Source organism: Astatotilapia calliptera, chromosome 16, assembly GCF_964374335.1.
Source record: "Astatotilapia calliptera chromosome 16, fAstCal68.1, whole genome shotgun sequence".
NCBI lineage: Eukaryota > Metazoa > Chordata > Actinopteri > Cichliformes > Cichlidae > Astatotilapia > Astatotilapia calliptera.
The window spans coordinates 4,188,601-4,631,100 of record NC_137437.1 but is presented as its reverse complement, the minus strand read 5'-3'; the positions used below and the strand labels follow the sequence as shown (position 1 = coordinate 4,631,100).

The following is a 442,500-nucleotide window of genomic DNA, read 5'->3' as shown; positions in this document are numbered from 1 at the left end:
CTGTTATTCATTTTGCAGACCCCTTTTTCTTTTTTTCTTTCTTCTTTTTTTTGTTACCTCTGTTGACTCTCTTATCCTGTGCCAGTCTCAAATATAGCACAGAAAGTGTACAGACTCTCTTTTGCTGGTTATCGCGCCTACGTCTGCCTCTTTCACACTCTGTTTTTGAGAAACATTGCTCACATTTCTGTCAGTTTTATAACACATTTGGAGCACAGCGGACTTGTCAGTAGCTGTGGATGTTGCCTCACCACTGGTTTTGTGAAAGGCAGACAGACATCTTTACCGGTCACTGACTGAGAGGCTATTAGCCTCCTGGCCCCAGCACCATTCCTCCTGTGGCTGCTCAGTCCCCGCTCTCTCCAGGCTCTTTCTCTGTTCTGCCCATAACCTGCAGACCCTTCTATCTGAGTTCAGTCAAGTGGGAGGAGGGAAGGGAAGGAAGGCGCATGAAGGGACAGAGGGAGAGTTGTGCTCCACTGAGGCACAACAGCCTCTCTCAAACTATCACCCCCTGCAAGTCAGCCACAGTGAAAATCAAAAGTTCTAATAGGAGAGATAGTGAAGAACAGGACAAGCAGGATGGGGTGGAGACTGACATGCAAGGGAAGCTGAAAAGTGATATGAAGAAGACCCAACAAAACGTATTTCAAGGGATTTCGGCCTGATAAGGCTGACTTGTGAAGCGATCTGGAGCTGCTGGGAGACATTAACTCCTTCAGTGCCGAGCAAGAGCAGATAATGTGTGGAAATGTGACATTTCCAATGCCGCTCTTACAATGTGCTTTGTGTAAATGGATTCTGCATGTAAATTTACATAGAGCAGGACTGATTTATTCACAGTAGGTTTTCACAATTGTCAGCATTGCAAAATATATCCCGAATACTATACTGTGTGTAATTGAGACTGGAGGTAATGCTTCATTCACAGAATCACCTGCCAGATGGCTGCAAGTCGTCATGTGGCCTGCTTCGTTAACAATATTGGCTCAACCCCACTGCCCTGAAGATAACCATTTTTTAATATTGCCTCCTTTCGCTCGGTCTTATTCCCATTAGCAACACATTGTGTTTCCGAGATTCTCCCTCACCACCGCCAACCCCGCGTCTACCCACCCCCCTTACCCCCGCTGCCCGAAGGAAGATGATAGACAGCTACCTTTAGTATAATATTTGTCATTCATAGCTCATTAAACAGTGCAGCGCTTGAGGGAGGGAAATCAACAACATGCCTGATTATAACAGTGATGATAAAAAATGTGACACAGTGAGCGATTTTATCAGGTGAGCCGTTGCAGGCGCACCGACGGTGAAAAAGCCAAAGTGAAGAACTGCAAGTTCACTGAAATACACAGGACTTCTCATTTCAATTCCATATGTCAGTATGGAATATATATATTCTTAATGCTTATTTGCTGATTAGATTGTTCTTATGAGAGGCCCAGACTTCAGTGTAAAACTAGGTCGCAGGCTGACAGGAACTGCATGCTTTTGCAAAAATAGGAGCTGCAGGCAGAAAGTGAAACTAAGTAGAGTGTTTGTTGAAAACTTAAAGTTGGTGTGACGTCTAGAGGAAGTATATAAGTAATCAGGCTTCCTGTTTCTGCTTGAGACTTGAGCTGGCGTTTCTGTGCTAAGTCTCCATTTTCCAGAAAATGTAAAATTAAAGATCATTTTTTAAGTTAGACCACTTTGAGCCGTGTCTTTCTTGGCCGTTGAAGAATGCAAAGAACTGGATTTAATAACTGTCAGATCAGCTGTCAGAGTCTGCTTTGCACCTTTTGTAGAACATTTGATTTCAAGAAAACCTATTACATGCCTTTTATGTTAAAAAAAATCCCCTCTGTATTTCAGTTTGTACTTTCATTTTAATAGATGACACCATCCTTCCAGCTGTGGGGATGTCAAGGTTTGATGGGCTAGCTGAAGGAAAAACCCAGAGGCTCAAATTTTTTAGGGATTAGATGGGGGTAAGATTGGCTATTTATCAAATAGCCCTATCTCTGAGCTCCGGCTTGGGGGAATCTCACATTCCACCTGGCTTTAAGTGATAAACGGATCAGATTGTGTTTAAACTGTCTGGTGTGTGTGTGTGTGTCTGTATTTGTGTGTTCGTTTGTGCACGATCCCCAATTTCCCGTGCACTGGTTTTCTCACGGTCTATAATATGTTGGTCTTTTCCAGATTTGATTGGCCTCTGTACTGGCCTAATAGCAACTCAAATCAGTTGGGGTGCCGCTTCGCTCTTCATGCATGCTGGTTGTGTGGGAAGAGGCTGAACGGTTAAAAAACTGTGAGATGGGAGAAGATAGAAAGGTTATAATTTATGTCTGGGTGAGACAAATGTCTCAGCCACTGTCCTCGTCCCTCTGGCAGTCATGGGCATTAATCCATCTGCTTGCCGATTGCAAAAGGGGAGGAAAAAAAAAAGATCGCAATCATCGTTCATCAAGTCCAGCTTGGGGCCCACGAGTCAACCCGAGGGAGGAGGCTTTCATATTCATCCTGCATTATTGTCCCTTATTTGCCCCGCCGCCCGGCCAGACAGTTATGAGGGGAAAGAAGTAAGCAGAGAATATAAAACCACTTGTGCACAGGAGGATAAATGTCAGTCAACGAAGACCTCCTCACTATAGCGAAGCCCTTCTAAGAGAGTAAGCAAGCTCACGGTTCACAAGCTCTCCTCCATGCTGCTGCATCAAATTCAGCCTTGCTGTGCTTTTTTGTTGTTTTTTGTTTTTCTAACAAGCTTTTGAAGAGACATTTGTGATGTGGGGAAAGGTTTATATTCATGTAATGCTTCTCAGCAAGAATTTCAAGTGATTTACGCTCTACATTAAACTCTCTGAACTGAACACTAACAGCTCCTGTTTTTAGCGTTATGCGCATAATGCTTCTGTGGAAAGAATTCTCTTGTTATCTATTCCTGCACCGCACGTTCTTGTTTTATGGTTCGTGTCATCTGCTCTGTTTTAATAGTCTAATTTTATGTGCAGAGTAAGTCACCGTTTTAACTGTCTGACGTTTTTCAAATGACATTAGGTTCTATTGTCTGGATGTTTTCCAGAAGATATTTACTGTGTAACGTTGGGGATGCGTCGTAGCCCTTATAGGCTGCCCATCCTCTGCAGTCGCTTCGCTGTTTCTAATTTCTTTGACTTTGATTGGTTTTTCATACACATTAAAGTCTGGGTTGCATTTATGCTATTAAAATATAGCTTTACTTTCTTCAGAATCAAATGTGGCTACAGGCTAAATGTAGTTTAATGCCACTGCTCTTTTGAACTGAGCGTGCTGATGACCAGCTGCTTCTCTGCTGCTGCTGTGGCTTAAATGGTTGCACTGAAAGGCCGAAAGCCTGTCATCTGACAGAGAGGGGCGAGACAATAATTGTTTAGATGGGAGAATTACTTTGAAACAGTCTCTCCTCCAAGGTGCTCGTGTTGTTGCACTTGTACGGAAAGACACAAAAAAATGTTCAAAGTGTGTGAAGATACGAAGCGAAAGACACATTTTGCCTACTTTCGTACCATTCGGCACTTCGGTGTAGTCAATCATGGCCCGAAGTGGGAAAATTGTCCAGCAAAAAAAAAAAAGGTTTGGAGGGTTTTGGACTCTAACGAGTTTTGTTTTTTTTTTTTGTATGAAGCGCACATTGGCATGCAGCGGTTTGGTCTGGTTTGTTTGATCTGGTCAGAATTTCTTTAACTGTGAAGAAAAGTGAGGAAACGATGAAATGCTTTCTAAAGGGTCAAATTAGGAACAATGCAGTTTTGTTATAGCCGAAGAAGACGAAGGACTTTTCAAAATAGCAGAAAGAAGAAAAGAAAGAAATCTTGAAGTAAAGCTTAAAGAAGATATTTTGTAACACAGACACTGGACTTGAGTTCTTGTTATCCGTCATTCTCACTGTAAATGTTTCTGTGAGATGAGACTTGAATTGAGGTCAAACATGCAAATGTTAGCTTAGATCATTACTTTCTCAGTTGGCCATTGTGCATTTCACCATGTTTGTTCAATATCAGATTTTTTTTTACAGTGTTTTATGTTTGATCATATTTAAATGAATAATTCCTTCTATAATGAAGTGTTATCTGTGACAAACTACGATTGAGCTCACAGTTGAAGCAGTGTTTCTCTTTATGAAATTCTTAACCAATAATAGAATAGAACTCCCATTTTATCTCTAAAATTAGAAACATCCTGTCTCCTCGCATACAAAGCCTTGAATCGGGCCCAACCTTATCTTAACATCTCTATTGGGGCAATATCATCCCAACAGAATGCTTCACTTGTCATGATCCTGGGTCTGCTGACCCAGCGTTTTGTGTTTAGTTTATGTAGCCTTCAGGTTTCCTAAGTTCATCGTTATCATGCCTAGTTGTTTCCAGTTAATTTTACCCCTCGTGTTCCCACTATGTTAAGTCTATCATGCCTAGGTGTTTCTAGTTATTTTCCCCTCGTGTTTCCACTATGTTGTCTCCCCTGCTTTTCATGTATTTCATGTCTGTGGCTTATGTTGTCAAGTTCAGGTTGTCATGTCTATATCTCACTGTGTTTCCTGTTTTATTGTGAAGAGGTCTGGCGTGTCTGTGTTCATCATGTTCAGTTACTCTCCCCCTGTGACGTAATTATGTTCATGTGTCAGCTGGGTCCCCATGTGTTGCCACTTCCCTCATTATCTTCCTGTGTCCATTTAGTCTGTGTGTTCTCAGTCATTCTTTGTCAGGTCGTCCGTTGTATTCGTCTGTTGTACTGCTCATCCATGTCTCGGCTCCAGGTATCCCTGTCAGTTCATTATGTTTAGAGTTTTGTATGTTTCGTTTTAGTTCACCCAGTTTAGGTCATTGTTTAGTTTTCATCGATTCCCTATTATTTTGTACCCTCGTTTCTTGCCTTAATAAACGGCTTGTTTTGTTATTCATACCTCATTTCGGTCTGCGCTTGAGTCCTTCCCTGCAACATACGGTCTGCCCTAGCCAGACCGTGACATCACTTTCAGACTGCAGGCTTACGTGTGGCTGCTGGAGTATTTAAAAGTAGAGGTAACGTTAAGTGAATTAAGTAGAATTAATCTCTGTCTCTCTTCCTTAACCCATAGCTGCTCTCCCCTGAGCCTGGTTCCACCGGATGTTTTTTCTTGTTAAAAGGGAGTTTTTTTTCTTCCCACTGTTGCCAAGTACTTGCTCAGAGGGGTTTGGTGGATCGTTTACATTTTCTCTCTATTATTGTAGGTTCTTAACACTATAAAGCATCTTGAGACAGCTGCTGCTCTGATTTGCCGCTATATAAATAAAATTGAACTGAGATGAATTGTGGTTCAGATAATATCCGATGCTTTGACAGCACTTAAATAGCTTTTTTTGCCTGTTTTGAATGTTCGAATTGCCAAAATTAGCGTATAAGTCTTCATTTCATCAAGTTTCTCAAACTCAACCCTACACAGGTTGGTGAAGGTTACAAAGTTAAGAATTCAGAGTTTTTCTAAAGGCCCGCTACAGTCCAACAACAGCCTGGCTGTGCCATTATAGCAGCTCCTTGTGCCAACAACCTCACCTCCACAACTCCTCCAACTGCAATTTCTTAATTACATTACTGTCTTCTGAAAGCCTTCTCCTGCTTTGCAGCTTTGTAGGTAAGAGCTGTTGAGAGTGCTTGGCAGATTTGTAGAGGAGCTCGTTGCTGCTGACTCTTTAAACAAGATTTGAAGAGTCAGCGCATTTATAAACCTTTGACATTTCCATCACCTGTCCCCAGAAATAACGCCAAACAAGTCATAGCCCTAAATAGCTTAACTTTACAGAGTCTCAGAGGTTATTATCTTAGATCTCAAATCCAAATGTTTTTCCTTTTTGCACAGACTTTTTTAATGACCTCAGTGAACTGCTGTCTGTGATCTGTGTTGATTTTGACTGTGTAATTATTGTTGGGGATTTTAACATCCATGTGGACAACACTCAGGACAAAGGGACTAAAGACCTGAGTAACACTCTGTTACATGCTGAGTCAGCCCAAAGTTGCCCAGAGGCCACACATAATAGAGGACACACTCTTGACCTACTGATCTCCAAGGGCCTGAGCATTTCAAAGGTTACTGTGTCTGATGTGGGCGTGTCTGATCATTACTGTGTTTTCTTTGAAAGTAAAATCTCAGCCCACATAAATATATCAACAACAGTGATCACAAAAAGATGTATAACTGAACACAGTAGTGCAGTTTTTAACCAGGTCTTCCCATTAACACCTGACCTGTCTGGAGGGTCAGTCAATGAGCTCATCAATAGCTTCAATGCTAACATGTTAAATGTAATGGACACTATTGCTCCCATTAAGGTGAAGGTTATCTCTGGAAGGAAAAAGTCTCCATGGAGAAACTCCACACTAGTGAAAAAAGAAAAAAGAGAGTGTAGGAAAGCTGAGCGCAGATGGAGAAAAACAATCCTCCAGGTTCATTATGACATCTATAAAGAGAAACTTCACAATTATAATTTACAACTAAGGAGTGCAAGGAGGTCCTACTTCTCTGACATCATCACTAAAAACAGTCATAATGCTCGGGTCTTATTTTCTACAATTGACAGGCTAACAAACCCTCCTGTGTCAGTGGCAGCTGAACTTCATTCGACCATGGCCTGCAATGACTTTGCCAAATTCTTCACAGAAAAAATCCAAAAAATTAGACAAGCAATTGGTACATCAACAGCAGATCCAGAATATGTACTGTGTCCACCGAAAAACTGTTTAAACACCATGAAACAGTTTCAACCTATTAACAGCAAAGACCTGGAGGACATCTTAGGTCAACTGAACTCCTCCTCTTGCTGTTTAGATGTCCTGCCAACAAGTTTTTTCAAAAAGGTCTCAAAGACTTTGGAGTCAGACCTGTTACAGATCGTCAACTTTTCTTTATTATCAGGTGTGTTTCCAGAATCACTAAAAACTGCTGTAATCAAACCTATACTGAAAAAGGACAATCTTGACAAGACACAAATGAACAACTACAGGCCGATCTCAAATCTCCCGTTTTTAAGTAAGATCATTGAAAAAGCAGTTTCTCAACAGCTCAGTTACTTCTTAAAACAGAATAATTGCTACGATGCCTTCCAGTCAGGTTTTAGACAGAACCACAGCACTGAAACCGCTCTGACCAAAGTGTTCAATGACATATGTCTGAATACATAGTGGGGGCAGGGATAGCTCAGTAGGTAAAGTGGTCGCCCCATGATCGGAAGGTCGGCGGTTCGAATCCACTTAACGGCTACCCTGAGGTACCCCTGAGCAAGGTACCGTCCCTACACACTGCTCCCCGGGCGCCTGCTTAGTGGGCTGCCCACTGCTTCACTGAGTGAATGGGTCAAATGCAGAGAAAAACAAGTAATTTCCCCATGGGGATCAATAAAGTATCCATTATTATTATCATTATTATTATACAGACAGTGGAAAAATGTCAGTCTTAGTTTTACTGGATCTCAGTGCAGCATTTGATACAGTTGACCACAACATGTTACTCAAACGACTGGAGAACTGGGCAGGTATTTCAGGAACTGTACTAAACTGGTTCAAAACATACGTAGAAAACAGGAAATACTTTGTATCAATAGGTAACTTCACATCTGAGCAGACAAGTATCACATGTGGAGTTCCCCAAGGTTCCATCTTGGGACCCCTTCTGTTTAACATCTACATGCTCCCACTGGCACAGATTATAAACAACAACAAAATAAACTATCACAGCTATGCAGATGACACACAAATATATATCACAATGTCACCAGGAGACCGAGGCCCTGTACAGGCTCTTGGTAAATGCATTGAGGAAATTAATGACTGGTTGTGCCACAATTTTCTCCAGCTAAACAAAAACAAAACTGAGGTAATAGTCTTTGGCGCCAAAGAAAAACGATTACAGGTCACCAGAGAACTTCAATCTATACATCTAAAAACCACAAACCAGGCGAGAAATTTGGGTGCAGTGATGGATGCAGACCTAAACTTAGAAAAACACATTAAGACAATAACAAAGTCAGCTTACTATCACCTCAAGAATATTTCAAGGATAAGAGATCTGATGTCTCAACAGGACCTGGAAAAACTAGTCCATGCATTCATCTTTAGTAGGCTTGATTACTGTAACAGCATCTTTACAGGTCTACCTAAAAAATCAGTCAGACAACTACAGCTCATTCAGAACTCTGCTGCTCGAGTCCTCACTAAGACCAAAAAAGTGGACCACATCAGTCCAGCTCTGAGGTCTTTACACTGGCTGCCTGTCCGTCAGAGGATAGACTTTAAAGTTCTGATGCTGGTCTATAAAGCTCTGAATGGTTTAGGACCAAAATACATCAGTGACCTCCTGACCCAGTATGAACCTTCCAGATCCCTCAGGTCATCTGGATCCGGTCTTTTATCAGTTCCCAGAGTCAGAACCAGACACGGAGAAGCTGCATTCAGCTTTTATGCTCATTATATCTGAAACAAACTCCCAGAAAGCCTCAGATCAGCTGAAACACTGTTTATTTAAATCCAGGTTGAAGACTCACCTGTTCTCAGCTGCATTTGAATAAAGCACCAAATCCACACTTTTAAGCTTAAATTTCAAAACTTACATTTAACTACTGATTTTATCTGTTTTGATTTTATATACTGTTTTGTTTGTTTGTTAATTAGTTTGTTTGTTTGCTTGTTTTAATAAATTTTAAATCATGCTTTTTATTTGTTCTTGTTTCTAATGTCTCTGTAAAGCACTTTGAATCACCTTGTTGTTGAATTGTGCTATACAAATAAACTTGCCTTGCCTTTCCTTTTCTTTTTTTTTCATCAGTTATGCAAATCAGTATCTTCACAGTGCTTACAATGTCAAAAAAGAAAGATCTCCTTAAAGCCTTTTGGAGGTCAGTTTATATTTTATTGATTTAACTATTCATATTAGGAGGTACCCAACTCCTCACACTTTGATGACACCTTCACTGACCCATTATGAGCTGTTGGAAAATGAAGGATTAGTTTCTTGAAACTCATTTTCGTGAAAAACAACAAACAAAGCAAAAAAAAAACCAAGAACAAGAGAAACGGAGCTCATTTCACCCTCGGCTAACCCATCTTTAGCTGGTAATGACTGTCTTGTAGTTCACATCAGAGTTTGATTTTCACACAAACACAAACCTCGCAGTAATTGAGCCTTTAAAACAAACTTTTTTTGTTCTTTGCCAATAATTCCATGAGCCTGTGTGTGTTTAAGGGATTGATTTAGAGACTTTTAATGATCTGAGTTGGCGTTCAAATCATGTTCATTCCTCCCAGTTATGGGGACACCGTTCACACACATACAAGCTTTGTTCACACATGCCGTGGCTTTGCGTAATCCCGGGATCATGTTGGATTCTTTAAATCAAGTTCAGGTCTGTTTACATAAGACTGTGCAGCTAAAGGCGGCCTGCGTTCCCCGCCGCGTCCCCCACGCTCCCCCCAACCTTCAGCCTCTGCAGCCATTAATCAGAGTGATGCACAGATGGTTCCGCTCGCTTCCTTGCACTGGCCTTCTATGGTTGTGTTGTTGTTTTTTACACCCACCCTACATGTCAAAGATGGTCAAACCATATGGATGCATGGCCGACTGTGAAATTGAAACAATCCACTGTATGTGGATAAGTGTAGTATAAATATTTATGGAGAGAATAAGAGATGGCCTCTTGCAGAATTTGCATCGTATTAGAATAGCCTTGGGACACCCGATGATTTATTGTGATTATCAGAGATTTAATCCTGTCTGTAAAAGTGCTTTCCGGTGTATTATTAATTTTTAAAAGCTGCACTGCTACTCTGATCTAGCTGGTTGATAAATTTGTGTGTCCCTGCAGCACACTGCTCATTTTCTTATTATATTCCTAATAGAACAAGAGCTGTTGTTATCATAATTAACAATGTATTATGTTGTTATTTGCAGCACACAAGGTGGTGTGGCTGTTTTCTGAGATGCTAGGCACTACACTGTAGATTGCCATTGTCATGGAAACCAGAAGCCATTGTTAAAAATATATAGCATTTTGTATAAAACATGTACTGTAAGTTAAAACCTATGCTTGTATTTGTGGTTTATAATATGTCTAAAATAAGTCTAAGTACTATTATTATTATTATTATGCTTTTTTTCTACTTTGTTTTTTATTCTTGTTAATGGAAAAAACATGCAACAATTTCTACCTGGTTCCTTAATGTCTGCTATAAAACTTAATTTAGTCCATTTTGATTTGTTGTTTTTTAGATGCAGAGAAGTCCAAAACTATTAAGAGATGGACAAATGCGCTGGTTTTGTTCTTTTCAGCAGTTTTCAAATACAGAATAACAGAGGCCTTATCTTGTGAATATATTGCAGTTGTGCTGCAAACTGAAAATTGCAGACTTTTAAATATTCACTGTATTTATGAAAATGGATTCAGCCCTGCTCACATCTCACAAGAGTGGGACAAAAAACAGAAACACTAGAATGAAGTTCGGTCTCACAGCAGCTTGGTGACGAGTGCCCAAATCCACATCTGACTGCAAACACTATCACTTCAGTGAAGTCTCCTGTCAATACTGGAACCTTTAATTAAATATTGTATGCGTGTGTTTTTCTGTATCTTAAATTAAGAGCACCATACCGTACTGTAGCTGCCGCCTTCTGTCTTCTGTTTTTCGCATCTCTGGATATGTTTGCAGATGACAGAGCCATATGGGCTCCCATCAATCCTAAAAATGTATCTCCTTTACGTGATGGAGACTTGTTTCGCTGTTCTTGGCAACTTCTTCCAGCACTTTGATGTAGTTTCTCACTCGTAGCCTGGAGCTTTTATGAGCTACTTTTAATTTTAGAAGAAAATGAACGTTTTAAGGTTTTAAATGTTTGATGATCACTTCCCTGATGAAGGAGAAAATCAAGATTTTATTTTATTTTTTTCAGTGGGGGGTCATGCAATGGTCATGAACGTTTTTTTCTCTGATACAGAAAATTAGTGGACAACCATAAAGTTGCTTAACATCATTACTGATTCTTTCCTTGTCCGTTTTTGGACTAGTTTTGTGGAAATGGCTCAAATGTGTCTAACACGCCTTTTTAACTTGCTCCAAGAAATCTCATTTGCCACTAACAACTGTGATGTCGTTTACAGCATCGGAAACATAGCAAATCCCCCTTAAGCCCTGCAAACTTCCATGTGGTGAAATCGTTTAAAGGCCCACACAAAGTTCGTAGAGAAAATGCTCTTTTTTTTCTTCCTGGAGTTTTGAGTGTGGCATTAAAAGCTCCAGGCGGCCCCTCTGAAAATTTTGATTTGTAAATGCCAGTTTCATACAGCGTTGAGATTTCAGCCTCGTGCCCCACACGCGCGTTTGTCTGAATGTCAGGTTGGATCGGGGTTGTGTTGCCTGATGGGGCCTGGACACTTTGTCCCGCTCTGTAGGAGACAGCGTCACGTAGCAGGAAGCTTTTCCTTCACTGTTTGGTGCCCTTTTTTACCACTTCAGCTGCAACTATGAATGTGTCTTATTCATAATTGGTGCATTGGTCACTCTAACATTTTTCTAATCTATAGTTGTGCAGTGTTGCCAGAGTTTAGTCTGAGCAACAGTTAAAATATAATGAAAGCCATCATAAAATAACCTCACTTACAGAGGCTGTTGCTGGCAAACATTTGGCATTTTGCTTAATAAATTTGATTTTCATCGGGTCAATTAACCATCGCTGTAAACACCTACACTTGTGCATAAAATGCCAAATAGGAAAGGTTTTTGCGTGTATTAGTAAACTATACCCTTTTATGAGTTTTGTTTGTAAATGTCACTGCTTTTATCTCACGACATGATTTATCTTCTGCTAACCTTCCCCCCTTTTCTCTCTCTCAGCGCTCAGTCCGTGGATCTCATCCTTCTCCCACCCTGGTGTGAGAGACTACTCCCAGCTCACCCTTGACCTGACTAGGAATGAGCTTATTGTGGGTGCCAGGTAAGAAACTGTAAATCCACTCAGCTTTTCACCCCACAGAGCACATTACTGAGAATGTGATACCCTTTCTGACTCACTCATACAGTGCGGTTTTCGGATAATGACGCTTTTAAAGTGCTTTGCTGAGGCCTCGCTGGACCAAGTTAAGCTTTGGATTTGGCAGGAGCAAAGGATTTGGAAGAAATATGTCACGCCGCAGTAGAGTGTGTGTGTGTGTGTGTGTGTGTGTGTGTGTGTGTGTGTGTGTGTGTGTGTGTGTGTGTGTGTGTGTGTGTCTATTCTCTTGGCATGATATGAGTTAAAGTTTTGTCTGGATTGACCCTGTTAAAAGCGTAGACATACATGATCACAAAAAAGTGTAAAACCAAAGACTGAAATACTAACAGAAAACAATGGCCCAAGAGTGACGGGCAGTACAGTTTGTGCTTTAATCCACTTTGTGTTAACCTGACAGCTGGTCTCTAATACTTCATCTGCATTGTTTAATAGATTTTGCTGGATTTGAGCCAGTCACTTACATCATTTCCCTTTCTTCTTAATTCAGAAACTACCTTTTCAGACTGGACCTCAGTAACCTGTCACTGATACAGGTAAGTGTACTGCTTTTTCTCCTGTGGTTTTAAATTCTTATTTTTTGGGCGCTATCTCACTCTTTTTATATATGTTCGCCAAGTTTATTTTCACATTTTTTTCTCTTGTTTATGAATTAGTCAGGCAACATGTTATTGCTACAGCATTGTTTAGGCTGTGTATGCTGTTGGCCAGGAAATGAAAACGCTAATATGCTTTTATTGTTGTAGGTCATGGGTCACTTTAGCCTAGTAGTTGCTAGGCAGCATGATGAAATTGTCATGTATAATTTAGCTTGTTGGATATCAGGTACATGTGGCTGTTTTGAATTAAAAATGATGCAGTACAAAAAAAGACAAAAAAACACAACCTTTTAGCCTGTTGATAGAGGGTTGCCAAGCAACCAGCAGGCGTCATAACATATAATGCATAATTTGGATATAAATTATATGTTATGGTGTGATGTAGATGCTTTTATAAAGTGTTATAGGTAAAAATGTGAAAAGCAGACAGGCCTTTTTAACCCATTGCTAGAGCGTTGCTAGGCAACTTGATGATATCATAGTATCTGATATAGTTGAGAACCTTCAGGGGCCCAAGACGTATCTGTGTGGCAGCTTTGGTTGCTCAACTCGTGATTGTGTGGGAGGAGTTGGCAGACAAAGAAACAAACTCACACAGACAGAGATTTTGTGTATTGTAAGCAGATTATGTGGTAATAGTCCTTTAAATAATAGACTAAAGCAACAAGTCGAGCCTAAATGACTGCTGGCCGCTGCTCCCAGTCTTTTTACATGACTCATATGGAAACCGAAAACAGCATATTGTAGTGTTTCCAGTAGAAAGGTAAAGACTGACAAATTTCCAAAGGGGGATAGGACTTTGAACCAGGGGACTTCAACACACACTGACTTATTTTTTTAGTTAATGCTTTCCAGTAGGAAGGTTGGAAAACCAAAAGAAAAGCAGGATTTGTTTTGCCTCTTGGAAAGGTAGAGCCATTCATGCATCTCTGGCTGTACAGCATAATACTTGTTTACATCGCTCCAGCACTTTCACGGGTAGAGCCTGGTCAGTTCTCTGTGTATGGCTTATTTAGTGAGTTACAAATACACAACAGTGGCAGGACAGAATAAAGGTTTTACTACTGTTTACATTCACCACTCCCATCTTGGATCCTCAACTCGGGGTTAGTGGGGCTGCTCTGACGTTGTGAGTGGGAAATCCAAATTGAGGTGGCATTCCAGATGGAAATTCTGGCTGGGAACTGGGATCTGGAACGCACCATAAGGCCAAGTTTTTGTAATGATCTTCTATGTGGAGGTACAGAAGCTTTGCTGTGACGCTTCATTGGATATGAAAATCGTCTTCTACGCTCAACATCATCTATTGAAGTATCTTCTACTCTGTCTCCTGCCTGAACAAGCCACATGTTCTTTTCTGTATACATGCCTCAGTTTTTTTTATCAATCCATCTATTTTCTTAAACAGCTTAACAGAAAGAGCCTCAATTTTAAGCCTCCAAAAGCAGTTGTGTATTGCTGATTCGATTAACTTTTAAACAGAGCATGTTTACTGATACTTCAAAGATTTTGTGCTAATGAGACAAACTTTGGGAGCAACAAAGCAGCAGGATGGCAGTCCCTTTCTCTTTCGCTTTCATCAGAGTCCCAGAATTTGCTAAGTTTCCTGTAGTCGGATCCTATTGCATAATAACATAGAGCAACATTTTACGTTACAGCTTATCAACTAGGTTACGACCAAACAAGTAGTGCAAAATAATCCATCACGAAACCTAACTGTTACTACATATGACAGTTTTTCAACAAGGCATCAACACTGTGGTGATCATATGTGATATATCCAGCTCAGATGTATCCAGTGTTGTGCGTTCTCTCTCTCTCTCTCTCTCTCTCTCTCTCTCTCTCTCTCTCTCTCTCTCTCTCTCTCTATATATATATACATATATATATATATATATATATATATATATATATATATATATATATATATATATATATATAATGTCCACGCTGCAGAGGATATAATCAAATCCTAAGGTTGTGTTGTGTGTGTGTACACGTGCATTTTTGTGTGTCCTCAGCCTGTGGGTGTAATGGGTTTGTTTTCTGAAAGGCCTGTGGTGGTAAGAGTGCTGTGCCGGAAAGTAGCTTTGGTATCAGTGGGAGTGTTAGCTCTGGGGCACAGGGTTGCCATACAGTTGCATCACACATCACAAATGACAAGCCCTGAATTCTCGATGGGACGGTGTAATCTAAACCGGTATATCACTGTCACTGAGCAGAGAAAAATAGGCATTGTACAAAAACCAGGCAGTGCACAGTTTCCATGCTTTAAACCACTGCGGGACATCTTCTTTGGAGATTGCCAAAGTTTTCCACGCCTTCAAAATAGGGCTGCCACAAACGATTATTTTGATAGTCGACTAGTCACCGATTATTTTTGTGATTAGTCGACTAATCAGATCATCATCCATTAGACGTAAAACTACAGCTTATTGCACCAGCAGCATCTGCTCTTATATAACTATCATTAGCTTACAGCTTTAAGTGTTTAAGGTCTGTGCTAAATAAAAATAAAGACAAGATGATAGTTTATTAAATTTTAATGAAATTTGCAGATTGTTTCGGTGAAGTTTAATAAACTCCTTGCTATCTAAAATATAACAGGACACTGGAGTATATTCTGGAGCATCTCACACTTCTGATAATCAGCTGTCTGCTTGATGTTTATTCAGCTGTGTAAAAGCTATAACTTTAATCTCAGACAAACTGATTTACTCAGGAACAAATAAAATACTAAAAAAAAAAAGCCAAACAATAACATTTTAAGTTATCTAAGTGACTCATATATATTTAACCTGAGTAGCGAAAGACGGCAGTGGGTTTGAAAACGATTTGCGGGGAGTCCGGTGTTCTCACGGCGCTAGTGAGCCTAGCCCCCGGCTCGATAACGAGCTAGTGGGTAACAGATGTCTCCGAAAACTAGGGTTGCCAACCGTCCCTTAAAAAACGGAATCGTCCCGTATTTAGAAACAAAAGTACACGTCCCGTATTGAGCTAATAAGGGACGCACTTTGTCCCGTAATACAGTGAGAATCAAAAGTAGTCTATAAATGTTTATGGAATTAACGCTTTGTTTGAAAACATAATTCCCAGCCCCTCTCCTGCTTTGTGACCAATGAGCTGACAGCACACTTATGACAATTCAGATTACCGCTCATCTCATTGGTCGAGGAAAGGTCGCTTGCGGAGAAAATACCGGAAGACAACAGATGACCACAACAAGAAGCATGGCCAACAGGGAAACAAACGCCGACACTGCGGTGCAAGTCTCGGACGACAGTACACCTAAAGCTGGGCAGACACTGTGCGATTTTTTTCAGTCACGTTATTCAGCTCCTGCTCAAACTGCACGATTGACTCGCAGGGGTTAAAAGTTGGTAGGTCACGATGCAGGTCTCACACTATACCGCCCGATGCTCTGATGCGACCCGAGTGCTCACACTGTGCCTCCATAACATGAAGGTTATAACAGAAAATCTGTCGCTCTCTCTGTCTTTCACTCACACAGACACACAAACCACCACCATCAACTTTGCTAAATTGCTAATGAAAAACATTAATAAGGCAGCTGTGATTGAGCAACAGTGTAAATCCAACTATTTTAACGGTTGTTGTGGTCGTGATAATTTTGTGATGCCACATCGAAAAGGCTCGGATGAGCTTTCCAAAGTTCTACAAGTTGTGCCTCCATCGCTTGTGTCCAGATCACACGCTGCACTGCCGTGCTGCACCGTCTTTTTCACCGACGTTTACGTGTTTGCGCGTGAGCAGTGTGAGCGGCTCACGAGCGATTGATGATCGGGAGCTGCTCGAGGTGTTAATCGCTTCTCGTTACCCCACGTATACTACACGATGCACGATGAAGGCCAAAATCGGGCCGATCACCAAATCAGTCGCACGACTCAAAAATCGTCTCAAAATGGACCAAAGATCGCACAGTGTGAGCCCAGCATTAGAGCAGCAATGTTTGTTCGCTCAGAGAAAGAAAAAAAGGCTGCAAAAGCACAGGGAGGAATGGGAAAAGGGAAACACCTGGCTGGAAAAGGTCACCATAACACCTATAAAGCGCACTGCACTGTGTGCCGGCGCACTTTTTCCATAGGCATGCTTCTAATGGTGGGCACATGAAGAACATGAGGGGCGTGAAAGCTCGGGGAACCCTTAACCAATTTCTTGTCCACCAGGCCACGGCAGAAGCAGATATGGTATGTAAACACTGGTTTGTTTTTTAAACCCTCTGGTTAAGGTTAAAATGGGCATGTGCAGTGAATATCAGCGCTATGTGGCCAGAAGTGTGATAATATAATTTATTTTGTGTAATAAACAACTCCAAGGATAGATGATTACAACAAATAGATGACTAATACATAAAAGTAATACATAGATGAATAATGATGATGAGTTAAGATGCGTAATCATGGGAACAAGTGGGTTTACAAACAGGAGCAGCTGATTAGCTTTAGAAAAGCTGAAATAATACCTCAACTGAAGCCAATTGTACTAAATGCACTAAATGTGCACTGTTACAAGAATGTTTTTCTTTCTATTGTTTTCTATTAATTTATATAATTTTAAGTTAAGCAGGACAGAGTTCTTTTAAAGAAAGATTTACTTATATTCTCAAAAGTTAAGCATGACAGGCTTCTGTTTAAGAAGGAGACCTGTTTTACTGTGTTAATGTTGTCATTTTGAGTTAAAAATAAATAGCTAAATGATCATTTGTTTCCCATATGGTCATATCACAAAGAATATGCATCTGCTTAAATCAAATTCAAGTCAAATGGTTAAAAAATAATTTCACACACACAAAAAAGAGCTACCACAATGGGAAGGGTGAAGACAACTAGGTTGCCCGGCCCTGGCCACGAGGTGTCCCTTATTTATTTTTCAGGGAGTTGGCAACCCTACCGAAAACGTCGGAGCGCTTTTGAAAATATGTGGTGTCCTGATAAACTGAGCAGATATTTGAGGTTTACACAGCTACATTCTCGCCTGAAAATATGTTAAACGTTTATTTTGTGACCCAGAAAGAATAATAAGAGTAACATTAAAACTAACTAGCTGCCGCCATTGTTGGAAACTGCGCTGGGCCGCGCTATGAATTCTGGGACACAGCTGCTTCTTCTTCTTCTTCTTCTTCTTCTTCGGGGTTTAACGGTAGCTGACATCCTTGTACATGCAATGCTGCCATCTTCTGTTTCAGTCCGTTATTACACTCTTAAATCCAGCCACTTATTCCTGCGTCTTTTGTGATCGTACAAAGTTTCAAACGACGCGTCGACTATTAAATCAGTCGTCGACGATTTTGATAGTCGACGTAATCGTGACTAGTCGACAAATCGTGGCAGCCCTACTTCAAAATAAATAGCAATGCATATTTTGCTGCTGTTAAGGTTAATGCACTTTAAGACTTAATTATGTAAATGATGGTAGTGACATCACAATGCAGTTTTTATGCCCACCAACCAAGAAAAACAACAAGAAATGCATCTGCTGAGTGCAAATATTCTTTGTGATCCAAAGTGCACCTGTTATGAGATTTGTTTCTACGGTCAATGCAAACATATAATAACTTTACAATATATAATTTTATTTTTTTTAAAGCCTAAAAAGTTTGGTAACTTTGCTCCAAAAACCTGTTTTGAATCACACGTCTTGCTCATCCCTTTTCAGCATTTCACAAATGCCATTCTAATTCACATCATAGATGCGGGAAGCCAAGAAAAAAGTAATCCACCTGTTTTTGTAGTTGGCACAGTGCTGCAGTGGTTGATGGAGAGTCCTTGTTGGGGTTTTTTTGTGTGGATTATGCTTTTTCTCCCATTGCTTGCGTAGGCTCTCTCCGGATATTCGGGGTTCTTCCAAAGACATGCATGTCAGGTTAATCTGTGATCCTACAATTCTGCAGGTATGAACATGAGTGTGAATAGTCGTCCCTGTGTTAGCCCGGTGAAAGTGGAGCGATATGTGTTTACTACATCCAAAGCATTGTAAACATTTTTATTTACATGTATTGAGTGTTTGGATTCGTTCAGTACCACGACTCTCTTATAATGTGTATCCAAAAAAAGTTAAGCAAGACTAGCTTAACGGTTGACTCTGCAGCATCAGTTTTGTTATTATTTCTATAACAAAAACTTGAATTATTTTTACACTACATTTCCACACAGGATTAAGCACATCACCACACTCCACTTTGTCTGACAGAGTCTCCTTTCACAGCAACCACAACTGAATGACATGATGTGTACAGCTGCCACCCGTGTGTCACTGCCGATATCAATGCGCCCTTTGTCTGCGTGTCCTAGCTGTCTACTTGTGGAAGAGAGAAGTTGACTTATGAGTGCTTTCATTTGTTTGTACCCGGGTTGTGTTGTTCTCTGCAGTTCCATGAAGCTGTTCTCTTTGTCCTGAAAAAAGGCACCTGCCATCCTTATCACATGTAAGGAAGCGTACACACATGCATCTGCTGTGAGCGTGCACAGAAATAACCACAGTGGCGCATACTGCCTAAATTCTCAAAGTCTGCTTTTCTCCTGAAACATACACACACCCACACACATATCACCAGCTTATTGTGAGCTATAGGGCTAAATGAGGTAGATCCTTCTTCACTCTGGCCAATGCGGAGGTGTCATTTGTGATGCCAAGGCTGAAATCAACGTGAGCATTACACAAACTGCCCAGTGAAGCAGAGAGGAGGGTCTCTACCCCCCATGCTAATTTGCCAGTAAAATGCAAGCCATCCAAAAAGGCAGAGGAGGGCGGCATCCCAAAATATTTCTTTTCATTTGGTGTATAAGTAAATAAAAAAAATACAAAAATACAAAAAATCTCCCATTTCCCAGTCCGAGCCTGAGGTTCAGTAAGAAAGGCTTTACGTGCAGATTTCCGGAACCAGTGATACAAGGCCTGCTGTAAATATCCAAACCACCTGCCAGAGAACATTGGATTAATTTAATTCAGTCCAGACATAAGCTCAGTTGTCTGCTCGCCATCGTGATACATCCTCATCACAGTCTGCTTCATTTTTAATATAATTAACCTCTTGAAAATCCCAACATCCACTTGTATCTGTGTTGTTACCACTCCACAGACACTGACCTGCAACTATTGGTAGGACAGAAGCTTTCTGCCATTTCTGATCATTAGTAGGTGAAGAGTAACCCAGATTATATTGTGATTTGGCAATTTAAACATTTTCACAGCTTGTGAAAGGGTGACTATAAACCTGAATGATGTTCTTCTGCCTAACTCTAACAAAAAAATGAAACTTTAACTGAGCCCAAAGCTTAGTTTAAGCTCCAGTTGGTGGTTTTGTTGGGTGATTGGATGAAAGTTATGTCCCAGCTATCTATCCAACCTCCTCATACAGACATTTTTGCTCTTTCAAAGCAGAAACAAGTCTGTCGTTTTTTGCCAAATCTGTGCTGCCACCATGAAATGACTTGATAATGGCCTACTGAGCCTACTAGTTGGAAAATACCGCCTACAGGCAATGCCTATATGGCAGTGATGAGAATTGATAATGGCGTTTTAATGGGCTGATAGCATTCCAACCAGGTGCTCAGTTCAGCTTGAGAATTTCTTCATGCACTAAAAGCCTAATACCTGCACTGCACTCCGAGGCCAAAACAAAATTCATCATAACACATCGTCTTGCACAGCACATCGGTGTTTTATCTGACCCATTTCTTAACAAGGTAGTAATAGACAAAGAAATAGAGCTGCACCACTGCACGGTGGCTCATGTGTGATGTATTCCACTCTCTGCAGCACCTGTTCAGTGCACTCTTACAATTTAGCAACTGATTTAAGCTCTCAATAAGGCTCTCTCTCTGCGATGCCAGTACAATCTCTGCTTTTTTCCCTGCAAGGATCTCAACCAGTGTTGCTGCTTAATTAACACCTTTAAAGCCACAGCATCCACTTTATTTGACTATAGAGCTCAGGATGCCTGCCACCTCTGTGCAGTGTTTAATGCATGCTGCAGGGAGTGAAAATGTCAGACCAAAGTCTCTATCCCGTGTGAGCTCTGTGTCTTTATGAGGCCACTTGAAATAAGTCATGGTTATGCATTATTTTTACAATTTTATATGTGGAAATTGTCTAAAACCTCTAGTGAGAGACGTGAAAAAGGGCGTTTTAACAAAAGCTACTGTGTTCTAGCCTTCTCTTATACCTAGCATGTTATTCAGACTTTGAAGACAAAAGCATTAATCTCTTCTGAAAAAGTTTTCCAAGGTTGTTTAACGCCAGACCTTGGACTCTAAAGCTACAGATTTGACCTTATTTTGATGGTGTTATCAACCGTAGTCAAAATAAACGGCAGCAGCTATGCTCAGAAGCCAGGCTGACCTGCAGAAATTGAGCGAGCCTTTCGGGACACAAAGCACGAGTGACTTTTCCTTTAAAAAAAAAAGAAGAAAAACATCCACGGAGTGCAAATGAAAGTCATACTGACGCTTTATTCCAAAATAACTTGCTGATTGATTGAAAAGCAAACCAAAGAGGGTGGCCGATCACAGTCGAGTTACAAAGCTGCATTCTCCACTTTCCCATTCATCGGTATGGACGGGTTGGCCTGGGCTTTTTAAGCGGGTGGTCTGAAACCACACACCGGTGTCAATATCACTCCCCTGGTTTGGCATCAGCTTCACTCTTTAGTGTGCCCCTATAAGAGACTGCAGCTTGTTTGCATGTCATTAAATGGGCAGTATCAAATTAGAGAGCCCGCCCAGTCGAGACGACCTGCATCACACCTGAAGCCAAGATGGCCAGTGAGCCCAAACAGGAGAGATGAAGGACTGGCAATAGTTTCTCAGTTTACATGACTGTGCATCTGCGTTTGCGTGTGTGGAGAGAGGCGGACAAGTGTGTAAATTCCACCTTTGCAGTCTTTAGTCACAGAGGGTTTTGAAGATAGACCACACTAGAGGGATGGGGGAGGACTGCCGAGGTGCTGATGCCAGGTCTTTTAAAGGCTCAGCCCAGCCTGTTCTGTTCAGGCACCTGGGAGAACACCTGCTACGGGCATTAGCGAGCAGGGAAGCGTAGAAGAATGAATGCGTAGGCAATCAGTGGAGAAAAAGAGTGAGAAGGAGGGAGAGAAGAAAGATGAGGAGAGCCAGGGATAAAGAGGTGGGCAGGAGCCAGAGAATGAAAGACCGCAAAGATAACAGGAAGAAAACGAATGAGGAAACAGAAGCAGAGACCAAGAGAACAACTCTGAAAAATCACACATACAGAGCCGAGATGAAGACAAATGAGGAAGAGACGAGGAGTGAACATGAGAGAGGGTGTGAGGGAGGTGACAAGCTTTCATTGTGCTCCAGCTCTCTGGATGTTTCTCTAGTGAGATTCTGTGCCTCTAAGGAGTCGTATGAAATAGTTTTGCCAGTGTAGAATAACCACACAGGTAATACCCACGGAGAGCTTTCAAAGTGTTCAGAGATGATTTCTCTTCCACACCACACCCTCTGTTGTTGTTCAATGGATGAATAAGCAATTGGAATAATTCCCCATTGCCCTATAAGACAGATAATCTGACAACTGCACTGAACCAGCTAATCCCACGAGTTTTATCTAAAATGAGAATACGACTCGAGTGGTGTCAGTGTTATGTTGGCACAGCCATTAGTTATTTTGTTTTTAACAATTTATTGTGTGCATAGAATTGGGTTTTTCCCTATGTTTATGTTGTCATCCATGCATTAACTGTGTGGCACTGACAGCTGCATTCATGTTTCAGTATCAGTCATCATTTGCCTACCAGCTGCATTTTTACAGTATATCCAATCATAATTATACAGGTGAGCGCAGGTGAGCTTTTCAAAGTGATTATTCTCACTAATGGCTCCATTATAGCTACATTTATATCATCCCTCGTGTGTGCTTTGGTGCTTTTAGTGGCAAATTGCTTAAAGAAGATATAGTGTTCAAATATATGAGTACATGATGAGGAATTCTCATCATGTACTCCACCTGTTACAGGTGGAATTCTGTCAATTCCACCTGTAACAGGATCAATTTGCTGTAACTGGTGAGGATCGGTAATGACAATAATGCTGAGATTTAGGAATGTGGCAACCTTTGTAAAATAAGGGGGGAAAGAGCTTTCAGGTAATTGTGTTGCAAATACAGACCGCATATTAAAGATGGACTTAGCCAGCAGTAAGTTGTCCATTGTATTGTGAAGTCTAGTTATGATACTTTCAAGGTTTTGATGCTTTAAATGTGTCTTCATGATTTGTCATCTTCATTCTTCGAAACTTGATTTTTGGAGCGTTTTAGGTGCTAATTCAAATTATGCTAATGATGCTAGCATTAGCTAGCAAGCTAATGCTTGCTAATATTCATCCTGGCAGGACGGTGCAGCCATATAATCTATGGGTGCACAGCATAGACACACAGTAACTGCTAATTAGTGCTACTACATACATACCATATATATGTAGTAAGTTAGCTCATCAAAACTCAAGCACAGATTTCTTGGATGGGCTATCAGTACAACTACACAGCTTCTGCTGTAAAGTTGGAATTTTTAACATGGGAATTAAAATGCTTGGTGAATTGAATCACTTTTGGAGGTGCTTTCAAGTGAGTATTTTGGCACAACTTCCTAGTTGTCCCATAGTGGTAGTACTATTCATCATTACCAACAAACTACTCAAATATTTAAGTCAGTCAAACCATTAATGCTCATAAACAAACAAAAAACAGTGGGCATGAATGAATAAATTATGTCTTTGTCAGTGAAGTTATAATACATATGCAAACACAAAGTACCCTGCTCTTACCTGCATACAACTGTATGCTTCACACAAGCGCACACTATCACCCACCCAGGTGCCTCACAGTGGGACTGCTCAGGCATCCTACTCTGGTAGCACTCAGACTCTGAACATCAGATGCTGCTGCATATTCTTGGAGTGCGGTGTCTCTATTTTCCCCTGCTTCGCTCTTCCTTTTCAACCTTTCTCTTCGTCTTTTTTTTTCTGGAATGTAGCACTCGCATTAGTGCTGGTGGTGGGTGTGATTGCAAACCTCCCACATGTTCTGTCCAAGCAACCCCCACTAACAGAGCTTTCTGATACGCTGGTCGACCTGATCTCCGACGCAATCAAGGTGGTAGGAGGTGTGTGTGTGTGTGTGTGCTTGCATAGTGGGGGATAAAAAAGAGGAGTGGGAGAGTGGTGAAAGCAGCAGAGTTATAGAAAAGGCTCAAGTGTTTGATGGGTGGGAGAGGGAATGGAGAGCTGAAGCAACAACTCTGTTTCTGTCAACCGGTTCTCTCTCTCTTGCATATATTTCCTGTTGGGATGCAGTTCTGCCACGTGTGGTAAGAAAAAACAGCAACTTTTGATGGGCAAACTTTTGATGCCCAAAATGAGAATAAATCCTCACCAGTCCCCATCTTTCTTTATCCTTCTTCCCTTTCTTTTACCTTCTTTTGTAGTTTCAGAGTAATAGAAAATAACACAAGCAGACCCCTGTTTAGATAGATCTTTCTTTCTTCCACATGCTGCAAGGTACTAACAGGAGATAGAATATTGATTTGTCTCCCGCTAACATATTTGTACAAGACCACAAAGCCAAAGAATAATACCAAATATTTGGATGGATCGCCCCTTTCTTCTGATTTTTTTTTTTCACATACTACTGCTTGAAGCTCGCTCCTCACAAATATACATACTCACATAATTACCTCTACCTATTTTTGCACTTGACTTATCTCTTTTCTCCTGCTTTCATTTTTTTAACCTTTTTTTTACATGCACTTAGAGATATGCCTTATCTAGCAAGGTCAAAGCTTCAAAGGCTCCGGCATTAGCCTTTTGTGATAAGATGGTGAAGAATGTAACTAGTAACAGTCAGTAAGTAGGTACGAGGTCACAAGGCTTCCAATTCCAATCTTATGTGTGTGTCTAACTGGTCATCTTTTTTCTTTAATTTAAATGATAAATCATAAAGTCATATATTTTAGGCAGATTTTAAAAAAAGATTTAAAGTGTTTAAAGTGCCTTCAAGGACTTTTTTTGATATGATAAACTAGTAAATATACTGCTAAACTGCTAATTTATTACAGTTATATATTAATTATTAATGCATGCCCACACCACTTTGTTATTTGATATGTTTGTGCTGTTTATAAGTATATTTGTATTTACTTCTATGTATAATTGAAATACCATGTCAACCATCAACTGTCTAAAAAATTTGTGTACCACTCCACTCATCGGTCAAACATTGGCGACCCCCATAAAGTATGTAATGAAAAATCGTTATGCAAGATTTTGTCAAATATACACCCAACATATTTACCCTATTTGCCTTATAGTTTGCCTATACATGTCAAAACCATGCACTTGAGAAACACATAAAATTACATGCTGGATAAAGGAGGATTTTGCAGGCTGGACTCATTTACATGGCTTTGAATCCCATGGCCTTAAGTACATTCATACAGTCATTTATTTGACATGAAACTTATGGTAAAGTCTACAAATACAGTAAACCTGACTTCATAACTTAGTGTGTGAAGTGATTGAATGTAATCAGTGTTGGGAAGGTTACTTTAAAAATGTATTCCACTACAGATTACAGAATACATGCCCCAAAATGTATTCTGTAACATATTCCGTTACGTTACTCAATGAGAGTAACGTATTCTGAATACTCTGGATTACTAGTGGTAAGTGGTTACTAGGCAACACAAATATGTCGTGACAACTGATATAGATAAAAACCTTCAGGTCCTAAAATGTACCTGTGTGCCAGTTTTGATTCCTCAGCTCCCGACTGTGAAGTTCAGAGACAGGGTTACTGTGTCTGCCCTTAAAATTTCTTACCTTACTGTTATGTGCTCTGACAGAGCACATTTCCTTCTTATGTAGAAAAACAGGGCGAAAAAGACATGTAAAGTTGTCTGCTTTTCAGGAACGCTGTGATTGGACTCTGAGATAATGCTCTTCATGGAGCAGCGGTAGCTCTGCTCTGGCAGAGGATTGTGTCTGCTGTTGATTTTTGTGTTTAAATGAGAAACACTGCAAAGTGCTCTGCAAACGTGTTAAAAGTGCGAGAAAACTGTGAAAGAAGAAGTTGAAACAAGTTTTCTATTTGACTTATTCCAGCAGTATAATAAACCTTTTACCACTTATTTCTAGAGCCTGGTATTTATTTGTTACATTTACTGTTGTTTTTTTCTTCTTTGCAATGTGACCTGTCTGTATGATGAGTAACAGCACTAGCAGAGATAGTGTTTATATGATATGGAAACAAAATGGATAAGGAAGGGAAACTGGAAGGAGGTGGACTGCGGTTAGAAATATGAAGGATTGAAAAGACTTTTCTGTTTGTTTGTTTGTTTCACTTTTGGGTTATTTTAGGAACTGAGTGCATTTCTAACCCTGCTCAGGTGACTAAAACCAGCATTTTTAGTTTTCTGAAAAATGAAAATAATAGACAGAAGTACAAAAAAAATGGTCTGAAGATTACTCTGACTATTACCAATATTTTTTATTTATACACACTTAACCCCTGTAAGCTTTAAAGAAGGATCTGAAAAATCTGCTGACAGGGAAGAGCTTCCTCCAACAGCATGGATTCACAGCAGCTGGCTAGATGGCTTCCAGCCATGTCAAAGCTTCACTCTGATACATGAACATTTCCACAAAAGCTTCTCAAACCCAGTCTGCAGCATAATCCTCTTTTCATGGGCTTTTTGAGTAAAACCTGTATTTTCACACAGTGGTGAATGTGCTTTTGTTTCTTGCAAGTGAGATTAACAGTTTACTCTTATTCGATTTTATTTCCCTTCACCTTACCTGTCAATCAATCGATTTATTTGGCCATACTGAATGATGCATTTTATGACTATCAGTCTAATATAAGCTTTCCAAAACATGACATTTATATCCTTTTTTCTGAATGAGCTCATTCAGAATAAATATCTTCACATTAAGACAGTGTGAGCTGTTTAAGTTAATAGTTAAAAGTACTTGCACAAAAAGGCGTTTCATAACAGCAACAGGAGTAAGTCAACCCCCCCATTCTTTAATTCTTCCAATTGCAATGTCTGCTAGTGCAGCGAAGTGAAAGAAGGTGATTTGAGGGGGAGGAGAGAGGTCTTTGTCAGTCCATCAGATAATCCCTGCATAGATAAGACAGAAGCAACATGGAGGTGGAATGTGTAAACACCATATTACTGTCTGGATCTCCGCGTATCTGTCTCCACCTGCCTTAACCTTCCACTCCACAATCTCTACGTGGTTACTTTCTCTATAGCTCCCTCTGCCTTTGCACACTCGTTTTTTTTTTTTCTTTTTCTCAACCCCACATACAGTGGAAAAAATAAATAAATCTCAGGGCGTCTCTGTGACATTTCTCCTCAGAAGAACATTGTATTTGCTCCTGATGCGGAACTGTCGCTGCATTTTCTATCAGGTTAATGCTTTCATTGAATCTTTCTCGTGTGCCCATTCATTGTGTTGCTCTGCTGGTTTTCTTTTGTATAGAACAATCTGGGTGTACATCAATATGCAGCCCCTTTACTCCAAAGATTATGCGTGCTGACGTCACTTAAAAATACTATAATGAGCGTAAATGTCATGCCGAAGTGGAGTCTCACGCCATTGTGAAACCAAGACATTATAGGAGAAGGCTGGAAATGTAGTGGAGTGAGACACAGGAAAACAGCTTAGCTTGACTCCTGAGCTTTGTGCGTGTTCCTGTAGGTGCGCCGCCGTTGAACTGCAGTGTTCCATGTGGCAGAGCACAGTCAAATTTCCCTCTGATTGGTTTGGCCTTTCTGTAAATGCATGGGGCGGCTGGGGAAGGAGGGAGGAAGGGGTTATGGAAAAGGACAATGGTGTCATTTTTGTGATATCACGCTTCCCTAAAAGTATACTTCTTAGTTATTTCCCTCTAGAGTTCCACTGACTATCAGCCCTAATATGAATCTGGGGTCGTTGTGGCTTTTCACCACATTGCCTGAGACTTACTTTCCTTTAAGGTTACCTCTATTTGCTGTGTCCTTATCTTCCAAGTCGGAGACTTTTAGTTTTTTTTCTCGGGTTTGCTTGCTGGGAAATGTCAGAAGTTCTAAAGCGGGAGTGCCCTCACCCCCATGTGTTCAGGGCCTGGGATTGCTTGTCCTTGATATGTTGTTTGTGTTTGCGGTTGTTTGAGCTGAGCCATGTGCTCGGGCTCCCACAGCCAGCTGATGATGAGCAAACCCCCAGGTGGCCGTCCCGCTGCGTGACATGATGGTTTCTTCAGGCTGACAGTGGCATTCAACCAAAGTAGTGTAACACTGTAATCTGTATTTAAACTAAGATGCGTTTGCTCTCACTCAGTCTTCTCTGTGTAGTTTGACTTTATAATATATGTTCTACTCAGTTTTCTTCTTATTTATTCTCGTTTTGGCCAATGTTTGTACTTCTTTGATGTTAATGCATAGATTTTTGTAGCTCGCTAATGCTGCAATCGAATGACGATGCAAATCTGCCACATTACCTTTTTGTTGAATCGTGACGATGTGACCTTAGCATGTTATTTTTTCTTTAGTTTATCAATTCATGAACTGAATCAAGTTGAATCAGCAACTATATTGATCATCTATATGTTTTTCTAAGCTTTTCCTTGTTTCTCACTGAATATATTTTCAGTGTTTTAGTCTATTTTACACAAATTTCTGATGTCTTATTGACATGTTGGATATGAATGTGTATGTGCAACAAATTTTACATCATGTGTTGATAATTATGGAAAGCACATTGCTGTTGATATATATATATATATATATATATATATATATATATATATATATATATATATATCATGAGGAAAATGTGCTTTATTTTATTGATATTGTGATAGTTGACAGTATTGATAGTAATTGTAGCATACATGTAGCTTTTTTTTTTTTTCTGCATGGAAAATCGAGTGGTTGGATGATTAAACCTACCAGTTTGTCCAAAGGCCGTTTACTGCAGGGGAGAGCAGCTGGTTTGACTGTTCGCTGTTGTTTGGCCCCAGCGTGTGCAGTTTCCCTGCAGCTAATCAAGGTCAAGAGAGCAAAGTTGATTCAACAGGTCAATGTCGCTGCTTGCTCTTTTGTTCAGGACATGTCTGATGAAAAATCCCTCCTCCACAGAGATGGCTGGGAGCGTCCCATCTGTCTGGATTTGTTGTTGTAGGTGTTTTTGTTGAATGCCTAAATTCCTTTGGGACAAGAGAAACTGACCTTTGGCTAGACTGAAGACACACTGACCTTCCCTTGTACACATCAATGATTATTCATCTGCATTATAAATTTCTCTCCCATAGTTTGTCTTTTATCCTGTGGTGTCTCTATGCCTGAGCCTGGCTCTGCTGGAGGTTTCTTCCTGGATAAAAAGAGTTCCTCCCACCAATCACTGCTGTGCACTGTCCTTAATATTGTATCATCGTTAAAAACACCTGTTGTTTTACAGTTATATTGTATAAATAAATCTTAATTGAATATCGTCCGAGTGCTTTCAGTGCAAAAACAGTTGGATTCACAGAGAAAACAGGGACATTCAAAATGAATGGAAGGCCACTGGATGGCCGTTAAGCTACCGAGCCGAGATATTCGTGCCCCTGTTTCGCTCACAGTATCAAGCTCCGCTCTTGCCCTGCATTTGATGAGTCATAGCTGATTTCATTCACACTCTTCATTAATTTCTGGGCTTCAGTTTGGACGGAGATTTAATTATTGATGCGGCCTTTGTCGGAGTGCAGGCATAATCTGTGAGCTACAGAGCTGAGAGCAAACGGGGGCTACTTGTCACCCTGTAATGTGCTGCAGCTTTGCCAGCCGGCTAGGAAACATTAACAAAATTTGTATTGCAGTGGTATCAAATGAATCGTTTTTTGTCACTGGTTTTTGCAAAGTTGTTTACTTATTTTCATAGTTAAGAAGTTAGGAAAACAGATGGATGGATTAAATGTCGCTTCTTTTCTTTAACAATCAACTTTTGACCACTTCAAAGATAAAAATAATACAATGCACATGCTAAACAGCACACTGTGTTAGTGCATGCAGTTCCTCCGTGAATCACCATACTTGTGCGGGTAAGCACAGTACACTAAGTGTTTGAGGAAGACGAGGGATAATCCAGCGTGCTAGTGGGCTGGTCATGGAGAGACTGTCTGCCTTCACCTGCGTGTGGAATTGCAGTGAGTAGGAGGCAGCAGCGTGGCGAGTGGGCAACCACATACAGGCTGTTACAAATGCTGAACCAAGCAATGTATTCATCACGGCATTAACATCAAAGGAGAAGAGAAAAAAAGCTTCCTCTTCCCAGTATCATTACTTGAATAATTTCTGTCATAAAATATCCACGAGCATGACTACAAAACATCTAGTTTACATTTAAATAACGTTAAAGAGACAGTTCACCAGAAAATGAAATATATGTGGCTTTCCTCTGGTCTGTGGTTTTCCATGTAGATCTGTTAGTGTGGGTTTGGATGTGTTTGCTGGGGAATATCTACCATCTCTTGAATGTAATGAAACTAGATGGTATTTGACTTGTGTTGCTCATAGTGCCTAAAAACATCTAAAAAACTGAAATGTCTCATTTCAGAAAACAGGTTTTTATTACTAAAAAATCCACAAACCTTGTTTTCTGTCTGTCAGACTGCACCTGCCAACAGCATCACTCTACAGGAAAAAACATCCATATACAGGATCATGCTAGTGACATGTTGACAGGATGCAAACATGTTTGGGACCCCCATCTGAGCTGTGATGTTAACCAGCTGCAGTCTTATTTTTTTCGTTGGTGGGTATATTTAGTAAAAAAAAAAAAAAACAGTTCTCTTTTTTTTGAAGTGTCTATAAGCTTGTTCAATAACACCAAATCCCTTTGATCAGTGTCTGCATGTAGGTCTTCATCCCTGACACACACACCTGACCCTGTGCAGCACTATTTGAAATAGGCGTCTCTTGAAATCTCCTCATACTGATACCAGAACAATAGTTTCTTGTAAAAGGACAATGAAATGTTTCTGTCTACCCTGTATTTGAGTGAAATCATATGCTCCAGAAATCATAGAGCATCAGTGTTATCTTTTTTTGACATAAGCCCTTATAGAAGAATCCTTGATTTGATATCTTGTTAAAGGGCATGAAAGCAAACAAGAAATCAACTCAAGCAGTGTTGTCAATATTAATGATTTGCACACATTTTTAGTGTGTGTAGCTGTGTATCAAAAGATTTTTTTCACTGTTAAAAGCATTAAGAAAACATTACACTGGTAAATCTTTCTAAATGTTGCTTTTCACGCCAAAACAGAGCGAGATATCATGAAGTCCTTGTAGGTTTGCATTTGCAGATGAATTACCATTGGCTCCTGCTGTGTGTTTGCTGGTGTTTGTATAGATGTCTTTGACAACAAGTGTATTTAATTCCTGAAATGTGTGCCGAATATGGCAGCACTGTGCTCTCCATGTCCGAGCAGTATGTAGATGAAGGTGTAGGTTAATGGCTTCCTGCTGCACCGCTTCACTCTGTCAGAATGGGGAGTTTGACAAGGGGAGGTATGAGCAGATGAGCTCTCGGTTAACAAGTGTGCGTGTCTGTGTGTCCGTGTGTGGGGGATTGTGAATGGACATCGTTGTTGTGCGTGTGGGGAGGAAACACAAAGGAGAGGATGTGGGTGTGTCCGTGTATCAGTGTTGCGATACATCGAGCCGCGAGACAAAGGATTGCTGAAAATAGTGTTTCATTCATCAGTGGTTTTGTAGCTGGGGAAATCCTATATGTCTGTGTTTGTATACATGAATGCAAGCCTGTGGGTGTTTTATGTAAATATGCATGTATTTACTTGTGTATTCCTTTGTTTGCATTTTTCTGTTGAAGGATGATTTCCCCCATTCAGGGTGCAAATGGAATGAAAGTGGCTCAATAGCAAATCTGAACTATTTTTCATATGAAGGCACTTTTAATTATTTAATGGTTCAACATAACAGCAGCGTGAAACAAAATATTGCTACACAAATTGGCACAAGGACTGACAAAACCGGGATGAAGACACTGTGCACCTTCTAATATATGCAGTTAAATAGAGACTTCTGACATATTGTGAGGGATGTGGCATTTTCACAGTGACTGTGGTAACTCCCACTCTTATTTAAAATCCACTAGACTGTAACCACATTCAGGTAAATACCCAATGACAGTTAGACACCTGGTCAAGGTCAGCTAAAAGTGCTTTTCTCATATCTTCAACTATTTGACTGTGATGAAGACACATTAGTGTCCAATCATTTGTCTCTTTTTTAAGGCTCTGAATTAATCTTCACACTCGTTGCCCTTTGACCTATATGTATTTTTTTTTTCTTGTACTCTACCTCTGATGTAAATGACCCATTACTGAGCAATGTGTGAATCTGTAAAAAAGCATCGGCGTGTGAGCAGTTACACAGTCCAAAACTTGGGAATAAAGTCCCAGCGACCTTTGGGATCAAATTGTAATTAATTTTTGACCCAACTTTGACGTTGATCTTTGACCACCACTTTCTGAGTTCATCCCAGAGTCCATTTCCTCTGGTGTTCATTTACAAGAGTAATCTTGACCTTTGGCCAACGAAAATTAATCAGGTCATTCCTCAAGTTACTAAGACGTTTCATTTTCAGGAATGACACAGATGGACGTGCATCCGTTTTTGTGTCACCTGTCATCCAGCAGGCAGCTTCACACGCAGGTCATATTTTTATGCTTACAGCAGTCTCGCACTTCCTGTAAGTACATTCAGAGAATAATAATATCCAGAGTACAATGGAAACCAAAAGTGTATAAAAACCACACACCCCGCGTTTACTGTACAAGAAACCATATGCTGACTAGAATCTTATACTTTGTGTCAAAATTCTGAGAAGTTAAATTTGCCCACTTTATAGCTTTCAGCTAACAATTTCACAATTTAGTGTCGCAGTTTGTATGATTTCCAAAACCAGCAGAGAGAGAGACGGAAAAAACAAGCATTTAAGCTTTTAAAGCTGTGATTTTTAAAAGCTGGTGGCAAGACAAAATACACAATGCCACTTCTGAACACCTAATGTACTCGTTATGAGTTTGAGTTTCCGCTTCCTTTCAACATCCAGTGCAATATTTATCTCCCAAAGCATCAGGACGTGTCACCTTTGGACATCAGAGAGGGAAAGTGTGGAAGAGGTGGCTTTTTGAGTGAGGCAGTCATTGTCTGCTTGTGATGTCAGTGTATTTATTTAAGATCTCATCTTTAGCCAGTACTGATGCAGAAACTGGAACAGTTAGAGTAATGTTGCAAATACATTACTAGTGCTGAACATAACATGTCACGTAACATCAAAAGCCTGACTGACAAGTGTTAAAGGCAAGCGCATGATGCGTCACTGGTTTCCCACCTGCGAACACGGCTCACAGGTGTTCGCTCCCGTGTTACTATTTTAGCTGCTGACTGTTTTTCTTCTGCACCACCTGGGCACCAATTTGTGCCAAATCTGGCCATACTGTCAAGCATTAAGTCTGGGAGTGTATGGGCTGGGTGTGATTTATTGGTGCCTGAAATGGCAGGAAGAGGTGGAAACAAGGGGACGTGATCAACAGTCGATCAGTGTACGATAATGCCATTTTTTTTCTCTCTCCTCAAGCTCAACAATGGAGGAGTATTTAGAGGAAGAGCCTGTGGTGAATACAGAATACATTTTTGTGACTGTAAAGTAACCTGCTTACACGGATAATACTCATCAACACACAACATTTTATTCTGAATGAGCCGTTCTGCATTTCAAACCATTATGTACATATTGAATAATGGTTTAGCTGTAGCTGGTTAAAGGTATTTATTTATTAGGCTCTATATTAAATACTCCAGGGATGCTCTTTTTTCATATTTTAATGCTTTTCTAGACTGAACTAACAACAGTGAGGAACAATCCTTTTGCATTGTTATACAAATCTGTCTCGACTGTAACAAGTGTCAGACAGCTCCTATTCAAACAACCATTACTCCCCTGACACACTTATTTACAATATTCATGAGTTATAATTAGTTGTCACACATGATGTTAGCAGTGTGTCAGTGAGAGGCAGCCTTATCAACATAGCACCACATTTCAGGAAAGACCATATTTGCAGCCGCCACCGCTTGCAGATTCTCTTTACTTCATTAGCGTTTCCCACTCACCATCTCCCCCCCCCCCCACCCCCCTTTTCTCTCAATTTCTCGTAAAAATAGAATTCATTTTCGAGCCCAGCTGCCACCTTTATGCAGTAAAAGTGATGAATCCTCTATCTTGCTGCTAATTGTATTTTCTGCAATTTTATTTGCCCATAAAAAATTCATGTTTTTCCTCTGTCTTTGCTCCTTTAAGAACGGCGCCGCTGGCAAGATATTCCTATTGTGTCTACGGCGAGACAAAATTGGGAGAAATGGAGTGTCATGCTCAGGTTTGGAGGTGGAATTGATGGTGGGGATTTGTACATGGTTGCTGGCCCCACTAATAGATGGAAATGAACTCTAACATGCAACTGAGACTACAGGCGCAAATAATAAAGCCTCTGTGGCCCTGGGGTGTGTGAGCATGAAAAATGGCAGGAAGTTAGTAGACACATGGGTCTTTAACTTTGCGATATTTTCTGCAACAAGGACAGTGATTGCAATTTTGTGTTTGTTTATTTTTTAATGTGTTTATATATGAATGTCTTAGTAATGGAAAGCTATTTCCTCTCCTGCTTCTTGGATTTTGAAGGAAATGTAAAATGAAGGAAAACTCATTATAAAAACCACTAAACGTGGATGTCACACTTCAGAGATGCAAAACATACATCTGGCATTTAAAGATAGTGTGAGAAAAGAAGTGTGATTGAGTTGTGTCAGATGCCTCCACTCGCACACCCAGCAGACATTTGCACAGCGCCTAAATTGGCAGGAGGTCTGAGTCAGAATGTGATATAACCACATATGGAATTTTTTAGGTGAGGAGTTTGGGGTTGGGATGCTGGGTGACTTTTATATGGAAAGTAGTTTGTATCCCCGTTTTTCTGGCTATCAGCCTTGGGTACCTGTAGTGTGACTATGGAACAGGGGCATACAAAAAAGGGAGCTAGAGTAGCATAATTTTTTTTTTAGACATGCTAATGAAATTTTGCTTTAGGCTATTAGCTGGTGATTGTTGCTTGAGTATCACTAACAGCATGAAATATAATATTTTATTGGCGCTGCTTCACTGTCACAAAGTCATCAGTTCAAATTACAGTCAGGACATCTTATCATAAAGACATTTGAGCGAACTTTATTTGAAAAAATTAATAACTTACTAATGTTTAGCCTATTTAACCTGTGTAGCATAGTTAGCTTAGTATTAAGCATATAGGCTAACTGCTAAAGTTAAACACTGTAAACTGGTTTACAGTGTTTATTTTTTATTTATTTATTTTGGTTTGGCTTGAAAAAAACAAGTTATAATGATGTACTCAGGCAGGATAGTTGTTTTCTCATAAGTTGTTTATGCTAAATTAAGCTAAGGTAACTGGCCACTCAAAGTAGCATTGTACATTGAATATGTATTGTGTATACACCTACAGACGCACCACAGTCATTTCTAACCAGTGTTGTCAACACCTCAGTAAGGAAAATCGCTATTGGTCATCCTAAAAATGCTAGAACTGGCTAAATCATCGCCTAATTTGCATAATTGGTCATGCTTATGTAATTGTAACCTACATGTAGGAGAGAGAAATAAAGTGAGTAAAAAACACCCTAAATGCATTTAGAATATATTTAGAACTACAAATTAAATTCTTTTAGCAATTTTTTTTAATATCATAATAAAAAAATAAAAATAACAAAATAAAAAAAAAGTAATTAAATACCCTCCTCCTTTATCCGGGCTTGGTACCGGCAAAAGTGACCCAAAACAGGCACTCTAGCAGAGTTACACACACATAGACACACAAAAAAGTGTGTGTGATTTTAAGTAGTTTTAAACCTTGTGATCCACAAAAAGTAAGAGTAAAAGAAGAACTGACGTCATTACAGTCAGGGCGGGAGCAGCGGCTTCGCTCATTCATTTGCAGTGTGGACGCGTAGGGGTGAACATCTCCTGCTCTGACAGCAGCTGGGGGCGACTGCTGTGTGAGGATGATCTGCCGCCTGTGAGCACTTTGGCACGGGCGAGGTACCCACGGTAGCACCGCTGCTTGTTGAGAGTAAGAGCCATGCGTCCTTTCATGTCAAAAAGTGGTCATAAGTCATCCTAATAACACCAGTAAAAGTTGCCATATTTGACTATTTGCTTTTTAGAAATAAAGTTGCTAAGGGGGTCTGAAAACTCGCTAAATATTGCGACAAAGTCGCTAAGTTGGCAACACTGTTTCTAACTGCAAGAACATTTTTAACAAAGCAGCGTTTGTACTTAATTGAAACTCTAGGTTCCAAAGTCAATTATTTTTTTAAAGTAGTCATAATTTTCCTGTTTGCAGAAGGGACCTCTCCTGCTTGCACATTGCGTAGCTTTTATTCATTTGGTAAATGGCAGTCAGGCCATTCAGGACTTGGTATGGAGTGTAGGAATTTGAGGGAGAGGATGTTGAGGTAGAGCTGGTATTCTCACAGCCTCTGTGTGAGCGTTGCTTTGTTCCAAAGTGGTGTGAAGAAGAGGAGATGGACAGAGAAAGGGGTGGGGAGGGGGGGACGGTAAGGAGGGTGGCACTTTCTGGTGAAGGTCACAGGGTTAAGTCGATGGGGATCCTTGGAGACGGGGCCCTGCAGAAAAGATGGTAATGCTCCAAGCCATGATTCATCGCAAAGGCATCCATCTGCCTGTGCTTGTGCGCGTGTGTGTATGTGTGTGTTTGCAAATGACGTCATCCCATCAGTCCCCAGGCTGTCATGGGCTGACAGGCACGGGGCTGTGAAGGAGCAGTGTTTTCATTTCAACGGGCAGAATGATGGAGTGCGGAGGGGGCGGAGCTGCTCTCTGAATGGCAGGTGCCGCACTGTTCGCTGTACTCAGGGGAAGTGGATTTCAGGTTGTTGACTGCGTGCATACTTGTTTGGCAGCAGCACTAGTGACATGACTCGAAAGTTGAGCTCCCGCGGAGCACATTAGCTACTTTCAATATTTTCACTTTTTCGTCTGCTTCGTGTTCGGTATCTGGAGCTCAAGTTTCATTTTAATCACAGTTTACTTTATATAGCCGTCCCCTGCTGCCGGCCTCAGACTGCACGGCAGTCTGAGGCAGGTTAATTGAAGGGAGCTGCAGTGGGAGACAGGGAGATGAGCTGTAACTATCAATACGGGCCAGAGCACACTTACTGGTATTTTACTGTCTGCAGGAGCTTAATATAACTTCATGATGCTAGGATGCTAAGATTTTCATTGGGAGTGACCAGGATGGATGAATTTATGACTATATCAGAGGGACAGCTCAGGCTGAGAAGTTTGGAGACAAAGTTAGAGTTATGGTTGAGATGGTTTGAACATATGCAGAGGAGGGATAGAGACTATATTGGACAAAGGATGTTGAGGATGGAGCTGCCACAGGAGGAAAATATGAAGACCTCAGAAAAGATTCATGGATGTAGTGAAGGTGGAGATGCAGAGGGTGGGTGTGAAAGAGGAAGATGCCAGGGATAGGGTGATCCACTCTGACGGAAAACTGTTTTTTACACTTCGTTTAGTTTATCAATTCCAAACTGTATTGTTTGCATTTAATCCTCCTTCATCATCTCTGTTTCTAGTTGCAGCAACATCTTTGTGGAGCATCTGTATTCTCCATTATTCATTCTACAACCTATAGTGGCTTTTATACATATATATTTGTTGGGAGATCTTTTGATGATCATATGGAGACCTGGTGTGGCTGTCTAGTTGTTAGTCCTCTTTTTTAATAGTTGATGTTGGTCAGGTTGGGGTTCCACTGTTAGCATAATGTTTATCAAAGCATCAGATTTATTACTTGTAGTAACAGATCTGAGTTTGATGTTCCAAGTATGGCATCAACATGTCAAACATTTTTTCTCTTCAGCTGGCAACAGAGTAGCGAGAGCAGGAACACCACAGTTTCCTCTTAACGTGTGCGTGTTGTCTTTCTGCATCCATCCCTCGAGGCGTGTTTCCCATTTGATTCAGCTCCTCACCCCGACCGTCAAACTGAAACGATCTACCACCATCCTCACAATGGCCCAGGGGTTAAAGCACTATTACCTTAAGCTGTATTAGAAGAACGACAGTAAAAGTCAGCCTCGCACACAAAAGCAGTCCCCATTTCCCGACTCTTTATGCCTCCAGATGTCTACAGTGGAATTAAATTGTGCAAACTTAGCATGACATTTAAAGCACAGTGTGTAACATCAACTCGACACAGTTGTTTATAAAGCTGCTGTGGTGAATGTGTTCGTCGCATTTAAGTCTGGTATGATCTCTAACAATGCTTGGGATCCTGTAGCTAACTTTGTCTGCGGTTGCAGCGCTGCGCAGGTAGCGTAGAGCATATTAGCTGTGTGCTGCCGAGGCTAATGAGCAACATTCACGTCCGGCACAGTAAACAAATACTCACTGATGGGTGTGAATCTGTACAACAAGAAACATCTTTACTTTGATGTATGTCGCTAACAAAGACAGTATTGACTAGCAGGGGTTTAAGCTGCATCCAAAAGAATCAAGAATGACATTTAAAATAATTAAGAACTGTTTGCCTGCAGTGTCTTGGCAGCAGAAACTGTTCTGCCACAGTAATAAAAAAACAATCACACAGTTGTGAATTGTCTATGAATATAAGCTGAGAATAAAAGCAAGAAAAGAAATCCCAAGATAACGTGCAGATGTTTGAGCAGCTCGTTAGGCCGCGGATTGCGCTGTTCAGTGTGGCGTTTTCACTCATTAGCAAGAATTTATGCAGAGGCTAATCATCCAAAATCATGAACTTCCATCCCTTAAAGCATAGTTGATAAACTCCATGATCTGTGAGATAAGAGATCTATTTATATACTCTACATTTTGTCCGCAGAATAGTTTTGGCAGTTCTCTTAAGTTCTGATTAAATGTCCTTAGAATGTTTTATTTCCTCTTAAATTATTTCTGAGCTACACGCTTTGCAGTGAGGATCTGGAAAAAAATAAAATAAAGATCATTAAGTCAAAACTTTATTCTCCCAGCAGAGCGTTTTACAGAGTCTTAGGGCTATACAGTTTTAGGTCTCTGCCACTGAGTTTTAATTTAAGCAAAATGAAGATCCAGAAAAGAAAAGAAATGGCGTCACCTGAGGACAAATTTACACATAAAGAAGTTTTAGTTAAGAGGAGCTTCACAATGAATCAAAGTTTTTGCCTTTTTAACTCTTGGAGTTTGTTCGAGTTCTCCATCTGGCGAATGAAATTGTGACCCAGTTTAATGTTGACTCTTGTTTGGCCTCAGTTGGCAGGCTTCGCTGAATGTTGGGTCACAGCTTCGTCCCACTGGCCAGTTTTCCTGGCAATCCCCCAACATGTAGATAATTATCAATTCTGCGTGACATTAATCCTTTAGGGAGGGAAGGAAATAAAGAGAATAAGAAAGAGATGAATTGTTGTTATATAATGGCAGACTTTTTTACATTTAGTTAACCTCCTCCTTGGGCAGGGAGATCAGAGAAGAGGAGGAGATGGGGAGGAGGATGAGTAAAATGAGGCCAGTGACACATAACGGGGGGTCCTCTGGCACCTGCTCATAAACCGTACAGTTAATGCCAAGAAAGGGACATCTCTCAACCCCTCTAAACAAGAGCCAGAGCAGCTCCGGTGGCCAAGGCAGACTGTGTGTATGCTCATGCATTAGTGTGTTTGCAGTGCAGTCGCGCAGCGCTGCTGTACTGCATCCATAATTAAGCCCAAGACATACCCATCAACAGGAATATAATTGGGCAGTGGGAGGGTGGAGGTGGTGGAGTGGAGGTGAGTGCTGCAAACTTTCAGAGAGAGAAGAAAGGATAAGAAGGAGGGAGCGAGAGAGAGAGAGAAAGCCATTTACATGCTAATGCTGTCCTCAGCCCTTCAAATGCCTCGTTGCGTGCTTTGCCCGCTACCCTCGAATAAGCTCCGGGCTGCCAAGCCAGTCGCCATGTTTACACAATAAACAAACAGCAATGAGGTTAAAGTCTTTTCATGCATCTTTTTGAGCGTGCCTACAGTATTAGCAACAGTGTGCTGTTGCGTAACTGTTGTAAGCGTCTGAAGGACTCAGCTGACTGATTTTCGGCCTCTTTTGTCATCACCGGACTTTTTTTTTCTTCTTGTTTTTGTTTCCTAGGCGACAGAATGGGCACCGGACGAGGAGACCAGGGGGTCCTGCCAGAGCAAAGGCAAAACAGAGGTAACCTCCATCACGCCCCCAATTACAACACTTCATGTCAGCACTGCCTGGCTTACAGAGAGGCCATTTTGATATCTTCTGGCTGTCGTGGCGAGGTCCTTGTGGGCCTCATGGGAGGGCTCTGTGCAGAGCAGCTATTTCAGACCCTTCAATCAAGTGTGGTTTTTCTTGCAGTGAAGAGAGAGGGCAAAAGGGAAGGGAAAGAAAATGTGCACAAGAGAGTCTTGGGTGAGACTCTCAAAAGGACTTCCTCTCAAACATATCTGATAACAATTGGTTCGATCAGTATTCCTGCTTCAATGATTTTTGTAAGAACTAATTGCACCACAGTTTTGTTTTGGGTTTTTTTTTCCTCTCACAGTGTCTATACAGTGAAGACTGATACCAAATATACAACAGGCTATCATTTTTCTTCGAAACCTGCATCACCGCAATTACCTCAGTCCTTAGCCGCAAAGACCAATAAATCCATTCTCAGCCTTTGTTAAAGCAGATTTGATTCTTTTTATTAAAACACATTCTTGCCTTATTGTAGAGCCTATGTCAGTGTCGCAGACAGGCTTCCATTCAGTTACAAACGAGTATTCATATTTCTGAACAATAGACTCACAAGAGCAAAAGCTGCACACTGAATTGCTTTGCTTTGATTGCATGCCAGGCCGGTACCCAAAGACTTGGTCCATTGTTCTTTTCAGCAACACGTCCAAGAGTATTTAGCTAACCACCTCAGCTTTTGCTCTACTTCAACTTTTCCAAAGTGTTCTCCCCCTTCCTTCTTCTCTGCAGACCGAATGTCAGAACTACGTCAGAGTCCTGCTGGTGAACAAGACGGAGGTCATAACGTGCGGAACCAATGCTTTCCAGCCGCGTTGTATCGCCAGAGAGGTAGTTATGTGTGTGTCCGGCTGTGCGGGTTTTGTCGAAACGCAATGAAAAGGCTGCAGATTTAACGCACCGCCCGTCTCGCTCCGTCTCTGTGCCCTGCATTCAGGTGGGCAACTTGAGCAGCGTGCTGGAGAGCGTGAATGGCGTGGCCCGCTGCCCGTACGACCCTCGTCACAACTCCACGGCGGTGGTGACAGAGAGCGGAGAGCTGTATGCCGCCACTGTTATCGATTTCTCCGGCCGTGACCCCGTCATATACCGGAGCTTGGGTGGCATGCCACCACTCCGGACTGCCCAGTACAACTCCAAATGGCTGAATGGTACAGAATCACTGCACGATCACACTGACGTCCTATTTGAGTGTCATTTATTTAAGTGTGTCTTTTTTTAACTGTGCTTCAGATAATGAGTATTTTCATCACCAATTAAAATTCTAGTTAATTACTTTGCTACTCAGTATTTTGTGAAATATGGCCACCAGAAATTCCCAAAAGGAGGAGGCGTTATTCAATTCTGTTACATAAATGTTGAATGAAAAAGCAGAGACGTGCAGAAAATGCTTATGCTGCAGAGCTGCGAGCTTGTGTTACTGGCGCTCTTGGGTTCATTTTAGAGCTTTTAAATCATCCAATTTCAGGGGTGTGAGTTACAGGTTTGCTTGTGTTCGACTGAGTAAATGTTCCATTATATTTTTCTGTCAGAGTCCAGAAATCTAATCAAATAAAACTAGTAATCTGATCAGTAATCTGACCTGTTGAACCTGAGATAATCCACAGGGTTATACTGTGTCAAATAGAAAATACCTGCTGCTGTTTCTTTAAACATTTCTCAGGTCCTGTCTTGAGCGGCAGATGGGCTAAGTCGGCACTTTTGCTTCCAACACAATTCCCTCCTATGTTAGAGCCAAGATAGATCAATCCGGCATGCTTTTTTTTCAAAGGTCTACAAAGACGACTGTGATTGAAGTACTGTGTAGAACACAGAGTTACAGGTTAGGCATAGGAATTGGTGGGATTTACAGAATGGCGGGGAACATGAAATACTGTCGGTCCGTCTGGTGCTGGTGTCAGTAATCTCCCAGCTGCTGACACTGTGCCTTTTTTCCCTCTACTGTAAACATTAAAACACAATCTGACTCAAGCAGAAATGTAGCAGGACCGTCCACTGAAAAGCGCTGTCATCGAGTTTCTTTGATATGCAGCAGCACTGAGATAACTGGATGTGTTATATAAAGAACATGTGCGATTCTGGAAGTAAAGGTCAGATTCATTTTCAGTCTCACAGACAATGTCAGATGACTAACAGTTCTTTCAAAGCCTGGATGTATATTAAACTCTCTCCTGGTTTAATTATCTGTATAAAATACGAGCAGCCGTGTCAGAAAACGTCTTTCTTTATGTAATGAGGGCAGTGACTAATGACTATTTTCATTACTGCTTGATTCCGCCCTCTTATTTTCTCAGTTTTTCCACTGAACATTTGGCCTATTAAATGTCAGACAGATCACCAAAGTCCCAAACGGTGAATCTGTTTCGTGCAGTCGGAATAGCTTGTTTTGTCTGCTGGCTTTCGTGAAAGAGACGTGAAAGAGAGAAACGCAGCCAATCCATCATTTAGAGCTGATGGCGACTGATTGTCTTTCACTGTTAAAAAAATTAATAGTGTAAACTGTATTTCTTGCTGTAAGAATAGGAAAATGCTGTGCAACTAAAAGGTGGGTGAGTCTGATGGTGTGAGTGTGTGGTAGTGATAGCAGACAGATGAGAGAGTTGCAGGTCCGGGATGAGGATGAGAGGGAAGCGGGAAAGATTGAGGACTGAGGAGTCAGTGAGCGGTGTAATTATTCCTCACAGCAGGGAGAGGGTGAAATTACAACACACAGCATGCTTCGCCCCATCCCGGGGACTCCGCCTGTGTGTGCATGCAAGTGTGGGCTTGAACATGCATGTATGTATTTAGACTGTGTGCAAGCTCCACATGCTTCCACGTGTGCTTTATTGGCACAGGAAGAAAGCCTGTTGACGGGAAGTGAGCATAAAAAAAAAAAAAGATCGAGTGCACATCAGCATAATCACAGCTGGCTGCACGCACAGTGAAGCACACATGTCGCCCTCCACTCCGCCGGTCGAAGCCTGCTTTGCTTCATGGCTGATGCTATGAGTGTTATGGAGTTGTGTTCCCCGGTGAATTTGGGGTGTGAATGAAAATCTCATTTCCAGCTCTGAGCCTCTCCAGTTCAGCAGAACCAAAGGCGGGGAGGGGGTCCTGGATCTAATCAGTCTCTTCTCTTATTGGATTGGTTGCCTGCCAGGTGCTGACCAACTGTTTCCCATCATGCATCTGAATGTCACAAGGAGCTACATGCACAGTCTCCTGAGGAAAAAGTCCTAAGAAAATGCCTGCGTGCTTCTCTCGGTTTCCTCACAGGTCTCATTGGTAGCCACATGTTTATTTATGTTTTTGCTATTAGCCTTCGACCTCCTCTCAGCTCTCGGAAAAATGTTTCTCGGCAGATATTAAAAGAAACCAAAACATAAAAAGTTGTAATCTCTCATGCTTATGCATTCAGCTACAAGTGATGCTTCAACCTAATGTGAAGCTCTTTCATTGATCTAATTTGCGCTGGCAAAATACTGTTTCTTTTGCAGAACATTAAATACTGCAGAGATCATTTTATTTATTAAGTGATAGTAAAAATCTTAATGACACTACAAATGCAAAGCAAATACTGAGCATGTCTCCAACTTTCTTTTTAAATCTGCTCCTGGCAAGAAGAGTATAGCATTAGTTCAGGTAGAGCAGTGTATTAGCCAGTTGGCATGAACTGCTTCTTTCATGCTTCCCTTTGAGTGGCTCAATCCTCAGCTGCTCATCTGCCAACTGACTTGTAACATCTAATCATATTCATAGACGCACACAAAGAACTTCATAGCCAGACTTATATTACTCTGCTGATACCTCTCCAATGCTCCAGCCGCTGCTCTTGGGCCAATGCTGTGGGCCTTGCAGAGCTTTATTCTTTGCACAGCAGGATTCTTGTTGCTACAGTTAGAGCCCCCTTAAAGCATTTTATTGCTGTTATGCAATCATTTCTTTATAAATCATGAATTTTTTTGCACAACTTTGTCAGACTATAATAAAATTAAGAGTTAAAGTGGATCCATTATAGTCATTTCCAGCTCCATATTTTTATCATGAGACTGTACTAGATAACATTTTCATAACTCGGTTCACAATAATTATTATGTATCTTATACTGGACCTTACTGCAGCCCCTCATTTCAACCTCTGTTTGAAACAAGCTGTTTTAGCACCCTTCTCACATCCTTTAACCCAGCTTTTTTCTTATTGGCTGCTCTTCACAAACAGAAGGATTGAATGGCAGGTGGGTGGAGCTTCTGTGCTCACATCCAGAGCAGGTTGTTTTCAGAATCCAAAGTAAGGATGAGTATAACTCTACTTTAGGTTTGAGCTCCGGATGAACCACAAACTCTATATTTCCTTCATCCAAACCAAATATTCCAGTAACCTAAAGCTGCATACACACATACTCACCCTCGGTCTGTGTGCAGTGTGTGCGCTCTTACTTTGTCTGCAAAGGAAAAAAAGGTTGGAAGTATAATCCTCAAGGACATATGTTTCCTCCAAATCTTATCTGGCAAAACAAATTAGTTTAGTACAAAACAGGTTTTTGCAGGAGATATATTCAGACATCTTTTGCCCACTCTTTTAGCAGCTAAGCCAGCTGAGAAGTGAGACATGTCAAAAAGACACAAAACGAACAGTTCTGTGTAAAAATGAAAACAGAGATCATCAGAGGCTTCTAACCTGCTTACAAAAGAGCTCGTCTGTCCCGTTGATGTAATTAAACTACCCGACATCACCCATCCCACCTGTGTTTAGCAGAGCATCTTTGCATTCCTGCAGCATCCCTTTGCTTGAATAATAAATAGCCGTGCACTTTCAGCAGTGATTGTGTTTGATCTAAGGCATCATGTGACGTTACTGGAGGCAGCTTTACTCCAGCACCCAACCAGCCTGCCAGATTGAACAATCTGTTTATCACTTAGCAGGGTACAGAGGGAAAAAACAAAACTCTGTTCATCACAGTTTGCACCCACGCAGCTTCAGTAATATTATGCAGAATCTGTCAGCTCCACCTGCCCTTTGCCTGACACACGTACAGTGCGCATAAACACAGGTACAGTATGTAAACACAGAACGACTCAAGCACACCGAATACACACACTTATCCCTTACATTAGCTCACCAGCTTTCATATAACAGTTCCTTAGCTTTAAAGGGAAAGTAGCACTAACACATTATGATGGTTTTGCAGTGTCAGTCACCCTGCAGGCATGGCAACTCTCACTTGTTCATCAGCACGCCTGTTTGCACCGATTAACAGTCTAAATGGGGGATCGGAGTTCATTACAGAGATCTTGACAAAGGTTTGACAAATCTTTTTGCCACCGCTGTAAACACTGTGATTACCTTTGGGTTTCATGTATAATAAAAATGCTAATAACAAGCTCTGTTTCTTTAATAGCATTCGTACTCGCCTTCGATTTGAAATACCAGCTGAGGATGAACTGATAAGAATCACAAGTTAATTTAATTTAACTCGATAAGTCGATTAGATCACCTGCTAAATTAGCCACCGCTGCTTTCCTCACATTCTCGCAGAGTAATTATGGCGGTCGGGGAGCGAGGTCTTTGGCACTCGCCGCCCCTTTAATAAAACTTGATTACAGCGTTGAAAAGTTGGGATCCCTCCTCCTGCTGATTGTGTCTTTCTTCTTTTGATACCATGGGAGCTTTGGTTTGTGCTCGGCCCAAACTGCCAGTTATTTTCATCACAGATGCTGTCGCTGTGTGTGGAGAAGCGGATTAGTTTTCTCCCTGCTTTGTGTAAAAATTACAATCTCTAAAAAGACTCGGTAGGCTCTGATGCACATTCCAACACGGCTGTTAACAGGTCATGTCCATCCTGTTTGTGCATGTGGAAGCTTGTGTGTGTGTTTGTAATCGCAGTATCTGCCTTTTACATTTTCATTATGTGTGTGCATGTGTCTGTGCAAATTAAGGTATTCTTCCATTCATGTTTTGCCCATGTGAGTGTGCATGTGCCCGGATGTGCTATAAGTTACAATAAATGGGTCCCAAGGGAAAACAGCAGCAGCAGCAGTGTGTTTGATCATTTCTGCACATGAGCAGTGCTCATCTGAAAGAAGAAGAAAACACAGCGGTAGAAAACAAATCTTCAGCGTGGTGCTCCATGTCAAAACAGCCGTGTGGGTGTTAAGCCGGAAGTGTCGCAACAATTTAATCCTCTCATGAAAAACAAGACGTCTTCTACTTAGTGATCGTTAACAACCTCAGCTTTTTATTAACACTTATGAATGTTTTTCTGCAAAACCCTCAAAATACACTCATCACCTGTAAAAACAGGTCATTTCAATTATATGCAATACTAAAAACAACTTTTTTAGGTTTATTTTTATGCTACAAACTAGGATTGTAAAGTTTAGCGTTTCATTAAAAGTATCACACAAGAAACTACACTTGATGTGTCTGCACATGTCTCCGGCGTACATAAAGCCAAGACTGTCACCACGAGAAGATGCTGCAACAAAAAGAAAGTGAGTTTTCAAACGAGCCTGTCCTGTTAGATTTCTGCCAAACACAAATGTACAAGTCGAAGCGCCCTTTTCCCCCTGACAGCAGACAGCAGTAAATTAGTGTTTGGTGATGAGTCATTTGTGTCTAAAGAGTGACAGTAACGTCCCTCTTGTTCTGTGCCGTTTACCTGATAACCCACTGAGCAGAGAGGCCCATTAATCATTTTCTATGTGTCCCCACCCACACCCCCCCTTTTCCCAGGCAATAAAAGCAGCGCGGACATGTAGTTAAACAGAAATCGCTCCATGGATTTACCATCAAAATATCAGACAGATTTATTAGTAACCGTTTTTTATCTGCTTCCTATCCCTCTCTGCGGCTTCTCCTCATTTACACATTTGACATTTAGGCTCCTTTTCCAGACCATCTCAAACTGGGGTGGCAGGAATTCAAACTTGTGCTTGCATTCAGTAATAAGGAGCAAAAGGGTCAAAGCAAACAGCATCTACAAGATAAATGCTGCAAATATTTCTGTGCTGCAGGAGTAGATGTAATGATCCCCTCTCCCCTTCTTCCCCCCCATAGAACCCCACTTTATCTCGGCCTACGACGTCGGCCTCTTCACCTTCTTCTTCCTGAGGGAGAATGCAGTGGAGCACGACTGCGGCAAGACGGTGTATTCCCGCGTGGCGAGGGTCTGCAAGAACGACATCGGCGGGCGATTTCTCTTGGAGGACACTTGGACCACGTTCATGAAGGCGAGGCTCAACTGCTCTCGCTCCGGGGAGATCCCCTTCTACTACAACGAGCTGCAGAGCACCTTCTACCTGCCCGAGCAAGACCTTATCTACGGCATCTTCACAACCAATGTGTGAGTGAGCTCGAGCGCGCACACTGCCCGCCCTGTTTGACACACACGATTTGTTTGGCTTTTTTGATGCAGTCGTAGGCATTTCTAGACGCCGAGAGAAAACCCGTGGCACGCGGCCATTTCATCACGGCTCTGTGTTTGAGGTAAAGCAGTGATGCTTGCAGACGTTTAGGGCGCTGAGTGCTGCACCTGCTGAATGCGGCGCCGCTCTCTAATAAAGTTCAACCACCTGCCTTTTGTTTACACACTTTGCACTCCACTTTTATTCCAATTTATTCGCGACCGAACTGTGAAGTGCTTTTTTCGTTGCAGCATAATTGAGGAAAATAGGCTGAAATAAGTCGAGGACGAAATTTTCAAACTTATTTTGATGTACAGACATTTCGATTGGGTGTCTTTGCTTTGTTTTCAGTATATGATGTCTACAGTCTGTGAACACATGTGGAAAAAATGTCATCCTGGGGGGGAAAACAGGTTTTACTTTAGACGAGGTTTCCATGTTTTTAGATCTAGTATTTAACCACATTACATAACAGTTTATCTTTAAAAGCAGGCAAAAGAGATTAGTCGTTTCAAAGAGCTCATGTGCAATCTCGATTTTCCTCCCCAAGCAATATATTATTAGCTTTATTATCAGTGTTCACATTTTTTTAAACACCCCAAGTTAACAGCCCACCAAAGAGTCTGTTCTTTCAAAAAAATGCACATTAATGGCAGAGAAAATACTTTTCTGGCATTTACTATCTAAATCAATTCAGCCTGTGCAAATGTGGGTATGAGCCTGCTGCTCAGCCGGTGTTTGCAGGTGGATTACTAAAGGAGCGTAAAATCTAAAAAAGACACAAAATAACCCAAAAGACACACAGAATGACCACAGATTCATTGAAAGGGATCGTATGTCTGCGTCCCAGGGCTCATTTCATCAGCATTTGTCTCTTATGTATCTAGTGTGACAGCATCAATATTCCTCTTTGTATCATAAAGCATAAAATTACTGTAATGCAACACTTACCCATGCATTCCTCCTCAATGTTGCCCTCGCTGTTGAATAGAAAGGATGAACAACCCCACCAAAACAAGCTGCAGCTGTGCTGAAGAGCCCTTTCAACAGCAACAAGAATATTAATAAGGGAACACTGGCGCACACACCGTAGCACTTGAACTTCTCCTCATTTAGGCCTCAGATTTCGTCACTTCATAAGGTTTGTTACTGCAACATTTTCCTGCCTGTATAGAGAGACAATTTTCCAAAGTTTGAGCCACCCCGCTGCTGCTAATGATCAGTGCGGATGCACACAGCTCTCTGCCGAGCTGGATACACAGATTGACTCATACTCTCTCTGGTGCGTTTGATTGCTCCAGGTGGGGGTGTAACACACTTCATTACAGAGAGGAAACACCGAGAACAAAAGTGTGTACATTGGAGATTATTTTGCGGCTTTTATGTTTAGTAAAAGTGTAATTGTGTCACACTCTGCTCTAATTAGAGGGTAGCAGCAAGCGCACAGCAGCTTGGTCACTCTGTTTAACACAGTAGTCCAAGAAAAGATGTCAAGGAGACATGTACATCAATATAAATTATAGCTTGGGCCTTTTTTATGTCTGCAATCCTTTAATGTGTGTTGCAGATGTGGCTCAAGTGGTAGAGTGGGGCATCTACCAATCGAAAGGTCAGTGGCTCCGTCTCAGGCTCCTCCAGTCCAGCTGTCGAAATATCCCTGGGCACGATACTGAACCCCAAATTGCCCCCAATGCATCCATCGGAATATGAGTGTCTGTATGGATGTTAGATTAAAAGTGCTCTGTGTGTTTGTGTGTGAGATTCAGAGACTTAAAGTAAGTGCTTTAAGTGCTCAAATTGAGTTGAAGGGTGCCAAATAAGTACCATTCCATTTATCTGTGACTGCATTTATTTTGAAGTATATTTAAACAGCATGTATCTCTCTCTGCACCTAGGTTCTGCAAATTATCTCAGCACATTCATACCCTTCAATGAATTTTGACTTTTCCTTTTAAGACTTCCCTCGGGACAAACTTTGAACCTTGCATGAGATTGAGTAACTAAACACACTGAAGAATAAAGGATGAATCAAAACTAAAAACCAAGACAACACTTTCTTTCTCACTTGTGAGAAAACACTACATATACATCTACCGTTGAGTCATGAAATGCTCTTTTCCACAGTGACAAGGAAGTATGTAGCAGATGCCAAGGATGCTGCGTACATAACCTTTCTTTTTAAATTTGGAAAGTCGAATCTGAAGCCACCCAGTCCACCACTTGAGTCAAAGTCATGTGAAACTATTAAGACTTGGCGATAAACCTTGCAAGCGTGGCAAAACAATCTCTTGAACTGTACATGCACTTTGTGCCTGCGTGCGTGTAAGGTGTGCCTTTGTGTGTGTGAGGAGCCATGGCTGATGCTATTCAGATGTATTCTGAGTAGTGTCAGGGGAGAAGTTGAATCCTGCCTCTCACCTTCTGCTCTCTCACCTGTTAAGCCGCCGGCAGTTGACACTGCATTGCTGCTTCCCATCAGCCTGCAGCCATTTTTGGTGATAGATGGGAAGAGCGTGAGAGAGCAGGAAATGGCCGAGAGACAAAAGAAATGAAAAGCCAGGGGGATAAAGAAAGAGAGGAGGAGATAGAGAAATGAGAAGAGGTAATGAGAAAAATCATTAAGCTCCAAGCTTTTGTCTTTCTCCCATTGTCTCCTCCTTCAATTCTGAAGCGACTTGCCGGTCCACCCTCCAAAACTGCTTCGCTCTTTGGGGCTGGATATGTTAATGCAATCACCACCAACACTGCCTCCATCTGTCTGGCCTAAATTGAGCAGACTCACAGCTGCTCCCAGGAGTTTGGGGCTGTAAAACAAAACAGGAAGAGCTGGAACGGAGCACTTATACCCTCTGTCTGCCCGGGCCGGCTCTCGGTACTATAAATCCACCTCCTCCCTCTCTTTGTGACCGTCTTGGTTTATCCCTTGGTCACTTTAGGTTGATGTTTGGCAGACAAAACCTACAATTTCGGTCGTCGGTGAAGTTGTTCATCAAGAAATAACAGTCACAAAGTTTTGTTCTCGCAAAATTCAAAGGCGCTGCTTTGTGAAATGAGCATTTTGAAGACTTCTCTCAATTTTTCTAGATCAAACGATTAAAAAAGGGAGGCGCTGATTTTTGTATTACACTGCAAAGAATGCTGCTGTGTATAAACGGATTTAAAACATAATGGTTTTCATCCCTGTTACTCAATCTCTACACAGCCCACTAAGCAAAAGCAGCTCCCTAACAGAGCATCAGCAACCTCTTTGATCCTCCCCCCTTTTGTCTGTGCAGTGCTGAGTGTGGGTATCCTACGTTTTGGGCAGTAAAGTACATTTCCCCTCATGATTTTATGGATACAGAGTGAGAAAAATAGGATTTGTTAAGTAGCTTACATGGACAGTTGTATGCTTTAAACAGAAATGTGTGTTTTTTGCTGCGGTGCATGTTCATACCACAGGGAGAGCGTTCTGGTAGAGCATTCAGTCTGCACAGAGCCTTTTAGTTTGGACGCTTCCTTCCTCATCTGCTCTTTGCAGCTTGATGAGCTCCCTTCAGAAGCAGACACAGCACAGCTTTTTAGCAATGCTTCCAAAATGCCTTCAGCAGCCACAGTTAGTGAGACAGTTGCCCTCCGTGGCACTACAACTCCTGTGCTGACACACGTTTAAGCCTCATTGCAGTTTCCAACTGGAAGCCAAAGTAAACTTTATGTTAGCATGATGATATTACCAGTTTATTGTTTTTTTCTGATTTTGGTTGGTTTGTAAAACCGTTGGTGATTGAGCCATGAATTCACATCAGGTAATTAGAGAAAAAAACAAAGAAAAAAAAAAGCCACCACCGTCCAACAGAGCGCGTCAAGCTGTGAGGAAGGTTTTAGCATTCCATCAGAATAAGGACACTTAAGTCCTAAGAGCACAGCCAGGTCTTTTAATTAACTCAGGTTCCTTATTGGCAAGGTCCTTCTGCGCAGTGATTCTCCCGCTGAGGTGTCTAACCTGCCATTACTAACTAATTATGAGCCTCCTTATCTATTTCTAGGTGACTTCACTGACCCCCTCCACTTCTCCCGTTCTTTGAGGGGTCTCATATTGGAGAGGTTAGCAGGGGGATATGGAGTACTGCAACAAATGGTCCATTAATTGATTAGTGTGTAATTTGTGTAAGTGATTTATCTATTAAGTAACTTATGAGGCAAAAGTGCAGAACATTTGATGTCTTCAGCTTTCTAAATGAAATGATCTGCTGTATATCTCTCTAAACTCTGTGCATTTGGGTTTTAGATCAGTGGAAAGAACAAAATTAATCATTGCACTGATGCACTGATGCCCGACTTCCACTGTTCACACGATGGATATTTTTTCAGTCTTTTGAAAAATGGACTAATCTGAGCTTTTAGGCAGGATTAAGTGTTATCTTTGCATGCAACTAATGTGAATGGAATTGATGTAGAGATTTCTTTAGGTCTAGATTGTACTACAGACAAGCAGGTTCACGCTACAGTGTCCAGACTGCCTCGTTCAAAGGCAGATTTAGCAGAGCGATGAGTTTATTTTGGGAAAGTTATATAAATTGTTGGACACGTATCCTTCGAATTTGACAGTGGAAAGCGGTGCAAATAGATCTTTAACTCCGACTTGTAACTTCCACAAATACTAATTTCATTAGAGGATAAATGATCTCTAGCTTCAGCCACAATAGTTACTTGGCGTGTCATACTTTTAGTGCAAGTCACACTCACTGAGACATACCCCTGACTTACTCACAGAACACCTAGGGACCCTGAGAGCCCTCCTATCCTTGGAAAATATGTGACTGACTTCAAGCCAGATCAGATTTGACGTGTACGATAAATGATATTCTGGGCAGCCGAGTGAGACAAGCCACATAACTACCATATTTCTGATTTTACACAATGTTCTCTTCCCGTCACATCACTGACATCCAATCTACCTTGAAATGAACTGGGAGCCCATCTTGAAGACTGGGCCTGATCTGAATACAGCTTCACGGACTCTTCTGCTTCTGTATTTCCACTATTTATGTTACAGCTTTCACACAAACACACATTTTTATTAACATTTTCTTTACTTTCTCTAATTTTTTGACCCGTTTGATTCACCACGCAGCAAATATAGGTCACATTTTTAAGAGATGAAACCCCCCACCGAGGTTCAATTGTGTGTCAGATTGTTATTGTCGTCGCTGGGATTTTTTTTGTGATGTCTCCAATCTAACACCTGGATTTTTGTGCAACCTATTGAACTCGTGGCATTGTTTTATTGTTTAGTGTAGGTGTTGCTGACTCAGTCTGCCTCTGAATGTGACTGTTTTGGGGCAAAGCTGTTGCTTTTGCTGGCGTATTGTTGTGCAGTATAAAAATATGTATGGATAATCCTGGCAGCCTCTGTTCAATTTCTGGTCCCTGCAGCCATGTAGCTGTGCTGAGTGGGCCCTTTTCCTTTTTTGCTGCGATGCAGGTATTCGACGAGGTTGAAACATTGGCCTTAATGTGGTTTGAGCTGTACCCTTCCTCACACAAAACGAGGTTAGGTGCATTAGCTAAAAAGCTGGGGATTCTGATGTGTGTTAGCGCTGCACGTGCATTTTGCTTGTCAAATCTTTTTTTTTTTTTTAATGCAGCAAGTTAAAAACAGACTCACTAGGGACACAGTTCGACCAGTCAGGTGATGCTACCAGGAAAAAAAATGTTTAGTAAGAAAAAAGAAGCTCACAAACAAAACGAACGTGCAGCAGCAGCTGTGCCACCTCCAAACTAAAAAGATAAGATTATCAGGTGAGATGCATATAAGCCTCTTGTGTTTACCAGACACTCTCTGGTGTTCTGATCTTTGCTGATTGTGGTTTGCAGGGAGCCATGAAACCAGGCTGAGCGAGGAGTTCATTACTTTCCTTACACCTTTTTTTTTTTTTTTTTTTTTTTTTGAACTGATCTTGGAAAAGTGCCACGGCATCTGCAGAATTAAGTTTTCAGTTCCTTCAGTTTTACTTGAAGGATAAAGCCTTCGTTTTTGCTATGTCTTTCTTATTGGCAGCAAGTCTTGAGAAGGCATGACAACTGGCAATGTGTTAATATAGTTTCCTTTTTAATTTCCTTAAACAGCTGGCCCTGCAGTTTTTTTTTAGCAGTAAACAGAGGAGTTGTTGGACTATTTTCAGCAGTGCATTAATTCACATTGGGTGATATAATGAGTATCTCTGGCAGCACGACCATGTTTAGGGGCCTGGAGTTAAACTTAACTGCAGTGTGTTTATTGCACTAAAGACATCTTTTTGTGATCTGAATCTTGTGGTTTTACCAAGCTTTGGATCCACATACAGTCCATGCCAAGTCATTGTGATGTTAACAAACCGGTTTGACATGATTTAAGCTTTGTGACATGGCGTGTTATCCTGTTGATAGCAGCCATCAGGAGATGAATACACTGTTTTCAGTGTATTTTCTGTGTTTGTTGTAATGAGTTGTTATTTGACTGACTGTTTGAGGCAGTCTGGCCATTCTCCTCTGACCTCTGTAATCAAAAAGAGATCTGAGACATCCAGCGCACTGGATATTTTCTCTTTCCCATCTAATTCTCTGTAAACCTTGAAGATGGTTGTCTAAGAAAACCCCTTGAGATCAGCAGTTTCTGAAACAACCATACCATGTTCAAAGTCTCCTAAATCACCTCTCTTCCGCATTCTGATGCATGATTTGAACTTTATAGGTTGTGTTGATCATGTCTACATTCCTTAAACATGTTAATACCATGTGACTGGTTGATTAGATATTTATGTTAACACATGTACCTAATAAAATGCTCTGTGATAGTAAAATATCAGCAAATTGAGTCATTATGTAAAATAGCAATAACTCAGTATTAAAAAATTAAAGAACTTGACCTTTTAAACATTTTATACAGATACGTTGTGTCATTATCATTACTGATGCACTTATGAATAAGCAGTACTTTGATGCTGCACCAAGAGATGACTCATTTTAGCTGCAGATAAAAACAGGCAGTTTAACCCTCTCAGGCTCAAATTAAGTTTTTGTTGCTAATGCACAAAAGAATACCTGCAGTGGTACTTCTGAGTAAAAAAAAACCTCATAAAATATGTATGTGGGGTAATCAGGTTGTTAGCTTTTAACTGTTGCAAATCTGCAACGCCTGCCTTGAGAGGGTTAATAAAAATAGAAATATATAGTACGACTGTAAAAATACAGCACTGCAAAATCAGTGCCAAGTAGCTACAAAACATGTTATATATTGGTTTGGAGAGTGTTCAATAATCAGTGGATATGGAGGTAATGCATATCTAACAGAGAGGCAGAGCCTCGTCAACCTGATCTTTCTTATTCTGCCTTCTCTTTCGAACTCCTTCCATTTCTGATGCTCTGCAAAAAGCCACACACCTGCAGGGGAGCACAGTAAAAACCATACAATGAAAAATCCAGAGAAACACATATCGTGTGTAGCATTAAATTAAATTGGTTCAAACTGGAGTAAAGAAATCGGACAGAGAGTGATGGACATGGATACATTCTGTAAAATAAGACAGGGAATTAAAGGGACAACCAGTGAGAGGATGAGGCTGCTGGAATGAGATGAATCACTTGAAGAAGTAACTTCACTCATATTGACAGTAATCATTGTGGTCCCGGGCCTCAGAGAGTGGCAAAGCAGCGGCGGCAAACAGCATAGCAGATGTCAAACAGCTTTTCAATCACTTTCCCGGGCTTTTAAGCAGGCTCAAAACATATGGGTTGCATCCATTAGTGCAATAGGCTGCAGTCCTTTCACTGCACCCTTTTGCTCTGCTCTCTTGGCATTACCTCTCAAATAACCTGGACGATGTCAGGCTTTCTGTGACCGAATGCAGCTTTAATGCAAGCTGTAGCTACGGTACGACCACGGAGCCACAGTTTAACTTTCTATTATGTCAAACTGTGTAGTTGTGCCTGTGTGAATGTGCAAACTGTTGTGGCTATATCCCTCAGTGACTGCAGCGCATTTGCCTGTGGTTTCCTCCAGTTGGGGTTTGGTTACTGCTGGCTCACCACAGCGGCTCACTCTGCTTTACACATTTTCTCTCTGCCTCCCTGCCACTCTTTTCTCTACCAGAGCCATTGGAAAAGAAAAAAGGAAAAAAAACCCCAGAAAAAGTCCTTTACTGAAGTGTGCAGGCTGTTTTCCTCAATGGCCTTTGAGTCAGTCAATGAGCCACCTGTTTGGCTTCTCCCAATGTTTAGTCAGAACTCATTTGGAGCTGCACAGCGCTTTGCTTCCCTGCGGTAATGACAGAACGCATTAGTTATTTCACTGCCCTGAACTGGACCACTGAGAAAGTAGTATTCAACGCAAAAATCAACAGAAGAAACCAGCACTCTCCCAGCAGACCTTAGAAACAACTCTGAGGTAAGAATGGTAACTTAAATGCACTTTAGAACAGCACACAGCAACACTACATATGAGCGGGCGTAGGGAGGTTTGGGGTCTTCACTCACCCCGGTTCTGTTAGCCGTCAGGGCTGGGGGGGCTGGGAGGAGGTGCTGGCCGTCAGATTGGGGTCCGGGATGCGGGACCTCCCTGCTACTGCAGATAAGGAGGCGGTCCGCTTGCCTCCACCCCAGAGAGAAGGGTTACATCTCCTGGGTCTAGGTGCGGCTTGCCCCTCTGAGGGCGGGGGTACCTGGACCTGGGATATAGAAAATATTTGGGGAGTGCGACTGTCTGTGCAGTGTCTATTTGTGTCTGTCTACACGTTGGGTGAGTGCCGAGTATTTGGTTGTGTATATGGGGTGGGAATGCACGTCTGTGTCCGCGTGTGCCTGTTCGTCTGTGTCTATATGTCAGGTTGGGTCTTAGACTCCACCTCTCTGGGTACATCTCAGGCCCTCTAAATTACGGAGGCCTATCTCCCCTCACCACATTCCCTGCCGGTGGCTGATGCCCTCAGACGTTGGTGTGTTGGTAGTTCTTGTCGACTGGGGCTGGGCGCTCATGTATGTACCGGCTCACTCCTGGTGGCCGATTGGCAGGGCCAGGCGCCTGTGGCCCGCCTGGGACCCTTCCAGGGGGTGGGGTGCCCTCAGGCCTCTGGGCCTGAAGCTCGGTCCTCTCTGGCACAGCTGGCTGCCGGCAGAGCCCGCGGGCACGCCACTGCAACCCCCTCTGGCCTCTGCTCCGTAGCTGCTGGGTGACCTCTCCTTTGGGGCTCTACTCAGCTCTTCCCAGGAGGGTGGCACGGTTCCCCCCCTTTTTGGTGGTCCTCCTCGGGTCCTCGTACTCTGGGGCCTCTGGATGTCTGGGGCCTGGATCTCCTCCATACCTGCTTCATACCCTGGTGGACGGGGCTGTGGCTCCCCACACTCCCTAGCAGATCGTTACATGGAGAAACCTTTGGAATACAAGCATGCTGATCCACACAGGTATGCACACAGGTGTACACAGACGCGGACTACACCTTTCTTGGCTGCTGCCTCAAAGCACATTGTGCGCTGTTTATCTTGCGTGCTGCACAATATCGTTTAATATTTAGTATCTACTGTTATCTACTGCTAGCTAGTTTATTGTGATGGTGCTGGTTTTTTTTATTATGTTGCTCGTTGTTGTTTGCTTTCTCTTCTGTTTTTTTTTCTCCATACAGGTGATCCAGGTGTTTTGTTTGTTTTTCTTTCTTTCTCCCCCCCCCCCTCTTCTCCCCTCTGTATTTCTTTCTCTCCCTCTTTCTTTCATTCTTTCTCCCTGTCCTATCCCCCAGTCATGTCTGTCTCGTTTTATAGCAACCGAAAATAAAATAAATACATAATTATAATAAAGGTCAATTAAATGGACCAATATGGCAAGGCCATGATGATCCACTTGGTAAAATAAATCCGCTTGGCATCTTTCTTGGCCTTAAGACAACAATTCTGATGGCTAAAGATCCAAACGGGACAAAAAAGAAAAGAAAAAAAAGAATGGTAACTTAATAAAAAACAATGGTTGCAACAGATTGTGACATTTTGGCTTTCTAGTCATATACAAAAACTGATTACTTTGAACATCAAACTAGAGACTCAAAGTTATTTAACTAAGAATAAGAATGGCCTGTACTTGTATAGCGCTTTACTTAGTCCCTATGGACCCCAAAGTGCTTTACACTACATTCAGTTATCCACCCATTCACACACACCTTCACACACTGGTGATGGCAGCTACATTGTAGCCACAGCTGCCCTGGGGCGCACTGACAGAGGCGAGGCTGCCGGACACTGGCGCCACCGGGCCCTCTGACCACCACCAGTAGGCAATGGTGATTGCTGCAAAAAGTGGTAAAGTGGAGCTTTAAAGATGAATCTTAATTACACTAATCAGGCATACCATTATAAGCATTGGGGCTGCATAGGAACAGACCAGTCAGAGTGCCCCATCCTGATCCCTGTCCACTATCGAAAGTACCAATAATGGTCACGTGAGTGTCAGAACTGGACTACGGAGCACTGGGAGAAGGTGGCCTTGTCCGATGAATCATGTTTTCTTTGATGACCTGGGAACACCTGACAGCAGGATGCACTACGGCGAGCCAGTGGTGGCTAGGTGATACTTTGGGCAATATTCTACAGGGAAGCCTTTGGTCTGGAAATCTATCTGGATGTTACTTTGATACGTACCATCTGCCTAACCATTGTAACAGACCAAGAAATAGTATTCCCTGATGGCTGCGGCCCCTTTTAGCAGGATAATGCATCCTACCACAAAGCAAAAAATGCTTTGTGGTAGGATGCCACCGGTACCGGTCCGTGGCCCGGGAGTTGGGGACCGCTGACTTAAGCGATCCGTTGCTAACACGGTGCCAGGCACCTCAGCACAGCTTCAGGGGTTTAGTGGAGTCCATGTCTCGATGGGTCAGGGATGTCTAGGCAGTAAAAGGGGGACCAAAACAGTATTTGGCAGGTGGTCAGAATACTGTGGAAAAGGAAACTGATGAAAACTAATTCAGCATGACTGTTCATAGGGTAGCTTTGCCAAAATGGAATTAAAATTATTTATTGGGCTCGGGTGTTACGTACAGCTAAATCACTGCCATTATGGGGGGGGAGCATTTTGAAATTGTATTACCCAAAGCATAATAGGATGTAGTGAAATAGACAAACAATAGGATTGACAAGCTCCACAAATAATGTCATTCTAGCCCTCATGTATCTAAAACACCCAAATCTTACCCAACAGATAATTGCCCCATATAAACCTGAACCTGGTCGAAAGAGACCAGACATTTAACCTTATAAAAAGTGTCCTAGCACATTTTTCACCCAGCAGCACACCTCATTACTGTAGCTGTAACTTCAGTAATTGCAAATAAATTCTCCAATATGGCTTGTCTAGCTAAGAGATGGATAAATATGTCATGTGTCAGGAAAAGAACAAGAAAGAAAAATGAACAAATAACCATTTACCAAACCCCAGTGATACAGCTTTTCCCGCAACCAGCAGTCTTCAATGACTCATACTTCACACAAGGAGCCAAAACAAACTCAGGAACCCTGCCATTTTAAAAGTATTCCTTTCTCTGTAGGCTGATGGAGTGTCCACGCAGACGTCATTACAGCCACATTTTTCACTCCTCAACTCACAAAAGTCCACAATGGGCCCGCTAATGGCTTGCATCTTATTTACATTGCGTTCGCTAAACCTCAGCTGAAAATTTTAAAGGCTCTCTGCTAATGTTTGTGTTGCTAATGCAAAGTCTTGTGTGTGGATTCGGTGCAAGTCTCTTTCACTCTGTGGCTGTTGCCTTTTCTCTCACTCTCTCCCAATCTCTTTCCCCTTTAATGGTATCACTCACTATCTTCTAACTGGTAGTTTATCAGCAAAAGCTATGTCAAGGCAGCAGGCTGTTCACTGTGCTGTAGAAAGTTTGTGTGTTACTGGATGTACTGTATAAGAAGGAGGAGGAAGCAGTCAGCAGTAGCAAGTTGTTAAGAAACTCATTACCCTGCAGCACAATATTAGTAAAGAGCATCACGATAATACCTTTGCTCGCATTGCTTGTTCGGCCAGGGTTTACTCTCATATGTTACACCTGTGAGGCGACTGTGTGTGTGTGTGTGTGTGTGTGTGTGTGTGTGTGTGTGTGTGTGTGTGTGTGTGTGTGTGTGTGTGTGTGTGTGTGTGTGCACATAATCTGTGGAGCTGCCTCCCATATCCTCAGCTTAATACTGTCGCCATTCACTGCTCAGCACTGATAGCATAGCTTAGCCTGCAGCCAAAGCAAGCTAGACATGGAGCGCCTGTTTATTGTGGGTATAAATGATAGGACTTCCATTAAGAGGATGGAACTCTTAGCAGAATAGCTTTATTGCACAGCTGGACATTGTCGATTTCTGATATGCCTTCATTTGCTGCCAACATTTTAAGCGGTTATGAATATTATTGTTGAAATAATATTTGTATTTTTACCTCTTTTTCCCTCCCCCACCCTCTTCCTCCTGTCTTCTCCTCCCTGTTTCTCTCTCTATAAAGCAACAGTATTGCAGCATCTGCAGTGTGTGCCTTCAACTTGAGCGCCATCACCCAGGCCTTCAACGGGCCTTTCCGCACCCAGGAGAATCCTCGTTCCACTTGGCTTCCCACGCCCAACCCCATCCACAATTTCCAGGTTAGTTTAACCACACACCTCCTCACTGAGACCACTGTTTAAAAGTTAAATCAGTCAGTTACCTTTTTAAACTGTGAAAGAGGAAACTGTAATTAGAGCTCCAGTTCACGGATACCAGTTTGCAGAAGTTAAGCCATTTCAATCAGACACCAGACAGCTACCATTCAACCAGCATGGTTATCATTGATTTAATTCAATTCAGTTTTATTTATATAGCGCCAAATCACAACAACTGCTTATACTGTAAGGTAAAACCATACAATAATATAGAGACACCCCCAACAATCAGATGCCTCCCTATGAACAAGCACCTGGCAACAGTGGGAAGAAAAAACTCCCTTTTAACAGGAAGAAACCTCTGACAGAACCAGGCTCAGGGAGGGGCGGCCATCTGCCGCGACTGGTTAGGGATGGAGTGGGGGAGACAGGACAAAGACACGCTGTGGACAAGAGCCTGAGATAAATAATAACTAATGAAAATAAAATGAGGTGAGTGTAGAAGAAACACTCAGAAATGCGCATCATGGGAATCTCTCAGCAGCATAGGCTAATTGCGGCACATCTAAGGGAGGGTAACTATATGCTTTATCAAAAGCAAAGTTTTAAACCTAATCTTGATAGTAGAGAGAGTGTTTGTCTCCTGAATCCAAATTGGCAGTTAATTTTACAAGAGGGAGGTCTGAAAGCAGAAGCCGCTGTCTTCCATTTTACTTTTAAATACATAAGGAACCACAAGTAAACCTGCAATCTGAGAGTGAAGTGCTCTGTTGGGTGATATGGTACTATGAGGTCTTTAAGATAAGATTATGCCTGATTATTAAAGACCTTGTATGAGAGAAGGATTTCTAAAGCTGGGGCAAGCCTCAAGTGGCCATTTGACGAAGTGCAGTTTTTGGCACTTCCAGTTCCTATTCTTAGCACACTGATTAAGATAAAGAGTTACCCTGCTGTCCTTCCATCTTTTCCAATTTGTAATCTTCTGATTGCAAAATACTGTGAAAACAAAAAAGTTCAGTATCTTGCTTTTTCTTTCATTCATGCAACATTTCGACAAAAGCTTCGAAACCCTAAAAGAACATTTGCCAATTTTCTCAGTTGCTGCACTCTGCTGCATAAAGATGACTCAATTCAACTTAAATCAAAATGAAAGTCATCTTCAGTTGTAAGAAATATATATCCTTTCCTTCAGTTATTGGCTTCAGGCTGTAACACTGTGACATTTTTAGTCGGAAAAATGGATCCGTAATCTAGGATTTCACACCATTTGGTGTGTAGAGCTTGCTGCTGGTGCTGCACAGCATGGCTGCAGTCTCCAATTCTCCAAGTTAGCAGCTGAAGGCAAGAAGTAGATTTCAACCAATTAGATACTGTGATTACCACAAAACCACATATTGATAATCACCCGTCAGTCCGTCATTGTCGTTCACCAAAAAAAATAGAATCAGCAAACAAATCAGCCTCTCATTTCAAATCCCAGAGAATGAGCAGAAGTTGCAATCCACAGCTAATCTCTGCTGCACAAACAAAGCTTTTCAGAACACTGTCATTTCATACTTTTTCTTCTCAAGTGCCTCATTAAGCTGCTGCGCTGTTAGTGTGTTCACATAACATTCCATTCAAAAGTTGCAATTACTCAGACTTCATAGATTTAGGAATTGAAACAATCTCGCCAGACGAGGCGTATTGATTCGGTAGGTGTAAAGAAGAGTGTGTGGCATGCTCTTTGTTTGTTTTTTTCGTGCTTTTGTCCATGCCTCTCTCGCTGCCTTTTAGATTTTCTTATATGCATTTTACATTTTCACATCTTCTTCTTACTTTATACCCTTTTGTCCAAATTCCAACATTGCCTTTCTTTTGCAGTGCGGTACTATAGATGACAAGGGTCTGAATCAGGGCTTGACAGAGCGCAGTCTGCAGGACGCCCAGCGGCTTTACCTCATGAACGATGTTGTCCAGCCGGAGTCTATTGATCCGCTGGTCATGCAGGATGACGTTCGCTTCTCAAACCTAGTCGTGGACATTGTTCAGGGCATGGACACTCTCTTCCATGTTATGTACATCAGCACAGGTTAGTAGTGAAAGAGGAAAACCAAAACTTTAAGATTGAGGAGGTAGGTTCCTTGCTTTATTTTGTCTGTCTCTTTTAGAGTACGGCACCATCCTGAAGGCACTGGCTACCCCCAACAAGAACCTGCAAGGCTGTTACCTGGAGGAGATGGAGCTCTTCCCATCAGGTGTTCGAGAACCGATCCTGAGCCTGCAGATCCTGCATAGTGACAGGTCACTCTTTGTTGGGCTCAACAACAGAGTCCTGAAGATCCCGCTGGAGAGATGCTCCACCTACAAAACGGAGACGTAAGTACAGCAAGCTTGTAAAAGCTCACTCATCCAGGATGGCTTTGTTTTAAATGACAGCATGTGTAAAGAATCTTGCGCCGCTGACGTCAGTGGGGTGAGGGGATTTTGGATGTCGATTTGCAGATGACTTCAGAGGCATTTGGCTGAGTCTGTTCTCTGCAGCACAAAACAAGTCCATCTGAATTAAAACGTTACAGCTCTGCATGCTTTTGTAACTGTAACATTGTAGCAGTAAAAAAACTGTGTTGCTTTGTCACATAGTTTGGCATTTCCTTCATTAGAACATCAAAAATAAACACAAAGTTCTTTTTTTTAATCTATGAATGGGCTGCAGAGAGAGACTCAGCCCATTTTTAGATAAAATACCACACTGTGTGCTCCTTTTTGATGTTTTGATCTCACAAGCCTAGATGTGACAACTGTGTGTATATCAGGGGTGTCCAACTCCCCTCCTCGAGAGCTACCGTCCTGCAGATTTTAGACAAATCCTTGTTCCAACCTACCTGAATCAAATGAATGGCCAAACTTGATGGCATGCTGAAGAGGTAATCCAACCATTTGGTTCAGCTGTGTTGGAGTAGGGATGCATCTAAAAGCTGCAGGACAGTAGCTCTCAAGGACTGGAGTTGGACACCCCTGGTGTCAGATCTTCAAAGATTTTTTTCCTCGTTCAACCACTGGACTGCTGCTCAGGATTACTCTGCTCAGTGCTGCCACCCGTGGCTGAAGGTCATATTACATTCTAAGCTTTCTTAATTATTATCATAGTATCAATTTACACCTTTGATAAGTAGATACTTTGAAGATACTCTCATTTGGGGCTGCCAACAAGGGTTGCTGTTAAATTCATTACAACATTCTGGCATCGGAACATCTCCGATTCAGTCCTTGCAGGAATCTTTGTTAAAAGCGCTCCTCTTCTCATTGTTTTACATTTGCATTTTTTTTGCTCCGTTTTCTAAAAGTCCAACTATAAAAATAATGCAAATAACAAGCTAAAAGATAGCACACCTTATTTTTCTTAAAGCTGTTATGCCCTATACATCGGGTATATATTTAATTGCTAATTTTAAGCTTTTTGGCGTTGGATTCATTTTAACTTGCTTGGTCCCCTATTGAAGACAATTATCTGTCCTCAGCTAGGATTAATGTCTGGAAGGCCTTGCCTATAATCATTAAAGTCCTTATGGAACCAGACGAATGAATGGGGTGGTATCTGCTAGCTGGAGGAAATTAATTTGTTGTGGTTTTTCTTCTTCTTTTTTTTGCAGTAAGGAAGTTGTGCATAATACAGAGACAGCACTGTTCTGCCTTTTGTTTGTGTCTGAATCAGAGGATAAATAAAAAGTTATGTGTGAAGCGACCTCATACGCTGCCAGAGAAGTTTTTCTACAGGCATGCCTTTGCGTGACAGAGGTACAAAGACTCAGAGAGGGAGGGAGGGGGGCTTTCCTCTCCCATCTCCAGCTCCAGTGTTATTCATGTGAAAGTCTCCGTGGTGGGTGAGGGGAGCTGTTTGTCGAGGCTTCTGCATCTGATCATCGCCACCTCCGTCCTTCAAAGTCAATTTCATTTTAGAATACAAATAGCTTAATGCTTTTTTTCCTGGTGTGTGTGTGTGTGTGTGTGTGTGTGTGTGTGTGTGTGTGTGTGTGTGTGTGTGTGTGTGTGTGTGTGTGTGTGTGTGTGTGTGTGTGTGTGTGGCAGTCTCCATGGTGTGATATATGCGTGGGTTGGTGGTGGACACTTTCTAATATGCATGCTGCATGATGAGTCAGCTCATTGTTTCTACTAAAAATCCAAACTCCTAGACACACCGGAGCAGACACTCACACACACCAGGAAAAGGTGACCATTGTGTTTAATAAGACGTGGGTGGGTGAGATTTGCAAGATGAGAATCAGGCACAAAAGAGGAACAAGAAGAAAGAGATCGAAAAGGCGAGTAAAATAAGCTATTTAAGACACACAAAGGTGAAACGATAAGAAGAGTGGGCTCCAAGGGCATAAGAGGAAGGGGGAAGGCTGGGAGGTTGGGAAGAGGGCCGCATTTAATCTAGTTTGTGATATTCTGCTCACCCCTGCACTTCATACGTATTATCTTTCACATTGCTCTGCAGCCAAAGGCAAAACGAGCTGGAGAATACAACAGTTTTGAACCTGTCGGTTGGGGTGACACCTGAGCTCATTTAGTTGGACTTAAGTGACCAGAAAAAAAACAGATGTGTGATATTGAGTTAGGAGATTGTGGGGGGAAAGAGAAATGGCCAGGTAGTGAGAATTCATGCATGTGAATAGGCCTGCAGCTTATATTTTCATTAAGTGCTGATCTGATCCAATTACTCAGATATGCCAATTAAACTTTCCAGAGCCAAAGTTGGGTTTTCACATCTTGTTTTTTCTTTTTTTTTTTTAGTCTCATGCTCAAATCAGAAGTTGTTCACCAAAGAAACGCTGTTTTCTTTTACACATACTGCACACGGAGGCTTAAACAGGTTTTCGGTTGTGTTACACAAGCGTATTGTCAAGCTATTCTCAAATGTATTGTTCAGAGTAAATACACTGTGGGAAAAAAGGAATGGCCTGTGAAACTGCCAGTGGCACTGCTTAATCAGCAAGACTAGTGCTTGTTGCTGAGTATTTAAAGCTGAACCAGATAAAATTCACAGCACATCATATCGCTCAAATATACTCTGGAGAGCTTAACTGGACAGGTTACAGAGCTGGAAAGCTGCTCTAACGTACGGAAAATGCAAAGCTGAAATCTAGTTGCTGACACATAGCTGACAGTCACACTTTGTGTATAAAGTTCTCATCTGTTATCATCTATTGAGAATATGTATCTTATATAGAACTTACAAGAAATGACATGCATTTTAAAAAAACACATTTCAGTGTGTACTACCTCTTTAATTGTCCACGGCTGTGTACAAAACGGACTGGATCAGAGGTCAGGCCTGTTTGTTCTTTCACTGTGTCTTCCTGAGTATCTCTCTGGGTACACACTGTTAGCACTGCATGAAAAAGGTCCACCTGCCCTTTTGCTCTTTCCTCCTCTGAGTTAGCTCCCAATCATTGTACTGTTGTCTGAATGAGTGGAGTGAATTTCCCTCCCGTGCTGTGTGCAGCCATCCTATTCCCATGCAGCCATATATTCATTCACACCCCGGTAACAACTGAATAATCTGATATGGTTATATCAGCGAACAGCGGCCCATTAGCAGGCACACTATTATGACACATAAACAAACACTGAAGCAGGTGAGACATGATAATTATTATTATCAGCTTTGTTAGAAACCAGGTAACTGTTTAATGGACAGACTGAATAGCTGTGATGCCGAGATCCTTCATTTAAGGTTAGTTTTATCATTTCTGTAGCCACGTGGGTCCCGCGGGCTCTAAGTGATGCAAATTTTGCTATCAGAGGGGGAATGCGAAGGTCTGTAGGGATGTCTGTGTGTCCTCCAGTTTGTTTGGAGTGCCTCTATAGAGTGACGCAGAATTCTGGACACAGAGAAACTCTCCATCACTACCCACATGTAAAATTCACCTTAAAGTGGTTTTTGAGTACAGTGGTACAGCAGTTAGCCCTGTTGCCTCATGGCAAGAAGGTCCTGGGCTTCCTGTGTAGAGTTTGCATCTTCTTTTTCTGTGTTTGTAGGAGTCCTCTCCACATAATCTTGATCTCGCAGTCCAAGGACATGCGGTTAGTGGGGTTAGCTTAGTTGGTGATCGTGTTGGCACTGTGACCTCTCGCCCCATATCAATTGGGATAGGCTCCAACCCCCTGTGACCATTTGTTGGATAACGAGAAGAAACTGGATGGATAGAGTTTTCACCCTAGTATTTTGGGAATGTAAAACATATGTAATTTCATACCAAGGGGGAAGTCATTCTGCTGCTAAACTGAATAAAATGCCTCGCTTAAAGTACTCACTGATTTATCTACATCACACTCTAACACTTAATGCCGACCTAGCAGCTAGTTTGATACAGGAAGGTGGAGGTGCCCCTCTATATTTATGCGCCACAAGCAATGTTGTCATTGTTGGCTACAAGAGCGAGTACAGTAGTTCTCATGTACTCCTGGCATCTGGGGAAGTAAACATGTAGTGGATTAGTTTTATTTATTTATTAATGCAAATCATCAAAACAGGAATCCTCTGTGTTAGTACATTACACCGCTAGTGAGGCTAATGTTTATTAGCTTTGGCTCTAAGCCCATTTTAATGGCATCTCCTCAGCTTATACCAGATGACTCCACAAGCTTCATGAAATTCAGGTGGGAGTTTTTAGAGCAATCTTTCTGAAAGAAAGACAAACGGTGCTGAATATATCATAGAATATGCAATTAAATTTGAGGATTTTTTAGAGAAGGTAATTATTTTGCATTAAAGCAATATGTTCCATCAGCACCAGCAGACTGCAGGTGTCTCCGCTTGTCCTGGGTACACTGGGTGAAAACAGAGGTTTTATTAATAATAATGGATTGGATTTATATAACGCTTTTCAAGGCACCCAAAGCGCTTTACAATGCCACTATTCATTCACTCTCACATTGGTGGAAGCAAGCTACAGTTGTAGCCACAGCTGCCCTGGGGCAGACTGACAAAAGCGAGGTTGCCATAATCGCACCATTGGCCCCTCTGGCCAACACCAGTAGGTAGTAGGGTAAAGTGTCTTGCCCAAGGACACAACAACCAGGACAGAGAGCCCGGGGATCGAACCGGCAACCTTCCGGTTAGAAATGTGCTTCCCAACCCCCTGAGCCACGGTCGCCATGGCTTATTAGCCTTTAGCCGTTAGCGAGCTGCACCTATAGTCCATAACCAATGCCTCATTTTCTTTGGGTCAGTCAAGCAAGGCCATGCTTTATCCAGAAAGGTCCTTAAAGAGACACAAGTTAAACTGAAGGTTCTACATACTTACTTTTAAAGATCAAAGCATGCATAATAACATATATTCAAAGACAATAAACCTCACAGCAACAACAAGCTAACACTGAGTTGATTTGAACTGTTACCAGTTAAAATCTCAATTACATAAAGTGCCTTTACTGTTCAGTTTTTCATTGCCATTGATCCACATTAGCGACGACGTCGGGGCTGAAAACCCTGAGAGCAGAACAACGTTTGCATCGTCGTCTTTAAGTCGAGTGCTTTTTTTATGTTACGCTGCTAAACCTTTTCAAGCGCTGTTGATTTGTATCCTTTTAGTGATGGCTTGCAGACAAACGTTACAGCTTGTCTTGCCGTTTTTTGTGTGTGTGTCTGCATGCCCGTGTGTGTTTGTCCTTCTATTTGTGGTAATTATATTTGACCTGGCCAATTGGTACCTCTGGCTAACAGTACCGCTCTGTCCTCCACACAGCCCTCTATCTCTCTATCTCACTCTGTTAGTGGAGTGATTTATTTTGGCCGCAGCAGCGTGCAGGCTTAGCTACAGCGTTGTATCCATCAGGTCTTTTTTTCCCCCCCTGCCTCTCACTGCTTACACTGAATAAAGCAAGTTAGTCCACACTGCCAAATAGATGAAACTACAAGTTTCACAGCAGCATGGTGCTTACATCCCCTACAAAAAGCCAACTTAAAAGTTGCACTTTTCCTTTACTGGACTGGTTAACTCATTTGTCAAAACTGGAGGTGTCAGACAGGGAGAAGTGGTTGTACACGGGGGTTTCAAGTTAGATGATTTTATTATTTTTTTCTTTGACTGCTTTCACAGCTGGTGTTGAGGAGAACGAGGGCAGAGCACGAGAAAAGGAGAACGTAAGACTTCTGAAACAAAAATAACTATGAGAAGGAGGAAATGCTAAATAAATTATTAGGATAATGTCGAGGAGGATGAAACGGAACAAATCAGGCTGTTCTGTAGCAGCTGCATTCTTGCAGAAAAACCGCGCCGCTCACACGTGTGCTTACATTACGTTTTATTACAAGAGGTACAGTTGTATCTGCCTGAAGGGCTCAGGCTCAATTTGCTGTTTAAGAATTTGTGGTTATGTTTGTGTTATTAATAGTGACCCAGCAGCGTTCGTGGGGGGAAGGACGCTAAGCCTGCCTGCAGCAGGAGTGTAAAACAAGGACAGGAAACCACTAAGTGGCAATTGAGGAAAACCACTGACCATTAGCATCTCCGATTGCGCCTCTGTGTGTGGCTGCTTGTTAAAACCAAGCCACTGTCGTTCTACTGGAGCTGTAGACTTCCTGTCTGTGTCAGTGTTGGGGGAGCTTACAGCCCGGTCACCGAGCAAACTCAATTTGCCGTCGGCTGCGACTGCCAGTCTGTCAGCAGGCCTCTAGAGCTCACTGCTGCTAAGCCTGTATGACCTGTCAGAGGAACACTTCACCAGCCAAGGACTCAGGCAGATGGAGGGAGAAGGTGTTCACACAGTGGATATATTTATTACTGCTCCAGAATGCTGTTCCTTTATTACAGGTTTTGTTCTGGCTTCACTTACACTTCAGTGTAATCATTTTTTTCTCTCTCTCTCTGCTTCATTCTCGCTCTGTCAGTTTCTGTCTAGATTGCTTTCTCAACATCCACTTTCTTCCAGCCTTGATTTAGGCTGACACAATGTCTTAACCTCCAGCATGTCTTTAAGCCCCCCACCCCAGCCCCACCGATGACTTGTAGTTACTATAAATCAAAGGACATTAATTATGGGGATTAATTAATGGAAATGCATTCCTGCTTTTTTGCATTCATTGAAATCAACAGAGGGGTTAGCTTCAGTCTTATTTTGAGAATATAATCCACTTTATAAACAATTTAGGCTATATCAAAGTGGGGCTAATCAATTCTTATTCTTAATTCAGAAAAGGGTCTTTCTCATTTCTGCCGCAAATGCAAAGTCCCTAAATTTCTCTCTAATAAATGCAGTAAACCATGTGTCGGTGTATGTTGTTCGCTTGTCTCGTTCATTTGATCTACATCAGATGCGCTGACTGTATTGCTGGGAACCCGAGCATGTGCAGTTCCGTGTTTGCTGCCATGTTAATGAGTGATGGTTTCATTATGGAGTCTCCTACACGTTACAGACTGTCACTCTTGTTGCCAGGCATCATCATCATCATCAAAGACACGTGTACTGTATGTATGATGTCAGTTAAAGTGGTATTTGCTCATCTCCCATCACATTCTTGCTGAGTGTTGGTCCCTGTGAATGTTAGCGCTTTTACTCAAAGCTCTGCTCATAGATAACGTTCTTGTGTATTTCCTAGTACCTTTATTAACTTGCCTCAAATTTGAGATTAGTTGTTATTTGCCTACTTTAGTTTGCTGGCAGTGTTTGTTTTTTTTCCTGTCATTGCTACAAGCCACTTAATTTCTCTGGTCACTCAGTAGCTTCTTCCTCTGTTTCTTTATTTTGGTTGTTTGTTCTTGCTTGACTTGTGACCTCACGTGTCATGTTACATCACCAGTGAGTAACAGTCAGCAAAGTAAAGGAATAAACCAGCACCGACTGGGACATCTACCTTTGCTGCACACATGAGTGTGACAGTGGGAACTGCACTGGTTAGACCAGGGCCAGGGACTGGTACTGGTCCATGAGTTGTTTGGTGCCGGGCCGCGAGAGTTGAGGCTCAGGTTTTCAGGGTTTTCATCGTTAACTTGGTTTCCCCGGGTCTTTTCCTGTGTTGTAGTTGTGTGTCTTATTTTGAAAGAAATATTTACACATTACCATAGCGACCAGAGAGTATTAAGGGGCAGAGAGGAGGATGTTACTCTCAATGTTGTTGGCGCATTTCAGGAGGACGGTGCTGATAAAGTTACACAATTACACAGTGAATTTGCCTTTATTATTATATTTATAAAATACCAGTTTTTGTCTCGGCCGTGTCATTTTATTTTATTGTATTTATCTGCAACACCTTAAAGGCCGGTCCGTGAAAATATCATCTGACATTAAACCAGTCCGTAGCACATAAAAGGTTGGGGAGTGCTGGGTTAGAACATTCTGTAATGGGAGCTTTGGTTCCTGGATTTTGTACGCGCATCCTCTATCAAGGTTTTCTTCTCTGTGTCCAAAGAAAATTTTAAGAATAGCTCCAAGAGTCCTAGGTAGAGGTTGCTTGTCTGCATTGTGATGGATGTTTGACCTGCCAAGTATAAAATTGGATTGGATGGGCCAGTATAGATGGGATGGATTATAGATTTACAACTCCATCAAAAAGGCTGACTGGGTTGATAAAATGTTGTCAAACAAACAAGAGCTTTCACCTCTTGGTTATTTTTGTCCATATTCATATTGCCCATTTCTGTGTCGTCTTTGTGTCTCATATCTTCTCCTCTCCACTCTTTCAGCCGTTTTAATATAATTTCTTATCCTGGATCTCTCCTTGTCGTGTAGCCTGTCTCTGCCGCCCCATTGTTTCTCTGTGATGATGCAGCTACTTTTTATCCACCGGGGCCAAAAAATGTACATAGAGGACAGCAAGGTTTTTCTTTTTTTGGCAGACAGCCATCTCACTTTTGTTTTCTTGAGTTTTTTTGGACACGGCACCATCAGTCTTCAGCCTGGCTCCAACTGGGCCTAATTGGATGTATTAGCGCTGAGTGCTAGCAGGAGTTCTCTCTGTTTCCGATTCATCATGAGCAGACTTCTTAAATAGCCAGCTCAGCCCAGCACAGCAGGCGGGGGTAAGAATCCCTGGGGACAGGCTCGCTCCCCCTGGAGAGAGGATGAAGAGTGCCTTGACAGCAGTGGTCTCCTAAGAGTGGATGTTTGAAAAGAAATGGCATAGCTCATATGGAGAGATGGAGAGGCTGCCGTATGCCAACATATGTTAAATGAGTCAGGCCCTCCAGACAGCCTTTGCTAACGTTTTCTCCGAGTGTCAGCGTGACATCTAATAATGGCTGAATGCAATCCATAATTTATCAGTTCTGGTGATCATATTTGCAATTATACACTGACAGCCTGCTATTAAAGGCGAGGTGCACTATTGTTTTTACGTCTGGTTGTTAAAGGTCCAATAATAAAAGGAGACACTGGGTTTTACTGCATTCACAAATGATTTAAAATGCCAATTACACCCCGACAGAATGCAGGAGATTTATCTTCTGATGCCAGTTGTCCGGACTTATTGTTATATGCGCTGCTGAGTTTTGCTGCTCAGTATGTTTAAAATTTAACAGGCCGTGTTCCATAGCTTCTCTGTTTTGATATAGTGTGCCACTGGGCATGCATGCTGCTGAATTATCAGCCAGTACCCTGCAGACTTCTCAAACGATTCACTCACACATACAGCACAAAGACACGCCCTCGTGGTGTACGAAGATGAAGTGCTCATGAGTAAGCACGCTTGCTTATGTGCACACTTACACAAATTAAGATACGCACACACTTTGTGCCATTTTCAGAGGCCTCACACTTCTCCGTATCTGCAGGATCAGCCTCCTGTTCTGGCTGACATTCCTTTGCACTTGCTTGAGGAATTAGCTTTTCTGCTCCCATCACACAGCCCTCGCTCCATCGACACTGCCTATAATTAACTTTTACAGTGGTGCTGTTTTTAAAAAATAGTGAGCCGTCAAGGCAGAATAGCACTGCGAGTTTTTGGCTGGTGTGTTATGCAGCTGTAGAAAAGGTCAGAGAGGGAGCTAAATGGTCTGGCACACTGTCTTTTTCTCCCTTGACTAGTATTAAAACTGGGATGTGGTGGAAAGAAAGGATGGGACACAAGAGTTTTAGCCATCCTATTAATATACGAAAAATAAAAAGCAGTCAGATTTTTTAATAAAAACATCTTTTAAACCCATTTTGTTAAAGATTCAGACTATGTTGAGCAACATACCACTTTAGCTGTCATACCTATTTACCAGTGAACAGCAGTTATTCACATCCCTCCTTACTGCGATTTCTAATGTTCATCCTCCACTTGTTTGGATGGATTTTCACAGGTACAAGGCTAAAACCAAAAACAGCAGAGATGCTGTACAAACTGCAAATAAAAATGGGATGCAATGATTTGCAAATCTCATAAATTCATATTTTATTCTCCGTTTCATGAAAAAGATTACCTCATTTAGAATTTGATGGCAGCAACATCTCACAAAAACGTTGGGAAACAAAACGCTGTAAATGTCAAAGGTGCTAAAAAGAAACAGCTTGAGAGGATGTAATAAATGACATAAAGGAAAATAGCAACCTCGCTAATATTACAAAAAACCCTAAACTTAAATACGAGTGATCCTCAAAACCAAAAAGAATTGCAAAAAGCATGCACAGAGAAACACCAAGGACCAAGACCCAGGGCCCCCGACAGTATAATGCCTACAGTGCTGTGATCTCTTCTGTGAGCAGTAAAGTGTTTTGCACACATTTACCTTCCTGACATAACCTCTGGTTCTGCCTTGAAGCAGCTGTTGTGAATTTGTGCTATATAAATAAAATTATATTGAACTGAATAAACACATCATAGAAAGTTCTCTTATTTTATGTTTGTCACAAAAAGCAAATTGCACCTACGCTGCTGGAAGTCTCATTGAACCCTCACATCTGTTTGTTTGCAATCCTGTTATTGATAGACACCCATCTGCACTGGTCACCCATACAGCTCTTATTGCAGCCCTCTTTAGTAAATCTGCCCCATGAGGTCAACCACTGATTTTGTCTTTTTTTTATTGTACTACAAATACATTATAAGGTCGTGTCTTTGTAGACACGGTGCTGTTGGTTGGAACATTCGCCAACCTGTTGCCTCAAAATTGGAATTATGCTGTTGTCTAAAATATTAATTTAGGTTTATAAAAGTTTGCCTATCTTGCATCTACATTGACGAAACTCAAAACAGGGGAAAGCTGCACCTTCTTACCCAGAACGGTGTAATTCACGTTTGTGATGGAGTGATAAATTCAAAAGATGTATTAACCCTCTCACATCTGCACTTCAGTTTGTCAGCCAATTTGTCAGGATCAGCTTTCCAGTTGTTCCAGTCTTCAAAATAGCTCATACTATGAGTTGCATTCATTCATGTCCCTAAATCAATGCAAACCGGGTGAATCCACCACCGAATGTCTTTCCCTGAGGTCAGAATCCTCCCAGCCTGCCTCCCGGCACATATTACCCACAGGTAATTAGGCTTTAAATCGCTACCGCCGCTTCCTTTTCGTACAACATTTATTCTCCATGAAATGCACACTTATTAATTGTTCCGCTCAGCTGATCTCTGCAGTGGTGTGTGTGCTGGAGGGAAGTTGGCTAATCAGAAAACCAAATGAGAATTCTTCAGCCGTGGTGACGACGCAAAGCCACCCGTCAAAGTCACTCCAGACACGGTGTGGTCACCCTTGAGCCAAAATGGCATCCAGCTCCTCCCTCCCCCCCTTTCAAATGATCTATTAAGTTCAGTGAACTGTGACTTTGTTGCCGACCTCATTACGATTATCGTTTCGTCGGTATCGGAGATTGCATCCAGTGTAATAGAGCCGCTTAATTAAAACGACACACACAAAGGTTACCAGTCAGTGGTCGCAAAGTAAAGGTCGTCCTTTCCCCGGCTAGCTGTGCCACAGATCACCAGAGGAACGCTGCTGCCACTCCACGCTCGCTCGTTTTGTTTGTCTGCCGGGGTCACCTCTGATTTGCTGACGAAGCAGTAATGTCTTTATGGAACCAAACCGACCTCGAGTTCATCGCTGAGCTCAGGGCCCGTTCACAGAGAGCTGTATCAACACTTGGACATTCCTCAACCTCTCAGCTAAAACACTACAGGGCTCTTCAAATAAACCATGCGTGCCTGTGCCAGGAAAACAGGGGGGGAAAGCAACAAGAATCTTTCCTTTCAGCAGAATTGAAAGACAGGAGCGAGAGAATCTCCAGCGCTGCAATTAAGGAAAATCGCAAAAGAGAAGGAGTACGATTAGAGGGAAGGACCGTAGCTGAAAAAGAGAAGCAGAAGGGGGATAGCGAGGGATGCTGAAAGTGAAGGGGCGCCTTTTGAGAGAGAGGAGTTACTCAGTTGATGCCTTTATTCTGTCTTCCTGAGGCATCCAGATCAGCTCTGGCAGCTAAGCCTCGTCATTAACAGCTTTAGATTTAATTAGCTGTCATTAAGCCTCTGTTTTACTGGGGGAGCTTGCAAATATTTAATCACTGTTTGGGTGATGTTTCATGTTAGTATTTGAGCAGAGGGAGGGACACTGCATCAAAAACTCTGATCGACGCAGTCTTTCCTTAAAATGCACGTGTGCTACTTGCTGCAGTTTAACAGAGGACTTTCATTAATGAACTTTTTTTGTTTCTGGTGGTTTTTAGTGGTTTGTTTATTTGACCTCTCCATACATTTTATTAAAGAAAAGAAACAAATGAAAACTTCTGCACTCAGTGTATAAAAAATGCAATATTCTATTTAATCAGATTACATATGTAAAATGGATTTTAATTCCTTGTAATCGGAAGGTTGCCGGTTCGAGCCCCGGCTTGGACAGTCTCGCTCGTTGTGTCCTTGGGCAAGACACTTCACTCGTCACCCGTTGCCTACTGGTGGTGGTCAGAGGGCCTGGTGGCGCCAGTGTCCGGCAGCCTCGCCTCTGTCAGTGCGCCCCGGGGTGGCTGTGGCTACAATGTAGCTGCCATCACCAGCGTGTGAATGGGTGGATGACTGGATGTGTAAAGCGCTTTGGGGTCCATAGGGACTAAGTAAAGCGCTATACAAATACAGGCCATTTATCCATACAGTTATTCACTGTGCTGAAAACTCCTTCTTCCTCTCCTCTCCGCGCAGACTGTGCTTGGAGGCGAGGGACCCTTACTGCGGCTGGGACTTTAGGCAGCGCAGATGCACCACGTTGGAGGACAGTTCTAACATGAGCCAGTGGAAGCAGAACATCACCGTTTGTCCGGTAAGAGTGACATCGCGGCCTCGTTTTCCTGTAAGAAAAGGCCAAGGGCGCCTGACTTCTTCTTACAGCGGGGGTGTAAGACGTACTGCAGGCGCTTTGTTAATGTCATCTTTTTTTTCACATTCAATAGTGGATGATACCATTCATGTGTCCGGTAAAAGAGCTGGCTCAAGTGCAGGTTATAGGATAAAGCAGAGGAAGAAAAGAAGGTGAATTTGACTAAGCTTAAACAACAGAAATCAAAGGGATTTAAGTTTAAGTTGGCAGAAGGAAGTGAATAGTAGTGCTTTTATTTCCATTTACTCCTCTAAAAACAGTCTCGTCTTTATTTTGGTAAGCAGGGCCTGTCTGCTTCCTGTGACTTATGACCGATGTGTGTTTTCCAGCTGCGGAACCAGACCATCGACGGCGGCTTCGGGCCCTGGGCACCGTGGCAACCCTGCAACAATGATGATGTTGTTGATGGTGTGAGCTCCTGTTTGTGTCGCTCCAGATCTTGTGACAGTCCTGCCCCTCGGTGTGGAGGCAAAAACTGCGAGGGCCCCACCATCGAGGTGTCAAACTGTTCAAGGTAGAAAAGAAAATATCTGAAAAGAGTGATTTTCTATTTTTCACACTAGTTTTTGAGTGCACAGTAATGCAGTGTGGGTTCTTCCTGTCCCACTGCGCGGATTTCTCCAGGTGGATGAAAGGCTAGTCTATTTGCTGAACTGTGATTCTCAATTGGCTGTAAGTGTAAAGAGAGGCAAATTCAACCAATACAGAGGCTACTAAGGTACACTTGTGTGCTGTTTTCCAAAAACATAAAGCACACAGGCCTTGAGACCAGTTGGTGACCCCCTGGCAACCTGGATTCAATAAATGTTTATTTCTACCCATTGGTAAGTGTCTTCTGCAAGCTGGTGGTTATAACTAGATCCAATCAATCAGAAAGCAGGTGCTGCACAAAAACCTTCATGGAGTTGTTTTGATTGCCGTGTTCGCTGTAGTCTGCATGTGGATGAGACCACTTTTTCTGCAAATGCTCAAATTTACTCTTCAAGCTTTGGTAAAAAGTGCAACATGAACCGGAAACAGAAAACAAAGTAAAAGTTGTTCCTTACCACTGTTAGCTACACGCTAGAAGAGGCACAAATGTTAGTTTTACTGCCACGCGTGTCTTCAAAGTTAACTGCTGGTGACTACGGCAACCAGCTAGTGACCAAACTAATCACAAGGTGGTGTTGACCGGTGGTTGCCAACAGGTCTCAACATGCTATTAAGACTGCGTGACTGAGGCCTAACAACACAACCTAATGTTGATTAGACTATAAATAGTTATAGAAATGCTGATTGGTTGATAAGCTGGCTTTAGGAGGAAAGGAAAGATCTCAGGAGCTCAGCATGAAGAGGAAGAAGCATCAGAATCAGAATCAGAATGGGGTTTATTGCCAAATGTTGAGCAGGTTTACAACATTAGGAAATTGCTGCGGTGCTTCAGTGCAAACATGCTGTCATAAATAGCACTTAAATAGACATGGAAAAAAATAAAAGTAGGGATAAGAATTAAAAGTGCTACGTGGAAAGATATGTGCATGAGATATACATGAGATATATACATGAGAATAAGAATTAAGAGTGCTACGTTGAAAGATATATACATGAGTGCAGGTGGTGATCAGTGCCAAACATAGAATGATGCAGTGACACAGCGTAGGGTCATGTGTTAGTGGCGGGTACAGTCATATGGTTATTGTTCATGTGTCCAACAGCAGAGGGGAAGAAACTGTTCTTATGGCGAGAGGTTCTGGTGCGAATGGACCGGAGCCTCCTGCCTGAGGGGAGCAGGTCAAACAGACTGTGTCCAGGGTGAGAAGGGTCAGCTGAGATCCGGGCTGCACGCCGCAGTGTCCTGGAGGTGTACAGGTCCTGCAGAGATGGGAGTCTGCAGCCAATCACCTTCTCAGCAGAGCGCACAACACGCTGCAGTCTCTGTTTGTCCCTGATAGTGGCTCCAGCGTACCACACGGTGATGGAGGAGGTGAGGATGGACTCGATGATTGCAGTGTAGAACTGCATCATCGTCCGTGTTGGCAGGTTGAATTTCTTCAGCTGCCTCAGGAAGTACATCCTCTGCTGGGCTTTCTTGATGACGGAGGTGATGGTGGGCTCCCACTTCAGGTCCTGGGTGATGGTGGTACCCAGGAAGCGGAATGAGTCCACAGAGGTGATGGGGGTGTCAGTCAGGATGATGGGGGGGAGTGGGGCTGTGTGCTTCCTGAAGTCCACAATAATCTCCACTGTCTTCTGGGCATTCAGCACCAGGTTGTTGTGGCTGCACCAGGACACCAGACGTTCATGAAAGCTAACCACACTGTAACAGTTCCACACGGTTTGTGTGTCACTTCACTTCAGAGAAGTGTTTGTCTATTAAGACCACTGTCTTCTCCACAGTAGGGGCTACCCTAAAGGACCAGCAACAAAACAATCATAAGTAGCCACATTACTGCTGCCACATATTTTTGACACTGCCCCAAGGAGACAGTACACAGCTGGAACATGAAAAAGGTGCTCTGCAAAGCTCTGTGTAGCATCTAAGGATGCTCCAGATGGATTTCTCTGCTGCAAGTTTCCTTCATTACATTTTGCTGATAGCTAAACTATAGCGTTACTTCAGCTGGACTCCTTTTTCCTTTTATTTCAGTATTTTACTAAAAATTTATTTCATTTTTGCATTTCTTGTGTCACTCTGTCAGATAGAGCTCCTCTCTGGGAGTTAATGTATGCTGGATGAGTCCAATGGACACTGCCAGGTTGAAATTATTCCTTTTGCTAATGAGCTGGGCCAACGATCAGACGAACTCTAATGCCTTTACTTAAACTCTGCTATTGTAGCAGGAATGTCCTGAGTGACTTTTGAAGCAGCCACCTCAGGGTGCAATTCCTACTCTGACAGAACATAAGAAAGATCATGAAAGTGATGAATCTTTTTAGAAAGTGTAGGTGACATCCACATTCTCCTTGTGACATCTCTTACTACCGCTGTCTTCGGGGGAATTGGCTAATCAGTGTTACAGAGAACGGAGTCAAGACAAAGAGCTCAGGAACTTTCATCCCGCTGGATAGTCACGCCAGATTTAATCCTTGGTGTCGCAATTGAATTGTGCTTTTGCAGAAAGTGCCAATTAAATCATGACGAGTGAGACCCAGGAACAAAGCACTTAAGCAAATTGAATGAATGTTCCCCAGTCAGAATGAGCTGTCTTTGTGTGTTTGTATTTTTATTTGCAGGAAGTCAGAATAAGAGCACTGATTAGGCAGTTATAGCTAAAAGGCTTTTTTTTTTAACTATAGCATTAAAGAATGTTATATACAAGAATAATGCTAAAAGCAGCAGGGAATAATTATAGAGAAGTTGTTGTTGCTAATATTTTTCTTTCATAGAAATGGAGGCTGGACACCCTGGTCGTCATGGGGACAGTGTAGCACAACCTGCGGTACAGGCTTCGAGCTGCGCCAGCGTTCTTGTAACAACCCCTCACCTCGCCACGGTGGCCGTGTGTGTGTCGGGCCTAGCAGGGATGAAAGGTACCTCTCTCTTTGTTTCTCAGCGACAACAGTTCATGCTCCTCATTACTCGTGATTTACAAGGCTTTACGCAGCCAGGTGCCAGGGTACATCAGTGGACTCTTAAGTCCTCGCTGTGATCAGGCATTTGCTCTCCTCATGGCCCAGCTTTGGAACAGCGTTGAAGTTAGAATTTGGTTGTATTCATTGACTTGCCTTATCAGACTTTTATACGTATGCCAATGAATAGAGGTGAGCAGATTGATCCAAAAATTGATAGTATCAACTCAATCGCTGGCATCGGATTGATTCTAGCACAATAGGATCGATACTTTGTTTCTATCCTCGAAGGTCAGTATTTTTTGCCCAATGAATTGTGTTAAATTTTTATTTTTTCAAAATGAAAAAATAAACCTCAAACATGTACCATGAAAAATGTATTGTGCCGACTGTCACAATGTGTTATTATAGCCTATAGCACATTTAAACAACAGAAGTTGACTCAAAGTGCTTTAGAGACTGGAACATTCACATTCCAGGTCTGGAGAAAACCCAGTTCCAAAATACATGAAGCTGAGAGATGTTTTCTGTTGTGTTAACTAATTTCTGTGGTAAAATTCACAGTGATTTAACAGCCATTAAATGATGTTTAGAGTTTTCAAATTGTTTTCATCATATAAACCACGACATACTGCACTCCACAACAGAAGCTCCTTCATAGGTTAAAAGTATAGATATTAATGTCGTGAAAAAAAATGCTGAATTTCAGTTTTCTGTCTTTTGAGTGCAAAAGTGTAGTCTCTAAGTCTGTAGTTCTGACTTGAATTTTAGTCACTTCCACACCTCATCCTGCTGTCGCTGCCATCTTCACAGGTTCTGCAATGAAGGGGTGTCCTGTCCCCAGCCTATCTTCTGGACCCCGTGGGGCTCCTGGACAAAGTGCAGCACCGAGTGCGGTGGAGGTGTCCACTCCAGGGTCCGCACTTGCGAGAATGGCAACAGCTGCCCAGGATGTGCATTGGTAGGAAACGCACGCACTCACATAAATATCTGCTCACATAACACAAAACAATAATGGAACCAATAATTTAAAAACTACATTTTATACAGCTGCACAATCTGATATTTTTAAGAGAGCAGTGGAATAAATCAGGGGTGTCAAACATAAGGCCCAGGGCCTACAATCGATTCAGCAAAGACTCCAGTCAAGCCCGCTGGACGGCTTTAGGAATGTGCACAGATTTCAAACTTTTAACGTATTTTCAAAGGTTTTACAGCTTTTACTATTGAAAAAGAACCCGTTCACATTCCTGTTTTTTCACTATGTATCTGCTATATAAATGTATGATTTTTTTTTGTTTTTACAGTGGTTTATGAGTTATTAAATGTTATACATTAATGAAAACTTTCTGTGGAATAACATTATTATAGAGGTAGGGCAAGGCAAGTCCTCCTAACTGGGAAGAAAACCAGTTTGTCTTCCCTTTTTATTCACAAAAGAAATCAGTAACATTCCTGATTTTCCTTATTTTGTGTGAAAAATAAAAGGTAATTGTTCCATCTCCACAGTTTTTTGGGAAGCACCTGCAGTTTAGTTTTCACAGAAAGAAGAGGAACAATTTTCATTTCTGTGTCAGTTTTTCAGTGCACCCATGCACACAGTGTAATGTGTGTTTTGTTTTTATAACCTTTTTTAGCTTCAGTCTGTACAGGCAGAAACAATGGAAGAAACAAACCCCACCAAACTCATAGCTTCTGCCGCCTTCTTTCTCAGGAGTACAAGGCCTGTAACCTGGAGGCTTGTCCAGAGGTGAAGAGGAACACACCTTGGACACCCTGGATGCCCGTCAATGTCACTCAGGGAGGAGCTCGTCAAGAGCAGAGGATGCGCTACATGTGCAGGGCCCACCTGTCTGATCCTCACGAGCTGCAGATTGGACGGAAGAAGGTGGAGACGCGCTTCTGTCCTAACGATGGCACAGTGGCCTGTGAGACAGATAGTAAGTTAACCATTGTTGTCTCTAGAGTTTTATTGTCACATTTTACAGTACTGTCACCTTGGGTTCAGAGGAAAACCTAGCATCAAATAAAATTCACATACTGGCAATGATATCTAAGTAGCTCCACAACTCAGTTTTAAATGCAGACATTTTTAAGAGTGACTATTGCTGTTTTCCTTCAGCGCTGGCACTGAGGAACAACCCTTTTCCCAGCTCGGGGCTTGTGGTTTGTCACATAACTTTTATAGCTTAAATTAACTGCTTTTGCTTTTACTATTTGTAGCTGTTCTGCAACAAGTTAAAACACCATCAGATCTTAAACTGATTAATTGTTGAATTGATAGCATTCGTTTTTATACTGGATCATTGCCATGTAAGCCTTTGCTGCCATTCTGTGGTTTGTTGACATGTCCATAGTACTTTGCCATCTATCTTATTTTCATGATAATGTTTGACTGGGAAATGGACTTAACTATTTCTTACTTTCTTAAAGATTAAACATGGAAACAGCTATGTCTTCCAAAATAATGTGAAACAGTGACCATGTAAATATAACATCTATGAGCTCTTATCAGATAATGGGTTTACCATCACGGACCAATTGCAGGGCATTCAACATGCAGTTTTACTGTATGCATTTTGCAGCAGATTTTCTTCTAGTAGCTCCAATCGTGTAACAACAGTCAAGTAAATGATTTTTTTTGTGCTCTCTGCACAAAACTTAACAATATATTCCCACTGAGGATTTGACCCCTTCACAACCTGGGCTTCTATTGAGTACCACTACTCAGTAATCTGTCCACGAATGGCACACAAATCTACCTTTAGTGCTTTGTTCCAGTGTGTACTCCAATCTGTCGATTACGCTCGCTGATGTTGCTTGCTACAGGATAGAGCCTTTGCTCACCGAGCTCTCCTCCTTTGAAATAGGCTGCCTTTGCAGGTTTGGGAGGTGGGCTCTCACATTATCAAGTGTAGGCTCAAAATCCATCTCTTTTCTATATACCACAATCTCTCCTCCTTTGCTGCCGCTGGGATGCCTTCAAAGGGCTGTTACGTGACAACTAGCGATCCACGCTTATATAACTTAACTGAACATAACACGGTTATCTATTACTCTGTTATTTATTTGTGTGTCATCTGTTTCTGTGTAATGATGTCCATGTGTTGTAATCATATATTGTGCACTGTAAGCTCTGTAGTGGTGCAGCACTATAAAAACAAATGCTCCGATCTCCACCTTTAGGTTCAGCTGCCTGAACAAATCAATGTTCTCTATAGATTAACCAGTAAAAACGTCAATGAAAATAGACATCCCTGCTCCTGCCTTCTCTCTTATCTGTGCTAAGGCCCTCACACAAGCTCAGGCATACACACTAAAGTAAGTCAATGCTGACTTTTGGATTTAAAACCTGCTCTCCCAGGTAAAAATGCTCTACTTAACCCATTGCACCGTGACATCCAGCTTTCTATGCTGACTTCTGTTCATTTTTATGCTACTTTAAATATTTTACGAGATCTGATCTCAAACTAAATGTGATTGGCCTGTTACTCTTGTTAGAGCCTCTAAAGCATGAAAATACGAGTCCAAAGGAGGTGCAGGACACTAGTCCCCTCTCAAATCACATGATTAACAGTATCCTGACAGGTTTTTATATAGTTTTTCAACCTATAACACTGAAAGCATGTTGCTTTTTTCAGCTCTCTCTGATATTTAAAAAGAGACAACAGAAAAGAAAATGTGCAGATAATCAAAAGCCAAATTTCAGTGTTGTTTATATATTTAATAGTTTTTCAAATTCCAGTAGGATAGCAATTTCTGTCTATATTTGGATCTTTGTTTATGTGTACACACATAGTACTGTAGTTCAGACAAATTGGCCTACTTCTCTGTGAACAAGTGAGAAGGCAGCAGCATGCAAAGATTTCTCCCAGGAGAGTTGTGACATGCTGAAACAGCCCTCCTGTTAGCTCCCCTACATGCTGTTAGTGACGGAGTCACAGTCCTGTGCTCCCACATACACACCGTCACACAGAGAGTTGCACAGGGCCACAGTCCACTGCTCCCCACTGGTGGCTTTTTAATGCCCCCTTCCCTAAATTGATTACCTGTCTCTCCGTGTCAGCCTCCTGGGGGGGCCGCATCGACTCTGACAAACTGATGAAACACTGACAGCAGGAAATCGCAGGATGCATGAGAGACACAGACCGAGTCTGAAAGGAAAAGAGAAAGAAATATGCCTCCTGGCAAAGTCATGTACACAATGTTTGACTTTCAGTCAAAGACTTTTCATGCTTCGTGTGTCTGGTGAAATTCTTTAAGATCTCAATCTAACAGCGCAGCAGAAATTTCTTTAAACTGGAACTTCATTTCCATTTTCTTACCCCTATTTTTCTTCTCTCTTTAGCCCTTGTCGAGGAACTCCTCAAGACTCCAGTGGTGAGAGTATCGGGCACAGGCTGGTCATCATGGGAGACCTGGTCAAGCTGCTCACACAGTTGCGCAAAAGGTTATCGCACCCGTCGGCGAACCTGCTCTGGCCCAGAGGGGAAGAGTGCCCCTGTGGCCTGCCGTGGCTCACCTGTGGAGTATCAGGACTGTAATGTCCAGGCATGTCCAGGTCAGTGAAGATACACTACAAACCCTGTTACGTTTTGCTCACACATTGCCTTCACAATTTGTGGTCCTGAGCAATAGTTCTGCAGGCTTACTGAAGGCCTTTCAAAGGTTTTGGACTTTAGCTGCTTCATATATTACACATGACACATCCTCAAATATGTCGTGTAGCATCCCAGCAGGTGTTCCAGTACAACCTGATTGCAGGTAATCACAAACTGAAGATAAACCGAGGATGGATAAAGGCGGTTGGTGTCCTGTTGCTAACCTCTTCAGTATATCGTGGGTCGATAATCGACACACATCCACACTTTCACACTCGGAGAAAAAGATGGAAAAAGAACGAGAGAGGGAGGGAGGTCAGTGGGGGTACTAAAATACTGCTGAGTGGATCATTAGCTTCATTTGCTAATGGTTACCAGCAGCTTCAGCAGTGCAGGAGGCACTATTGGACAAATGAAGTTATCTATTTCAAAGTCCTCATCAAACCATAATCAGCTGACCTAGAACTCTTCTGCTGCATTGACAGGCTACACTTATTAAACAGAATGAGGACACACACACACACACACACACACACACACACACACAATAAGCACTCTTGAATAAAGTTCTGAACTCAGCTTTAAGGGTGTCGACTTAAATATTCATGAGTGGTACCTTGTGAATTAATGATTTATTATATGTTGGTGCAGTGCTGATCAAATTCCTGTTGTGTATTTGAATGTCAGTTGTTGAATCCAAATACAATCCTTCTCGGTTAACTTTGCATCTGACACATGTAACCTAAGGAAGCCTGGGACAGGCAGCCTTGGTTACTTCGCACTGGGAAGCAGCCGGTGAGCGAGCCTTTTTGCCATTACTGTCACGTTTACAGCCGGTCTCACCACACGTGTCCCTGGCAGACACACAGGTGAGAAGGACAAGGCCAGTGACAAAAGAGAGAATGAGTGCGAAATAGTAATTGATGATGAAATTAGAGAGAGGGATGGAGGCAATATAGATCTCTGAGGTGATTAAAATGAATAGGGTGTTAGTGTGTGCACTGGAAACACAAGTGTGTGTGTTTCCATCCAGTGAGTAGATTTTTAATTCAGATATGAGTTTTATATGATTGTTATAAGTTCATTTTGCATAAAACAATAAACATTTTGCGTTTCTAGGATTAAAATAATCATCAAATATATTTTCAGTGTTGGAAGCTTTTACAGGAGGCCTATTGTGCTCCTCTCCAGCTGGTCTACTAAAGTAGTTCTGCATGAGCAACTGTTCAGAATAGTCCTTATTTATCTTACTTGGGCTTCGGTGCAGTCATTCAGTTCACTCCCTCCCGTTTCATTCACTTTAAGTCAGCTTCCTTCTGACTGGCTCTCTCCCAAACAAGATTTAACAGCAGGTAGTTAAGGCTTCTAAGGTGATCATATTAGATTCAGGTTAAAACAAAGATATAGATAGATAACACACAGGCATAATACAGCAGCATCATGATGCAGCAAATGATAATTAAGAATTTATACAGCGTCATGTTGGATATCAAAAACTAAAATTTGCTCATCTAGGTGATGGCTGTTTTTATACAACGAAAGGGGGTGGGGGATTGGAGCTAGCTGTCATAGGGCAAGAGGTGGAGTCCACCCTGGACAGCTTGCCTTTTCATCCATCTCTCATCCATTCCTTACCAAATTTAGAAAAAAGGAAGATCATGTCCAAACCATTTAAAAATCCAGAACAAGTCTTAAGCCCTCATCGCATTTAAAGTGATTTGTTTTGTAGCTGATGTTTGGTCATTAGTAGACACTGCTGCTGTGATAACTCAAGAATGGGCTGACGTAGGATTTTCAAATTAATACCTCCATGCATCTATCGATGAGCTAATAAAAATATCGGATGAGTTTGAATGTCTGTGACCTTGAACTCAATGTCAGAGGTTAGAGGTCAAGTTTTCTGAAAATATTTTGAATGTAATAACTCACACTCAAGAAGAAAGTCACCTATAATTTTGAAATTTGCATCTTAAAGGCGACTGACGCCCTGTTTGGTCTTTCACCTGACGTTTCCGGGTTAATTGGCATTCCATACTCATCCCATCAAAGTTTTAAATCAACACACTGATTAGATCAAATGGAAAAAGTCAGTTATCAAAGCAAGTCTTAAGTGTTTAAAATTGACATATCAGCTTGATCTCAACTTTCGTAATCAAGTCTTTGATTAACAGAGTGACCAGACGTGGCATAATTATTTTTGTTTGTTTGTTTCAAAGTTTTCACTCTGACTCACGTCAGTGTCTTGTCTTGGGAGCCGGGCAAACACATGGTTGACTTCATATGTCTGAATGTAAATGAACACAGCAAGTCAACCACGCAGGGGCACAGGCAGACAGGTGGGACGAGTCAGAAAAACTGTAAACTGCCAGTCAGGAAGTCAGTGAGTTGTTCACTAACTCACTGAGTCAGACGCTCAACCAGTCAGCCGGGTAAAGAGCCAGTTAGTCAGGCAGAGCAGGGACTGGCTGTGAGAGTTAGTCAGAGTTAAGTGCTCACAGCCTGCCTTACTCGGTGTCACACTAATCCACTCAGCTAATGGAATTTTCTGCAGCACTGTGATGTTACCTGGCAACACTGCTCTTCCCCATCAGTCAGCCAGACAGACATCAGCCAGTCAACCAGCCATTCAGTTAGTCAGTCACCCTCTTCTGATTAGATCAAATGAAACATTAACGGCACCTATGGGGAGAATAAATCAATATAATGCAGGACACAGTAATGACAAAGTAGGCTATGATGTGATCAGGAAGACAGCAGAGCACAGGCACAGACTGTGTGTGCAAGAGTAGTTCAAAGTAAGACAGAAATGAATGATAGATGCCTGTAATATGAAAAAGAAACACAAACATAAGCCATCATGGACAAATTGTGTTTGTTGGAGCACCATTTCTTTTTCTTTTTTCTCTATTTGTTAGTCTTCCTGAGCCCATCTCCACCAGCTGGGCTCTAATAGGTAGGGTAAATGCTCTGTTTGGCTTTGCTATATTTAGCAATAACATTTGCACAAGGTTTAAATGCCCAAAAAGAATATGCAGTTGGTGCAACAAGCAACTTTACATCGGGGTTAAAACATTTTGTTTTTTCATATAGCCTGGGGTTACATCAGGCAGGTGCAATTGAAAGGTGCAAGTGATACATCCCTAGTATAATCCTAGGAGAAGACACAAATCCCTTTGGAGTTGCGTCAGGAAGGGCATCTGGTAGAGGGAAAAAAAGCTGCCAAATCAAATATGTGGACCTACCTGCTGTGACAGCCCCTTGTGAATAAGGGAGCAGCTGAACATAGCCTCTGACAAAAAGCCCAGATCTTTCTGAGTCATCAAAACCGCACTGCAACACTTTAAACACCAGCTTTTAAAATCAGATAACTTGTAACTGAATTCTGTTTTTAAGTCTCAAGTCCATAGCTGTTGAAAGCACACACACTAATGTCACTTTAAAAACATCAATCAATGCTAACCAGAGTAATATACAATGGGAAAATGCTAAACTTAATATTCATTTGCAAAGTTGCATATCAACCTCTTTGTCTCTTGTAAAGGATTCAATGTCAGCTGGTCACGCATCGCAGTCCTAACTATCGCTGTAGGAGGATGTGATATCTGATCCCTTCTTGGCGTCGTTAATTAGATGTCCGTGGTGTTCAGACTGAGCTAAATTAATCCCAGTATGCCTTCAGAAAATGTCATTACTGGTGCAGTGTGCATCTACAGCCAGCACATTATCATATCAGTCAGAGCGGTATGTGATTATGTGACACGTTCCTTTATGTGCCTTACAGTGAACGGTGCCTGGTCCTGCTGGTCGTCCTGGTCTCAGTGCTCAGTGGGTTGCGGTGGCGGGCACTACCAGCGGACACGCTCCTGTAACAGCCCCGCGCCTTCCAATGGTGGAGACATTTGCATAGGACTACACACCGAGGAAGCCCTATGCAACACACACCCTTGCGATGGTAAGGTCACATAGAAATTCAAAGTCTTGTTCTGCCGTGTCACCACTGCTCAGGTGCTTTTATCACACCTTCGGGCAGGCAATCATCTCCCACACCGTGTAATTTCTGTGTCGTCCCCTTTGCTAAATTGCTTCTTTCATCTTTTCCTAATGAATAAACCAGGTCTTAGATATGTGAGAAGATAAACAGAAAACAACCCATCCTCCCACCGTGCCATTTCCTGCTGTGCTGCTGGAACTCGCAGTACCATGGCAACCCCTCCAGAAAGCTTTGAAAAGAGATCCACTGATGTTGTGGTACATATGGATATCTTATTTAATCAATCTGAGGTTTTGAATGCCCAGGTGTAGACAGTATGTGTGTAATATTACTTAAAAAGCTTTATGAGATGGATTTTACAGAACCAACATATTTTCTTCGCTATTCTCTGTGGATTTTAGCCATGTTGTATTATTTGGCCAGATTTCAGGAGGCTCATTATTGATAGTTCTGCTGCCACTGGTCTCGTTTCGATCATAAACCATCCTCAAGCATGCCTGACAAAGGCCCATGCACCTCTCCTGGCTTTTCTTTCACACAGCTTCACTTTGCTACACACCTGAATACAAGCAGTGCATTAGAAAAGAACATTGCTTCTGCTCACTGTGGAGATGAATGGAATTATGTTTGTGCTGCTTCCAGCTGAAAGATTACACATTGGTCCTTCTCCAGAGAGCAAAATACTAAATATGAATCTGATAGAACGGGGTTAGAGCAGGAAAGGGAGAGCTGCAGGAGGAGGGTCATTTATTTTGGAGGGTTGCTGAATTCATCTTCTTTAATGTTATTTGTCTGATAAGGTCTTATGTTTTAATGTGTGTTTTGTTACCTTTTGATAAGATAGGCCAGTTGTGAATAGATAACACTCTATCGTGAATTTGTCAATGTGGGGTGTAGATAGATATAGCCATCACAGCATCATCCATTGGTTAGCGGACGTTGCATGTTGAAACATTAGCATTTTGGCCATGTTGTTTTCAAAGGCCAAAGTTAGTTGCCTTATTTAGACCAGCAGGTGGATTCCTAAGTGATCATCTGAGGCTGGCAAGTTTCCTTAGCAAACTGCATCCATAAACTGTATCCTTACAATGCACACATACAGGCATCTGCTGCCTTGTGCTAAGTAATATATCTTGAACAGTCTGTAATTCACAGATTTATTTATTACTTCTTTTTTCCTCTTTCTTTTTTTTTGCAAAAGACATGTTAAATATTTGCAGTTCAGTGAATTTAATTAGTGGTGGTGCGAGCTGTAGCGGAGAGTTGCCAGCTACAGCTGCTTGCTTTGTTTCACCTGCTAATAAAGGTTGAGTAAGTTGCAGTCATGCCCCTTACTTAACCTTTAACAAAGTCTTAGTGGCCATTGGAGGACCTGGCACTTTATTTCAGCTTCATAGAGGTTGTTTGTTTTTTCTGCAGGTGCAATGAAACCTTTGTTTTTGGCTGCTGAGTTCAAATATCAATTAACTTTCTCTAGACTGGAGCACTCCATCTTTAAATACTGTAGCAAGTACTTTCTCTTTCTTTATCAAGACTGAAGACAAAAAAAATATTAGGTGGACAAAACATACAAAACAAACATATCAATGAACCTGCAGAGTGTGAGCAGAGAATTAATACGGTAGCTGCAGAAAGGCCTCTTAAAGCACATAGTATTAGATAACACATTCATTTTAATGGAGAGATAGAATATCAACCAAAATGAAGAAAACCTACATTACATAAAAAAATCAAACAATTGAAAATTGATTTGCATGTCACAGTGAAATAAGTGCAACCCACCCATTCTGGCTTCTACAGGTTATAACTGATTGATAACAATTAAGAGCTGAAGTTTCGAGTTGCCAAGCAGTAACCAAGAAATATAAAGGAGATGTGTGCAAACCTGATGACAAGCTACAAGAAATGACTTACTGCTGTGCTTTCCTGCAAGTACTAAGCCACTTAATGACACACTATTGCATTCAATTTCTAACTTTTATGTAATGTGCTTTTTCTGGATGTTTGGTTTATGTTATTTCTCTTTTTAAAATGATTGTAAGTTTGCTCAAAAAATGAACAAAGTCAACAGGAGATCAAATAATTACTTCTCTCAATGTATTTAATAAAAGTGATACAGTGTTTATCTAGCATTCATGACTAATGCTGGGCAGACACTGTGCGATTTTTTTTTTTTTTCCAGAGCTCCTGCTCAAACTGCACGATTGACTCGCAGGGGTTAGAAGTTCGCAGGTCACGATGCAGGTCTCACACTATACGACCAGATGCTCTGATGCGACCTGAGTGCTCACACTGTGCGTCCATAAAATGAAGGTTATAACAGAAATAATGTTGCTTGCTCTCCCTCTGGCTTTCACTCACACAGACACACCACCACCATCAACTTTGCTAAATTGCTAATGAAAAACATGGTCAGGCAGCTGTGATTGAGCAGTAATGTAGATCCAACTATTTTCACGGTTGTTGTGGTCGTGATAATTTTGTGAGGCCAAATCGAAAAGGCTCGGATGAGCTTTCCAAAGTTCTACAAGTTGTGCCTCCATCGCTTGTGTCCAGATCACACGCTGCACTGCCGTGCTGCGCCGTCTTTTTCGCTGACATTTGTGTTTGTGCGTGCGCAGTGTGACAAACTGCGGTGACACCCTCACGACCAAGCGATTGATGATCGGGAGCTGGTCGTGAGGTGTTAATCGCGTCTCGTTACCCCACGTATACTACACGACGCACGACGCACGATGAAGGCCAAAATCGGGCCGATCGCCAAAACGGTCGCACGACTCAAAAATCGGCTCAAAATGGGCCAAAAATCACACAGTGTCTGTCCAGGATAAGATGGTGAGTATGGTATAGCTTCCAGACAACAATTGGTGCACTACGTTAAGTCTCTTAACTTTAAACTGACCTTACAGAGCAAAAAGAAAGTGGAATATAAAACAGTTCATGCTGCACCTTTGTTTCAGATCTGTGGCCTCGTGTAAAATTCAGATGTTCTGCCAAACTTTGTGGATTACGCAGACTTATGTCCAGTTTCATTGCTAAGGTTAAAACATCTAAGAGGCGGGAATCCTAAATACCTGGACAAATAAAACAATCTAGCTATGACTACAGGTAAGTTTTATGTATTTAGTTTAAGAACATATCTATACCTTAAAAGTTAAAATAACAGAAACACAAGGGAAGAAGACTTAAATAAGAACAAAAAAAAGTTTGAGTATTCTTCTTTTCCCTTTTACTTTGAAGGTTAGCCTTGCTTTCCCCACATGTGATGATATGTGAGATGTATAAAAACAAGCCCCCCCCCTGTCTACTTCTACTCTGCTCCCACAAGGACATTGAAATATTCATGAGAGATCTGCCTGCTAATCCAGGAGGATGGGGGGAAAAGTCCACCTGCCGAACTCATAAGGTTTCATCCCGATTCTGATTCTAAGGTTTCATTTCAAACAGCCTTGTTTTGTCGCTAACGTGTGATTTGTCATCTGTTCTTTCTTTATTTTATTTTTTTATTTATTTATTTAGGACAGTGCATGTTAATGAACATAAATGTAAAAAAAAAAATTACATGAATGGAAACATACCAGATTATAGCCAAGGGCTAATTTCCATCTGTTGTCCTCAAGCATAAAAATAGACATAATAATTCATAAAATTTCATCATTCATTCATAATAAAAACTCCATCACCATCTGTTCCCAAAGAAAACATTAAAACTATACAACTCATACATGATCACACACTTGATTTTCCATAACCAGTTTAGTCTGCTGGCAAACAAAAACAGGCCCAGACAAATAGTCATTGTCTGGGATGCTCACGTGTATGTGTGAGTGTAGACAGATGTGTTATAGTGCAGATGACTTCTGTCAGATTTCAACAGCCGTTTCTTCTTAACAGTCACCTTCTTCAGATGCTTTTCCTTTTAAATCAGTCCGACTGTCATTCACACGGAGGGTAACGCTTACAGTCAGCCTCCTCGGTAATTACAGACAAAGAAAGGTAAATGACTTTCTGTCTTTTCCCCTCTTTGCCAAGATGCTAATCAGCCTCCTTTATCAGGTTAATGTTTTCCTGTTTGATGCGGACCAACAATCTCTGTTAACCAGTAGGCTGCCGGCAGTCTCTCTCGATCCCTATCTGTCTCCTCATCTGTTCGCTTATTGACAGGCGAACATCAGTCATCTATTGGGGTCTTCCTGGTGCTGCCGACCTCGCCGCATGTGTAATTAGAGGCAAGCTGGCTGTCAGTCACGAGGATATTTGATGCCTCTGTCGTAGGTCATTTGATTAAAGTCTCCACCAGTAATGGAGGACAGCAGGTAGGACTGTCAGGACAGAATACTAACGAGCAGCCCGCAGGCCTGATGCTGTTCTTTCCGACTCTACAGTGTGATCACACAGGTCGTCTGGGTGACAAAAATAAATGGGAATAAATGAAGCAATTAAAGCCGGTTGTAGTGATGCACGGTTATTGCACACATTTGAGCTGGTCAGTTTGTTTCATGTGTCTAGGTGGTTGTGCAGAACGAATGGAGCAGAGAGCAGAGCAGCTTGTTGGTGAGCGTCCGCCTGATAGGAAAGGTAAAAGAAGGCCTGTCCTTCTGCCTCCACTGAGGCTCTCTCTGCCAAAACTGCACACTTGAGAGCACGCTGAATAACAAACCAGCTTTTCATCAGGTTTTCATTTGTGGTAGCCTGTGCTCCCTCCACTCTGGTGCTTTTAAATACAGGGAGCGAAAGAGTGCAGCAAGTGCACGGTTCAAAGGGAGGCGTTGAAAGTTGGGCATTTTCTCTTTCCTCTTTGGTGGGAGTCTTTTGTTTACTGCTCGGTCGCCTGCTGCGGGGATACAGCACGAAAGCTTGGCTCGGGAGACAAACATCTCGGCTATGCACTAAACAAACTCTTCTGGTTTGCTCTTCCAATCCCGTTTACATCACAAACACTTTTGGTGTGTTTGGGGTCTTTTTCTTTTTCTTCTTTTTCTTTTTTTGGCTGTGCAGAAATGTGAAAGGTTCCCGCAGGTGGTGACAGCTTGGGTGGGCCCATTGCTTTCCAGGCCTGAGGGTGAGCTTGATGTGGCCTTGTGGTTGCTGGGGTTTTTATTTATTGCTCTTTTTTCCTGTGTTTAGGTGGCTGGATGGCCTGGTCGCTGTGGTCGGCCTGTGATGACTCAGGCCTGCAGATGAGGAGTCGTGTGTGTGGTGCTCAGGGCAACACCCCCTGTGTGGGGAACAGCACTCAGCGTAGAGACTGCAATGAAATACCCGGTGAGCTCTCAGATGCATACTGTAACCGTGAAGCGTCCTTCAACATTCTCATCAGAGCTCAGTGTTGGCCTCTCAAGAGCTCCTTGCGAGCATCCTTCCTTTTTCTCTGATTTTGAGGGAGCAGCCTGTATTTTATTTTGTGTCCTCGAATGTCACCAAACACGCTGCTTTTCACTTATTCCATCATGGCTTTAGCTTGCCTTTGTCACAAAAACTCCATGATGCTGTTTTATGGGAAGTTGTAAGCACACATTTTTGATGTGCAAAGCGAGGGTACACAAACAGCTAGCTGTTCTAGTGGCTCAGCCTTGTCTGTTTCTTGTTTTTCCAGATTTTGTACATTTTGTGTCATTTTAATGGAAACAAAACTGACTGACAACACAACTAATAGTTACCCCCAGGAGGCTGACAATATTTTCAGACACTTGGAGCATTTTGACGTGCTCTGAAAGCGTTGTCAGTGTGGGGAAAAAATGTAAGTCATAGTCAGAGGGCTTATTTGTATTCAATGACAAAATATCTAAGTGGCTCATGCTTGTACTTAAAAACGAACCTGTTGTAGGAAGTCATTTTTAAGCTGTGCTGGGATTTGTGAAACATGACTGGACCCATTGTGACAAACCCTTCTGTTAAATAAGGTAATCATTTAACAGAATATCAATATTTGGTGTCCTTGTATCAATACAATGCCCACCCCACACTCAAACCTGAAAGGTCTTCTACTGCAGCTTGATCTACTGGTACCAACAGGTGTGTGAAACAACTGGTAATATGGGCTACTCTTACTCATGTCTATGCAGTTATTAATGTTTTTTAGAGAAGACAAAAGTCATAATTTACAAACTGAGCAGATGGAATGGAAGTCGTGTAATTAGTTAGTTGATCAGTTGTGTGTGTGGTTGCAAATAGTGTCTCTCGAGCAGAAGGAAGGCTCCTCTCACATATATCGCTCTCCATCCTGTTTTGCGTTTGACTTTATCTCTAAAGTTTCTCCACTGCTTTGATGTTATTTTCGGGGTTTTGTTAAGTGCGCTGCTGTTATTCATCTGACATGCTTTCTTCTGTTGATAAAATGAGTTACCTCTCCAAGATGTGTAGTGTATGCATGCTAACTGTGTTACAGCCAAAAGCTTTTGCTTAGACATGACTGAAAGTCTCAGAATTGTTATGCTCATTTCCAACTACATACTTTTATTCTTGGACTGTTATTAGAATACCTTTGCATGGTTTACAGTCATGCTGATTTTTCCTATGTATACTTGGCCTCTGTGCTTTGGTGATCTACTACAGCAACAGTATACACATTTATGAGATAAAATAAGAAAAGCATACCACGTCCCCTTTTAGATAAATGATAATATTGGCACTCTGCCCTGCAACTGATCAGTTTATTATCTAACAATTCTCAACTACACAAACCAAAACCAGGGCTAACAATCTTCAGTATCACCATCATGTTAGTGCTTCGACATCAATTTGTGGGTTTACTCAAGCTTAATATGAGGCACAACTTCAGGATTTTATTTTGCCAAGATTTTTGATTTGCCAAATCTTCACTGGCAGCTCGCTCCAAAAGCCATAACTTGTTTGTTTGTCCAGGTTGTACGTACACAGAATCAGCATCATCACGGTCTTCATCCTAAAACAGATATCCATAAATAAAAGCACATATTGTTTGTGTCTTTGTAGTCGACATCCTCTTTGTGCACAAAACTCATTTGCTCATGTTGATTAACCATAATTAAGTCCATGTGAATGCAATAAGTTAGCAGCTGACCCAACTGGCCTCGGCACACCTTGTTTTGCTGATGCCGATTTCAGAAAGTTTCTCCTGAAATGATCTTTCATGGCCTGCCAGCATAGGCCTCTCCAGGCTAAGAATCCCTAATGAGTCCAGACGAAGGCGATTAATATTAATGGGTTGTCACAACAGCAAATCACATCTAATTTTATTGCAGATTTCAATGAGGCGAAGGATGGATTTGTTAAGGTCACTTGCACAAGGGAGGCAGCTGTGAAGAAGTTGAAAATTTAAAAGAAATTCAGTCCAATGAGGAACTGCAATATTTAACAACTGAAAGCCACAGGCCTTCCTGCTCCTCCTCTTCCTTTGAAGAAGCTCAATGAGAGTGGAGCTGGTAGAAAGGTCGTGCTGTACCTGTAAATGTTTGTCCTGCCCCTTAGTTTCTATCACAGCATCTAGACAGGTTCAGTTCAATGGGGCTGTTGCTTCTCGCTCAAGTCAATTTTCCTCTAGAAATTCTTGAAATACCCTGATTTTTAAAAGCAAAAAAATCTCCATGGACCGTTTGTGCATCATTGAGGAGACATTTAAATTTTTCATTTACCATCTTTTTTCAGCATGTGTCAACTCCCCTGATGTTGCAACCAGTTGTTGTTGTGTTCTGAAGGCTGTTACACCAGGGAATGCGTGTGTGTGTGTGTGTGTGTGTGCATGCATGTGTGTGTCTGACTGTGTGTTCCTCTCCTCTCTGCAGTCATTCTCCCTGCATCTGGTTTTGATAAGGACCAACACTGTGGAGGTAAGTGGATTAACAGCTGCCTCCGCTTCATCTCCCTGTGCATGTTCAGGGTTTTTCTTTCCCCCTGTATGTTTCCACAGATGTCTGTCCATGATGTGTGTTTTCATACATTATATTTGTATATATTTATATGTCCATTTCATATGTGTTATTATAGTCTGTTAGAATTCCTAACAGCCAGTCAGGAGGAGGAAGGACAACTCTTTCGTTTCATGTTTTTAATGGCCTCATACCTACTGATAGAAAAGTCCTACAGATGTTTTAACTGCACTGATAACAAAATACATCAGGAAAAGAACCCTGGACGGTCGTATTTCAGTCTTGCTTTATATTCTTATGAGCAACTTTAGTGGGTACACCTCAACTGGTCATTAACTTAAATATCTAATCAACCAACCACATGGCAGGAGCTCAGTGCATTTAGGAATGAAGACATAGTAAAGATGACCTTGTGAAGTATTTGATTGGGGAAAACAGTGATTTAAGTGATTTGGTTGCTGATGGATGGTCCGAGTATTTCCCTGCACAACTAACTAGTTCACCTGGGCCAACCTTTATATCCTGCAAGACCCAGGTGGCCTATGTTACCTGACGATCCTCCCATGCCAGCAAAACAGCAGACCGGGGCTTTAATAAGTGGGGGAGGGGCTTAACATCACCCTCCTTAAAAATCACGATTCCGCGTTGACACTGCAAATTATTCTGAAACGAGAAAACAAAAAAGCAACAATAGAAGGCAACATTAAAATGGCTTCCACACAACCTGGCCCACAAATGAGCTGACATCCACCCCCTTACTAAATCCAATTTTCCTACCACAGGAACAAATTAAGTGGTGGGAAGTAAAAGTGAATGTTGGCGGTTATAGGAATACGAGGCAAAATGGGTTCTAATTACAGGAGATTTCTAATAGTGTAACTGGTATACAGAAAGGGAAAGTAGTATCTGCCCCAGAAAGCAAATCTTTGCAAATAGGTTCAACACGAAAAAGAAACAGTTAACCTAACAGCAAGTGAAAGTCTACTCATTGGTACCTAAATGAGCACCAGATCTCATCACAAGTGCTGCCATATAGTCTGCAGCTATACACCCCCCACACAACACTGGATTTAAAGTATGAGCGTCAACCACAGTAGCACACCAAAAGGTTCCTCCAAGCAAAAACGTCAATACTAACCAAAATGGCCAAGACGGCAACAAAGGGGGAACAAAGCTACAACAAAGCTCAAAGCAAAGCAGATAATGGGTCTACAACAAAGCTACCAGACCAAACTACCAAGTTTAAATATTTCACAGCACTATTCTAGTTCAACTTTGGAACTCTTACCCTTCACACATTTTACCAGTTACACTTTGTCAGATAGTTACACCAGAAGGCTGGTCCAGCCATGTGTCCAGTAAGGCCACAAATCAACACGACAAATATGTTGGTGAAGCACTAGACACAGAGTTTATGCTCCCTAGTCCTAGTTTTTTAATACAAGTTGATCTTAACCCTAGTCTTCAGACAGATGCATATGCACCAAAAACAACGGTGCCAAAGAGCAAACTAGCAAGTTTCTGGAAACCAGATAAATGCTCCCAAGACATTGTCTTCAACAAGCTGTCACACTAAAGAGAAAGCGTGGTTGGTCTCCTATTGAGATGAACCATTACAAAAGAGATGCATGGTTCAGAGACTTGTGTGGCTATACTCACCAAAAGCACAATGAAACTGTAAATTCATGGGTTTAACACTATGCTATTGCTACTCTCTTCCAACATCAACCACAGAATACCTAAATTATTGTAACCGATCCAAAGAATTCTATCTTGTGTGGAACTCCCTAAGATACTCCTCACAATGCTAAATACCATTACTACTTTAAGCTGTACTCAGAACTTAGTTCAACTTGCATAAGCATTTAGCAAACCTAAAGCTAAGTTAGTAAGTCAGCACTGACTCAAAGTTCAATCTTACCAATGGGTCTAAAGATCCCGGACGAGCCCCCATTTGCCACAAACTGGTTCAAAGTAGGTGACACACACCTTCACACAAGAGGTTTACTTAAATATTTAAAAAATATATATTAAACATAACCTAACCAAGAAACAGATCACCAATAGGTTAAAGTCAGGTGGAGTGGAAGAGAGCACCTGAGCAGTTTACCTGGGCCAGCTTTTATGGCCTGCAAGACACAGGTTATCTGGATTAGCTGATGATCCTTCCATGGCAGCCAAGCAGCAGGTTTGGCTTTATGAGTTTGGGAAGTTTTTAACAAGGTAAATGAACACTCTAGTTTGAAAAAATGTGAATTTCTGAGCAATTATTTCATGGTATTTCAGAGTTTACGGGTTAATTTAATGCATTACACATGGTAAATATGGGTGTTGAAAAATGTCCTTTTTCAAGCTAATAATATGTACTCAAGCTTTGCTAACACCGTGTGTCATCTTTATTTTGCAGCATTTACCTCCATCCACCTAATTGCCACTGGTGTTTCCTGTTTCCTTGGGGCGGGGCTGCTATCTTTCCTGATCTATGTGTACTGTCAACGTTTCCACAAGCCTTCTCAAGAGTCTGCCATCATTCATCCCACCACCCCAAACCACCTCAACTACAAGGGCAATACCACGCCAAAGAATGAGAAGTACACACCAATGGAGTTTAAGGTAAGTGAAGCACACAATATTATGCAGAAATACAAATGAAAGTGCTGTTTACTTGGTGTTATTCAAATACACAAACACGCACACAATGTAAATATTAAGGATTCAAGGGCAGTGGGTGTGATTCATGTTTTATTTAGAGTTTTTATTCATTCATTTATCTCAATGGTGCAGTACGCGCAGAAGATGAATTACTGTTAATTTCTCTTCCTTCTCGCTCCTATACGGAGTCTGTATGGCTTTACTACCTGCACCAAGCCCTTATGAATGGGGCTCATTAGCTTTCTAAAGCATTAGTCAGCCTGCGACCTCCCACTACTATCGGTCTACTGTGCATTCACATTTACAGCAAGTCAAGAAGCTGTTTTCCTTAGAAGCCTGTAGACTTTTAGTGACATTTTGCATCCTTCAATTGTTTTACTCTCTGATTGAGTTGGGATATTGTTATTGCATTTCTTGTTCCTGTTTCTGCAAGATGCTTTTGAGAAACAGCTGAAAAAATTATCTTAAACTCTTCTTGAGCAAAACTAGGAGGTTTGATTTTTCACTCCAAAATCAGAAATTGTATCTGTCGTAAACATTCTGGTTAGGTGTCCTTCCCTCCTGCCTCTCTGAATGACCGTAGAGGATTCATTTATATTTAAAAAAAAAAATACTACAATGATCATTTAACAATTGCATCTGCACCTCCTCCTTCTTGTGAAGGCGGCTGTATAATATGCAGTTTTGGGCTGTCACGGACAAACTTACAACTACTACTCTACAAACAGGAATGCAGCATGGCGATGTCGCGCTAATCATTTTGACGCTGGCCCTTTAGTGGAAAAAAATGCAAATGGAGTAATGGAAGTAAAATGTTCCAAATGAAATGTTTGTAATTCAAACAAAGAATAAAATCCAGTTGACTTGTGGCAGCAGAAGCTTGTTTGTGTGATGTGTCCCTCAGCTGTTATCATGACTGCGCCAAGGGGGACGTAGCATGGAGACAAATAACGGAGGAGTAACAGCCATGCATCTTGGCACCGCCTCAGTAGGTATTTTCATCATACTGTCTCCATGCATCAAACTTGATGTCCTAGCCAGGTTGATTAGATCCAAGTCACACAGTGTGGACTGTAATGAACTTATAAGGTTGTCAAAATCTTGCAGTGTAGACACCTTAAGGAAAGAGGCTGGATGGGATTTGGTCCCGAGTGCTTCAGCCATAAAAAAAATCCCCCACATAGAAGAAAATCTATGTTACGTCATGATATCTCTCACAAAGGACTGGGCCATCCACATTTTACTATTGCAGCCAGGCACTCACCAGATGATGTCAAATAAGTCTGTGAGAGTTTTGAGTTTAAGGCCTGTGGGATGAGGTTCAAACTGGGCCATGCTTTTTTAACATTAACCTCGTGTTTGCAGTCTGTTGGTGTTTGTCACTAAATATCTTTTTTAATAACATTTCATTTCAACTCAACTTTAATTATATAGCGTCAGTTTAATGACAGTTGCCCCAGCGCTTGACATTGTAAGGTTAAGACCCCAACAATCAGACGACCCCTCTGACAAAGCACTTGGCAACAGCGCTAAGATAATCTTCGTTTTAGCTGTGAATGTGCTGGTCTTTGCTTAAAGATGCATGTTAAAAACTAATTTTAAAAAAAGAAGAAGCTAAATTCGTGTTTCAGGGTTACATTTGGACAAATAGAGGCCCTTTTTTCTCCTTTCCACACAGACCGTTTACCTGCCAGACTGCAAACTGACTGCAAATAACACACATAATTCCTTTTGCCACTGATTTTATATATTCGCACAGTATGTTGTCTGTTTCTAGAGGTTACTGTGCACATCAGACCACAATTTGGTTAGGCTGTCCACCTCACAAGCATCATGGCATATGTAAAGATGGTCACTTTGCTCACTATCTTCTTAGTAAAAGCCTGTAATATTAAAATAGAAGTATCATAGTATTATAAAGCTATTTTAAGTCTGTACAAAACTTATTTTTTTGCCAGCCAGTGTTTCCAAGCGCAGATTCATCATTCATCATCAACAAACGTGGTGCCAAATAACTATTTCTCATCCCAGTGTTTTTTGATTGTGTCAGCCTCTCGATACTTGTTGTCTTCACTGTTATTGTTGGCGGTTGTGTGGATGTGTTGCTGACAGCCATCGTGGTGTTGAGAGCCCGAACTCATTAGCTTTAATGACCAGAGGGGATAGCCAGACTCTGCTGGATGTGCATCCGATGTCACCATGTAGCACTACGGCACTGTTTATGCAGTGGCTTCCCTCTCCTCCAGGCCAATTTATGTTGCCCACTGTTGTGCATTTCACTGACTCTAACCTGATTATCTTCCTGCCCTGCTCCCCAGAGCTGTTCAGATGGATTACATTAGTCTAATGCTTCCCCTGGAAAGTGTTTCACCTTATGGTCGGCTTTTACCAGAGACTCAGCAAATGCATTAGAATAAAATGTTTTTATTTGAGAGCTCCAATGAATTCCCGCCATCTCCTATATTAAGAGCATTGAGTATGCTTGACAAGATCCAAATTAAATTTGTTAAATTGGTTTGCTTTGGTTATGAATACACTTTCGCTCACACAATAACCTCAAAGCTACTGGAGGTATTTTATTTACCTGCAGGGAAGATTAACTTCTATATTATCTGCACCTCTGAGGAATGCAAAACAAAACTGTCCACGCCAAAAACCCTATTTCTGTCTCAAGAATTCCATCTATAATTGAATCCTCAAAACTTGGTCTGAAAGTGACTGAAAATATATTCCAGTGTTGCGTTATTTTCCAGATCTACATGTATGAGGGATTTTCCAGAAGTGGATGCCTGTATCTGTAACGAAGCAGATTGAGCTGCATAAGAGTCGAGTGTACTTCAGTAAAATAACATTTATTTTGGAAAAAATACTTGACAAGCTCATTTGCATTGGAAACATGCTGAAGTATTTTTATTGCTTTGGCAGCCAAACAACTCGAGGATATATTCACATTCACTTCCTCACCAAGTTAGAAGATAAGATTACTCATGTGGGTATAATAATTATGAGGCTAAAGACAAAGACAGTTGGCTTAGCTTAGCATGAAGATGGTAAATAAAGGGGATGGCTTACTTGGCTGTTTAATGTTTATAAAATATTGTCTGCTGGCATAGTGTTTCATAGTGTGCATATGATTTTAATGCGACTTTCTTCCCTTCTGTGTTATTTCAGACACTGAATAAAAACAACCTGCTGCCAGATGAAAGATCCAATTTCTACCCAACACCGCTCCAGCAGACGAACGTCTACACCACCACCTACTATCCCACAGCGCTCGGCAAATTTGACTACCAGCCCAACTCATCCCCATCACCGTGCAGGACCTACAACCACACTAACAATAGCTGAGACCCGCCCCAAATCCGGCTCTCCACCCCGCTGCCCCAAACGGACGCCACCCCCCAATGCCATGGTGACATAACTGAACCGACATGAACTGAAGTGTTTTTCAGAGCTTGGCCAAGTTCCTCTGATCACCATCGCCCCCTGTCTTTGCTTTCTAGCCTCTTCACGTTTGTTTTTAAGGGTCTTTTTGGAACTTTCCATCAGGAGATCTGGATTGGAGAGGAATGCCCCTGTCCTATTATAGTCAGGAACTTGTGCAAGCAGCTGGGGCTGTGTTGTTGTAAAGGCCTGACTGGATAACGCAGTGTCAACTCTCAGCTTCATGCAGAGAACTAGTGGAAAACTCTACGAGGACGAGTAACGGCTTTAGACAGATTGTTATTACCGCGCACTTCAGTGCCGATGCCGGGTCGGTCGAGCATCCGCACTTCTAGAGGCTAACACGAACACAATAAATTTAAAAAGAAGAAACATTTCTGTGGAGCTGGGTCACCGTTTTATGCCTCTCCATCACAAACCACATTTTCAGCTTGTAATGAACTTCGAGTCCCTCGACAGCAAAAGCAGTTACAGAGAACAAAAAGCACGTATAGCTACGTCCTTGCCACACAGCACAAAGCAAGAGAACAACAGTAAAAAAGAGAAAGCTCAATGAAGTCAATGCTGGAGTAAATTAGAGATCAATATCAGCTCGGTTGTTTGGGGGAGGGGGATCCACGCCCTTCATTGTTGCTATTTCACACGACAGAAAAGATAAGAAGTTTGGGGTTGATTAGGGTTTGACTACGCTTCACATCATCCTCAGTCGAAGGAGAAATATACCGCTTATGAGTCGAGTCCCTTGTCTTTAGTGGGCAGGGATATCGACTCCTACAGTCAAAGCACGGAGCGTTGGAAGCGTTCTGAACTGTAAAAGCTTTGGGAATTCCGTGGGTGCCTGTATGCAATAGAAGGCAGGGGCGAGATTTGTTTTATTTCTACTTTTTTTTCCTCTATTTTTTGTTTTGTTTTTCAAGAACAATACAGACTTCTGGAAAGGAATTGATTGATTCTCCAATTGATTCTCCAATGGATGCATCGATTCTGCTGAGTGCTAAATAGCCCGGTGGTCATATCAAATATGGCCAGTGTGCTGAACAAGTGGATTGGGTTTTCTATGATGGTAGAATAAGCTAGTAGATTGTCACTTGTTCATTTTTTTTTTTTTAATGTTTGTTTTTCTAAGATGATAATTGTTTTATGCTCAGATGAGCTGTAGCATAGGAAGAAATATTTTGTTAAATAAGATAACTAATTATTTCTTGTTTCTCTAATTTCCATTTCACTGAATGAACACATTCCTTTTGTTTTTGATTGTTCGGCTTTGTGACCATTGCATCTTCGATACATGAAATGTTAACACACAAAAAAAATAAAAGGATTTCAATTATATTGTTTTTGCAAAGAATGTCAAAAAATATCGATCTGGGCCCTCTTGAAGAGAAAAGAAAATTGCTGAATTACGCTTGCCTAAGTTTACCAGTGAACATCAAAAGGGATGCATGCGTGTCTGAATGTAAGTGTGCTTGAATGAGCAAAGAGAGCCTACTGTATTTTGTACAATGTAAATGCTTTCATACATATGACTATGACGTCTGCAAAGCGTGTGTATGAGTGTGCGTGTGTGTGCGTGTGTGTGCACTTCTCCACATTGTGTTGCAGGCATTCTACTGTTTCCTTTTCCTGTTTCATGTCTGAGATGTTAATCATTGTAAGTTAAAGCATCACACCTCTGGTCCGTGCGGAGGTGGAATGGACGTTATTTATAGTCAAAGCTTGGTTTATAAAGGGCATTCTCACAGCTATATTTTATTATTATTGCCTGATCGATGAATGCTAACCCAGCAATGCTTTTCAGTTCAGCTAATGTACATGCACGAGATGAGAGCTCTATCTGTATATAGGAGCGACAGCCTTCTACCCATTTAATGTCCTTGAAGACAGTTGTGTATATGTATCTGTATATTGTATAGCTAACACTGTTTGTTTAAAAAAAAGCCTTATAGTTGTTTAAAGAGAAAAAAAGTACAGCAGCTAAGTACACACCAACCATGAGGTTTGTTTGGGGACAGAGCTCCACAACGTGACCGACCGCTTGTGACTTGTGACCTTTCCCAGCTGCTCAAACACAAAATCTCCAGAGTCACATGAACCCGGAATGAAAATAACCCACCAATGAGAGTACCGCGTATCATACGCTGGAAATGATCATTTATAACGGCGATATGAAATTTAAAAAGATGTCATTTTGATGTAAACTCAGCTTGTGGTCAGACGGGTGTTCAACTGACTGGTCGATCTCGAGCTCTGTCCCCTGCGATGTGAGGCTCTGTGTCCTTCTATGCAACTTACCAGGTGTACTGTTAGACCTGTCATGTAGACAAATGTATAGTAATCACTGCCTTTTAGACACTGTGAATTTTTGGTACCCTATATTTTTGTATATTGTACATTATCAAAGGACAATAAACCTTGATGCCAACATAAAAAGTTAATAGGTTTTTGTTTTTTGGGGGTTTTTTTTTACTTGCCAGCAGCTGAAATTCATATTATCAAATACGAAATGTAAGCAAAAAGTCAAAGATGAAACAAGAACTTCCAGATTCTGCTCTGTAAGTAGGAAAACCTGATGCAAAGTCCTAATGATGCTTTAGTTAGACTATAATAATTATACCAAACAGGAAAAGAACCATTGGACAGCAACTCAATGCATTTATGACCTGCTGAAGTTCAAAGTAAGCGTCAAAATAGGGAAGAAGGTTATTTAAGCAGCTTTGAAAGGGGCATTGTTCGCAGCAGACAGTCTTTCAGAAACTGTTGATGTGCTTGGATTTTCTCTTGGGTTTACAGAATATGGTCTGAAAAATAGAATATCAAGTGATTGATTGGCAGGTCACTGAGCAAACTGCCTGTTGATGTGAGAGGAGAACGGTCAAACTGCTTTGAGCTGATAGGAAGGCAACTATTTGTTACATCTAAGGTATGCAGAAGAGCATCTCTAAATACCAAACATGAAGCAGATGAGCTACCCAAGCAGAAGACCGCACTTGGTGCTGTTCCTGTCACCTAAGAACTGGAGACTGAGGCTACAATTCCCAAGCGGGTCACCAAAACTGGGCAAGAGAAAATCAGAAAACTGGTCCCGGGTCTGATAAGTCTTGATCAGAATTTGGTGGAACCAACATGAAAATACTGATGTTTTGTTACTGACCATGTCCATCCTTTTAGGACCACAGTGTACCATCTTCTGATGGCGGCTTCCAGCAGGATAACACACCATGTCACAAGGTTTAAATCCTCTCACACTGGTTTTATGAACATGTACTCGAATGGTAAAAAAAAAAATGGTTCCAATACAGCACTTTTCTACTTGAGCACTCAAATCGCTTTATACGATAGACCTCATTCACACAAACATTTTTCTCTCTGCTTTTTCTAGCAAAGTGCTTTCAATCTAACATTCACACTGCCATGCAATATGTTTGCTCATCGACAACAAAAGTGACAGTCTGAATTTTTATGGTAAAGCCAGAAAGAAAAAGCTAATATAATTACATAAAACTTACGAAATGAATTTGTATGTATTTGTTCCCCTACAACACAGCCAGAATTGTGGCTCCCAAAGACTGGCTGTGTACCCATGTTGCACACAGAATAAATCAGTCACTCAGAGATATTCCCAATCTCAGCCCATTAAGTGTAAAGCGTACCTGTCCACAGAATCAACTCATTCTGACCTGTACAAGGCTGGAATGGGAGAAGCTTGGTGAGAATGCGATGACTATTTGAAAATGGAAGAAATATAAAATAACCAACGGTTGTCGTTGGTCTAGAGCTCCATGCAAAACCTTGCCTCATGGGTTCAGGAGGATCATGAGAAAAGTTGTGAATCAGCCCGTCTTAAGTTTGCCATCGATCATCTAAAAGATTCAGAGAAGGCTTGGGAGAAAGTGATGTGGTCAGATGACACCAGAATCAACCTCTTTGACATTAACTCGACCTGCCATGTTTGGAGGAAGAGTAATCCTGGCTGTGACCCAAAGAATTCAATCCTCACAGTTAAGAACAGAGATTAAAACAGGGGTGTCGAACTCCAGGCCTCGAGGGCCGGTGTCCTGCAGGTTTTAGATCTCACCCTGGGTCTACACACCTGAATCAAACGATTAGTTCATCACCAGGCCTCTGGAGAACTTCAAGAAAGGTTGAGGAAGTAATTTAGCCATTGAAATCAGCTGTATTGGATCAAGGACACCTCTAAAACCTGCAGGACACCGGCCCTCGAGGCCTGGAGTTGGAGACCCCTGCTTTAGTGTTTGGCAGCAAGGACTTCTCCACCAAGTACTTATCTCACTCAATGGCATGCAGATCCTAACTTTTATATAATGTGTGGGGGGGTTCTGGATATATGGTTGACATTCTGTCACTCTCTCCATTAAAATGAAACTAGCATAAAAATAAAGACATTTCTTGTAAGCGAGAAAACTTAGAAATTCACCAGGGGTGAAATAATTATTTCCACTGCTGTCTGTATATAATTCTAAATGACACATAAAAGCTATATGCATTACAATATATTTACATTATGATGTGTCCATAAGGCATAGTTATTCGGTATGTAAGCTTTCGGGCAACTCTAACAAACTTAAGCTCATACATCTCCATTGACAATAGATTACAAAACGTTCAAATGGTTTTAAAGGAGAGTAGTGATCTGCAAAGGTTTAACTGTTGGTTGGCCATTTGTTGAAAAACACATTGTTTACCTCATAAAAACTGAGTGGAAATAAGAATTAAAAGACCTTTTTTGGAGCAACTGTTTTGATGAAGTAATTGACATGAGTAAAGGTCAATTAGGACGTCATAATTATTGTGCTAAGTAACACCTCTGTAAACCTATCACTCCATGTAAAAGGACTACTGTATAAAAAAAAAGGCTCCTTTCCATGTAACGGGTGTGTTGTGAGGCTTTCAGTCCCTTCAGCAGTGATTTGTCCTGTTTTGACAGTAGCCTATAAACCAAAACCTTAAAGAAAATGAGAGCAGGAATGAAGTCTATCCTACTGTTAGAAAGAAAGAAATGAGTTTAGTTGAAAGCTGAAAATAGAAGATTTCTGTTGTCATTCACCCTGTTGCTGTTTTCTTTATTCCACACACCCGACCCAGCTGCCTACATGTGTGCTTTGCTCTTGAGCTGCCTAAGGTTCACTGTTTGAAATGCAGAGCCTTCAGCTTTCAGGCCCCTCTTCTGTTAACCAGCTCCCAGTTTGGATTCAGGAGACAGAAACCCTTTCTACTTTTAAGATTAGGCTTAAAACTTTCCTTTTTGATAAAGCACATTGTTATTGCTGGATCAGGTGACCTCGCTTAGTTATGCTGCAATAGGTCTAGGTTGCGGGGGCTGCCCATGATGCACTGTTTTTTTTTCACTCACTATGTGTTTATACACCACTCTGCATTTAATCAATATTCATTTTTAATCTCTGGCTCTTTTCCACAGCGTGTCTTTGACCTGCCTTCCTCCCCTCACCCCCAACCGGTCATGCCAGATGGCTGCCCCTGAGCCTGGTTCTGCCGGAGGTTTCTTCCTGTTAAAAGGGAGTTTTTCCTTCCCACTGTCGCCAAAGCAGGTCATATCATATAAATATATCTATTCTTTGTTGCTTGTCCTTGTCAAGGTCATAAGGGGGCTGGAGCCTGTCCCAGCTACCATATGGTGAGCGGCAGGGTACACGCTGGATGGGTACTCCAGCCTGTTGAAGTGCTAACATGGAGAGATAGACAACCATTCACACTCATGTTCACATCTATGGGCAATTTAGATTTTCCAGTTAACCTAACCCCACTAACTGCATGTCTTTGGACTGTGGGAGGAAGCTGGAGTTCGTGGAGAGAACCCACACAAGCACAGGGAGAAGAAAGGCCACGGCCAGGTGGTAGAATCAAACTCAGGACCTTCTTGCTGTGAGGCAACAGTGCTTATCACCTCGCCACTGTGCTGCCCATCAAATATAAGATATGTGATATGGGTTTTCTCTGTTTTCTTTGTATTTTTGTTGGGCCTTAACCTTACAATATACAGTGCCTCGAGGCAGCTGTTGTTGTGATTTGCCATTATATAAATAAAACTGAACTGAAAATTGAATTGAACTCATAAATGTGGGGACCTACATTGCAACACTATCTCCTGGATGACAGCTGGATGGCAGCAATATGGACCAAAACTATTTGAGCATCAATGGGTAAGGCTGTGTATCAACACAAGCGAAGAAAATGAAACTAACACTACAATTTATTTGGCTAAAATGTATCAGTGTTGCCAAAGACTGAAGGGCTGGCATAATGCTCATTTTTCTGTGTCCCGTAATACCAATTTTGGTCCAACAATAAAACACATAAATATACTGAATGACATATCAGACTGTGGATTTATAGTGCACAGTCTATGTAGTGACAGTAATTTTCAAGGATTTAGAGGATTATCTAGCCTCTTCGGGGACAATAGTAATAATGGTGCACAGGCATAACAATTTTTACTCCCATACAGCAATCCAACCTGATTGTGTCTTTTATAAAATACACATGAATGAGTAAGCAGACAGTTTGTGATCTTGTCCTTCTTGCTATAGGCTTACAAACTTGTCAGCAACCTTCAATTAAAACCACCCACTAAACTCCAAGTTTGAAAAGTGAAGTTAATGTAAACAGGATTAGTTCAGAATGCCAAATAATCGATGTCTAAGGAATAAAGTACACTGCTCTCCAACCTCCAGAAGTCACCAAAAGCTGCACATTGCATGATGTGCATGACACTGTGCATCATCTGAATCCAACAGTTAAATTCACCAGGAATGAGAAAAGAATGAAAAAAAAATTAAAACATGAAAGATTTTTTTTTTTTTTTAAACAGTATAGAAACCACAGACTTTGTATGTCAGAACTTCATTTTTCTCCACAACTTGCTAATGGATCAACAAAAGCACAAACAAGAGTAGCCAGTATATATTTTCCCCCATTTGATAACAGATGCTTTCTGCAGGTACGTGGTCCCAAGCTGCCACTGGCAGATCATTTCCCCACGAACCAGCATTTATGGTTCAGCAGGGTAGGCGCGTTTGTGGTCGGTTGGCAGTCCTGTTGCAGCCGCTCTGTTGTCAGATAGAGGCAATGGACAAAGTATAAGGTACAACAAATCTCTGGGCCACTCTTACTCTCTTTTATGCTATTGAGTTAAGTTATACCATACAAAGAACTGAAGTGAAACCGAATGTTAAACAACAACAAGCTTTTCATGGTGTATTTGTTTAACTTAAAATCGCTGTGTACTCCGCTGTCGCTCCCTTCCCTATTCCAGCCTACTAGTTAACCAACCAAGATGTGCAGACGCATACATAATCGCATGTAGCAGTGCGCAGTTCGGATTTTTGGAGAACTAAACAGGAGCATGGCTTAAATTATTGTCTCACAAATGTGTCAGTATGCTACACACATTTTGGATCTAACAGGGGAATGGGTATGATTTCACTCCTCTCCATGGCTAGCTGATGGACCAACAGAACATGTAAAAGTGTATCACACACTGGTTATACCATATGCTTTGTACACTGCCTCCATCTGACAACAGAGCTCTTTGCAGGTAGCCAGGACGGTCACATAATGATTGATTGATTGATTGATTGGTAATTAATTTCAACATGTGAACAATATACAGGTACATTTAGAAAAGAAAATAAGAGAGAGAAAAAATACTACACACAAAAAAATGTTCAGATTAATTTACATGTTGAAAGGGAGTCGGAAGAAGTAAACACTTATTTAATCCCACCCCTTTGCCATAAATTATCAGTTAATATTTAGTCAGCTTCCTTGATATAATTTGTAATAAAAATAGTGAACAGATTTCTGATATACTATATACTATAATATCACATCACATCATGATTTTTTTATAGAGACATTCACTTAATTTAAATATTTTCCTTTTCTTTATAGTTCGAGAAGATCATATTTTTATAACTCTTTTTGAACAGTTTTATGTTTGGACATTGCTTTAATTCCATATTCAGACTGTTCCACAGTTTCACTCCATGAACAGAAACACAAAAGCCTTTTCTTGTAGTACGGACCTTCCCTGTTTTGAAGTTACAAAAACCCCTTAAATTATAACTTCCTTCTTTCAAAAAAAACATACTCTGAATATTACCTGGCAGTTCTTTATTTTTTGCTTTGAATAGAATTTGTGCTGTTTGGAATTTCACTAGATCATCAATTTTCAATATTTCAGACTGCAAAAATAGTGAGTTTGTATGTTCCTGTAACCTGCAATGTGGATGATTCGAATTGCTTTTTTTTTGAAGAGTAAAAAGTGAATGTAATGTGGTTTTATAGTTATTGCCCCAGACCTCTGCACAATAGCTTAAGTATGGTGAAACCAGTGAACAGTAGAGAATATGAAGTGATGTTCTGCCAAATACCTGCTTTGCCTTGTTGAGTATTGCAATGCTACGTGATACTTTGGAATGAATATATCTTACGTGAGCTCTCCAGTTAAGTGTTTCATCTGTTATTACCCCCAGAAATGTATTTTCACTGACTCTTTCAATATCAACGCCATTTATTTGAATCTTTGCATTTGCATTTAAACTACTATTTCCAAATAACATAAGTTTAGATTTATTCAAATTTAATGATAATTTGTTTTTATCAAGCCAGAACTTCACTTTACTTATTTCATATCCTCCAGTAAATTCTGCAGATCATCACCAGAGCAGAAAATGTTTGTATCGTCAGCAAAGAGAACCATTTTTAATACTTTGGACACTTGCAATGTCAACAAGCAATGTCCACACATAAGGAGCAACCACCATTTAATTTCACAAACTGCTTCCTGTCACCTAAATAACTCTGGACCCAATCTAAAACTACCCCTCTGACACCATAACGTTCCAGTTTTCCTATTAATATATCATGATCTGTAGTGTCAAATGCCTTTGTCAAGTCTATGAATAACCCAGCCACATATTGCTTTTTGTCTATGGAATTTGTGATGTATTCTATTGAATCTAATAGTGCCGGTGATGTTGATCTGCTTGATCTGAATCCGTACTGACTCTCAGTGAGTAGTTTATGTTTATCTATAAATTGTTCCAGTCTGTTTTTAAACAGTTTTTCAAGAACTTTTGAGAATTGAGGTAGTAAAGAGACAGGCCTGTAGTTTGTGAAATGGTGTTTGTTTCCAGATTTGTATAGAGGTATAACTTTTGCTATTTTCATTCTATCTGGAAATTGACCAGTTTGAAATGATAAATTACAGATGTATGTAAATGGTTTTATAATAGCCTCAATGACTCTTTTAACCACTATCATATCAATATCATTACAATCCAAAGATTTCTGATTTTTACATTTTTTGACAATTTCAAAAACTTCATTTTCATCAACACCTGTGAGGAACATAGAATATGGATTTCTGTCAATCAGTGTATCCGGTTTTTCCTGTGCTTTCCCAGGATGAGTGATTGTTCTTGCTAAATTTGGTCCAGCAGTTACAAAGAATTCATTGAGACTATTTGCCACAACATCCATATTGTATTCTTCATGGTCATTACAAATGAAATACTTGGGACAGTTCTTTTGTCCAGTCCCACGTTTTATAACACTGTTCAGGATTTCCCATAATCTTTTATTATTATGTCTATTTATAGTCCACTATGCCAGTGGACTGTGAATCTGCTACCTCTGCTAAACCATAAATTCCATGCTAGACAGGTGAAACCCCTCTTTGATGAAAGACACATTTGTGAATGTAAGTGGATGACATAACCTATGTCGAAGACACCGCTGCCAGCTTGTGCTAGCTGTGTAAAGTTACATGTAGTTAGATTTCTAGGTGCATGTGTGTCAGGTTAAGACACAGGGTTTCAGATAACAGCAATAACAGCTTACCTATGGCATACATTAGGGAAGCCTAAGTTCACTGTAAAGCTAATACCGCACACTTCTTTTTGTCTGATTCAGTATTTGTTTGCTGTAATAAGCCAGATTCCTCCAGTAAGTTCTTCTTTTTTAAATCTGTGTTTTGCTAACCAAATTTGCATCCCGTCTCATAACACAATAAAGTACATTCCTTGCTAACTGAGCTAGTTAGCACAACTGTTAAAGAGTTAAAAACTCTCAAAGTCTACTCTTCAGAAAGCAATGACAAATTCAAGGCTTCAAAACAGTAATCTGGACACAATTTAGTAAAAATGCAGTGACTATTTTTTATAATTTGGTTAAGTGTCTGAGTGCAGTCAGCCCAGGACTCAAAGAGAGTTAAATGCAAGTAATGCAGTACACAGCCACACTGTGACATTTCACAGGAGACAAAAAATCTGCAAGTAGAATTAACACCAGTTTTATCACTTAGTAGCCTACTTTTCACCAAGATGCAAACCCACCCGAAACTGTGTGTAGCCTACTACACACCAGAGCAGTAGAGCCACACTATGAGTCAGAAATGCTTCACAGAAGTGCATCCTCTTCTCTTGACTCCCAGAAGAAACGATTGCAGTGTTGGAATCTGTTGCTTTATGAGAGGAGGAGAGATGGATGAGACAAACCAGTGGAGTAGTCAGGGTGTGTCCAGCAGAGTGCCTGTGGATCACTGCGGGTGCCACTGGCCTAGACACCGGCACTTTATCACCACACCACAATGATTCTGTTGCTGTGCAGAAAATCAAGATCAAAGCACAAGAACAGCAACTGTCACACAAGTCAGGTAAGGGCATTAAATATAATCTGAATTATTGTGGCTGCACACCAGTCTCCACCTCTAACATAAATAACCGAGAGTACTGTTTGCATTTTACACTGAAGCAAGCTACATCATTGATTGTCAACTGAGAGAGAGAGAGACCACTTTTCAAACTCTAAACACACACAAATAATTCCACATTTCCCTCTGCATGTCCTCATTTGGTTCAGCCCGAGCTGTACCTCTCAATTTGAGCAACCTCTCTGCAGTTTTATTAATGGTCGCAGTGAAAGCATTAATCAGTCTGTATTCTGCTGACAGACAGATCCAGTGATCGGCATCATGGAAGGCGGCCAGGAGGAGGCCGTGGGCTGGAGGAGGCCGCTTAGATAAGATGGTAAAGGAGTCAGCGAGGGGAGATGCTACGACACTGAGAAATGACAATAACGCTCAAGAGAAGGAAAACAGCAGCTTCGCCTCTGTGATGATCGCCGATACTAATGAGGAGAAAGCAGCACGTGAAAAACGAGTCGTCATCTTCAACAAAGGAGCGCTTAGAGAGACATTTATTATCGGAATGATTTGGTACCTGAAGGCTGTTGTTTACAAATGTGTTAATATAAGACGAGGAAATAGCTCAAAGTGAGTGTTAGTCATTCATGTGGGTATTTAAAAAAAAAACGAATGTATTCATTTGTTATGTTGTTAGAAAGTTTCACTGGGACTTCTGGGCGAAGGAAAAATAAGTTCTGAAATTATTTTGCGCTTGAGTCAGACAATCGTGTTTACAGCACATCGAAGACAGACAGTCTGATGCGTAGACATAACTCAAGGTGACAGAGTTTTATTTCTTACCTTCGTATTAATATTCCATCACGGTGTTCATATCCTGAAATATTGCTGTTATGACTTGCAAACTGAGACAGCTGCAGCTGTTGTAGCAATGCTCAAATGCACAGCTTTCACATAGTTAATAGGTTGTTATATAATGTTCAATGTGTGTGTGTGTGTGTGTGTGTGTGTGTGTGTGTGTGTGTGTGTGTGTGTGTGTGTGTGTGTGTGGATTTGATCAATTTTTCTGTATAGACAACTGTGGCACCTGAACATTGCAAACATGCCAGCAATGCCAACCAATTTCCCATGTTACACCGAGCAGACATAACACAACATAAATACAAGCTTATATTTGTGAGTCAGTCCATCGTACCCTGAAGATGCTGCTCTGGATGTCATTACCTTGGTCCTGCAGAGCTACTGTGAGGCAGTGTGGAGTTAGCTTTGACCATGATATATTGTCTCACACACAGAACAACACTCCAGGACTCCTTTTATTAACCAACACAATATTGCCAACACACCTGTAAGTGCTGCTACCTACAGGCTGGGCTACTACAATTCCTTGATAAGAGACTGTCCTAGAAAGTCCCTGAAAAGCTGTTAGTTGATCCAAAATGCTGCATCATAAGTACAAGCAAGAAGAAGAAAGATGCGTCGTACTCCTAAAATATTACCTTCTTTCAGTGGTTTCCTGAAAAATACAAAATGAAAATTGCTCCACTTGACCAAGCTCAGATACATCATAGCACCAGCGCCCTCATAGCTCATAGAGTGCAGGCTTAGTGGCAGTTCACCGAGTCTTTACAGTAAAATGTGAGGTAGAGCCTGTCAGATTCCTCTGCTCTGGATCTTGCTACCAGTTTGAAGATCATCTGTGGCAATTTGTGTCAATATTTTTTTTTAAATGTCCCCAAAAGTTTAAAAAACTTTAATATAAAATCCACTAGTGGACAGAAAAATGACATCATCAGCAAGAATCAAGGAATTAGACTTCATTTTTAAACTTGTGGTTATTTGAGTAACCGACTCTTAACTTTGACCCATCGGTGGCTCTTGAGTGCTTGAGGTGCAAAAGAGCTGGAGTCTTCCCAACCAGTATGCCAACATTCAATACTATTAGCAATTTTTGGAGGGCAGTTTGTGGCAGTCATTTCAGTTCTAGGGTCTCATTCAACCACTTCCATTCTGGAAGGAAGTAAAGACGGAAAGACCCTTAAACGTTGATTCCCAATTTAAATGCAGTAACTCCTTAAAAAGGGGGAGGGGTGGGAGTTCTGGTGGATTTCTAAGCATTAATATATTATGTATTCAATTATTATTATTAATGACACCATAAGGTATACTGCCACAGTGGTTGTGATAAATTTTTGCAGGCCACTGTAGTGGCCACCTCAAACACTACAAGCACTTTCAACAAATCACTACAGCTGCGTCATGTGACCATCTAATATTTATTCTGTTTTGTATTTACCAAGCGAACAGCCGGTTGTGTTTGATGTGTGTTTTGCAGTATCCCAGGAGACATCCGGCAGACGGCCTAGGATGGGCAGATCCCACAACGTCTGAAGTTTCAGCCAGAAAACACTGTTATCGTCTGCCGGGACCGAGAGTTTTGTCGCTACCGCCGGCGGCTCTGCATCCACTCTCCATGGGGAAAACAAGGTAATTGTTTGATAGGAATTACCAGCTTAGCATTAATCCACTGGCCAGTTCTTCTGTGTTGAAGTGTGGTATGAGCAAAGCCTGCCTGGGAGGAACTGAGGGGGAATGGACTGTACTAGGAGTATAAAGGAGGCAGGGAAGGAGACCGCACCGAAGCGCGGTCCGTTGAAGAACCCAATCAAATCTTCGAGTGAGTCCAATCTAGTCTGACAGTGTTGGTGTTTTAGCCACTGACTTACTGACACAAAACACAACACTTCAGTTACTTCTCACCTCACGTCAGAAATGCAACAGCTGTGTTTAACTGAATTACCACCTTGCAGCATTATTTCACTGCCACAAGCTGCAATTTAGTTGTTCACTGGCAATCACTGGAATGAGATGGACAGATGTACATATGTCACTCTGTCACAGAGTGAGTTAACATTTTGAGTCATGTACACATAAAAAGAGCTAAAAGTAGATGAGAAAACAGTGGAAAGCTAGAATGAGAAGCAGCATGCACACAAGCAGAGCAGTGAATTTTTTGAAAGGGATGTTACTCGACCACAGAGATAAGATGGTTCTGTCATCACCCATCAGCACCGGTAATACTAATAAAACTTGTTCATATTAAGTTTCTATTTATTCAATAATTATTGGATTTTTTTTTAAAATTGTTTAACCAGCCTTTTTGGTGCTTTTTGGTACTTTTACCAATTTTAACTCCTTTTTGTTTTTGTGTTTTTTTATGGCAAATCATCCATCCATCCATTTTCTTCTGCTTATCCAGGGCTGGGTCGCAGAGGCAGCAGCCCAAGCAGAGAAGCCCAGACCTCCCTCTCTCCATCCACCACCTCCAGCTTGTCCGGGGGAACACCAAGGCGTTCCCAGGCCAGCCGAGAGGTATAATCTCTCCAGCGTGTCCTGGGTCTGCCCCGGGGCCTCCTCCCGGTGGGACATGCCTGGAACACCTCACCCAGGAGGCACCCAGGAGGCATCCTTGTCAGATGCCCGAACCACCTCAGCTGGCTCCTTTCGATGTGGAGCAGCAGCTGCTCTACTCTGAGCCCCTCCCAGATGGCCGAACTTCTCACCCTATCTCTAAGGGAGAGGCCAGCCACCCTTCGGAGGAAGCTCATTTCTGCCGCTTGTATCCGCAATCTCGCTCTTTCGGTCACAGATCGTGACCATGTCATGGAGTGCTATGAGACTCGCTTGGCACAAAGCTTTGTGACCAGTTGTTTGCAAAAGGAATTTTACTTTTTTCTTTTCTTTTAACTAAAAGAGAGAGAGAATCAATCTTTATGAAATCACACCATTGCCCACCATCAGATGCAAAAGTAAGGGGGTTGCTTCAATTCCCAACAAGACACGCCGCCTAATTTTCAAGGTGGTCTTTATGCAAACTGTTCACTCTGTAAATCTTCAACAGGACAACATGCCAATATACCATGGGTACATAACCAGTCATTATCTGACCACACCAGAGCCAAAAACAGAAAAATGCTCATTTTAAAATCAATCAGAAAACAGAGACCAGATGTTTTTGAATCAAACATCAAAAACATCATTATACTGAGTTCAAAAACACTCTGTGGCTGTGAAAAAAACCAGTCCACCGAAACAAAAAAATATATAAAAATAACCTGGATGTTCAAGCTTTCAATAATCCAAACGCAATGAATCGTAAACCTTAAGAAAGACAAAGAGTGAGTAAAAATCCTGAGAATGGCCAGACAAACAAAGAGTGAGTTTAGTGGCATTCCCCTGTTATCTCAGCCACACGGCTATAATCAAAAAACACTTTTGTCCTTGCTTAATGCTGAAACATCTGTAGAAAGAACGCATTGTGCACTTCCAGTAATTCCTCCCTGAAAATAAGCTCTCAAGATCTCCAGAAACACTGCAGCATTTCTACCCTGTGCGTATTCAGGGAAACCCTAGGATTGTAGGAAGCTTCTTTTTCCGAAGGCCTCCAAGTCATCGACTCATTATCGAATTTCTGCCATCTGTGACTCTCTGGCGAGTGGTCAAGCCTTGGCAAGGCTCAGCTGTGTCCTTGAGCAAGGTGAGGTGGGTCTCGGCACTGGGTGAGTATCAGCAAGTTTCCTTTCAAATGCATTTTGTGATTCACAATGAGGATCGTGTTGATGACACAATATGAAATCATAGACAGCAGCAGTCATGGAATTACACAACAGAAAAAGATGTTAGAAATTAGTTCTTTTATTTAAACCTTTAATTGTACACAGTGATATTTAGCTGCAGGATAGGACAAATAAAGCTGCTCACTGTTAACCACAGAAAACTGTAACGGTCAAATAGTCTGTCCTTGTCAGTATATTTAAACCGCAGTATTAAAATGTACAATTCTGAAAGTTGTTTTTGTCATGCTGGGAAAAGTGGGTCCAATACACTAATATACATAAGCTGAATTTAATTCTCAAATTTTAAAATCATTACTTTGGTAACTGGTCACTCCCGATTGTTCGTTGTTTTTCTTTTGTTTGTTTCTGGACGCAGGCCTAAACTTAGAAAAACACATTAAGACAATAACAAAGTCAGCTTACTATCGCTTCAAGAATATTTTAAGGATAAAAGATCTGATGTCTCAACAGGACCTGGAAAAACTAGTCCATGCATTCATCTTTAGTAGGCTTGATTACTGTAACAGCATCTTTACAGGTCTACCTAAAAAATCAGTCAGACAACTACAGCTCATTCAGAACTCTGCTGCTCGAGTCCTCACTAAGACCAAAAAAGTGGACCACATCAGTCCAGCTCTGAGGTCTTTACACTGGCTGCCTGTCCGTCAGAGGATAGACTTTAAAGTTCTGATGCTGGTCTATAAAGCTCTGAATGGTTTAGGACCAAAATACATCAGTGACCTCCTGACCCAGTATGAACCTTCCAGATCCCTCAGGTCATCTGGATCCGGTCTTTTATCAGTTCCCAGAGTCAGAACCAGACACGGAGAAGCTGCATTCAGCTTTTATGCTCCTTATATCTGGAACAAACTCCCAGAAAGCCTCAGATCAGCTGAAACACTCAGTTTATTTAACTGAGTGGAGAGTCACAGATTTTAAGGCCTATGGGAGTGTCCCCAAGAGGGTCATGGACCCCGTATTGATCCTCTACCTCAGCGGTCTCCAACCTTTTTTGCGCCACGGACCGGTTTATGCCCGACAATATTTTCACGGACCGGCCTTTAATGTGTCGCGGATAAATACGACAAAATAAAACTAGTACCGGTACCGAAAAAAAGAAGGTTTATTCATAACACACGTGAAAAGGAAAACCAAGTTAACGATAAAAACGATAACAAAATAACACTGAAAACCGATAAAAACCCTGAAAACCAGACATTTCACACCTGAGCCTCAACTCTCGCGGCCTGGTACCAAACGACTCACGGACCGGTACCGGTCCGAGGCCCGGGGGTTGGGGACCGCTGCTCTACCTAATCACACGGGCCAAGGTGTGAAAACGGGTGTGGGTTACAAGCCAAGGTTTTGGGTGAACCCATAGTGAAACTTAGCACGAACCTATCATGTGATCTATTGAGTTCAAATGGCCTGACAGAACTCCTAAACACAAACTTAAAAACGTAGCGTATGCTGTACAGTGTAGCAAGGAATGCTCAGACCTCTACATTGGAGAGACCAAACAGCCACTTCATAAACACATGGCACAACATAGAAGAGCCACCTCGACAGGACAAGACTCAGCTGTCCATTTGCATCTAAAGGACAAAGGTCACTCTTTCGAGGGTGCCAATGTTCACATTTTGGACAGAGGAGACAGAGGAGTGAAAGAAGCATCTATGTCCAATGTGAACAACCATCTTTGAACATTGGTGGTGGCTTACGACACCAACTGTGTGCCATCTGTAATCCAGTTTTGAGATCCCTTCCCAGACGCCTTACCGCCCACTCACATCCTGAGCCATGACCCTCTTGGGGACACGCCCATAGGGCTTAAAATTGGGACTCTCCACCATTTGCGCTTCGAACTGAAGAAGCTTCTCGGATGAGAGGTGAAACATCTTCAAGCAACTTAAAGAAGTCCAGACGCTTTTCTTTCCAAACTCCTTAGATGACTGTATGATGCTTAAATGTGTTGTACCTAATTTGATTATAATAAATGCATTCATTGTGATCCAGGATTCATGATGCTGTTTGCTGCCAAAGACATCAAATCTGCCTTCATAAAGCAAGGACACACTCTTAGATTCAACTAAGAGTAAAACCAGCTTGCTGGCTCTCTGTGAAATCAGCACTCACAGGTTATAGGGTCATGTAGTTGTAAGAAAAGTTAGAAGCATCCTTGCATTTACTTGTAAAAGGACAGAACGGTTTAAGGATAGCAGCAGTTAACTCTGGCTGACAGAGAGAGATGAGTGGGAGAGACGAAGCCGGCAGTGATGGAGGGCAGTCTCCTCCTCCTAATAAAGCAGAGAGGGAAGACCAAACGATGTTAAATCACCTCCAACGCCTGCCTCTCACTCAGAGCCAAGCCTTCGCATGCGGTCGTTAAAGTGGCCACAGCGGAGCAGGGGGCCTGTTTCCAAGAAGCTCATTTAACAAACATTGGGGTTTATGGTAGTTGCACTGCGCAGAGCTTGAGTGAGCCATTTGCGTTTTACTCAATCTACTTAACCAGCTGATGGAGGTTGTAAAGGCTGGCAGCCACATTGAGTGGAAGCAATATTGATGACAGTGTTGTAAATAAAACTGCTGATGACACGAAATATTTATGGGGACACGGGCACCTCTGAACGTGAAGCAAGGCAACGCAACCTCACACTGCTCCTCCTTCACTCTTACCGAAGACATCGTATAAACCCTAAGTGTTTGGAAACTGTTTGTGGAGGATTAAACCACCTAAAGCACCTGGGTGGGACTCTCCGCATGGATGCATTCTGAAAGGGTGTTGAGCACAGTTGAAGGGTGTCCTGACTAGACTGTTTCGCTTTTTATTAAATACATGTACGGTTGCACATGCATGAAACACTTCTGTAATGAAACCACTTCCCAAAAGGCCAGGCTGCAAAGCCCTTAGTGGGTTTACGTCCAGTGGCTTTGACCTCTGTACTGGTTAAATGCATGGACCGAGTGGTTATGAAACATGCCACCTCAGCTGTAGTGTATCAGCTGGACCCTACGCAGTATGCATACAAGCCACAAAGGGGCACAGAAGCTGCAACACTGATTCTAGCTAATACAGTTGCACGACAATTGCACAAACACATGCTCAGGCAAGGATTGTCGATCTGACTTCAGGACACTCGTTTTATTGCAACAGCTAATAATATGGCAGTAACTCCAGGACTGATTCGCTGGATGTTCTAACTGATCATCCACTGAAAGTATGCATTAATCATGTTTTATATGATTAAATCATGATTAGTATGGTGTTTTATCACCATTGTTTGTTTTTTTTGTTTATTTAAATGGCACACAGCTACAGGACAGGAATGTGCAAATGTTAAAATATGCAGATGATATGCTGGGCTACGCAGGTTTGAGGGGTTGGTGCAAATCTCGTTATTTGTTATTTAATGCTGACAAAATGAAAGCGCTTGTCTTTCATTTTAAAAGATCTGCTACTTTCCAGTCGGTCTGTGGAAGTTGTTAATGGTATATGGGAACATTTATTGATGACAAGATTAATTTTATTGATAACGTTGATTTCATGCTTGTTCTTAGGGGGACCATCTGATTGTTGGGGTTTTCTCTGTACTATTGTAGGGTCTTTACCTGCCAATATCAAGTGCATTTAGGCAACAGTTATTATGGTTTGGTTCTATAAGATAAGATAAGATAAGATAAGATAAGATAAGATAAGATAAGATAAGATAGAACTTTATTAATCCCTCGGGTGGGTTCCTCTGGGAAATTCGACTTCCAAAAAGCACAGCAACGACCGAAGTTACAGTTACAGAATTGTTATATATATATATATATATATATATATATATATATATATATATATATATATATATATATATATATATATATATACACACACACACACACACACACACACATATATAAATACAGAGACAAATATAAATAAAATATACAAAGGGGATAAATAGAATAAATAGGAATAAAAAATAAAAATACAAGTGAATTGCACATTTCAAGTATTGAGTCTATTGCACTGTTGACTATTTACAAAAAGTATTGCACAAAAGGTATTGCACAGTGAGGTGCAGAGGCACTACAGCTTAGTTGTTCCCCCCTCCTTTGTCCTCCTGTTTCCCCTCCCTCTCCCCTCCAGAGAGGAGTTAAACAGTTTGATGGCGTGTGGGACAAAGGAGTTTTTAAGTCTGTTAGTTCTTGTCTTGGGGAGAAGCAACCTGTCACTGAACAGACTCTTCTGATTGTTTATGGCCGTGTGCAGAGGATGCCCAGCATTGTTCATAATGTCCATCAGTTTCTTTAATGTCCTTTTCTCTGCCACTGTCACCAGAGTGTCCAGCTTCATGCCGACCACAGAGCTAGCCTTCCTGATCAGTTTCTCCAGCCTGCATGAGTCCTTCTTTGCTGTGCTGCTCCCCCAGCACACCACAGCATAGAAAAGTACTCCAGCAACCACCGACTGGTAAAACATCCTCAGGAGCTTCCTGCAGATGTTAAAAGACCTCAGCCTCCTGAGGAAGTACAGTCGGCTTTGGGCTTTTTTATACAGGTGCTCTGTGTTGCATGACCAGTCCAGTTTATTGTCCACCCACAGCCCGAGGTACTTGTACTTGTTGACCACCTCCACCTCCTCCCCCTCTATCTGAACCGGCAGTGGACCTTCTCTGGACCTCCCGAAGTCCACAACCAGTTCCTTAGTCTTTGAGGTGTTGAGTTGCAGGTGGTTTGTGTGACTCCATGCGACAAAGTTCCTCACCAGACTTCTGTACTCCTCTTCCTGATCATCCCAGATACACCCCATGATGGCCGTGTCATCTGCAAACTTCTGAATATGGCATAATTCAGAGTTGTAGCAGAAGTCAGAGGTGTACAGGGTGAAGAGAAGAGGGGACAGCACAGTTCCCTGTGGTGCTCCTGTGCTGCTGACCACAGTGTCAGACGTGATGTCCTTCAGCCTGACGTACTGTGGTCTGTCGGTGAGGTAGTCGGAGATCCAAGCCACCAGGCAGGGGTCCACCTCCATCCTGTTCAGTTTTTCCTGAAGCATACAGGGCCGGATGGTATTAAAGGCACTGGAAAAGTCAAGAAACAGTATCCTGACCGTGCCTTTTCCCCCATCCAGGTGTGAGTGGGCTCTGTGTAGGAGGTACAGGATGGCATCCTCCACTCCGACACCCGCCTTGTATGCAAACTGTAGTGGGTCCTGGGCATGTTGTACCTGTGGTCGGAGGAAGTTGAGGAAGAGCCGCTCTAGAGTCTTCATAAGATGTGACGTCAGTGCCACCGGTCGGAAGTCATTCAGCTCATTGGGCCGGTTCTTTTTGGGGACCGGGACGATGCAGGATGTCTTCCATAGGGCGGGCACTCTCCCCAGTCGCAGACTGAGGTTGAAGACTCGTTGTAGCGGCTCCCCAAGTTCAGCAAGTTCAATTGAATAAAACAGAATAACTGAGAACTGAACTTCTGAATTGCTTTGTGAATTGTTCAACTAATGATAATTTTCCACTAATGTGGACAACAAAGTTATTCTGTTCTAAAGAAGTAGACTGCCTTCCCTTTATCTTTAGACCAGTTCATTAAATTTACACTGTGCTTGCTCATATTCAGTTCATTTCAGTTTTATTTATACAGCACCAAATCACAATAACTCAAAGCCCTTTATATTGTAGATCATAGGTGTCAAACTCTGGCCCGCGGGCCAAATTTGGCCCGCAGCCTAATTACATTTGGCCCGCAAAGCCATACCAAATTATTATTAGAGCTGGCCTACTGGTATTATACAACTAATATATATATTGTTTAGTATTAAGCTTTGCTTGTTCCATATTCAGTTTTCCAGCAAAACCTATTTGAGTCCATAAGAAAAGATTCATTCTTATATCTGGAGGAAGTTTTTTTTTTCAATAAATATTAATGGTAGCCCGCGACTTTGTTCCAGTCTTGAATTTTGGCCCACTGTGTATTTGAGTTTGACACCCCTGTTGTAGATAGACCCTAAAATAATACATACAGAGAAAAACCCAACAAGCACACGACCCCCTATGAGCAAGCATAGGGAAAAACAGGAAGAAACCTCAGGCAGAACCAGGCTCAGGGAGGGGCGGGGCCATCTGTTGGGGTGAGAGAAGGAAGATGGGATAAAAGACCAGCTGTGGAAAAGAGCCAGAGATTAATAACAAGTATGATTCGGTTCAGAGAGGTCTATTAACACATAATGAGTGAGAAAGGTGACTGAAGAAGAAATACCCAGTGCATCATGGGAATCCCCCAGCAGCCTCCACCTACTGCAGCATAACTAAGGGAGGATTCAGGGTCACCTGGTCCAGCCCTAACTATACGCTTTAGCAAAAAGTAAAGTTTTAAACCCAATCTTAAAAGCAGAGATAGTGTCTGTCTCCCAAATCCAAAGTGGAAGCTGGTTCCACAGAAGAGGGGCCTGAAAATTGAAGGCTCTGCCTCCCATTCTACTTTTAAATACTCTAGGAACAACAAGTAGGCCTGCAGCCTTGTCATATATGCTGACAAGGCTTAGAGCTCACTTTACATCATTTGACATGACAAACTATGGTATGGTAGCTGTTCTATGATTTATACTGGGCCCACTACAATGGCAGATTAGCGTTAGCAGCAGGGACATCAGCCCCCACTTTCCTTGACTGCGTTAATGCATGAAAGAATCACAGCCATTCACTCACACACACACACACACACACACACACACACACACACACACACACACACACACACACACACACACACACACACACACACACACACTCCTTTGCTTCGCAGCTCTTAGGCAGTAACAGGTTGTTTAGCATGAATCATTTGTACAGCCCAGAATTTGATGGGGTTTTTTTCAGTAGTTTGTGTTTATGCCAGCAGACGAGCTTTCACCTGAAGCTTGACAATTTAAAAGTGCTTAAACAACAAAAAGAGGAACATAGGTATTATAGTTTAGGGGGGTAAAAAACAAAAAAGTTGACAAAATAATTGCAAATCGGTTTTAGGGCTCGGCATTCACCACGTGCTGCGACAGGCTTTTAAGCAATTTCCCTGTCCTTGTGCTTGTTTGATGCCCACATGCGTGTGCATCAAAAGCGCTGTGTTCCATTAAGTGACAATTTATCTCAAATGAAAGCTGCCACATGAAGGTTAGGAAAGTTTTCTCCCCTCTCTTGCCCTCAAAACTCAGACTGCACAATAACAGATACGTTGGTCTGAAAGGGCATAAAGGAATTAAGCATTTCATTCATAGTAATGTGTTTATACCAAAAGCCGCACTTGTTTTCACCCCTCGTGGATTGTTTCAATGCTAAACACCGCTGCAGGAATACAATGTGTAATGAATGGACTACTAGGTCGTTCTTCCACTTAACCCTTTCTTTCAACCCTGCGGCCATTATTACTTGCTTTACTAATTTAGCTTCACTCTTCCACTGCGTCTCCAAACCAATCGCTCAAATGTTTTGTAGAGTAATCAGCAGAAATGATTCATGGCGCATCTCTGTACCTCCAGCAGTGCAAATTGGGCCTGTTTTAGGTGTAAAAAGAAAAAAAAATCCTTTTTCCTTTTGCTCATGAGCGCTCCTGTGAGATCAGAGCCGTGTGTGGGCGCCGAAGCCAGGAATGTGTAGAATTACAGTCTGGCTGTGCACAGTTTTGCTCTGCAACCCAGTAGTGAAATCAGTCAATCCAGAAAATAGCTGCAAGCTTTTGGGCTTTGAGCATGAACAGGAAGATTTGGCTACAACTTTCATCTCTGCTCCCCTACCCCCAGTTTCCATCCCAGGTAAAGCCCTCCCTGAGCCTGTGGTGCTCGCAGTAGAGACAAACTGGGGCTCTAGTGTATTTACCCCAAACACGACAAACAGGTTCAAGGTCTCTTGCCGTGTTTCTGTTCCTCTGTTATTGCCTGTTGGAGAGGAGATCAGTAAGTAAGATCAGCAACTTCACAGGAACAGGCTGAGCACTGTGGCGAAATCACTGCACCGGGGATGAAAATAAAGAGGGACAGGACTGGAAGGTCTGGGACGTGCCTGAGCAGTGGGTGGGTGTAGCACTATCCACCTGCTATACTGCATCCTGTGAGGCGGAGACAGATCGGTGTAACAGCACAGGTGCAGTACTCACTACTTTCATGCTGCTGATGAGAAAAAAGAGACATCAGGAGAGTTTAATTTCCACTTCTAGCATGAAGACAAAATAACACATAGCACCAAATTATGGTTCACACACTTTGATGGCACTGTAATGTGAACATAAGTGGAAAGACCAGCTCCTTTTCTCAGTTTGAACCAATTAAAAGATGCAGAAAAGTGTAAAAATCCACAGGTAGACGTACGGCAGTGTTACCGTGTCACCTGCAGATTTTGGCACTTTAACATGGCCTCTTATATTTTCTACGCTGCGGTTTTGAAACAGGAGGACATTCCTTCCAGTTGCAACTAGTTCAGCAAAGCTTTTTGAGGCTTAAGGCTCAATTTGAGGATTATGCTTTTAATCAAGTTTATATTACTAATCTGACAAAGTGATAAAGTGTCGATAAAACACTTCCAGACAGTTTTCAGTTTGTCTGCTCCCTAGATGTACAGTTGTGATCATGTATCAAAACATATTGCATCATTCTTTTTTTTTTGCGAATAATGACTCATTGAAATATTTCCATATTTGTTTTGTGTCCGGTTAATTTATATAATATTTTATAGAAGTGAGGACTCGGTACAGTTGTCTGTGCACGGCGGGTTGTGTTTTACATCAACGTGAAATTGATCCTGTAGCTCAACATATTGAATTGTTGTTAACTCTAAATGCCTTCATTGAAAAGGTAAACAGAGTATGAGATCATTATATTGAATCGGCGCTTGCTACAGGGAAGTGCTAAATAATGCAGACACTGCATGGAAACAGTGAATTTGTCCACATAATAATGTTCTTAGTCTTAGAGGACGATGCAATGTAATTTTAGCAGCCGAAACACTTTAGCCAGACCAGCGTAAAGTCTTTTAGACAAAGTCAAGTATTCGATGTTTTATTGAGGGTTTTTCTCTTCTTCTTCTCTCGTGGTCAATCAGCAACACAGTGAAAATGACCTCTAAATAGATTAAATAAACACAGAAAATCAGGGTTGTAAAAGGGGAAACATGGAGGACTACATAGATTATGGGAACTTTGCACACATCTCAGTGTTATGTAAGACAGAGCGGCAAAGATTCAAAAGGAAAGACTATGAAAAATATTGTTTCTTTGAATGTCCTCGGGCAAATAGTCAGTCGGTGCTCACTGGAAGCTTAAGTCAAGTGCAGGTCAAGTATCAAGTCTACCACTCTGGTTGTGATGTTGTTTTAATTAAACCCTTCTTTTTTAAAGTGAACATATACATGAGGAATTATAATAAGAAACAACGTGCATGATTAGAGACATCAACGTCAAGTTAAAGCGGATCATTAACCCCTTATAGGACAGTAGACTCACAGGAAACGTAAACACCAATATATACAATGTAAGTAGAATAAAAATGTCTTTTTAGAAATTCATAAAAGGAGCAAAATCAGACATATTTGACTATTTACAGCTTGAAACCAACAATGTTACTCAAACCTGTCACAAGATCCAGATTATTACCGTCTGTCAATGTTCTACATTATAAATAATAATGAAAATAATAATATAATACCCTGACTATGGCCTACTAGATGCATCTGGTCTATGTCTAAAAATGAAACTGCATCACTTGTGTCAGTCTGAGTCCAATTTCAATAATATTTAGAAATCCTATGCAATCAACACGTATCTCAACATTTAGAGCAACTTTTCAAGCACATAATGTGTGAATTTCATCAACTTACCACTTTTATTTTCAGTATTATGACCATAGTAGTCAAGTCAAGCCAACTTTATCATACAATCATATGTATATATGTATATATACATATATACTTATACATGCTCACATCATCCAATAAGAGAAGTAGGAGCAACAATACATATTTCCCAAATTCTGGAAGAATGCTGAAGTTTGAAATACTCGAGGCAACTGCTGATTGGTCAGATGCACCTATGTCACTGTCATGTAGATTGATGTTTGCTGACTCGATGGGAGAAATCCGTGTGGTTCTACGACCCCACAGAGAGGCACAGGGAAGCCAGTTATCTAACATCTAATGATGCTTTAGGTATTTTCTGAGTGTTTTGATCACTCGTCTTTATTTTGACGGAGCATACGGTGTGCAGTGGAATCCGTCTTTCAGTGTTGACACCAAAGGAACAACTGCACAGTGTTTCTCTGTGAATCACTTTGGCTCTGAATTGAAACTTAATTTCCTGCATTCACACGTTTTTTCTCACCAACGCCCGACACATCCAGTGGCTCTGTCTCAGGTGACTGCATGGCACCCTCCTGCAGCTCTTTGACCTCAAAATTAAGTCAAACTGTGAAATCTGCTGCTCTTTCTCCTCACTGCAGGAACAGCGACGGGTTAATGAAACCGCTGACCCAGCCCAGACACTTACTGACATGTTGCACCTCTAATTTTCTGCCCAATAGGATCCCAAAGGCAAAACCCACAAGTTTTTAAGAGAACCACAAAGAGTCCTACGGTGCACTGTTGTGACTTTTGTGTGTGATGTGATTTTCCTTTGGGCACAGACAGGGAATATTAATTCTCTCGGTGAGCTCACACATGGGCCAAGTATTGATCCTCACAAGAATGAGAGCATGATGACAACCATGTAGTGTACACAGAGTGAAAATTACATTTTGTCAGGGCTTAGAAGCAATACTTGCAATATAGGTGCAGGATTTTCAAACCATTTCTTACAGGAAGTAATGATGTAACACCAAGTGTATTATATTTGATACATGAGTTTTTGAGACCTCTGCATAATCAGTGTGATTTTTCTTTTTTGCTTAATAAATCTGAATAAATTGCACAATAAACATTAAAGCGATTCATTGCTCAAAAATGCAACATATAGCAAACATAATACAAATTCAGACTCATGTATGCAAAATTATATTTAATTATTATCTGGTTCAAGCTTTACTTGGTTAACATATAAAATGCTGTTAAGTTTAAAATTTAACACCAGCTTCTCCAAAATTCTTTCTTCATTCACTATTTTCTGGCACTGTTTTGATTCAATACCCAGATGTCCAGCAAAGTGCAAATAATATTTTAACATGTAATTTAATTTTTAAAACGTTGTGAAGGGAAAAGCAAATATAAGGTCAAAGGAAAAAGATCTCAAACAAAAGTCTGAGCTCCACTTTTAAATATAACTGTGAGTGACTGTATGCAAACGAACACAGTGGGGGGATCGACAAAACAACTCGGCTGAACACTTAACCAATCAGCTCACTTCAAAACACTGTCCACAGGGGTGCTTTCAGTGCAGGGCGAAAAGGTCAACACGCCAACTTGCTTTAAAAAAAAACAAACCTCAAAATTAAGCGTGCTTCCAACAGCCTTCAGAACGTATTTCATCTGCAGTCTTCTTTTCTTCTAAACAAAAACTAAACATTGCACATTTCCTGGCAGCAGCAGCCGCAGCAGCAGCAGATTACCTCGGAGAGTAAACAGTGCCTCACTAAGCCAATATTTTCTTGCAAAAAACAGTTGCAGTGACGTCCCGATTATTTTATCAGCTGGCATAATGAGCTTTGGTCCTGTTCAGCTTTATTTATGTATTTTTATTGTTTGTGGCTGCATTCTTAACTTCATGGGTACAAGAAAATAGCTTTTTTTAAATTAATAAAGCACATTTTGCAGATGTGCATTTTAAGCATACTGTGCATTTAAACTGAGAGTAGAGAGCTGTTTATATTGATAGCTGTTTACCCGCTCGCCAACAACAACAACTTCATTAACAGCCACTATTACACTGGAACTGCTCATGCAGCACTTTCCTCTTTTAACCACCAAAGTAATTTTGTAAAAATCAATATGTTCAATAGTGACATAAAATGTTTATTTCTGCTTGCGAACCCTAAATGACAGATACATCATAGTGTATGCTGCTTTTTTAACAGCGCGCACGTTTAAAACACCGTCTTTCTAGATTTTCTGCTCACAGAAAAAGGTCAGATTAAGAAAGTCCCTCCTAAGAAAGTGTTTGAAAGCTGTGATATACGCCTCTTTAACACAGTTTGCATGTAGATGTATGTGTGTTCAGTTTCTGTAAAGTATAAAAGGGAGGGATGAGCCCATCCCTGCAGTCATGGGGCAGGAGGTGGGGTACACTCTGGACAGGTCACCAGTCTATCACATGGACAACACAGAGAGACACATGACCATTCACTGCTCTCATTCTGAGCTACAACCAACTTATAATCAACATGGAGGCTCCATATGGAGGGCCCCCAGCTGTGGTTTGAGCACATAACCGCATTGCTTTGAGGTGACGTCTCTAATCACTGTACCACTGTGCCCATCCCTACATTAACGCATGTTTTTGTGCTATTGTGCATTAAAAGCTTCGTAGCTGCTCCATAAGTTCTTTCCATAAGGACCAGTTCTTATTTGTCTTTAAAGAATTTCCACTAATTGAGACATTGTGTAAAATTCCTCCTGAAAAAGATGCACTGTGAAAAAAAATGACATCATCATCAAGTAATGATGAGCTTGTCCTGATTTCTAAACAAGAAGCAGAGATTCTGGGTCCAATTCTCACAAGAAGGCAGCAGCAGGGAGAATTTCATGGTTTGATCCAGGAGTTGAAGCTGAATCACGACCGCTTTCGTACATATTTCAGGATGTCAGTGGGGCAGGATGAGCTCTTGTTGCCAGAGTTGGGACCACATCTGAGGCAGAGAAGGGATGATTTCAGACAGCTGACTGAGCCATAGCAGTGTCTAACTGTGTGTCTGAGTACAATAGTATTCGTTTTCTATTTGGATATTCTGCGTGTCTTGAGCTAAGAGTGCCTTGCTTGCCAATGCAGCAGTCTGATTGGTCAGATCCGTTTATTCACGTCCAAAAAATCTGAAAACTTGAGCTTGGTTAAAAATAAATAAATGCCGCAAAGTCGTCCAGCAGAATTATGCAGTTGGTGTGAACAGCTGCATTAAGAATAGCTGAGTCCAAAAAAGATTTTTAAAGCACACAATATTTTTGGTATTTAAACGCTTTTACACTAACTGCTGGTACATAATTAAAGTCTAACATTGCAGATTTCATGAGCTGCATGTGGGATGTAACTTTAAAGCAGCTTTAATGACCAACTTATCAACAATCAGTGTAACAGTACAGTGTTTTCTTCCCTCAAAGCCTTTGCCTGCACTACCAGAGGAGCAGCCTGTTCCAAGTCTGTCGCTCCCACCTTCACTCATCTTTAACAAGGAGCGAGGGCAAGTGAAACATGTGATGTTTCGTGGGGTGAAACAGCTGTGGATCATGACACAGGAGCTCACGGATCCTGCAGACAGCTTCTTTTTTTCACCAACCCCATCTACATTAGCTGAGGACTGCATCTGTAGCAAAGGTGAGCTGTGATTTAAATAGACAGCCTGCCGGATCAAAGCCTGCCTACCTGTTCTTCCGGCTACAGCCTTTCCGCTTGCATGGTTATCATAATTGCTCTTGCTCAGAGGACATGCTGCTTCCGTCAGGGCCACGTCCTCCTGCATTAGAGCTGAGGAGCCTCAGCCAAGCAGAACCTGGCTGTGCAGGTAGATACTTTTTCTCCTTTTTCTCAGAACACCTCCGAAACTCTGTTGAATATACAAGTTGCTCTCCGCAGACTTAAAAGTTCAAAACTTGTGAAAAGAAGAACACCTGGCTCTGGCCAGCTTGACTCGTGGTAGTTAGGAAGCTACAATACAAAGCAAAATGTGCCTATAAAATGTATCTATGCTGAAATGTACTGGCTGATGTGTTAGGAAACGATGCCACGCTGTTTTAATGGAAATGAAAACGATCAACCTACAGAGGGCTGAGTTCAAAGACACCCTGAAAACCAAAGAGAAAAAAACTATGTGTCAGGATGAATTTCATTGGAGCAACTCAAAATGGTACTTGGTAGTTTGCATGACCCCAATGTACGTGCGTGCCTGACAACATTAGGGTATGCATAATGAGATGACTTATGATCCTGGGAGGTCTCCTCCCAGATCTGGACAGTCTGAGGTGCAACCTGCTGGTGCAGGATGGGTCGAAACATCGTGTTCAGGAGCTGCAATGGTGTCAGCTCATTCATCCTCCTAGAACTGCCTGCATACTCTCGCCAGATGAGGCCGGGTGTTGCTGTGCACCAGGAGGAACTCAAGACCCACTGCACCAACATAGGATCTGATAATGGGTCCAAAGGATTTCATCATGATGCCTAATGGCAGTCAGGGTAATGTTGGCGAACCTGTAGAGGTCTGTGTATCCCTCCATCGATATGCCTCACCACACCATCACAGACCCAAACCAGTTATGCTGAACGATGTTGCAGCACAGCTTCTCCAGAACCTTTCACGTCTGTTACATGTGCTCAAAGTGAACCTGCTCTCATCTGTGGAAGGCATAGGGCACAGGCAGTGGACCAGCCGATTCTGGTACCCCCCAGTCGGGTTCCACAGTGTCAGGTAGTGAACACAGAGCCCACTAAGGATGTGGGGTCCAAAGGCCACCTTCATAAAACCATTTCTGACTGTTTGGTCAGAGACATTCACACCAGTCGCCTGCTGGAGGTTATTTTGAAGCTCTGACAGTGTCCATCCTATTCGTCCTTGCCCATCAGCAAGACCAGAGCAGATACCAGTCCTGCTGATGGATTAAGGACCTTCTACGGTCCTGTCCAACTCTCCTGCAGTAACTGCCTGTCTCCTGGAATCTCCTCCATGCTAAGAGTGTGCTGGGAGACACAGCAAACCTCTTGCCAATAGCACAAATTTATGTGCCATCTTGGAGGAGTTGGACTATCAGTGCAACTTCTGTAGGGACAGGGTATCACCTCATGCTGTAAGCAGTGACACTGGCCCAAGCCAAATGCAAAAATAGTAAAGAAACAGTCAGAAAAGTTAAGGAGGGATCAAATGTGAGAGGCCTGTAAAATCATTCCTGTTTTGGAGGTTGTGTTACTGTTGTCCCTCTAGTGCGCCTACCAAAGCAGCTGAAACTGATTAACAACCCCCTCTGGTACTTAACTGACCACAATATCCCACAAGTTTAACTGACTAATGCTATACTCTGATTAAAATGCTCCTTTAATTCAGTTATTTTTTTTATATATTTTATCTTTAGTGAATTATTCGATTCAATTTGTATGGATGTTTTCATTTTTAAAAAAACATCAGGTTTGAAAGTGGCTCTCTTTTATGCAAAAGTACACAAAAGAGAGTATTTTGTCCAAAAAAGGAAAATATCCTCTGTTAAAGCTTCGTATTAAATGAAGTCTGCGTTGACAGATTTTATCCTTTGGACTGAAATGAGTTCACACCTGTTGTCGTGTATGGGAGGCTGTATTGAGTGCTTGCACTTAACTGATGCTTTCGTTCAGTACGCTGAAATGAAATAAGCCTGTGTGAGTCTGACATGTTGCACAGGACACATGGCTGTCACACAGCAGCTGTTGGAGCTCATAAACTTGCGAACAAAACGCCCTGCAAGCTCTAAAAATCAACCTGCTACATGTGCACTTGGAGGCACGTGCGCCTTTTATAACTCCTACAAGTCTGTCTCAGGGTTTTCACAAATACCTGTGTCATATTTATAACTTAATGTATGCTGTGTTTTCCCCACAGGAGCAACCAAATACCTCAAATTCACCTGTGATGAATTGGGAAATTAGTGGCCAGCTGTCAAACGCTGGTAGCGCTGGCTTTTGCAGCCCATCGCTCCTAATCAAGAGCACCTAGCTCCTTTTTAAATATGTTGAAGATAAAGTAGCACTGTGATAGCAATTGTGCTAAATGAGCCATTTGAAAGTGTGGCTCATTTTTCATAATACTGGAGAAGTCAATTAAGGGACTTTTGAAGCTCGGGGAGGCCCAAGGAGACATTGAGGTGCGACGATAGGAAAAGACACCAGTGATTTTGAGTCACAAGAGAGAGAAAAACAAGCAGAGTCTCAGTGGAGAGACAACAGGGAAATGTAACCAGCAGCAGTGTCTGAGAGGAGAAAACAAAGGACAGGGTATAAAAATGTCAGACGCAGCAACAGTGACACCAGTTTTTGTCAGCCAGCCAGCTGCTTTCATAGCCTTTGACAGGCTGAGCAACAAAAGCCAAAATATCCAAATTGCTTGTGGGTAAAAGACGACTATTGTTACACTTTGTGTGGCCCCCATCTGCTCCCAGAGGACCCGGAGCCATGACACCACGTCCCACACTGACAGCGAGCCAGGGGGAGAAATTGGAATTGAACGGCTGCTGAAAGGCTGTTAATAAACAGTTAGTGTTGCATTTGCGAACAGTGTGAAATGTAAGCATCATTACCTAATCTCTCCCTGACAAGAAAACACAGCCACTGCTTTTTCCCCCCGGTGTTTGTTAGAGGAGTTAGCTAAAACCCGGGCCTTACTGTAAAAGACAAAAGTGGTTTCTCCTTAATAACATCCCTCTGTGTGAATAAAACATCTGCTCCCTTTGCTAGTCATTTCTGCATTAGCTAAAACCCGATTTAATAAAAGTATTCAACAGTGGTGTTCTGCCTGCAGGAGCTTCTCTTTGAATCTGACTTGAATTTTAAACTTCACTAAGTTAAGATTTGCTTGAACTCATTGGAGATCTGATTCTTTTTTGTTTTCACACAAGATATTTTTCCACCTCAGGTTTTATGAAACTGCTAGATTTCAGTCGAGCACAGCATGGAGTTCTTGGTGGCTCTGGTCCCAACTGCCTTAGTCAGCTGCTCATGTGTAGTTTTGGGCTGATCCAGCACCTTTCTCATGATCGTCCTCACCCTATGAGGTGATGTTAGGCATGGAGCTGCAGACTGATGGCGACTTATGGTCATTATATGTCGTTAACCTCCTAAGATCCAAACTCTTTCATGCCATGCATTTTTAATTTCTCTTTGCTATATTTGGACTGATTGGGACCTGATGAATGTAAAAACAAAGAATTACCTGATTTTTTTTTTATCTGATTTTTGTTTCTGAGAAAACAAAAATCCGCATATGAGGACATTAGTTTTAAATTTCAGTGGCAGTATAATGTCCTGGTAAGTGGATATCAGGCCCTAATAGAGCAAAATTCTGTATTTTGGTCTAAATAACCCAAAATGTGATGTCCTCATATGTGGACGCCAGGTCCTAGAAGGTTATTTTCCAAACAGTTTTCATCTTCCCACCAAGCTTCTGAGATTTTTGGTTGATATTCCGTCTCCATGAAAATGAAACTAACAAAATCAGAGACTGTTGATATCTTTGTAAGTGAGCAAACTCACAAGTTCTGCATGGGACTGAATCATTAAGTCCCCAATGTGCACATCGATTCTGTGTTCTTGTGTTTATGAAGTTAAAATCCTCCAGCTCCACCATCAACAATGGCTGCTTGGACACCATTCCAGTTTCATGATAAAGTTTTACTGAACAACAGCTGCTTTTATATAAACAGCTCCGGGAGTTTGGCTTGACAACCACTTGTAACGAGTAATCGACCTTCCCTTGGAACCATTTCTTGGACTTTGATACTGCAAATAAACAAACAAACACACCCACGGCAAAAAAATGTATCAATTAATAACCTCAGAGTTTTCTTAATCTGCATTGTTGATTAATTTGAAAAAAAAAATCTCGGTGTTATGTCATGTCCAATTTTTGCCCAATCACAGGGGACAAAAAGGATGGAAGATAGGAGGAAAAAACTGAACCTTTGTTAATAAACTTCCAATAAAGCAAAAAAAAAAAAAAAAAAAAAAAAGGCATAAGAAGGCACATTTATTTTAACTGTGGTAGTGTCTTCAAAACCAAACAGATCATCATGGATCAGCAGGGACGTAAAGTGGACTCATTTTATGTCCCTGGAGGCTTGCTTCAAATGCCGTGCAATAATTTTTTACGGCACACCCAACCTAAAACCATCAAATCTGATGTTACTTATTTTTTATGTCTCTTTGTGAATCTGACCCCTGATAAAGGTCTTGGCCCATGCAGGTCACAACTCCTGCCAGTCTCAATGGCAATAGCTGAAAGCTTTAAGTTCGCAACAGAATAATATTGTACAGAGGGTTCGATAAATCGCAGCATCTTTTAGTTCGCACGAAGAGCCACTCATAGTAATTGGAACCAGACTGATGACTGTAGCATACACACTCGCCCCAGAGACCTTTTCTCGCCAGCAACAGAGCATGAGCTCATCCCCAGCTGGTCCACCAGAGGGAGGGGACCGTGCAGGCAGGATGGATGTAATGCAAGGCTCTAAAAAGAGTGAGGTAATGGGTGAAGCATCTTCTTCCTGATTTTTATCCAAAGAGAGACAAAAGCAGGAAAACTGAAAGATTTCCTAGAATGCAGGTGTCCTCCTGGGAGCTTCCTCTCCTCCTGCCTCAGGATGATGTGCATGGAGGTTGCTGTGCTGCCAGAATAACAGAAAACAAGTCCAGGTCCCACCAGAGTGTGATGCAACCTGCTTCTTAAAGGCCCAATCGCCAATACAAGTGTGAACACAAAGTTCTGCAACTCAAGACGTGAAAACTTATGTTTTATTATGTTAGTAAATATTTATTTGTAACACAATCTTATGTTTTCCAGTGTGACAAGCTGTGTAAGTCAAGTATTTGTGATTGATGTTATAAAAAGCATTAATTGACGTTGTGCGCTATCCTATCAGAAGCAGACACCAGAAGATGGGAACACTGTACTCACAAGTAATGAGCATGGGCAGCAACAATATTCAGGCAGGCTGTGGCTCTTTATGATGCTCGGTTAGTGCTAAGAGGCCCAAAGTGTTGCAAGAAAAGTTGCCCGATACCCTCACACAACCAGCACTACTGGCTGTTGATGCAGAGCAGGATCCATGCTTTCATGTTGTTTACCATCCAAATGTCGCAGTAATATGCCCCGTTAAAGGGGAGATTTTCCTTCCTGCTGCTGCCAAATGCTTGGTCATAGGGAACTGTTAGATTGTTGGAGATTTTTGTTACTGTAAGGCCTTTATTTTTAAATTTTAAGCAACCGAAGCGATTGAGGTGACTGCTGTTGTGAATTAGTGGTGTATAAATAAAATTCAATCGAATTTAACTGAAATCTGCTTCAAGCTATAATAAATTCTGCATTCAGAGAAGAGATGTTTAATGCAGTTATTTTAAAATAACATGACTTACTTTCTATAAACAACTTCATAGTGTGAGCTTTAGTTTTGCATTTTACCTGCATGTTTCTTACAATAACTAGCTGGTCTGCATCTTTGTGACTCAGCTTATACAATTGATAATTGCACCTTGCCAAATATACTTGCTAAAGTGGGTTGATAACTACTACTATCAGTTCTTGTGAACTGATAGAACGGTTGTAAACAACCCAAGAACATGCTAAAAAAAAAAATAAAATAAAAAAATAAATAAAAAATCGAGATTTCAAAACAGACTTCAATGAGCGATGGTCCGTGTTTTGTATACATACTAGCATGTGCATGGAGCACAAGTGATGATCCAAAATGTTGAAGACTGCATTTTGACTAAGGATCACAGTGCAATGTATGTAAAGCCTAAACAGGGTGCGTTAAAGTGAGAGGGACACAGTGTTTGAAAAAGCTGTGTGAGCGCACAGCACAGGAAACGTCTGCTTCTGAACAAAGGCAAGTGTCCTCTGGGGAAAGGTCAGAGAACGACTGTGATGTGAAAGAAGAAAAAAGCAACAAATGAACAGGTCAGTGGCCAAAGAAACTAAAATCAAAGATTAACTCTGGGAAGCACAAATTGATGTCAGGTGGCTACAAGTTATCCAGAGGTACGTTTTCAATAACCTTTATTAGCATAACAATAGGAGAACAGCAGCAGTATTATTTGTAAAATGCTCTTTAATAAGGTGCTGGAAATATCTGACAGTCATGTTTGTTCTTTTCCACAGAACATTTATCACCAAAACCTGGGACACCACAGTGTGACCAGAGCATGTGCCACAAAACAGAACATGACCTTTTACAAAATTTACACATAAAATAGTCACAGTGTAGAGGAGAGGGAGGCTGAACGCACTGCACTGGGATATTAAGGCAACACGTCCCTTCTTTTTCCCCCCGTACAAGAAAAAAAAAAAAGTGTGAAAGAAAGAAAAAGACAAAAAAGCACCAGGAAACCGTTTAGAGGACCTAAAGGAAAACACAAACACTTCTGTCATAAGTGATGTGCAAGGCAAAGACACAAACATGAACAAGTTACAAATGTAAGTGACAGATGTTTGGTGCAAAACACCCGCTGGTGCTTTGGAGACCAGCAGCTTGGCAATTCAAATGTTGCGTAATCCAGTCTGTATAATAAAACAACCTGTCTCATCTTTGTGGATCTTAGCAGGGGTTGAAATTTTCATCCTGTTATGATTTTTCTTTTTTAACTCTTTAGCTTTGTTAGTGTTGAGATGTTTCCAGTAAATACTGGCAGATTTCTGAGGAAACAAATGAATAAAAACGATCAAGAAAAAACAAAAACAAAACAAAAAAAACCCCCAAACGAATGTCAAATTAAAAAGCAAACCTCCCAGAAATTGATACAGTTATCTATAAACAGGCAGAACACAGAGAGCATTTTATTTCTTCCACATGTGCAGCAGATTGGTAGAAGACTCCAGGTGTGTCTGATCCCGGCCCATGTCTCGAAATCTGGGAGATTTTTTTCCATGAGATTCGTCTCGAGAGGCTGATAAAACAGGGAGCGAGTCCCTGCCTCTCACTGACAGGCAATATTACAGGCAAACTCACCACGAGCACATCTGCAACAGCCAACAACACCAGGAGATCCAGTACAGCCAGGCCTGCTGATTGGCTGAGGAAACATTTCCTTTCCACCCTCGTTAGGGGCACACCTCTGATGCCGATCTGTAGTAAACGTGATGTGCAGTAATTTTGAGCGTGTCCAGTTTCTGCAGGGATGATGATCAGGAGGAGGGATGCAAACAGCTGCATGGCAGGAAGGCAGGAAGGCGGGAAGAGGGGGGGGGGGGCACACTGATTACAGCTTTAAATGTTACATCATCAGTTAATAAACAACCGTCCGTCATGCTGTACCCGGTAAAGAAAACTCAAGCCGTCACAAAAGCTCGTTTACATACAAACACTGAGACAAAAGGAGGTAATAACGAGTTAAACAGTCATATGGCGTTGAGTCGATCACCTATAAAGAGTAAACATTGAGATCACGCTTATTCCTAAAACATTACATGTTAAAAGAGCGCAGGTGGTTCACTTGCCCTTCATCTCCCTTTTCTCATCTTCGTTGTGCAAGAGTTATCATTTAGTCCTTTATTATTCGGTTGCACATTTGCATCCTCATAGTGTCACACAGAGACAAAGACGTCCAGGTAGAGGCGATCGTAGGACTCCCTGAAGAAGAGGATGAGGACGAGGCTGAAGAGACAGGAGCCAGTTAGACACCAGTTCAGCCACGACACATCTAGATGAAGACAAGAAAGGGAACAAGCACGAGTTAGATTTCTGTTCAATCACCAAAGAGCTTTAAGCAAGTTTTCCTACTTAGCAGCCATCTTGGTACCAAACAGTCATTTTGGCCTAATTAAACCAGACCCCTATCGAAATGGTTTGGGAGACAGCCACACTCTGATTGTGATGGACAACTGTGCATTTCTCATTTGCCTCTTCAACCTTTTCCTTCTTGGCTTCCTGATAACTTTCAGTACCACTATATTTAAAAGAGATCCCACAATTCACCTCTGTGCACATATCTGGAAAGCATAAGCTGGCCAGAGTAAGAAGCAACCTAAAAAGCATCGCTGTACTTGTATTTTTTAAATGTGCAAAAGGAGCATCAAACTGAGGGTCAGCTTTGATATCAGCTGATCTGAACTGTAGCAAAATCTTGGTTAGGCTCTCATCATGGCCAATTAACACTATCATCATGGTTAAATGACTGTGGTATTGGTGGTCACGTCAAAAAATAAAAAGGATCTGAAAAGGACACGACCAGAGTTCCTGGTACACAGCAGCAAACCCCTACATATGACACTGTGCTCCTTTATAATAATATGACTCCACATATATACAGAAACCTAAAGGAGATGTTCACATGAAATGACACTGAATGATTAATTAGCATTAACAGCCCTAATGGCTAATCAACAGGAATTTCTGACATGCCACACAAAACAGAAGCAGCCTGTGCCGTCTTTCATAATCACTCTCAATAATTCAATGATATTGGCAGTGTTCCCTATTATCATTGACCTACACTTGAACCTAAACATGGTGCAGAATGAGGTGTTCTATTTTCTCTGCTCTGTTCAAGCTCCATTAACCACAGGAGAGGTGCTCTGGCTGTCTGCAATAATGCTGAATCTGGAGGGCAGATGGGAGCCTCACACCAGCGCTGAACCGCCGGCATCTTAACTCACCAGCACACATAACCTCTGCTTGTTCAGCCTCCGTGATGCGTGCCACAGATTGTCATCATGCACGCTTGCACGTGCGTGCACGTGTAAACGCGGGTCTAAAGCCTGGACAAAACGCAAATCGATAAACTCTTCCTTTCACGTGCATTAAGCAGCCCTCGCTGGGAAGCTGCTCGTCTCGCAGCGAGGGCTGCGAGTTGCAGGTGTTTGAGACTCTGTCCTGACAAAGATGTTAGGCTGAATCTTTCCCGCTTGGTGAAGGCCAATATCTCAGCCAGGATACAGGCTGCAGTGGAAGCAGGAAGCTGACAGAGTAAATATAGAGAAAATCAGGTTGTAACAGGCAGCAGAATCCATGAATACATGCCAGGACAATGTGTCACAACTCACACCGGCTCAACTCCGTGTCCAGTCGGCATCCTTTTCATAAAGTCATTAATCAGCTGACCAGATCGATGCTTGAAGAGCTCGCTGCTCGGACTGCACAGCACAGCCTCTTTGTGGTAAATTATGAGTCCTGGCCGTACGACACAAATCCACATGATTGATGCGTCACCGCTTTCGTGAGGAGGAATAATGTGCGGCCAGAAGTGCGAAGATGAAAGTAAAGGATAAACTGGGGCAAAAAGAAGGTGGTGAAGGGGCTTGAGGGGAGAGGGAGGTGAGGGATTGGATAAGGGTGTTTGCAGAGAGAAGTCAAGACTCCTGAATCAGCCTCATTAATCAGAACCGTGCGAGCCGGACAGCAGGAGACCTGGCAAGGAGGCAGGTTAATGGAGTTGTGTTTATCTGACCTGCAGTCTCTGTCTAACTGTCTCTCTATCTTACACGTTCCCACAACAAAGACGTGTCCATTTAAAGTTAGAGACAAAGTGTGCGAGCGTGTGGGTCTGAGCCCACGGCCCTAAATGAATGCTAATGTGGAGTTTAGCAATCAGAGTAATTCAACCAAGTGATGTGGTGAAAACGGCCAATTACTCCTCTCTGATTTCTAAAGACGAACGTGAAGCCAAGTATGGAGGAAAGGGAGTTCAAGTCTGAGTGAGCAAACGGGAACTCAGGAGCAGAGGAGGAAGGGAGAAGATTAAAATTGAATAAAAGGAAGCAGCAAAGAAAGAAGTGAAAGTAGCTCCAAGTCTTTGAAGCTCATCCGATCACCTGTTTGCTTTAATGACCATTATAATATCTTAACGCTTCCTCTGGTTCGAGATGCGTTGCATTCCTGCACTTTCCTTCAACGTAGCGAGCAGCTGATTTCTGTCGTAAACTCAAGGCTGAGCACTTGCTGGACTATTGGTTTTGAAACACTTAAAAAGCTTGGAGAGAGAGAAAAAAAAAGTGTTTCAAACCCATTTTCATCATTTTTCTACAGTATTTTGGATTTTTTTTTTTTTTTATAAATTCCCTCTTATGCTTTTCCTCATGCTGTTACATATTTGATTATTAGGCTTTTATACTCAGCACTGAAGCACTTTGTGGGGCTTTTAAGTTACTGATAAACAGGTTGTCTAAGAGGAAGGTGGTGATGACGGGGAATGTTTTATGAAATAGAAGCTGAGGAGCTGGTAAAACCCATTTCTGTAAAGAAGTTTTTCTCTCTCATTCTTTGTCCTCGTATCTCTACCAGTCCCTACTAATTGTCCCTGTCAGTGCTGCTATGGCATTATGAGGATGAATGAACTGCTCCAAGTTTAAAAACACACGCGTAAAACTTAATGCAGTGGGTTTATTTTTAATTTCCAAACCCTGTCTGGTTTATTCCAGCTGCTATGGTGGAATGTAACTGCAACGACAGAGCAAAACTAAATGTGCAGCATGACATCGTCTGCCCCTCTGTTCACAGAGCATGCAGCCTGCTCATTAGGACACACTGACATACCGTGTCATCGTCTGACAGTTTACATGACATCGCAGAGTAAACATTTGGTCGGATCTTTGTAGTCTCAGAACCAATGAATAGATGAGAAGCATCACAGCACCTGCAGTAATAATCATGTTGCATCATTGTGGTGATCAGTTGAAAATAAATAAATACATTTTCTGTCATACGACTGCATCACTGTGTCGGCTTGCAGAGATCTGTGAACAGGAAAAACTCAGATCACATCCAGAGGGTGTTTATTATCATGGCCGTGCTGGCCGTCGCCAAAAAACGTGACATTTATCCATGGTCAGAGGGCCCGGTGGCGCCAGTGTCCGGCAGCCTCGCCTCTGTCAGTGCGCCCCAGGGTGGCTGTGGCTACAATGTAGCTGCCATCACCAGTCTGTGAATGTGAGTGTGAATGGGTGGATGACTGGATATGTAAAGCGCTTTGGGGTCCTTCGGGACTAGTAAAGCGCTATATAAATACAGGCCATTTACCATTTACCATGTCAGTGGCCAAGATTGATCTTTAGATGTTCTGCCCTGAAAGTCTTTTAAAAAAAAAAAAAAAAAAAAAAAAAATAGATGAGTCATTTATCTATAACAGACTTGTGTTTTCCGGCGCAAAGGGGGGAAATAAAAGTGAAAGACTGACTGGCTGACTTTCATTGTACTGTGCTATCAAACACTATCAATCTAACATCAAAATCTACTCCTGCCTAATGTTCCCGTCTGCTCTGTGAATCAATCATCCCCAAGACTTTAACTACAAGCTAATTTTGCATCGTGGGCCACGTACAGCCCACTTTGATCTGAAGTCTGAATTATATTAGAAATAATATAGAAAAAAAGTGCACGTCTCAACATGTCTACATAAAATCATGCCAATAAGATCACGATCACTGTATACAAGGATACAAGCAGCATGCAACAGGTGGCAAAGTTGTATTTCAAGCCACTGGCTCATCTGCTATTTTGCTAAGTTGTGTTAATACTGCCAAAGACCTTGTTCTTGACCAGACCTAACCCAGATTAAGATATTACTATTCCATAAATGATCCTAACGACAGCATCTCTGCACGGGCAGCAGAGGGGCACACGCAGACACTATGAATATTACAGTCGAGCTCAGCGCTCGTGTGAATAACAGTTCTTGTTGGAATGGAAAATGATACACATGGCTTTGATTTCATTGGAAGTTGATTAAGCACTGAAGCATGAGAGGAGATTCTTGTGAATTGTGGAGGGATCAAAATAAAAAACCAGGTCACACTCACGTTCTTGTTATTCAACTCTGCTAAAGTTTTAATACTTACCTATTCAGATTGTTTTGATTCGAGCACAGATGTAAGATGGCATTCTTGACCATCATCAGTCTCCTGATTCTAACAGGACATCAGCCACAAATGGCAATCCGACTGATCGCTGATGTCATGAACTACACTGGGTTCACTGTGACTGTATGATCACAGTCAGAGGACACCGCTGTGAACACTGGACAGTTAATCATAATAACAGCCTATTACTATGGCTGCCAGGTCAGCAGAAAGGTGCCGCAGATGAAGACTGAGACGTGTGCCGACAAGCATCTTATGGCCTTAATCAGTCTTAATTGAGGTCAATGCAGCGGTATAATTAATGAAGCTCGCTTCTCCTTTACGGCCGTCGCCTTTGTTTGAGAGGATTGGGGTCACGCATGAAGATAGCGACCTCAGCTTGGTGTAAAGACCATCCATCACAAAATGACAACTGTCTGCGTACAGGTTGGTGAGAACACTTACTTCAGGAGATCACTGAGAATGAGTGCAAAGGTGTGTGTGGCACTGTTGCAAAAATGAAAAGCAGCAAATGAAACTTTTATTCTCTCAGGAGTCCTACACAAAGAAAGGTTGTTTGCCTTTTCTTTCTTTCTTTTTAACTTCTCCGCCATCTTTATAGGGGCTTGAAAAAGGCAGCGAAGGCGTTTTCACTTCAGAGACTATAAAGTTTAGCCAAAAGAAAAAGAAAAGAAGCCCTGGGACCTTAGAACTGTGCCAATTATTTCTCAATAGTGAATAATTTGTGTTTTTCTCCTATGCAACTGAAGTTCCACTCATCCTCCACCTCCTAGCGCTCTTCTTCCTCCACAATACCTCTCTGCTGATTTGCATTCCCCTCCATGCTCGCTACAAAATGACACAAATGCGCAGCAGATGAAATCGGAAAAGAGGGACAAGTACAGATATACGGCCCAGAGGCTCCGTTCACGTTTCTGAGTCACATGGTTTAGAGACTTGGGAATTTTTTAAAACATGACAGTCAAGAGGCCAGTTAGAGCTCACTGATCCAAGACCAGCTCCTCACAGATATTAAAACGGACAAGAGGGTAAATTCATAAACGCCCCCTCGCTCTCAGGGAGAAGGAGCTATAATTCAGAATGCATAACGAGGCAGTGGGCAGCCAAAAGGAAAACCCTAAAATGAACAATAAACTGGGAATAGGTGGACATCTTTAAAGGCGAAAGTTGCCATATTCATGAATATCAGAAGGTGAAGGGGGGTTGAAGTTTGCACATTACTTGCTAAATACAATATGAGAGTAAAGAAAGGACATTAGAGCAATTAGCCAGCCCACTAAAACACTCCAAAGGGAATTTACACAGTAATCTAAATTTATTCTTGCAGGAGTGATCTGCTCAACAGAACAGAGTGCTGCCAATTTATAGACCAGGAAGGACACGCCCACCTGCCTTTTGTTTTTTTTAAAGATCAATGGTTACAGTCACAGTTTAATATCCACACTCAAATCGGACACTTCTCCCACAGTAGAGTTACACCGATGAAAGACTTTCAAAGTTTTCTTTTGGACTTTTCTTGGCTGCTTTATACCTGATCATTTTCACTCAAATAGTGAACTTAGGCTACGTTCACACTGCAGGCGAAAGCGCATCAAATCCGATTTTTTTGACCCTATGCGACCCGTATCCGATCATGGTGTGACAGTGTGAACGGCACAAATCCAATATTTTCAAATCCGATCTGGGTCACTTTCGTATGTGGTACTGAATCCGATACATATCTGATGTTTTAGAAGGCGACTGCTGTTTGATGGTCAAGTCGCATTAAATCTGTCTTTTACGTCACTGACACAAGACAGACGCCAATTATCATCTCCCGAGAAGACATCGCGAACGCTTCCTGGACATCCAGCGTAGATGTCAGTGAAACTGTTGGGAAGACAACGTTGGAGAAACGTGAACATTTTATTTGTATCTGCAGATTCTGACAGAAATCTGCAGCTATCCTTTGAAGCAGCGCTCCTCTAAAACAGCAACAAGGATAATTATTAGGTTATCTACATTATTATGTAAATAACAAAATAACCTAAAGCAAAAATTGGGAAACGTAAAGTCCAAAGTCTTTATATTAAGGGCCATCAGTCAAACAATATTGTTTGCTCTGGGTCTAAACAGAGCGCGTTGTGTGAAATAGGAAAGATGAAAATGCTTTTTTGCACCAACAAGGTGATTCCCAAAGAAGTATTAGCCAAAAACATATCTCAGCGTGCTGCCAGCAAACTCATATGAATTTTAAAACATTCGAAGGGACATTATCAGCATTGAACTGGGCTCCCAGGATCCTGGATCTCATTACTGAAGCAATGTGGGATCCATATGACACAAAATGCAACAAAAAGCAGCCAAATTCCAAAGAAGAGCTTTGAATGTCCTTCAAGAAGCCTGGAGAACTATTCCTGAAGACTGCTTAAAGAAATGACAAGAAAGCTGCCAAAGAGTTCAGGCTGTGCTGTAACTTCATGCATGTTGTGTTTTACCAATAACTCACTGCACAAATATACCTAATAAAATATAAAGAAATTAGGAGTACCTCAAGACTTTGACACAGTACTGTATGCGAGGATTACTTTTCTTTTCTTTTTTAAAGAACAGTTCTGCACTGATGTGGTAATTAGGTCAGATGAGACAGACAGATACCCATCTATCTGTGGTAAGCTGAAACTGATGTCACTGTGCCTTGAAGTTGAGCCGATAAGTCTCTGAAACTGCTGGAAGTATGGAAGCAAATGGATAGGAAAGGGTACTCCATCATTTGACATGGTGAGGATGGTGTATAGTGCTTCACATTGGTTTAAAATTCATATAGGTGTTCTTTTAGTTTAAGAACATAATTTTCATATGGAAGACCCCACTGCAATCAGGAAATGTTTCTGTAGATAAACCCTAATCGCCAAGAACAACTATGAATTGATTTCAAGTGAACATGTCACCCAAAGGAGACAACCCCAAACAATGCCAGCTAAGTATCTCAGACTTAACAGTCATCAGATCCCCTCATTGCTGGGCCACAGGCTCATATTTCACTTCGTCTATACAGACAACTTTCCAAATTACACCATTTATATCATTATATGCACAATACGCTAATTTATCTTACTAATGATATCTGACCTCAGACAATGGTTGATGTCATGCGAATTTGGCAGGTAAAACAGACTGTAGGTGGCAATCGGCACAGATTCTGCAAATTAAATTAAAATGCCTGCAGCAGTGAGAACTGACAAGAGAACTCCGATACATCCTTCCCAACTTCGGGGTGAGAAGTGAAGAAAAAGAGCAGCAAAGGCCTCCATCATCTCAGCTTGATCTTCTCCCCAGCTGTCACAGGAAGCTGTCAGGACTCATCTCAGCACAACAGAAACCCTTTAGCTCACCCACCCACCCACCTACACACACCTTCCCTCAAAGACACATGTGTGCATACACATAGACATGCAGCAATGTATTAAGTGCACAATAACATGCAAAGAATGGACCACACACACAGACAAAGCAGTCCATCAGCAGGTGCTGCAGACGGGTGTGGAGCAGAGGGTACAGCATGTATTCTTTATAAGTCCTACTCTTGTGATTAGTGTGTGTGTCCATGTGTGCGGCTGCTCTACCCAAAGCAATTCTGTGTGATCTATGATTTACTACTGTACTGACACGTTTCCGGTTCCATCCATCTTTTTTTTTTTTAACTGGTTATCCAACCCAGTGTTGCAGAGTGGTTGAAGACTATAACAGCTGACACAGGGTGGATAAAGTACACACTGGACAGGTCATCGCTTCATCACTGGATTATATAGGGAGGCACTCCACCAGTTATCCTAATTTAAAAAACAACAACAAAAAAAACCTAACAGATTCATATTTTCTTCTATGAAAAGACTTCATCTGACTTACTGGTGCAACTGAAAACCTGCTTCTAATAGCAAATAAATTGGAATTGTAAAATTTTATTTAAAATCCAACCATCTCTATCAGATGACTGAAGTCCCAAATGTCTACTTTGCTGCTGTAATCTTGGAAGTAAAACAATCTGAGCTCAGAGTTTTTTTTAATCTATCTGGGTAAGAAAGTTGTGACAGCAGCAGGTACGTTTAGTTCTGTAAACTAAAACTGACAAAATCATTTCTCAGAAGACAGGAGGTGCTCAAACATGGACTAGGAACTTGCACGTCAGTGAAAGTGTACTGCAGTGCTTCAGTTACACATTTTAAATTGCTGGAGGCCATCTCAGCTCATAAAGTAACAAGAATATCCTAAAATGACAGCCGCACAGCAAGAATCCACAACAAATTACTGACACTTGGGAAATGTGAAAAGAGAAGTAAAACAAAAAAAAATGCTGTGAACTTCACCTCAGCAACATTTCACCATTTTCAAATATGACCTACAGATTAACCCGGGATCAAAACTGTTAGCTGAAGTCTTGAAATTGTCCCATAATGCCATCTGTATCACGCTACAGCCTTTTTTCCCTCCCCTCCCAGCAAGGCAAGCAGGTTTCATGATCTGGTTGTTGTACTTGTTAGTGGATCCCGAGGGCCTCTGGTCAAACATTGGTATTCCCTCTGCACTGGCAAAACAACCCAGAAGGCAGGATTGAGATGCAGTTTTCAGGCAGCCGCTGTCAGTAGCCTTGGAGCAATCACAAGGACTTTGAAAATGAAGCTCATAAATATTTATAGGCTTCTGAAAATATCGTATTCATTCAAACAAACAGGGTGAAAGAAGTGCCTGTCTGTGATGGATGTGTAACAGCAGATAATTGGAGCTTTGAACAACAAAACTTACAGAGAAACTGAAGGCAGGTGGGCAAAGACCACAGGGAAAAACATGGTCCCGTGTACACACCAACACACACATTCACGTGGTTGTAAATACACGCACCTATACATGCATGTGCGCACACACACAAGCACACACAGACACACTTTTGGGTTTGTTTTACTTTCACTTCCTCCTGTGAAAACCACAAAGGTTGAAGAGACGCAGGTTATTATATCAAACTCTGTCACGCTGCAACGAAAAGATGAGGCTTTGGCTAAATTTCAGCAGGAAGTTTCTCTCTTTGTTCTAAACATGTCAATCGCACCACAGAAACCTAATTTTCCTGCTGCCCCCCCTCCCTCTTTTATCTGCTGCGTCTATAGGGCTATAATGGATTTTAGTAAACAATGAAAACTCCAGATTTTGGGAAGTGCGAGAAACCTTTACAGGAACAGAAAACCGTCCTTCGCCCCGCGCTGTCAAAAATGACGCCGTCTCGGGAGCTAATGTTCGGCTACTGTAGAAACTGGGCAAAGCAAGCAAAAACAAAACAGAAAGAAGAACCCAACTTGTCATCTAATTATGAGAAATTACAACTGCTCTTAGTGATGGTACACCAATGCAGTAGTTTTCACACTTTCTGGCGTGCCCCTGTTCAAAAGCTGAAAAGGTTCTCTACAGAGTTTTTCCATCAAATATCAATAATAATAATAATGATTAAAAAAAAGGATTCAACTTCATCTTAATTGAATCAAAATAGAATAAAGGTCGGTGCAGCAGCAGCAGCGCTTCTCTGTTTTTATACCCCCCACATATTAAAAATAAAATGCAAACTAATTTCGCTTCACATTTTCTTACCTGGTTGTCTGCACCCCACCTGCAGAGGCTTCATGCCCCACCATTTGAAAGCCACTACACTAATGAAGATATAATTATCAGATTTTCATGCTATTCATGCTGGGCAAGAGCATGTGCATGCACACTGGGGCACACGCACACACACACTTTGTGATTTCCTAATAAGTTTAAGGAGTTCATAAAGTTGTCTCGAGCAAATATCTTAATCATTTTGTAACATATATATATTATAAGCAAATAGGCAATCAGTGTAATCCGATGCCTCTCCAGTGAGCATCCGGGCTGCTGAATGAACTCCAACTCCTCGGCATTGGCCTGCAGCTGATGACAGAAGTACTTGTTCTCCTCAGAAACCAGTGTTTACCACCTCCTAAGGCCGACCCTTGAGATCACAGTGGAGCTCCAGAACAGAACAAAGGCTAGTGTTGCCACATGCAGTCCAAGATGGTGGAGTTGAAGTCGTTCTGTCAGAACAACATACTAAAGAGGCAGCTGATGTCAAGGACTGCCACAACAACAACAACAACAACAACAAGCTCACCCAGTCAACAAGACGGAGGCAGGGCTAGCTGTGTGGCAACGACTGGACTTTCAAAGTAAGCATAAGGGGATTGTTGAGCAGTAACACAGTATTGTTTTCTCAGAGATGAGAACTGTTTGTTATGACTACTATATTACACTTTTGCTCGTAGAGCCTCGTAAAGTACACGAATTAGTGCTTTAACTGGTGTTGTTCTTACCCCATGACACTAAACGAGGGCAGAATAGGGGTGAAAATGAGCGCATTAAATGAACGAATGAGCATTTATGTTTTGAGCATACCTTTACAGTAAAAGGTGAGGAAGAAGAGGAGCAGGCCCGTGACGAGGTTACCCAGGAAAGTGACGACTCCACAGGTGATGCCTTCAGGGACCGGGTACACCGTCTCAATGAACAGCTCGAAGAATATCGGAACACTGCTGTTAATAAAAATGCCAACCAGGATGCAGGAAGTGTACAGGATTGCTGTGAAAACAGAGAGTGGGGCAGAATAAGCTACAGTTTAATTGGAAGCTTTGATGAAAGAAGGTTTCAAATCTCAAATGAGCAATTAAATTTAAAAAAAAAAAAAAAAAAAAAAAAAAGGATGCCATACTGGTCAACTTTATGGAACAGCAGTAGTGATTTATTCCACCTTCCACAGCTTCGTACTCTACCATTTGCTTTCAGCAGCACTGAGATTTATGACGAACCCTCATCCTAAAAACAACATTTCATTTGCCAGCCCTTCAGGTGGCAATTTAACACAAACAAAAGCAATATACTGGAGGTGTATTGACAGAAAATGGCCAGTTTGTAACCCAAACAACAAGTCACATCTACCCCAAGCCCACCATCACTTATACCTGGTCTGAAGTGTCACACTGATTAGCTTAATGTGGCAGTTTTGCAATTTGAAATGTGTTTTTCTGCCTTACTGTGTTGTTATTCTATTCCCACTTTATGTGCTCAGCTTTAGAAAGGACCGCTTTAAAGGTTGCACCCTCCACTGAGCACCTGCAAATATAATAGTACATGTACTTGAAACTAAGGCCTGGGTGGTGTTTTTAATGCGCTTGGTTTGCATTTCCATAAATGTATGTAACAAAAAACTTCATTCCCATTCTGAATCAAAATGCAACTCATTTCACAGATTCAACAGTACATTAAAAATAAAATTCCTTTTTCTACTTCCAAAATGCACAGATGTCCATATAATAAACAGCTCGTCTTGTTTGCTCTTTGTGCATGATGAGAATCGTGCGCACTGGACACACCTGCTGATTTATGTGCTGAAGTGGGGAAAAAGAAAATATAATTCAGGTTTGTTTTTGTGTGTTCTTCTTTGCAGACCAATCAGAAATGTTTCAGTAAGTTAGGCACTTGCGTACTCTCGTCCCAGCTGCAGACCTCAGCTGGCCCTAAAGTAAAACACGTGTATTAGAGCGGATGTGCGGCGAGATTAAGCAGTTACCCCTGGAGCATCACGGCACCCTCAATCTCCCTTATCACAGCAGACTGGTCCAAACGAGCTCCCCATTAGCCTGCACGTCCCTTTAATCACAGTGCCTCTGAGGGCCCAGCGTACCCACTTGCCTGCCTGTGACTGGGAATCTAACCGCCACGCCGCAGCCATCAAAGGCAGCTGTCCCCCCTGATTCTTTTCCTTCAGTGCTACCAAAGAGCTCAAATCAAATGCTGCAGCCGCTGCACACGCGCCTCGCGTTATAAGATTAGCCTATATGCCACCAGCTCCTAACAGGTTTAAGAAGATCCCTTGAAGGAAAGAGACATGATTGATCACAACTACCCAAGAACACAGAATATAGACACAGACTATACTAGAATTTGGGGTTTCTGGCCCACAGACTTGTGTTGCATGGGTAATAAATCAGATAGAGGATTTCATTTCCCTCTAAAACTTCTTCGCTTGTTCTCAGAAACCAAAGATTACGCTTATGGGTGTTTAAATGCTAGTGACCGTCCCACACTAGGATAATAACTGGTTTTGGCAGATTTTGTTGCAGTGTCATACCACCCTCTTTGAGATGCCAGGTGGATGGAGCCTGGCAGCTGCAGACTGCCAGTGTCTGGGCTAAGTGGCAGTTCCAGGGCTTGGAGAATGATGATGGATGATGATGACTAAAATTAGTGGCTTCGGGTGACATGCTGCTCTGCCTTTTGATTTGGCTTTGGAAAAGGCAGCCCAAACACTGATATCAATGAATGGATTGGTTTTGATGAATATGTAGCAGATATACAGTACAGCCTGTGAGACCTGTTATTGTGACCTGCATGTACTGAAGACGTTTCCATCCACACTGGATAAAGATCGAGTGACACAGGTACAGTGGGGCAAAAAAGTATTTAGTCAGCCACCGATTGTGCAAGTTCCCCCACTTAAAATGTTGACAGAGGTCAGTAATTTGCACCAGAGGTACACTTCAACTGTGAGAGACAGAATGTGGAAAAAAAATCCATGAATCCACATGGTAGGATTTGTAAAGAATTTATTCGTAAATCAGGGTGGAAAATAAGTATTTGGTCAATAACAAAAATACAACTCAATACTTTGTAACATAACCTTTGTTGGCAATAACAGAGGTCAAACGCTTACTATAGGTCTTTACCAGGTTTGCACACACAGTAGCTGGTATTTTGGCCCATTCCTCCATGCAGATCTTCTCGAGAGCAGTGATGTTTTGGGGCTGTCGCCGAGCAACACGGACTTTCAACTCCCGCCACAGATTTTCTATGGGGTTGAGGTCTGGAGACTGGCTAGGCCACTCCAGGACTTTCAAATGCTTCTTACGGAGCCACGCCTTTGTTGCCCGGGTGGTGTGTTTTGGATCATTGTCATGTTGGAAGACCCAGCCTCGTTTCATCTTCAAAGTTCTCACTGATGGAAGGAGGTTTTGGCTCAAAATCTCACGATACATGGCCCCATTCATTCTGTCCTTAACACGGATCAGTCGTCCTGTCCCCTTGGCAGAAAAACAGCCCCATAGCATGATGTTTCCACCCCCATGCTTCACAGTAGGTATGGTGTTCTTGGGATGCAACTCAGTATTCTTCGTCCTCCAAACACGACGAGTTGAGTTTATACCAAAAAGTTCTACTTTGGTTTCATCTGACCACATGACATTCTCCCAATCCTCTGCTGTATCATCCATGTGCTCTCTGGCAAACTTCAGACGGGCCTGGACATGCACTGGCTTCAGCAGCAGAACACGTCTGGCACTGCGGGGTTTGATTCCCTGCCGTTGTAGTGTGTTACTGATGGTGACCTTTGTTACTTTGGTCCCAGCTCTCTGCAGGTCATTCACCAGGTCCCCCCGTGTGGTTCTGGGATCTTTGCTCACCGTTCTCATGATCATTTTGACCCCACGGGATGAGATCTTGCGTGGAGCCCCAGATCGAGGGAGATTATCAGTGGTCTTGTATGTCTTCCATTTTCTGATGATTGCTCCCACAGTTGATTTTTTCACACCAAGCTGCTTGCCTATTGTAGATTCACTCTTCCCAGTCTGGTGCAGGTCTACAATACTTTTCCTGGTGTCCTTCGAAAGCTCTTTGGTCTTGGCCATGGCGGAGTTTGGAGTCTGACTGTTTGAGGCTGTGGACAGGTGTCTTTTATACAGATGATGAGTTCAAACAGGTGCCATTCATACAGGTAACGAGTGGGGGACAGAAAAGCTTCTTACAGAAGACGTTACAGGTCTGTGAGAGCCAGAGATTTTCCTTGTTTGAGGTGACCAAATACTTATTTTCCACCCTGATTTACGAATAAATTCTTTACAAATCCTACCATGTGAATTCATGGATTTTTTTTTCACATTCTGTCTCTCACAGTTGAAGTGTACCTCTGGTGCAAATTACTGACCTCTGTCATCATTTTAAGTGGGGGAACTTGCACAATCGGTGGCTGACTAAATACTTTTTTGCCTCACTGTATACATAGATTTTATGCAGCTGTGGACTCACCTGAAGTGGAAGGGAGGTGGGTATAGCTGCTCAGACAGGTGAGTGTGAACCACGTAGAGGCCAGTGAGGCTCCTGCCAGCATCAGCACCAGGATCAGCTTCAGCATCCCGCGGATAGAGTCTGCAAATCTGAGCGCATGCATTGGGAAAAGGAGGGAAAGGCGGACTATAAATACATAAAAGCAGAGTAAAACATGTCAAGGACAAAAAACACTCAAGACTACTGAAGTGAGTACAGACAGCTGCTTGAGAAACAAGGAGCATCCTTCATAAACACAACGAGCATCTATGCAATTTTTCAATGTCTGTTTCTTCGGCGACTTGTGTCATAATCTATTACTGGAGGCATGCATTGTTTCACAGAAGAGCTAGATCATTTCCTTCTCCCACTTGTTTCTGAGTGCATCAGTTGCACTTGTCACTACACAAGGAGACACTACTGCAAGAGTAGATTCAATTTGTCTCACCAGCTAAGCAGGCAGACTTGAGATGCACATTGTATTACATTGTGGAAGACAAGCCATCGGGCCATTCCCAAACTCTCGAGCTCTGCGGTTTCTCTTTGTAGCCCTTTCTAAACCCACATAGTTCATTAGGTTCCTCTCTTCTCCTCTGGGTATGCATATGTATGCATGGGAAAGATTAGATGAAGCTACAGAAGCCTTTAGCGATGACAGACACTAATTACTTTTGTTTTGTTGCTCACAGACAAGATGCTGAGAGAGAAGGAGGGCGGAAATTGACAATGAACTTAACGCAAGAATAAAAAACCCATGTTGGAAAATGGTTGATTAGTTCAACTAGGTTTTGAAGTTCTGTCAGTCTGCCGAGGGCCAGGGGACGCGGGAAAACATCCTTTGGAAGGATAATGAGAAGCTCTCTACTCAGAATGTTCCGGGGTGGCATTTTTAGATGAAATTATGGTCTCTTTGGATTTTATGAGCCGTCACTCATCGTCTCTACATATCATCTCCATATTCACAGAAAATCAGCTGTACTCTGGATTTTTACCTTTGGTCTTTTAAATCACTGTGTGAGGCTAAGATGCACACCTGGTTCCTTCTGTTGGCCTTTTCAGAAAAAAAAAAATCCAACTAAATGGTTCATATTTCTGCTTACAAGAATGAGCTGATAGCAACGGCAGGCTAGACGAGAGGGCCAAGCGCTTGGTGCTACACGGGGATCACAATTCTCTACCCATAGCTACACCCCTGAAATCTCCATCACCCATCTGCCACTGACTGGCTCACATCCACAACCCTTCAACCACTCCTGCTACCAGAGAGGGACGAAATCCTTAGTCTGCAACCAGCCAAGAGCTCATCTCTTATTGCAGAGGGGATCACAGACTGTTCCCCTGTACTACATCCAATCTGATCCTTCAGACTAAAATGCCATAAGTAGCTTATTTCCTATACTACACCTCTGGATCCCCACTCCACTAGATAAAGAGCTTGGTTACTCATTGGCACAATATGGTGCGAGTGACACGTTTTAAATTTGAACTCACGAATGTCAGTTTAAATGTCGCTAACTGAGGTGCACAGTTAGCCACCAGTAATAAAAAAATATCCCATCATAAACCATGTTTTTCTTTTTAAAAGTCGATCAAATTTGCATTTTTTGGACTCCACTACAGTAGCATTGCACGATTTATTATTTAGAGCAGTCTGACGTTTTAGCACACAGGGATTCATTCATTCATTCAAAATTAGATTTAATACCTTTTCAGAGATATATAACGTTAAATTTGATCCTTCTGCTCTAACAGCTATCTTTGGAGAGACACCTCGAAACGTCATTCTCTCAAAAATAAAAAATTCGAATTCTATGTCCTTTGCTTCACTCACTGCAAGGCGCCTTATACTTAAGAAGCAGGAAGCTCCTCCCACACATGAACAGTGGCTTGATGAAATATATACTATCAGGTTCAACCACCAAATTTCTTAAGGCATGGCAGCCATTTCTAATGTACATGGAAACATTTAAAATGACCAGCTTATCAAGACCTGATACCAGATCTCTATATCACTATCATAGTTAACTGTACACTGAGTCCCTTATACATTTCATTTTTATATTTGTGGGGTTTTTTTGTTGTTGTTAGTTTGCTGCTCTCTTTCTGTTATTTTTTGGGGTATTGACAGATAAGGAGGTCCTCGTTTAGAAGTAAGACCAGTAACACTGAGCTGTTCCTTCCTTTACTCTTCAAAAATTACAAGCAGATAAAATTGTGTTTAAAACCTATATACAGTAATTTATTGATCTTCGTCACAGAACTCCATTATCATGCAAAAATCAAATACAAATAGTAAACATTACACTGCGTTCTTGAAGTCAAAAGAACTTGAAAGATATTTTGAGTTGAACCCGCACACATTAACATTTTGCTAATATTTTAGCGTGCTGTTAAAAACCAAAAATATACAACTGCATTTAAAATTTTAATTCAATTAAAATTAACAAAAATAAATAAATAAATCACTACAACTTCTTGTATAAGTGGAACTATACGTCACATTCATGGGAACGAGGTTGTCACATATGACGCATGAAAGAGCCACTTCCATTGGATTTGTTAAATAAGATTAAGATATAACTGTTGCACTACTCACAGAGTAAAGAGGGTCATGTCATCTCATGAGGTAAAGTCAGAATTAAAAGCCTATCTTTTACACTCCCCTAACAGGATTTATTGGCCATAAAGATAGCATCATTTAAGTCATGTAGAATCAGATTCCATTTTCTGCTCCCCGGTGCCTGCAGGGAATGATGAAATATCATCATTAGTATAATTTAGGCCCGTCTACGTTTTTAGTGAGGAGCAGACATCCTGCAAAAGAAAAAAGAAAAGAACGATATGATATGATGACCAACACGCAATCACAGATTGTTCTCGTTTGAAGGGAAAACAAATTAGGCCGCAGCTGATACTCATTTGCGTTTGCTCTATTGGAGTATTTTCCAGCTCAGACCTCCGTGATGTGAAGGAGAATAACCTGGTTCTGTTTTCTGCCACCTCCTTCGTATTCACCCCTCGCCCCCCTTTTTCCCCAGAGCTTGTAATGGGGAAATAATGAGTGAAGCTTGTTAGTTATTCTTTCCACTCTCCTCAATCTGGAGGAAAATAAATAAATAAAAATAGTGTGCAGTGTCGTGGCGCTGTCGTCCAATCAGCATCTGTCTGGGCCAGACAATTAAACAGATGCCAGATTGTTTGTCAAATGTTTTCATGACGGGGGCCACACCTCGGAGAAGCTACCACTGCTAATTGAACCTGCTGGATCGAGGTCCCTGCCATTCAAACATCCACTGAGCCAAGACACAGGGAGCGCAATGTTTGCACGAGCCTGTGTATGATTTTTATTTATTCATTTATTTTTTGGCAAAGGGCTTGTGCTGACACCCAAAGAAATTTAGCTAAGCAGTAGTAGCACTTTAAATGTGAAACTGCAACACCTGCAGCAAAACAGCATTTAAAGAAGAACATTTCCTGCTCCCTGCGGCAAACTGTGCTCGCGACTGGCACGCAGAGTGCTGACTAAAGGGAGAGGGACGGCTGGTGGCGTATAATAAGCTACAACTTGACATTAACAACTTAAGGGCTGCTAGCGGGTGAGACAAGGGACAGAGATTGTTCTGTTCATTAGCACAATCTTTCCTGGGAATTTATCTAATGATGCTGTGATGCAGCAAGTTGATGAAAAAAAAGTAAAAACAGAAAGGGGGAATAGAGAGTTTTGGGGAAATGGAAAAAGAATTTAATAAATTTAAAAGTAATTTCTTCTTCTGGAGAAACATTTTTCCAATCAAAGAATGGATTTTAGCTCCTAGATGGTATCTAGGAGCTAAAATCCCAAAGGCCTGTGAGCCTGTTGACTGGAAGTATTGCATGCGAATACCAGCTTCCTGTCATGCAACACCATGGTGCACACTGCAGGGGACTCTAAAAAGAATACACTTTTCTTCATCATTATGGCGCACATGTAGAATTATGGCTATAATGTATCATTCACGCATGAGGATGATTCATCAATAATTCCTCTTAATAAAACATACCAGCATGCATACCATTCTTGGCATCATCATCAAAGCTTGAAGGTGCAATATCATTCGTCTGACTCACTTTAAGTCAAAAGAATGGGCCATTATTTTACTGGTAACACAGGAAGCCATAACATTTTTAAAAGGACTTGGTTTTCCTTCTCATATCTGGTAAACAAAGCGAGATCTAACATATTTTCTGGGTTTCCGCAGCACTGAAGGGCACTGCTGTGCTGTTTTTTGTTAGATGAAGTTTCTTTGTTGTAGAAATGAAACTTTAGGACACTCAAGTTAAACAATCGTCTCCTGCTTTTACTTCATACTTCAAACAAGGGCAACTGCACATTTGTACAGGTCCTATTATCTTCCCAGTTCTAAAGCTGTCCTCCAACCAGGATCATTTATGTGCTGCAGACAAATATTCATATCATCTTTCCATTCAGATAAAAAGTACAGTAGCTCACCGAGCTCACCAAAAGACTCCACTCATTCTCCAGGCTTGATTGTTTCAGACCTTTCCAATAAAAATTGAGACCTTTTCTAATAATCTGTCAGCGACTACAAAATTATCTCTCCACTTACCTCACTCCAGCACTTGCACAGACAAAACAAAGCTACAAAAGAATTGCTGCGTTTCTTCTGTTTTCAATGTGAATCTTTCTGGATTTACAGCAGCAGTTCAACAGGTAGATTAATCATTACCAACTACAGATGAATAAACTTTGGATGGATGAACGGATATCCAGTGTTCACCACAACCAACCACAAGACCGTCGTTCAGTGGATGAACTTAAGTTATATTCAGTCACTTTCACACGATCAAGCCCCAAGACAACCCAACCCAAATGACACAGGAGCGGTTGGAGGAATTTCATTTACCCATCAACTGTTGCATCAAAGAAAGACTAATTATGCATCCACTGACTCCAAGACTATTGCAATCAACGCCAATAACTCAACAGTTCTGTTTACATATACTTTCACCTAATGCAGCAAACAGCTTCATTGATTAACAGCGGGAGTTATAGGCTCATTTCCCTGATTACAACTTAAAGAAAACACTGGATCTGCTTGGTAGTGCTGATTGCACCTCAGCCTACGACAAATATACATCTATCAGACACGAATGAGTCCCTTCCTTTTGCAGAGTCCACACTTTGTCTTCATAGCGTGGCTCCCGATCCAACACTGGAGGTGAAGTGGTAGCTGCATTAGCATCAATTTCCCTCGCTCTATTGCAGCCTCGCTGCACTCAGATCATATATTAAAAGGGAGCAGATGAGAGAGGAGCAAGAGCGGCTCCTATTTTTACCTCAAATCAACCTTCACTGTTCTTTATGATATTTATTAATTATTAACATTGTTAGAAACAATACAGCCTTGCAAGTGGCAGGTGTACACATCAACATATAATATGTACGCAAAGACCAAGTGAACAGAGTGATTAACACAATGAAAAACATTCACAGGCAACACTTTTTAAATATGCCTTTTATATAGAATAGGTGCAACTAAAGTTCTCACGAAGAACACTTGATTATTTCATTGCTTCCTGAATAAAGAAACACTTTGTTCACAAAATCTTTTTGCATTATGTTATTCCATTTGCCAACTCTCCAGCTAGTATTGAACTACATTAAACAAATAAGTAAAAATACACGTGCACTTTATCCAGGCTCCATTTTACCATTTCTTTTAAATATGCAAATAATGTTCAAGTGGGGTTCAGTGTATCTGCTTAACCTTCATCACCATATAAATCGTTCCCTACTCTTTGGCTTTTGGCAAACACAGCATTGTCTTTTCTCTTGAGATCAAATCATCATAAACTCCATGAATCTGTGAGGTGTGTATAGCTTTATGTTCAATTTTATGTTTAAGGAATGAAATTTGCAAGACAGAAATGTGTGTGGGTTTTTTTAAATTCACCGATCATCTCCTGATGCCACAACTTATTCTGCTTTGGTGGACCTGACGCCCAGATTAGGAATGACTGAGTGTCTCTATCCATCTATCTGCAACTCTGTATTCAGATGTATGAATGTGTCAGATTCAGCTGTGAAGAAGGCGTGCAAATGTAAAATGAGGGGTCACAGTAAATGTTTATTTTCTAATTTGACGCCTCACTGATTCTATTGAGTTTTAATTTGATAAACAGACTGAATGCCATTTAAAATCAGAAACGCTAAAACTAGTTCAGCTCTGGAATCAGCAGACTCACACTTTAAGTTAATTAAGTTATTACACAATGCAAAAGTGACATAACATGGGTGAGATTGTTGCTTGGTCCATGTAGTTTGGTTATTTGAGAGGTTTATTAGAAGGTGCAGCAGGGACATGTGTTACACATCAGTGGTCAGGATGTCCAAAAAACTCGCTGAAAAGCCTTCAGCTAATCCAAAATGCTGCAGCAAGAGTCCTGACAGGGACTAGAAAGAGAGAGCATATTTCTCCCGTTTTGGCTTCCTGTTAAATCCAGAATTTAATTCAAAATCCTGCTCCTCACATACAAGGTCTTAAATAATCAGGCCCCATCTTATCTTAATGACCTTGTAGTACCATATCACCCTATTAGAGCACTTCGCTCTCGCTCTGCAGGCCTACTTGTTGTTCCTAGAGTATTTAAAAGTAGAATGGGAGGCAGAGCCTTCAGTTTTCAGGCCCCTCTTCTGTGGAACCAGCTTCCAGTTTGGATTCGGGAGACAGACACTATCTCTACTTTTAAGATTAGGCTTCAAACTTTCCTTTTTGCTAAAGCATATAGTTAGGGCTGGACCAGGTGACCCTGAATCCTCCCTTAGTTATGCTGCAATAGACGTAGACTGCCGGGGGATTCCCATGATGCATTGAGTTTTTCCTTTCCAGTCACCTTTCTCACTCACTATGTATTAACAGACCTCTCTGCATTGAATCATATCTGTTATTAACCTCTGTCTCTCTTCCACAGCATGTCTTTATCCTGTCTTCCTTCTCTCACCCCAACCAATCACAGCAGATGGCCCCGCCCCTCCCTGAGCCTGGTTCTGCCGGAGGTTTCTTCCTGTTAAAAGGGAGTTTCTCCTTCCCACTGTCGCCAAAGTGCTTGCTCATAGGGGGTCATATGATTGTTGGGTTTTTCTCTGTATCTATGAAGCGCCTTGAGGCGCCTTATGTTGTGATTTGGCGCTATATAAATAAAATTGAATTGGTCTAAACATGGACAGGTCATTACAGTCTGAACGTGTGAAGTCTTACGCAGTGATCAGTCAATGGTTACGAGTCATTTCCAATGAAAGCCAGTAATATGAAGCTACCAACTGTCGCTCTCATGATGGGCTTGACAATAAAAAAAATAAATAGTCAAAGTTGCACTGCTCTCAACAGTTTTTCAGCACTTAAGTGATGGAGTGAAGCATCCACCATCATTCTTTCATCCTTGCATGCATACACACATGCACAGCACATTTACACCAACACTTCATGGCAGGTCTTTTTGACAGTGTAGCAGACTTGTAATATTTTCACTCATAATGTCAATGCAGTGTTAAAGTACAGCTTCACTTTTAATCCACATTCAGTAGTCAGAGTGGCACAGACACACACAAAAAGGATGGCATAACTCACCGGGCCATTGCCACTCCGAACACACATCCACCAACGGTCGACCAGAAACCAATCCAGCCTGCATCCACCTGTGTTTAAAAAGAGAGAGAGAAAGAAAGAAAACAAAGGAAAATGAGGTGGTGGTTTGGGAGAGAAGCCAAGAGAAAAGAACAGAAACAGAAAAGCATACACCCTGTTCAACATGCAGTCCATGACTGAGGACAGAGCTAGACAGAGAGCAGGCTCTAAGTGCCTGAAGACTGTGAAGGCCTGCCAATCACCGTGTCCGGTAAATTGCCAGGGTTGGCAATGTTGCATGAGTGTGTGTGCGTGCGCAAAGCTTGCTGTCCTTTCTTTATTTTCCAGGATGAAAGTCAACACACACACACACACACACACACACACACACACACACACACACACACACACAGTCAGAAGAAAGGACACTTTGACCAAGGGACTGCCACAGAATCAATAAGAGGTAAAATACAGCACGCCTCCCTTTCTCTCTCTCACACACTCACAGGAAAAGTCAAAGTGCCAATAAATGCGTTTGGTTCTCATAAGTCTTCTATTGACAATAACTTTCATTAAGTCAAATTCAGATGGTAGATCATTCAGCGAGGAAGCTGAATCTAAAGCAGGACCTGATGCTTTCTGCTTAATCACACTCTGCACCAATCTGTCAAGAAAGTTCACGATGAAGAAAAGTGGACTATCAAAGTTATTAAGTGTAGACCGATTCTAGCTTACAAGTGATGCATGCCAAAATGCCATTATATTTGATCAGAGTTTTGTGTGGGCCAGCCTTCTGTGAAGCAGTGAAGATCAATGGAAAGGCACTCATCTCATGTTTGCATAGCCTGAAGCAGCACAGAGAGGTGAACTGTACTCCCCAAGTAAATAAAAAAGATCTAAAAATATATATTATAAATCAAAACACCCACAACCCTGTAGCACCTATAATTGCTGTTTATCTTCCATGTAGGCCGTGCAGCACTGATGCTAGGATTTTCTATGGTGTATGTCACATCAGTTTGTGCGCCAGTTCAGGGAGCTAAACACAAATTGCATGCCAAGCCATTTCAATTCAAAAGATACAAATTACTATGTTTCATGTGTGGGTGGAGAGTTAATTAACTGCAGCATTCTCAGTGCTTGGATCCTTTAAAAGGCCAAGCCTGAAGCTTAATCATGTCTGCTATTTTGTGACTGTGTCAATAAGCTGGCGACGACTGCAGTTAGGATGGAGAAAGCCATATCATGTTAATGTGTTTGTTTCTGTTTTCTCTCTTGATCGCTTGTCATAAACCTGATCCTCTGAGAAGAAGTGGCATGTTGTGCTAATGCTGAATCTCTTCGTATAATCCTAAAAATCCACAAAGCAGTGTTTAATGCTGAGAAGTGTTTTATGTGAAGGCAGAACATGTTAAAAAGTGCTTCAAAACTCCCAGTGGTTGTGTATTGGTATTAAAAAAAAAAAAAGAAAAAGAAAAAGAAAAACTAATCTTACTAAAAGAAGCAGGACGCAATCTGCATTCAAATTCTATGCATTCTAAATGGGTCTCCATTAAAAACTGATGAGCTGAAGCACTAAAGCACCCATTTCCCGAGACCTACGGATTGTGATGATACTTGTATCTGCAGGTTTAGCACATTTCCCCTCTAGAGCTCAAATGGCATCCTTAGCATCGGACGTTTGGCGCTTCCCCTGTGCATCTAGTATCCAAATTCCAGAAATACACACCCTTGTTATAATAGAATAGGTGACCATTTTTACTTTTCTCATCCTTTTGCGTTTCGATGGCTCTTGTCCTAGTATCACCCCAACTCCCATTTCCTACCACAAACAATCACAGTGGAGAGGCACAGAAACTGCGGCGTGATTGCATTTGAAGAGAGCGCCCATTTGCAGGTACAAAATTGAAAAGAATGGCAATTCAACCACTGACATGAGTTTTTTACAAAAGATAAAAAACAACACAAATTTTGTTGTCTCAATCTCTTTTCTGGGTGGCCACACAGCACACACCGTGTCAGTATGGAAATATATTGAGGCATGACTTGCTGACTTGTATTTGCTCGCTGGAAGATACAAGGCCTCGGTGGAGTTTGTCATTTTCTTCCCTCCTGGGGTGATTGTATGTGCACACTATGTTCTAAGAGCGTCAGTAATTTCACGCATATTTTTAAGACTCGCATATAAACCAAACAAACATGAAAACGTGAGTTTCCTAGTCGGGCTCCAGTCAAATCACCACATGCTGTGTCATTTCCCTGCCAACAGATCCCCGTGTGCCTCTGCCCCTCTTCCAGTCATTTACTCAATCAATCCTTGTAAGTCGTTAAACATCACTTCTAGGTCGTATTTCATGAAGTCATAAAAAAAACAGCATGACGACTGAGACCAGAGAGCTGGCTAGGTGCTGTAACAGTCTTTGTCACTTGCAGAGCATGTTTTGTTCGCCTTCATGTTTTATTTCTTTATTAGTTTTTCAGACACTCTGCTGTGGGACAAGAACATGTTTGTATTTCCAATAGACTCTGGGGGAGAGGGGAAAAAAAGAAAAGAGACATCAACATTTGTCTAATCCAGTGACAACTGATTGCTCTTACTGCCTCACGGCACTCATGGTCACCTCTCACTCAGGCTGGGTGGCTAGCTGCGGAAACAGATGACAGAAGCATCTTTATTTCAGAAAAGGACCCCGAAGAAGCATGTGTAAGAAAAATGCTGACAGAGAGAGGGAGGAGGAGGAGAGATGAGGTTAGGTCTTGAAACACACCAAGGATAAATGACTGCATGAATCAGCAGCAGAACTGAGTTACCAAATGTGTGCACTAGAAAAGAAAAAGAAGTGAAAATAGAATTTGAAAAACGGTGCAGTGAAAAAAGGATTTGCCCCTTCCTGATTTCATTTACGCACATTTGTCACACATTAAAGATCAAATACATTTTATTTTAGACAAAAATAATTTTTTTTAATGTAGTTTTGAACGAGGATTTCATGTATTAATGGAGGGGGGGGGGGGGGGGGGGGAGCTATCCAAACCTACGATAATCATCTGACTTAACTGAATAAATTTCACCAGCCACACCCAGGCATGATTAATATCACACCTGCTGAATCAAGACATCCATCAAATAGAATCTGTCAAACTGACAAAGTGAAGTAGGCCAAACGATTAAAAATTTAAAAAGCAACACATCAAGCCATGATCTAGAGCAGGGGTGCCCAATCCCGGTCCTCGAGAGCTACCGTCCTGCAGCTTTAAGATGCATCCTTGTTCCCACACACCTGAATCAAATGAATGGCTTGTTATCAGGCCTTTGCCAAACATGATGGCATGCTGAAGAGATCAAACCATTTGATTCAGCTGTGTTGGAGTAGGGATGCATCTAAAAGCTGCAGGATAGTAGCTCTCGAGGACCGGGATTGGGCACCCCTGATCTAGAGAAACCGCTAAAAAACAAATATTATGCTGGAAACCCCTCCAGCGTGGATGAATAAAAAGAATTCTGCAAAGAAGACTGAGCAAAATTTCCTCCACAGCAATGCAAATGACTGAATGCTGTTCTGCAGCCAAGGCTGGCACACCCAGTTACTAGGTTTAGGTGGCAATTACTTCCACATCGGTTTGTGATAACCTTTTTTCACTCAAATTAAATCATCAACTGAATGATGCATTTTGCATCTCATCTGGTCATCTTTGTCTAATATTAACATTTGTTTGATGAGCCATTACATCCAATTTCAACCAGACGTGGATTCAGAAAATGATTCCGCAGTAAAGCAAAGGTGTAAACATGTGTTCGTGAGTAAACCTGCACCAACATGAGCAAATCATTGCAAAGCAAGAAGAAATTAACAGGAAATTTCTCTTTTGCTATTAATGCTTTGTTCATTTTAAAATGTCAGTAAGAGCTGAAGGCAAATGCAAAGGGAAAAGTTTGCACTTAAACAAAAATTCCAGTGCAAATGCATTGGTGCTTGGGGAAAGAAGAAAAAGATCTAATTAGATGAGAGCTTGCATTTATATAATGCCTATTTTACTCCCAGCACAGCATCTGTCTGCACCGTCTCTGGATGTGACAGTCAAAGTTTAAAACACACAGAAAAACAAGATAAGCTAGAGCTGCGATTGGGATCTGTGGGTGCATCTTAAGCTAAAACAAAATAAAATGCAGTATTTGCTTTTCCTTAGTTCAACTTGACTTCAATGTCTCCACACCCAAAGAACAAAGCTTCAGTTGCATTCGTACTGCACCACGCACATCGTTTCATTTATTTTTAAGCTCAACTTTTATACCCAAGGGATAGCTCATCTCACTGCAACATACTTTTTGTGTTTTCAAATGTCATGGATAAAAAGAATTTGAGAGGAAAAAAAATCTTTTTAGAACAAATGAAATCTAAGAACAATTTGGTATGCGCCCTGCTTCCTCTTGACAGAGGTATAATGTAGAGGGTGTGACAAGAAGTGTTTCATCCCCCGCTCTGCTGCGTGTGATCTCCTCTCCAGCAGCACCTGTCTGGCGATAACCTTGAAAAGATGCTTCCTTTGCCTTTTGACATGCTGCTGTGTTGAGACCTGGAAGATGCAAACCATCCAGAGCTTTTTTCCTTCCTCCAAGCTGCACCACTCAAAATTACTCTGTTTTTCTGTCTCAAATGGAAGATGGCTGGCAGGCATGCGGATAGCGATTTTCAATCGATTGTGCCCTTCACAAAAGACGCAGCTATGTGTAGGCTCAATAAGTGCAAAACAGAAAAAGACAGCACCAAATCAAAATATGTGATCATATTTGGTTATTTTTAGGTTTCACATGGGGAGTGACAGTGTGTATTTATTCCTGCACAAGAGTGGATTAATACAGGCTTGCAAACGGGTTCTTTAGAATTCAAACGTCAGAATTCCTTCCACATCAAAATATACTTCTCAGTCTTGAATATCATCATGTGTTCTATGTGTGTAATGTCATTTCAGTGCATCATCTTGATAATAACAGACTTTACAGTTTACTGGCAGGAAGAACATCTGAGATATATTTCAAGATGCAACAATGAGAACAAGAGAAAGGACCCCAGCTGTTCGCCCCATTGTTCCACTCAGTGGGCCGCATGTGTGAAAAGCTTTTCAAATTATAGACACAGGTGGATGAAAACTGACTACTTACCTAGTCAAATAAGAGAAATACAAATATTCATACATATTTTTTTGCAGTTCACCCACCTAAAGGGTAACCCAGATGAAAACTAGTCTGTTATGCAGGAAAAATGCCGACCTCGTCTCCACACTTTCCTCAAAAGGCAGTCAAAACACCAGTACTGACCTGTTCTTTCAAAAGGGCACTGGAAAAAAAATGAAATCTGAAGAAACAGCCTCTTACTGAATGCTTTGAGGTACTTCACTTTACTGAAGCTGGTGCAAAGGCAGTATGTTATCCTGTGTGTGCGCATTTGTGCCATACCTGGCTGACTTTGGCTGGTGTAAGAACCATGTCGAGGACGCCCGACCAGCCAGCAATCACTCCTGTGGGGACTGCATAGGCCAGTGCTATCATCAGGAACCGCAGATTGCTGAAAGAGACATTAAACATGTCAATCACAAGAAAACAAACTATATTATACTATACATCATCCAGCCTCCAGACAGAAATTTCAGCACATTTGTAGAATCTATCAATGTAATCTTGGGAAAAAGAAAAAGATTTGAGACCAAAAGTGTTTACAGTATGTACTAATTAATGAGAGATAGTATCTCACTGAATGCTACAATTTAACATGCAGTTATCCAGATCTTTCATACCTTGAAAGCATCTGGGTTTATTTCAGTCCTAAAATAAATAGTATATTAATTGCGTATTGGTGTATTACTCCTACCTCCACTCTTACTTTAGCAAAAACAGATGATTATCTGATATTTATTTGTGTACCTCTAAAGACTTCTGCATATAAATGTGAGAGCTTGGTCACTTGATTTAATTGAAAGGATATCCTCTGCAGAATCACTGAGGGGTTCATAATTATAATCCAAGCACTAAATGTTACTAATTGCATGAATGCATAATGCCGCCTCCAATTACAGCCTACATCCCAGCAGCAGCGGCCCGAGATGAAACAATAAAAATAGCATAACGTGGTGTGTCTTTCCTGTCCTGTTCATTGATGTCTGGAGGTCTGCCATCAGCTGTCATCCCACCTGACACGCACAGCCACACGCACTCAAGTGCTTCTATCTTTGTCAGGGTACTCACTGACATTAATGCATTCTGTAAATCCTGTGTCTAACATTATATACTTGCCTCCAACACTTGTCCCAGACTAAACTTAATGCTAGCCCCAACTGTAAACGCCCAGCGGTTCATTGAAATTGTGCCAGACAGTGACAACTAGCACAAACTACTCCTGCTACTTGCCAACCTTACTCAATCTTCACTCACAGATTTACTGACCAACATTACTGCAACTTGCTCCTATTCCACTAAACAGTTGTGAGCGCGCCCCGCACCCCCCACAATGTGATTACGCAAACAGATTTTGTCCTCACAACATGGATAATACACAGCACACACAGGCACACCACTTTGGCTCATCTCCCTTTGCCTGTCACAACAGAAAACCCATCCCTGTTCAGAGCACAGAGACAGAGAGATAAGAAGCAACATGAACACTGGTGGGAAGCTGCCAACATTAAGCTAAAGGATCTAAAATAAGGACCAAAAACTCAGAATTAGGAATTTGAATGATCACTCTGAATTCTTGGCACTGCACTGTAAAGCTTAACAGTGTGTGACATGTACTCGTTCAATGACTCAATTATAAATTGTCCATATGGCAATAAAAATAATGACTGCAACCAGTGACTGCTGTTATAGCTGGAACACTTTCTATCACATGAACCTGTTTCAATAGCAAACCTATAAGAGCCTTCCTGCGTTTGCCATCTTACATTTCAGGTACTCTCATGAGAAAACAGTGTAAACACATTTTTACACAGTTGCTGTTAAACCATCTATTGTTATTACTCCACTCTCTAATGAAAGTCAGATCTTTGATACTGTTATGTCTGTCACTGCATAACAATGTGGTTTAAAAGAAAAAGAAAAATGGATTGCTTTTAATTGTAAACTCCTCAAAGACAGCCACTCGTTTGCAATTAATCACAAATGTGACGGGGTTTGAGGTTATAGTTAAGTGCACGTGAGCCACTAGTGTGTGCATTTATTGTTTCATTAGCTGCAAAACAATGTTTAATTGTTTAAAAAAAAAAACCTGTAACAATTGCTCAAAATTAAAAGCTATAAATGCATCTTTGATTTGAGGTAAATCCATTTGTAGATAATAACCGTTCATCAGTTCACTGGAATCAAACTGCAGCAGCAGGAATCTAAATGCTACAGCAGACATGAGGCTGACACAAGCAGTTTAGCTCACAGTGAACTGTTTGCAAAAAGGGAGAAAATTAATAAAGTGTATGTGCATTTATGTATGTGTGCCCAATATACACTCAAAGTTGATCCATTTAGAATATATAACACCTCTCCAATCACATGAAAGTCAAATACAATCACTTGGAGCACAAACACCCACACTAATCACCTTCGCCCAGTGAGGTGACATGGTGATTTAAAAATCAGAGCCACATCCTCAACCCAAACAATGTGATTAGAATCACTCAGTGTCTGACAAATGAGGCAGGGCTGGAAGCAGATTCACAGATTGTTTTCTTCTCCTGCTGTTGGTTTATGGACACCGGTAACTCTTACATTTATTCTGCCCCTGCTTTATTATAATGCAGCCAGCATCCTGAACGGTATCAAGCAGGGACATCTGGATAACACTTTGAGGCCGGCATCGCCCATATGCTTCAAATGCAGACAAAGTTCACAAATACACACAAACTACAGAGAGAGAACTTCCCAGGACAAACTACCTGTACGGCCAAAGTAGTGTTGCTGTAAACAAATCCACAGCCCTTCCCTTTCCTGACACCGGTGAACCTCACACAATGAATCGCTTTATTGGAAGAATGCTTTGATTATACATGAAAAAACAAACGCCGCCAGTCTCTCAGCTGCAGACGGCTTGTCTCATCTTAAGCAGTATGAAGCGGTTTGGCCTTGGACAGAGTATGTAGGGACAGTCATAAAAGCCCTGTGACAAAGTACTCCCCCTGCTTTTCCTATTAGCACCCTTTTCATTAACCTTGCCACAACAACAGGAAATCCATATCCATGCATTTTTTTCCCCTCTAAAGATGAGCTTACTTAGATAACCAAATGCAAGCAGGCAGACACCATCTATTGGTAAGTTTTTTCTCCTCTCCACTTCCTGCTGGGGATGAAATATTTCCAAAGGAGTCTCAAAGCTGTCGGTGTCATCAGCTAAGTGTCCTTGGCAGAACCGGCTGGAGCGCAATGCATCAAAATGACAACTTTCAAAGTGAGTATGACTGGGGGTGGGAGGAAGGGGTCATTAATAGTCAAGCTTCGGCCTGTTTAGTATCACCACACCGGGTGATGAGAATACAATGATAACTTTGCACCATGTGTGGAGACATCCAGGTTTCTAATTAGACTGCTGCTGTGGCAGCAGATGTGAACAGCTGGAAGCACTCATCAAGCTGAAGATCGTTAACCAGTGCTCGGACCCTGACAGATAAATGGATGAACAGATACATCAATAGATAAGCATCAAGCTTAATGGCAAGTTAGCGGGTACCTGCCATCACTGTGAAGGCTACAAAATGCTGCGCGAGGTGCACTATTCAAATCTGCCATCTTGGTATTGGGCCCAATACCAAACAGTTCCTGTCCATACAGGACCAATTCCCTGTCTCTATCAGTCCAACTACCAATTATTCCACATGGTGGATTATCAGCTACTCACAGTAAACCCCGGCTTGAAGATACCTAAAAGTGATGCAAAATGATGTTACACAGTGAGGTAAAATAAGTTCAAACAGCCAAATTCTTTGATCCGCCTGTAATCAGGGTGAGAAACACTACTGAACACAATAGTAAACAGTGAAACCTAAAACATCTGGATACGTTTCATGGAAAGCTGCAGTGTGGTTAATAAATTACAATTAGAGTCATATAAGAAGTTAAAATTTCACTAAGTAAAGCTTTAAAGTTCTCAAACTAAGGCAATCGTTTTGTCTAACTGCTCTATGAGTGCACAAGGCCACAAAGACTCAAGTCACTTTTCCTGCTACATGCCCAGTCCCTGCAGGACAACTGTACGGCTTGATGTTGCTGGACTGAGATACAACATGTTGCCCAAACAGGTCACTGGAAGCCTGCCTATCACAAGTGGAACAGAAACCCTCACAGCTGGATGGCCTAGTTAAGTTGGCCAGAAACCTCTGCACGGATGAGCATGTGCGCATGAATAAAATGTGTCAAAAAACACGTATTAGATCGATATCAGCTTGATCGCATAAGTTTCTGAACTCTTTAATGAGTTAAACCTGTCTGTGCTGGTCAGAGGCCTGTGGAAAGTCTGGCCCTGTAGTGAAGCCATTTCTTACTTCAGGGGACCGAGAGTAGCCAACCAAGCTGGGCCAACTTCCTGGCTGCCATCATCCAGCTTTTTCCCTTCTCTTCACCCTTCCCCAGCCTTAATCCAAACTATGGCCACTGCCACAGGCCTCATTTCTTTACAAGCCAGGGCACTGATTCTGGGGCAATGCTGTTTCCTCGTGGCCCAGAGGATTACTATCCCCATGGTGGAAAGTTTGAAGACATATAGGGATATGGGGCTGCAAGGTTTATAATAAAGTGTTATTTAATCATCGTTTCTAGATTGCCGTGTAGACCTCGCCTGTACCCTTTCCCAGGGTGGGGGAAGAAAAAGCCCACAGAGAGTCAGATCCTCAACATAACAGAACATCTCTCTTCTTCTCCAGCTACATGCATCAGCTGTGTCTCTTGAGAGTTATTGTAAGTAACTGACCCTCACAGTGTAGATGCAGGGTGATGTCTTTTTTCAACAGTGGCCAGAGCTTAGTGACAAATCTAGAGCGAAGGCTGGAGTTTCTTTGATAACAGGCCAGGCAGATGGTGAGTGCCAACTGTAACATAAGATTCTGTCACTTTCTGAGACAAGAAGCATACTTTGCATCACCAAAATAGACTGAATGTATCCACAGAGCAGAATAAATGCTTCAAACAGGCTAACAACTGCTCTCTTAGAGACCGCTTTCATACAAAATAGCACCGCACAAAGCAAAGTCCAAATACACATCTTTTGTAATCTATTTAAAATCAAGGACATATTAAATTAGGCCTCTTGAATAAGGTTTTGAAAGAATGGTCTCAACATCATCTTTCACATGATTTTGGACTACCAGAAGACATCATCTATGTGTGCATTGGACTTTACCTAAGAAGTCTGCAGATGCTGCTCCTGTAACTGAGTCTCTGGCTTGCAGCAGCCACGCTGGGAGGCATTGGTGGGCGTGCAGGGAAATAGAGCAGGACTGCTCCAAAAAGCACAGCAATAGCAGCCAACTCTGCCGGAGCACAGCAACGTAGAGGAAAAGAGACATACATGTTATTTTCAAAGATGAGACAGTCAGTCCAGTTTGACATTTTAAAAAAAGGTCACCGTGACATCTAGAAGTCCTCTGAAGCCATCCCCGTGATGAACATAACAGCCCACTAGACAAGACTGTAGAATAAATGCATCTAACAAAATGATGCAATCTGACATAGCATCAGCTGATATCACAACTCGTCTCTTAAAAAAAGCAATGCATTTACTAAAAAGCTCCATTGTAGCCACATTAGTGGGTCGCTTTCATTCCATCATATGATAAGTGATACAATATCAGCTTACTTCTTATGTGACTCCTTTTTACTTCTGAAAACCTGCAAAACTTTTGATTCACAAAAATGTATCCGCTTTGCCCTTAAGAAATTAATAACAATACTACCTTAGGTTAAACAAAAGCCGCTGCCTCAATCTATTACAGCATGCCTGTTTCTCTTTTCAGCATGCTTTTAATTTTCTGAATCAGTTAAGCATATCAGCCCTAAAAAGCCATTATTCAGAGACGCAGTTATGAAGATTATAATTGGTGTTTTTGGTGTTTGTGCAATATTCTTGGATCCTTTCGCCTGATTGTATTTCTGTCCCTTGACGGGGCTGACATGATGTCGAAATGATGCGATATCGATCCAACTTGCCCTCAGAGGCTCTTGCTTTTTCTTAGTACCTGCATACATTACTAGCTGGATCCTGTCCCGGATGAAGATGTCGGAAACCGCTGCCGAGATCGTGGTTAGTGCCTGAGTGTCATTGGGAGCTGGAACTATCAGAGGTCCCACTATGAATGAAGCGGCGCCTCCAAGGTAGGAGAAGAGTGAGGCCACGGCTGTTGCTGTGGCTCTCTGATCAGGGGCAAACCATGTGGTGGACAGATAGGGGCCGGCGCTCATCATGGTGGGGCCGGCTAAACCATTAAGCAACTGACCTCCGTGTATCAACCTGTAAAAGAAAAAAAACAAAAACGTTCTTATTTAGAAGACATACATGCCTCATATCAAGATGTGCCATGAAAACACTTCTCTGATATCCCATTGAAACAAACAAAACGGCAGCAGCAGAGCATCACCCTCAGTATCCCTATTAAGTTCAAAATAAACTAAATAAGGACATAAAGTAATGAGGCATTTCTTTTGAGCATCTAAAGGAAGAATGACAGGCGAGGGAATAAAAATAAAGGCATAATTATCCCAGAGGAGTCAAGTAACCACCTGCCCCTGAAGTTTCTTTCTAACTTCTGCACCTTCAGACTGAATTGTGTGAGACAGATGTATTCTGAGATGTCCCCGGATTCCACCAGCACCCCCACCACCCCACGGCCCCCTCCAGAACTGTCTGACCGAGACAGCCAGCCGCTGGAGACGGCTCACGGCTGATTGATTGTCTGTACGCTCAGTAAAGACTCCCTGGCTCAGCAGGGAGAGAAGAGAACGAGAGAGGAGAGGGGGACACGTGAAGATGTTGGGTTAATTCTGAGCTTATGCCATTTAAAAATCTTCTATAATATTGACTGAAAAAATATTATCAGTATCAAAATTATTAGATTTTACACTAACACTTAATATAAAAAAATTCCTTGAATGGCATTTTGTTTGACAAAACCTTTAATTCTAATACTGAGCCCTGTCGAAACAATATAGTTTATGCCTGCTTTATGTCTAAAGCAGGCATAAACTAGTTTGTTCAGTCTCCACTGTGCTGACATGTCTCTGCCCTCTAACTCGTTCTAACTTTGGAGTCCACTGCCTCTGGGGTTCACAGATAAATGTGTCACAGCAGAATACAAAGTGCTGTGGTCAGTGACAGGCTGATTGGAGAATAACTTGTTCACCCTCTATCTTCTTCCCACATCTCAGACCTGCTAACATCCCCTCCTACACACCAACACCTCCTAAAATACTCTGTGCCTCATACTTTTTATTCATCCCACCTCTTCTTTCCTTGTTTCTCAGTCTTTATCGCTAACTGGGTATGTTTTCAACACTGACACTGAATAACCTGGTTATCCGAGTCCCCGTTTACACGATTCTGACATCATCGAGCTTCTCTGATCTGGTCATTTGCGTTGGTGCAGACATGTCTTTGACTCCTCCGCATCCAACGTGTGTCATTTCTGTACCGAGTGAGTTAACTCGACAGGATGCAGATGAACCCAGTGCCAGGACACTGCTGTATTTACAGCTGTCATTTTCTTCATCTAATTATGTGAGAGGGGAAGTGTGAGCAACAAGCAGTAAAAATTTATCCTCATTATTGGCGTCACACTGTCATTTTCACTTAAGCATGTAGGTTATCATTACATCACTTGTCATTATGTTTTCATTGACTTAACTACATGATTTCTATCAAAGAGTCTCCCCATCATTACTTCTTAACTAAACATAAACACCAGATTCAGCAAACGAGGTGTTGACAGAGCAGCCAGAACCAAAAATAAGTGGTCTTCATGCTCTCAAGCACCAAATGTGCTTTTCTATCTACCCTACTGCATAAAAACCTCTTGAAACATTCAGAAAATGATTTGCAGCAACAGAGACTACTTTGGTAGCTCTGCATCTTTGATTTGGCAGATTTTTTGATTTTCAATCTCCCCGGGATCTAAGCAGGGATCCTCTGCTTGTGTAAATGTGTAAACCACTACACTATGGAGCCACTGGTATAATCTCTGTATGATTAAGACTTGTGTGTACTGGCAAAAACAAAATCTACAGCTGCAATAGTTGGCATCTTATTGTGGCCGTCCTCCATTTGGATGGGTCAGTGTGCAAAGATGGCAATGCAGGTAGCACGAAGCAAGCAGGTCTATGAATTAGGCAGCACGATGTGAGCAAAAGCTAACATTTAATTTGTATTTTATGGTAACAACGACATGATTTATAATATGTTCTTGATACATATGACATTTTTTTACCTACCACACCGAGCCTTTGAGTCAAGCTGGCTGTCTGTCATTGTGTCTGTTGAATTGAAATCGAGAGCTACCCGGAGCCAACTAGCACAACAGTCCCAATCAGGTTTTTGGGCGCACGTACTGATTACGGTCTTATTCAGGACTCAAAAGGGTGCAGACAGAGTGGTCCTGTCCACCTGCTGTACTAGACATTTTCATTAGATGATGATTATTCCAAACCCGGCACTCTAATCAACTTTCTCCAAAAAAACAAAACAAAAACAAAACCAACATTTAAAGAGACAAAGATACGCAGCATAATTTACAACAGTAACTGTGACCTACAGTGATCTCATTTTGAATCTCACCAACAATCGAAGCAGCTCAACTGTTTTGTTTTTAAATTGCATTTCATGCACAATACAAACCAAATTAAAACTTATGGAATCAACTAATAACCTGAACAGTCGACGGTGGCTTTCAGCACTTCACACCTTTTAAAAAGTTTGACAAAGTTTGGTCAGTAACCAGCCTCGCTGTATTAGATTAGAGAACAGATGAGACTAAAAAAAGTGCCTTTAATATGACAGGTGATGAGGACGGATGGTGACTAACACGAGGATGAGCGGTCACATGAGACTGCACTGTGGCTGGCGAAGCAAAGAGAGGGAATAGAGCAGCTTTTTCAAGAAGAGATGATTAATCACTATTTATGAACCCTGTCAGACTGAATCTGATTGAGAATGAGACAAAGAAACCTGCACTACAGCGAAGTCATTTGACTGCTTCTGCTCTTCCTGAGCTGACAGACCAAAATTCAGCCATCACAAAAAGGCCAAACCAATTCCGCCTTGAAAATGGCACCATCGCAATTGTTGGAGTAATACGATGGGATCCACAATTTTTTTTTTTCCTGATGGCCAATCAGACATTGTCGGAGTGAGTCTGAGATGTAACTGATAGACGCTAATCACACAGCTGGTCTGTATTCGAATTCATAACACAGACGGAGATTGAAATAGCAACAGAAACTAGTAGACGCATGAAAAGCCAGGGAAATGAGAAGGGTTTGAAAAAAGAAAAATAACCTTTGATTTGAGAGCAGAACTAATCACAGCAAGGTCTAATCAGTGACTGCCAATTCAACAGCACCTTTTATCTCCTTGACTGAACCTCACAAAACAAACATTTTTTAAATGTGGCTTCACAGAAGATCTCATTTAAAAAAAAAAGAGAGAGAAAGAAAAAAAAAAAGAGAGAGAAAGTTCCACTTTTCAGTGTTCAAACATTCACAGCTCCCTTTGATTTTCAAAAATGGATCTTAAAACCTCAAAACAAAGAGACGCCTTACTTCCTCAAGAGGTTATCATAAAAACAAAGAGGTAATCGCCTTTTTAAACATGAAAAGGAATCTGGAGCAAACAGATCTGCAGGGGGTTACTGAAGGAATGTCACGGTTTCTAAACCTGGATAGACGTCTCCTCAAACTATTGTTTGATCCCGCCTGCAATGTCCTTGAACACCATATCCAAACTTCAGGAATCTGAAAAACTTAACTGCTCCATTATGTCGCGATTCCCTCTCTAAGGTAATCTACATCATCATCCATCTGATAAGTATCCTCTGCATGACAGGCAGCACATTCATCAGCGACACCCGTCAGTAAACAAAGCCCTTGCATTTTGATCACTACTGCAAAGCAAAGAGTGACCTCTACTGGTGATCCAGCTACATTAAGCTTTGAGTCTCTACAGTTCTATAATAATCCAGTATGCCGTTCATCGCCTTAAGATCTATGACCTATAACATTTAATATGCAAATTAAACTGAACTGTGACACACTAACATTTGCCGTGTGATTCATGTCCTCTTTGCTTTCGCCATCCTATCTTGTTTTCCACTTTGAATGCCGTATCTAAAGAGCTGAAGGTCGCAGCAGAGCAGCATAACTCTCATCGTGGTACGGGTGCACAGCGGGCAGCGTTAAAAACTCTTAGCTCGACCTGAGCGGACATAAAAACTTGATATGTCATGGCTGGATTCAGCAGAGGTGAAATTGAAAGCTTGCTTGTGTGACTGGCTTTTGGACTGAAGTGACACTCGAGCAACAGCGAGAGGCAAGTTGAAAACTTCTAACAATACTGCCCTCGAGCGCGTCCAAAAAGAAGAGGAAGAGCTTGGTATTTTATTCCATTTCCTCTTTACAGTAAAAGCCTTTTGCAACATTAGCGTGGTCGAAATATGTGTGCATGCACGTGCATTGGGATTTATTTTTTTAAATAATTTATGTCAAGTCAAAGTTATGCTTTGTGGAGATGATATTTTTACCTTCAGCTTACAAGATGTGATTAGGCTAAAAACCACTTCAGCTTCACAGACCAACACTCAACGATGCGCATGCTGTTGTTAAAGTTTAACGATTGAAGCTGAGTTTACATGTCACTGCTGGAGGTATATGAATTTGCAACTGCATTTTCAAACTGAAAAAGAGGAGAGACACCGACCATTACCAGGCAGAGACTAATAAAAATGATAAATAAGAAATATGGAAGTGTAGAATCCAGTATTGCTGCCCTCTAAGAACTGAAAGTCAGGATATAGGATGCAGTCTCTTCTGAATCCGTTTCTAAATAATTTAAATCCACCAACACTTTAGTAGTGTAAAGACACTGGAGTGCTCTTCATTATTCTGAAGTTATGTCTTTAAATTTAGTGCTAAAATAAAAACGTCAGCTCTCTACAGTCTCTCGAACAACAACAAGAAAAAAAGATTCCATAGCTCTGTTTGCAGGCCAGATTTAGGTCACTGTCGCTCTTTATTGGAGACTTTTTTTTAAGGCCATATGGTAGCTTTGATGAAGCTCAGCTTTTACTGCATGAAGACAGATTTCCTGACAAGAAACTCCTTTGCTTTGGTATTTGTCCCTTTTACATAACAGGTAGTTCCAAATGGGAACATCCCTGTCTCAGCGAGAGTAATTTGCCAATGAAAACACATTAATAATATTAAGCTTTTAGGTCACACTGTAATCTATCAAAGGTCAGTTTCCCAGATAAGACATCTGCCCACATCTGCACATGGCCCAAATGTATTGCATCTTTCTTTTAAGAGGACTTAGGCTACTCCTGATTTAAAGCTTTAGGGTTATTACAAACAGGCTGACAAAAATACAAAAACTCAATTTTATAATCATAAATTAAAGTTGCAAAGCTTGATATTTCACTCCAAACTGTAAATACTTTTTTGGGACAGACTATCGCCTGGAGATCGTGGTTATATCAGTTATTCTCCTTGTACACTGCCAGGAGCTTTTCCTGCCTTATTTCTTTCTTTAGGCCGTATCACTATATTAGCAGCTAGGTTTTCTTAGTGCAGCCTCACGAGACAGAAAAAGAGAAACAAATTAATTTATCTGCTCTTTGAAAGCCAAAACCTATTTTAAAAAGCTCCAACTGCATAAAGTGAAAGTGATATGTGACTTATTCCATGGAAATATGATTCTCTTTATTCATTATAACATACTGCCTCATTGTGAAGCCCAACAGGAATCATTACACAGATTACCACCAAAAATATTCAAGGAAATTAGATTTTTTAAGGCACTGTATAATTGAAATGACCTTCTCTGAGCTCTTACCCTTTCTAAAAATGAGAACACTGAACTCAAGTGAAAATGAGAATGAAAGTGGGAAACTGGTTTCCAGCAACAGCCTGTCAAAATGCTGTCTGATAAGTGAGAAAACTGCCAGCAAAGACACCAAAAGAAGCAAAGCGTCCACACAGTGTTGATCTGTCCTTCACAATCACATCCTCTGCCACATAAATAGTCTCATTGTCTCTATGCAGTTACAAATCTGCATATCAAGAATGAAAAAGAAGCACGACCTCAGCTTCAGTACAAATGCATACAGTACAAGACCCTAAGAGGCCACTTTTGTGCAGACATTCATGATTTATTGACTTTAGTAACTCTCTGATTTTTCCTGTAGTGATATCAAGAGGTTGATAATTACTGTTTGTTGTGTTGCGATATGTGACCTTTTGTCCCTTCAGTGCAATTTGAAATGTAATTACTTTATTATTCTGTCCAATACTTTTGCTGGTGACCATCTTGGAACATTTAGAAAGCACAAAATTGACATGACAACAGAAAATTATGGACCTCTGACATCTGTGCATGCCATCTTGATTAAATGATTCATATTTCTTCTTTTAAAAAAACTGAATGGAAACAATTATATGAAAAAAAGTTTAGTTTTTCACGTACTGCCAAATCCCAATTTGTGTAATCTTGTCAAACGCATTGCACGCATTGGCAAACATCACACAAGGGTAACTTTTCCATGGTCCTAAGTAACTTTGGCCAGTAGCTCATTTCATTTTCAATGAAACGCTGTGCAAAGCTGGTCCTAAAATGATTACGGCACTCACTCAGAAAATTTGCCTAAACTGAGTTATGGAGACTATAGAACCTGTATAACTGCAGTGCAGCTCATGAGTCACTTTGCACCGCCTTTCCAAAATCTTTCAAATGATCATCATCACACTTGCATCGTGCCGCCATCTGCTACCTTAATATTTACACGGGCTTCTTACCATCGTCTCAAAGGCTGGCCTGTCAGTGGGATACTTCTTAGAGCTGCTCCTAGCACCATGAAGAGGGTAGAGAGGAGGAGGGATGCTCGCAAACCTGGAATACACAACACACTGCATCAACACCGACGTGTAAGAAAAAGTAAAGAGACAGCAGTGAACATGGTAGGGATTTCTCAATTTTTTGCTACGACAAAGGATTATTTCTGTTCTTATTGAATTAGTTATCTAACAATAAAAAGAAAAAAGTAAAAACAAAATCCAGTTTCCTGGAGCTATAAGAGACTATAAAATAAATAAATAGATAACTAGAAAGTGCATTTTCTGAAGAAACTGCAGTGTGAATGCTTGAATCTGAATGTATGCACTGAAATGAATTAATTGCTGAATTTTGAGTTAAAAATATTGAATGAAATTAAAAAAAAAATCAAAAAATCAAATTTAACCTGAAAACAAAGGTGCTGAACTGCTAAAAGCTGAAGGTTACACAGAAGAAGAAGTTGGAAAAAAGCTGAAAATGCTTTAAATGTAAATTAGAAAACCCTAAGAAATGAGAAAAGAACATTTAGAGTCAGAAAACATCTGAATGAATATTAAAAGGTCATATTCTTTGAATCACTGAATGAAGAAAATGTGATCCCTCCACTTTGATCCACACGGTTTAAAAAGTTTAAATGCCTGAGCTTTGAAAGACACGGTGTTGGAAAGAGAACAATAATGGCGACAATTTGAGGGTAAAATGATGGCTTTAACACTGTGGACACAGCAACAGTTGAAAGAGAAGTGCTTAAGATGAATCTTGGTACAGTGGCAGACAGAGCTCGTTAAGCAGGCAGGTGTGAGCCTGGTTGCTATAGTGACCGCACCCAATGGCTCCATACACACGTACACAGACATGCGCCTCACTTTTGCTGCTTAAAATGAACAGAAAAGTCAGGCCGAAACAAATCGTTCCCAAATGAAAAGTAAAAGTCGTATTGACAAAATTCTTTCACCGTGAGCGACAGCAGCTTCTAGTCTACTGAATTCTCAGTTTTCATGCCTGTGGAGTTTATTATATGGACATGGTGACAGTGGAAAGACACCATGCTCTTCTGATTTTCAAACCAACCTTCTGAGCGATTTTAACATTAGAGTCTATGGAAGAGTTGGAGGGAGGAGGCTGTGCATTGGTGACATTTATGAAAGAACCATAACACCTAGTACAATAGTAAACACATTGGATGAAAGAGGACAGCGATGGCTACATTTTGAGGGTAAAATCATACCTGTAGAGCAAACGCTGCGGACACAGCAGCAGTTTTAAAAAAGATTTTAAGATTAATTTTTTTGCTCCTCTCACTCTAGCAGTTGAGCTGCCTCACTCTAGCCCCAACATTCCGTCCCATACACACCCATTATAAACTCTGAAACGGGTGAAAAAACATCATGAAACTTAAACTGGAACTGAAGAAAAAGTATAATAGATATTGAAAAGATAAATACAAGTTGAATAGTTGAATGTCTTGTCTTCGTTTTAAAGTTTGAATGGTGGCTCTATGTCAATGTATGTGGAAGTAGATACAGTTTAAAGAGGATGAAGTTGAATGAGAATTTGAAGGGTCTCCCCATTGAAATACATTATAAATTTTTGTTGAAAAAAGTTGAATAAAATTAAAAATATAAATGTTAAAAATGAGAAAAATAGAAGCAATGTTGTCCAAAAGAATAGGAATCTAACGGTGTTTGAATGGTTTTTCTAAGTTGAACGGTTTTGAAGGAGTTGGCTTTCAAAAAACGTACGGAATAGATAATAATAACTAGAAAGTGCATTTTCTGAAGAAACTGCAGTGTGAATGCTTGAATCTGAATGTATGCACTGAAATGAATTAATTGCTGAATTTTGAGTTAAAAATATTGAATGAGATTTAAAAAAAAAAAAAAAAACGAATTTAACCTGAAAACAAAGGTGCTGAACTGCTAAAAGCTGAAGGTTACACAGAAGAAGGAGTTGGAAAAAAACTGAAAATGTTTTAAATGTAAATTAGAAAACCCTAAGAAATGAGAAAAGAACATTTAGAGTCAGAAAACATCTGAATGAATATTAAAAGGTCATATTCTTTGAATCACTGAATGACTCAAATGTGATCCCTCCACTTTGATCCACACAGTTTAAAAAGTTTAAATGCCTGAGCTTTGAAAGATACGGTGTTGGAAAGAGAACAATAATGGCGACAATTTGAGGGTAAAATGATGGCTGTAACACTGTGGACACAGCAGCAGTTGAAAGAGAAGTGCTTAAGATGAATCTTGGTACAGTGGCAGGCAGAGCTCGTTAAGCAGGCAGGTGTGAGCCTGGTTGCTATAGTGACCGCACCCAATGGCTCCATACACACGTACACAGACATGCGCCTCACTTTTGCTGCTTAAAATGAACAGAAAAGTCAGGCCGAAACAAATCGTTCCCAAATGAAAAGTAAAAGTCGTACTGACAAAATTCTTTCACCGTGAGCGACAGCCATGTCTAGTCTACCTAATTCTCAGTTTTCATGCCTGTGGAGTTTATTATATGGACGTGGTGACAGTGTAAAGACACCATGCTCTTCTGATTTTCAAACGAACCTTCTGAGCCATTTTAACATTAGAGTCTATGGAAGAGTTGGAGGGAGGAGGCTGTGCATTGGTGACATTTATGAAAGAACCATAACACCTAGGACAATAGTAAACACATTGGATGAAAGAGGACAGCCATGGCTACGTTTTGAGGGTAAAATCATACCTGTAGAGCAAACGCTGCGGACACAGCAGCAGTTTTAAAAAAGATTTTAAGATTAATTTTTTTGCTCCTCTCACTCTAGCAGTTGAGCTGCCTCACTCTAGCCCCAACATTCCGTCCCATACACACCCATTATAAACTCTGAAACGGGTGAAAAAACATCATGAAACTTAAACTGGAACTGAAGAAAAAGTATAATAGATATTGAAAAGATAAATACAAGTTGAATAGTTGAATGTCTTGTCTTCGTTTTAAAGTTTGAATGGTGGCTCTATGTCAATGTATGTGGAAGTAGTAAGAGTTTAAAAATGAGTAAGTTGAATGAGAATTTGAAGGGTCTCCCCATTGAAATACATGGGAAATTTTTGTTGAATAAAGTTGAATAAAATTAAAAATATAAATGTTAAAAATGAGAAAAATAGAAGCAATCATGTCCAAAATAATAGGAATCTAACGATGTTTGAATGGTTTTTCTAAGTTGAACGGTTTTGAAGGAGTAGGCTTTCAAAAAACGTACGGAATAGATAATAATAAAATAGAACTAGAAAGTGCATTTTCTGAAGAAACTGCAGTGTGAATGCTTGAATCTGAATGTATGCACTGAAATGAATTAATTGCTGAATTTTGAGTTAAAAATATTGAATGAGATTAAAAAAAAACAAAAAAAACGAATTTAACCTGAAAACAAAGGTGCTGAACTGCTAAAAGCTGAAGGTTACACAGAAGAAGGAGTTGGAAAAAAACTGAAAATGTTTTAAATGTAAATTAGAAAACCCTAAGAAATGAGAAAAGAACATTTAGAGTCAGAAAACATCTGAATGAATATTAAAAGGTCATATTCTTTGAATCACTGAATGAAGAAAATGTGATCCCTCCACTTTGATCCACACAGTTTAAAAAGTTTAAATGCCTGAGCTTTGAAAGATACGGTGTTGGAAAGAGAACAATAATGGCGACAATTTGAGGGTAAAATGATGGCTGTAACACTGTGGACACAGCAGCAGTTGAAAGAGAAGTGCTTAAGATGAATCTTGGTACAGTGGCAGGCAGAGCTCGTTAAGCAGGCAGGTGTGAGCCTGGTTGCTATAGTGACCGCACCCAATGGCTCCATACACACGTACACAGACATGCGCCTCACTTTTGCTGCTTAAAATGAACAGAAAAGTCAGGCCGAAACAAATCGCTCCCAAATGAAAAGTATAGGTCGTATTGACGAAATTCTTTCACCGTGAGCGGCAGCAATGTCTAGTCTACCTAATTCTCAGTTTTCATGCCTGTGGAGTGTATTATATGGACGTGGTGACAGTGTAAAAACACCATGCTCTTCTGATTTTCAAACCAACCTTCTGAGCCGTTTTAACATTAGAGTCTATGGAAGAGTTGGAGGGAGGAGGCTGTGCATTGGTGACATTTATGAAAGAACCATAACACCTAGGACAATAGTAAACACATTGGATGAAAGAGGACAGCGATGGCTACGTTTTGAGGGTAAAATCATACATGTAGAGCAAACGCTGCGGACACAGCAGCAGTTTTAAAAAAGATTTTAAGATTAATTTTTTTGCTCCTCTCACTCTAGCAGTTGAGCTGCCTCACTCTAGCCCCAACATTCCGTCCCATACACACCCATTATAAACTCTGAAACGGGTGAAAAAACATCATGAAACTTAAACTGGAACTGAAGAAAAAGTATAATAGATATTGAAAAGATAAATACAAGTTGAATAGTTGAATGTCTTGTCTTCGTTTTAAAGTTTGAATGGTGGCTCTATGTCAATGTATGTGGAAGTAGTAAGAGTTTAAAAATGAGTAAGTTGAATGAGGATTTGAAGGGTCTCCCCATTGAAATACATTATAAATTTTTGTTGAATAAAGTTGAATAAAATTAAAAATATAAATGTTAAAAATATGAAAAATAGAAGCAGTGTTGTCCAAAAGAATAGGAATCTAACGGTGTTTGAATGGTTTTTCTAAGTTGAACGGTTTTGAAGGAGTGAGATGCCAAAAAACGTACGGAATATATAATAATAACTAGAAAGTGCATTTTCTGAAGAAACTGCAGTGTGAATGCTTGAATCTGAATGTATGCACTGAAATGAATTAATTGCTGAATTTTGAGTTAAAAATATTGAATGAGATTAAAAAAAAAACAAAAAAAAAAACACGAATTTAACCTGAAAACAACAGTGCTGAACTGCTAAAAGCTGAAGGTTACACAGAAGAAGGAGTTGGAAAAAAGCTGAAAATGTTTTAATTGTAAATTAGAAAACCCTAAGAAATGAGAAAAGAACATTTAGAGTCAGAAAACATCTGAAAGAATATTAAAAGGTCATATTCTTTGAATCACTGAATGAAGAAAATGTGATCCCTCCACTTGGACCCACACAGTTTAAAAAGTTTACATCTCTGAGCTTTGAAAGACAAGATGTTGGAAAGAGAACAATAATGGCGACAATTTGAGGGTAAAATGATGGCTGTAGAGCAAACACTGTGGACACAGCAGCAGTTGAAAGAGAAGTGCTTAAGATGAATCTTGGTACAGTGGCAGGCAGAGCTCGTTAAGCAGGCAGGTGTGAGCCTGGTTGCTATAGTGACCGCACCCAATGGCTCCATACACACGTACACAGACATGCGCCTCACTTTTGCTGCTTAAAATGAACAGAAAAGTCAGGCCGAAACAAATCGTTCCCAAATGAAAAGTACATGTCGTACTGACAAAATTCTTTCACCGTGAGCGACAGCCATGTCTAGTCTACCAAATTCTCAGTTTTCATGTCTGTGGAGTTTATTATATGGACGTGGTGACAGTGTAAAGACACCATGCTCTTCTGATTTTCAAACGAACCTTCTGAGCCATTTTAACATTAGAGTCTATGGAAGAGTTGGAAGGAGGAGGCTGTGCATTGGTGACATTTATGAAAGAACCGTAACACCTAGGACAATAGTAAACACATTGGATGAAAGAGGACAGCCATGGCTACGTTTTGAGGGTAAAATCATACCTGTAGAGCAAACGCTGTGGACACAGCAGCAGTTTTAAAAAAGATTTTAAGATTAATTTTTTTGCTCCTCTCACTCTAGCAGTTGAGCTGTCTCACTCTAGCCCCAACATTCCGTCCCATACACACCCATTATAAACTCTGAAACGGGTGAAAAAACATCATGAAACTTAAACTGGAACTGAAGAAAAAGTATAATAGATATTGAAAAGATAAATACAAGTTGAATAGTTGAATGTCTTGTCTTCGTTTTAAAGTTTGAATGGTGGCTCTATGTCAATGTATGTGGAAGTAGTAAGAGTTTAAAAATGAGTAAGTTGAATGAGGATTTGAAGGGTCTCCCCATTGAAATACATTATAAATTTTTGTTGAATAAAGTTGAATAAAATTAAAAATATAAATGTTAAAAATATGAAAAATAGAAGCAGTGTTGTCCAAAAGAATAGGAATCTAACGGTGTTTGAATGGTTTTTCTAAGTTGAACGGTTTTGAAGGAGTTAGATGCCAAAAAACGTACGGAATATATAATAATAATAACTAGAAAGTGCATTTTCTGAAGAAACTGCAGTGTGAATGCTTGAATCTGAATGTATGCACTGAAATGAATTAATTGCTGAATTTTGAGTTAAAAATATTGAATGAGATAAAAAACAAAACAAAAAAAAAACCGAATTTAACCTGAAAACAAAGGTGCTGAACTGCTAAAAGCTGAAGGTTACACAGAAGAAGAAGTTGGAAAAAAACTGAAAATGTTTTAAATGTAAATTAGAAAACCCTAAGAAATGAGAAAAGAACATTTAGAGTCAGAAAACATCTGAATGAATATTAAAAGGTCATATTCTTTGAATCACTGAATGACTAAAATGTGATCCCTCCACTTTGATCCACACAGTTTAAAAAGTTTAAATGCCTGAGCTTTCAAAGATACGGTGTTGGAAAGAGAACAATAATGGCGACAATTTGAGGGTAAAATGATGGCTGTAACACTGTGGACACAGCAGCAGTTGAAAGAGAAGTGCTTAAGATGAATCTTGGCACAGTGGCAGGCAGAGCTCGTTAAGCAGGCAGGTGTGAGCCTGGTTGCTATAGTGACCGCACCCAATGGCTCCATACACACGTACACAGACATGCGCCTCACTTTTGCTGCTTAAAATGAACAGAAAAGTCAGGCCGAAACAAATCGCTCCCAAATGAAAAGTAAAAGTCGTATTGACAAAATTCTTTCACCGTGAGCGACAGCAATGACTAGTCTACCTAATTCTCAGTTTTCATGCCTGTGGAGCTTATTATATGGACGTGGTGACAGTGGAAAGACACCATGCTCTTCTGATTTTCAAACGAACCTTCTGAGCCATTTTAACATTAGAGTCTATGGAAGAGTTGGAGGGAGGAGGCTGTGCATTGGTGACATTTATGAAAGAACCATAACACCTAGTACAATAGTAAACACATTGGATGAAAGAGGACAGCCATGGCTACGTTTTGAGGGTAAAATCATACCTGTAGAGCAAACGCTGCGGACACAGCAGCAGTTTTAAAAAATATTTTAAGATTAATTTTTTTGCTCCTCTCACTCTAGCAGTTGAGCTGCCTCACTCTAGCCCCAACATTCCGTCCCATACACACCCATTATAAACTCTGAAACGGGTGAAAAAACATCATGAAACTTAAACTGGAACTGAAGAAAAAGTATAATAGATATTGAAAAGATAAATACAAGTTGAATAGTTGAATGTCTTGTCTTCGTTTTAAAGTTTGAATGGTGGCTCTATGTCAATGTATGTGGAAGTAGTAAGAGTTTAAAAATGAGTAAGTTGAATGAGGATTTGAAGGGTCTCCCCATTGAAATACATTATAAATTTTTCTTGAATAAAGTTGAATAAAATTAAAAATATAAATGTTAAAAATATGAAAAATAGAAGCAGTGTTGTCCAAAAGAATAGGAATCTAACGGTGTTTGAATGGTTTTTCTAAGTTGAACGGTTTTGAAGGAGTAGGATTACAAAAAACGTACGGAAGAATAATAAAATATAACTAGAAAGTGCATTTCCTGAAGAAACTGCAGTGTGAATGCTTGAATCTGAATGTATGCATTGAAATGAAATAATTACTGAATTTAAGTTAAAAATTTTGAATGAGATTAAAAAAAAACCCCGAATTTAACCTGAAAACAAAAGTGCTGAACTGCTAAAAGCTGAAGGTTACACAGAAGAAGAAGTTGGAAAAAAGCTGAAAATGTTTTAATTGTAAATTAGAAAACCCTAAGAAATGAGAAAAGAACATTTAGAGTCAGAAAACATCTGAATGAATATTAAAAGGTCATATTCTTTGAATCACTGAATGACTCAAATGTGATCCCTCCACTTTGATCCACACAGTTTAAAAAGTTTAAATGCCTGAGCTTTGAAAGATACGGTGTTGGAAAGAGAACAATAATGGCGACAATTTGAGGGTAAAATGATGGCTGTAACACTGTGGACACAGCAGCAGTTGAAAGAGAAGTGTTTAAGATGAATCTTGGTACAGTGGCAGAGAGAGCTCGTTAAGCAGGCAGGTGTGAGCCTGGTTGCTATAGTGACCGCACCCAATGGCTCCATACACACGTACACAGACATGCGCCTCACTTTTGCTGCTTAAAATGAACAGAAAAGTCAGGCCGAAACAAATCGTTCCCAAATGAAAAGTAAAAGTCGTATTGACAAAATTCTTTCACCGTGAGCGACAGCAATGTCTAGTCTACTGAATTCTCAGTTTTCATGCCTGTGGAGTTTATTATATGGACGTGGTGACAGTGGAAAGACACCATGCTCTTCTGATTTTCAAACGAACCTTCTGAGCCATTTTAACATTAGAGTCTATGGAAGAGTTGGAGGGAGGAGGCTGTGCATTGGTGACATTTATGAAAGAACCATAACACCTAGTACAATAGTAAACACATTGGATGAAAGAGGACAGCCATGGCTACGTTTTGAGGGTAAAATCATACCTGTAGAGCAAACGCTGCGGACACAGCAGCAGTTTTAAAAAAGATTTTAAGATTAATTTTTTTGCTCCTCTCACTCTAGCAGTTGAGCTGTCTCACTCTAGCCCCAACATTCCGTCCCATACACACCCATTATAAACTCTGAAACGGCTGAAAAAACATCATGAAACTTAAACTGGAACTGAAGAAAAAGTATAATAGATATTGAAAAGATAAATACAAGTTGAATAGTTGAATGTCTTGTCTTCGTTTTAAAGTTTGAATGGTGGCTCTATGTCAATGTATGTGGAAGTAGTAAGAGTTTAAAAATGAGTAAGTTGAATGAGGATTTGAAGGGTCTCCCCATTGAAATACATGGGAAATTTTGGGAAATTTTTGTTGAATAAAGTTGAATAAAATTAAAAATATAAATGTTAAAAATGAGAAAAATAGAAGCAGTCATGTCCAAAAGAAGAGGAATCTAATGGTGTTTGAATGGTTTTTCTAAGTTGAACGGTTTTGAAGGAGTAGGAGTACAAAAAACGTACGGAATACAGAATAAAATAGAATAAAGATTAGAAGAACAATACTGTGAATGCTTTTCAAGCATTCACACTAATAAAGATTCGAATAACAATACTGTGAATGCTTTTCAAGCATTCACACTAATAATAATAATAAAGATTCGAATAACAATACTGTGAATGCTTTTCAAGCATTCACACTAATAAAATATAATAACTAGAAAGTGCATTTTCTGAAGAAACTGCAGTGTGAATGCTTGAATCTGAATGTATGCACTGAAATGAATTAATTGCTGAATTTTGAGTTAAAACTTTTTTAATGAGATAAAAAAAAAAACCAAATTTAACCTGAAAACAAAAGTGCTGAACTGCTAAAAGCTGAAGGTTACACAGAAGAAGAAGTTGGAAAAAAGCTGAAAATGTTTTAATTGTAAATTAGAAAACCCTAAGAAATGAGAAAAGAACATTTAGAGTCAGAAAACATCTGAAAGAATATTAAAAGGTCATATTCTTTGAATCACTGAATGACTCAAATGTGATCCCTCCACTTGGATCCACACAGTTTAAAAAGTTTACATCTCTGAGCTTTGAAAGACAAGATGTTGGAAAGAGAACAACGATGGCGACGTTTTGAGGGTAAAATGATGGCTGTAACACTGTGGACACAGCAGCAGTTGAAAGAGAAGTGCTTAAGATGAATCTTGGTACAGTGGCAGGCAGAGCTCGTTAAGCAGGCAGGTGTGAGCCTGGTTGCTATAGTGACCGCACCCAATGGCTCCATACACACGTACACAGACATGCGCCTCACTTTTGCTGCTTAAAATGAACAGAAAAGTCAGGCCGAAACAAATCGCTCCCAAATGAAAAGTAAAAGTCGTATTGACAAAATTCTTTCACCGTGAGCGACAGCAATGTCTAGTCTACCTAATTCTCAGTTTTCATGCCTGTGGAGCTTATTATATGGACGTGGTGACAGTGGAAAGACACCATGCTCTTCTGATTTTCAAACCAACCTTCTGAGCCATTTTAACATTAGAGTCTATGGAAGAGTTGGATGGAGGAGGCTGTGCATTGGTGGCATTTATGAAAGAACCATAACACCTGGTACAATAGTAAACACATTGGATGAAAGAGGACAGCGATGGCTACGTTTTGAGGGTAAAATCATACCTGTAGAGCAAACGCTGCGGACACAGCAGCAGTTTTAAAAAAGATTTTAAGATTAATTTTTTCGCTCCTCTCACTCTAGCAGTTGAGCTGTCTCACTCTAGCCCCAACATTCCGTCCCATACACACCCATTATAAAATCTGAAACGGGTGAAAAAACATCATGAAACTTAAACTGGAACTGAAGAAAAAGTATAATAGATATTGAAAAGATAAATACAAGTTGAATAGTTGAATGTCTTGTCTTCGTTTTAAAGTTTGAATGGTGGCTCTATGTCAATGTATGTGGAAGTAGATACAGTTTAAAGAGGAGGAAGTTGAATGAGAATTTGAAGGGTCTCCCCATTGAAATACATTATAAATTTTTGTTGAAAAAAGTTGAATAAAATTAAAAATATAAATGTTAAAAATGAGAAAAATAGAAGCAATGTTGTCCAAAAGAATAGGAATCTAACGGTGTTTGAATGGTTTTTCTAAGTTGAACGGTTTTGAAGGAGATAGATTACAAAAAACGTACGGAATACAGAATAATAATAAAATAGAATAAAGATTAGAAGAACAATACTGTGAATGCTTTTCAAGCATTCACACTAATAAAGATTAGAAGAACAATACTGTGAATGCTTTTCAAGCATTCACACTAATAAGCAAAGAATGATAACAGAGGAAAGCAGCAAATTAACACATTTTAAAATCTGGAACAAATATTTTACATAATTACCTTGACCAAGGAGATTATGTTTTTGGTAGTGTTGATGTCAGTCTGAGAGCACGAAAAGTTATGAATGAATGCTGATAAAACTCTGAAGGGGTGTAGAGTGGGGTCAGGAAGTACTGCATGAAGATTAAAACATCCTGTCACTGCTGACCTCTGACCTCTCCTTCAAGATCAAAGTGATAATAATGCTACTTAAAACCATGTTTCTTACTGCCTTTGTTTGTATGAGGAGCATTTAAGAATTATGGGGATTAGGGCTGGGTCATATCATACCGTTCACGTTAATACCGGTATAATGTTAGGCAATGATAAGAAAATGAAATATCGCGATAGAAAATGGGTAAAATGCGCATGCGCAGTGCCTTAGTTTACACATGGCGGCGATGGAGAAGGGCGAAAGCGGATCGTCGAATGAAACAGATGAACCAGAATTGGTTTGTAAAAATGCTGCAACTTCAGTGGTGTGGAACTGGTTTGACTTTCTTCCCTCAGATACACACCAAAGCACATTTTTTGGTAGAGCATGCAAGCGCATGCACATAAAAAACAGCTGCTTGTTTAAGTGAAAATACATTGATGGGGTTTTTTTGCACTAATAAAGTTGTGGAGTTGTAAAGTATTTTGTCTCGCGCCACTTATATCGTCAGTTATATCGTTGTCGCAAATTTTCCAAATATATATCGTGATAAATATTTTTGGCCATATTGCCCTGCCCTAATGGGGATTCTAAAAATACACATTATTATAATTTGCAGCCAACATTACAACGTTACATTTCTCATCTGCCTTTTGAGTTGACAACTTGACCCAAAAATCTGTTACAGCTTTAACGAAAGTATTGCCAAGAGAAAGACTGAGCTGCCTGGTTAGTTAGAAATATACTGTAGTACAATTATTATACAATAAGCTCTAGTTAAACATGGCCAATTATTCACAAGTGATCTAAATTAATGATTACAGTCTACATAAATACAGTTTTAACCAATAACTGAAAGGGATTGGCCAGCATCACTAACCAAGCAACAACAAAAATCTTAAAACAGAAAATTCCTTCTTAAATATCACTTGTGTAACAGCAAAAGTATGAGAACTGTTTCTTTCACCATTAACTCAAGTCTCATTTCTCAGTTTCATCCACATGACAGCCATTTAGAGAATTATGTGCACTTCCCCATTCTTTTCTGCATGTGAACTACCATTTCTGAATGTTTGATTGACAGGTTCAACTAAATGACCGCTGTGGAAAGAGGATCAACATATTAACAACATCCTGTAGGGCTGGGTCTAACTGATGAGCAGAATGCAGACTTTATTGATACCAGTGCAGTTATGAATTCTGCTCCTCAGTTAGATTATTTATCAATTCCGTTATTGACCCTTGATCCACTTTCTTTTTAGAAAAATGAGGACTGTGCAAGTTTTGAGCATGAAAGCGAAATAACAGCAAGACTGTATGCAACTCACGTACAAGAGCTTCACTGCCATGAGTTGGACAAGTTTATAATATACAACCTCATAAAACCATTCTGAGCAGTATCAACGGAAGAAAAAGAGAAGCTTGAACGTATTCCAATAAACTGGAAAGCTTCCCCACTTCATATCATATAAGCTGATGCTATATTGACTTCCTACTATAATGGCACCTTCATAGACACAGAGGCCGAGAAGCAGTTGTAGTTCTGCATTAAGGTTACATAGAAATAGCCACCTTTGCAAGGTTTGCCAACTAGAACTAGTTGCAGCAGGTAATCCAAAAATTATTATCTTAATATTTGCTAAATTGTTTCTACCAAAGCGCAAACAAAAAAAGGCAAATATTTGCCACTTCCAGCTTTTCCCAATATGCAATTTTTATGTTTTTGTCATTTATTATTCATGCTCCTCAATTGTTCATCAGTACTTATGAGTGAAAAACAAAACATTCATAATGTTTGTCTTGAGAAGGCTTTAGCTGTACTGAGCAGCTCTCTAAATGAATGCATGCACAACTGTGACCACATTTCCAGTAAATGAAAGAAAAAGCCAGCAACATATTTTAGAGAAATGCTGGAGGCCATCTACCGTAAATGAGACCTGCAAGTTTACAGCTGCATACTTCAATGCACAGTATGCATCTACGTGCTCAAGAGACAGTTTGTTGACATGAGGGCAAGTTAATGATCACTACAACTGCAGCCAAAAAGCTATAGTTACTTCCATATATTTAGATATTCATTTTATGTCCTTGTCACAACTGGCACCATGAGATGGTATATGCAGCCCATTCAATTTACACAGGTAGTCCAGCTACCTGTCTCTTGGCACTGTCTCATGAGTGAGGAGATACCAGGGGAGGGCTGGTACATAGTGGCAGTTGGACAGGCCCATTTAAGGCTTTGACACAACAGCAATAGCGTATGTGCAAGTTTGTGCAAAAAGGAACTGGAAGAGCATTCCCAGAGCTCTACAACATGACCACCGATGGGATTACTCATGTGCGTGTTTCTAACCAAACCCTCAAAATCAGACTCCATATGAGTATCATGAGGGTCCAGGTTGCTTTAGTGGGACATGTGCTCACAGAACAAAACCATGCTCACTTTAAATGAGAGGAAAACAGGCAGGTCTGCCACTGGTGCCCAGTTTTCCCAAAGGGAAACCAAGTACTTTCCCCACAGTCGAGCTGGATTAGATCTAAGCATATATTTGCAAGTCATATAAGTCTTTTTGCAAGGGCACACCATGGTTGACACCTCTTAACTCAGATGCAGACATGACCACAAGGTTTTTTGTAAGGTCTGAGTGGAATCTACACCAGGAAGAATTTACAAGTTACTGAAAGAAGCAGATACCATTATCGAGTTGCCTACAAATAAATTAGGCAACAAAAACACCTAATTGTTAATGTGATTGTGATCACAAGGTGAGTTATGCAACTTCTTGGCAAGATTGTGCATGGACCAGCAGTCTGGTGTTGTTAGTGCCTTGTTACTGTTTTTGTCATCTGACAACCAGCGTGGTCATTACAAACTTCTACAGTCAGGTGATGCAGAGGAACTGGTTTGGTAAAGCACACGCAAGAGGGCTACTTTCATTCTTTCCAAGAAATACTGCTTTTGAACCTGAAAATAAAGATTTTTTAAAAAGTAAATTAAGACTTGCTTGTCCCATATAAGCACTTTCCCCCCCACCTCCCATGTTTCCAACTCATCTATGTCTTACTGGGCACAAACAACCCATTTAAAAACTGAATGAAGACTATAAGGTCTCTTAAATACTGCATTTTATCAGAGTAAATATATTCTGCGATTGCATAAGGTCAAACTAATGATAAGAGAAATTTTCGAAACCTAAAACAAAATACGTCATTAAGTTACATCGCTGTAGATCTCGGTGGGGTGAAAAATCACCAGGTCAGGCACAATCATCGTTGAGGTATGACACAGTGTGCTAAATTAAAAGAACTCACCTTTTTTATCCATTAACCACATAAACAGCAACCAAGGGAGGAAGCCAGCCGGGCCCCACAGCACCAAAATCGCGATGTCAGACTTGGTAAAGCCGTAAGCGTGAGCGGCTGAGTTCTGTATGGGACCCCAGAAGTTCCACACCATTCCCTGCATCAGTGCCAGCAGGGAAAACAGGGTCAGAACCAGCCATCTTCTCCCATACACTCTGCTGTTTACCGGATTAGTGTTCGTCTCCACATAAGAAGGAACAAGAAGCGGCTCCCTCTCGGCCTCGGTGCTCGAACCGGCACCCATATTAACCTCCCGTTTGTCAGGCTAGTTAAAAATTCCGGTTTTAACGACGGTACAGCAACGACAAACTACCTCGGCCACACAAACAAAAACAGCCGATAGCGTCTAATGTTTGCTTTAACTGCGCATGTCAAACCGGAAATAGTTGCGGGTTTCGGGAAACTGTTCCTATGTAGCTGCCATTTCGGCTCGTCTGGTGAATTAGCGTAAGCGGGTTTTTTGTAGTATCACAAGAGTCCAAATGGTGCAGATTCACAGCGATGTGTTATAGACGTAAGTGGAACGCGTACGCTGTCATGTGATCTTTGTTTACTTCCGCCCGAACCTTGTCTACACGTGTAGTGAAAGGTGAGTCCTGGTGTTTTTTTCCAAGGATCCTGGTATTTCTTCTAAGCTAGTTTCTTAGCATCTTTCTACAGTGTAAATAGAGAAAATATGTTCACAAAGACGAAACATAGCTAGCCTAGCTATCTCATTACTTCACACCAGACGTTTTAAGTTGTCTGGGGAAATCCCAGGTGTTCCTAATAACATTAATAATGGCCTTGGTCTTTTCCAGCTCTCCTGTAATTAATTATACATTTCACGCTTGTACTTGTTGAATCAAACGCCACCTGAGCGCTGTCTGTCCCTTTATAAAGCGCCTTTTGAGCCTAGGCGTTAATTCTTTCCTCGGAGTTGTTTGATAGTTCTTCAGGAAGTTGCTCATTTCTGTCGTGTAACGCTAGTTAGCGACATTTTGTCAAGTGGGAAATATCAGTGATACCAAGTCTTATTATAATTATTTGACCAATTATAAGTGGAAGAATATACCTAAGAGTATCCGGAAGTAGAAAACGGTACCAATCTGGATCCAAGTTGTTTAAGAAGTTGGTTACAAAGAGCGAGAATCAAAGTTTCACTGATATCCGATTACCAGTTAAATTCTAAATAGGAAATCCCCACTGTCCTGTGGTAGATAAATGCCATCTGATCTGAAAGGTAATAAAACTTCTTAATTTGCTAACAAATAATATTTTATTGCTGTTTTTCCGCCATAAAATGTACATGCACTCCAAGGTCACGTCATCATTTACACGTTGCCAGTACTGGGTTTGAACCCCCCTTTCCCCTCAGAATTGCCTTAATTCCTAAAGGTATATATTCAACCATAGCCTGGGAACCTTTCTTGGAGATTTTGGTCCATGTTGACATAAAATCACACGTTTGCTGCAGATATATCAGCCGCGCGTCAATTATTTGAATTCCCTGTTCCATCAGATCCCAAAGGCGCTCAGCTGGATTTAAACCTGGTGACTGTGGAAGCTATTTCAAGTCACTGCCATGTTAAATAAACCACTTTGAACTTTGTGGTATAGTGTGTTATCCTGGAAACAGCCATCAGAACATTCACACACTGTGATCACAAAGAAATGGACATGATCAGCAACAATAATCGGTTAGGCTGTTGCATTTAAGCAGTTCTCTGCTAGTATTAAGAGGTCCAAAGTGTGCCGTAAAAATAGCTCCTACACCTTTATACCACCATCAGTCTGAACAGTTGGTACAAGGCAGAATGGATCCATGCTGTTTATGGCAAATCTTGACCCCACCATCTGAATGTCTCAGCAGAAATCAAAACAAATTAGACCAGGCAACATATTTCCAGTGTTTTGTTGTCCAATTTTGGTGAGCCCAAGCACATCATAGCCTCATTATAGTTCTGCTTCTCGGTTTGAACATCAGCAGGTTGTTTTGATTTTCTCTACATACACTGACTTGCTGATATGGTAATGGCTTATTATTATATTATATTATATCATGTTTTATTCCGGCACAGTTGAAGCATCCACAATTTCGTTGTACGTGTACAATGACAATAAAGGACTATTCTGTTCTATTATTATGTGAATGCTGTGATGCATTCACACTATTGAGTTTTCTTTTCTTTTATTGAGTTTTCTTTCAGCACACATTAAAAGCTTTGTAGTTTTATTCACTAATTTAACATAGAAGATGAGGAACATGGCTTGTAGGCACTGACTAATAATAAAACATCATCGTTTTTAATCAGCTTTATGTTCCTCGTGTGTTTCATCCTACTGTCAGTGTGTACCAAAGGCTATGGCTGACACCACCGAGATTAATAAACCCTTCAGCCCAGAGGAGACCCGGAGGATTGTGCATCATTTGCAGCAGCCCGCAGTTTTCCTGAACATGACCTGCGACTGGCCTGTTCTCCACTGGACAGCAGTGCATCTGTCAAGCTGTCTTGGTGACAGACTCATCCGATTCCGACTTGGGAGAAAAGAGAAGACACAAGGTAAGTAATTCAATGTATTGAATGAATTTATCTGTAATTACTCACCTGGATTAAACATTCACAATGAAATTTATGTGACCAAAAAGATAAATTCAGTTCCCACAAGCACTCCTATCGGGCTTAAGCTGTTTTATTAGATATTGCATATTTATTAAGCTATAATAAAAAAAAAAATTTTAAAGGAAAACTCAGCTGTTGCTGCATTTAGCTGTTACAAATCTGGGGCTGTGTCATTTTTTTCCTTTCTAATGATTTCAGATGCTGTAACTAAAATTCAGTTTTTGAACACAAAATGAAAGAAGACAAAATAAAAATACAAGACCTGTTAAAATACAAGATAGTGATGATCTATTTCTATTGAGCAATAACTGATCACAATAAACTGAGGTTTGTTTTAGTTCCTAGTATTGTGTGAGCTTATGGAAACTTGTATAGCATTTCAAACAATTTCCAATGAATGAAAATTTATATATTGACATAATCTAATGAAGGTTAGCCGGCTGTTTAACGATGTGATTTATAATGTCTCACAGATGAAAAACACACTGAGGGTCTTTGTTTTTGAGCATCTGCTGTATTTTGCCCTCAGTGTGGCTCTGAAACGGCTCCCGTAATGATTCTTTCTCTGATAAATGACAGAGAGTATGCCCTCTGATAAAAGCTGGCTAATTAGATTTCTAAATCATCTTTTTTTAATAGCTGCAACAGCTTACAGGTTGGGCATTTCTCATCATGCATTCTAAATGTCATCACTCAACCACAGACACACCTCGTTTATGGAAAAAAAGAAAGAAATAATAAATCATTACAACTGATTAATTTTTCCTTTGAAGTGGGTTAAAAAAAATCATGTCTGAAAAGTGCTGTGGTTCTGGTAAATGAAACAGTTCTCTTAACACACAGTCTTGTGAAAACAAGTTTAATTAAGACTCATGCAGTCCTGTGAAAAACTAAGTCCACTCCAAATTTAGTAGCTTGTATAACCACATTCAGCATCAACGACCTAAAGTAATTGTTTTCTGTATGATTGTTATTGTGGAGCAGTTTTATCCCACTCTTCTTTACATTTGACATTTGTTTATGCACAGCTCTCTTAAGGTCCCACCACAGCATTTCAGTTGAGTTGAGGTCTGGACTTTGGACTATTACAGTATCTTGTTTTGTTTTTCAGCCTGTGATCATTGTCCTGCTGGATATATCAGCAGAGAAGAGGCTTTCTTCTAGAAAATCTTCCCAACAATCCATATTTGTTCCACGTGTTTCTAATTGTACTGAACTTTAACATTTAGCATGCTGACTGAGGCCTGTCTGGGATGTGACTCTTGGGTTTTTTTGGGTTTTTTTACCCATCAGGCGTAAAAGGCTGATTGGGTATTGAGTGGGTGGTGGTGACATGCAACTTTGTAAACACAATAACTCGAGACTGAGGGGACGTAGGATTTTCAAATTGATACCATAAATCCACTAAAAATCTCTGACAACTTTGAATCTTGGTGGTCAAGTTTCTTTTTTTTCTTTTCTTTTCTGTATTTTTTTAAATCTTTTGTTTGCGATAACCCGAGGAAACGTCACCTAGGATTTAAAAATTGATACAATAGGTGCAGGAGGATTACTGAGAGCTTGGGGATACCGCTGACAGCTGTCAGTATGTGGGCAGTTTTTGCAGTCTTACCTTGTGGGAAATTTGTCAGGACATTCACTCCTGGGAAGATTGCGGCATTGCGTTAACACACACCTGAATGTTCCAGACCAGCAGCCTGTCAAAAATCCTACTTTATGGAGGTGATTACACTCGATAATCATCAGTTAAGCTGCTGTTCTGTGGCTACATATCTACTTAAACCAAAGTTGGTCACTGGTAGTTTAGATCAGCTGAACTGTTTCACTAAAACTGTATAAAACCTTTAACTAATTATTGTCTTGTCTGTGTTTATTGTTATTTTCTCAGCTCCTCTTTTTGAGACCCAGTGTTCCTACGTGGAGGCCAGTGTAGCTCAGTTTCTCAGCTGGACTCAGGGTCAGTCTGGAACAGACGTGGGGCCTTTTTCTGAGTACTCCTGCTCAGAGTATTGGGCTTATGCTGACTACAAATATATTGCCATGATGTTTCAAGATCAGCCTTTCATGTTTGAGGTAACCATCCTGCTGCATGCATGTTGACATGTAACATAAGTTAAACAGTCCAGCTGAAATCTGGCATCAGTGTTTGCACAAGTTTACAAGTTTACTGCTAATCTTAATGATATCTGAGATATTTAATTGCCATTGAAACTAAAGGGCAGTGACAAAGACTTTTGGTCAGGTTATTTTATCAGGTTAAATATCCAAGAAAGCGAGATAAAAGCTAATTAAACTTACCTAAAATTTGAGGATTTAGTGCTTGAAAACATATCGCAGGGATCCATTTTTCACTATATTGATTGCACTTCAAAAAATTCCTTATTTTAAGTGTTGGAGTTTTTTAGTTAAATAATTTTTTCTAAGCATGTAGGCTGCTCAAATATTGAAAACACAACATTTGACCCCAATTTTTTTATTAGTCTGACTCAGAGCTTGCGTTCTAATTTATCCCAATGGTGGTGGATGGGCTGTGTGTTCAGACAAGCCACTTAGTGTGAAGTGGGCATGTAGGGACACACTACACACATTCACAAAAAGTTTTCTTCCTTAGGACACACCTTCGGTCCATTCCTTCCATTCCTTCTCAAACAGTACAGACACACTGACCAAATGTTATGTATTGAACAAGAGAAGCACATGTCGAAGATTGCATGACCAAATGTTTGACATCATATACAGTCTAAGCATTATGCGTTTTATTTACAATAATAATAAAGGTTTAATTTAAAATGTTTCATACTATAAGCTTCTTATGCCTTTTGTAAGAAACTGAAATTAACAAGCGATTCAAATAAGCGAGTCAAAATAACTTTTTCATTCTATTCTTATATTGTTTTGACATTTTCAATTAAAATGTCAAGCTTTTGTGATGGCAGCTTTATACTAGCTGTTCTCATCATCTGGCCGGTAAAGACATAAAAGTGCCATCCTTTCTTGAGCCACTGCCGCAAATTTATTTCATTTTTATCTCTGTGATAACTTTTTATTGGGCATCCACCTCCAATTATTACCTCCTGACATTCATGCCTTTGAGACAGACAGACATGGGCTTTTTGCAGGATAAATGGTGCTGGCAAAAAGGCTGCCTGAAGGCTCGATTGACCAGACTGTCAAAGCTTACAGCTGCCTGCATGTGTGGTAATGACTTCATTATTCAGGATGCCGGTGTGATTGCTACACCTTTGTGTCCTGACGGCACATGATTGACAGACTAGTTTTCCTTGAAAGATGACAAATGCTGTTGCTTGGTTTCTCTACTCGGGGACCTCCATTGGTCACTTGTAATAGGCCCTGTCATTGTAGCTGATGAGGCTGGGTTACATCTGTGAGCCTATAGAAGAGTGGTGACAGTTCTCGTTTCCATGTCACGTTATTAAAGAAGGCACCAAAACCATAATCTGAAAATCGTAAACAGTCGTTTATGCACACGGCATTTTGGATTGATACATGGCATTCGAATGTGTGTGTGTGTGTGTGTGTGTGTGTGTTGCAGCATGTAAAATGGTCCGAGTTTGGCTTTGAGGGGCGTAATGGGAGAGAGAGCACCTTATGGATCGGCACAGAGGGAGCCAACACGCCATGCCACCTGGACTCTTACGGCTGTAACCTTGTACTGCAGGTGCAAGGACGGTAAGATGAATCGCTACCTGTGTTGATGCTTCATGTGCTCCTCAGTAACCAGACGATAAGATAAATGCAAACATACGTACGACATGAGACTGGAAAAACAAAATTGGGTTATATGAAGTGGTTTAAATGGTACTTGAATGCTTTTCTTTTGATGCCGTGATAGCCTGAAGTGCCTTGTTATCAGCTAACAGGCTCAAGCTGCGTTCATAAACCCCATGATCGTTATGTGCACAGAGACCTGCTCATTACTGCTAAGTAAAGCAGGCATCAACAGCACTAAATGGCAGGAATTGTTTATTGACAGGAATTGGCAGAGGTGAACAAATCTTTCAGTCATAGTGGCCGTGCCTCCAACGTCCCATACAGACAAAAAAAAACAAGCGTTTTGGTTTTTCAGCTGCTAGGTTACATATTTACATAACTGTGGTTATATACATACATATTTGTGTTCCAGTGCTTACAACTCTCAAGATTTATATATTCTAATAATAATTCTTCAATTTTAATAACACAAATTACACGTATGCAGTGAAACTTGATCGAGTTCTCCGCAAAGAGTGCAGTTTTTTAGTCTAATTGATGAAAGTCCCCTTTTTTTGTGTTTAAAAATCCTACATTTAAAAATGTGGATCTATTTTCTAATGGGCCCGTGTGAAATGAAACTCCTGTTTGTCATTGTTTCATTGTCTCTTACGTTTGACAGCGTTGCTTCAACTTGCATCCAAGGGTTTGATTATGTTGCAAAACAGAACAGGTTGGGTAAAACTAGGGTGTAAGTATGAGTAACTGTGAGTCATGCAAATAGTTTGGTATTCTGTACTGTGATGCTAGCCCAAAAAGTGTTGCAATGCGAGATAGACACACTGTCTGGGTCTATAGTCGAGTTTAACACCAGTCAAACATTTATTTTATCGACACATTTCTCGTTACAAAGAGACGAGCACGTTCATTTTCTAATTGGGTGACAGAAAAAGTTTGCAGTGAGAAGCACTCACTGTCAGGTGTGAAATAAAAAGTGACACTGTCCTGTCATACCTGTGCACTTAATGGGGAGAAGCTGCAGCTGAGCGGTGAGAAGTTTCAGGATTTCATAAAACCACGTCTGTGTTTCACCCCTCTGGTGGTTGTGGAAGTTTTCTGCCTGTTAAGCACTTAGGTCTTCTGCAACACTGGAGGTGCAGAGTACTATAAATGCTGACACGGAGTGCGAGTTGTCCTCTGCCCTCTGAAAAAGAGTTGATTTGTCACACAGCTTGCTAGAGAGGGTGGGAATGAAGACAGAGGGTGAGACGCTTTATGGGGTTCTGTGAGTCACGAAATATAAGGGAGCAGGTCTTCCTTATCTCGCTGCACTGTTCTTCCAGAGAGCAACGGCTATATCTCACCACTTGTAATTGGGTCTTGAGTTCTTTTATTTGGTATTGATCTCTAATGGAATGAAATCCAGCTCGAGCGGTCCTTTGACACCGCTGATCTTTCAAAAATAAAATAGTGTTGATTGATTTCATGACATTTGTGTGAATGGTGGGTCATAGTACCGGAAAACAATCATGGGAGTGGAGTACTTTAAAAAAACGACTGTAGTTTAATGTTCATGTTAGAGAAAATAGAGTTGTTTCACAGCGATGGATTTGTAGCTGGTCGTGTCAGCTTTTGTTGTCTCCCAGAATAAGACGGGTTTTAAAGCTTTCTTTAATTAACAGATATTGGATGTCTGGATCTTTACAGCAATATCGTTTTATTTTTTTATTATTGTTCACTGTAGCGCAAAGTAAACGATATGAAGTATTTCTTCCTCTTTTAATGATTAGCATTTTTTGTGCTAAATTTACAGTATATCAATGTTAATATCTGTTAGCACTTTTTAATATTGGTAATTTTTTATCAGTGTTTTATTTGCAAGCTCGATTTACAGCTTAAAAGGTCATTGATTAACACCGCATGAGTCACCAGACAAAAGAGTTAATTTCTAGCATTAATCTTTTAATTTAAAGTCATATTTAGCTTTTCTGTTGATGTGTCCAATATGCAGGAAGCGCTGGCACCTCTTTCCCCCGGAGGATACAGCTAAGCTTTACCCAACTAGAATCCCCTACGAAGAGTCAAGTGTCTTCAGCCAGGTGGCTGTTCTTCATCCTGACCTGAGGAGATTCCCTGCCTTCCACGGTGCCAGTGAACACATCGTCACTCTACAGCCAGGACAGGTCAGGAATTCTGATGACATCATGTCTACAGAGATCTCAGACCAATATTTTTCTATATTTTCTTTTTTTGTAAAGTAATCAATAAAGTAAATGAGCAATAATCATCAGTGTTAGCCCTGAGAGAGCTTTCCAGATGCTTATAAACAAAATTCATAAGAAATTAATAAGAAGAATACAAAAGTACTGTTTAGCCCTAGTCTCTATAATTTATACCTAACGGTGAGCTGACACCTCTTTGTTTGGATTAAATCAGTTGCATTTTCTTCAGACTATAGAAAAACCACAGTGATTTAGTAAAGCCTGAAGTTATGCAATGCTGTGGCTTTACATTTATATGATGAAGTGCTCGTGACACAGAAGCAGTAACCATAAAATATAACTTTATTGGTCCTTAAGCAGTGAACATGTGAAAGTAGACTGAACAGTGAGATTTATTTGTCTTGGTGTCCTTCATAAAAACTTGAAGCAAGGCGACAGTCGTGACTTGCGTCCCAATTAAAGTCAGGCATCTACAGTTACACTGGATCACCTTCAACACACTGTTGTTCCTATAGTGATGAAAGCGAAGGTTAAGCAGCGCTATCGCTCTTGATCTAACTGGGTCAAGTCCAGGCCTGATAAATCGGTCAGGTTTATGTCATGTGCTCAGCCAAAGATACGACCGAGGTTTTGTGGAATCCAGATTTGGTTTTCATGATGGTAATTTTAACACTTGTCCTCCTTTGATCATAAATAATTGTGAAGGTGCTCCTGCATGAAGGTCATCCTTTTTCACCTTGTTTCAGAAAAAGAAACGGTCACTATGGACACAGAGCAATTATCCAGTTGTCTGCTTTCACTATCTGTTTGTTCTGGAGCTCACACAGCTTATTAAATACCCTCCTACAAAAAAACAAGCTGTCGGCTAACCAACAGTCCGTTAGTTGTGATTTGATTTATAGGTCAGGGTCAGAGCTCACCCTTGTGTTTTATTGTTTAATAGTGAAATAAATTGCAACAGTGCGGCACGGTGGCGTGGTGGATAACACTGTTGCTTCGTGGCAAGAAAGTCCTGAGGTCAACTCCACCACGTTTCTGTGTGCAGTTTGCATGTTCTCCCCATGTTTGCGTGGTCTTGGTACTCCGGCTTCCTCCCACAGTCCAAAGACAGTTTTAATCGATTCTAAATTGCCCACTGTGTTAGCCCTGCGATGGACGGACGACCTGTCCAGGGTGTACCCCGCCTCTCGCCCTATGACAGCTGGGATACTTTAATAACCTTGACCTCTTCCAGTCAGTGTTGCAGCAAGCTTTGGCCTGACCTTTTATATACAGCTGACAGCTCTGAGTTTATGCTTCAAAGAAAACCTAGAAATGCTTCAACTGTTGAGACAGAATGAATACTTTGAGTATCTACCACAGTCTCCTCAAAGATGGCCCCACCTCTGCAAATCAGATTAAAAGACGGCTCATTTCTCCTGTCAGGCAGCAGGCCACAGACGAATCAAGACTGCTGTGGAGGCCGGGGAATCAATAAGCATTCTTTCTTTTTCTTTAACACACCCGTTGTCTGAATGGATGAACGATTAACAGCAGAGGGGGGAAGGTTTATGCTGCCATCTAGCGGATATGTGCAGTCGTGTATTTCCTAGTATTTAGGAAGATGAAAGAAAAAGAGTGGGAGCTGTCATTGACCTTGCCATTACTGATAAGTTTGTGAAGACTTTATCTTCTTTGCACAGGTGCTCTATGTCCCCAGGCACTGGTGGCATTATGTAGAGTCAGTGGATCCTATCACCGTCAGTGTCAACTCCTGGATTGAGCTGGTAAGCAGCATCATGTCTCTTTCATCCTGAGCTCACCAAAAACACCCCAAAATGACACAATATCATATATATTCCAAACATTTCAGAGTAGATGGCAAGTTATTATCCCGAACATGTTGATTCATGTTGTATTAAGTCCTCTGAGATTAAGGCTCCTCTCCTTCTTGAGTAATGAACAGGACCAGCAGTAAAGTGTTTCCTGTCATTATGATGAGTGTATGTATATGAAGGGGCATGAAAAAAGGCTCCCTGGTGCAAGACAAATGTTTATTCGGAGGTTTGCCCCACTCTAGTTGTTTTCTGCCAAGGTCACAGACACCAAAAACTATTTCTTCTTATCATTGATGGTAACCATCTTGATCATGTGTGTTCTTTCTCGGCTCTCTGCTTCTACACAGGAAGTGGATGACGTCGCCAGAGTTGGTGAGGCTGTGACTAAGACGGTTGTCTGCGCCATTAAAAGTGCTCGAAGCGATGACAACACTGACAGCTGGCTCAACCCCACTGAGGTAACGAGTAATTACTCTTTGATATCAATTACTGTGTCAGTTTAAAAGCCGTCTTCTTACACCTACTTCTTGCTTGTGTCTGTCAGGATCATATTCTGATCTAGTGCAAAGAAATGCAGGTTTTTGTTGCTTTTTCACAAAATGAAACGCTTCACTGCTTCATTCACTGTTCTTTGTTGCTGTGTAGGGAGTTATTTAGAGAGCGATACTGTGTGTCAAAGGGCAAAATAGGAATCCAAATTTGGGTGCGCCTCAGTGGGTCCCTTTTATCCGCGATGATTTTATAGCTGTTGACCTTCAATTGAACTACAGGCAGATGATGATAAAACCTGAGCCTTTGTCTTCCACAGTGAGATGTTCTCTTATCTCTCTTTAGCTTTGGGGGTAGGGGTTTGCTGACCTGCTTTGTTTCCAATTGCCCCCTTAGAAGGAAGGGTCACTGCAAATCAATATAGAATCACTCTCAGTAATGATCTTCATCCTGTGATAAAATGCTATCATTCTGAGGGCACTAGTTTCTTCCAGGATGACACTGCATGCAGTTAAAGGGAACAAAAGCCAGATTAATAGTTTGAATATGAAATTTGATCAGAATTAAATGATAACCAGGCTGATTCAACACATCTCAACCTAGTTGAAAGCCAATGAGATTTTTTGGAATAGCACCCTCCATCAAATAACCAGATGACAGAATATCTACCTTACAGCCTTCGAGTAGAGTCTCACATACTTGCCTTGAAGTTCTTATTAAGGCATTTCATGGCTTTATTTAATTTTCCACTCATCCATATATGTGTCCATCTTCTTCCGCTTATCTGGGGCCGGGTCGCGGGGGCAGCAGCCTAAGTAGAGAAGCCCAGACCTCGCTCTCCACAACCACCTCCTCCAGCTTGTCCGGGGGAGCACCAAGGCGTTCCCAGACCACCCAAGAGATATAATTTCTCCAGTGTGTCCTGGGTCTGCCCCGGGGCCTCCTCCCAGTGGGACATGACCGGAACACCTCACCCAGGAGGCATCCTTGTCAGATACCTGAACCACCTCAGCTGACTCCTTTCGATGTAGAGGAGCAGCTCTCTACTCTGAGCCCCTCCCGGATGGCTGAACTTCTCACCCTATCTCTAAGGGAGAGGCCAGCCACTCTTCGAAGCTCACCTCTGCTGCTTGTATTCGCGATCTCGTTCTTTCGGTCACTACCCACAGCTCGTGACCATAGGTGAGGGTAGGGGCGTAGGAAAACCGATAAATTGAGAGTTTAGCTTTTATACTCAGCCCTCTCTTCACCCCAACAGACTGATACAGCATCCGCATCACTGCAGCCGCAGCACCAATGCGTCTGTCGATCTCCCACTCCCTTGTCCCGTCACTTGTGAACAAGTACTTTAACTCCCCCACTTGGGGCAAGAACTCGTCCCTGACCCGGAGTGGGCACTCCACCCTTTCCTGGCTGAGAACCATGGCCTCAGATTTGGAGGTGCTGATTCTCATTCCCACCGCTTCACACAGATGGTCTGATGATAATCAGCTGTGGCAAATCGAAAGTACAGCCTCTGTCAATTTTAAGGTTTTATGTATGAGAAAATAATAAAAATCATCTGCTTCTTAACAAGGCTTAGATAAATAAAATGACATATTACACTGTTTTTAACCAAAACTAAGCCAAAAAACTAAGGACACCATTACTGCTTCTATTGGAAGTAGCAGCCAGGTACTGCTAATCAAATGCACTGGATTAACTGATCATCATTTTGGAAGTTTGCTGGTCTGGGGTGTTAGGTGTGTATTAACACAATGCCGAGGATGAATGACAGGATCTGAGAGTGAGATGAGACGTAACTGTTGACTGACTTTCCATCAGTCCGGGAAGGATTATAAGGTAATTTCCACACACTGTGAAGTCCACTCTGCACTGACAGATTATCTACAAGTAGAAAACATTTAAGACAGCTGCCAGTCTGTCCAGGAGTGGACGTCCCAGCAAATTCACCCGAAGGTCATATTGTGCAATTCTCAGAAACAGCAATAAGCCCAGGAGCTCCATCTCAGACTACACGGGCCTCAGTTAGCAAGTTAAATGTTAAAGTTCCTGACGGTACGGCTTTTTTGAGAGTGTTGCCAGAAGGAAGACTCTTCTCTCCATCTGCAAAAGAAAAGAATCACGATCGAGTCAAAGTCCAGACCTCAACCCAATTGAAATGCTGCGGTGGGACCTTTAGAGAGCTATGCATAGAAAAAAATGCCCACAGTCCTCAATGAACTGGAGCAACATTGTAAAGAGGAGTGGGCCAAGATTCCTCAAATTCCTCCATTTTTCTGTTTTGACTTTTGGTGAGAGAGAGACCAAAAAAGTCATACAGAAAATGATTACTTCAAACTATTGCTGCTAAAAGTGGGTGTAGAAGCTACTGCATCCTGGAGTGTTCTCAGTATTTTATGCACTGCTTTTGCATAGTTTTTGCATAAATTTGTATAATGACACACTGTTGTGTATTGCTGTTCATCTGAGGTTGTATTTACCTAATTTTCTGATCTGATAATAACTAGTTAATGTTTTATTATGCCCTGATATGTAAGACCATAGAATTAGGTGTACTTTGTTTTTACCATGACTGTATCCTGGCCAGTGTTGTGATGATGACGTTGTCAGAACCTGTAGAGAGTCAAGCATATAGTGAAGCTATAGCTGCGCACAAAACCTGGAAAATCAAAGATTTTCATTTTTGAATTCAGACGGAGGCAAGTTAGCTGTTTCCCAGGGTTCAATCCTCTGCTAAGCTAAGCTTTTGCTGACTTATAGCTTTATGTGGTACAGACGTGAGAGGGATGCCAGACTTCTCAAACAAAGGACATTTACACTTTGTCTCAGAACATTTATTGAATAGCAAATGATTACAGATGAAGTTCCTCTAGTCCTTGATTAAGTAAAGCACCCTGGAGACCGTGTGTTTATCTTTGGTGAAGTACGAGAAGTCCTTCTTTGTATTGCATTAGTGATTTGAAGTGTAAGTGACTTCTGCATGAGTGTATCCAGGCCTCCACGAACTTGCTGAGACACTGGTTTGACTTTGTTAGATTACTAACCACTTGTCCCCCCCACACCTTCTTATTTCTCTGCTTATCAGTAGGTTCAGCCAGGCAGCTTGTCCCACTTACAGACTATATTTATGTCACTTACTGTGTGTCATTTTCTATGCAGACACAGTATGAGCTGCAGTGTCATAATGTAAGGAGAGCTGAAAGCCTCAGTTGCATAAGTTCATAGGCATTGAACTTAAACCCCTGTTAAAGTAGCTTCTCAGAGCTGCTATGAAATGATTTATTGTGATATTCTAAAAGTCTTTTTTTCACAGTTGTCCTTTTAGAGACGGCTATAAAAGTTGTAATAATAGTTGTGAAGGACGTCTCTACTTTAAACACATAAGGTAGTTATGCTTACATAACTTCAGGACCAATTACGCAGTATTTTTAGTCTAGTTCAACTGTTTGCACACCCAGTTAGTTTCATATCGTTATCAAAATAGACTATGACTTTGAAGGATTAAAAACAAACAGCGGGGTAGCAGTGATCTGTACGGGGGATAATTACGATGCTGTGATGGATTGATTCTGAGTACTTGTGCTTGAAGTCAGGTAGAGCAGTTCAGCTGAAGTCTTTCTTGTGGCAACAAAAGTAGAGCTTCAGGTAACCTTTTTTAAAAAGCGTTTTTTGCATATTGATTAGCCAAGAAAGGATATAGTCTCCCACCTACAAGGAGAGTCACAGATGCCTTCACTGCGCCAGTTTAAACCTATATTTCCATTTTCCAGAAACTGTTGTGTATTATATATTAATGTGCACAAATTTAGACTAAAAAAAGGAAGACCTAGGTGAAGAAATGCCTCTTGTGTGGGAAAAGTCATGGTTCTTTGAGGAGCTCCCACCACATTTGTGTTGCATCTGATTTCCAGGAAAGGGGGTTAATTGCCTGTTAATGTTCTTTTAATGCTTTAGGCCAGGTAGAATTCCTGGAGGCAGGTTTAGTGAAAATGATACAGATTCTTCTTCATAAGGCTTTAAATGATAAATGCTAATTCCTTTGTAGATATGGAGATTACAGTGGATGTAGTGGGCCATGGGGTTCCAGTCAGTTGCTGCCATTTAGTTGGTCTAATCTTGCAGAAATGGCTTTGGTGTGAGCTGCAGGCCTCCTTGGCCTCACACTTCCCTGACCCTTTGTCTTGAAGGAGAGCTGATGTGTGGCACTCTGCCTGATTGATCAAAGGCATCCTGGAGTCAGTTGTCTCCTCTTTGTTTGTGTTGGTTGCATGTCCAGTGTGGCTGGTTTGTTCCTACAGAAGTAAAGAAGTAGAAGTGCACTCTGAGAAATGTAGTGGGAAGACTGCTCTCTAGGTTCTGCCTGGTAGATTTTGTATAATCTTGCTGAGTTGCAAACAAACGGCACCGAAAAACAACACAATTACTTCCCAGCACATTAATAAAAATCTATGTACAAAGGTTTCCCCAAAATGTATAAGCAAATTAACCGCCTCTGCAAGATGGGCTTTTTCTGGAAATATACAAAGTATTAAACATATTAAACAAACTCTAAAGCCTCTGTGAGTTGAATATTAATTCAAGTACAGCTTCTTGTAAATGATTCTAATGGCAGTTCTTGTTTGGAGAACCTTGTAAGCATTAAAGGGATTTATAATGCACTTTTATTAGACCATCTAAGTGTCATTCCAGGCATGCATTGATTAAATTTTTTTTTCTTTATTGCTTTGCCTGAATCTGTTTAGCAGATTGCGCTCAATTAAAATTCAGGCAGTTCATTTTGTAATCTTAAAGGCTGTACACACTGTTTATCTCTTGGCAGCTGTCTCCAGCTTTCTCTCCGTTTTTGTTTTGTTTTTATAGGAAGAAGTAACATCCCATAATGAAAATATGCAGTATCTGAACCTGGCGGCGAGAGCTTGGGCTCAGAAACAAAGGAGTTCCTGCCACAGCAAACTGAGCCCAGAGTTGCGAGACACCTGTCGAGTCAAGCGGGACTCGGGTGGGCAAATCAAGAAAAATAGTGATCGGGTTAGGAATTGTGCACCCTTCAGTATTCCCTACGGACCACATCTCATCTCTGTACGCTGTCAGCAAGAACTGAGGAGGACGACCCCCGAAGATGTAGAGGTCAACTCTTCCAGCAACAGTGCAGTCAGATCTCAAGAGGACTGCGCTGTCAGCTCCGATCCAGCACAGACAACCAAGTTTGCAGCTGCTGTCAGACTCGATCAGAGAACACATGGATGTAACGCTGGTTCAACTCGGTGTAGAGAATGTGACTGTGCAGATGGGACATCAAAGAACCTGTCAGAGGATTATAAGGCATCAACGCATACAACAATAACCACTAACGACTTGTTAGACTGCCTGGTGCATCCAGACATCATCACCCGTGTCACTGAGCTGCTTCTAGAAAAGCATACAGGAAGTGATACGACCACCTGATCATCCTAGTTTTGATATTCACTTATCAGATGCAACATGAACATGGGGTTTGTTGTGAGCCACGATTATTTATTAAGTTTTTTTTACCCAGAAATTGGCCCTCCAAACTACGAGTCATGTTTTGGCATCATTAAGTAAGAGGCCCGACTTTTATTTCTTCTCTCATTTGTCACTCTTGACCTTCTTGGCGTGAACCACAGATGCAGGAAATCGCAGCCAAAAGTCATTCTAGTGCTGCAAGTGACAGTCTAACATATCCTTGTTTTGTTTTCCTGCACATGCTCATCCTTTTTGGTTCTTCCAAACTAGGAAAAATGGCCACTGGAATCAATTTAGTATGTTAAACAACCAAATAATTCAAGATAATATTCCAGGGATACAAACATTGTGCAGAAAACAATGTATCACAATGTCAGTTAGTAAGGGGGGAATCATCATTGAGCAGCCACAAAGGACTCCTTGTAATAGTTTTGTGATTGATGAAAGCTGTGTAAGAAGTGATAAATGAACTGTTTGAATAGTCTGCTGTATGTGTGCGGATAATAAATGTAATATACCCACTTTGCCTAATTGAATTCCCTGTAGTTGGTTTGTCCTAGGTGGGGACATTTTACACATCTAAACTTGGTCAAAGAGTTTTTGTCAGATTTTGGTGCAAAATTGTTGCAGTTATGATAAATGGGAGTAAACGATTGACAAGAATACAAGTTTTAATCTGCATTAAAACTTCAAACATCACAAAACAAGTTTATTTACAGAACTTTGGAGGAAAAATCAAAGTTATACTTTTCCCTGAATAAAAAACATCACATATTGTCAAAAAACAAACCACAGGCAAAAAACATCAGTTTCTGCAGGTTTGAAAAAATCACACACACAGCACTTTGCATCATACTTCTTTTTGTTTTTTAACAGCACACTTGTTGATTTGCAAAGATGGCTCTGTGATGATGACGTGTCCCAATGAGCAGCATGAACAGTAGCAAGAAATTCTTTCATAATTTTTACTTTTTTTCATATCTGTGATTTTTCTGCCTATAAACAGTAAAAGAAATCATTATGTCTGCAAAAACAAAGCTGGATGTTTCTCCACAATTTTAAACTTCAACGTCAGCAAAGCAGAAACCTTTACAGGGAAATCATTCACAGGTGGATACAAGGACTACAATTGGTACAAATGAATGCAAAAAAGGCTTCTTCTTTTTTTTCAGGTGACATAAATAAGACTTTTTGACTGAATAAAAGTGGACTTTTTCAATAGATTACTTGTTCAGCTCCTGTATGGATCCCTTGTGCTCCTCACTGCTTTCTGACCCAGGCCCTCAGAAAGCTTTCCTTTCACAGCTGCTTAGATTGTCTCCTATTTAGAAGGTTACTTGTTCGCTCCCCAGCTCCTGCAGCTGTTGACGTGCCTGTGGGCGAGATGCTGAACCCCAGGTACCTCTGATGAATCCGTCTAGGCTTACATGTGTACGTTAAAACTGTGTCTGTGGTTGCAAAGGAGCCAATCCAAGAACAAAAGAGGATTCAAGCATCGAATATGTGAAAGTCATTTAATCAATGTTAAAAGTCTAAACCTAACTATGTGTGAGTAAAAGGGGAAAACCATTAGCGCTACATGTGACACGTGTCAATACAATCCTTCTATTTTCCGTTGTATAGACTTCTGAAGCAGTTTTGAGTTACAGTCAAAAGCTGATAAATCAGGACTGAAATCTATCCAGTGGTCGAGGTTCTGTAATGAAACAGCTGCTTTCTAAGATCCAAACAACCAGACTGGAACTTTTTTAAAATTCAAGTGGCTAATGTGACTTTTTTTGTCCATCCATCCATTCATTCGCTTCCACTTATCCTTTTCAGGGTTGCGGGGGGCGCTGGAGCCTATCCCAGCTGTCATGGGGCGAGAGGCAGGGTACACCCTGGACAGGTCGCCAGTCTGTCGCAGGGCCAACACACAGGGACAGACAGCCATTCGCACTCACATTCATTCGCACATTCAAACCTAGTGACAATTTGGATTATCCAATTAACCTATCCCCACAAGTTGCATGTCTTTGGACGGTGGGAGGAAGCCGGAGTACTCGGAGAGAACCCACGCAAACACGGGGAGAACATGCAAACTCCACACAGAAAGACGGCCTGATGTTGGAATTGAACTCAGGACCTTCTTGCTGTGCGGCAACAGTGCTAACCACCGTGCCGTTCAAAAAAAAAAAAAAAAAACACAGCTCTAGAGGGACAAACTTGTAAATTTGTGTACTTGTATCCACGACTACTGAAAGATTGTTTCAGACACTGGCTGCACTACATGCAGACCCTTGAAACCTGTTTGAGAAACTCCGTTTTGTTTAGTTGTTCAGGTACAAACAGGCAGAAAAACCCTTGTAATTAGAGATCATATCACATCAGACGTTTAGTAATGATGAGCTTTGTTTTCTGGAAATCAAACATTGTGATAAAGGCACACAAAGCGAACTGAATGCTTTCTGTCCAATATTTGCACAGCTTGTGATTATCATGAACAGCATTCTGACATGGGGTTAATATGCAACAAATATATACAGTGTAGTATTAACATGCTTTAATAACACTATTGATCATTTTGCAGAAATGACTATTTTGTCTTCCTCGAATATTATTTCATATTTTAAGTTTGATTCAGGAAGTCCTTTCCTTGTAAGGTTATAAAGTTTGAAACGGGAGTTTTTCACAACATATGTTAAATGATGTCACGAGTCCTACACTTTAAAACCACAAGAAATCTCCAACAATCACATCTTAGAGTTTCATTTTCACTAAAATAATACCTTTATAAAGCACAAAGCAGCCAAACGTATAATGAGGTGTGACTAATGTCGCGGTATTACACTTTGGTGCTCTTCCCCGTTTTGTTCAGTTCTATCTCGTTGTTTTTCTTCTTGAAGTCACTGTCGTCTTCCTCCCTCACTGAGTTTTCCAGGTAAAGCTTCTCCATTTCTTCGGGGTCAACGTAGGTGTAGAAGTGGGCCATGACGGAGAAGATGATGCAGACGCCCAACAGCAGGCAGGCAAACAGCAAGAACTCTATCCACTGAGATAACAGAGACAGTTTAGTGTTTGCTGCACGCGCTCGCGACCGATTCAGTTCATTTGTTGCTCACCAAGACACAGAACCAGTTGCTGAAGTACGTTTTATTTAAGCTGGCGATTTTTGGTGCACACATTGTGGGATAAAAGAGGTGAGAAACACGCTCCAGTGGATTATAAGATACCCCAAGTTCATCCTTATCTCTCCATTAAACCTTGTTACAGTGCACAGGTAGCTTTGGTTTATTTCTACTTTATGATACATTGCAATAATGAAACTTTTGTACAAAGCACTTCTAATCTTTCTTTTTGTCCATTAGAGTCTGTTTTTATGGCTTTTATTATATTTCTGTTACTTTAAAGCGTTTCAGTGTTTTTATCGCTTAAGTATATTGCTTTACGAATTTCCCAGAGGAACCCACCCGAGGGATTAATAAAGTTCTATCTTATCTTATCTTATCTTATGACATCATCTATTAGGCCGGTGTGCGATGCAGCTTTCTTTCATTCAACAGACACAACAAATTTTGTTCTATGTGACTCACTGAATTACAATAACGATCCTTACCAGTTATTAACACGTTAAGATGTAATTTTCAGTAGTTAGGGTTTATACACTCTCCGGCCACTTTATTAGGTGCATGTTGCCAGTTGCAGCTGAGTTGCTACAATTAGCTGATTAGATGCTCGATTGCTGAGTAGTTGAACCAAATGAAGTGGCCGGTGATTAAAAGCCTTTCTTTCTTTTTTGTGTAAGAGTTTAAATGTTTCCCACAATGCCCTTCAAGAGTCATACCTGTTCCAGTCCTGCCCCTTCTGCCACAATCAGCACTATCACATTGCCAAATGCCACCGTGAGCAGCCAGCCAGCCTGCAGCACTGACTTCATGTTGGCTGGAGCCTGGGGGTAAGACAGATGCAGGGTTAAAGAAATAAAGACAGCTGGCAGCCCTGGGACTGTACACATATTTCATTGATTCGTGAAGTAGGAATTTGACATCTTAATAATATGACAGAAACAGATCTGGAGGGGAAATCACTTCCTTGGGCAACGTTCAGTGGATTAAAATTTTAATAGTAAACGCACCGTTTTCTAAGTATTTCTACAGAAAATTCCAATTTCATGGGATCTTTAATAAACAGCTCTTCTAAAAACCTGTGTCTTGTTTATCAGTCTTTAATGTCACAGGTTGCTCTGAAACGCAGCATTCCTCTGACACAGCGAGCTAGTGGATGTCAGCTTTATGGCCATTACATTGGAATAAAAAGGTAGCTAAATGCTTTACATCATCATACTCTGCTTCAGTAAGAATTTCTATTCAAATTGCTTAACAAATTTTATCAGCCCACCTGTCATGAAACCACAAATATTTCCATAATCGGTCAAAAACATTGGTTTAAAAAACCTTTTTCAACTGAATTCACATTTTTATACCCTAAAACTGAGCTGGCACACAGAGAAGTCAGCAGTAAATTTGAAGTCTGTGTATACTGGTGGATTAACCCTTACAGAAACATAAAAAATTATTTTTGTAACTATCAACGCGGTTCATTTAAGGCAGCTGTGGCATAGACTGGCCAGTGGGCTAATACAGCGGTACCCTACCTTTTTTGCGCTACGGACCGGTTTATGCCCAACAATATTTTCACGGACCGCCCATTAAGGTGTCGCAGATAAATACAACAAAATAAAACTAGTACCGGTACCAAAAAAGAAGATTTATTCATAACACATGTGAAACAACCCAGAAAAACCAAGCAAACGACAAAAACGATAACAAAATAACACTAAAAACCGATAAAAACCCTGAAAACCATACATTTCACACCCGAACCTCAACTCTCACGGCCCGGTACCAAACGACTGGTCCGTGGCCCGGGGGTTGGGGACCGCTGGGCTAATACATCTAAGTGCTACAGTTTAAAGCTAAGTATAAGTATAAAGCTTCCTGTGTTTGCTAATATGGACAAAAGTGTTGTAAGACAATTTTCCCTTTTTTCCAACCAGATGTATTCCAGTTTGGAGAATTTTCCTGGTTGGAAGCTACTGTCCTTGAAAACCTTTTTCTTTGAAGCCAAAAAGCTTTCAGTGTTTAATATTCCAAACAAAGATTTTCAGTGGAACGAGTACAGGTAATCCTGATAGGTAGCGTGTATCACTTCACCTGTGAGTAGGAGAACTCCAGGCCAGTGATGGAGAACATGACCTCTCCAGCAGTGATGAGGATGTACTGTGGGATCTGATAGGCAATGTGCACATTGTTGGCTTTCACATCCTCGATCTTGTGAGGCACAATTTTACCCGCCTCCTGAGAAGGGACACAGAAGGGCTGTAAAACTGCTATGATCTGTGATGACTAAATGAAGTTGTTAGAAAGCATCCTGACCTCTGTGAGAATGACAGTGTAACACGCGCCAAAGTCCAGCAGGCCCAGGTTAAGTTTAGAGGTCTTTCCTGAGTTTGAAATGCAGGTGACATCAGTGTATCTGTCCAGAGGGCAGAAGAGGTAGAGGAATGAATAATTTAGAGGAAAAAAATCAAACAGCATGATTTAACTAACAAGATATACGTTGATATTAACACTGTTTGTTGCTTTAAACAAAACAAAAAAAATCACAGCTTCAACATTATGATCTCTTTGGACATGGAATTATGAAAAAAGTGATGTCTCTTGTTTTGCTTTTTTGTGAGGTTGGGAAAAGCTTAGCAGATATTTGGCATTAGGGCTTTTCCTTCCAGTTTTGACCACCACTTCCCAAAAGTCCAACTTACTCGCCCCGCTGCACGGTCTTGTTATGAGTCACATTGTACCCGGAGGACATGTAGAAATTATTATCTCCCACCGTTACGTTTAAGGCCTCCGGCTGTGTGTTGAGGAACCTGTTAAATATGAACCAGGAGAACTCGTGAGCAAACCTCATTATTCCAGGTTGACCTATATTTTAAAGCAGCAGGGGAACAAGCAGATTCAGATGCTTTACAGCTTAAGCACAAAAGCTTAGCAACAGCCTCGAGGTAAAAAAGGTTTTACCTCAATAATGGATTCCCTTCTTCGTTTTTTGTTATGTGATCTTCTACCTGAAAGATTAAAAAACATCAACACCTGCTATTTGTAATTTATGCCATATTTTCAATTTAGACTCAAGGAAATTCTTTAGAAACTTGTATAAATATTAATGGAGATTAGCGTTCATAGAGAGTCTGTGTAATCCTTCAGCTTCTTACAGCTGATTTAGACTTCTGTGGTGAATCTTTGTAGAGCCAACGACCTAACCCACTGAGTGCTGGTGCATTATGTGTTCATTGGCTTGTGGTTGTGGCAGCCATGATGGAAACAAATCCTGGGTCGCTCTTTTTGCTTTTGTTTTTATTCAAACATATTCCACTTCTTTGTAAATTTTCGCTTGAGAATTTCAAGTTTTTGCAATCTCCAGGAATTTGCGGACATCTGTGATTCCTTACACTTAGGCTATTAATAATATAATTCCTAATTCTGACGTTAATGTGATTATTATTGGCATGCAGATTCACCCCCCCCCCCAGACTCAATAAAAGTTTCTACCCACAGGCTGTCAAAGATGCCCTACCTCCACCTTAATTGAAGGTTAACTGTGCTGTTAACATTTCCACTGTGTTTATAAACCATATTTATTATAATGCAACCATCTTACTCAATTTGCACTACCTCTTTAACTTATTCTAATGGAATTTTAATAAATAAAATATGAATTTTAATATAAAAATCTACCTAGCCTAACTGTCTATCATTGTTCTTGTAAAAGTGACAATAAAGATTTATTCTGTTCTGCGTAGGTTTTTAGAATGATCTGTGGTTATGATGTACCTATGGTGCCGATGTATTAATCTCCTGTTACCGAGTCCCACAATAAAACAGCTTAATCTGAATTTCTGCATTTGTATTTTTGCCTTTCTTTACTAACTGACCTCAGTGTGAACCAGGTGCACCAAACTGCTAAGCGGACTTGTCTGCTTAGTGTGTTTATTTAATGTGATCGAGCAGACACGTCTAACTCCACAACCACAAGATGATGGCAACTCTGGGGTTTCTCTTCCATAAAGAGATTTCATTTAAATGGATCATTTCTCTCTGATTCTTCCTCTTCTGTTGCACCTGAACCAGCTGACCGACAGCTGATATTATAGCACGTATGGAAATGCATAAATGTCTATGTGTTCGCCAGTTCCCTGAAATGTCCAGTTAAATATTTCACGTCCATTCCTGTGATAATAACTGTTTAAATAAAACTATGATGGTTTAGTCACAAAAAACACTCGTCACTGAAGAATCATTTGCTGTTGTGTTGTAATCTGTCACACTGATGGAAAAATGTATGACAACATTGGCATCGTGTTGGAGATGATGTCAAGATTGTAAAGATGAGCCGTAAATGGCTTTCAGGTTGTGCAGTGGGACTAAGAGTAGTTTACAGAGTTTCAGAGAACTTGAACATGTTCTGACAACATGTTAAATGTGCGCACACGCTGAAATACAGTCATTAAACGATAATGAACTTTTTAAAACGTCTAAAAATTTGAATTTGAACCTCGACATCTTTTCCACTGCAAATGATCAAAATAGGTTGTCCTATTATCAAAGGTCCATGATTCATTTTTAATTAAACTGCCTGCTGCAGATGACAGCTTGTCCCACTTACGTTATAGCTAAATCGTCAGGGGGCTCGGTCTATGACCCAGCATTTTTGAGATTATGGATTTTCTGTGAATTCTTTGTGTTGGTATGTTTTAGTTTTCTATTATTTAGTATTAATTCATTTATAGCATTGACTGTATGTTTACTTACGTTTGTTTCCATGTTGTCTGGTCCAGGTGTTTAAGTCATGTTTCCTGTTTTATTTTGAAGGTCTTGTGTTCCATGTTCAGTGTGTCTAGTTTTGCTTCCCCTGTGGTGTCATGTTCATTTGTGTCAGCTGTGTTTCCGCTTCCCTCATTACCCTGCTGTGTATTTAAGTCCTCTGTCTGCCTTTGTTCATTGTCAGGTCGTTTGCTTTCTTTCCGTCATGTCTATGGATTTCATGTTTCTCAAGTGTTGGTTTTTCTTCATCCTCATCCTTATGTTCATGTTATGGTTTCCATGCGTAGTTTTAGTTTTTCCAGTTCAACGTAACGTTTAGTTTTTGCCTCTGCCTTTTGCTTTTGTGTTTAGTTATCAGCCTGAACAAACGCTTGCTTTTTGTTAAATCCTGTCATCCTGTCTCTCGGTCGTCTGCTTTTCTGTCCGCTCCTCAAACAAACCGCCCTTCCAGCCGTTGACACGAATAATTCAATTTAAAATTTAAATGTTAAGAAAATTCAAGTTGGGAAATGATGACAGGATCTTTTCTCCTCTCTCGTCCACAGTGGCGCTCATTCATATTTCTCGGCCAACTATGTTAAATTGTAGGCTCTGCTCTGTATATACCCGTTGCCATGGAGTTCTGTTGATGACGCCTTTCTCTCGCTACACACGCACATGCTTGACTCACAGTTGAGTTGATTTAACTGGAACAGGAAACTCGGTTTCCCAACACAGAGTTTATGATCAGACTCAGAGTTTGTTGAACCTGCTTTCTGGATCAGAGCGCTGACCTCATGTCGATTTTTAAAAATACTTTTAAAACCAAACTGTACTCATTGCTTATTTAATTCTCAATAGTCAACAGTGTTGGGAAAAAAAGTGAAGATGTGGTAACAGCTCGTAGGAACACTCACTAATGTGTAGGTGATTCCAGTAGCGTCGGGGTAAATGATGACACTGTAGGCCTTTTTCTCTTCAACCTTCTGGGTAGCCGAAAAGTTTCCTCCATTGACTACAGTGACTTCAAGATTCAGCTCCCCGTTGGACAGTGGAACAGTCTCATAACCAGGAGGGTCCTGAGAGAAGCCAGAGAGTTAATGTTTTTAGAAAATTGAATTATAAACTTACTCATTTGCCAGAATGAAGTTATGAAATCTGGGGGTATCTCGGGGTCTTGTTCGCGAGTGATGGGAGAAGGGAGCCGGAGATCGACAGACTGATTGGGGCTGCAGCTGCAGTAATGCGGACGCTGCACCGGTCCGTCGTGGTGAAGAGGGAGCTGAGTGTAAAAGCGAAGCTCTCAATTTACCGGTCGATCTACGTCCCTACCCTCACCTATGGCCACGAGCTGTGGGTAGTGACCGAAAGAACGAGATCGCGGATACAAGCGGCAGAAATGAGCTTCCTCCGAAGGGTGGCTGGCCTCTCCCTTAGAGATAGGGTGAGAAGTTCGGCCATCCGGGAGGGGCTCAGAGTAGAGCAGCTGCTGCTCCACATCGAAAGGAGCCAGCTGAGGTGGTTCGGGCATCTGACAAGGATGCCCCCTGGGCGCCTCCTGGATGAGGTGTTCCAGGCATGTCCCACCGGGAGGAGGCCCCGGGGCAGACCCAGGACACGCTGGAGAGATTATATCTCTCGGCTGGCCTGGGAACGCCTTGGTATTCCCCCGGATAAGCTGGAGGAGGTGGCTGGGGAGAGGGAGGTCTGGGCCTCTTTGCTTAGGCTGCTACCCCCGCGACCCGGCCCCGGATAAAGCGGATGAAGATGGATGGATGGATGGAAGTTATGAAATCTCTTGTTTCTGTAGAACAGCTCAATCAAAGTTAAAATAGCATTTTCACTGTTAACGGCACACTGAGTTTTAGTTTTGTCTTATCTCTCTCTTCTTACATGTATTACTAGTTGAATTCTGTTTATTTATTGTTTCGTACATGTACATGTGAACGACAGGGAAATGTAGTTTTTAATTCTATTCGCCTTGAGCCACAGTGAAAATTATGAAAAGTTTAGCCACCTGCACTCTTCTTACCTCAAGGTACTTGATTGACTGTAGAAACAGATCGGTGCCAGGAGCCTTCAGACTGACATCATCTTTAGCAAGGTTGACAACCTGCAAGAGACACTTCCCTGCAGGTGCAGGATTCACCACAGTTTTCTATTAGAGAGAAAAGCAAATCAGAGCACAGTGATGGAAAAATATCAGCAAAAACACTTTTTGACCAGTCAGACAATCACTATGAGATAAAATCAACAACAAAACAGTTAAAGTATAAGATTCAGGTGGGCATGCTAGAAACAGCAAATGTACTTAATATCAGCAAAAAGATACTGTTAAGTTTTGGCATCCAAACTTTAAAACTGCAAGCTACCATTATGATTATACATCTGAACTGTACACATTCAGGTTTTCCTGGAAACATGAGCAGTAAGGGTTTTGCCGAGTGTGAGTGCTTTTCTGTAGCAAGATGCAATCACTATGATTGCTGCTCATACGTACCACAACGTTCACCTCCACCAGAGTGGCTGCTCCGAAGGCCAGGGCTGCAAACACCATTCCCATGGCCATTTTCCTCAGAGGTCTGAAAACAGAGAGAGTTGGTGCCCAACAGTTAATACCTTTACCTGTTTTTCACTGCTTTTTAAAATATTCTGAAAGCGTGGCTTTATCATTTTATCAGAAGGGTTATTTCCACACCAGTGTCCTCCCTGACAAACTTTCTGTCGCATTATTTCCTTGTTATGGCTGTGCATCCCTAAGTCTGGTCCTAATGTTAAAAGGGAGTTCTTGTTTCCTATTGTCACCAACTCCTTGCTCATTGGGGATCATCTGATTGTTGGGATACTCTCAGAAGCGTTACGTCACTTGGGTGCAAACTCCAGAAAGTCAGGATCTCCTAAAAAGAAAATTGGTCCACTAAGAATATGATTTGGGAAACTTTGGGAAGTCTAAAATGTTCACATTATCCTGTTTTTGCCAAGCATTTCTATTTTCTTGTGTCTGTATATGGATCATGCAAAATGCTTTTACTGATGTGTGAGCTTGAATTTCTTTCTCAGCTTTGCACAACAAAAAAATATGGATGCATTGGTGTAAAGCATGCCGCCACTGGACTTTGGAGCAGTGGAGACGTGTTCTCAAATCACGAATCACACTTCTCCGTCTGGCAATCCGATGGACGACTCTGAGTTTGGCTCTTACAGAACAGTACTTGTCTGACTCCAAGGAGGGAGGACTATGGTGTGGGGTTGTTTTTCAGCAGCTGGGCTTCACCCCTTAGTTCCAGTAAAGGGAACTCTTAATGCCTCAGCATACTGAGACATTTTGGACAGTTTAATGCTGCCAACTTTGTGGGAACAGTTATATATATGCCTATATGTTGTTAGTACAAACGATGGCCTATGGCAGCTTGGATAGGCTGGATGGCAGTAAGAAACACAGTTTTAAATTGCTCTATACAGCGTTATTATGTTTTTTTCAAATCAACCTAAAAATCTTGAAGGAGAGGCCAGAGGTCAAATGTTACTTGATATTTTAAATCCTTTTGCAGTACTTTCTATATGTCGACATTACACATTTCACTAGAACCACCGTCTCTTTATACTTACAGGTTATAAGGTTTTATGTCAGTTTTTAACTAATAGTTGACCTTGAAGACGTTGGTCGATATAAGTCAAATTTTAATGAATTGTTAATATGACCTCACTCTATACGCTTACAAAGATTTATCAGAAATCATTCAAAACTTTATGAGCTATCGTGCACACAAGTAGAATGATTACACACATGCATGCTAATGCGACCAAAAACGTAATGTGGTGGGGCGTGGTGTGCGGTGCCGTGCAGGGAGGGCGGATGCACCTGCGTGGCATCCTCAATTCCCCATGTTAAAACACGAGGAATCAGGGTTTGGAGAGGGTCGAGAAGTTGTGGTGTGATGCGTGTCGAATGAATAAAGATGGCTTTGACTAACACTCTCTGGACCCTGTGAATTTCCCTACCTGAGAAACAAGTATGGAAATTCATATTTACACTGTGAGAAGTACTTTGGAGTCGGGTTTAAAAGTAAATGTTTAACATTCATTAAACATTCATTTGTAAATGAATACCAGCTTTGTGTTTACAGACACTTCCCTCAATCGTTAACTTTCTTTTCTAAGGCATAATCCTGGGAAATATATGTGGAATCACATGCTTCATTTTTCCCATTTTACGAGATTACAAGATGATCCTGAATGAAATAAAGGTGGCAGTACAAAACAAAGCCAAATAAATCCACTACTCACGTGATCTTGAGTCCGCAGAGTCTAACGAGCGGATATATGATGAGGTCAAAGATAGGCACAAAGACAAGAATCAGCAGAGCATTCAACATCTAGACAACAAGGGGGAGGAAAATTAGTCTTTTAACGACTCTATAAAAGCTCTGTAGAGTCCATAAAATCATAAATGTTGCGTCAATAAAGAGAGATTCTGATTCGGTGTTGCTTGTAAAGAGATGGCAGTGAAGAAGAACCATAAAAGTGTTTTCATGAAAATAGCCTCATCACAGCCTAGTCAAACATTGGTCTTCATTAGTGAGGAGACTTGAGAGATGCTTCTTTTCACTGGATGTTTAAAATCTGTGCCTTAGATTAGCTGGTAGGTTCTGCATTAGAAATATATAACAGCTGTGCAGGACACTCCATCAATTATGGTGCTGTATTCAAGCACACTGGCTTTGAAACCTAACAGAGACTACGAGGGAGAGAGTCTCGGGTTGTTTATATCAGAACAACATGAAGCTCTTTTTTATGCTTAGTCTTTAAATCGTAAAGCTTAAAAACACGGTAACCATTAACACTTTATAGTCAAGTTGTGTAATGCTCTTTACTGGCATAAGTGAAGCTGCAATGCAAGGCTCACATGGTAAGCCTCACTCATGACATCCACAGTGCCTGCTGACACTGGAGATAAAAAGAAACATTTTAATTTTTCCTGATGGCTTTGGTTTATTTTTGACTGTAATGACAGTGTGGCTGCAACTAGTTTGTAGTTTAAACTACTAATGTTTTAGCAATGAAAACTACAATCACTTTCAACCATAAATTTTGACTATGAACTTCAACACCACACGCTCATTTCAGCAGCTCGTTTATTTATCCATTCGATGATATTTTCTAATTTTTCATATTGCCTAAGCACCACCGACTATATTTAAGCATCTGACACCTTTATACAACCAAATTCTGAAACTAATGGATAGAAATCCAGTTCAGTGGATAAGGGACGAGCTATAAACTCTAAATGCAGCACATCAATTTCGTGCTCTGTATTGGAAATATGTCAAACGGTGTTGTCCCTTTTAAATAAATAAATAGAAAAAAATTGAGTCTGGCATTTATCCAGTGACCATAAAGGCTGCAATGAAGGCCATGACCAACGGTCAAGTGCAGATTAACATGTCACCATCTTTTACTGCTTTTCTTAGCAGGAAAAAACTGTGACTGTAACTATGACATGATAAACTGCCACAAACAAAAAAGAGGAGGAGACACTAATCACATACATTCATGTGAAAATAAAGTTTTCACAGCTCTCTATGAAGTCCTGAGAAAAGCTAAGTCCACCCCATGATTCAGTAGTATGCAGAACCACCTTTAGTAATGGTTTTCTGTACTTTATCAGCCTCTCATCATTAACACAACATTGTGGGTGAATTTTGGAGGACTCTTCTTTACAGTGTTGTTTCCATTTATTGAGGTTTGTGTGGGCATTATTTTTTGCACAACTCTCATTTAAGGTTCCACCACAGTCATTTCAATCGGGTTGACGGGACCATTTCAACACATTGATTCTTTTCTTTTTCAGTCATTCTGCTGTGCTTGGGGTCATTGTGCTGTTACATGGGCCATTTTGGGCAAAGCTTTAGCTGTTAGGGTGATGGCCTCATATTTCACTCTGGAATACTTTGGTATACACAGGAGTTCATGGCTGACTCAGTGACTGCAAGGTGTCCAAGTCCTGTGGCTGGAAAACAAGCCAAAATCATCACCCCACCATCAACATAGTTCGAATGAAGTGTTTGTCCCTTTTTTAAATCTTCACCAAACATGGAGCTATGCATTACTTCCACTATCCAAAGGACATTGCTCCATTGTTCTTGAGTTTTCTCCAGATGCAACTTTGCAAACCTAAGTCATGTTGCCATTTTCCTGGCCACCCTTACAAACAAGCCAGCACTGTGATGAACTTTAGCATCTAGCATGCTAACTAGCATGCTAACAGACTCCATGCAAACAGAGTCGGAAATGTAGCTCTTGAATTTTCCACTCCTGGGAAGGCTGTGGTATTGTGTTAACAGAGCTCCAGAGCAGCAAACTGCCAACACCTCTGCTTCCATAGAAGTGTTCACACTTGTTCATGATGAATTAAGTGCATTTGATTAGCAGCACCTGGCTGCTGTTTACCCTCTTAATATCTATAGAAACTGTAAGGGTGTACTTAGTTTTTCAGGGGACTGCATAGAGCACCATGAAATGTTTTTAAAAAGCCACAATACATTAAAATATCTATCATTCTTACTGAAATTCAAATATGCTGATCAGCCAGAAAAGCATGTTTTTCAGTTGTCAGCAGTTTACAATTTACCCAGTGATAAATAAAATACTGAATCCTTGCAATATACAGTAAATTTAACTTAACCCATTTCCAAAGGTAAAAATTAGCATTGAAACACAGTGTGTTCGCTTGCTAAACCATTGGAAAACTACTTTGGGTCATATACATACTAGAGATGGCACGATACCACTTTTTTATGTCCGATACCGATACCGATATCATAAATTTGGATATCTGCCGATACCGATATGAATCCGATATAGTGTTTTTTAATCAACAAAACTGTTTTTTAAAATATCTTGCTGCATTTTGCAAGTCTGCAAGTTCATACTCAAGTTTAAAACAACAACTACACTAAAGCTATTCTGTTATACCTGTATACAAAAAAAATATTTCATAGTTCAGCAATACTGATCAATCTAATAAACTTAGACCTACACCATCCTCCCTATTCTGGTATTTTAAAGAGTACTTGGCGTAAATATTAAGCAACCTAACTAATAGGGTTCCAACTCCCAGCAACAACAAAAATAAATAAATAAAAAATAGGGAACCACCCCTCACGCTCCACCTCATGATGCTTAATCAACGTAATCAACCTTAATTTGATGCAGTGTGAAAAAAAATGCACAGAAATCAATTATTTTTCAAGAAATATTAAATAGATTCAACATCTTTCTTCAACAAAATTGCAGACTGCACAGATGGTACCTTCCCAAAGGAAAATGTACTATAGCTTACTAGGATATATATATTAGACTTAATAGTCACTATATACAGTAATTGACTTCTATTCATTTTACATCAAATTAAAACTTTGGGTGTCAGATAATTATTTATTAAAAGCTAGACATTTTAAATGAGAATAAGAAAGAAAAGTATGTCTTTGTGCCCCCTTTTCCCAGTTAATGCCCTATCGGCCCCCCTGGCTAAACTTTGCTAGATCCGCCCCTGCACAGTTACCAGCGTCAGCTACGTAGAAAAAGATCCTGGTGTAGAAAGTAATATTAAATAAATTGTAACAACAGCTTATCAAGCTTAAACGTGCTGCTGTTGTTCAGCCGCTGGTTTGCTCTTTCTGGCGCAAAGTGGACCAAAAACAAACGAGAGACAGACCAGAAAAGCCGATCAGCTGATTTAAGCAGTTTCACGATTGAAGTAGCAGCAGGAGAGCGAGAGGCAGTCGCTCGTTAAGCTTAACATGGGAATGCTTTACAAACATTCAGAGATGGACTTACACACTTGCTTTACTTCTCTCGGGGATAACTTTGTCGGAGATGAAATGCCAGGTTGCTAGCGAAGCTCCAAATGCTATCCAGACCACTGACAGGTCCCGCATGCCACAGCTGCTCTATCACGTGATGCATACTGCTCCGACGTTCTGAGGCGAGTTACGGCGTGTTGCAAGTTTTGTGAGGTGCTTTCGTGATATTTAATGGATCGGATTACATTTTTTATTTTTCTCCGATATCCGATCCAGTAATTTAGGTCAGTATCGGACCGATACCGATACGTAATATCGGATCGGTCCATCTCTAATACATACACATATATCAGTACTGTTACAAGTATATGCTAAGAAATCTGCATCCATCACAATCATTTTCTGCTTTTCTCTGGACTTTCTGCCGTTCATTATTGCTTTTTTAGATTAGCAGAGACTGCGCACAATTTGCATCCCAGCAAGAGCCAAATAAGCTGCACATACCTGCATTTGGTCAGGCTTAATAGCGAAGGAGTTTCCCTATAATAAAAGAAGACAAAGACAGGAGAGACACTTAAACTTTATCTTTATAAATCTAAACTTGATGAGTTGATGATTTTTTGACTTGATAACGAGCCATAAACAATGTTATTTACTAGAATAAAATGATAAATTGCAGCAACACCCTAACAAAGAAAAGCTCTCTTCTAAAGACTGTTTGTGATATCAGATGCTAATCTAAACCAGCCCACTGATAACAATGTGAAAATACAGCATCAGCTTTTTAACATCTTGACACCATTACTTCACGTAAGTAAGGTCTTACAAAAGCCAGGTTCATCCTCGTGGCTTGAAGTGTCCAGCGGGAACCCTGCAATAAAGAAAAGACATCTGTTACTGTCAAATTTGTTTAAGGCACAGCAGATGGGATTTCCTCATTTTCCCTGGAAGGGACAATAATAATAATAATAAAGGGATAGTGTATTTCTGACATGTCCTCTAAGAAATCAGTTTTAAATCAGTCGAATTACAGGAAGAAACGGATACAGGAGGAAGGAGAAACAGGAATGTTGAATGTGGCTTTGAGGTTTTTCTATAATCAGATGGTTGTGTTGACTGTTGGTCAGAGGAGAACATAACAGACACTTATGGGATTTTGCAAGAAAGTTTCGCCACAAGACCTTGATCTTGTGCTGACACAGAATGCAGTCTGTCCAAGTAGGAAGGGAACTGAGGCAAGTTTTTCTTTTTGATTAAAAAGTAAGTAAAAGCTGTGACTGTAAATGTTGCTTAAACTGGAAATAAAGGCCTGAGTACAACAGTGGAACACAATTTAAATAATACTTAAGAATATTTAATCATAAGTTATTATTAATGATTGGCTCTCTTCCACAGTGTGTTTTTTTGTCCTGTCTTCTTCCCCTCATCCCCAACCGGTCACGGTAGATAGTCTCCCTGAGCCAGAGGGTTCTTCCTGTTAACAGGGAGTTTTTCCTTCCCACTGTCACCAAGTGCTCCTTCACAGGGAGTCGTCTTATTGGTGGGAGGTTTCTTTTTATTATTGTAGGGTCTTTACCTTACAATGCAGGCGACTGTTGTTGTGATTCGTCGATATATAAATAAAACCGAATTGAACTGATGTGCTAATCACATTCCTAGAGCTTATTTTCATTGGGCATTTAACTTTAGTGCATGGTGTATAAAGTATGGGGTTTGGATACATAATGGAGAGCAGCTCATTGTGAAGGTTCATATGTCTTTTTCCCAACCAAAAGTCACTCTTCCCTCTCAATCTCATTCAAAACACATGAGTTCAGACTAACAAAATCAAAAACAAAACACTGCATCACTGCCAGCCTCACTACAATTCACTGGCTACCTGATTCATCACAGCTGATTTAAATGCCTAAATGACATCAACATGTCTTGATGTTCTCCAGAGGCCTGGTAATGAACTAATCATGTGATTCCGGTGTGTTGACCCAGGGTGAGATCTAAAACCTGCAGGACACCGGCACTTGAGACGTGGAGTTCTCCACCCCTGTTTTAAAGTCTTCCATGGTCTTGCTGCTACCTACTGTCATGGTTCTGGGTTTTAAACCCAAGGTTTTGCATTTTTGGACTGTAGTTTTTAAGCTTTTAGTAATGTCATTGAAGGTGTGTTGGTATGTAGTACTGTTTTATATTCTGACCTCTTGCGTAATCTAGTCTTCGACGTATCCTTTTGTGTCTTGATAAGCCTGTCTTGATAGTGGTTACTTGTTTAGTGACTTCCTTTTTTTATTTCAATACTCTGTGTCTAGCCTTGTGTCTCACTCCCCTCAGCTCCACACGCCTGCGCCTCTCTGAAACTGATTCAGCCGGAGGTCTCTTCCTGTTAAAAGGGAGTTTTTCCTTCCCACTGTTGCCAAGTGCTTTGTTCGTCTGGTTGTTGGGGTTTCATCTATATTATTGTAGGTACCAACAGTTGCCTTCACAGGCACAGAAACATGTATTTAGTTTTACTTCACTTTGAAAGTTTTGGCTATTTCCCCACCTGTTCCCTCTCCCCTTACTGTCTTGTTTATATGTTGTCTCAGACTCCTCTTGTCCTTAATTGCATTGTTCACATATCTGGCATTTCGATTTTATTGTCCTATTCTGTAATATTTTGGAGTCTGTTTATTTCATTGAACTTGCAGCATTAAAAGATGATTTTTGACTTTATTTCCTGTGTCCTGAGTCTTGCATTCGGGGCCGCAAAAGTGGTTCACAACACCTACATCACAGATTTACTCGCACCTCAGACACATTTTATCTGTTCCTGCACGCTCATTACAGAAGGACAGTTTGTGTTAGAGCTGTGGATTTCTCCAGCAACTACTTTTAAATCGGTAAATAAATTCATTCATTCTTATAAATGTATTTATTTATCTTACCTGTCATAATATTCACACTGTTAAGGTTTAATGTCTTCTGTTTTCGGTTATTTTATTTGTGTGTAGTTGTCTTTTTGATTTTGGATTATGACTTGTTATTGCATTATGTAAAAGTAACTCTGTTTTACAAGTTAAGTTTATTATTATTTATTATTTTGTCTTACCTGCTGATCAAAGAGAGCCCAGAACATTGGGAGGGGGATGTAGAGCACCAGAACTCGCAAAACCATCTTTATCTCCTGAATCAGACGCATCTGTAAAATAAAACACACGCGCGCGCAAACAAACACACACTAGTTAGATGACTTTTAAAAAACTTCTACGCATCACTGAATTAATAGAAGGAGTTCGCTGACGTTACCGAGTACTTCTCCTCAGCCCAGTCCAACCAGTGCTTTTTCGGTGGGTCATGTTTTGATTTGTTCCAACGATTTTTAAGTGCAAACTGTAGGCCAAAGGTAAATAATTGGAATGAAAATGGAGTGTGCATAACAGAGACAGAAACCCCGAAGTGTGAAATTCATATCTTTCTTAATGATTCTTGGCAGTAAAAAGCAGTAAATCAATGTGCTTGCACTTCAGCTCTCAGATAAATCGAGGGAGAAGTATGGGATTACTCACCCCGATGCAATTGCAGACTTCCCAAAGGACGTTTCCCTGGGGAGGAGTTCTCTTGTACAGACTGCTGCCAGCAATGAAGACAACTGTGTGCGATAAATGAAGAGTCAGACTGGACTTGTTTGAGTGAAGATCACAGCGAGTGATTGCCTTGATGTCAGAACAACCAAAATAATACTGAGTACCTATTTAAGGATGGTTTGTCCTCTCACAGCTGCTAATGAAGGCTTTGGGGTAATAAAACCTACCATGTTGTAAACGTGCTTCAGGCTTTTAGCACTAAAGCTCCTCCTCTGCTTCACCCTCACTGCGATCTGTCTGTGACCTCTCAAGAATTAAATCACAGTTTGTTTTCAAAGCGAGGGTTCAGTTAAGCATGAATCCCATAAGGATCAGGGGTGACGGGGACCGAGAGGCAGAGACAACTGACTGTCAGGACAAATGTGGATGGGTCTTGATCAAGTGTAAGGCCGGCTCGTGAAAACGCAAGCTCAGCATGCTGATCACAGCCTGGAATAAAGCTCAGATCTCGAAATGCGACTGGCAGGTTTGAAAATAGGTCAACGTTTGCAGCATCGGATATCATAAGCACACTTACTGCATTTAGCAACATGTTGCTAAAAACATGGAACTGAAGATTCTAATCGAAGCAGGACAACATGTGAGTTCAGTCCCTATTAGTGGCACTATTTTCATGCCTAAATACTGAGTTGAAAAAGTTGATTAAAGCATTTCAAAAACAGCAGAAAGGGCTAAAAAAAAAACTGTGGACAATGTAGGGACTTGATTTTACAAGATTTTCTTGCCACAGCAGAGGTTTGTGCTATGGCTCAAATAAAAAGGTCCGTTTTTCAGGGAGCTGACCGTGTTTTGTATTTTTTTTCCCTGAAATAATTCTGTTATTGTGCACCAACAGAAATAATGTATGCTTCCCAAAGAAAACTGTCAAGTTAGAAATGCTATGTTGAAAAATCCCTTGCTCTATTTGAAAAGCACTTGGAGAAAACTCTGTAAATGTTGAGGTGGAAACTCACCTAAAGCCACAACCATCAGGGCTGCAGGAACCCCAAAGGCCAAAGCATAACAGTCTCCACCAAAACACTTCACGTCACCTGCAGGAGTGGTGTGTGTTATTAACACAGTGGACCTCACTGGATATAATGTAACATGTAAAACTACGACTATGTGCTCACCTCTCAATATGGGTGTAATAATAGTCGACAGGAAGCTGCCAGCATTGATTGACATGTAGAAAATAGAGAAGAACTTCTGCCTCTCTGTGGTCTAGAAGGGATCAAAAACATAATCACTTACTGAGTTTAACATTGCTACAACAACTCCACATGACCATTGTTGTGTTAAAGAGTATATAAGCCCTCAGAGGAGTTTTCGGATATGTCCTAAACACTGTTTGGACACCAATAACACCGAGTAAATCTAGCACTGCAGTTTAAAGTATTATTTTTACACAGTAACAAAGCAGTTAGCGAGCAACTGCCAATTCCTACATGCCACAGATAACTTCTGAGAAGTATGTGTGGCTCAGTACCTAATGTTTGATGATGGGCAGGTAGTTATCACTAAGCCGCGCCTCAAAAAAAGGCATTATATAAAAGTTATCAGATAGCTGGGATTGGTTTCTGATAACCTTGTTTCCTTGGTGTACCAATAAAAATAATACAAATACTTCCACAAACTAAAGAAGGCTTACATGTTCCTCGTCAAACTGGTCACCTCCGAACGCCGCCACGCAGGGTTTGATCCCTCCGGTGCCCAAAGCTATGAGTATCAGACCTGACATGGACAGAGCACTGTAGGACACACGGACACAAAACACAAACAAACTGCTGATTCAAACTACAACACAGTGTATATTAATGACAGTACAGTGCTGAAAAGAAAGAAGAGATTGGATGAATGGCACTCAAAGAATCGCTGAGTGAAAATTATGGGAAACTGTATGGCATTGGGAACTGTGATGGGCATCAGTTTATCAATGACATGACGTTCATGGACCAAAAAAATAATTTTATCCTGATTCAAAACTTTTGAAATCAATGCTCAAATTCCTTCAGTGCAATAAGGATTATTAATTATTACACCTCCTTACCTCATCCTCTTCTAACAGTGCTGGGCTGTGATTGTGCAGAGTGATAGAATTAGCTCATGACAACTCACATGTGCAATTCGGTGCTTCCCACGGTGGGAATGGCTCCAACCGACTTGACCACATGGCCGATCACATATACAATGGACAGGTAGATGATGGTCCTGTGGGGAGCAAGCTGTGATTATGTACAGGGCATTCAGGCCTTCTTCAAAATCTCTATGTGTGCTCAGAATGATTCATCTCCAGTAGCAGGCAACGTCAGGCAAAGCTAGCAGCTCAAAAGGAGATGATGAAATACTGCACACGCATAAAATGTGCCTGTTTCCACCACTGAAAAATACATTTTTTGCTAGCTATAAGTCAAGATTTCGAGCTATGAAGTGAGACGTTTTGAGATAAAAACCCAAATCTTTGACTTATCGATGGCAACAAATGTTTGTTTTTTCCAGTGGCAGAAGCTTAGAAAGTATCCACATAACATGAACACAGTTTGCACAATGTATTTTTGTTATTTGCTTGAATCCACACTTTAGTGCATTTACAGCTGAGAGACTCACTTGTATTTTCCGAGCCAGGAGTCAGCAATGAAAGCTCCCAGTATGGGTGTGAAGTAGCAGAGGCCGCTGAAAGCATGGTAGACAGCAGTGGAGAGGTCCTTGTCCCATTTCAGGTAGGTGAGGAAATAGAGTGTCAGCAATGCTGTGATCACACACACACACGAGCAAGCATAAGCTGTGAATCAGCTCACAGGATGGAGAAGCCCAAGCCCACACCTAAACACCACAATACATCGTAAGCCTTCAACATGAACTGTCATATTCTAAAAGTATTATTGCACTCAGAATCCTTTCAGCGAATCCTCCGCAGTTCATGAATTCAACAATACCACACGATTATATTCCGTTATAAGATTTTTTTTTAAGCTGGTTAAACCATCACATTAAATAATGTAATCGGTGACACCCACTGTGCTTACATTTAAGCTTAGACGATCCACAAGTAAACATTCTGGGTTTGAGTTTGTCATTCAGGTAAGCTAAGGCATTTTAACCTAAAACCAAAAAGCTGTGGGACATTTTCCTAATAAATAAGCCATAACAGACACGAGAGTCGCTTGGGAAAGTTCAAGATGAACCTTGTGTGCTGCAAAACTCACACTGTTAACTAAACAACATGTTCATTCAAAACAGACGTCCTAGCTTTTCCCGAGCACTCAACTACATCTCTTGATCTCCGTCAGCAGATGGCATTTCCTGGCAGACTGCAGTTGTGCTAGCTTGTAGCTCTTAAATTACTGTAGAGGCCACCAGAATAAATCCAAAACAACTTGGTTATTCTGATGGTTACAGAATATCAGTAATCCATTATTTTCAAACCACTTACCTCTCTGATGCGATCTCTCTTCTTTTATTCATTAGTAAAATTAATACCGTTGGTATTTTTACTAATGACTGAAATAAATACGATATTTGGGGTCTATTTTTTTAATATTCTCTCACATTTTCGAGACAGTATAATTAAATAAAACCCCCGAGTCTTAAGTTCACTCGGATTGAGGAGAAATTTCAGTAGCTGAAACTGTGGACACAGTGCATCAGCTTAAAACTGCAGGAAATTGCGTGGTGTATTTACATGTGTGTTTGTGTGTGATCCGGCTGGAGTAAATCTGTCACTTGTGGAGATAAGTGAGGTCGTGTGAGGGAACAAGAGAGATCTTATTTGTTGCCTCTCTATTATATTGCCCCAATAATACTCATAATCTGTAATGTAGCAAGCTAAAAGTACTCTGTGAATCTAGAAAACCTTGCTTTTATTTAGGCTTTATATAGATTTGCACTGTAACATTGCCCAGGCATTTATTTGCATACCTTTCATGCCATAGTAGGAGAAGCGTTCACAGAATTCATTCACCACTATGAAGCAGATGCTGACTGGGTAATTGGTCCCAAAAATTTTCTAAAAGAAGCAAAATGTATTAACAGAACAAAGTTCAGCACTTTTTAAAGAGTACACATTTTCTCCAAACAATCACACTGAAGTAAAGCACATCCAGAATCCACTATCTAATCTTTTTCCCCCACCTTCGTCAAATATAAACAATAACTGGCAGGTTCAGTGAATAGTTTTATTCTCTGACAGAGAATACTCTGACATGAAAAGAGAGGAATGTAGCTGATAGATTCTTCCTGTTAGTCAATCTCACAAGATACTGAAGTTAATCATTACGCAGAAATAGAAGTTTTATAGGTTTAAAGCTTTAATGAGACCAGGCTCAGTTAAAATGAAGAAAAATATCCATCGCTTGAGTTCTGAGTGGATTTTTGTGGAGTGGATGTTTCGTATTCAACTAAACACCGCGTGGGATGTTTTGATTAACAATGATCTGCAACTTTATGCTGTTGCTTTAGTGCATTTTGACAATTTATGCCATCTGTCAGGTCGTATCATTCACATCAGCTGTAGCCCTGGTATGTAAAGGTATATGATTCATGTACTTACAGCTCTATACAAACTGTCTACAAGCAGTAAAACACTTTGCACAACCGGCTGCTAAAAATGGAGGCTTCTGTAGAATTTTACTGGTAATGATGTGCTCACTGATCTGGAGCTGGATGTAATTAATATGAGGTCAGTGTTTTAATCATCATCAACATCATCATCATCATAGGTCCATGGCCTCATTCAGTGAGCTTTAGGCAGTCAGTGAGTCACAGTCACTCCAGTGTATACAAGCAGATAAACACTTACTAGGAGTAGTTAGACTTGTGCCTCCCTACTTGGTAATGTTTCTTTTTTTTTAATTGCTAAGACTTAATTTAAGGGTTTGTTTACCAAATGTTCAGCGAACACATTTACTCCCATCCCCATGTCAGTTTTGGTGTCATTTAATTTCAATTAATCAAAGCATGAAAACATGTCCATTCAATTTGCCTCTGATATATAATTTTACCTCGCTGTATCAACAGTTTTCTACAACTGAGGAAAATCAAAGCGTGGTAGATATTGTCCATTTTCTGCATGATACCCCTGGAGATTAAACAAATCTGTACAGTAAGCATATTAAAAATGATCCTTTATTGGATTTGCTACCTCCAAAAACATAATCGCTCAGGCCACATGTGGCACCAGCTTTCTCCAAGCAGCAGTTAGTGTGGGTTTACTTTTAGAGGGGAGGGGGTGCCTGTTGCATCATCTTACCAATAATAATTTAGCATAGAGCTTCAGTGAGAGCTTGGTCTCAAAGCAGACTTCCCTCTGTCTCCTTAGCCCACTTCTGCATGCTTCGCATACACGTCAACAACACATCTTTGCGTGTTTTATTTCCACAGACGTGGAATTTGCACGCGTTCCAACCCGCGTACAACTTTTCTTGTTTTTCTTTTTTTGTTTTCTTTTCTTTTACTACGCATCTTTGCGTGGTAAAAATCAGAGATGCACAACAAAACTAACCGAGCAACTCAGCGCATGATCCGCAAAACATCACAAAACAGCACTTTTACCTTTCCCATGTTGTCGTTTTAGATGAGAGAGTTTGGGATCTTTACGGCAGCACTGTCATCCAAGTCCGTCCCACTCCGTTCCGCTCTCTGAAGGCACAGATGCAAAAACCTCGGACACTTACACTCTTAAAGCACACTCAAAGTTAATATTCCACCACAGAACACTGGACTTGTCACCTCAGGAAAAGCAGCGAGCCTCCGTACTTCGGTCTTTTGTGAAATATTAAAAAGGAGGTAGCAGATGAGTGTTTATATATGCGTATATTTACAACGCCTTTCACTCGATTTTTTTTTTTTTGGGGGGGGGGGGGGAGGTCCGCAAGTTGCAGTGAAGCGGGATCTACTGGTACAATAGAGTCGTTGTTGCACTCAGCCGCAGACCTGACTGTGGGATGGATGTGCGGGTCAAAGCGCATATCTCTGGTTGGATGACTTCGAGTGCATCATTTATTTCTTTTTTATTCACCCTGAGTAATATCAGCGGTGGTGGTGGACGTGTGTCCCAAGTACACGTGTTAGTTGGTTGCTGTTTGAGGGATGGGTTTTAGGGTTAGGCTTAAACATTCAATCATAGTAAAGGTAAACCTATAAGTCTACAGTTGTTGTTTCATCCACGATCATATCCCCACAAAGGTGTGTGTGTGTGTGTGTGTGTGTGTGTGTGTGTGTGTGTGTGTGTGTGTGTGTGTGTGTGTGTACTTGAATAACTCATATTGTGGGGACATGCGTCGTTTACACATACACTCAACAAAAATATAAACGCAACACCTTTGTTACTGCTCCCATTCCCCATGGGATGGACGTAGAGACCTAAAATTCATTCCAGATACACAATATAACCATCCCTCCCAAACAGTGGTCACAAATCAGTCCAAATGTGTGGTAGTGGGCACATCTGCTATATTGAGATAATCCATCCCACCTCACAGGTGTGCCACATCAGGATGCTGATCTGACATCATGAGTAGTGCACAGGTGTACCTCAGACTGCCCACAACAAAAGGCCACCCTGGAATGTGCAGTTTTGTCTCACAGCAAAATGCCACAGATGCCACAAGCAATGAGGGAGCGTGCAATTGGCATGCTGACAGCAGGAATGTCAACCAGATCTGTCGCCCGTGCATTGAATGTTCATTTCTCAACCATAAGCCGTCTCCACAGGCGTTTCAGAGAATATGGCAGCACATCCAACCGGCCTCACAACCGCAGACCTCGTGTAACCACACCAGCCCAGGACCTCCACATCCAGCAGGTTCACCTCCAAGATCGTCTGAGACCAGCCACCCAGACAGCTGCTGGAACAATTGGTTTGCACAACCAAACAATTTCTGCACAAACTGTCAGAAACCGTCTCAGGGAAGCTCAACTGCATGCCCGTCGTCCTCATCGGGGTCTTGACCTGACTCCAGCTCGTCGCCGTAACAGACTTGTGTGGGCAAATGCTCACATTCGATGGCGTCTGGCACGTTGGAGAGGTGTGCGCTTCACGGATGAATCATGGTTCACATTGTTCAGGGCAGATGGCAGCTGAGAATGTCCCAGTTCTTGCATGGCCAGCATACTCACCGGACATGTCACCCATTGAGCATGTTCGGGATGTGCTTGACCGGCGTATACGACAGCGTGTACCAGTTCCCACGAATATCCAACAACCTCGCACAGCCATTGAAGTGGAATGGACCAACATTCCACAGGCCACAATTGACAATCTGATGGACTCCATGCGACGATGTGTTGCACTGCATGAGGCAAATGGTGGTCACACCAGATACTGACCGGTTCTGGGTCCCCAGACCCCCAATAGCGCAAAAAAACTGCACATTCCAGGGTGGCCTTTTGTTGTGGGCAGTCTGAGGTACACCTGTGCACTACTCATGATGTCAGATCAGCATCCTGATGTGGCACACCTGTGAGGTGGGATGGATTATCTCAATATAGCAGATGTGCACTACCACACATTTGGACTGATTTGTGACCACTGTCTGAGAGGGATGGTTATATTGTGTATCTGGAATGAATTTTAGGTCTCTACGTCCATCCCATGGGGAATGGGAGCAGTAACAAAGGTGTTGCGTTTATATTTTTGTTCAGTGTATATAGTCAAAGGAGCTTGCAAAGAAAAGCGTCTGGACTTCTTTAAGTTACTTGAAGACGTTTCACCTCTCATCCAAGAAGCTTCTTCAGTTCTAAGGTCAAATGGTGGAGAGTCCCAGATATAAACCTAGTGGGAGTGACCCCCCACAGAGGGACCAAAGGACCCCCTGATGATCCTCTAATCGCCTGAGCCAAGGTGGGAAACTGGGCGTGGGTCCCAATCAGCCAGAGTTTCGGGTGTGTTCATTGTGAAACCTGGCCCCACCTTATCATGCGAATTCCTGAGGTCAGATGGCCCAGGATGTGAGTGGGCGTTAAGGCGTCTGGGAAGGGATCTCAAAACTGGATTATAGATGGCAGAGAGTTGGTGTCGTAAACCCCCGCCTCTGTTCAAAGATGGTCGCTCACAGTGGACATAGATGCTTCTTTCACTCCTCTTTCAAACCATCTGTCCTCTCTGTCCAAAATGTGAACACTGGCATCCTCGAAAGTGTGACCTTTATCCTTAAGATGCAGATGGACAGCTGAGTCTTGTCCTGTGGAGGTGGCTTTTCTGTGTTGTGCCATGCGCTTGTGAAGTGGCTGTTTGGTCTCTCCAATGTAGAGGTCTGAGCATTCCTCGCTGCACTGTACAGCATACACCACATTGTTAAGTCTGTGTTTTGGCGTTTTGTCTTTCGGGTGAACCAGTTTGTGTATGAGCGTGTTGCTGGGTCTGAAATACACTGGGATGTCATGCTTGGAGAAAACTCCTGAGTTTTTCTGATACACCGGCTACATAGGGGATGACAATGTTGTTGCATCTGTCTTTCTTATCCTCTCTCGCTGGTGTCTGGTCTTCTTTTCTGTGCCTCTTTGCTGACTTTAAGAATGCCCATTTAGGGCCTCTACATTGGAAATGTACATAGATCTACATAGAAATTAATACTTAAAAAATGTGCTTGGACTTTTAGAAAACACACATGATTTTAAAACTCACAGATACAGAAATAACTGTTAAAATCTTTGCAGTGCCATTGTTCGAAATTACTGAAAGTGTGTTACATACAAAGCCAATTTCGATTACTTTCAAGTAGGATATGCTTTACTCATTCCAAAAGTTTTTTTCTTCTTTTTTTAAAAATTATTATTTTTACATTACTTTGCCTGGATCCACCATTTATAACACTGGTCAAAAACTGCAAACAACATAACAGACAAATTAGCCTGAAATCATGGGTGGGGCACAGATAACCAGGAGAAAAACCATAAAACATAAAGTTGACCAGAATTATTTTTCGGAGAGGGAGGAAATAAATGAATAAGAGCTTTATGATGCCATATATGTATTATATACTTACTTTAAACAAATGTTTATTTGGATTTTCTATTAATATTTTCTATTAATATTCTTCTGAAATGGAGCATACCAGAAGAGGTTTGAGAACCACTGGTATAACATCCCATGCAACATGCCAAACCTTGAGAGATGAGACTTAAGGAAACAGTAGATGTCATCTCCGGCTGTTTGAACATCAGTCCAAAACCACCACTGGCCAACACTGTGCTGGCATTAATTCAATTCAATTCAATTCAATTTTATTTATATAGCGCCAAATCACAACATAAGTCGCCTCAAGGCGCTTCATAGATACAGAGAAAAACCCAACAATCATATGACCCCCTATGAGCAAGCACTTTGGCGACAGTGGGAAGGAAAAACTCCCTTTTAACAGGAAGAAACCTCCGGCAGAACCAGGCTCAGGGAGGGGCGGGGCCATCTGCTGCGACCGGTTGGGGAGAGAGAAGGAAGACAGGATAAAAGACGTGCTGTGGAAGAGAGACAGAGGTTAATAACAGATATGCAGAGAGGTCTGTTAATACATAGTGAGTGAGAAAGGTGACTGGAAAGGAAAAACTCAATGCATCATGGGAATCCCCGGCAGCCTATGTCTATTGCAGCATAACTAAGGGAGGATTCAGGGTCACCTGGTCCAGCCCTAACTATATGCTTTAGAAAAAAGGAAAGTTTTAAGCCTAATCTTAAAAGTAGAGATAGTGTCTGTCTCCCGAATCCAAACTGGAAGCTGGTTCCACAGAAGAGGGGCCTGAAAACTGAAGGCTCTGCCTCCCATTCTACTTTTAAATACTCTAGGAACAACAAGTAGGCCTGCAGAGCGAGAGCGAAGTGCTCTAATAGGGTGATATGGTACTACAAGGTCATTAACCCTTGTGTGGTGTTCATATTTTTGTTACTCAGCCAGTGTTCATGGGTCTAGACTTTTGGCTTTCCAAATTAACACTATCAAACAATTTTATGTTAAATTACTCAACAGATGTTCACTTCATCCCAATTACAAGCCATATGAACAGCAAACATGGTTAATTTTTTCCCTTTACCTTTATTAGCTCACATTTATGAATCAATGTGCTTCTCGTTTTTTTTTTTAATTTATTTTTTTTTATAAAATGTTATAAAAAACATAAATACGTTATAATCAAGTGGAGTGAGTGTAAAGACACAACACATTTACACGTGAAGCAACATGTTTCACAACTAAATGGGATCAGCTGCTCATCAATGGTGACATTAGGCCCAGGGTTGTAAAACAGGGGGAGGCGGTGCACACACTTATCCCACACTGTCCTGATGGCAACTAGCTTGTCTCTCTGCCGTCGAGCTGGTCTGTCGTCTCGGTTATCAAAACGGATAATCCTGGAAATTTTGTTGAAGTTTTCCAGAGACACTGATGCACGGAAAGGTTTCTGCATCCCACAGGGATTCTGTGGATTCCCCTTTGGACCTGAAAACTCCTGCAAGGATAAAAACCCCAAAGTAGGCCTTTGGGGTTGTTAGATAGATTTGGTCCATCTCCTTCCACCTCTCTCCAAAAACACACCTTCCTTCTAGATTACTGCAATCCAGAATAATTTTCTGGATGGAATCTGGGATGAAAAGCTCAAATGAAGACTTGATGTCCTGCACATGAGTACCTGTCAGCCGTGTTGGCCCTGGCTTATCACAGTAACAGCTCTGCAGGGTGGCTCATTTCTTGGGCAAGAAGACCATTCGATTTCACCAGTTATTGACATCCTTATTTCTTCACTTGCTGTCTGGTGGGCTTGTTCTGGTCCTGGAGCTGGCTGCAGATGGGGTACTCGTCTTCGTTTTGTTACTAAATGGTGCTCAACCTCATCCTCTTCTTTAAAGTCACTGTCAGACTCTGAATTTTCAGAAATGTGAAATATTCTGAAACCTCTTTGTCAACATCATCATCTGAAGCTCCTCTCTCTTCCAAAATCAATTGGATGGCCCTCGCAGCAGATAATATTTTGCCATCTTGATCAGTTGTGATAAAGAACCACACTGGCAAAGTCTTATTTGTAGTATTATGCCCCTAATTTGCAGGTGGGACAGGGTATGAGAAAATAAAATTTGGATCCCTCAAGAAAGAGGGTAAAATGTGTGAGATGTCAGAGCAGACGGTGTTGATAGTTGAATTTTCAACAATGTTGCAACTTTGTGTGGGAGCAGGAGGGGAAGAAAACACTATCAGCAGCACCAGAAAGGAGGAAGACAGAGTGTGGGAACACAGGACCTACACTTTCAACACTTTTATTAGACCTGGGTCCAGTGGACCCGAACACCTTGTATGTAATGTAAATGCGTGGGGGGAGGTACAGTATGAGGTCATTGAAAATTAGTTCAGATTTATGTTCTTCACAGAAAATAAGCCAAAGCCAATGAATTTCAGGTTGAAAAAATAATTAATTGTTTAATTTTTCTTTTGAAAGAAACTGAAAACGGGTCTCACAGACCCGAACACCATACAAGGGTTAAGATAAGATGGGGCCTGATTATTTAAGACCTTGTATGTGAGGAGCAGGATTTTGAATTCAATTCTGGATTTAACAGGAAGCCAATGAAGGGAAGCCAAAACAGGAGAAATCTGCTCTCTCTTTCTAGTCCCTGTCAGTACTCTTGCTGCAGCATTTTGGATTAGCTGAAGGCTTTTCAGTGAGTTTTTTGGACATCCTGATAATAATGAATTACAGTCGTCCAGCCTGGAAGTAATAAATGCATGAACTAGTTTTTCAGCGTCACTCTGAGACAGGATATTTCTAATTTTAGAGATGTTGCGCGAATGAAAGAACGCAGTCTTACATATTTGTTTAATATGTGCATTGAAGGACATGTCCTGGTCAAAAATGACTCCAAGGTTCCTCACAGCGTTACTGGAGGCCAAGGTAATGCCATCCAGAGTAAGAATCTGGTTAGATACCATATTTCTAGGCTTTTCAGGGCCGAGTACAATAACCTCAGTTTTATCTGAATTAAGAAGCAGAAAGTTAGCGGCCTTCCAGGTCTTTATGTCTTTAAGACATTCCTGCAGTTTAACTAATTGGTGTGTGTTATCTGGCTTCATGGACAGATAGAGCTGGGTGTCATCTGCATAGCAGTGAAAATGTATGCTATGTCTTCTAATGATACTGCCTAAGGGAAGCATGTATAATGTAAACAGAATTGGTCCTAGCACTGAACCCTGTGGAACTCCATAATTAACCTCAGTGTGTGAAGAGGACTCTCTATTTACATGAACAAATTGGAGTCTATTAGATAGATATGATACAAACCACTGCAGTGCAGTACCTGTAATACCTACAGCATGCTCTAATCGCTCTAATAGGATATTATGGTCGACAGTATCGAATGCTGCACTAAGGTCTAGCAGGACAAGCACAGAGATGAGTCCACTGTAGGAGGCCATAAGAAGATCATTTGTAACCTTCACTAAAGCTGTTTCTGTGCTGTGATGAGCTCTGAAACCTGACTGAAACTCTTCAAATAAACCATTCCTCTGCAGATGATCTGTTAGCTGTTTGACAACTACTCTTTCAAGGATTTTTGATATGAAAGGAAGGTTGGAGATTGGCCTATAATTAGCTAAGACTGCTGGGTCTAGAGATGCTTTTTGAGTAAAGGTTTAACTACAGCTAGCTTGAAGGCCTGTGGTACATAGCCGATCATTAGAGATAGGTTGATCATATTTAAGATCGAAGAATTAATTAATGGCAGGACTTCTTTGAGCAGTTTTGTAGGAATGGGGTCTAAAAGACACGTTGATGGTTTGGAGGAAGTAATTATTGAAGTTAACTCAGAAAGATCAATTGGAGAAAAAGAGTCTAACTTAACATCAATGGTACTAAGAGTAGCTGTAGATAATATTACATCTGTGGGATGATTTTTGGTAATTTTTTCATGAAATTCATGAAGTTCATGAAGTCATTACTAGTTAACGTTAAAGGGATTGTTGGCTCAAAAGAGCTCTGACTTTTTGTCAGCCTGGCTTAATGGCAACCAGTGTAGTAGCCAGAAGTTTAGAAGTATCTAAGGTAACAAGTTACCGGTGCCAAGATTCGGGCAAAAAAATAACTGTTGTAAAACAGTGTTTTTTCTAACTGAAATATCGTCTTAAAAAGAATGGTGTTGTTTCGTTGGGTTGCCAGAAGAAAGCCTTTTCTCTTTAAAAAGGACATGGCAACATGGCTTCTTTTTCCAAAGCTGAATCTGAACGAACCAAAAGATTTCTGATTTGTGCAAACAATGTCCTTTGCACAATTCAGACCAAAGTGGAGGAGTGTCCAATAACTGACACAGTGGTGCTTAGACAACAACCTTGTGCTTAACAGCAGCAACACCAAGGAGGTCATTGTGGATTGCAGGCGGTCCGGCAAGACAAAACACGGTCCTCTCCTCATACACGGAGAGGCAGTAGAGCGTGTGGACAACATCAAGTTTCTGGGTGTGATGTGCCCAGCAAAGGCTCTTCTTCCTCAGGAAGCTAAAACGGAACAAACTCTCTTCTCAGCTGCTCATGAACTTCTACAGAGCCACAAAAGAAAGTATCATCTGTCTTAGTATGACCCTTGGCCTGGGTGATGAAAACACCACAAGGGATTGTGGGAAATCCACTTCCACATCTGGACTCGGTGTACGCTAGACAGATCCCAAAAACAGGGCCAGACGTGCTTCCTTCAGGAAAGTTGTATAGGAACATGAAAACGTACCACCAGCCTGAGAGACAGCTTCATTCCCCAGAGCTGTGCAATCCAATTCTGTGACTTTTTGCACATATTATTTCTGCACACCTGCACACATGGATAGTGTGGTTTCACTTGTCTTATAGTGTATCTGCATATGTATGAACAGTATATTTATGTATGTAAAAGGGAGTTCTCTTCTGTGCCAATAGCTACCGAACAAAATTTCGTTACGCACATATTAACAATAAAAGGATTTGTCTTCTTCTTTTTCTTCTTCTTGGGCTTGCAGCCCACAGGATCTGAGCACCTTACAGGTGTTATGGCCCACAAAGCTCTCTGGGGAAAAGAGACTTTTTTCTAGTTGAACATACAGCATTAAACAGATTATAAAAGAATCCAAACAATCACAACCTTTTGACATGTAGGGATTTATTAATCACTTTGAGGGTCATGACTTGTAAGTGTAGGATTAACATTTTTCGAACAGCTAATAGAAGTGGTAATAACAATCACATGGCTGTTCAAACAAGTCACCAGAACACAGCTAAACATTTTCTTGCTCACTGGCCACCTGATCATTTTATTGTGACTATAAAAGCTATGTCTGGACAGTGACACATTAAAGAAGCTTAAAAAAAATCTATTGTCTCTGCAAAGAAAGAAAATGAGTAAGGCGTGAATGAAAAATGTTTTCAAGGACAAAACAGACCACAAGAGGGCAGCATTGGTCTACGACAGTATATACTACTAATAGTAAACATTAAAACTTTCCAACAATCAGCAATAAAACCAAAATTTAAACTTAAAATGATAGATTTCCTGAAGAAAGTTTACTTTATGTTAAAATGCCTTTAAAAACCTGTGCAGTATAGATCTATTTTCAGACATGATCATTGATGGGATATCCACCTATTAATTTCCTTCCGTTTATGCAACTCTGGCTAACACAGAGAGACAGATAACCATGCACAACTCACACCAAACCTCCACACCCACACACAAGTACTGCATGTGCATTCAAAGTCCTTCACTTGCATTGACAGACATGTTCCTTAATTAAAGCAAGATTACATACTGCTTGTGTGTGTGTGTGTGTATTTGTGAGTGTGTTGTCAAGTCTGAACATACACAAAAAGTAAAACACACCAAAGTAAAGTGATTTGTCTCCTTTCACCTCAGACAGCACTGCTATAAAGCTCCTTCTCTTTCACTTGATGTGTGGCTTTACGTTACTGCCATCTTGTGACCACTGGTAACATTGTCACTGAAAGATGTGCTTATTTCAGTCTCCTAGGAGACCACAGCTTTGTCAGTCCCTGAGGGTGTGTCCATCTCCTGTTACCAATGACTAAAGCTGGGCAAGCTGAGAGGCCAGAAACCTTTTTTCTTGTGGTTTGCACATGTGCATTGTGGACAAACCACTGGTCTGCCAGTAAACCGATGGCAGACTAGCGTGACAGGCAAGCTGCCGCTAGCTCAGCTTTTACTGCTCTGAGATCAGTTATGGTCTGCATTACCAAGCAAACCAGCTTCAGAGATTTAGCATCATAACAGAGAAGTTCCCTCTTGCTAAACACCCTTGGTTAACATATGTGATGTAAAGAAGAGCATGAAAAAGCTTTTAATAACTTCTTTAGTACATTAACAAGGAAAGCTGTGACGATTTCTCTGAACATGTCCAGTCTAATAAAAACAGGCAAGTTGACCAGGTGCAGGGTCAGCCAGCACTTTCAGATTAGCATCTATGAGAATGTCTAAATGTTTAACCAGCTGTTTTGCCAACACTCCACATTCTTTTTTCATTCATATTTGAAATCACCCTGTAGATATTGACAGTTAACCATGTCACACGTTGCTCAATCCTTTTAATTCTGCTTTTGCTGAATGCTAAATGTGCAAAATAAAGACGTAGACTTTTGTTTCTGTGGTCATGAACAACTTCCTCACTGGACAGCTACTACAAACTCATAATTAAGATATTTTGTGAATGGAGCTGGACATTAAACACAATACAAAGCATTTAAAATTAGGTCACCCTTAAACATATATAGCAGTAATTTTAATCAATTTAACGTTGATGAGAAATAATTTTCTTCAGAATAATTATCACAGTTTTTATACTTTATGCACAATTTTCCACTAATACAGTTTTTTCTTTAATAAGGTGTTTCCATAGTGTTTTATTGCTTCCTTTTCCCAATGAAATGGTTTGAAAAATTCCTCCACTGCTTGTCATTTTCAGCCAATAGTATATCGTTTTTTTTATAATATAGTAGATATTTATCTAACTATAGTAATACTAATAGTAATATTTTACAATTCTTCAGTCATGAAGGAGTGCAGAAGGGTGAAGATGTCAATGTAGAGGGTGGCCAGGCAGGTATGTTTGAATGTGATCCAGTTTATCTTGTTAAATTGGTAAGCAGTGGAGGAAGATGTATGTGTGTCTCCATTATATACTGTACAACATAAATCCAGTTTTCATGAAATAAAACTCCACATAAACAAGTGGTTAGTGAAATGAAGACTTTGAATAGAAAAACAGCTCACGGAGAACCCGCTAACTTTGCTCTTGGCTCCGCCTGCTTAACTTGTCTGCCCAGAAACTGTAGGTTGATTGGTGTAGCAGGGCAAAGCAGAGTTCTGGTGATTGGCTTCACTGGTTTTCCAGCAGGATCAGGCTTCACCTCATAGTGCTTTATCAACTTCAAACACACAAAAAAGAAAGAGTACTCTTTAAAAAGAAAAACATGGAATTGACATTTATTTATGTGAGCAGAAATTTTAAACTCACTGATTACCAGCTGCTTGCCAATTGACTACTGTGTATTTTGGATGACTCAGGTCAAAGAGCCTGATGAGTGGTTTGTATTCATGTGCATGCCCAGGCCGACAAAAGAGTAAACAGCTTTGAATGGGCCGAGAAGTTACTTTAGGTTAATACTGCTCCCTGAATGAAGCTGAAGAACAACCGATTTCCAGGAAATTTTAAAAAGCAACGGCACAATGTTTTGACCCTGTTTGTTTGCATATTTCAGTCTTGCAGTCTTAGAGTTATAAAGTTGTATGGATCCTTTAACATAATATGCAGTGGAATAATAACCTGACCTTAGCTTCTAAGTCTTTAAAGTTGTAAGCATCAAGCTACTGTTGAGTTTTTATAATAACTTGTTCAGCAACTCACATAAAGCAAAGTATTAATTCACAGCACTCCTTCCAAACCTTATCCATTACCTTTTCCAATTTTGCACTTAAAGTTATATTTTAAGAACTTAAAGTGCAAGTTACAGTTTGTCAAAACATGCAAACTGTTTTTGGATTAGATGTATAATCTAGTAGCTTTTATCACTATCCACTCTGCTGCCTGGGCAAGACTTGACACAGTAGCTTTGCATGCTCAACTCAAAGCCAAAGTACACTGCTGTGTTGGCAAAAGTTGCTTCTTTATAAGCAAGCACGGAGCATCATTAGCATTAGGAACAGATGTTCTTACCCTGGAGAGGAGGAGATACATCTCAAGTTCAGCCACCCGCCGACCTAGACATGCCCGGATCCCAAAACCAAATGGTACTGACCCGAACGGGTGCTGCTTGGACTTATCCTCCCCTCCTCGGAGCCAGCGCTCCGGCAGGAAGGTGTGAGGGTTGGGGAAAATATTCTCATCATAGGACACGGCGTAGTGGCACAGGTGGAACAGCGTCTAAGAGAGGAAACCCATGACGTTTGCTATTGTGCTATGACTGAACCCCAACAACCCCAACTAATTTCAGATGGCGCTGTATAGACAAGACTGCATTTATTTACTAGTAAGAGGCCAGGAGTGCTTAACGTGCATCTTACCTTTTTTGGGAAGAGATGATTCCCCACCACAATCTCATTTTCAACAGTGACGCGGGCGTTTCCTGGCACAACTGGATACAGGCTGGCGACCACAAAACGCAGAAAGGCATCAACACAGTTTCCATTTGTTCAGTAAATGCAACTCTTTGCTATCTCACCCCTTACAAACATGTAAGTCTATAAATGGTGAAGTATTCTTTTAAGTGGTTTTATTTCTTTAACTTCCATGTTTAGGAGCAGATAAGTGTTTCATTTCACCTTAGTTATTATCTTATTAATAAAAAGATTCCCCTCCTACCGCAGTGTCTCTCTGATGATGGCCTTCAGGTACGGCATCTGAGCTATGTCATCACTGTTTGGCACCTTGTCCCCAGGGCAAACGCTTATCACTTCCTGGTACAGCTGTTCTTGGATCTCAGGCTCCCTCGCCAAATGGTACAGAGACCAGGAGATAGTGTTGGAGGTCTGCAAATCAGAGAAACACAGAGTGTAATGTTCTGTTTTATGTAATGTTTCGACATGTTCCATTTGTGTTTGACTTTCAGGGAGGTTGATCTTTGGGTTGAGAAATATCTTCCAGAAAACTTCACTGCATTGATTAAGGAATGGCATACCTTTCATGTTTTTACATGACGATTACTCATCTGCAGCATCTGAGACAAGAACACCTCATTTATATTACTGAAGATTTCCAATCCAGGACAAAGCTATTTCATATTTAAGTGGATGAAATGCTGCTTTGAGTAAATCCGTAGACAAGACAGATTGACATGACAGCATTGCACAGTGTGTGGCAAAACCAGTAGTTACAGAGGAATCAGCCCAGTGAGTAGTCTATAAACTGTATGCTGAATTAAGGCATCATTCTATATAGTAGAGTCTATTTAGAGAAAATCAGCCTCCGTGTGGAAAAGCACAACTGGTTTTCTAAGTCAACTTCAACTTCTTGTTTTTATATGCATTCTTTGACTTTAAGAAGACTTTTAATATGTTCAAAAATTATCTCTTAACTTGTAGCTGAGAGCTATACTCCAAAGTTGGACTGGTAATCTGCCTGATGGGCCGCCACAATTAGGTCAGTATAGTTTTCTTTTTCTTTGTCAATATAACTATACAGGCTGGCTTGAAGGGCTGCTGTGCACCGTGCATTGTGCACAGCAGCCTATTTGTTCATTTTCATTACTGACAATACAATGCCCAATCAATTCTGGTCACATCGCTGGCCCCTCCCCTACCTTCCCTGTGCACTCGTGCACCTTGTAGAACAGAGTTAATGTGAAAGAAGTGTTTAGTAAAGAGGAACAAACAAAAGCAAAAAGAAAAAAGGTGGAACTGAAAAGAGAGAAAAAGAAACTTAAATTAACCAACATGTTAGCAGCTCCACTGTCAGCAATAGTAGAAACAGAAATTAGAAGTAGAATAGAAGAAGTAAAACTGTTTCCCAATAACTGCGTCTCTATCTAGGGTGAGTGGCAGTGGGTTGTTTTTATATAAAGGAAAACTAACATTTTTTTTGTTTCTTATTAAGTGGCTCTGGGAAGATGGAAACCTGGAAGCCTAAACGAATAATGGGAGACACTTTAATGCAAACAAATTTATTTTGGGAATTGGGAATGACGGAGCGGTGTAGTTAGTACTCACTGTGTCTACTCCTGCCAGGAGGAGTTCAGTGATGCTGCCCAGGATCTCTGTGCTGTTCATCTGTTCACTGAGCAGGAGGTGTGTGAGATACGCTCCCTCCACGTCTTTGTCCAGGTGGACATTCTCCTGGATCTCCTCAATTTTCTTATTCACCAGTTCTTCAGCTACGAGAGACAACATCATCTTATCTCATGTGAAATTAAAAGAAAAAGACTGTGAGAAGACATGTTTGCCCACTAGATGGGGAAAGAGAGACACAGTTAGGGATCTTGTTAGCACACTGATTGTGTGAAAAGCCACATGTAGGGTGGACTTTGTCTCTTTGTGTGTGTTGTGTGTGCTGACCTTGAAATTAGCTGATAGTGCTACTTGAAAATGTCCATGAACCCTGAACTGAACTAACCTTGGTGATCCACAACCAGTATGGAATCGGGAGTAGGTAATGTTTCCATGAATTAAATCCTACAACTAGAAAAGTCTTTTCAATTTTAAATCGTGAATATTTAACGAAAAGCCTGAAAGGTGTTTGGTTTTTTTGCACTAAAACAGAAAACATGTTTCAAAGTGGTTTTAGAAATCACATAATGGCAGAAAGCGGATAAATATTCAGCAGTGAATTTACCAACACACCACACTTTTATTTACTCGTTAAAAATTAATGTTGCTCACCAACTTTGAAGAGATGATCCCAGGCTGCGACAAACCTTTTCCAGGACTGCAGGTAGGGCCAGAGGAACTGTGGGAAGAGGATGACGACTTGGGAGAGATGGAACATTTCCCCCACGGAGACAATGAACTTTTGGGTTTTCTCGGGGATCACCTCACTCATGCAGCCCATACGGGTTTCAAAAAGCACTGAGCATATTCCTGCGTTTAAAAACAAAACGATAGTTTGTCAAAAGAGCTCAGTGCAACTTGACAAAACAACATCAATTTGACAGCACATGCATACAATAGAAAAACCTTCCTGCAAACAGCACAGACCACTGAAATGTGTCCAGGGTCGCTCTCGCTGATCCCTGTTCTGTGACCTTTGGAGCTGCTGATCTCGGCATCTTGTCATTCATTATTTGCTTTCCTTGGAAAAAATTTTGTTTTGTTTGTGGTTTTTCTATTTGTTTTCTTACACATACTTTTCACCAGCTTTTTATTTAGTTAAAAGAAAAAACATGATAAACCTGATAGACTGATGAACTTATTTGAGCCTCATTTCCTGCTGCATACTCGCATGTCTGCACATTAATTGTGTGTATAAATGTTTCGCACACAGATTTGTTCATATTTCATACCTGAATTTTTCTGTACAGTCCCTCTGACCATGCATACAAACAAACGACAGCCTGGCTTACTTAGGAATATAAACACAAGTATTTACAATTAACACTACTACTGCTACTACTGCTGCTGCTACTAATTATTAATATTATTCTGCTATCAAATTTTGGTCATTATTTACAGTTTTCACAATATGGTAAACGCTCAGAAATGCAATAAAAATAAATAAATATAAAGAAAACATTTATATATTTAACCTTTTTCCATGTAAACATATTGCACTGTCCCTTATCTCATCTTATTGTATCTTAAATGTTCTTATCTTTCATTACAAATGACTTCTGTCATTGCTGAATAGGTTTTTGGCACTATCCCATGAATGCTGGATAATCTGGCTTTTATTGTTCTCTCATCTGGGGCTGACAGGTCACATGATCCTTGTCCTCCACCTGTTTTCTTCCTTCCTTTCTTGTTGTTTGCCAATCTTTTCATATCAACTTTGATTCCACATTTTTCTTGTCTCAGCTGAAATGACTGAAAGATGGTCACTCCTGTGGAAACACTTTAGAAAGCTGCACCTTATCTGGCTTCCACCTCATCTCAGTCACCACGTTTTCTACTTCACCTGGCAGCAAATGTGTTTCTTTATATAGATTACTGGAGGCACTGATAAAATGCAATTCACTAGCTTGGACCACATCCTCATTTTAGGTTTGACTGCATTTCTAGCAGATAATGGCAGATGGCTTGAGTATGAATTGAGGCTGCAGTGTGGGGAAGGTCTCAGAGGGGACTGGCCGAGGCTCCTGGGCCGGGCAGATCCCCACGTACTAATGAATGGTGAATGGATTTAAAAGGGAGGGAGGGTGGGGCACGAAAACAGGTACAAACAACTTGTAGTGCCGGGGGTGGTCATGTATAGACAGACAACCAGAAGGGGTGTGGAGATGTTATCCCACTGCTGAAATTCAGATAAATCATCTCCGTGTATGGATATTGTGAGCTGGTCCCGAATGATTCTGATTTACTAGCATATGCACGGTGGTGAGAACAAAATAGACTGATACTTGATAAATTTGCATGCAAAACTCATTTTTTGCACCAATTAAAAATGTTTCCACGCTAATATTTGTGAATGAGGCCCATTGACCATTAGCCACTCGTCAGTCACTCAGCAAAGCAAACCCTGCTTTAGCCTCCTTTCTGACTCTGATGGCAAGCATAATTAAACTCGGCTGTATTCAGTAAAACTGAGTGTGAGCGCTCATTTCTTGGACCTGCCACTTGATTCTTAGTTTGCTGATTGTGTTTTCACCTCTGTTGTATTTATTCCCTCAGGTTGTCTTTGTTCCTTATGTATGTTATCCTTAAGTCATTTTGTTTAGAGCTTGTGATGCATCTCTAGTATTTCCCTGTGTTTATTCTTGGACTCCGGTTGAATTTTTCCACTTCACTAGACCTGACACGGAGCCAACGACCTGTGACCTCATTGTTTACTGAGGTCACAGACGAGACATCTGAGGGAAACCACCCTTCGCTTTTGTCACCGAGATGCTACTGCGATCTTTTATATGTGGTCAGTTCATGTGACGCAAGCTTCACATAGCGCACCTTTAAATGTAATGTGCTGTGAAATGGAAGAAATCACATTCTGTTTATGAGGCTACAGCCAGCAGCCAGTGTACCTTAGTGTAAAGATCTGCTAGCATAAGATCAATTTAACACCACCAACATTCTAAGCAGGAACGTGTCATCTTGGAAGATGGATTTCATTTGGACGGTGCTGCTGTCGGATTTTAGATTTATGATTGAGACCGGACTGTAACACTTAAAAACAATCGCAGTCAAAGTGACCGTGTCGCATTATATGACCACATTATCGTGTCTAATCAGCGGTCAAGGCCAAAAGAAAAAGCAGCTGTTGGCTTACTGAATGACACACAGAAAATGAGGTCTGCAGGTTTGAAAAAATCAAGGACAAGAACAATTACACAGCATATTCCTCTGTTTTCTTCTTGTTTCCAAGCATCTAAATGAGATGGACTGCATGAGTTTCTAAAGCTTATTAATTAACAACATTTCATTTATTTGTTTTGTTTTCTGCTAACCTTCAAAAGCAAATTTGTAGAGCTCTGCAGTCAGGTCATTGACCACGACTCCCTGTCCACTGGTCTCCCTCAGCCAGTTCACTCTGCAGATAAAATCTGTCACCACCTCATTGATGGTGTTGGCATAGGAGGAGACGTGCTTGGGTTTCAGCATTCGTGGATTCAAGATGCTGCGAATCCGCTGCCATTTGGCCCCCATCCTAAAAACCAATATAAAAACAAGGGAATCAGGCTCCAGAGAGCAAGTCATTGAAAATTACTTCTTTGAAAAATAATTTTATGATAATATCAATCTATAAGTATAGATTTGTATTTGGCTTATTCTTGCTTACATTTAAATGGACTCACTTTACAGGCAAGGCTAGTAAGAGTCTACATATTTCCCTTCTTTATCAACAAATCCCGTCCAAAGACCAAAATCAACAAGGAATTAATACTAATAACAAGTGTTATTGTTTCCAAAGTGCTTCAAACTGTTCAAAATGAAATATCCATAGCAGATGGGCAAATCTCTGGAAACACAAGTGGGTGTTTGAGATCTTTAAACATATCCAAATGCACATGAACGAGTGTACCCTGAGTAGTTCCGGGTTGTCTAATAGTGTCTGAAAGCCTGTTAGTACTGCTCCAGGGTCTTAACTTTCAACACTGATGAGTGCTGCTAAAACAAGTCGGACAAGAATAAATGAGGAGCTGAGAAAGTGTCTGTTATTCTGCAAGAACATTGTGGTCCACAGGCCCTTCCTTTCAATACTTTAGATTTTATATGAAACTGACGAAGTCTATATTGGTCTCAGTCTCTAACACTAAAAAAAACCAAAAAAAAAAAACCTGAGCTGCAGGCCTGGACTGAATCCCTGCACGCTGCCAATGTTCCCTGTCAGCAACAAGTATGCATCACAAATACTAACCACAAAGTAATTTCATACAGAAGGTATGAACTGAAATGAGGTGAGATTAAATTATGTTAAATTATAGTTTCCAATTTGTTAGAACTGTTTCAAGGCAAAATCAAGAGGAGAGAGGTGCGTAATCAACAACCACAACCTCTATGAAGAGGAAGAACAGTAACAGTAACCTCTGTCTTAGGTCACATATCAAAAATTGTCAATCCATACTTTTAAAGGCATTGCACTCCTATATACACCTATATCTATCTATCTACATCTATATATATATATCTATATATATATATATATATACCTACATATTTTATATTGACTGGATTATATTATGGATTTTTTTTCTTTTTTGTTCATAACATTGCATTCAAAGTCCACGTATTTGCTCCCATCTTAAAGAACCTGAACACCTAGCAAAGTTTGGCACTGGACAAAGTTTTTTCGCATAGCAACTGACACAACAAAAAAATCAATGTATCGTGTTTGTTTGTTTGTAGAAAAGAAATGATCTGCAGTTGCTACATCACATGTTATTGCAGCTTAATCAGACAGATTTCATCAGCGGAAACAAAACAAACAACATGCTGTCAGCCTGCTCAGAGTTACAGTGCAGTGTGGATTCAGGACACAGATGTGGTGGATCTGTGATGGTTTCACTCACTCAGTCAGGGGTCCATGGGCCTGGTTCCTGAGCTCTCTGTAGTTCCTCCAGTGGGGCATGTCTGTCCGGATTGGGTGTTTACCCTCCTGCCTCAGCACCTGTTCTATCAGGTCGGCACTGGCCACATTCACCACGACCAAAGGGCCGTATTTGGACTTCCACAGGGGGCCGTATATCTTGCTGTGCTCGATCTTTGAGCAAATAATGGGAGTTAATAGGTTAGTTGCATGTTCAGAGTTATCAGGAGGTAAATGATGTTTAAGGAGACCAACAGTTTCCTGTTGGAATTAGAAAATATCATGACATATCAGTGCATACTTATCTTTGCTTAGAGTATCCTCATTATAAAAAAAATATCTCTTACTTATCCTCTACTGTGGAAAACTCTCCTAAGACTGTGACTGTCTCTCAAAGGAAAACTAATATAGATTTCTTTTTATTCATTTATTTGTATTACAGGATTTGTTAAAGATGATTTTAATCGTTGTTATTAAGCGCTTATTAAACCAAGATTCAATTCTAAACCCCAAACTGTGCGTGAATAAATACCACAGTGGGGTCATCAGGATACACTGATCGCTCTAGCAGCTCCAGGGGATGGTGCACTGTAGTTCAAGGGCGCGGACTGAACCCTTAGTCCAGAAGGAAAACTCTGTTTTCACCTTCTTTTCCAACTTACTTGCATTTGTTGCGTCGTTTGGAAATATCCCTTTATAAAAAGCCAATACAAGGTAGTCATGAAACTCGGTCCGCCTAAATCATCCATAGTTTTCATTTTGTTGACACCCATGACGGTGCTGGTGGAGGCTGCCTCGCGGCGGAGGGTGTCCCCATAGTTGGCAGGGTTTAGTCCCGCTGTCACTCTCTGGATCCCTTTAAGCTGCTGACACTTCACGCGCAGTCCGACGTTCATCAGAGATCTCCCGAGCATTTTAACCATGCAGTGCGTCTTACCTGTCCCTTCTTTGTGCCGTGACAGGAGGCTAAACAAGTGAATCAGCCCCGGTGCCTGTGCCTGTATATGTCTATGTGTGTGTGTGTGAGAGAGAGAGCGGTGAAATAATGCCTCTTTGTTTGTGAAACAGCAAACCCGATGCTCGTGTACCAGCCTCCTACCAACAACTGTGGACTTTGACATTATCATAAACGTCAGCAAGTGAACCTACAGGACGCTGTTTGTAACCTGCGCAAACGCAGAGGAACAAATATTATTCATATACATATAAAGCTCTGGTGAAGATAAATTAGTCAAACACATTCATAATTCACAACCTATACAAACAAGGTTAATGTGGAGTTGAGCCAAAGCCCCGGTTTTCCGTTTTCCTTTAAAGGATGTTGGGGGTGGAAACACGTCTGCTTCCTTACTCTTCCTTACCCGTGGCTATATAAAACACACTCCTATATTTATTTGTGGGAAATTACCGTCAAACACTGTTGCGTAAACGCCCGTTTCGTAGGCGTGAATGCAGTTTGAATAAAATTTCATTATAGCCTGAAACTACCGGAGGACAGCGGCTGGAGGTACAGCCTTGCGGGGATTGGTGGATCCGGTGAGGGTGGGTCGGATCAGACGGCAGAGTTTTGCCCACCCAGACGTACCACAGCTTTTGTTGTTGTTGTTGTTGTTGTTGTTGTCTGTTAGCTACAGTGTTACCTAAGGAACCTAAGAAAGACAGATAACCGCCCCAACATTGCCCTCTTCCTCCTGTTTTTAATTATTACTACGTTTTCTTCGTACTTCCGAGTCACCTGCCTCTTCTGGAACCACTGTGAGTCAACTCTACACGTTTTCAAATGGCCTTTATAAATTAAAAGTATTTGACTTGGCACAAATTGAAAATATTGCAACAGGAAAACCTAATAATAATAATAATAATAATAATAATAATAATAATAATAATAATAATAATAATAATAATAATAATAATAATAAATATTATTATAATAACCGTAACAATAATTAGTTCGGAGTTATTAATAATAATAACTGGTTAGTCAGGCTCATGCCTATATGTTTTTATTGTTGCATTATTTGGGCGCATATAGCCTTCTGTATAAAACCAAACATGAGCACGGCGCTAAAAATGTGTTTAAAAAAAATCAACAAAAAAGTTACAAAATAACTTATTGAAGCAAGACTGCCTAGCAAAGGCGAAGATTATTGATTTCTGTTTTTCAAACTTTTGAAAAGTTTGCAAACGTTTAGAGAATGTTGTTGTTACCCACAGTGTGCTGAGTGTATGTAAACCTCAAAAATGCCATTCAAGTTTATTCACTACTTTTAATGTTTAGGGATGTTTGAGTTCTACTTGGTAACAAAGTCATAATGTTTAACCCGGCGCCTCCATCATCAGTGATCAGTGGAAGTATAGAGAAGCCTAGTCTGTGTTTTTCAACTTATAGTTATTTTGACTTAAATGCTTTGCAATTATTATAAAAAGTGTGACAAAACATTTTTAAACTTTACATTTTAAAGTTAGAAGAACCACCTGTTTTGTTCAAACTAATGAATACCCCCCCCCCCCCCAAAAAAAACACAGACACACAAAAACCAAAGCTTATTTATCCCTTTTTCACTATTTTATTTTAACACTATTTAAACAAAATGCATATATGTATATATTTGTGAATCATACACAATTGTCTTAAGCATTGCTGGTAATTTGCAACGTTTTTTTTTTTTTACAAATACCTGTTAAGTACTGGTTTTTAATCATGACTTTATTGTTGTTTCAATAGTAACCAAGGGTGCAAAAGCGATGGAAAATCAACATCAGAATTCAACAGTGATTCAATATCAGAATCTGACGTTGTTTCCACATTAAAAAAGGGTGCAAGAGTGATGTCACCATCAGATTTCAACATTGATTCAATAGAATGACCTGATATTGACTAAACATTGTTTCAATGTCTCCTTGCTATCTGGGTACACACACACACACACACACACACACACACACACACACACACACACACACACACACACACACACACACACACACACACACAAAAGGAAAATGAAACAAAAGATTAAGCAAAATTAAAACAATGCAGACACATCAATAAAACAACAAAAAAGCAATTACCACATGTCAGGTAACATAGCTGGAAATCTCAGATAATATTGCACCTGTGTACTAGAGCTGCAAGATGTTCAAAAATACATCAGATCTGTTTTTTTTCTGAGGTCCATCTGCTATAAATAGACTTCTATTAACTTTGCTTGGTGTTTGCTTACACCTTTGTCACATTTCCTAGTAAACTCAGTTCAGGATCTGAAGGAACAGTGATTCCCATGATATGAGTTAATATACAGTCGCTTGCAAAAGTATTCGGCCCCCTTGAACTTTTCCACATTTTGTCACATTACAGCCACAAACATGAATCAGTTTTATTGGAATTCCACATGAAAGACCAACACAAACTGGTGCACACGTGAGAAGTGGAAACAAAATCATACATGATTCCAAACATTTTTTACAAATAAATAACTGAAAAGTGGGGTGTGGTAATTATTCAGCCCCCTTTGGTCTGAGTGCAGTCAGTTGCCCATAGACCAGGGGTGGGCAATTCCAGGCCCCGAGGGCCGCTGTCCTGCAGGTTTTAGATCTCACCTTGGGTCAACACACCTGAATCACATGATTAGTTCGTTACCAGGCCTCTGGAGAACATCAGGACATGTTGAGGACCTAATTTAGCCATTTAAATCAGCTGTGTTGGTTCAAGGACACATCTAAAACATGCAGGGACACCGGCCCTCAAGGCCTGGAGTTGCCCACCTGCCATAGACATTGCCTGATGAGTGCTAATGACTAAATAGAGTGCACCTGTGTGTGATCTAATGTCAGTACAAATACAGCTGCTCTGTGACGGCCTCAGAGGTTGTCTAAGAGAATATTGGGAGCAACAACACCATGAAGTCCAAAGAACACACCAGACAGGTCAGGGATAAAGTTGTTGAGAAATTTAAAGCAGGCTTAGGCTACAAAAAGATTTCCCAAGCCTTGAACATCCCACGGAGCACTGTTCAAGTGATCATTCAGAAATGGAAGGAGTATGGAACAGCTATAAACCTACCAAGACAAGGCCGTCCACCTAAACTCACAGGCCGAACAAGGAGAGCGCTGATCAGAAATGCAGCCCAGAGGCCCATGGTGACTCTGGACGAGCTGCAGAGATCTACAGCTCAGGTGGGGGAATCTGTCCATAGGACAACTATTAGTCGTGCACTGCACAAAGTTGGCCTTTTAGGAAGAGTGGCAAGAAGAAAGCCGTTGTTAACAGAAAACCATAAGAAGTCCCGTTTGCAGTTTGCCACAAGCCATGTGGGGGACACAGCAAACATGTGGGGGACACAGCAAACGTGGAAGAAGGTGCTCTGGTCAGATGAGACCAACATGGAACTTTTTGGCCAAAATGCAAAACTCTGTGTGTGGCGGAAAACTAACACTGCACATCACTCTGAACACACCATCCCCACTGTCAAATATGGTGGTGGCAGCATCATGCTCTGGGGGTGCTTCTCTTCAGCAGGGACAGGGAAGCTGGTCAGAGTTGATGGGACGATGGATAGAGCCAAATACAGGGCGATCTTGGAAGGAAACCTCTTGGAGTCTGCAAAAGACTTGAGACTGGGGCGGAGGTTCACCTTCCAGCAGGACAACGACCCTAAACATAAAGCCAGGGCAACAATGGAACGGTTTAAAACAAAACATGTGCTAGAATGGCCCAGTCAAAGTCCAGATCTAAATCCAATCCAGAATCTGTGGCAAGATCTGAAAACTGCTGTTCACAGACACTGTCCATCTAATCTGACTGAGCTGGAGCTGTTTTGCAAAGAAGAATGGGCAAAGATTTCAGTCTGTAGATGTGCAAAGCTGGTAGAGACAAACCCTAAAAGACTGGCAGCTGGAATTGCAGCAAAAGGTGGTTCTACAAAGTATTGACTCAGGGGGCTGAATAATTACACACACCCCACTTTGCAGTTATTTATTTGTAAAAAATGTTTGGAATCATGAATGATTTTCGTTCCACTTCTCACGTGTGCACCACTTTGTGTTGGTCTTTCACGTGGAATTCCAATAAAATTGATTCATGTTTGTGGCTGTAATGTGACAAAATGTGGAAAAGTTTAAGGGGGCCGAATACTTTTGCAAGCCACTGTATCTCAGAGGTCATACTAGAACGGGGGCACCTTTGTACAAAGCCAGGTAAAATATCTCTATCACTCTTAAAAGGTAGAGACTTCAAGATTGGGTAGATGTCATTTCTGTGGTGTGAGGTACAATTAAAGAAGAAAGCTTTAATGAACAAGTCTCAATATGCAATTAAAATTGGTATTGAATAACTATTGAAGGAATAAATCTGATAAAAAGCTCTGGTGAAGCTTTTTCATCTAATCTTTTCCTTCTCTCACCCCAACCGGTTGCAGCAGATGGCCCCGCCCCTCCCTGAGCCTGGTTCTGCCGGAGGTTTCTTCCTGTTAAAAGGGAGTTTTTCCTTCCCACTGTTGCCAAAGTGCTTGCTCATAGGGGGTCATATGATTGTTGGGCTTTTCTCTGTATCTACTGTACAATATAAAGCGCCTTGAGGCGACTTTTGTTGTGATTTGGCGCTATATATATAAAATTGAATTGAATTGAATAAAAGATATTCCATTGATGCTATGTTTAAATCCACCTGCTGAACGAGTCTCTCTATTTCATGGCCTATATTTGCTCTGAGAAAAGATTGCAACTGCAAATAACATAAAACTGTATTATTGAAGAGATTGTATTTCCTCTCCAGCTGTTCAAGGACATGAAATGTCCATCTTCACAATAGTCTTATTTATCTAATCTTTTACCTTTCATCAGTACTCAGTGTCAACTTTGACTTTCAATGCCAAGAGGCATTTATGCCAAAGGCAACTAGGTGTGCTCCACAGTGCTATTGCCACATGAACCCTTTGACAGTCAAAGTTCATCCTATTCACAGAATGTATGGGAGGATCCTTGTATGTAGGTGGTATGTTAACAGCTTCAAAGTTTTATTTGTGCATCTAGTCCCAGAGGCTCAAAAAGACGTGTTTCCTAAATTATCCAGATTTTGCTTTAAAGAAAGTTAACATTGGTGCAGAAGTTGAATAATTGTGCAGCTACTCTAATCAAATTAGCTACGTTGGTGAACATAACTCTATTTTGAAATCTGCAGCTCCTGAAGGCCCAAATACAAAGTTTTAATTACAAATCTGGTCAAAAAGTGCACTGACACATGCACATTAATTGGAATTTTGGCCTTCAGCAATTTGCTCTGCCCTTTCCCTCATCGTCCAGTTATATTCCATCACGGCGTGTAATTACCTTTAACTCTATTCTCTCTTCTGCTTTTTGTCTCTGTCCTGGCTTTCCCTGTATAGCTCTGCAGGTATCGCTGGCTCTGCAGCTGCACGTTTCTTATCTGCAATTAATGGTCCAACTGACGGAACGAGTGTTTATTTTTCTGTTGTAATCTCTACTCTCCCCACGCTTTCCTTACTCCGTGGCAGATGGTCTCTGAAAAAAGGAGTTTTTCCTCCCATGTGCAGGTAAATAAAGTTTTTTTTCTTCCTTCTACAGCAAGGACAAAACGTATGGTGTAGAACTATTGAACTAACTACAATGAACTATTTTGGAATAGCTGTCAGCAATCAAGAATAAATATTTTTAGTAGTGAAATTTATTTTATTTTAAATAAGATCTGCTTAAATCAATGCTGCCGTTTCTATTTTCTACTTGTTTGCAATAATTCATGGTTTTCAACTTTAATCTATCACCCAGTCTGTCAACAGAGAAATTACCCGTGATCTTAAATCTTTTATGTAGAGTTGTGTGCGCACTTGAACCAAAAAACATACGTCTGCTCTCTGCCATAACAGAGTTGTGAAAAGAAAACTATACGTGTTTTAACACATACTCTTTCTACGAGCCACAGAAAGGAATTCACTTTGAAATTCTTTCCACATGCTGGAGTTTACTTACATCACACTGAAGGGAAAACCTACGACAGAAAACACTCGCCGTGTTCGTAATGGCTGATTGGAGAAAATAGTCATCTATGCCTTTAGAGAGGTGGAGCATTGCTGCTGGCTCTGTGGTAATACTTTACTATGCAATGTAAATACCTATCATACAAGTAATACACCTAACAGTGTAACAGATAGCTTTCTACAAGGAAGTATCTCAGTAAAATAATAACTCAAATCACTTTATTAGGTACACTTGTCGTTGACAACTTAAACCTTTAATCACCCAATCATATGGCAGCAAGTCAATGCAAAAGGTCACCTGGTCTAATCAGCAACACTTAAATATCAGCGTTAAAATTTGGAGTAAACGCCAAAGCACAAAGAGCTACAGACGTTGCAGTCACATGAATGAAAATTGACGCCAAAGCACAGGAAAGCATTAAAATCTTTATTTTTGTATAATTGTTCTCGAACAATTCTCTCTCTCCTTTAGACTAAACATGCAACTGAATTTCTCTATATTTCTCTCTCATTCCATCTATCAGTCAGCAGGGATGCCAGAGACATTCTGGACCATAAACAGCAGCTTGTTGCTTGTAGCGACAGCTCAGCAGTGATGAGGAAGCCCCATGTTATAAAAGGCGGAAGGAAACAACACAAGGCACATGAAGTTCTTTAAGACTCACACTCACTATTTACTCGTACTTCCAGTTGCTTGGTTGGTAAATATATATATAAAATATAAGCAAGTAATCATTGGTCGAGTATATTTAGAGATATAAAGATTCAAGTATTGCAGGTTTAAAGCTACAAAGCATGACTCTGAGTCAGCCAACTACATAGTGGACTACTTTGCCTGAAATAATACCCAGCTGTATACTAAATCATCATGATCCACAAGGTTTTGGAGACGTCCTACTACTTCAGGCTGCAATAACCATTATTTATTTTAACAATGAATACATGACTAGTGCAATGCAAGGTGGTCTGAGCTACAGATAATCATCACCTAACTTTTCAGTTCTGCTCCATGGAGCATTTTAGCATCTTTCAGCCCATGTTTTGATAGTCTGGCCTATTTCTCAGGAGTTAAATAAGAAGCAAAGCGTGGAGTTGTATGCATTAGACTTGCATTCTTTGTGTGATGGCCCGAACAATAAAGTAATTAATGTAACTTTAAATTACAAAAAAAAAAAAGTTTAAGTAAACCAAAATAAAAGGCTCAATGTAACTGAAGCAGCGTGGTTTTCATTTCTGTTAACACAGATATGTCTCTAATAGAACAAACCTAAGCAGCTGAGACAGACCTGAAGCCATCAACTTATATCTTATCCAAGCACAACTAAAGTTTTTTCATGTTTCTAAGCTGAATTGAGGAAGCCAAGTTATTGTTTAAGACGATTACATGAAGACCACCGTCATCCTGCCAATCACATTTTCTCGGTCGGTTTAACTACACAGAAGCATCCAGTGAGATCCATCACAGAGTGCACATCATATGTTACAGCTTCTCTCACATTAATGACATCACAGCGCTCTCAACTAAGGCATCTCTTCACACACAAATATAAAGCAACACATGTGACATAAAAACTGATTTCTGGCAGAGAAGCAGCACATTACATTTGATATGTAGAGAAGACTGTTCCATATTCATGGAAGCAGGACACTGACAGGTCTGTGACTGGCTCCTTCACTCCTCACTGTAAATGCTCCTGAGATCTGCAAACGGGCAGACGTGTCCTCCTGCTGTTCAGTCGTCACTTTCACTGCCTGATTCACTCAGCTGAAGGTCATTTTCTGCAGCAGACGGACAGACAGCAAGTTAAGATTATATACATGTGTCGCTAAAGCTCAGTTTACTCTTTGCACAGGGTCTCTGCATCACTTTTGTATGGTACAGTTTGATTTGTTTCACCTCTCCCTTTTATTATTCAATTACTACAACAGTAGTTTATAACTTTGGAGTTTAAAGAAATCATACAATTAAACACTTAAAAAAATTACGAATAATCAGACTAATAGAAATGAATAAACAGATAAAGGAAACACACGAACAAGAGAAACCTATGGAGAATTTACAGAGATTATCTTGGAAAAGCAAAATGTATTTGACACATCCCATTCAGATCATAATTCTGACCACAAAAGCCAAAGACAAGACAGGTGTAAAGAAAAAAAAAGGACAAAACAACACTGAATAGAGTGCGTGAAGCAGCTACTAATGTGAGTAATGAATACAGTTGATGGTGGAAATACGCTGCAGGTAGAGCTGGGCGATATAATTTTTTCATATCACGATATTTTTTTTTCATTTCAGGCGATAACGATATCTATCACGATATAAGCCAAATAACTATATTTGTAAGATTTAAATGTGCCGTTGCTCACAAGTAAAATGTGAAATAATCAGCAGCTTGTTTTTATTTAAATATTTATTTCCCATAATAAGTTCAACAGGGTAGATGTACTTAAGGAACATGAGACTTTTTCAGATAAATAAAGGCAAATATTGCAAACTACACAAAAGGCAGCCGCTAAAGCGTTTAAGTTTCAAAATAGAACAAACGAAACAGACTAAATTGTCAATTCCACTTAGAAACAAAATATTAATTCTAAAAATAAATCTTAGTTTGTTTTACAGAAGAACAGACAAAACTGACTAACCTTTGTCAATATCAAATAAACTGAGAACTAAAAGGAAATTCTCAATCTCTCCTTGTTGTATAGCTGAGCTTTTCAAACAGTTTTAACAGTTACTTTAGTCTGACAAAAGCCGAATGACGCATTAGCGCTTCCAGTCAGAGACTGAGCTGCACCGCTTTATTGTATTTCCAGACTTGCTTCCGGCACAATTTACAGTGCACGCTACTCTTTTTGTCAGACTTGAAATAGCCGAAATACCGTCACACTACAGAACTTCTATGGCTCTTCCGTTTGACAATCTGTCCGGCATTGGAACCATCATCTGTTTTCTCTTCGGTAACCTTCGGTCACGCTCGGTTGATTTTTCTGTAGTCAGCACACTCATTTCCTCCATTACCTGGGCAGCACGGCGGCTGGCTGCTTCCCAAACAAATACACATGTGCGGCTTGGCACTTGTGCTGTACGTGACAAGTCACGTGACGTGACGCTGCGGCTGTGATTGTTTCCGCTCTGCACTACTTAATTTGGATTCGCTGTTCTCTTTTTTTTTCTTCTTCTTTTTTTTTTTTTTAAAGAGGACAAGAGAGATGAGGCCTATCAGAATAGTTTAATCTTTCTATCGAGAAAAAGTTATTTCGCAATACATATCGTTCTATCGCCCAGCTCTAGCTGCAGGGTTATCCGTTTAGCCAGACGCTTTAATAACCGTCAACTACAAAGCTAGGTGAACTGACTGACATGTGGATGGAGCTTAAGAGCTCCAACTGCTTTCATACTGGGTGACAATAATGAGAACTGCCACTAAAGAGAGAACCTGCCCTTACATGTTATAATGGAAAACTAATCTTTCAGCTCTGTGGTGCGTATGATTCATGTGTTCATATTTATGGTGACAACTTTAACTTAGGAGCAACCAGGTGGTATCGACTTTCATGTAAAGATGACGTCCGTCTAACTTAGATGAAGCTGAGGGGGTTACTCACTGAGCGTGTTCATGAGTCCTCCTCCACTCTCGTGGTGGTGGCTGTTGGAGTCGGTGCTGGTGATGATAGGCATGCTGTGGTTGACTGAGGGTGCCGCGGAAGTACGTTCATCTTCTGAATCGCTGCTGCTGGAGCTGTCGTCGCTGCTGGAGGACGACGAGCTGTTAGAGTCTGAGGAGCTGTCACTGCTGCTCATCTGATCCATGACTCGAGCCTCGGCCATCAGTTCTGGGGGGGGGGGGGGGGGAAGAAAAAAAAGACAAGGGTGTTAAAATGATCTTGGTTGCCTTTCCAATTTCAAGGCTGGAACATCACCTGTATGTCCCAAGTGTAAAATAAATACAGGCAGTATTTTATTCCACCTTTTGTCCAGCCCCAAAAATGCAGAAATAGCCAAAACAAATATATCAGAAAATCATTTCATCTTCTAATGTCCTCTGCCAGGGACAAGCTACAGGTTTATTTTGGATCACATCCAACGTGACTTCATAACTAGAAAATGTGTTTCAAGTCAAGTCAAGTCAAGTTGGCTTTATTGTCACTTCAACCATATACAGTTTAACAATACACAGTGAGGCGAAACAACGTTCCTCCAGGAACCAAGGTGCTACATGCAACATAAATTTACAACATAAATTAACAGAAAACACTAAACTAGCTAACTAAGAGGCCTAGTTAGCTGGCTAGCAGAGACAAGACAGACTGACCTAACATAAATTACAACATAAATTAACAAAAAAAAACAACTATCTATCTAAGGAAGACTTTTTTTTTTTTTGTTATCAGACAGCAGACAACAAAGTGCACGTGCAAATGTGCAAACAAGAGCAGCAAAGTGACAGAATGTTTGTGAATATGTCTGATATTTCTAGGGATCGGAATCAAGAACTGGTTCTTCTAGAGAATGGGTTCCCACTAGACCAAGTCCTGGAAATCCTAAGTCTGCCTGCGTATCAATCCTGCTTATCGGCTCTTGCACTCTCGCAGTTCGTGTGCTGGAGGAGAAAAATAATGGCGCAGTCTGCAGTGTGGATATGGACATTACTTAGCTAGCCAAGAACTGAGAGTGATGTTAAAGCTGAGTGAATGCTCACCCACACTTTTAAAAAAAGTGTTCTGTGTAATATCTTTGATATGCTGCTTAGAGAGGGTGGTGACAATGAGCCAATGAAAACTGAATCAATAAGTGATATTAATAATGGAATCGGAATCGTTAAATTCTTATCAATTCCCATCCTTAAACATTTCTGCATAAGACTTCAAGATATGACGACTAATTTGTCTATGAGAAAAGATGAGTCTTCTTCTGCCGAACCCAATAAAAATGATACAGATGTGGATGTCATCAGTTAAACACACCAAGTGTGACTCCATGTTACCTCTCTCGATGTCATCCATTGGGGATGCTGGGGAAGTCTTCTCTTTTGGTGGAGAACTTTTAGTGCTGGCTGGGGTTTTGTTACTGCTGCTGTTATTACTCCTCATCTGCTGGCCCAGACGACTGGTCTGCTGCTCCAGTCGAGAATGAATCTTACTGCTACCCTCAGCCCTGAAAATCCACAAGAACAGGCAAACACGGACACGCGGGAGCTTTTAATATGTTTTTTTAAGTTTTTTTTTTCTTTTTAAAAAAATGTTGATAACTAACCTTTCGTTAGGGCTGCCACAAACGATTATTTTTGCGATTAGTCGACTAATCAGATCATGCATCTATTGGACGTAAAACGTACAGCTTATTGCACCAGCAGCATCTGCTCTTATATAACTATCATTAGCTTACAGCTTTAAGATTTTAAGGTATGTGCTAACTAAAAATAAAGACAAGATGATAGTTTATTAAATTTTAATGAAATGTGCAGATTGTTTCGGTGAAGTTTAATAAACTCAGCCGTCTGCTCCTTGCTATCTAGCTTGACGTTTATTCAGCCAAACCGATTTACTCAGGAACAAATAAAATACTGAAAAAAGCCAAACAATAACATTCTTAAGTTATCTAAGTGACTTATATATCATGTTTAACCTGAGTAGCGAAAGACGGCGGTGGGTTTGAAAACAATTTGCCGGGAGTCCGGTGTTCTCACCGGCTCTAGTGAGCCTTGCCCCCCGGCTAGCTATGGAGCTGGTGGGTAACAAGACGTCTCTGAAAACGTCGGAGCGCTTTTGAAAATATGTGGTGTCTTCATAAACTGAGCAGATATTTGAGGTTTACACAGCTACATTCTCGCCTGAAAATATGTTAAACGCTTATTTTGTGACCCAAAAAGAATAATAAGAGTAATATTAAAACTAACTAGCTGCCGCCATTGTTGGAAACTGAGCTGGGCCGCGCTATGAATTTTGGGATAGGTTGGGCCACGAAGTATACACCTGACCCACCCTTCAAATCTGGGGAAATGAAGGACTATTAAATCGTCAATTAAGTCATTGACGATTTTATTAGTCGACGTAATCGTGACTAGTCGACTAATCACGGCAGCCCTACCTTTCATTCTTTCAAAAAAATTTTGCCACACAAATTTGCAAGGTTAAATGAAATACCACTTTAGATTAGTGTGCTACTTCTTTTTAACCCCACCTCGTCTTTTTCACAGCTATGTTGCTGTTGAGCTTCTCGAGTCTGTACTCTCCTGTGTCATGGTTTACAATGAGGATGCACTCTTTCATGTAAGGCCTCTTGGATCCCTTGAAGACCGTTACAGGAGCACTGGAACCCTAAAAAGCAAAATAAATGTAAGTAAGTATGTATGTATTTAAGCTAGATGTCACAGTACTATTATGCTATTTTTTCAGAGAATATTTTAACAATTTCTCAAAAAATCTGTCAAAAATTTAAACCACAAAGCTGAAAATTTTGTTGCTCCTCTCTCTCTCTCTCTCTCTCTCTCACACACACACACACACACGCACAGAAAGTTGAGATCAGCAACAGTTGAGATCTATTGTGGATTGCAAACACTCATCCAAGTTAAAAACATGAGCTCCAGAAGAGGTCTTAAAACAAGATTGCACCATAATCCACCACTGAAATCCACATTTATGTCTTGCAGTGTAAAGCTCTAGAGCACCAGACACTAACCTCTAAATTAGGCAACGTAATAGTGACTTGCTCTCCTTTGCCCACTTCGAGCTCCCCCTCACATGAGGTATCAATGGATGCTGGCTTGAAGTCATCTGTGGCAATTAAAAACAACATTTTTTTTTTTTAAAACGCAAACGAGAATCAAGATTTTGTAAAATAACACATACGTAAACAATGTATATGTACATCACATATAACAACGTGTACAATGTTCTAATAATGACAGTGACATTGCTGAATTTGTAAACGTAAACCACGGATGTATTTGACAGTGCTGCAGTGGGGTAACGGCACCAGCAGGTGGTAGTGTTGTACAGACTTAAGCTGGGCTAACATTATCTAGCATATTGACAACTCAGAGCTTAAAGTCTACGTATATCTCAGAGTTAACTTACTACATACTTTTACAAGCATGTCTCACCAGTAAGTCGACAGCTACGAACTGACGAAGCTGCTAAACTGGCTACACACCAAACAGCTGTTTTCGGATCTTCAGCTAATGAGCTAACTAGCATGCTACGGTTAGCGATCACAAAACCAAACGAGTGAAACAACCACTTACATCGCACTGTGTGATAGGCACTTTTAGGGTGTTTCTCAAACGTTTCTCCCAATTTCAGCACATGTTCTTGATTGTCAAAGTTGGAGTAAGCCGTTCCATTCATTCTGTGAGTTTCATGAGCTGTAAACTTTGAGTTTCCGCTGCTCTTTTTTATCCGATAACCATGTACAGCGACAGCATTTCGGCCAGCTCATTGGCACTTTAAGTCCCGCCCCTTCAAAAGTACTGTTCGTCATGATTCGTCAAGCGAAGTGTTTCATTTTCTGATTGGTTCAGGCCAATCAAGATTTTGACGACAGGGCAGAATCAGTGAAAGAACGGCCACTCAGTTCCGAGCAATGACTGTAGAAATCTGAGTGTTTCCAAATCTATGTTGTTTAACTATAATTCGATTAAATTATTCGCTAACTTGTAGTAGTTTTTAAAAGAAAAAAAATATTGTAAATATCTACTCATCTTGTCCCAGGCTAGACAGACTGTGGACGAGTATGCTAAATAATTGATGGTAATTATTTCAAATTTATTGCTGTGGTGCTTTAATAGTGAAACATATTGCAGGGTTTACTCTGAGGTTGCTTAAAATGCAGTCCACATGTAAAACAAAACACGAATTCCTACTGCTTATTTTTAATATGTTAACTTTATAAGTTTCGATGTTGTTTTTAACCTGTTTTTCTGTTTAACAAAGTAAATATTTGCATTTCAGCACTTACCCAGTACCTTGTATGCTAAATTAGCAGCATCACGGGAGCTATTAGCTGAATAACTGAAACAATGTGTCAGAAAGCCCTGGCACTTACTGATTGCAGTTTCAAGCTCCCCAGGCTTCAGGGGGCCTGAGCTCTCTGAACCTTGTGTCAGTGAAAATCTCCTTTTCTGTTCTCTAAACTGTTAATGACTCCTAAGCCTCCTAATTCCTGCCGTGCCTGCGCTTTTACAAAGGCCATATGCTCTGCTGCCTTCAAACATTAAAGGATCAGCATCTAAGTCAATTGGAATGATTACACCAATGCATTTTCACCAACTGGTCACAGCATGGTTTTTCTTATCCACGTTGGACAACATATGCAACATATGCAAGCTGGTGTTTGGGTGGTGGGGAGTGGAATAAGAGATGACAATAGAGAGGAAATTGAGACAGCAGTGGGACTAAATAGTTATCTCTTCAGCGTGGTATTACAGTTAGAGTATAAAAATTGTAAAATAGTTAAACATTATCATGTTATTTTAGGCAATCTTTTTCAGTCTTATCTATACTTGAAAATTAACCACAAACGGATTGCAGAAGTAAAGCAGTTCAGTTACTTTGTATCTGTATCCCATGTGAAAAAGATACCAGCATAAGTCTGTCTCCATGGATGGAGGTAAACAGCAGCTGTCCTCTGGTGATATCAGTTACTGTGGGGGTTGCCCCTGGACTCTGCGAGGTAAGGTTTACTGTTTCCAAGCAACAATCCGCAAGTTCACAATACAGCGGCTGAGCCACAATAGAGAGTTGCTGCAGGTTGTAAGCCAGTGGCAGTGGTGAAAGAGATGACAGCAACACTCTGCAAGGGAGGGGGGGTGGGATACAAGCTCAACCAAAGCTATGTACTATGGGTACAGGCTTGTTGGGTACATACAATTAAATGTTCAACCTCATAACAGTGCAAAAATAATAAATTAGCAAAGGTTTTATTATTGTGCCAGCTAAACAAACCTGACTCGGTTACAAGACACCACAACTTGATGTAAGCCAAATCCAGAAGGCTGTGGATACATCCGCAAACGACACAGATAAATCTAAGTAACTTTAGCAATCACATTTTCAGACCTTCACATCATCAATAAAGTTCACATTTAATACATTATTACATCTGATTATATAATCCACCTTTTGGGAAACTCCTGAAACACGTGAAAAACTAAGCACAATTAAGCATTCAGGTTTTTTAATGACTAGAAGTGATTATTCTGCAGTAAAGGAAATGGGACACCCATTCCACTTTTCTCATAGTGCACAGCTCGCACAATCGTTTTTGAAACTGCAAAGGCAGCAATACAACCTAAATGATCACAGCTTCAGCATAAATACAGCGATGTTAACCTTCATTCTGTATCCTTCGGGTGAAATGTACCTTTGATCACAGCTACAGACTTATCATATACTCCTTTTGTTTTTATGCTGATGTATAGTTTGAGACACGTCTTATTATCTGTGAATTACTGCAGTGTGACGGCTTTCTTTAGCTCTCGCTTTCTCTTGTTTGTGTTATACATATTACGAGGAAGCGCTTTTTGCAGCATCTTTCTTGATAATATGATTTTGATCTCAATAAAAGGTTTGACTGGGTAAAAAAAAGAAGAAGGTGAAATAATAACAGTATGCGCTGTAAGAATTGCAAATTAGATATACAGTCATGGAAAAGAAAGTTTTCACAGAATTCTATGAAAAACAAAGATTAAACCCCATTAATCACCAGCTTGCAGAACCACCTTTAGCAGTAATAACTTGAAGTGATTCCTGAAGTGAGAGTCTTACATTGTTGCAGAGGAATTTTGATTCACTCCTCTTTACATAATTGCTTCAGTTTATTGAGATTTGAGGCCATTTGTTCATACACAGCTCTCTTAAGGACCTACAACAGCATTTTAGATGAGTTAAGGTCTGGACATCTTGATTCTTTTCTTTTTCAGTCATTCTGTTGTAGATTTGCTGTTGTTCTTGGGATCGATGTCCTGCCGTATGACTCGGTTTGGACGAATCTTTAGCTGTTGGACAGATGGACTCACATTTTGCTATACAGAGGAGTTCATGACTGACTTTGTGACTGCAAGGTCTCCAGGTCCTGTGCCTGCAAAACAAGCCCCAAACCATGACATTTCCACCACCATGCACGCAGTTTCTATGATGTGTTCATGCTGATAACAAACATCTCCACTTTAGTCTTGTCTGTCCTTTGTTCCAATAATCTTGTGGTTTATTCAGATGCAACTTTGCTAACCTAAGCTGTGCTGTCATGTTTATACATACACACACACACACACACACACACACACACACACACACACACACACACACACACACACACACACACACACACACATATATATATATATATATATATATATATATATATATATATATATACAGTGGGGCAAAAAAGTATTTAGTCAGCCACCGATTGTGAAAGTTCCCCACTTAAAATGATGACAGAGGTCAGTAATTTGCACCAGAGGTACACTTCAACTGTGAGAGACAGAATGTGAAAAAAAAATCCATGAATTCACATGGTAGGATTTGTAAAGAATTTATTTGTAAATCAGGGTGGAAAATAAGTATTTGGTCACCTCAAACAAGGAAAATCTCTTGCTCTCACAGACCTGTAACGTCTTCTGTAAGAAGCTGTTCTGTCGTTACCTGTATGAATGGCACCTGTTTGAACTCATCATCTGTATAAAAGACACCTGTCCACAGCCTCAAACAGTCAGACTCCAAACTCCGCCATGGCCAAGACCAAAGAGCTTTCGAAGGACACCAGGAAAAGTATTGTAGACCTGCACCAGACTGTGAAGAGTGAATCTACAATAGGCAAGCAGCTTGGTGTGAAAAAATCAACTGTGGGAGCAATCATCAGAAAATGGAAGACATACAAGACCACTGATAATCTCCCTCGATCTAGGGCTCCACGCAAGATCTCATCCCGTGGGGTCAAAATGATCATGAGAACGGTGAGCAAAGATCCCAGAACCACACGGGGGGACCTGGTGAATGACCTGCAGAGAGCTGGGACCAAAGTAACAAAGGTCACCATCAGTAACACACTACAACGGCAGGGAATCAAATCCCGCAGTGCCAGACATGTTCCGCTGCTGAAGCCAGTGCATGTCCAGGCCCGTCTGAAGTTTGCCAGAGAGCACATGGATGATACAGCAGAGGATTGGGAGAATGTCATGTGGTCATATGAAACCAAAGTAGAACTTTTTGGTATAAACTCAACTCGTCGTGTTTGGAGGAAGAAGAATACTGAGTTGCATCCCAAGAACACCATACCTACTGTGAAGCATGGGGGTGGAAATATCATGCTATGGGGCTGTTTTTCTGCCAAGGGGACAGGACGACTGATCCGTGTTAAGGACAGAATGAATGGGGCCATGTATCGTGAGATTCTGAGCCAAAACCTCCTTCCATCAGTGAGAACTTTGAAGATGAAACGAGGCTGGGTCTTCCAACATGACAATGATCCAAAACACACTGCCCGGGCAACAAAGGAGTGGCTCCGTAAGAAGCATTTGAAAGTCCTGGAGTGGCCTAGCCAGTCTCCAGACCTCAACCCCATAGAAAATCTGTGGCGGGAGTTGAAAGTCCGTGTTGCTCGGCGACAGCCCCAAAACATCACTGCTCTCGAGAAGATCTGCATGGAGGAATGGGCCAAAATACCAGCTACTGTGTGTGCAAACCTGGTAAAGACCTATAGTAAACGTTTGACCTCTGTTATTGCCAACAAAGGTTATGTTACAAAGTATTGAGTTGTATTTTTGTTATTGACCAAATACTTATTTTCCACCCTGATTTACAAATAAATTCTTTACAAATCCTACCATGTGGATTCATGGATTTTTTTTTTTCACATTCTGTCTCTCACAGTTGAAGTGTACCTCTGGTGCAAATTACTGACCTCTGTCATCATTTTAGGTGGGGGAACTTGCACAATCGGTGGCTGACTAAATACTTTTTTGCCCCTGTGTGTGTGTGTGTGTGTGTGTGTGTGTGTGTGTGTGTATATATATATATATATATAAAAAACACCCAGCACGCCCCTGCGGGCGGTTTATCCTTCAAGCTCGGGTCCTCTACCAGAGGCCTGGGAGCTTGAGGGTCCTGCGCAGTATCTTAGCTGTTCCCAGGACTGCGCTCTTCTGGACAGAGATCTCCGATGTTGTTCCTGGGATCTGCTGGAGCCACTCGCCTAGCTTGGGAGTCACCGCACCTAGTGCTCCGATTACCACGGGGACCACCGTTACCTTCACCCTCCACATCCTCTCGAGCTCTTCTCTGAGCCCTTGGTATTTCTCCAGCTTCTCGTGTTCCTTCTTCCTGATATTGCTGTCATTCGGAACCGCTACATCGATCACTACGGCCATCTTCTTCTGTTTGTCTACCACCACTATGTCCGGTTGGTTAGCCACCACCATTTTGTCCGTCTGTATCTGGAAGTCCCACAGGATCTTAGCTCGGTCATTCTCCACCACCCTTGGGGGCATCTCCCATTTTGACCTCGGGACTTCCAGGTTATACTCGGCACAGATGTTCCTGTACACTATGCCGGCCACTTGGTTATGGCGTTCCATGTATGCCTTGCCTGCTAGCATCTTGCACCCTGCTGTTATGTGCTGGATTGTCTCTGGGGCATCTTTACACAGCCTGCACCTGGGGTCTTGCCTGGTGTGATAGACCCCAGCCTCTATGGATCTTGTGCTCAGAGCTTGTTCTTGTGCTGCCATGATTAGTGCCTCTGTGCTGTCTTTCAGTCCAGCTTTGTCCAGCCACTGGTAGGATTTCTGGATATCAGCCACCTCCTCTATCTGCTGGTGGTACATACCGTGCAGGGGCCTGTCCTTCCATGATGGTTCCTCGTCTCCCTCCTCTTTCTTGGGTTTCTGCTGCCTGAGGTATTCACTGAGCACTCGGTCAGTTGGGGCCATCTTCCTAATGTATTCTTGGATGTTCGTTGTCTCATCCTGGACTGTGGTGCTGACACTCACCAGTCCCCGGCCCCCTTCCTTCCGCTTAGCGTACAGCCTCAGGGTGCTGGATTTGGGGTGAAACCCTCCATGCATGGTAAGGAGCTTTCTTGTCTTTATGTCAGTGGCTTCTATCTCCTCCTTTGGCCAGCCTATTACCCCAGCAGGGTACCTGATCACAGGTACGTGTTGATGGCCCGGATCTTGTTCTTACCATTCAGCTGACTCCTCAGGACTTGCCTGACCCTCTGCAGGTACTTGGTGGTTGCAGCTTTTCTAGCGGCCTCTTCATGGTTCCCATTCGCCTGTGGGATCCCCAAGTACTTGTAACTGTCCTCTATGTCTGCAATGTTGCCTTCTGGTAGTTCAATCCCCTCAGTTCTGACTACCTTCCCTCTCTTTGTTACCATCCGACTACACTTCTCCAGTCCGAACGACATTCCAATGTCATTGCTGTATAGCCTGGTAGTGTGGATCAGTGAATCGATGTCTCGTTCACTCTTGGCATACAGCTTGATGTCATCCATGTACAGGAGGTGGCTGACAACTGCTCCGTTCTGTAGTCGGTATCCGTAGCCAGTCTTGTTAATGATCTCACTGAGGGGGTTCAGGCCTATGCAGAACAGCAGTGGGGACAGAGCATCTCCTTGGTAGATCCCGCACTTGATGGTGACTTGTGCTATGGGCTTGGAGTTGGCCTCTAGTGTTGTACGCCACATCCCCATTGAGTTCCTGATGAAGGCTCTTAGGCTCTTAGGGTCCCATTGATCTTGTACAATTCTAGGCATTCCAGTATCCAGCTGTGGGGCATTGAGTCATAGGCCTTCTTGTAATCAATCCAGGCAGTGCACAGGTTGGTCAGTCTGGTCTTGCATATATATATATATATATATATATATATATATATATATATATATATATATATATATATATGAGCGTGGCTGGCAAGAAAGGGTATAATAAAAGAAGAAAAACTAATGACATGGCCTCCTTGTTCACCTGATCTGAACCCCATTGAGAACCTGTGGTCCATCATCAAATGTGAGATTTACAAGGAGGGAAAACAGTACACCTCTCTGAACAGTGTCTGGGAGGCTGTGGTTGCTGCTGCACGCAATGTTGATGGTGAACAGATCAAAACACTGACAGAATCCATGGATGGCAGGCTTTTGAGTGTCCTTGCAAAGAAAGGTGGCTATATTGGTCGCTGATTTGTTTTTGTTTTGTTTTTGAATGTCAGAAATGTATATTTGTGAATGTGGAGATGTTATATTGGTTTCACTGGTAAAAATAAATAATTGAAATGGGTATATATTTGTTTTTTGTTAAGTTGCCTAATAATTATGCACAGTAATAGTCACCTGCACACACAGATCTCCCCCTAAAATAGCTAAAACTAAAAACTACTTCCAAAAACATTCAGCTTTGATATTAATGAGTTTTTTGGGTTCATTGAGAACATGGTTGTTGTTCAATAATAAAATTATTCCTCAAAAATACAACTTGCCTAATAATTCTGCACTCCCTGTACTAATACAGTGGGATGCAAAAGTTTGGGCAACCTTGTTAATAGACATTATTTTCCTGTATAAATCGTTGGTTGTTACAATAAAAAATGTCAGTTAAATATCATACAGGAGACACACACAGTGATATTTGAGAAGTGAAAAGAAGTTTACTGGATTTACAAAAAGTGTGCAATAATTGTTTAAACAAAATCAAGCAGGTGCATACATTTGGGCACCACAAAAAAAGAAATGAAATAAATATTTAGTGTATATCAATTTGTGTGTCTCCTGTATGACATATGGGGTGCCTTTGTCTGGACGTGCTTCCCATCCAGAGCTCCACAGCAGAGAGGGAAGTTTCAGCGCTCCTGGAATCCCTCTGCGATGGACCGCCAGTCTCCAGGTGAAGGCACAGCCATGAAATCATCCATTAAAAGGGAGTTTTTCCTTCCCACTGTCGCCAAAGTGCTTGCTCACAGGGGGTCATATGATTGTTGGGTTCTGTACTATTGTAGGGTCTACCTTACAATAGAAAGCGCCTTGAGGCAACTGTTGTTGTGATTAGGCGCTATATAAATAAAATTGAATTGAATTCAAATAAAAATGAATAAAAGAAAAAAGTTTTAAAAGTGTACTTAGTTTTATTTGCTGTCAATTTGCCTAGAATGGAATATCAGATTAGATCTTATATCTGTTTTCACTCTTGTATGCTTTTCATACAAGTTTCACACAAGACAGATACAGACTTTATAAGATGTATATATATATCGTTTCCATATGGGTATGCATGCACCCCACCTTAAGCTATATTAAGATAACAATGAATTAATATCAGTAGATATGAATACAAACTTCAGTCTAAGTAAAAACAAACCCCAACAACTTTTAATCGTACTCAGCTTGAATCTGAATAAAAAGAAGCAAAATAAAAAATATCTATTTCCTGATGCCTACATTAAAATTTAGGGAACACCTAAAATGTCCAACTGTAATTTGATATACAATGAAAAATTACAGTCTTTGAATTATGCATTTATTTAAGCAAATACAAAATAATTTGAAAATATCATGTGGTGAAATTATTATTAACCAGTCTGCTTTAAGAACAACATTTACAATGGGTAATTTAAATTAATAGTTTATGCCATTTAAATGTCATGCAGCTGTGTCAGAGATTAGCTTAAACCCCGCCCCCAAACCTTTGAAGGTTCAACTTCAAAGGAAAGTGGATGACGTCACAGTGGCTGCAGCCGAACGTGGGCGGGGCTTAAACCTATATAAAGGAGCCGTCCAGACTCCCAAGCATTTGGTTTACAAAGAGCACACATGCCTAGTCCAACTCCAACCAGCCAACAATTTATTTCCTCTTCTACATTTCAGAGTCAGAGAAATAGTAATACAAACTTAAACATGACAACTCCACACAGTAACACCTCAGTGGAAACATGGAAGTCCTTAAGTGACCACTTTTTTGGTACAATTGTACCACAGTGGCAATCTCTGCAGTTCAACCCAGAGTACTGCAACACTGAGCTGCCTTCCACTTTGCTGAAAGACATGTTGAAACTTTGTTCCATGTTAGTGGATGCAATGGACACAACCGTGGAGAAGGGAGATGCAGTGTCCACGCAGAATAATGAGCCTTCTCTTCACTCAGTGCACACAGAGTCCCCTGAGAAAACAGAAGAAACAGGAGCAAAGGACAGCATCCTGAAAGAAATTTCTGTAGATGACCACGGTGATAATGAAGAAACAGAAACTCCAGGACTGGAGGACTCTTCAGACTCAAAAAACCTCAAGCTGCATTTGACTGCAGAGGAGAGCAGTCTTGATGAAACATCCACAGATGACAGTGAAAACAGAGAAATTCTAACACTGCATCGTGTACCTGCACCACCTTGCATATATCCAGATATTTTAATAGGTTTCAGCTGTGAGTCATCTGAGGAAGAAGTGTCTGTGTCATCCCAGAGGTTTCCTCCTCAAACCCTCACCGCAGCCACAGTAGAACCGAAGAAAAACTACTCAGCTGATACAAAAGACTTGGACAACATAGAAGCTTCCCCCCTGGAAAAGCCTGTGAAGAAAAAACTACATAGGTCAGTCCGTAAGTCTGATTCAGATTTTGGTTCTTATGATGTCACTCTGGCATCTGATTATCTGTCTGAAGAAAAGATGTGTGTTTACAAAGTTATTCAGTTGGTAGTTTCAGAGGCCGCAGGCAAAGCCTCGTCTAAATACAAGGACTTCACACGGTGCCACAACTCCGACTCTATCAGCGATCGTCTGCTTGAAAAAATCTGGCCTCAGATTGACGAGAGGGATTTGGATCTATCTCCAAAAAGGCTGACCAATATCAACAAGGACATTTTCACCAATCTTTGCAAAGCACATAACTGCAAGGAGAAGTATTTGATTTTATATCTGAGCGAACGGCTTGACGATATTACTGTCCCAACATTTACAAAACACCTGTTGGCCTTACCAAAAAGAGTACTCACTATATATAAAAACCGAGAAGAGTACGTAAAAGTTGTTGAAAGCTTCACTAAAGATTTGGTTCTGCACGCTATAAGCAACGCAAATGAGGCAAGGAAATTGCCTCCAGGGGCAGATAAAGCCATCATGAACAGGTTTACCCACAGGATTTGGGCTAAAATTTTGTCCCAAAAGCTTAAAATGTCCTTAGAGAACACTGAAGAAGTCAGTGTGAAAGTGTACAATGAACTCCGGCAAAAGTGGAAAAATCCAAACACTGTCCTGGAGTTAATGTTTAATGGCCAAGACAATATTGAAAACGTGATTGTCAAAAGTTTCAAAAGAAATGCCCCATTGAAGAGACCTAATTTCTTCTCTAGGGTTTTCTCACGAACACGTTAAAGTTTACCTGACACCTGCATCTAAAAAGCTGCGTTTTCAAAAATACCTGGGTACATGTGGACGTAGCCTAGATGCATTACATTTTTATTATAATTCTTCATTGTTAATGTTAAAACCAGACTACTTTAAAATAATTGTCTCATGAACCACCTGGTTGATAATAATTTCACCACATTACATTATAACATTTTTCTGTCCTTTATCCCGTCTTCCTTCTCTCACCCCAACCGGTCGCAGCAGATGGCCGCCCCTCCCTGAGCCTGGTTCTGCTGGAGGTTTCTTCCTGTTAAAAGGGAGTTTTTCCTTCCCACTGTCGCCAAAGTGCTTGCTCACAGGGGGTCATATGATTGTTGGGTTCTGTACTATTGTAGGGTCTACCTTACAATAGAAAGCGCCTTGAGGCAACTGTTGTTGTGATTAGGCGCTATATAAATAAAATTGAATTGAATTAAAATAAAAATGAATTTAAAAAAAAGTTTTAAAAGTGTACTTAGTTTTATTTGCTGTCAATTTGCCTAGAATGGAATATCAGATTAGAACGGCCTCTAAAATATAATATTTAATTTATTAAATAAATCAAATGAGTTACAGAAAATAAAATTCAAAAACACTTTCATTTTCACTGTATCTGTATGGCTATAGAGGAGCTGTTATTATTTTGCCTGTTTGTCAGTGCTGGTACGAACCCCGTTGGTGCTGTGTTGATCCTTTTGCAGAGGTTTGAAGTTTCTTTCGATAAATCTGAGTCAGTTTGGGTCGATGCTCAGTGTATTTTTCCACAACAATCTTGGTGACGAGGATGAGATTTCTTGAGTGATTTTTGTTCTCTACTTTCATTTTGATTCCAGGAAACCTGCAGGTAGACTCAATGAGTCTGAAAGAGCGCTTATGTCCGAGCAAAGTATGGAGAAGGCGAGTGCGTGGCAACTGAGATCAGACAGAGTCACCGCTGAAATCTCAATTATTAAAGAATCCAGAGTGGAGAGCGGCTGAGACCAACTTGAATTTCAGATTTTATTGAGGGTTTTTAAGGGGCAAGTATGATTAAGAAATGTAAAGTTACCCGGCGTTTGGTAAGGGTGTCAGCCATTCAGAGAAGTTCTGTAAACCGACAAGCACCTGATCAAACTACAAGGGTGCGCCTTGAGAGGTTCAAAGGTTTATTTTTATTCTTTTCATTGTTGGTTGTGGACATCTTAACTGTATAAACAACACACTGATTATACAGTTAAGATGTCCTTTTGTAATAATTACAGTTGGACCAAAATCAGCTCACAAAATGCTATAAGAAAGAAATGTTTTGATAAAATTATAAAGTGTGGTAAGTGATAGTAAAATAATGAAATATATAAGAAAGTCAAATGTGTAAAATTATAAAATAATATTGCAAAACCTAGTATGAACCATAACTAAGGTTAAATTACTATGATGTCCGCCCCAAATTTGTCAACAGATGCTGGGATCACCAAAAATGGTGCCAGGAGTTTCATACAGATGTGGCGAGAAGTTTAGAGGCTCTTATAATGATTATGAATATTATATTGTAGTTTGGGGCTTTTAATGATTTCTCTAACTTTACAGTATACATTTTAATGACTTTAAAAAGGAAGAATTGGGTGCAGAAGTTTGAATTTATTCACACAGGGTAAAAAGTATACATACAAGCTCAAGTATACCCATATGGAAAAGAAATAGAAAAAACTTATAAAAGACTTGCATAAGATGTGGCCTACTTCATATAGTGAATCATATAAGGCTTATGCGATTCACTCATGAAGGTGGCCACTTTCTCATTACTTTCATATATTGTTTTAGTAAGTATCCAAAATATACAAGTTTCATGTATATAATTTTTCAAGGGATCTTATATCTGTTTTCACTCTTGTATGCTTTTCATACAAGTTTCACACAAGACAGATACAGACTTTATAAGATGTATATATATATCGTTTCCATATGGGTATGCATGCACCCCACCTTAAGCTATATTAAGATAACAATGAATTAATATCAGTAGATATGAATACAAACTTCAGTCTAAGTAAAAACAAACCCCAACAACTTTTAATCGTACTCAGCTTGAATCTGAATAAAAAGAAGCAAAATAAAAAATATCTATTTCCTGATGCCTACATTAAAATTTAGGGAACACCTAAAATGTCCAACTGTAATTTGATATACAATGAAAAATCACCGAACTTGTCTTTGAATTATGCATTTATTTAAGCAAATACAAAATAATTTGAAAATATCATGTGGTGAAATTATTATTAACCAGTCTGCTTTAAGAACAACATTTACAATGGGTAATTTAAATTAATAGTTTATGCCATTTAAATGTCATGCAGCTGTGTCAGAGATTAGCTTAAACCCCGCCCCCAAACCTTTGAAGGTTCAACTTCAAAGGAAAGTGGATGACGTCACAGTGGCTGCAGCCGAACGTGGGCGGGGCTTAAACCTATATAAAGGAGCCGTCCAGACTCCCAAGCATTTGGTTTACAAAGAGCACACATGCCTAGTCCAACTCCAACCAGCCAACAATTTATTTCCTCTTCTACATTTCAGAGTCAGAGAAATAGTAATACAAACTTAAACATGACAACTCCACACAGTAACACCTCAGTGGAAACATGGAAGTCCTTAAGTGACCACTTTTTTGGTACAATTGTACCACAGTGGCAATCTCTGCAGTTCAACCCAGAGTACTGCAACACTGAGCTGCCTTCCACTTTGCTGAAAGACATGTTGAAACTTTGTTCCATGTTAGTGGATGCAATGGACACAACCGTGGAGAAGGGAGATGCAGTGTCCACGCAGAATAATGAGCCTTCTCTTCACTCAGTGCACACAGAGTCCCCTGAGAAAACAGAAGAAACAGGAGCAAAGGACAGCATCCTGAAAGAAATTTCTGTAGATGACCACGGTGATAATGAAGAAACAGAAACTCCAGGACTGGAGGACTCTTCAGACTCAAAAAACCTCAAGCTGCATTTGACTGCAGAGGAGAGCAGTCTTGATGAAACATCCACAGATGACAGTGAAAACAGAGAAATTCTAACACTGCATCGTGTACCTGCACCACCTTGCATATATCCAGATATTTTAATAGGTTTCAGCTGTGAGTCATCTGAGGAAGAAGTGTCTGTGTCATCCCAGAGGTTTCCTCCTCAAACCCTCACCGCAGCCACAGTAGAACCGAAGAAAAACTACTCAGCTGATACAAAAGACTTGGACAACATAGAAGCTTCCCCCCTGGAAAAGCCTGTGAAGAAAAAACTACATAGGTCAGTCCGTAAGTCTGATTCAGATTTTGGTTCTTATGATGTCACTCTGGCATCTGATTATCTGTCTGAAGAAAAGATGTGTGTTTACAAAGTTATTCAGTTGGTAGTTTCAGAGGCCGCAGGCAAAGCCTCGTCTAAATACAAGGACTTCACACGGTGCCACAACTCCGACTCTATCAGCGATCGTCTGCTTGAAAAAATCTGGCCTCAGATTGACGAGAGGGATTTGGATCTATCTCCAAAAAGGCTGACCAATATCAACAAGGACATTTTCACCAATCTTTGCAAAGCACATAACTGCAAGGAGAAGTATTTGATTTTATATCTGAGCGAACGGCTTGACGATATTACTGTCCCAACATTTACAAAACACCTGTTGGCCTTACCAAAAAGAGTACTCACTATATATAAAAACCGAGAAGAGTACGTAAAAGTTGTTGAAAGCTTCACTAAAGATTTGGTTCTGCACGCTATAAGCAACGCAAATGAGGCAAGGAAATTGCCTCCAGGGGCAGATAAAGCCATCATGAACAGGTTTACCCACAGGATTTGGGCTAAAATTTTGTCCCAAAAGCTTAAAATGTCCTTAGAGAACACTGAAGAAGTCAGTGTGAAAGTGTACAATGAACTCCGGCAAAAGTGGAAAAATCCAAACACTGTCCTGGAGTTAATGTTTAATGGCCAAGACAATATTGAAAACGTGATTGTCAAAAGTTTCAAAAGAAATGCCCCATTGAAGAGACCTAATTTCTTCTCTAGGGTTTTCTCACGAACACGTTAAAGTTTACCTGACACCTGCATCTAAAAAGCTGCGTTTTCAAAAATACCTGGGTACATGTGGACGTAGCCTAGATGCATTACATTTTTATTATAATTCTTCATTGTTAATGTTAAAACCAGACTACTTTAAAATAATTGTCTCATGAACCACCTGGTTGATAATAATTTCACCACATTACATTATAACATTTTTCTGTCCTTTATCCCGTCTTCCTTCTCTCACCCCAACCGGTCGCAGCAGATGGCCGCCCCTCCCTGAGCCTGGTTCTGCTGGAGGTTTCTTCCTGTTAAAAGGGAGTTTTTCCTTCCCACTGTCGCCAAAGTGCTTGCTCACAGGGGGTCATATGATTGTTGGGTTCTGTACTATTGTAGGGTCTACCTTACAATAGAAAGCGCCTTGAGGCAACTGTTGTTGTGATTAGGCGCTATATAAATAAAATTGAATTGAATTAAAATAAAAATGAATTTAAAAAAAAGTTTTAAAAGTGTACTTAGTTTTATTTGCTGTCAATTTGCCTAGAATGGAATATCAGATTAGAACGGCCTCTAAAATATAATATTTAATTTATTAAATAAATCAAATGAGTTACAGAAAATAAAATTCAAAAACACTTTCATTTTCACTGTATCTGTATGGCTATAGAGGAGCTGTTATTATTTTGCCTGTTTGTCAGTGCTGGTACGAACCCCGTTGGTGCTGTGTTGATCCTTTTGCAGAGGTTTGAAGTTTCTTTCGATAAATCTGAGTCAGTTTGGGTCGATGCTCAGTGTATTTTTCCACAACAATCTTGGTGACGAGGATGAGATTTCTTGAGTGATTTTTGTTCTCTACTTTCATTTTGATTCCAGGAAACCTGCAGGTAGACTCAATGAGTCTGAAAGAGCGCTTATGTCCGAGCAAAGTATGGAGAAGGCGAGTGCGTGGCAACTGAGATCAGACAGAGTCACCGCTGAAATCTCAATTATTAAAGAATCCAGAGTGGAGAGCGGCTGAGACCAACTTGAATTTCAGATTTTATTGAGGGTTTTTAAGGGGCAAGTATGATTAAGAAATGTAAAGTTACCCGGCGTTTGGTAAGGGTGTCAGCCATTCAGAGAAGTTCTGTAAACCGACAAGCACCTGATCAAACTACAAGGGTGCGCCTTGAGAGGTTCAAAGGTTTATTTTTATTCTTTTCATTGTTGGTTGTGGACATCTTAACTGTATAAACAACACACTGATTATACAGTTAAGATGTCCTTTTGTAATAATTACAGTTGGACCAAAATCAGCTCACAAAATGCTATAAGAAAGAAATGTTTTGATAAAATTATAAAGTGTGGTAAGTGATAGTAAAATAATGAAATATATAAGAAAGTCAAATGTGTAAAATTATAAAATAATATTGCAAAACCTAGTATGAACCATAACTAAGGTTAAATTACTATGATGTCCGCCCCAAATTTGTCAACAGATGCTGGGATCACCAAAAATGGTGCCAGGAGTTTCATACAGATGTGGCGAGAAGTTTAGAGGCTCTTATAATGATTATGAATATTATATTGTAGTTTGGGGCTTTTAATGATTTCTCTAACTTTACAGTATACATTTTAATGACTTTAAAAAGGAAGAATTGGGTGCAGAAGTTTGAATTTATTCACACAGGGTAAAAAGTATACATACAAGCTCAAGTATACCCATATGGAAAAGAAATAGAAAAAACTTATAAAAGACTTGCATAAGATGTGGCCTACTTCATATAGTGAATCATATAAGGCTTATGCGATTCACTCATGAAGGTGGCCACTTTCTCATTACTTTCATATATTGTTTTAGTAAGTATCCAAAATATACAAGTTTCATGTATATAATTTTTCAAGGGATCTTATATCTGTTTTCACTCTTGTATGCTTTTCATACAAGTTTCACACAAGACAGATACAGACTTTATAAGATGTATATATATATCGTTTCCATATGGGTATGCATGCACCCCACCTTAAGCTATATTAAGATAACAATGAATTAATATCAGTAGATATGAATACAAACTTCAGTCTAAGTAAAAACAAACCCCAACAACTTTTAATCGTACTCAGCTTGAATCTGAATAAAAAGAAGCAAAATAAAAAATATCTATTTCCTGATGCCTACATTAAAATTTAGGGAACACCTAAAATGTCCAACTGTAATTTGATATACAATGAAAAATCACCGAACTTGTCTTTGAATTATGCATTTATTTAAGCAAATACAAAATAATTTGAAAATATCATGTGGTGAAATTATTATTAACCAGTCTGCTTTAAGAACAACATTTACAATGGGTAATTTAAATTAATAGTTTATGCCATTTAAATGTCATGCAGCTGTGTCAGAGATTAGCTTAAACCCCGCCCCCAAACCTTTGAAGGTTCAACTTCAAAGGAAAGTGGATGACGTCACAGTGGCTGCAGCCGAACGTGGGCGGGGCTTAAACCTATATAAAGGAGCCGTCCAGACTCCCAAGCATTTGGTTTACAAAGAGCACACATGCCTAGTCCAACTCCAACCAGCCAACAATTTATTTCCTCTTCTACATTTCAGAGTCAGAGAAATAGTAATACAAACTTAAACATGACAACTCCACACAGTAACACCTCAGTGGAAACATGGAAGTCCTTAAGTGACCACTTTTTTGGTACAATTGTACCACAGTGGCAATCTCTGCAGTTCAACCCAGAGTACTGCAACACTGAGCTGCCTTCCACTTTGCTGAAAGACATGTTGAAACTTTGTTCCATGTTAGTGGATGCAATGGACACAACCGTGGAGAAGGGAGATGCAGTGTCCACGCAGAATAATGAGCCTTCTCTTCACTCAGTGCACACAGAGTCCCCTGAGAAAACAGAAGAAACAGGAGCAAAGGACAGCATCCTGAAAGAAATTTCTGTAGATGACCACGGTGATAATGAAGAAACAGAAACTCCAGGACTGGAGGACTCTTCAGACTCAAAAAACCTCAAGCTGCATTTGACTGCAGAGGAGAGCAGTCTTGATGAAACATCCACAGATGACAGTGAAAACAGAGAAATTCTAACACTGCATCGTGTACCTGCACCACCTTGCATATATCCAGATATTTTAATAGGTTTCAGCTGTGAGTCATCTGAGGAAGAAGCGTCTGTGTCATCCCAGAGGTTTCCTCCTCAAACCCTCACCGCAGCCACAGTAGAACCGAAGAAAAACTACTCAGCTGATACAAAAGACTTGGACAACATAGAAGCTTCCCCCCTGGAAAAGCCTGTGAAGAAAAAACTACATAGGTCAGTCCGTAAGTCTGATTCAGATTTTGGTTCTTATGATGTCACTCTGGCATCTGATTATCTGTCTGAAGAAAAGATGTGTGTTTACAAAGTTATTCAGTTGGTAGTTTCAGAGGCCGCAGGCAAAGCCTCGTCTAAATACAAGGACTTCACACGGTGCCACAACTCCGACTCTATCAGCGATCGTCTGCTTGAAAAAATCTGGCCTCAGATTGACGAGAGGGATTTGGATCTATCTCCAAAAAGGCTGACCAATATCAACAAGGACATTTTCACCAATCTTTGCAAAGCACATAACTGTAAGGAGAAGTATTTGATTTTATATCTGAGCGAACGGCTTGACGATATTACTGTCCCAACATTTACAAAACACCTGTTGGCCTTACCAAAAAGAGTACTCACTATATATAAAAACCGAGAAGAGTACGTAAAAGTTGTTGAAAGCTTCACTAAAGATTTGGTTCTGCACGCTATAAGCAACGCAAATGAGGCAAGGAAATTGCCTCCAGGGGCAGATAAAGCCATCATGAACAGGTTTACCCACAGGATTTGGGCTAAAATTTTGTCCCAAAAGCTTAAAATGTCCTTAGAGAACACTGAAGAAGTCAGTGTGAAAGTGTACAATGAACTCCGGCAAAAGTGGAAAAATCCAAACACTGTCCTGGAGTTAATGTTTAATGGCCAAGACAATATTGAAAACGTGATTGTCAAAAGTTTCAAAAGAAATGCCCCATTGAAGAGACCTAATTTCTTCTCTAGGGTTTTCTCACGAGCACGTTAAAGTTTACCTGACACCTGCATCTAAAAAGCTGCGTTTTCAAAAATACCTGGGTACATGTGGACGTAGCCTAGATGCATTACATTTTTATTATAATTCTTCATTGTTAATGTTAAAACCAGACTACTTTAAAAATAATTGTCTCATGAACCACCTGGTTGATAATAATTTCACCACATTACATTATAACATTTTTCTGTCCTTTATCCCGTCTTCCTTCTCTCACCCCAACCGGTCGCAGCAGATGGCCGCCCCTCCCTGAGCCTGGTTCTGCTGGAGGTTTCTTCCTGCTAGACAGTCCCAGATGGCCGTCGCTACCTGGGGGGTGATCTGGCACACCGTGGACACACCAACTCTAAAACTAAACACGATGGTCCTGAAGGAGTCCCCGGTGGCAAGGAACCTGCACAAAATTGTTTAAAATTAGTATTAAACACTTTTACTAACCGCAGGCAGATGGACAGGTATGGCAGCAAGCATTATGTGTTCACTCTCTGCCTGGAGTTTTGAGGGGTGCTGGGGAAGGGGGTCAGTGTGGCAGTTTTTTCATCGTGGCCAATCACAGACAGAGTGGGAGCTTGTCCTATGGCTAGTGCTACTTTCACTTGCAGTCGTAAATATCAATTTCACATGTGTTGTTGATGAATACCAGCTGGCTCTAAACCCGATTTCACCTGTCACTGTAACACATCCAGTGTTGGGGAGTAACGGAATACATGTACCGCCGTTACGTATTTAAAATACAAAATATGAGTAACTGTATTCCGTTACAGTTACCGTTTAAAAAGGTGGTATTTAGAATACAGTTACTTTGTTGAAATAAATGGATTACACTGCGGTACTTTCCTGTTTCATTTTGTCGCGGGTCAGGACTGTTTGGGTTTTGTTTGACAGCTACGTTCTGTTGTTCCAGGCGGCAGCGTTACGGTTGCCATGGTTACAGGGCGACGCTCTCTCTCTCTCTGCGACTGTGTGTTTCCTGGGTGAGAGAGCGCCTTTTCGTTGTTGTTGTTGTTGTTGTGCTAAGCTAACAGGCAGAATGCTACAAGCATAGCTCTAAAGAATGTAGCATCACGGGCAGTGTAGTCCGTGTTGCAGGGAGAATGGACTGCCATACACGTTATGGGTCTGTGAGCGCGAGGAGGGAGAAAAAGGGGAGTGGAAAGGTACGAGTTGTCATCGAGCAAAAACGGGAGCTGGAAACATGTAAATGTAATAATAACCACTTCAGCCAAGAAGAGTGCCTGACGAGCCCAGTTGTAAGTAAGCTATTAAGACTCGACTGTACACCGTGTTCGTGTTTTCCTCCGAAACAATAATTTCCGTTGGAGCAGCCTTTCAACGCCTCTCTCTGTCTCTCGCAAGAAAAGTTGACCCACACAACAAAGTAAAGCTATTTTTCGGCTCCGACCCCGCCGTATTAGTCAGAGGTCCCTTTACTACAGTTCGGAGTCGCGGACCTTCAGTAATAGTAATAAATCACACAGCAATAGTACATTCACGTTGTTGTAAAAAGCATGCTAATCTATTAAGTAATCCAAAGTATCCAGAATACGTTACTGTCATTGAGTAACGTAACGGAATACGTTACAGAATACATTTTGGGGCATGTATTCTGTATTCTGTAATGGAATACATTTTAAAAGTAACCTTCCCAACACTGAACACATCACATATTACTGAGATGCATTAGATATTTTATGATCTTTATTTTTGACTTATCAGCTGCAAACTCCATAGATTTTTAACATTTACCAGGTTTGCAAATATAAAAACGTATTGGCTCTTTGAAGTTTAGAAATAAAAAACAGATTGTAAATAATCAACTTTTAATGGCAAAACAGTGACATCATCATTATTATTATTGTTGTTATTATTATTATTATTTTAGAAACATGAAGTGCATTGGATTACTACTGTGTAATCATAAAGTTGTAAGGTGAAGGAGGCGTTTTTACGAGCAGCACCTGAAGGCAACACAGTTCCCAAGGAGAAAGCCGCAAAAGCAAGAGGTCGCGTATCCGGGATCCTTCGATAGAAATCCATCAAAAGAGCACGAGGGAGGGACAGAGTGAACGAACGGCCGTGTGGCACGCGGTTTTACGTTAGTGTCGTTATCGATCCACCTGGAGGGAGCCGGTCTGTGTGCAACCGGCATCAGATTCTTAATAGTGAGGAGCTGCGAGGATTGAACCTGCTCTGTGAATCTGAGCCCACGTATAAAACGAGACGTCTTCTTCTGATGTGATGGAGGGGGAAGCGTTCTGGGAGTAACTTTGAGTAAGTAAAAAGATTAGGATGTATTTTGTCGTTTGAATTAGAAGAGCGGTAACAGCTGATTGATGCTGGCAGCTGCATCACCAGGCAGTCAGGTTCAGAGTCACTGGAGCGATCCCTGCAGTGATTTGTGAGTGCTTTTGGTCCTCAGCTGGTATGACTGACCTGCACATAGCTGCTTGAAGCTTTCTTTCCCCATCACTATATTAATTATACATGTAGTATTCTTTGTAACAACCCAGGATAGGGTACTTTGTGTTATGTTTATGTTTTTTCCACACACAGGGTTAAATTTTTAATTTCGTGACTGTTCATGTTACCATAGTGCTACTTTATATTTTTTACTTCTTTTGCTCGTTGAGTGATTAATTAATAATTTATTATTATTACTAACAAAACTGCAAATCACAACTTCAGAGTTCTTTCATTCTCAAGTAAAACATCTTACTTATATAGGATCAAATCACAACAACAGTTGCCTCAGTTGCCTTATACTTTAAAGTAAGAACCCTACAATAATACAGAGAAAACCCCAACAATCAGACGACCTACAGATGACCCAGCGACAGTGGGAAGAAAAAACTCCCTTTTAACAGGAAGGACTCTCCGGTAGAACCAGACTCAGGGAGGGGCGGGGCCATCTGACAAAGACACTGTGGAAGAGAGCCAGTGCGGCTATTCTTGTATCTATTATTTAATTAATTGCCTTTTGAAGCTTGGGAATGAAATTTCTGCTTCAAGTAAAGTGTACATAAAAAATGGAAATTAGAACATTTCAGCATATTTTAAATATTGATAGCTTCAGCAAAGCCAAGATATGAAATTTAGTCATATATAAGTTCTTACATTCCAAGAACACAATAACTAGAAAATATTTTGTATTTTAGTCTTTATGAATAAACGAAAAATTATTTCATTTTACAAATTGCACTTTTTGCAAAAATTAGCAGTTTTTGTGTTTGTAGTGAAAAACTGACTCGCACATGGTGCTTGTTGGTTTAACGGCAAATTGGGACATTTTCAGGTGAGGAGAGTCAGAGCAATGAATATGTTATATAGCCAAGATGGGAGAGTGTAGAACAACGCAGCTACACAACAGTGATTGTATTTGTCTTCATTATCTGCTTTTGCTCTGTGATGCCATTTAGTAAATGAAATAGGAAAACATTGCAGTAATATCTTATTTCCCTTGTGGAATCTGCGGAGTCTCGCAGTTTTACCCTCGGGGCTCCTTTAGTACAGCATTTTTCGGGATGACTGGGCCTCAGCAGTCATCCAAGCCATGACTGGAAATACCTCTAGGATTGATGGGAATACTGGCTAAAATCCAGACTGCAATCAGATAATTTTAATGAAACTGTTATACTCTTGCAGCAGTTTTCTTTGTTTTCTACAAATAAAAAAATACAGTATGAAAGACCTCAGGCTTGCTGTGCATACATATTTTATGCCTGTGGACTTAGTAGGAGGTGTTTTTAGTTTTTTTTCCCACCAAAATAAGAGCCACATGACTCTACCTGAATTGTTACTGGTGCTCTATCAAAGGCATTTCCCACTGGACATGAGTTACTGCACCCTGAAGCCTTTAAGTGCAGTGCTTGCACAGCTTTGGGTATGTTTTTAGGCAGAAAGGATTTACTCATTAAGAGAAATCAAATTCTTGGCAAATTGATTTCTTTTGCCAGTAAACCCTCACTATTGCTGTCTCTTCCATTTTCGTTCTCATTTTCTGTGAAAGAATTGAACTGAAGCCTTTTATTGAGACTCTGCCGTCTTAAACGAACCTATCAAGCAGTTTCACTCTGTAAATCATCGGGTAGGGAGATTACATTTAATTGTAGATGTTTCAGTACCGGCTTTGCATTAGGGAATTTGAACTTGTGAACTAAAATTCGAAGATTCTGGCTGCAGCGCCTAATCTTTCATTCGTAAAGACTTTATGCCCATCTGATGTTGGCAACAGATGTTAAGCAAATTTAAGATAAACTTGCTCTGAGGGTGTTTATTGCTTGATAGGCTAACGCTCAGCTCTGCGAGAGGTCTCACACTGAAGAGTCTCAAAGATTTTCCTCCTCAGAGTCTGGCTTTATTGCTCCCTATCTGATCTCTGCATGGACTCAGTCGGTGCAGTGATGTGATGAAAGGCCAAGCGGTGGACCTACAGACTCTCACAGCTTCATGCAAGCTACGCACACACACACAGATATGCACAGCCAGCTAAACAAAGTCAATTATATTAGGTGAGTCTGTCAGGCTAAGCTGGGAGAAATGCGTGGAAGGTATACTAAAGGGCCTAGGCTTCTAATACTAATGCGCATACTTGTGACAGGCATTATAAAATACTGGCTTTGTTTTGGAGAAAGATCAGCCTGACTGGACAGAGTTTAATTACCTTCCATTTACTCATTGCTTCAGATCAGGCACTTTTTTAGTCCATTCACTTCCAATTACTTTGTTCCTTAGTGATGATCATTAGTGTGGTCATTAAAGGATTAGTTTCTATGATATGAGCCTTTTCTGTTTTTTGTACAATATACAAATAATGACCAGGAAATTAAAACAGTGTCACTGCAGTGTTAGCTTGCATATGATTACTGTTTACGATTAGCTTACAGTCTCTGTAGAAATAATGATTTTTGCCATCCAGTTGATTTCTTTAACAAGCACGATGCTTGTGAGTAGAGTTTAGTTTGGAAAAAAAAGACGTTAACATGTCAGATATTTGAAAAATTGTAGTCGCTGGGTAGGCTATGTAAAACTATACATGTATAAAAAAGGAGCAGCTGTACAGCAAAATACAATACTAAGAAAACCCATACAAATTAAAACCACGTTATTCCAAAGATTGCTCTCAAACTGTCGCTTGTTCAAATTGGCTATTTTGTGCAACATGTGGTGAACAAAATGAATACTGAGAACATGGATCACTGCACTAAACATCAATTTAAATATATTTAATGTGTGATTTACATACAGAATTAAAGTAATATATTGGTATCTTTGGTCCTGTGGCTTCAAGTTATTAAATCAAATTTATTGCTGGAGAGTTCTTATTTATTTTGATGTTGATTTTGATGTTTTGGTAGAGCATCGTTAAAGTCTGTGTGCAAATGGGTCTCTGTGTCAGTCCTGTAAAAGCCCGGTAATTTGTCGAAAGTATACCCAGCATCCTGGCCAAGGTTAGATAGGCTTCAGCCACCATGACCTTCACAGTGTACGCGAGTATAGATAATGAACAGATGATTTACGTTACACCACAGAAATGTCTTATCACCGAGGTGGATTTTTTTTTTCAGGAAATTACCATTTTTATCATAACACAACACAGAAAAGAGTCTGTAAGAACGTACACAAAACATTTCTGCTTCATTATTGGCGCCATGTAGAAGGCATTCAGCCTTGATTCAAGAGGGGGCACCTGTAAAGAAAACTGAGGAAAATTTAAAAAATACATCCCAAATGTACCGCCGCAAAAGCTCACCCACATATCAGGTTTGATCGGAATGCATTTATCAGGTCTTTGTCTTTGTTATGTTGGTTTTTGGAATTCAAGGCAAAAACAACAATGATAAGAAGAACATGTTGGAGGCAGCCAAGCAGCCTCAAACCTCATAGAGTGAACTCTTCTTCTCCCCCGAGAACCTCCTTTGTTTTTGTGTCCTGCCTTCAGGATAAACTATAATGCATCCCCCTGTGTCCTGTTAGAACATCAGTCACAGCTGCATGCTCAGCCACATGAAGGCAGCTTGACTGACAGTGTGAATGAGCATTCATTTTTTCCCAGTGCTCCCCCCTTTTAGCCATGAACACCACCAACAAAGGCGTTGTGCATGGATGACAGTCTGGGATCTCCTATACCAACGATGGGCAACCCCTAATTACCAGTGGAGTAATTAAAAATGTGGCAGCTGTGGCAACAGTCATGTGCTTCTAGGAAACCATCGAGAAATGCCCAAAGTAAAACAGTTAACAAGCCTCTTAAAGCTGGATGCACGCACCCTCAAAATATTGCAGCACACTCTTGCAGTTTTCAATGTTCAAAGTCAGAGTGAACTATTCCAGTTGAGCAGTTTTGAGTGATGCAGTTCACGTTGGGTCATACAGAGGTATTAGTTGCGTTTTCTGAGGGAACAGGAAGGCTGGAGTGAAAACGAAAACATAAGAGGCAGACTGAAGAGCAGGAAGGTCACTCGATAAAATGCTAATACAAGTGCTTTGGGTCTATGTGCTGTCAAGTCTGACGAAGAAGGGTGGGCTTGTTGGCTTCAAGATCTCTCCAAATAAGCCCACAGAAAGCACAACTCTTACAAGCTCTTGCACGGACAGACACACATTCAGCAGTTTGTTAAAAAAGAAAAAAAGAGTGCAACTAATGACATTGATAGTTTATCAGTCTCCTTCTCCACAAACATTTACTTATTCTGACCATGAGAATCCCAGCCTTGGGCTTCAAATGTTTTTACTCCAGCATAGTTTACATGTAGTGTATTTTTGTTTGGTGTTTTGAGTTGATTCCTATTTTCTGAGGTTCATCTTCAGCTTCAATTTCAGTACTGTACTTTAAACTAGTGGACGGTAATTGTTACTTACCGGTACTTATGCTTTTACAGACAAAACCTAAAAACTTAGACTTAGATAGATTTTTAGACTAAATTATCAAAATGTATGTTTAATAGTCAAAATCACATTAAGTGCATCAGTAGTAGTCATCCTGCACAATGATGTATAATAATGTCTTGATGCATGCTCAATAATCCAGGTAAGTAAATCCCAAAAGGTTGATCCCGTTTATGTGGACGTAGCGATTTCAGTGGGAGAAACGTTCCGTCACTCATCCAAGTGACTTCTTCAGTCTCAGCTGACTGCAGGTTTCCCCAATCTTATAAACAGTACATTTGCACAATAACTGAAACTAACCCACTGAATGAACAATGGGCTGTGAGGTCAGTTCCTTGATCATTAATATGCAAACTGTCATGACCATTGATCAAGAACCATTGATCAAAGACCACTGATCAATGGCCATGAGTACCATTCACAGAGAGTTGGGGAATGGCTGCAATCACAGCATTGTAAGATGGTGACAGATGTACCCTGGCCTCCTCTTCGATTCAGAGATGGTTTTTCCCTTTTCACGTAAATGGCCTCCTTGACTCTCCGCTCAAACCAGCGTTCCTCCCTGTCTAGGATGTGTACATCCTCCACATTGAAAGAGTGTCCACTGGCCTGAAGGTGTAAATAGACTGCAGAGTCCTGGCCAGACGAGGTAGCTCTTCTAGTTGTGCCATACGCTTCGCCAGAGGTTGTTTGGTTTCCCCGATGTGTAAATCCTGGCAATCCTCCTGGCACAGCGTACACTATATTACTCTATTTGTGTCGGGGGACCCGATCCTTGGGGTGGTCCAATTTTTGGTTGCAGTGTGTTTTGGGGTGTAAAAGCCACGGAAGAAGACCGAAGAAGTCACTTGAATGAGTGACGAAATGTTTCTCCCCCTGAAAACACTAAATCCAGATCAACCCTTTAGGATGTATAATAATGTAAGTTTTAAAATGAGCCTTTATAAAGAGACTCTAAATCTGGCCAAGCTGTTAAAGACTGAAGTCATTCATGTTGATCTACAGTACTATGCAAAAGTCTTGAGGTCGCCCTCATTTTAGTATTTTCTGCTTGGCAAATGGGAAATAGGTCCAGCAATTTATTAAAATGTGCAAACATACATGTAAAAACAGTATATAAGGCAATTTTGTACATTTCTAGCTTGAAGTCAATATTTGGTGTGACCCCCTTTATTCTTCAACACAGCTTGAACTCTCTGAGACAATCCTTCTTGAATTTTAATATCTCCTTTGGATGTTGGCTGCCTTTTGTTCCATTTTCTGTCAAGTTGATCCCACACTGCTTCAATAATGTCGAGGCCCGGGCTCTGGAGAGGCCCATCCATGACTGACAGTGTTCCACTATGTCTTATGTTTTATCCAAGTATGTTTGTACTGCACTGGCAGTGTGTTTGGGATCATTGTTATGTTGGAAAATGGAGCCACTACCAATCAAACAATTTTTTTTCTTAAAAAAAAAGAAATTTAGGGCTGAGCTGATTAGCATGTTAGTTTTTTTCTTTGAGATAGTGGTACTCACATGATAGCCATTGTAAGTATATGATTATATAGAATGTTATAGTGTTGATTAAACATTTTATATAAGTATTTAACATGAGCTCAGCTTTAAACATCTGGAGCAGAAACAATCTCACTGCACATAATACAGTTTTATGTGTAGCGAGGCGTTTTGATGATATTTTATTGCTACTTTTGCTAAAGTAATGGTTCTGAAAAAGCTCCTCCAGCACTCGTCATTGCGAGTTAGTAGAAAATCATTAGATGATATAATATATCAAATAATATTTTACAATCCTTCTGGCAGGAAGGAGTGCAGAAAGGTAAAAACATGCAGGATCAGTGCAGCAAGCTGTAGGAGGCAGTCGGCATGTATAAGAGAATAAAAGACTGGCAGCAAAAAATGGTAACATCATCCCTGCTTGTCTTTCTGTAAAAGCCACTGCACACCACTGCTGCACATCATACACAGATAGTTTCTGGCCTATCACAAGGAATCATCTTGGTGCAAAAATACTTTTTCATGCCTGTCAAACAATATTACTTTTAGCATTTTTTTGTACAGTTAACTAAAGAAATGATAACAAATGATGTGTTTTTGCAACAGACTGTTAGTAACAAAGTGGCTATATTTAGATATATAGGCATGAATCTCCTCTGTATGGGTATAGGGGTGTGATGTCATGTTAACAATCCATTAACATCTGGCTTACATCCACCAAGGTCTTCAAAGTTATTGGTTAAATTGACAAAAAGACTTAAAGTTTAGAAAATATGATGCTTACAATTGTGGTATTTAATGTTAACATATAGGAAGTAGCATTTCAAGATTTCAAGGTCAGTAGATTGATCTGATAGGGAAAGTGACAATAATGCTATATAAAGCGATTCACATCTGTTTTTCTTACTGCCAGTGTTTGTGCTGATATCATGTAGGCAGACATGGAATGTTAGATGGGGAAATATGTTACTTTACTATAACTACATTGCAATAACAGGTTATAACCGTTTAAATACATAACGATTTGAATACAGATTTGTGACAAATGCTGTATAGCATGTCAATTTTAAAGAAATTACAAAGAGGTCTGTCTTCTTGGAAGTAAAACAAAGAAATAAGGGGCTTACTGAAGAGTTTTGCACACTACTGTACATTTGCATTACTCCACACAGGAGAATGAAAACAGGAAATAAGCCCCAAACTTGCTTCAGGCGTGTATTTCTTTGCTTACACCTTTCATTTGTAATGTCTATGTGCTCTCTGCAAGGTGTAATCCTCTCTAATATAGCATCAATCCAATAATAATATTATGTGGATTAGCCTCTATAATCCATTCAGGTTTATTATTCAGGTAGTATTAACGTACTGAAGGACAAAAGCTGCAATCCTGTGACACAACCAGTCAACAGAGGTATTTAAGAAGCATATTTTAAGGTGTGTTTAATCATTTTAGCAAAAGACCATATTATACTTTGAGCGCTTCATACTGCCTTTAAATACACCATAAAAATGTGTGTAAAAATGTTATTTCATACATCCCTCATGTCTCTCATATTAGCTGGAAACCTGGCTGCACAGCTCTGCATGTTAAGTGATGATAAGGCAGGTTTCGAGGGAGTCAAACAAAGAATGAGGGTGGTTACTTGCAAGTTACCTCAGCAAGCAGCAGCAGCAGGTTCCTTTCAGTGCAGTCATTTTTTAAAAAGCATAACCTTGCTGACAGCCTGTGGCAGCGTAAATGCTCCCTCAGTCCGTGCCCTCTCCACCCATCATCTGGTGTAACCATGAGTAAGGCTTCACACAGAGCTCCAGCTGTGCTCACTCTCCACATCCAACCTTTTTCCCTTCCCCTCACCAGCAGCCATTTGTAACACCGCTCTCATTTTCTGTGCCTCTTTTTTGCTCTTCCTTCTCTTCACTGCATGCTCCAGTGATCCTATCTGTTCTGCCTCTCTCCAAATTTTCATTTTTTTTCTCTATTGCAAGCAGTTTGTTCTCTCTTTTTCTCCCACTGATAAGAAAAAACACTAAGCACAACTGAAGATAAAACGAGCACCGTGCATTACATCAGTGTTAAATTACTGTCTTTTTCACTAGAAGTAGGGCAAAGGTTCATTGAGACAAAGTACTAGCCTGGTGCCCATAGAAGAGGAGATGTGGTTGCTTGAAGTCAACCACTTTACAGCAGACTGCTGTAAAAATGTTACTTTCTGGGACATTTTTACGTAAAAAAAAATATCAATCAAGGTAAATTGCAATATTAAGTATTTTTTAAATTAATATCTGCCACCCTGTAGTTCGTTAGTTAGGCCCCAGTCACACTGGCCTAGAGACCAATCGGCAACCCCTTGGATAATGTTAGTCACTAAAGGAATTATATATATTATATAAACCATTGGCAACCAAAATAATTATCTATATTCCGGTTTCAAATACTTACTGGATGTTGATGCCATTCACTGTGAAATAGATGATAAAGTCTGGTTACAGAGACTTACAGACCAGTGACCCCTTCAGGCAACCACAGCTCACTAATGAAAAATCTGTACTCCTCAACCAGTTGGCGAGTGGTTGCTGCCAGTTGCCAGGTAAAAATCGGTCACAAAGAGGTATATAGTGCTGCACCAAAAATTGTTTGCTAACATATTGTAGCAGTCCCTCATCGTTCGCACAGAAGACAATGACCACTTGCCACCTGTGTTTAAATGTGTTGGTTGCAGCAGTAAGCCATAATGTTACTTTAAAGTGGAAGATTCTCCGTTTCAGATTTTCTTTGCACTTTTTTGACTACCGCATAGGGAGTAGTTGGCAAGTGTTTGCAGACAAATTTTCATCTTCCATGCAACGGTGGCAGTTTCCAAGTAACTAAAGCAATCACAAGGATGTTTCTGGTGCAGCAGCCTCTTTGCGACTGATTCCATTTGGCAGCAAATGCTTGCCAGCTGGTTAGGTCATATATATTTTTCTCTAGCGACTTGTGGTTGACATGGTCAAGGTCTGCATGACTCAGGCAATCGATTTCGCAGCAACTTGCAGCAACCTCTAGCAACCACTTGCCACTGATTGGGGAATACACATTTTTACCTAGCAACATAAGGTTGTCAGTGCACGCAAACAGGTCTCTAAGTCAGAGGTTAGAAAGCACACCACTTATTCCCACTCTTACTGAAAAAATATGGCATGAGGTTCAGTCTTCCATAGCAATTGTTTATTTTTTTCATATTTACTAAAAACATTAAAATCACCTGGAAGTGTTTCATAGCATCAAAATTCATTTAAAGGTTATATACTGTACAAGTTTTGATGGATGTTTTCCACAGCCCCAATGCATTACGATGCAGAATATTCTCACCTGATCGGATCTTTGAAACCAGAAATTTCTAAAGAATTCTGTCGACAGGAATAACCTTCCCAGCGGGAAACCCGCTAGAAATCAACCATGAGTGTCTGTTCCACAAAAAACAAAAATAGCAAAGACAAAAATAGCATTGTGACTTAGTAGATCTGTGCCCAGGACCATTTTTATTAGTGAGGTATTACTCATGTTAGATTTGCCATCCAAGACAGTAGCATTTTAGCAGCTATATAAACATATACACATTTTCTCAGAGGAGACTTCACTGGGTGTGTGTGTGTGTGTGTGTGTGTGTGCGTGCGTGCGTGCGTGCGTGTGTGTGTGTGTGTGTGTGTGCGTGCGTGCGTGTGTGTGTGTGTGATGTGAAGCCAGATGCAGAATCCTAATGAGACTCGAAGCCGCTGCTGCCTCTTTGCCACCTGACAGCTCGAAGACAGATTCTGCTTTTGTGTTTGTATTTTGTGTGTGTTTGCAGTGCACATGTTTATGTCTGGTGTCTACCGCCGGACTATTAGGATTCAGACAACATTTTTACCAGAAGACGGATTATCCTAAAAACAGCTGAACAGGCTGCCAGTGTGTGCAGAGACGTTGGTTAGTTGATCAGCGGGTCTCAGAGGAATGTGTCTGGTTGAAGAGGCTAAAGACTCTGTGCTGATTTTCAACTTCGCCTTTAGCAATTTGGTTGGTGAAATATGGATTAAACTGCTGCTCTCCACCTTCCACCCTCCTCTTTCTCCCCATTTGTCTCTGTCTTCTGTAAATTGCTATAAGGGACAATGCCATTTAAAAAAAAATGTTATCCTGTTGAACGTTACAAGAACCTGACCTGCAGAAAATAAAGTATCAAGATAGCGGTAAAAATACTAAACAAAGACAATAAATATGGACTTGACCGCTCCCTCTTGTTCTTAATATTTTTAACCTTGTACAAGCACAGCTTTTTTTTTTTTAAACTAACCTTGATTTGAAATAAATAGCCACCAGAGTGCTGAGAAACCTGCAATCCCCGGGTTATGTTGTTGCACCAGTTCCCATATACTGTAGCTCTGACATCAAATAAAAAATTAACTAACCACAAAAAGTAAAATTGTGTTTGGGTGATTTCTTTGTTGTAACAGTGTTTCTTGGCAACAAATCTTATACTGCTGCAAAGCCTATTTATTTCTCCTTAAATTGCACCACATTTGTAAAGGAAAATCGGTTAAGCAGCAGAGAAAAACTTTCCAAATCTTTTGCCAATGACAAACAGCTTATATGTTAATAACTCTAGTTTGGTGCCGTTGATTGGATTGGGTGATTGAAATCTGAAGAAAAACACAACTTGTCAATTTAGCAATTTATTCATTTAACAAACGGGCCTGGCACCGTCGCCAGCTTGGTAATACACTGCCATGGGATAGCATCCCAGTATTCTACCAGCACATGTCACAAGTCAGCTAGTGTGGTCGCATTCGTCACTCTGGTACGAACGCAGAACAAAACCAATCAAGTGTTCAGTGGGGTTGAGGTCAGACTGCAGACAGGTCCTTGGCACCATTTAAAGGAAAATAAACAGGCTTTCCAACAGCACCAGATTAACTGCCAAGAAGAATTGTTACAAATGAAATAATTGAATACACACGTTTTTCTGTACTCTATTTTATTCTAATTTATTTAATTCTACTCCTTTATTGTCTTTACTTGTGTGGTAGTTTAAAATCTGGCTAAAGGAGCTTCTTTATAAATATCATTATTTTATTATTGTTACAATTTTGAATTTGAAGCTTTGAAAATTTGTGTAGCATCGTCAGGCAGTCAAATCATGTTTTGGATACACCTCCAGTGGACTGTGTCATGTCTGTACAGCAAGCTGTGTGTTCTCCTGCGTGCTCACCAACACACCACAAGTGAATTTTTATGTTTCAAGTCTATACTTTTTTTCATCAGATGTATTTAGAAGGCTAAAGGGGCCCATTTATGTAACACCTATACAATTACTGATACTAGGGAACATTATCATACATCAGAATGGAGTATCACAATATACTATGACATTTCATCCAGTGCTTAGTTAAACTGTTAAATGTAATAACATATTTTGTGGGATTTGTATGAAATATTTTTAGACACTCACAGTGCCCTAGGCATTCTTTATGAAAGGTTTCATCAAGATTAAGCCACTTATAGGAGGAGATGGGGACCATACAAACATAGATATGCTACAATCATTATTATAGTAAGTGCGGTGATTGGGATGTAAGAGTGTTTCAGTTGGGAACGCTGTCTTTTATTTTCTGCTGTTTGTCTAGAATCCTGCCTGGAATGTGGCCTTCATATAAATCACAAGATCATCCCAGTAAGAGATATTTGGGGGGATTTTTTCTTTTTTATCCTAATCTTCTCCATGAAAAGCTCATTTTTATTGTATGTGCTTATTGGCAAGCACTGAGTTCAAAAAGCAGAAATGGCTTTTTCTTCTCAAATGACCTCACATCTGTTTTGGTGCTGTAGAAATAAGAAATACATATAAAAATCGAGGCATGTTGCTGCAGACGGTCCTGGGATCAAAACTGAGGCCTTTCTATGGGTTCTGTCCTGGTACACCAGCTTCCTCCTAGAGTCCAAAAAAACATGTGTGAGTTAGAGTAATTGGTGATTCTAAATTGCTCATAGGCGTGTCTCAACCCTCAACCCGGGATAACTGGGAAAGGCACACAGTGACCCTGAATTGGACCATGGATGGAAGAAAATGGATAGACTGCTGGATTGTGTCATTGTGCAAACATGTATAGACTTAACTGTACGCCTTCTGGTGGTAGTCCAGATGTCTGCTTTTGAAAAAGCCTCACTGACACAGGAGGAGTGATGGTGTCAGTGTCCGGGGTGATTCCTGCAGAAGGGGAAAACGTCCACATTTCCAAGGTGCACACAGTCATTTGTTGACAGTGGTGCTGGTGGAGGCTGATAGAAAACCTTTGAAATTTTTATGTTTAAAGAGAGCCATTTATGGGAAACCTGAGGTATGTGTACACCCCGGCAGTGGCATCTAGTTATTCTAGCATTAAGCTGTAATGCTATTCTAAGGGCTTTACCGTGTGTCATACAGCAACCTTGCTTGTTTCCTGTTACGACTGCGCCATGCGATGATATATATCATATGATAAAATGAAACGTCTGTCATTTCGCATTTTGTGGTATTTCAGAATACACTGTGGCATTACTACTGGTATGTGGACGAGCCTAACTACACAGCCCTGTTTGAGTTTGATGGTGCACTTTATCTGAGATTGCATTGAGACTTTGCAGTCGTGTTTTGCAGGCAGGCTTTTTTCTTGATGACCATGCAGGAGAAATGATAGGCTCAGGGAAGCTCCACATGAGGATCATCTAGTGTGTGTCACTATGTATAATCCTGTGACCAAAATACTGTTTTTGTTCACAGTCTCCATGTAGCCATCAATGAGTATCTAAATATAAGCATATTTTTCTGTAATAATAACCCGTGGTAGGTCATATGGGATTTAAAAATTTTCAAGGTGCTAGTTTAGCGAACATTTGTTTTGCTGGCTCTCAGGCTGAATATGCAAGATTACATATTACATATGCTATAATTCTAACTTGAAGTGAGTTGTTTACTTGTTATAACGTACATATTTATGGTGAGGCTTAGTTTGCTGCTATAGTTTAAGCTTGAAAAGGTCCATGGTTACATTTTGTCTCTTACAAAATGCATTGTATCGTTGTGTTTTTTAAGCAGTTTTTTTCTGCCTTTTATAGTTTAGTTGGTCTCACATAATGCTGATGAAGGTAGCATTATATATTTTAATATTTAATATATACTGTAGACTTTGTATTAATGCTATAGGCAAGCAGAATATTACAATATGTTGGACCTTTAATCATTTAGTTTTTGAAAAGTGTCTTCTATTTTATACATTAATGTTTTATCTGAACTTTTTCAATTCAACATTTGCTCTGATTTTCTCACTAAAAAGAAAAAAAATACATACAAATTAGTACCATTCATTTTCAAGTATCTAATTAAATGTCATTTTATTTATATAAACTATTCACAACAACATGTGCCTCAAGCAGCTGATTTAAAAATTAAAACAGAAATAATCCCTTCTGTGTGGTCATTATATAAGCTATTCTCCCAATTTACAGAAAATGCACTGTATCATGATATATAGTGTTATATGAAATGCATAATATCGGGATATGAGATTTTGCCCCCGATTTCATGCTCTCTCTTTAGGCCTTTGCATACATCACTGTCATGAATTAATGTTACAGTAACCAGTCATAGTCACGTCTGACTACAGACATAGACCCCATCCTGATACTGATTAACTGCCTCCAACAGTTCACAGCCACTGCTTGTTATCTTTTTTCCTGCCTATTTCAGTACCATTGAGATTAAAAAAAAGACCTTTCCACTGAATTTTTTTGCATCATAATACGTCTCAACGCGCCCCCTCTCATTGATGTGTAAATGCTGATGTTTCTGAAGTACGCCCGAGTTTCCTACTATTACTGTGAAGATTGCTGCAGTTGAATTTTTATGGCTTATCTGTTTTATTTTTGCCTCCCACGCAGCACAGTCTCGACGAGCAATTGTTTCACATGAGAAGAGGAACAGCATTGATCTGTGTTTCTCAGGCTAAGCTTCCCTTGATAAGTACGAACCAGCCAACATAACTTGTGGTTTGTTTTCAGTTTTGGAAATGGATTGGGTCCACTGCACCATCTGCAGATATGTTGTTGCACTGAAGCATCAGTATGTCAACAACTGCGTGCTTACTGTATCTACTGAAGTGATTAATTTAAGCTGAATATTAAGCGGGGCATCAGTTTACTAGATGATTAAAGCTCAGTCTTGTTTCTGCTTCTGTTAGGTATTTTTCTAACTGACTAGCAATTATTCAGACGCATGCTGGCATGCTGTGTAGCCTGTAATGGAGATCAGGGGATCTGTTACCTTAACTTGTGTTTTTACTTGTTTATGAATGATTGATATTGGAAGCTAAATGAAAAGACACACACATTATTTTTATTGTTTAGGGATTCTTTATTGACTTTAGTCAATATTTTGGGAGGACTGTTTAAGTGTCGGTTTATGTTAGGAGAGCTGAAGAGTGAAAACAGCTCAGGTTCCCTGCTTAGGAACCGCTGAGGGGAGACTGAAATGACAGCTCAGGGGAGGCTAGTCTGGGTCTTTCTAATTTATGTATTTATGATTAAAGCATACGTGTTATTGAATTTTATATATATATATATATATATATATATATATATATATATATATATATATATATATATATAAAAGTGTAAAACCTCATATATATGTATATATATATATATATATGATATATATATATGATATATATATATATATATATATATATATATATATATATATATATATATATATATATATATATATACATATATATGAGGTTTTACACTTTTATATATATATATATATATATATATATATATATATATACATGCAGCTGGATAGCGTAGTGGTTAAACTACACGCCTTTGGAACAGAGGATCGCAAGTTCGATTCCTGCCTGGGGCGTCTGTATCCAGTAAGGGTCCTAAGGCTAGACCCCCTATGCTAAGCAAGCCTACCGCAGACATGAGCGAGACAGATAAATATGAAGGCATGCCGGCTCGGACGTCGCCCGGATCAACAAGGTCCGCGTCAGGTGTTGAGGAACCAGGGCACCCTGACGAAAAGTGGGCTACTGGAACAAGAAGGCATCGGTGGGCAAGGGACGAAAACAGGGCGTTGTTGGAATGCTACTACGCAAGTAACCCCGGCGGAAGGGGCTACATGAATAGGATGAGGGACCTATGGATTCTTCGATACCCAACATACACAATGACGGCGAAACAACTAGTAGCTCAGTGTTCCAACATTCGAAAGAAGGGACTGCTCTCACAGCTAGAGATTGACGAGGTACAACACAAATGCTACGGCAAGGAGGAGTCAGGACGCCAGGTCAGGGGGGAGATATCATCACCCCCACCCGAGATTGGGTACATAGCCCCAAGTGCGATAGGAGAAGGATCGTTGAGTGCGAGAGGAACTGACCTGAAAAATAGGATCATGGCCAAGCTTGAAACCTGGATCCCCCGTAGCCGGTTACCAAGATTACGTGAAGTACCCTCAGAAGGTCTGCTAGATGATGTTAATGCAGCACTACGGGCAATACCTACAACCACGATTACCGACACTAACAAGCTGATCTACAATACGGCAGCAGTGATCAGTGAGATGCTTGGCTACAAGTTGAACAGCCACAAGGGGCAGTACCCTCCATGGAGAAGGAGGCTAGAGGGCAAGATCAAAGTAGCACGGAGGGAGGTTAGCCAACTAACGGAGTTGCAGAAAGGTGCGACAAATAAGGTGCATAAGAAATACAGCAAGCTGTCCATACCTGAGGCCTTGGAAACTGCCAAGCAAAGACTCACAGCCTTGGCCAGCCGCTTGAGGAGGTACACCAGAGAGATAGAAGGCAGGAGAATAAACCAGCTGTTCTCCACAGAACCAGCAAAGGTGTACTCTCAGTGGCAAGGGAACAATAAGAGAACAGCACCACCAAGGCTGGAGACGGAGCAATACTGGAAGAGCATATGGGAGAAGGATGCAACCCATAACGGCAATGCTCAGTGGCTAGAGGATCTGAGGGCAGACCACAGCGACCTCCCTGAACAGGGTCCAGTAACCATCACAGTGGCAGATATCCAAGAAAGGGTCTCCAGTATGAAGAGTTGGACAGCACCAGGGCCCGACATGGTTCACGCCTACTGGCTGAAGAAGCTGACTGCACTCCACGAGCGTCTGGCAGCACAAATGAACCAGCTGCTAGTTAACGAAAGACACCCAGAATGGCTAACTGAAGGCCGGACGGTCCTGATCCCCAAGGACCCCAAGAAGGGACCGGTCCCCTCCAACTACCGACCAATAACCTGCCTCAGTACTACATGGAAGCTCCTGTCAGGCATCATATCGGCTAAGATGAACAGGCACATGGGTCAATACATGAGCGGGACACAGAAAGGAATTGGCAAGAATACCAGAGGCGCAAAACACCAGCTACTGGTAGACAGAACAATCAGCCGAGACTGCAAGACCAGACTGACCAACCTGTGCACTGCCTGGATTGATTACAAGAAGGCCTATGACTCAATGCCCCACAGCTGGATACTGGAATGCCTAGAATTGTACAAGATCAATGGGACCCTAAGAGCCTTCATCAGGAACTCAATGGGGATGTGGCGTACAACACTAGAGGCCAACTCCAAGCCCATAGCACAAGTTACCATCAAGTGCGGGATCTACCAAGGAGATGCTCTGTCCCCACTGCTGTTCTGCATAGGCCTGAACCCCCTCAGTGAGATCATTAACAAGACTGGCTACGGATACCGACTACGGAACGGAGCAGTTGTCAGCCACCTCCTGTACATGGATGACATCAAGCTGTATGCCAAGAGTGAACGAGACATCGATTCACTGATCCACACTACCAGGCTATACAGCAATGACATTGGAATGTCGTTCGGACTGGAGAAGTGTAGTCGGATGGTAACAAAGAGAGGGAAGGTAGTCAGAACTGAGGGGATTGAACTACCAGAAGGCAACATTGCAGACATAGAGGACAGTTACAAGTACCTGGGGATCCCGCAGGCAAATGGGAACCATGAAGAGGCCGCTAGAAAGGCTGCAACCACCAAGTACCTGCAGAGGGTCAGGCAAGTCCTGAGGAGTCAGCTGAATGGTAAGAACAAGATCCGGGCCATCAACACATACGCCCTGCCCGTGATCAGGTACCCTGCTGGGGTAATAAGCTGGCCAAAGGAGGAGATAGAAGCCACTGACATAAAGACAAGAAAGCTCCTGACCATGCATGGAGGGTTTCACCCCAAGTCCAGCACCCTGAGGCTGTACGCTAAGCGGAAGGAAGGGGGCCGGGGACTGGTGAGTGTCAGCACCACAGTCCAGGATGAGACAAGGAACATCCAAGAATACATTGGGAAGATGGCCCCAACTGACCGAGTGCTCAGTGAATACCTCAGGCAGCAGAAACCCAAGAAAGAGGAGGGAGACGAGGAACCATCATGGAAGGACAGGCCCCTGCACGGTATGTACCACCGGCAGATAGAGGAGGTGGCTGATATCCAGAAATCCTACCAGTGGCTGGACAAAGCTGGACTGAAAGACAGCACAGAGGCACTAATCATGGCAGCACAAGAACAAGCTCTGAGTACAAGATCCATAGAGGCTGGGGTCTATCACACCAGGCAAGACCCCAGGTGCAGGCTGTGTAAAGATGCCCCAGAAACAATCCAGCACATAACAGCAGGGTGCAAGATGCTAGCAGGCAAGGCATACATGGAACGCCATAACCAAGTGGCCGGCATAGTGTACAGGAACATCTGTGCCGAGTATAACCTGGAAGTCCCGAGGTCAAAATGGGAGATGCCCCCAAGGGTGGTGGAGAATGACCGAGCTAAGATCCTGTGGGACTTCCAGATACAGACGGACAAAATGGTGGTGGCTAACCAACCGGACATAGTGGTGGTAGACAAACAGAAGAAGACGGCCGTAGTGATCGATGTAGCGGTTCCGAATGACAGCAATATCAGGAAGAAGGAACACGAGAAGCTGGAGAAATACCAAGGGCTCAGAGAAGAGCTCGAGAGGATGTGGAGGGTGAAGGTAACGGTGGTCCCCGTGGTAATCGGAGCACTAGGTGCGGTGACTCCCAAGCTAGGCGAGTGGCTCCAGCAGATCCCGGGAACAACATCGGAGATCTCTGTCCAGAAGAGCGCAGTCCTGGGAACAGCTAAGATACTGCGCAGGACCCTCAAGCTCCCAGGCCTCTGGTAGAGGACCCGAGCTTGAAGGATAAACCGCCCGCAGGGGCGTGCTGGGTGTTTTTTTTATACATATATATGAGGTTTTACACTTTTACCTCATTCTCACTTAATACTAAATGTGTCATTAAAGTCACATGGCAGTCATATTTCATTAATTTCATTAATTTTGTGTTCATATACATTCACACACTGACACTACTGCTTTGTTATTGGTTTATATAAGCTGCATTCACCATTTTTTTCTATTTTCTCAAGTTACCTGTCAGTTGCTGGTTTAAGTAAAAGAAGCAGCAGGGTTTAAATATAGAGGGCAATCATATGGACTGAACCATCTGCTGTCATTGCATGGGGGAGAATGTTTTCAACATGAAATTTAAATGAAATGTATTTATTTCCCCCATTCCATCTAAAATGGTTTACTCCATTACGCCACATGTTGAGCTTTCTTTTCATTAGGGTAGATTATTTGTTAATTTAAGGCTTATCTTTGAGTAGAGTTCTGCTTAGTTGGTCTCTTTTATGGGCCTACTTATTACTTAAAACAGCCTGTGAATTATGATGTTTTTGATATTATTTTTGGCTTTTGGGGTAGAATACAACACACGTCCTTTGTCTGCTTGGTAGACCATTCCAGAAACATGCCTGAGGCAGTTAGAGTATAAAAGGAAGCTAGGTGCTTTCAGAGACCGGGCGGGTTTGTGTAAATGTGTTTGAACGCCTGTTCTAATAATAAAAGCAACATATTTATTTCAGCCTCATGCTTCTTTGTCAAACCTGAAGCCACTACCAGCCAAACTGATATGTCCCAATCAGATAAAGAAGAGTGACTTAACGTCGGGAAAGAGTGCACTACTTTCATTTCCATGAAGTGACATTTCAGTCAATTATCCATTACCTTGGCAACATCTGTAGGAGAGAGCGATGAGAGAAGCCTGGAGATGGTGTGCAAGTGATCCAGAGAGAGGAACTTTCTGGTAAACTGTAGAGAAGAATAGATTGACAGAAAATTGGATTTCATGGCGTACCATCAGGAGGGCTGGGTTCATTCAGCGTGCTGTGTGTCTGCAGGCATGCTGATTATGATAGCATAGCTCTTCTGTGCACACAGGACTTTAAGTCTGCCAATACTTGGCTAAACGGGGTATGTGCATACGCGCATACTGCACACTCACATATTCATTCGCCAACACATCTCACAATATAGGTCATAAAGGTTTTTTTATGTAACAGTTGACACGGGAGTTTAATGGAGTCCTGCAGTTGCTTCTCTTTCCGTTCAGGCCTACTAAGAGCCGCTGGAAAATTAAATAATGAATGAGGTTAATGGGTCACGATGGTTACATATGACCCTGTTTTCCATTTATTTCTCGTTTTCCAGGAAGGTCACCTGTTCTAGTGCACTGTCTGGTCCAGTCAATAACAGCACACACACAGCCTAGTTTGTTGCTGCTGAGCAGATCTGATCATCTAACTAACAAACTCATGTTTTAAGAGCTTAGAGCTGCTTTCTTGGGACTAGCAGCAGCTGTGGCAAAACTTCAGTCACCTGCTGATAACAATTTCAGTTGAATATCTTTTGTTTTTGTTGTGACTTGAAAGAAAAGGTTGCATTTGGGAAAGGGCCAGTGGCTCTTGGATTTTATTGTATTTGCATTTCATAAATTAAATCATTCAGTAGAGTATCTGATGACAAAAATATGGATTAGTTCCAACCGCAGATGATAGTCAAACTTTCTCTATGTGCAGAGTTGTGGATATTGTGCACCCACACGCATGCAGAAACACACACTTTGAGTGAATGAAGCTGCAATTTTAGCTGACGTATGTGGGCCACTTCCCCTGCTGCCTCCTGTCTCAACACTGTAGGTCAAAATATGTTCACATAAGAATAGTTTGTGTTCAGCATCCAGCAGAACTTATTAAAAAAAAGTGTGTACTTCCACTTCCACTAGACGTGGCTACAGACTTAAAGCTTTGTGCTGCTTTCCTTACAAATCAGATTTGAAATGTTGGTAGTGCTGGATGGAAATCAGAATTCATCAGGGGGCCACGAATGTCTGTACAAAATGCAGTGGAAATGCTCGCTGTGCTTTGAGAGATTCAGTTTTCACCAAAGCAGAGTCATGGCTGAAGTTGATAATTGCCCAGGACACATTTGGCTAACCGCTGTTGAAAAAAGATATATGTGACCAACAACACCCTTTTACGGGGTTTGTTTTGCATTCTCATTTAGAGCTATCCCCTTGTAAATGACTCATCCAAGTTACAGTCAATGGCAGTGAAATACAGGATCTAATAGATTTCCAGTCACCTCTAAACAGTGATAGAACTGATCTTCATATTTCATGTTGGTCTTCTGGTTCAACAGTCACAGACAGTCAAGTGTTCAGTCAACCACAAAATATGAAATCAGCAAGTCAAACACCAAGTGCACAAATGAGTGACATGCATCAAAGCCTAAGCCATAATATATTGCATTTTTCACACTGTAAAGTTACCAGACTTGATTAGCAGTACGAGGTAGGCATCCAATTTCTTCTTGAGATTTATAGTATACAGTCAATTACAGTAATATGCAGTATACTTTTTACATCTTTTGAATTGCTTCTTATATTTAATGTAATTGTGCTATTTTAAATATTCAAATCACTTTAGAAACACACCAGTGTGTTTACCTGTCTTCATTCACATATTTCCCTAACGGCCGCGGCAGATGGCTATCCTCTTACTGAGCCTGCTTCTGCCCGAGGTTTCTTCTTGTTAAAAGGGAGTTTTTCCTTCCCACTGTTGTCCAGCGCTTGCTCATTGGGCGTTGTTTGTTTTCTCTGTGTTATTGCAGGGTCTTTACCTTATAATAGAAAGTGCTAAAAAACTGTAATTATTATCATTGGGCATTTGTAACTTCATTACCCTTTGTATGTTTCAAAAGCTCACTGGAAGAATGAAAAATGAAATGTTTATTTACAGGTAATATATAAAAATAACTGAATAGCACATTTCTCATTCTAATTACCAGAACCTCCTGAGGTTAACCTTTGTCAGTGGACAAAGACCTAGTTCATGGGGTAAATATAGTTCAGTGTGCCGAGCCTGTGGTTATGTTTCTGTATGTGTGTCACTGTGTTCCATTGTGCATTGTGACCTTCATCAACCTCCACCCATTCACTCATCACTCTGCTGATTGTTAGGCATCAAAGGTACACACTGTGGCTCACAATGGCATTGTGGTTGCCAAGCAATCAAGCTCCGGATAAATTGACAAAGGACATTTTTACGACATCCTGTATTAACTCAGTAACCCCCTTTCCAATGTAAACATTTCCATCTAGTCGACAACAGTATATTATTCCTGCCCTGAAGAGCTAACAGTTGCAGCCATTGTGAAGCAGTTAAATCTACATTAAATGAGGAACTCGCTTGCATATGTACTGTACTGGGCATGGTACGTGTAAAATAAATTTTACTAACTGACATGACTTCACTCTCGTTCTGCTTGCTGGTTCAGGGAAACCCTTTTTTTTTTTCCAGTTTTAGGATGCTACATTCTTCCAAACTCCCAGGGATACTTATTCAACACTAAAAGCTGGCTCACCTCCTTCATCTCCATGTGTAGAACCTCCCCTGAGTCATGGAAGCTAAGCTAAATTTAGCAGACCTCAAAAAGTAATGGTGTGGCAAGTTCTTATTGAGTTTTCTGCCCACAAATATCTCTCTCACTCTACCTAGTTGTGTTTTGCTCTCTATGCTTATTTTCTCAGTAAAAGGCTTGTCCGTGACTCACCCACGGCAGAGTGGGGCCCTATGAATTATTGAACCAATGGTGGAGCTCTCATAAATAATCTAACTGTATATCGCTGGGTGAGCATGTCAGTTCATTGGATACATCTCATCTTGAGTCTCACTGTCAGTACCACCTAGACCTGGGTCCAGTAACAGCTAAAGGCCAACATGGACATAAACTGCTGCACATAGATGCAAACTCGACAATATACAGATATATGGAGCGTTTTCATTGGCTTCTATTGAAAGCAGTCTGTCTGGGCTCTCAAACAGAAATGACAGTTGCCAGTACAACACAAGCCAATGCAGACTATATTGTGGAGGCTGCTTGTAAAGAGTCAGTAGTAGATATACTGCACAGTGGTAAGAAGATTCTTGGTTTGGATCTCCTGGTTAGTTTGCCAGTTTCTATGTAAGATTGCATGTTGTTCTTCTGCCTGAGTGGGTATCCTCTGAGTCCTCTGAGTCCTCTCCTTATTGTCCAGAAACATGCACGTTTCATTAATTGATTCTAAATTGGTAGATTTAGATAGGCAGATAAAGTGCTTAAGCATATAGAATAAAGTGCTTTATGAATATGTGCAATCTTTAAAGTGCTTTCAGTTGTCAGTAAGAGTAGAATTGTGCTATTTAAATGTCAGACCATGTCCCTGTGCTTTCTTCTGAATAATATGTTATACAGTTGTAGTAATGAGGAGGGGATAAAGTGGGCAAGATTATCTGCAATAGCATTCGCCTACAGTTAATTAGTCATTCAGTCTAATTTGCAAGTTAATAAACCAGTCAAGTGAGCTATGAGAGAGCTATACCATGTGTGTCATTAAATCAGAGAGTACTGTCATCCCATGGTCCCACCTACGCACTCGATGCATTTTTTTCCTCCGTCATGCATTCATGCATGCAGATGTCAAAAATGTTGCAGCCATGTATATCAGCATCTAGTTAGCACTACCAAATGAGAGCGAGCTGCACAACAAATATCAGCAAACACACAGACTGTGCACGTTGGCATGCAATCTGTCTTCCTAGTTAAAGGTACACTGGCTGTATTTGGAAAAAATAAAGCAAAGCGAAATAAAAAATTGATGTGTGATAAATTTGTTCTCAGATATGCTGTGAACAAACAAATAAAGCTCACGTGTAATGTTGTAATTAATTAGATTTATTATTTTTCCCTATCTGACCTTTTTACATATTTTACTGAAATTACTGCCACTTGATACTGTGAAATGTGACAACAAAATGAATGATAATTCATAACTCAAATGTTCAAAACAACTGGACAGTTTAAATAAGTCTCAGAGTTTACAGTAATGGCCTCTGGTGGACTGGTGCAAAGCAGGCTTATCCTGGTTAGGAGTTGGAGAGCAGCCATGATAACTCAGCCAACAACAATATGTTGATGACTGCAGTTGGTTAAATTCACAAAGAGCAAAGCCAGCAAGCAGTACAGATACCGAGCCTGTCTGCAAAGAAAACATATCTACTGGAGCTCACAGCGCACAGTTCAAATCAATTTGGAAGTTAGTTTGAGGACAGCTACACCAGATATCAGGGTTCACCCACCAGCCCAATCACTCTGTAACACCTTGGTAATAAGCCAGCTAACAGTTGGCTAACCCACTATTTCTGAAGTTCTGCGACACTTTGTACGACATTGCTTCTTCGTTGCACTGCTTCCTCGAGTGCATGAGAGAAGTCAGAGAATGGCTTTCAGACAATTCCCTTATCCTGAACGAAAAGGAAGCGGAGATTGTGGTGTTTGGCAACCATATCCCTAGGGGCCTATCAGCCGATACCTTTGGTTCCTTTGCCACTTCTTTCTCTGACTCAGTTAGTGACCTCGGGGTTCTGCTGGACAGCTCTTTCAAATTTAACAAACAAGTGTCTTCAGTAATCAAATCTAGCTTCTACCAACTGCGCCTTATTGCTAAGACTAAGCACTATGTCCCTCATAAAGATCTTGAAAAGTTCATTCATGCTTTTGTGACTTCTAGATTGGATTACTGTAACTCCTTCTACTTTGGTCTTCACTCCGCTCTCCTTCACAGACTTCAGCTTGTCCAGAATGCTGCGGCTCGCCTTCTGACTGGCACTAGAAAGCATGCCTCTATCACCCCAGTTCTTATTGAGTTGCATTGGCTACCCATAAAATATCGCATTGAATTTAAAATATTGTTGCTCACTTTTAGAATTATAAATAATTTAGCCCCTCGTTATCTTGTCGATCTTCTTAGTCTATATGTCCCTGGGCGAGCCCTCAGGTCTTCAGCCCAATTACTCCTGGCTCAGCCTAGATCTAGACTTAAATCTAGGGGTGACCGTGCTTTTGCCCTGGTTGCACCGAATCTGTGGAACAACCTTCCTATTGCTATCCGTGCGTCAGACTCCGTTTTATCTTTTAAACCCCGTTTAAAAGCTCATTTATTCAACATAGCTTTTCCATCTAGTTAGTGCCCCTGTTTTATATTTGGTTCAATTTCTTATTTATGTACTTTATCTTTTAGCTATATCTGTTCTTAGTAACTTTGTTCTTATATTCCCTTTTATTGTTGTATAATTAGTGCTCTTAACCTGATGACACATGTGGTACTTTGTTAATAGTCTTTTATTTATTGTCTTAATTTTCCTGTTTTTATTGTACAGCACTTTGGTGTACCACTGGTCTTTTAAATGTGCTATACAAATAAAGTTGTATTGTATTGTATTGTATTAACCTGATGTTGTAGAGGTTAAATTCCACTAAAGCCATAGCCATTGTTCCACATAAATAACCAACAGTGTCGAGAATCAGGTCAGTTTCCTTTTCTGACTTGTGGCTCAGAAAAGGAAATGTGGGACCTGTGATACCCACCCATTCACTGTGAATAGTTTGGATATTTACCTGAGATCAGTTGGACTTTGCTTTGAGTCATAGAGCTCCACAGCTGATGAGTTCTGGGCGGCAGTCTATGTGTGAAAGCGGCTTTAAATTTGAGTCGGTGAGTCACAAACAGAGCTTAAAAGCAGCTGAATTTTAATCTGGAGGACTAAAGCTATGGGCCGATAATAACACTCTACGTGGGAGTTTGTGGTGATTCGGCTAAACTAGCTAAAACCATCACTCAATGCAGTCATAATGATGTCCTTGAGTGCTAATTATGTATTAGGACTAATTGTGTAACCAAGACCGCAACTTTTTTTTATTTGAGTTTGGATTTTTGGATTGAATTGGTAAATGATTTTGTGTGTTGTATGTGTTTATGTGTTACTTACTTGTTAGGTGTCACTGTTCGCATGTAACTCTTGAACAAGAAAGGAAATAAAAATGTCAAACTGCTCATTAATTAAAGAACCCAGCAGTAGATTAATCTGCATTGGTGTCGTACAGTAAGATTTGGCAACAGTACAATCCAGTCTCTGGACTGCCAGCATGCTGTAGGTAATGGCGGTGAATTAGGTATAGAGCCAGGTCTAGAGGTGGTGTGGGCAAATGACTAGGATGCCTTCTGGGCTTCTCTTGGGCAAGGTGTTCTGGGCATGTCCTGGGGAGGAGGCCCCAGGGTGGAACGAGAATATGCTTGCATCTTTAATATTCCCTGGGAATACCTTGGTATTCCCTTGGACAAACTGGAGGCGGTGGCTGGGGAAAGGGAGGTCAGGGCTTCTCTGGCCCTGACCTCCCTTTCCCCAGCCACCGCCTCCAGTTTGTCCAAGGGAATACCAAGGTATTCCCTTGGACAAACTGGAGGACAGCAGTGATAATAGACTCATAATAGATAATAGATAATAGATAATAGACTCATGAGGCTGCTGTCCCTGCAACCCAGCGTTAAATAAGTTTCAGAGGATGGATAAAAGGAAAAAATTGTATTTTATGGTTATTTCAGTAAAAAATTTAAAAATATAATCATAAGTTCATAATTCTTTCTTCTTCTGTCTATCCACAACCAAACAAAAGGTTAAAGGTAAAAAAAATTTTAAGTGTCTAATTAAAGATTTTTTTTAATTTTTTCAATTCTTTTTTAATTCACCTGTTTGTTAGTAATGGTAATATAATAATATACTGTAATTGTGCTTAGGTTTCTGAAGTAAAAGACTTGATGTTATTGAGATGTTGCCCACAGTCCTTGACATCTCTGAGCACCTGGCTCTTTGTATCAAGTGCAGTACGTGCACTCTGTGACATCGGAGGGTCATTTCAGATTCTAATTGCTCATTATTTAATGTAAAACTGACTTCTAGATGAGCCAGTTTGCTAGTGACTACATGCTGTACATTTATATACTTAACCATAAACACCCAGACCTCCCTGCTTCCTGTGATTAATTCTCGTTGCAGTCACAATATTGATTGTTTGACGTGTGGGAGAGCTGCTGAATATTGGAGAAACACTTCAACAGCTTTGAACGTTTTAGTGTGGTTCTGCTGATGGCAAGCAGCCCTGAGATGCAGAGCAGCAGGTGCTGAGTGAACACACCCCCTACGGCGAGTGGGCAGCATTGACCGCTTATAATCGTTTCACCAATGGTTTCACTTTTTCTCCTGTTGCTTTGTAGCTCGTTTTTACTTTTGTGGTTGATGAATTTGGACCAAGAAAGCAAAATAAAGACACTGGGATTTTTTTAAAGGTTTGGCATGTATGAATATAAAAAAAATAATAGAACGTGTAGGTTTTTGGTGTAATTGTACAAGAAACGAAACAAAAGCAAAAGCAGTTCTCTTGGCAATTTGCTTAGCTGGCGGGCTGTTGCCAGCATGGTGCCTTTCGTGACTGTTATTCCCACAGGAAGTGAAGGTTGTGGAATGCCCCTGCAGTCTCTCTCCATATGCCCAGAAGAAGAAACACGCACACACACACACACACACACACACACACACACACACACACACACACACACACACACACACACACACACACACACAGGACAGCAGAGGCTCTGCTTTATTGTGTGGAACACTATATTTATGGATAATGTTTGATTCTTGGCCTATTAATATAGTTTATTCCTACGACACATGTTCCTCTGAGAGAACCGAACATCAGATTGGATTTTGAGCATCCCTGCTGGGTAAATAAATTTGCATGTTAATGAAAGAAATTGATTTTATCAAGACAAAGACTCCATACTAAAACCTTTCCTGTTTCATGAGAAGGCAAGTCTTTTATGCAAATGTAGAAATATCTAGAAATTCACTGATTTTTGTAATTCTGGATAGGTGAAAGACTCAGTGATCGGTATCTGTTTTTGTTCTTCTTCATCTAATGAAAGTCTACATTGTGAGGCTTTCACAGCGAGTATGCCAGAAACTCTTTCACTTAACATACATATTGGAAAAATGCATTTTGGCATGTTAACAACAAATTGTCCAAACAGCGAAATACATTTGCGCTTTACATTAAACAATGTTTTCAGATATTAAATTATGACACATAAATTGTCTGTTCCTTGCCAAACATGCCAAAAAATGTTACTTAAAAAGAAAAACACTATGTATTCCTTTTAAACCACACAAATCACCATGGTTTCTTTAACCATTTGATCAGACTTAATCAATGATTGTATCAGCAGTTAAAAAAAAAAAAGCACTAGCAGTCAGACGAAAAGTGGAAGCAAACAGCAGTCTCAAGTCCCTTGTTTTGTTGATCCATTTATCCACCCCAACCTCCTCCTTTTGTAGCTTTATAGCTACAAAATAGGGGTGAGTTTTAATAATCAATTCATTGATTAAAATCGATTCTGGCTTGGATAACGTGATATCGATTCATTAAAATCCTGAATCGATTTTTTTTTTATATAAATGTATTTTGCCCAAAATGCCAGAATCTCAGGTGAAACGTCACCAAATTTCGACAACCACCAAACATTTAAAACAGTAAATGAGAGCAGGTACACGGCTTCTGCACAAAGGCGTAAACACACAGCGCGGACCCGCGGATCAGAATCAGTGAGATGTCGCCTTTCTCACACACTCGGGGCTGAAAGCCGACAGCTCGCTGATTCTGATGTTTCGGCGGGTCCACGCTTTGTGTTTACGCCATTTTTGCGCTGATTCTAAAGCTGTTAGTTTGATCTCTCTCCAAACAATATTGACCGAACCAGCAGAAGAAGATCCAAACTAGGCTTCACATAAACATCGTCATGGATTCCCTCTTACTTTTGCTGTTTTGCTTCCACCACAATAAAATCACACTTCATGCACAGCTCTCTCTCTCTCTCTCTCTCTCTCTCTGTACTTCAAGAACAGTTTCCCATCTAAAAATCTGTTTTCTGCATTATTCACTTGCTTGTTACGCACAAGTCTACCGTTATTTACAGCGCTGTCGGCCGCTGTTTTTTTTTCCTTTTACATACTTCCGAAAAGAAAACCTAATTTCTGCCGTTCTATACTGAACAAATTTAAACTTTTTAAAATTATGCAAAATGCAAAACGCTTAGCCGTGTCTCTAATAAAACCGCTGTAACTTCAGAGGTGATGTTCATAAGTTGATTAATGGTTTCCTTTTGTTTTTGATCTACTGCAGAATATTTTGATAAAATTCCAGGCCAGGAAAATCACCTTCATGTTTTTCTGTGTTTTATCTTCAGCTACTTTGACACAAAGGCCTCTGCTGTGATGCTCACACCTTTGATAAAGTCTGGAAAGTGTCAGCTTCCTTTTTATAGATACAAAAATATGTAAATGTACTGATCTGAATTATAATATTTCTGACTGTCTGAGGCAAAATTTCCCAGATTCAAATCGATTCGAATCGAATTGAATCAAATTGTGGATCGAATCGATTCAGCTTGTGAATCAGAATCAAATCGATTCTAGAAATCAGTGACGATACCCAGCCCTGCTACAAAATGATCATGATGTTTCCTACTTAGCAGCCTTTTATCCACTAGAGGGCTTTGTAACTTTGGGAGCAAAAAACGTATATTATCACAATGCTTGTGATTTTAAAAATGTGGGTATGTGCGTGTCTGAACTGATGCTTGTCAAAAGATTTCTTTTCTATACCTAGGATGGTTCAACAGCTGGTTATACAAATATGTTAGAAACAACGTGAATAATTTATCCAAGCTATTGACAGGTTTTTGCACCAATAAATTACAAATTTGACAGCAGGCCACTATGAATGGTCCACACAGACATGCTTTGTTTTATACCCTAATGCAATATTGTTGCAAATTAAATGCAACAAATATTTTACAATGAGTTCACTCTTGTGGCCTTGGGGTTTATGGACAGAGCATGGAAAGTTGGATAAGATACATTTTTGGTGGGATGATAATCCCTAATAAACCCAAACAGATTCTGGTAACATTTAGGTTAACAATCATGTGCGGTGCGGAGCTCCATACTGTGGTGGATTACTCTATCCAGGACGCCGTGTGAATTTCTGTGTGTGATCCAGGTCATTGGCTGTCAGAGCAGCTGTCACGTTACTCTGACTGACGAGAATTGAAACGCTGAGAATGAAGGATTAATCAAGCATAGTAACGTGGCCAGGATGATGACACGGCGCCAGCACCTGCCAGCACTTCGCTCTGCATTTGTCTGAGTGTGTCTGAAAAGCACCTCACAACTTGAGCAAGACAGCCGCTTCCCGGTTTCCATGCCAACCGCAAGGGCTGTTCATGTTGGAGCATGCTCAGTTTGGCTACCTTCTCTGTAACAATAGCCAGTGAGAGGGCTCACACTCACACACACTCTCTCTCACACGCACTTTACTCCAGCTCGCAGTGGGAGCGAGACAGAGAGGATAGGCTGCCCGCTGCGCTCCGGAGCTCATAACACACACAACGAGCAACAGACACACGCTGCTTTGTAACAAAGGTGAGTACACAAACATACAAAAATTCTTTTCACTTTTATGGCCTTTATTATCTTATGCGAAAGAGTTTGTGGCATATGCATCCTTCCCTGTGCTGGAAAGACCTGCAGAGTGGAGATAGTTGTTACCGGTGGAAAAACTAGAGCAAAAAGGAAAGAAGCATGTGGTCTGGTTGGTGAAAGAGCTGCATGAGCCTCTTTCTTAAAATGCCTTTGAAATGAGGCTATTATCATACATTCAATTCCCTATGTTTCAGCTTGCAGGTGGTCTCTTGCAAACAGGGGGTCTTGTCATTTTATGAATGGTGAAAGCAGATTGAATATTTATTCTGCTCAATCGGAGGTGTAGTAGTTGACGATGCAGGGATCGCTCAATAATTCATAGAGCCTTGTATGGAGGGAAGTCGAGGGATGACAGCAGGTGTAATGTGATGCTTTGCATGGACAAAGATAGATGTTCTAGGCTTCTTTTGATAGTACAGCCCATTTTTACAACCTACTTTTGCTTATTTGTGTGTTCGTATCGGACTAAAGCTGGGAGCTTGTGTGATCACTAAATGTGTAACTCAAAAGGGCAAAGTCTTTCCTGGAGGAAAAGCAGGATAAACAGATGCAGTCTGATGTAGATGCTCAGACATCTTTGAAAACGTTGCATGATGTGAGTAGTTTCTTTTCAGGTCTGGATGACCCTCTAAAGATTTTGGGCCTGTATGTGTGTTGCGGACTGTCTGCCTGTCTGTCTGTGTGCGAGTTTGTACCGGGGCTGTTCTACACAAGAGATATCGTCAATATGAGCCATCATTCCCGCCCCGTGTCTCTCTGAGGCATACTTAGAGATTCACTCACAGGCAGACATTCACTGCCCGCCTCCCACAAGATTAATTATGGTGGCTGATAAATTCCTGTCTGGTCGATAGTGTATTCCTCTGCAGCTGGCCAGAGCCTTGTGTTTGTGTTGGTGTATGCTGATGGTTATTTAGAGAGCAGCATGAATATCAACTGGCCTTGGCTGTGGCTTCATGTAAAGCAGAGGTGAAGGAATGGGTGATCAAATTCATAACAATTTTTTTCAGTGCTTATGAACATTAGTCTTGTGTTGGGATAGTTCCTTGCAATAAAGTATGTTTTGCAGTCATCTAATGACACCATAAAACTCCTTATACCGTTACGAATGACCTGTTTTACCAACTTGTTCAAACTTTTGACTAGAGCTCCTTAATTTCTTTTTTCAAGTAGTTTATTTCAGCCAGCTGTAGCTTACATGGTTCCATGTTGATGTCCTGAAATTGATTTAGAAAATTTGATTTAGACCAACAGTCTAAAGCTCTAAATAATTACATTTGCAGTAATAGTTGCAAACAGAAAACACAAACATCTAATTGCAGATACAGATACAGTCATAAAGCATTGAAGATTTGCACATGCTAACCTATTCTCTACTCTTGTTCTATATTGTGTAAAGGCTCAAAAGATATTAGCGCAGTTTAATTTATCCCGAAAGCCTTTGTTGGGTGTCTTTTGCACTAAACGAAAAAAAATTGATCAAGAATCAATACAACAATTGATAAAGAATTGGACACATAGGCAGAATCATTAAAGGCATTGGTATCAGTAAATTCTCATCAATACTCATCTTAGTCGGCAATCATTGTCTATTGGCACAGGAAGTGAGGTCTTTTGGAGTTGTTGTTTGTTGGTTCTGGATAAATATAAGTACAGCCGGATGTCTTTGCTGTTTTTTATATTTTGTATTTTTCGACATCAGGTAATGTGCAAGAGGTTTATCGGCTGGCTGCTGTTGCTGGAAATGGTGACAGTGAAAGTTGGGACTTAAGTAGTAAATGTGCTATAAAATCAAAACAAAAAGCTAAAAGAGGCAAAAAAAATTGCTTGAGATAGACTGTTAGAAATTTCTTGTGGCTTCAGATCACACACTCTATATAAAACACACTACTTAAAGCCACCTAGTAGCCATGGCCACCTGGCATTCAAAGTGGCACTTCTTCCTGGTAATGTGAGTCTACAACGAACGACTCACTTTTGGGTCAAAAACCTCTAGTGGCTATTTGAGGTACTACAGCCACTTGGATTAGAGCCTTTTCATATTAGTAATTTGTTAAATTATTGTCTGCGTAATGTTCCTCTTCCTGTTCCATTACTTACATAACCACTCCAGTGCCTGGATTATACTTTCCCTTTTGGTCCAAGTGATATAAATTTGATGATGAGACTGTGAGTGCGCGGGTCGACATCCGTTCGTTTGACTGTTTTTTGTGGCCGTGAGGACTCATCTGCAGAGATTTCATATCACAATGCACCAACCGTGCACGGGCACCAGGCGGCGGACTTCAAGTGCACATTAAAAAAGTCTAACAGCAATGTCTCCAGCTGTCCGTGTCTGCAACAGAGTATAATCAAGGCTTAAGTTTCCCCTGTCTTTCTCTTCTCAGTTGCCTGTCTGACAAAGACACACAAGGCACACACAGCAGTACCTAAAATTTTCAACTGAGAGGACAATTGACAAATAAAAGAGGAGAGGATGGGACACATGGCTGCCTAGGGAGAAAAGAGAAAAGCATCAGAGAATGGAAAGTTGTAGAGTGATGGATGGTAGACAGTGGGAGAGAGAGGGAGGCAGTCTTTCACCCTGCGGGAAATTGGAAAATAAATTGAGTTGACATAGGCAGGTTTGCATAGAGATATTGATGCTGGGGAGTGGGAGAAGAGAGCTTTTGACTCGGGGCTTAAAAGGTTCACGCGAGGCTAATCATGTCTGTACCCACCGGTTAGGATGACCAAAAGGTTTCTTGGGGATAGTAATTAGCTATTTCCATCTGCCATTTATAGAAAGATACAGTCCAATGTGGTTGGCTCTTCAGCGCTAATTAAATGGTGCTTTGGTATATAGTTAGGTGTACTTAGGAAAATGAGGAAGAGTAATTATTCTAACAAAAATCAGAGAAATAAACTTAGCTGTTATTGGAGCATCTTGTGGGTGAATCTTCTGCTTGGTGCCAGTAAAGTGGGACCCACTGTGGGATGTCAAGTTTGATTTTTAGTGATGTTCACATTTCGATGGCTTGGAGCAGACAGCTAGAGTAAGAGTAAGGTGTCATGCATGCTTGTATGAATGTGTGATGGAAGTACTAGTCAAAGTATGCTATGTGTTCAACTATATATATCCATTGCAGGAACTTTGCCCGAAGACAAGGATCTTCTGGGAGTCATTGCTTTTCCACCATGAGGACTGGGGTCTAAATTATGTTCTGGGGAAATTATTTTAGCCCTCAGAAGACCTTGGCGAGGTGCAAGGACTCTAAATGTGCACCAACTTTGGGTGGATGGGGGAAGTGCTGCACTTCCACTGGCTGCATAAGATACATGCAGCATTTGGACCCACATTTTAGAAATTGTTTCTATCTAAAAAATGATGAGAACACAGCAGCAGGCCGTGCATTAAACTGCATAAATGTAAATGCACTCTCATACAATAGTGAGTTTACTGAGCATTTGAGCGTTGATGTTTGTTAGTCAGGTCTCTGTAAACTGAGGTGACAGCTGATCAATGGCTCTTCATCCTTTTCATTTCCAGTCCCAACACCCACCCGTTCAGCCCCACGTCTTTGTCTGTGCTACTAAGATACATCCCTCCAGCTCCATCTTTTCATCGCTCTCATCCCTTCTTCCTCCAAACCCCTCCTCTCCTCTCCTCTCCTCTCCTCTCCTCTCCTCTCCTCTCCTCTCCTCTCCTCTCCTCTCCTCTCCTCTCCTCTCCTCTCCTCTCCTCTCCAGTTTAAGCCAGTCATAAGTGTGTCCTTGGCTTCCTGGGGAGCAAGAAAAGGGGCTTTACTTCCTTCCCCCTCCCCTGTTCATTTACTCCTCCTCTCACTCTCCCTATCTTTAAAAAAGGTGTTAGTCATGTGATGACATCCAGAAAAGCTTCAGCACATACAGATCCTCATAGGCGCCTGTAGGAGCCAGTCAGTCGATAATCAGGGCTCGATGTATCTCTGATGGAGCTGACAATGAGCTGACAAGAAAGGCTTATGGAAAACACTGACACCCCCCACAGCAAGGTCAGGGTTCAGCATTGATCCGGTGAAAAAGAGGCGACTGCAAGAATACATGGCTGAATTTAAAAGCAGTTTGTCTAACGTTACAGAGTCACAGAGTTTCGTTTCTGCCATGTTTTCTCCGACTGCTTGGAAAGTCGCATCTTCCAAGTCATTTCTGATTCACTGAGTCTGGCCAGTATTGTAACAGGGGCTCTTTTGCAAAGAACCAGATTTTCAACACCAGAACTTTGTAGTTTTGATATGAAATCAGTTTGTAGTCCAACTGCTGCTGACTAGTTACGCTTCAGTAAGCTCTGGTTGCAGTTCATTTGAAATAAAAATAAAGACAAATGAAATTAAATAGGGGGAACGGTCTGCAACCTATATGTCTCCAAGTATTAGGAGCCTAGTATTCATATTAATAGCATATAATTACCTTTGTCAAGCAAGTTATGTTTTTTTGGTCTGCCAGCCTGCCTGTAAACACAATAGCTCAAAGTTTTAAATGATTTCCGTTTAAAGAAATTAAAAATTTAAATTTTGCGTATGCGTACAAGGGTCTTCAAGGTCAACGTAATGATTTATTGGTCAAAAATTGACAAAAGGTCGTTTACCTTAGAGACTATGATTCTTAGAAGTGTGGTGTGGTGTGTTGTCAATATATAGAAAGTACTGTATTATCCTGTCTTCCTTCTCTCTCCCCAACCAATCACGGCAGATGGCCCCACCCCTCCCTGAGCCTGGTTCTGCCGGAGGTTTCTTCCTGTTAAAAGGGAGTTTTTCCTTCCCACTGTCGTCAAAGTGCTTGCTCATAGGGGGTCAAATGATTGTTGGGGTTTTCTCTGTATGTATTATTGTAGGGTCTACCTTACAATATAAAGCACCTTGAGGTGACTGTTGTTGTGATTTGACGCTATATAAATACAATTGAATTGAATTGAATGACTATAAAGATTTAAAATATAACAAGGTAACTTGAGCTAAAAATGTAATAAGCTCAAGTTATTCATGTGCATGTAATTACAAATCAATTGCTGTTATTTACTTACCTCTTTTTATCTGATTTTTACTGCACTACAAGGACGGAGGTTTGTGCTCTCTGAGTGCTTCTTGTTTAAATCTTAAAACTTTTAATGCTTCTCAGCTTCTCAACTCCAAATCTTAAGAATAACCTTAAGTTTCTAAGACCAGCAGGGCATTATTGAAACATTTTTCCCTATTTTGATGTCAAAGAGGATTTTATTTTTTCTTTTCCAAGCAGCTGCCTGTAACAGAGTGGGTGAATAAAACATGGCACAATCTGTTTATCTTCCTCTGACTGACAGGATGATTTAGAAAAAAAGTGCTCTCTTTAAAAAAAACTCTGCCTTCATCATCAATGTCCATTCCTCTTTTTCAACATCCACCTTCGTCCTCTCTTATCCCCCTCTCTCTCATGATTCCTGGTGATTGGGAGGGGGTGAGGCATGCAGCCATCTGCTGCCCAGCAAATCCTCTCCTGCCTTATCAGCCTTAATTTGTTTATTAACGCCACTCCTGGGACAGCAGCGATACCTCTATCTCTCTTATCCCATCAATCTCTGCTCATCTTCCTCTCTATAGTCACCTAAGCTCTCCGCCTCTTTTCTCCTCTGTGAGCTTTTATCAGATGTTCCTCTTCCACTCAGTTTAGGCTCTTCAGCTCTGCAACTGTTTGCTCCCTTTATTTTACCTGGTAGCATTCATTTTTTCTTCTGTTTGTCTACGTCTGCCTTTTTCTCCCAGAAGACAGATTGTAGGAATGAGGTCAGAGACTGTGTGTTCGTGTGTCTGTGTGCAAGTGAGCATATGGATGTGGATATGAATGTAAGGCGACTGTTGAGGTTTTGTTTATGTAGGTGTTGCTCTTGCTGATGTCATTATGATCCCCTGCAGAAAAGACAACGGACACAGGAACATACCCTGGGGATAGGTGTGTGTGTGCATGCGTGTGTGTGTGGACCTTTCATTGAACCTGGCTACTGTCATATTGTATTTCTATGGAATCTATGTTTGCCCACACTACATCACTAGATAGTTTACTTTACTGCATATTCTTTTATCATATTTTCTTGCCTCGGGAAGTAATTAGAGATTAAAGGTTTACTCTAGCAACTCCTAGATCTTTGGGGACTGCTTTGTTTTCCTGGAGCTTAGATATTTAGCTGTTTTTTGTTATTTAACTCAGATGTGAAAAACGAGAATTTATGTATATTTTATTATTTGGTCAGCTACTTGATACTGTTTAGTAACATTTAAAAATCCCGAAACACACATACACAAAACTGTAACTGTAACTTTAAAAATGCAAATAATTTGTGAGTAGTGCGAAGTATTTTATTACCAATACAGGAGAAAATCTCTTCAAGTGGAACTAAAATTTATTTCAAAAAAATAAGATTTTGATATTGAGAAGACACAAAAAGTGGGTGGGGTGGTTGTGGGTATCAAGGGTCTCACAAACAACACATTATTATCCCACAAGAGATTTTGAAAAAGGAAGTCTGATGGAAAATGTCTGCTTCTTTGATAAAACTGGGAATTTAACATGTGCAACTGTCAGCGTCCAATTAAAGTTGAATGGGTGTGCACTGATGAGTTGAAGCTTAACATTCACTGTGTGGATAGGCTGATAAAACATTCATTAATTTAAAATACTTTGGCCATGCAGTTTGGGGTGAACTTTGGTACCACTCTAATGCTACAGTTTTTATGAGCTTCTGGCTGCAACTGCAGCCGAGGCTTACGCTGCTACTTTGTTTCTCAGCGAGGGAGTAAAAGCAGCTATCCTGCTGTGCTTTTTCGCTTCGCTCATGTATGACACAGACATTTATGGTTAATTCAACTTTCTTTCTTATGTCACAGTATTTAGTTGGATGACAAAAACACTTATAAACAGTGTTTATAAGCACTTAACAACAGGATGATGTATACATGTAACAATGATATATGTATACATATAAGATAAGATAAGATAAGATAAGATAAGATAAGATAAGACTTTATTAATCCCACAGCGGGGAAATTTGTGCGTTACCTCACCTGAGCTGAGGTAACGCACAAATTTCCCCGCTGTGGGATCAGATAGCAGAAGAAAAATACAAAAAAAATACAACAAATACAAATAAGTAAGATAATGCACTATATACAACAGTATGTTATTATGGATAGAGAGTTGTAAAAATGTGCAAGACATAAATGTAACTATTCTACCATTACTATTACTATATAAGTAATAGACATCTATAAGTATAGACATGTACACACGCACACACACATGTACACACTAAATGTACATATGTATACATATACATACACATATACCTGCACACGCCCATACATATAAAAGGTGCATTATGCATGAGTTGTGACCGTCGATGTCCACAATGTCCAGTGACTCATGACTGAGGAGCTAAAGAGTGTAACTGCATATATACAGTACTGTGCAAAAGTTTTAGGCAGGTGATTAAAAAAATGCTGTAAACAAAGAATGTTTTCAAAAATGGAAGTGCGACTCATTCATTTTCATCAAGCAACAAAATGCAGTAAATTAACCAAAGAGAAATTTAAATCAAATCAAGATTTGGTGTGACCACCCTTTGATTTCAAAACAGCATCAATTCTTTTAGGTACACTTACAAACAGTTTTTGAAGGAACTCGGCTGGAGAACTAACTTGGAGAACTAACTACAGATCTTCTGTGGATGTAGGCTTCCTCACATCCTTCTGTCTCTTCATGAAATCCCAGACACCCTTGATGATGCTGAGATCAGGGCTCTCTGGGGGCCATCCCATCTCTTCCAGTACTTCTTGTTCATGTTTATGCTGAAATGAGTTCTTAATAACTTTGGCTGTATGTTTGGGGTCGTTCTCATGTCTCAGAATACATTTGGGTCAAATAAACATTCATTTATATTTCTGAAAGCATTCTTTGTTTACACCTGCCTAAACCTTTTGCACAGTACTGTAGACTTATTTGTCTTCTTTGCAAGCTACATATAATCCTGTTTAGTTTTAGAAACAAAGTTTAACCTGCACACTGTTTGTTTGATGTTGACATGGTCAAAAACATACATGTTTAACCTGTAATTTTAAAAAGAGACATTTAAGGGAGATAGTACGTGCATTGATTTCATTGGTCAATAATTGAAGATCCAAATTGCACTAAACACTGAACATTGAACATACACTGGATTATACATATATATATATATACTGGAACATATTGGCTAAAATCAAGTGAATTGGAAATTATGATAAATATTGTTTTAATGTATGTGCTGTATGTGTGACCGACATGAATGAAAACATTAGTTCATTAAAAACATGGTCATGTAGCTATTTCATTGACGGGATGTAAAATATTGATTTAGCCTTCACGTCTCAAAAGTAAAGCCATCGTGACAGTGGCGTAAACCTGCTTTCAAACAAAATCCTGCAGGTGACAACTCCCTTGAATGAATTACGGTTGTAGCTTAACAACAACATCAAATACTTTGGCTACGCCGATCTTTTGTATAAAGTTTTTGTAGGTTGGTGTCTAGTTGGTTGTTCAGCTGTTGATTGGTGGTCACGTTTTACCTGCATTTCTGAGCTTTGAATGAAAAAATGGAATAAAATGTGTCTCGATGAAGAAGACAGTATCCTAGGCTTTTACCCGTTTCATGCTGGAGTAGTCTGCAGCTTGGGTGTGCCTCTCAAAAACAAACAACTAAGGAAGATGATGAAAAACTGGAAGAATCAACAGCGATAGCTGGCAGTGCAACGTGGGTTCAATGCACTGTTTGTAGTCTGTTATAGATCTGAGAGTACTGTGTACTCCTCACAGAAACAAAGAACGCAAAGTTGTTTTGTTCTTTTGATTCCAAATGGTGCATCAGAGTTGCAGCCTTGGGCAAGCTGTCTCATGCGCAAACACTAACTCATTAATTCTCTGCATCACTTAAATGTCAGCATTTCCTCCCTGCTTTACACAAAGCTTACTTATGACATCATGTTCTGTCTCTGTTTCTTGGCTCTCATTTGTTCATTCATCATGTAACACAGATCAGCAGTGATGATGGGCGCGCTTCATTTCTCCTCCTCAGAGGGAAAGATCTCATGTTCATCCAAAATCCTCTTTGTAGATCAGAACTTTAAATTGCCACACGGGTTCATAATCACCGTAGTGCAGCTTCCCAGTTAAAAGGGATGTACTGGAGTTTGATCTCGTATCTGTAGGGTGTGTGTGTTTGTGTGTGTATGCTGAGCCTTCACATACCTGTGGCTCTAAAGGTTAGCTTTGTATACCCGTGGTTATGGATACCATCAATTTGAGAGATCTGTGACGCTCCGTGAGTCAATGGGAGAGGCTGGCTGTGGCATGATAGAAAGCCACTCTGCTGATTGGCTAACACACACAAACATATATATATGAAAATAGATCTTACCTTCTTTAAGCTTCACTCTTGAGTCTGCCTATTTTTTATCACAGCTTATTTTCCTCTGCAATCACCAGGTAATTACATGGCTTGTTGCTTCATCAATTAAACATGCGCGTCTGACACGCAGACTTACAGTGTAGCACAATATTGATCACACCATTTTTTGATATGACAACACGAGTAAAGTGCTGACTATTTTCTAATTGAGATTGTTATTTTAGCTGTTAGTTATTGTCTTTTTATTGCGCCTTGATTCTCAGAGGCAGCAGGCTCTCTAGAAAAGAACACTGTTTAAATGAATAGTGTATAAAATGTAATTAATCAGCCCTTCGATTTGATTTAACGCAGAGCCCTGGATATAACACAGAAACACACATATGCAGCAGATGAAACTACAAGGTAAAGACCAATCAACAGGCAAAAAAATCCAATAAAATAACACAGTAAAGCTAAACAGCGCCCCTTTAAAGATAACAGCCAGTGCTTTTTTCTCAGTGGAAACCCGTCTCGTATCACTTCAAAGCGCCAGTCTTTCCAGATCATTTTATCTTTATTACAAGCCCTCATATCACACGATAGCTGCGGTCATCATTTGCATTATTGCTCCTTTGAACTGTCTCTCTTCAGCGGAAAAGACTTCCTCTTTTGTCCTCTTTGAATACGTGCACATCTGCTGTGCGGCTCATGGAAAACCTCATGCAAAAGAAGCAAAGTGTTTGCTCTCAGGTCATCTGCCGCCTGTATTATTCATCTGCAACATTTCCACCTCCCAACACATGAAATATGAATGAGACCGAGATGACCTGGAACCACTGAAGACGCAGTGCCCAGCAGGGCAGTTTGACTTGGAGGGGCGCTTTAATGCCACTCTGCAACTTATATTTGATGTTTAGTAATGTTCTAAACTCATTCAAATGGATAAAGATTTTTTTGGACAAAACCGCCAAGCCAGTCAATTTGGTGGTCAAACAGTGTGTCTGCAACAAACAGGGTGATAGGAGATATGTGCTATGTAAGAAGAAGCTTAATGGAGAATTTCGCCAACTAAAACTAACTAGTAAAAAACTGGGGGATAATCTCTTTGCAACAGTCCTATCAATTATAACAAGACATGCAAATCGAGGCTCAAATTGCATCTACACCCTGCACATAGTTGGAGAGGAGCAGGAAGATACGAGTATCTGTGCTCAAGGACTTATTTTTTGCAATATTTTCACTCTAGCATTTTTATCACACGTTCAACTTTGACAGCCAGCATCCTTCCTGTGCCCATTGTGCTGCCATCATAATCAAATGCATTTTTTTTCACTTGCTGTTAAAACGTTTTAAAACCATTTCTCGCTGATGCTCGGCGCCCAGCCGGCCTGCTATAAAAACAAAGTGCACTTCTTATTTTTACATATGTAGCCCAAAATAACCGTTTTCAGATTCCTGCGGAGACGAGCACTCAGCAGCTGTAGTAAAACTTCTCTACTGTACAGCTCTTCATATCTCCACAGAGACCTGTAGTCCACACACATACCACAGTCATTCTGCCTAATTAGGGGTACTCTTCCACACTTCCACCTTTTGATGTTGCCTGTGCTCGGAGCCTCGCGGGCTCCCCCGCCCACTCCCTGGCCTCCCCTCCCTCTGATGAGACTAGTAGTATAGGTGTTGCTGACAGTGCCCCCGGGTGGTGCCTCATTAACCCACATTTCAGTGGCTGATGGTAAACAGAGAGCCGGGGGGGGGGTTTAGTCTGTTTGTGGGAATGCGTCTGAGATGTAAAATGGAAATGCTGAACGATGCTTTTGAAGATACTCTTCAGCTTGTGCATACCAGGATGTTTTTTTTTTCTTTGAAAAACCATTTATATTTATTTTACATCACCCAGTTCCCCATGTTATTGTCAAACTAGTCTATTGTAATGATGTATTCATTTACGGCTGGAAGCTGGAGCTTAAAGATTGGAAAGGCATGATTTCTGCTTATTCATTCTAAATCCCTAAGTGGAAAAAGCCCACAGGATGCTGCTTGGCTACTATTAAGCCCCAAAACATTTAGTTAAATAAACAAATCCACCGTTTGAAAGTCTTTGAAGAGGTTAAATGTTGTATCGTGTTGCAATCTGTATCTGCAAGCCTACAGGTGCCATTTTCCCATTCGTCACAGGTCATCATTTCTCTTTGCTGATGAGATGGAAGCAAACGTAGAGTCTTTTTGCAGCTTAACTACCAACAGTGTAGTCTGAGGTGTGGGTGGGTCATGCTAGTATCAGCTGGCACAGCTTTAAGCTTCTAGCTTCAAGCAGGGTAAGGATCAGTTTACAGAAGCTTGGCTACCTCCTCCTCACATTTCTAGATGCTTTTTTCCTCTTAATCATGTAGTTGTCACCCCCAGTGGGAGCTGACTCAATTGCACATCTTACCTGGAGCCTCAAAAGAGATATTTTATTTTCAAAGAATTATGACACATCCAGTCGTATTTGATGTGGAAAACTGGTTGAGATTCCCTTGAAAGAATACGTTGAAGCTGGAAGAAGAAACTGGAAAACACTCCACTGAAAACCTCTGTGGATTAGAGCTGATGTTTTTCTTGTTGTGTGTTGTGAGTGAAACGATTTGAAAGGACCGAGGTGATGAAGCTGATTCCCCAGGACATCACTGCTGAAAAGCAGACTCCTTTTCTAAGTAGTGTTTGTTTACTGTTGTTTTACCTCAAACCTCATGATATAGCGCAAGAAAATTTTAAGTAATGATATTTCTGATAATACAGAAAAAAGTCAACATTTTCTTGCTGCAGCATTTAAAAGTAAGTGAAGGTTATTTAATTATAACACGGCAATAAATCTTGGGCAGAGACAGCACAGTAGGTAGAGCACTCACCCCATGATTGGAAGCTCAGGGGTTCAAATCCACCAAACAGCTACCCTGAGGTACCCCTGAGCAAGATACCGTCTCTACGCACTGCTCCCCGGGCGCTGTATTGGTGGCTCCCCACTGCTTCACAGGGTGAATGGGTTAAATGCATCCATCCATCCATTTGCTTCCACTTATCCTTTTCAGGGTCGCGGGGGGCGCTGGAGCCTGTCATAGGGCAAGAGGCGGGGTACACCCTGGTCACCAGTCTGTCGCAGGGCCAACACACAGGGACAGACAACCATTCGCACTCACATTCACACCTAGTGGCAATTTGGATTATCCAATTAACCTATCCCCACAAGCTGCATGTCTTTGGACGGTGGGAGGAATCCGGAGTACCCGGAGGGAACCCACACAAACACGGGGAGAACATGCAAACATGTGCGGCAACAGTGCTAACCACCGTGCTGCGTTGGGTTAAATGCAGAGGACAAATTCCCTGGGGGATTAATGAAGTGTACAAAAAAGCCACTTTTTACTACAAGCCTCATCCAAGCACTTTTGTCGCTTTGTGTAACATTAACACACACTTACACTCAGATTCATGCATCAAGGGCCATTTGGGATTCAGTATTTTGCTCTAAGAATACTTTAACCTCCTAGGTTGTGGACATCACATTTTGGGTTATTTAGGGCCTGATATCCACTTACGAGGACATTATACTGCTACTATTCTAGAAACATTTTAAACGACTATCGTCATATGTGGCTCTCATTTTTCTTAGAAGCAAAAATTTGGTAAAAAATAAAAATCTGGTAATTCTTTGTTTTTACATTCATCGGGTCCCAATCAGCCCAAATATCAAAGAGAAAATCAAAATGCATGCCATGGAAGAGTTCGGGTCTTAGGAGGTTAATATGCAAACAGGAGTAGTTTGGGAATCAGACTGCAGATCTTCCAATTTTTAGGTGACCCGCTCTACCGCCTGACTCACAGCCGCACCAGTGATACAGCACAAGCTAAGTATAAGCACACAAGTAGCCTGGGTAGTGTTTTATCTTGAAATTTAAAGTAAAAGTACAAAGTTTACATTTTTTACACTTTAATTTAACAACAACTAAAGTTACTTAACCTTAAGCCTGCATTATAATGCAGCTAGCCAGAGCAGCTAGCCAGAGCAGCTAGCAATGCTCGTCGTTTGTTTACTTTTGGGTTGTACATCATCAGCTGCTAGCATCTCCTCCTTTGTAGCCTGGTTGTACATATGTTTCTGCATCAAGTGGTGAAACAGGTTTGTTGTTTCCACCTTCAGCAGCTTTTCAACCGTTTTCTTGCCTATTTTTTAAAGCACTGTGCTTTGTTGAAGGTTGTAGAGGCTCCCTTTATAGGTATTGAATCCTCACCTGAGGCTCTTGCTTTCAGACATGATATGACATTATGACACTTTGTGATTACATGAAAATTTATACTATTATTATTGCGATTGCTATGATATGGCACAGCAGTATCAAACATATTAGCAACATACTTATTGTGCTGTTTCTTTACAATTTCAAATTTTTCCCCTAAAATGGGATTAAGAGGCAGAGGTGGGACCAAGTCATTGTTTTGCAAGTCTCAAGTAAGTCTCAAGTCTTTATCCTCAAGTCTCAAGTCAAGTCTCAAGTAATGTCAGGCAAGTCAGAGTCGAGTCTCAAGTCACTGGTGTAAAAGTCCGAGTCAAGTCACAAGTCTGAAACTTTGAATTTCAAGTCCTTTCGAGTCTTTAAAAAAAAAAAAAGAAAAAAGTATGTTGCAGTTATGCTAAATGTAAATATTAGACCATGTAATTTTTAAATCTGTGTTTTTCTCAACACATGACAAAATAGTGAACTTAGAAAATATACACAAATTGTGAAATTGCACCTCTTTAAAATGCAGCTCAATTAAACCTAGCTCCAAGAATAATTTTCACCGACAGTTCTGAGATAAGCTGCATGTTATTCTTGGATGCGGTTGTAGGACCGGTGTTGTGCCAAAAAGTGATTGTCTGCCAAAAACTGATTTCCGGTATTTGCCAAAAAGCGATTGCTCATATTTAAAGTGCTATAAGTAACTTGTTGGGCTATAATATGTTAAACATATGTCAAATGCATCCCTTATGGATGACATAAAGTCATCTTGAGCCACAAACAACATTCGTGTAGCAAGATACAAGCCGCAATCAGTTTTTGGCAGCGACTTTTATATAACCTTTATTTATGCAGTAAAAAAAATCTCATTAACATTAAAAATGTATTTTGTAAGAGTAAGTTGGCCAAGAGCACAGCAGAAATGGCAGCAAATATTACAATAGTTCTGTAAAAAGATTTTAAGTGGGGATAAAGGACCGGATTGGTTATAATGTAAGTACAAGTTGTAAAGATACTTAAAAAACAGATAATTTTTTAATTCTTTATGTAACCCCTTTGTATCCCCTGTTCACCGAAGTCTATTTACGAACATACGTAAAGATATTACACATAAAAAATACACAGAAACACTGGAAATCACTTTTTGGCAGACAATCACTTTTTGGCAGACAATCACTTTTTGGCACAACACCGGCTTTAAAATCGCATGACAAAAATATCATATACATTAAAAAAACTGCATCACCAACGTAGCCTGGACAACATTTGCTAGTTAGATGAAGTCAGCTATCTCATCGTAGCATATTTATATGCATATTTATAATTATACGCTTCTTGGAGTGAGTGCATACACTCGTGAAGTTTAGTAACTTCCGGTCACTGCAACAAGCCCAGGTACAGTTTACCGACAGATGGGTGCAGGACCTTGAAATGCACCGTGTAGAAAGTAAAGACCATCGTACGTATCATAAGTTTACCAGTCTCACAAATCGTCGTCATAAATACACAATCGTTAACCGTTTATTAATATAACCTTTGAGCTTAACGGTAATTAATTAGTAGTAGAAATAATTTCTGGTACGCGTTACAGAAATGTAGCAGTGACAATAATACTGTATGCTGTAATCGCACTGGACAATTAGTGATACAAAACAACTGTTTTATTCTGTGAATAAAAGTATATGTTTTTGTCAATGTACCATAATAACAGAAGCGAAACGCAATATTGTGTCAGGACAATTCACTATTTATGCACAATAAATAAAGGAGCATAGCGCGACAATTTCTGTTCAGCGCCAGACTTGCTTGTAACCTATATCACCAATTATGTTATGAAAATGACGCATTAACTACAACAGCAGACTGACCTTTGTGTAAATGCTTGGAGCAGACTAACCTGTGAGCTGGAGTGTTCTGGGACGTTATATTTGATCTTTGAATGGCTGCAATCCAGTCCCGTCTTTGTTACTTCGGAAACATGGCTCGAACAATTTCTCTTCAACGACGTAATCCGATAACAACCGATCTCTTTACCCGTCGGCTTCCCGTGGCTGTCATGCGACCGGCTATTGCAGTTAATAATACAACAGCTTCTTGACATTTTTGTGTTTCTTTTTATCGCTGTGTGACTGATTTCAATTGAAAGCCTGCGTGCGCTAGTACCGCTTGCCACGAGTTCCCAGAATCCTTTGCGGTTCTACCCGTGAATGACGTCACATTTTCAATCTCTATATAATATGCATGTTAAATTTTATATTTGGGGTAAAATATCAAGTCTTTTCAAGTAAACCGGTTCAAGTCCAATTCAAGTCCCAAGTCATTGGTGTAAAAGTCCAAGTCAAGTCACAAGTCTTAGAACATTTTTTCAAGTCAAGTCTAAAGTCATAAAATTAATGACTCGAGTCTGACTCGAGTCCAAGTCATGTGACTCGAGTCCACACCTCTGTTAAGAGGTATAGTTTCTTGAGAGGATTTCAAGTCAACAAATTACATTAAAATGTGCTTGATTAATATTTTGTCCTTAAAAAGTTGATCCAAATTTTCTGTAACGGTTCAAAGTCCACTGCACATGTTCTCAGACAGGAAAAGACTACGTTTTCCACGAGGCTGCTCACACTCAGTTCCATCCAGACCCTTATCTTCTTTCTGTGATTAGAATTTCTTCAGCCTCCCTCTTCATTGCTTTAATTTGCATCTAAAACCATTTAGTAAACTAATCCTTCTAATAGAAGTAAATGTATAGACTCTGATCCCTCAGTGCTCTTCCCTCTTCTCTGTGCATCCTCCCCCTGACAGGAGAATGAGAGGCACTTCACTTCATTAGGTTACTAGTTTCTTATTACCTGCTGAGCCCCGCGCACCCCTCGTCTTGCAATGTGTGTGTGTGCCCTGTCTGTCTGTCAAAGCAATGAACTCTAATAGTCTCAAATGTAAGGTGACTCATCTGGAATGAGCCATTGTTCTTGATTACAAATAAGACTGGGACCTCCATTATTTATTTCTGCTGTTTTTATATATGAGAAACACAGTATATTTGATTTTCCATCATATCAGATGAAAAAAGTTTTAATTGATTCATTTTATATTCATTTTACCACACAGATTGCACTGAAACTCCTTTGTGTTCATGCCTCGAAATGCTTGCCTGCAAGTCAGAGTCTAAAATGAAACATTTCGATCATGTTGTTAGAATTAAGTTCTTTTTCCCAGATGAATTTCCTCTCTGGCTCAATCTTGCTTGTGTGCATTAATCTAAAATTGAAATGGCGGTCAGATGTTTCTTACGTAAGACACTGCAGATAAGCATCTCGATCAATGGACTTTAACGCAGAGGCCAGATTGCTCTGGAGGATTGAAGCTTGCTGTGAATCGACAGTTACAGGGATAGAGACGTAAACTGGTGGATCAGTGCATGGCTTACAAAGACAGAGGGCAGGCGAGCAGGAAAAGCATCACATCCAGGTCGCTTATGCAAAACTAGAGGCACATATGATGAATATTTCAAAAAGCAATGAGGTGTGTTTTGTTTTAACTCAGCCTGATTCATCACTGCCTCACAGTTGAGCTGCAGTTTGTTTAAAACGATTGCTGATTTGCCTAAATGTGTAAGGAAACTGTTATCGTGCCATAGCTTTCTTTATTTAGACAGACAACTTTTACCCAACCACCTCACCCACTTAAAAGAGGACAGAGGCAGTGATATTGTACACTTAGCATTTGGTGGTGATTTATTACTTATGAGCTTTCTCAGACTGCCTCACATTTACAAAGTCTGCTCCCTTGGTCACCGTGGAAGTCATTATTGTTGCAGGCAGCTGTTATTGCGGCTTCAGAGGTCTCTAAAACGGAAACCAGTCGGTCGTATTTCAGTGCCGCTTGTGAGTGCTGCCTTTGGGCTCGTGTAAAGTGAAATATCACAGCAGCCGCCTGTGTTGGAGCTGTATTGGAGTCTAGGCTGCGTGCTGGCACACAGTGTGTGGACAGCAGTCTGCCATTTTCTGCCACACGCTGAGTTGCAAGCGCAGTGTGTCTGTACATTCAAGTGCATGTGCACTCCCACGCATTTGAAGTACTCTAAGGCGCTGCGCTGGCTTGGCTTAGAAGACATGAAGATATATTTGAATCTGGCTTTGTCTGTTTGTTTTTTTAATCGTTTTGTGCACAACGTTTTTTTTACTTTGTCAAAACAATCTTCGTGCAGTGTCTTGACTCAGCGCCACAGCTGATGTGAAGCGCAGCGTAAAGGACAACAAACACAAACAGATCTAATTGACTGTGAAAGTTGTCTTCAGAAGTTTACTGCCACAGCGCATCCAGCAATGACTGAGCTGATTTAAGTCGCTGTTTTTCAAAAGCATCTTCCAGATTTTCACATTCTGCTCCTTAGGTGACTGTCAAAAAGCCTAATTTTGAAGTTTTGAAACCAGTTTGGCCAGTGCGCACAGAGGTAATCGGAAAAAGTTGAATTTATCAGTCTCCATTTGTCTCACCGTGTGCCCTTGCTTGGCCTCGCTGTGCGCTCTGGCAAGTCTGTCACTCTCCTGCGGTGCCTTCCTGCAGCGCTTTCCAGCTGTGCTAACGCTGGCTTGCCTTCATTTCACACAGCACAGACCTTCTGATTCAGACACCTGCTGAGACGCAGCACACTTTGGCAGCAGGTAAACCTTTTCATGCCGTGTCAGGTTTAAGGGTGTTTAAATATTGTTTTCCCAGTCAGCCCGACCACCTCACAGAACGCTTGAGGGAATCTTTTCATAGTTTTTTTAGACACCATCAGGACGTGAGGACCTTGATGTAACTTCCGTTTCTGAATGACAAATTTAAGTAAATTTTCTTAATGCCTTAAGTTTCAAAGTTAGGTAATTAAATCCACGACAGCAGCAGCACCATTACCCTAAATGATTTTAGCATGCTTGGAATGTGTAGATTTTGTTGATATCATTAGAAACTCCTGATTTCTAAAGGCTGGGCATTGGTATTATATTGGACTACAATATATATTATAGCTTTTATGACGCTTTTCTGACCCACTACTTTGCTTATAAACCTAGAATAACAGTATATATTAATTCTACACCAAGTCAGCCACAATATTAAAACCACTGACATGTAAAACTCTGATCATCTCGTTACAACACAATATTGTTTTAGGAAACCTTAACTGCTGGCATTCATGTGGAAGCTACTTTGAAAATCTAAGCACAATCTGCCTAAAGACTGTTGGAGATGAAGCATTTGCCCTTATTTGATGAGGCTCTCCCCAACGTCAGTGGACCTCCTCAGCCCAGCAGGACAGTGCACTGGACATTTCCCAGAAACAGCTCGACAAAAGATCTAACGCACTGACCTGGCTTCCAGACTTCCCCAATTACAATCCAATCGAGCATTTGTAGGATCTACTGGAAAAAGCACAATCTAAGGAAGGCTCCATCCGGCAAACCACGGGACCCAAAGGATCTGGTGCCAACGTCCCGGTGCCAGATACAGACCGCGCCCTAGTGAATGCCCCGATGGGTCAGTGCTGTTTTAGTGGCACATGAGGGACCTACAGTGCTCTAGTGTTTTTGCCTATTGGTGTGGAACATAGCAAAGGCACAAAGAGTAAAAAAGGGAGCTGCCAGACTCCCCAAAATGTCAAATCTGTAGCTGCCTGATTTTTGATGGCAGAATTTCTTGCATCTTGTGGATAAGGTTTGCAAGAATGAAAAGCTAATTATGCTGGAGTCTGAGCTATCGCCCTACTAGCAGTACAGGTCTGTAAGCAAAGAGTTTTTAGGACGCCTGCTGCAGTGTATTATATTTAAACCCTGAAAAATCTAGTCACAGATTCAGTGCTAACTGCTTATTATTCTAATTCAGTCAAAATGAGGCCTTAATTACTGACAGGAAGTGTTTTATTGTGTTATGATGCATTAGAGGCACATGTGACAAAATCATTGTAGATTTTAAACCAGTTTTGTTAGCTACATTTAGCTACATCTTTAATGTTTTTTAAAAACCATTGGCAAATTACTGGAATACACCGGGCAGGGTTGTGTTTAGTTCGGGCTTCAATGTGGTCACTGGAGACCAATCACATCTGCTTAGGACAATGCTTGGAATCCCACCAAATGTGGCACCCTGCTCTGGGTGGTATAAATTATATGACTAACAATGTAACTCAAATTTTTGGCAGAAGTTGCATTAGATTGTACAGAGCAGATGAGGAGGGCACGGAATAAGATAAGAAACTGCACAGTGAATACAGCCAGTTTTCAAAATAAAAGACTCAGGTGCAGACTGTGTGCTTTGCCTCTGCAATGCTCCTGTGGTGCTTTAAGCTAATATTTGTGTTGTCTTGTGCTGGATAAACTTTTATTGTTGTGTTTTTTAAAATAGATCACTCTTGTCAGCAGCAGGGATCCTGTTTTCCCTTTTTTTGAATCAAGATGGTTCTGATTCCTGAAAACATGACAGCAACCAGAATATGTTTACATCCTTTAATGTATCTGTTTTGTGATGAACTCATGGCATTTTCAGGAAATGTGAGCACTGAGGTGTGTGAATTAGTGTCAAGCTGAGAGGTTGCCAGACAGGCACACACATATATAAATAAACACACAAAGATGGACACACACACATAAATACACACCTGCACACAGATCTGGATGAGATAGACAGGCACAGTCTGCATGTTTGTAGGGAACACTAGGAGGTGTCAAAAACCACGAGCACATTATTATCACCTCTTCTACTACCGCACAGGATCTGAAAGACATCCAGCCTTCATCATTCAGACACATACGCACACACACACAAAGAAAGAGAGATGAGTAATAAGACAGCCTACTCTGTCTGCTCAGAAACACTTCTGCATAGTTTAGGAGGTTCAGAAGCACCCATGAGGAGAGGATGAATGAAACGGGCTGGAACAGCAGGGAATTGGCTCAGTGATTTAAATGCTCGCTGGATAAAGACAGAAAAAAGAAATAAATAAATGGGTCACTTCAGTCAGTGGCGATAACCAATTTCTCATTCCCTTTCTGTAAAGCCTATCGGTTTCAGTGGGATTGTCAGAGCAGGGTTATTCCATGAGCAAAAAGGCAACGAGAGAGGGAGTATGTGTCACCCACTGTTTCGCAGTACTGAGCTTAATTCTAAGCATTCAAATCTGTTTGAAATCTCCACATCTGGGGACAAACAAAATGTGAATGAAAAAGCTGCATCATATTTGCCGGGAGGACCAGGAGCCTGTGTAGAGGGGGAGTGGGAGAAAAAAGGAAAAAAGGGCGGATCTACCCAAGTCCCTGCCAATCATCCAGCACTCCTGGGATGGAGGAGGGGAAGTGTGGGGTGGGGTTCATTTCTAAATGACAGCCACTTGTCACAGCTTTGGAGCCAAAGCACTCTTCACTTCCCCGCATCCTGCAAGGGGCAAGGGGGGGAAAGGAGACTGGGTGGGTGCTAACGTCAGAAATCATGTGACCTGAGCTTTGCATGAGTCTCTGGTAGATTTTCTCATCATGTGGTTGAAGATGGTGGAGGTGGATGGAGGTTTAAACAGAAGAGCTGGGGTTTAACACAAGGTGGGCCGAGGCTTTTTTCTGTTTTATTAGACTTTGTTCTGCATCAGGCCTGCAGATTCATTCATCCCAGTCTTAGATGTGTGTTATCAGGTCAGTCTCTGTTGCTTTTGGCCTGTTGTCCTAGATTACGTTCATGTCTGCTGGGTAGTAGTAATGTATGGAATTTACGTCATTTGCTTCACTGCTTTTATTGTTAGCTTTACTGCTCAAAAAATACCCATTACTTGAAAAGCAACTGGAGGCTGGTGTAGTTGCAAAGTGTTGTACGGTGGTTCCACACTGGATGCTGAAGGTTAACTAAACTTTGAGGTGCTTTGTTTGGTATGTTGTTGTGTGCAGATTCAAATATATTTACATGATACTGTTGAGACTGTTTCTTAATATATATTGTTATGTCATTATAATAGTGTTTCTTGATAAGGGCCCACAATATTTCAGGATCATTTTAAATAATCTTATTTAATTTGATTAATCGTTTGTGTTTGCTAAATGGATATTTAAACTTCAAAGTTTAATTTTACACTGAGGCTTCAAAGTAGGTCCAACCAGTATGGGTTTCCTCTCTTACTACACTGTAACTAATTGCTATAACAATGCACAAAACTGCATGTCCGTCTTTGTGAATACGCTTGACTTTTTTGAATTTTGACCCATTTGAGAAAAAAATATAGACAGAAAGCTATTTCACAATAACACGGTACATTACCTTATTTTCCTTGAGTACACCTGTAATTTATCTGAGCAAAGTTATGCTGCTTCAGTTCCTCAGTTAGTTTGTTAAATGCTTAATTGAAGTCATTAATTTAGTGTTATGAGGGTTATTTCACAGTACTTTGAATCATTTTATAATAATACATTGTTTATTGAGATTACAGGAGCATTAAAATACCATTCTCATAATAAGCAAAGAGCTGACAGTATTAAACTGCTAAGCTTATATGTCACCCATCACAGTGATGTAATATTTTTTTATTGGAAGAACCTGTTTTTGCAGATTACAGTAGTTTAAGTGTAAAATAACAGTATGTTGCTGGCAAATCCAGCTGTCTGGACCTAACATTGTAAATTAACAGAAAAATGTTTTAAATTGTGATTTCTAATGAAAAATAATTACTGTATAAATTGTCCTTATGTAAATATATATTTATATATTATATATATATATTCTCCTCAGAGTGTTTTTGAGGAAGTCCATGAACGACCCCTAACTGATTAAACACACACATGTTCTTGTGATGTGCGTAATTCAGGATGCTCTCTCCTGTCAGACGAACACTAATTATGTAATTGACTCAACATCTAATTCACTCTAAAAAGGAGGACTCGGTTTGTTTTACAGTATCAGGATACATCTGCTATTCAAGCCTGAAGTCTCTGATGCCCATTGTGTTTCTCTCCTTTACTAGCAGACCTTACATATAGCTGCACCTGGCAGAGCAATCGTGTTTTTTTACTCCAAGAGTTTATTATTATATTTAGAAATGGCAGCTTATTGATTGATGTCCTGTTTTTCTTGCTTTTCTCTCTCTGTTAACTTGTAGCTCAGGGCCACGTCTGTCTGGCTCATTGGACGCTCCAGACGGATAGCTGTGCTGAGGGGAGTCTGAGAAGAGGAAGCTGGGCACTGTGGGATCTGAGCCAATGACCTGTAGGAGGAGGGAAGCAGCATAGAGAGTTGATTAAAATGGGGTAAGTTTAGAAGATCAGACAGCATGCTGCCAGCAGGAACTGTTGGCTGAAACAAGAGGATTTCGCTCCAGAACTGATTCTTGCAACATGATGCTCACTGTTAGAGTGAAAAGCAGATGTGCTGACAGCAGAATAAAGACACGCTTATAACACACTGATGATGTGTTTGCACATAGGCACAAATAGAGTTGTGGTCTTTTCACAGCAGCGACTTACTGCCATACACTTTATGTTTAATTGGAAAATCTTGCAACTCACAGAGTGAAGGTTTTATGCTAGATTTTCTTCAATCGTGCCAACAGAATGGGGTGCTGCTTAACTGAGCAAAAGAGCCAGAGAAGGAGGAACCTAAAGACCTTCAGTGTCACCAGTGGTTTAGACGCACAGTTTTGTGTTATATTAAGTAAAAGAGGATACAGGGATAAACTGTGTAAGCGACTGAAATAAGATAAAGTGACTCATTTTGTGTCAAATAGTGATATAATTGCTCTGTGTTTCAATAGGACAAAACTACTGACTGAAAACTACCGACCTTTGTCTGAATAATAACCAGATGGACATGGATTTATTTAGATACCTGAACAAAATATGTGGACCCCCAGTCTTAAAGTAGCCTCTTCTTTTCAGGTTTGAAGCACTGAAACTTGAATTTAAAGATTTACTCCAATTCACAAGAGGATTATCACCTAACACCGATGATGGCTGGTGAAGCCTTTCTTGCAGTTGAATTTCTTTCTGGTCCAGTCAGGGTGTGCACTGACTAGAGAAGCAACATCATTTTGACACAGGAAAGGGAGTTCCCAAATGGTGAATGTTTTTATAGGGAAGTTTTGATATTACAGTGTGACGGTATGAAGCATTTAAGTGGGTTAGGATGTTAAAGTTCGTGAGATTACAATTAGAAAAAGACTGTTCAAGTATGGCTTGTTTGGAAGGGTTTCCAGGAGAAAACCTCTTCTCTCTAAAAAGAACATGGCAAAGCTACAACTGAACAAACCACAAGACGTCTGGAACAACGTCCTTTAGGCACACAAGACCAAAGTGGAGATGCTTTAAGAGGCACAGTCTGGAGAAACTCAAGCACAGGATGTCAGCACAAATGCCTCTCACACACTGTTAAGCATGGTGGCGGAGGGGTGATGATTTGGGCTTGTTTTGCAACCTTGCATTGTTTGAGTTAACCATGAACAAATGTGAGGCCGTCTGTCTGACAGCTAAAGCTTGGCCCAAGTTGGTTACAGCAGGACGATGCAGAAGTGCTGTGGTGAGACTGTAAGAAAACAAATACATGGAAAACTCAGTGAACTGAAAAGAAGAGAGGGCCAAAGTTCCTCCACAGCAATGTGAGATGCACACACACCTACAGACAATGTGAGGTATTCATACAGAAACTTATCAGGTTATCGCTGCTAAACGTGGTTCCACAAGCTATTGAATCATGGGGTGAACTTACAGGACTGCATGTATATGCCATTAATATTTGATTTGACTAGAAGTGACTGGCCTACTTCCAACTGGGAAATGCAAAACTAAATCAAATGTTCCTGAAATAGACACAGACCTTTTTGGCCATATAATTTTAAATTGAAGGACTGAGTAATACACAAACTGATTCATTAAATTGGAGATTTTTTTGTCAGCGTTCTCAGCAATGCAGTAACTCTGACACTGAATCCAATCATTTGATTGATTTATTTCCTCATTTTGAAGCTGTCCTCTCCGTGCGCTCTGCCATCATATCTCGAGAAATCAGCCCCTGTGCATGCTGGACATGGTGACTGATTTACTTCCCTGATGGTGGGGATGAATTATTCCTCAGTTAGCTTGGTGACAGAGGGAGCAGAGAGCGCGAGACCTCCAGAGAGCATTTACTCTGGCAGTAATTCAACCAGAGAAAGGCACAGAGAGAGGGAGAGGCACAGGCATGTCGAGCAGGATGCTCCCTGCTATTCAGACACTCACACGCAAGCTAATTTAAAGCCAAATTTCAGATTTCAGCATTTTTTTCCCTCACAGCTGAACTGCGCACATGCATATTGTATGTGTCTTCTAAGCAGAATAACAGAGAAGTCACTCTAAGGCATCACTTAGTTTTGCAAGTAGTGATTTAAAACTGATTATAGAAATAAATCTGTTCATTTTGCAAAAAGAAAAAACAATACTGGATTTCTTTTACTTTGGGATGCAAGTAGGTAGTGAATGCACATACTTAATAACGATCAGATCATTAATGAAAAGAGGGCGTGGTGCACAAGAACCTGTCAGCCAAACATCAAGGATATACAAAAAACTATCAAAATGATTCACAGGCATTAAGATACTGATCGGTGTAAAGCAACAGAACATGCAAAACCTACAAAAAGTGGACTTGAAATAATGTAATTTCCCCGGATCACGAAGAATGACTCAGCCACATGAAGTAATATAACAAACAGAAAAAGCTGCTCTTATTCTACAACAAAGTGTTAGTCAATTCGTCCTTCTTTGTTGCATGTTTGCATTATTAAAACGCACAAATCTACTTTCATTTCCTTTAAAAAGAAAGCGTTGCCTAAACCAGCAGGACACAGGTTTACATGCTCGAGTGTGATTCAACCAGGAGTATTTTCTTACATTGCACTACATTTTCCTACATTTTTGTCATTGTCAGAGTAATCTACGTATGGGGATCCAAAGTGTTCAGGTAGCAGGACAGTGCATTTGAGATTAAATAAAAATGTAGTGTTACTTGTGCATGCGTGGTAGAGAAGCAGCATGCGACCTTGTGCAATGCATAACAAAAAATAGACAAAAGGAGAAGTCAGATATATCCGGCTTTAGATAATCACAGTACTTGTTAGTGCAATCACTCCACTCTTGTTTTCTTAATATGAAATATATGAAAATATCACCAGTCTCCTCCTTGTTCAAGATAAAGATAAAAGGATTATGTTTTTGTGAATGTGTGTCTTTCAGACTCTGCTGCTACAAGGATTCGTTTTATAAAAACAGATTCGTGCTTTTTTTCTGTTTTTTTGAGCATGTTCATCTAATTAGCAGCCAACAAATAAAATCCGAGGGAAACCGCCCACTGATTAACTCGGATCGCAGGGCTGCTTACCTCTAACCATGTAAGGAATGGCAATTTACTTATTACCGCGAAGCCTCGGAGAAGCGTGGCGGCCTGTTCGTGCTTTAGCATTTGAGAGCATCTGAGTCTGGAGATGATTTGGATTTTATTATTCACATAATGCATCAGGGATGAGCCCTCTGAGTCCTTGTTTCATAACCATAGTCATAATCACAGCCATGACCCTGCGCTACTCACTGTGATGTAGACCCGATGTGAGATATGGAGAATGAGAATTTGTATTGGGCGGTGAACTTGCTATTTGTACTCATTAAAGAGAGCGACAGAGCCACAGTACACCCGGTGCCATCTTGCCAACTGTCTTGGCTGCTAATCTGCAGCTATACTGTCTGGTTAGTCTGAAGGAAAAAAGCAGAACCATCCGCCAGTGGACTGCCAGGCAGTTATCTTCATTACTGTCCCCTCAGCTTACTGCTTTCTCTTAACATCACACTCATTTCCTCTTCATCTGTCTCATCTTTGTCTCATCTACTAGGGTTCTCTCATTTTTTTTCACTATCCTCCACTATCTGTCTCTCAATCTCATGTTTTAATAGCCGAAAAGCCAGGCAATAATCCCTCTATTATTATTCTTGCCGCAGAGAAAGGAAAAAAAAGAAATATCCCAAGGGGGCAGATAGAACGCCATTTGTATGATATAAATGTGATTACTCTGGTGAACGAACCAGGCTTCAGAGACACTGTCTCTGTGTCCAGAGTTGTGGTCATCCAGTACATGTGGTCTGTGTAGTCGCCAATGTGGCTGAAGAAGACTGATCTGTACTAAAAGGTCATTTTACAATCTACACTGAAGAGTAATGTTTCAATTTTGAGCTGTGTTATGATAGAGGAAACATCTAAAGTAATGAAATTCACATTTGAGGCTGTGAGCTAATGTTCCAAGATGTGAAGTCATTTTGTCAATTTCTTGCTTGGGTCCATGAATAAAGACATTCTGTCCTTTCTCGTCTTCATTGCTGCAGGCTGTGGATCTCTGTACCAGCTCACTGCACGTCTGAGGGCCGCTCGCTCTGCCCCGAGCCATGCCAGACGTGAAGCCTCCCCCGCCATGTGACTACCCCTCTACCTCCTCCGTCGCGGCCTCTGCCGGCTCCCCTGCTGGCTGCACCTCTCCGCTCGACCTCGTCATGGACGTGGAGCCCTGCATCGCCAACCTCCCCTTGTCTCCTGACCCACTGTCCTCCTTCCCCCGGCACAGAACCAGCGTCCCTCACTATCCAGGGTTTCATGGTCCACCTTTTCCCCTCATGGCCCGGTGTAACAGCAGCACCTTGCTTACAAACTTGGGGCTCAGGTACTGTTCCGGCCAACAGGGCGGTCTGGGGATGGAGCCAGGTCAGGGAGCAGCCTGCATTCATACTGGAAGCAATGGCAGCAGGCCTTACAGGAGTATGGAGAACTTAAACTGGAACACTCTGGCAGATTCTGGTCTGTGCTCGCTCAGCAGTGCTCCCTACAGGAGCGTGGACAGTGAGTTTATCTTACGCTACACCTCCACTAGCCACTGGTATGATGGGTCTCCAGACAGCTCCCATGGGCTGGCACCCAACCCAGAAAGCCTGGCGTTTTACCCTCGACCCGGACTGCCCAGGAAGGACCTGCCACTCTTCCCTCAGTTGCTGTTTCCAAGTGGTGTGGATGAATGGGATGCGAGGAAGGGCCTAAGAGAGAAACTCCGCCTTCAGAGTGCAAGGTCAGCTGTTGAGCCTCTGAAGCCCCTCCCACTGCGTCCTACGGTGTCCCCGTGCGCTGTACCCATGGAACGGGACAGTGGGCATCACGGGAAGTCAACAGGTCCTGTTTCCAGGCCACCCACTACAATGCGCATCACCAGCCCAGAGGAGATAAAACAGGAGGTCTTGAGGCGTTTACAGCTCCGTCGGCAGAATAGTAGCCCCAACCTGGCTCTCCACAGCGCCCCATCCACCCAGCAGGCAGTTAAGACATCCTACACAACAGACAGTATTTCAGGTAACAGAAGCAGATCAGACTCTACATTAGAGCCTCGAAGACCTCCTTTGGGACGCTTGCATATACCTACTTTTGAGGAGTTTAAGAGGATGCGGCAGATGGAGAGGAAGCAGAACCTTGAGTCCACAGTGGATGCTACACGATCTGAAAAACCTGTAGCTGACCTCCAGCAAGACCTAGGAGCATCAGATGGTGTGATAATCCTTTCAGACCCTCATTTCGAAAAGCAGAGAGAAAATCCCGAGGCCATCACGTCCTCAGAGAAACGTACATTCAACACTGTGAACGCTAACGGCACTGCAGCTCCCGCTCCCTCCTCCATCTCTGACACCAGCACGTACTCTCCCATCCGCACGGGGCCCTCTCCACGTTCACCCCTGCCGCCCCAGGGTGGCTCGGCCCAGGAAAAGGCCAGCAACGTAGGAGGGGATGATGGGAGTGCCAAGCGTAGGAGGAGCAGTCTGGAACCTGCTGGGTCAGTTCCCTTTCCGCCCAGCAGGGAGAAGTGGGAACGACCCTCCAGCTGCTGCCCTGCTCTTCTGCTGGACGGGACCGAACTGTCTAGCTATGGAGCCAAGATCTATAAGATGAAGGATGGTCTCATTGGCTCTGCACTGGACCTGATCAAGAAGAGGTTAGTGGAAGAGGCGTGGCAGGAGAGAGAGGAGTGCTGTGTATGTGTTAGTTGTTGTAAAGTTAAACTTAACATGTTGTCTATAGGTTAAAATACATAATATTGCATAATAGTGGTGGGAACAACCATGACTATGGAGTTGTTCCCTATTTGTCTGGCATGCACCTGCACACATATTGGCTCCATCACAACCAAAGATACATAATGTATCTAGAATATATCCTTATTTATTAGAGATCAAATGGTAAATGGTAAATGGCCTGTATTTATATAGCACTTTACTAGTCCCTAAGGACCCCAAAGCGCTTTACATATCCAGTCATCCACCCATTCACACACACATTCACACACAAGACCTTTGGGCTCAAGGAACAGGTTTATGATTAACTCTTAACTTGCAGTATTAGTACAGCAAAGTGTATTTTGTACATACAGTGGTGCTTACAAATAAGCACATTCTTTTAAAATCCAGTTAAATCTTTCTAATGGAGAAATTAAATCTCACAATATACATTATCCGATCCTTGTAGGGGCTTACAACCGCTGAAGTGTTTATCTGTAAAGTATATGCAGGTACACTTCCAGCGTTGTATCAGTGTATGCCCGTCCATCTGTTTAAGCCCGCACGTGCTGTTGTGTTATTGATTTATCTCAGTTATTGTGATAACAGCTGTCGGAGCTAACAGGGTTGGCTCTGCAGACGAGACTGTGGGCGGGAGCCTGGCATGAGGAGGCAGTGACAGACTGGAGGACGCAGACTTGTTGTTTCCCTGGTTCTCCTCTCTCAGTGTCATCTGTTGGCTAAATAAATGCAGGCTTCACTCCACTGTGGTTCATTCTGATCAAGGACAAACAAGGGTAGGGTGTGTTTTACAGCACTGGGCACCCATTTAGGTCTTCTTGCAGTGTAAATATTAGACCCCGAACAAAGAGCTGCTTGATAAGGTCAGTTGAGAAATATAAACTCCCCCCCACCCCCCAACTGCCTGGTTTTGCTAAATGAGAGATAGACGGTATCTTTCCCTGCCAGTCTGGACTCTCCGCTCACTGTCGCTCCTTTGTCTGCACTGCTAGAAAGAATGATGGATGACTGCATGAAGGCAGCAGAAAAATATCTGCTGCGTGTGTGCGATTGTATAGATACAGAATATGTTCAGTATGTAAGAGAGCAGAGCTGTAGTCTAAGGCTGCAACTAACAGTTATTTTACTTTATTTTTACGATCAGGCTTTATAGACTATAAAAGCGTGAAAGATGCTCCAAGTGATGCCTTCAGCAGGCTTGTTTCTTTTCCTTTAATCTTTATAACAAGACCAGTATTAGCTAGCAGCTCAGTGGACCTGCATTTGGTCGCACTGGTTGTGAGCATTACAGCTATTATAGTTATTCTTTGTTAGTTTGAGTCTTTTGAATTATGATTGTATTTATGACCAATGCGAGAGACAAGTTTTAAGTTAAATTAGTATAAATATTATAATATAAGCAGAACTTTTTGAAAGCAGTTGACTCACAGTCTTGCAGACATCCAGAGTCTCAATAAACTCGTCGATCAGAGCCTCATTGGGGAGGTTGTGATAACAAATTTCGCCAAACTAACAAATACCAAAAATTAAGGATATTTCCTCTTTAATTGAAATGTATTTTAGTTATGTATGCATTGTTTTTCACATCCATTTTTGGTTTTAGTTGAATATTTGCTTAATACTGCTAAACACAAAGAACAGCTGAATCTGAGAATCTGAGACTCTTTAAACAAACTTTTAGGGAGACGTTGACCTGACCATGGGGCTATACGAAGCATGAAGAGATGAGGCAAGTGAGAGACGTTGGTTTTTGCAACAAAATTTTGTGGCATTCTTTCCTAAAAAATTCTGAACGCTTTGAATAAAACCCAAAAATCACAGTGACAGTAAAGGAAACAGTTTGAATGTCCCTGCAAAATTTCCCGACAGTCAGTCCAGCAGTTGCAGAGCTATTTCACTGTCTCCCGGTCCACTAATCAATTACTCAGCTGATGCTGTCAGCAGTATTACAGTGCTCGTAAAGCCCGTTCACATCTCCAGCATCCGGAGCGGATTCTTCTTTTATGTACAAAAAAAGCACCCATAATGCAACACACCCCGCACTCTCCTGAGATTTAAATACAGCCCGAGGCTCTGTGAATGTTTTAATACTTGGACATTTATTAGTTAATTAAACATGACAGTATGCTGTGTGATCGCTGCACCCCGAGGTATCTGACGTCTCTTTGTTTAGGTGTGCAGGGCGTTGTGTTTTAGCTGCGCTATTACAGTAATATTCATATTATTACACCTGGGAGCGTTTTTTCATAGGCTGAAGCATAAAGCTGCACCACTGAGTTAATTGCACTCTGCAGTAATAGTGTTATATAGAGACGTCAAGAAGAAGGCGTGTATGAGATTTTATTTTTATTTATATCTATTTTCTGTGTATTCGTCTCAATTGATCGCACTCGCCCAATCAGATTCAAAATGAATTAATTTGAGAGATAGATGGATCAGTGAAGGTGACAGCCAGGCTAATTTTGGTGTCACGCCGTGCAGTGTTGAGTGCTGATCTATCACATGCAGCGGTTTCCTGATAAATTAAACTACAGGTTATTGGATCCCATGCATCATCCAGAGTGTGACAGCTAATACTGTGATAGAAATGCATTTTAATGACAGTTTGTTCAACGGGAAAGCGATCGGATGCTTCAGAGCCGGGGGATTAATTGTATTGGGCTTTTTGCCACGCTTTGATTTGGACATCTTCATCTGCTGTGCTGGTGTTTCTTGAGAAACAACGTGCAGGTTGCCAGAGTTTCATGCAATTTAATCTGCAAAGAAGAAAGTAGTTGAGCTGAAGCGCACGTAGCTGCCACGCAGCATATGAAGGACGTTGAAAACATTTTTTTTTACGACATGTCCAGAAAGGGCTCAGCAGTTTAACTGCTTTGGGAGGGACAGAACTCAGAAAGACACTGTTATGTAAGAACCATTAGAGTAATAAGACCTCGTGTTAAGTCAGCACACACATGCTGAAGAGAAGCCAAAGGAAATTTAATAGCAGAGCTGGTGCTGAAACAATGAATCGACTGGTTCTGGGCCCCGAGAACACCAATGAATTTCTTATTTTTCTATTGGTTATTTGCCGTATTAATATCTTTGAGTTATTTTTTCTACCATTTTCCATCAATGTATGGATTAAACAAACAAGTAATGAAGCATTCACAAGCTGAATGAATACATACTATGACTACTCTATTTATGTAAGTTTAGTAGTGGCTATCACTGATATACCTACTGTGTGGGTCTCACTTGTGACCAGTTGGTTTTCAGACACTGTTGGGCTGTTTGTGGTGTCGAAGGACCTTGGCAGGGATTTTTTGGTCGATGTGGGTTGCAGGGTGTAGAACAAGCCTGTGCTTCCCAGACCTAAAACTCAAAGAGGTTTAAGTCTGGGAAGATTAAAAGACGGGTCAGTGTAGAGCTTTCTCAGAGATTCCCAAAGGAAAACTGCCGTATAACGACATAATCAATCTTATTTATTCTACCAGTTAATGTTTTAATGTTGTGGCTGATTGATGCTTTGTTGTTGTTACTAAAACACAATGGAGAAGACATTTCACTCAACATTACAGCAAAGCTCGAGCCAGTTTTACTAAACTCTTGGGTCAAATTCTTGAGACTAACCATCCTCTGTTCTTGTCAAATACACGCCTTTGTGAAGAAAGTCAGTATATCAGGAATTTACAGCCTGTCTTTCCCTGTGAGGGCCCAGACATCATCGAGACTCCGTTATGGGTTGTGATCCCTGGGGCAATTAAGCTCGCGTAGCTAATAAAAAAAAATCACAAACACCTTTATTTTGAGTAAAATATATATAAAAATATGTCAAACTGATGTCACAACATTTTTTTTTACAATGATTGCAGTAATATGGTAGTATCCACACGTGGCTACTGGACCGTGAAGTTTAACAGTGCTGAAAAAACAAAATCAATATACAGCATAGCAGTTGGTTCTTTCTCCTGAAGTTAATGGCATAAACAAAATGTAAAACACCACAAATCAACATTTCCTGTATTATTAACACTTCATTTAAATGACTTCACGAAATCACAAAGGACTTAGAGAGAGGGACGGAATAAACAGGGTAGGCCAGGAATGAACATAGACTGTATATAAAAGAGGAAAGTACCTGTTGGTTTGTGAAGTTCTGTTTCCAAGCCTCAGTGTGATGGTTTTGTTGAGCCAGAAATGACCATATTTGGAGAAAGTGCTAGTCAGCTAACTAGCTTGCTAGCTAGGTTAGCAAGTAGCATGCAAAGACAGTATCGGACAGACACAGATACTTGCTAATCAGTGCTAGCACATTCAAATATTACTAAAATTTAATCTTGAACAAACTGTTAGAAAAATTAACCACACAGGAAACAAAGTTATTTGTCAGATAATAATATTAAAAATGTTTCACAAGGAACCGAAACTACAAGTGGGTCCAGTTATGAAGCTTGCAGATAGCTACCAGCTACCAGTCCGAATGTTAAGCCTTTATAAAGGTTAAAAGGTTGACCACATAAACGTGCAGACTTCTTGTGCTGGCGTTGTGCAGTTCAGCATTAGATTTTATAGCGACTTTTGGAGGGCACTTTTGTGCCGCCTGTGTATAATTAGCTTTTAAGTTGTTTTAGTCCATTCTCCGAGTAGGGCACATTTACTGCATGGCTCGGCCGTAGAGTAAATGTCCCCTAATAAACTCAGTGTAAACGAGCTCTAATAAACTCATTGTACTCATTCACTGATGCGTTAAGTGAATCACAACAACGATCCCTGGCCACTTTTAAGGTGCACATCTTGTGGTGGATTTGTATTTGCTTTGGTCTGTTTGTTTTCTGCTATTACAAATGCTCGTATAAGTCCCCACAGGCATGTATTTGTGGTTTGTGTGTTCAAGGATATGCAATTTCCAGTGTAGTGAAATTCCTGTGCAGCAGTTTGTCACTGTGTGCTTTTTTGGGATGTCACAGATCTCATGCTGTCTGTGTGCAGCAAGAACGAATCCCCAGTTGTCAGACAAAGGAATGAAAGAAAACTATAATGCCTCCACGTGTTTGTGCGTGGCCGCGAAAAGGCATTGTCCCCGTGGTCCGTGGGGTTCAGGTGTTAATGTCTGCTGGTGGGCCTAATTACTGTGCTCCTGAGGAGGAGCTTAGGGTTGGCGGGTGGGCTTTGGTGGCCACAAAAAGAGGAGAGGGATTGATTTGGAAGTCTGGGTGGGTAAAGGAGGAGGTGGTGGTTGGGTGGGTGGTGGAGAAGACATAGCAGGAAGAAGAAAGGCATGTGAGCTGGAGAAGGAAGACTGAGGAGTAATGAATGACAGAGATGCTGTAAGCAGAAGAGGGCTCTGCCAGAATTATAATTTCCCCCTCTTCCTTCATTCAATACCTTTCCCACACGTCTTGTTCCCTCCTCTTTTTCTTCTATCCCCCTTATCCTTTTGCTTTCTATTCCTTCCCTTTCACCCCCCCCTCCCCACCCTCCCAATCTCCCACCCTTCTCTTCACCCATCTCTCTCCCTCCCCTCCTCTCTACGTCCATCTCCCTCCTCTTTTCACCAGCTGCAGTGCAGAGATCTCCGCCGAGACCCCCGTCAGGCTGTCAGGTGACCGGGACGGAGGCTGTGACATCACCGCCCCCTCGGCCGACTGTCAGCCCTCCGCCGTTGCCATGGCAACGTCGGCAACGGCCTGCGGAGCCAAGGCTGGCAAAGAAGCACCTGCAGGAGAAGGAGGAAGAGAGGAAGCAGGAGAATGCGTAAGGATTCTTTCTCTCTCTCTTTTTTTGTTTTTCATGTCTTAACAGCGTTCCCCGTGCGCTCCTTAGGTTGCTTCTGCTTTCTGCCGTTGCCTCGCAGTGTGCAGAAACGCGCTGATCTATTGGTATTCATCGGTGACTGGGACAAGCAAGGGGACTGCGACACGCACACATGCACATCCCTCACATATACTGATGCAGAGGTATTTGCTGAGAACAAGCATGCAGCGGTCTGTCTTCCTGCTACAGCTCAACGACTGAGGATGCAGTAAAAGAAAAAAAAAAAGGAGGATTAAGCACCCCTCCAGCAGTGAGCTGCTGCTGGTAACTGAGCGCTCCATTCCTGCTCTCTGCGTGCCTCCTCTCTCTCTCTGCTGGCTGGCTGGCTGCAGCTTGACACCAGGCTCAGCTGCAGCTAGCATCATGCTCCTCTCTGCATCTGCAGACCAGAACAGAAGAGCCGGACTGACATGGAGTCATACCTCGCTTGCATGTTGCAGCAGCTGTTAGGTAGCTTAGACAACAGATGTCGAGGTGCGTTTGCTTCTTTCTTGCCTTCTTTTATTTTAAATTAACAGCCTCTGCATTTACCAGACAAACGGGTGTTATTAGATAATTTAGTAGAATATGAATTATTCTCCTTCATTTTATCCAATAGCTGCGAGCTGTGTGAAGCGATGGAAGTCTTGCACCTTTCAGTCATATTTAGTTGCTCTATTCGTGTCTACGGTTAGGAAGATAATGGGCAATTTAAAGCCATTATATGGATGTTATAGGGGATGCTGACGATGCCTTTGGGGTGATGAGGAAGATGCTATAGGTATGACCTTTGAACTTTATATCTCAGGTTGATTCTCAGGGGCTTGAGAGACCCTAAAAGAATTTCAGAGATCACTCGAGGAGTGTTTGTCCATGCTGAATGCTGCAGTGTTTGGGGAATTCCTTGCTTTAACCTCTAAAGAATTTGTCATCTGGAGGATATCTCTCATCTTCAAGGCTGGGTGGTTTGAAGTTGCGATAAGAGCAGAATTTTCAAAGCGTGGCCTCGCTGAATTTACAGCCTTTTTACGAGACTTGGAAGACGATTAGTGCTGCGACTGACTGTGAAATTTGGATTCTTGTCAGTGCTACAAGCCGGGATCAGAGCGATAACCAAAATTTGTTATGTAATGATGTCATGCCAGTGAAGATGGTGACACTGTGCATGGTAACTGCTCTCACAGGCACACACACGCAGAAACACGCAAGCTGGAATTTCAGTCTTGTTGTCATTGCCTCCTTTAGTACCTCAGAGAGCTTTGCCCTCTTTCACCTGTTGCTATAGCAACACGACCATTTGATTGACACACGTGTCTTTCCAACTGGCAGCACGCTAGTCTGGGCTGCAGGCGCTCCAGCTCGGACGCAGCCTATGAGCTGGCTGAGACGGTGAGAGCGCAGCGTGAGTGCCGCCTGCGACCCCACTACAGTGACCCCATGCCGGCCGACGCCTCCAAGCGCAAGCAGCTGGAGATGAAGATTGCCGCCGCCGCTCGACTCCACGGCCACCGTCGAGATCGCGATAGAGACAGAGACAGTGGTAAGTGCATAACAGGTGTGCCACATCGTGTTCCTTCTTCTTCCTCTTTAAGTGTGTAATCCGCTGAGGTTTTAGTTAAATTAAATGGAGCTACTTTGGATAAAGAAAATCCCACAAATAAGGACGACTTCAACAAAAAATTCAGTGTCACTGCAGCTGAAACGACACAGACTGGTGAACTTCCATCAAAGGATGTCCATGCGTCAAATCTGGTTGGAAGTGTTTGGGTTGTAACAAAAATGCAACTATTAAGAATATGTGTGTGTTGCTCAAATATCTACCTCAGCAAACAGGAGCCACACACTAATCAACGTGATGCTTCCTTCATCCTTGAATCCAACTTTCCAGCCAACATCACTAAGGTCATTTTTAATGAATGTCACCAAAATAGAGATTCTTCACAACTGGTAAAACACTTACATTTATTGCCTCTACTTTGCTTCCACACAAATATTTCCAAGCTCGAGTCGAATGACCCTAATGAATAAAATAAAACATAACTCAGGGGGCAGGTAGCTATTTAACATGTAGGCTGCTGGAAGCCTACATGTCAGTAAAGCTTTCTGGATTCTGTATCACTTTGACTTTTAAGAGATATAATACCTTTGACATTAAAATCTTGTCCATGTTCTGTGTTTTTGAAATGATTTTTAGAAATCATGTACATCTCAACTGCTGTGGGTTGTTGAGTGTAACTGCACAATGGCAGGTAACATTATCTTATGATTAGTTAGAAAACTGGCAACAGCACTTTAAATTTGGGGAAAAGGGCCTCTCAACTTTTTTTTAAAGCTATGTAGGTAACCTTACAGTGTGAATGAACTTCAGTATATTGTAGCCACTTTTCTCAGCTTTGATTTTGTACCAAAAGTTATAAAGAATACTGCTGATTGGTGTATTTTGGGGTTATTAGAGACGTACCTGCAATCAGAGCCTGTGATGTCCACTACAGCTGTCTCTGTCAGGGTACCTGGATCCTTGACCCAGTGTTGTCAATTTGGACCTTTTGCTATTGTTTCGTTTCCCTGTGCCTGTTTCCTGTTTTATTCTTTTAGTCTTTTGTCCTGTGCGTTGTGTTTAGTTCTACTTCCTCTGTGTCATTAGTTAGATTTATTCCAGATGTTTTCTCACCTGTTTCAACTCTTCCTTATTATCCAGTCTATTTAAGCCCTCAGTTTCTCTCAGTTATTTGCCATCTCATTGACGACTCCTCATGTGTAAACTCAGTTGATTTCAGTGACAGTCGCCTACAAAGCTGGATGGTTTGTATTTAGGCCTATTTCCTGTCTGCTAGCATGGAGCAGGTGGGGTTCATCCATCTACAAAGAGGTGATTGAGATGTTTTGGCTTTGTTTTTGGGGGACTTTCAGGTCATCTATCTTTGTATACAGTCTCAACATATAAACATTGCACATATTCCTATGGTGTATGGCACTGACCCCATCACTGTGTGATGGGATTTGACTTGATGCTTCCTTCCTGTGAACAAATGCCAGCACCTTTACAGAACTCTTTGTCCTCATTACACCTCTGACCTCACCATGAGGTGAATCCAAATAAATTGTGAATGAGCCTCCAGCTGAGCCTGGCATTTGACATCCCATCCCATTTTTCTTTTTTTAAAAAAGAAAAAAAGGCTTTTAAGAAATACATTTGTTCTGTTTTTACATCCCTTATGCAACTTGGAGTCTTGCTTGTCACTGAACATTATGGCCGTTGGACCCTGTCCTCAAGTCCTCCCACCAAACACACACACACAAACTACCCGCTTATGTTCCCTGTCAGTTGAAGACCCATTACACTAGTGCTGGGCAAAGGAAGTCCATCAATACGACATATGTTAATGATGACCTTGCTGGCCTTTTCCCAGAAACCTGCGTTTATTTGATTGACAAAAACTGGAGGGTAAATCCATAAACATTCTGATTGCTAATGAATCAGATCATTCTCACATCCCTCTCCCCAGCACCCGCAGCAATTCGTGGTCGCTCAGAGCCTCCCGGTGAGGAGCGCCAGGCAGTCTTGGGCGTGACTCGAACCGGACAACACCGCTGGAGCACCATCAGCAGCCTGAGTGCAGACAGCGGAGTGGTGGGCCTCAGCGATGAGCGCGACGAAGAGGACAACGAGCCTCGCCGTTACCGCAGAAGCCGGGGAGCCGACGTGGAACGAGTGGACAGCGGCATCGGGCCGGGTCTGTCCCGCACCTGGAAGAGACCGTCGGCCTCTCTGAGAGCCTGGGAGGCCCAGAGACCGTGTCCGGACTGTGGACTGAGGGACGGGGCCTCGAAAGAACGGGGAGAGCGCATGTGCGAACGTTGCTCCAAGCTGCGCATTGAACGCAAGGAAGCCATCCTGGAGTTTCTGAACACGGAGTCGAGCTACGGCGAGGACCTGCGCATCATCAAAGAGGAGTTTTACTGCCCCATGCAGAGTGCCGGGCTGCTGACCGCTGAGCAGCTCGCCGTGGTGTTCAGCAACGTTCAGGAGTTGATAGATGTCAATGAACGCTTCACCGAACACCTGCAGGACAGCATCGATCAGGCCTTTGACCAGGTGACCCACACTCTCTGTCTCTCAACACACATAAATACCAGCTGTGCATGAGCAAAGTTGGCATCTTCTGGCTCACAAACGGATTTCAACATCTCCTGTTGTTGCATAATTCACCTTAAGGGTCACACTTATAATGTCATTAAATGCCATTGTTTCTTTTTTTAACTGTTACTGAGTCCAAATTCAGATATATGTAGAAGTACACTTTAGAGATTCAGTACAAACATCAGAACCACAAGTTTAAGCACACGCATTTACATGTATACACTCAAAGCAATTGCAGGTAAAAATGTTTGTTTCTCTCACAGCGACGACGAAAACAAGGTCACTTATTGTCAAGTAGAGGAGAGGAACCATTAATCATGCTCTCAAGAATATGCTTACATTAACAATGAGTGACTGTATACTGTTTGTGTAGTGATGATAGTGCCTGCAGTAAAGTATCACCAATTCTGGACATCGTCTCAGCTATACAGAGCACTTTAGTCTTCTTTTTACTTATTTTGGCTTAACACATAACAAATCAGTGGTTAGCATTAAAGCTAAGGAGCGTTAGTGCTACTGATAACTGTAAACATTTGCCTCTTCAACAGCTTATCCCAGTTGACATTGGGCGAGAGGTTGGGTACACCATGGGCACTCTAACAAAGAGTGAAAAATAATCGTTCAGACTCGCATCTAAACCCTGCTGCTGATTTAGAATCACCGGTTAACCTGGCACACGTGTCTCTGCACTGTTTACCCTTTGGCTGGTCCAATCTTCCTGTGAGCCAAATATAACTACACTAACAAGTCAGTAACATTAGTTAGCTGACAGCCCAGCTCACTGGCTGCAGCAGCAAGAGGGAGAAAAGATGAAGGGAATTACAATTTACTTGCAAAAATATAATGAAACTAAAAAGTGTGTGTGTTTATCAGAAAGTCAGCAGTGTGGAGCATGCATGGGTGGCTGGAGAGCAAATAATAAAATAAACCTGAAGCACACACTGTGGCTGTGCTGGTCCGAGCCTGGGAGTCACATGGTCACTGCAGGAGGGAGGGAGCTTTTACAGCCCAGCTCACTGGGCCCAGGTGTTGCTCTTGGAGCTTATTACCCTCCTGTTAGTGTCTGCATAACACAGTACAACAAAACAGAGACACCTAGTGCCTCATCAACAAGTTTGACAGCAATGATGTCACCAACGTCTGTTTTATAAATCAGAGTTAGTTGAAGTTAATTCAGTTAACTTATCATCCCCCTGCATTCTGTCCTTATATAGTACAACGCAAGGTAGATGGACTGATATTTATACAGCACTGTTGTGCTTCTACTGAGATCTCAAAGCACTACACTCGCACATACAATTTAATTATACACACACACACACACACACACAAATACTCCAGTCGATGCATCAGGGGAAATTTGAAGTTCATTGTCTTGCCAGGTAAGCTTTAAGTATAGAAGTCAGGGATCAAACTGCTAACCTTCTGAGCAGGTCAGAAAGATCCTGAGCCAGCTTTAGCCAGTGGTGAGAGTTAAACAGTGAAGAGTGCAGGAGTCCATCCAGGAGATGTGTCTGAAACAAAAGTACAAGCTTTGTTGCTACAGCCCTGTTTACAAATTGTTTAGAAAAAAAGTAATTCCAGACTCATAAAGCACTTTGTAACACAGAGTTTTGAAAAATGCTCCATAAATAAAGTTCTTATTACTAAAATAAGTTTCTTTAAGGTCAAGCATTAAGATCATTCTACTTATCTTTAAAGAAAGAAATTTTCTTAAAAGAAATTTAAAGAAGGAGAGCCAACAGCCTTCTTAAAAAATGTCGGCCACCTTGAATTTCAAATGACTAAAGGTCTAAAGCAGGGGTGTCAAACTCAAATACACAGTGGGCCAAAATTCAAAACTGGAACATTAATATTTATTGGAAAAAAAAATCTTCCTCCAGATTTAAGAATGAATCTTTTCTTATGGACTCAAACAAGTTTTGCTGAAAAACTGAATATGGAACAAGCAAAGCTTAATACTAAACAATATATATATTAGCTGTATAATACCAGTAGGCCAGCTCTAATAATAATTTGGTATGGCTTCGCGAGCCAAATGTAATTAGGCTGCGGGCCAAATTTGGCCCGCGGGCCAGAGTTTGACACCTATGGTCTAAAGAGTCATCAGAAAACGGTATATGTGCCACTTTTGGTACTTTTATTACTTATTTATTTTGTTTGTGCGTATTCTGAAATATCAGCTGATCATTTCTTTCTTTCAGACACATAAGACATGAACAAAATCCCTGACATTTGTTATGTGTAGGTAGTCATTTACATATTTATGCTGTTCAAGCACATGCGCCACAAACAGGGAAGTTGCAAAGCGTCTTCTGTTGGAAGAACTCTAAATATCAACGCTCATATCACAGTTGAAGGGTGTCTCTCCTAGCTCTGTTTCATTTCTGCTTCTCTCAGTGAGACGCATGAGTCTTAAAATGCTCTCTGTATGATACTGTACTTAGTTACCATTTGTTTCAAGTTTACCTTAAAACAGCTGGTATATCTGGGACTAATAATTTTTGGGAGTATTACTGTCACTCCCTGATAACTGCTATGCTCACTAATTAGTACCCTTGTGTGAAGTGATGAGGCGAGAGCCAAGCATAAAGTCTGCACGTACCACTTTGGACAATGACTTTTAAGGCCGTTGCTTTCCTGTGGTTTGATTTCAGGGAGATGAAGATCTGCTGACAGTGTACATAGGAGAGATCTTTCTGGAGTTTGTCAACATGCTGCCCGCCTTTCAGACCTACTGTCTGCAGCAGTCCACCTCAGTCAACATGCTGAATACACTGGAGAAAGAAAAAGAGCTGCTAAGGTACACACAAAGTACAAGGACTGGTCTTCCTGTGGCTCTGTGTGATGGCAAAATTGCTGTGGGAGCTTTCTCTTGTTCCTGCCACGGCTGTGCTGTGTAATTCTTAATGGAAAGGACAGCGAGTTATCACTTATTCAGAAGATGTTCTATTTCAAGAGCAGAGCTGCAATGATTCATATTTTTAGACAGAACTGCAGCTCACCCATGACTCAGGCTGTCTTATGATTCCATTAATCAAGTTTTTAAGAGTTTCCCCAAAGACATACACAGACTGTAAGAATGTCTCCGTTCTCATCGTCCTCTTGTCTCACTTCTCTCTTTAGAATCTTCCTGGATGTTTCTCAGAATGACAACACAGCCCTGCGTCGTATGAACCTGCGCTCCTTCCTTATGGCGCCCCTCCAGCGCGTGACCAAGTACCCGCTTTTGTTGAGCCGCATCATTAAGGTCACTCCCGAGTGCCACCCCGACTACGCGCGTCTCCGTGAGGCCAAGAGTCGGGTCGAGTCCCACCTGGAGCACATCAACATGAAGACCAAGCAGGAGGGCAACGGGGTCACCTGGTCCCTGCGCTCGTTCCGCCGCGACAGCCGCAAGAACCGGGAGGTCATCAACATCGAGATGCGAGAGGTGTCGATGAAGACGGTGGGGTGGGCGAGGGAAAACACGCGATTTGTCATGGAGGGGCCGCTCCAGCTGTCCCAGCCGGCGGACGGTCAGTGGGTGAAGAAGGGCAGCAAGGCTCTCAAGTTCCAGAACGTCCAGAGCCTGCTGATGGTGAGGACGCAGCGGACGGTTGAGGGACTGTGCGCCGACCTGGTGGCTCGGGGGGATCAGATGGAAAGCGGCGGAGAGAGCATTCGGGACGGAGTGCTGGTTCTGATCAAGGACAAGAGCAGCGGGAAGTTCACAGTGCTGAGAGAGCCCATCCGACTGGGGAACTGCGTGGTGTCGACAGATCCGGACTGCGAGGACACATTCGAGGTGCTTGACATCCGGCGGGAGTCTTTCGTTTTCCGCGCCTCTGACAAATCTCGCACCCAGCAGTGGTTCCACCAGATTAAGAGGTACGCTCGGGACTTGGGCACCTGGAGGAAAAGACGTAACGCTTTGCCCAACATCATGATCAACACGAACCAAACGCGGTCCTGAGACTAACCACCACTCACCTTTGTTACACTGTAAATAACCTCCTACTGCAAAAATCAGCCGACAACAGGAAGCATTTCCGAGTGACTCCGCTGTCATAACTCATTAGAATTCAATAACAATAAATAAAAAGGGAAGAGAGAAAAAATCTCAGACTCTCATGAGGGCAAGAAAACGACGAAGCACTTTGTTTTTGTTACGAAGCTGTAAGTGCGCCATACTGTCATAAAATATTATGTATGTAGATTTAATTTGAAACTGTTACATTACAAGAGCAAAGTCAGATTGTTGGACGACCAAATGAATAACAAAGAAAAAAACTTGGGTCGATCTCGTCGGCCTTGATTGTAAAGACTGTTTGCTCTCGGAGAAGCAGAGCTGTGTTTTTCAGTAAGTAACGTGTGTCTGTTGAACAGCATGACTGAACATGACCGACTGCAACGGGAAAAATTGTAACATCTTTGTTTTTTTCGTTTCTTTTCTGTTTTTTAATACAACACAGTGTGACGTAAGAACATTTCTCAAGGCAGAAATGTCGTCCACATCTTTTTGTTCGGTGGTTTTCGTTTGTCGTCACCGCCCTATTGTGTCCGTGTGCCGCCCTCTACTGTACATTGGCGGTAGGGCAATCTTTCACTGCCAGATAAGCAGTGGAGTAGAGCCTCTCAAAACGGGCTGTACAGACCTGTACGCGTCACCGTCTTTCAGTGAGAACTCACGTAACAGCAATAATCTCTGCCAGTTTCAAAGTAAGTAGCTACTGTATATGCATTTCGTTTTCCTGAGGTTTTCCTTTTGGCGTTCAGGTGTTAATCCTGCTTTACTGTGTCGTTGGGTTTTATGTGGCACATTTAACTGGAGTCTGATTGGTCGGTGGGCACGACTAAAGCTTTCCCTAATGCTAAGGACGCCTCTGTTACGGTCATTATATTTAAGTGCCATGAAAGCAGTTTGTGAAGAGTCTCGTCAGTCCTCTTTCTTGGAACATCCTGTCAAACCGGGTGACGTCAAACACTACCTGTGTGTTAAGTGCAGAGTTTTTCCAACCTCAGCTTCAGGACCTCATGTGGAGACCACCACTGGCCTCTGCACAGTTGTAATAATGTAATAACAGAGAATCAACAACCAGTTTTTTGTATTATTGAATGATTTGCTGGTTGTTTCTTCAACCAATCATTTGGTCTGGCATCAGTAACTCCTAAGAGTCTTCTTAGGAGACTCACTATATTCAGATTTTAAGAATATCACTTTTCAGTAAACAAACCACTTAGAATCACTGACTTTCTGTTAATAGACTATCTATTATGACTTTAATACTTTAACTGATTCAGTTATGCCACCATTTCTTGTCCATCCCACCCTCTGTGTAGCTGTGAGAGACCAAAAAAAAGGTTCTGTTGTGAAACTCTGGCGTTAAGGTTGAAAAAGCCTGCTACCTTGACGACAAACGCCTCAAAGAAAAAGCATCCAAACCATCTCGTCGTGACGCAGTTTCAGCTGTGTTATGTGACTTAGCGATGAGCTGTTGTGCCTTGGTACTTGATCACTGTTAAATGAAAACTGACTGAAGTATTTGCAATCCGTCATAGTAGCATTAACCTCTGAAATAGACTCGTCTGCTCTCCGTCACTTGACCGAGATTCATTTACAGGCAATATAATTATTCCTTCGACAGTCCCTGACTGCTGATGTGATCGACTGATCCTCTGTGTCTTCTTCTAATTTGTGTTTTTACTACTCATGGTGTGTTTTGTTTTTTTATTATTTAAGAGAGCTTTATTTTGTTTGATGCACTTTATTATTATGATTCAGTAATAGTATATTCTCCAGTGTAACCGCTGGTAAAAACTCTGTTACACAGTCATTACTGTTGACCATACTTGATGTAAAAGAGGGACACTGGTCGACAGAAGCAGATTCCAGCACTTTGAAACTATAAAGTCGACCCAGTCATCGAAACCAAAACCACCAGATAAGACCAATGCTGTTATGTTATGAAGTAGCACGATCACTGTGTTTTGGAGGGCAGGGCTGCTCAGCTCCACACCGATACGCCTGTACTGTTGGAGGACGCAGTTTCAGATTTAAAAAGAAAAAACTAAACCTGCAGAGTTTCATTAAAGTTTCTTTTCCTCATTTGTGTATGAAAGACCTGACGTTTTATTTCCTCAGTGTAATATATTGTGCATTATATTAAAAGATTTTAAACACAACCTTTATTGTTGTTGTTTTTTCCTGTATAAAGTCTTTTATAACGTAGATGTGTGTACTCAGAATCATTCGCATCATCTTTAGGATTTCAAAGACAACAACACACACTGAACAATTGAGATCAATTTATTTGAAACAAAATCACAATATAGAAGGAAAACAGTGATTTTTTTTTCCATATAAAAACACCATTCAGCAACATTAAAGTATCGAAGCAAACTGAAGCATGGACGCCCACAACAGAAACAAACCTTCAAGATGTTTCTCTCCATGAAAAACAAATGGACACACTGTACTACACACAGAGACGTTGGCACTGCGCTGCAAGGGTTTCTTACTGTATGAAAACAAAGAACATACCTGACTCATCACAGTAGCTTTATGTCATATGAAGTGCATCTTTGTCTTTTCTTTGGCTCGTCCTCTCCCAGAGCCTCGTTTATAAATGCTACTGATGGAAATCCAAAACCTTCTGAGTTCAAACACTTTAAAAATGTATGAATCGGTTGTTACTCTCTTTATGGATTTTAGATTTAATATCTCAAGTTTGAGTGGACCATCTTCTTTATAAATGAGGCTCCTAGATATTTTTTGTTTGTTTTTTTAAACAATAAAGTCAGAGTCCTAAGAAACACCGGGCATCAAATGCTGGTAAACAACACAAATACTTGTTTCTTTTTTCTTTGTAAACACATAAAAACAATGACAGAATAAATGAGCCTGGCTGGAGCGCTTCACTCTGAGCCATCTTAAACAATTAAGCATCAATACACTGTAAAGAAATAATAAAAATTTGACTGTTGCGAAAGAGAGTGAACAGCTGCAAAACCAGCTCAGTTTAACAGGGATCAGAAGACTGAGAACGTGTTCCCAAAACCAGCAACAAATCAAACCGTTGATAGTAAATCATCTGATGGGGGGCGTCGCCGCCTCTGCCATCCTTTCCGACAGACTGCCATCCACCTGACGCACGTCTCACACATGCATTCGCACAGATATACGCCGATAAGCACGCACACACACAGTCTGTCTTCGGTTGCTGGGGCCTCAGGCAGATCCCTGGCTCTCATGTTCCAGGTGGTGTAAAGTCTCCAATCTGCAGCAGCCATGGAGAGTTCCCAGCTTGGGGGCGGGGCAGCCACCACGCCCTCCTTCTCCCACTGCCAATCGCACCCTCGCCGCTCTACTTCTCACCAGCGGCCTCGGGCTCCTTGGCCAGACCGCGGATTGACAAGTCATAAACTACCTCTTCGATTTTCTTCACGTCGTACTTGAGGCCGTCGTAGCGCTTCCTCAGAGGGTCGTTCTTCAGGTTGAGCAGGCGGAAGCCCGAGTCCAGCTCGTTGATGAAGTTGGAGATGCGCAGGGGCCGGTTGTAGTCTCCTGCTGTGACGCTGTTTACCGCCAAGCGTGACTGGATCGACAAACAGCATGGTGAGTTAAGGTCAACTTATACACAACAAATCATTGTTTACAACATTTTGGAAATAATCTTATCACCAGATTTAAGGACAGAAATTACTGCAATAATATCTTTCTTCCCCAAAACACACACCTGAATGCTCCAGACCTGCAAACTGGCAAAACTTCTGCTTTTATAGAGGAGCTCAAACTTGCTGATGATCAATCAATCAAGTGCTTGTCCTCATGATTCCTAGAATGTATTTAATATATAGAACATAACTGCATGTAGCAACATAACAATTAACAGTAAACTCACCAGTTCACTTGCCATGATCAGGACGCCTGCCAGGTAGTCCTCTACATCGAGGTGGAAGCCTTTCTCTCGCACCACTTCGACTACAAGGTGGAGAGAGAGGAGGAAGCAAAGATTAGCCGACTTTCTCCAGTGAGACTTCGACTTTATGACATTAAGTGGTACCTACTCCCGAGTATCTGTGCCACTTCTTCCCGCTTTACAAGAGTTTCGCTCTCCAGGTAGACAACAAACGCTGCTAAGAAAGCCAGACGCTGCAGGACAAAACGCCAGTGTTCATGGAACCTAAAGAGAGAAGAAGAAAGCCGAGAAACAAAGATAAAAACACTTGATTTCTTAAGGATATCCTGCTCACAGTGAGTCCTGTTTCTTTAGGGAGCCAGAGGCACATAAATTAAAAATACTTAATAATAAAACAAGACAGTTAAAAACACATTATCAGCAAAATTTTGCGAGTTTTGGTTTCATGAACAAAATAACAAACATTCAAAAACTCATTAGCGTTGCATAATCATGGCGATAACTGTAATTGTTGAGAAGAAAGTCATTCCTACCTATAATACTGCTCCATAGGAAATTTTGTTTTGAGTTCAGCAATTTGTGTCCTGACTGTGCAGAACAGCTCCCGCGCCTTCGCACATTTGCTGGGAACTAAAAGGGAGAAAAGAGAAGATTATCATACCAGAGGTTCAAAAATCATTTTATCCAAGTATCTACAGCTCCACGGGTCACTCACTTTCTTTGAATCCACTTGGTTGGTGGACACTCTGTAGTACTGTTAGTATTTCCCTGGCGGTCTGTTCCAAGGTTTGAACCACCTTACGAATATCCTGTGAAAAGAGGGAATGAAGAACAACAAAGCGTTTAAAGCTTCTACTAAAGTCCGAATAAAATCAATATACCTTTGCCACTTTGAATACCTAAGATGCTTACAACCTGTGCATCACCCTTGCAAACAAAAAGGAGCTCAGACCAGATCCCTATTATAATCTCAGCCCCACCTTGAACTCATCTGTCACTCCTACCGGACACCTCGCCTGTGTCTGGCTGTCTTCATACATGTCCTACACCACCCTCATATACTTCTCTGCCATTCCTGACGGTGCCACAGTTCCTCTTTATCACATGCTTTCTCTGTATCCACAAAGACTTTCTCTGTACTTCACCAGTACATTCATATTTTCTACATTATTAATGGGCAATGTTATTTTTTGTCTATTTTACCCGGGTATATTTTTCAATGGTTTAAAATCTGTCTTAGGGCGATACAGCCACAACCAATCAGCAATATTAAAGCTATCCCGCATTAAATTCACTAATTTTTAAATTAACTTTGGTTGGGGGGAAAACGCTTTACAAGCGTGGTAAAAACACTGGAGCTTGATGATATTTAGATTTCAGTAAAAGTGATATTTATTGCGAACTGTTATCGACCTGAATTAAATTTATTAGCTGATGCAGCTAAACCATAATGTCCCATTTACCAGGGTTAAATATTTTCATTAAACGTTTAACGACAAGTCTTCGGCTCTGGTTAGCTGCTAGCTAGCAGTCTCTGTGAGCTAACGCTGTGCTGTTCGTGCTTACCTCTCTGATGTCCTGGTCTGCGCTCAGGAAGCCCTGGATGTAACTGAACATCTCGGTGACAGACATTTCTCTTCTGAATCCAGCCGTAAGCTTGATACCGAAAATGAACCTTCCGCAGCTATTCAACACATCAACGTGCACGAGAACGGTCAATCTCCGCCTCCAGCTGGCGCCTGGTGATGATGTCATCAATGCATAAATCAGAGCCTTCTTCTTCTTCTTCTTCTTCTGTATAGGGTTTACTGGCGGTTGGCAAACAGCAAAATGGTGCAGTACCGCCACCAACTGGTGTGGAGTGTGGACAGAAATGACAAAAATAATAAAAATAATTAAAAAAAATTCAAAGCCTCTCGAACAAATGGGTCTGCCTTAAAAACCAAAATACAGCCCGATAACTTTCACTTACAGAGGTCGTGCGAAACAAATCAATCAAGTCCAACTTCACGTCCATATCGTCCAGCTTTTTGAACTGTTGTCTCCTTTCAATATCATACCTCTGACAATTCAAGAAAACATGTTCTATTGTTTCCCGTTCCCTACTGCAGTCACTCCCCTGTACAGTGTTTACCTATTAAAAACAATGTGCTATTTAAACCTGTGTGTCCGAATCTCAGTCGAGATATAATCGTCTCCTCTCTCCTGTTTCCGCCTGTACTTCTCATTTCCCCCACCTTCCTTTGGATCTTATAAAACCATCGCCCTATCCTCTCTTCCTCCCATTGCTTCTGCCACCTTTCCTTCATTTTGTATCGTATTTTACTCTTGAGCTCTGTCCTACTCACACTAATAACCATATCTACCAAATCTGTGTGCCGGCGTCATCGTGCATTTTTCTGTTTTAAAAGTAGAAGACAGATGGGTTTTTTTAAAAATATATAGATTATTAATTGTTCATTGCTTATTTCATTACTTCAGTGTATGCTGTGGTTGCTTAAATTTAAACAGCTTGTTATTACAAAAAAACCAAAAAATGAAAGTGATATTTTTACCTAATAAATCCAGGTGTGCAATTACAGGCAACCCTTATTAAATGTAAGGGAAGCTAAAGGTAGTATGGGGATATATGGGGGAGCCTAAAAAATGTTTTGTCTACAGTTAGGAAATTTGACCCTTCTTTGACCTCAGTGGGTCCACCTGGAAGACAGACTCACTGCATTACCTTATCCTTCCTGTTGACGGCGCCAAACCAGCACTTTTGCTACTGTTGCCTTTGCGTGCTGCTCGTTAACATAGCCTTACCAGCCCCAGGTGCATCGTTCATTACGTGCGAGAGTTTGGATTTTCATCACTAATAAATACATACACTGCTAAAAATATAGATATACCCACCCGTCTTAAAAACTATGAGTTAAAAACGTCTTTAGCTCAACGCTCTTAAAATGAAAAACAAAACAAAAATACTGGAGTAGTAGTTTAAATCACAATTACGTCAGAATATTTATCCCCATTTTTATGGTTATAATTTTGATTTCGTATTTTAAACTACAGTACACTGCAAAACTCTCGAGCCACCCGCAGTTTCTTTATATCTTACTTGCAAGGTGTCAGACTTTTTAAGTTGTCTTGAGGCATAGCTCTCCAGGCTTTCTTAGGGTGAGCTTGGTCCTTGCACCGGACCATTTTCTGAGGCTTGTTTGGTCTTAAAAAAAAAAATCATACTGACCTATGCATTATTCAAGGATTTAAAAAGTCACCTAACTCAAGGCACTTTGAATCTATGATAAACTGCACAAGTGGAATACAAAAGAAGAAGTGGAAGAAGTAGACAGACTTAAAAACTATCTACAGCAGATGAACAGTATCTGAAAGTCATGTCTTTAGGAAATAGGGGAGGAAAATTCAGCACAGCTCTGAAACTGGAGCTGAGAGATGCATCTGACCCTTCAACTGATCCACTAGTCTAGAAGACACTATGAATTAGGGCTGGGCCATATCATACCGTTCACGGTAATACCGGTATAATGTTGGCAGCAGGAAACTGAAACATGTGAGAACAAAATCCAAACTCCAATCCAAACGTTTGCCTCGTTCGCTTGTAGTCGTCAGATTTCCCACAGCAACTGAAGGCATCCCGTCAGCCCGCCGCTGACGCAGAAAAGTCAGCCTGTTGATCCAACAAGTTTAAACCCCTCTGCTCGTGTGCGGACCCAGACACCGGCGGGGATTTAGAGCGTTTTCTGTTCGTCTGATTCAGTGTGGTCTCTCCAGGCGTTTGAACGCTCAGTTTGTGGCTTTCACTGAAATAATGCAGCTAAATGCTACGCGTCCGAGCCTCTGAGATGGAGAAAGTCCTAACAGAAGATGACTGCGTGGATTCGGGAGCCGAGACTGGAGGGTGAGTGAAGGAGAAACAACAGATGCAGAATATCTCACTAAATGTTTGGGATTTTGGAATTAGGAAATATTTTAAATTAACCACAGCCAACGTGCATTCTCATTTTCATTTAAGAAGAAGCGAGAAAGCACACAACATTTTTATTTTATTTTATTTTAGATGAGATTTGGCTTATTGGTCTCGACGATCCTCAGTTAAATTCACAGGCTTATTTATTTTATTTTTTAAAATGTTATATATTACACTTGCTACTGAGGCAGACTAAGCTCGGGACAAGCTGTTTTGGGATGCTAATATTTTTAGCGGAATATTAAAAAAAGATCTAACTCAAAGTTGTTTGGCAGGAAAGCGTGTTAAGTTAACGCTGTTTACTCCTTTGCAGCCATTAAACAAAGATGTGCCTCGTTGTCTCCTGCGGTATGTCACTGATTTGATGTTGTGTTGTTGTGAAGGATTTACTAGTTGTTTTCCGTGCGTGTTTGTGTCTCTGTATGTCTCGCAAAATTAAAAGACAGGTTCACTTTCATTTTTTTGAAGCTTTAACACGATAAACGTGATGATCGTATATGTCTTTAATGTGTTTGGGATATTAGTTTGTTTTTTGTTGTTGTTGTTGTTTTAAGTAAAGAGTAGAATTGGTAGTGAGTTTGTGTGAGAAGTTTGCCTTCAGGGTTTTTCAGAAAGGCTTTCTGATAGAAGATGAAGTGAGATTTTTATTTTTATTTTATGATAAGTCTACAGAGGCAGCAGGATAAAGGCTGGTTAAATGGACCAAACACAGGACTTTCACCATGGAGACTGAGGTTAGAGTCCAGCTGTGGCTTGTTTTGTAGATGAAGTTAAAGTGTCGTCAACTTTTCTTTCTTTATTTTCACATTTCAAAGCAGCTTGGTTAAGTCTAGGTAAATATAACTCGTTGTGTTTGAATAAACCGTGTCCCATATGTCAGAAAACTGTTGTGTCTGAAAACCCTGAAGTCAAACTGACCATGTGCGGGACAAACCAGAAGAAAGATTGAGGCATTCATGTACACATGACCATGTCACATGATGTCCTATGCTAAAGGGCTTGTGGTGTCCTTACAGATTAGTCACAGGCAAACTGCACATCTCTGAACTCCCAGATTACACATCAAGGTTTCTTTATGCCTTTACATTGTATTAACCTTGCCTATATAGATCCTTGTGATCCCTCACGGAGATGTATGGTGGAAGAAAGATTAAAAGCCCGGTATGCAATTAGGTTAATTGTTATTTACTCTATATATTCTTATTACAGGATTTCATTTCAGTCACGGCTTACATAAAATAGTTTATCTAGTAGTGCAAGCACGGTTTTACATTTGATTGTGTAATTGCACACGGTTAAGAAAATACGAGGCCACCATATCAAGCAGTCCAACCTAATTGTTGCCACCACTCGCAGCCTTGTAGCGTCTCAGAATTTAGCCTATAATCAATGTTTGTGTTGTTAATGGTTAAAAACAAAATACAGACAAATATCAGTTACATTAAAAGTACTTGTATGTGAAAAGTATCCTTGTTAAATGACAAACTCCAGGCCCGTCCACCTCCACCTGCTCACATCCCCCACCTCTTCTTCTTCAATCCACTAAATTTAGAACGCTTTCACTCCACCAGTGCATTTGAATAAATGAATAAAATAAACAATATTTTGTTGGTCATAAAGTCCATCTTAACCCCCTATTAGTGAGTTATAAATAGATGAGTCGGTCCTGTGTATGACTTTGTCTCTGCCGTGTTCTTATATAACTGCTGTTCTGTCAAACGAGAAAAACAGAATACTTATAATTTTTATTCCTGAACACCAACAAACCTACATGAATATATGCGTCACGGTTGTGTAAATAGACCCCTGCTCTGGGGGAAGTAGGATGATAATGTTATGTTGTTATTGAATACAGACTTTCCATCTACCGTCAGTCATGTCTGGTTTCTTTTAAGCCGTGATAAAGATCCTTCCTGAATATAACCAGAGCCTGACTTTAGAGGTGATAGGCCGTAAAATGCTCACATGAGTCACCGCTTGGAACAGTCGAACGTTTTCGGTTAGCTTATGCCTTCATCTTCATCCCTTTCTTGCCATCCTAAGTCCCTCTTCATCGCTCTGCATCTGAATCTGTTTTAGCTTTCCATGGGTCAAAGAAGTTTTTTTTGTTTTGTTTTTTTAAATATACGTATATATACTCAGTTTCAAGCCCACTGGGTCACCCTGCGCTCATACTTTATGCGTATGACTGGGTTGCTGCCTGTCTGCGCTTCACTTTGTGTTTATTGTCTTTGGGTGGAGATGAAGCGAGGCAGTGCGGCCAGACTGGGAACCACAGGCGGGATGCTAGCCGGCACTGCAGGGGTAGCCCTGCCAAATGCTCACACCCAAAGGAGCCATCAAAATAAACAGACTAGTGTGCAACTGCGCACACTACTACCTCCAACTCTATTTCAAAGAGTCATAAACCTACTTTTTTTCCCACTCCTTGTCATTTTTCTTTGTGCACTCAGAGATGAGAGTATGACTTTCACTTTGTCCCCTTTTGCTGCAATTTTCTGCTTATTTCTGTTCTTCCCAATATTTATATTGCCTCTGCAAGCCCATCATCTTTTCTTACCTTTGTGTCCTCACACCTGCTGCTTCCCTCACTCTTACCCATTCCTTTCTCTACACCGCTAATGCCCATTAGTTAGATTGATAACCTCCTGCTGCAGGAAATAGACTTGCTCTTCTGCTTCCTGCAGTTCCAGAGACTTTTATTAGTTTAGAGATGGACTCACAGAGTGTGCGGAGGAACAGTGTTCTCTGGCTGTCAGAGGACTCCTGTGGGACTAATATCGTCAAGTTGCAATGCATATATGTGAACCTGGAGTTATGCAACCTTTTCACCAAATTATTAATTGCAGGATTTGAGTTAGCTCCTCAGTCAGCCTTGTTGTATGTGGGCAAACACGTCTTGGATGTAATTTCATAAAATGTCATAATTTTACTCTGTCTGGAGATCAGATTAGCTGAAATGTAATTCTCTATCTTTTCTTTGAAGCTTAAGAGCAGATAAATCTTCAAAAAGTGAAGACCCTTTACTTCATCAATTACATTTTCCCAACCATAAATACACCCCCCCCCCCCCCCCCTTTCTTGTAATGAACTCTACATAAAGACTGGTGCAACCAAAAACACTGGAGCCTGGGCATGGCTAGCCTCACATAGCACAGAAATCAGAAGGACTGGAAATGTTTTGGCCTCTCTCCAGGGAGACTGGTTGTCATTTGAACCAATATACAAAGAATCCAGCATTATAAGAAAGCCAAAGTACAGCCATAAAAATGTAACTGTTATACTCATGTGTACATATTAAACAAGATACAGGAGTGAAATAATGAGCTTTGAGGGGTGGGTAGTTTTCCCTTGAATTTAGCCAGGAGAATTTAGCCTCTTTCAAGTCTTTGTGCTAAGTTAGGCTAATCACTTCCTGGCTCTAGCTAGGTATTTCTAGTGCACACGCTGTCAGCAGATTGAAGGGGAAAAACCAAATTATCTCAACTTGGCCATATTTACACATTATTTCCACCAGCTTTGGAGCCACATACTTTATATGCCAGTTCTTGTAGTTATTCATACTTGGCTTGGCTAGGAAACCAAACCAGTATGTTTTTTAAGTTAGTTAAATCAACTGTGTGATTAACATTATTTTTATCTACGTCCTAATACCAGTGATGGCTTCACACTTTCAGTAGTTTCTATGTTTTAAATGTCATAAATTCCCAATATGTCTGATTCAGTGAGCATATTTTCCGCTTGTACAGTCATTAGTTTGAGTTGTATGACTTGTAACTTTAATGGTAGAATGTGTTACCAATCTTTTTATCCAATTTTTGGAAGGAACAACGAAGTTGTTGCTGAACTGATTCTATAATTAAGAGAAACAATATGGTTGTAGTAATTCATGACACATTAAAATCCGGCACACACACGTCCTTTTATTTCCAGCATCATGTCAATCATGTGGATAAGAATAGTTATTATTATTATTATTGTTGTTAATGTGTGAGTGTGTAAGGAGCGTTTTTGATGTTTTTACTGGTTGAGTGGGATTGTTAGCTCCTAAAAAACAGGAAGTTTTATTTAATGTGTTAATTAACTAGGAAAATGCAGTAGTTAGAACTCAAGTAAAATACAAGAGGCTAGGAGCTGTACTGTATCTCAGTAGTGGAAGTAGTACTTGAGCAAATGCCTGCGTTTTTATCCCTTCCGTTAGAAACCACTCTGAAATCTCTGTGTGCATTTTTGCTGACCTTCCAGCTGGACCTCTCCTACTGTTTAGCCAGATGTCAGCACTTCATCTGAAATAGGAGTGTGTCATCCTGTAAATCATGTAGATTGCAATTCATATTGTAATATAAACTTCTGTCTCCTCTCTCTGTCTTGTCCTCTCTGTTGACATTTCCTCTGCCTTTTAAAAAAATCTGTTTTCTTTTGTCCTCTGCAGGTCTGATTACAGTCCCTTGTCCTCAACAAGCAGTAAGTAAAATTAACAGTGACATGAAGTATTGCTAACACACACACACACAGCTCAGGCTCAGGTCTTTATCTCCCTAATACACACTGACTAAATAAATCCACTCACAGGCCAAGGATTGTGTTTGTGTCTTTGTGTTTAGTGGCCTGTAAGATCCACAGCAGATTTTAGGGAAGAGTATTTGTATAGCAACAACAACATTGTTTATTACATTTTTCTTTCCTCTGTCCACCTCGGTTTGTATGCTACACATTACATTTTACACGTTAGTAATGGTTAGCAGTCGCAGGGATAAATGAAACATTTGTATTGGTGAGGTAAAGAAGCCAAAGTGGAGGGAAAACATAAAAAGCTTACTTTTAATGTCCTCCTAAAAAGGGAGGTAAGTAAACAGATGCATCATCATTATAATCTACACAGCAACAGTCCCATGAGATAAAACTATGCAACAATTTTCGATTAAGATACACAGCAACTGTTCACCCATGACAAGAAGCATTTCTAACCAAACCTTTCAGTCAGCTAATAAATTTATTCAAGTGTAGAAATGTGTTATACGTGTATTTTTTACATCAATATTTGGATCTTGTTTTGGTAGGTTTGGCCATATTTTTTATTAATTATGACATCGGCTTATGTTATAAGGCTTAGAAATCCAGTCACAAGTTTCATTCATCCATTCGCTTCCACTTATCCTTTTTAGGGTCGCGGGGGGCGCTGGAGCCTATCCCAGCTGTCTTAGGGCGAGAGGCGGGGTACACGCTGGACAGGTCGCCCGTCTGTCGCAGGGCTAACACACAGACAAAGACAACCATTCGCTGCCCCAGTCACAAGTTTAAGCATACATTTATTTGCCTGTACTTGCATAGTTGGTTGTGTGAACACGCTTTTGCCTGTGTAGTAAACTAAAGGCACATGAATCACATGGTCACTAACCATGTGACAGTCAATTTTCCACAATTTTGGATGTGTAACAATAGTGTTGACTAAGGAAAAATGTGTATTCCCTGAGCAGCTGGCAAAAACTTCAGTGTAATTACTTTTGATGCTAGCAGATTGTCTCAGTTGCAATTTCTTAATATTCACTACAGTTTGACTAGCAGCTGGCAAGTGTTGTTGTACACTATCGGCAACCACAGCAATCCAATAGTGACCAAAGCAACATTAAAGAGGTTTCTGGTACAGCACCTTCTTTTTGATTGATTTCACTAAGCATTGGTCAGTAACCTGTAGGAATCACTTGTCAACCAATAGGAGGACTATGCACTTTTCATTAGCAGCCGGTGGTTGTATCATATCCAGTATGGTAGACAAATCTGAAGCAACGTGCACATGACATGAGAGAAACATCAGCAAGTAATCTGGATAATAACTTACACATTGTGGGTTAACAATGTTACTGCTTTCCCAAGTCTCACAAATAACAATAAATGGGGAAAAAAAAAAAAGTAATCTGGATAATAAATAATCAAAATTTGGACAGAATTGTCTCGCATCATTAGGCCATTTTCCTGTCTTGGGCATTTTTTACACACTGTGGGTGTGTCCATAGTTTTCTTTGAAAGTGTACGTGATTGTGAAGGTCTGTGTTTGCAGAGGCCGTGGCCTGCTCTCAGTCTGGTTGCCAGGTCTCCAGGCTTTTTTACAATGGGAGGATTATATCCAATATTAGCCCATTAATCTGGTCTGCAGGAAGCTGCGTTATCCCACTTGAACCGCACCCGTAAGCCAGGAAGCAGTGAAACACACACAGTGATCCAGGAGAGAGTCTGGTTTGGTTTTCCCCTGTTGTTTCCTGTGTCATCGCTGTGTCAGATGAGCCTCTGCCCACCATTGTCATCACTGGAGGTCAGAGCTGGAACAAAATGTGCACTGGGACACTGTCCGAAAACACAAGAACTTTAAATACATACTGCAGGACAGAGTGTGACCACATTCACAAGTCCACTGCTGGACAGGAACTACTACTGAGCGCAAACACCGTGCATACATTTACACACTGAAATCCATCCAGAGGACCTTTTTTTAAAGTAAAACAATTTGCACCATTTGTCTAAGAAGATATAGTTTCTGATTGGCTGAAAACTGTTCTTTTACTTTGTATAATAAGACATCGTATAAGTTCTAAAAACGACCTGTTTTGCATCTGTCCAGATTCATCTTTAGCATGGCTCTTAAAATTTTGCATACAGCATCCCTGTAACACTGTAAGAAGTGAGGAAACTGCAATAAAAGCTGATAAGTTGCTTTATATATATCGATATCCATGAAGCCAGATGACACCAATCAATGAATTAAACTGAAGGAATGCCTTAAAAACATAAAGACCTCTAATTTCCTGCTTGTAAACTCAGATAAAACTGAGCTTATTGTACTAAAAATCTTAGAAACATGGTGTCTAACCAGATACTTGCTCTGGATGGCATTACCCGGGCCTCCAGTAAGTCTTTTCTGATCAATGTGCAAATTAAACAAATGTGTAGAACTGTTTTCTTACATTTGCACAATTTCTAAAATCAGGAACATCCTGTCTCAGAGTGTCTACTGATGTATTCGTTTCACAGAGGTGCATGCTGGTTTAGTCTCCTCTTGTCTTTTGCCTCCACAGAAGTGCATTTACTTTCTCCTAAGGTGGTCCTAACCCCTAACCTTTGACCTCAGCTCACACTAGTCATAAAGTCCATGGTGATTAAGTCCTTGATGTCACGCTAAACCTCCAACATCAATACCTCGACAGCAAGAGCCGCGAGCTGCTATCAGCTTTCGACTTTGTCGAATTCACTCGCTCGCTCTTTGTCATCTGATCCTTTCCCCTCCAGTATTTTTTATTTTTATTTTTTTCACAGTAAGATTTCACGTAGCAGCAACTTACAACTTCACCTGGCATGGCCTCGAAATGAAAGCTTTTAAAAATATTTAAATTTGAATAAATAAGTTACCAGTTGTGAATGAGAATGAGTCTGTTGGTTGAAGCAAAAGAAATGTGCGTTACATAAAAATAATCTGGTGCAGATTTTAGAAACGGTGATACATTCAGAGCTAAAAGGAAAAGGCCAGCTGAGGCAACTCTTCAAAGAATTTGGAGAAAAGAAGTAACGGCAGAAGCACCACTGCTGCCACAAGCAGCTGCTTCTTAAAATGTGGTTTTGGTTTTCATCACTGTAGTGTAACGTTTCTTCATTCTTCATTTGTCTGGATCCCTGAGATCCCTGGCAAGAGATTAAAATTTTAGCTTTAAAAACTTTTATCTTTAGTTAAAAGTAATCCAAGAATTGATTATTTTATAAAGTAAAGCCGTATGAAGCCTGTAAGTCTGTTTATATTCTCTTCAGCCTAGTTAGAATTTAAAAAATTAAGTTTACCATTTAATATCATCTCAGACAGTCTGGAACCTTTCCACTTCTCCCACCCAGCCACGACCATGCCAATAATCATGCTTAACTGTAAGCCTTCATAAAATGAAAGGGAGACCTTAACGGTTGTATGCATCAGGCTGCAAACATGGGGACTGACTCACTTCTGGAGTGTGTTCATTTAAGGAACTGCAGTTTTTGGCACTTGCATGCTGGTCTTGTTTCGCTCAACTATAATTACTGAAGTATGTGATTTTATATGGGTTTCTTTTTTTCTTTTTTCTTTTTTTTTTTAACTCAAATTTTACAAATTCATGTTACAAATTCATGTGTAACAGAGTGTGGTGTCTATTGCTTCTTTGCCTTTTATCTGCGCCGTCTTGTGTTCACGCTCAAACACACTGCTCTTTCAAAGGGACAGCGGCGAGTATCCATTTTAACGGCAAACCACTCGTGGTGATGTCAGCCAAAACACTTTCAACACAGTCAGTTTGAATAGTACCTGATGGCCCAAGGACCACCCGTAACAGACCAGCTTGTAACGCACACACACAAGGTTGGGGTGCCTTCTCTCCAGCTGAATGTATGAAATCCATGCCCTGTTTTGAGGCAGCTTGGATTAAGTGTTACCAAATGTGCATCCTCCAGAATGAGAGTTGAACCACGAGGCCAGAACAGCGCTAAATGTGCTGCAGTCGGCTTTTTTGTTAATGGCTTAATTGAAGCAGTTCAGTCTGTCGGCCTTGTTGTGGGCCCTTGTGATAATGAATGGGTGAGTATGTACGTGCTGACTGAGTGCACAGTGAAGTAGGACAGTTATTACTGGGTACTAGCCGTCTGTTAAGTCAATGTGAGAGCAAATACCAGTGTATTCATAGTTAGCTTCATTATGTTGCCTCTGATCTAAGATCAAATTACGTTTAAAAAAAAAAAAAATTGTCATCTTGCTATAATTTGGGGCTAGTGAAACCAGGAAAAAGCAGTTTCTCATCTTATCCTGGAAGAATTGGGAGATTTGAGATGTTTTTCAATGGATCCATGTTGAACTCGGTCCAGAAATTCAAACCTGTGAGGAATTAAAATTGCACTGACTATATTGAGCTTTTAACATGCTGCTCGATCTACATAACTAAGATTTAGAAATGCATGTTCACCAGCACCGAAGAGTGTTTTTCAGTGTTTTTATTAGAATCTTGTTGTGTATAAATGGTTAACGGACCGGCTCTTATGTAGTGTTTTTCTGTTGTACTTGAGGATTTGAAGTGCTTTATATAACGCGCTTCATTTGCCCATTCGTTCATATAAATTCACACTTGGATGAACGAATCAGGAACAACTCAGGGTTCAGTATTTTGCCCAAGGATACTTTGGCATGCAGACTGGAGCAGTCAGGGATCAAACCACCGACCTTCAGATTAGTATATGGCTTGCTCTAGAGCAAACAAAAGTTACTGAAAAGTTGCTCGCAACTTATATACTTTCTAAAATATTAAGCTCTTTAACATTTCAACTCATCATATCTCCTAAACCATAGGTGTCAAACTCTGGCCCGCGGGCCAAATTTGGCCCGCAGCCTAATTACATTTGGCCCGCGAAGCCACACCTAATTACTATTAGAGCTGGGCTACTGGTATTATACAGCTAATATATATATTGTTTAGTATTAAGCTTAGCTTGTTCCATATTAAGTTTTTCAGCAAAACGTGTTTGAGTCCATAAGAAAAGATTCATTCTTTTATCTGGAGGAATAAATATATTTCAATAAATATTAACGTTAGCCCGCAACTTTGTTCCAGTTTTGAATTTTGGCCCACTGTGTATTTGAGTTTGACACCCCTGTCCTAAACTGTGGACTCCAAAGGCATGAGCCTTGTGGCAATATATCTTCAAACACTCCTGACGCTCACGGTGAAAGAATTTTTTTGATACCATTTACTGTTTTCCCATGAATTACGTTTGTTTCAGAATAGGAAATCTGTCCTCCTCTAAGATTTCAAACTCTGGAACTGACGCCGTTTTTTTCTCTCGTCACATCTATCCCTGGGATGAGTGTTGCTTTGGCTCACTGAGATGAGCAGGGGCCCTGAGGCAGGTTTGAATCCTCCTGGCTCGTTCTCCCTCTGCTTTCTTGACACTCTTCAGTGTACTCTTTCAAAAAAAATCCATCTTCAGCAGACAGTTCAGCTCCTTCACCTCTTTCTCAGCAGACAGTTCAGCTCCTTCACCTCTTTCTCAGCAGACAGTTCAGCTCCGTCACCTCTTTCTCAGCAGACAGTTCAGCTCCGTCACCTCTTTCTCAGCAGACAGTTCAGCTCCGTCACCTCTTTCTCAGCAGACAGTTCAGCTCCTTCACCTCTTTCTCAGCAGACAGTTCAGCTCCTTCACCTCTTTCTCAGCAGACAGTTCAGCTCCGTCACCTCTTTCTCAGCAGACAGTTCAGCTCCGTCACCTCTTTCTCAGCAGACAGTTCAGCTCCGTCACCTCTTTCTCAGCAGACAGTTCAGCTCCTTCACCTCTTTCTCAGCAGACAGTTCAGCTCCGTCACCTCTTTCTCAGCAGACAGTTCAGCTCCTTCACCTCTTTCTCAGCAGACAGTTCAGCTCCTTCACCTCTTTCTCAGCAGACAGTTCAGCTCCTTCACCTCTTTCTCAGCAGACAGTTCAGCTCCGTCACCTCTTTCTCAGCAGACAGTTCAGCTCCGTCACCTCTTTCTCAGCAGACAGTTCAGCTCTGTCACCTCTTTCTCAGCAGACAGTTCAGCTCCGTCACCTCTTTCTCAGCAGACAGTTCAGCTCCGTCACCTCTTTCTCAGCAGACAGTTCAGCTCCTTCACCTCTTTCTCAGCAGACAGTTCAGCTCCGTCACCTCTTTCTCAGCAGACAGTTCAGCTCCTTCACCTCTTTCTCAGCAGACAGTTCAGCTCCGTCACCTCTTTCTCAGCAGACAGTTCTGTTTCTTCAACTGTTTTCAGCACATGATTTCTGCTATACAGCATTCACCCGGTATTTGTGCAGGAAATGCAACTTTTTCAAGTTGCCGTTTGTCCCTCGCCTCAGCCGTTCTGCCTCGTTCCACGTGTGTTCAGACAATGAAGGTCACATGACGTCCATGATCCTGGCTGTGTAGTCTTCACTATCTAATCAATCTATCTTTCTTCTTAAGTTTGAATCTAACAGCACTTTAAAGCCAGGAATAGTATCTCTACATTTTGGTCTGACTGCTTTTATCTTCTGTGAAACTTGAGGGCTGGCGGCGTTCACATACTGAGCCCTTTGTATATTCCGCTCTGGGAAAGGAAGTCAGCAATTCCCTTTTTTTTTTATTTTTTTTTTTTTAAGGCTCTTTGTTTATGTTGCTCTATAGGAGTTCTATAGCAGGTCCTTTTGTATCTTCTAGACAACAAAGTAAACAAGCTTGTTTTCTTTCTCACTGCGTCAACTCATGCAGCTTTAATTTATTTAATTACATGAAGAAATGCAGACTTGGCGTTTTTCTTTTTCTCCCATGTATGTCGCTCACAGTGTGAGATGCAGCTGACAAGCAGAGATCCAAACAGAAGCCTGAGCTCTTATCTCAGAAGACAGCAATATATCACTTTACCTTAGTCTTTGTATGAGAACTGCTTAGGTAATTTAAGGGTGGGGGTATTTATTTTTTGTTTTGTTTTTTGTCAGAGTCATATGAAACAACTGTTAAAGTTTAAGTTAAAGGGGTTCACATTTATGTTCAGCTTGGTTCAGACATGATCAGATAAACCTCGACTCAGCAAACTGCAGACAGAATGAGATGGAAAGGCAGCTGAGTGGAGTGGGCAAGGCCGAAAAAAGTAAATTACTACTTGTTAAATAAAAAAATAAAATACAGTTATTAATAATAATTATTAGGTTTCACGTAGGTTTAACAACTTCCTGAGTTAGTACCTGGCTTATTGATGTTTTACTATAATTAAAAATGTCCAAATTGTTGTTGGGAAGTGACAGGTAATGATTGATGATGTGAAAATGCAGTACTGAGTAATGAGCACAAAATTGCTTTATTATATCCAGTCAAGTAATTGACTGTTTTGTTTTGCTTTTCTTAGCTCCTTCCTTTAAGTGAACTTTCTTCTGATTGGCTACTCGATATTCACCCTCTTTGACGTCACACAGATGGAGAGCTGAAAAATTGTTGCAAAGAGAGCTTTTTGATTCTGTTTACAAACACAGACCTCCTCGTTTAAAATCAGCATCCCCCACTGTGACTGTATGTGTACTCTATAGTTATCAGAAAATGGAAAACGGCACACATTTGAGACTTGAGAGAAAGGATATTTGAATCTAAATGAGAGAACAGCTTCTGTGTGCGAGCAACACCTTGAGTGACTGGTGCCAAAACATAATAAATGTAGTCTTCGCACTAATATAAATCTTTGACTTATTTTTTTCTGTCATTTCAAAGTGATGTATGAGATTTGGAACTCCCCCCCCCCCCCCCCTTCTTTTTTTCTTTCTCAGCAGACGACAAAAGGGGCCCACATCTTGAATTTCCAAGTTCAGTTGTTTTGTTTTTACACTGAAGGCCTGGCTAGCTAAAGCTGCGACTGGAGTTCTTCTGCGCCCATACACACATACACACATCGAGGAGAGGTTGAGTTTTCGCTGCTAATCACTCTCATATGTGGAGGGGGCTCGCTGGAAGGCGTGTTGTTTTATCTCACGTCATCATCTGCGGGTACGGCAGCGAGCATGTGTTCCTGGTTAACACATATCCACAGAGACAAGGTTAAAGTCTCTGAGAACTGGACAAGACCGTCCCTTTTTATAAATGGGCACTTTTACAGTGGAGTACAAAAGTGTCTGCCCCCTTCCTGATTTCCTTTTTTTTTTTTTATGTGTCACACTTAAATGTTTCAGATCATCAAACAAATTTAAATATTAGACAAATATAACACAAGTAAACAAAAAAAATGCATTTTCTAAGTGAATTTGTTTGATATTAATTGGGGGAAAAATCCAAACCTACCCTGTGTGAAAAAGTGATTTCTCCCTAAACCTAATAACTGGTTAGAGTCGCCCTAAGCAGTTTTACAGCGCCACAGAGGAATTTTGGCCCTCTCATCTTTGCAGAATTGTTGTAATTCAGCCACATTGGAGGGCTTTTGAACCACCTTTTTAAGGTCATGCCACAGCATCTCAATCTGATTCAGGTCAGGGCTTTGACTAGGCCACTCAAAAGTCTTCTATTTGTTTTTCTTGGTGGACCTGCTGATGTGTTTTGGATCATTGTCCTGCTGCAGAACCCAAGTGCGCTTCACACGAATAAGAACAGATGGCCGGATATTCTCCTTTTGGATGTTTTGGTAGAAAGCAGAACTCATGGTTCCATTTACCACAGCAAGTCTTCCAGGTCCCAAGGCACAAAACAGCCCCTGACCATCACACTACCACCTCCATACTTTACCGTTGGTATGATGTTCCTTTTGTGAAATGCTGTGTTACTTTTATACCAGATGTAATGGGACACAGACCTTCCAAAAAGTTAAACTTGTCACTCCACAGAATATTTTCCCAAAAGTCTTGGGGATCATCAAGATGTTTTTTGGAAAAACTGATAATGAGTATTCAAGGGGAAACCACTGGTCAACAGCAGTTTTCTCCTTGAACTCTCCCATGGATCATGCCATGATGTGTTCCTTTTTTTTTCTTTTTTTTTTTTTAACATCTTTTAGCCTTTCTGTACTTTGTCAAACAAGTTCTGTTTAATGATTTCTTGATTCAACACCTCTGCCAATAAATAGGCCTAAGTGTGTTTAATGAAAGTGAACTCTGCTTAAAAAAAAAAAAAAAAAAAGGTTAAGCACAGTTAATTCACAATTTAACAAGAGGGGCAATTACTTTTTCACACAGGACCCACTAGGTTTGGGAAACGTTTCTCTCTTGATCAATGAAACCATCATTTAAAAACTGCATTTTGCATTTAATTGCGTTATCTTTGTCTAACATAAAAAAACAGTTTGATAATCTAAAACATGTAAGTCTGACAAATATGCACAACACATGGAAATCAAGAAGGGAGGAAAACACGTTTTCACACCACTTTATCCTGTGTGTGTGCTGAGGATGGATATGCACATGCATGAGTTGTATGTAGTCAATCGAGTCAGTTAGCCTGAAGACTCAAGTGGATTAAGAGCTTAGAGACACACTTCTCCAGAGCTTTACTCACAAACGCCTTACGTTCCCTTCACAGGATTGGGGAGACTTAATCTCTGATTTATTCTCTTGTTTTCCAGCTCCACATTAACCCTTATTGCCAAGAAAAGTATCACTTTGTACAAGGTATTGGAATTGTATATTTTAGAAAGATGGGCCAAAACACTGCAGCTCATACAGCTCGTCTATGAGCTTGCCAGATTATCTTTCCGCTGCTTTTAACGCAGGGACATCTGTGAATCTAACACATTTTGATTTTTGAACTTAAACAGTGGACTAAAAACCCATAAACGGCTTCTTATTCAGTAATTTTCTAATTGATCTAATCTGTCTCCCTTGAACAAGTCAGTATGTAGACATCTTGACCTTTCAGTGGATTTTTGCAAGCATGTAGCTAGTAGCTTTATGCACTGGTGCAAGGAACACAACACAGAGAGAGACTAATATTCCATTCTCTGCTTGGATGTCGGTGTACGTTGCCTCCTGCATGCTCCGTCCAGCTTCCTTACCTAAACCACATGCAGTATTTCCATTAGTGAGCACACGGCCGGGGCGTGCTGCTTCCTGCTGCGTGCTACAAAAGAAAGGGAAACTGTGGAAAATATCCCAACTTGATTCCCCCAAAAGTTGTCATGTGTAAAAATGGCAGAAGAAAGAGTGTGGGGTTGGGGAATGGAGGAAAAAAAAGACAAATGTAAAAGCAAGAAACTGAGATTTTTATTTATTTTATTTTTTTAAATAAGAAAGGAATGGTTATGATGATGATTTTTTTTTTTTTTTAGGTTCTTTTGCTGTTTTTGTTTGTTTTCTAATGAGGCAGAAATAAGATGGTTGGGGCAAAGGTCTCTGACTCATGAAAACTGATCCCAGGAGAGCTGTGTGCAGCAGGAGTGTGAAGACGTCGAGCTGTCTGTGTGTCGGCACAATGTGCTGTGCAGTAAATACCCTTAAAGAGCCCTATCATCCACTTGTTTGGCGTTTTAATGCCAGCTACATGTTAACAGTGATTGTAAGGGATCAGGGTGACGTTAATGACAGCAGTTCCGTCTCTCTTTGTGTAGGCGCGTAGATGTGTGTTACAGGATGTCAGTGCGCCGACATCCCGCTTAAACCTGCTGTGGAACATTCTTGATCCGGATGTCATTACCGCTGTAGACAAACTGCCATTTAGGGCTGCTCTGTGTCACAGTTGAGGCTTCATTGCATTTTATTAAAACTAAATTTGCCTTCACATCTGCTTATAGATCCTCGGTGTTTACATGCCACAAAACTAATCACAGCCTGGACCAACATTAGTTTTGTGGTGGAACATCACCGACACGAGCCTCAGGTCGTTATAAAATAAATTAACTGTACCAAAATGTATACTTCCCACCACATCTTGCTTTTACTGAACCTTTTAATATTTAACAGCTACATTCATAGCACCTCTACACCTATTATTTAGGTCTGTTCCATTGGAACCACAGAGTGACATTTTGAAAATGTCACTTCTTTGGTCAAGTTGAAACTGTCCTTTTACAAAGGCCGGTGGGACTCGAGAGACAAAACCCATCCCTGTTTGGCCTCTCGGTTTCACGGAGGGATTTTGGCAATGGTGAAACAGTATGTTGTGCCAGGGAAAGTAGCCTGTGTGTCCTTTCCCAAAGCACAAACAAAATGGGACAAGTCCCATGAGAACTCGGATTAAAGACTGTAGCAAAACAAAGAGTGAGTGTACATGGAGATAACAGGCAGCCGTGTGAGTTTCTACATGTAACACACAAGAAAGAAAAGACTGATTGACGTAAATGTGTCGGCAGCATAGGAAAAGTGGATTTGCAGCACCTGCATCACGGTGCCGAGCTTTTCCATGTCGGGGGTTCAGGGAGAGGCTACACCTGAATGCATCGCTCCCGCTGCGGTCTGGGACATTCCTCTGGGCTTCAGTAATGACTCCTAAATGGCACTAATGAGCCTCCACAGAGAAGCCCTGCTCCATATGAGTCTGGTAGAAAGGAGGGAGGGAGAGAGGGGAGAAAAGGTAAACCTCAGAATTGTAAGAAAGATGGAGTTGGATGTGGACGAGTGAAATGGAGAGCTGAGATCTAGAGATCTGTGGGAATGGGGAAGGCGAGTGAGAAAATATGGGAAAACTTGAACAAAGAAGTAAACAAAGAAAAGAGTGAATGTGTCAGGAAAAAATATTCCCAGTGTCCAAGGAATAGCTTAGCAGAAGGATGGATAGATCTCGACAGTTTGGAGCAACAGATTCATTTTATTTAAGAATTCATATTTTTTTTTAACCTTCTTATTTCTATATAAAGTTCAAAAATACCCATTTTATCTAATTTTCTTCCTGTCCTCCTTGTTTCTTCTACTTTGTCTTCCATGTGTGCTGTTGGAGGTGACTTATCCATGGGTGAGCTCCAGGATCCCTTCCTTGTCAGCATCCACCTCATTGCTGACCCCGGCGAGGGCAAGTTCCTGCAGCATGCTGCCGACGCCGTGCTGGCGTGGGTTCACCCTGAACTGCAGCTCTTCAGGGTCTCAGAGCGAGCCTCCGTCTCTCAGCGACCTCGGGCAAAGCGGCATCAAAATGGAAGCCCAGCTTCAGCCTGCCAGCCAGCCCTGGCGGTCATCCTGTTCCTCCAGGAGGCCTACGGCGGTGATGAGCACATACTGATGCTGCATCGTGCTCTGCAGCGGCCGCCCTGGCACTACCACCATACTGAAAAAGTCAGCAATGGCCGGCGGATGCTACCGTTGACCCCATGCAGTCAGGACTTTTTCACTCTGTCTCCTGGCACGCCGCTCTGGGCCGTGCGGCAGGTCCATTATGGGAAGGAAATCGTGCGTTTCACAGTCTATTGCCGCCATGAAAACTATGTTGATATGGTGCGGCTGTACAAGCTGCTGCTTCAGCGGAGGGTTGCACAAAAGAAGGATGACTTTTGCTTCTTTGTGGTGTACTCCAACCCTGATATGGAGATCCAGCTGTCCTTTAAGAGACTCCCACGAGGCCACAGTCCCCTGGTGTTGGACTCGGCAGTAATGGAGGTGAGGGTCCGGGACGTCGGAGTGCTGGTGCCCCTGCTGCCACACCCTTGCAGCCCAATCAGTGAGGTGCGCTGGCAAACGGAGGACTACGATGGAAATAAGATCCTACTGCAGGTAAGCGTTTTTCATTCTGTTTTTTTTTTGTTTGTTTGTTTTTTTTAAATATATATGTGCCTTAAAATTTCCTGCCCACATCAGCTTAAATACGCATTTGGCTGTCTCATTAAGGACCACTTTATTTACATAGTCACAGTTGCTGCACATCTGCAAACCACTTTGCTACCCGCCTTCACTTTTTGTGCTGTATGGGTATTAATAAATGTTACATCGATCTCTTAATGATGCCTGCTGTGGTCTTTGCTGGGGGTCTTGCAGCTGCTGAGTCAGTCTCCACTAAATATGCATCTGGGACGGTGGGGAGGTGTCACAATGGAGGCATGGTGAAATCCTGCAAATGGGAACTTCTTACTCTTCTTTTGAATATAGTGGCCCTCACTGAACTGTAACTTTAACATAGGAAAAGTACAACTCAACACAATTGCATGGTGTGATTTATTTTGAAAGAGTGTGTTATGTTTTTATACCTGCAGATACACCAAAACCTACACGAGTAATTTCAGTTTAATCTGATGAAATGAGGCAAGTTTATAATTAGTTGTTGGAACCAGCTGGTCTCATGTAAAAGGATTTGTTGTTGCTCAACTCCTGAAACATGATGCTAAGGAGCGATTCACAAGTCTTTCCTTTGTGTACGACTGTATGCTATTAAAAGAGTAAAATAAAGAAAGAAAGATGAAAAACACACTGAAAATGGGCTTGGGTGTGCAGCAGTGTTTGGAATCTGTGTTTAATTGTTTAAAAGAGAAGCAGACAAAAGTGGCAGTTTTATAGGTGGAAGAAAAAGAAGAGCAGTTCAGACTGATTCTCAATCCAGAAATAACAAGATCATACAGCAGACAAGAAGGATTCAGTTATTTTATTGTAGGTCCTTAATTTAATTCCTCCATCTTTCCATATTGAAAGGTGCTGGAAAAGCCTGTGTGGGTTTGAATATAAACACCCACATAAAGACTGACATGAATCAAGCGGCCCTTGTTGGAAAGGTATCACCTATCGGGGGATATGTGCCCAGGCGGTCGGAGATAAGTAGTGTTGAAAGTTCAAGCCGATTAAGCTTCAGTCCATTACTGGGATTGGAACGGCACAGAGAGAAACAATAAGCTAATAAATCATGACAATGGGCCATATGCATGATGCTTAGCTGCCACCTGGAATCAAGTCACATGGACCTCCACATTGCAGCGACTACAATACATTAAATATATTAAATGTAGGCAAGTGAAACAGAGGCACAGTGATATGAAAGGAATAAATTATCTCCCAAAACATCAACTACATTCTGTAAAAACACTCTTTGTACAGATAAGCAGAGAGGGAGTGTTTTTATTCACAGAAAGTTGTGCACAGTGTATGTATATTTTGTCAGGCTGGGATAATGGCAACACCCAGCTCCCAACAAGAAAACACAAGCCTCCTGGGAACCTGGAGCTACAGATGCAGCTGTAACGTTTCAGTATATAATAAATACTCTGACGTGTTAGAGTAATAGTGAAAATCTGTCAAACTTATTTCTGTCTATTTTTGTTTTCTTTCATTGGCTCGCTAATAAAAAATCACCACATGCATCTAGTGCTGTGTAAAAGTCTCAAGCCACCCCTCAGTTCTTTATACTTTGCTGGGAAAATTGGAAATATGTGCAACAATTTACTGAAATGTGTAAACAAATATGGAAATGCAGTATATAAGGCAACAGCAGTTTGTACATGTACGCGAATATTACTCCGGGCTTCTTGAAGGACATTCAAAGCTCTTGTTTGGAATTTGGCTGCTTTTTGTTCCGTCCTCTGTCAAGATGATCCCGCACTGCTTCAGAAATGTTGAAGTCTGAACTCTATGGAGGTCAATCCATGACTGAGAGTATTCCATTCAGTGTTTTTCTAACCAGGTTTGCGTTTGCTGCATTGGCAGTGTGTTTGGGATCACTGCCATGGTGAAAAATGAAGCCACGGATGGCTGTAGATACTCACCTCTCTTCTGACCTCCACCATACATACTGATGACAGGATGAACCAAAGTTTAAAAATTAAGATTCCTCACTCCATCAGACCAGTTACCACAGATTTTTTCCCCAGTCCAGTTCTTGTGTAATTTGACATACCTCAGCTTTTACTCCCCATTTCCCTTCCTTAACTTCTTGACAGCCAAACCTCCACTGAGACCATTTCTGATGAGGCTTCAGTGATGAGATTTCTTTCCTGTTTTCCTGTTAAGCTCAGGACTTTCAGAGACTGTTTATCTGCTGTAGATAATGTTTTGGCCTCCCGATTCTGCAAAACAAAATGTTTTTGAAAGTATACTCAAAATCACTTGTTTCAAATTTTTTTTTAATTTTTTGTGTTTTTTATCTTTGGTGTTTTTCATAGGTTGAAATACAGAAATGGGAACAAATTATGTTTTTGTGACGGGCTGCTTGGTAACAAAGGGCCGAAAGATACTATTTAAAACTGCTTCTTTGTTAAGGTGTCTGTTATGCATGGATACAACACTGGTACATCACTTGAGTTAAGTGCCTTTTTTATACTTAGATGATTCATAGGTCAGTGTTGAGTGGGTTATCAACCAAAAAAACTTCCTCTGAAAATGGTCAGGTACAAGGCTACAATGGCTCCTCAGAAGCAAAATATAAAGAAATGAGGGCTGGTTTCAGACTTTGCACAGCACTGTATTAATTTCTCTCTTTATTTTTATCCATATGATGCAACATATGTTTGTTGCTTTCATTGAGAGACAGTAGCATAGCATAGCAAATAGAATTTTCGGCATCAATTTGTTACTAAATTACAAATTCTTATAATATTTAATGCATTAACAAAACCTGCTTTGGATGACTATTGACTGGACACTTCAAAGCACTAAGTGCTCCATAGGAGATGCTTTTCCATATTCATATGAAATTAATATGAATTTTTATTAAAGGAACAAATTCTCCAGCTCATTAAATGTTTCTGTTGATCAACTGGAGTTTTTATAACCATGCCAGCTTCAAAAATGCTCCAGCTTTCTAGTAAATTTAGCCTCCAGAATGCTGCAAGTCTGGAAAAGAAATCGTCCTTTCTTATAATCGGATTCTGTTTTCTTCATGGTCTGAGGAACAGGAACATAAAATGGTTCCCTATTTGATCATCTAGAGCGTCGCCTCAGTAACGCAGTTTTGAAAACCACAGTCACACTGCCACACATAAGCAAAAGCTCATCATGTGAAGAGTTTTGTTTATAAACATAAATACAGTCCAAATGTGTTGCTTTCCACAGCATTGTTGAGGATTAGTGTCCCGTTGTCGTGGCGTTGCCTTCCTGAGGTCATATATCCGGCTGACCTGGCTTATCCCAGATAACTAAAGCTTACAAGAGTTAGGGTCTGATAATCACCATGTCAACAGCCTCATTACCCAGCGTCCTGCTGTGGCTCCTCACTGGCATTTTGTCCTCACAGAAAGCTGAACTCGTGCTGTCATGTATTAATAGTAGACAGAGGATTGAAACTTTCACCCACGCATGGACAGAAAATAGTTTTAGTAAATAACGAGTGTGTGCAGCTGATCTGCACACTGAGACTCGTTTGGCATCAGCCACAAACAAAGAATGAACAACTGCTGAGAGATCTACTTAAATAAATAAATATATATATATATATATATATATATATATATATATATATATATATATATATATATATATATATATATATATATATATATATATATATATATATATATATATATATATATATATATATATATATATATATATATATATATATATATATATATATATACTTATATATATATATATATATACTTATATACTTCTTAGAGCCTCACATCTATCTGTCAAATGTCTAAGCAATGAGAGAATCACAACAAATGACTAAAGGCCAAACAATGAAGCTAATGTTACATTTTTATCCAATGTCCGGATGGAAAAAGGAAATTGTGGAAGCTTTGGGATTAATATGAACCTAGTGAACACAAAATGAGTGCAGGTTATTGTGTTTCTATGTCACTATTTGTGCTACAGTGCAGTCTAAACTCTTTTACTGTCAGCATTCACTGATGGTACCTAGTAAAGCTCGATAGATTACGCTGACAGAGAATGTAGCTGGTCCTCCACCTTTGTCTCAGTCGGTGCTTTAGTGAAGGAATAAATGGGCATCATGCAAGGAAAAGGTGACGCCACTGCTTGAGAGCAGAAGCAGACCAAGAAAAACAAAGAGAAGAAGAGTAAGGAAAAGATAAACAGGATGAAGTGGACTGAGAGCAGAGAGCAGGATGGAGACAAAGGAGAGAGATGGTTTATAAAAGAGTCAACTTTGAGACACTGAGCAGGGAGAGAAGAAAACACAGGGGGCTTTGTTACACTTTTTATACACACACACATACGCACCTTTAGTCTTGTGAGGACCCTCTTTGCCATAAACCAATCTCAAAACCCTGGATTACAGCTTTGTCTCATAAAGACTTTCAAAATAAAACCCTTCCTCAGTTCAAAGAGTAATTTTACTAAACCGAGTTGCATCAGTAAAACTCCAGAATGTTACAGCTAATAAAATATGTAGTTTTTAGTCTTGGATAACATTTACAGTTCTCTCCAGTTTACAGGAACCAGCCCTGCAAGCAGCACGTCACTGTTGTGAAGTATGTGTGTTACTTCCAAACATTACAGTTTCAGAGATGCAAATACAGATGCTCGTGTTATGTAACTGTAATTTTTGTTTTATTATCTCAAGAAAAGCTGCCTGCATGCTTTGAACTGAGCAGAATTTTTGCATTATAATTATGCTGCAGTAACATATTGTCTGAAACTACCATCTAAATGACATCAAGGCTCATTTTTCTATCTTCTGGTATGTTGAGTCTTTCTGAACTATAGCCTCAGTTTCCTGTTGTTTGCTGACAGGAGTGTCATGCAGTCGGTTCCTCTGCTCATCAGCAGCTTCGAGGTTTGATGTAATGTGCATTCAGAGATGCTTATCAGCACGAAGCAGTCTTGTCATTCTCCTCTGACCTCTTGCATCAATGAGACGTGATCCATATCACTGGATATTTTCCTTTTTTCTGACCATCTGTTTAAACCCTAGATGTGTTTGTGGGGGAAATCTCAAATCACCAGTTTTCAAAATAGTTGGACTTGCCTGTTCAATCACTCAAATCACCAAATCATCCACATTCTGATGGCCTGTTAAAACTTCAGCAGGTTGCCTTAATAGTGTCTACATGCCTGAATGCGTTGAGTTGCTGCCATGTACCCAATAATAAAGTGACTGAGTGAATATTTGCTGTACTGGATTCAACCTATCATTATCAGACAGAGTATTTATAGAGGTTAGAAATAGAGACTTAGTGATTTCTTGAACAGACTGTAGATTGTTGTGAGGAAGCTGTAAATCACTTTGAACTTCTTTTTATATATTTATTGTTCAACATATGGAAATGTGCAGATTCCCCTCAGTCCCTGTGCTGCTTCAGAAGATTGTCTGGGGGCTGCTGTGTGGGAAGTTATTGCTTCTGTCTGTATTGTCTTGTTGGAAAGTCGGATGACGGAGCTGACAAGAGAACAGAAACATGGAGAAACTATCAGCAGAGCGCTGTGGATTTCAATATATACAGAGGAGGAAATCATAGACGAGAACCTGCTGCTGCAGCTGCCTTACATGTTTAAAGCAACAGCAGTCACTGTATGTCAGAACAGGGGAGTGTTGCTTCATGTGTTTCCTGCTTCTCATAATTTCCTTTTTGGATTTGTAATATTTCATCGATTTGTCTGAACAGCGCACTCTGATTTTAAGATCCTGAATGGATATATGTACAGTACACAGGGGGTTCTTCTGTGACTCACATCAACAGCTGGAGAAGTCATCAGCATTCAGAGGCCAGGGTGAGAGCAGGGGGTGTGGGGTGTGTTTGGAGACCCCGGGGTTCCCTTGTACTTCTTCCTCCTTCACTTTGCTGCCTGTATGTTGTGTGAGGAGTGTCCTGTTGCATGGAAGCCCTGTACAGAGGGAGGTTAATGGTCTTGAACCCACAGATCCCATGTGAACAAATAGAGCATACAGACAGTCTACTATCAGAATAGGCAGGTTAAAGGAAGCAGTTTATAAGCTACAATTGTTTTTGCCCTACCACCTATCCCACGTGGTGATATGACCCTTGACCCCAAATCGCTATATTTTCACTGCTTTTCTTTCCCTCCTATTCAGGTCCAGGGTGCATACTGCAAACACAGACATGATCCCTGCTACAGATCATGCACCGTCACTGAATCTGCCTCTGCTCCGTCCACCTTCACCCGCAGCGCCACCTCTCACAGGAACCGCCGTTACCATCAACGGATGCCACCTCGTTCCAAAGTCCACCCGACCTCCCACTACTCCATGCCTCTGGCATGTGAGGAGCCAGATGAGCAGGAGCAGTGGCCAGACCAACAACATCCTGACAGCTGGAGGTCCCATTGGACGGGCAATCGGTCCGGATCCCTCTTCTCTCTACCCAACATGGGCTCAGCCAGCTCCCGCTCTGCCTGTTCCTCTCCGGGTCCTTGTCCCAGCCCCAATTACAGGAGCCACTCCCTTCACCGGAGTTCTTCGCTCATCCCGCCCTTCCGCCTCAATGTGGACGCTCTGATCGGGGCAGAGGAGACGGATGTAGACACGGGAAACAAGGTAAATCCAGGTAGCAGTGTGGACCTCACAGTTGTGTCTGCGTACGTCAAATCGAGCCTCCCACAGACTCCTCGGCCATTATCGGCCCCACCAGAAGACATCGGACCCCACCTCTCTCCCATCACCCAAGAGGGCACCTACAAATCGGCCGCTCTGGGCCGGACTCCAAACAGCTTCTCCATCAAAAGCTCTCGGTCTGCCTTGCAGTTGTCATGTTCCCAAAGCACCAGTGCAAACACACTGTCCTCAGCTTCAGTGAACGAGTCAGACAGCTGCAGCATAATTAGTGTGCCAGTTGAAGAGAAAGACACGACAGAAGAGGAAGAACAAGAATTCTACATCTGATCTTTTGCTAAAGGCTCATAGGACTTAACTCTGGTCAGTAATATCAAACCTTAGTGCTGAGACAATCATGTAAGCTCTACTCTGCCCCCTGGTGTTTGATAGTAAAACAACAACAGCAAACTGAAGCAAAGCACAAAGTTTGTTCTGAAATATTTGTGAATGCTGCATTTTTTTTTGCATGTGTATATATAAACTCTGTAAATGCTACTTCATATCTACTTTCACGCATTTAATGGAGAAGTTGCATATCTGTGTACAGAAACATTTAATAAAATTGCAAATTGTTTGTCCCCTTTCAAATGTGTTGCTTAACACTCCATTAAACGTAGGGTAGGTGTCACGTTTTCTACATCACTGATCATAACCAATTAGATTTGTTGTGTAGGCCTAACCAAATGGCAACATTAAAAACTGACATGATATAAGTGAAAAGAAGATTTCTGCCACTAATGCTTTCACCAGACATTTAGCATTTCAGTCCTGTGTGAAGTCCTTTTGGCCTGGATGCCTCATCTGATGGGTTTAAAATTGGAAGACTGTGCATCTTCAAATATTAAGCTGCCAAATGCATAGAAAAAGCTCTTTAAGCTAAACATAAACTGCCGTGCAGGTAGTAGGTTGGTCACCAGTGCTCTTCTATAAAAAAAAAAAGAAAAGTTTTCTTAAATCAAGGGCCTGCCACTGTCCAAAATAAGACTGACACACTAACAGTACTCAAAAGTACATGGATCTGCAAACTTGGTGGATAAAATATGTAAAGTTATCACAGAGAAAGCAGCAGAAGCTACTAAAAGTTAGAGTACAGTCATATGGTCTTAAATGGTCAAAGAAATGTAGCCATAAATTAATTTGAGAAGCACGAGAGGGAAAGCAATCCTTCCGGTTAAGAGAAATGCTTTAAATTCCTTCCACATTTTAAGGTACACAGACTGGGGATGTGTTTATTTTGATTTGTACTTAAGATCCCATTCATTCTTTTTTTCATATAGTCTGTAATTTAGTGGTTAAGAACCTTAAATTAACCTTAATTCAGACATGAAGAGTGATAGTAAATGTAAATGTGGTCAGATGTGTGGTAAGTATATTTAAAAAAATATGCACAAGATCATTTGCATGTTAAAAAGAAGCCAGATGGTGAAAATAAAAGACATTTTGTGTAAATATAAAAAGTGCAAGAGGTACAGAAGGCTGCACCACAGAGTAGGATATAAGATTCAGGAACAATAACACACACATGATTCTCCTGCAAGTTTCTTTCTGTTCAAAGGGAACGTTTTATCTAAACTTGGCACTGAAAGTAAGGAAATTATTTCTTGTAGTGATGCTTCTTGGCAACAAATCTTACACTGTTGGAAAGCCTGTTTATTTCCCCTTAAATGGTGCCACATTTGTAAGGAAAATGCATTTGTAGGTTGCGCCCATGAAAACTTGCCAGATCTTCTTTGCCAATGCCAAACAGCAGATTCTGTTACTGGCTCTTGTTTGGTGTTGTTTACTGGACTGGATAACTGAAATTTGAAGACTAAAGACAAATTGGCAATTTAATAATTTATTCTTTTAACAAAGAGAGGCCTCGGTAGTATTGCTGTGGGATTACATCACATTCTTCAACCAGCATTTGTCACAAGTAGGCAAATGTGATTGTGTTGGTCACTCTGGCACGAACATCATGTCCAAGCTGATCCCATAAGCAGGGTTGAGGTCAGGACTGCAGGCAGGTAATTCCATCCTCTCCATTTTTAAATTCTGGAGGTAGTCTCCAATAAACCTGCTCTTTGAGGTGGGTGTGATCTTGGAAGATAGAGTTCAGTCCCAGACTGTGGAGATATGGGACTGTCACTGGAATCTCTGCACTGAGATTTCCTTCAATGATGACAAGGCTCGTTTTCCTAGTGAGGCAGATCCCTCCCCACACCATCACGTCTCCACCAAAAGGTGTTACTGTGTCGGTGCAGCAATCAGCATGATGTTCTATGTGTACTGCCGTAGACAGAATCTGCACAAATTATAACGTAACGTTCCAGTGCACATGTTGCAGACACCAGCACCTGACACTGAAGGGCAGTCACAGGAGGCCTCCTGCAGCCCAATGAGACTGGAGATCAGCTGTGTGCAGTCTGTTCCGGCTTGTCTGGGTAAAGAGCCCTCATCCATATTATCCTGCAAATCTGTAGAAGACAGTTTACAGTTCCTGAGTGATGACACGGTGAGGAAATGGTCTTCCTGTGGTGTCTTCTTTTTCTTCTTGAGATGCCAATTTCATGGCCTGTCTCTGACATCCCCCATTAGAGATGGTACCAGGTTTCACACCAACTTTTGTAGGAAGGGCCATATCCAGATCAGTCAAACACGGTATGCTTGGCGCAGACACCAACTGAGCGCTGTAGTAGGGTCCATGCTCACAGGTGCTGCTCATAAGGGATACGATTGTAAGCACCTGGGGTACCAGAACCTCAAAATAAGAGTCAACAGCAGAATAAGTTGTTTGGCATTGGCAGAAGAGATTTGGCAAATTTCTCATGAGTTCAAACCAAATACTCAATCTGCTGTTCAACCTTCAAAATGCATTTTTCCTTGCAGATGTGGCACAGTTTATGTGGAAAGGCTTTCCAGCAGTGTAAGAAGCATTGTTATAATAAAAAAATAATTCCCTAAATACAAATTACTTGCAAAAATATGAAAAAGATATCTTCTTAAGAGACTTTTCTTGGAATGTGGAGACTACAATAAAGTATTTCAATACAATGCAGTGCTGCCCTCTTGTGCTGAACTTTGAGGTTAAAGAAGTAACTTGAGTACAAGAGTTTCACTTCTAGTGATTTTCTTTTTATTACTACTTAAGAGTTGGGTCTCGCCTTTGAAGTAATCTCCACATGAATAAATTCAGGTAATCTCTCCACAGGCTTTCAAGGACTCACTGAAACAGTATCTGCATGTGTCAGAGCTGCTTCACTGAGGTCTGCAACTCTCTTCTGCGTCTCGGGAAAATCTTTAACGACCTCTCGTTTCAGCTCGAACTGTGAAAGCTGTCTCTCTGCACTGTTTGAGCACTTACGCAGGTGCGAGCCTGCCTGTGTGGTCCACAGTCTGAAGAAGAAATATCCAACATTAGTGCACATTGGTTGTCATGGTGAAACCTTGCAACCCTGAGGAGGTGATGTAATCATCCACCAATCAACACAGAGATTTGTGTAATATATTACCTCTTCGGGCCAAGTCTGGAAAATAGATCAGTCTGCAAGCTGAGATCCTGAGATCCCAGACAGTTTTGGAAAATTTGTTCAACAACTTAGATTAAATGTATAAAATTTTAAAAATCTGTGCAAGGAAACTGTTGAAATGAATAATAGTTGGACTACAGGGCTCTGCAACATGTAAAAAAACAAAAAACAAAGATCTGAAAATCACTTAAATATAGAGAAGACACAATGTAGAGGCAGGGAAGACAGAAAAAGGAGGATAGTGGATTTTCAAATTGGGTTAGAAATATATATATAAAAAAGAAAACCTGATTATAGGTCTGATAGATTATTGATTACCAGATTCACTTGATTGGATGGATGTTATCACTGGTAATCAGCCCTATAGATATGAGTCAGAAGTGCCCAGTTATTATGTATCCATAAGTATACCACTTAACAGTATGTTTAATAAAGCTATTAGCATAAAGGGGAACGGTATAGTTTTCCTTACAGTGTATTGTATAATAACTCTGCATTCATTACTATTTTAATTATACGCTCACTGGCCACTCGTTCACACAAATATCTAATTAGCCCATGCTGAAATTAATCATCAGAAAGGGGAAGAAGTTAATAAGGTGACATTGACTGTTGCATGGTTGTTGGTGGCAGATGGGTGATCTACTGGCAGTTTCCCCACACAACTGTCTGTAGAGTTTACAGTGAACGGTCCAAAACAGAGAAAATATCCAGTGAGTGGAAGTTTGGTGAAAATACCTGGTTGTTACTGGGGGTCACTGGAGAATAGCCAGACTGCTTTGAGCTCACAGGAAGGCAACAGTAACTCAAATATCCGCTCGTTAGGACCAACGTGTGCAGGTGCCACGCCTGTCTCAATTTCTGCTGTGACATTTGGATGGTGGCGTCAGAATTAGGCATAAACAACATGAAAGCATGGATTCATCCTTCTTTATATCAACAGTTTGGGCTGGTTATTTTGTTTGCACTCTTTGTACCAACTAGGTGTTGTTTAAACAACACAGCCTTGTGACCTTAGGCGGGTGTGCAAACCCTGACAAACCGATATAAATATACCAAATTATCTGTGCCTTCCCTAACGAATTCGTTTTAATTATGTCCCACTATGACTTTTTAATGTTAACAGATGTCTGACTAGGCTGTGAAGAGATTATATTAACTGGCAGCAGATGGTGCTATAGTGAAACAGAAATAGGATTTTAAAAGTTACAACTACAGCTGCTTTACAGTTACTTTGTCTGATTCTTAAAAGCTTCAAAAATGATGCTTTTGTGTCATTGATGTTTTATTTCTTTGTTGCAGCATGGGATACTTTCTTAAACATTTAGGGTATTTCCAGTTTCCCACATAGTACCTGCTGTTTCCACACCCACTTCCAATTTCTTGTGCTTCAAAGAAAATTAAAAAGTAAAACCGAGATTTTTCCCATAACTCTCCGGAGCCACGCTCATGTCCCCGTGAGGTGATGCTTGCACGGGACACGTCCCCTCACGTCGCCCCTCTCCCAGTGCCAGCACTACTGGCTCTAATCCGCCGTGGCGTACCTGGCAGATCGCTCTGGCGACACCGGCGTTGTTGCAGCCTGGCCCGGCCCCACACACCCGCATCCCCTTTAATCCTAATGAACTGCCCCAAGGCCCCGGGGCCCGAAGGGAAGTAGGCCACTGGAGGTGAAGCAGAGTAAGTGAGTCTGTCACATCATTTCTACAACTATATATAAGCTGCTTTCTCTCAATCCTTTGTCACCTTCATTTTATTGTCTTCTTTTTTCTTGTGTTGATTTTAGTTGTAATAGTTCCTCTTCATTGCTTTCTACACTGTGACCTCAGATGACCTTTATTTTCCCTGCAAGGGTAAAAGTCACTGGGTGGAGAGAAGACTGCAGTGAAGGATATGAATGGAGAGCCTGGGGATAGCCTCCACTAGTTAGGGATTAAGTTGCTGCTATGTGGAGAAAGGCAGAGATATCACAGAGTTGCACAAATACTCATCAACTAACGGTGCTGCTTTCGGGAAGGAAAAAAAACTTCACTGAATATTTCTAAGCTCTTGGAAACAAAAAGCTGAATGCATGTGCACATGAAAGGTGTTGGCATGGATCGTTACCTGAACAAACCAACCAGATATGTGCCCAGGAACCTAAGGGAGTGCCTCTTACATCATTAATTTTATTATATAACATAATATGTGTGCAAAGGAGTGTCAGGTAGATCTGCAGGGAATGGTGGCTTTAGACAGGAATCAACAGCTTCTCTTCATCTCTAGTATTAACTACATTTTCAGTTAGCATAGCACTACATTTGAGTTCTGCATAAATAGGTGAAAAACAACCACAAAGAGATATAAAGTGACCAAGGAGAAACTGAAAATGATTGCAAAGTGTGTGTTCGTGTGTGTCAGTGAATGAATGATGTGTCAGAAGGCTCTGAATGCTCAGTTTGCAATTTTTTCCATACTCTTTGATCTCTATGATGTCAAAGAGAGCAGATATCTTTAAGCGCTTGGTGACTCCGGGGTAGCTCACTGGATGTCTTGGCGCGGTTGCTGGCCTGCTCCCTTGGGGATTGTGGTCCAAGGTAGATTGGGCATCTTTGTCGCGCAGTGGGACACCCAGGGCTCAAAGTATAGAAACTAGTTCCCACCACTCAAAAATATCTAAATAAATAAACCTAGGCAGAGCTACATAACATTTTTGAGTTGTTATCTCACAACTGTGACATACTAAGCCAAATCTTTTTCTTATGGATGGCAAAAAAAAAAAAAACAACCCAAAAATATTTTCAGTGGAGGAAACAACCTTCCATACAAGATCACCACTTCATTAAAAACCAAGCAAGCAACAGCCAATCAAAAGAAAGTTGGCTTAAACAGAGAGCTAACATGGCTAGTTTCAGACAGAGCATGAACTTAGGGTTCGCACTTGGGCCCAGTCTATATAAGAACTGCAAGACTTAAAGTGCTTTGCCTTGTAGTATAGTCTTCACTGTAGCCTGGTACAAGCCAGCTGTCATGCAAGGGCGCCGCTTCAATGACCAAGTAGCTGCTTACTCAAAGAGCAGTGATGATGACTGTGTTATCAGTGTTTGGTTCCATCTGTCTGTTTGCCCATCAGTCTCTTTATTAGCTGTCCAGCCTCCACAGTTTTCAAGATATCATTTTCAAACTCTGTGTGATGCTAGATACCAATAAGAGCTCGAGCAGATTTAATTTTGGTGAAACTTGGGTCAAGGTCAAGATCACACCAAGTGGCAAAATGAATAAAAACTTTGAGAGAGCTGTATAACACTCTTACAAAAAAGCTTATAGAATCCAATTCTGCTCCAATCATACTGTAAAGCTGCAACAAGCGCCATTTTAGTATGTAATGTTTCAAGGTCAAATGACAGGCAAAAAGCTTTAGTTTTCACTGTTTTCCCCAAACTTTAAAGCAATATGTTAATCATTGTACATCAGCACAAATGAGCCATGAAAACAATCCAGATGTCATTTTTGAGGATTTGCTGACATCACCATAAAACATCAACGTTTGAATATAACCCTTTGGAGGTTACTCTACAGCAACACTGTAGAGTAAGTTGACCTGCATCTTGAACTCTGAGTGCAGCTGAAGCTCACTTTGTAGCATGTCCAGGGATCAGAAGTAGAGAGTACAAACCAGTATTTCTACTTCACCAATGTGAATTTCTAACATAGTGTTGCACCAAAGGCCCCTTGTCCACCAAGATGAAAGCTGCTGTCAGTGGTGGCATCTTTACAAAGAATTGTCTTTGGTCAGTCACTGTGATGTCTCATGTTCTCCAACAAAGTCCTTAAAATTCCAAATTCCTGCCTTTAGAGTCGGAGAGTTGGGTTTTAAAGAATGCGTTGACTCTGGTTAATGAAGCCAAGCCACGGCTTCACTAATTAGTCAAGTCCAGTAATGGCTGGAATCCACTGTTAGTCAAAGCTGCCAAATACCTGATGGCTACCAATCATGCTCTGTCTTCATGGGAAAAATACCCACAATTTATTTTGCTGACTCTCATTTCCCCAATTAAGAGGGACAGTTGAGGGGCAGATCACTCCAGAGCAGACTGATTTTAGGTGAAAAAAAGGGCATACCGTGATCAAATATTTGCAATTCTTCATGTTTTTGGGTTGTTGTTTTTTTTATCAAAATGCAATAATAATGTCATGGTGAATGTTAGTAATGGAACACATACTGTAAGCATATGTGAAGACTACATAGGTAATGTGTAGGTATAAGGATGAGGAAGAAGAATCTGTTTCATAACATAACTACTAAGACTTCTCTCTCTGTCTTAAGGTGCTTACATTGTAACCCTACAATATTATGTCTAAACACTTTTAAAAACCTCATTCAAAGTCTGTTGTTTCATATAATGTTGTTTCTTGAAGGCTGAGATGCTGTTATGCGTCACATGTTGGAGCAACGCTTCCACATCTCACAGAGCGATACCAATTAAAAAATGCTGACACAGTAGTGTGACGCTCAAAGCAAAAATGTCTTTTGATCATCACAACAAAAGGCCAAAGCACTTGTATAACAGAATGGATGTCTTAGTGAGTGTGTCTGTGTGACCTTCAAAAAAACAAGCAGGTGTTTGCAGTAGTCAGCCTCTTACACAAACATTATAACCTCAAGATCGATGTGATATGATCAAATCACAGTACTGTGCAAGCTGAGATATTTTTCTAGGAAAATGGGGAAAAGGTGCAGTGATTCTTGTGAAACATGCGCAAACATACACAGAAATACGGTATATAATATTGGTATACAGTATATACCAATATTTGGTAAGACCACCTTTATTTTCAACACAGCCTTAAGTTTCTTTGGCAAGCTTTCATGAAATTTACTTAATTAGTGCTCAGGAATTGTTCTCCAGACTTCTTGAAGGACAATCAAAGCTCTTCTTTGGATGTTGGCTGTCTTTTGCTCTGTTCTCTGTCAAGTCAGTCCCACAGTGCTTTATTGATGTTGAGGTCCAGGCTCTGGGGAGGCCAATCCATGACTGTTTCAACCATGTTTTATACTTTCTATGCTTATTAGCGTGCACCACTTTATTGATGTAGAAGGTATTTTTGCTTATTCACTCTGTGCTTAAAAACAGAATAATAAAGCAACAGACCTCGAGCACAATCTTCTTTATTGGCCTGTACTGCACAGAAAACCAACTCTGCCATGTCCATGTACAGATAACAACAATAGTGAGCTGCCTTTGTAGAAACACCTGCCAATGAAAAAGCTTAAACCGCACTGTGACAATCATAATGTACTGTCCTAAAACAGGTATATAAAAACGCTAAACACACAAAAAGTCCTAAACTAATGACTCAGGAAGCTAGGGTGAATCAGAAAGAAACTTACTGCAAACATAAAAGTTTTTGTGTGGTATAAAAGTAACACTGGTGGGCTTAAAGAGTTACTGCCATACAGTTTTTTATACTTTTAGACAGGCTAGCTGTTTATTGTACCAGTTATGCTAAAGGGCTGCACTAAAGGGCAAATATGAAAGCTACCAATGTTAACTACTAATATAAGAACTAATAACTCAAAGAAATACTTTCATTTCCCAAAGTGCTGAACTATTCGTAAGCCACATGCTTTAAGCAGCCTGTTGTTTCGCCTCTAGCTTATTTATAATACATTTTTTAACGGTTTATCCCTCAATGTGTTTGACTTTTATTAGTAGTAAGCAATTAGGAGTCTCCACAGTAGCATTTTCAGATGCATGCCTGCCCCTCTGTGCACTCGTGTGTGGGTGTTTTTTCCCCTCTCTGCCTGGTTTGGGATTTGCTGGTCGGTGACATGCCTCCCTCCGCCTGGCTCCTTATAGCCCCGCGGAGGTAGGAATCCCGGACGAGTGGTACGGACATCGCCGACGGAGACCACAAACACGGAGCGGAGCGTTCCCCTTTAAACACGGTCTTATGACTACAGACCGCTTCAGACTGAACCAGAGGCTAACAGCCGAGAGCAGAAGAGGGGTTACTCTACTGACAGGAAGCCGGGGGACAGTGACTGACGGCAGGGGACAGACAGGACACAGGTCCGCTCCAGAGGCTGAATGGTCTGTGTCCAGTCAGAGAACAGTTGAACGGAAACTACCTCACCTGTCCGCAGGTACGACACACAGCTGCACCGATAGTTATCATCACAACAGAAAATTATCATGTTAAATGCATTGAGCCATCCAAAAGTGTACCTTAAAAGTGCAGCACTGACATATTTTACTTTTACCTCTTAGAGAAAGATGCATTTCAACACTTTGATCTCCAAATAAAAGGAATGTCCTAAATTTAAAATCTTACTTTTTATTTGAGAGAAATCTGCAGTATTAATCCTACATTAACTAAACTGGGTTTCGTTATTATTTGTAGTCATGTATTGACATGTGAAAATCATTTCATTGTGGCAGCTTGCCAGAAACAGCTTTTCACTCAGGATAGGCCAAATCTGCTTACCCTTATATGGAGAAAGTACTACACTGAGCATCATGAAAAGGTAATATTAAAGCTTCCCTTTTTGAGTGGTGCAGGTCTGCTTTGCTGTATGCCAGCTCGTTGTAGGCTCCCACATTTGATAACTGAGTGATCCACAAGCAGGATGCAGGAATCCCAGCGGACCCACCTGTCTGGGATGGATAGAGTGGTTAAAATGTGTCCCACTCATTCCTATAAAACATAAAACCCTTAAATAGTTGCATGTTGTTTGATTTCATTGCTGCATTGGAGTTTTTTTTATTCTTTTTTTTTCATCTTCCAGAATTTTGTGCTTTTGTCCGCGTGTCGCACCCTGTGGACACATCCTCTCGTGCAGCACTGAGGAGATGTGTCGGCTGCCAGTGGCCTCACTCATCATTTGCTTCTGGTTGGTGGAGAGAAGCTACTGCAACAACAGCCTTCAGGACAGCATGAGGGAGCTGCACACCAGGTTCGCCATCAGCCTCTACCAGACTCTCACAGAGACGGAGAACAACTCCAACTTGATCGTGTCGCCAGTTAGCGTCTCCTTGTCTCTCGCGCTCCTGCAGCTTGGCGCCAGGGGCAACACACTTGCTCAGCTGGAGGGAACACTGGGCTACAATGTGAATGGTAGGTTTCTGATATTTCCTCTTTTAAAATTTTTAAATATAGGAATGGAAATGTACGTTTTTATCCAGGTGGCATTAGAGGCTCCTTATGCTGTGTGAAAGAGGCTGAAAGAGGGTGGCCCTCAGTGCTGTTGGTACCAGGTGGTGTGGAGCAGTGCTCCTGCTGCTGTTCGCCCTGCAGAGCATAGTGGTGTCTGGAGCCATAATACCTGCCTCTACACCAACTCTAATCTCATTAACGACTTCTTCAGCTCGGCCTTTGGGTCAAGAGGTTAGGTGTTTAATTTACAAACAAAATGAAAATTACACCTGGGGATTTATCTCCACCTCTTCCTAGTGATGACTTTAGGCTCTAATTTAGCTTCCATCATGAAATAAAAAGGATTTCCACGACACCGAAAGACATGGTCATCAAAGAATCCAATCCTGAATTGAAATCAGTGGGAGAATTCAAGGCAAAGATAGCTGTAGATATAATCCCCAGAGGTGTGATTCTAGACATGCATATCTTTATGCCATTGTGACCACTGCAGTGAAAGTTCATTAAAAGCTACAATAATAGGTGCACAAATAAGGTGCTCGAATTGCAAGATGTGTTTCCAGAAGGGTTTCTTTTCAGAGCAAGCACTGAAAAGCGGTGTTTGACTTGTGTGTAGATCATTTTAACTAACTAACTAACTAACTAACTAACTAACTAACTAACTAACTAACTAACTAACTAACTAACTAACTAACTAACTAACTAACTAACTAACTAACTCGTCTGGCTGTAGTTGACAACAGCTGGGTAGAAAAAACATCTGTGTCTTCCTTTTCTGCAGATGCCCACGTACAAAACTTCCTGTCGCACTCCCAGGCCAACATGAACAACAACAGCCAGGGCATGTGGCTGCAGCAGACCTGCACATTATTCATCCAGAGTGGTGTCCAGCTCCTGCCTGGGTTCACACAGCTTGCATCAGAGTGGGCCAACACCAGCGTGGTCCGAGCCAACTTCAGCCAGCCCAATCAAACCCACAGCCAACCGGAGCGAGCGGGACACCAGCAAGGTAACCCAGACAGAGCTCCCACTAACTTTTACTCTTATGCTGACACAGATTAGGGTGGCATGGATCCTGCAGTAAAATTAACATTGATGTGGAGATTTTCAGAGTGCTTTGGTTTAATGCACATCCTGTGCATTCCTGTTTGTGAAAGCACACTTAGATCAAGTCCTCTCACACTGACCACACAACAGCAAACTAAAACTTGACTTCACTGAGATGATGACAATCCTTTTCTGCTGGGCAGCGGCTTCCTAATATGTTGGCAATAAAAACATAAGAGAGATATTATTTTTAGCTCGTGGCGTTCCTCTGCCCCCTGGTGTTAGAAAATATATTAAAGCAGTTTTAATTCCAATTTTCAAAGCAGAGGTTTCTTTGGAACCCTTATGAGAAAAAACATGAATTTCTAACCCATTTTCAAACATTTCTACAGATTGTGTTATCTGCTACATGGTCTGTAGGTCAGGTGGTCTGTACATTGACCTTCCGTTGTGCGTTTCAGATGAGTCATGGCATCTCCTGGCAGGAAGCGTCAGCGGTGAGCTGTCAGGCTCGGGCGAGGCCCAAGCAGAGGCTCTTTGGTGGGGACACCGGCCGCAGGTGGCCCTGGTCAACACAGTGGCCTTCAAGGGCGTCTGGCAGAAGCAGTTCATGTTCACCAACACCCAGAATCTGCCGTTTGTGCTCTCAGATGGGAATGTGATCAAGGTGCCCATGATGTATCAGGCCGCAGAGGTTAGCTTTGGTAAGAGGCGATGTTTCACTGACACTTACAGGCTTCAGATCCCACCCACTCTCTTATCTACCCACCCTGTTTCCAGGTGCAGATGCATTTAAAAGCTAAACCTTAATGAGGTGCTAATATATCAGTGTTTTGTTTACAACTGGTTCCCATGTGGTCTGCTGATAGAAATTTGAAAAAGTGCTGTTGCTGCTACAATTATAATTGTATCTAAGACAAAACACCACTGCAGTTTGGTGAAACTCATCTTAAAAGTCCCCTCAGGAGTTTACTGATGACCAAACTTCTTTTAACATTTGGAACTCTTAAATTATTTAGGTTGGCATTGCAGTCCCGATCATCACTTGGATTGCTTGTTTCATGCTTTGCCCCGTATCTGTTTTCATGAGAACCTTTTGCATCGTGTACTTTAAAGGAAGTGAAGAACTTTGAACCATTTCTTCATCATCAATCATTTGCTGTCATTGCACTCAACCCGTCAGATTTGATATTGTTAATAAAAGCTTTAGTTAAAAAATAAAAGGGTTTATTTCTATGTATGTGTATGTTTACAATATTATAAGCTTACATAAATACAGGTTTGTAGACCCAGCACAGCAGCCACAAGAAGGAGCTAAACAAAGCATGTAATGACCAAAAGATCTGATGGAAACTGTAAACACTTGAACTTGTTCACCTCTCTGGCAGGTCAATTCAGGACAGCGTCAGAACAGCGCTACACCGTGTTGCAGCTGCCGTACATGGGCCGCTCCCTGAGTCTGCAGGTGGTCCTTCCCAGTGAGAGGAAGACTCCGCTGTCCTCCCTCGAGGCCCAGCTCACTGCACGCCAGCTGGCATCCTGGGACGGCGGCCTGCGGAGAACCAAAATGGACATCTTCCTGCCGAGGTGCAGCAGATTACAGACTTTTGTGCTTGAAAACCATCTTTAGGTTTCGTTTAGAAAAAACGAGAAATAAAACAGCAAATTACATAGTCTCCGTCTGGTATTTGCAGATTTAAAATGCAGAACAAATTCAACCTGAGGTCGGTGCTCCCTGCTCTGGGCGTCAGTGACGCCTTTAACCCGACAGCAGCTGACTTCACTGGAATATCAGGTCAGCTTGTACGTTCAAAATACCTGTTTCAAAAGCTTTTTTGTATGTTTCATGCAAACGGCTGCTCAATATTTTTTACTCCCTCCAGCAGAGGAGGGTCTTTATGTGTCTGATGCCTTCCATGAAGTAAGAATAGAAGTCACAGAGGATGGAACAAAGGCAGCTGCTGCTACCGGTGAGTAATGTCTGTTACAATAGTGGAACAATAATGAGTGCTTATCATATAAGGTTGTTAAAACGCACTCTTTACTCACACAGCTATGGTGCTACTCAAAAGATCCCGGGCTCCTGTTTTCAAGGCGGACCGACCCTTCTTATTTCTGCTTCGACACATTAAAACAGGTATTTATCCCTTTTTTTTGCACATTTGAGCAAAACACAAAAAAACTGGCACAGTATTGCAAATCAGATTTGTACCGTCTGATGTAATCTCCAACAAAAGCACTATTTACTTATGCTTGAGTAACGTTTTCGTATATACAAGTATGGTCGACGAAACAAAAGCCTTCCACTGGGGCCAGAACCTGGAGGCTGTGGTTGGCTTTGCAGTGGGAAAATTGCAGATAATTTATTAATCATAAAGAAGTAAAATACTTCTGTGTATATGTGGAGGCAGCTGAAATCACCCTGTTTTTTAGAGATCTATTTGTCTGAAACACCATAGTTGTAAATGGACTGATACTTTTATAGCTCTTTTCTACAGTAACTGCACTCAAAGTGCTCTTTACGTCAAGCCTCATTCACCCAGTCGTACAAGCACTTCTTTCTATACCAGCTGGGGAATTGATCCGTGACCTTCCAATTGGTAGACTAGCGCATGAAGCACAACTGCTCGCAAAGCTTGCAGCACCTGGTATTCCCAGTTAGTCTCCAGTCCAAGTACGAACCCTGCTTAGCTTCTGAGATAAACAAAATTGGGCTGGTATGACTGTAAGCTATACCAACTCGTGCTTATTTACAGTATGCATATTGTGGATTTTGCATTCGTTCAGGATGCAGTGGCGTTACTGGTCCAGCCCCCTTGAGCTCAGACTGGAACATGTAGCCAAGAGTTTGACATGAAGCGTCAAGGGACGAAAAGACCAATCACTGGGTTGGTGGCAGCAGTTAGTTCATGTGATCATGCCACAAAGTGAGTGTCATGAATATGGATAAAGATATGAAATTACAGCAATAGTTTTTGCAGGGTACCTCTGTTTATCTGAGGCCAGTCTTGCTCTCTGCATGATTTTCCAAACAATCGTGAAGGATTTGAATATATTGATATGGCCACCTCTAGTGGTGATATCAAAAAACACACTAAGTTGATCTACAAAGACTGCATCAGTGCAATTTCTCCCTATATCTCTTTAATTATAATTATTAGTGCTTAACTAGCATTCCACATGATCCTTTAATGCAAAATATTTATTTGCTTTCCAATTCAGGATCCATCCTCTTCATGGGCCGAGTAATGAACCCAGCAGACCAAGCATCCTGAAACCGGCCAACCTAAACGCCACTCACATTCACCTCTACAGCAGCCCATTTCACTACTGGTATTTATTTGTGGACCAAATGGAGGCTCCACAGACACGTCAGGAAGAGGGACATTATTTTTGTACATATTTGTAAATAAAATTTTAATGTTTTTACACTTTCGGTGTTTCGATCCTCTTTCCATTTGACGCGACGTTTCCGAAACGGCCAACGTGCGTAAATAAAAGCAGGCAGACTCGCATGTTTACAGAACACTTTATTTACATGGCCCTTCACAGTGTAAAATAGAAGCTTTATTCATGGAAATACTTACAAAAAGGCCATTTTTTTTCCCACTGAACATTCTCTTTAAATAGTACTCTAGGGTTATTTACATCTTTACAGTGTATTCAAAATACTCTTTTGGTAGCGGCCTCTTCACAAACAAAGACAAGTATGGCAGATTTTGGTCCCTGTCCAAGGAGGGAGGGAGCGGAAGAGGGCTGCCCTCTGAGTCTGAAATCAACTCCTGACCTCTAGACATTATTTGTGTAAATTGGAGAACATTAAACAAGCCTGACCTAAAAAAAAAAAAAAAAAAGTTTAAAGGCTGTTTTTTTTTCATTTTAAATTACATAAATAAAGATTCTCAAATGTACACAAGTGCATTTGCTTTTAAGTGGTAAGAAGTTGCTTTGAGATTCATGGCGGAAAAAGGAGTTTAGGGGCTGGGTTAAGTTATTTGGCAGCAGCCAGCACGCTGGGACAGGCTGGCATCCGACACCTCGGTTCATCTACACTCCACCAGACAAGACGTTTGTGTTGCATATCAGCTGTTTCAGGCTAAAAGTGAAAGGGCAGGGAGGAGGGCTCCGATGTTATTGCTGATTGTGATGCATTAATGTGTCAGTTCCTGAGCTTTTTGTTTTTCCCGACTTTACTTTGAAAAAGACAGTTTTGTTTTTTTAAAGTTGACTGTCTCCAGATGCAACGATCGTTGTGGATCTGTTTTCTTCGCCGCCGCCCCCCTCCCCCGCCCCGCAAAGGGAACAGGAACTGGTGGTTTAGTCCAAAAGTTAAGCTACTACTGATATAGCATCAGTCTGCCAGGAAGACTACACGTTATTAGATTCAATGTTTCAAGCCCAATTGTTCTGATTCGAGAGTTCAGCAGTCCATCTGGTGGAAAGCAGAAGGTCAATTTTAACAATTGCGAAGTGAACGGCCGGACTCTTATCCTCCACAAATCAGAAATAACACCATGGGGGGGAAAATAAAATAAAGTTGAATCGTGACTTTGAGCAAAGTCTCTCATGAGCATCTCCCCTGGATCCCATTTGACCCTGAGTTGTCTGAAAATACAACCACACGTGCCGATATACCCTTCATTATCAGTCCAATCACACTGTCACGTGACATTACATCCACACACAGGCTGTCATCTGACCCTCTCCAGAAATGCCCTTGTTTATTTCAGCACCCCTGTCTGAGAGATAACCACTCACATTTGTTAAAAGAAAAGAAAAATCTGATGAGGGGAGCTGAATAATTAAAGGGCAACATCTGAGGACGGGTTCAGAGAACCTTCCCGTACAAACTGTCCACAGGACAAACACGTCATTGCATAGGCCTTCACCTTCACACTTCACCTGCAGCGATATGTGCTTCCTCGCTCATCTTTTTTTTTTTTTTGCAAGTCTGAAAAATGCATCTGCATTACTCAGGGTCAGTACTGTCTTTGAGGATTACTGTGCAAACAACACAAGCATAATGCTCATTAAATGAATGAAGGAGTCCAGTGAAGAAGCGATGGTTTGGGAGCTGGATGCCGCCTTGTCTCATCTCTGCAGGGGCCCCTGGTACAGTAGGAGTGGTGGTTTGAGGGGGATGTGGAGGGTTGCCCGGTTTGGTTACCAGTAAGTTCAGTTTGGGAATGAGTTCGCGTTAGAACGTGTCCACGTGGTTCATGTTAGTGGCTCTGTTGTGGATCTCTTCGAGGAAGTTTTCCAGCTGTTCGATGAGAACGCGCTTCTTGAACCTTTGCAGAAGAAGAAGCAATGACACGTGTTAACATTTGCCTTTTAAAAACAACTCTGTAGCAAAGGAGATCATGAGCAGAAAATTATGATACGTTTTTGTTTCTTTGCATTTTGTTCGGTTCGTGAAACTGCAGATGTTTTAAATGCAGACTCCTGGTGCTAGGATACAGCTGCTCTTTACTTTAAGAGAGCTTATAAAGAAAGACAGTCCCCTTTTTCTGTTTGCAGCTCATTTTAAGTAAAAAAAAGAAAAAAAATTAGGGGAGAGGTAATAACGCTCTGACATCAGAGGAGGAGGGCTGAACTTTGTACCTGGCTGCCTCTTTGATTATGTTTTGGAGGAAGATGAGCCGGGTGTCGAGAGTGCCCTGGATCTGTTTCAAGAGGAGGAAAATCTTCTCGTAGTCTGAAACAGAAAAAGCAAAGCGAACGAGGTTCAGTCGATTCAAGGAGAGCACATCCACTGAATCAAATCTTTGTATGTGTACAGCTGAATGTTAATAATAAACAAGATAAAAGGCGTTCTCACTCATAAAGGAAACTAGAAAAAAAAAAACATTCCACAGCACGTTTTCAAAGTCCAGAGTGACGTCCAATGTTAGTTTGACGTGTACGGTCAAATCAACAGAGGAGATAAAGAAAGAAAAAAAAAAAGTTTGCTTCTTTAAATTTACACACAGATACCTGCTGTTTTTCCTAGCTTTGTTTTTAAGAAAAACAGCTTTGCTTCTGGACAAACCAAAGCTTAAGTGCCATGAAAAACCACATTTATGTGGTTTCTTCTGGAACAAAAACAAGACAAAGATGTAACGAGGAAGAATGAAATACAAAGCAGCATCTTCAATTTAGCAGCCCTGCAATAAAAGCTGAAGCTTCGAATCTCTGTTTAGGTGATGATTCAATCACACTTGTGACTTTTAGATGCTACCATGGTTACATATGAGAAAAAAAAGCTCTTTAAAGTTAGTGGTAGCTGCTCTCCGTTTCTATTATTTTGTCCTCCCTGCCTATAGACCAGGTTTGGATACATACGTCTGCCAGGTTTTCTGATCTCCTTGGTGATGAGCGACCTGAGCTCATTGTTGACCTTTGTCGTCTCGGTGTGAATGTGCTTCTTCAGAGCTGAAGGCGTAATGTAGTGCTGCACCTGGTCGTCCATCAGCACCATCTCCGCTCCTCCCTCGCTGCCCAGTGGCAGCTCGCTTGGATGGGTCTGCCCGTTCTCGTCCTCATCCCTGTGCCGCATCGCCTGAGGATCCGCAGCAGTGTGGTTCTCCTGAAGGTCGGTGGGACTCGAGGGACGGTCCACCTCCGAGTCAGAGTTCCGGTCTGAGCCGTAGTGGTTCTGATCCACGTGGTTGATGATCAGGTCTGCTTCTGGTGCACCGTCGTTAACGTCCATGTCTACAGAAAGGTGGAAAAAACCAAAAACATTCACTGTAATCCAGATCGGCTGCGTAGGACGGGTCGTGCCATAACCCCACATTTTTCCTGCCTTGAGTTTTATATTCTGTGTGTTAAATCTACCCTCTGTTGACCAATTTCTCTAAATTTATGAAAAAAAAGTGCTTTTTTCTTAAGATACCATAATCACTGAATCATTATTAGGCCAGTACACTTGGTTGTACACTCGGCACTAGAAGCATGCCATCAGTCATTATTAAGAATTACAGTATTAGTAGAAAAGATGTGCGACTGTCTCTTAGATCGTACCTGCTGAGTGTCGAGGGCTCGCAGATGGGGACACTGGAGGGGTGTAGGCTCTACCCAATCGCAGCAGAGGTGACATGCACCGGCGTCTCTTTGGACCTCCGCCCGGCACGTTGTTGCTGTCACCAGGTCTCTTGCCCTTGTTCTGAGGGCCGGTCACAAACTCGTCTGCCTCGTCGATCATCATGCCCTGTAAAGAAAGTGAGGAAAATGGTACATCGGAGTGTTTTTCAGTGGTTAATTTACATTTGTCAATGTAACCAATAAGAAAACGAGAAGAGTAAAAAAGAGACTTGCCTTCTTGTCTAGTTTGAAGGGGTTGCCGAATGTGTGCAACCGTTTGGGCTGTTCGGGGTCTGCGTCTCGAAGAGGCTGGGGAGCAGCTTTAAGGAAGTCTTGGTAGTTTCCCATTTGGGCGATTGGCACGCTGTGGAGCTGGTCTGGAAGGGAAACAGATGCTTTGTCAAAAATGGAAAGAACAGCAATACATCTAACCTGCTTCTTACGCTGAAATTATGTTCACAACGTAGCATAATCACAGCCAAATAAGTGGGGAAAATGATTTGCACAGCGGGGTACCGGAGTCGTGGCCTCTGACAGTGCAGACGCTGGTGTTGAGAAGGTTTCTCCTCATTCGGCTGAGCTGGTCGAGCAGGTGGCTGCGGGGGATGTCGTACGGATTCCTAAAACTCTGAGGCTTCAGGCTCTGAGGATGACAGCAGACAGAAACACCGCTGTAGTTTCGACACCGGAGAGTGGATATACAGATGCATTCTGAGAGCGTGGACCATTTTTCAATAGCCCTCAAGTGCTCAAACCAACTACATAAAAACACAGCAATGCTATAAGCCTCAGGAGGGCAGCTGGGGAGAAGCCTGAAGAATCTGAGCACAGAGTGAGATTTCAAAAAGGAACTCCTCGCCAACTGAATCTAAACAGTCGCTCAACAGTAAAAACCAATGCTCATGCGTGTAATCATGTCAGAACAGCTCCCGATGATGAATGTGATCATGTTGAAGAAATGCAGATAATAATCCAACCCTACCTTGTTGAGCAGTGCCAGATGAAAGCCTTGAAACTCTTTGGGGTTAAGCTCCATGGGCAGGGCTGGGGCCTCTCCTGTGAGATTCTGTAGCTGCTGGATGAAGTCCCGACGCTGGGCTAGAGATATACTTCCGCCTCGCCATCGCACCTTGAGGCCAGGCTCCGGTGGCTGCTTTTTCCCAATCAAAGCGATCAGACGGTCATACTCGATTTTTGTCTGAAAATATGAGGAAATTAGGTTTTCTGGTCAGAAATGCCTTCCTATTTGGTGTCTTGATTATTGTAGCAGGAAAAAAGGAAATGCAGGAACTTAATAAGCAACACGTAAAACTGAAGATAAGATTTAAAATGCATTACAATGCAGCTGTGCAAAGCTATAAGCTGCTTTATAAGTGTTTATCCTGCTGTACAAAGAACGACTGACACAAGGAAAGACAGCTGTAATAGCATAAAACATATTTGCATTAAAAAAACAACAACAACAACAAAAACAGCTGGTGCCTAATACCAAATAACCATTAAAATAACAGTAAGTTAGAAATTAAGGATGTGATAGTATCGCTGTGACACTTTCCAACACAATAAACATTTTTGTTCTTTCGTCATAAAATGTAGCCGCTGACAGAGAATTGAACACAGAGAGAAAAGCAGCACAAAGCACAAAATGATTTATCAGCCCGTGGACTCGTACACAAGCTGCCCCCCACTCAGCCAAGAGACTTTGTTTCAGTTGACAGTGTATTGATGCAAAGTCTAAATCTAGTGGAGCATTTTCAGTTCATCTATTCATCAAGTATAACTGTGCTAACAGACGTTCTCTGCAAATGCCTGTCATGTCTTTTGAGTGCAATTTAAAGCACCCAGTAAAAATAAGTGAATGAATGAAAGAAGATGATTTGACTGACGTGGATATCGATTTTCTATTTAAAGCCATTTGTTCTTTTTTTCCTTTAACTTTTTAATCAATGCTAAAGAAAATTAGGACAATGCAAATAGGCCATTACAGTGAACTCATGCTCAAGATCCCAGTTTGAGATGTTTTGAGCTTTGTGAGGTTGTGTGTTGTCAGGAGGAGGGATGGACATGGTCAGCAACAACACTCCTGTAGGCTGTGGTGTTTAAACGATGCTCAGTTGGTACTACGGGCTCAAAGGGAGCCAAGAAAATATCTCCTACACCATTACAGAGGATTTATGATCTAGAGCGTAACCTCATGAAAAACATAACAACATGCCAGGTCGACGTGACCCACAACTATTATGACTGGGCTGCTTGGCGCAGTCGACTCCTCCTGTGCAGTTTTTAGCTGAGTTTTCACAACAATCGTCATCTCAATGTAAGGATTAATAATCAAAGCATTAATATAAGGACTATAATCTCAGCAAATTCCTGGAGGGAGACTGCCGGGACACACGAGCATAAATGTCGGCAATGACATCAGCCACTTATGTAAGTTCTGTTGTAGGCTCTACAAAGACTCCCTGAAGAAGTCCAAATCAGGCATCACTCCACAACCAGAAGCCTGAACCACTGACACAAGGCAGGATGGATCCATGCTTTCACGCTGATTATGTCAAATTCTGACTCTACCATCAGTGACTGTCGCAACAGAAATAGAGACTCATTAGACCAAGAAACCTTTTCCTAATCTTCTATTGTCCGGTTTTGGTGAGTGCATGTGAGCTGCAGCTTCAGTTTCCTGTTCTTAGCCACAGGAGAGACATCAAGTGCAGACGTCTGCTGCTGTAGCCCATCTGATTCAAAGTATGACGTGCTGTGCGTTCAGAGATGCTCTTCTGCACACCCTGATAATAATGAGTGGTTGCCTTGACCACGTCTACAAGCCTAAATGCACTGAGGTACTCCCATGTGATTGGTTGATTAGATATATCCCTTACTGAACAGATATCCCTAACAAAGCGACCAGTGAGTATAAAAATGTCATGATAAAACCAAGTTTCTTTGAAAGTTACTTTTCTAAACCAAAATTAAGATATTAAAATACTAATCAAACTGAGATAAAACATTTGAACTAAAGTGGTGTTTATCTTTTTTTCTTTTCTTATTTTTTTAATTAAGAAAACTAGAAAAAAAACCCAAAATAATCCAAAACTACAAATTACACTATAAAAATCCATCAGTGTGGACTTTAGTGAAAACAGAAAGGCTTGACAACTGACAGACACTGCAACAAGCACAGCTTTGTGGAGTAGATTTAATATTAACAACTAACCTGCTGACTGAGCTTTTTCAGGTAGGAAACCACGCTGTAGCTCAGACCATACTCCAGGTTGTCAGCTAGCAGGTTCGGTGCTCCCATGATTCTTAAAGCCTTTCTTAGCGACTGTGAGAATAACACAGCAGTAAGAACAGTGCAGGCACAGCTTCGTACATTAACAACAACAACCACAAAAAAAGCCATTAATGAAAAGTTGAAGAGTGATAATAAGGCCACTGACCCCAATATAATACGGAGGCATCGTCTTCAGGTAGTTCTCAAAGGACTGTCGCCATTTAATGGTAGGCTTGAACTTGTGCACTTTAATCAAGTCATCTGTGGAAAACAATCAAACACAGATCACACAAAGAAATTCAATAATTAGGAACATGTTTTATTAAGAAAACTGAATTTAAAAAAAAAAATAGTCATTTGTTTTGCTATTGCAGCAGATCGTTTAAATTTTCTAAAGCCCAAAACAAAGACTCCCCATCAACACCTACAGCGAGAGTAAAAATGAGGTGGATGCACAGGTCTTACCCAGAAGCGGAAGAAGTACGGGGTAGTTGTAGGGCATTACAAACAAGTTGACGCAATTTAGAGCTGTGCTGGCCTTCAGGTAACCAAACGGCTGCCCCAGATCGCTGTACTTGGCACTGTTACATACAAACACCTGAAAAAACAGAAAGAGAAAAATCAGGAAGTGAGTTGTGACATTTGAACTTTTCAATCAGCAAACAAAAACAGAACCAGCTGATGCTGTCCGAGTTGTTTTTAGGTTTCATTTTATTTTAGTGTAAAGCCACTTTGGTTTTAAATATCCTACAGAAGTAAATTTCACTTCCTTGCTTACCACTTACTATTAGCCCTACAATATCATAACGCTGCATCTGGTCAGCGTCAGGAAAATATTTTCACTGCGTGATTCTTGTAATTGCTGATATAAAAGTCATTCTGAAAGTCTGCCACCTCATCTCTGATGATGACTCATGCCAAACATGGGGAAAAAACACCAAAATCAATATACGAGTGATGAATACAGAGACAACCTTTACTTTCAGGTTCCTGCCACAAACCAGGTAAAGCTTGGTGTGCGGGTACCAGCAGAGACTAGATGTTTCGATCTAATCACATGTGCTAAAGCTCAGTCTGTGCATGCCGACGGGCTATCGAATCATCGCTTCATTTGCTGCCACCCTTATTTTTTTGGTACACTGAAAACCTGAAACCACACATCAATGTCTCAATATGTCTGAACATCTAATCAAGTACTTATCACATTGCTGTTAGGATGCATGTAACACGTTCCATGTGTGAGAGATTAAAATCCTCTTTGTCTACCTGGCTGTAAAGATTAAAAACACAGATTTCTGCTTTAATGCCAAACTTTCTTCTCAACAGCTGTTATTTTCTGTGGTTTCTGTGATGGTGCTGTACCTGCCAGCAGGTGTGCGGTGATTTCCTCTCCAAAATGTACTGTGTGAGGGGCGACGGCTCCAGCTCATACTTATCAAAGGGTACCTTGTCTATCACCATGGGTTCAGCATCCACGCAGGAGAAACGGACGTGGGGGTGGGCTGAGCGGGGAGGCTGGGAAGGTACACAGAAAGAGATACACAATGTTATGGTAAATATTAAAGAAGATCAACAACACCTGCTGGCGCCTAATAACACCAGTAGGTGTTGTTAATCTAAGCTAAGTTTAAGCAATGCGCAAAGTTGACCGTCTGAATACAGTTCGGGAAAAAAGAATCACGTCTGGCTGCTGCTTCTATTTCTACTGAAAGTGTAGAGTATATGTGTGAGCAGAGGAAAAGCTTATGAATGATAGCTAACATGCAATGCATGATCTATCATAATGAGTACTTCTTTGTTTGTTTAATTTTGATTACAGCTCATCTGTGCTTGGGCTGTTGCACATTCGTGTAGCTGTGACATCACTGCAGCCGGTTTGACGTCACCCCTGTGTTATCATGAGTTAGTCATTGTTTGCTATGGAATAAATGGTTAAAGTTAATAAGAGTGTGGCACTGTTACATTAGTGTGACTGATTATTCTTGTTAAACAAACAGGAAGAAGAAAAGTTGTTTAATGAAAGTGACAATGTGTGGGGCTGAATCCTGTAACTCCTGTGGAGGAGTTATCGTCTAATGGCCACTGAAGGCACATTACAGCTATAATGGATTTGTTTTGCCTTTTAATAAACATGAAAAAATAAACTTAGTAAGTGCCTTTCTTTTTATTGTTCTCACATTTTTTCTATTTTAAGATTCATAATCGAGCATACGGCTACTTTGTATCACTGCAGGCTGCTTCTAAAAGAGCGTCAGTCCCCACTGACTCCCACTAAAATAACCAGTGTTAGCAATTAAATTATGACATCTACAAAAGCCTGATACAAAATTAAAACAAAAAAACAAAAAGAACAAACAAACCCTGTAGCCATTTATCCCCTTCATAACAAAATTACAGAGTTTTGTCTTCTTGTACTTGCTTGTTTGCTAGGCCTCACCTCAGCTAATATAAGTCAATGAACTGAACCTCTGGGTGATGTTTTCTGCTGTTGGAGACCTTAAGAGCATTTTTAAAGGAAGTATTTTATTTATCAGGAAGTTTGTACTTCCTGAGAGAGTGAAATGTTGAAAACTTATTAGTCTGTTCCTTAGCACAAATTAGCCATAAAACTAGCCAGACACTGGTTAGCACACCACTAAGGCCAACATGCTAAGCAAGCATGCTAGCCGTAGCTAATAACACTATACCAGTCTTGTAAATATGGTCACTTTTTGGCTATTAACACTTATATTATTAAAAAATAATTAGGAATAAAGTACATCTTTGTTAAGTTTTATAGAATTATAAGTGTATTCTGCTGTCAAGAGTAAAACTGTCCAATATATAAATACAAGAAAGGAACTATAGGGCTTTAAAGTCTCTTCTTTAATATTATTTTTACCTTTTTGGGCTCTTTTGTTCTGTGACATTATATTTATTTTACTAAGCTAGGTTGTCATTTCATTAATCTGCTGCAGTAACACAGATTATGTATTGCATAAATTGACAGATACCGGTTTCTTATCTCATATTTCTGTCGGTTCTTCTGCAACTTTCTTACCAATGTGGGGGAGTTCTGGTCTGGCCAGAAGGCTTCGGGGATGGGCCAGTGCCCGATGGGAACACCAGTTTTAGGGTTAGGTCGTACGTAGATCAGCTTGTGACAGCAGTGCCAAGGCTGCGGACCAGACTTCACCACTTCAGCTGGAGTGTCTGTGCAGGAATATAAGCAAAGCAAAACAAAAAACAAGGGGTTTATGAAATGCAGCATGAAACAAAATGCATCAGACAAGTGTGTCAGCAGTTAAATATGAAAGCAGGAGTTTAAACAGTGACACCCACCAGATGTTTATGAAAAAACAGGAAAGAAAAGCTCAGAATGGATTAAAACAAACACCAAGTGGGAGAGAGCAAAGAGCTTCTCTACTAATCAAACGCATGCAGCACAGCACATGTCAAAAAGCTCCTTTTATAATAAAAGACAATTCAACTTGAGAAAACCCAAAAGCAAACAAACAGAGGTGTGTCTTACCTTCTAGCGGAGGAGGGTCAGGTCCCGTCTTCTCAAAGTTTATCACTACTCCACTCTGGATTTTCTGCACCAAAGACTCCAGACACTGATTCAACATACGCTGGGAGAACACACTGTAAGAACGACCTGTAACGAAGACACACGTCTGTAAGTATAGATATCCCAAAACACGAGCGAGTCAATGGTGTTGCTAAAATTAAACGTTTTTCCTTGGTTGACTGTGGATCATTTCAAATGTTTTTTGGTTTAGCCGTTTAAAAGCTTAATTAATAGAATTTGTGGGCCAACTGGGAGCAGCAGAAACAACACGGGATGCATTTTCACCATGCTTTCACATTTTGTCAATTTCCTAGCAAAAAGCTGTCTATTTAGACCCTCCCACTTAGATCCTGACATTATAATGTGATTTTTTCCCCTCCTAATTAATAATAATTTGTTGTACTTTTTAGAGCAGATACTAGAAACCAAATTAAGAAATAACATCTGGCTTTAAATGTTCCACATTTTTCGTAAGCTAGTTTCTAATTGTGTCTTCTTTGCTTTGTTTGGTGCAGGTCAGACAGTGTACAGTGGGTCTATTAGAGCTTGTCTGCTAAAAGTTGCATGCTGCTGCTGGAACAGGGTTAAGACTGAATTGCAGACTAAATGAGCCATAAAAAATTGTGAGTCAGAAGAGGGAAAATACAGAAGTCTGATAATTCTGTTGATTGGTGCCAGGGTAAAAATAGGAAAACAATCTAACCGAAACTAGGGGGAAAAAGAAATTGCTACTTGCTGGGTCATCTCATTGAAATGTTTGCATTTGGCGACCAACTCGTCCAGAGGTCGAACGTGCACCACCCTCAGTCTCTGGGTGATGACTTTCAAACACATGGTGATCGCACAGGTTACTTAGTGGGATGCAACTTGTCTCCAAACAATTGCGCTCCGACTCGGGCTGACTGCAATTAATCTCAGAGAGATTGACAAAGGTTTGGAAATAATATAGATGCAGACAGACTGCATCAACCCGAGTCAGTCTGCAACAATGAACGCAACTTGTCTGCAGTGTGTCTTTTTTTTCTTTTTTTTTTAACTTCAACCCATTGAGTCACAAACTCATAGCAGACCGACTCCATCTTATTACATTTTATCTCTACGTTGACACACCAAAGTCTCTTTGAAGTGTTCGTACACCTCGTCTTAGCAGCAACCATTTCAGACACAATCTCAAGTTCATTGCATGCAATAATTTTAGTCATGCCGGAGTCTCCAGTAACTGATTTCTCTGGTGTGACTGTAGCACAATTAACCAAAAATTATAAATAACTTGAGCTGAGATTTCTCAGACCTTTTTCCAATGAAGAGCTTCATCGAATTCTTCACTCATTCTAGGACTAGACTTAATCTTTGTCTCCGAAACTTACAGATAGAGACACAGAGGATTAAAAGTTCCCACTAAAACTTGTGTTTAAAGAACAAAAACTGCAGCAGCAGCAGTTTGGTGTTTATATAATGCACCTCAATGTCAGAGAAATCAAATGAACAAGAATAAAAGGGGTTAAGAAGGATCACTACATTACACTGTTTATGAAGTGCTTTGCTACTGGTGCAGTGCAATTTCAAGAGCTCTCTTCTTTACATATTGCTCATCTTTGTGCAGCCATATCAGCCATTTACACTACATGCAAATAGTGCATTTGCATGAAATGTGACTCTGAAAGGTCAAAATCTCTCTTTGCTGTTTTTGTCACGCCATCAATCGCATGTGTAAAATTAAAAAAGTCAGAAAAACCATCTTTCAAAGCTACAACTGACTAGTCTAACTTAGCCTTCCTGTCATTCAACTTCACCTCGAGTGACCTTGTTGTGCACCCATTCACTCGCTCATTTCAATAGGCTGTGGCTTTGTGTCAGGTCTGCCATCAGCAGTAATGGACAGGCAGCATGTACTGTAGACTGCCGCTGACAATGGACCTGTGTCATGTTCTGCATTCAGCGCCACCGGCTGCGACACGCAGCTTTGGAGTCCTCTGTTCTCTATATGTGTGCATGGGTTAATCTTAACCTGCCATCAGCATCATTCTAGTTCGTTCCTCCTGCCAGCTGCTTCCAAAACAAAGCTACGTGAGGAATGGAGACAGAGGGGATAAAAGTCTGCTTCTATAAGTGAATGTTCTGGCAGCCGGACTTTGGCTGGAGATGGGGGGATTACAGATCAAAATCGCTGGCTAGAAAGTCTCTTGACAGGACTTAGGCAGGACAAAGGCAGTCCGATTATGGACCAGGTGGGAAAATCTAGTCATTCTAACCTTAATCAGCAATTACTACCCAAGTACACTTAAACAAAGCACTTAACCCTTCCACAATAGCTCCAGCAGGGGTTAAAATAAGAGCACAGTGTAGCTGCATTGGGCTGTTAAAACACAACTCTGAATATTGAGCAAGACAGTGCCTAGACACCGCTCAGGGCTGTCCCCTGTTGAAGTGGGCTCTGCTTTAAAATTTAAGCTTCTGACACTTCCAAGAGGAAAACATCTGATCTGTTTATTTTTCACTCAGAATAAGGAGCTTTTACTTCTGTAGACTAAACTGAAGCAGTAAAATGGTTTTCTTAATCTTAGGCTGTTCATGCTGTCATTTAAAATGTATGTCTACAGCCTACTCTACCTGGCTTATGTTATTTTGTTTAATTGCGTAATTCCTTGTATGCTGGTTATGTTTCCATGCGTGATACAATAATAATAATTTTAAAAAAACAAAACAACAACAACTCCTTAACATCACCAACTTAAAGTGAAGTACCCGACAAGCACTTCAGACTGCATTACCCATGGTGCAGCTCTTCCATAAAACCTGTCCTGTCTTTAAATGCTCTTAAATCATCTTTGAAACTTCGGCATATAAAGCATATGAATCAGTACATAAACTCCAGAGCTACAAAAGGCAAACCGAGTGTACTTAAAAGCTGAGAAATGCCTGTCAGAGCTGATCTGTAAGTACACAACAACCAGCAGCTCGTATCAGTCCGCCTACCTCCAGTGACCTCACACATGGGGGTGATTGGAGAATCGTCAGACGGGACGCCGCCGAGGGGCTCGGGCTCCACCGAAGCGTTGCCGGAGATACGTAGCACCAAAGCAAACAGACGCTGGTCCCAGCGAAACGGCTCCTTCGTCAGCTCGCTGCCCGGCAGCGGCGTGGTCAGAGGTAGATGTAGCTGGACAATGAAACAGATCACAGGATGAGATGACAGACCTGCGTTAGAACAGATTTACTGTGTTGCTGTTCTCTCTAATATCGCCGTTTGTTTTAGGTTACTGTGGGGAAACTTGGGCAGTAAATGAACAACACTTTTACGGCGGTATTGATAAAGTGCCTTCATTTACAGGGTATTAAAGTGGCACGGAGGGCTCAGCTCGCACTTCTAACCTTGCAGTTATACCCTTTGTCATAATTTGGGCTAAAGGAATTTAAAAGTAACTGCCTATATAATTTTTGTTTGCATAGGTTGAAAACATGACTGTTTACTGCATTTGTAAAGAAAAAAAAATAGTGCATTTTCATACCGAGCAATGATTTTTCTTTATTTTCTACATTTTCAAGATCAAGTGTTTAATCAGTCAAAACAGGAAGTGCAATCAATGATTAAAAAGTAGCTGTTTTAATAAATTCAATAAAAATGCCAAAAATATTACTGGTGTTGGACTCAAATGAGACTCTTCATTGGTATTTTTAGATTTTGATGAGAATAAATTAAGGTTTTTGGGTTTTTTTCTGCTGAATGTGTCAGCTGGGGAAGTTGTCTTCCTTGATGTTTTAGGACCAAATGATTAATCAATAAGTAAGTACATCAAACTTCTCTGTTTCTAAGACAATAATAACAAAGCTACTGATAACACTTCTAAGCATGAAAAGTAGCTTTGTTATTATGTGAGTGGACAATATGATAAAGCACTTCACAGTAGAGCTTCTGTGGTTTAAACTTTAGCCATCTTAATCACAGTCAAAGGACGAGGGTTTGGTAAAGTTTGACGTGGTGCGGTTAGACTCCTAAAGTATCACCCAAACAAACAGAACGCTCTCCTGATTGGAGATGCAGGCTGACCTCATCTTGGACACCGCCGCTGCTGGTCAACTTGTTGCCGTCTGTAATTGCGATGATGATGGCAGGTTCAAGGAAAAAAGGATTCCTTCCCTAAAAAAAGAAAAGAAAAAAATAGGACATATTGAAGACTAAATGAAAAACGAAACCATGCCGAATTAATTCAGCATTCAGACTCCCAGAGGCAACTTAGGGTCACCCTGCACAAAGAAATGAGAAAGACACAAACAAGCTATAAAAAACAAGACACAAAAATAGGGGGGCTGTTCTCACATCTGTTAAAACTGCTTACAAAAGACGTGATCACCATTAATACCTGTATTTAGCAAGTGTGGCTTTATGGCCTTCTGCGATCCGACGCATAAATAAGCACCGTGAATGCATCATTACAAACAGCAGATAAATTACACGGGACATATTTAAGAAGCGTGTGAAATAGAAAACCTTGACTCAAAGGGAAAACAAACAGAGTAAGAGTTCAGTATTTAGTGTCTGCAGTATATGTTCACTCTATACTCCACAACAGCAGAGCTCATTATCCGAGGAGCTACACGAAACCTCTTTCCTGCTGGACCCCATGATATTTCATGACATCAGCGCTCCACTCTGATGAAATTAAACTGGAGCAGCACTGCATTTATCACTGTGCATCAGCCTTGTGGGATCTCCACAGAGCCACTAGGTGAGGTAATAGCGTAAAAAGAAAACAAAAAAACCCTCAACAAAGACTGACAAGTGCTGCCAGCAAACCGGACTTCACTGCAGAGTCACAGTGACTCCATAAGGGCCTCCTGTTCTGACAGCAGAGCCATTATTAATGGACGTGGAGCCACACTGTTTGGACTCTACCTGTAGGCTGCGCTTTCTGCTGAATGATGCATCTGTCCAGTCACATAAACGGCCCAAAGTAAACAGAGCAGGATACGACCAAGACCCCACTGTGCTGCAGGTATCCATGACAACCTGGCAACCCCCCCTCAAAAATTCCTTCATGATATCGAGCACTTAGTTGGCATGCTGACTTGATGATCGGGCTAACTTGCCAGTCAAGCGATGAATTTATCCATGTCATATCAGCTGCCGGAGCTTTTACTCGTGCTTAAATAAAGCCAAATGCGACTACTAAAAATAGATGACACATGACGACAGCCTATCAGGGGAGCCGGTGTAAGAATAAAGCGTTTTGACAACTTCTCAAAATGTGCCCAGCTGCTTTTCATGTAAAAGACAAGACAGTATCTATATATTTTGGGTAATTTGAAAGATAAAAACAAGTCATCTGAAGACATCTCTTTGTGCTTTCAAAGAGAAGAAAACACAGTGGGCATTTCTTATAACTGGTTAATGATGATAATGAGATATTACATTAGTAAATGGAGAAATAATAGGTAATTCATCATGTTTAAGACCCGTCTATGCAGTCAGCTACCGCTACTGTGATGTGCTTTCCACAATGCCATGATAATGGAGATCCATTAAAGCGCCGGCCATCACTCCAGCTGACACTCTAACTTACCACCAAACAACACTGGCCATATCATTTCTTCACGTTCATCCTTTCTTCTGCTCTTTCATTGCTCTTAATGAAACTGATCAGTGTCAGGATTACCCGCCGGCCGTCTCCCCCCTCTACCTCCATACCCTTCTTCATCTCCCAGGGGAGAGTCGTTTCAGATGCCTGGCAACCTGGAGCGCTCTTTGTTACTGTAGACTGAGGCACTCCAGGGCAATATTAACTCCCCCATCTCCCCCCGTTAACCCCCCAGGGCTCCACCCGCTGGACGACATGGAGCACTGACTTATGATACAAAGGGCCCTTTAAATAAGAAAACAGAAGAAAAGCGCACACACACACGGTCATTTTAGATGTGTTTTCATGCGGAAGTGCCCTCTTCCTAGTTCCCTTGAAACGCTTCTCTGGTTAAATGGTAAACCCTCACTTAAAAGGAAATGTAACTAAACAGAAGACAGCAGAAACAGCTTACGGGAGTTATTAAGCACCACTACACTTGTGTAATCAGTTAGATGACGTACTGAAAGGTTTTTAGATTTTGACTCAAGTTCATTGATTCCTCTAGCTTTTAGTGTTACCAGCATTTCCTGCCCACACATTTGTTACGTTAAAATATCCTCTAGGAGTACCAAACACTTGTGTTGGGCTCACATTTTAAATTACAGCCCATGTTCACAATAACTCCACTTTTGTAAAGGACATACTAAGCATATATAAACTACATACATGCACTCCATACTAGTAATTGCCAAGCCTCCTGCTGGAAATAGGCAGAAGAGGGAGAACTAGTCATTAAATTATAGCCACTGTCAAATCAACCTGTAATTAGAGGTCAGCAGTGACAGCGCGGGACGCAGTAACCTCGACCTTGGCTTGTGTGTTCAAAATCGGACAGTCTGACGGTGTCGCTGGTATTTTTTTTTTTTTTTTCAAACGACCAAAGAGTGTCTGACATGCATTATGCATGCTGCATGTATGCATTACCTGGGCTGGTAGGGATCTTCTGTTTATTACTCAGGAAATGCCTAATTAAACATTCATTACTGCTCCCATACTCCCCCACTTACCTCCGCACAGGAAAACAGATGTCCAGATTCTGTATCAACCACAAGCGTGCAGATTCACCTACCACTCTAACTGGGTATGGGCTAGACTTCACAGCTTACATTAATAATGACCACTTTGTTTCATATGCAAAAAAAAAAAATTGCATTTCAGTTTCAACGCTGGCCAGGAGATGAGAAAATCTCAAGAAGGTGAGATGCTGAATAGCAAGCAATATGCTTTCTGTTGGCTTCAGCTTTTCTTTTTCTAATGAGACTAAACCAAAGTCAAGTTTCTCTGGTCACTTTGTCCAACCCTGCACAGCTAAAGGCAGATCTGAACATCTGTTACACATGAGTCAGTGAGCTGGCATAAGAGTGGTGGTCTGAAACTTTATCATGCAAATCTACGTTTAGCTACTAATACTGGATTTAAATTGAAGAGGGAACTTGGCCAGCATCACGCTGTACTAGCTCCAGACTTTGTGGGCTTGGAGAATATTTCTTAGCAATACTGAGTCTGAATGAGTTTTATGTGAATAGCTTACAGCTGTAAATCAGGCCCACTGTGTCGTAAAGCTGCAGTATGGAAATCTTTCTAAGCTGCACAATACAACTGGAATAACATCGATAATTTTAAAGTAAACCACATTTTTCCGTCAGCGTGTATCCAGGAGCTTTTTTCAATATCCTCACATTTGTGGTCTTGTTAGATGGATCCCCATTTTTGAAGCAGACTTGAGCGAAACAAAGAAAAGGGCGACAGTCTTCAACCTCAGCATCAGTGAGCATTCACATTAACCAAAAGATAAAAACACAAGAGTATGTTCATCATGGTACGGATCCGTGGTACTGGTACTGCTATATAGCGCCTGTCGCCTCACTTTTGAGCACTCAAAATACTTTTCACTACATCTGTCAATCACCCAATCAGAAACACACGCACATTCATACAGTGCTTTTATCTACAGCTAAGCACTTCCACCAAACATTCACGCACACCCACTCTGATGGATGCATCGGGGGCAACAGGGTTCAAGATCTTGCCGAAGGATACTTTGACACATAGACGGGAGGAGCTGGGGATTGATCCGTCGACCTTTCGATCGGTAGATGACCCGCTCTACCACCTTGCCCAGTGATTCATCATAAAAGCACAAAAGTCCTCTGACAGGCTTGAAACTACATAATTTAGACTGACCTGGTTAAAACTGCAAAAGTCTTATTCCAAAGCTCTAAAATAACTCCCAGCTTGATTAAAATTATGTTTAGCTTTGTGTTTACGTGCACACACACCACAGAGTGGCCAGACCATTTATGAACTAAATAATAGATATAAATATTAGAACCACCTCTTATAATAATCCAGTGCATTTTAACAAACTGGCCATAAAGCTGAAGTGACACAAGCCTACACTAGTTTATATACAACTATATATATATATTTTTTTAAAAGCATCTAGCTTTCAGAGCATATTTGTGCAGACAGAGCCTGCAATAGATCCTTAGAGTTTCAAAACATAATGCATTTTCTTGCTTAAAAGCTCATTTACAGGTGTAATAATTCCATGTCCTTGATGAGAGCAGTGACATATGTAACACAAACTAAAGTTACTAATCAATGATGGGGGAAGAAAGAAAATAAGAAAGCTACGTTGCTCCTGCTGCTTGGACTTGCTGTCATGATTGTGTCGTATGGCTGAGGATGTGTGGGTCCACAGTATGAAAGTGGTTGATGCTTGTAAGACTGGGAGATAGCAGAAAGGGGTGGGGTGAGGGGGGGTAGGTGGGTGGGTGAAGTGGGTCTGTTTGGGCATTTAGCACTTTATGAGCCTGATTTCTTCTCCACCTGTTTCATTGCTACATACCTGTCCATAGTTGTCTATCCCAGTCACTAATCTATTGAGATTGAGTAAATCAAAAGCGTTCCTCAAGGATTGGCCAATAGTTGTGAGTCCAGTTGCTTGGAGGTTCCTCAACTCTGTCATGAATGTGGCATGGCTCTCTTTCCATCCAGCCTTTAAAAAAAACAAAAAAAACAAACCCAAACAAAACACAACATAGCAGCTGGTTAATAACATGCACAAAGCTAAATAACTACCCCACTGTTGTGACCAGCAGGCAACTTCTAAGGAAACTAGTGGTTAACTTCACTGGTTTTATTGAGAGTCTGAGCTAATAAATATCTAAATAGGTCGCTTCCTCTCTATCTGCCCAGACTAATAATTTGACAGCACTGCAGCCACAGGACGTTGATCCGTTTCTACCAGGCTGCTGCGCTCGGCTCCAGATCAGAAAATCGCAAAGTAGCAAAGTCGCAATGTGTGCAGTGACTAAAGTGGCAATTTGGTCTAAAGAAGTAAAGTAGGCTAGTCTGTCATCCCCGCTTCTCCTCCTCCTCTACTCTCCCTCCCTCCTAGATATCACCTCGCTGTATAAATAACACCCAGAGTTCCTTGCTGCTCACATTGAAACAAAATGTCGGCCATGTTTTAAAAGGGGTATGAAAGCTCCTCCTGAAGATTTTTCTCTACACAGTTGATGTAGTGATCACAACGTGGTGCAGCGATGGAAGGACAGTCAATCTGCGCAATGTAAAGCCGGACATGACCCGAAAACAAACTCTACCTTTATCCCGAACGGAACATCTTCAAAATTTACCAACATATACCGGTCCCCTCGGCTCGCCGGATCTCTCCCTCTGAGCTGTGGAAATAGTAGAGAATTATTTACGGTTATCGAGAGATCAGCTTTGACAGGCGAGCTTGCAACAGCAAAACGATGAACTGAACTGCATTCCCGCTCGGGATCTCTCAATATTAATGTGTCCCGTGGTTACAGTACCTTCATAAAAGTCTCAACAGCGCCTTTTGCTATGTCCAGATAGGTAGTGCCCAGATGGGTGCGCTGGTTCATTGAAGCGGACGTGTCTATCAGAAAAAGTAAAACGGGCATTGTGATGGTAATGACACGTTCTGCATGGACTTGGTGTCAGTACAACCGGCCAAAACGGAAAAAAATCTTTTGTTCTCCTGCCGCCTGTATCACCTCTCAGCTAGCTAGCTAGCTGGCTAACTGTCTGTCTCACACATTCTTTCAAAAAAGTGTAAGAATAGTGAGTGTAGAAGCCCTTTCCGGGCGAACTAAACTAAAAACCTCAAACCCTAGGGGCAGGTTATGGATTCACGAGGGATTTTGATAATTTTTACAATATTTTGTAAATATTCCTAAGTTTCATAGTAACAAAGTTCCCCCTCACAGTGAGTCCCTGCTTCTCCCTACACTGAATGCGCTGTGTCTTGTCCACTGGTTTTAACCTAAGCTCCGCGCCTGACCCCGCCTCCCAAGCGGTCTTGCAGTGTCACGTGTATATACACTCTCTTCTTATTGGCGGTCTCAGGCTCCTCATTACCATATCCAAATAAGGCCAAAGCAGACTGTCTCATGCGCATGCTTGCTTGCCCGAGAGGCAGGAATGCAAGGAAAATATTCTGTACATACATTGTGTGATAAAGAATACAGCATATGTGGCGATGCGCTCTTTTATCGGAGCCTTACCGCAGTTTGTTGAGGTGTTGTTATTTAGGAACAGGCATGTGTCTGCTCTTAGATCTGATTACATAATCAACATTTACTTCATCCTATGCGCGGGCGTGGGCTAGTGTGAAAGACAACCCTTCAAGACTATAGAGAGATAAACTGGAGGCACTATCATATAAAAACAACTGTAAAATATCAACCAAGGAATGCACCTAGGGCAAACAGAAACTACTCGCGGGTGTTATGGCACTCGGTTTTCATGTGATGACCAAATAAAGACTCCCCTTTTCTCTGAAGGAAAACAGGTTTAGCTGAATAGTCGCTGGGATTGACATGCGCGCACACGCACTCACACACCCTGCAGCTCTGAAATGTCTGTACTTTGTCTTTATTTTCCATAGCCAAAGAACGACATACTTGCAGGTAAAAGGAAAGAAAAAGACACAGAAACAATCAAACAAACACAAAGAGAGATGTCGCTAATAAGAATCACACTTCTAGCGTTGCTATTGTTGATCTGTAGTTATGTGAGATAATGCCTCAACTGTTACTGCACAGAGAATATCATCAAACGTGCTACACATAAGCCTTTTGACAGATTAGAGTTCACTCTTAATGCTACATGACACCCAGCCACACGCGCACGATTGTGCAATACAATTTACATAATGTAGTTGACTGGAAAATATCATCACTTCCGCAAAAACAAGACGAAACCATCCGGTGGCTTGCGATAGCAAAGCGGAGGAACGTCTGTGTGCTTCTTATTTGATGTGAAGCAACACGCGCGCGCGCGCACACACACACACAATTTATCTTCCGGTGTGTCACTGACGTTTTTCACAATAAAATCTTTAATGTGGTTTGGCGATCTTAACGACGAAACTGTGGAAGGTGTGATAAACTATAGTTGCAGCTGCAATAACATTTATTGCCATTATAAACCAGCTATTTATTGTAGCTTGCACAGCAGCACAGTAACCGGTTAAGCACCAATCTGAGATACTTCTGTTCTGTTTGGGCCTCTCTGACTTTGTTATTTGACGGATTAATTAACTTTCCACAGATTCATTCATTCATTCTTCCTCTTTCGCAATTCTGGGTCTCTTAACTTTCAAGTTTAAAATGTAACAATCAAAACACTCAACTATGATGCAGGTTTAACTGACTTAACTTTCTTTTTGTCATCCCACTATTGCAGTGTTTTTTCATTTGCTCAAAGATTATGTAACTAAAAATGTATTAAGTGTACACTTAAAACACACATTCTTGTGCAACTGTTATATTACAGGTTTTACTGCTTCTCCGAAACAGTTTCCCAGACTTATATATTATATATAACACATTCTTGTGTTGGTTGATTTTAGCACAAAGCGTCATTTCCAAACATAATGGATATTGATTATTAGGGTAGTGGTAATTCTCCACTTATGAAAGTCTCTCACCCCCCCCCCCCCCCCCCCTCCATAGTTTGTACTACGAAAGTCAGAACCGGAAATGCTGCATTTTTACTATGAAGGAATCTTGATCACAATTTATGGTGAGTCAAGAACATATGTGAAGTTACTTGGACAAGCCAAACACAAATTTCCGGTCCATGTCTGAGCTGCTTCATACAGGAAGTTGTTGCTCTATTAGTATTAGTGCTGCATGTTAAAATCCAAACGCATCACCTTAGATAGTTAGATATACGATTATTATTATTATTATCATTGACATTATTATTAAATGCAACTGGAAATGTGGTATAGCCTTCCACTCAATAGATTTTAGAAAGTTGTAGATTTAGTGTTATGAGTATATAATGAGGTTCTAATAAACGACCTATAATTGCATTTTTGATCTAGGCAGTCCAGCAGCTCTTTCCTGGAAAGTAAGTGGTTTGTGAAAAAAGTAATGTTGGTAGAGTTTTTCTTCTCTGAAGTTATCAGTGACCCAACTATTAATCTGGTTTTATTTCTAAAGTCCAGTTCAGTCATCAAGATTATCTCTACTCATGTCCAAACTGGCTATTTATAGTAATCAATAACATTATACATATAGTATCATATCTATGGCGTATAAAAAATACAAAACTAGTTTGAAGAAAGTCGCATTATGGAAATTAATGCAACTAATAATAAAGTATAGCTCACCCTGAGCCAATAGAGGTGTCTAAAAGTCGGGATAACGTCTTTTGTCGACCTCACTGTGGCACCCCTTTAATAAAGACATCTGTCACATTTTATAAACCTTTGGTAAAGGGAAATTGACATGTCATAATTTGCACTTTTTAACATAACAGTATATGCTCTATATTTCATTACGGCCAATTAAAACTGATTTCTTTGCTTTTTTTTGCTTCAAAATGATTAACTCTTTCTTGTATGGCAGACGTAGTGTAGCCACACTTTGCAGAGGGCCTCATTAGAAAACGTTTTGTTGATATTACTTTATTATTTTTGCTTACAAGACTTGAGATATTGTTATCGTATCGTTTTATATTTTAATTAAAGCATATCTATCTAATATCTATCATATTTTGTTGTGAAAATCCAAAAGCGGAACTCAACTAAGGACTTTTATTTTGTTCAAAGGAAGTGCTGTATGTGTGCGAGTGTAGGTGGCGTATCTGTTGTCAGCTGACTGGCACCGCCTCTGACCGCCGTCACAACAGAGAGCTGCCTGCCTGACAGCTAGCTAGCAGCCGAGGTTCTGCTGTCGGACCGCCGTGTGTTATGTTTCTCGGAGCCAGGACCGTAGTCGGAGGTTTGTGCACCACCAGCTCATGGCGGCTGAAATTCAGCCTCAACCTCAGGCTCGGAAGCCTTGCCTCCTGAGCAAAATCGATGCTTTCCAGGAGGTGGTGAGCACAGCGGTGATAATTCCCAAAGAAGACGGCGTTATCAGCGTGTCTGAAGACAGGTAAGCTGCGCTCTGCAGGCTGGCTAAAGCACAAATTAACCTCCAGAAATAATATTCGACACAATAATGCCCCTTAATCTGCTCCTATTGAGTGGACCCCCACCCCCGTGTCATGTAACGTTTCCAAACATGTTGAAACAGTCCAAGGGTTCAATAACATTTTTACAAAAGTGTCAGCTGACACAGTCACACCATTACATGCTAGTTAACGGCTGTAAATTATACTCTTTTTGTGTTAGCTCCAAGCCAGTAACACGTAGTTTAGTTGTGCTAACGTTAGCTAGACATAACTAAAAAAAGACTCAGCGTAAACACTGGTGTTATTAGAGTGTTTCTCGCATATTATGGCACCAGGAGTTGCTATATATACCAGAATGTCTCAGCTTTGAGGCATTAAAGCTGCTGTAGTCTGTCCCCTTACTTATTCTCTGTTGCACATGCCTGGAGCTGTTTTGGGGTACCAAGAGTTTGCGTCTATCCCACTTAGATCTATGTGAGGGTGACGGTGAGCCTGTATATGCTGAGGCGGCATGTTCTGAAATGTCCTTGTAACTTATTGCACCAATTGCAAATTTAGTCCTATATGCCACCTAAGCTATATGATGCATATCCCTGATCCATGGCGACTTACCTATTGTAGTCCTAGATGGCTATTTACTGGGGTGTTTAAGCAGGGGAAATGCTTAAAATAAGATATATGGAATTTGCTAGAACAAACCGCGTTTAAGTACCCACCGAAATGGAAAAGGAGGTGGTGAAATAGAAGTGTCTTAAGTCTTTGTGCCAGTGGCCATGTGGATTTGCGTGGGAAATGAGCCTTTCAGTGGATTCTGTGATTGAGTTTAAAGCACAGATGATTTTATTCCCATTACATTTCACCCAGAAGTATATGTCACCCCTAAAGAGAACAGTGAAGAATAATTGCTGTAAATTGAAGTGTTGAGTGGTGTAGTAAAAATTCAAAGTAGGTCAGTGAGTTGATTGTCAGTCATCTCGGAACTCGGGCTGTTGTTCAGTGTCACAGGGGAAAGTTTTTACCTGCATTCACAGCAGAGACAAAACATTAGAACCATTGTTTGTCTCATATCTGGGCTGTGCAGACTGTCAGGTGTAAAGACCTGAGCAAGTCTGATAAGATCCAGATTTTTGTGGTCAGATAACTAAGTTAGCACCTCTTCCTTGTGAGAGGCCTACTAACACTGGGCTGACAAGAGTCAAACCACAAACCAGTGACAGGATGAAGTCTGATATGCAGCAGGTGCAACTTACCGGAGTTAACGGATCTGGTGAGGTTTAAGCAGCATTTTAAGGATGGGTGGTCATGATATTTTGGGGATAATGAATGCATGTATCCTTTTGGGGGAAATGTCAGTACTTCCTCTGGTGGAAGTGGCAGTTGGATCTGCTTGTGGCCCCCTGGAGTGCTGGAGAACAGGCTGATTTCCTTATCAGTGGTAGTGAAACCTACGAATACGTCACACATATTTCTGTTTTCTCAGAAATTCTGGCAATTGAGTTGATTACCTGCAGTGTAACAAAGTTGACACCAAGAATGTAACTCACTTCAAATGCATTGAGGACTAATCTCTGTTGGTTTCATCCCACAGGACTATTCGGGTATGGTTGAAGAGAGACAGTGGTCAGTACTGGCCCAGCATCTACCACACAATGCCATGTAGGTATTCCTTCCTTTTTTTGTCTACTGGCACATTTTTTTTGAATAACAGTATTTAACAGTAAATTGTCAGTATGCTGTATGCTTAAAAAAGGCAATATTTATTTATGAATTAGCTGGTTGACTGGCTTGTTTAGTATAATTAAAGAAATCATAAATAGCACAAGAATGGCACTTTTGTCAGCAGTTATTCAGCTGACACATTCTTCTGTGAAAGGCAGTGTTCACTCCCGTTTCTGTACATGCTTCGCCTGTGAGTGTACTGACTCAACATGATGGACACAATGAATCACACACCCCTCCTTTCAGAGACCGATGAAAATGTGGAGGTCACTCTGCTCTTGGGATCAACCAGACTTGATGCTCAACATTTTTCAGATTATCGGTATCATTCTTGTTTCCACCGAGTCTCGATAAAACAGATTAGCTGTAAAATGCGTTACCGTAAAAAGCTACCTCTCTCTGGCAGCTGTCGTCACCCTGAGGTGTCAGGCACTATTATATTTGTTATGCTTCACGAGTAACAGCCTATCAACACTTAATGCACAGATGACCACATGTGCTGACTGGAGCGGCCTCGATGAGTGGATGGAGCTGTGTTTCAAAGGTAAAGGCAGCAGGAAGTGGCAAGCTCTGACGCTGAAAAGTGAAGCCAACATGGAAGTGCTAAAAAAAGAAGAAGAGAGAGACAGTTCCAATAGTGGCCACTTGAGGCGCTGTCCAAAACAGAATCAATCCCATTAGACTTCCATGTAAAAATGTTCAATACCAGCAGTGAAATTAATATTCTGACAGGATGGTACAACAGATTGTTGTTGTTGTTGTTTTTTAAAAAAAAATCTCTTTATCTAACTTATCTTTTCATAACACTAGTCCTTAGAGCAGGGCGATATGACCAAAAATATTTATCACGATATACATTTGAAAATTTGCGATAACGATATAATTGACACTAGACAAAATACTTTACAACTCCACAACTTTATTAGTGCAAAAAAAACATCAATGTATTTTCACTTAAACAAGCAGCTGTTTTTTTTATCCGTCAATCCATCAAGCGGTGCGGCTTCGTAGCTTAGCGAAGTCGTACTGAAACATTTGACAGATTTTCGAGCGCCGTGCACATAAAATCGTTTCGAGGTCAGTAAACACAACCAGAATTCATACATAAGGCACACGGGATTATAAGGGGCACTGTCGATTTTCAGAAAAATCAAAGGATTGATTTTAAGTGTGCCGTGTTTTCCAAAAAACACGGTAATAACGACGGCCCGCTAGCATGCTCTACCAAAAATGTGCTTTGTTGTGTATCTGAGGGACGAAAGCTAAACCAGTTCCACACCACTGAAGTTGCAGCATTTTTGCAAACCAGTTCTGGTTCATCTGTTTCATTTAACGATCTGCTTTCGCCCTTCTTATTCTCAGTCTTCGGCACGCTTTTTTTCGCCATGTGCATATGTAAACAAAGGCACTGCGCATGTGTGTTTTACCCATATTCTATCGTGATATTTCATTTTCTTATCGTTGCCCGTCATTATACCGGTATTACCGTGAACAGTATGATATGGCCCAGCCCTACTAGTCCTTTTCCAAAAATGTTGGGACACTGTAAAAAATATTAACAAAAACACAACGCACTGATTTTCAAATGTCATATTTCATATAATAATAAAACATGGAAAACATACCAAATGTTTAAGCTGAGAAAAATCCTCTGTTATTTTGAATTTGATGGCAGCAGCACGTCTCAGAAAAGTTGAGACAGGACCACTGTGTAGCATCCCTTCTTCTTTAAACAACAGTCTGCCGTGGAGAGTAACTGCTGGATCGTGGGCAGAGGAATCTTGGCAAATTCTTGTCTTTTACAGGAGTCTAGCTGTTAAGAAGTCTTTGGGTTTTTCCAGTCTGCCCTAAAGGTTTTCATTTGGTGAAATGGCAGGTTGGCCAGTTCAGTACCCACACTCTTGTACTATGAAGCCATGCTGTTGTAATAGTTGCAGTATGCTGGGTAGGATTGTCTTGCTAAAATATGCAAGCCCTTCCCTGAAAAAGATGCCATCTTGATGGAAGCATATGTTGCTCTAAAACCTGTATATACAGGTTTTATATAGTTTTCAATTGCTGTATATAGTTTTCAGTATATTAGGCGCTAATATACTTATGAGGCTATGGTGTCAGTGTTTTCCAAAAAGAATTTCAAATTTTCAACTCATCTGATCACAAAACAGTTTTTCACTTTGCCTCACTTTATCCATTTTAAATGTATTTTGGCCCAGAGAAGACTGCAGTGTTTCGTCTTTGCATGATTGAGCTTTAACCTGTGTTAGTGGATGGTTCGGTGAGCTGTGTTCTCAAGAGTGATTTGTGGAAGTGTTCCTGACCTCATGCAGTGATTTCCATGACAGAATTATGTCTGTATTTAATGCAGTGCCGCCTGAGGCCTGAAGATCAGAGGCATCCAGTATTGATTCTGGGCCATGTTCCTTGCTAGATTTTTCCACATTCACTAAATCGTTTCATGGTTTTATGTACTATTGACAAACATTCTGAAATTGGTTCAAAATGTGCAAATTTGCAATTTTTTAAAGACTGGTGAACCTCTGCTTATCTTTACTTCAGAGAAACTCTTTTTTTCTCTCAGTGACCTGTTGCCACTTTACCTAATTAGTTGCAAAATATTCCTCCACCAAAACGTTCCCTTTTACACTTCCGGCCTTTTGTTTCCCCTGTTCTGACTTTTTGCTGCCGTCAATTCAAAATGAGCTAATACGTTTCATGAAATTATAAAAATGTATCGATTTAAACATTTGATGTTTAGTAATGTTCTATTGTGAATAAAACATGTGTTTATGAGATTTGCAGCTCGTTGTATTATTTTTTATTTACACTTTAAACAGCATCTCAGCATTATTGGAAATGGGTTTGTAGTTGTGTAGGTGTTGAGTCTTCTTCTTCTTCTTCTAACTCCCCCCTTTTGTTGTGGCTTACAGTTAGTGAGTGGCTGCTTTGATTAATGGGTCTGCCAACATTGGCAGCTGTAGCCTCCAGCTGTAAGCTCAGCCTCACTGAAGTGCACGTCTGTGGTGCATTTGGAGCATTTTTAGCAGAATTATTGATAAATAACATCATGACAAAAAATGTTACAAGAGGTTTTGCTATTACCAGTTTTGGTGATTTTATTAATCTCTTACTTGGCACGAATTAACAGGGTTTCTGTTCCTATGTGTTGCGCCCGTAGACTGTATATAACACATGGATATGACTTATGGTGTATTTTACAAAACAGTTTTTATTTTGTATGACCCAAAATGAGTGACTGTGCCCATAAACTCATAATGAAAGTGTTTACAGAGATCAAGTCAGAAAGCAGTTTTCCCATAAACTTCTACAGGACTGAAGTCTTTTTGCAACCACAACTATCTCCATCTGGTGGCCTCCAGACAGAATGCAGGTTTTTAGGTGCTTCTTTATTGGCTTAATCTTTCTGACTCGAATGCTACATCCTTGTTTTATACTATCTGTTGTTGTTGAATGCGGTTTATGAACACAGCACGCTCACCATACTAGCTTTAGCTGATAATTTAGTAGTTTAACATTCTGTCCAAACTTAATCATTTATGGCAAAATACAACATGGCAGTAGCCAAACCACTAATGTTTAGGCTTCAAAATTCAGGGTACACAAATCAATGGGTGATGGTGCAATGGCTATGACCATCTTTTATATACAGTCTGTGGTTAGTGGCTTCTGCCTAATTTCAAAAATCACTTATTACCTTATGATAGATTGTAATAAAAATGAAAAGAATGCTGTTATTGTATGCTTTATAAAATCAAACAGTATTGCTTATTGATTGCCAATATTCGGTTTCTGTTCTGTGCATGACTGTGACGGTTGGTCCCTTTTTTTTCTTTAGTTGTGCAACTGAAGGAACTCTCATGCTGTGATCAGCAAGATGTGTCACTAACAATAGCAGTGCCAGAGGCTGCACTAGTTAAATATTTGTGGTTACCAACCCTGACATGAGTTTTTTCAAACTGCTCAGTAATCACTGCAAAGGAAAGCGACTATTGGCTAAAGTGCAGAAAGGTAGAATAAACTGATTGCATCTATGCATCCCTATGTTGCTTTCCAACATTTTGATATTTCCAGTGCTTTCTGGAAACCTAAATTGGGTAGTTTTGCAGGGACTTTGGTTGCACTTTCTTTCTTTCTTTCTTCTTTTTTTGGCTTTTAAAACTTTCAGCCAGCTCTTCCAGGAAATTGCAACAAACAGTTTTCCAAAGTAGTTAGACAGTCATTATAAAGTATCTACAATACATAAATTCTGGATTCATTTCCCCTGGGTTAAATAACACACTGGGGGTTTTGAATATTTAGATTTAAAATTGTAATTTCTCAGAAATTAAGCAAATAAAACTGCTAACTTGTTCAGAGTGTACCCTCCTGCAGGAAAGGCTCCAGCCCTTTCCAAACCCTGGGTTAGACAAGCAGTTAAGAATATGGATGGGTGGATAGACAGAACATAAAATAAACATTGTTTCACTTGTGCAAGACTCAAACTCGCAATGTTCTGCTTTTTATAATAAACTGTGGCTTGATGTCTTGACAGTAGTATTGTCGTTCTTGACAATACAAAGATTCAGTTTTTCTTTTTTCTTTTTAATCTGATGCAGCTGGCATCTTGCATTTTATTCTGCTCTGACATATTTAAATGTAAAAATTGCTGTTTTTGAAAGCCATATAAATGAGAATACAATTGTTTATTTCATTTTAATTGTAATGCTGACGATGAGACGAGAAAAGAACATGGGAGATGAAAACCTCTGAAACTGGTGATTTGTATTTTGTGCAGCAACCATTGTTCAGCTCTGAATGTCGAAGTGTTGTTCATTTCAGAGAGAAGCCTATGGTAGTTTGAAAGCCTTTGAACACAATGAAAATGATTCAGTACAGCACCAGAGTCTAGCTTAATAGCTTGAGGACATGATTTAACAATGTTTCCTGGTGTAGATTGGATCAGACGGGAGATGCATATTAACAATTGATGAGGCCGAAATCAGACCTTATGAACCTCATGCTGTATTAAAATAAAAAATAAGAAAAACCATGGCACAATAAGCTAAGTGTCCATTATTTGTGTTAGGTTAGATTCCCTACAGAGAGACTTCTGTTCTGTTTGCCAGCTCAGCTTTATAGACTGGAATGGTTTGGATTTTTAAAATGAGGTGGCAGCCACTGAGGTTCACCTACACACTACACGCAGGAGGACTCTGACGCGAGGGAATAGAGGCGATGACAGTCTGTAATCTCAGTGTTAGATGGCACAAGTTTCTCTCACATGTATCGATAGCTGCTGTAACCATTGTCAGGATTTTTCCAGTGTATTTGAGGGTTTGTTGGCTAACAGTGCCGAAGAAAGTCATCAGTTTTCTGTACCTTTAAGTTGCATCTCGTTTGCTGTCACATGACCCAGTCAGCTGAGAAAGGACTGTGAGATGCAGTTGATAGGCTAAAAAAAGCTTGTGGTTTAACCATGACACTTGCTACAATGTCAAACAAATGTCATCAATGTTAAGAAAGAAGGCACGAGTATCCTTATGATTTTACTGATATCTTACAGATTGCCTCACAAAAGTCTGTTAGGTCAGTAATAATTGTAACCTTTGTTGTTGTGTGTCTTTGTGTCTCCAGCATCAAGCTCCTGTATGTCCTTTAACCCTGAGACCAGGAGACTATCTGTGGGGATGGACACTGGGAGTATCTGTGTAAGTCCAGCCAACATCCTGCTTCCCTTTTAAATGCAGACCTCTGGTTTTTTCACTCCTTCCTCTGTGACAAACTATTTCCTTTTTTTGCCGGTGATGTTATAATCAAATGAATGGAGTAGTTGTATTTCTTTTGTTTTAGTGGAAATGTCAGTGCCCTAGTTCACAAACCTGATCTGCTTTGATTGTGTTTTGACGTCATTTCATGTCACCTGAAGCACACTATCTAGCCACTCAGCCGAGATTTTTTTTCTTTTTAAATGTGAATTCATCTCTTCCAGTAAATCATCATCATTATAGCAATTTTGTCCCCTCTGATCTTTCTTACAGTGGCAGTGAATAGCTTTCGTTTGTGACAAACTGTGGCAAAGCTCTCCAGAGAATAAATCTCACTTCTCATTTTTATTTGCTTTTCTCACACAGTACCATACAATGGTGTCTAATTGAACGAGTTCCTTCAGATCTACTTATTTTATTCATGCTCATCAGAGGAAGAATCCTTGTGATCTTGGTCACTTAATAATCCTTCCTATAGTGCGTCACGCAGCTCATAATGCAATTTATTAATACGATTCTTTGTTTCCAGAGGGCAACACCTCTTTGCCAGACTTTCCTTTTGGTCTACTCCGTACAGTTAAAGCTCCAACCCCAAAAAAAGTAACCATTATTTTTTTATAAACACAATCTCTAGCAACACAGCAGTTTCATTTCTGACCTGACGCAGTGCTGGTCACTCTATTTTTAGATGTAGCATTATTTGCTGTCCACTTCTTGTTTTGTTGCTGTCCTAAAATAAAGCCAGCACGTGATGTGAACTTTTCTTGGAGATTCATCTCAGAACAACCTCATAACTTACCATAAGTTCCCATAAGTGTTTTATTAAGGGTGTTGACCTCAGCTGAAACTTCAGAACAAGAACCTTTCTTGTATTTATTGATCTATGAGTCATTTGTCTTTATGTTTTTGAGGAAGTAGTACTTATTTCTCACCTATACATGCTATGCAGTGCACATTTTGCATGAATCCTCTGATGTGCAGAGAACTGAGCCAAATGTAATTTAAACACAGCAACATAGTTTTTTTTCTATGTTTACAAAGTTGCTGGAAACTTTAGTCAGTGACCAATTATCTCCACTTCCTCTCTTTCAGGAGTTTGTTCTGTCAGAAGACTACAACAAGATGACCCCAGCACGCACCTACCAGGGTGAGACAGAAAGAGCAAGAACGCTGTTATATTCAGGGGTGCACATAAGTGGTCCGCAGGTGCGCATTCTGCACCACATCTCTGTGCGTTCATCATTTGTTTGCAGCCAGCTCACCTCCTGCAACCACTTTTCTGAGAATACGCGCTTCTTTGGAGGTGGAGGAACACCAAAGAAATTGCTTAAAGGAGCTTGCTTCTTTTGACATCTTTAAGAGTTCTAAACAGATGTCTGTCTTCCTCCAGAAAATCTTATTTACCCAAACGCGCGTTGCAACTTCTTATCTGGTGCGCGTCTTTTATTTTGATGCGAATGGGGTTTAGCTGAAACTTGCATTCAGAAGGCAAAATTTTTAATGCCTTGTGCCCAGACTAATACCCCGACTAAACCTTCCCCACTGCCCCAGAAAAGAGTGACAAGGGGCTTTTCTTTCTCTATAAATAAATTATGATTTGCCCCATTTAAAAAAAGAAAAGAAAAGAAAAAAAAAGTTATTATTATTATTACAGTCTGTTAGAATGCCTTAAAAATATAAGTCTAACACTTTCAAAGTGAAATTTTTAAGCTTTGTTTCTGCTATCGTTTGTTGTTACTTGTTATTTATTGTTACTTTTGCCAATTCTGGGCAGTTCAAAGTTAATAAAGTCCACTCACATCCTTGTACTTTAGGCTTTGTAGCCTGAGGAGTATTTGCTCTCTGGCTGTGTTCATAATTCATGCCTCTCTGTGGAGCATAACTCACTAAGTGTGGATCAGAGCACCAGTGATAAATCTCTTTATGTATCCTCCACAGATTCCACTATACTGCATGTTTTTTATTGTGTGGGTGTCCAAAACAACCCTTAGAAGATTTATTTATTTATTTTATGGATATAGAGAAATATTTATAGTTGACCTTTATGATATGTTTCTCTGATCATATGTGAAGATGTATCTTTGTGTCACATAAGGCTAAGTGTATTGTGCAACAGTACAAATGTATAAAAATACGTCTTCATCAGTGTCGAGCACAAACTTCCTCTTCATTTGGCTGCTTTCTTTGAAGAAGGCAGTAGTGCTTGATCGTCTTCTTTCATGATGACCATGATTTCTTGTAGGCTACTCATTTTAATTAATTTGTTTTTTTTATGTGTGTAGCTCATCAGGGCAGGGTGACAGTGGTGCTGTTTGTGCTGGAGATGGAGTGGCTGCTGAGCACGGGGCAGGATAAAAACTTCACCTGGCACTGCTCAGAGAGCGGCCAGCTGCTGGGGACATATCGCACCGCAGCCTGGGTCTCAGGACTACAGTATCCTTCTACACCCAGCTTTGTCTTTAGAGTGGATCGAGTGGGAAGTGACGAGCCAACTTTGATTCTTTAGCCTTTGTCTTTTTATTTTGATGACACCGTCTATTTTTAGGTCAGTGCAACATAAGACCGGGCAATTGAAATTAGCCTCCAGTTAGTTTCTACTAATGTGAAGGGCTAACAATAGGCATCAGTCATGCTGTTGTCAAGGAAACGGTCTGAGTAGGTTTCTGTAATGGCCACATGAAAGGCTGTGTGAGTGCTCAGCAGCGGCACTGATCCATACCAATGAGCCTGCTATTAGGTCATCACACTGCTGGTATCCTCTTAGCATCATGCTAACCTGTCTACATAACATGGCAAGAGGAGATTCAGAGCAGCGGCGTTTATTTGTTCAGGGATTTTAGACATAATGAAAAAGGAACAGTGTGGAAAATGAAAAGTTAAATTTAAAAGTTTTGCTGGGTTTTTTTTGAAAAATTGTTCAAAAAATTGTTGTTCAAATGGCCGTCATAGTGCATGAAGCCTTTTAACCAAATCTGCGCTCATTTGAACTAAAGCAAGCCTTTTGATACTGTGGCTGAAAGCTTTTTATTTGGAAACAACAAATAAAAAGTGCCCTCATGCTGTTTACCATTAGTTATGCGTGTTTTGCTGTAGTTCTGATAAATATAAAGTAAGATAAAAAGAGGCATCTTATCTTGCTCCCAGTTTTATTTTCAGCGTAGCCTAAAAAAGGAGGTGTGAAGAAAAGTGGGCCAATACGTCTCCACAACTACACGAGAGAGACTGACAAAGTCAAACAGTTAGTGCTGCTAAATGTGTTTCTACAAGCTACTGAATCAGTTTTTCATACACTGCTTCTACATGTTGTTCTTAGTAGATATTAAATAAATAATGACGATGTAATATGACATGTATTGTTCATCTGAGCTTGTGTTTGCCTAATTTTAAGACTTGCTGAGGAACAGATTTTTTTTATGCTAAACTCAATTTAACTGGTGAAGACTGAGCTGGAACTGACAGTTGTTTTCTTTTTATTATTAAAGTACAAAAGCCGTCATTGAACAGAAACGGTGCTACGCTGAAAACAGACCTAAGAGCAGCAAAAGAAATTATAATGTTTCATGTAGAGGATCTACTTTACTCAACAAACTTTGAAAATATAGTTAAGTGTGCAGTGATTCTTTAGATGCACAGTTTGTACTGTAGTTTTTCCTTTTAGGGTAATGAATAAGAATATGACTTGATCACTTAAGTTTCCTAGAATCAGATTATTTTGACGTGTTTCCTGTTCACTTTTTAACAGCGCGTAACTGTTTCATTTCTCACCAGCTTAGCATACTTTAAACAGGCATTAACCACCGCAGCTCAATGTGGCTAACTGGCTGTAGCAACATTAAGGCTGAAAATGGTTAAGCAGACAGTCAGGGGTGTTTTAAAAACTGCTACAGCCCTTTTAATGTTTAATAAAGATTTCACTGGTTTTCTGTGGTGTTGAGAAGGACAGACGAACCAGCGGTGTAGATCTGTTGTAATATCCTTTCACTTTAAAATCATCTTTTCTGTGCTTACTGGGAGTTATGCACAGCGTGAAATCTCAGATTTCCAGAAAGAAAAGGACAAATCAGTGGAAGTGGATTGGATCTTTAGGTTATTGTTTCCGCTGTTGGGTTTCCTCGTCGTCTTTGTATCCCGACGTAATGATTTGGTTCAGTCGTGACTTAATCGGGTCAGACAGGGCTTTGAAGGAAGCCGGTGAAACAGCTGAGAGTCCTCCGCTGACAGTCGCTGTGGTGCTGCCTCTGCACGAATTCATTCAAAGCTTTCATGTAGTAGTTTACACAGAGTTGGCTCTGGATTTTGGTGAGCAGTGAAATTTACAGCTCTGTTGTGAATCTGTTCGGTCTGTGTGACAGGATCTGAATGAGTGCATATTTAGCAGGAAAGCATGACCTTAATTTTGACCCAGGTTCGACGTGGAGACCAGACACGCCTTCGTAGGGGATCAGTCTGGTCAGGTGACAATCCTGAAGCTGGAGCAGGACCTCTGCAGCCTGGTCACCACCTTCAAAGGACACACTGGTACCCACACACAAGCACCTAGTGTCCTAATTGAAGCACAAATGATTAATTAATCGGTCAGCTGATCAGGCCTCTGATAGTGTCACTGTTAGTTTGGCTTTTTGAGTGATTTTTAACAGATGACATGGAGCTTAGGGGGATTTTTGTTAACATTTACCAGAATTAAATAAATAATTCAATAATTTATTGATAAAATGTTCA

General features: G+C 41.0%; 12 protein-coding genes across 27 annotated transcripts in view; 6 read left to right on the top strand and 6 right to left on the bottom strand.

Annotated features, from left to right (window-relative positions):
* The window catches only part of sema5ba (sema domain, seven thrombospondin repeats (type 1 and type 1-like), transmembrane domain (TM) and short cytoplasmic domain, (semaphorin) 5Ba), a 192,874-nt gene extending 90,125 nt beyond the window's left edge, over positions 1 to 102,749 (top strand). For 2 of the 8 annotated variants that reach the window (XM_080290784.1, XM_080290785.1), the window contains 21 exons: positions 11,881 to 11,980; positions 12,525 to 12,570; positions 39,939 to 40,001; positions 40,788 to 40,886; positions 40,993 to 41,206; positions 47,094 to 47,379; positions 59,934 to 60,069; positions 61,930 to 62,137; positions 62,217 to 62,424; positions 75,161 to 75,278; positions 75,665 to 75,849; positions 78,702 to 78,845; positions 79,698 to 79,845; positions 80,599 to 80,824; positions 83,233 to 83,445; positions 87,267 to 87,437; positions 91,986 to 92,054; positions 92,604 to 92,741; positions 95,240 to 95,284; positions 97,731 to 97,936; positions 101,147 to 102,749. In XM_080290784.1, coding sequence (XP_080146910.1) covers positions 11,881 to 11,980; positions 12,525 to 12,570; positions 39,939 to 40,001; positions 40,788 to 40,886; positions 40,993 to 41,206; positions 47,094 to 47,379; positions 59,934 to 60,069; positions 61,930 to 62,137; positions 62,217 to 62,424; positions 75,161 to 75,278; positions 75,665 to 75,849; positions 78,702 to 78,845; positions 79,698 to 79,845; positions 80,599 to 80,824; positions 83,233 to 83,445; positions 87,267 to 87,437; positions 91,986 to 92,054; positions 92,604 to 92,741; positions 95,240 to 95,284; positions 97,731 to 97,936; positions 101,147 to 101,323 — 3,200 coding nt within the window. In that variant the 3' untranslated portion in view covers positions 101,324 to 102,749. Of the gene's footprint in view, positions 1 to 11,880; positions 11,981 to 12,524; positions 12,571 to 39,938; positions 40,002 to 40,787; positions 40,887 to 40,992; positions 41,207 to 47,093; positions 47,380 to 59,933; positions 60,070 to 61,929; positions 62,138 to 62,216; positions 62,425 to 75,160; positions 75,279 to 75,664; positions 75,850 to 78,701; positions 78,846 to 79,697; positions 79,846 to 80,598; positions 80,825 to 83,232; positions 83,446 to 87,266; positions 87,438 to 87,599; positions 87,728 to 91,985; positions 92,055 to 92,603; positions 92,742 to 95,239; positions 95,285 to 97,730; positions 97,937 to 98,879; positions 98,964 to 101,146 lie in introns of those variants that run through there. The other 6 variants (XR_013902313.1, XM_080290786.1, XM_026144735.2 and 3 more) reach the window with 6 other exon arrangements.
* A 33,847-nt stretch (positions 102,750 to 136,596) lies between these two features.
* Positions 136,597 to 193,199, bottom strand: slc49a4 (solute carrier family 49 member 4). Its single transcript, XM_026143951.2, has 9 exons — positions 192,764 to 193,199; positions 178,194 to 178,287; positions 171,377 to 171,648; positions 170,542 to 170,671; positions 165,624 to 165,732; positions 160,172 to 160,239; positions 152,526 to 152,653; positions 148,845 to 149,027; positions 136,597 to 138,253 (listed from the first exon to the last, which is right to left on the bottom strand). The coding sequence occupies exons 1-9, from the start codon at positions 193,056 to 193,058 to the stop codon at positions 138,138 to 138,140; spliced, it is 1,395 nt and encodes a 464-aa protein (XP_025999736.1). The 5' UTR covers positions 193,059 to 193,199; the 3' UTR covers positions 136,597 to 138,137.
* A 63-nt stretch (positions 193,200 to 193,262) lies between these two features.
* hspbap1 (hspb associated protein 1) lies at positions 193,263 to 209,674 on the top strand. Of its 2 annotated transcripts, none has more exons than XM_026143948.2 (8): positions 193,263 to 193,403; positions 195,144 to 195,357; positions 197,306 to 197,490; positions 198,971 to 199,107; positions 201,140 to 201,311; positions 203,033 to 203,116; positions 203,515 to 203,625; positions 208,520 to 209,674. In XM_026143948.2, exons 2-8 carry the CDS (start codon positions 195,159 to 195,161, stop codon positions 209,102 to 209,104), a joined length of 1,473 nt encoding a protein of 490 aa, XP_025999733.2. In that variant the 5' UTR covers positions 193,263 to 193,403; positions 195,144 to 195,158; the 3' UTR covers positions 209,105 to 209,674. The 2 variants fall into 2 exon arrangements, with proteins under 2 accessions (XP_025999733.2, XP_025999734.2); XM_026143949.2 differs by lacking the exon at positions 193,263 to 193,403 and adding an exon at positions 193,753 to 194,036.
* Positions 209,675 to 209,796: 122 nt separating this feature from the next.
* Positions 209,797 to 234,233, bottom strand: slc15a2 (solute carrier family 15 member 2). Its single transcript, XM_026145372.2, has 23 exons — positions 234,113 to 234,233; positions 233,936 to 234,022; positions 232,304 to 232,391; positions 230,993 to 231,134; positions 230,504 to 230,596; positions 230,037 to 230,136; positions 229,519 to 229,609; positions 229,360 to 229,437; positions 228,329 to 228,411; positions 228,069 to 228,152; positions 227,872 to 227,961; positions 225,616 to 225,660; positions 225,294 to 225,329; positions 221,272 to 221,360; positions 219,485 to 219,566; positions 219,017 to 219,142; positions 217,902 to 218,063; positions 215,203 to 215,249; positions 214,944 to 215,051; positions 214,558 to 214,657; positions 214,336 to 214,479; positions 212,967 to 213,071; positions 209,797 to 212,174 (listed from the first exon to the last, which is right to left on the bottom strand). The coding sequence occupies exons 2-23, from the start codon at positions 233,942 to 233,944 to the stop codon at positions 211,968 to 211,970; spliced, it is 2,109 nt and encodes a 702-aa protein (XP_026001157.2). The 5' UTR covers positions 233,945 to 234,022; positions 234,113 to 234,233; the 3' UTR covers positions 209,797 to 211,967.
* Positions 234,234 to 244,099: 9,866 nt separating this feature from the next.
* On the bottom strand, positions 244,100 to 253,778 carry cyp27a3 (cytochrome P450 family 27 subfamily A member 3). 2 transcript variants are annotated; one of them, XM_026145086.2, is made up of 9 exons: positions 253,160 to 253,778; positions 252,481 to 252,671; positions 250,918 to 251,117; positions 248,204 to 248,401; positions 247,535 to 247,698; positions 246,192 to 246,358; positions 245,894 to 245,975; positions 245,547 to 245,753; positions 244,100 to 244,758 (listed from the first exon to the last, which is right to left on the bottom strand). In XM_026145086.2, the coding sequence occupies exons 1-9, from the start codon at positions 253,622 to 253,624 to the stop codon at positions 244,600 to 244,602; spliced, it is 1,833 nt and encodes a 610-aa protein (XP_026000871.2). In that variant the 5' UTR covers positions 253,625 to 253,778; the 3' UTR covers positions 244,100 to 244,599. The 2 variants fall into 2 exon arrangements, with proteins under 2 accessions (XP_026000871.2, XP_080146908.1); XM_080290782.1 differs by lacking the exon at positions 244,100 to 244,758 and having other exon boundaries at positions 245,576 to 245,755; positions 245,895 to 245,975.
* Positions 253,779 to 259,895: 6,117 nt separating this feature from the next.
* eaf2 (ELL associated factor 2) lies at positions 259,896 to 266,952 on the bottom strand. The gene is made up of 6 exons (XM_026145729.2): positions 266,740 to 266,952; positions 266,175 to 266,269; positions 265,674 to 265,810; positions 264,478 to 264,647; positions 263,099 to 263,326; positions 259,896 to 261,268 (listed from the first exon to the last, which is right to left on the bottom strand). Exons 1-6 carry the CDS (start codon positions 266,840 to 266,842, stop codon positions 261,222 to 261,224), a joined length of 780 nt encoding a protein of 259 aa, XP_026001514.1. The 5' UTR covers positions 266,843 to 266,952; the 3' UTR covers positions 259,896 to 261,221.
* Positions 266,953 to 286,980: 20,028 nt separating this feature from the next.
* Positions 286,981 to 362,068, top strand: arhgef49 (Rho guanine nucleotide exchange factor 49). 2 transcript variants are annotated; one of them, XM_026143682.2, is made up of 8 exons: positions 286,981 to 287,258; positions 340,023 to 340,170; positions 344,263 to 345,905; positions 351,528 to 351,723; positions 353,092 to 353,302; positions 355,269 to 355,858; positions 358,561 to 358,706; positions 359,030 to 362,068. In XM_026143682.2, the coding sequence occupies exons 3-8, from the start codon at positions 344,323 to 344,325 to the stop codon at positions 359,856 to 359,858; spliced, it is 3,555 nt and encodes a 1,184-aa protein (XP_025999467.2). In that variant the 5' UTR covers positions 286,981 to 287,258; positions 340,023 to 340,170; positions 344,263 to 344,322; the 3' UTR covers positions 359,859 to 362,068. The 2 variants fall into 2 exon arrangements, with proteins under 2 accessions (XP_025999467.2, XP_025999466.2); XM_026143681.2 differs by lacking the exon at positions 286,981 to 287,258 and adding an exon at positions 317,034 to 317,188.
* A 108-nt stretch (positions 362,069 to 362,176) lies between these two features.
* tsn (translin) lies at positions 362,177 to 366,098 on the bottom strand. Its single transcript, XM_026143686.2, has 6 exons — positions 365,371 to 366,098; positions 364,520 to 364,613; positions 364,338 to 364,434; positions 363,953 to 364,068; positions 363,787 to 363,866; positions 362,177 to 363,480 (listed from the first exon to the last, which is right to left on the bottom strand). The coding sequence occupies exons 1-6, from the start codon at positions 365,557 to 365,559 to the stop codon at positions 363,250 to 363,252; spliced, it is 807 nt and encodes a 268-aa protein (XP_025999471.1). The 5' UTR covers positions 365,560 to 366,098; the 3' UTR covers positions 362,177 to 363,249.
* Positions 366,099 to 367,421: 1,323 nt separating this feature from the next.
* On the top strand, positions 367,422 to 392,242 carry fam124a (family with sequence similarity 124 member A). Of its 3 annotated transcripts, XM_080290369.1 has the most exons (5): positions 367,424 to 367,705; positions 368,088 to 368,122; positions 372,207 to 372,238; positions 384,167 to 384,933; positions 391,136 to 392,242. In XM_080290369.1, exons 4-5 carry the CDS (start codon positions 384,178 to 384,180, stop codon positions 391,940 to 391,942), a joined length of 1,563 nt encoding a protein of 520 aa, XP_080146495.1. In that variant the 5' UTR covers positions 367,424 to 367,705; positions 368,088 to 368,122; positions 372,207 to 372,238; positions 384,167 to 384,177; the 3' UTR covers positions 391,943 to 392,242. The 3 variants fall into 3 exon arrangements, with proteins under 3 accessions (XP_025999469.1, XP_025999470.1, XP_080146495.1); XM_026143684.2 differs by lacking the exon at positions 368,088 to 368,122 and having other exon boundaries at positions 367,422 to 367,705; positions 384,161 to 384,933; XM_026143685.2 differs by lacking the exon at positions 368,088 to 368,122 and having other exon boundaries at positions 367,423 to 367,705.
* An 8,782-nt stretch (positions 392,243 to 401,024) lies between these two features.
* serpine3 (serpin peptidase inhibitor, clade E (nexin, plasminogen activator inhibitor type 1), member 3) lies at positions 401,025 to 406,778 on the top strand. Of its 4 annotated transcripts, none has more exons than XR_013902171.1 (9): positions 401,025 to 401,290; positions 401,933 to 402,261; positions 403,082 to 403,309; positions 403,809 to 404,051; positions 404,736 to 404,934; positions 405,042 to 405,150; positions 405,234 to 405,317; positions 405,401 to 405,484; positions 406,570 to 406,778. XR_013902171.1 is itself a non-coding variant. In XM_026145001.2 (9 exons), exons 2-9 carry the CDS (start codon positions 401,997 to 401,999, stop codon positions 406,620 to 406,622), a joined length of 1,257 nt encoding a protein of 418 aa, XP_026000786.2. In that variant the 5' UTR covers positions 401,025 to 401,290; positions 401,933 to 401,996; the 3' UTR covers positions 406,623 to 406,778. The 4 variants fall into 4 exon arrangements, 3 of the variants coding, with proteins under 3 accessions (XP_026000786.2, XP_026000785.2, XP_080146494.1); XM_026145001.2 differs by having other exon boundaries at positions 405,042 to 405,142; XM_026145000.2 differs by having other exon boundaries at positions 405,042 to 405,142; positions 405,231 to 405,317.
* An 86-nt stretch (positions 406,779 to 406,864) lies between these two features.
* Positions 406,865 to 427,125, bottom strand: ints6 (integrator complex subunit 6). Its single transcript, XM_026144707.2, has 18 exons — positions 426,682 to 427,125; positions 426,466 to 426,543; positions 425,706 to 425,855; positions 421,285 to 421,374; positions 420,213 to 420,396; positions 417,198 to 417,323; positions 416,727 to 416,878; positions 415,049 to 415,201; positions 414,152 to 414,284; positions 413,853 to 413,947; positions 413,627 to 413,737; positions 411,395 to 411,610; positions 410,929 to 411,055; positions 410,647 to 410,789; positions 410,353 to 410,539; positions 409,672 to 410,043; positions 408,952 to 409,045; positions 406,865 to 408,638 (listed from the first exon to the last, which is right to left on the bottom strand). The coding sequence occupies exons 1-18, from the start codon at positions 426,790 to 426,792 to the stop codon at positions 408,545 to 408,547; spliced, it is 2,616 nt and encodes an 871-aa protein (XP_026000492.1). The 5' UTR covers positions 426,793 to 427,125; the 3' UTR covers positions 406,865 to 408,544.
* A 2,842-nt stretch (positions 427,126 to 429,967) lies between these two features.
* Positions 429,968 to 442,500, top strand: part of wdfy2 (WD repeat and FYVE domain containing 2) — a 20,679-nt gene continuing 8,146 nt past the window's right edge. Inside the window, exons 1-6 of the mRNA XM_026144022.2 lie at positions 429,968 to 430,281; positions 431,889 to 431,956; positions 437,651 to 437,724; positions 438,874 to 438,928; positions 440,064 to 440,214; positions 442,187 to 442,299. Of these exons, the coding sequence (XP_025999807.1) occupies positions 430,145 to 430,281; positions 431,889 to 431,956; positions 437,651 to 437,724; positions 438,874 to 438,928; positions 440,064 to 440,214; positions 442,187 to 442,299 (598 nt within the window). The 5' untranslated portion in view covers positions 429,968 to 430,144. The remainder of the gene's footprint in view (positions 430,282 to 431,888; positions 431,957 to 437,650; positions 437,725 to 438,873; positions 438,929 to 440,063; positions 440,215 to 442,186; positions 442,300 to 442,500) is intronic.

Bases quoted from the DNA above. Each gene is read 5' to 3' on its own strand.
- slc49a4 (XM_026143951.2), bottom strand. From the start codon at position 193,058: ATGGGTGCCGGTTCGAGCACCGAGGCCGAGAGGGAGCCGCTTCTTGTT. The intron at 165,733-170,541 runs GTAAAGTCCAAT...TGTCTCTTTCAG, and splicing joins AGCATCTGCAGACTTCTTAG to CAATCTGCGGTTCCTGATGA. The intron at 138,254-148,844 runs GTATGCTCAAAA...GTCTTCATCTAG, and splicing joins CCTCACCTTTTACTGTAAAG to ATGTGTCGTGGCTGAACTGG.
- hspbap1 (XM_026143948.2), top strand. From the start codon at position 195,159: ATGGCTGACACCACCGAGATTAATAAACCCTTCAGCCCAGAGGAGACC. The intron at 201,312-203,032 runs GTCAGGAATTCT...TTCTTTGCACAG, and splicing joins TCACTCTACAGCCAGGACAG to GTGCTCTATGTCCCCAGGCA. The intron at 203,117-203,514 runs GTAAGCAGCATC...GCTTCTACACAG, and splicing joins TCAACTCCTGGATTGAGCTG to GAAGTGGATGACGTCGCCAG.
- slc15a2 (XM_026145372.2), bottom strand. The intron at 225,330-225,615 runs GTAAGACCTTAC...CTTTTATTATAG, and splicing joins CGAGGATGAACCTGGCTTTT to GGAAACTCCTTCGCTATTAA. The intron at 215,250-217,901 runs GTGAGTGTTCCT...TTAATCTTTCAG, and splicing joins CTGGAATCACCTACACATTA to GTAGAAGATCACATAACAAA.
- cyp27a3 (XM_026145086.2), bottom strand. From the start codon at position 253,624: ATGATAATGTCAAAGTCCACAGTTGTTGGTAGGAGGCTGGTACACGAG. The intron at 252,672-253,159 runs GTAAGTTGGAAA...ATTTGCTCAAAG, and splicing joins AAACGACGCAACAAATGCAA to ATCGAGCACAGCAAGATATA. The intron at 246,359-247,534 runs GTGAGTACTAAC...TCTGATTTGCAG, and splicing joins TCCTGGCAGGAGTAGACACA to ACCTCCAACACTATCTCCTG.
- eaf2 (XM_026145729.2), bottom strand. From the start codon at position 266,842: ATGAATGGAACGGCTTACTCCAACTTTGACAATCAAGAACATGTGCTG. The intron at 266,270-266,739 runs GTAAGTGGTTGT...TAATTGCCACAG, and splicing joins TGCCTATCACACAGTGCGAT to ATGACTTCAAGCCAGCATCC. The intron at 263,327-264,477 runs GTAACATGGAGT...CCCCCCCCCCAG, and splicing joins AATGGATGACATCGAGAGAG to AACTGATGGCCGAGGCTCGA.
- arhgef49 (XM_026143682.2), top strand. From the start codon at position 344,323: ATGCCAGACGTGAAGCCTCCCCCGCCATGTGACTACCCCTCTACCTCC. The intron at 345,906-351,527 runs GTTAGTGGAAGA...TCTTTTCACCAG, and splicing joins CTGGACCTGATCAAGAAGAG to CTGCAGTGCAGAGATCTCCG. The intron at 353,303-355,268 runs GTAAGTGCATAA...CCCTCTCCCCAG, and splicing joins CGATAGAGACAGAGACAGTG to CACCCGCAGCAATTCGTGGT.
- tsn (XM_026143686.2), bottom strand. From the start codon at position 365,559: ATGACATCATCACCAGGCGCCAGCTGGAGGCGGAGATTGACCGTTCTC. The intron at 364,614-365,370 runs GTAAGCACGAAC...CTCTTTTCACAG, and splicing joins CAGACCAGGACATCAGAGAG to GATATTCGTAAGGTGGTTCA. The intron at 364,435-364,519 runs GTGAGTGACCCG...TCTCCCTTTTAG, and splicing joins ACCAAGTGGATTCAAAGAAA to TTCCCAGCAAATGTGCGAAG.
- fam124a (XM_026143684.2), top strand. From the start codon at position 367,626: ATGCTACGCGTCCGAGCCTCTGAGATGGAGAAAGTCCTAACAGAAGAT. The intron at 372,239-384,160 runs GTAAGTAAAATT...CCATGTGTGCTG, and splicing joins TCCCTTGTCCTCAACAAGCA to TTGGAGGTGACTTATCCATG. The intron at 384,934-391,135 runs GTAAGCGTTTTT...CCTCCTATTCAG, and splicing joins GAAATAAGATCCTACTGCAG to GTCCAGGGTGCATACTGCAA.
- serpine3 (XM_026145000.2), top strand. From the start codon at position 401,997: ATGTGTCGGCTGCCAGTGGCCTCACTCATCATTTGCTTCTGGTTGGTG. The intron at 403,310-403,808 runs GTAACCCAGACA...TGTGCGTTTCAG, and splicing joins GCGAGCGGGACACCAGCAAG to ATGAGTCATGGCATCTCCTG. The intron at 404,935-405,041 runs GTGCAGCAGATT...TGGTATTTGCAG, and splicing joins ATGGACATCTTCCTGCCGAG to ATTTAAAATGCAGAACAAAT.
- ints6 (XM_026144707.2), bottom strand. From the start codon at position 426,792: ATGCCCGTTTTACTTTTTCTGATAGACACGTCCGCTTCAATGAACCAG. The intron at 425,856-426,465 runs GTAGAGTTTGTT...TTTTTTTTAAAG, and splicing joins ATGTTCCGTTCGGGATAAAG to GCTGGATGGAAAGAGAGCCA. The intron at 414,285-415,048 runs GTACAGCACCAT...CTGTTTTTTCAG, and splicing joins CACCGCACACCTGCTGGCAG to GTGTTTGTATGTAACAGTGC.